Genomic DNA, 404781 nt, shown 5'->3' with positions numbered 1-404781 from the left:
AAAATGGTAACATCTGATGTTTAAGAGCAAAAAGTAGTGAGTGAGGTTTACCTGCATGAGGAACACTGCTTAACCGGATGAGCTCAGGATAAATGAGTCCACTGACTGTACACCACTGCTACTCTATTCCATACCAACAGCAGCAGGCTCCCTCAAAGAAAGCTCCCTCAGATGGGACCACACAATCTGGGTAAAGGCATCACAAGGACTAGATAATTCAAAATAAGCATTTCAGCAAACCAAATATTTTCAAGTTACAGAAACTTATTCCAAAACAAAAAAAGCAACTATGAAAAATGTACTACTGCTTATAGAAGTAAGAGTGCAGTCTCAGGACTGCACCCACAGACAGTATATTTCCACGCATCTTCCTTACAGTGTATCCAAACCCCAAGGTTCATGACAGCTTAGCTCAGTTGCTAGATGCCCAGTCACTAACATTCAGGAATAGAGAGTGACCTCTAACCAGCAGTCGCTGCTGTTCCTATAGAGGCTGGTATAGTTAATGCAAACTTTATTTACAAAAGACACTTAAATTATTACTTCATGCCATGTGTCCATACAGAATCAACAGTTCAAGGATTACATGGAGAAGAATTCACAAAATTAAAAGTGAAATCACTAAAGATCTTCTAAGAGTTAAGAACTAGGAAAAGATTTTAAAGACAACTTTACAAATAAAAACCCCAAGTCATGAGAAACTAGTCTGAGCAAGAGGATGGTTGTTTACAGGTCTGTACACTAAAACTAATACACAGACAGCCTTCTATTGTCAAAGAGATGCTCATTGAGAAGCAGATTATGTACAAATACTTGTGCCACAATGACTCAACCCCCCAAAATCCACTGTATTATACATAAACCAGTTTGTATACATTAGGCCTAAACGAGGCCATTTAACTATGAAGACTTCTAGTTTAGTAAACTAAAGCTGAAGACAGCCCAAGCAACAGCGATACTGTCTCTTTGCATCTCTATTTGCGACTGCTTTTTATTCTCTCCAATCTTTTTTTCAAGTCATCAATATTGGCCGCTGCAGAAGAGGGTGAAGCCAGGGTAGTTCCAATGCCAGAGGAATGAGTCTGATTGGAGTCCAGGTCCAGATGTTGGTACTGCTCCCGGGATTCACGCAGCTGGGAGAGCTTACTGTGAAGCATATCTGTAGAGGATGCAACTGTAGGGAGTGTTGGTTTAGAGAGCAGAGACGTCAGAGGGGGTCTGTCTTCCTGCTATGAGGGAAGAAAGTGAAGTGTTAAGACACAAAGTGGTGAAGGCCATATAAAAAGTAGAAATCATAATCAATGGCTTTTCAAGGAGCACTACAACACAAGTGGATCTGGAGCAAAAAAGTCAGTTGCTATCAAAGTCAGAACCATGTAAAGCCAATTACAATACTCAATTCTTATCATCTGAGTAGTTAATGTTTAATTTTATGTCAACAGGGACACACAGAAACTAGTCTTTCAAGATCAAAAAACTGTCTGCACATCAGAGTTTTACTGAGATAGACTGCCAGAGTCTTGAACAGCCTAAATTCTAACACAAGAGAAAAATCCCTGTCTATGTGCAATATCAGCAGACAACGAATTTTCTGGAAGAATGAGAAGAGGAAACTTTACCTGACTGGCAAGACCGAACCTGTCAAAGACTTAAAGTGTCAATTCACTGTTCTTTTACCAATCGATATTTCTTTCTGAGTTACTTACCTCGTTACTCTCATCTAGGAAACATTTCCCTTCCTCAGAGCTCTAAGCTGATACTCAAATTTGTGTCAAAGGTTAAAACAGTGATGCATCTGGATGACTATTCCTAGCGTGAACACCACTTCTCACATGGCCGAATTCAAATTTCAGGAATTGGCACTAGATTCCTAACACACGGATCATTGAACTGTAAGAAATTTTGGTTCACAGGTTTCCAATGCTAAGCTCATTCAGCATTCCTGTACCTCAGTATCCATACACTCAAAATATATAAAACTTCAAAGTTTTAATTCAGCTCTTATCGTTGTTTCAGAGCAGAAAGATCAAGAATTTCCACATCATTCATCTCTGAGGTGTTAACTTTTAGAGAACAGTTGTTTGAACCTTTTTGAGACTCAACTTCCCAACAAGGGAAGATAATAAGCTACAGGCCTGTAGAAACAACCAGCACATAACATTAGTGATGCAGACAGAGTGGACTGAAATGTAAGCCTACCTGGCCAAGTAATGAGTTTAAAGCCATTTATACTAGGCATAGTGACATGCAGTGAGTAGCCAGGACATGCATTATAAATGAAAAATCATAAATTCTGATTGGTATCTGCCTTCTGATATTTGAATTCTTAAAAAAAAAAAAAAGTGCAAAACAAGTGCCTCCCCAGGAGATTTACAAGTGTTGTCAAGTACAATACCTTTGCGTTGTCAAGGCCACAACGCTGCCTGAGGATTTTTAATCTTTCCAAGTAAACTGAAGGCCCCACTTCCTCCCCATTTGTGTTTGCTATAGATGAAGATACAGTGTGGGTAGATGCAGGAACACATGTTCCTTCCATTTGAGGAGAAATTCCTGGAGGATGAGGGGAAGGAAGGAGGAAAGTTAAAAAAAATTAACACATCCAAAAACCGTAAACCTCTTGGTCAGTTCCTTGAAATAAGATGCAACGGATGAAGAAATAACCAACTTATTATTTCCTTGTTATTTGCATTTCCTTGTATATACATATCTGGCCTTTCATTTCCTTGCAAAAGTGACAACTGAAAACCAAGAAAAGAAACAGAAATTTAAGGAGTGGCTGCAGGGCAGCTCTAGAAGCGCTGAAGCCAATAAAAGAGAATGGTGCGGGGAGAGGAAGATGCTGATGTGCATCAGCAGTGACCACAATGTCCAACGGGAGAACTGAGCAATTGGCAAGGTGGGAAATACTTGGAGTTGTCTATCTTTCTAGTTTAGTTGTACTTTTGGGCTTACCACTGATTCTAACTCCCATTTGTGCAACTTGAAGCTTTTATCCCAACTCAGTCTCAAAGAGTGATTTCTGGAACGCATACAAGGTTTTTAAAGCTACCCTACCAAGAGACTTGAAAAGGAATTTACATGATAAAAAAACTTTTTCCATCATTAAAAGAATTGAAAATTCTAAGACTTAGCATGGAGAAGGATTTGTTCTCACCAATTTACTACAAGGTTGTTTAAAATAGATAAATTAAGGAGAATTAAGATTAAGCATTTATACCTTACTCTACATAAAGCACTGCTGCAATATGGAACAGCATGTTTTATTATATGAGACAAAGTTTGGGAAGGAAAAAAGAAAGACAACTGTGGCACATAAATTTGGGTTTAAAAACTGTTGAACTAATATTTCTCAGTTGTACAAACTTTCATGATGAAAAGTAGAATTTTCTGTCCTCCACAGTTGGACACATTTAGGAAGTTCTGAAAGAACCTCATATCATCCATCTTCCTAAAGGAATTTACAATATAGGGATAGGAGAAGGAGCAGTAGTAGAAAAAAGGATAATGTTTCACAGAACACTATGAAACAAGTAAGAAATAAAAGTTAGAGGTAGTTTTGCTAGACTGTGTATCAGCTTTTATTGGCAGCTAATAAATTGTCACATTCCTTCCCTAATATTTCATTGAATACTCCTTGATATTTATCTGCAATTAAAAGACTCAGCAGTGAACAGTTTTACAGCAATTCATCCAACTAAAAAGCTAATTTATTGGAAAGACATCATCACAAATTCTGCAGAAACTGATCATGCTATTTAAAATAACATGAACACAGAAAACACTTCTATTAAAAAGCCTCCTATGTTCCTTTCTGATGTTTTCTATATTAAGTGTGGTTATAACTTCTTTTGTTGTAAACAAAGAATGCATACTCCCTACAAATGGTGCCTCGTGAAGCAACACGAGCAGCAAGAAAATACTTGCTGCTTGTGTTGCTTGCTTCAGAAATCCATAAACGTATACAAATACTAATTTCTACCAGGAGACGTGCAGCTGTTCTATCTCTGCTTCTATAAACCAACCAGTTTTGCTATAGCATGTACCTGTAGAAGTAGCAATGCGCCCTTTCCCTTCCCGTTCTGTTTCTATCAGTCGGAGGCCTCTTTCCACATAGCTTTGGAAGAACTGAGAGGAATTTTTCAGGAAAGGCTCAATGTCTGCATCAGAATATTTCTTTTTGTATTCATACAGTTCTGCCAGACCCTGGGAGGGAAAAGTTGCTATGTATTATTACAACTGTGGCATACACCATTCTAGTGTAGCATGTTCTCTTTCTTGCAGGAAGGGGGCACTCACCTCCTTGGTGTTCTCCTTTGAGCCAATCTTCTTAAATATTTCTGCCAAAATATCATTGACTTTGGCTTTTGAAGCCTTTTCCTCCTAAATAAATAAACAAAAGGAGACTTTTAAAAGAAAGTGAATAAAACCAAACTGAAATCTGACAAACCCATGACACCCTCAGACCTCCTAACTGTATACAGAGCTTCCAAGGTGAAGAAAACTTCATACATAGAATGTGAGCAAGGACATGATGAAGCTGTAGGACTCCTGAGAAGTTAAGTGTTTAAAATCTGTTTTGGAGATGGCTAATTTTTAGTAGATCAGATGCAGTACCATGCAGCATAAAACTTATGCCGCACATTTCAATTTCCTGGAGAGTAATTCACACTGAGATATTCACAGAATATTCAGGTAAACACACACAACAAATTCCCCAAACAGCCATAAATGAAAATTTTGCTTTAGAATACTATTTCCAACATTATTTGCATGTTGAAAAGGGAATTAGTACTTGATATAACAAACATAAAATTAACTTTATTTCTTAAATAAGCTACTTAACACTCCCTTCCCCATTCAACACATTTTCTTTACTTACTATGCGAGAAGCTCCTTTTTCTGTATCCTTATCACCTTTTCCAGACTGGTCCATGGCGTGTTTCATTACTCTACAAAGGTGAGCTTCTAGCTCAGACTCATTTTTGTTGTCTATCATTGTTAAATGATCTAAGATCTAAAACAAAAAAAAGGGGAATTTAAAAAAAGAAAAGGAAATACTCTGTAGAGACTGCCTGAACATCCAATTTAAAAATACATGACTAGTGATTGCTCTAACCTTGGGCCCTTTTAACTTGCACAGGGTGTGAAGCAGAGTCTTCAATGTCCTAATAGGGAACTCACTCTTACATTGCTTCAGCTTCTCTTTGGGAAAGACCTTCATGAAAATGTGGATATCCAGCAGAATCCGATCCAGATTGATGCTATTAATGGTTTCCGGAAGAAGACGCACCATTCTCCACAGACACTGGAATGAGAGGCTGACTTAGAGCAAGACAACCCAAGAACGAAGCACTTGATTATATAAGGAGAAGTTACACAACACTATCACTGAGCCACTTCACTCTGCTAGCACATCATACAGGCACACACTGTGTCTGCTGCTCAAGCTATATTTGCACTGGTACGTACTTTCTCTTTGTAACTGGCTGTACAGTATCCAGATCTTTCTTTAGAGCTGATGCATAAGTGAGGTGCTGACTCCTCTACCTATAACAGGAGACTAAATGCTTTGTGTGAAGACATTTCAGCAGATTATATATATATATATATATACATATATATATATGCTATGTTCACCTACACACAGCATAAGTTCTCTAGGTTTAACTTCATTAAGAACGCCTGAGCTGTCCTTAAATCATGCCAGTTACAAAAGGGTGTTGTAGGGTAAGAAAAGATCATGCTCATGGTTTCCATGCAGACATCTGCCTGTTTGCTCTGCCTGTCAATACAGATGACAGGATACAAGTCAGCTCCAGCCTGGCACTGTTTGAATCCATACAGTGCGGTGCCCAAGCAAACAAGCCCAGCAAGTGACTGTACACCTCTGTACGGAGCTTTTATTAGTGCACACAGGTTTCTATTCTTCTGTAAGTAAACTATTAACAGGTGTAAAGCTCCCTCCTGAAGTCCCTATATGTCACAACTAATAAGAGCAGAATTATAGAAGTTATAAGGAATATTTCAAGTTATGGACACTTTTTTTTAACTCCATCGGTTCTTTCAGGAAAGATGATTCAGAAAAACCACGTAAGTTCAATATCTCTCCTACAGGCTCACCTTCATGACAAGTTCTGAAAACTTAGGAGAACTGGCTGTTGCTAGAAGACTATCTTGGAGCAAAACAAGCAGAGCACTAGAAGGAATAAATTTATAAAGGTTACACAGAAAAAGTGCTACACGCAAGAAAAAAAGATGCCAACTCAACACAGAATATCACACCAGAGACTGGGGTTAGTCAAGTAGTTGTGCAACACCACTTTCCTTCTTTCTTTCTAGTATGCTACAAGAATTTAAGAGACAGTCTGCTGAACTTCAAAGCACAAAGAATCCTACTAAGCTGTTTTTTTAGCCTGCCTCCAGCTGTGCAGTCAATTTCTGACCACAATCAGTGATAATTCTTTATTAGCTAGCTGAATGATTCTACAGACATTGGTCTTTGCTTACAAAATGACTAACAAACTCAGCTGTTCAAGGAACACAAGAGAACAGGTAAAAAAAAGCAGTAATTATGCAGTTTTCATGACATACCTCAAGATGTTGGTCTGGTCAGACTTCTCCAGAACTTTCACTACCAAGAGGTTGACTGATCGGATGACCTGCTCACCCTCCTCAAGATCTTCAACCCGAGAATCCAGCATTAATGTAATAAGACCATGCATTAGGTCTTTAAGCACACCAGTGGATGCCTCTCGAGCCAGACTCTCTATCTGAAATAGCTACAGATTGAAGAAAGTGTTAGTTTTCCCTGCACACAATCCTTTACTATAGGACTTCTTTAGACTACACTGTCAAACCTTGACATCTCCCTGTTTCCCACAAGAGTAAAAACAGTCAAAACACAAGTATGAAGGAAGTTATTTCTACTGAGTGACTTCTGAAAATACTCAGGCCACCAACTCAGCACTCAAAAGGTAAAAAATATTAAAAACAGAGCTTAATAGAAGTCTTAGTGGCTGTATTTTGCAGAAGCAGAGACCTTCTTCCCTTCCCCAACTCATTCCCCACCTGCTCTCAAAAGGTGCATTGATGAGCAGTTGGCAACAAACCTTCCTAAGACTCAACAGTGAGCTAACCAAGGTACAGGACAGACATTCCATTCTCTCACAACTTCTGCACACAAGTTATTTTCTCTTCACCTTATCTTCTGCAGCAAAGCCTTACCGTGATCATGCTCCCAATAATACAGCTGTAAAGTCTGACAATCTCATCTTTGTCCAGCTTCTCATCTGCCATGTGTGTATTGTAGATTAACCGGAGCTGCATAAATGTGGCTATTAGGAATTGGTCGATGTGGCCAGACATAGCTTCTGCTTTGTCCTCCTGCTTGAGTACCTCATCAATCTAAGATTTAAAAACAAAATGCTCTAGTGAAGTCAACATAATGCAAAGAGTGCAAAAGAACAATAATTTAAATACTTTTCTATAGGAAGGGTTTTGCTCTGACCAATCCATTTGCCAAGGCAGTTGTATTCTAACCTTTCACCCAAAATCAGCAGCTAGAGACTTGCATTCCTAGTTCAAACACAACCAATTACTGATATTTTAGAAAACTGCAATCCTATCCCTGTACACAAATGAAAACATCAACATTATAGATTCTGGAACTTATAGCTTTATGAAATGTTCTGGACAAAAAAACTTGAAGTAGTAAAAGCCACCCTAAACCCATGCAAACACAATGGGGCATGACAATCCTTGTGCTAAGGATCTTTAAAACACTTTAAATTTAAAAGTTAAGTCTCACTGACTTATTAGCTTTTAAAAATTCATAGCACAAATAACTTAACAAAACCAAAAGTATAACACAGAAGCACTAATGAAAAAAGCAGTAGGCTTATTCTTCATCTTTCAAGTGGAATTTCTACTGCTAAAGCGAGTCAGATGGCCCCTGTGCACTTAGTTTTGTCACCAGGGAGATACTGAGCAGAGCCCACGTCACCTGACATGATTGCTCCACCGCAGTGCAACTCATCACCCTCGCAGGCAAAGTCTGGCACAGTGTGATTAGCTACTACCTTAATCCACTTACCTGTGTGAGAGCCTGGATGCTTGTATTTATATCACCACTGGCTACTTGGGAAATGACAAAGTTGATAGTAGAAGCTGTGTTACTGTGCATGTCATCGAAGTGTGGGGATACAGCACGGATTCTAAAGGGTTGAAAACAGCATTCATTACTTTCTGGAGAGCTACTTTAATATACACTTAACTGCTGTATTTCAATGATGATTTAGGGACAAGGGAAAAGGATTTCATTCTTCACTGAGGATTCTCAAGGAAGGAATCATTCCTTTTACCATGTCTCTTGCGCTATTTGTAAAGACGCTGATGATGCATTTACAAACTCAAGAGCCTCTAACTATAAAAGTGCCTAAGTAGAACTCATGGCTTTCATTAAAAATAACTGCTCTCCACATTTCAGAAGAGTACAACAGACCTTTGTTTTGCCATCCCTTCAAATTACCCTCTTATGAAAACAAGTCTGAATGTAGAAACTAGTACTACCAATTCACCTTCTCAAAATACTTTTTAGGCAGCCCTGCTGATTTCACTTAGGAGTTAAAACTAAACTCACTTGGGCTCAGGAATCAAGACTGGCTCAAAGATGTCATCTAGTTTGTGCTGTACAAGTGCTGGCATCTCACATCTGACGGTTCCATTGTCATTTTCAATTTCATCAAGATCCAGCTGAAATTCACGTGGAACTGTATGTGCTGCCTCAGAGTGGCTGCCCATGTTGCGATTTTGGCTATAGAAACCAGGAGAGAATTTTAGTTTATTGTACATACAGTGTTTATTATACATACACCAGAGGCAAGAATATTAGCACTAGCATCCACTGGTAGCCCTAAAGCTCTCATACTAGCACAGAATTTGCAGTTTGGATTATATTCAAGCCCCTTAACTTCCTCTGGCTTTCCCCTAGTCCTGCAAGCCAGAAGAGCAGCTGCTCCTTACTTGCCCTCCTAGTTTCTCTTGTAAACCACAAGATGCCCCGTACCTGTGCTAGGTATGCACAGTTTGAGATAACTAGCACAGTTTACAGTACTATTAAAGGAATATAATTTGAAAGTTTTAGTGGCTTTTTTTCACCTTTGGTTTTTTAAACAATGGACAGGATGCACATGTCCAGAGCAACCTCACAAGCACCTCTGAATCGAAGACTCCCAGCATCCCCAAGTGACCTATACTGCATATCAGATTTCTCAAGGAAATATTTTAATATATATACTTCTCAGCACAGACTTTTATTCCAGAATAATGAGCAGGTGGCAAGGAATAATTTCTGAGCTTTTTATTTTGGGTATAGTTGCCCCAGGCTCTACAATTCACACATGCCTATCCATTTCTGTGCTTTATGTCTAACATAATTAGAACAGGGTCCAACAAATACCAAGTTTAATGCAACACATTGAAAGTTCTCCCAATATTTTGAACAGTTGCTTAATGTGGAAGTGCCATGTCTGTCTGCAGCTTCATCCACAGTCATCTTAGCAGAAACCTGTATTTCTGGGTTTTTTTCTTAAATTCAGAGACCTGTAAATAACCTAGAACTAGCCATGGCAAACCCATCACCCTCAGCAAGGGATGGCTAGAATAGAAATGGAAAAATAGAAGAGCCTTGCCACCAAGGAGTTAGTGGGCAGTACTTACATCCTATAAGTGCGATACATAATTCTGTCCATGGAGAAGCAGTGAAAAAAGGCACAAGACCATTTAGAAAGATTTTGAGACAGACAAGACAAAAATATTTTCAGACATTTAGATTTATATTATTTGGCCATTTTTCACAACATGCAAAGATGATGATAGAAGAACTAAAACGACATTGTCAGACATATTAACACATATACTATGCAAGCCAGAGACCATAATGCAACATTACATACTTGAGTTTGGAGGACATGTCCTCAGCTTGACCCTTGCGCATCATGCTGGCGTTGGCGCTGATGTTCTGAGTACGCTGAGGTTTCTCCTCTGCCTGTCTCACTGGAGCAGAAGAGGGTCTCTTGGCTGACCGCTTTATTCTTTCCTCCAGCATGCTCATGTCTTTCTCTGAAAGCTGTAACACAAAATGCTTTCACTCAGCCTGAGCTGTATGGGTTTTAGAAACCACAGTCACCCACAGGATTCACACCATACTTATTAGTGCAGACTGAAGTTCTCTAATATGAAGGTGGGAACTGTCAATGCTACCTCCTAGTAGCAAACTCACCAGGACACCCTTGACTATCAGGTGTTACTTCAAGAGCTAATTAACCCATGTTGACTAGTTGTAATACAGAATACACCTATTTCTAGCCCACACAACCTTCAAGAAACAATTCATCTTGAATTTAAACTACAGTACTATCCTGTGTTTGTAATTGTTGCATGTGTTGCTGCAAAAACCCCAAATAAAAAAACCCCACCCACCTTTCCATATTCCCCATTAGCAGACCAGGCAGTGCTTTAACACTCTGGACCCTGCCACAGAAGCCAGAGTCCTTCTGACTATTGTCCTGCTCAATGTACTCATAATTCCATATGAACACCAGATCAGGCAACAATTCTCCAACTTCACAGGCAGTGAAGATTCATATTCACCTGCTTATCTATCAGACTGAAGACTACAAATAAACTCCATTTGAACAAAAGTAGACATTACAATTTCATGAGAAGTACTCTTCAGTATCCCTATGATTTAGAAACCTTCCAGAGAACTCACAGATGGACCATACTGAAGCTCAGAAAGTCATGGTTAGAAAGGGCTGAGTTGTTCAGGTGCTACAATTTTTCCTTTACCTTGAAAATTCAAAAGCAAATGGACTATGTAGAACTGAGGCAGAAGCAGACTGCACTCTGAACAATAGTTAAATAGGATGGAAATCTAAAATGTCAATGAAAAAGCAACATTAACTATCATGGGAACAGTTACTAGAAAAACTAAGAGTCACATTAAATTTCAACTTTCAAGAAGCTGAAAGTTAAAAAAAAAGAAAAAAAAAAAAAAAGAGGGGCAGCCTTGCTTCCCCTGTTTGTCATATTCCACAAAATACCCATCCAATAGCTTGTATGCCCTATGGCAAATACAACACAACAAAGCTTTAAAGGCATTAAAATATCTATCACATTCCAATCAGTTTTAGTGCTGCTAGAAACATTACCAAGACCAAATCCATAGAACAGAACTGTATAAAATGATCTAATTGCTGTTGATTCAAATTAGAATTCAGTGTACTTAATCTGATATGCATAGTAATTACAGTGAACTTGCTTTGCATTGCTGGACACTGGAAACTGAGCTTTCCCACCCTTAACTTTTACTGCATTTTAGATGATAATGGCTAAGTATGATTTTCAGAGAGCAAAACAGCAGCAATACAAACCGACATAGTACTGACACTTTAAAAATGAAAAGCAGTAAGATAAAGGAAGTAAGCCAAACTTAGCAAACTTCAACGGCAAAGCAATTGGATAAGTTGGGCATAAAACAAAAGCTGAGGACTTAATGGAGCCCCAACAACTAGCCTTTTTTGGCCAAATAAGTTATCCAAATATTCTGAATCAGATGTGTTACTTGTACAGTTGACTATAACACAAGTTACCCTTTATGAACAATTTAATTCCCATGAAGGTGAGTGTTTCTCATTTTTTTCCCAGTCTTCTTTTTCATTCATGCACATCCAGGTTATACACATCTCTCTGATTGGAGAAAGGCTGAGAGTTGGGGTTGGGAGCATGCTGAAGAGAAGGCTCTGGGGAGACCTCACTGCAGTCTTCCAGTACCTAAAAAGGGCCTACAAAGAAGCTGGAGAGGGACTTCTAACAGGAGCATGCAGTGATGGAAAAAGTGGTGAACACTTAAAATGAAAGAAGCTAAATTTAGACTGGATTAGAAACTCTTGACTGAGAAAACGGCTGAGGAAATGAAACAGGATACCCAGTCCCTGGATGTGTTCAAATGTCTCTGCCCCATGGCAGGGGGTTTGGACCTAAATGATAAGGTCCCTTCCCAAACCATCCTATGATTTAATATATTCTACAACCTGGGATTACCCAAATAGCCAGCAGAGGATCCATGATGTAGTAAATTATTTTCAAAACTACAAAATGCTCTTGATGCCAACAGCAAGATGTACCATGACCAATCACAAGCAAAACAGTGCTAATCCCCTAAAAAATTGTAAGGATTTGAAGAAAAACCAAATCATCAAACCCCCCCCCCAAAAAATCCCAAACAAACAATCCCACAAGCCAAACCAAGCACAGCACCCTAACCCCAAACTCCCATTAACTTGTTTGCAGTTATACTGACATTTCCAATCAGCTTGAACACTTGGTCACCATGGACGTTGTAGACAGTCACGATGGTGTTCAGCGCAGCATTGCGCACTGTGTTGTCCCGATCACCAATGTGAGTTGCCATTTCTTTTAAGGCCTTTCCTGGAGTTGGCTGGCATACATTCATGCCATACGATTCAACCAGACATCCAAGCTCTTCCAAGCATTCTAAAAGAATAACATATGCACATTCAACTTTAAAGCTGCTGGAAAGAGAGCCCTCCCAATTCCTGTGTTGCTTGCACAACTTGAACAGTGACTGTAGAGAACTGCTAATCACATAACTGATGATATATATACTCCAGGTGATTTATGGGATTAACAATAAGCTACAGCAGACTACTTCACAGATACTATCTAAAAGCTGCCAGTCACCCCTCTACATTTCAAGTATTTCCCATAACCATGCATGAGCAATGTTACAGTTAACATCACATTCAGGTAAACAGCTGTGAGCTTGCAATACTATATTATGTATAGAATTTAACTTTCTGCTTATACCAGGATAAGATATTTTCAAAGTGACCAGGGAGTTGTTTGAACTATGTACACCACAACTTTATTAGAGACATTACTTGTGGTGAGACAGGTGTACAGTGTAGAGACATTTCTTGATCAGATTAACTGATTCCCTTGGTGAGCAGGAAAATAGTACTGCCACCGTTCTCTCCCCAGCACTGTTTCACTAAGAAAACAAGTCTAATACAGGGACTCAATAATCATAGCAACTTAAGAGATTACTTGGTCTTCGGAATGCACAAAGACACCAAAAAATAAAGCAATATGATACTACGTGAAATTCTGATCCTTTTAACACTTACAAAGATCTGCATAAAATGCCACGTGCACACAAACATCCCACCCAATGCTCTCATGCTGCACTTTTCAAGATGCAAACCAAAGCAATTTCAAATACTTTGCACATGTGCAGTTCAACAGGCCATTTCCCACCTGCACGTTGTTTGGAGTTTTTCGATTTTGTCCCCTCCATGATAAAAGGGAACATCTTGCTGGCTGGATAGATGAGACACATTCTGTTCAGAATGGCACGTACATCCTTACGGATGACATCTTTCGGTTCTCCTACCTGATGGAAAATTAATGTAAAAAAAAATTAAAAAGAGGGGAAGAAATACAGAACACTTTATACAGTCTCGTGATACTTTTGACTATTCTAAATAGTCCTAGGAAAGCCAGACTCATTTCCAAAGCAAAATCCCATTTTTGCCAAAGGCTTTTAAAGGGAAATAAGCAATACAGAATCATAAAGGCGCGAAAAGACAACCTTAAAATCATCAAGTCAAACCGTTAAATCAACACTGTAAAGTCTACCACTAAACCATGTCCCCAGGTGTCACATCTACATGTCTTCTGAATACTTCCAGTGATGGAGATTCAACCTCTTCCCTGAGCAGCCTGTTTCAGTGACTGACAACCCATGCAGTAAAGAAATTTTTCTGAATACGCAATGTAAACCTCTCCTACAACAGCTTGTGGCCTTCTGCTCTCATTCTAAACACTTTTTACTTGACAAGACAATACCAACACCCCTCTCACTACAATCTCCTCTCAGGTAGTTATAAACAGCACTAAGATCTCCCCTGAGCCTCCTTTTCTCTAGGTTAAAAAAACACGGCCTGTTGAATCTCACATCAGCCACCAACTGGATTTAACTCCATTCACAATGTATTTAGAATGAACATACTGCAGTGTTTGATGGTATTCTGTCCTATTCCTCGTGAAAAATAAGGTAAGTTTCGGTAAAACAAAATGTACCTTTAGGATAAGATATGGGATGAAAGAGGATGCTTCATTTTCAGTGAGGTGATATTCTTCTTGACTCAGCAAATTGAAAAGCAATTTAAGGTATTCAAGTGCTTTCATCAAAACACTTGTGTTGGTATCAAAGAACCGCAGGGTCAGCCATTTTAGGATCAAATCCAGGCAGCTGATGACTCCATCTTTTTCACTCTCCAAGTGCTTGAAGGAAGTAAAAAAAAAAATGTTATGTAAATGAAACACATATATACACTGTTCAACAAGAAAATAAGCTAAGCTATGCCTGGTAAGATGAACTACATTTATTGGTAGATTCTTGGAACCATACATACTCACTTTTAACTTACATGGCTTTCTGAAATTGTAAGAGAAGTCTCTGGTGAGGAAGTACTATTCCCTGCTCCTGAGAAACAGTATTAAGATCAACTTCATCATGCCTCTGAAAATTACTTCTATGTATGTTTAGGCTTCAACTATACAGAACAATGACCCCTGGCTCCTCAGAAGATTTTTGTTTGCTTTTAATTCAAGCAGTAATTTTCATAGCAGAGAGTAATTCTATCAGCCTCATCTTCTACCACAGAAACAAACTCACCTCAATCATAACAGTCAGTGCTTTGTTGTGGTGCTGGAAGTCTGCATGAAACATCTCATCCTGTAGCCATTTGGCCACACAAGTGGACATCTGAGTTTTCAGCTGTTCAATATATTCATCACGGGGAGTAGTGAAATTCCACTTTAACACCTGTAAAAGGCAGCATTTAGAACTCACAGCAAGCAATACATTTTCCTCCTGACAGATGTTGCTGATTGAACATCTTTTAATTCTGCTTAAAATCCGTTTTCAAAACCTTCTTATTGCCAATAAGTAATGAAAAATCAGTGGCATTTGCTCACCTATTTTTTACATGACAAGTTTTCTTCATACGGACTGGTTACGCTTATGCCATTATCTTAATAATTATCACTGTTGTTTTTAACATCCAGACAGGCCTACCCATAAGCAAGTTACAAATAGCATGCATATTTTCAGTAATAGAATTTCCCTACAAATTGCTAAGTGGGGCTGCTCAAAATAAGTATATTAAGGCATTTACAATGTACCCTAGAACTCTGGCATTGTACCTAAAAACATCTGATTAAGCTTAATAATACTTCACAACTTCAAAAATGCAAAAACACCTTTGGCTTTTATGATAGTGTATATTGTACAAAATTTGAAATCAAAAAAGAAACACCACAGTAAGGCCACTATTGATGAATGAAATTCAACTCAAGAATAAGACTCCAAAAGATGGACAGTGGCTAACACATGCCACAGTATGTTTAATTCTAAATTAAAAATTAAAGAATGCATTAAAAGCCTCCACTTCAAAACCTGTGAACACATTCTGATTTTTCTCACCTTCAGAGCTTTCTCTTCTTTCATCCTCTGTTCCTTCCCATTTGGGACAATGATAAAAATAGGGCCTGATTTATCATCATCTTCCTTCAGATTAGGCTTGCTTAGCACCTTCTTTCCCTGTACACCCTGAAAGAAGCAAGGGATTAGAAGGCAATACAAGCCATATTTATGCCTCATTCCCAGCAACTGCAACCGTTAGATACTTGCCACCCTCATGCTGCCCATGTGTACAAGAGCCAGAGAGAAGCTGAAAGAAAAATGTTGGTTAGAAGTTTAAAAGTGTGTGCTCAGCTGCTGTGGAAGCACTACCCATGATAGTGTGCACAGTAGTACCCTGTGAATTATGACACATCACTCTCAACCAGTGTGCTAGTCACCCACACACATCCCTAAAACCCAACGTGGTACCTGTTTGATAGACTGGCTCTTTGTCACACTTGAACCACCCTTCCTGAGGCTTGTATTAGCTTTGGACAGGCAGGCATTACCCTTGGACATATTGCTATTAACATCTGACTGCTGGAAATAAGCCACAGAAAAGTCTTTGCTGTGAATGTGTTAAAAGGTTTGGAATGGTAACTCTTAAAGAGTAAACAGGTGTCTGAAAACAAAGGCCTTAACTCTACCAGCAGAGCTCTAACAGAACACTGCATCGACTTCAGCAAACCTACAACATCCTTCAAGGTTTGTTTTGCTCATTCTTGCCACAAATATGGACCTACATCCAATGTTCTTGTTACAGCACTACCACAGACAATGGAGACAACAGGACTGTGGAAAAATTTGGGTCATTTTTAGTTACATATGCAGAACAAACTTTAATAATAACTTAAAAAAAAATTACTGTAACACAAAACAACAGAAAAGCCTAACCAAAAATTGACTGTAATCAATTGCAATTATTATGGTTTTAAGCATACTCCTTCCATTTTTGCACTTTTGACTGAGAACCTTTGACCCTTCATACTGTAAGGCAGAGATTAATTTCTTTTGATACATGGGTTCAAAAATCAACATTCAAGTGTAACATTGGACCTGGAATGGTAAGAATGAATTCCCAATATCATAAAATCAAAGAGGCCAAGAAAATTTAGAACAGACTGAGTTGCTCCTAAGATGGAGTTTTGGACAATACAGACTTTAGGAATTAAACAGGTAAAGACAAAAGCAGTCATCAGGTGAGTGATATGGGAATGCCTGTCATTTCAGAATTCAGACAAGCATGAAGATTTTTAATAAAAGTTGTCCCTACCAAGGACTACACTCTTCTACCTATAACACATTAACAAAACACAGCTACTAACTTCATAAAACTGATTTTACACAAAACGCAAGAAACATACCTTAGTTTTAGAGGAGAGCCCTCCTGCTTTGGCTTTTTTGAGATCAGGCTTGGATTCCATGGTACTAGACCCCAAATCATCAGCAAATGCTGGAGAAACAATAGACCATTTAAAGTTATCCAGAAGCCCATTTTAGGTGATCAGTTTTCTGTTCTTAGGACATAAAAACTGTGAATACAATACAATTAACCACATATATGTCTGAGGATTTTACTGAAGAAGTCCCTTAAATTCTACGTTAGCATACCAAGTTTTCCTAATTAAGATCATGGTATGTCAGCCAATTTGTAATTTTTCAAAACAATAAAAATGCAGACATATATACCGTGCAGGCTAATGTCTAGAGTTGTAGTTGCACCTGGCTTGAGCAGGCAAGCTAGCCCTAGCAGGCAGGACTACTTCAATTGTCCCCTAATCCCATCCCACAAGCATTCTGGCAGTCCCACAGTAAACCACAATGAGGAAACAGTCAAAAAAAAAAAAAAAAAAAAAAAAAAAAAAAAAAAAAAAAAAAAAAAAAAAAAAAAAAAAAAAAGTGAAAATGTTTTTAAAAAATACTGTTTTAAAATCAGATTAGTACCAGAAAAAAACTCCCCCTTAAGCCCAGCTTGGTTTTAGCTTCAATACCAAGCAGATATTTTCAAGTTTTCAAATAGCAGCTGACAGATGGCTGTGTGGAAAGGAAACACCCTCCCACACTGGAAGCTGATTCAAATGCAAGAAAGACCAGAACTCTAACTATGCCGAATACCTCTTCTCCAGCTAAGTATGTTTATTTATCTGGCATGTCAAAAAGCTTCAAAATCCACCATTTTCTCAGTAATTTCCCGAAATGTCAGAGAGGTTACCTGATGCAGGCTGGAATTTGGCTGGAGGTGCTCCTCCTACCCCTCTAGAAGATGTTTTAGCAGGAGGAGCTGGTTTGGCTGGCATGTTGGCTTTGGCTTTCTCAAGCATGGCCAGTACCTGGTCTTTGGAAGTTGGCTAGAGAACAGAAAGTGCAAAAAAGAAGTAATGAGTTTAGTAATGTCAATCACTAATCTTTCCAACACATGCTACAAACAACAAAAACAAGACTAGTTTGAAACAATCCATGCTCTGTTAAGCATCTTGGAGAATGCTCATCTTAAAACGTCATTGTTCTCAGATACTTTTGTTCTGAGTTCAAACATCTTTCATTAAAGTTTCTTCTGCAAGATCTTTGGGAAATACGTAAATCAGCAATGCGTTCCAGGTGAGTGGTCTTCAGATGCCAATGGAGTGCCTAGTCACCACTCAGGGGTCCATAAGCTAAAGCAAACTGCTAGAAATCATGTTAAAGCATGAGAACAAAGGCATAGAGTGGGACGGGAACTGGTATGGAAGCTGTCTGCAAGTAGATTTTTTCAGAAGAAAAGCAGAGTGAATAAATATCAAGGTCTTGAAGTAATAAGCCTGTAATGGCAGTAATTGTTTTCGAAGCAGAGAAAGCTGTAGCTCACAGCTTCTGATACTATTTTCAGTCCCCCTAAAAACACCCAGTGCAGATAAGCTTACATGACTCAAGACAGCAAGTCATGAGACTGTGAATAGGACTTACTATTCACTCATTCAAGATCACATGATCTAATATTTGTAATGGAAGTACCTTCAGCTTGCCAGTGGCTTTTGCCATCTTCTCAAAGCCAAGATGCATCATGAAGAACGGCAGGGCGTCCTGTGCCTTTTTGCGCACATCCCCGTTTCGATCTTCAAGGCAGGAGTACAGGTGAGGCACACACAAGAGTAGGTCAGAAGGAACACAGCGGAGGGCAGGCAATTTCTCAGCCAACCAACCAAGAAGCTGAAAGAAAGTTTTAAAATAAAAGCTTTTAAAGAAATATTCATAGTGCTGTGTCAGCCACGGGAGTCTGAACAGCAGTCCTTCACATATCATTACATTTTAAAAGGCTAGTAGGAAAAAACCACCCAAACTTTTTTCAGACAAATATTCTTTAAGAACATCAATTTTCGTATCAGCAACTACAAAAATTAAAAGATAAGTACAGCATGTTAACACACAACTATTTTAAAACTTTAAGCCTGGTCTCTTTGCAGGCTGTTTCTTCCTTTTGAAAGGAACAGAATTCCAGCCGCTCTTTTTAAAGTCTCCAGGTCTGTTCCACAGTGAATTTGAGAGAACACACACTAGCTCTTAAAAGGTTAATCAAAAGAGACAGAAATTTCATTTTAGAGGCACTCAAGTCTAAATAACAGCTATCATGCAGGAAGCTTGTTACTAGCCTTTTGAGGTTTAACAATTTTATGTCAGTACAAATATACAGCTACTTGTTTTCCCATATAATGGTATCATTGTGTCATTTCAGTCTGCACAGATAGAGTCCATAGCACATCAGGTTATTCTGATTTGACACACCTAGGAAATTTACTTGACAGAAGCCTACCTCTTGTCTTAGGAAAGGATTTTCTTTTTTGAGCTCTTCAGACAGGTCTTCCCCTTCCAACCACTCTTTCATGCCAGTTTGTTCGGCCCAGGCATTTACAGTTGCTAGTGCAGCAGCACGAACGTTATTCTGCAGCAAGAACAAGATTTAAAAAGAATAAACCTAAAGAGGGGTCAGAAGATTATGACAGAAGAAGCAATAGTCACCCTTCCCATGAAAGCAAAAAGCTTCCACATCACAGGCTTTGAAACCTCTTTTTTTATTTGCAGCTTGAGAAGTCTAAGATTCAGAAGAATTTAGCTTCAGTGATGATATGAGCTGCACCAATCTCCAAATCAGACATTATACTTATCTACCATAATTTTTTAAAAATAGGTTTAATAAAGAGGGTGAAAGGGTATCTCTAAAATTACTTTTACATGTTACCATTCATTCATGACAATTCTGGGAGTCCAACTCTCAAAGAAGCTAAAAAATAACATTAGTGACTTATATAGTGCTTAAAATAGACTGCACATTCATAAATCCAGGCAAGTGAATTATGGAGCCTGCTATGAGGGCACTCTCATTTAGGATACACATGAGCAAAAGTCAAATCAGGAATGAGGGAGCCCTCCAACTCCTACTGATTTCCATCTTTAGTGTTTTTTTCCAAGCAAAATTTAGAACACTAACCTTTTTTGAAGCAACTATATGAAGTTATGAGAAGCCAGATGGAATATTTAACAATCGTGTTTCTTTAAAATGTTATCAGTCTAGATAGACATGACTCTGTACATATGACCCTCTCCTGTGGGTTGAATTTCTGGGGAAAGCTAATAACATAGACTCATTTAGATAAGTATGAACCACATTAAATCCAGAAGTAACATCCAGGTATGTCTGTACACAAGAAGTCAGCATCCTTGCTTTACCAACTTCTCCCATCTTCCATCTCATTGAGGAAAAGAAACAAATTGTGTGCTGCAGATAAACACATGCTCACCAGCCTCTCTGACAAGGCCTTGGTTCCCACCACCCAAATTTAATTTGTCTTCACTCATGGTTCAAGCTAACTATTTTCCTCAACTATTCTGTGGGTCCATTATAAACATACTGAAGTAGGACCCCAAATGGACCATCCTCATCTTCAAAAACTCAACAAATTTGATAAACTAGTGAAATCTTGCAGTACTTAAAAAAACATACCACCGTGAGAATGTTCAAACAAGCACACAATCTTCTGTCAGCATTATAGTGCTTACAAGTTTTGTCAGTATTATGCATTTTAGTAACAGTTTAAGTTAATCACAATTGGTCTTATCCTTAAACCACAAACTCTCCTACCAGTCTGGGGCTTTGAGCAGCCTGGTCTAGTGGAAAGCATCCCTGCCTATGGCAATGGGGTTGGAACTAGATGGTCTGTACAGTTCCCCTCCAGCCCAAAAAGTTCTATGACTCTACAAAAGGAGCTTGCTGTTACCTCAGGATAATTGGTGAGTTAAAAGAACAATTTAACAGTCACATAAAATCTCAGTTCTTGAAGACAAAAAATAATTTGAACCAGGAGACTTTTATCTAGCCCTAGAACGTGTCCAAGTCCTTCCATTGTTTGGAACAGGTAGATCCAGCTTCTGCTCTCTTTCCTACTCACATTCCAAGCAGACACAGCTGAAGTATGCCATCTTCGATAATTGCCCATGACTCATGGCACAAGATACTGGCACCTTCCCAAGCCTCTTTATCCATTACTTCAAATAGCCCTTTCCCATGGTCCTAAGCTTGATTTTGACACAGCATCCTGGCAAACTCGATGCTGATGTTATTTATACAAGCTTCAGTGTCAGTTGTGAACGCCCTGTGTCTACTTACAGTACAAAGGTCTCCTACACAGTGACAAAGACAACAGTGTACACTGGAATCCACAGTGATACACTAAAAATTCTACAAGAAACTTTACCAAGCAAACCTGTTCAGTGTCTAAAATAGTGTACTTTCAGCAGCAGAAATATGCCTATAGTCACCACATTCATTTAAAAGCCAGACTGTTTCACTGGGTTTAGTTACAAAGAGGGAAATACATCTGAATATACATTCAGTCACATATTCATATTTGAATATTAAGTTGTCATTCAGGCAAGAACCTTTAAAAAATAACTGGTAAGCTTCCAAGGAAATTTTAACTACCATCCACCTTTCAGGTATAGCTTAGATACACAAAACAACAAAACAGAGATCCTGACATCTGTCCTACCTTACTATCTCCTAGGACTGTAATGACAGGAATCCCCAAATTTTTCACATACTGTTTGATATTGGGGCCCATTGCTGTTGCTAGTTGCTGGAGAATGCTCAGTGTTTGTTGCACCTGCACACAAGGGAAAAAAAAAAAAGATTTAAAAAAAAACAGTGTTACAAGCATTTGTGCAAAAACTCCCAGTTATACAGGGAAAAGAGACACTGCTATATAATAAGCTTTTACTTTAGCATGCCTGCTCAATAACACCTATTCCAGCCTACAAATTCATCACACTGAAAAATAAAAAATACTTCCATATTCTGAGCAAATTAAATTTCAAGTAAAAATATTTTCAGACAAGGGACAATTCACTTTTGTTACAATACAAAGCAAATAGTCAAATTCTTTTAAGATGTCCTTATATTACATTCAGAGAGTAAAGGCAGATTTTCCTTTCTTTCGAAACATTTTTAAATGAAAAAAAACAAAAAACAACAACAACCAAAAAAAAAAAAAAAAAAACAAAAAAAAAAAACAAACAAACAAAAAAAAACAAACAAAAAAACCCCAACCACCAAAAAACAACAACAACAACAAAAAACCCCCCAAAACCGCAAATATTTATTAAAATAGGCAAATATATGATTTGGAAACACACAGCTCACTGTTTTCCAGCTGTTGATTTAATGACATTGAAAGAGAACACAGCAACCATAAGCAAGGTTCAGAAATCGTAACCACCTTAAGTTTTAAGGTGGAAACAACTGAAAGAGGATTTTGAAAAACATACCAAGATTTTATTGGAGTCATTGAGACGACCCTTCAGAGCAGCTGGAAGCTCTCCTATGTTTGGTTGTATGAACTTTGCTTCATTTATTATGCTTGTCACTTCATCTAAACCTTCCTTTCTGATCTTCCAATTTTTATCTCCAATCTTAGCCACTAGTTCGGCTGTGATCTTATCACTGCAAGAGAAAAACAGGTGAAGTGCCTGTTTACTTAGTAATACCTCTATTAGTATTTGAGTGCTTTGACACCATAGATCTGGAAATGCTTAGAAAGCATTTATAAATACAAAGTTATGAATTGCAGTGGAAGTGTATCTTCAGGTGCTAGAATCCAAACCTACCCAATATCTGTTCTTGGCAAGAGATCCACAGTGTCATTCCCAACCTCCTCCTGTTCTTCTTCTTCACCATCATCCCCACCTCCCACACTGTGTCTGGAAATGCCACGAGTTGGAGCTGGTGCTGTCTGTCCTTGCATCTACAAGCAACACAAAAATCAGAAACAATAATTTTACAACTTTTCGTTTGACATTAAAAATAAAACCACTTGTATGATATGAATGCACTGACTCAGAACAACAGATTTCTAAACCATTACACTATTCAAACACACCCAAGAACTTTATCAGTCCATAATGAAAAGAATTACTATTGGGATAGCTACACATAATAAATTTGCAACCTTTGTGCACTGTCTTAAAGAACCTGGTTCAATTACAAGCCCAAGGGTTAGACCACAAGATTACTACAAACTCCAGCTACTGAAGTTCCAAAGTAGCTTTAATGACACTTGGTAGCAAAAGAGCTCCACTGCATACCTTTTCAAATTCTGCATCTATCTGGGAGAGAAGGGCTGGCTTCTCATCTTCAAAAAACATTCGCAGAGAAGGTCCCACATAAAGATACATTACTCCCAGCAATGTAATGGCAGAAGTCCTTACAGCCTGCCAGAAAGAAGAAAAAGCACTCAGTCTCCAAATTAAGGACTGATAATAATTCAGGATTAAGATTCTAAATTTACTCACTGGGTTAGTTGCAGCAAGAGCTGTCTTCACATTACTGATGAAAGCTTTGACATTCAATCTGTGGAAAAAAGACATCTCCCATAAATAAAACAACACAGGAAACAGCACCAACAAACAAAATCATCACAATATGTTAAATAAAAAAGAAATCCCTAGACAGATTTACAAACTAACTTAGACGCAGAAGACATGTATACTCATAAAATATCACCACAGGTACAGTGTAGACAGTAGTTGCTTAAAAAACTACTGAAAGATCAGTTTGGAGAATAGCCTACTGTGAAAATCAATCAGAACGCAATTTATACCAAAGCCTACTATTATCACAGCTGGAAAGTTTCTTAAACTACATAATCCATGTGGCTGCTAGGACTGACATATTGAGGAATGAATCTAGAAACATTTCAAGTACCTGAAACATAACTACACAATAAAGGTGAGAGTTTATTATTGTTGTGGTGGGTCTTTTTTTTTTTTTTTTTTTTTTGTTAGTCTCATGATTTTCCAGAAAGAGGCACAATTTTCAAAAGGATATATACAAGTCAAATAAAGGAAGGTTTAAATTCCTGAATCTTCTATATTATCTGTGCAGCCTCAAATACTGCTGTTCTAGTAACACATTTATACACATTACCATGTTGTAAACACATATTTTTGGGGGAATTTACTAAAGAAGAGTTTATTTTCCAGACTTAATCAATGTCACTATCCATTTAAAGGCCACAAAATATCTTAAGGAACAAGAGCTCAGATGAACAGGATCTTAGTTCCAGATAAGAAACATACATTCAACTTTCTCTCACCAATTTACTTAAAGGACTTACCCAGAAAAGCCAAACTCTTTAATTGCATTTGAAAGCCAGTTCAAAGTTTCTGACTGGTTTTTAGGGTTCTTCTGAGAGAAAGCCATAGCCACAACCTGGAATATAAGAGTTAAGTGTAAACTTTTACTGGAAACCAGGTGGCAAAACACTAATAATGGAAACCTGAAGGGGTTCAACAAGCCAAGGTGTTGCACCTCAGTTGGGGCAGCTCTCAAATCAGGCTGGGGGATGGAGAGAGAGTGTGCACAAGAGCATCCAGCCCCTCCAGGAAGGCTGGACACGACCCAGCCAAGTGCACTCACAGCCCAGAAAGCCAACAGTGTCCTGGGCTGCACCAAAAGCAGTGTGGCCAACAGGGTGAGGGAGGGGATTCTGCCCCTCTGCTCTGCTCTTATGAGACCCCACCAGCAGGGATGCATTCAGCTCTGGGGCATTCAGCACAGGAAGGACAGGGATCTGTTGGAATGAGTACAGAGCAGAGCCACCATGATTAAAAGGATGGAGCACCTCTTCTATGAGGAAAGGCTGACAGAATTGGAACTTTTCAGTTTGGATAAGGCTCCAGAGTGATCTTGTGGCCCTTCAGCCCTTGAAGGAGGCCTTCAAGAAAACTTTTGAAATAGGCATGCAGTGGTTGGACAAAGAAGAATGGATCTGAACTGAAAGAAGAGTCGTGGCTGCCCCATCCCTGGAAATGTTCAAGGCCAGGTTGGATGGAGCTTTCAGCCTGGTCTAGTAGAAGGTATCCCTGCCTATGGTGTGGGAGAAGGACCTAGATAATCTTTAAGGTCCCTTCCAAGTTAAACCATCCTATGATTCTATTTTCAGTTTTGAAGGAATATACATTTAACTTCTGCCTCAGGAAGTATCTTAAGAGCAAACAAATCACTTTCATGCGACAGAGAAAAATCAAAGATTTGGGATTTTCTCCTCAGACTGAAAGGACACCCTACATATTATTTCTGACTTTATTTACTGATGAATGCCTCTGCTGTTTACTCACCTGCTCAGCAGTCCACGGCAACTGACACGCTTCTGCTATTGCTGTCATGGCCTCTTTTGCATTAGTTCCACATTTCACATCACCAACCTTGTCTACAAGACCATCCAGCACAACCTGTGCTGAAGTTTTGGAGAAGTTTCCTTTCTGTGCAATCAATGCAACTATATGCAGTTTCATCTGCATCACCTGCAATGTCCAAAACAGCAAGAAAGGTACTCATGTCTTTGTGTATTTTAGACTATTTTTTCTCATTCTATATACCTATGGATACACATAAGAATTATAGGGATTTGTGAGTAAATACTAATATATGCACAAAATTAGTATTTGTGTGTATATGTACTTGAATATGTAGAAGTATTTATGCACACAGATGTTTTGTACACACACGTAGGTGTTTTGTGTGATTATACACAAAAACTGTGCACACACAAATACATACTATTATATGTATACACACAACCATTAATACTGGGCTGCCATTATCTACTTTTAGAACTTATATACACACACACACGCTTATATATATGCACATGTATACATACACATCTAAAGACAACATCCAGATCCCTTAGATGACATCTAGAGCCTCCACAGAAATAAAGTCCAGTTTGAGAGTTTATATTCTCATTGATTACAGATAACTGTGGTCACAGTGACAAATGCACTTACAGCCTTTCACAGCTGGAAACTACTTTACATTAACAAAAATGGACTATTTAGTTACTGAAGGATAATGTATTACCTGAAAATTTGTTTCCTTCCAACCAGGTTTCTTGGCCAGCATTCTTACTAGGGCTTGGCAAGGCATTTCACTTCTTTCCATAAGCTCAACAGCCTAAAGGATAAACACTAAGTTAGCCAGTGGGTCACAAATTATACAAAACTCAAACAAATTCTCAACTGTCCTCGAAGTATTTTCTCAATACTGCATTAAATCACAGAAATTCTCAGTGTAATAATTTACCTGAAGAGCCATTTTTACAAGGAGTCTGAGGTACTAAACTAACATTTAACCTACAGCATTCACAACACTACTCCTTTAATGTTCTTTAACAAATGTCCTTAACACTCACTATTGGCCATTCCAACCTTAGGAAGTTAAACACTTATTAAAAACAAACAAACAAAATTCCTGAACAACCCACCAGCCCCTCAAAAAGCTGCTTTTGTTTTTAAGATGAAGTATATTACACAGCTTTCATGCTGGAATGTTGACTACACAGCAGAGATTAAGCCTGAATATGATCTAAATAATGGGGTTTAGCTGTTGTTAGGCTTTTTCATTCAACTGAAATGGCAAAATTTTAATAAAGCAGGCTTCTGCAGCAGCATTTCAATGCAGCCTGTCACCATTTCCTAACTGAAGTTAGTCACTTTTCCCACTAAAATATTAAAAGCTCAGTCATGACTGTACTGGTACAGTAGTATGAACTACTTGTACATCTACAGTTGAAGCTTTTCTGAATGTGAACTCTCAAAGGTCTTCTGATGGATACCATCTGAGGGACATTTGATGCTTTCTTTTTGTTTGTGACTACATGAAGCACTTTTTACTAGCTCTGAAGACTGCTAGTACTGTCTTTAAAAATGAAAGCCTCTAAACATAAAAATTTCAACTGGCAAGTAGTTGATTATAATCAATTGCTGCCTAAGATGCAAACAGCAGGAACTTATTTGCAATAGATTTGGCCTAGTTGTTGCAAAACCTTCCATTTAAATCTAGCTATCTTTGAGACCAAGCTTTACAATTACTTGGGAGTTTTAAAAAGACCTCCAAGTATTCTCAATCAAAATGCAAGTATTTTTGACAAAAGCACAACTATCTACATTAAGGTAAAATGCTTACTCCACTATTGTTACGGAATTTAAACCATATAAGCCATTTGGCTTTTGCAAGTATTGTTTAATCCATCTGAAGTGCTGACATACAGCTACTACTAGTAAGTATTTCAGGAGACTTACCAGGCCTAAAGAGCTGAAGAAATTATGACTTGTTTTCTCTTTCCCTACTGCCTCTCTTATCAACTGTTCCAACATACCTTCTGAAACTCCTCCATGCAGGCAAGCCTCTCTTTCCAGTTACCACTGTCCAACTGCTGGATACAAGAAGCTGGAAGGACAGCAGCAGCTTTCTCTTCACATACTTCTATCTGCACACAGATTACAACAAGGTTAACACCCGACCATATCCCTTCAGAGGAGGGCAGCAACCCCTGATTGCAGTTTAGGAGTCTTAAGGGTTTAGAAAGCTGCTAGAATTGCACTGCAACAAAAAAGTAATCTCTGGAGGGTACGAGAAACTGTGCAGACAGTCAAAAATAATCTTGAATACCAACTACCTGTTTAAAGAAACAAGTAGAGGTAACCTAAAATTTTCAAGGTAATTTTGGATCAAGTCTGAATAAACACTGACAAAAATGAATCAGAAGTTGATGAGGGCAGACAGGAGAAGACCTATATCTTCTGTCTCCATTTTAGCAAAATGGAAAATGAAAGTTATTTAGTGATAAAAACTTTCCTTGTTTCATTGATGTCTGCATCACCTTCAGGAACTGTATTCTCATTTTCTACAGTATAGCTAGCAATACAAACTGGATATACAATAGAAATTATTCACTCTAAGCACTCCAAATATAACTATGGTTTGGACTGACAGTCCAAAATACTTGCAAACACATCTAGCAAAGCTTTAATAGTTTTTTTTGTTACTCTTTGACCCATAGATACCTGAGTTTACCTGATTCCCTACCAAGAAAGTAGGTAGATGCTCATCTAACATGCAGAATTCAGTAATTTTTTTGAAGCATAACTTAATACAAGCAGCACAGAACAGATTTTTATTAGTTCATTTAATTATTGCTTTATTTCACTTCAGATTTCAGTGTAAACTCCAGAATAATATATTCTCAGGCTTTTAATACTAGAATTCTTCAGCAAATCATGTGTCCTAAATTACATATGAAGCATCACTGTTTTTTACATCTCTTCCTACTTCAGGAACAATACACCCTACTATAAGGGTATCAGCATGATTCATTGCTTACTGTCTTATATGACCTGGTTCCAACAACAGCCTGAAGAACAGGTGTACTTACCAAAGACCCATTTCACCAGTTATAAATTTATACATACTGCTTTCCCTTCTCCTATCAAAAACAAACCATCTCCAAGAAAAAACTCTGTAGTACCTAAAGAACTGATTAACCAAAGCTGCCATCTTTGGTTACAGAGGGCTCTGTATTTCAGAGAACAGCAGAATACTCACAGAGAGCTCCGACTCAAAGATTTCTTTGGTCTCAGGACCCTTCTTGCCTTTAGCCCCAGCACCTCCTGGGCCTGCAGCTGTAGCTGGTTTGCCCTTCTTCGGTGGGACTCCTGCCTGGAAAGTTAATGGACATGTTAGCCAAGATCAAATAGGTCTCTAGCTCAGATATCAAAAGAACTGCTGTTCTTCCTATACTACACTTCTGTATTCTAATGTCCAAAAAAATACATATCTCTGACAGCGTAACAACTGCAGGCAGAGATGAGCTAGAGCTTATTTAATGAATATATTGCTTTTAGACTACAGGTTTTACAACACACAATAGGACAATGAAAGATGAAAAAGGAAAGAGTGATGTACTTGTGAAAGTTCAGGAAATAATCACTTTGTATGTTTTCCTATGGATACTGGTTAGATACTAAACTTGTGACTGGTGTCTCTTTCTCGGGTTATCTGAGTACCAAGAGATTTCAAAAATTTTATCTATTCTTCTATTAACTTCCTGGTATCCCACCTGAAGAACTAAGTAGCGTATTACAAAGATCATTACTGCAGCAAATTTTTAAAACCTAAAGAATAATATTAAAGAAATACAGGCTAATAATTCAAATTACTTCAAAATATACAAAGGAACAAACCAAAAATGATGGTGAAAAAAATATCCAATACTTAATTAGTAACCTTGCTAGTTACAAGAAATGTTGACTTCAGCCAAGTATTACTTTATCACAGGGCACATCAATGTTACAACATCAGAGGCTCCTCTGAATGCCTCCAGTCTTTTATCACTATTTCAAAATCAAAATCTGGTATTAAGACATGACGAGACAGTTTGTATCCTTAAAAACTGAGACTTCATTACATTCCCAGAACATCACAGATCCCGTTTGCTGTTAGGCTCACCTCCCCCTGCAAAAGGACAGTGATAACTCAGTGGAGGCAGATGTTCAACAGGCCACCTTTGATCTGCAGTAACTAACTATTTGATGCAATCACAGACAACTGATTGTCAGACAATCTCTTACCTTCACTGCAGATCCTTTTTTCAGTGGTCCTGGTTTGGCTGCTGCATCTTTTGTTTCTTTATCTCCTGCAGGCCCTGCAAGAGCAGCGGGCTTTCCAGCAATAGGCTTGCCTTCTTTTTTCTCAGCTGCTCCTCCTGGTTTTTTACCATAAACCAATTCTACCTTTTCAGCACACTCTTTTATCTGCCAAGCAGTGGGGAAAAAAAGGTGGGGGTGGAAAGAAGCTATTTAGCTACCATAATTGTATGCCCAGTGTCCCTCTACCAGTGGCTCAAACTTGACTAACGTGGAAAAAACGTGAAGAGTTTAAGTTGTTTACTCTACAAAATTTTGTCATCCTGTGTTCCTTTAATAATAAGGTTAACTAGTCATGGCATCAACCATTACTGTATTGCAAAAATAATTCTACTAGTTCAAAATGAAAGTGCATTAATATACAAAGAAAACATTGACACCCTACTGATACTCATAGATGCTCTAAGAGCATCTGAGCACCTTAAATTAAAAAATCTTCATTCAGTAAACATACCTGTCAGCTTATGCAAAAGTATAACAACTTTGTTGTTGGGAAGTAAGTCTTTAATACCAAATCCTATCAAATAATAAAAAATTCTACCGTATGGTTGTGACCCAAAAGCTTGTTTCAGACAACAAAGTGTTAAAAAACCAAACAAAGCTCCATATACCACCAACCAAAACCACAACCAAATCTCACAACCCCCCTCATAGATAATACAGCCAGATACTTTATGTAAGAATGAAGAGATTTTCAGATTTCCTGCAACATTTCCTGTAACACTTAAGTAAAAAATGTATCTTAAAAGATCTGTGCTGAAATAAATAGGCTAAAGCACTGTATTTCACCTTCTCTAGCCTAAAATGCATCTTAAATGGATAAATGGAACCTTTTTTACAACATTTATAACAATACTCACCCGATCAAGCTTTAGTTTGTCTACATCTGCTAGAAATGGATTCACAGCTTTCTCTCCAGCTACTTTCAAGGCAGTGCCTAATGCTTCAAATCCAGCATCTCTTACTTCAGGAGCAGAATCATTGATATGCTGCAGAGAAAGACAATTTATGTCATGTGACTTGTGGCTCACATCTAAACATCTTCTATATAAATCCTCTCCCATTATTTAAAATCTGAATCCACTAGAGTAATCCTTGACATTCCACTGCAGAAAGAAAAAGGCTGTTTTCACTTCTGTTTTCCTGTACTGACCAAGTCTACTTTTTCAAAGATACAGCCATTTTCTCATCTTTGTTTTTTTCCACAAGAAGAGGTTGAACATTCACGCCTTAAACATCATGGAAGTTCATAAAGAGTTTAAAGTTCTGCAATCTTCTTCAAATCTCCATTTTTTAAGCTAGGGATATTGCCTATATCAAGAAAAGGGCTATTTGCAATAAGAAAACATATACATCATTATCATTTACACTGATAAATGATCTAGTGTCACTGCCATGCATGAATGGTTGCTCTTTTATTCAGAGTAAACAACAGCATTCCAACAAAAACTTGTTAGAGATGTGTGCAAGAAGCAAGTGGCAGTCTCTGGGATAACAGTTGTAAACCACTGTCTTAATCAATTGCAAACATAGTGAGTCTGCAGCTTCAAAAAGGCTAAGAAAAAGGAAACTGAATTGTTCCCCTGACTGACAGTCATCTTCAAGTTTGAAATCAGCCAAAACTGACTCTGAGGGCTACACAGCACACAAGAACTCTCTGGCCTTTCTCCTCAAATAATCCAAGGTTTTATCACAACAGTGCTCAAGTCAATGCCAGGCAAGTATCAACTCTTTCTGCTTTACCTTGAGAAGTGCAGCACAGAAAGGTTTTAACAGACTTTTTGGCAGAGTAGAAGGTGTGCAGTGTCGGAAGCTTCTTGCAATGAAAAGGGATGTTTGCTGCTTAATTGTAGGGTTTTTGTTGTCCATGACTGCCAAAATATCTTCACTTATGTTCTGCAATGTGGTCTACAGGGTTGAATAAAAAGAGTCATTATTTCAGTAAAGAGAAAAGCAAATCAAAATTGGAGACCAATTCTCAGACAACGGGGACATTTTCACTCTTACTTACTGTAAGAAAGATTGCATCAATGGCCTCCTGCAGTGCTTGTACTACCTGGGGCTTCTTCTCTTTGAATTTCTCCAGAATTGTTGGAACAACCTATGGGAAAGAGAACTAAAATGTCAATGCCCTCTTCACTATATAACTGGAAAGCCTGATAGCCCTGGTACTTTGCAGAGAAGCCAGTAATCCAAACATCTCCACTATCCCCCTCCAGAAGCACAGAACAGCAGTCTGAACTAGTTGATTCATGCTGTTCTCCAATTTTAAACTAATTCCAGTCACTCTACTAACAAAGACAGATTTTTACAGAATTTCATAACAAAAGGCAGACCTATAAATTCACATAATTACAGATTATGGAATTATGCTGGAATACAGAGCAACAGAATGGAAATGAACGATTTCACAACATAAATGGTGCTGTGCTCTTGTATTCTAAGAATCCAAGAAGGCATTTCACCAGTCCCCTCTTTCCCAGCTTTCTGACAGCACTAAGCTGTCATTAAGAAGAGCACTAAGCTCATTAAGAAGTCCTCATCTGATCCACAGCTGATAAGAGAAATGACTCTAAAGCAACCAGAATCCTCTTTACAGCAATATTTTTCAGATCTATCACCTTGAAAAAGCACATCCGACAGTAAACTATGCCACACTGGAATTTGACAGCAATTTCTACCTAGTCTAGGTGCTCAGACAGCCACCGCTGAAAAAACAAATAGATAAAATATTCAAGGGACAAAAAAAAAGTAAAAATAACTACTACACTGCAGACATTCCCATGTGCCAGTAATATGAGCAGGTCCACTTCAGTATGGGCTCTGTAACAGTAAGGACTTCTGTCACTGAGCCAGAAACATGCAGATCCTAACTGTGGAAAGCAGGCTCTTTTCAAGATTTCCATAAACATAACAATTCATACTTTGGAAGCAGTCAGATGCTTTACAGAAGTGACACACCCTTGCATAACAAAAAAAAAAAAAAAAAAGGGTTTTTACTCAGAAATGGTTTTTACACTGTGACCTAGGTGCAGGTGGTATCCTTTTCTGGGCTGCAACCTCCAAATTCCCAGTTCACAGACTTCAACATCCAAAAAACCTTCAGATAATACAGATGGCACCATAAAGACCATCATACATGCTATTGCAGGTTCTAGATAACCTTACACTTTACAGAGAACAAAGTCATAAGGAGGAGGCCATTAGGCCTCTGTTTTAGAAAATGCTGACAGGTAAAATGAGCATTTTTTAACAGTGAAGTCAGAAGCCATAGCCCATGTGAGAAGGAGAGGAAAATTAGTCCAGGGGTACAAATGCAGTCAGAACTGAAGCTTATGGCACACATGTACTCAAATACAGTGAGGAGTACGATTCCATGCATGATTTCACTACTCTCATTAGAACACAGATTGCAGACTGGCATTGCAGTCCTATATTTAAGTAATAGAGTGTATAATCATACAATTCTAGCAACAATTCTGTTTTATAACACTTCAATGCCCACTCTCAGGAGAACTCTACATCTTCCTCACAAGTAAATACATCCAGCAAACAAATCAAACGAGCTGCTAAAATGAGTACTGAGATTATGCAATTCAGAGCTGCCATTACAGTATTGAAAAAGTCATCTCCTCAACGCCATTTGCTTGGCAACCACAGAGCTACACCCTTATTTTAGAAGCTTGGCTTTTTCAACACTAACTCTGTAGCTACAAGGGTTAACCTTCAGGAATCAACTCTAAAACAGATACAAGAATGATTTTTATAACTACAGACAGCTTTCAGAATGAAAGTGACTGTCCAAACTATTGTTCAGAGTTCAGGAGACTTGAATGTTTCTGAAGCAGTGAGCAACTTCCCCATCCAGAGACAATACTGCCAGCAGCCAGGCACATCAGTTCTCTAACCCCATTGCTCTTGTTTATCACACAAAAAATTTGATTGAGCAGCTTAAAGAACACAGTGACATAGACATGAGAAACAAGTGAGAACTGAAACTTATTAAAAGCTCTCTTTGTTTCCACATACTGGTTAAGTTTTCCTGTATTCTCTGGTACTAGCTACTGGTAAGAGATAAGCAGCAAAGGAGAGAACAAACAGCACTAAACTGGAGCACCAGAACATTTTGGTACCAAAAAATCTCAGAATTTTTTGCCATTTACAGCAGACAAAAACCCCCACAAAACCCAGGCAACAAGGAAACAGAACACCCACCACCTACCATCCCCCAACATTCAAAAAACTCCAACCAACATAAAACATACACCATGAAGGTGCTAAGTTGAACTCTGATTTAGAAGCTGTCTTTTTCACTGTGGCCTATATATGCATTCCTGTGGGGGTATCTCTAGGATGAGGTAATGTAAATAAAGTTCATTTAATGGCAGAACAATTCAATTTTCTTAGTAAAGAAAACTTATATTGCAACAGAACATTTCATGTTGCTGAATATGAATGAAGAAGGTCCTTTCAAACTTATGCTACAAAGATCTAGGCAAGTATTTCAATGCTTACTTTTATAAGGGGTTGGTAAGCATTCCTAATTGTATAGAGAATACCTTTGATAAATACCAAGGCTTGACAGGGAAAAAGGAAAGGGGAAAAAAGATGTCCAGCATGAATAAAATCAGGAAAAAAGTACATACTCTTACTTACATGCCCTGCATACTGTCCGAATTTCTTTCGGAGGCCTGTAGCTAGTCCAGCAAGGCATTTGGCAGCCAAAGCAACCAACATAACATTTGTATCCTTTCCAACAACCTGAAGAGAAAATCTGAGTTTCAGAGATATGGAAGAATTTCTTACAATAATCAGTGGGCCACAGATTGGGTTATTTCCTTAACTGTTTCAGCTAGTAATTTTCTGCTCGAGTATTAAATCAACTGTATCTTTTAAACTATCATACAAATAAATTACAAAAAAAATTAAACTATATGCGCACTCTGCGTTTTATTTAGTACCTTTTTGAGAGCTTTCACCAAGTCTGCATAGTCTCCCGATTCCAGCTTGGGATTTTTCACTAGCAGTTCAACAGCCTCTAGAGCTTCTTTCCTTTCTTGCCACTTTTTTGCTTCCTGCAGAGCAAATAATTTACATTAATCTATAAATATAAACGGTTCTAGAGAAGCATACTTGCCACAAACCTTAGATTAAAAACCTTTATTGCATCCTGAGAAAATCAAGGTCTCTCTACAGTTTAATATCAGAAATTGCAATGAAATATGAACTACAGTCCTTTCCCAGGACATTCCTCAGCCCTTTAAAATAACAGGGGCTTTATTGCTGCTAAATCCAACTTTAAAACTTTTTTATGACAGCCCATATGTTATTAACACTAGTTTGTTATTATCCATGTGGCACTAAAGCACACACTGCAGAACTTCCAGTAAGTCTTAAGACTCATCAGCTATACAAAGAATTAACAGGGAATATTTAAGTTTATGCTTACTATTTTCTCATAGAAGTCTTTGGGAAGCTTGGAGAGAATTTCTACAGCTTCAAGCAACTCATATGCATCCACCTGTGGTACCGCCTCTTCCTCATCATCATCTCCTGCAACCAGGAGAGAGAAAGTTGTAAGCAGAGTGACACAAAATTTTGACTAGAGCACCACCTAAGGCTCATTGTTTAGAAAGTGCTATCAGCAGTGTCAATTTTGCTATTTCAAAAGACAGATACTCTTTAATGTAAAGTTTCTGCCTCAGACACACTTTCTTGTGTAGTGCACTCCGTGTACTTTTTGCACCAGCTTGATTACAATTACAATTTAATGCATCCCTTCACAATCTATATACAATATATTTGCCAATAGAGTTCAGAGATCAAATAGTTTACCCCCATCTGCATCTCCTCCAAGTCCCTGCTGCTGCTCAAATTTTGCTTTCAGCTCCTGTTGGGAACGCAGGAACCTGGTCTGCTTAGGAGCAGCTGATGACACTTTGATCCATTCTTCTTCCAGTTCTTTTAGCTGCCAAAAGGGAAAAGAATAATTGTATCAGAGACATTATGGACATAATCCAAGACAAGCAAGCCATTAGTTTTCCCATTTCAAAGCCAAGACAGCACTACCTTTTCACTACTATCTTTTTTCTGCCATTAAAAGGAGTAGCTTCACATTCACTGTTCAGAAGTCTTTGACTAAGCATATCCACAGAAGACAATATTATTGCAAAGCATTTACATAAGAACAAACAGTAGAACAGTGAGAATGCTGTGGCCCCTCTGTAGACACTTTGAAATAAAAAAGGCCGAGCATGAAGGAAGCTTTTCTTTACAGCCATGCTATTATTACACACTAAAACTAAGATGAAACAAACATGCTGAACTACATTTGATGAAACAGTTTGGGTTTTTTTAACCATGCCCTTTTAAAGCAAGCTATTGCTTTCCACCTGAACATACTTAACTCAAGTAGGTAGGAGGAAAGGATGCATAATTTATAAAGTTTAAAAACGATGAAATATTCTATCTATCTATCATAATGCAATGCCACTTCCTGAAGGGCAACAGTCACATCCTGAGCATAATCAGAAAAAGTATGAAGGGATACACAGAGGAAAAAACTTCAGCAAAAAAGAAAACTGAGAATGAAAATTATTGACTTGAAGACTTTCAGTGCAAGGATCTCTTATAAGGGCAACCATTCTGCTACATTCTACAGCTCAGCTGCCATCCTCAGTTTCAATATGAGGCTTCACCCCACAACTACATGTATGTTCAGAGCAACCAAACACTGTTATGATTCCCTCACAAATGACTAGGAGTGACCAATGTTCTGGGTAAAGTTAAATGGAGCTAAAAAAATACATTCCAGTTTTGGCTTTAAGAATGCCCAACATCACAGAATCAGGGAGGATGAGCATCAAATGTTTGGACACAGAAATACTCCCTGCCGACCTGAACGGAATTTATGTTCTGCAATGGAGGTCTCAAAGCATCCCTTATCCAACGGTAGATCTCCACAGCAAGGAGCTTGGCTTCATCTCGAACAGCCTTTTCCCGAGACTCAAAAAGTTTTGGCAATACTTTGATGATTGGCTTCAGTGAGATTATCTTTGAACCAAATTCACTGAAAGTTAAACACACAGAACAGCATCAGTGTCCATGAACAGGGAGCAATCCACAAAGAACAACTCATTTTTTAAAAAACAGTCTATGAAAGTCTTCCAGTGTACATTTAGCAATTTTGTCATTTACTCAAATCATTATGGTAAATATTATTTTGAGATGCTACTGTAAAATTTAAAGAATATATGCCCAATCAAAATTAACATCCACACCCAACTTGGAATTACAAAACCAGGTCTCTGAAAATTACTTCAAAGCACTTAATCCAATCCAATGCTTAAATCAGCTCCCTTGCCAGGGGGGGAAAAAAAGACAATAGAGAAGAAAGAAAGAAGTTGCGCTTAGACCAAAATTTGTATGACCTACTTTTTTTTTTTTTTTTAATCAGAATAGAATCTCCTTTGTCTATCCTTGGGAGCAAACTGCAATAAAAGCATTAGTCACTTTTCCACTTGTTGGACTAGATAATTATAGTGAGCTTGGGTCATCTTCACAGAAAACAAAATGTGCTAAAATATGTGCCACTGAAGGAACACACAAAACAAATTTCCCCAGCCAATCCAATTCCCCTTCCTTGACAGAAGATGCTACAGGCTGTTGCACTTACTACACAAAACTTCCTATTATAATCACTGATGAATGAGAACACAAGAACTTTCTTTTCAAACTCCTAGTAAAGTTAACTGCTGTAGTTACTAAAGTACCATATATAAAACACCTCAAAAGCAGTATTTTTTTGATTCAGAAACATTTCTTCTGATTTCTGAATTAACCCATCTACCAATTACACTTCTTATAGTTCCCTCCAAGTCAAGTTCCACATAAAAAGCTAGCAAAAAAGGCTGCTCAAGAGCTATAATCTACATGTCTCACTTTCTAGAAATTCCAGTGCAGTGATTTTATTTCCACATCAACTTTAAAAAATATTAAATATAAACCCTTCAAAAGAAGTCTTGAAAGTAACACATTTTAAATATGTGAACAAATGAGTTGCCCAAGAGTTCAATTTTTCTATCATGACTCAAAATAAGGGCATATTGGGAGAAATGCCTTTGCAAACTTATTTGTATCTAATTCATATAATCTAATTTATATAATGTGAAAAAACAGAAACCTTAGCACAAGATAGAAAATACCAGAAATTAAACTAGTTATGCATTCAAGCTACCTGCCTAGGTACAACATAGACAAATTTTGTTATCAATGCAGAAAGCGTACCAAAGTGTAAGAAAAAAAAATTAAGTAGCAACACAGCTGAGAAGCAGAAGATGGAATTTAAGCCAAGAGGGCTACATCAGAGTATTTGATTTCAACCTCACAAAGATAGTAAAATACTGCATCTAAGAAAAAAACCTTATGTGGCACATTTTACAGAAGTAGTTAGTTGAAAGATACTGAGGACGGTTATGCAGGTTTCTAATTACACTGTACTGTTAAAAGGACATTTAACCAGATAAGCAATTTAAAATAGCTAAAATATATTCTTAAATATAGGACAGTAGTTTCACTTAGCAGAAGCAGAGGTAAGATGTAAAGCCCAAAGCTTGATTTTGACATTACCAGAGCCTGAAACAATCAGTTTAATAAGGATCATCACTATGTATGCCTCAGCAAGTTCTCTAGAAGATATAATACAAAAGGCACTCTCCACATACATTATACAGTTTTGACATGAACTGCTTTACTCAGAAAGAAGTGTTCTGTCCGTTAATTCCAAAAATCTCATGTTTCCTTTAAAAAAAAACCTTATGGCCACTAAATTATATATACAACAAATACAGGAATTTCATAAAGCACCAGTATTTTTCACTCAAAGGCAGCAAACAAACTTGACATGGAACCAAAAAATAATCAAACACTGAAGCCTACTACATCATCTTAAATTAGATTTCATTTTTAGGGAGCACCAGCAGCTCTCCTTTTCAATAAAGGAATTATTATATGGACAATAGAAGCTTATTGTGCCAAGAGCTTGTTTTTTTTCTTCTAAAAACACACATTGTGTACCCAATTAAACATGCTCACATCAGTGAGTGTATCACAGATATTCAGAAGAGAAGCTTCGCAGTCTGGAACAAGACACACTAATCTGACCACTCCCTCAAGAGGCTGGGAAAATGGAAGTTTGGTAAACAGTTACCATGAATGAAAGAGATCCTGATGAGGCTTGTACAACACAGACAACCCTCACATCTAACAAATCCCATGTTATTGTCAACTGTTGCTGTCAAAAAATACCAGTTCCGGAAAGATGCTTTCACCTCAACAATAACAAGGGCCTGCTAAAGACTTAAGCATATTGCTGGTGTGAGGAAAAAGCAAAGAAGAAAACCGCAAAAAAACAACATGAAGCTTACCTTAGTGCTTTCCTCAGTGTCTCTATACATGCTACTATGATTTTTGGGTTCTTGTTGTCCAGACCCTTTAATAATTCTTCTTGTATTGCCTCTCCTTTCTCAATTTCTATATACATTAGACATATATCTTCACCCAGCTCTTTTGCTCTGGCCTTTGGCTGATTGAACACTTTATTTACAACTCCAGATGCTACTTCTCCTGTTGTCCTGAAAGATGAGAGAGTATTACTTTTGGAACATTTATGTGAATTAAGTGTTCTACATCATTATCCACAGAATAAAACATTTACAGCACCAAATGCAGATTAAAACCCAAGAAGTCTTCACATAAAAGGGACTACATCCTAAAATAACCTTGAAGGAAATAACCTTAAGGGATTACTTTGTCATGTAGTTTTATAAAAGAACACAGATCATAGTTAATATGATTCTAATACCAGACTACAGCAGTGAATAGTAGACATTCTCAAGAGTGCATTAACATTCTCAAGATGAGATTCACAAATAAATGCCATATCCTGGAATTATATATGTTACAAAATGTTAACTGTATCAATACATAATGCAAGCACAGTATTTCACATATACTTCCAAGCTACAGATAAACTAAATCATTAACACCACTTTTAAATCCAGAAGTGTGTAAGGTTGTTAGATTTTCAAACAAAGCTTTGGGTTTCTTTATTTGTTTTTAAGTAAGACCTTTATTCATGTCATCAGGTCACAAAGTCAGTGGACCAAAGCACTAACCTGGACTGGTTATGTGCTTTTATTTCACCCTCAGGACTATGGCCCATTACATGGGCTAGACAACACAGAAGCACTAAAACACATCCAATGAAGAAATTGAAGATATTGGCAGGTATGAAGTATTGGTTCATATTGGTTATTCTGGATGCAATGTCACATAAACATAATTATATTTTATTTCATATATGAATTACACAAATATCCCACTGAAAAAAAGGCTTCCTCCTGTACGGATAAGTGTTTCTATCAAACAAGAACAGAGATTCCAGTTCACAGCACTTACACCACCACACAAGTGATTCATTTTTTTTGCCATTTCAGAAATTTTTACTAGTGCTGTCAATAGTTTTTTAGAACACTGCAAACAATATGTGATAACTTCATAAGCACAAGGAAAGCCTGCCATTCTGCAAGTTCTCTGGATTAGAAAGCAAGTTCTGCTCTTAACAATAGAGATGAGAATTGTTGGTGGTCACTGCACAATTTAGGTGCAGCTGCAGCCTTTCTCAGAGAGGCACAATGAACTGTCCTACAGCCTAAGAGCAGCAAGGAAAGGCTACTTACTTCCCAGCTACATGAGCATTCTCAACATAAGCAAGTGCTGCTTCCAGTCCTTTCAGCTGAGCCACTGCATTGGAGTCGGTCACAAATTTCTTTATCAATCCAAGATATTTGGACCATTCAGGACTCTTTTCATCATCTATTTTCTGGAAGAGCTTCAGGGCTTCTTCATAACCGTTTAATCTGGCTTTCCATAGCTGGAAGCAGAAATTGGACGTTTAAATGTTGTGCTATTACAACTTTAACTCACCAATCTCACAAAGCTCTTCAATCACATTTGAAAGTGTGCTAAGCAAGCTGGCACCTGCAGATTTCTCTTCGATGTCTGTATGAATAACATGCAACAGGACAAAATACTTGTTCTTCTCCTGCTAGGAATGATCTGGATAGAGAGATGACAGTCTTCCCCCCTGCTCTTCATAACTTCTGGCAACCACCAATGAGGAGGTGGGAGCCGAGCAATAGTTTCAGCTACAGATGAGTAATTTCTGCACGTGAATGAGCGTTCTGATCTGTCAGCACACAAGCTTACGCCATACAACGCTACTGAAATCTGCCTTAATAGAGGTATTCAGCCTCTGGGTTGCATAGAGCTGCTGCAGTTTCAGATCTGTTAATATTCACACCGTGCAGCTGTCAAGATTACCCAATTACAGTGCATTTAGGTACAGAAGCACTACAAAATCACCATGAGGAGAGATACACAGCAAGCCAAATCCAAGATTGCCTACCTTATGTTCACATTTCTGATCAATGGGCAGTTTCATCCACTCACTGTCGTCCCCCATTGTAAGTCAGGCTCTCTGTATAATTACAGTAATTTCTGTGGAGATAAGGACAAGTTAGAAAACAGAAAAATACATACTGGATGTAGACATGCCTAAAAATATAAAAGCTTAAAAAAATTTTGAAAACCCCAAAACAAACAAACAAAAAATCACCAAAAAAACCCACCACCACACACAAAAACACAACCCTCCCACCAAACCCAACAAAAAAACCCCAAACAAAAACCAACCAACAAAAAACCCCCCAACAACTGCCCCCCTCAAACTCCTCCCAGTTTTGTAGCAAATCTCATTGTTAATATGCAATCCAAAGTTGTTACTATATTTAGATGCATACTTTGAAGAGCAGACCACTATTTTTTTAGCTCTAGAAAATTACCAGAAGCCACTGAAGATTAGAGAGCAGTGCAGTTTGTAGTATTTTGGACACTACAAGTATCAGTTGGTGAAACTTTCAGTAAGCTGAAAAGGCATGTGGAATATAACCTCACCTAAACTTGAGGAAGAATGTACTACAGCTAAGGCACTAAACCAAAATGAGTTCCCATCAACACTAAAAACTGAGTCTTACTGAGACGCGCTTTTAGTAACAGGTGCCATGAATCAGTGTCAAAAAATAATCAGATGCAAGTGTAAGGACAGTAATTGTAACAACTTCACCAACAGCACAACTGAAACGAACAGTTACCAAGAAGAACAAAACCCATTTTTGCCCTAATTCTAATGTAGCCAGAGTCAGCAACTGTCAACAAAAGATCAATTTCTTGCCATGTGCAGGGCTCAAACCCTTAGTCATTCAAGTCTTAGTGGTCTCCCTCTTCTCCCTTTCCTTTAGATTAAAATAAGAACATTGACTATTAGGGCATGACAGATGAGATCTCAGGCTCAATGCCCATCTCAGACTTATTGTACAACTAACCTGACTGCTCAGAAAATAATGAGAGAACATGTCTGGTGCAGAGAGGTCAGCAAAATGAAAATAGCAGCAGCAGCGGAAAGGGCCCCCAGTGTTATTTATAAGTACAAAATCAAACCAGAGAAGGAGTAATACGTTTCAACACACCAGTCTGAATTCACAGACCAAGCCAAAAATTCTATAACCCGGCCATACACAGCAAATTATCGCTACAAGCATGTAAGTACACAACACCAGCAGAATGCTCCTAACAGAAATTCAGCCAATGCCAGCAAAGCTGGTATACTTTAGCCTACAAAGTATTTTACCTAATACTCAGAGGTTCTCTGTAGAAAATTGATCCCTTGAATTAGGGGTGCATTTTCACTCACATAAATTAATATAAGCAAGTTCTTCAAAGCCTTCTTTCTGTCAGCCACACAACACTAACACATACAGCTAACTCGACAGCAAAATTAGGCTAGCAACAGCATACAGTAAAAACAGTATTTTTTATTCCTTCCCAGATTAGTTAGAAAATATCTAAGCAACAACCCAACCTCTCAAGAATTAAAAAAGAAAAACCGTAAGAAACAAAAAGCTCTCCAAACCCCCCACCTGTCACTGACACACACAACCCCACCACAAATTACACTAAGCTTGCCGTAAATATTTACCGGTTCCTCTGGGTGTAAATACTGTTCTCACTATAATCACATAAACTATTAATTTGCCCAATGGCAGTAAAACAAGAGCCAGTGTCAGAACACAAGTTGACTACATAAACAAGTGTATCCAAGCGTTATTATGGTTTGTCCTTCTCATTTCCTTTCTCTTCTAAGCAAACAATAACGTAGCTATTTTTTCTTGATATCAGCACAGGGGTACCAAGTGTACTTCTAAAGAAAAACAAAACTTTGGGGGGGAGGGCCAAAGAATTGTAAACCACTGAGAATGAAAGGATCTGCTCATTATGTAAGAAGCAAAGTACTCATAAGTAAGGCTACCTAAAATCCATTCTACTGAACTGTTAATTCTGTTTCACTGTCTTTTTTAATGTTCAACTTAATAAAAAAAAAACAAACGCCCCCCCCTTAGTCACAGCATTCCTCCATGTCAGGAATCAACAAAAAAAAGCTAAACTTTACAACTAGAATAGAATTCAAAGGCCATACCAATCCCTAACAATCATACGAGGTCAAAAGGGCAACTGAGTTACTGCATCCAAACCCCATCAGCCTTTTGCAATGGATCTGCTTCCATCTGTTTAAACTCCTGCTTGGGTTTTCTCTGCCCCAGCCTCTCATTTGTTCTCTTATCCCTCCTTCAGCCTATTGAGTTCAAAATTAAATAGAAATCAATAGACTCCTGATTCAAACTCAATACATTTTAGCTATTAAAAAACCCAACCAAACAAAAAAACCCAAACCCACCAAAAAACACGAACCAAACACACACCCTGAAACAACACAAAAAGCACCACCCCACACCCAAAAGCAAGATGCTCATGGCAAATACAGAAGTGCAAGGGTAAAACGTATCTATGACCCTATGAAGGTGATGATTTCTCTCCAAAAGCAAGAAATCAGACTGAATTCACGTGTAAAGCTTTCCAAACAGCCCACCTAGCAATGGATGCAGGCATGCCCTATAGCGAACACAGTTTCCAGCAGTAAAATTCCCCTTCCCTCAAGTTAGTTCTGCAGCCAAATGCCATCAACAAAGACAGCTTTGGCAGTATAAACAGAGCTTGGATTAGGAACGTCTTCATTTGAATGCACCAATATAGAAATAATGGAGTACTTCCTCAGTGTGGATGCACATAACACAAATAGATGCAGTGGTCTCTCCCCAAAGTCACACACACCTTTGTGAAGAACAAGCAAAGTGAACTTTACAGAAAATTAGGTAGTTCTGATTCTTAATCAGAAACTTGGAACTAATTCAAGCTATTGTTTTTTTGGTTTTGTTTGTTTGTTTTTGTTGAAGAACACAGAAGGAACCAATACAAGGACAATCCTGAACAAAAACAAAAAGGGGAAGAAAGCATGAACACACTGGCCAGCAACAGAAACACCAGGATGAAATTTTGGCACCTGCACTGGACATCTCCATTCTGGTTTTTTAGAAAACTGACAAAGCATGAACTTCCTACTTCAGCAATAAAAAGAAGCATTTCTTTCCTTGGCAGAACAGATCTCTGGAGAGAAGTAAGTCTTACTGTAGGACAGTCCTCAATCAAGTACTACAAACCTCAATTCAGTTCAAACCCTGAAGTCGATAGCAACTCTATTAAAAAGGCTTGTCCATTACCAGACTGATACTGATTTACAATTATTTCTATCCTTACACATATACAACAGCTTACTGCAACAAAGTACAACCTCTTGCTTGTACACTAGTGATACACTGCAGAATCTAGAATCTCCCTTCCCACATCACAATGTCCTTAACTTGGGGGGCTCACACAAGAGAAACACAGGGGAGGGAGCTGAATGACCATGAAACCGTGTTTCACCTTTTTTTTTCAGTCTGGTCAACTCAGTTCCCCCACTATTTTTAGTCATTAACATCTACAATCAATATTTCAATTACAAAATGGGTTAAGTTGCCATCTGAACTGAATCTGGCATCTAAAAATAGTGATAAAATTATACTCCCCCCAGCACTTTACAAATCCCTTTAGAACAGACAATTTCTCAGAAAGTATTCCACGGTCACAGAGGGAAATCTCCTTCTTAAACATCCAGTCTTTCAAGCTTCATCGCTGCTCATGTCTGTCCTAATGCCAAGATCTTTTACTGTCTACATCTTGCATTTATCAGAATAAAAGACGGTTGTTTCTCTTTCCAATTCAGTCACTGGGTTCTGTGTGATCACAGAGTATCCCACATTGGACAAAAAGGTTTTTCTTAAAAGCTTCTTTGCAAAGACATGTAAACCTCAAGTCATCACTTCCCAACATCCAAATAGCAAGTGGCCTCATTATATGATAACACAGCTAAATTCTGTTTCTACTAGTGAATTTGTAGCAATGAAGTGTTTGACCTACATAGATTTCTTTTGTTGCCACAACTTGGAATAAACAGAATTAAGCCTTTCAGTAACATCATTCATTTTGGTAAAATCTAGAAAACAAGACCTCTGAAGCAACTGAACTGCCAAAGTAAGTTTTGTGGGAGACATTTGTCATAAAAGTGGTCAATGCAACATCTCCCAAAGCAAGTCACCCGAGAACTCCGTAGTGGAGATGAATAACAAATCCTTCCTGACAGTTCTTGGCAGGGCAAGTTTATATTACGGAACAGTGAGAAAAGGAAGACCATGAAGAAAAGACCAGGATCTTTTGAAGGGAGATCATGCAAAATGCAACAAGAGTGGAAAGCTTTTACAAGGCAGCACAAATGCAAGAATTTCAAACACAAAAGTGAGAATTCCCAAATGAATATACGTAAGTCTGGGAAACAAATATATCGACATATGAAAAGATTGTGAGAAAGTATCAAAACATCAAAATTTTGATTCACCATGCACTACTACTCTGAACAGCTCCTACTCCAGTTCTAAAGAAATGGCTTTCCTGCTACAATTTAGAGAGCTGAATTGCATTAACATCATAGCTTATAGTATGGAGTACTGCTAAGGAAAAGTCTTCACATCATTAACATTCTAAGATGTGATTTCTTTTGAAGCATACATTCATCACCTATCCCTGCATTTTATTGTGAAGTGTCAGCTTCCAGACCATTTTCTACAGAAGAGGTACAATGGCAAACTAGGAAGCCATTTTATGCTAAACAAAACCAGCTGTTTATTGATACTGATTGCCTACTTCTCCCTGCTCACTTTCACCTACTGGATATTACTGCTGCACAAGAACACCATCAAATATTTTCATTTTTTGAAAGATTCTCAAAAACATTACTCAAGAATAAGTTCGGAGAAATCAAGACAGGCCTTTTTAAAGGAAAAATCTATCTGAAATATTCCTATACAGCAGGGCACAAGTTTGGGGTGTACATAGTTGGATGTCACGTTTTAGATAAAACTATACTTCTTGGCAGACAGAGCTCTGTTAGTGCAGCCACAGTTTTCCCAGCAGAAAGAATTATTTGTTTGTTTGTCTGTTTAATGGCAGTTTTGGGTCACATTTGTTCTTTGGCTCTGAAATGATGAAGTTTCACTTTCTTAGAAGTTTAGCCCAACACAGTTTCTTTTGTATTTGCCAGCCAAACCTTCCCATTAGACACAACATAAAGTAGCTCAGAAAAAAAGGATGAAGACTCAAGTAATCATAACACAGGAGGCAATAAAAATTTTACAGAATTTTAAAGGCTGGCATTTCCAATTGGTAGATGAATTGTAAGTTGCAAGATACACAGACTCTTGATAAAAAAAATAGAAAGACCTCAGAATAAAGAAAAGAAAATGTAGAAATGCATGCTAAAGGGAAGCTACTGCTTCAGCAGCAATGAAATGGCATTCAAGAACAAACAGCATTAAATTCTCTCTTGCCTGCTCAAACTTGTATGCCCTAACTCACCTCAGTGAAATTTTAATAGCACAAATGACAAGTTATTGGTAAGATATATAAATACTTGATTTCTCTGAAAAAATACATTTTAATACATGGCTTCTGAAAGTAAGCAGGGGCCCACCCTTTTCCATTCACCTGAAAGTGAGAGACAATGCAAAATAAACTGACCTTCTGTTACAGCTAAGACCAAAAGCAATTTGTAAGTGCACGGGTAAGCCTGGAGTGAAGCCAGTCTTACGGAGCTGAGAAGGGCAAAAGGGAAAAGGGCAACACACGGGCAAGTGCACAGGCATGCACTGACACCATTCTAAGGGTGGACAGTTGTCGCCCTAACTTTGCCTGCTTTTCAGAGTTTGCATTTTGTTCTCACACAGCTTCAAGAAAACAATGTATATTTTTAGAATTTATCTTTTATTTGGTTTACATATTTCTCCTCTGGGAGGAGAAAGGTGACTGATGGTGGTCTTCACCAACGAGGTCAAAGAGGTGGCAACCTATGTAGCCACTCTTGGGCCTTCTGATGATTTTGTATAAAAGATGGAGCCAGAAAATCAAAAGATAGAACTTTCCTGCTGACCTTCCTGCTGCCTGCCTCATTCTTTCGTGTCCGAAAGTGTGACAGACAGTCGGCAGTGAAAGATGACAGTGGGACCGTGCTTGTAAGCTGCAAAGCCCCCCACGCCTCAAGAGGTTTTACAAAGCTCAGGCACGAAAAGGCTCATGTGATGTTCTTTAAAAGGACGGCCTGAACTGCTGATGAAGGAAAGCTCCCGCGGAGACATCACTAGCTCCCTCCTTCTCCAAGGGAAGCTCCCTCCAGCACGGATTCCCTCTGCAACTAGCGGCGCCCCCGCCATCCCCAGCACCTTCCAGAAGAGCATCCCCTCCGCTCCCGCCCGCAGCCCCAGACGCGTGCCCGCAGCCCGGCGCCGTTCCCGGCTGGGCGGGTGCGTGGCCGCAGGCCGCGGCCGGGCACGGCGAGCAGGCCGCCCTCCCGCCCGGCATTGTCTGCGCCCGCCGCCCCCGCCCCACGGCCCGGGGCCCCGCCAGCGCCGCCGCGCACCGCCCGCGGCCGGGCCGGGCCTGGCCGGACACTCACCCTGACGGCTCCGGGCCGGCTCCCGGCGGCAGCGGGCGGGAACCGCGGGCGGGAACCGCGGGCGGGCCGGGACGAGCCCCTCCCCGCCGCGGGCGGGGCTCGGGGCGCCGCGGCCGCACCTGGGCGGGAGCCGGCCCCGCGCCGGGGCCAGACAAAGGCGGGCAGGGCAGGGCAGGGCAGGGCCAGCCCCACCGCGCTGACCCCGCAGCGGACCCCGGCACGTCGCGCTCCCCTCCCGCCGCCGCCGAGCGGCACCCGCGGGGCCCGGCGAGCGGCAGCGGGCGCTGCCCGGCCCTGGCTGCGGTGCCGCCTCTCGGCAAGGAAGGGGCCGCCGGGTGGGCGAGCAGTGACCAGCCTGGCCCGCCAGGCCTGCTGTCCCCATGAGTCATGGCCCGAACGCCCAGATCCGTCAGAACAATTACTGCTCTAACAGAGGGAGCTGCGCTCATACCCGAGCATGCGGCAGACATTATCCCAGGCCACCAATCATCCAGCAAGCCCTAATTGGAGAAGGGAGCGGTTCTGTAACCCGACAGGAGGAACAAGGCCAGCCGTGGGGAAGGAGAAACAGTGCCTTCCAAAGGAGGTACGAACTAAGAGCCTGGCACCATACCATCCCCGCATTTCATGCCGCTGCGAGATGTGTAATGACAGCGCTGTGGTGGAGCTGATTCATCAGCAGTCTCTCCAGCCCATCGTCTGACATTTTAAGATGCCTTTTCTATAGTGACAATAGCAACTGAAGAAGCTGGTATGGTGGAAACTGGGTGTCACTTGCTTCCTCCTTAGAAGAGCATCAAGCCAAGCGATGTAAGGCTGTATTTCTCCAGCCACCTTTTCAGCTAGCTGAAGAAAGAAGCCTCTTCCAGGCACTGCCAGCACCAGCCATGCTTCCCACTGAATAATTGTCCAAGTTACTTTTCCTACCACCTCACTCCACCCCCTGCAACAGGGAGGCGCGAACACGCACAGCAGCTTCTGCTTTTCAACATCTGACATTTGCAGCAATCGAGCTGTCATCGACAACCCCAGACAATGTACAAGTGTTCAGGTCAAGAGACTCTTTATTCAAACAAGCCAGAGCAACACTGCCCAGTGCAAGGCAATATTTAGTTTAAACAAAAGGGTGCAAGGCTTTTCAATGTCACTTCCGAACTCCACCCATATAACGCGAACCACTGGGAACAGTCTACAACAAAGCATCAGCAAAGCAACACCACATTAGTCTCGGACTACGCTGTCCTGAATCAACCACTCTGCTGGAGATGCAAATGGTTTTGATGCCATCCTGCTCTAGCAGAGACTTGACAAACCATTTACATTAAATAGTTTACAAACAAATTAGCAATACAAGTTTATGCATTTCTTTTATAAACCATATAAGGACAGCTACTGGTGGTGGTGTGGAACAGAAGAGAGGTAGGAAAGGGAAAAAAGGGAACTAGATGAACACTGACCGTGATTTTGAAAACCTTAATTAAAGGTTTGCAAGCATTTACATCTCTCAAGTGTCCTTCCAGTCACGCATCCTACACAACAAAATCCTCCAAATTAGATAATTAAGATAGTTATCTCTACTCCACAAAACATTCAGAGCAGTTTCTAATTGCATGTACTGTTCAAGATGTACGTTAGTGATTTATAAGAAGGGGCAAACAGAAGTGCTGCATCTGCAGATGACAACTGGGCAGCAAAAGAAAAGAAAAAAAAAAAAAAGAGGACGGACTGAGGAAGTGTGCAACATGCTAAGGGCTTTTCGGCTGTTAATTTATCACCAAACACACAGAGTGAAACAATTTATAACATTACACTGAAATTCAGGTTTTCTGCATTGACTACTAAATAGAAACAAGATCTTCCCGTTTCAGCAGACAGTGGTGTGAGAGCACAGCCCCACCGTGGCAGACCGTGTTTCCAGAGGCAGAGGCCCAGCTTACATAACTGGCCCATACAAGGGGAAGGACAAGAGCCAGCATGAAAGTTAGGTCTGACAAAACACAAGTCTTAAGTGTACAAGAACCAGGAATCACGTTCCATCACCATGCATTCCCTCTTTCATATTAGAATATCAAGGGAGAAACCTTCCATCAATACAGATCTAAAGCAGTCAGAATAACTCCCATACTTCTAAAATTCAAATTTCTTCTCGTCAAGTCGTCACTTATTTTTTCCTATAGCAGGTCTCCTACTTAATTTGCCAGTGATTCTGCTTTGATATATCACTCTCTCAAAGTTGCTTACACGGCTTAGCCCCATCAAAATTCTTGAAGTAGAAAAAAACCCAAGCAGTGAATCTGTAAGTCCAATATGGGAAGAAGCCACCAAAACAGTGAAGTTTAAAGAAAGGCCAAGCCTGAGGCAAGGAAACCAAGCCAAATTCTAAACTTCGCACAATCAACTGGTCTCAGGCTGGACGCCAAAGTCAAAACTACACAGGCAATTTGCACTCAATCATTCTACCTTCTGAGGTGAACCTTTCTCAAAGTTTTAGTAACAGACTTCTGTGAGTAGACTTTTAGAATACTCCAATATTCGGGACTCCGTGCATTCTAAACTAAGCAGCTTTACAGTTTCAAACTAATATAGTCACTAAAAGTCTACAGCATCACCTTCTTTGCTACACAAATCACATATCAGGGAAGGCTCCCATTGCTGGTAGCTCAACATCCTGACAACTACTCATCCCCTTCTCACCTGCACAACACTGCAGCTCAGCAGAAAATCAAACACTAAAACCAGCAAAAAGTAAAAACCTCAGAATAATCAGATAGACGATATACAACAAACACAAATCAGTTAGAAAACTGTAGCATATATGATTTGTTAAATTTTTTATTCTTAGAACAGAATCCTGGTTTGGTTAAGGCACACTGAGGTATGATTCCTCAGCCTCTGTCCTCCAACCCAAAAATTTTGGGTCTCTCACTGACTGAAGACCAGATTCAGGAGGAAAACCCTCTGTACACCAACCTGAAAACTATTGTCTTTAGAAGAATCACAAGAATGTCTGATTCAGAAACAAAACCAAATGAAATCGAGGAAAGGGGTGTGTGCAGAAACATGGGACACACACTTCTATCCAGCCCTCCTTCGCATATACTAGACAGGATTCAACAGGAAGCATCTCCTAGTGAGGGGCTCTGGCAATCTAAACACTTGCACCCAACAACAGAACTGCAGAAATAAAAGACGAGCTCGCGCCTTTGGTTTTAAGAATACAATCAGCCCAGAGGTGGTTTTTCTTCGGACATTCTAGAGCGGGCACCGCTCCTGCACGCAGCCTCAGGAGAGAGAAGGCGCCCCGTCCGCATTTCCCTTAAGGGATGCCCGGTTCCCCCGCCGGCCCCCGGGCCCACTCTCCCTGCCGCCCCCCACGGAACGCCCCCGCCAGCAGCCCGGGCCCACAACAGACGAAGGCGGCTGTAGCGGAGCCCGCGGCTCCCACCGCCCCCGGTTGGCGGGCGGCCTGAGCGAGCTGCAGCTCCACAGCGCGGCGCGGTACAGGCCGCGGCCTCCCGCCGCTATCAGCCGCAATCCTCACGCCGCCGGTCTCTGCGGGCGGATGCCGGCGCAGCCCGCGGGCCCGGGCCGTCCCCGCGGGGAGATGTCGCGCCGCCGGGACTGCGCCTCCACACGGTCCCCGGGAGAAACGAGGGGGCTCGGGCCTGGCGGCGGAGGAAGGCCTAGCCGCCTCCCACGGACGCGAACAGCGGACGGGGAAGGGACCGCGGCTCACCGGGGACGGACAAGGACGGCGCGGCTCACCTGGGCCCAGCGGGTCGGGCCGGTGACAGTCCGGCGGCTGCTCGGCGGGGTTTGAAATCGCCAGCACCGCCCGCACCTCCCAGTGTCCGCCGCGCCCATTGGCCGCTGCCGGCCCCGCCCGCGCTCGCGCCCGCGCCCCTTATTGGCCCGTTTGAATCCGGCAGCTGCAGCGCGTGCTCTCCGCGCGCTCCCGAGACGGCGGCGGCGCAGCGGGGCCGCCCGGCAGCGCGCACCGCCGCGGGAGCGCGCACCGCCGCCGGCGGCCTCCAGCGGCACCGGGCCGGCCCCACCCGGGGCGGGAAACACCGAGACGGACCCGGCCGCTCTCTCGTCCACCCCGGGGAGGGGGCACCAGGGGGCCGCCGGGTCCTCTGCGGCCGGAGCAGCGCCTGGCGAGAGGCGCTGGTCCATGGCAGCCGGGTCAGGCCGCAGGACCCTTTGGCAAAGGGCTAAAGCATCTCGGGGCCGATGGATTCGGCTTCGAGGAAGATCCTATCGCAGAGGAATGGGCGTTCTCTTTCCTATGGTCAGTGAGTTCGCAAGGCAGCGACTCAATACATGACTGAGAGGGGCCCTCATCAGTGTCTATCAGGACCTGAGGGAGGGTGTCAGAGGATGGAGCCAGGCTCTGTGCGGTGGTGCCAAGCAACAGGACAAGATGAAACGGGCAGAAACTGATGCACACGAAATTCCACATGAATAGGAGGAACTTCTTTACTGTGTGGGTGGCCGTGCACTGGAACATGACCCCGAGAAGTTGTGGAGTCTCCCTCGCTGGAGATCACAGGATCTGTCTGGACACAGTCCTGTGCCGCGTGCTCTGGGGTGACCCTTCTTGATCAGGGAGGTTGGCTCAGATGACCCACAGTGTCCTTGCCACCCCGACCTATTTTGTGAACTGTTTTTGGAGCACAGTGTGTTTTCTCTCCTTTGTTTCTTCACTTCAGCTTGAAAAATTGAAGGGAAAATTTTTATGGGTAATCAGACTAGAAGACAAGGGACAGCAGAGTGCCATGCACGCAACTGCAATTAATCTTACACTGCCCTCCTCCCCACCATGCCATGTAAGCACCATCAGTTTTTTTAATGTGAGGCAATTTTTTCATGACCTGACTGAAGTGGCTTCTGCATTGTGCTTCAATTGTGAAATGAGCAGAAATACAGGTGTTTTAAATGTTTTAGGTAGTTCTTTCATCAGAACGGGGCAGAATATGTTACAAGATTGGCACCAGTACTGCAGTGTCGGTGGATGTATTTGTGGATGTTTCTTTCATTATTCAGCCTTTTGCACTATTTAAACTCTTGGTTATTAAAAAAAGGCAACAGAAGCTTGAACAAAACCCCCTACAGAAAGAAAAAGCAGCTCTTCTTCAGAGCTTTATTTTCCACACGGCAGAGGCTTGAGATCTCTACAGTCCTAATACAGGCCAAAATGAACAGCCATGTTAAAGAGGGGGAAAAATAGCAAGGTGGGGCAGAGTGAGAGGTATTACGTGTGTGAAGGAATCTGCAAAAGTCGGTGTAGATATTGGGCCCTTGATTCAAAATCATAGGGTACGGTGTGTGCTACAATCAGGTTTTAAAGAACGCAAATCTTTTCCTACTTTCTTGCTCCTCTCAAATGAAGCCAAGTTGAGGTTCTGTCTGAACAGGTCTGGAAGTTCCTCATTCAAAGGAGAGTCCAAATAAAATGCACCATTCGCAACCAAAAGCCAGGCAGAGTGGTTAAGAAAATCTAAATTTATATTAAATTATCATCAACCCCTAAAGTATTGAACACAGTGGTTAAATAACTCCAGAAAATCCAATGTCTCCAGTGAGTAACGTTAAAACCATTACACAGGAACACACGGAAATCATTGACATTAGCTCGGGACAAACAGGAGAGAGGTTTGCTTTTTACATAGTAGATCAGTGCTCAAGAGATCATCCTCCAGCAGCCTTTCTACATTCTTAACATCCTAAGTGCAACGAGGGTCTTCTCTTCCCCAGAATGGGGAACCATGATGCATCCCCAAGGCAGCATCTCACTGGGGCTGTCTCTAGGAGAAAGACACAAATTTCTGCCCACCTCACTGGTAGAGGAGGCTGTGTGACATTTTATTGCTTCTTTTCACCATAATCATTTGAGGAAGGGAGCAGAGAGCAGTTATGAATGGCTGTTAGGCTGGAGTGTGCAGGGTCTCTCCTAAGAAGCAGCAGAGAATATTGATCAAGGTGGAGATCACAAACACCATGAATTGTTGGAAAGACTGACTGTGTTTTTCCTTTCCATTCCACACTCGCGACTCGGACAGCAATTACTCTGACAGGCTGACTTAATCTTAAGTGACAGGTCTGGGCAGATGTTTCCCTTCACCCCTGTCCCATCTCAGGATTTTGGTGCATGGTCACATAAGCTACTGGGAAAAAAACTAACAACCCATTCCAAAACCCAAAGAAACCCCGCTCTCCTACAGGGCAGAGCCTTCCTCCCCCATCTCCCCACTCCCAGCCCTGATGCCCCTGCCCCTACACATGGTTTCTGCTCAAATCGATTCTTCTGGCTACCCTTGAGCCCTCTGGTGTTGTCCCCGCGTGAAGTGGCTTAGATGGGCAGGGTCCATGTCAGTGATCTGCACTTCCTTCTCAGTTCCCAGTTGAGTCTACACCTCAATCCAAAAGTGCCTCTGCCCAACAAAATCAATGCTTCCAAGGCTGGAGTCAAACAAATAAATAATTAAATAAAAATCTAATTAAAAAAAAAATCCCTCTGGGAGTAGGGAAGAGTCCCACATTAACACAGGGAAATCCAAGCCTTAGCTCCAGTTCATTTTCCACAGGAATATACACTAGTCAGCCCAATGGTGCAGTTAGGGACAGAGTCTCAAGCCATCCAGCCAGGTCAAAGCTGCAACCTTCCCCTATCTACAAGGCTACCTCTGCTGTGAAAAGTACAGGCAAACCACTGGCAACTGTTGTTTTTCAGGGGTAACAGGCCTGTTAGTATATAAACAAGGTTCAAGAAGAGTAGGACAATTCTCCTTTTTAATCAGCTGAAAAAAATACTGCATGGGAGATGTACACTCCCCCTACCTCTGAACCATACCCCAGTGTATGTTTTGCTCTCTTTACACCATGGCTGGGAATGTACTTGACCTCTTTCCAGCAGATAAAACAGGTTACAGAGTTTGCAGTGAGAAATTCTTCACTGGGAAGTTCTGCTTCCAAGGATCTGGCTTAATGCTTAATGCTTTACCACATGATTTGAGGGGTTAATATAAATTTCGTTTTTGAAGAAGTGTCAAGCAATAATCTCTCTTTTTTGTTTTTGAACAAACAGATGACAAGAGAGTATGAAGAGGTGGCAGTAGTCCTTGGGAGCACGTGAGACCCAGCTCCAAATGCTGCTGGGTTTTGGCTGCAAGGGTAGGATGACATTCCCTAAAGGGTAAGAGTCTTAGAGGCCAGAGAACAACTGAAGCTCATGCAGCTGATGGGAAAAATTATTTGGCAAGGAGAGCTATTAAGTGGTAACAGAAGAACTTAAAGTGCAATTCTATCTGATAAACAACTACTTAAAACGGCCCTTGCAGCTCCCTGATTATTGTCTCCCATTCTAGGTCAAACGGGCTCAGCCTAGTAATAAAGGAGTTCCTAACTGTCAGCACTGAGCAATCCCCTGGGAAAGACTTGACCTAGGAATTCTCTCTTTTCCCTTATTATGGTAATCAAAGGTCCTAAAGGCCAAAACAATTGGGACCTTGCAGAATTAGGACTAGTGGGGACCAAGCAAATGTTCTTTTTCTTTTTTTTATATATCATTATGCAAAGATCAGTAAAATTTAGGTCTTGCTGAGATCCATTAGCTCTGTAGAGCTAAGTAAAATACCAATCTCTTCCTGTCTCAAGTTCAGCACTCAGACTCCAGTACCCACAGGAAATACAGTTCTGAAAGGGCCATTTGCCGATTCTTGCTTTTCCAGAGTAGAAACATGTTTTAACAGGAAAGGAGAGAACAGGAGCAGTGTCCACTGCCAGCAGCAGACACAGTGCTCCAATCTAAGCACTCCTTACAGTTTTTAGTAGCAGGTATGAAAGTAAGCAGTGATGCTCTCATGAAGTGAGTCTTGGCAACTGTGGTTACCCTCTTTGTGCCTTTACAAAGTGACCTGATGCTGTGTCAGTGTCCTCTTGAGCCCCAAAGTATATCCCATCTATACCAAGACCTCTCTCATGTCAGAGACCCCTCAACAGAAAGCCTCAAAGAGTGCTGCTAGTGCTGGAATGACTAGGGGTACTTCTGTGACCAGGAGCCAGCAATGAGGCAGCTCTGCTCTCTTCATGGGCATTGACCGTGAGCTGGATGGCACAGGACTTGCAGGTTGCCAGGGAGCAGAGACTCCAAACCAGACTCAGGCCAGACGAGTCACTGAAAAAGTTAATGTGGCAGCTTCCAGGAAAAGGGAACATATAAATAAACCACAGACAAGTGAAAATGAGTCAAAGGGTCTCTGGGTTCCAACTAACCCACCCGTCCTCCTTCTCCAACCACAACAACATAGCTGCCCAAGCTCCATGCTGGAAGGCAGTCTCAGGCCCCTTGCAAGAGAGGCTGGTCTCTGTGCCCCTCCTTGCCAGGCAGGCAGAGTCCTGTCTTTTTTGTGCAGAGCAGAGGGTTGGGAGGGCACGACTGTTTCCAAAGTCACGTGTACTTTAGACCTCGCTCTCTGTGGAGGGCTTGCGTTGGTGTTTCCAGCCTGTGTCAGGGAGTGAGCCCCGCCGCTCAGGAGTGGCTGCTGCTGTGTTAACGCTGCTGCATTCAGACTGTTCTTCCTGTAGCAGCTGCTCAGTCTCGGTGTCATCCAGTGAACCAGAACTAGCCTGGATAGAGACCGTGTCCGTCTTCATGCAGACGTGGTCCCGGAGGATCCCTCCACGGGAGCTCCGAATCTGCTTAAGGTCATCCCATTCGGAATCATCACTGGATAAAAGGCATATTCCCTCCACAATCTTGATCTTCTCCTTAGTGTAGCTGAGGTCAGGACCAGTCTAGGGAAAAGACAGATGAATGAAAAAAAAATACATCTATGGAAAATAATGGCAAAGAGCAGTGCAGAGCTGGAATGAAGACAGTGAAGCGGACAAAAAGTTGGACCTCCATGTAAACAGCCACTGGCTTTAACTGCCACAATAACAGAACCCATTTTAAGCTTCCTTTAGTTCTTTACCACCCTCAGACGAGTCCTCCCTGCAAAGGCTCTCATGCCAAACTCCATGATTCTTCAGTCATGGAAGGGGAATGAGGATGAGGCTGTTCGTCTCATTCAACTATACGTATTAGCTGACAGAAGAGAGTAAGAACACTGAGCCTAAAAAGGAAGGAAAAAAACCCCACCAAACAAAATAGGAAAGCAGAAACAGACAGAAAACCTCATGGTAAAAGTAGGCAGGAGATCAATTCTAGGTTTCAAATCTTTACATCTGAGTCATTCTAGACTCACTCTCAGCCAAGCACAGCTGGAATACCACTCTTGAGTCTGAGTCTCACAGCGACACAAGGGAAGGAGATTATAGAGAAACAACACTAATGATCAGAGGCTAAAGGGACCACACTGAGATTAAAGTAGTGAAATCTAACTTGGCTCACTGACAAATAAGGAGCATCTGATCTATCCCTGAGGAGAAAGTAGAGGGGGTGGGGAAATATACATCTGTGTATATCAAGGAGCATCAGAATTAAGAGAAAACTGGAAAGGATTTAGATTCCCAGATAAATAATCCTGGCTTATGCTTAAAGATAAGGTTAAAATGGCTTGAAAATCTGGGGAATCTATTGGATAGTATCTTTGAAAAGCAGTAAGGGAAAAATCTCCCCTGCATAAGTCTGTGATCCCTGCTAGATGAACTAATTGATCTAATAGATAATCATAAATAGTCCTAACAGAAATTGCTTTTGTAAAATATCACTGACTATGAGTAGCCAAAGCCCAGACCAAAGAATCTGCCACAGAAAATTACTTATACGTTCCTGACAGGCAATAGAACTAGTTTAAGGACATCAAAGCAGAGGGGGGGAACCAAGAAAGAGCAATTAGTACGGACAGCGCTTGAGCCACACAACAGAGCTTGAGTGAGGGAGGCAGGATCAAACACACAGAGCAGCGATACCTGACGTGAGGATGTGGACGGAAATCAGAAGAGGGAAGATGAGAAGCTATCTGTGTGATAAGAAAGCTTCTGAGGAGAAAAGAGAGGAGAAACTAAGTGCTGCAAGATATTGTATTAAACTCTCTCCATCATGTGGCCCAAAGTATGGACCTCTGAAGGGCCTTTAAAAAGCTCTATTTAATAAGGGCTCTATTTTTTCCCCCTTTCCCACCCCTTCCAGGCCATGCACACCGAGGAGCCACATTCTTGTTGCTAAACCCCTTCTGGCTGCCTGGTTCCCCTGGTGACTGTCCAAAGCAACCTTGGTGCAACAGTCACTAACCAGCACTTGTATCCAAGGAAGACAATTCCAATTGGCTCATGCACTTTCAAGGGCCAGCACCCAATGCAAATGAAATACAAGACGAGTGGGTAAGAAGCAGGGAACGACAGACAGGTCAAATTCACTACAGCTCACTGGGGAAGAAGTACTGCTGACTGATCTGCATAGCAGTCAGAACAATTCACAGAAGCTGTCCTCCTATGTCCTAGAAGTAAACGCTCACAAGTTGCAATCCCTCCACACAGTGAGGCCTGTAATACTCAACAGCAGCTTGAACTGGGCTCCCATATCTTTAGTAGCAGCTCTTACCTCTTTCTTGTAGCACAACTGGTTGTACATGGTTGGTTTGGGAACCGATTCAATCTTCACCTCCTGGGTAGAGGTCCGATATGAAGGATTACTGTAGGTTAGGTTCCCCAAGCCAGGGTCCGTAAACTTGGACTTATTATGCCTAGAGGGAGAGAGCTGTCAGAAAAGTCACAGGAACCTACTGCCAGGATCCAAAGTTCCTGAGTACTCAGCAAGTGGATGGCTCCAGCCATCTCCACTGTCCCTCAAAGAGAGAATCCTGGCTTCACCTGGCTCTTCACCTACAAGTTCATTAATAGCTACCAGTACAGGAAGGCACTGCCATGTAACTACAAAAGCTATCATGGCAGTAACTGGTGAAGTTATCTGTCAGAGAGCACATGAGCTCACACATTTACTGAGATACAAACTATCTCCCATCCCTGTCCATAACTCCTAAGCTCTCTGCAGAAAATTTAGCCAATAATGTTTCAAACAGTAGAACTGCATGACCAACACTTTAGAGGCACAGGACTCAAACATTGCAAATAAAATCATCAAGCACTCCTTCCAATAGAGGAAAAAAGGACTGTAAATGACAATAAAGGAAGATTTAGTGCTTTCAGGGACTTTCTTCTCCTACGACCCAGGAGTTTACAATTGACCTGGAGAGGGAAAAAAAAGATCACTTACCTATATATAATTAAAGCAGCAATAAGCAGCAAAATAAACAAGATGCTGAGAAGACCTCCAATAATGTAGCTGACGTGCAGTCCTTCTCCTGAAAGTGAATACCAAGGCTAATTTATGCACTCATTTTATACTCCACTGGATAATACTGACCTTGGTGTAATGCCTAATGCTGAGGCTTTACCCATACAGAGGTATCTAAACTAAAATGTCAGCACATTAAGGTTTATCAGAGGGTTTTGTTTGGCTTCATATGAAACAAAAATACGGTAAACTTTCCTCCCACCCAGGCCTCAGCAAACCAAGGAACGTCAAGATCTTTGTATTGGCGTTGTAATGGAGGAGTTAGACCCCCTTCGTGACAGGTTACTCCTCCAGTGGGAAGCAATTACCGCAGTCAACCATCTTCAACTAAACACAAAGAGGACAGTGATAAAGAGTACTATTAATGGGAAGAGCCCAATGGATGAGGTATAGGATGAAAGAAAACAGAACTATTCTTCAGACCAAGAAGTCATTCAGAAAAGTCCACATCTAGGTTAATGAATATCCAGGAGGCATTTTGCTGTACTCAGAGGGCATTTGAGTAATTCAAGTCTGAGTTTCAGACATTTCAGTTTCAGATACTATGGACTGGAATGCCCTGAGCACATCTGGAGGAACAACTCTGTTAGAGAAGAGTTAAAGAAAAGCAACTCACCCATGGTGGCCAACACTGCCTCGTTGGCACGAGTACACAAGCCTTGCCTGGCATCTTTGTCAGAGCAGCTGAATGACAGAAGGACAGTTATTTACTGAAAGTAGAATGAACAGTCTCAAAGGTATCAAAAAACAGGATGGAATGGGCTAGCACCGATATCCCTTCCCTTTCCAGTTAAAAACCACCGGTCCTCCTTTCTCTTCTTCAGTATTCTACATGCGGAGAAGAGACAACCATATACATACTTACATATACATATACATATACATATATACATATACATATACATATACATATACATAGGGGGTGTGCATGGATATATCAATTATTGGTCTGCAGTTTCTTTATGTCTGAGTCATTCTAGATTCGCCTCTTGGGTACACAGGTGTACTCATACCTTTCAGGAAATTTCAACATCAGTGCTGAAGCAAAAATCAAAATGTCTCAGAGTCAGCATGAAGAAGACATTTCTGTCCAATTAATCATATTCAACAAAGTGCAAGTTTTGCTTTGTAAATAACTCAACCATCTACTATAGAGCCACTCTTTTGCTGAACTCTGTAAATAGCAGGCGGTAGGGAATTAGCAGAAAAGAGTCTCTTAACTACCTGCATTGTAACTTAAATGTTAGAGCTGCAAAGATTCTGTTCTGTCCCATGCAAGCCGCCCCTCCACAGGGCAGAACCATTTCCTCAGCTGTGTGGGTCTAGTCTGAGAAGTTACAGTGAATTGAAGCAACAGACTCCTCTGTCCTCCTCTCAGAAATAGGTTCTCAAAATCAGGAGATTCAAAAATCAATCAAATGAATGACACATGGGCTAAAGGTAGATTTTAACACTTCAATACAGTCAGCCTACACACATTTTTCAACAAAACAGACAAAGAATCTGCAGCTGTTCCTTGCCATCTCAACAACGTTCTGCATCTTTGTTATAACAGTTTCATCCATTAAGAACGTGAAATCTGGAGCTGGAATATCCTCTTTTGGCTAGGAATAAGTATATTTGGATGACGGCAACCAGAGAGGGCTTGTATGTGGCACCTTGCAAAAGCTGGGACTTTCACACCCCAATTCCAAGAGAACAAGAACACTTACTTTCCTTCCACTGTTTCCAGAGAAGTGAGAGGTTTGGTTGTTGAAGTACCTAGTCTGCCAGGTGGTGTTTGACTTCTCTCACTTACACTGGTTGGTTCTGGACCAGGGGGCACCACACCAGGAACTAGAACAACAGAGAAAAATAAGCAGGACTTCAACTATGTGGGACAGATGAACAAGTCTGATAGGCCATTTCCAAAACTCTCTATAGCTTATATGAGCAGCCTTCCCATTTCAAACCCAGTCTATCAGCAAAAAGGACAGAAGAAGGCTCTATGGCTCACAACCACTGGCCTTAGCTTCAATATATGACTCTGCATAAGATGCATACACTGGAGAGCCTCAGCTGCTCCGGTTGCCACTGCATAAGCAGTAGCAGTGGCCCACTTATGGAAGCTACTACCCAAGTGACACTCAGTAAACTCACTTGTAGAGCAGGGCCGCCCATCTGGTTCATCCGGACACGCGCAGACAAAGTCAGAAGCCCTGGCAAAGCAGAGGTGAGTGCAGCCTCCATTGTTCACTCCACAAGCATTACTACCTGGAAGGAACCAACAATTTCCTGAATATGTTAGATCTAAACAAAAAGGGGCTCCGAGTAACAACCTTCTTTCCTGCTCAGCCAGAAATACTTCTTAGAAATCTGGCAAGATATCATGTTTTTGGCATATGCCCATCATCTGATTGCTAAGAAAGTGATGACAATAGCCAGACACTGAATTGGATTAGGGCAGTCTTGAAAGGAAGGTACTGGAAATCTTTAGACAGAAGCCCAGACAATACAGTTGCAGAGATAAAAAAATAAAAAGTTCACATTCTTCTGTTTTAATACAACGTTGGGTGAGCAACAAGAAAGTGACATTTCCTAATCAAAGCTTTAACACAATACCATTAAGATGTACCTGACTGAAAAGTCGCAGGCAGACAAGGAATGTGCTAAGGGAAGATGTGTGAATAGTTTCAGCATAAAAAAGGATGTCATCCTTACTTGACATCCACAACAGTGCAGTGGTTCCAGAGTTCTTTTGGTCTACAATTAGCATTTGCCTGAATCAAGGTCCTTCTATTTACCTGTCTGTCTCTGAGGAGAAACCACAATGATATCCATCAATCCCTCAACATTGGCTAGGACTGTCTCTTTGTTCCTCCCAGAGTATTTGTCCACTCTCTGGATGGATTTCGTTTGCCAGTCAGTCCAGTATATCCACCTGTCCTGCTGCTCGGGGAGACAGCAAAGAAAAATCACAGCCGTTATTAGCATGTTTAGTCATGTAGACACAGGATACCCGTAAAAAATATATCCCAGTGGCAGAAGGCCCAAAACAAAGGCCTTTTCAAACCCTTACCCTCTTATTGTAAAGACGATGACTGGCTACACCCCACAGTTCAGACAAATTTCCTTTGTTAGCTCCAGACAAAATTTAAGTACTATCCCCTCAGCCATCTTGGTTTTCTCACACTTTAACAAGTCTGAGGAAACTCCAGTGTACAAACGCGCCAACACACCAGGGAGAATGGTGACAGCAGGAAACTCTTCTCACCTGTGTCAGAGCAAAGGGATGTGACACCTGGCTGACCAACACTTGCCGTAGCTTCCCATTGAGGTCACAACTCTCTATGCGATCAAGATGCGCATCCACCCAGTATATCCTGAAGGCACAGGAAAAGAGGCGAGCTTCCATCAGTACAACCTCTCTTTACTTTCTAGTCATTTACTGGCCAAGATTGTGGAATCATAAGATGGATCAGGAAATAAAAACTAAAGAAGAAAGCTCCAAAACACCCCAAGACCAAACCCAAACCCACAGTGCTACTCCACTAAATCAAGCTAAGAGGGCTAAAAAATTCACTACATCCCTTAAGCCTATGCAAGTATAGGAAAATCTTTCACTGACCTCCTGGTGTCATAATCCAAAGTCAATCCATTGGGCCATCCTAGGTCAGTGTTAATCAGGATTTTACGTTCAGATCCATCCAAGTTGGCCCGTTCAATTTTAGCAATGTGGCCCCAATCTGTCCAGAAGAGATACCTGAAGAGATAAAAGGCAAGTGTTAGAAGACCAGACCATTTCACTTGGCCTAGGGAAAGTTTTAGTTATGAATGAAACTGCCAGAGTCTCCAGGTTCAAAAAAGATAATATAGTCTGTAGCCTGCTTCTCACAGCTATCTGCCCAACCTTCAAATTCACTGTCTGCCTGACTACTGCAAGTGACTCAGAGTCAACCTCTTGCCAGTACCTGCAGATTCACACTGCACATCTCTTCTTCCTCCCACAACCTCCTCTTTCAGCCTGTCTCTGTGCAGCCTTTCCCCCTGCCCCACCAATAACCCCATACCTACCCCTTCTTGGGAAAGACAGCAATGGCTCGAGGTTCATCCAGGCTGTTATTGATCAGCACTTTCCTGGAGCTTCCATCCAGTCTAGCCACTTCGATGGTATTGCGTCCTGTGTCTGTCCAGTAGAGGTTCCTGGCAACCCAATCCACTGCCAGGCCATCTGTAGTCTTCAAACCCTGACCAATAACAGTTTCCATGTTGCTGCCATTCAGATCAGCCCGCCTGGATAGAAATCAATGACAAACGGCAGTGAGGAACAGGTAGCTCTTGGAAAAGTGGATCTCCATCAGTCACAGGGCCACTGCATAGTACTATCTCCCTAATACATTTTCCTCCCAGTCTCCAGCAGGTCAAACACACCTTCAGCACGAGTTCACTGATACACGATGCTGTGTACCAAAGACAACGTGTAAGTAGTGGTGTAGTGCTCAGTCTCCCGAATTTACTGGCACACTCAGCACATGTCACTGGGTGACCTGGGCACTGGCCAAGCAATTGACTGGCACCTACCTGATAACATCAAGAAATACGTCTGTGTAGTAAATCTTGCCATCCACACTATCATAGTCCAGAGAAATGACATTGTTCAGCTCAGGGACAGGTATGTGCACATCTGTGTGGTCACTGGTGTCCAGTGAGATACGACGGATGGAAGCACGGCTAGAGAAAAGTAGGTAGGTCTCTGGAGAAGAGTCACATGTCTGCTCATCCCTCTTCAGCTGGATGCCAGTGGGGCAGGCACAGGAGAAACCAGTGGGGTGAGGCAAGCAAAGGTGGGAGCAGCCACCATTACGAAATCCACATTTATTGAAGCCTTCAGAAACAGGGAAAGCGTAGTTTTAGGATCTCACAGACCAAAGCTTTATTTTAAAGGCTACATACATGCACAACTTGCTAGGAGCTGAGTTCATTCTTACCATCCCAGCCTTGCTGGGAATCTACAGCGCTTTGTACAGTGACACTCTCCCTCCTCTCCAAGATTCATGGTAGGTATGGGCATGATTGGCAAGGAGAACAGGAGGGTCCAGAAGAAGAGGGATCATTAGAAGAAAAATATTAACCTGCATTCCTTGCTAATCGTAGTTTTCCCATGGAAAAAGAAACAGCCAAATGCTCACAGATTTATGCAACTGCAGTTTAAGTTTATTACTGCTGCAAATGGTAACGCTGACTAAGATCCAACCCTGTGGGGAAATAGTGTGACAATGTACCAGAGGCCAGGCTGACAAAGAAGCTTCTGTTTCAACTTAGCTGCACACAGTGGCAAGTAAACAAAGGCATCAGAGAAGCCTGCTGGAAGCGCCTGACATATTAAGGTCATATAACTTTTTTTTTAATTGTAAAATTATACAGCATACATTTACTAGGAGGGAATAAGCCCAGGAGACAGGTGCAGGGAGTGGGAAGAAGACAATGTGGATATGAAAGCTAGACTTTTGGTCAGCTTTAAGTTATATTGCCAAGTTACGCAGTCAAGAGTGATGTTCTGCTGTTAGTAACCACAGGAAAAGCAGTTTTCTGTAGAAGTATGTGTAAGGGAAATTCTACCAAAATAAAGCCACAGCACAAAGCAACAACTTCCACTGAAAAGCAAGGAGGCAAGATGGGGTGTTACAGGATCTCCTAAGAGTAACAAAGAATTGACTCCAGCACAGAATAGTTGGACAACATAATGTATTAAGAGCAACTAAAGCAGCAGAGATTTTGCAGAGCAAAGAGGCAGACAAGAAGATAAAGCCTGCAATGATTAAGAAGTAATACTAGAACTTGAAATAAAATTTCAGCAGCTGGTTTAAGAAGAATTAGAATCTTTGGAAGTTAAAAAAGGGAAATTGCTCAATGTCAGTACAGTCTGGTGAAGCCTAATAAGGCGTGACTTATTCAGTTCTCTGAAGAAAGTGGCTCTGCTGCATGCGAGAATGAGGTTGGCAGTGCAATCCAATGAAGGAAATGGGACAAAGGGGTCAAAAGCATGCAGTAATCAACACTAGACCTATGGAGCTGGGTGAACAGGGAGGAGTGCAAAAATAGTTACAGGGAAGAAGAATCAGAAGTAAAGCTGATTTTTGAGAAGTCATTCTATCGCTCCTGATTTATACCAAAGGATTCTTTCCAATGACAGCTCTGAAGGACTTCCCTTGCCACCACCAACTGGGGAGCAACTTACCCAGGGGCCGTGCCCTGTCAACAGCTTGAATATCCATGAGGCCAGGGAGGTTTGCCCTCACCAAGATGACATTAGCACCAGTGTCCTTGTCAGCCCTGTGAATGCTGCGAGTTTGCCAGTCAGTCCAGTAGATGTAAGAGTCCAGCAAAGTGAGGCCGTAGGGATGTTGCACTGGAGACAGCAGGGTGCGGCGGTTCGCGCCATTGAGATCCGCAGCCTCGATCCGCTACAGGAAGAAGCAGAACATCACCCCATACTCAAAACACTTTTCCTCTTGCTAGCACTTACTGTAGCAAGGGGGAAACAGCCTTGGTGAGTGATGTTATTCAGGTTCACCCTCCCTCCATAGCCCATACTCTCCGAAAAGCTTACATTCCCCTTGCTCTTTCAACAACTTGCTCAAGAGCTTCAAAGCAGCCTCCAGGCTACCAAATACCCAAAGACAAACAATGCTGAAGAATGGAATCAGACCTCAGTATGTGCATCAGCCCAGAGCAGCTGGGACCCAGCCTTATCCACTGCCAGTCCATTAGGCCAGCCCAAGTTGTTGCTGATCAACACCACACGTCCAGAGCCATCCATTCCAGAGCGTTCCAGCTTGGCATTCTCACCCCAGTCTGTCCAGTACATATACCTGGGGAAAAGTATTATGGAGAGTATTATGGACAATGAGATCAAAAGTCCTGTGTAACTCCTAGGTAATCTCTTGACAACACTAACCCCATTTCATGGTATAAAGCTATTGCCCGAGGGCTGTCCAGGTTCTGCCAGACCAAGACTTTCCTCATGGAGCCATCGAGGTTTCCCACTTCAATCCGGTTTGTTCCTGTATCTGTCCAATATATCTTCCGGCCGATAGCATCCACAGCCAGCCCATCTGTAGTCAACAGACCTGAGAAAATAGAAAAACCTTTTGGTCACTGCTTATTCTCCCAATTTAGTCAGGAACTTCTAGTATTTCTCTATATCTCTCCATCTCGTAGGCAACTGCTTTAGGCTTTGCACGCCTTTACACCAAAAATATATTCTAACAGGGTATCAGAGAATCTTTCTTTTCATACTGCATAGAAGCAAGAGGTTCTCAGACCAAAATCTCCCTCACCTGTAGTGATGATGTCCTCAAATTGTGAGCCATCGAGGGCAGCACGACTGATTTTCCGCAATGTGCTGTCTGACCAGTAAACCTTTCCTGGGTTGAAGAAGAAAGAGGAACATGAAAAAGCCCTGAGCAAAACCAAACTAAACCCCAACAACCAAACAGCAAAATCATTAAAAAACAGATCCGGGTCTCTGACTACCTGCTACATCATTCAAAATGGTTCTGACTGTACAGGAATAATAACAGCACAAGATTATTAAGCTAGAGTGATAAAAGAGTGCAAATTTTCTTGTTCCAATTCTCCCCAAAATATGTAGGACCTTTACACAAGGTCTGACCTTCACACAGGGACAGAGAACACCTAATACCATCAGCTACTAGTAGAGTTCCACGTCTGACTTCTCAAAATGAGGTCATATACCTTACAGTGCAACACTGTTTACATCCAGCACAGCATTGGATGTTTACTATACATGAACAACCAGAGTCTCAGTTCTACTGTTGTAAAAGGCCTCAGCAAAAGGAACTTTATTAAATCCAAAATGCACAGGAACCTCGCTCAATAATGCAGGCAGTTTTTTCCATATAGTTTGGGTTCTCTGCTTTCCTGTAAGGATATTCCTTTCCTCACTGGAAACAAATTATTTGCAGCACATACAAGGAAAATAAAAACCTACACAAATCCACAGCCTACAGCAAGGTCCATGCCTGGGTCTTTACTCAGACAGACATTTAGATACGAAGTCACCTGTTGCCTTTCAAACACAGTTAGATACAGTAAGAAGTTCATACCTTCACGAGGATCCACTCCAATTGCAATGGTGTTCTTCATGGTGACATTGACTGAGACAACAACATCTGCAAAGTAGGGGATATCCAGAGAGACCATCCGGATGTCAGTCCTTCTGGCAAAGATCAGAAAGCTGGTCATTCCTGCAGAGTAGACAATGGACAGATACTAGTGAGGAACAAGTTCAGTAAACTGTAGGCATCATTTATCAAATACTCTAGAGGTTATATACACTTCAGTGCAAAAGGGAAAGTGTGTCAGACATATATTGGCTTATGGACAGGGTGTGTACAAAAGCAACACTTTATTGAGCAACACTTAACGCTTTTTTACATCCAAGTTGAAAAACATTACATTCATAGAAGAGTTACTTCTGCTAGTATGTGTGGGAAATGGAAATTAAGAGTCGCTTTTTTCCTGCTAGGGAGGAAAAGTGTTTGTACCATGGCCTGAAGCCAAGTGCCTTCCACTGTCCTCAAAAGACAGTCACAGAAGGAGTGTATACAGACCTATTAAAGAATATATTACCTTGTAGTTTAAGAATTCACTTCAAAATTAGGGCAAAAGTATGGGGGGAAAAAAAAGTGATGTTTGGTTTACTTGTCCAACATAATTTCAAGAAGAATGTCTCCTTCATCAATCCATTTATCAGTAAGCTTCTTCATAATAATTCCCCCTCAAATTGAAGGTACAGGCACCAAATGGATTTTTCAAGGCATAAAGCAGGTAAGCACATAAAAGTGAAATTTGTTCTCTAACAAGGCAGAGGCAAAACGTAACTCTGATACAAAACTGCAATGAGGATTCTATAGAGAACACTCACCAGAGGAGCAGGTCTTGCCATCAGATTGCAGGTTGATCCCTGTAGGGCAAGTACAGCTGTAACCTTTTGGAAGTGGTGCCAAAAGGCACAGGTGACTGCAGCCTCCATTGTTCACTTTGCATGCTGTATGTACTATGGAAAAGAGGATGAGAAATCCATGAGCCAGCAGCACTGGCACAAAAAAGGGATGCAGCAGCTATAGAAATGCATTCTAGAATGCCCTCAAATACCATGTCTCAAGCTCTCATACTCCACACAGACACTTAAGACAATGAGGGTTGACAGATCAGCTCCTTGCAGAAAAGACATGCCACACGGCAGAGCCTGAGCAGGCTTCTCAGCTCAGTGGGGCTTGGGCGTGAGCTCTGTACCTGGTGGCCTGTGCCGGTGGAAAACATGAATATCCATAAGATTCTCCAGATTGTCCTGCAGTGTTTCTCGAGACTGCCCAGTCCTCCTATCTGCGCTCTGGATGCTTTTGGCCTGCCAGTCTGTCCAGTAGATTCTCTCACCATAAAGAGTAAGTCCAAAGGGGTGAGGCAGATTGTTCCCAATCAGCACCTGCTCAGATTACCCCCATCACCCCAAGGAAAGAATTATATTATATATAAATATTATATATGTAAAAAATTTATATATACTAGATGAAATATTAAATATATATATATTAGTGACTCTGAAGTCATTAAGGAGAAGAGGCTTCCCTTGCTCCCTCTCAGCATCATAACATACAATCACAGCAAAAGGAGAATGATAAGGCAAACTTTAGCCCTCAAACTTCCCTCACACACAATTTCAAACTGAAAGGGAGTTCTTTTCTCCCAGTGAAAGCTGCTGTGTACTTTGATTTGTAAATTTCCCTTTCCACTGGAAAAAGAGGCAGGAGCCATCATCACTTTGTGTTGAGGCTCCCAGACCTTCTCCTTAAAGACAGCTTCCTTACCTTCCTGTGGCTCCCATCCAGACTGGCATACTCGATGGTCTTCATTCCCGCGTCTGCCCAGTACAGGCGCTGGGACTCGTAGTCAATGGCCAAGCCATTGGGCCACGTCAGGTTGGAGGAAATTATCACCAAGCGGTTTGAGGCATCCATCCCAGCACGTTCAATTTTTGGGTTAGCTCCCCAGTCAGTCCAGTACATGAACCTAAGAAGCCCAGACAGAAGTGAATGCCCACACTTTTTCACTGCCAGAGAAGCAAGGAAGTCTGCTGCCTTCAGGCTCCAGCAGGAAGAAGCATTAAAGTATTACTGTACTCATGTCCAGCCTTGGGTTCTTGTAATGTACCTAAGATCATACTCAAGTTTACACACCTTCTACTGCCCATGGGCTTGCCTAACTACAATGTGCAGGAAAATGTTCAAGAAAATAGGTCAAGGTCTAAAAATTAACTGATTATTTACCAATGTACACCAGTAGCCCTTTACACTCTTACTGCATTTGTCTTCCAGTAATCCACTCAAGGAAAGAATAGCACACTTTCATTCAAGCCATTCAATGCCTCTAAAGCAATGGCTGGCAAGTTTTTTCCTATCCACTCTATCCCCACCTCCACAAGGTCTGAGGACATCCTTCTGACTGAAACTCTAGTTGATAAGCAGGGAGCCTGAATACAAATTCGACACATGTGAAACAGAGAAATACAAAACATCTAGATGGCCCAATTCTCAATATTTTTGTACCACATCTTTAGTTATTACATCCCCAGGACAAACAAATGAAAACACCAGCCAGCTCCTGCAAGCTTCACAACCCAGCAGGCAATTACCTCTGCTCATCTTGTTCCATTAGCATCTAAAATCACATCTCTAGTTTCAGTCATTAGCAGGTTGTAGAACAAGGGCACCAGTGGTAAGGAAAATTATAAAAACCAAAGAACTAGAAAGTCTTTAGACATGCAAGAATTGTTATGTTATCATATAAGAAACAATCTCTTACCCTCCAACAGGGTCCACCACAATATCTCTAGGTCTGTCTAGGTTCTCCCAGATTAGAACAGTTCTCATGGTCCCATCTGTATTGGAGACCTCTATCCGATCTGTTCCTACAAAAGTCGAGAGAGAAAATAACAGAGATCAAATTGGAATTGCAAGAGCTAAGGCAAAAAAACCTCCATACAACAATTCATTCTTCCCCTATAGCCATCTGTCTTCTTAGCTGGAAGATAGGTACGAAATTTGGCTTAAAGTGTCACTTTCCATCCTCTCAAGTCGCCTCTGTGGCCGTCACTGATGTGGAGTCCTGTATATAATCCACCTCTTACCTAAGCCCCCATGCCATGAGAGAACAGCTAGAAAAGAATTATCTTCCCTAGATCTCTCTCAACTAGGACTCTCCAGCAGGGAACATGCTCCAAGTATTACCTGCTGCACCCCAAGATACACTGTTGGAAGATACATAAACACATACAATCACAAGCTGTGCAGCAAGACAGCAGTGACGAGTATTTTTGCAGAATTCGTACTGGGGATACTGCAAAGAGAATTAAACTAAGGGTTGTGCCTCAATTCACACTCAGTTAGGAGCATATGACATGAAACTCCATCTTCTTGCTCCACAGAAATAAGACAAATTTGGAATGAAACAGACAGAACTACCCAGCAGATTTTCAGTTTTCATGACTAAGAAGGAAGACAGAAGCCTCTGTAAAGCAGAGGATCCCAGTACCTGCATCAGTCCAATACAGTTTGTTGGTGACCCAGTCAATTGCAAGTCCAGCTGGACTTTCCAGGCTGGTGTCCACCACAACCTAAATGAAAACAAAACAAAACAAAAAAAATCCTTAGTGAAATTAGACCTGAGATTAGGGAGAAAGTACTTGTCCAATGCACTACCCATTCACAAACAATGAAAACTTTCAAAAAGCAAAAGCCTGAGCAGAGCAATGCCACACAGGAGAGAGCATTAAGGACTTAGAAGTCCAAATAAAGCTTTTATTTGGAGAAACTTTTTTATTTTTGTGCCAAACTTTGAACACTGTTTGCTTTATTTATAGTACCATCAGCCGAGGACTGTGTGCAAAAAGCATTCCCAAAGAGCATGACTCTCGTTCTAAACGTAGAATGTTACAGAGGATTTAATACTTCTTCCTTTCAGATTCTAGGGCTACAACAAAGAAATTGATCACTGCCCACAAATCACCATGCTTCATGTCTCCATTCAAGGTTCTCCAAACACTCAATTGTTTATGAAGCGTCCAGTAATCTCATTAGTTTGCCAGAACTAGGCAAACTAATGAACAAAAGATCTGCCATGAACTGCAGTGCCTTAAAAATCCAGTGTATCCCAGTAGCTTCATACTGGATGCTCAAGGAGTCTCCTAGCCAGATGACCTCCACACAGTGAACACTGTACCTCCTGGTTCGATCCATCCCATTTTGCTCGGCTGATTGAGTCAGTGCTAACATCTGTCCAGTAGACATAGTCATCCTTTGAGTCCCAGTCTAGAGCCACAGCACTGCGAACATCAGCAAGGGGGATGACATCATCTGACAGGTCATCTGTGTCAAAGCTGATCCGACGGATGTCCATCCTTCGGGCAAAAAGCAGGAACTTGTCAAGACCTGATCAAAGGTCGAAAGGTCTTCTTTTAATTTCTCTAAGTTCAACAATACAGTGATAGACAGACAATTCCCTGCTATATCCACAACCTTAATCACCTACATCATTTCTCACTGGCAGGTCTTTGGTCTTTTTTTTTTTAACTGGAAGCAAAATATGACTGGGAGAGGATGGGCAAGGGGGGTCAGAGTGGTTGTGAACTCTCTCCTGGGGTGTAACCTACACTGAGGGAACAAGGGCAACCATGTTCTTCAAAAGGTGGCATAGACGTCCCTCCCAATCAAATAGCTACGTAAAAATAGCTCTTGAGAATCTGGGAGATAGTTGGTCTAGTTCTCTCATTAGCTGTAAACTAAGAAAAATGTGGCAATGATGAGGACTGAATTTTTTTGTTCATCACTGACACAGCCATTATGAGAATTTCAGGAAGACAATCAGCTGTGCCAGGTAGCATGGTGCCAACAGCAGCCCTAAAATAAGGACCAAGGGTAGAATTTGTCAGCATCCCCACCCACGAAGCCTAGTGAGGGCAGTGAGAATACATAACAAGGAAATGCATCAAAAAGGTGAAGCATCCTCTGGTAGGACCCTTAATACTTCTAACTCAGTCTATCCAGCTGCATTTCCTTGGAAGCAAGTGCTGCTGATGCTTAGTCCCACTGCCAGCCCTCTGCCACCCATTGAGCATCTGAGCACGTGGTCCCACCTCACTTACTCTGGGCACAGGCATGGCTGCTGGTCTTGCGGAAGCCCGTGGGGCAGGCGCAGGTGTAATCCTTGCTGCTCGGCAGGCAGAGGTGAGTGCAGCCTCCATTGTTGTCCCCACAACGGTTTCTCCCTGCTCAAGTAGCCAAAGACAAAAGCAACCACACATAAAGCAAAGAGTAGAGAAAGGATGAAGAACTAGTTGAGGTGCCAAGACCACATGGATATACTAACTTCCCAACCCAGAAGTTAATTGAAAATAAGGGAACGTATAAACTAAAGCACTAACTCCATTTTTAGGGCTCAATTTTAAAATGAACATTTAACTCAATCCACTTTGAGAGCAGATAATGGCAGCTGAAGAGGAATCAGGGAGATGTCAGTCATTACAACGCCCACTTATGATTTTTCCCCCATCCCAAAACATCTGCTGTGTAAACAAGCCCCAAGTATTTCCTACTGAAAGGCCTCCACCTCCAGTGTCAGCAGGGGGAGCTGCGGTAACACCCAACTCCGAGGTACCGGGTGAGCGACCTCAACACGAGGGCGGAGGAGCGAGCTCTGCCACAGCCCCGGGCACGGGCGGGGGTGAGTCCACATGCTGGGTTCAGGCTGTCATTTCCCGGCTTTACAGGGAATGGGTGGCTCCAGGTCTTCTACTGGCTCAAATGAGTCTCTACCCGCTCTGCAGTTACCTGCTGGCTGACGCTGAGGATGCAGCGTGTGGATGTCCATAGGGAAGTGGAGTTTGTTGCGGATGATCTCCTGGTTCTTGCCTGTGAATTTGTTGGCACTGTTGATGCTCTTGGTATGCCAGTCTGTCCAGTACAGACTGTCCTCAAACACAGTGATAGCAAATGGGTGTGGGAGCCCTGTAACAGACATGCAATACAGGATTATAATCACGTCTAACATGACTCAGGTTAGCAGGGAGACAAAGGAATGCTCTTTCCACTGCCCCTTAGGCTTCACCACAATCAACCTGCTCAAATACGCTTTACACTAAGTTAACAGACAATTCCTCTCTGCTGTCGTATAATCATAGATAAAACCTTAGGGGGTTGGAATAGACCTTAAAGATCATCTAGTCCCAAACCCCCTACCATAGGCAGGGACACCTCCCACTAGACCAGGCTCCTCAAGGCCTTATCCAGCCTGGCTTTGAACAGTGCCACGTTTGGGGCATTCACCACCTCCCTAGGCAACCTGTTCCACCACTTCACCACCCTCACAGTAAAAAATTTCTTCCTAATACCTAACCTGGAGTTCCCCTCTTTTAATTTGTATCCAGTATTCCTTGTCCTAATACTACAGTTCCTGATGAAAAGTCCCTCTCCTCCTTCCTGGTAGGTTCCCTTCAGACACTGGAAGGTTGCAATGAGGTCACCACACAACATTCTCCTCTCCGGGCTAAACAGCCCAAACTTTCTTCCCAGGCTTTGTAGGGGAATGCACCAGTCCTCTTAACTTTGTGGCCCTCCTCTAGACTTCCTCCAACAGTTCCATGTTGTTCTTATGTTGGGGCCCCAGAGATAGATGCAGCGTTCCAGGTGGAGTCTCATAAGAGCAGAATCACCTCCCTCAACCTGCTTTTGATGCAGCCACTGGTGAGTGGGTAGCAAACTCCATCCCTCAGTAGTGACAGAATTCATTCCACAGTGAAGGAACAGGAGACAAGCACAGATGCAGGAGCCAGTGTCTCAAACTCAGATCAGCACTGGGCTACTCTGTGGTCTTTACTGCAGAAAGCACTCCCTGGAGAAAGCCTGTTACTTACCTTGGCTAATAACAGCCTTCCTATTGCGCCCATCAAGGTCAGCCCTCTCAATGACATGATGTTTGGCATCCACCCAGTACATTCGGTGTCCTGCATAGTCAATGGTCAGTCCATTGGGCCAGAAGAGGTGTGTATCCGCAATGATGCGCCGATTAGAGCCATCCATGTTGGAATACTCAATGCGGGGAGTGTTGCCCCAGTCAGTCCAGTAGATAGTACTGGAGGAGGCAGGGAGAGACAGCTAGAAAACTTGTGGCCCACATACTGCACCCAACATCACTTCCTATGACGGCAAAACAATATCAGTCCTGTGACCTCGTGCATGAGGGTCACAGGACTGATATGGCTGGGTCACAGCCATGGGAGAAGTGAAAACCAGCCTGCTGAAAGCTGCAGGGCCTAGAGCAAGATTAAGGCTCTGAAGGGTCCCAGCATTGCCAGGTTCCCTAAACTGTCAGTGCCAACTGAAGTCTTGAGCCCCAAGGTAATCTTTGCAACCAAGAATGGGATTTTCAATTTTCAACAAGAAGCATGTACATGGAGGGCTCACTGAGTTTTCCCCGGGTTTCCCACGTTTTCACTCACCCCTCCATAGGATGTAGGGCGATTGCTCGGGGCTTCTCCAGGTTCTGCCACAAAAGCACTTTCCTGTGAGTGCCATCCAAGTTTGCTACTTCGATTCGAGATGTCCCAGAATCTGTCCAGTATAATTTGTCATGGATCCAATCAATAGCAAGTCCACCTATGTACAAGACAGAATTAAGCACAGAACAAAACCATGGATCCGCACAGTAAAATAGCTCTCCCTTCTCTGTCCACCTCAGAAGAGGCACAGTTTCTTCTCCTGCCAGCCAAGATTAACTCCAGGGAGACACTCACCTCACACCCATTCCATCCAACCCATACTCTTCCTTAGGGAGATGCGCCTTGTTCTGAATGCTGGGTCCCCATTTTACTCCACTCACCCACCCTATACTATAGCCTTTTTTGTGGTGACGCACCTGGGCTCTCCAGCCCTGTGGAAACCACCTCTTCCACATTGCTGCCATTCAGATTGGCCCTCATGATGCGATCAAGCGTGACATCAGACCAGAACACCAGCTCCTTGCTGTGGTGAAAGTCAAGGGCAATGGCATTTTCCAGGTTGTTCAGGAGCAGCGTATACTCAGAGCGATGAGGCAACACTTGACGGATATCAATTCGATTGGCAAAGAGAAGCACAGGCTCTGGCCCTAAGAATATACAGGAAGACATTGGAGTATTTGACAGCATTTGACTGGGTCCTGCCTACCATTCCCTCTGTACCAAGTCCCAGAACAGAATTTTGCAGTACTGGCAGCAGAAATCAACCCCCAGGTGCAAAACACTTCAACTACACCAGTTGTGTTGTTAGGCTGAACTCCCCTTTACCTAGAGCTTTGCAGCTACGTTTGTCAGGTCGCAGCTCGTAGCCTTGCTCACACCAGCACTGGAAGCCTCCTTCACTGTTGGTACAGCCTTGGCTGCAGTAGCCTTCCTCAGCACATTCATTCACATCTGCATGTTACAGAGAAAGTTGCCATCAGACAGATCATTAACAAACCCAACAATCTCACTGACAGATTGCATCTGCTTTCATACTCTGTCTTCCACCCTATCACAGCCACCAACTTCAAACATTCTAAAGCAGCAGGGAGGAGGCTACTGCTCCAAAAACCCACCTTGGCATGATCGGCCATCTTCCAGGAGCCTGTAACCTGTGTGGCAAGTGCACTGCACCATCCCTCGTACCATCTGGCACTTCTGAGCACAGCCACCATTGTTGACATTGCAATTCTCCTCCCCTGTTCGTGGACCTGCGGAAGAAACATGTGAAGATAGCTGAGTTGAAACCACAAGGCAGCTGCTCTTGCCTTCAGCTGTTAGGCAGCAGTCATCCTTCAAAGCAGGATGAACAAGAGGGGGAGGACACAAGCTGTGCTGGAAGCTTCCTCTTTGCAGCCAGAGCTCTCCTCTGCAGGCCACAACTGAACAGGACAACACAGCTCAGATTAACAAGTTCTTAGGATTCAGTGTCTCTGCATACAAATGGTGATACCTCAGATTGTAATCTTTTCCCCAGCATTCCCTGCGTGCAGTCTTTAATTGGCAAAACCAACAAGGTTTTTTCCTCAATCTTTAACTCGCTCCCTTTATCACAGCTCAGACTTTCTTTACTACACACATCCTTCAGTAACACCAGATAGACTCCCACACATTAATGGGCCTTCACTTATGTCTAAGACTGAACTTCGGAGGACTTACGGCAGTTTTGGTGTGGGCTCTCATCGCTGCCATCTCCACAATCATTTGCTCCATTGCACAACTTCCTCTGGCCAATACAACGACCATTCCCACACAGGAACTGGTCTGGGGCACACTGAGGGGTGCCTGCAATAGAAGAAGAGAGAAGTAGCACATCACAGCTTACCGATGGAACAATAGTCATGGTGAAGAAAAGAATACAGCACATTTTCTAAGATTTGCTACAAACTTTTCATATGAGCACAAATCCCTGACTTCCTCTTCCCTTGAATTCTGCTAATCTAGCACTCCTTACTGCTCCACATATTTTTGTGCTGATTTGGAGGTCTACAAACTCTCCACCAGTCTGAGTCCACTGTTGCTTAACTATGAAGTTCACCTGACTAGTTCCTCTTAGAATGACTGGAAGGTCCTGGCTTAGCTCCCTTTGTGGTTCCAGAATCCACAACTCAAATCAGCATGTGCAAAGGAGCAGTCAGTTCCTCATTTTAATAATCTGATCTGTCACACCAGCACAGCTATGGATCTTAAGCATGCCTAGGAAGGAACATCTTGTCTAGCCCTAACTGCACTTTGATGGACTTGGAATGAGATTTAGGTGCATCCCTGAAATCTGAGCTCAGGGAACAGGATTTCATATGACCTACATGCTTCAATTTCTGCTGTTGGCAAGGAGACTGCACAGAATTCTTGTAAGCAAAGTAATATTGTTTGTAGAGACTTTGCCAATCTGATTGTTTCTTCAGCAATAACTGCACTGTCCTGTTGTCTCTTACTTGTACCTCTTGAGCTGACTTGATTAGCGGTCCCTAAATCACCACCCTCTGATAATCTTATGAAGATAATAAGACAATACAGTTACCAGCAGAGAAACAATCAGATTGGCAGACTGTCTGTAAACAGTGTGGAAAAGAGTAGTTGTGAGATTAACAAGTATAGTTAAGAATTACAGACACACCAAGTGGAAACACAAAACCAAATCACATGCAGATTCACTTTTCAGAGCACAGGAATACTGTATATGAAGCTTTGACTTCGTTTGCCATATCAAACATAAAGATCCTTACACTAGCTGATTGTATTTTAGGAATCTTCTCTACAGCCAATAAAAATATAACTCTGCTCTAAAACCAAGAGGATTTAAACTCTTGCTACCGATATTGGGACACCACACTATGTCACTTAGATGAGCCAGTACACGCCCTGGAAAAACCAGTTTAATTTTCACCATAGACCTTTCACTGTCACCACAGACCTGATGTAGAACTGCACAACTAACCTTACAGTAACTATACCTTCTGTTTCATTTGATATGGCAATAGTGAATTTCACTGGCTCTGGAAATTTGACTTGGTTTCTTTCAGTACCTCTAAATACCTTTGTTATCAGGATGAGGACACAGGGTTACCAGCTTGTATTTCAGTAAAATTGCTTTTTGCAGGATCAGCACACTGATGCTCACAACAGCTGACCCATCGAGAGCAGCTGCTCTCAAATGACTACAAAGTGTGCCTCTCCAGGTCCTCTGAGCTCAGCCGTCCTTGTAGAACACCCACTCTCCACTCCTCAATAGCCCCAGAACAAGAGGTACAGTTTCACAAATTCATTTTGTCACCCCAAAAACCACTGCTCAGAGTACACTGATCCAGAAGGATCAGTACACATAGCTGGGCTCCACTCACTAGCATGAATGCATGGACCAGTACACTCTATTCCTCAACAAAGCCTACAGACATCCTGAAGGCTTTAAGAACAGAGAAGATTCTCAACATTCCTTGAATCCTACTATAACACTAGGTCTGTTGAAACCCTCCTGCTCTCCATAACCACTGTCATACAGAGGAATAGCAATATGCGAAATGAATACTTGAAAGAGTAACTCCTGAGCAAATATCTAAGGGGGATGCTGACACCCTTAATCCTCTAAAACAAAGGCTTTATTCTTCTCCACTAAACGTCCTTTTCGATTCCGCTGCCTGCTAGAATTGTTCAGCAACTTCCCATGCAACAGGAAAGCTATCCAGAATTACCTAGAAGGCGTAAGTTAGTACAGCCCATGGGACAAAGGACATGGCACATTATTGACGTTTCCAAGTCTGAATGGAATTGCCCCAGAGCTCTGTGGTAATTCACAGTGTAGGGACAAGACAGGAAGATACTTGACCAGAAAACACCTTCACCTAAGTTAGTTTAAGCACACAGACATGCACAAGCTGGCAAGCATATAAGACAGCCTGCAGATCCCATCCTCTGGGAAGGACAGAAACTCTAGGCTGAACTCCCTGGAGCAATACAAAAGAGACTTTACTACCTACTACCATCAGGATGGAAACTTAATTAGCTATTAAGCAGCAAGGTAGCAGGTCAAACCTGTGTTCTCACAGTTCTCCTCATCACTGTTGTCAGAGCAGTCATCTTCCCCATCACAACGCCAGGACAAACGGACACAGCGTCCTGACTTGCAGCGGAACTGGTCAGCTGTACACATAGATGTAGCTGAGGGTCCAAAAAAGGAACATCACATGAGCAAGAAGGATCAGAAGAGACCCAATTCCAAAGCTAACTGTCCCAAACACTCTTTTGCATCCACAGAAACTGAATGTTTCCACCAGTTCCCAGCACTCACTGCAGTTCCTCTCATCTGACTGGTCATCACAGTCAAAGTCGCCATCACACCTCCAGCCAGCATTAATGCACAAGCCACTGTTGCACATGAACTCTCCAGAGCGACAAGGCTGGTGAGATGCTGCAGAGATGATAAAACACAAAGAGAGCACACTCAGACCAGTGCAACAACCCCCACAGCTCCTCAGTATCACCCTTACCCTGCATTATTAAGGAACTTAGTCCTGAGCAGATTTCTGGAAACTGTAGTAATTCTTGTAAGCAGAAGTGCACTGACTACACAGATCTCATTACTGTTTTCACTTTCCAGAGTTAAACAAAACCCCCAATAATGAAGGAGTCGGCTTATGTGTGAACAATTAGATTGCCATCTACACTCTAAGCCCTTCTCCAGCCAAAAAAAAGTGCATTTAGGTTTGCAACTCTGATACTTGAACAAGGATATCACCCTGCGCTAACTTACAGCAGTCAGATTCATCAGACCAGTCCCCACAGTCATCATCACCATCACAGTGGTAGATGTCCAAGATGCAGCGTCCATATGCACACTGGAACTCCTCCAAGCTGCAGGTGGCAGCTGGAACATCTGAGGCTAACGAGGGAATCAAAGAGAAAATATGTGAGGTGACAAGGCACAGTCCAGTTTAGAGGCAACCTTCTCAGTCCCATAATGGATTGGCAAGTATTCATTGCTGCTTATCTCTGCATGATTTGTATTACAGAGGAACGCTGGCCTTGCTTCACTGAAAAGCAGGTTAAACTTACATATAAAGACACTCACGCAGACAATCTAGTAAATACAGTATTTTTAAAAAGTTATATAGGATAAGAGGCTATAAAGATGGAACTTTTCAAGAGCCGTTAAATTCTAGAGAAGCAAAGAGATATGAAGGAAGAATTGATGGAAAAGCCTCAAAAGGGATCCAAGAGTGTCACCTTCCATGCTATGCTTGAAACACTATGTCTTAGTGCCAAGAAAGTGTTTAAATTGTTCAATAAATTTGAAAAAAGGTAGATAGAAAAACAGAAAAATAAGGAAACCTTAGGAATAGCTCCATATTAAAGACTGAGGCATGCCAGAATGCAAGGTTAAACTAGGGAATTATTCCTTTAGAATTCCAACAAAAATAAGCACTTGTAGACCAAAGCAAACAAGCAAGCAAGCAGCAGGGTGTCCAGGCCAGCACCTGACCTTTGAGGATTTCCCCCTCCCTTTCCTCTCAAGCTCTAGCCAAAACAACCATGCTTATTCAGTAAGGAGCACTGCCAGAGAGATGACCCTGGGCAAAGCCAAACAAACTAATGGTCAAGGATTTGCCTACTGCTCTCTGTTCAACAGTACACTAAGTGGCAAGGCATGCAAAATATTTTGAGTCCCACACAACAGAATCTGACACCTCTTCTCATACTATCTGGAGAAGCACTGTATATTTCAGATATACGAGTCTCCTAACTGAGGAGCTCTGAATATAAATCTATTAAACAAAAATAAAAAGACTGAAAAGAAAGAGTAGTCTAGGATATGAACCACACCTGCCTTTCCAACCTGAAGAAATGGGCACAGCGTGAAGGTGTGAACTAAGAGCTTTAATTCAGTGAGTGTCAGTGGCTGGATATGAAAATGTGTGTTCATGTGTCCCTCAACAAAGGAGCCCGAGTGTTTCAGTCTCCTTGAGAAAATGAAGTCAGTGACTTAAATTATCATGTTGTGCGATTCAATTATAACACACAAATCCCCAAAAGAAACAAAAAGAAAAAAACCCGGACAAAAAGAGTGCAATCCCATCTTGTCCCAGATGAATGACAAACCTGACTGTAGATAAGGAAAAGATGACAACCACATGGATGAAGAAAAAAGAACAGGAGGTAGCCAAACTGAACTTCTTAGCAAGTTACTTAAAATGTCTTATAGAGACAACTGCCAGCCAGGACTGGAATAGCATTTTGGCTCAGAGAAACAGGGACACCACTTCTGGGTGCCCCTCCACTCCCACAGGAGGCAACATTGGAACATCTCTCTTCCCTTCCTGAGGGCCTATTCATGGCCTTCGGTGAAGTGACAGGCAAGGGAACGAGAAAGGCAGAGAGCAAAAGGAGAGGGAGAGAGGCTGGCTTCCTCTTAGAGTCCTTCCCTGGCTTAGCAATGTTTGCAGCCCCTGGCTTTCTGCCAACTCTCATTATCTGGAAAGATAAAAGGCAACTCCCCCATGCATCCACTCCCCCTGCCCTTCAGGAGCTGGCGGCCCTCATCCCCCTCCCAGAGCCTTTTGAAGTTTCCTGCTATCTAGAACAAATTCTGCAAAATGCCTTTGAGAGCAGGGAGGGGGAAGGGACCACTGCAAGTTCCAGAGACATGGACAGAACTCACAGACTCAGGAGAGAGGCAGTTTGGGTTAGAAAGGGACACAAACTCCTGTCTCACATGCTACAAGCCTGTGAAGGTGAAGAAGGAAACAACTGTTGTGGGTTCTCATGCCCCAACACCACCCCCCCTCCTTCGGCATCAGTCACTTGTTGAGCAACATCCTGCAAAAAGCATTTAAGTGAAAAGAGACTGGGCAGGTAGGAGGTGTCTTCAGTGTGCAGTACCTGAAGGTGCTTTCAATAAGCAGAGTACCCCTCCACTTCCAAAATTTCAGTCCAGAATCAGACAAGAGGAAAAAGAAGGGAACAGTATTCTCACCTTCCAGCTGCGCTTCAACTACTACAGTTTTATAGAGAGCTATATTCAGTAAAGCATAAACCTCCTGTTCTGACTCAAGGTCACAGCTATGGGAAGGAAGAGAAGCAGCAAGGCACAGACGAAGTATGCCTGTGAGGTAACACAAGAGAGGCACCATTCTTTTGTGCCCTCTGGGGTAGGCAGCAGAAGGTAGCATAGCTACCAGTACAGGCAGAACTAACTTGTTTTTTGATGACTACTGCAGAAAACATGCCAAAACCCAAGGCAAGAGCAGGTCCAAAGGGCTATTTCCTGCGATCACAAAGGAAAGCACTTACGGCAATTCTCTTCATCTGAGCCATCCTTGCAGTCCGTGTCCCCATCACAGAACCAGTGCTCAGCTATGCAGCTGCCATCGCTGCAACGGAACTCCTTCTCTGAGCACTTTCTCATATCTGCAGAGACAGCAATGCAGACAAAGCCTTGGCTTTCTTCAGAGTACCCAGGAAAACACCACACCACCCTCCTGAAGCTCCTAGGGCACCCACAAACAAGACTGCTCATTAAACCACACATACCCATGTCAAGCAGGGCCTGAGCAAAACCATCATTGTTCACTGACCTGACACAGAGTGCTGGATTCAACAGGAATCCAAGGGGACTTCACAATGCCATGTCAAGAAATAAAAGGTCTCAAGTCAAGGAATAAAAAGTCTCAAGTGATTTTTTTTTTGCCTGGCAAGTAAGCCACATAGCCCAAGACCCTAAGCAGCCAGCCCTTGGAATGGAATATCGGACAGGTTCAGCCCAGAAAAGCCAGCTGGGAGCCTTAGCCGTGTTCAGGGAATCCTAGGACTGTATAGGCTGGACTGTGCACAACTCCTTTTAAAGTATTGGGAGGGTAGTATTTACATTACTCACCACACTGCTCATCACTGTTGTCTCCACAGTCATTGTCACCATCACAGTGCCACAGGCTGCGAATGCAGTATCCATTCTGACATGAGAACTCATCTTCCTCACACTCCCTTGGAGCTGCAGGGACACAACAGGGATAAGGTGAAGGCAAGGCGAGAAGGTTTAGCTCGCAGAACATCAAATGTGTGACATGTTGTTACAAGTCAAGCAACATCATCCTCCAAGGACACAGTGATGCTGGAGAGCAGATTCTCCTAACAAATACCAGGAGAGCCACTGAGATTTCTTGAGTGTCTCTTTTCCACTCTGTTCACACACCAACAGCACAGTAGGCTCTAAAACTTGAGAACATAAGTTGAAGGAAGTAGCTGGAACAGAGAGATGAAGCCACCCATCTTACGCTGGTACGTATTCTAGAGCAGTCCCAAGTCAGACTCAGGATAATCCCACACAGAAAAAAGACAATCCATGCCTCTTTTTGAATGAGTTAATAGTCCCTATCATTATCTAACAAATAACTGCTGGCAGTGTTGCATTTCCACCTTCTTTTCACAACAGTGTCAAAGCTGTCTTTAAAACAAAGCACACGTTCACTGAAGAGGGAGAGAGAAAATTTGAACTTCCTCTTCTGAACACCTCAGTATTTGCAGCCTCATTCCACTCTCCTTGCCAGTTTTCTAAGGAAGCTTGACTGCAGACCAGTAAGGAAAAGAAAGGGACTGCAAATTTAGCACCCAAGGACTTCAGTCCAACAGAAACCTTCCAGTGGTTACTGCTAGTCTGAATAACTCCCCATGAATTTCTCATGCACAGAACCTTGTCTTTCTCCTTTCACTAGTCTCCAAATCATTTGATCACACCATTCTCCACTGTTGTCTTAGATTTGAGGACATTTCAACCTTTTATGAAAAACAGAAAACCAAAGAGACCCAGACCTACATATCTTTTCCTTCATGAATATATTTAAATAGACTGGAAAACTGAGCTTAGTCTTGCATTCCAGAGCATCACACAGGATGCCAACCCCTGAACTTTGCTTCCCAGTTCTTTGCCCAAAAAGGCAGGAAAAGATCAGGGATATACAGATAAGAAAGTGAACTCACTTCCATGCATGCAGTGGACATGGAATACTTTACAGTCAAGAGCTTTATTTCTACATTTCTTCAGATGGGGTTCCTCCTTCAGAGCCACTCTGAAGCACCATGCACACAACTCTGTGTAGGCAGTATCCCTACTGCACCACCCTCTCCTCAAGGAGCTCTGTTTGAAGGGACAGGATGCTGGTGACAGGCCAGCACTGCAGAAAAGTCAGACAGTGGAACCTGAGGCCACAGGAAGTCAGCCAGACAGGCAGTTCAGTAGGATTTGGCAGGGGTTAGGTGTTTCCACTAACAGGGGAGGGCATGAAGCCCAGCTCAGGGAAGTGCTTCATGGGACATTAACTAGCAAGGCTGTAGGGCATAAACGGTTCAACAGCTGGATGGAGAAACATCCCCTCCCCCAAGACAGGCAGCTGAACAGCAAGCCAGGTGCCAAGGCAGCATGGCTTACAGGTACACACCTCTGTCACAGGCAGAATACAGCTTATTACACGCCAGAGGTCCAATTCAGTGCATAGACTCTTACATTCATGTAATAAAAAGGGTCAGCTTTCCCTAGTCACAGCAGGCAGGCACTGCACCCACCCTCTTCCCTCAGACAGGTGACTTACGGCAGTCCTGCTCATCGGAGTCATCCTCACAGTCATTGTCTCCATCGCAGACCCATGACCGGCGGATACATTTCCCATTGTCACAGTGGAAGTCCAAGGGGGAGCAAGTGGGCAGCACTGAAAGAGCAAAGAAACACTTCATGGAGCTGCAGCCAGCTTCCTTCCTGAAAACAAAGTACCTTCCCTCCTGAGGGAGTGGAGCTAAATCTGTTAGAAACAGAAGACAAAATTTCAAGACATCAGGAAGAGCTGCTCCTTAGAGGGGAGTCAGGGTAGGTCTGTCCCTTGGCAGTCTCTCTTCCCCAGAGAAACACTGACTTTCCCACAATAAAGTAGCTGTCACAATTCCCTCACTGAGTTCCTTTTTCCGCTTTCATGCTTGAGCGTGCTGTCCTCCCATAACTGCACTTGTTTTATAACAAGCAAAATTAAACTATCACCATCTTTGCTGCATGCTTCCCAGGGCAGTCCATCCTGTTTCTATCACACAGCAAGTTCCTTAGACTGAGAACTATCAGAAGCAATGTTTTAACTTCACAGAGTAACATGCTACAGTGTGTTTCAGCATGGGGACTCCATCAGGTTTTTTATCTAAGAAATCTGCAAGGAGAAGCTGAGAGGCAGGAATCCACTGCTGGGGATAATTTGCTGTATCTCAGGCGTGGACAGCAGAGTCCAAACCTTGCTCGAGGTTGCCATTCAGAAAGGATGGAAGAAGGGGACAGACATGGGATGATGCTTGCCTACACAGAAGTCTGTTTGCAATGGAGTGGAACCACAAATGCACAGTGTTTGAAGAGGCCTGGAGCCACAAAGCTGGAATTCAAGGGGGAGCATCAGCCCTGTTCTTTCCCCCACAGATGAGAGGAACACTCAGCCCCGAGAAGTTCATGCTTTTAAGTGCTGCCAGCTGTGGTAGGCAAGGGGCTGCACAAGGCTATTCCTGACAGGTGTGCTCTCCAAAGAACAGCATTTGTTCTCTGATGTGACGGGGCGAGGGCTAGAAAGGCTACTGCCTGAAACCCTTTCATCCCAGCCCAGCCTGCTGACAGCAACTCCCATCTGTCACCAGGCCGGCCAGCCCTTTTCTGCTATGCTGCTACTCCCTTTCCTGCCAACATGACCCTGGAGCTGGGAGCGAGAGTGGAGGGAGGTGGGTAAAAAAGGAAGGTGAAGACAGCAGGCACACACCAAAGGAGGATGATTTAATAAGGAAAACAAATAGTCACATTTTCAGTTTTTCCAGCCTTCTCAACCCTCTGCTCCCCCTTGGCCCAGGACCTCTGCCAGTGTCCTGTTAAAGAAGCATGGATAATACATACTAAATCATTCACTGCTCTCCATAGCAAGTCCTCCAACATTTCTCACCAAGGGCCTGTTCTAAAAGAATATATATATATATATAAAAGATATAATATATCTTATATCTCTATAAGAATATATTAGGGCAGATAAATTCAGACTTTCTCTAACATCCATTTTTCTAACCACGAATTTGGATCATCCTCTCAGCTGTTCCTGTAGTGTAGAAGGCATTTCTGTATCTGAGGACATCACTGCAGATGTAATTGCTCTCAAAATTCAAAAAATTTGGCATTGGCCCTTGGGATAAGGTCCTTCCCACCATGTCCAGGCTATCCCATGCAGTTATCTATCCATCTCATATCCAGCTACTTCTAGGCCCCAGAGGGATATGAAGGAGAGGGAAGCACAAAAATCCATATTTTCCCTCTATAGGTTTGACAGCACCCTGATCTCCCGATAGCTGACCCCTTTCCTTACATCGCACTTTCTCTGGGTTGCTGCAGCAAAATGAAGGAGTTTCCACTTCTTCCTCAGGGCAGGTAGAAGTAGAAAACTCTCCACTTTCCAAACTCTCCTTCCAAATAAAGCCAAGTCATTTTTGGACTCAATCGGTCCCACAGATCAGACCTCTCTCCCCCAAGCACAACTTCCAAACAGTGCACACTGAGAAAACCTTCCCTGGCCTCAGCTGCAATTTCAGGACTAAGACCATCCTCCCAGCATATGCTTTAGCATGACTAATCACCAAAGGACTGCACAGGAGCCACCTGGAAGGGAATTTGCATGCTCACTCTCCAGGGGAGAATTCTTCAGGCTCCCAGAGGGTTAAGCCATTAGCGCTGGTTCAGAGCGGATACCATTATCCCACTGAACTGCTGCATCCCTTCATGAAGTAACAACATATAAAGAAATTCCACCCCTACAGGGAGCAATTCAGCCAATTTCATACTCCCCCTAGATATAAAAATCAAGCTTCAAGCACAAGGGAAGAGAGCAAAACACAAATTGCTATATACAAAGGAGGACCAAATTCCCCAACCCAGCAGAGAGCAAGTGTGTGCTAGCACAGACAACACTGGGGTGGGGGCAGGGTGGGATTAAATCTCCTTCTACAGGAGCTCTCCTTTAAAGGAGGAAGAAAAACCACAAACACTACTTGAGACCAAAAAATCCAAACAAATGAAAAAGGGCTGATGTCTCATAGAGCAGAGCAACTTTCAATGGGATCAGGGCAGGGACCCATATAAACTTGTAACCTGAATCTAATAATGGTCAGAAACAGAAGCTTCAGAAGAAAATGCAAGAAATTCTGGGAGCAGCTTTCACATGGGGGCAATCTCTTCCCAATCCCCCTCTTCCGAGCTCTGCCCTCCCAATCACTTCTTCCCACTAAAAGGCACGCTGCTTACACAGCAACATTTCTGTTTCCTTCTGTTTGCTCTAAGAATATCAGGCTCCAGTTCCACTGCACAGCCCTTTGCTCCAGAGTTGTTACTAATCAGCTCTCCTGTTGGCCATTTATTACTTCATATTTTGATGAGTTTTAATTCTATAGAGGTAAAGCTGGGGCCATATCACCAGCCCGCAGTGAATGTTTAGTACTGTTGTAAATATATCCAAAGTGTTTGGAAATTTGAAGTTAAGAGGAAATTCAAAAGTTAGGAGGTCACACTTAGGACACTCAAACAACCACCACTATGTCTTGTTCTGACACAATGGAGCAGCTATACAATCTGGTAAGTGTATTGCTTTTACTCATATAGTTAATTTTAAAGGCCATAGCCAGAAGATAGGTACATGCAATACAAATGAAGCAGCAAGAATTCTTTTCACTGACAGAGGTCAAACAAGACCTCTTCATCTTGCTGGAGGACAAGCTGGATTAGCATCAAGAAGACTAGAAACTGAATCCCCATATTTTCATCCCAGCTTGATATTGATGTATGACTATGGGACAGTTCTGCTTCTTTAGCCCCCTTCTCCAACCTGTCAGATGAAGGATATTTATTATTTTCTGAAACAGCTGCAAGTCCTTCATAGGCATCGCTTTCACTTATAAGAAAGCAATCATTGACTGCAGTAACATGCTTTCACCAGTACACACAGCAGGATTAGGCTGCGCCAACAGTAAACACAGTTAAGCCTCAACTCCCCTTCTCTGCTCAATTCCAGCTTGATCTCTCCGTATCAATGCAAAGAAACAATATTTTCCTAAAAGAGATGAGCAAAGGCAAGTCCCAGGATGGAGTTGAAGGCAGGCAAATGCCCAGACAGACAGGGATTAACTTGCCTCCCCAGGCAGAGCCAGAGGCAGGATGGGGAGCAAATCCAAAGATGGGGAGCCAGTGGAAGAACCAGGCTGGGCAGCAACAGCTAAAGAGAGCACATCTGTCAACTGACAGTGAGCAATACAAAAAGGCCTTTGAACTTCCAACTGTTTCCCTGAGCTCATCCCTCTGCATGGTCACACTGGACATCATCCAATGTTTCAGCAAAGCTAGGTCTATCATAAGCATGCTATTCCTCCCCCTCTCCCAACTCCTATTACACAGGACACTCTTTTATTGCCAAGCAGAAGGAGAAGGGGGAGGGCAGGCAAAAAGGGAAGTTTATAAGGTGAAACGCAGACTGAATCACGTCCCACTGTCCTTTGAACACTTTATCCCTGCTGCCTGTGGTGAGCAGGTTGCTTTGTGCCCAAGGACAGCAAGCAACTGGTGTTCAGAGTTCTGGAACGCAGAGAGGCTTGAACAATACTGGCTGCTTAATTACACAAACTCTCGTTCACGTGAAGAATGAGAAGTTAATTTTAAAAATAAATACAACCAAAATAAAAAGTCATGCTACCTACAATAGAAGAGTGCAGCCTGACCCCCCAGCTCAGTTCATACTCATGCATGTGTATAAACACATGCATACCCACAAACAGATCTATTTGCTGAGATCTGCAGCAGACAAAAAGTCCAGGGACAAAAATAAAGGAGGTTAGGCCACTCTCACGAGGAAAAAGGAAACACTGCATTTTACTAACTAACATTTTGGAAAATCTAGTTCCAGAACAACATAAAATGTTATTACACTGGCAAACTGTATTTCAGGATGTTGCCGGTCAAAAGAAAAAAAAAAAAAAGAAAAAAAAAAAAAAAAGAAAATTAAAAGACTATCAGCATCCAATCTTTCACAGTCCTTTGATCACAAGCACTCTGCCTGAGGGGGCATTGCATTAATTCTGGTGCCTTTTAAAGGAAACACACATACTCCAGGCCCAATAACATGACAGAGTTGCAGATAAGGAACTGACGTATTTTCAAGAGAATATTAAATTTAAAAGTGAAGCTTCACCTGAGCATTGCATTTGAGCTCAATACTCGTGATTAAGTGAATGGTGGACGGAAAATTATTCTTTCAAAGTTTCCATTCATTTTAATAAAAGACTTGTGAGATTTTTATCCTAACCTCTCCTTAAAAATTTTTTGTTGTGGGTCTGATGAGCAGGTTATACTGATAGTCCTGCCTGGCAAGCAAGAGACCCTCTAGAGGGCTTGAATGAGCTGTAGCTCAACAGGAACTGTGTGAATTTCTCCATGAGATGGGAACAACAGATCACTTCCAGTAATCTTTGAGGTAAAAGAAGTAAATTTTTCTTCAGCCCCTTCAAATGACGAAGTGTTGTACAACAGTGCATGGAGCTAAGCACGCAAGTCTGCATCCCAGAAAGTAATACGTTTACTTAAGTTAATTAAGTATGATACAGATCCAAAATTCAGAGCAAAAAAGCTCGTCTAGGGGGATGGTTATGGGGAGATTTGGTGTATCTCATGAGAAACAGAACTATTTATCAGTCCTCAGGCCAAGTTTACTCAGTTGTCCGTTCACCCTTGCCACAGGAAGTAAGACTCATTCACACGACGCAGGACTTCAAAGGGCGTGCAGAAGGGCAGAATGAAAACCATTCCTCTGCTTGCACACGGCTTTCGTTAGGGACAGGCCAAAGCAGCCCCTCTGGCACAAGGCAGGAAGGCAGCTGAACTGCTCTGTGCATGTGCAGCGAGGGCTTCCAAGCCAGGCACTGTCAGCAAGCCAGAGAGCTGCCAGCCAACAAAGTCTACGGAGCTGGCATGACAGCTGGCAGTTCGCTTATTGCTATTATTACTACAGGACTCTGGCTTGTAAACATGATCCAGAGCAGGAAGCAAACACGTCACAGAATAATTGGCTTCCATCACAGCAGGGCCTCAAATCTGCAAGGAGAACAGTTTCTGTCACAGGTAAGCAGAGGCAGGGCTTTCCCAAAACCAATGGAAAATACCTATGGAGTGGCAGACATCCTGAGGACACCAACACAGATGTAAAGTGTCTGTGGTGTGCAGAAACAATGACAGCTGAGGAAAAAATTTAGTGCAACCAACTCAAGAGGTGGTAATTTGTTTTATGGTGTTGTATCACAATATTAAAAACCCAAACAAAGTAAACCACCATATTTTAAGAATTTATCTCAAAACTGAAAATATCTCTCAAATGGAGTGTTTCCCATGTCTCCTCCTGTTTTTTGTAGCTGTAATTCCACTCCCTACCAAGTATCTTGTGCTCTTTTTTTTAAACCACACACTGCATTTCAAACTGTTACTGTTAAACCAAAACGACAGATAACTAACTCAAGGCTAGAGAACTGCATTAATACAGAATTTAGCAAACTCCAAACAACTACTCAAGCATATATGCAGTACTGAAGACACAGGTGCAAGACTGAATCTTAATTTATTGAAGTAATCTTGAGCTTAAACCCCAGCCTGTTTCACTCTCTTCCTTTATTAAGAGCCCAGTAGATCACTGTCTTTCCATTTTCCTCCCTTCTTCCCAACGAAGTAGACAGAACTCATTCATCTTGTTGAATTGGCTTACAGTATACATATGAGCATATGATACACTGAAGAAAAGTACACTTTAAAACGGTATGGTTGCAGCTTTATTTCTCTGGAAAGTTTGGACATTCACAGGAGGAAAAAGAAAATCCTGCAACTCTAAAACTAGCTTGCAGCAGACCAGTGGAAAGGTGGGATTCCTTGCAAACACACCTGTTCACTCTTCCAATCAGAGACATCTACTCGATTTTATAATTCCTGCCTGTAAAACTCAGAGCTGCACATCCATACAATTGCAGGAAAAGAATCTCAATAGCTTTAGCATCTCAGAAGACTCCATATAAAGTGGTTGCAGACTAAGGTTCATAAGTCAGAAAAAACAACTGGGCCCACTCCAGCATGAAGACTAGCCCCATGTTTTTTGAGGATTTTTTTTTAAGTAGGCCTTCAGTATATCTGGGGATTGCCGGATGACTTCATCAAAACAACCCAAATCTTTAGCTCAGCATTTGTATTAAAAGAAATTTAATAATTTCAGTCAATAAATAAAACCATAAATCAAGTTCAAAAGAGAGCTCAAAATTTCACTCCAGCCAGGAAACTTTACGCGTGTCACAGACAAACAGCCAGGGAAGGAACGAAAAATTAGTCAATCAACTGTTCTCATGTACTATGTACATCACTGCTACTTCATGAGAAGTTTAAATTGATTTAAAGTTCAAGTTGATGTTCCAAGGGGCTCAAGCCCCACCCCTGCTCTTGCCCTCCTGCCCTGTTTATGCTGGGCACAATCAGCAAGCAGAGAAAATGGAATGTTAACCCCACAAATGAGTACACCTTCAAAAGGCTCCTGTATGCCAAGCAGAAGGGAGAGATTTAGCAAGTAACCTGCTCTGGCAAAAGGGTTCAGTGCTACAATAACTAAGCAAGACAGGAAACAGCACAGCCAACTACCACAAACCTACAATGTAGAGCTGATGTAGTTCCTACAAGGTAAGAACAGTATCATACTTGGATTCACAGTGAGCAGCCACTTAGAACAAGACATAACAGGCTTAAAGGAGTAAGTGTTCCTTGGGGTCCCCCACTGCAGCGTAGCATGTGTGTGCTGAAGTTCATGCACTTAAGCAATGGGGCCAAGGATGCTATAGAAATGTTAACTTTTATTTTTGCTGTCTTCTTTCCACTAAATTGCACTTCAAGTACTGCTGGCAGTCAGCTGAAAAAGTTCTCTTTGTATCTATTCTACCAGGATACAATATTTAAAAAAGCAGCTCCTATTCTAGTCCTTCCCCTTGAATCACTTCACTACCCTGTATAAATGGAACTCCTTTTCTCCCCTTCCATCTTGTCAAACCTACTGTCCTTCTCTGTACACACTAGCTTTCTTCTGTCACTAAATTGCAGAGACCAACAGCACAAGTTATAGCCTGAATAATATCACAGAATAACAAAGGTTGGAAAAGACCCCAAGACCATCTAGCCCAACAGTCAACCTATCCCACCCCCAAGCCATATTCTCAAGTGCCACATCCAGACACCTCTTAGACACTTCCAGAGATCATGACTCCACCACCTCCCTGGACAACTTATTCCAATGCCTGATCACTCTTTCAGCAAAAAGTTATTTTCTAATGTCTGTACCTTGCCTGGTACAGCTTAAGGTCATTTGCTCTCATCCTTTCACTTGAGACATGGTAGAAGAGACCAACCCCCACCTCACTACAACCTCCTTTCAGGTAGTTGTAGAGGGCAATGAGGTCTCCCTAGCTTCCTTTCCTCCAGGCTAAACCCCAGTTCCCTCAGCTGCTTCTCCCAAGACACAAGGGTTTTCTAAACCCTTCACCAGCTTCATTGTGCTTCTCTGGACACACTCTGGCACCTCAGTGTCCTTCTTGTAGTGAGGAGCCCAAAATTCGACACAGCACTTAAGGTGTGGCCTCACCAGTGCTGAGTACAGGGAGACAATCACTGCTGGTCCTGCTGGCCACACTATTGCCGATACAGGCCAGGATGCCATGGGCCTTCTTGGCCACCTGGACACACACTGGATCATGTTCAGCTGCTGTTGACCAGTACTCCCAGGTCCTTTTATGCTGGGCAGCTTTCCAGCCTGTAATGCTGCCTTGGGGTTGTTGTGACCCACAGGCAGGACCTGACACTTCGCCTTGTTGAATCTCACACAATTGGTCTCAGCCCATCAACCCAGCCTTTTCCTCATCCACTAATTGGGTCATCTTGTCATAGAAGAAGACCAAGTTGGTTAAGCAGGACCTGCCTTTTGTAAAACCATATTGTCAGGGCCTGATCCCTGGCTGTTCTGCACATGCTGTATGATGGCACTAGGATGATCTGCTTCATGACCATCCCTGGTACCGAGGTCAGGCTGACAGGCCTTTAGTTCCCTGGACGATCCTTCCAACTTTTCTTGTAGATGGACATTTTATTTGCCAATCGCCATTCAGCTGGAACTTCTCTGGTTACCCAGGACTGCTGCTAAATGATTGAAAGTGGTTTGGCAATTTCTTTCACCCTCATTACTTTTAGGTGCATCCCATCTGGGCTCACAGACTTATGCTATTAGAATAGCAGGGCACTAACTATTGCCTTCTGGATTCTGGGGGCTTCACTCAGCTCTCTGTCACCAAGTTCCAGCTCAAGGAACTGGGTATCCTGAGGACAACTGGTTTTGGTGTTAAAGACTAAGGCAAAGAAGGCATTAAGTAGCTCAGCCTTTTTCTCATTTCCCTGACACTATACTACCCTCTACATTCAGCTAAGGGTGAAGACTCCTCACCCCTCCTTTTGCTGCCAATGTGTTTACAGAAATAGTTTTTTGTTGTCTTAACTGCAGTGGCCAACCTTCTTAGAAACTGTAAATTAAAAAAGGCAGAAGTCAAACCCAGTTCCCACATTCTCTGCATCACTTTATAGTCTGTCTCTTATATGTCTACCTCTATTTTATATTCTTCCTAATCTCCAGTGCCTTAGAATATCAGCAGATTGCTCACACTTCAGTACAGCTTCCTAGTGTGCATAGCTTCCATTCAAATAGACACAGGCCAGATCTCCTTAATTTGTTGTATCTCCTTAATATATTATATCTTACTGTGCAAGACCAAAAGGTTCCTCTCTTTCAGGCCACACAGAGAGAGACATGATGCATCAGTAGATGCCAAGAGAAGAGCAGAAGAAAATAGCAAGAAAATAAATGTTCTTCCTCAAAACACAAAATCTGCCTCTACTTGTAATACAACGACTTCCCAAACAAGAGGTGGCATATCCATCTTTAACAGCCCTTAGTGGATTATACATCCATGAACTTGTCAGATTGCTGTTTGAGAATGTTTGAAGTTTCAGAATCCATGTTTTGTGGCAAGGAGATTCACAGTTTAAGCATATGTTGTATGAAGCAACCTCCTGCTAGTCCCTATGGAAAATCTTATCTTTCCTGCCCCTAAGTCCTACCATGCCTGCTTAGCTTGAAATTTTTGGTGCTGGAAGTTGTTGAATTACAAAGTAAATCACATCAAGAAGCATCACTTGTCTAAACCATTACTGAGCCCACCAAAAAAAAAAAAGTTTAAACAATCCCACCACCATCCCCCAATTTCCTTGCCTACCTGCAAAAACAAACAAACAAACAAACAAACAAAAACCACAAAAAAGGAGATTTTATTCCATGCTTAGTAAAAAGCCAGGAAAATCAGCTTAGCTATTTGATACGCCTTACCTCCCCAAAACTCAAGGTCTTCCACATTGCTCACCATTTGCAAAATTTTAAGAAACAAGAATTGAGAAGGAAGGAAATTTTCAAGAAGCTGGGTTGACATCTCCCAATTTAAGGAAGAAGAGATTCTTTAAGACAATATTTAAAAGATTAGGAAAGCTCCTTTCCAAACAGTAATCAACAGCAGAAACCAGGGAAGGTCGGAGAAAGATCCAGCAGAGGAAGATAAATTTCTCTCTCATGTCCATTGACAGGAGCCTTAAATTTTCAGCTCCAGGGCAACTTTTAGGAAAGGAGTTTCATGAGACCAGGCCCTTTTTCCACTCTTCAATTCTACCATGCTCTGTGGAATCCAAAGAGATGAGGTAAAAAAGGAATTTACTTGTGTCTCCATGGAAAGAGACTCTCTGTTCATCTCTATCATGCTACACCCACTCAAAGTGACATTTCACATCAGTTCTCACCTAGCTGGGCTCAGCTACACAGATGCCAGATACACAGTATCTGCAAGGTAACGTATCAGCAAATCCCAAGACCAATGAATATTACTTCAGTTTGATTCCCTCCCTTCTCAGGGCAGCCAAGACAGAAACAAGAATGTTACTTAAGAGGGCAGACACCCTCGATAAGCCTCTTCACACTGTTTATTTTCCATTAATGTTTACAGCAAAATCATACAATTTAATTCAGAGACAGTGCTTTTGCAAGGGTGGAAAAATGAGAGCTACTTTTCTCTGTCCCTCCTCTCCCTCTAACATATTCATGTCCAACCATCATCTAAAACCAGCTGCAAAAAAAGCCAAAGTTGGGCTTTCACTGTGTTTTGTATCAGTGGACAATGGCTTTGTTAGACTCTCAGTCAGTCAAAAGCCCATCATCTACAATCAAAAACTTTTATCATACAAATGGTAGAAGGATATTCCTGTAAAACAGGGAAGCAGAGAAAAAGACACTGAATTTCCCCAAACACAAGTCAAGGATGGTATTCTTACTGCAGCCATCTTCATCACTGTGGTCTCCACAGTCATTGTCTCCATCACATTGCCACTGAGCAGGGATGCACGTGCATTCACCAAAAGCGCTGACAGCACAGGTAAAATGATTACGTCCACAGGAGCACTCAGTGCTACTTGTAACACCTGTAAAGGAAGAGAAAAAGATGTTTTGAAGAGATCCCATCTAATTTAGAGTAAACATTAAATACAAAGTGACATCAGTTTTTCTCTGTGTACACACTAGTGTGTATGAACACAGCCTTGACTGCAAAGGAAAATATTCACCCTCCTCATATGCTGAAACTGGGGATCAATTACTATGCACAGTTTCTTGGAAAGGGGCTCTTTGAAGGCAACAGTCAAGTGCAATCTCCCAATAAGAGACTTGGGGATCAGCTGAAAAATAACTCAACACCAATCACAAACATTCAAGGAATGCCAGATATCAGAAAACCCCTTTTATTTTACAAACTCTGTCTTCTCCTAGACCACAGTGCTGCTGCTGCTCTTCACTTAGTTATGACACCACAAGACAAGGGAAAACTCTCTGAAGTAGAATCCTTGCTATTTGAAGGGTCACCCCTAAACCCTAAACTTTTTAGATGCAAACCTTCTGCATGTCACTATTTTAGACATTTCAGACTCCAGTGAAAGTGGAAAAACATCTTTGATTATTTACCTGTAAACACTAAACTGTTACATTAGGCCTCACATAACTGACATTTTTAAGAGCAAAAGGATTTTCAGCTTTACAAACTGACCAAAAGAAAATGCAGTCCACATGCTAATATATAACCTGGTAAGAATATTTTTTCCAGCCTTGAAGTTAGCCTAAGGACTTCCCAGCCCTCCTTTCCAACCTTCACAACAATAACACAATCCTTGACTCTCATCCCAGTTGCATAAAATGCAACTATTTATGACATTATCCCAGACTTCCTCTTAAAAAAATCTCTGCCTTGAAAAAGAACAAGCCATAACACCCCCCCACAAAAGGAAAAGGTCACGCCTGAACTTCTGTCTGACATTATCTAGACAATCTATATAATCAATATCACCGTTAAACAAATGATTACTCTATCAATCATCAACTCCCTCAGGCTAGTCTGGTTGGATTTTTTTGCATGGTTCCTTCTTTCTGCAATTCAAACAAACCTAAAGCTCTTAGATTAAACAATAGATCATAAGGAAAGAATTACAGAGAAATACCTGCCCCAAGTGGTAATCACATACATACTGAACTATTTTCTGGCTTTTTGATTTCATTGATCTCACTTATACATCTAGTGTACCTGTAATAAACCATAAACTGTACCAATCTAAGCAAAAAGAAGAAAACAAGCCTCATAATTTCCTTATTTCTCATTCTAACTGAGAAAAGCAGTATCTGCAAAATTGATGTCATACTTCTGCAACTCTTTCAGCAATAGAATTCCCTCCAGTGGAGACATCCACTTGTGCAAGTAAAGCAAAGATTAAACTTCAGAGGGGGTGCACTTCCTTGAAAAAGGATTACATTATGTTTCTTCTCCACAAAACTAGCTGAAGAGGCTTCTACCAGCCTCAGCTGCCTACTTGCAATGCTACATTGCAGGCTGCAAGGCCTTAACTACAGACTATTTTCCAAGCTGAACTGCACCCAACAAATTGGTTGCAGGATTTCTATTCCATCTGTCATGGGTGTAAAAATTAAAACCTCTTTTTCTTTTGCTCATGTCCATTACAAGTTACCTTTGAAAGGTTTTAGTACAAAACAATACACGTCATGGTATAGACATCTGCATACAACAGAAAAGCAGCCATCATCTGGTGTAACGAGGGATAAAGGCTAAAAGAATAGGAGGTGAATAAGGAATGAAAGAGGGTAGAGTGTTCAGATCTTCAGAGGACTCACCAGGTATAACCAGGGCAACAGCTGGCTCAAAAGGACAGCAAGTGGGTGGCATCGCCAGAAGGCAAAAAGAGCAACAGACATTCCTAAGGAAAAGCAGTGTATCATCTATGCAATGTTTCAGACTAGTAGAAATAAGGGGAAGTCAGAAGAACCACAACCACCCACAAAAATCAAACAGGTTTCTTCAGACAAACACAGAAAATTCAGGACAAACCATCTTCTGCTGTCACCTACAACCTTTTAAAAAGGCAGAACTAGTTGTATATTGTAGCCAAAGCAGCTGCTGTTTAAACTACCTTTTCTAAAGCAATTTTCTACCTCATCAAAAGCACCCCAAAACACTCATCCCAGCTACTTTAAGCTCCAGTACCCCTTCCTGTTGGAAAGGTACAAGACCGCTTATCATTTAGGTTGGAAAAGATCTCTAAGGTCATTAAGTCTAACCCTTAACTGAACGCTGCCAGGTCCACCATTAAACCACATCTCTAAGTGCCACATCCACGTACCTTTTTAAATATTCTAGGAAAGGAGAATCTACCATTCCCTGGGTAGCCCATCCTCCAGTGTTGACAAACCTGTTGGTGAAGAAATTTTCCCTAATATCCAATCTAAATCTCCTCTGATACAATTTGAGGCCATTTCTGCTCATCCTGTCACTTTGTACCTGGGAGAAAAGACACCTACCTCCCTACAACCTCCTTTCAGACAGTTGTGGAGAGTGATAGTGTCTCCCTGAGCCTCCTTTTTTCCAGGCTAAACAACCCTAGCTCCTTCATTCCCTCCTCTGAAGACTTGTTCTTTAATCCTTTCACCAGCTTCTCTGGCCTTCCCCATGAGCAGCATGGCAGTACAGCTCTGAAACAGTAAAGAAAGAATTGTGCAGCTGTCCCAGTCTGCAAACTGAAACTTAATCTGCTGTATTGTCAAACACATAGTTGTCTTCAAAGTTGCTACTAATATTAGGTTATATATAAGAACACACATATTAAATCTGTTCTTCTCACCTCATTAAGGTTGCTATGTTCCATCAGCTCTGCTTTGTGATTTTACCATGCTACTGAAACTGTTGGAAGCTGAAGGACACGTTATGACCTAGATACCAACACTCTCATATGCACTAGCTGGTGTCTGTAGTGCTATTATGTAAGCATACTTTGCTTAACTATTTTGAATCACAACCTTTGCAGATCTAATGGTTTGTGATTTGTGACCTTTAGGGGAACTAACCTTCTAGTCACTATAAATCATGTTCTATCTACCCTGGTTTTGCACTTGCCAAGTAATGCACATGATTGTTGGGAAAACACATTGATTTTAACCTATGAACAGTTTCAGAAGCAATCCTGGATGGCTAGTCTTTCCCAGAAAAAAGAACAAGGTGAATAAAAGCTGGCACACCTGAAGGCAGCAGGAATTTTCTCAATGATTCCAGTGTGGATAGTATTTCACCTCTGGTGTCTCGTGATTATTTCCCAGTGCTCAGAGCTCCAGTGACACTACCCTGTAACTGTATCTGTAACAGCAGAGGGTCAGGAAGGATAAAGATGAGAAGCATGTTTTTTCCAGCTCCAAGAGGAAGTGATGCACTTGCTGTGAGAAGCCTTAGCAGATCTACCCTCTTACCTCAAACTCTCACTAAACACTGGGAGGGTGAGGCAGAAGGCTGACCAAACACACATATAAAGCTCCAGTGTCATCTTTCAATCCCAGTTAGTCAGCGGGCCAAGAACAGGAAGGAAATCAGCTCTTGCTGTTCAGGTAACTGGACCAACAATCAAAGGGGCATATCTAATTGCACTTCTACACATTATTCTGGAGCAGCAACAACAAGAGGCACCTCTGGGCTTAGTAATCACAAATATTTTTCCTGAAACTTTATATCACATTGCAGGCTTGGACATTTTACTAACTCCGGATTCAAAAATCTTTTCACTTATGCAGGAGGTAAAACCCTGACATACTTTAGCAATGCAATACATATAAAATGATACAAAAAAGTTAAACAGATATTGCCACATGCTGAGCTGATATCACTCATTTTTCACGGCCTCTCCTGATCCCTCATGTGACCACGACAAAAACTTCCTACTCTCACTTGCCCTTGGGTATAAACAACCAAAAAATCATCTTCACTGTCTGTATTTTGGTTCCCTCCAGATGCATAGCAGCAGGATCCAGTAACCAAACAGTTTTCTAGCTGTGTATACAAACAACCTCCAGATTTTAAAAACAGGAAGTCAGTGTAAACACAGGCCTCATACTTAACATCTGCCATCACCTTAAATTTAGCATGCTATGCTCAGTTACTTCAGATTCCTTCCATATATCCTCCACATCTTCATATTTATCTCATAAATGAAATGTCTCCTCAGGAAGGGCGCATTGCCCCCACCCCTCTTAAAACAATAGTTAGGATCTATGCGGTTTTATGTCTAAAGTTGGCAAAGCAGTTAAGCCATTTCTGGCTGAAACGCAGAAATGAAGAAGTCAATTATCATCCTGTTATTTCTTTTCTGCCCCCCTCCCCCTTTTTTTTTTGTGAGGGGAGAGCGAGGGCAAGGCTGCTTAAACAGTAGGTTGTTACTCTGCTTCCCTCACCTCCCAGTAACTCTTCATCAGGCCAAACAATACAGCCCCCTAAAGCAAAACCTAACATACAACGCTCCATTCTGCTGATAAGGTCACTTGCAACCCTCAGAGCTATTACAGAGCAGCCCTTTATTTGCCATGGATTCATAAAAACATTGACATTACAAAGAAAACTTAAGTACACAGAATAATTACCAAACTGGGCTATGTAGCTGTTACTTTGATAGAAACAGCTTTCTGGTGGAGAGTGAAAACACTGTTTTGTTTAAGTCCTAATGGCATGCTTTATTCCAAAAACAAAGACTCTAACCCATTCCCTCTTCAGTAGAAATTATTTTGGCAGCTCTTAATACTATTTTGCAGCAATTCAACCTCTGACATACTGTTGCTTCAACATGGAATCATGCAACAGCCCAGTTTGGAGGGGACCTCAAAAGATCACCTGGGTCCAACCTTCTGTAGAAAATGGAGCCAGGATGAGATCACCCAGCACCCTGTACAGTTGCATCTTGAGAACGTCCTGTGATGGGGTCTCTATCATGTCTGTGGGGAGGTAGTGGGTAGGTAGCATGATTGTTCTCACTGTAAAAAGCACCTTTTGCTGAGATGAATAAATTTCTGCCAGTCTCTGGTAGCACCCTAGAACGATCAGAATTTTGTCATATTCACATATGGACAAAGTTTCCTCAATGAACAACAAAAGATCCCGGCTTCAATGGTCAATGCCATGCTGCCTTTCCAAATTTTCTTTTATCCAGGTATCAAGAACCAGCTACGTAAAAGAGACTCCCACTCCACACTACCCTGTTGATTGTATCTTTTCCCTTTGATCCTAACACAGAACCTCTTACTGTTCTTTTTAAAATCAGCAGGAGGAAGTTCACAGCCATCAGTTTGTTTGCACCACCCTCCAAATCTTCATGTACCTGTAACGGGATAGCACAGCTAAAACCATGCCTAAGTATCCCTTAAGTGTTTCTATGCTTCAAGGAAAACAGCACCAATAGCTTTAGAAAAGCCAGAACTACAAACAAATTTGGCATTATTTCCAGTTGCAAACTGTTCAGCTCAGAATCAGAAGCCTCTGGAATAACAATCAATTATTCTCTTGGTCCAGCACTGAGTAACATGTGGATCTGGGTTTCTTTCCCTCCATGGACAGGCACCTAATACTGGCCTACAGAAGACCTTCAATGGAAGGCAGAGATCTTTCTGCAAACCTCATTATTACAAGAGACAGAACAAAAAAGATGACAATGCCATCCTTCTACCATAGAAAAATGATGGGAGGACAGAAGGTATAAGTGGATATTGAACGAGTGTGAAAATACAGGACACATTTGACATGTAGAGTGACAAAGAGGGAAAAAGAAATCCAGGACTGTGTAAATGAAATGGAATATAGTTAATGGAATTAAAGGCAAAAGGAGAGAACTAAAGCCCTAATAGTGATGGGCATAAGGCTGTAGGGTTTGTCCACAGAGAAAGCATGAAAGAGTATCCCCAGATGCATTTTCGAGGAAATCTAGAATAAGCACCAGAATATTTTGCCCTGGCTTCAACAGATGCACTGAATTTCTTCCTTCTGTATTTTAAGAACTCACGAGCATCTGATTGTTTACTTGGGGTTAGAATTAGTGAATTCTGTAGCATAGCCTTTAATAGCCTTCGTAACACCTTGCCCACCTGTTGCTAGAAGATCTGTGCCAGATAACAATTATCCCACTTTCTCACTTCCTGGCCAGGCTCACTTTTGCATTCCCATCACATACACACCTTGATGAGGGCAGATGTTGAATATGTCACATAGTCTTGAGCACAGTTCAGATGATACACTTTCCCTCTTTATCGAGCACTTCCCTGAATTCCTACAGCAGAGAAGCTTGGCTTTATTTGCTTGCCTGTCTTGAGGGAAAATGAAAATTTTGGATTCCTCTCTTACCCAAAAAGCAGTTTCCACTGAAGGAAAAAGTACAGTTAATCCAGCTTTAGAAGAGGGATTTGCTGACCATTGTTTAAACTCAGAGCTCTGCTGGCAGACACAGCAAAGGCAACATTACAGCACAACAGGCTGATGTCAGAAGGGGCACCATTCACTGATAAATGCCAACAGTTTTCACTTCTTTTCTATTCCCATTACAGAGGCATTTGAAACAGTTCTGATCAGGTACCCACATGGTCTTTGAGTTGTTGAAGCCTGCCTAGACTAAAGTTAACATCACTAGGAAGAGCAATCCAAAAGTTTTTAAAGCTTTAAACAGAATTGTTACAGTTTTGTTTGAGGAAGTATGCGACAGCGGTAAGGTTAAGGAAAAAAAAAAAAAGACATAACCCTCAACAAAACCACATGAACAAGAGAAGAGATTGAAGATGTTACCGCTTTTCGGTAATGGAATATGGTGCCTACTTTGGCGGTCTCCAAGTGAGAATGAAAGTTTCCTAGCCCTAGAAGTTCCCCTTTCAATTCGAAAAAGCAGGGATACCTCAATCCCAAACCAGCCTGTTCTCAGTTAAACATGTGACTGAACAAAGTGCTATCAAGAGGTGCGTTATCAAGCACAATCACCTCAGTTACCATATTAAACTGCACAACTACACACCTCAGACCTCAAAAATGTTACACTTACTGTGAGCAAAAGGAATAGAAAGTATAAGGAAGAGAAATTCCACAGGGCATTCTGTGATTCTTAATCTGCTAATTAGGACTTAAAGAAAATAAGGGGTGCAACAAACTGCAAACTGACTGAGTGTTGGTGCAATGGTTGTATGACTGATTTAGAGTAAGACTGGAACAGAAGCTATATTTTCAGAAACACTGCATGGGGAGAGAAATAGGAGGCCTTTAAAAACATGCTTGAGTCTCTGGATCCCAGTTCTGATCCCAGAGAATTAAAGACCAGCAATTCCACTGAAAACCTCTACTTGCACCCAGGAAATAGGAAAGCATTTACAGAAAGAACTACTGGAAAAAAATACTGAAGAAGCACTTGATTTGAACATAAAAAGACTCAAGGATTAAGAAGCAATTGTTACAGTTCCTTCTCCCAAAACTTTAAAGTCATAAATTAACACCTTGCAATTATTGATGTGACTATAACTGAGGTCCCTAGATGCTTGTCCTTATTCTATCTACAACTTCTACAGAACTTGACAAAATTACTTCTTCCCTTCTTCAAGTGGGTATGCTACTATTATGCCACCACAATGTACTGAGGCTTAATGTTTAATCTGTTTCTACATATAACAGAGTCTTTGAACAGAAGGTGCATAATTATTGCCATGAAAATCTTATTCAAATTGGCTGGGTTACCAGCAAACACAGATCAAAAAAGTCAGCTGAAGGACCGTAAACAAAAGATAATGAGAAATGGCAGCAAGTCAAGCTGCAGGGGGTAGACATAGCTAGTAGGTATTATAGGGATCAGCATTAGATCCAGTCCCATTAAATAACTTCATTAATGATCTGGAAGAAAGAATAAGTATCAAGCAAAAGGAGCCTGCAAATGATACCAAAATAGGAAATATTCTGCTCCAAACACAACAGAGGAAAAAGAAACAATATAGAACGGACCTTAGAAGATTAGAATTATGGGCAGGAAATTAAGATTCAATCTTTTAAAAAGTATTTTTTCAACTAGTGCATCTGGTGGAAATTAATTTGAAACAGATTGAACAAATTAATAGAAAAGGCTGGGATGCAGCAATGCCTGGAAAAATCAAGGAGCAATAATAAACACTAGCTATTGGTTTCTGCTATGACACAATATGGCAGCCAAAAAAACCCCAACAACTTTAAGCTAATTATGCATAAATGTCATATCATGGAGGAAGAAACTTTTCCCCCATTTGCAGAAGTGGAGTGTAAGATTAAGGTCCATACTGAGGCTTGACCAGAGAAATTAAGCAACATATTCTACCCACAGTAACAAAACGTTACTCAAAAGTGTGTTATTGGCACACAGTTCCCTCAAGACTCCAAAAAGATTCCGTTCGAAGCCTGAACCAACACAGTGTATTTTTATTCCCTACTGACTATTTAGTTCCTGAAATCAGACAAAAGGCAACAACTACTGGTTCTATGAGGATTTTTCCTGAATAGGAAATATATTACCCTTGGCAACTTCTTAGTTGCCTATGGAAGTAGCTCACGGTGGACAACACATGAAGTCTCAGAGTATAGAAACAGGAACTACTAAAGCACGTTAAACACATCAAAAGCTCAGCCTTAAGTTCGCCCAAAAGTAGGCATGAAGCATCAGGTAAATGACAACTATTTCAAATGGACTGAGAAATTTTAACAGGCGAGGTTAGACAGGAGAAAACTGTATGTGAGTGACCACATCTGCAATGTTGTCTCCATTTCTCAGCTCCTCAGCACAAGAGAGACATGGAGTTCTTGGAGAAGGTCCAGTGGAGGGTTATGAAGATGACTAAGGGGATGAAGAATCTCTTATGAGCAAAGGCTGAGGTAGTTGGGCCTGTTCAGCTTTGAGAAGAGACAACTGAGAGGAGACCTCGTCAATGTCCATCAGTATCTGAAGGGAGGGTGTCAGAGGATGGATGCACAGTAAGTTCCACTCAAGTATAAGAACTTCCTTGCTGTGCAGCTGACCAAGCACTGGAACAAGTTGCCCAGAGAGGTTGTGGAGTCTCCCTCACAGGAGATAGTCAAAAACCATCTAGGTGCAATCCAGTGCCATGTCCTTTAGGATAACCTTACTTGAACAGGGGGTTGGACCAGAATACCTACTGCAGTCCCTTCCAATCCGACCCATTCTGTGACTTTTCCCCCCAGCCTTCTCTTCAGAATTCTAGGCAGGTCTTTCCTGAGAACACCAGAACTACTTTGTAAGGACCTGGTGAAACACCTCAACTCCAATTTCCAGATATTTTGGCTAAAATGTGACCATACAGTGACATATTTTGCATATTCAATAGCCATTAAATGGTAAATGTCCTTTCTGTGACTACAAGGTTCCCTCAAACATTTGGAACTGGCAGGAAAGTAAAAAATGCTAGTTTTTTTCCTGTAGCTCCACATGCCGGTCAAACACTGCTGACATCCAAGAAACCAAGCACCATATCGGCCTGCTTCAAACATCTTGTCCTATGTTAAAAGAAATAGCCCTCTGAAAAAGTCTTTGAGCCTTTCAAAAGATCAGAATTTGGTAAGATGGTTCTCCCACTCTCTCTACAAGTGTGTACAAAAACATTATATAGTGGTAGCATCCGTTTCTTTTACCAAGAACCTATGGAGGTGCAAAGACCTCAGAAAGCCACGAGCAGCAGCATGCTACCTCTGACATTCTGCTTCTTACCTCTAAGGCCCTAACTGGAAGACACTGAGCCTCCTACATACCTTTAACCTAAATACTTGTACTTTCGCGGTGGACTAAAACATTTTTCCTCCCTCTAAACCTGGATTCCAAGGAGCAGCAACATTGTTTCCCACCATGAGATTTTTTTTCATGTTACAGTTAAAAGCATGCCTTCAGTCTTAGCATTTCATTACCTGCAGATTTTCTTTCTTAAGCAGAGAGTATGTCATCCACTTCATATTATGAAGTGCAGAGTGATACCTGAAGGATGCCATCAAGAAAAATGCTTTGCTGATATTAACGTCAAGCAGCATTTTCTTACATAGCTGCAAGCTCCTGTGCAACTGCATGTCAACGGAGAACTACAACAAAGAATCCAAGGGACTTATTCCAGCACTAAATTACTTGTTATGCAGGATCATCCACTCAAGCACATTAAAACAGAAATGAAATACTGTCCACTCAGAAATGGACAGAATAATAATAAAAGGTTGTTTGGCATAACATCACTCGAGGACATAATCATGCAACCTAAAACATTGCGGGAATGTTTAGCTGGACCACAAGGGCCTATCAGGCACAGCTACAGGACTCAGAACTTTCAGAATACACACACACACACAAGACAAACAGTTTAAAACACCGCCTTAAGACTACATCATGCTTTGCAAGAATTACTTCAGCAGCACGAGACACATAACTTTCCATTTCTTTCACTGTGGTGTTTTGTTTTTTAAACCCACACATTAACAACCCCTACCCTTTCCTGTTCCATAAAGGTTGCAAACAATTTACTGTTCATTTATCATGAATCATGCAGTACACGGAAAATAATAGCACAACAGCAGAAAAGTTACCAAGTGACTTCCAAAGTTACTAAGTGCCAGGTAGAGCAGCAATTGTTAAGTGCCAGCTAGAGAAGCAACCTGCTGTTTTAAGTAGATAATCCAGAGGAAAAAGGTACTGCTGAGATATTTCACCTAGTACAGCCACCTATGAGTTTCACTGGCATGACAGCACTTATGAATGAAGGCCACTAAACAGCCAGAAAACTTTCTGCTGTATCAAACTTCATTGAGGTGAAACACTGGACTTTGTTTACCCGGTTACAGGGCAGAAAACATTGGCATTTTAGGTTCTGTGAGCTTTCCTTTAACTTTTCCATTACTTCCTAGATAGATTTCTCCCATCCTTGAAGTAATTATCTTAAAATGATCCTTATATTATCTCAGCTACAGGAGCACCAAAAGTTTATTATACTCAAAGCAAGGATATGCTCTGTCACTTCTAGGAAATAACCTGAAAGAATCAGAATCTCAGAGCTACTGCAGAAATTCTGAAGCTTTGCGATCCCTCCCCTTCACTGAATGGAGAAGAATGCAAGCAACCTACAAAACCTAATGAAAAACAGCTTGGCATCTGTCACTCATAACAACAATATGAGAAAATAAAGACTTCATTTGAATACATGTATTCCTCCCTCTTCACTTCCCTTATTTTAAGTAACTCAAGGTTTAAGTTTTAAAGCAAACAAACAATCAGTGCTTTTCCAACATTTATTCTGCTTCTGCTCCCATTCCTGTCGTGTCCTCTCTTCCAAGCTAGAAGCATCCTTGAGATTTCACTGAATTCCTTGCTTCACAGCTGAGAAAGACACAGCTGTCATTTCACCACTAACCAAATATGAATTGAGCTAAAAGCAAGCAAAGAAAAACTCACTCAGTTTTCAGTTTCATACAGGAGAGCTATACATCTTCCTGTCTGTGCAGAGTGTTGAACAATAACAGCTTCCAACCATGAAAAGGCTATTAGAGAACCAGTTACAGGTCACAGCATTAATAAAAACTGAAATTAATGCCTATTTTTTTTAATCTACTGGCTGTAAACTGCACTGATTTACCTGCAGTGTCATGAGCAGCTAAGGTGTCTCAAAGTGGGGCAAAAGGAAAATGGAGTGGTCAAAAGATTGCAGCTAAGAGGAGGAAGCACCACTGCCGTCTTTGCTTGAGAACTGCTCAGAGGCTTCAGGGATCCAAGAAAAACTTGAAGTGGCATTTTTCGATCTGGGTTGCAAGGATAAATGTGTTTTGGAAAATTCAGAATCCAGCCACTTCCTTACCACAAAATCTACAGGAAAATCATTTTCCTTTTGGTTCAGAAGCTCCTTGAGCCTTTAGCTTCTTCTGCCACACCACTCATAAGCTTTGTTAATTACTTCATCAATGCTTGTCCAGTGTTCTCTGGATTTACAAATTACCCATAACCTTGCTCAACAGAATTTCGAAGCCATTTTTATTCTGTCTTCAAGGTTTCACCCAGCACTGGCTCTCTGAACTACTCCAAGTAAGTTAGTCCCACAGGAAGTTATCAGCCAGCTTCTTTCATCTTTCAGATGCTCCAGGCACTGGGTGTAAGGACATCCTACCCTGCAGAACTTCTCCCCAAAACCCAGGAAACTCTTTTGTTTGTTTAACCTTTCCAAGACTTCTGTTCTTGACCAGTCCCAGAACACACCAATACTGATAGCCATACACTTCTTTACAGAATGTCAAAGCGAAAACATTGAAGCCTTCCTTTTCAAGGAACTTTAGGTTCCAGCAGGACTGCAGTTGTTCAGGCACACAGTGCAAAGAGATCAACTCTGGCTCCAAAAAAGCCCATTTTGGCTTTTGCAGGCTGCAGTCAGATTCTTCTCATCATTATGGCATGATACCAAAAAGACCAGGCTCCTGAACAAGACAGACGGTTTTCTTATAGAAAGATCATAAATGGAGTTTATTTCGGTCTTCTATAAAAAGGCCCTCATGTTAACAGTGGAGCATCGGAGCTTTGTAGCTTTCCAGCTCTGCCACACGAGAGACTGGGAAGCCAACCACAAGAACTCAGCTTAGCAGAGGAGTCCCCCAGGGAAGGGATAGGATACACAATGTGGTTTTGTGGCAGTAAGGAGGCCAAGAGCTCATTTTTGCAATCCCACGGGCAGGAGGACTTCAAAAGCACAAACCACAAGATAAATGGAGCTATCCTGGGACAATGAGAGTTGTTCTGTATGTTGTTTTCTAAAAAATAACTCCACACATGATATTATGTTGCCCTCAAAGGATGAGGGGCAAAGGGGCAATTATTAACTGGCCAGATTGAGCTGGAAGAACGGAGCTGGGTCTGGCAAAGAGAGAGGTACCACACAACCACAGAGACATCACAGCAACTGTGCTGCCGACCAGAGAACTGGATTAACTTAAAAGTAAAAAAGAAATCTTTACCAGCAATACTTTTTCTAATATACATATGCAAACATATATACACACACACACGCGCACTCAAAAACACAAGTTTAATGCAAATATGTTTTATGGGATCAAGTGGGATAAGTTCTTTCTAACAGAACTGCCAACAGGAAGAACAAGAATGTCAGCATTGGGGTTACTGCAGGGCAGCTATACTGTACATCAGCCCCTATTTAGCCCACCCACATTTGTTTGCTTTCAGGGCAGCCCATGAAGCACCAACCTACGCCTCCCACAGCACCTGGACTTCAGACTCCTTTGCAACACCTAGAACATGGTCATAAAACTCTTCCTCTGCTTAAACTGGAAGTCTCAGGTGCTGCCTCTACAAACCTGCAAGTTCCACAGTTCATTTATACTCACGCCCCAGAAAAATTAATCACAATAGTGAAAAGCACCAGAGAATCCTTTATGGCCGATTTCATGCTGTTCACATTGGGCTTCACTTTCAATTAAATAATAGCAACAGCACTGAGGCAGGCAGAGGAAGGCACACAAAAAGCAAAATGGCCCAGTTATGGAACCACATCTTTCTAGGTATGTGTGTGGTCTCTACTACTACAGTGTCAAGTTGCCTTTTTCTACTAATGAACAATTTTAACACCTCTTAAAAAGCTGAGAAGCATTATCTTCAATACAGAAGCAAAAAACAGAAGCAAACAGCACCAAACTGTGAGTATCTGGGTGCCTAAGTCAAGTAAAATCAGTAGAAAATTAGACATTTAACTATCATTACATAGCTGGCCAAAGAGACTTAGACCTGACTCAGAATATTACAAAGTACTCATACCTCCCACCACAGGCAGTCTTCATGCATGGAAACCTGAGCCTTAAGTGACTTCCCAAAGAGCTTGTGGCCAAACCGAGAAATTAAAACAGATCCTACCCAGTCCCAGTCCACTTCTTAACCAGGGCACAATTTGCCCTTCCATACCTAGGTTCTTACCCCAGAGAGCTTATTGAAACAAACTTGCAGGAAATCAAAGCCACTACTGCACAAACATGGAAGGATTTACACACACTGCTTGGGAAGTCAAAATAACACCTCCTGCTCCACCTCACCAGTCTGCTCTCCTATGCCATCTGACCCAAATTAAGTCGGATCCAAGTCCTGCTTCCAAAAAAAAAGGTCAGAGCCAGGCTCCTGAGACCCTCCTGGGGGTTCCCAAGTTCCTGTATTAGCCTTCCAATTCTTAAAAGCACAACATTAAAAGAAGTCCAGTCCTGAGGCCACTGTTAATCTAATAAACACTGGAATTAGATTTCTTCTCAGTGAAGAGGCTGCCCGCCTGATGGCACAAAGCCAACATTTAAATGCTACTGTTGCTCAGAGCCCTAAATTAGTTTTGGATCTGGGGAGTTTGCCTTGAGCTACAGCCAAAAGAAACATAGGAACTGGAGGGAAATTTGTTAAACGTTAACAGAGCTGCAGGAAAGAACTACAGCAGGACTAGTAGGTGGTGGGGAAGAGGAAGGGAAGCCACAAATGAACAGCAGAGAGAGAAACAAGACGAGATGGGAAGGGACAAAAGAGTAAGGAGATTTTTGTACAGAAGTGACTCTCCCCATCCCTCCCCTCCACACTTCACTGCATGAACAGCAGACGTTTTAAGTCCCACTTGCTCATAGGGGTTTTTACACTACAGTGGTTAACATCTACCTTCCTAGCTCCACTTTCAAATTACAGAGTAAGAATCTCAAGAAACTGTCATTCCTGATTCCTTGGGCTACGCTGATGCTGAATTACCACAAAATTTCACTCTCATCCTAGGTCAGTTAGGAGTGAGTGAGTATTTCCAGTATCTCTTGATAGGATATCAAGAGATCCCATGTTCTCAAAGGGAGTGGCACATAGCTGTCTGCAGGAGCAACTTTTGCAGAAGTCTCTTGCTCATGAATAGGATGCAGTGAAAATAATGCAAGATCCTGTCTGTTCATGTTGTTCTTCACTTTACTGACGAACTGTAGGACTTAGCACAATGCCCTTCTTTCTTGAATACTCAAACTCTTGATCTAATACAAATGTCTGCATAGAGAGAGTTTAAAGATGATTTGACTTTTTATTTTTCCTTTCCCAACAGGAACTGAGCATGAAGAGTCCCCCATTTGACAGCTGCTTCCTGTGAAGCTCAGCCAGTAATGGCACAACCCGCATTCTGAATGCAGTGACCAGGGATGCAAGACAAAAAAAGGAAGATAAGCAACTTCCACCTCAGAAAGCTCCTATGACAATGTGACTGTTTAGTGGATGAGTGAAAGGCTCTGGATGTTATCTACTTCCTCTTCAGTAAAGCATTTGACACTGTTTCCCACAGCATTCTCCTGGGGAAACTGGTCGCTTGTAGCTCACATAAGTGCACTGCTCACTGGATAGAAAACCAGCTGGATGGCTGGGCCCAGAGAGTGGTGGTGCCTGGAGTTACATCCAGCTGGTGGCCGGTCACCAGTGGTGATCCCCAGGGCTCAGTATCAGGCCTGGTCCTGTTTATTATCTTTATCAGTCTGGATGAGGAGATCAAGCACAGCCTCTGTCACTTGCAGACAAGTTGGGTGGGAATGTTGATCTGCTGGAGGGCAGGAAGGCTCTGCAGAGTGATCTGGACAGGCTGGATCACGGGCAAAGACCAATTGCACAAGGTTCAACAAGGCGAAGTGGCAGGTCCTGCCCGTGGGTCACAACAACCTCATGCAGCATTACAGGCTGGAAAGCTGCCCAGCATAAAAGGACCTGGGGGTGCTGGCTGACAACAGCTGAACATGATCCAGTGTGTGTCCAGGTGGCCAAGAAGGTCAATGGCATCCTGGCCTGTATCAGCATTAATGTGGCCAGCAGGACCAGGACAGTGATTGTCTCCTTGAATTCAGCACTGGTGAGGCCGCACCTTAAGTGCTGTGTCCAGTTTTGGGCGCCTCACTACAAGAAGGACACTGAGGTGCTGAAGCGTGTCCAGAGAAGCACAATGGAGCTGGTGAAGGCTCTGGAGAACAAGTCTAATTGCAGGAGCAGATGAGGGAGCTGGGGGTGTTTAGCCTGGAGAAAAGGAGGCTTGGGGAAACCATTACAATTCCCTGAAGGGAGGCTGTAATGAAATGGGGACAAGAGGAAGTGGTCTGAAGTTACGCATGGGAAGGCTTAGTACAGATTTACTAGGAAAAATTTCTTCACCAAAAGGGTTGTCAAGCATTGGAACAGACTGCCCAGGGAAGTGGTAGATTCACCATTCCTGGAGGTATTCCAAAGGCACGTAGACATTGTACTTAATGATATAGATTAGGGGTGGACTTGGCAGTACTTGGTTAAGAGTTGGACTCATTGATCTTAAAGGCCTTTTCCAACCTTAACTAGTTGATAAATTGGAAGGAATGAGGAGCTTTAGAGAGCAAAAAGCAACCCCTCTACCATTTTCCCAGAGCCCACAAAGGACCTTTGTTTGCTCCAACTGTATCTCCACTCTTTCCACTTCTTTACAGAAACATTTCCAAGCCAGTGGGCACACATGTGCACAGGGTGCTGTAGAAAAAGATAAAACGACTGGAGAGCACACTCATTAGAGGACTTATGTGCCATCCTTTACTGTGCCACACTTGAAGCCGAACATTGCTGGGGGGCAAGAGCATCTGCCCCCCCCAACCAATCTCCTCACACTGAAGCACAGAGACCCCTTTCAAAGCTTGAAGAGTCTATTTGAATAAATCAACTGTGCCTCTCAACAGAAGCAAGCTACAAACAGGGTATTAAAGAAGAAGAGAATGAGCAGAGAGCACTGAACCATGTCCACACACTAAATCAGATGAGCAAAAAAATAGGTTAAAGAAAACCACAAGCATCACAACAGGGAATTTTTTCAAAACTTTCAAAATAAAATCAATATATAATAAAAATGAGTTTTTAGCCCTAGAAAGGGGTTCCTAAGTACACTGAAATTCCACCCCATCACCACTGACACAACTTATGTCCAAGCTGCCATCCACTTTCCACAGCAGTCCCCAAACTGAGCTCAACTACAGCTTTATTCTCATACAAATAGCATTCCTTTATATACTTACATGGTTTTTATGTTCTTCATGTTTCTACCAAGTTCTTTTGCAACATTCCCCAAGCAGTCTGTGGAACTTTAGAGGTCTCTTCACAGGATTTATTCTAGTGCCACATTCAGGCTTGCACAGAAGTACAGACAGATATGGGTGGACTGGGACTACTGAATTCTGCAGAACTATTAAAAAATATCCAGTAACATTTGAGCAAACCCTCATACAACCTCTCCACGAACAAAATGACCCTAAACCCAATTTTCATTCTTCAATTCCTTGTCTTTCATGAGATACAGTCTGTTTACAGGTCTCCTGCTGTGCACACAACTCCTTCCCCAAATGACAGAAGTCCTCTCTTTCACAAACACGTATACACAGACTGAGCAATGTTGACTCCGGTGAGGATCCCCCTCCCCCCCCCAGCCTGGTAAAGGGTTAAGGCCCAGTCATCACATGCTGGTAGGCTGACAGCTTTATGTCTGTAATGTCTGTGTGGGTTTCAGACTCTCCCTTTAATCGGGTTCCATTGCAATTAATCAGTGGGTTTCTTTATAAGAAAAAAAATAATAATAATAAAAAACGGCAAGCATTCTATTCAGCCCAATTCAATCTGTCCAGCCAAATCTCACGACCAGCTGGAATGCCCCTTTCCTAGCCTGCCCAGCAGGATGCCCAAGAATGGCGTGTGAACGTTTCTCTCTGCTCCTGCTCCAGCGTTAAAATGAACAATAGTCCCTGCCAGTGTCATTCTTCAGCAATTCATCTCTTCCTGTCGCCAGACTCTTTCGTTCCTTCTTGCCCCTTCCACCTTTTTTGTATCTAAAACAACAGCAGATCAGCAGCAATATAATAAAATAAAATTGTATTTACTTGGGAGATTTGAGGGAAGGGGCAAGAAAGGGGGTTGAGAACAGCAAGAGCTCCCACCCCCCTTCAGCGACGAAGACACCAAAAGGGAGCGTTCTCAAGCCCCAGCTGACCTGCTACGCTCTACGCCTGGTTTCCCTGCTGCAAGGAACATCAAATTTGCCAGGGGGGCTGTAGGGGGGACAGGGCCCTTTTCTTCTGGAGGATGTTGGAACTGTAATTACAGAGAGGCAGTTTCCGGAGGGAAATTAACATGGATCTCAACTCATGTTCCCTGCGTTTTTCATCTGCAGACCTTTACTCAACTTTCTCATTCAACAGGGAATGGGTCAAAACAGGCTGAAAGAGGCTGCAAACACAGTGTTACCATAGACCTAGACCTTCTCTTCCTACAGGAGCAGAAAGAGAAAGGAACTGCTAAGGGACAACTCCAAGTAAAAATATTGTATTGCATACAAATATGCTTCCCAGCAGGAGGAAATGTGTGGTGTAATTGAATGCATTGAGTGGTCCATGAGGAACAGGTTAACCACAGAGATAGCAGTAAACACCATGCTAGGAGACACACCCCCAGCACCAGCTCTCCCTCCATTGAAAGGAAATGAGGGGCCAAGGTCTGGAAGATTTTAGTAAATCTAGTTTCACAGGTGTGAATTTAAAAGGGTTGCTTCCTGGTATGCAGAACTGAGCAACAGTCTGGCAAAGACAGTATCTTATGCAGGCAGCATGCTTCAGAAGAAAAATCCAGCTGCTATTGATTACACAGAACATTTAAAAACCATTATAAACGAGTTTGAAAAAGCTTTAATGAAATCCCAGAATTAAATTCACCTGCACAGCTTCTGCACTTTTATGGCACTACACAATCACCAAATTATTTGCAACGCAAGGTCCTGAACTCAATGCAGAATTATTACATAGTATTCATTCATCACCAGAACAGTCAAGCAATCCATAAACACAGATTCACCTTCACAGCTTACTTCTTTAAATGGTATCATCAACTCTGTTTTCTAGATCTTTGACAGAGTCCCACGATACAAACCCAAGTCTCCAACTTGTTTCCAAGTGTCCAACTTGAAAAGCCAAAGAATGGTTTGCACATGAGTTGGATGCTTGTAAAACACTACAGAAGGAAAGGGCAGTAAAATGCAGGTGATACGGAGGTAAAATACAGTGCTGAACAGGTCAGCCTCAGGCCTCTCAAACTAGCAAGTCCCCTTTTTCTAAGAAAAAGGACAGGCTACAGAAGAGAACGTGAAGGACAGAAGTTGCTTTGTGGGTGAGCCACTATAGGAAAGTGGGACTTGGGAGTAAAAGGTACAGGCTAGATGTATGAGCTATGATGAAGGAAAAGAGAGCACAAGCAGTGTCTCAACTCTCACCCACTACCCAGAACCCTCCTTCCACCTGCCCACATTCCTTCATTTCTTTCTGTCTCTTAACAAGCCTCCCTACATCTATAATCTTCAATTCTCTCCTGCTACTCCTTCCTCCTAAACTTTACGCTTTTTTTCCCCTCCCCTGAAAAATGCCCATAAATTCAAACTCGGCCCAAATCAGATGCCAGCACAGTCACTTTTCTCAGTATTCCCACTGACTACAAATACACAAGTTTAAGCCAGGAGCAAGCTCACGGCAAAAGAATAGCTCTTTTCCATCTGGATCACACAGCTACCAAAAAAGTTAACCCTTTAAAATTACCTGGAATAATTTGACTAGGCAGACAGGTTGTATTATTTGATATTTGACTTCACACAGCTGCACGGTTTTTGCATGTATCCCTTGTGGGATGACAGACTCAGCTCTCCATGCTATTTCTTGCATTGCAACACAATCTTCAACACTGCTTTGCCGCACACAGAAATAGCCTCCTGCAGCTGCTTTCTCCTCCTCCTCCTCCTCCTCATGGCCTGTAGGCCAGCAAAGAAGCCCTCAGCCCACAGGGCAGCCTCTCAGAAGGCATTCTCTGGAAAAGACTTCCTCTGGAGCCCTTCACTGGGGGCAATAACTGGAGCAGAGCTCCTGGGTAACTCAAGCCTGCAACTGGATAGTCAATGTCCACCACAGTGAGCATCAAAGAGGCTTTTGCTGGCAGGGAATTTAACTCCTACTCAGCATATACAAATGCTGACTGAAAGTTTTCAAAATATGAGAAATGTGTGAGTATTTGAGAAGCATTTACAACTCCACTATTCATGGGTGAATTTCGGAAACCAAACAATCCTTAAGCTTCTTCTGGTTCTGGATTGGCTTGGGTGGTTTTTTTTGTTTGGGATGATGATGATGATTATTATTATTTCTTTCTAGAGTATGAGAGGCTCTCTAATATTTTCAGACTCTTCTGTACAATGGCAAGGTTTAAAACATGGAGGGTGGAAGCACTCTCCATCCTTATTCTCCAAACTCACCAATTTCTAACTTAAGTTACACAGACAGCTTTATGCAGAAACTCCTCTTTCTCCCCCTCAAGTTTCAGTCTGGAAAATTAGCAATTAGCGACACTTAAATCAACTACAGGAGAAAACCAGGCAAGGATCGAAGTGGGCTTGGCCCCTAATGCACCAGTTCCTTTCCTACATGTCATCCCCTTCTGCTCCAGAAGCGTCAGGAACTTTCTTCGTAATATCCAATTCAATAACACAGTCAAGCTGAACTCAAAGCAACTGTTCTCAGCTTGTGCTTAATTTAAAGACTTAGGCTCCTATTTTAGTTCTCAGGACAAACTGCTCCCAAAATCTTGTTTGTTTTTCCAGCCACAATAGTGGTCTAACTAAAGTTGTTCTCTTTTCCTACAAACCTTGTCTCACTAGTAGTTGTGATGTTCTATGGATAGAATGCTTCTACAAATACTATATCATCAGTAATAGAAAACAAAGGGGCAGTCGCCAGATGCTAGCTTGGATAAGGGTGCTTGAACATCTCCATAAGGAGAGATGTTATTCTATGTTCTTTTTACTCAGATATGTATTTGGCCTATTAGCAATTTCCTCCTACAAATAAGGACTCATATTCTGTGCTCATCTCCAAATGAAAGGCAAGGATATTCCTTTTTTGAAAACATTGGTGCTTGCTAAGCTACGCTAGGAACTTTACCCTCAGCTTTACCATTGCTCAGTAGCCTCACTCATCCTGCATATGGCCTTGGACAGAGAGTCCAAGAAGCTCAGTCTCCATGTGTGCAGCCCCTAGTTATCCTCAGCATGAAGCATCTGTGGGACCATGACCTTAGAGGAAAAGTATTCCCTGTTCTGGGAGAACACTGACACAGGTAAGCACCTCCTGCCCCAATTTAATTTCTGACATAACACACCTGGAACAAGGATTATGCTTCTAGTATCATTCCTACTGTAACACAAACATCAGATCTAAGATGACATTTGAACCTTTAATAGACACGCAACACAATATAACCAATATAAGAATTGAATTCCAAACTGCAGGAACGTCAAGCTTGCTGCCAGCCCTGCAGAGGTGGAAAGCAATGTTTAAAGGAAGTGACCTGGCTAATTTTTCCTCATAATGTGACAGAAAAATGGGCTCACATGATCTCTTCTTGACCCAATCAAGCAGTTTCATGCTGTTTAGTTATCTCCACTGCAGCTTTAGAAACAGGAGACAAAACCAGCACATCAATTTAACCCTACCTGTCTATCCCAGGGCCATAGCAGTAGGTTCAAGCAACATCCAAGGCCAAAACCTATCAGACAGTGAAGGTGAAATAATTTGCTTCAGAGGGACATCACTTCTCTTATTTCTTCCAGTCTGGAACTTCAACCCAGATCAAATAAACTAGAAATCGAGAGATAAATCACAGGTAATAGAGAGAATAGGAAATCAAACATAAACCCTGCAGAACAGCTAAGCAGAAATAAGCTAGACATAATTTAGCACAGAAAAAGATTATACTTTCAGTCTATACCAACACTTTGGATTAAACTACACAGAAAGGGGTTGTCAGCTATGCTTCCTTCTTAAAGAAAAACAAAAAAACTAGACTGGTGGAGCTGAAACCACTACATGCTGTCTGCTTTAATCTCCCTTCTCCTTCCCTTGCTACCCCTCAAGAGCTTTTAGCCCTCCTTCTCTTACTGCCAGTCCTACAACCCCCATGCTCCAATCCTGATGCTCCCCAAACCCTCTCTAGCTTTAGCACGGATGCTGACAAAGGTTTCTTTTAGAAGCCTGTACCACAGAAGCCAAAGATAAATCCATCCACCCATATCTATTTTGAGATAGATAAAATCCTTTGCACATAAGAAACTGCTTTCACCCTCCTGCCTCTCAAACCCATCTCACCCTCCTCCCCTCAAAAGCGATTAAGGAAAAGCTGTAGAAATATTTGCCCAAAGCTGGAGCCTGTTGCTGGGCCCAGCTGTATTGTTGGTAGGAATACACAGCAAACTTTCACTGTGAGGAGCCCTGCGGGACTCCGGGCGCTTCGGGGAGGCTTTGTGAGCCCAGCTCTGCATGCACTAGCCAGGCTATTGTGAAAGGGAAACAGAAAAAAGTGTTACAAACCCCAATGCTCTCCCACTCTTGTCTCCCCCCACCTCCCAATGTGCCCCCCTTCCACCAGCCGCCACCTTCCCCAAGACAAATCGAGAGGGGAGGGGGCCACTGATGAAGAGACTGAAAAGGTTTCCTCAGTGAGATTTAAGGCAACAAGTCAGGGCTGCAAGGAGTCCTTTATCCACCAGGGAAGCCTCCCACTGCTTCAGAGCTGGGCCGAGCAGGGATCCTGGGGGCCAGCTTTCTGAAGGCTGCCATTGATTTGTCACTGATGATAAGTGAGGCCGGAGTCGTTCCCACCATCGCCTGCAGAGGGGACGACTCCCACAACACCCGGCAGGGGAGAGGGGCGGAAAATGAGGAAATGCAGAACCCAATGATTGAAAAAATCCCAAATGGCTATTTTTCCTCTAACGAGCTGCAACAAAAAGGCGCAACCGTGCTGAGACCCAGGCAGGGGACAAGAGGTAACAGTACACAGGGGCAGTGCGGTCACTCGTCAGTGGACAAACCTTCCCCAGGGAGAAAGAGCAGGGGGGATTTCTTCAGCCTTCGCCTCCTAAGGGCCTCACAGTGCCAATTCGGTCAAACAATATTCCTCCAAAAGCTCTCCAGCTGCTCCCTTGCCAATAGCTTTAAACCTGTTCTATTTACATAGAGACACTCTTCTCTCAAGCACATGCTGCTGGAAACTCGTTCTTCTGCTTTTTGGGAGAGGAAATCTTTTCTCACAGTACTAAATAAATGAGAGAGGCTAATGAAGCACCACGTCTAAAAGGTGAATTCCCAAAGCAACAGGAGATCTTAAAGGAGCACCAGAGCTCCCCCAGGGAACATACAAATAAGAGCAGCAGCTGCCTGGGCAAGACCAGATGCAGATGGGTGAACTGAAAGGAAGACAAAAGGCGGAGGAGGAGGAAGGCTGAAAGAAAAAAAGAAAAAAAAATCAGCAAAAGAAGTAATGATCCTTGGCCTTTCTGATGTAACTAGCTAGGAAAAACCACCACAACTGGTTCAACTCGCATTATAAAATGTCTCTCTTGTGCTTCAAGACGCTGAGGATGTTTAGGAGTAAATAGGACACCTTTCCTTCCATTCCCTGCCCGAAGAAAAGCCCCCAGCTGTCTTCTGCCCTGGCCAGGCTGAGGCACACAGGCCTTCTAACACGGCCTGAAGAGCAAGAGGCACGTCTCCCGAGGGAAAAGAGAGTCATGCCTGCAGCTTCTTTCCAGTTCAATCAGACTAGACCCAGCAACCCAGAGGATTTTATCTGGCAATACATTACCTCAGGACACATGTGCAGAGTTCCTAAAGCCCCAGTTGATAACCCAGCATGCTAAAATAAATGGAAGTTGCCAAGCTGTAAACTGTGACATTCAGCAATATTTTACCTCATATTCAGCCACTCAGAGGCACAGGGTGGATCACTGGGAGTAGTAATTATTTCAGATATTCTACTTAAAATTTCTTGGTATACAAGAGAGCACTGCCTCTCTGTATCCTTAAGCTGGGGATGAGCACAGTATCAGAACCTTAACAGATAAAATCCAGTCCAAAATCTTCACGAGTTTAAACATTTAAAAAAACCCCAACAAACCAAACAAAAAAACCACCAAAAAAAAACCCCACCCAAAACCTCGTTCATATTTGGGAAATAGCCAGCAACCAGTTAGCACAAAACACAGGTTTAACATGCTTCTTTCCAGAAACATTACTCTCTAACCAAGCAGCCACATCCTAAACCAAGTAAAGCTTTTGAGCGGTCATAAAGTGCAACCCAATGAAAGCCCATTAAAGACCTCTGCCTCCTAATGAGAGAGGACTAAACATCTCCTGGGCTTGATGAACTAACCACTCAGACCATTGCCACTGCCTGGGGACCTGGAAATAGGCTTATGTCCAGTAAGACCCCAACTTGCACACCTGAATAATCTCAACAGCTACATGAGAAACAGGATTCACAAAGCCAGTTTCAGATGGATTCATCTCTTAACAGTCAATTTTGATGCATCTGTTGCCAAATGGAGGGAGGGGATTCTTTCATGTCTAAAAAAATGCAAACTCACGAAGAATCTCCACCCACAGCCAAGTTGCTCCTGTGGTCCTTTCCCTTTATTGTGCTACCTGTTTTCATGAAACTTTTATTCTCTGGGACCAGCTTTCTTGGGTGAGAAAGATATGCACACATATTGAAATAACCACTGCTTCCATACAAAAGCAGGCTAAAGATGCTTGCAGATTTTTCTCATGAGAATAGTCTGTATTAGCAAAATTATTAAGAAGTGCTTCTGATGCTACTTCCTGGACCAAGTTCCAGGATTTGAAGTGCCTATCTAAACAAAAGATTCCTCATAAAGCTCAGAAACCATTTCAGCAGACACATCATTCAGCCCTGGAAGAAGAATTTTTCATACTTGAAAAGCTTTTAAACTCTTCTGTGTCCCCCATGCAAGCATACTTCCTTTTGCTAGAACCATGCATGATCTCAGGGCCAAAACCCATGAATAGACAGTGTGATGTCTCCTGTCTTACAGATGCATTTACCACAATGACTCAAGAGCAATTTTCCTTCTGTTATTCCACCATACTTTGGGGAGTAGGGTACAACAGACAAATTAAGTTGAATCAGGCTTTTGAGCCAATTTGTGGGCATTGCAAGACACAATATTATTCAGCCAAATATAGAGTACTTCCTCTGATCAAAGAGTAACCCAAGCCCATCAGTGCTATAAATGCTACCTAAAATGACTGGATAACAGTAGAGAAGTGACAGAACACAGGGCTACTTGTCTACTTGCAGCAGAATTTTATCTCCAGTAATTACAGTCTACCTTGAGAAGTTCCTGAGAGTTTTTTTTTTTTTTTTAGTTGAATACATACTTTTTTTTCTCTCTTTCCACTCTTAAGTGGAGGAGTTACTCTTTTCAATAGTTGTGCAGTAAAATTGCCTTTTTTTCAGTCAGGAAGAAAAAAAGAAAAAAAGAAGTATTTCTGAGGGGGGAAAAAAGGCTTTAGTGCAGAGTTTGTATCTTGACTAAATTTGCTGAATTCTGCTGGTACCTTATGCTACCATTCCCTGACACGGTAAGAACATAACATTTATTCCTATGGATCATTCTCTAAATAAGAACATCTGGTACATTTGGACCTTCAGCCAGCAAGCCTTGATGAGTCAAGATCAGGTCAGCTTAAGTCACAGTACCCAATTAAGCTACACAGCATTACAGTCATGACAGCATCTATCTCAACTTCAGAGGCTGAGCTCAGTTAGCTTTCCCCATTTCCCAGTCCTTTATTCTGAGGCTGAATGTGGCCCACCAAGTCCAGATTCTGAGAAACTTGCTTAGAGTTTCATTACACTCCCTTCATTTTTTTACTGTTTGTTATCAAACAATGTGGAATTACAAATAGCAACAGCATTTGGGAAATCATTCCCATACCCCCCTCCTTAAAACTGCACAAACATTTGGCAAACTGAATACATAGATGCTGACTCAGGTATCAAGGCCTCAGAGGAATATGGAACCTGGTCTGTTTGCTGCCCTTCATGCTGTAATCTAGTTTCTTGATTTCTTTCCAGGCATCCCTCTGAAACAAACTTTCTTCTGTGTACAATAAGCAAAGGAAAGAAAGCAATCTTGATTTAACTATATTTAAGTGATAACACAGCTCTCAGGTTTCTCCAGAAATACAATGATGTTTGCTCAAAATGAGGAAGAAGCTTCAGGATGGTGATTTTCTATTCCTCAGTTGTGCTACCCTGAAGAGCTCTGAGCCCTCCTTCTCTTACTGCCAGTCCTACAACCCCCATAAACTGGCATACCTTTGTGCAGCCTGATAAAAGAAGGATGAGCCGAAGTAGCACAGTGGGCAATGAGCTTCAGAAAGATGCAAACTTGAAGGATCTTCCAACCCCTCCTCACCCAGCCCAGTTTGATCCCTTCTGTTGCTTCACTGCTTGCAGAACTATGGCCTCAGAGGCAAACTGACAGAAATAGTTGGGGTCATTTCCTGTTTAAGGCTTTACAAATGTATTTACTACAGTGGGTCATGAGTGATTTTCTTCTTAAAGTCTGCTTACCAAGTGTTTGCACATTTGGAAGTAGGATAGGCATGCAACTGTGCTGAAAATTCTTAGGGAAGGGAATAAACACAGTGAATTAGATCATTCTACACTTGAATAAGTAAATGTTTAAAAATGTAACATTCTAATCTGGGAAAAAAACACTGACTTTAGTGTGCAGAAAAAACCCAGATATTAAGCAAACCAGTCACCATAGTTAACTTCTTTACCCTCAAAAGAAAAAAGTCTGTGGACTCCAAAATAGTCGGCTATCCTGAGAGAAAAAGTAAAAAAATCCCAGACCTAGCCGTTAGCACACATGGCCCAACAACCATAGGGAATCTTTACGTAAAAGCTTGCAAAGATGGCACTCCCAACCCAAGTTCTGTATAGCTGATCTCCAGGGGGTGCAGGGAAAAACACTTGAGCTATTGGGTAAATACAGCCACTGGAGCCAATTACGTATTTACAGAATTCTACCCAGCAATCTAGCTTGCTGCTACAAAGCTGCAAAAAGGAACATTTAAAAGGAACATAAATTTAATATTGGATAAAGTTGGCCACAGCTAAACTATCCCAAGTCAGGAATCTGGGGTTGAAACTTAGATTTCTAACCAAGTCCAAGTTAAGCTTCTGGTCTCAAATTCCTTGACCTTTGTGATTTACATAGTTAAATACCATTTTGTGATCCATCCTAAGAGATGCTACAGTCAGGACAGGGGAAAGGGTGGAAGAGTTCCGGACACAGAACAGATCTTTGTGAGCTGGGTTTAGATATGATGCTCGTCATAAGTCTAGTGCCAACTGTTTATTGAATATGCTGGCAGATAACAGGAACATGCACTATCCAGGGCAAAAAGAGCAACTAAATCCTCTTAGAAGGACATTACATCTAAGAATAATTTTCACTCTCCCAGTATCAGACCTCAGACACAACAAACGCATCCAATTGTGATAATCCTGCGTGCAATGTATCAGAGGGGGAAAAAGAACAATTGGAGAAAGGCAGCTTCAAGAGAAAGGCAGGAAGAAGCATCACCGTACAGGCTAAAAGGCAAAGCTTAAGTGGAGCCTCTATTTACTACACTAATCAGTATTTCATTGCGGGGGTTTTTTCTCATCATTTCATACATCTGTCAACTTACTACATGTAGAAATTATTAATTCTTCAGAGTAGGGACTGTTCTTACTGTATGCACATGCTGCATGTAACATTGTGAAGCTCTGATTTCCATTGGAGTGAATCTTGACGTGATCCAATTGACAATTCATGTGTAAGATTCATCCTATGTACATTCCCCTTCAGCCTGCCACATATTCATTCAGGGAGAACAGGAATGGCCATTTAGACAGCTTATGCTTTCCCACAGCCAGCCTCTGTCCTTTTGTGACTAACCAGACACTTTGCATCAGCACTGCCATTTCCACGTCAGCTTGGGAGGAGAGTGGATTATGCCTTCTTTAGTGTGCATGCCCAGGCCAGGCTTGTCAAACCACAACATCACACTCCATCAGTGGACAGTGGTGGGGAGAGCAAGCAAAACTCTGATCCAGAGTCTGAGAATAAGGGTCAAAAACCAACTCTCTGCTAGATATCAGTCATTTAAAAAGCAAAAATAAGGAAGAAGAATCAAGGCACTAGGAAGGCAATAAAGCTTTTCATATTCAGTTGACCATTTCTCTGGCAACAACTCACAACATTAGTCTGTGGTAGCCCAACTAAAGTAAGATAGTAGGTCTTCTCTTCCAACCCTAATGAATAGAAGTTTCCACCACAAAGGCCATCACCAATTAATGTACTGCACCAGTTGCAACATCTATGGGTTGATCTTTCACCACACTGGATGCTAATACAGCACTAAGCCTGTCATACAAGTAACAATACGATAAACAGGCCTATGCTTACGCTGGCCACAGAATTCAAATCTCGGGCTTGAATTCTCACCTTTCCTTGTTTCTAGGGAAAGCCCTTCCAAATTACTATCAAGGCAAGGTGAAGAAGCAGCAAGTCAGTGCCAAAAAAATGTTTGGTCTTGCCTCCATCTGTCCTTCCACCAGATCTATACCGATGAGCTCACTGAAGAGCAATTCACTTCAGACTGCCAACACCACACAACCTGTGGTTTCACCATTCTGCAGGCCAGTTCTGTAACAGACCAACAAGATGGACTGATTCATCCAGCAGACATCTACACAGACCTATCAAAGGGACAAGGGAGTGAGACAGCTCCCTGGGGTAAACCACAGTTACACCAGACTAGGCGCAACAAGGAACCACACCCCTGGGCCAAGGAAGCCCGACAGCTGGAGGCCAAGCCACATACACTGCGGGCAGAGGAGAACAATCCTCAGCAGTGACAACATCCCAGCATCCCCACCAAAAAAAAAATCTCTCAGAGAGATATCAAGTTTACTAAAAGAAAAGGCAGCAGGAGCAAAAACTCCTCCAATTCTGCTATTCCAAAACATGGGCTTTATATTACCATAAAACTGTACTTTGATGGCAATATTTCCCATAAAGCAATATTACACTAAACCCTACTCTGAATCAGTAACATGCCCTTGTAAGTCATTTGGAGTTGCATTCCTAGTGCCACCTGAAACAAGCCATCAACCATGTCCAGGCAAACCAGATGTCCACGGTCCAGTCCACTGTTTAATTGTTTTAAGCAGTGTGTTTAATTTACCAAATTTAAACAGGAGGAGAGGACTAAATTGATAGATATGAAGGAGCAGAGGATTGGCAAAATGCAATTCACGATCCATAAGTCATCTCTTCTAGGATCCTTACAAAAGACATGGATGTGCAGAAAGGCAAGAGGGTGATAATTGGGGACAGTTGGAACATTGTTTATTTCCTGCTAGCAAAAACAGCAGTTCAGGCCTCCAAGGATAAATCAAATTTCTTAACCAGATGGAAGATATTTCATTTTTAAACATCATCCATACAACAATGAACCACAGAAAGAAAGGAGCCAATTCACAACAGCAACAAGAAAGCAAAATTACTAGAGATTTTAGAGATGAGTTCTCATCAAAATCTGCACTTGCAAAGAGCCTCAAGTTACATCAGAACTCACACCACATCCCACCACAATCAATTCAAAGACACTTTTATTGGCAAAACAAGCTCTGCAAGTGTTACCCACATGTAAAAAGCAGCATGCTTGAGTTTCTTCCAGAAGTGGATTCAACATATGAAGGGCCTGTCTCCACAGAGGTTTTAAGAGAAAGGGATAGATGGCATGGAGTCCAAGGATAGAAATGAAAATGTTCCAAAGAATAACATTTTATTTCTAGTAAGATAAGTGTTCCTTGCTCTAATATATTTTATGTTTTACTCATAAGATTATAAAATTTTCTTCTTAATGTCTCCATTTAGTTCTTATTCCAACATTTATTGTTTATGGTACTCTCCCTGTATTCAACTTGACATCCAAATTGCACACGCCAGCTTGGGATTTGGTAAAAGTCTGACTTGATTTTGCACATTTCACTTGGCACTAAGTGCCAGCAGAATAACTTTGCACAATAACTTGTGGCAGTCTAGTTGACTGGCAGGTTCGGACTTCTTTCTTCTGCTACAGGAACTTGTGATCTGGTTTAGATTCTGATTAGTTTGTCATGTGAATTTTGGATTACATTATTTGCTTCTCAAAGCCTCAAAAGGAGTGTCAAACCCCAGAAACAATGTTTTCAAAGGCATGGATAGCATTTTCATTTGGTTTCAGTCTACGGTTCTCTTGTGCTTTTAGGTGGAGACAATTTTTACCGCTTTGGATGAGATTGAGTAAAAAGAATTGGTTTTGGTGCTGCTAGGATCAGCAATGGAAATCCTCCCAGTCCTGCTCTGTAGCAATCATTATACAGATCTCATAGATCCAGTCATTTCATGTCTCTGCACATCTGAAAATAAAAGAGATGACTTCCCTTTGGTTACAGTGGAAGAACATACAGAGCTCTGGAGTTCGTTCTTGTGGGAGTCAGCATTGTTTTCAGTCCTAATGGTTTGAACAGTTCAAACACGTCATACTTGCTAGGGCCACTTACACAGTCAGCACAGCCACCCAGAGCCTTAGGCATGCAAAGGTTCCTGAGGCTCATTACTGTGGGACTGTAGAGGGTCTGTGCTGTCTGCCACCTTAGCTCAGTCCCATCCCACAACAGATAATATATTCTCCTTATGGAGTTACTGTCATTTTGCTCCTGTGAGCTGCTCCCCTTCTGCTTGTCTCTAAAGGGCATGGAGCCATAGAGCACACACCTTAGAAACTCTGGTATGCAACCTGCACAATCAGAAAAGCTGGCTCCTTAGGCTACCTGGACTTCTGGGGTGTAACTCCAATGGCCCTCTGTCCTCGTAACACTTGAAGAAGCAGTTTTAGCATTGCCACCACATATAGCTTAAGATCTTGACACAGGATGCGAAGACTGTTGTTATGATGCTGTTCAAGAAAAAACCCAAGAAAAACCCAGCTAACACTCCATGCCTTTCCCAGATTAACCTGCTGGACCAATGCACTGCAGTATATTAGCCAGCAAACATAGGTGTTTTGGCAGCTGTCCCAGCCACTTAATCGAAGCCTGAGCTCAGAGGCTGTTTTGCCTGAGCGGGTAAGTCAAGATGTACACACCAGAGATGTCATCTCTGCCTCACTCCCTTCCTTGCTTCAAGGCTTCTGTCTGAGTACTGTTTATTTTTATCCTACAATTGATGAACTGTACATAGGTCTAATCTGTCCTGTATCTCCCATTATTTCTATATTGTAACTGTGTTAGGTTTCACCTTGTGCACCCAGTTAAGCTAAGTGGGGTTTTGCCAAGCATTTAAAGGAGGCAAGTGTCTGCCACCCCCTTTTTCTTGCCAGTCTGTTCTAAAGCATCTCATCACAAAAATTGCCCATATGTCCTTTCTCAAAAAATAATCATGTGAGTTTCTCTTGTTCTTCCAGCATACATATTACCATCATCAAGTTTGCTTCTCCAGCACAACCAACCAAGAAAAAGTTACTACAGAGTACCCCAGGAACTGTCCTTTTTTTTTTTTTTGACATTGCTTTCAAGCTTAAAAGTTTGCTCCCAGACTTCTAAAGACTTATGGGTGAAGAACTAACCACAACAAGGCATGAAAAGAAGCACCAAAAAAAGGCCAAACATTTTCTAAAGACAACTGACTGGAAACTTAAACCTAAGCAATTTGCTTATTTTGTTCTAGTCCAGAATTTGCACTAAGAGTAACAGAAGATTACAGCTCCTCATCTTCCAGTTCACAGAAGGCAAGTCACAAACAAGAAAAACCTCAGAGAAATAACAGGCTTCTCCTGTTAGTGAGCAAGCTGCTTCAAGACAAAGTTTGTAGTTGAAGGTCACAGAAGTCAGGGAACACCAAGGTTGTTCTTGCTTGAGTATTGGTAGCATAGAAATTACTCAGCATAACTGTCAAAGATACAAAGATGATAAATCTGCCCTTCTAGAGGAATTGAGGCACAAGCAGGGGATCCACCTGCTACCCAGATAAAAGAACCTTGTGTCTGTGAAAAAAAGAAAACCAACAAAACAAACAAACAACAAAACCAAACCCCCTAAAACCAACAACTAACACCCAAAAAGCCTAAAGGTCTTCTGCTGTTTAAGGTAATGTTGACTGCGGGTCTGAATTCTTCCATACACTCAAAAATGCAGTGAACAAAGGCCTACAGTCCGTACTGATTCATGAGTGGTGACAGTTCAAACTGAACTGGTACACATGAGGTTACCACCCTTGTGGTGGAGACAACCTCTCGGCAATCAGCTCTTCATGAGTCAACACCCTCTTGCAGCTACTGCTCACTGGATCAGGGAAGAAGTCAGATGCAGAGGCAGGCCTCCCTAAGAGAGCAAAGGCCATAACCCCACCAACCAGACAAATCAGTTCTTCCCTGTTTCCAAGACAATGCCCGAGAAAATTCCCTTCATCTCTGCACGCATACAGTTCTGAGCTCAACCTGCTCCTTCCTTGTATGCCACTTACGTCTGTTTGCAGGGCAATTGCTATTGTTCTTGAAGGACTCCTGACCCAGTCTCTCACTTACTCCTGCATCACACTTTCTAAGATTTAAACGCTGAATACTTCTATTTCAGATCCATGACAAGAACGCAGGTAGTCCTCTAGCATTCCTATTTACCAACGACTATTCTGTCCTGTTTCTTGGCCACTAAAGCCTCCGGAACAGCAGCCTCCAATCTATCACCCCTTTCCCATACCACAAACTCTCTTGTTTTCTCTCCCAGACAGATTCATTATGTTTTTCCTCATGCTAATAGGTACTATGCTGATCAAGGCCCTTTTATAAAGGCAGCACAAATTAGTGGCATGTCCTCCAGCCACAAGAAACTCAATTCAGGCTTTTCGGGAGTAGCGGGCTTCAAAAATCACAGTGAGGAGAATACAGTCTCTGAGGCCTCAAAAACCTAATTTCTTAAATTTGTCAAGCCTGAAGAAGTGGCAAAGTCTGAATAACAAAGAAAGGATGGCAGTAAAGCTGGCTTCCTCTTAACAAATGCAGTTTTAATTCAGAGAATTATCCCACGTCCTGGTTCATCCTCAGAAGCTTGGAACAGAAGGAGGAAATTACAACCCCAAGACTTCTCTCCTTTTTTTTTTTTTCCCCCTTCCCTCAGAGTTGCAAAGAAAGGATTTGACTATTCAGCAGTTATGGAAATTCAGAACTAAAATTGGATGGGAGCAAAAAGGGAAAAAAAAAGCGGGGGAAAAAAAAAGAAAGGTGTGTCTTTATTTTATTCTAATCCTAGATCCCACGAGACAGTTCTGATACACTGAATAGCTGCACCTTAAGCAAGAACCTGTCCCAGCACTACCAGCTGTCACCAAGTCAAATGAACTGACAGAGCTGGAGATTCAGGCTAAAGGAGCAGTGTGTATTTCCCTCCAACCCTGCATAGTCACAGAATGCTTCTCACGAGCCTTTCAGAGAAGAAGGCTGAGAACATAAAAACGTCTATGTTTTTAACTGTTCACAATAGTGACTCACTCTTTCACACAGCAATTCTTAATGGGGAAGGGGAAGAGAAGTAGGCTGCTTTTCCAGGAAAGGAACAATTTTCTGCCACCAGACTTATAATTGTGTCTATATTCAGACTTCTTACCAAACCCATAGTAATCTCCTATTCTCACTTTTGTCCAAGCAATTTTCTTTAAAATTCTAGCTTCTCACTTCAGTTCTGCCCCCCTATTTCATGCATTTTTCCAGACAACACTGCCCTCCAAAATACCGTCCCAGACATCCCATTCAAAAATCCTTCTCCAAACCACCACACTTAAGTGCTCCCAAGGCTGACAGATTCCACATTCCAACACTGCAGGCAGAGGTGGTGATGGAGCTATCTCATGGGCTCACCTTCTCAGTGTTCTACTAACAGTCTCCCTTTCCACCTCTGACCCCACTGCTAGGTTCCTAATATTTCACAGAATCACTCCATTAGGTCAGGGACTCTATTGTCATGGACTCTTAACAATTTGTCACATCCTCCTTTAAAGCATTAGCAAAATAAGTCTTTCCCTGTCTCAGCAGTTAAATTATGCTCAACGCTCATCTTCACTTTCAAAATTTCCATCTTTTATCCTACCTAATTAACAACTCTTTCTGCCATCAGATCCCACATAATTACTCCACTTGGATTTCCTTACATGACTCGTCTGTTCCTTTGCCAGCTCAAGTCCTTGGCTCTCATCTCCTAAATGCCTATCTTTGCTTCTGTTAATATCTGTACTCCTATATCCCTTTACCTTCTTCTCATGGTTTATGCTACTCTTGCATCTGCTTCCTCATCTCTATTTACAGTTACCAGCTTTCAGTAGTCTTTGATGACAACTTCTACCCAAAACCTCTCTCTATCCTTGTTTTAAGAAGTGATTGGAATGAAAAGCTTTGGAAGCTTTTCCCATTAAACCAAAGCTAAAGGAAATTTAATTAGAAAGCGATACCATTTTAATATTGACCTTATCTATCCCAGCAGAATTATCACACCCCGATCTTTATCGGATGTCACATGTCCAATTAAGACTATAAGGCCTTTGGGGCAAACATAGCCTCCTCCTTCATGTTACACAGAGCCACAACACCTCAACCAATCCTTAAGTAAAGAAAAACACCTTGGAAAGTCAAAGAATGTGATTTTGCCAAGGGCAACACCACTCCACTGTGATTTATAAACTACCAGGGAAGTTAAGTTCTCACTCTTTGAAACTTCAAAATGCAAGAATAGGGTACCCCTCAACAGAAATGATGTCTGACCATGTCTGAGAAGAGAAGAGGTGGGTACAGAATGCACCAAAAAAGGTTTTTCCATGGTATCTCTAGCTCCTTCCTGCATCAGATCTCCAAAGCCATCACTTATCCACTTCGAAACAGCAGGAGAGTCACTTCTTTTTTCCTTCTCTCTCCAGAAGGAGCACAGCAGAAATAAACCTCGAGTGATAAATTATGCACCACTTTTGTGTGGCTGCCTCTTGGCCAGACGGGAAATTTTTCTCCCACAGCCTTTTGTTTCCAGCTTTGATCCAAGTGTTGGATCCGCTCCGTTCAGCCTTCCCTCAGCATGGAGGTGAAGGGAGAGCTGACACAGGCCAAGTTCAGGCTTACTGCAAGTCACAGTCAGATCTTCCATTAGCCTTCTCCCCTCCCCCTTTTCAACTGGAATTCTCCTTGAGTTTGAAAAGATCCTATTAAACATTTTCCAGAGGGCCTTACAGAGGATACATTATTTTGATGGATGCTGGGACTAAAGGAGGAGGATTTCTAAGTACAGTGAAATAATGGAGTTTGTTCTAATGGGTTTAAGAGATGCCCGGGGGCACCAAGTAAGTTCCTTCTCTGCAAATCAAAAACACAGAAGACCAGAAAATGGAGCCGAACAACTGAACGCCAGGAAGCGGGGAAATCGGGCTCTATTTAACTGCTGCTCTTGGTTACAGCCAACTTCAGGCTGCTTGGAAAAACAGCACACACACACATATCACTGGCACAAACTTAACAGGAGAAACAAAGAGACAACAGGGGTCAAACTGGGGGTGGCAAGTAGGAGAAGGATGCAAGGCTGGGTCCCCACCCCCTACCAGAGAGTCGGATCAATTATCCTTGAATACTAACAAGATTTCTGATTAAAGAACTGCTGCTATGCAATAGAAACAGAAAGCTCCAGCAGCTGGGAGGGGCTGTCGGGCAGTAACAAAGAGACACAGAAGACTATGCCCTGCTAGGGCATACGGAGGAAGTCACCATGCTGGTAGCCAGGAGAGGGGTCTCTCCTGCCTGGAGTCATGATAACGTCTCACTGCTGGTAGATTTAACTCCAAGAGTAAAATTCCATCTTGACACTACAGAACACGGGGTCTGTTTTCAGGCAAATGTGTTATCTACTGGAAGCTTTGCTGGACAACAGTTCTTTACACAACCTCATCATTATAGTACAGGAAGGTGAATTCTATTCTAACTCAAACACATTCAGGGAAAAAATCTGGTGCTTTTTACTTCTGAGTATTGCAACACCAGAAAGTTAATATCAACATATAACAGCTTAAGAAACAAGATCTGTGCTGTCTTTGGTCATATGCTTTTTTGACGAAACTACAAAAGGCAGTACAAACACTGAATATGCATCTACGTAACTGTTAATCTTAATGGTTTGTGACTTGCTGACTGGTGGCTAATACCAGAAGAACCTAATCACCTAAGAACCTCATGACTGACAAAGCTTCTGTTACTACTTTTCAACCCACAGGTGTGCAACATGCTTATACCAGAATGCTTAATATATCTCATACCATCAGAATCGGGCTCATGACACTTCAATTCCCTTTTTTCTTTGTCTTCTATATTAAACTACGTAATTCCCTGATAGGAGGAATTTCAGTCATTCACAATTCAGCACTAAAAAAGTCAACAAACATCAGCTCCATCTGATGTTAATAAAGTCTTTAGGAAAACTTATTTTCCTGCCCTTTCACAGCGAGTCTCCTTTCATCTAGGCTCACAACAGCCCAGGAGATCTGCTGCTCAAGGAAAGACTGACTGCAGCTCAAGAGCCGCCCAGACCAAATGCACAGGCTGGAACGCCTCAGCATCTTACAGACAGTTCTGTGTAAGAGAGGCAAAAAAACAGGCCTGGAAAGCTGAAAAACCTGAACATAAATTCACTCGCAACAGGAGGGCAGTCAAATACTCCCAGGTAACAGTCCCAGAGCAGCCAGATATACAGCATGAATAAACCTCAAGTCTACAGAATAACAAGCCCCTAGATCCATATGCTTACTATCTTTAGTACAGGGAAATGAAAATCTACAGACAGAAGAAAGAAGAGATTCAAGGAGCATGACAGCACCCAGTTTTCACTCAGCAGAGACAACAAAATCCCATAAAAGAGTTATACCTAATCTAACAGCAATGGCGAAGGACCATTGGCACTACAGACACAACAGTAAGAGCCTAAGCATCGAGGACATGAGATTCATGGATGACAATTACATTTAGTGTTTTCTGCCATGATTGTGTGAAACACAGACAGCTGCTAAATACAGTATGCCATTTAAGGGAGTGGGTTCGTTGTATGCCAGACCTAAGCTAGAAATAAGGGAGGACTAGAGAAATTAAGTATCCATCTTTCTTTTAGTAACACTTTACTTACCAATTCACCCTTTCCAACAGACAGTCAGTAAAATTTCGGTGGTTTTATGACCTTCTGAACATTAGCAAGAGAAATATAAGTGTTAGAATTATTGAAATTATTAAAATTATTGAAAAGAGAAATAGTCACAAGCAGCAAAGGAATTCAATGAAGGTGCAGAACACGCACTAACTATATAAACATATTTTGAAAACCTTGACTGGTTTTTAAGATAATATCTCTTTATCAGCTTTTATAAGTATTATGAAGCATACATGCTATTGTGTTCAACAGTAAGTTGCATTCTAGGGCAAATGAAGTTGGCCTTGGGCAAGACAATTTCTACTTCACTTCCCACATTTACAAAATAAGGATAATATTTGCCTATTTCACAAGAGTGCATGAAGAGCACTATCAGACTACAGATCATTCTCATAGAATTAATGTTTTAACTATTTTTTAATGTTAATTTCACTAGTCTGGAGAACATTTACAAGTAAAAACAAAATACAAATCACTTTGATTTCTTTTTCTATTTAACATACAGCAAGCACTGCTTTCTGGTTTGAACTACAAACAACGGCATAATGTTTATACCTAACCTTTTTTTCTTCTGTAACTTCAAGAAATACAATGTAGAAAAGCACATTGAAATCACATTTTGTGGCCCACAGGAAGAGAATATCCCTCTTCAAGGTTCACAAGACACTCTGGAAATGCAAGCACTTTACGTAACTACACACCTATTAATTTTCTTACTGCATACACCCACTCTCCCAAGATGCAAGAAGAGTTTCTCCACTGCAGAAAACAGTGCTATAGCACACAACTGAAAGCTTCTAGAAAGAGAATATAAAAGAAAATTGCTTATATACACTAAATAAAACAATAATGCTAACTTCATGCTGGAAGATTTATGCTATATGCTTTTCCACTATGTCTTAGTGGACAGAATTGTCAAAAGCAAAATAAAAAAAACACCACCTGTCACCGCCTGCAGCAAGTTGCTCTTCATTTTAGAAACACAGGGAATGTAACTCAGTGCCATCACCACTTTGGAGAAAAGAAAGTCAAGAATATTCAGGGTGACCAATAGATCTGCGAATATCATCCAAAATGACAATCAGCAAACCCTGGCACCCTCAGCATACTCAGGAAGTAGAACATTATCAGCTTCAAGCTGACAATAAGAAAATGGGTGCTTTGCACTCGGCTAATAACTGTAGAACTAACAGCAATGCCAAGCACAGGTAGCAGAAATTGTGATTCCCACTGCAAAACATACTTCTACAGAAGTAACACATTCAGCTTTCCAACTATGAAATGTAGTCAAGATGTTTCAGAAGTGAAGTTCTGATATTAGCTATGTATTTTTCTGGCAGAGCTCCAGGAGCTAGAACAGCAAACACATCAGCCAGACAGGTTCTGTGACATTCTGTATTTATACTAACACAGACCATCTTAACACCAGGTCCTTCTTCACTCCAGCCACCAGCAGTGCACAACATTAGCATTAAATTCCCTCTCTATACCTGTTTTTACCTGCGATATAGTTTTCTAAGAACCCAAGATACTTGCAGACCTCCTTTGTTGGTTTGGGTTTTTTTTGTTTGTTTGTTTTTTTGTTTGTTTTTTTTTGTTGTTTTTTTTTTTGTTGTTTTTTTTTTGTTTTGTTTTCTTTTTTGGCACAGACTTCTCCAGTTTTATCTGCCTCTATCCACGACAAGAGTCAAAGGTCAGTCTTGCAGACTTGTTTGCTTTATGCTCTCCCGTATTGAAGCAGAGTAGTAAATGACCAAGTGTTTCTAACAATTTACCTGTTTGGCATGGCAGCTTCCGTGGATGCCGTACGACAGTTACGCTGCACACCACCCCTGCAGGTACTTCTAAGGGACAACTTTGAAAATTTTCTAAGTGGAGGAACACTGACTCATCACAAATTTTGGCATTTTCTCTGCCACCTCCATCCTGATATTGCCTCATGTTTTTTCTAGCTTCAAGTAGGAAAAAGATTGTGACCCTATTTCCTCATATTTCAATGAAGGAAAGAGGATATTCACTTCTGGAAGCAGCTGGCACATCCAATCATAAACTTACAGTCATCTGACAAGAGGATACACAAAACTGCACTGATAGGAAAACTACTTGAAAGAGAAACAAGCTGCCATAAAAAAAAGCATCCCAGAGACATCAAGGAACAACCACCTACTAGCAAACTTGCATTTTACAATCAGACATCCCCCACATGGCTGTTAACAGCCCAGACACATTAACCAGGAGCACCTGGGTAACAGCCAAAATAAAACACATTCAGATCTGTACCTACCCTAAGATCTATCTTTTAGATTCTTCTCACTCCTAGAGGGCAGCTAAGTATCTGTGTGGCATTTGGGAACTCAAGCGTACTTCTGGCTCCGAAAAAGCAGGCTTTCTGATACACGGAACTACAGTCCTCTCTAGTCAATCTATCCAAGCTGGTGTAACACATTCTTCAAAGCTGCCTGCAATTAGGTTTCTTGTTAGAAGAGAAATAATATTACTTGAAACCCAAACTCCCTATGATTGTGCCCCAGGGGCAATACTTGTAGAATGATGGAGGTCAGCAGCACTACTGCAAATGCTTCCTGTAATTTCAGAGTAGCACAGGAGAAAACGGATGGGTGAAATTATACAGCAGCCGCCAAAGTAGCGAAGGGAAAGAAATTAGGTACGTATCTCCGCTCCGCACCCCTCCCCCAAAAGCCTTCTAACCCTTTATAAACAATTTTGCGAAGTGTTTAGATGTTTTCTTCTTCACCGGGCGCACTTTAAAATCAAGAACCACCGCACAAGACGAAGAAAGAGAAGATGCCCGTTGACAGAGCAACCACAAAGCTGAAGTTTTCATGTCGAGACTTCACGGGACTACCTCGCGGCTCGCTAAGAGCGCAACGAAACCCTCCCCTCGTCACTATTTTTGGTACTCCAGCTCTGGCCCCGCCGTGCCAGGGTGCTGCGGGAGGACTCCCAGTCCCCGCCGAGGCGAGGCAGGTAGCCCAGGGCGCCACCGCGGAGCCGGGCTGTACCTTTAAGGGGCCCGTCGCGGCGGGTGCGCGGCTGCATTCCTGCTCCGGAGCGGCGGCTGTCCCGACACGCCGGGCACGGCAGCCCGCGAGGCAACCTGCGCGCCCGCCCCGGCCCGGCCCGCCGCTCGCACCGCGGGAACAAAGCCCGCGCCCGCCGCCAAACTTCCGCGGGGGGCAGCGGCCGCGTGGGCGCTGCGGGCTGTCCGCCGGGGAGAGCCCGCCGGCCAGGGCAGCGCCTCTCCGCGACCCGCGCTCCGGCCTGCCGGGGCACTCTGCCGGCTCCAGCACGCCGAGCCGGGACAGGGCGAAGGCGAGAGCCTCGCGTCCGGGCGCGGGACGGGGCGCGGACAAAGCGCGGCGGCGGGGCGGCGCGGGGCAGGGCTCCCCGCCCGGCGGGCGCGGGCAGGTGAGCGGCACGGCCGGGCAGGGCTCTCCGCCCGGGCACGGATCGCCGCCGCCGAGCCCGGGACGGCGGCTGGGCCCCCCGCGCTGCCGCGGGGCAGAGCGTGCCGCGGCAGCCGCTTACCTCTGGAGCGGAGCAGCGCTCCCAGCAGCACCAGCAGGAGCTGCGGAGGCGCGGGCAGGAGACAACCCCCGCCGCGCCGCCTCATGGTGGCAGCGCCCCGGCCCCGCGCCCGGGCCGCCCGCAGCGACGTCGCGGGCTCCTCCTGCGCGGAGCACCTCGGCACGACCGCCGCTCGCTCCGTCCGCAGCCGCGGCAACTCCGGGGTCGGGGGCTCCCTCTCCGCTCCGCCCGCCCAGGCCCGGCCCCGAAGGAGGAGCCCTGCCGGGGCAGCCCCCGCCCCGCTCCCCCCAGCGCCGAGGCACTTCGCAAACTTTCGGCGCGGCAGAGGCGGTCCCGTGGCCGAGGCTCCGCGGGAGGACGCTCATCTCCCTTCCCCACCCCGCGGGGCCGTCGCCCGTCACCGCGGCGAGACCCTTGGGGTCGCCCAGAGCCCCCGGATCCCCTCAGCCTTTGCCCCGGGTACGGCTCCCTCAGTGCGGGCGGGGAAGCCCTTCCCAAAGAGGCTCCTGTGCTCGGGTCTGTCGGAGTCGGCTCTCCCTGTCCCAACTCCCGCAGCATCGCCAAGGAACATTGCTCCGGGCTCTCGGCTGCCCGCCGCAGGGCTGCCCGGTATCCTCCGTGCCCAGCGCGTTGCCACCGCTTCCCGACTTGTGGCAGCTAGCTGTACCCAGGACAAATCGCAGAGCCCTTCTCCCCGTCTCGTCCCCGTTTGCAAAACTCCCTTCGAAAGGAAACATTGACGAGCCCCTTTGCCCAGCATGCATGTTGCTGCCTATGAGAAACGCCTGATTTTTCCCTCCGTTCGTGACAATATTCTGCTATTTGGTGTTTTTCTTATAGCCGCGGTGTCCGACGATAGCTAACTACGTATGAATCTCAGGTACCCTAAAAAAAGAAGTAGGGTCGTTTCCTGCAGGAATGGAAATTAACATTTGGACAACTGGCTTATGTGCCTTCTGTTCGGTGCTGCATTAAAAAGCAGACAGGCTTTCACTGGAGATCACCCTTAGAGCCAGTTTTATGATCCTTTTAGCATGATTTGACATTTTTATACATAGGGTTGACAATGCAAGGAACTGTTGTTAAATAATTAATCTCAGTTGATTTCAAAGTATTAACTTGAACAAAAAGCTGACTCGGATAGTCCAAACCCTGACCACAGGGGAAGATGAGAATTTTGTCAAATTGACACCAAAGCGTCAGTAACAGAAACGGTCTTATTTAAATCCTTCCCATAGATGGATCCAGAGGAAGCTGCAATTAATCCCATCCTTTAAACAATCACAAGAGTAAAAAAATGGCACAGCATGTGATTGAGAGAATTATGCCACTCCTATTAAGTGTAAAATGGTGAAGACAAGGGGCATTATTAAAAATGTCAACGTAAAATTAAAACAGGAACTGAGTCTTGACAAATTGTGCTCAGTGAAAAAAGAAAATAATCCAATGCAGCTTCACTGAGGAGAACTCCCAAGAGCAGGAACAGCACAAGAACCAGTAAGCAGCTAACCATGTTTAAATCTACTGTACATGGCCACCAAAATTTTTTTAAAAAGCAGACTTTTTTCTTTATATCCAGAACCGCTGCTTCAAGATAGAAATAGATCCACGTTTGTGCAAGATAGGCAAAGTGTGCAAAGTTGCAGAAGAGTAATCAAGAAATACAGGTAGCCAAGAGGGACTGGGTGAGGTGAAGAGACTAAAGAACTTCTCTACTCTAATATTGACTTGGAATCAGTGACAGACTGAGGCATAGAAAGTATACGTAATTCTTGTAAAGTAATAAACTCCGAGAGATCAGAGTTTAAGATGGTTGAAGGGGAAGAATTCTGAATAGTGGGTTAAAGTTAAGAGAGAGAAAACAATAACCTCACACTGGCTGACTGACTAGAATGCAAAATCCTCACTGTACCTCCCTAAAATACAGAGCAACATAACCAAAATTCATTTAAGTTTGTATTCTCTGCTAAGGCTAGATCATCGGGTAGTATCACTCAGAGGAGTCCTGACTTCAGGCTCACAGAAGCTTTTAGAAGTTTAGGTGCTGAAGTACTGAGTGTGATAAAGCACAGACACAGGTCCCAGAACTCCCTGATAATTATATACTTAGGTCATGGAACACTCAACTTTTGAGATGAGTATTTTCCTGTGTTTGAAACAAAAGCCTTTTGAAAAATATTGTCCTAAACACAAATAAATTCACTTGTTAGCTCTCCAATTCTTCTCTCCCCAGGGAGCAAATGTATTTACCCACTCTGTTAAAGTGTGTTTAGCAGTCCTTTGCATCCTGCACTGTATTCTGGCAAATCACTTTCCTTTCTAAACTCGACTTCCTTAAACTATACCTCTGTCTTATTAGTAATTTTGAAATCCCCAATGAAATGTTAGAGAAGCACATAGTATTATCTTTCACAAAAATCTCCTAAATAGGTTGCAGTTGAACAGATGAAAATTTCTATTATAAACTTCTCAGTTACCTACCTGTTGATAAATACTTTAATTGAATATAGCCCTGTTTACATGTGGGATCTTTGAGGAATAATTGTAAAGTAGATTTATGCAGTGTAAAATGGATATTTATGGTAAAAGCAGAAGAGTTGCTAAATAATGTTGGTAAAATTTAACCATATGCTTTGGTCTTGCCTTTTTCAGACCAAGTAACTTTAAGATTATGTAAATATCAGAATACACTTCAACCCCTGCACAATGTAGGTACTTGCTTCTGCCCACACCTGCGAGGGAGGAGCATCATGAAGTAATCTGCAATAATTTATAGATCACTGATAAGTGATATATAATTTAAGTATTGTGAGACAGATGAGAAAGAAGTAATTAAAATATCATTAACAATTAATTTATATGACAACATGCCCGAGCAAAAAAACCTCCACCAGTCATTATAAATGGAACAGGAAGAAGATTATTATCCTAATAACCATTTGGGGACATAATTCAGATACACCCCCCTCCAAAAAGAAACATTAGAGCAATGAACCAATCCAGTGATGGAAAATAAGTGCTATGAAATAATACTATTAGTTTGCATCATTTTCAGCATGATTTTAAATAACAATCCTATGTCAGGAAAAAGTGTCAGGAAAAAGACAACCATGAACATGATGTCATTGGAAAAAGAAGAAAGAAAGGTAGCAGAACAAGCTAGGATCATTAGGGGAAATACTTTATCTATTTTGAAACTGCAAAGATCTTAATAAGAAATTTAAAGAAAGAAAGGGGGAAAATACAAAAAGTTTTACCTATCACAGTATTTTAAACGATTCAAATAGCTTTTCCTTGCAAAGATGCTTTTCCACACCTCAAGTTTCCTAGAAAAGAATGACACATTGGCTAGCTTAATTGTGTTCAGAAAGGTGTGGAGCAATCAGGTTTTAAATACTTGAGATAGAGCAAATTAATTTACTAGAATGAAAAACATGTGGAAAATGGGCAAAATGCATTTGTGCTAAACCAAGTTCCCTTTTTGAAGTAATGTAAAGCTCACTGTGTGAACAGAAGGCAGCAGACACAATACACCTTGTATAGCTTTTGGCATCATCTCACAAGAAACTTTCATAGAATGACATTTTAAATACAGACAGGGGAAGGTGTGCAAGCATCTGATAGAAGGAAACCACAGTGGCCATGAGTCATTATTCATCAAAAGGCAAAGGCACTTCAGATCTGTTTCAAGATATGTCCTGAGTTCTGTTTTGTCTGCTATGTTCACTGACAACTTAAACGATGCAATATTTATGCTTGTAAAATCTGTGCTACAACAACTGATAACCTCAAAACCGAGGCAAAGGGCTGAAAACACTAGGAAGGATGAGATCAGACACCCCAAATCCTACTGACAAATCAGTCAGGTTGTCCAAAAACCAACAAGGAAAAGTACAGTAGTGTGAAACATTATTCTTGGGAAACAGAATGAAAAATTATTAAACTGCACTGAATTTTGGACTAGACAGAAATACAGCATCTTAGGATAACAAATATAAACAAACAGTGCAGCAGCACTGCCAGGAATGTGTTGAATTCTGGAACACTTTAACAGGTGCGTCATATATGAGACCATTTGATTTCTTAAATTCACATAATACTGAATCCACAGTTGGATACTGTATAGGGTCCTGCCTGAGCAACATAGAAATGTAAAAACATCTGAAGAGAAACAAGAAAATAATAAGTACAAGAAATGTATAAATCAAACCCTTTGAGACAAAGCTGAAAGAATTAGGTATGCCTAGTCAAGAAATAAAAGCTTCAAGCCAGATGCAGCTTTCTGATATTTATAAGAGTTAATTACAGAGATGTTGATCAGCCATTCTCTATGGCTCCAGTAGAAAGACATGAAAGAGTCAACTTCATTTGCAACAAGAAATGCTTAAAAGATTTTTCTGACCAGCATTCCAACTGAGGATTTTTCAACAATGGAGCAGACTGTCTAAGGGGACTGTAGAGTCTCTTCCACTGGAGTTTTATAAAAACACAGTTTGATAAGCATGCTGGTACTAGCCTTGATATGTTTAGTCTTGATGCAGTACAGACTGGATTAGGTGATCTTTTGGAACCCCTACCAAATTTAGGTTCTACAATGGATATAGTTCAGGAAATTCTAACTGGAAAGATAATTACAAATTCTGCAGTCTGATTGATCAAATTCTGTTTTACTAGTGAGCTCCACTAAATACACAGAAAATCCAGGAAAACACCAAAATATTCCCAACAGGGCTCTAAGTTCAAGATAAAATCATAGGTATTAGACCATGAGATTTTCCAGTGGCCTTTTAATTTCATTAGTTATTTCACTGGTACATTACCCACATCAGTTTCCTCTTCCATACCACCAGTGAACTAAAGAGGTGGTAGCTTGGATTACCAGGTAAATTAAAAGTCAGATTCTACCCATGCATAGGACTGCTGGGTGTCCAACTTCACTGATGTAAAGAAATAGTTTAATTTTCCAAAGAGCTGAGGGATTGACAGCTTTTGCATCTGGTTACCTAGTTTGTAAATTATGGTCTCTCTGTTAAATACATTAAGTGAAATTTTAACATTGATTTATATTTGATGTTATCACGTTTTCCTTTGTTGCCTTCCCTTAAGTTTTCTAAATACTGGCACTACTACTAAGTACCCAGAGACGCTCGTAGGTGTCATAAACATTCACATACTGTCACCATTGGCCCCTACAGTGTTTCTCAAGTTACTGCTCACTTATTCTTAATAAAACCATATGCCATCTTCTGCAGTGTTACCACAATTGTTTTCATTTACAAAAATATAAAATTCAGGTTAGCAGGTCAGAGTTTATGTGTTACTTAATTTCCTTCACCTTTCGTTTAACTGCTGCTTTCTAAGCATTCCAACTGCACGTTTGTTTTGGGAAACTTTATGATCATCCCATCATTAATTCTACTTTGCAGCGCAGACCAGCAAAACTAAAGATTACATTAAATGGCTACATTCTAAAGCTGAGATATAAAGAATCTTGCAAAAGGTCCTTTGTAATGTAATGTCCAAAGTACAGATTCATCTAACCCCACCGCTTTTCATGTATGTGTCTAGAAGGGGGGACAGAAATCAACCTCCAAGGCCCTTGAATCTTCCACTCTAGGAAAAAAAATTAAAAAAGCAAAGGAGACAAAACCATAAGTAAATTGATTCTCAAAACAGGAAAAAAAAAAACACCCAAAACCAAACAACAGACCAAATCAAATCAAACCTTTTGAGATGTTTTCTTTGAGATGGTAGCTCTTCCTGTGTTTTTGAAAGCTGGTTCTGCTCCTTCTTTTGCTGGTTCCCTAATATACTCTATGTAAAAATAATGCAAATAAACACCCTCTTCTATTCGTGATGAGACTCCTACCTGCATTGAAATGGCAATTATCCAGGCCTTGCACAATGTCTGCATTGCAAAGGTAGCCTATAGCCTACCCTTAGGAACTGCACAGCTTAATACCTTGACTCTGGCACAGAAAAAGAGGAAAAGAGGAAGAGGTTAAAAGCGAAATGTTCTCTTGAAAGCCAGCAAAAGAAGAATTCAGTTTGAAGACAGAAGCCTAGCAACCTTTATTCCCCAAACACATTCAAATGGATAAGTACCAAGTTGTGTCTCCTAAATTAATTTTTTGACTCCACAAAGAAGCATTTTCTAAAGAACTGAAGACCTGTGTCTTTCTTTGACTTCCAGCTATTAATGCAGTTTGCCATCAATAGTCTCTGTACTCAGATAAGAAGTTTGTGGTAAAAATCAATCACACAATCAGAAAGAAAGGTGACCTTATATCTCAGTATGCGGAATATCTTCAATGGGCTGACTTTTCCTTTCTTAAAAAACCTAGAATACATGAATTGGTCCTGTAAAGAAACAAGTAGTCGTGGGAATAGATGTAAAAGACATAAACATCTCTCTCTCAGCTCACACACCTTTCTTGCTCACGGAAGCCACTATGGAGATGTAAAAATGTAGACAGAACAATAAAGAGTTTTATTTTTTGTAGATGATTCACTTCTAATACTTTATTGGCATGATGGGTCTGGCAAGTACTGCCAACACAAACAAGATATAACCCTTGAGTGTTTCTGATAAGATGACAGCCATCTGCTTTCCTATCAGGTGGCTGAATCAGAGATACCTCTGAACACCTCTCCCTCTGTCATACTAGCTCTTGATAAATGTGAGTGAGGGAACAAATTAATTGCTCCTCACTGGGTGAGACCTGAATGAAGGCACAGGTGGGAGCAAGATCCAGACTTGCACACCCCCTTCACATGACTCACCCACACAAATGCACACACATCTGACCGACCTCCCAGTCACATATACTTGTGTCCATATCATTGCAAGTTTAGGATCTTAGAAACTTAACACATTAGCATGATATTAGCATTCTAAGAGTTTAAGGTAGTCTGGGTTTGCGTACTGCATTTCCATTCGTGCTTCATTCTAGGTCAGCAGAGTTGCTGGAAACTCTATCAGAGACTTGAGTGAGCAAAACCCAGCACTTTTAATGCACAGGGAAGACTGTGTCACAGAGATTACGGGTTACTCTTGCTTATGTTTCACATAACTTAGAGCACACCAAGTATGTTTAGTAAGTATCAGAAATGGATTCTAGCCACAGAATTTGAGAGAAACTCTGATCCACATCTAAACTTCACATATTCAAGGAACACATCTTCCTTCACTAACACGGTATAAAATTTAACACTTAGAGTTAGAATCTTAAGGATATTTTCTTAATATCTAATATTTTTATCAGATTGAAATGCAGAATGGTCAATCTATTTTGCTGTGGTATTGAAATTAGAATGATAAAGTTAACAAATCAGAAGAAAAATTTAGAAACATTCCACAGATAAAACTTCCTCAGGTCTTAATTTTCTACTATATTCTGAAAAATGTTCCATGCTTCCTCTAGTCTGTTTAGAATTAATTGTCATAATCTTCATTTACTGTTTCAGTCTCAGTTGGTTTATATTCTGTCTCAGATTTGCTTCTCTTCCTAAGTACTCCAACCACAATATCATCTTCCGATCTCTATCTTCTCCTCTAGTGACTACATAAAGGTGTTACTCTTGAAAACACCTTGTGCATGTGGCAAAAAGGAAAAAACATTCATCACTGTGGCCTCTTATATTATGGAGTGCATCACCAGGCTACGGATGTGTGGTTATGCTGGAAAAATATTTTGACTGCAGCTCCTGTACAGTGGTAGGGTTCTCTAGTGCTGTCTTCCAAATGCCTTTTTGTGTAGCTAACAGACAGAATTAAGAACTGTTTTGCAAGAATTCCACAATTTTAATGAACCTATGATCTCCTCTTTCTTTCATTTTGTTGGTTTTATTCCTTGAGTCCATCATTTGCTTTTCCATGCAGAAGTTATAAGACAAAATATTTTCAGAGTACTCTGCAGGTGATTAATGTCTGTTCTGCACACAAAAAGTTATGCACCTTTTCCATCAGAGCTGGCCACTGCAGCCATCAGAGTTAGGGCTTCACTTCATCTCCAGACACAACAGCCCACTCCCACTTCGATCTGCCTGCTCTCTTGCACACACACACACACACAGAGCCATTTACTTCTTATAATTTTCTCACACGGACTCCTTGTCTGATGGATAACAGAGTCTGGCAGCTTAGGTTTCCAAGGAATATTTGATAAGTAGAAACAAAAAATGAAAATTGCTGGCCTTTTTGGGTTACCCCCCAGGATGAGCTAAGCCTTGGCTGTCAGAAATGCTTCCCATGCCAGAATTTCATAGTGATATTTATTTTTACCAGGCATTTTAAACTTTTTTGTTGTTGTTTGGCATGAGAGATCCTGCAAACTCTGCCAGAAATGGCTGTTTTTCTTCTCTGCATCATTAGTGGGGCGGCATTCCAACAGAGAAGGGTCACTCATTTGGTACTTAAGTACTTTTAAAGATGTCCTTTCCTTCCTGATGAGATAATGGGAATAAAAAACTGGAGGAGAGTCTTTCAACAGTTTGCTCTTGCAAAAAAAAAAGCCAACTTTGCTTACTAAACACTAAACTCAAAATCGGAATTTCAACAGTGCATTTAATATATGCCAGGAATCTATTCTATAACTTACAGCTACCATTGATTTGAAAATGAACATGTGGTCTCCATGAACCAGAGAATCTGTCATAGTACTATTCCCTTTTCTCATAAGCACTTCATGCAGAGTTCAAAAGTACTCCTATGGCTGAGGAGTAGAAGAATATTTCAAGGAATTTTTTCCCCACCAAATTGTATTTAAAATACAAGGATCTTGGAGCTTGTTTAGACCTAAATCATCAACAATACAGACAGATCTCAAAATCAGATCAGATCTCTCATTACTTTCTTTCTGTCCACCAGTTCAAGAGGGAAAATAAAATCTTAGCAATCCAAAAATAATAGAAATAAATAAACAGAATAGAAAATAAATAAAATAGAAATTACGATGGCATCGTTCACAGCACAGTTTCCTGTATGCTTACGACATCTTACTAGTTAAGTATATTCCTGATACCTGACTTCCAGGTGCAATTACTGGTTAAGCTCTGTAATGCTGGCTACTTAAGAGAGCTGCTGCTCTTAGCATGTTATCTATCACTAACTGGAAAACACACAGTTGTTTCCAGAACTCATCTTGTGGCAGATGTTAGGAGAGAGAAACTTGGTGAATCCTATTTCTTAGATTCACCAAGTGAATCTAAGAAATAAGAACTTTAAGATCTTAAAGAACAGTGTAAGACCTCTATGCTTGTCTAGGTCTTACCTGAAGAGGAAACCAGTATTAATACTGCATTATTTGGGAAAAATAATTCATTTACTTGTGCAAAACCACTGTGCTATAGGTGAACCAGATAAACAGTTCATTCAGTTTGAGAAGGCTCAGATTAGGAGAAGCACTAGAAGTACTGGATCTTTTTTTGGCTATGACTCCTGAGGAACCAACAATATTAAAAATATGGATTTCATCACATAATTTCATTGTGGTTTTGGCTAACCGTTTTATTTAAGATAATCTTATTTTTAGTGCATGTGTTTAGACAGTTTGGTCATAATTCATATAAATAATTATTAAATAAAAAATGTAATGAGAGGTTTTTATGGGTTTGCAACTGACTCATAAATGAATCATCCAGCTTCAGTGCCATTGATTTTTAAAATGACTTACAAAATAGAATTCTAATTTCACTTATGAGATTTCTAATAATTTACATAAATAATAGCATGTGAAACTCTTATTCTCCATTTCTTCAAATCTCTCCTCAAAACTTCTCACTGCTACTGTGCCCAAAATGATAGATTATCAATAAAGATTGACAGTTATTTAAGTCAATGTTTTTCTCCTCACAGTATAAGCTGGTTTTCATGTGTCTTTTGGTTATCACACCTGCAATTTTATTAATTACTATGTACAAGGAAAAGCTCATCTGGAATATATGTGGGAAGCCTGGAAGAACACAAAGCACTATCAAAGTCAAAAAAGCTGAGTTTTGCACAAGACAGGCTCTTAGCTTTGGCTGCTCAAAAGATAAACAAGAAAGGCTAGAGACATTTTCTTCGTGTTTCTGTGAAACTGTCTTACACTGATTTCACAGTCACATGAAACAGTACTGAAGACTGCCCACTGCTTAGTTCTTTGTACATTGTAGCAACAGCATTTCCATCAGCCACTTGAAGAAAAAAATTATTTGTTTCCTCTAATACACCTAACAGGCTGTATTGTAACTACCTGAGTAATAATTGTTAAAATTCTAAGCAAATGAAACATTTCATTCCAAGAAAAGCAAGAGAAGCCAGGCAAAGTGACTCAGTCTGTTTAAAACAAGGCATTTCCTTTGGAATTTTTTTCTTGATATCTAGTCCTGTTTATTATTCTATATAATACTCTTTCTGAAAGAGGAGCTGTTTCTCAGAAGAACTTTGTCTAATAAAAGGAAAATATTTCAGTTCAACATTAATAGTATAATTCAGGAAGATGAACATAAAATCAGCAGAGAGTAAGCTAAGCAATTAATATAGTGGGGGCAAAGTATGTGCTTCTGGAGAAAAACAGGAATCTGATTTTAACTAAGTTTCTGAGAAACACTTACAAAACTTACACAGGAAAGAGGTTTTCAGTCCATGCATCTTAAAATAAAAAAGGCATTTTATTACATGACATAATTTAAATTACATCACTAACTATTTTCAAACTTGTGGTCACATGGACACTTATATAACTAAGTTAGCCCAGTTTACTAAACATAAGATTTCTGAAATTCTACTTAAACCACAATTCAAAGTAAATGAAGCTAAATCAAATCAAGATCACAGTAACTCAGAAAGAAGGTGCGCACAAAATGTACCAATGTAATCCAACTGGTCCTCCTTGAAAGACTGATTTGGATACCCAAATGTCCCTGGTAAAAAAAAATGCAGCAATTTTAGTTTAGAGATGTAAGCACCATCATGATTCCCAGGGTAGATGGTGAAAGTGGACTCCATAGGCTTGGCCTGAAGTGAGATCTGTACCTCTGATAATCTACCAAGGGGCTGTGACAGGGAAAAATAATTTTTTTTCACCATCATTCTTCCAAAAGAACATTAAGCCCTTGTTAGATGTACCCCTCTGGGGGCAACTATTAAACCTCCAGATGGTTTCCAGTGGCCCAGAAAAGCCTTCTCAATTCAATAAAATGCACTAGTCCAGGGCTCTAAAATCAAGCTGGTAAAACAAACTTAACACCTATGGCCAGGCTGGCAGCATTTCTCCCTTTTCAGGTCATGAGAGTGAGGGAACAGGTGAGTGCTGCTTATCTGTTATATCACCTAATCCGGGCTCTGGCAAGCCAAGGGAGAAATAATAGTAAACAGGGAAGCCTATAAATGGCTCCAGAAATGACATCTTTTTTTTTCATATAATTTTCTTTAAGTTGTTAACAGTCAGGCACCATTACTACTGAAACTCACTGTTATTAAAACCCCAAATGGGACCAGTGTCCAAAAGGTTTCCCTTTAGCTGGTCTGAAGGAAATAACAAAGTCTAACCCATAGAGACCAAAGAGTATCAAGTGAAAAAAGGAGAAAAAAAAACCCTGAACAACCAAGCAACCAAAAAACCCCCACAACCAACAGCCCCAAAGGAAAAAAACAGAGAGATGTCAGAATATGTAGTATTCAAAATTGGACTTGAAAGGCCTCTTGTAAATCAGTGCTCCAGATACTGATCAAGGCTAAACTCCGGTTTACAGAAATGGTTTAAACAACAAAAAGGAAACAGTGCACAGCCTGTGGAAGGCTTCTACCAGCTCAGCTGACCAGCATTACAGAAGAAGTTTTTAAACACCAGTGACACTGCTTATGTGTGTAACAACATAATCCTGTGTTTTCTCATTCTGCTTGAATCCACTTCCTTTCTAAATTCTGCTGAATTTCTGGGGTTAAAAATATCTTGTATCAATGTATTCTGTGGTCTAATTGTATCTATTACTTTAAAATATCCCACATTTAAATTTATAGCCTATAACAAAATGCACAAAGTGCAAAACTGAACAAAGTGGAGTTTTGAATGAGTTTCATTGTAGCACAAATGATTTTAGATAACATCATTTCATATGTTATGCTTATCCTCTTTAAGGCAATCTTACATTTTTTCAATCATTCTTCACGCTGGAGTGTCTCATTGTCTGCTCCCTCAAATATTCTCCCTGCTCATCTTTGAAATATTTATATTTAAGCCATATGCTTTTAAAGACAGAACAAAAGACAGAGGAGTAGTCCGGGCAATCTTATGTGGGATATTAACAGTTAAGTTATATCATCGTTTGCCCTTTTTAAATGTAGCTTTCCTTTAAATATAGATTAAAGTTGAGTGGCCAGTGCCTCAGCATCTTCCTCTAGTGGAATAAAGGCATGCATGTACAAATGGTCTATTTAATTTCTGTTCTGCATTTGTCATTAAAAACATAGACAACGCCTGCAGTCCAGTCCCCCCCCCTTTTTTTTTTCTTAATTTTTTAAAAATTATTATTTCTTTTTTTTTTACTCGCAGGATTACATCCTGGGCTGATATTTTTTCTAATGGTGATGAAAGAAACTGCAAAGTAATTTGGGACTTTTAGCCACATCAGCTTCTGGAAAAGAGGAGCGCAGCCGGCTTGCTTCCAGCCACATGAAGGGCTCTGCCTCTCCTACATCCCTGGTACAATGGCCATTCCCAGACAAGTTGCCAGCCAAGAACAGAGAGAGCCCTGTGACTCAGGACTTTTCTGCTCGTTTCTACTTGAATCTACAGAAGGGACAATTCCTGAGGCTCCCCATTCCTACTTTACCTGAGCACAAGAGATGCAAAAATTCCAGCTCTGGGATAGCATGGACAGAAGGACTCAACTCTGAAGGATCTCCTTGGCCACACTTTCAGTCCTTGTTCTCTAGGACAAAGCTGCTACACATAAGCTTCATTAAGCCAGGGAAGTGGTCAGAGCACCAAGCCCGGCTGAGTTCAAGACGCATCTGAACAATGCTTTCAGGCTCATGGTGTGATTTTTGGGGTGTCCTGTGTAGGGCCAGGAGCTGGACTCGATGATTCTGATGGGTCCCTTCCAACTCAGCATATTCTAAGATTTTAACTCATTATAATTCACCTTCAGATCAAGGTCTTTCCTCCACAGCTGCAGTGCTAAATAACCCCTAGCAGTAGACACCTTAAATTAGACAACTTGAATCTAATAAGAGCGACCTTACACGTGCCTCTCCTCCTGCTACTGCGGCTCTTCAGGAGAGCCCGAATAGCCAGATTCGCTCTCCCCTCTCCGAGGTGTCCCCCGGCCCTGGAGCAGCTGCCCAGGGCATCGCCCAGCGCGCAGTCCTCTCCTCACGGCGCCGTCCCTTCCGCCGGGCTCTCCCCCACCCCGGAGGGCCCGGGCGGCGGGGCCGGCTGTGGGCGCGGAACTGTGGCGGCGAGGGGCGTGTTCCCAGCCGGGGCGAGCGGCCGAGCAGCGCCGGGAGCGTCGGGCGCCTTGGAAACGGGCGGAAGCCGGGAAGGAGCGGCAGGAGGAGGATGCTGAGCCCCGAGCGGCTCTCGCTGCCCGGGCCCGAGTACCTGGGTGAGGAGCGGCGCGGCGGGGCGGGGAGGCTTCCTGGGGTCTCTCTCCCCGGCCCGGTGTGGGGAGGGCACGGCGGGGCAGCGGCGGCCGCGGCCCGGCCCGTCCTTCCCGGGGACTGCGGCGGGCGGCCCCAGGCCCGGCCGGGCTGAGGGGGGCTCGCAGGGGCTCCGTGTCCGCCTTGGCTGGGGAGCGGGCAGCACCGGGCCGTAACTCACCGGGGCTGTGGGACGCTGAGGTGGGAGGGCTGCGGAGCCCTCTCGGGCACAGGGAACATCCCTCCGGTGCCCAGAGGTGCGGGCCCCGGCAGCAGCCGGCGGGAGCGCAGCTGCCCTCTCCTCCAGTGCCCGCTTTGGCCATGGGAGTAGTAGCGAGCGGCGTCCAGCCTCTCTCTGATAGCCTTCACCCGTTACCAACTTGTTTTCCTCACAGATCTATGCGAGCATCCTCGTTTTATGCTCGTTTCCCAACAATAGGAAGGAGTGCTGCTCTTATGTTTGCGAGATGGTTCCAATGTTAGCTTTTGTTCCGAAATTAGGTAGTATCGTAACGTTTCCTGTATAAATGGAAATCTTTTAACCTGTGAAGCAGTTACCCCTTTGAAGACTACATCCTTTTTAAGCTGGCTGTAATGGCTTGATGTTCCAGGAAACTAAGAAGCAAAATGATGTTAATGTGTCAAATAAAAGTAATTAGGATGGAATAAAGTCAATATGACTTCATTTAATTGCTGAAGAGGAGATGAATTACGAGTAGTAAGCATTTGGATTGTGTTCAAGAGAGTGTTTGTGAAGTGAAACTCTTCAGCCATTACTTCCTAGGCCCAAGAGACTGGTAATAACTCTTATAAACAATTTTCTATGGTTTTCTTGTACAAGGGAAGGTCAGAATTGGAACGGATTGTTTTGTGCTACTTGTTCCATCATGATTTTACCATTTCTGTAAGTCAAAATGGAACAAGAGTATAGCAACACTGCTGTAAATGGAAAACCTGCCTTGCAGGGGGCACTAGACTAAAAGAGTTTTGTTTAACCATTTAAGCAAAGGAGTGATCTAAGTCGTCTTAGAGTAGAATCCCATTGTGCTGTTGCTGTTAGGCTGCTGTTAGGGCGCTTTGTGCATACCTGCATAACTGCAATGCTGTTCTGCGTCAAGGAAACTCAAGGCAGAAATAGGTTTGTGTACTTCTGTATTCAGCCAGGGTGGCTCTCCTGGGACTCACCTTGCTGAAGCTCTTATTGCTGATTTCACTTGTGGAGCTTTGGATGTTTGAGAACAGCATCACAGTGCCACGTAGACACATTGGACACACCCTCTGGGTTTGTGCTCTTCTATCACATTACCTCAGCATTTTCAACCTACATGCTTATAGAGAAGTTCATAACTTTTCCAGAATACCTCTAGGTTGAAATCTGCAAAATTTCATTTTTTTTAATGAGACAACTTCATTTTTAGGTTTTTGTAATTGTTTTTAATGAAATAGGCACTTTTAATTGTGTGAAACTTGTCAGTAAGGATTGAATCACTCAAAACAATCTAGGAGCAGGCTAAAAATACTTAGAGTGTGAACATAAACCAGTTCTCTGTTGCATATCTGAAGGTAAAACATGAGATTTCTTAGATGTACAAGATTGCTAGGTGCAAGCAGCTTTACTAGCCACTTAAGTGAGTCTCCTTTTATCTCTGTTCCACGTGCTGATTTGGAATTCCCTTTGCATTTTGTACAACTTTCTGAATTATTCTGACATTGGAGTCAGAAAAAGACACGTGTGACCATGTTAGGTTGAGGAATAATGTGTATAAGAGTCTGTTCTGTTCATTACTTAGTATACCTTGGGTTTAGATTGCAGTTTCTGTTGTCTGTTAGAGGGGGGAAGCATATTCTTATTGGCTATAAATGTTACCAAAACCAGTGTTTCTGACTTTGTGAGACTTTGTAACTTGCTAAACTGCTCACAGATCCTAAGGAATTTAGTGTGTATTAGCTGTAGGAAAATGGTTAAAAACCAAACCAAAACAACCCCCAACTCCCCCTTCCTCCCACCCCAAATAACCACACCTCCCCACATGTTTTTCTAAGTTGCTTTTCCGTTTTATACATTTCTGTGGCATTCTGAAATCACCATTATTTGGATTGTTCTATTGTGCACCTCAAAGTCTTGTTAATACAGTTATCTGAAGCGGGGTTGTAAGGAACTGTGATCAATTTCACTTTGTGTAATGTCATTCTGAAGGTGTGTTGCTCTAGCTTGCCACTTGAGGTGTTCTCTGACTCCCACAGAGCAGACGTCCCTGCCATTTCTGAGCCAGAATGGATAACTCACCTCTTCCCCTCTTCTCTTTCTCATTAGCAAAACCAGGCCAACACATCAATTGAGCAGCCAGAATAATATGATGTGCTACTTGCTGTGTTATTCCACACCCCCTCTTCCTCTATTTGAGATAATTCTTCTACAATCATTTAGAATACTAAGAGGGAAATAGAAACAGTTGTGAGTTAAAATAGAAATGAACAAGGAGAGAATTCTGTAGTCACTCAGAATGAAAAATAATTGCAAAGCTTTGTTATGCCATAGTTCCTGGAATATAAAAACCAGGGCAACATGTCTCATGCCACAATGAGACAGTAAGTAGAAGAAAAGAGATGACCGTTACTTAGAGAATAGGAAGGGCCATGAGGTCTGCAGAATTGGCAGAAAGGCTACAGTGAAGATGATGTTGTTACAAGCAGGACATTATAAACAGTATTTTCACTGAATAAACAACATTTATTGTTTGGGTCTGGTGATGATAATGTGTTTCTCATTTGATGGATGAGACTGGAACTACAGTAGGCAAAATGAGGCATCTTTGAGACACTTTTTCATGCCTTCCTCATTATGTTTTAATAACTGGTGATTGCTCAGTTATTTATAGCAGGCAGTGGAGCACTTAGTGAATTGTTCTGCTCATGCAGCTGTCTCTGAAGCTTCATATTGTATTACTTCCCAGCTCCCCTTTCCAATTAGGGAGAAAAAGCAGTGGAGTACTGCAAATTTCCAAACTTCTATTTTCTATGTATTCTCCTGCCTTCTACTACCCTGCTCCAGGATGTTGTTTCTTGTCCTTCTTTGCCAATATAAGGCATGTAAGAAAGCAAATACTTTGCTAGGGAAGTGCCTTAGCAGTAAAGCATGGGCCTATCGAGTGCCAGAAACACAGTTGTGTTTCCTCATCTCCCTCATAAAAGGTCTTGGGTTTGATGATTAGAAAGAATGTACATTCTTTTACAAAACTGTGTAGTTCCTAACAGAGAACTTCTGTTGTGTAGAGACTTTGCTGAAGCCTAAGGCTTACTCTTCCTCTGAACAGCCTTAAGAAATACTGATCTGGAAAGTGCAAGTACAATCATTTCCTTTAACAGCATAGTCAACACATAGGCTACCTTGTTATCCAGACATCTCAGCTGACACTGATTCTCCTCTTAGTATAGATATTTGGTGAACTTCTGTGAAGCACTGTGGCTGAAAGAACTCATGGTCTAGAAAAAGAGAAGAGACTGCCTTTTTAAAAATTTTATTTCTTGCTCTGTTGTACAGATAGGAGAACTGTAATGTAGAAGTTGAATATAATATGTAAGAGTTTTCTTATCAAAATATTTGTTAAATTTGAATTTTCTTAGACTCAGTCTAGTACATTGTCCAAAAGATGGAGGTTTCACCACCATTCTGCTGTTGCATCACAGGATTTCCACCTTAACTTGAAAGGTACGGGTGAAATCTGATCCTGGATTAGGAAGAGTTCCAGAACTGGAGATATGTCCCTCTGAGCATAAATAGGTAGGAAATCATTAGACTATTTAATGACTCATTACAAACTGGAATGACAATTTCTTCCACGATTAATAATTTCAGATTTAAACAAAAACCTCCAAAAACCCCAACCAAACAAAAAACCAAAAGACAGCTCTATGATTTTCTTTGGTGAGGGGGTGGTTTCTAGCAGTTCTGTGTCACCTTGCAGGAAGGACTCTGCTGGAAGGACTTGTACAATTAAGTCAATCTGTGTGCAGTATTATGCTCATTGTTTGTAACAAATTCTCAGCTGTGGTCAAGATAAAATTATAAATGGAAATGTTACTTAAATTTTTTGTTGAGAATGGTATTGAAACTTCAAACATATGAAATACACTATGATTGTGCTGTGTGACACGTGCTCCTGAGTATCAGCACATCTCATGTTGTGTGATACCTCTGGTATGACAAGGTCTGCTTGTACTTATATGTTCTGTCCTTCAAAAAACATTTTGCTTTTGAGGGTTAGTAGGAAATTACACTGTGAAGCCACGCAAACCTGGAAGGAACTATGACAGTACAGAGATGTAACAGGTTAATTGTTTTGTTCACTTCCTTCTCTTTCCCAGGCCATTTCTTAGCAACATCTGAAGAGATTAAGTCTTTAATGATATCTGAAAAGATTATAAAGAGCATCCTAAAGAACCATTAATGCTGGAAAAATTTCCAGAGTTTATGATTTTGTTGTTGCAGTTTATATTCTCATTATTTCTCTTTTGCATCATTATTGTTTTGATAATGTTTGCATGAAATTGGTTTTATGTTACTGTAGATGTATATTTGCAATGTGTGTAATAAGGTGGTGTCCTTGGTTAAGCTCCAGTTTAGAACAAATTCTGAAAGGTTATTTAGCTATTACCTTATGCTCTCAGAGGATGTGTTCTCAGAGATTAAAAAAAAATGCCAGAAATACTCCAGATACATTAAAGCTTGTTGTGCTCTTGAGCTTCTGATAACTGAAATGAATCGTAATGTTAATTGCATCAAGTAGTGTGTATTTTCAGCACTTCAGCTGAAGAGGAGGCAAATAAGTAAGAAAAGCTGGTCTTATTTTCCAGGAATTCCCACCCCTGGTTTTTCAACATATTCTGTTATGCCAGGAATGACCTCAACTTAAAAAACATCCAAACACCTCTCTTGTGTGCTTACAGAACAAATTGTTTTGATAGACAGCTCTTGTTTCAGAAGAAGTCATAAGAAGTCATGTCTCCTGAAGAGTTAAGCAATAATATAACCACTTGGATAATACAAACATTACACATACATAGTTATCATGACTTAAAGGTGACATCTGTTTCCTTCCTTCCTCCTGAATTTCGGTCTCTGAGAATTTCAATGCATATATTTGGTTTTCTGCAGTGATATTATTTGCATTAAATTTTCCTTCAAGACGTTTCAGGTATCAGTGCTTGTTCTTACAACATTTGTAATCAAACCTACAAAGTAGTGGATTGTTTGTTCTCATTAGAAGATTGAAACAAGTAACTTGGTGGCTTATAAAAAGACTCTTTTTACTATGTTAAATACATATGCAAAAATATTTGGTGTGGTTATAGCTAAATGGAATTAGTTGTGATTGTCTAATCTGTTGTAGAGAAATCCATAGAGATTGTGGTTTGACTCTGGGTGTAATCCTCATTATGCCTTGTACTTGTAAGCTGAAGATTTTGGAGACTTGGTCTGGCCATGTTTGCATTGAACAGCCACTGCTCAGCCCTGAATTTGGTTCTGAGCCAAAAGTGCATTCATTCCAAAATTCATTCGGAACATTGGGCATGTGAGTGATTGTGGGATGTGAGCATGTGAGTATCAGAGGCTGTTCTCTTCAGTGTTGCAGGAGGCAGCTTTGGAGGAGCTGTACATGCTGCTACTGACTGGACTGAGGCTCCAAGTGTAACATCACTGCTGGTGGTTTGGTGATAAGGATTAAGATACTCTGTGCAAAGGTATTTACTTAACATCAGGTTATGGGCTGCCTGAAAAATCCTCTGTGAACTTACTCTGTCAGATTCCTTTGTGAAAGCTGACTGTTAGCTTTTAAATCTGACAGCAAAGAGTGTGGCACCTACCAAATGTGTGTGGCAGGCATGCTGGCTTCCTGTTTGGGGTAGTTGCCTGGGATTGCAGAGTTGAGAATTTTTGTTACATTTACAGAATATGGATTGCATTGGAAAGTTCTGTATGAGTAGGGAACTTCTGTTACAATAAGCCCCAAACAAACAAATGCCAAGGATGATGTCCTGATGTAACAGCTCCTGTAAGGAAACTGCAGTATGCTGGAGTTCTGTCAGGAAGAAAATTAGTAGAGACAGAAAGCTGTAATAGCACAGTGGCATTAGTATTTGAGCTTTACATTCTGGTTTGGACTTTCTGCTTTGTTATTGCAAAGTTGGCCTCGAAAATATGAGCAACCAGTACATCATTATCCCTGAATTTTCAAAAACAATTAAAATATATGAATCATCTCATTTATTTTGCCTAGAACTCCACAGATTTTTGACTATGCTTGCATAAACAGTTAATGTTCCAGTGTAGTTCCAGTGTTTGTTATGGAAAGTACCATTTGTATAAATTAAGGAACTACTCTTTTGCTATAACCAGACTCGTGGTACTTTATTTTGCCTCTCTGGCCTGCTAAAACCTGTCTGCAAATTACATTTTGTTCTATGACTTTCCTGTATAGTGCAGCATTAGTTGGGTTATAAAACATATTACTTGCATCATTCCATGGAACTGGGCAGTCAGTGAACAGGAAGCCAGAGCTGGAATTTGGTTTGGCAGTGTGAACTGTGCTACCTGGAAAAGAGCACAGCAGCTCTCCCACAGAAGAGGGAGACTTCTCAAGGAGATTTCAAGTGCTATTTTCTTCTAATTTCTCTGCTCACAGTTTTCTTCCCTTCACCACACCTCGACCCACTCTTCTGGGAAATAGGGAGAGAGGCTCTTTGCCAGGATCCTTAGGCTATGCAACAGAAAGATTAAGAGAAATACCCTTTTACAAGCAATTCAATTTATAAGTATTCAATAGTGACCTATATATTTTTGTGTACATTTTGAAATGTCTAAAATTCTATGTTGAAAGTTAATTTATTCTCCAGGAGCAAATTCAAAGGTATTTATTATAGAGGTCAGCCACATTGTGCTGTGCGGCACCGTGGGGACCATGCCTGTCTATTCCCAAAGGCTTTTAGGGGAGGTTTATGACTCTAAAGAAGCAAAATAACAGAAATATGGTTCATTGAGAGGGACTGTTCTATGAAAGGAGTGTATACTTCACCAGAGAGTGTTGAGGATGGTTTTGCAGTTGAGCAGAAGTTTATTGCAGGCTGAGATGAGTGGAAGTCTGTCTAGTACCATTTCCTGGCATAGCCTGGTGCTGCTGACACCTCAAGAGGGGCCTGGGGAGATGATTGCTGAGTGTGAGATGGACTGCTTCAAGAGGAGGGAGGAAGGATGGGCTGAAGCAAAGTTACCCAGTTGTTGCTATCTTGAGCCTATGACTGAGCTGCACGGACTCATCCTTCCCTCAGGGGACACAGGTGCGCAGAGCTATTTTTCTTTAATCACTCACATAAATTAAATTTATTCCTTTGCATTAAAATAATTAAATAAAGCTACGCCCTATATCTTTTAGTGCCAGATAATATCTTTAAACCTTTGGCTCACCATTTTGCTATCAGCTGCAAGGTATTTTCCAGGGTGTGCTTAACCAATTTTACCATTGTCCTGAAAAGTGTTCTAGGCAGAGAAATCCCCTGATAGCAATCAATATTCATGCAAACTTTTAATCACTGTATCCACTGAGAATAATCATTTCCGGGCCTCTCCTGAAGTCCACCTGCCCCACACTAAGATGAAAGGGCCTTCCATGCTGTGTATCAAGTGGCACAGGCTTTATGCTTACCAGGATATTAAACACAAATTAAAATGGTTTGGAGAATATTGATGTGGGTCTGAGGTTGGCCGCTTGCTGGTGAGGGGGTGATTCTGCCAAGTCTGGAACAGATTGGCGAGGAGCAAGAACAGCCCTTGCCTTTCCTATATTCCCTAAGGGTTTTCTCCTGCACTTTTAGGACACGACACTACTTGCAAAGGTGCAGTAGGATACATGTTTAGGATGGAGGTGTGTGGTTTGGGAACAGGGTTTGTGTGCTTTCCAGGTTAGGAATGATTTTCCTGGGTTCGTTGTAACTTGTCTTCTGATTGTTGAACTTGTAGATTTGGAAAGTCTACTGCTTGCTAGCTGGCACATCACCTCAGACTCGGCTCTTTGTTGCTCCAGCTTGGTTTCTAGCCAAAAACATCAAAGGGGCTCAGTGGTAAATCTGTGCTGCTTCCTCCCTGGCAAATGCTTGTTTTGTACAGTCTGGCCCCTGTAGAAGCAGCAAAACATTTCGTGTTGCACCAAACTGTCTCTACACTTATATGTGAGTGTCATTCTGTGGTGGGGTATTGGCAGATCCGCCTTTTCTGAAATTCTCCCGTGTTTGGCCTAGGCAGATATTTGAGACCAGCTGTTGAGCAATATAAATCTTTTGGCATTCAGACCTGTTCCCCACCTGCCACATTCACTGATGCTTGTTTGGAAACAGATGTACTTTTATTTGCACCTCTGCAACAGGCCCACTGAAACAGCATTGACAATCTGTGTAGAAAACATGGCTCAGAACAGAGATCAGGAACTCCTCTGGAGTAAGAATTTTCCAGTGAAATCGCCTCACAACTCCTTATCTTCCTTCAATACCAAAATGTCAGGGGATTCTAAAAAAGTCAGCACTGTTAATGACTAACTCAGTGTAGCCAGGAAGGAAAGCAGGATTTAGGTGATGAATTTTGCTATCCATTTCTGGGAGCAAGAAACCACTACTCTCTAATTGAGGAAGCAAATGCTTGATGTCTTGTGTAAGGCACACACAGCTGGGCTTCTCTGGCTCTGGGCTTTGCAGGCCCCTTTCATTCTAACTTCTGTCTCTTACTGTCTTCTATTTGCAGCTCAGCGACATGTCCTCACATACATGGAGGATGCGGTGAGCCAGCTGCTGGAGAACAGAGAAGATATTAGTCAGTATGGCATTGCCAGGTTCTTCACTGAATAGTAAGTACATTAGCCTGCTGCCAATAGGGCCAGCCTGAGGGGGGGCTTTTGGAAACAGAGTACATGGAGAATGGAGCTGGACACATGCTGGTTATGTTGTGAATGCTGGATTTTACTGGGTTAGCCAAGGGTTCTCCGAGCGTGTTTTGGAAATGTACATGGATTTTTTATAGTTCAGTACCTCTTCTATTACAAACATTCGTGTGAAGCAGTCACTCTGGGGAACTATGAATTTAGAAACACGCAAAACCAAATTGTGCTTGTCTTGGTCAGGGCTGTTAGTATCAAACTGCTTGAGAAATACTGAAGCAAACTGTTTCACAGACTGCTTCTGGTTTCAGCAGGACTCATTCTTTTTCTGAGTGTGAATTTGAACTGTTTGTCTCCTTGTGTGATTGTTTTCCTGTTGAATTCTTTAATAGGATGCCTCTTCTTCCCTCAAAACCTGCATAAGTCCTTAAATACTGGATGTGAGCACTACCTCTTCTTACTAATTTACAAAAAAAAATCTTGAGGGAAAAACTCTGTGCTTTCTGCTCACAGAAAGTAATACTGACATTAGTCAACTGAGCAAATAGTCAGTAAACAAGATCTTAAGAAAGCTAAAGAGCAGGATTACAATGACCTCCACCAAGCAACAGGATTTCTTTACCAGAGTTGAAGGCAATGTGGCTTTGAAATACCCAGCTGAAATTGTCATTCAGGCATCTCTGCAGACTGGATTTAGTTTGCATCTAATCTCAAACTGACACTTCTGTGCCTTTTCAAAACTTCTGATCATATATACTTCAAAACTTAAAAGGTGAACAAGAGCTCGTTCATGCAGTGAAACTGTTCAAAATCCTTCTCTGTAGTATTTCTTCATCTTGACATGATAACTATTTTCTTTTCACTTCCTGTTCTTCTTCTACCTTTAAAAGAATAAGTAGTGATTCAAGACCATTATAACAAACAAAACTGTCCCCAAAGAGCAAAACCCTCAGATTGACTTAGTTGCTGGACATCTTGTTTTTCCCATTTATTTTCAGAGAAACGATTTTTACAATGGTTTTTTGTTCACAGTGTGTGTTTTGTGGAGTTTCTGATTTCATGAAAGACAGGAAAGACTGCATGTTCAGTCATTCTGTAATAAAGAATTAGTAGTTCTCTTATTTTCTTTTTTCTTCTATAAAATATCTGGGGTTTAGCAGATGAAACTGTGTCCCCATACCAAAGCACAAACGAGCTTAGTAATTTTGAGAGCTGTGAGGATTTGAAATGTGGGATTCTTCATTTAAAGTGGGGAATAAATGATAGCCAATATGGGTGTAGAATGCGAAGTTTCATATTATGAAAATGTCATATGTTCTGGCTCCCAGGGCTTAGTGGTGAGCCCTCACTGACCAAAAGATTTCTGTTCATCCACTCAACTATCAACATTTGTTCCAGCTTTGCTTTGAAGGCTACACTCCTCTCCCAAACAAATAAACTTGATCTTTAGTCTCAGCATCTTCCAACTCAAAGATAACTTGTGAGATTCTAGGTTTGTGGGCACTCCCCCAGTGTGTTTCCTTAATCCACGTGTTTCTGAAGGAGATGATTGGAATGTGCGTGTTTTGCTGCAGCGATTTGAGATGAAGGGACTTGGTATTAGGATATCCAGTTTTTAAAACTGTCCTTTACTTACTTATGCTGACATAAAATTAGAGACCAGGCCCAGGGTTTTAGAAAGCTAGCAGGCAGGCCCAAACAAGTAACTTTTAAAAAAAGTGTTTATGGGGCAAAAAAACCAAACTTCTGTAACTTTTCAGAAATTGAAATTAGTCTGTCAAGAACAGGTGTTGGATATTCTCCAAACTCCTCTCAGAGGGGATACTTTTCAATACAGTGGTGTTCCATGGACCTGTCCACTGGATTCACTGCTGAAGAGCAACCTGATGGCGTTTCCATCATGCATTGCAATGCCCCACTTTACCATAAGTCAATTGAAGTCTTTGAGCCAGTTCGAACTTTTTTTGTAATTAAGAAAATTTTGTTGGGACTTAGCATACCCAAGTGAAACTTCAGAATTGAAAATTATGTGCTCATTTATCTCTGTATGGATCAAACAGTAAGGGTTTTGCTGGCAATGAGTATTTCCATTTGTCTCTAAGAAATGGAATTGGGTATGTGTTTCACTGCTACCCACCATCTAGCACTGTGATTGCTGATTGCAGGGGGCTGACCTTAATCTCTACAGTTTTCCTTCCAGAATAGTTTTAGTCTTCAAGGATAGTTTTTTCTCCCACTTTATGCCAGTGTTCATTTGTCCCAATCATGTGGACATCTGCTTTCAATCTTGGGAGTACCTTGAGGCTTCCCTCATCTGGCTCACTCCTGACCCTTACAGGAACAGTGATCAATCACCCCTCTGCCAATTAATCCACATCTTTTAGTTAAACAAGTAAAATTATGCCTGTCTTAGGACTAATCTTGATTTTGTAGATATGCTGAAATGCTACTGGTGTTTGTTCATTACAAGCCTGAGAAATGCTCTTGAATCTCCATGAAATGCAGACTCTTGAAAACCCTCTGTGTAATTACACACTAATGCTGCTTTGCTTCTTCCAGCCTAATGTCTGTGCCAACATATCTTAAAGGAACATGTTCCCCCTATGCATTATTTATCATCCTGTTTTCTTGATCTTTCCTATACTGAAGAAAAACAGGGCCCCCACGCTAATGCATTTGATCACGCAGAGGGAATGTGCATAGCATCCCACTTTATATTTTCTGGGCTCTTAAAAGAAGTCTGTGTGTCTTTATTTTCCTTTCAGCTTAAAGAACCAGCAAAAAAAAAAAAAAAAAAAGGATATAGAGACTTCCTACTAGTACGTTTTACTTTTCTTGTAGGCTAGCCCTTTGCCTGAAACTTTCTCTTGCAGCATGCAGGTAGTTGCTGCTCTGTTCAAGACTCTTTGGAAAGCTCAGAAATAATAACCAGTAACTTCCTTTGGTAAGAAAACTGTTTTTTCTGTAACTTTAATTGTTTGATAAATCAAACACAAGTAAACTGGAGACACAGGAATGGGCTTGATTTTTTTTTTTTTTGAGTCTGTATTCTTGTTGCACTTTTTTCTTTTGTTTCTGATGAAATGTCTCCTAACCACCTGCCAACTGCAGCATGGCTGAGAAAAACATCTTGCTTTCAGCTGCTTCCACTGGGCTCTGCAAACTGTCTGAGATCCCCTTTTTCTGTAAAAGATGTTTCTGCTCTCTCTCTAACTTGAACGCCCCTACTGGATCTTGTGTGACAGTTTAACAGTATTTATCTGAGAAGGCATCTGTGATGTGTGTGGTGGGGTTGAGGGTCAGATACTGCTTTTAGCTCTGTTGTGTGCCTGGCAATTCAAAATACCAGCTCTGCACTGTGTAGAGCCCTGTTTTACAGAAAGGAGCATTTGCTTTGTTCTTAGTAACAAGACTGCCAGTGCTATATAGTTTGGGATCCTTGGGAAGGAAGATGTTATCACGGTGAGACATATCAACTTCTAGCAATGAAAGCACCTCATTTTCTCTTGCTGTCTGGGTTGGCTGGAACAATTTGTTCAACTCTTTCCTTAGGGACAAATATGATACCACTCCCTTGGCTTTCTCTGGCAGTAGACACAGGCTTTGGTATCAGACAAACTTTTGGCTTGTTCAGTCCTTTATTGCTGTACAACATTACAGAAATAAATCTGTAGAGTAAACAATGTCCTCCTCTTTAAAAAAGTCTCAATCCCCCTGGGGGAAGAGGGCAGGGGGGAAGGGCCAGGAACAAGACAGATGGGATGCCCATGAGAACTAAGCCACTCACTGAAGGCAACCTTAATTGGCAACTGGAAATAAGCTGAATTATCTGATTATGAAAAGGAGAGATTCTTAGAGCTAGCTTAGAGCCATCAATTTTCTTTTTTCTTAGCATCTGTGTATGTAGGCCTTATCACTGTCATCATCTTGCTGTCATCTGCTCTGCATCTTTCCCCTTTTCAGAGTAACTTGTTTTGTCTTGTCCGCAAGGATAGTGTAAGCTCTTCAAGACAGAAATGATATTGTACTGCATGTACTTTACAGCACCTAGCATTGTACAATGTCGACTCAGTGCCTTGTACAATTACAGAACAAACAGCAAAAACAGTAGTGAGAAGGTCCTTAGGGCTTTGACAAGTTGTGCCAGATTCCCTTTCTTAGAGATGAAGCCATTCATTAGAATTTCTCAGTACAACTGTTTGGGGGAGGGACATTGGTTCTTGGGGGTTTTTTTGGTGTTAGTTCTTTGTGTTTTGGGCAAATCAGTAGTATTTGTGAGGTATTAATACTTTTAGGATATTACCTAAAATATTGGTATTCTCTCTGATATAATCTTCTGAGCAATTGTAAAAAACCCCACAACATTTCATGTATTCTATAAATACTGTCCCAATTCCTACATGTCTTCTGCTCTGGAGAGAAAAAGATAAAATTATCCCACTCAATTCAAGACTGCACTGAGCCATGTGATCGGTATGAAGCTGCTGCTGTCAATGACCTAGCTGTGCAGCAGCCCTTTGGGCTGAAAATCTCAGGGATAATGTGCTTGATGGCTCCTGACAGGCTTTTACTTGGGATTCCTGGATCCCTAGGGCACTGCATAAGACTGCCGTCTGCCTCTCCTTTGCTCTTCAGTTATCAGTGGAAAGAGAGTGAATATGTGAACTCAGACACAGCATTTGTGCCAGAAGCTCTGAGGAGGTTTTGCAGCTAATGTGAATAAGTTGCTGTGAAAGAAACATTTTGAAAGTGTCTCTCCACAGAGTACATGGATTTGCAGGACTGAATTTGTTGATAAATCTTTCTGGGGAGCCTACAGTAATTGCATATTTCTCCACTAAGAGTGTTGCTAATGGACACAAAGCCTTTCTGTTAGTCCCTTTGTTGCCTTACAGTCTCACCTCTACAGAGAAGCATTGTCAGAAGGGCAAACTCTCTTTCTTGTAATTGAATTTCTCCAGCCCACCTTAGAAATGGGATTTCAATGCCTCCTGCCCACTGTGCATGGGGTATGTGTGTTGTATGAGAGCTATGGAAGATCTAGGGGTTGTGGATAACTCTGTTTAAGATTTAAATCATGTGAATTTTGTCCGGAACATGTAGATTTGTCACCCAATGTTTTAGTTATAGGATTGCTTCATGGCAGAAACAGCATTGGGATTTTGATATGACAGCCAGGATCTATGAACTCCCGATTTTCCCAGCCTTGTTTCTCTGTAACAAACATTGCAACAAGTTCCAACCTGACAAATATGCTGATAGGGATAACTGCTGTTGAGTAAACAGCTGGAAAAAATGCATATATTAATTTCAATAACACACTTAATTCCCACTGTAGTTTGTACGTGTTGCCAATACATTAGAAAATGTAGTATTTTCTTACCTTATTCTTGAGAATCTTACAGATGAGTGGATACTCAGGTGCATCTCTTGCAAAGAAATGCGGGGGGGATAAGGTAAAGGATCCTTTTGGTAAACAGGATTATCTTGGAAGAATTGTAGCAAAGCAGTAACAGAATTGAACTAAAAGAAAGCATTTACCAGTGATGCTCTGTGTGGTAATTACTCCACATACGAAACTTCTCATACTGTTTTGGTGACAGAAGAATCTGCAGGATTTGCCAGAGCATATGAATGTCAGCACTTGATATCAGCACCTTGTCAGCACAGGGTGGTTATCCATGATAACTCTGCACTTATACACTGACTTGCCCTGTGCTCTTGCTCTTTGAAGACAGATAATCACAATTTCCATGTGCAGTGTGATCAGATTGTGATGCTCCTAGTATAGATTCACTGGAGCAGCACTGCAGTCTTTGCCCACGTCTTTCCTATTCCTTTACATCATGGAAATTACATCTTTACTTGTGGTCTTTTTCAGAACAGCTGCAGCAGGAGTTGGCTGACTACCTTATGGAGACCTTATGTAATTTGGTATATTTTATTTGTTCTTACAGCCTTGGAGGTTGAAATGCAACACATCTGCCATGAAATTGAGCTTCCTTTAGGTTAAAGCCAACTGCATACAGGCGGTGTGGCTAATAAAACTGGAAAGAAATTTCCCAAAAGCTGGAGTCCAGGAATGTGGCAAATGGTACAAGCATCAAGAGAATATATATCTGAGTTAACTATGTTTGTGCTTTTTTCTCTGTGCTAGAGACCAATGTACTATCCTCTCTCTAGCTTTAGTTTTTAATTTTAGTAAAACTCTTGTTTATGCTTCCAATTTTTTTATTGCTTTTCATCATAGTTGATGGTATTACTAGTACAAATTTGGAGAAGTATATGATCCCAGATGGGAGTTAAAATCAGACTTTTGTGACTTCAAATGTATGAACTTTTACAGGCTGGGGGATGAACAGATTGAGCGCAGCCCTGCCAAGAAGGCCTTTGAGATACTGGTGGATGAGAGGCTGGACACAAGCTGGCAACATGCGTCACACCCTTTCTGGATGTCACAGACTCTTCTTCTGTTTAGTCTTACTTTTTCTATCATTCTGCTTTTTTTTTGCAACTGTGATATTGGCTGTTTCCTGCCCTGTTCCTGAATTTCTTATCATGCTTCTCTGCTGTGGTTTTCGTTGTATCCTTGCAGAAGTGAAAGGGCTCTCAAGTCAGAATTGGGGAGCTCTGGAAATCTTACATTGTCCATCTTCCACTGAGGAAAGGTCTGTAGTAGAGTTTACTGTGATGCAAATTAGATGTTCATTGCTGATGTAATTGTTTTACAAGCAACTTTCTCCATCGTTCTGGGAAATTGCTCAGTTGTGTTTTCTGAGTCACTGTTGGAATACATAGGAAAAGATGAGAAAGATAAATAGTGATATATCCACCACAGATGTAGTGGGACTACTTACAGTCTTTTGCATAAGATCTGCAATGTGTATATAAAGCAGTAATCTCACTTCATGCTTGGTCACATGCTGGAAAGATTGGATTTCCTGCAGTTTCTCAAAGTGTTTTGAAGAAAACTGTTTTAGTAATGTGAAATTTGGAACTGCAATTCAGTAGAAATGCACATGAGAACAGCAGCTGTGAAAAACATAGCAGCGTAGAGAGTTTGGTACACGGGGGTTTTTTTCCCATATTATATGGGGGGTTTTAAAATTATTCTTATGAATAAAAGGCATAGTTTTATAATTTTCTGTTAGTAATATTTTCTTTTTAATATACTATTTCCTCCAATAAAGCTTTTGATGTCTCAAGCAGTAAGAGTACCACTGTTGGATACATGGTAACTTCATGAATAGCATACCTCTCTACATTACTAACTCACATGGTTTAGTTCTTGTTTTAATGAAGCACTTTGGCATGGGTCTAGGCTATTTTATGTATATAGGAGATCAGTTTTAGAGTTCTTGGCTTCCATCTGTCTAAACCTATAAGGCTCTCTATTAAATTAGAATCAAGTAGTGTAAGTTTGAAGAACTCTTTATTTTTTCCCAGAAATATCTTTAAGGAAAGATGGATCAGAATTAAAGTGGGCGTTTGGGGGTTTTTTTGTTGTTGGCTTGAGTTTTTTTTCCCAGTTTTTTGTTGTTGGAAGGACTTTTGTGATTATTCTTAGGCTGAAAAATGTTGAGGCATCACAGAAAACTTTGAGGAACATTTCTAATTGCTTTGCTAAGAATATATGTGTTTGCTTGTGGACAAGGCCAACTAATGGAAAATATTTTCTAAATTAGATATGCTAACCTGTAAAAAACAGCAAATGTTTGCAGCAATGGGATCTGATAAGATCCCATAATAGGATTCCTTATCCTTTACAGGATAAAATCCCTTAACTCTGTCTGCATCTCCATGAATATCAAACATTAGAAGTCTTGCAAGCTTGAAAAATCCATTTTTAAAATGTGGTTTGTCTTCCTTTTCTTTAGAAACAAAACTAAACAATAGCAAAAAAAATAAAAAATAAAAAAGCCCAGTTTCTAGAAATCTGCATGTCTTCAGAGGACCCGAGATTTTCTCTGCAGTGCTGTGTTGAAACCATCCAGATCCCAGAATGCATTAGCTTTAGTGACTTGCTATAACCACGTCCTGCAAATTTAATGTTATTGTGTATCTTCAAGTGAATTAAACAAACTGTAGCTGGTCAACACTGTAGCCAAGCAGTTATAGTGAGCACAAAGTGATTTAGCTAAGCAATCTCCAAATGCAGAGTTAGCATTAATGTCAAATGATGTAACTTCATCTATATTAAGGAATTTTGGCAAGGTTCATTTGTTGCCATGATGAAAATATTGGAAGCTGCTCAGTCTTTGATGTGCTATAGTTCTTGCCAAGGCAGCTGAATAGGTGAGGCAGTACCAGTTGTAAACTTTTTCTTCTGAAATTCTCCAGTCAAACCAAGACTGAGATGAACAAATACGGAATCTGTTTGCATGGCACCAGTATGGAATCTCTTTGGAACAGGTATTCAGTCATATTTCAGTATTTTGTGTGTCATCACAGTCATAACATGATTGGGCTGCTACCTTTTAAAAGAACTAAAAGTCTAGTTTATAAAACATGGAACAGTCTTACAACAGGAGAATTCATGCAGAATGGAGTAAGCAGGCCCTTGCTTGTACTTATACTTTGGCCTCAACTTTCTGAGAAGTCAATTTGCCTTTACTTGGCATTTTACTTTCATCTCAGGAGTTCAAGATGGATGCAGTTCCTCAATAATACTCAAATCCATACTCCTCCTTTGGTGGATGTTTATGCTTTGGTATCAAAATCCATCTCCAGCTGATGTCAATTCCATAGCTACTTTCTGAACTGTGTTAGACAAGAGGAAATCAGAATGTTACCTTCTGTGGCTTGTGTTTTTAATAGTGTTTTTCATCTTTGTGCCATCTTCTCACCATTGCCACAGGTTCATGGTATGGTTTCTGTGGCATCTTGAAGCTGGTGAATGAATTCCACAGCACAACAGGGAGGGCAGAAATACTTGTTGGTTAATAAAGGAAGCCAAAGAATGGAGATCATGGCTGTATGATAATGAAGGTAACAGAGGACTTGCATCTCCCATACCTTCAGAATACAGGAGGTTATAGAGCACTTTGGAAGGAATTTTCTTCTTGCCCCAAAATGTCAAGTTAGACCAGTATGAACAAATACTAAATAGATTAGCTGGAGAGTTATCAGTTTTCCTTATGTAGTTATAATTCTGGATTGGTTTATTATTTATGTATTTAGTTTAGGTTTGGGCAGGAAAAGGCAGGTTTTTTGAGGGAAGCTGGGTAGCAACTTGCAGTGATCTCCATAAAAGCTACTTGTAATGCTGTTCATGCAGCTGTTCCTGCGGTGTGCAGCTTACACAGTTTCCTACTGTAAAAACTAAATCTCTGTTTATACCAGCAAGAACTCTCCAGACTTGCTGAAACACCCTGTAGTCTGAAATTGCACCTGATCAGACTGAAAGAGCTGGTCATGGGTGATAGATGCTTATCTGTGAAGGCTTCTTTGCTTTTCCCTTAAGCACCTTGAAGGGTTTCTGCAGGGCTATTTACGGTCTTTCATTGTATGCCCTTTCCCATCTTCCTGAATACTAGGCTTCCCAGCTCATAATTCTAAGAAGAAGCTTTATTTCACAGTAGAAAAGGGCCCCAATATGTGGCCTATTATATCCATATCAGCTTGCTTACCCTTTTCAAACAGCTATTGTGTTTTAATAGGGCCCTGCCTGGTAGGGGGAGTCCTTAATTCCTGCTATGTAAGAATGGTCAGCTTGAGTTACAGCAAACTGCAGGATGCTGCTCTGATCAAAAGGCCTCTGTTTTTAGATTCCTGTGTCCCCACGCCTCTCCATTTGCCTTTTAATTTTTTTTTTTTTTTTCCTGGGCTAATAATTCAACACGCTACAGTGATTTGCAAGCCTCGAGGTGTTAAATTACTGACCTAGCATATGAAAAATTAAGGGAGAGAGAATCTAAAAAAGATAAAGGCTTTCTGGGTAATAACAAGCAAGCACAGCAACTCCTTTAATCCTTTCCTTCTCCAGAATCTGTAAACTGGTCTCAGAGGGTTTGATTTGCTACAAAGCAACATAAGAAAGCTTGTTCACTGCCTACTCTGAGCAGTGTCACAGGTGCTGTGGCTCATTTCCTTCATCCCAGTACATGGGATAATCTCTGTACCACCTGTATTCAATCTGCCATGAATACAGAGATTCCTAGCCTGTATCAAGAAGAGTGAAAACACATAGTTAAAATTTGTGCCACTCCTTTCCCCCTTTCCACAGGCTTCAGCTGTAGTAAATTTGAGTGGGTGAGACAGAAAGGATCTCGAAAAATTCTGTGTCTGTGTTTGCAGTGTTAAATCACCCAGTCCTGCCAAAATTTTGTAGTGTAAATGATTTCCTATCTGCCTGGTTGTTAAAAAAAACCCCCAACTATTTTCCCTTAAAGCCAGTCATCAGGAATAACTTTTAGCATCTGTTTCGTCTTAACACATTTCCAAGGAAATGCCTAAAAAGCACTGCTAATTTCATTAGAGGAAGATGGTGGTTTCCTTGAGGCTGACCTCAGTGTCCCCAATTCTAAGATCTGTGGAATTTAAAAATGCACTTGAAACAGTGGCTTTGAATTGAGGAATACTCATGGTCCTACATTACCTTCCAAGGGGGATAGCTAAAACAACAGTCCAATGATTCATCTGAATATTGCAAATATTGTAGTACACTTAAATCAAGAGGTGAAGAATAAAATGATCTTAAACCACATTCATACAGCAGTAATTTAATTGGTACAACAGTGATTTTTTTTTTTAACCCAGTTATGCCTCCAGTTTTAAGTGTTCCCTCTCAGGTTTCCTTCTAGGCAAGGTAAACCTCACTTTGCTATCTCAGAGCATAGCCTCGAACTAAGTGCAGTTGTTGATTTGGGGGTGCTTTGTTGTGGATCAGTTATTTAACAACAGAAATGGCTTGGGTTTTTTGGAGCCTTTTGTACTTCGGTATTTTCTATTGCTAGAGCTAGTTCTTTGTTATCCGTTGTAGCATAGTCTCTAATCCTAATACTCGTGGTTATCCCTATTTACTGTGCTTTAGTTCACACAATAAAGCAGTCTTGGAGCTCTGGGCTCCTTTCAGATGGAGCTAAACTGGAAGATGTGTTCCTTCTGCAAATGAGCATTCAGTCAATGGGACTAGATTAGAACTAGTCCAAGAAAAAGCAGATCCTGGGATGCCCATGATGTTGACATCAAATCCTCCCCACTGTTGTTCTCTACAGACGTTTTGGTCAGTCTAAACATAGCCCCTGACAGCAACTTTGCATTTGAGACTACCTTATTTTTGCTTGAGACACTCAACTCTGTTTTAATGACTTAGACACTTGTGTAACTGGCCTGAAAAGGGTGTTGGGGGTGTCTGTGTGTATGTAAATGGTTCATGCTCAAGAAGCCTTCAAAATTTTTTCTTCATCATGCTCTTGATAGAAAATGCAAGCAGTAATGGTGTCAAAAAAGGAAAAATGGTCATTGTTCCTTGTTTTCCATTTGGTAGAGGAGGGGTCCTGTGAGCTTGTTCAGGTCTTTGCATGGTAACCAAAGGTGGCACCTGCTAAGGGGACAGCAGGGTCCTGGCAAACTCTTCCATCGTTCTCGAGGACTTGGGACTCTGCATTGTGCATATTTGGCTTTGCCTGAGTTCAGCAGGCAGAGGCTAACTCCTATAATGGGTTTCAATTGAGATGTTACCATAGCATCCTGGGGCTTTTACAATCTATTTAGAAGTCCAAAGGTTTGAAAAGAGTGCTTGGAAGTTTCTGAACTCTGGCAGGTTGCCGAAATGTAAATAGACAAAAGACAAAGCCTTATGAAAGCTGCTCTGTTCAGAGAAGCAGCACCTGAGTGCTAGAATTCCCAGCGCATCCATTTTTGAGAGCTGGGTCTGTTTTATCATAGTCTTCTCCCTAACCTTTTTCTTCCCCTCATGTGTATGTGCCATACCACAGGCATAGCCTGGGTGCAGATGCAGGGCAAGATGCAGCCCTCTCACCAGTGGTGTTAGAGGAGACTGTTCTGGGGTTTGGCTGCTCTGTGGCACGGGAAGGAAAGGAGTGAGAAAGCATCCTGAAGCCCCTACTGTAAGAATTTCTTTAGATATCCCCATCAAGGGAGAACCTTGCTTTATTCTTCTCTCGTCTTTTTTCAGGATTTTCTCACAAGTGAATGGAAAGAGCTGTTTTGTTAACAGAGTATCCAGTTGCCTAACAATTCTTGTGTGAAATATGAGCGCCCTCAGTAAACTGGTATTAACTAATGAACATTCAATTCAATTTGTAGTCTTGGTTTCAGCAAGACAAATGAAATCACATCATTTGTAGCTGTTGTTACTCTTCTAATTTGCCTACTCTATTTATTGGTAATCTAGAGAACTGAAACAATCATTAGGTTTGCAATAGAAGGCCTGGAGACTAGCACAGTTGTTGAAAGCTTTCTTCTGGAAGGAATCTCTGGCAGATGGCTGCACTTTAAATGCCTAAAAGGGGAAAAAGAGAAGTTAACCAGAGAAGTGAAAAATTATTTTCCCTGCTTCTGAGTTCCCAAACCCATTTCTAAGTGAGGACAAAATAATAATTTTTTGAGGTTCCCTGTTTTTTTTCCTAAGTCTTTCTTCTTCAAATGTGCTGAAAAGCTCTGGCCACTTAACTTTGCTAACAGTATGAGCTGTTCAATGAAAGGAGGACAGATAGAGAGAAGACTGAGCAATCCCAAGGGAAGAATCTCAGCAGTTGTTCAACTTGCTGAGGATGATTGAGCTTAATGGTTAAGTTTGTTCCTTTATTGTTGATATCTTGCTTAAGCCATTCCTCTGAGTGCAACATGTTTCATTTTTGTATTCAAAAGAAATTGGAAAAACCATCTTTTTGCATGTATATAAAAGTCAAGGTAAGGTGTTGGTCATATGCCCTACCTACTGTTGGAATACCTGTAACAACTTTGGGTTGTCATAATTTTTCTTCTCTCCAGAAGTGTTTACGTGTAACATTGCCACATCAATTGTAACTTCATCTCTGGGCAGCTGTTAAAAAAAAACGTGGCCAAGTTATTTTGGTACTGCCCATCTACCCATGATATAGGAATTTCAACATATATAGTTTACTCAAAATATATAGTGTTCTTGTTCCTTATAGTGATCTTGACCCTGTCTGAGAATAGATTTGTTGTTGGGCTGTTTGCTGGATAGCTCCATCATGGGCTGGCTCCTTTGAGCTGAACTTTTACTGCTTATAAAAAGGAATTTACAAAGTAGGGGGTCTGAAATGTAGCATCTTAACTGAGATAAAATTCTGACTCCCAGACTTGCAATCTTGAGCTTTTTGGGGAAAATCCTTCCATTGTATAGTTAAACAAAATCTTCCTTTACTCAACTAGCTGGCGGCACTTGGCTGTCAGCACATCCAGGTGTGCTGATGTTCCAGCATATCCACCCACTCTTTTAACTGAGTAAGGAACAAATGATATCATACCCTTCTGCCTGGAAGGTTTAGAGCCCTTCCATGCTGAAAATGCAAGTGACTAGAGTTTTTGCTTATTAGAAATAAGGAGTAACATAGTAGGGCTCTGTGTCGTGAATTAATAGTATGTTATCTTCATGTCTGGACCTTTCTGTTACAATTGTGCCAGGATCTGCTTCCAAAATATGCATGTTCTGTAGATGTTCTGAGCAGCATAATTTGGTGCATCTAATTGTATCACTGTGCCTTCATTTTCTTTCTCTTCCAAAATGTCTCCCATGTGTGTTATCTTTCTGAAAGCTGCCTTCTTCTATTACACAAACTTTCTTCTTCTGTACCCTTCTTTTCTCCATCAGTCTGTCAAATCATCAGCAAAACAATGCAGATCAGAAATGAAAAAAGTCGTACAGGCTGTGGTTTGGGATGAGAAGATCTGAAATTCCATTTCCAGCTTTGTCACAGGCATCTTGTGGGACTTTTTGCAAGTTACTTTACCTTACTCTGAACTTGTTCACTCTAAGGCTGTGAGCGACAGCGCTTTGTAATGAATACTCTTTACTCACAGTGATAGTCATGTAATTTTGGCATATTTTGATCCAGCACATGATTTATTTATTTACTTTAATCACTTGGGACAATGGTTGTGCTTTACTTCACATGAATAAGGTTTCATAAATATGAAATACTGTATTTGTCCATGATACTTACAGAAAGACTATGCCTGATTCCAGGATTCAAGTGTCATGAGTGTTTCTTAAAGTGATTGCACTTATTTTGAGTTACCTTTCTTTCTGGGAAGAGGGGCTAGAAACTGTGTTCTGTACTGCCTTTCAACATATGACAACAGATTCTATTTGCTCAGATGTGTTTGAGAACCAAGATATTAAAAATGAGAAATCGTGATTCCTTTTGTAAAAATTGAATGGCTTCTCTACTCCCCCCCCCAGTTGTTACATGACTTTTAAATTTTGCTCAACTCTGTCTGGTATAATTCTCTTTTTCAAATGTGAGACCCTTTTCTGTACTATGAAGGATAAAGTGATTTGAAGTCTTTATATATAAAGGGGTGATTTAAAATTGCAAACTGAGAGGGTTCACACTGACCGCCAGATTTTGTCTATTATGGAGGTGCTACCTATGGAGAGGATCTGCTGTGATGAAAGTAAACTTGTATCTTTTCATTAATTCTCTCCTATGAGGGAGAGCTAAGCTGCTGTCCCAAGTGAATCTTTTAATGATCTCTCTGGAGTGTTTCAAAGCTTTGTCCCACTTGCATGATGCTGAGCGAAATGCACAAAATCTATCTTTGAGGCAACCTTGTCATTATACCTTTTGGTATATAATGTTTGTATTTGCATTTCTTTTGTTCTTGTATGTTGAGCTTTACCATGCCCAGAGGAGAACTTCTTGCACTTCAGAGAAACCTTTGTAAGACAAATGTTTGCTGTAAGAAGTTAGCCTAAAGTGCTTACAATTCATATTATAGAAATTCATACTAAAATAGGGAAACATGAGTGTTGAATTGAAGATCCATCATAATGACCAGCTACTCTTTTCAAAATGCATTAGTGCAAATTGTTGTTTAGTGATGTGTCAATCAGCTTTTCATCACAACTGCAGTAAATTTTATATATCCAATATTCAATTTTCAGTAACCTAGAAATGGTATCTTGAGGCTTCTCTTAAAGAGGATTTTTTTGTGGCTTTAAAGAAAACTGTAATGAAAATAGCAGTGAAGTTCAGATGGAACTGAAAGAAAGGGCATCTCCTGGTCAAATAAACAACAGTTACTCTTGGCGAGCCATTTTCCAGTGGATTGTTTTCAAATAAGTGGGTCTTGGACGCTCCTTGCTGGGATTCTTTAGAATGAATTTTACTTTCACAAACCTCTAATTCCTATAATTAAATTTCAATGTGTGGTTTTTGCAAATAGTCTTCTCTCTAGAGAACAGACGGGTATAAACTTTGGAGATTTGGTTTCACAAAATGTAATGGCCAGTGGTTTTCTTGCTGCTGTTCTAGTTCTTCCCAGAACATTCATGTTGGTTCAGCTTTCTAACATTCTTGTTTTGACTTTATGTCCACAGTTTTAACAGCGTGCGGCAAGGAACACACATTTTGTTCCGTGAGTTCAGCTTTGTTCAAGCCACCCCTCATAACAGGGCGTCTTTTCTTCGGACCTTCTGGAGGTGTTTTCGAACTGTGGGGAAAAATGGAGGCAAGTATTCCAGCATCTGCTGCTGTCCTGTTACCTTGACTTGAAAATTGTTAACCAGGCTACTAATGCACTACAAATACTGACCCTTCACATTGTGTTCTAATAGTCTAACATAATGAATGGGGAGACAACATCACGTTTCTCTGTGGAATGGTTAAAAATGCCTCCCAGAATAAAGCAGTGTAGAAGCACTTGTTGCCAGTGCTAGTTCTGTTACAAAACAGTGTGTCAAGCAACAATAGATCAGAGGGAGGACATTGTGGGCCTGTGCATTGAGATGGATAGGAGAAAAATGTGCTGGAGGTTGGTGGGTGGGACCCAGAGAAGGTTAGAATATCGGGTGTGGACCATGAGGGAAGGGAGTGCTGAGATTCTCAGCCGGGTGGGCTCCTGAGTGCTTTCATTAGGAGCCTGCAGCAGGTTGGGTTCACAGCAGTGTGGGGTGGTTAATGCTGCCATCTGAGCTGTGCCTGAATAGTCCTGCCATAGCCCCTAGATGATACTGCAGAATCCTGATAGCTGTGTAAGAGGGACCACTGACAACTGTGTGACCTCTTCCCCAACCCTGCCCACAAGGAAAAAGTTCCAGTGCCAAAATAAATACTCAGCACTGTGCTATCATGTTTAGCTATTCTTATATTCCACTTGGTATATTAGGTACTACAGAACTGGCCAGAGTTCAAAATAAACTCCTGTAACTACATGCAACTAAAATTATGTTTTGTTTTACTTTTTAATTTAGTATTTTAAGCAAATACACTGAAAGTTGCTGTACAAATATGAATGTTGGTGGGGTTCTTTTTACTATATGCCTCGTTTTTTTTTAAACTATTCAGCCTCATTGCTTCTTACAGGAAAGACTAGAACCATCTCTTAAATATAGATAAAACCTTGCCTTCTGGCTAAGCTTTACAACAGTTCTGCTTTAGATGAACAGAGTTTGCCAGACCGTGAACAAAGACTTTTTGACATATGCCATCTGATCTTTGGCAATTAGGCAATCATAGTTAAACATGACAAAATCTGTAGTAACCTACTGAAGTAACTGACTATGCTATCTGTAACACATTCTTCCCAGTGAGAAGTACTTCGTTATGTTATAAATAATTTACTTTAGTTCAGGGATAATATTTTTAAAATTTCAGGTAAATTATATGATACTAAGATAACAGAATGCAGTAAGGATATATCTGATTTGAGATCAGGTCATAAACAAGAAAAATAAAATGTAGACTCCTAGAACATATTTCTGTGGGGGAGTTACAGAGATGATAGTGAAGAAATCATCCACCAGAACTACAGCTGTTAGTGGTAAACCATATTGAAAAATTGAGAAGAAGCTCTCTGATGCCAAGTATCCACTGCAGTACTTTCAGTGCAACTTTTCATCAGGCTTCATTTATCCAGCACCAACCTCAGCCAGATGAAGGGCACCTGGATTTGTTGAAAAGAATGGAAAAGTTTTAGCTTCATAATATCTCCTTTCTCTTTAGCTTTTAGTAGTTTTATGTGAGTATTGAAAAGGACGTGGATGAAAGTGTAATCACCAAGGTACTCTGAGGAGAACGGCTAATAAGCACAGGAATAAAAGCTCAGGTCAATGTTGCTAAGCTCTGGTTGTGGCCTAAAAGAAGTTCAGTGTATATTTTTCTAACTTTCAAGTCCAGTAGCTTCACTTTTTAGTCTGAGTAAATATTACATGTTTAACTGTATATTTATACACCTACACACATTTTCTTTTTACAATAACTAGAGACAGAAATCCATCACTTTAGATAAATTGCTGTCAATATTTTCATCCACTTAGTCCAATTCCTCTGATTCTCTAGCCATAATTATGGACTAGAACCTTGATATTTTTCATTCCAATTTTATTTGCTATGGATTTTTTTTGCTGTACCTGTGTGTAGGGGAACGTATAACATTCATGGCCACTTAAGAATTAAACTCATGAACCTGTGTGATGTGGTGGGTGAAATAGGGTCATTACCACACTCAGGCATAGACTAGACCTAGATTTTTTTTTTTTTTTTTTGGCTGTGTTTGCATGGGAAACCTATGCTGGAGCAGACTCCTGGAAGGACCTGTGGACCCATGGAGACAGGAGCCCATGCTGGAGCAGCTTTGTTGGCAGGACTTGTGACTCAATGGGGGACTCAAGCTGGTACAGCACATTCCTGAAGGACTGTATTCAATGGAAGGGACTTGCTCTGGGCAGCTCGTGATGAGCTGCAGCACTTAGGAGGGTATTATGCTGCAGAAGTTTGTGGAGGAGTGTCTGCCATGGGTGGAGTGCCATACTGGAGCTGGGGAAGAGAGCAAGGAGAAAGAAATGGCAGAGACAATGTGTGACAAGCTTCCTGGTCTCCCTGTGTCACTTGGGGGTGGGAAGGTGGTAAAGAAATCAGGAGTGAGGTTGAGCCCAGAAAGAAGTCAGGGCTGAGTGGAAGGTTTAAGATTTGGTTTTATTTCTTACTATCTTACTCGGATTTCATTGGGAATAAATTCAATTTCGTGTCCTCAAGTCGAGTCTGTTTTGTCTGTGATAGTAACTGGTGAGTGATCTCTCCCTGTCCTACTCTTGCACCGTGAGCATTTCATTATGTTTTCTCTTGATTGTTCAGTTGAGGGGAGAGAGTGACAGAGCAGCTTTGGTGGGCACCTGGTGTCCAGCCAGGGTCAAACCACCACAAGGAACGGTAGGTAAGTTATAGAGTCCTGGTAAGAAATTCTTCTTATGGTTATATACTATGGAACAGAGCATGGGACAACCAACCTGCTGTTTCTGAAGTTAGTAGCAATATAGCTTGGGCTAACATAGGAATATTGCTTTTGAGACCTGAACTAGAATTTCTGCATTTGATTCCCTATGTCAGGTAATGGAGTGTTATTCATCAAATGGCTGCTTTATGTAAATGGAATTTCTGTGTGCAGAAACTCTTTATTTTCTACAGCACGATTCTGATCTGCCCCAGTTTTCTCTCTGGGTTTGTTTCTGCGCAGGGATTGCTCCATTCTTTGTCACTGATTTATGTCTGTGAAGAAGTATGAAGGCATCTTTTGTCTTCCTTTGTCAAAAGTGTTATATTCACTAACTTCCATGTCTTCTAGGATGTTCTTGGTTCTATTTATTCCTTTGTCATAAAAGTGTTTACTGCTGTTTCCCCCTCTCTCATTTACTCTAAATTTCACTCCAGATTTGATTTTCATGTTTTAGGAGTGAGTAGTAGCTTTTAATTTTCTCCCTCTGTGGAGCGTATCCCAGAAAAATGACATAAATGCCAACCCTATGAGAATATAAGTCCACCTAATAAATAACTTACATCAAAGTTTGTAACCTGGCTGGGGGAAGCAAGGGAGAATATTAAAGATATAAGATGATGCAATTTCCAAGCTTATACAAACTCACAAAACCCCAAACAAAAAAAACCCAAAAACAAAACCATCTTTTCATGTCTGAGTATGTAATTGGGATTTTAGAAAAGTAGATAAAATCTCACAAATAAGTTAAGTGATTGCTTAATCTGGCTGCTAGCTGTTCATCCTTGATGCAGGGAAATTTACTGCTTTGTCTGTCAGTCTTGACCATGCCTTGACTTGGAATGTGCATGTCATCCACCCAAGCAGATGCATCTAGCCATGGGTTCTCAAATGGCCAGTAACAGAGAAATCTGTCTGAACACAAGCCGTGCTTAAATGTGTCAATCTGTGTGTGCAGAACCATGTATACAGTAATTGAAATGCACTAACATTACTGCTTCTCTTGGGAAATTCCTGTAGATGTTACTTTTCTGCTTGATTCCTTATCCTTTTGAATTACTGGGAAATAGCTCTTCTTGGAGAAATATAGCAGATTTTATGTTATTTTTCTGTGATGTTAGCTCTGTTGCTTGATGGGCTCTGGTTACAGTGACCTTTTAAAGTTCTTTTGTTTGGAGACTAGATTTATTTTTTCTTTTGTCTCTGAATAGCCAGGGAAAATTACTAGCTTCAATAAATGTGATGGTAACACTTCAAAAAGTAAAGAAAAGTTTGTTGTTTGGGGGGGGGGTTGTTTGTTTGCTTATTTTTTCTTATAAGGATTTCTTTGGGGTGATATGCTGGATCCATTTTACAGGATTTTCCACTGGTTTTAAAAGCTTAGTAAGATGCAGAGTTCTATTTTCAAGTATGCATAAGCATATCTGGGATTCCATGCATTGGGAATGTGATACCAGGACTAGAAGGAAACGGACAAGTGTGATCCAGTGTCAAGAAACTGAGATTTCTTGGTGAAAAAAAAACTTCACAAAATTTTTTATGATAGAATCATAGAATATGCTGAGTTGGAAGAACACATCGTGATCACTGAATCCAGTTCCTGGCCCTGCACAGGACCACCCCAAGAATCACACCATGTGCCTGAGAGCGGTTTTTAGATGCTTCTTGACCTCTGTCATTTTGGAGCTGTTACCACTTCCCTGGGGAGCCTGTTCCAGTGCCCAACCACCCTCTGGGTGAAGAACCCTTTTCCTAATACCCAGCCCAAACCTCCCCTGACACAGCTTCATGTCTTCCTCATGTCTTCCTCGAGTCTTGCCCCTGGTCATGAGAGAGATCAGTGCCTGCCCCTTTACTTCCCCGTGTGAGGATGCTGAAGACCTCAGTTTCTTCTCCAGGCTGAACAGAGCAAGTGACCTCAGTTGCTTCTCATATGGCTTTTCCTCCAGACCCTTCACCATCGTTGTAGCCCTCCTTTGAACAATCTATAATAGTTTCATGTCTTTCTTATATTGCAGCTCCCAAAACTGCACACAGGATTGCAGCTGAGGCCCTCCCCATGCAGAGCAGAGCGGCACAATCCCCTCCCTTGCCCAGCTGGTGATGCTGGGCCTGATGCACCCCTGGACATGCTTGGTCTTCCTGGCTGCCAGGGCACTGCTGACTCATAATCCACTTGTAGTCAACCAGGACCCCCAGGGCCCTTTCCTGTGGCACTGCTCTCTGGCCTTTTGTTCCCCAGTCTGTCCACACAACCAGGTTTGCCCCATCTCAGGTGCAGAATCCGGCACCTGCCCTTGTTAAATTTCATATGGTTGGTGAATGCCCAGCCCTCTGATTTGTCAAGGTCTCTGCAGGGCCTTTCTGCACTTGAGAAAGTCAATATCTCCGCCCAACTGAGTGTCATTGACAAACTTAGTATTCCTTTGAGTCCCACATCCAGGTCATTTATGAAGATGTTGACAACTGGGCCTGAGAAGGAGCCCTGGAGAACCCCACTAGTGTGAAGTCACCAGTCTGTTACCCCATTCACTACAAGCTTTGCTCTCTTTTTAACTTGTACCAATGATATGCAGCACTCACAGAGGTGGTTAGAGAACAGCTAGTGTTTGTTGAAGCATAATGATCAGTTAGCAACAGATTTCTCCCAGAGGAAGGCAGAATGGCCAGAAGTCTTGTTTTCCCTCTGCTTGTGCTTAAATTGACCTCTTGGAATCTATCTGACCTGCTCTTTTGAATTGTCTGTTCCTCAGGACTCTTTAATTAAAACTGTGCTTTCTCAGTTTAAACGGCCCCTGCAGAGTTCTGCTGTGAAGCCTCATAAGGTCAACATATGCCTCTCCCAACCCCCATGGCTTTCATGTCTTGTTGGCTCTCTGTTTTTAATTAAAAAGATTTTTCCTTAAATGCTTTCCAGCCAATTAGAGAAATTTTGCACTGAGAAACTTGTTCCAGGCCTGATGTACTGGGAAGCGAACAGAAAGCTCAGTCAGAACCATTGGCACTTCTTTTCTAGAGCCCCAGCTTTCTTTGGTGCTTTTCAACAGCTTTTCTCTTTTTTCTTTCTTTGCACCTCCCCCCCCCCTTCCCAATTTAGAACTGCTTCCAGCAAAAATAGCTGTTGTTTGATACCTTAGATATAGCGTTGAAATGTGAAACTGCTGCAGAAAGTATGTTAGACTATATTGCCTGAGAATCCTTTTTGCAGACACTTGCCTCCCCTTCAGACAAAAGGTACTGTTACTGTTCATATTGAAATAAAATCTTGTAAAATGACCATGTTTCTTTCACATTCATCACATGGTGTGATGGCTACCTCTTTGCTTCTGTGCACTTGAATTAGTAAATTGGAAGCCTGGCTGTCTCTGGAGCTTGTGGAAAGGGAGGTTTACCACAACCAAGCACACAAGCTATGTCATGAAATGAGAAGAGCCTTTATGACTAGCTCTGCTTGAGTTTGCCAGGAAGACTACATGCCTTACAAAATTTAAAGAAATGTCTTATCCATATAATTCTTGTAACTTGGAGATGGAGAAAAACTAAATAGACCACAGTTCTGTCTGCTTAGTTTTGAAAGATGCTATTTTAATGCATTATTGCTGTCAAGATTACTTTCCTGAGGTTATAAATTCCCTTCCTTTGCTAGTGTCATTCTAATGCTTTCACGTGTTATTCTTTATATTAAATTACTGTCTTTTTTTACTCCTTCCCTTGTAAGCTTTTAGACTATCTCCATTTTTAGCTTAGCCAATCTCTGTTAAATGAGATGTTTAGAACAATATGGTGACTATCACAGTAAATGTCAGAATCCTTTTCCCTTTCTTTTTTTGTTATTAAAACCAAATCAGATTTTTACATCATGTTATTGTAGGAAATCTTTTATGAATCAGTGAGGTCTCACAGCATGTCCTAAAGATAAGTAAACTGTGAATTTTAATGCAGTGTTTTCTGGAAATTCATTCTGCAGTGAAATAGCCTTGGCTGAAATGATTGATCTCCAACCTTACGTCAGTTCCTTCACGCTACAGTTACAGCTGCTGGTATTTATGATTTATCAATGTAGCACTGCCTGGAAGCAGTCATGACTCTGGAGTATCAGGACGAAAGATTCCTGAAGCTGGGGAGAAATAAGTGGAGGATTACGTTTTAGAGATGGTGAGATATATCTACAAGCCATTGTAAATTAAAACATCTGCATTACATAGATTTAAAATGCATTGCAGTAATAGTTTGTAGAAGTGGGTCAGTGATGGAGTCTTCAGCTAGTCTCTCCCTGAATTCAGTTCATGCCATTCTGTCGAGGCAGTTTGTGAAATTAAATGTAGTACACTGAAAATCCTCCTTGTCTAATCTGGTTTGGGGTTTATTTTTTGCCCCAGTATTATATTTCCTTTTCAACTGTCTCTGAGCATACACCAGCTCTTCTTAATATTCAAATTTTTTTTTCAATTTCATATTCCAGATGTATGTCTCTCCAGATTTTTTTTTTTTAACCAATAAACTTTTCTGTTTGTTTTCTAATGTTTTCTGGCTATTTTGTGTCTTTTGACTCTTCTTCGCTGGTTGTGTGATTGGCAAATTAAATTTATATGTTCTTTACTTTTTGTCCCAGTTGAGTGAAACATTTAAATAAGCAATGATCATTGTTGCATTCTGCTAAGCAATTATCCAAAATTCAACTGGTAATTATTATTGCTATTTGCTTTGCAGTCTTCTGGCAAGTTTCCCATCCCTATGACAGCATTCCTATTCAAACCAACTGAAATGGATTTTTTTAATTAAGACTTTTTTAGGTTCCAATATATTCTTGAAGAGTTGATATTACAAATTGTGGGGAAGTTCCCTGCAACAGAACTAGTTCTAGATTGTTTGATCTGGCTGGGGATTCTGAGTGCTCCATGTTTCTGATATTAAATAAACTTGGTCTATCTCTTCTCTCACTTGTGACATGTCTTGAAAGATGATCTGCACACTTCATATGCATAGGCAATCATCCAGTAGAACGTCCATGAAGCCTTGGTTTCATTAATTAGTATGTTTTATGATATTGCTGATCTATTCTTCAGCAGCAGAGATGCTGAAAGGGAGAGAGAGGTATAGAAAGTAGATGAAAATCTTGTTTTATCTCAATTCCTTATACTGTGACTTTCTGCAAAGAGGATTTAAGACAAGAGTCTCTGTGAAGCCCACATCTGTTTTCAGCCCAGTGTTGGCTTTTAGTCTGCCCTGAGAGATGGAAGTGCCTAAACTGTGGAACACATTATCTTCATCCCTTCCCTGTGAACCCTAAAGCATACTTCTGCCCATGCTGTTGGCCTCAAGTGTGTGTCTATGCTGTGTCATGCAATGTTTACCTGGACAACTAAGCTCAGGGTTTGTATTTCCATCTGGTACAATTCAGCACTATCTCAAGATACGAGCTTAGGGACCTGGAAGTTGCAGAGCTATACTGCTCTGACAGCACCCTGGGCCTAGTTGATCTGTCTCATCAGATCAGCTGACATATGGGGAGTGTTGTTATGGTGTGTCTGCACTCATTTCTGTGGAATAAACTCCGGCATCTCTGTGTTGAGCTGCTGTGAGCAGTATAGATACAATTTGAGGAAGAAGACTGTGAAGGAAGAATGTGTGTTTAGCATAAACAGAAGAGTAAGGACTCCCCTTTGCACACATGCAGTTAAGTCTTTGATGTAGCCTTGATACTAGGAGTTAGCATTTTAGGTGAAGAGATAAATACCTTTTTGTCCAGCTGCACAAAAAAATCTCTGAACAAACAATTTTTGTGTCTTTATCATCCCATATTCTTCAGCTTTTTCTCTCTCATCATCTTGTTATTTATAGTTTCCATCACTACACATTCACTTCCTAGCTTTCCTAAATTAACCCAACTGATTTATATAGTGTGCTCCTGACTCTAAAATATGTATCTCTCATTGGATTGAGCAGATCTGACCTATATCTACAAAATTTTTTCTGTTTTTCATTAGAAATTTGTACAATTGTAATTTCTAGCCCCCTGTTCTTCCACTTTATCTATTAATTATACTCATAAAAGCTATACGTTCAGTTATTTTGATAAAATAAGCTTGGGGTGCCAATTATTTCTTTTGAGGAACTGATTTTTCCCTGTGTTGTTAAAAGGCCTGACTGAATTTCTGTTTCTATAACTATAATACTGCACTCTTCCAGTAAGCCTTTTCTTGTTAAGCAAGGTAATTCAATCCTAGAAAATTAAAACCTTTCAGGAAGTCCCTACTTTTCACTTTCTTTTTAGGCCTTGATTCCATTCAGTATGTGCATGTTTGACTAAAGTGTGATGTTGAATTAGTACAGAAATTCTTGCATCCTTACCTCAGTAAACATCTCTAAATCAATATGATAATGTATAAAGTTGTTGTATATGATGAAAAGGATTGTTGGCTTATACTTTGTTATGCCTCTTTCAAGGATCCTAGATGAGTATCAGTAGAAGTGATCTGCATGCATGATTAGTACTTTGATATGCTACTACTACTCAGTGAAATGAGGATAAGGGACTACTATGGAAAACCTGTAATCTGCAAATGAGTTATGAAATGTAGTCAGTAATAGTTATAAGTTAAGCTTGATTCGTTTTGAATTTGCCACAGGACGTTATGGTGGTAATGTACAGTCTATGATACCCTCCTTCATAAGCTGATCTGGGAGTGATTTGCATTCTGTGCTCCTACTAAGCATGAGTCTCATAACTTCTGTTGGAAAAATGGACCTTTATTTTTCTTAGATGAAGAGATACTTAAATATCCATCTCTTCTTGACCCCTTTTTCTCTTTAGAGCCATATCCCATAGGATTCTTCCAAGGAGATCTCTGAAGTCATTAAAGTCTGCTCTCCTGAAATCCAGGGCTGTGGTCCTTCTAATTGCCAAGAAGATACATTTCTGAAACTTCTATAAAATGCTTTTTCAGGTGCAGAGAAAAAGACCTTAGAAATGCTTCAAGCACAGGAAAAGCTTACACAGAAGTTCACACTTTCCTAGACTGCAATGTCAGTTAGCCAAAACCCAAAAATCTGTAGGATAAAAGCTTTGCTAATTCTAGTGCTTGCATAGATACTTGTCAAATCTTGTCTTCTCTGAGGTTTTCCTGCCTTTAAGGTTAAGACCCAGAAATGGTCAAAATTTACATCAGCTAATTTAATGAATTTGTACAGATTCTCCAGTAGAACTTGGGTAATATTTGTAATGCAGTAACCTGGTGTTTCTCAACAGAAGAAGCCATAGCATCGAGGGCAGCTGGAGAGTACATGAATACACAATAAACCTAAAGGAAACTGAATATTTGAAAGGAATATTTTTTCTGTTTGGAAATGCAAGTATGTGAGGTTCCAAAGTGTTACTAGTGTTAATTTTCATAGAGGATGGGGAGAGATGTCAGGAAAGGCAATATTGTCCTGAATAGAATTTTAACTCGTCCCCTTTAGTTCCTTTGTGTTGTAGGACAAACTCCATTGTAAACTATATTCATCCCCTTCTCTAGTCAGCTCTTTACCTGCCCATTTCTTTTATTATTTATCTCTGTTTTGATCATCTGTTTGTCAAATATTTGTTTGCTTCCAGCTATGGTATCTGCTTATCTGTTACTACTTTTCTCCCTCCTCTTTCTGCTGGAGTTAAGGTATTGCATATTCAAAGTGCTCCTCTACTCTTCAGTCAAATTTCCCTTATATAATTCCCAGAATAACTTTACCATTATCTGAAAAGAAGTCAAGCTGTCAGTGCTTTTGGCGTGAAGCTGTCTCTGCATCACTATCTGATGTCAGAAACAAAGCTTTTTCTTTATTTCCTTATTCTCATCCCCATTCCCCATGCTGCTGTTAGGTATTTCTTCATTCTCTTGGCAGAGGCAGAGGGATAGGTGTGGTGTGAAGAGTTACAATGCAAAGCAAATGCTAGTTAGCATGATTAGGATAACAAGCAGTTAATATTGCAGCTTATTCCTGAAAGAAGTTATTTTTTTCTATCTACTTTGGTTGGAAACTTCTCTTATCAAACCCTTGAAATGACTGAGCAAGTGTAATTGTCTTTAAGGTGCTGAGAAGTGTTTCATGCCTTTCTTCTGTGATGGACAGGACCTCAAATGGAATGTCTTAATTTCAGAATGATGATTATTGATAACACTTTTCTGTACCTGCTCTCTAAGGATCTCCAGGTATTTTACAGACATTAAGGAATGAAGCTTCCCAAAATTCTTGACAACACTACTTTCACTTCATAGTTCCAGAAAGTGAGACGGGGAAATGAAGTAACTAGCTGAAGTTCGCATAGTCAGAGTTCAAGATGTTTGGCCTTTTGATATATTACTTCAATTTTATATACTAAAGCTGTATTTTTTACAGATACAGGATTTTTTTACTGTGAAACAAGTAAGAAAATACACATACGTTAGTATGAAGCAACATTGTCTACCTAAATTGTTTGTAAGAATCTGTCATTTTTTTTTTCCTTTTTTAAATGTTTTGAGAGTACTTTTCTTATTTGGAATAGTAGATCACTGTGCATGAGCTGTGTGGGACGATGCAGGATGTATTTGTAGCTGTTTTAAAGTTTGATGTTACAGCCCCTTTTGCTACATGCTTTTCTCAACAGAGTCTTTAGAGTAAGATAGAAATCAGTTTAATTAACATATGTCATCAAGTTCATCATCTCTGTTGTAGAACCACATGCTCAGTATTATTTTCCTGACAATTCTTCGCTCTTCAGGAGGGGAAGGTTATTTCATGTGTGTGCCTTACCAATGTGTACCCTGTCTGAAAGTGCCTTGGCTCATAAGCAGTCTGGTGCTTAGATGGAAACTGTATCACTTAGAAAGCCAATCTTGGTGTACAGACGTTGCTGGCTTCTAAAGTAAAATTGGCAAGAGATTTTCCCTTTTGAAGGAGCTCAAAATAGAAACTGCTTTATATGCCGAAGTATATTCTTTATTCATCTTCCCTCATTGTAAATTCAGACTATTTCCCTTTTATAGAGAGATTGCTGTCTTTTGTTGTTTTTGCTTAGCTTCAAAGTACTAACTAGTAGAATCTTGTTCAAGCATGTTGTTCTTTAAGGGACCACCTTATAAAATAGCAGACTCTCCTTTCCCCTTAGGTCCAGTCTACTAGGCAAGTTGCATACAATGTCTAGTGAAAAATTTGTTAAACATGTCTGTTCTGTGAAGGGCCATTTTCTAAATTCTTTCATTTAAAGAGTAAAACAACGAAGCTTAGAACCTGATCTGGCCATGTCATGTCTTGCTATTTATCTGGAAAAACAGGCTTAAAAGCTGAACTCTGGGTCTCAAACCCAGCAAAGTTGGATTTTGGCATTTGCTCTGAAGAGGCTGCTCCATGGGAAAGTTGAGTAGGTGCATGGTGTCGCTAAAGCCAAAACTAAAGAATACCAGCTGGAGCTTGTCCCTTGTTTCAGGCTGTGTCCATCATGTCTTGTCCTGTGAGTATACAAGTTTGATGCCCAAACTCGAAATCTAATGCACTTCTTTGGTAGTCAGCAGAGAATGTCTGATCCATAGGGTAGTTTTGAATAGTTAGATGGACTTCTATTCACTATCCTTCTCCTGTTGTTTACACTAGGAGTTTAGGTAGAGCAGCCTTTTCATTGAGGCTCTAAATTCAGAGTTTGAGGAAAGGCAACATAAAAATTACATTTCACTCTGCATTTCAAACGTTTTCTGTTTTCCAGATACGTATGTTAAACTCTTAACAAAATGTGTCTTTCTCATGATGCTGTGTTAATTTATTCTGGCACTCATTATTCTGTAAAGTTCATGAATACATTTTAGGAATGTTTTTTTTTATTCCATGATGCTTTTTGTCCCTTATAAATCTTCCCCGGCTTTTGTATCTAAAGTATCCCCTAAGCAAAGCAAAGCAAAAGGAAGTGAATACTATATTAAATTTTACTAGACTAGAGGAGTTAAGAAACAAATCAGTGGTCACTGAAATCAAATTTGTAATCTCTTCAAGTGTTTCCTTTGAACCCCAGCTAAAATATCTTGCAGAACTAATATTAAAGAAAAAAAAGTCTAGTAAAATGTACTTTATCTTTTTCTTGATAAGTAAATGCTGCTAGCTTTAGCAGATTGTGGTGGGTTGACCCTAGCTGGGTGCCAGGTACCCACCAAGGCTGCTTTCTCACTTCCCCTCAGCTGGACAATCAAGAGAAAAGTATAACTAATGGCTTGCAGGTCAAGATGAGGATGGGGAGAGATCACTCACCAGTTACTGTCATGGGCAAAACTGACACGACTTGTAGAAATTATTGAATTTATTACCAGTGAAATCAAGAGTAGGATAAAGAGAAAACTGGGTCTTATAAACACCTTCCAACCAGCCCTCCCTTCTTCCTAGGCTCAGCCTCACTCTGGATTTCGGTACCTCCTTGCCCCACCAGAGCTACAGGGGTATTTCTGCTCTGGTGTCTGGAGCACCTCCTGTGCACTGACCTTTGTGTGAGAGCTGTTTCTCGCAAATAGTATCACTTCTCTTTCCAGCTGCAGCTCTGCAGTTTGGGGTTTGGGGTTTTTTCTCCCTTCTTCAATATGTTATCCCAGAGGCACTACCACCCTCACTCATGGGCTCAGCCTTGGCCGGTGATGGGTTGATCTTGGTCCAGGCTGGCATTGGCTCTGTCACACCTGGGAGTGAAGCTTTTTAAAACTTTTTAACCCTGCATCTTCACCCACCACCCAAACCCACACAAATCCAATACGCAGATGCAGCAAATAAACAGGGTTACTAAGGGAAGCAGTTTTTAAAGAAGTAATACAGCTACTGAAAGCTTTGTTTGTTATTTCTTTTATCTTTCTCTGTTAGAAGAATGTATCTGGAACATTCCTATACACACACAGAGCCTGGAGCTTTGTTTTACAAAGTCTTGTGTTGATTTGAAATAAATTAAATTAGTTCTTGTGTACTCAAAATATTATTTCTGATAATAGGCATGCTTTGGGTGTACATAAAGGCAATTCCTAGTCAGACAGCTGATTCTGAATAGGGGTTTGAACTTTTTTTTTCTTGGTGCCAAGTGGAAGATGTCAGCATTTTCCTCTGTTCTGTGCTGTCCTTGTTGTTCTTAGTTTGCTGGAACAAATATGGGATAAGCAAGGAAATTCAAACTGGCAACTCCTGAATCCTAATCCTGTTAATCCGTATCTTTGGCAAATCCCTTAATCTCACTGTACCTTCATTTTTCTATTTATAACCTGGAGTTACACCTGTTGGATTGAATTAAGTAATCTTTGGACATACAAGTGTAGGCTGGATTGGTAAAACTAAGACTATTTAGCTATCTGTTTTGATCAAATTTTATTGAATCAAGGCCTTAATGAACTCTTACTTTTTTGTTAGGGAAAACCAGTTAATTTTAGACAGATGCATTTAAACTTGCAGTTTATTTCCATTAAAATAATTCAACTCTTTTTTGAATACAGAAAAGAGTGAAACATTATAAACATTTGAAATTAAAAACCTTTAACATAAAAAAGTCTTTAATATTAGACTTTCTTCTCTTCTTTCTTCCCCCCTCCCCCAGTTCAGACTCAAAATTTTTTCCTATGGGAATTTTCCTGCCTATTAACAGTTCTTTGGTGATATTAAAATCAGTTCTGGAGGAAGGGAGGAAAGGCTTTATGATAGATAGAGCTGGGTTTCAAGAGTTATATCTATTTATGTGAAAACTAACCAAACCTGCAGAGAGTAAATATGAAAGCGGCAGCTCTGTTTGTTGTGGTTTGGTTGCACAGGATTGTCACACATAATGTACAGAATCATCTTGAAATCTTTTAGGCCTGGAACAGTTTCAGAAGAGTGTGACGTGTACCTTTCTTCTTAGCCCGGTTGTAACATTTGCTTCTTTGCCGTTTCTTATGCTCTTTGTATTTGAGCATTTGCTAAATGTTTAATAAAAAATTAGGTGTTGGTCAAACACATCCAGTATTTATTTTGTGGATATTTGTATGGTTCTAATTGGTAAAAACTGAATATATAAAAAATGTAAAAATTCAGATTAGGAAAGTATCATCATACAAGCAAATCTGTCTTAATTACCTTTTATTTTTGTGAGCATTTTTTAATGTAATGGAGGTATGTACCATTAGAGAAGAATTTTACTTTTTACTCACTTATGACTCCTCTGCAGGGCAGAGACCTCACTGTTATGTCAGTTCTAAACAATGGCTCTAAGATATTTTTAGAAGAAGCTTAAGTAAGTATTAGGTTAATCTAATATTTTAAGCAGCCTCAAAATGCTGTATATTTGCTTGCTGCTAAGTTAACTCACCTTAGAAAATTATTTATTTGTCTTTTAAGATCTTTTACAGCAGCATAGCAAAAGGAATTTACATCATAAGTCCTAAAGTTACACAATAGTCTTCATTTTGAAACTGGAGCGAAGTGGTAATTGATTGTAGAGGAGCTTGAATCCTTAAGGAGTTAATTGTGTCATCAAACATATTCCTTAGAACCTAGGAATGTGATTGTTCAAGTTATGGCCAGAAGTTATTCTAAAATCTTGTTTCAGACTGTAGTAGCTTTGTGAGGAAATACAAGCAAAAATTTAAAAATACAGAAAAAATAATAATTAAATAGATTGTACCTCTGCAGAAGAGATGATTTAAAGAAAATATCAAGAGAGTTTCCTTCAAAATACTGCAGTTTTCAGTTATTGAGGTATCCAGAAGTAACTTTTCTGCTCTTCAGGAACCTTGTTCAGATCCCTTTGAACTTAAAATGATTTCAAGGTAAATGCAGGTTTGACAGATACTATTATCCTTGAGCCTTAAAGAAAAAATAGCCTTTTATTTATCTTCTTTGATGATTTTCAGGAGAAACAAAACCAAATAAGCAAAAGTGACCACACTGAGAAAGAATTGTTCAGGAAATCATCTCACAGAACATACCTTCAATTAAGCCTCTGAGACTGACTCCCATCTGCTGTAATTGGAGGTCCCAGAACTTCTTGGGACTTGATTGCAGTCAGAGCAGCACGTTTTTCTACGTGCCAATTTTTCTACACAAGAATTTATTTTCCCTTTGCTAACTGGGGAATTCTCCAGATATACTCAGTACAGTGTTCTTCTATCATTTCACTACTTGTACTGAATTTTTTTAAAGCTCACTTTCATAATTAGATTTCTCTGAAATCTTGACATTGGGTTATCTCCGTGGGATGAGCTGGGAATCAGTTGGGTGACTTTTCGTAGAATTCAGTTTCGGCTTTAAGTGAACTACTTCAAGTTCTACTAGAGTTAATATCTTTGAAAGCTGTTGCAGAATTTGTTCTCCTATTTCTGCATGTGTAATATAATTTTTTTCCAGTTATGTTAAGGTACAGGTAAGAACCTGAAGGGATACTGTGTTCTGCAGTTTTAGCCTGGTCTGGATGGTACCTCTACAAAATATCCTTTGGTTATCTTCTACAGTTTTAGCATGTGATTTCCATGCCTGAGAGCCAGAAGACATCTAGGGATCACTAAAACATTGTGATAGTTCAGTTCCTTTGTGCATGCACATTGTTGCAGGCTTTAGATTCACTGAATAGACAAATTCTGATACAACTACTGCATGCAATCCCCTTGCTTCCAAGTAGCATCAAGTGATTTGGAAATGGCCACAAGCACCATGACAGGAGCTTGCAAGACAACAAAAGAAAGGCAAGTTTGTTCACTGGGTTTGGAGGAGTTTCAAAGTTCTAAAGTATTTTAACTTTTTGCTTGTTGAAAAGTCCCAATTCCACAATGTTTTACCTGAGTCACGGGTGAGTTTGAAGGAGTTGCCCAGTAACTACATTGTCTTTATAGGCTTTGCTAACATGGAGGTGAAGGTGTTGTAATAGAGATGTTTTTTAGGAAGTGGGATGAGGCATGATATGTTGCATTATTTGTTAATGCAGCCATTTTTGATTAGAAGTGCATGAGCAGGTTAGGGCATAGAGGAGCACCTGTTCCCTGGCCACTGAGTATCAAAGTGTATACCTTTTGTTGATGAAACAGTAGAGTATCTGTGTGAGTTCAAACGTCTGAATAACTGGCAGCTGGGTTTACTCCATGTAAAATTGCAAGTATTCTTCTCATATCATACTATCCTCCCATGCATTCCCTCTCATTTGCTTCAGTCCCTCCCTGAAATCTTCTATTTTGAGGGCAGAGTCTGCCAAAGATGCATTGGCGAGAGAAGCAAATTCTCCCTCTGAAGAGCTGGTGTCACTCATTAGTATGTGAGAAGGGTGATTGTAAATAAACAACAAAATATTTTGAGTTCTGTGTAGTATTAATTCTAGTAATGTATGCAAGGACATGCAGCTGACTGGATAAGGTAGAGATACCGTTATTGTTTAGAAAGAACTGATCCCTGCATCCAGGTAAATGCTTGGCACTTTATCCCAGAAGCCTTACTGTAACGACAACAACTGACACTATCCTTATCTTAGCATTACCTCTAGTGTCCTTGGTTTTTTTCAGTTGATCTTACCAGGTGGAAGAGAACCAAGAAAGTACATCTGGATGTCCTGTAGAGTTGTCCAATATTCAGTTAAGTGCTGTTGCCAGTAATGCATGTTATGATCCCACACTGTATCTTTAATGTAAATAAAGGAAATATCCAGGACTGGATGTTCCACCCCACAGTGCAAATGGGTTGCTTAGGAATACTGCAAGTTGAAACCTGTTCTTTTAGAAATTGTACTTTCATTACCTTGGAAGCAATATAATTTTTCTTTCTTCACAGTATTTTTTTTAATGTTGGCTTTAAAACCAAGCCACCATGCTTCACGTGGCTATGAAACATTTATAGTTGGTTTATTCTACTTTGCACTGGAAAAAGGCTCAGCATTTAAGATATCCTAGTGATTCAGTTTCTTGTGGTAAGAGCTAGACAGGAAACAGAGACCTATTCTGGTCATATGCCTAACATAAATTGAAAACTGAAGGTGTTGTTTTTTCAACTGAATGCATCTAAGACTTTACTAATGCCTTAATTAAATCTGCAGTACCATGTCAGCATAACCTGATCTAATTGCTGGCTAGTGAGGTACTGCCTTCTTGCATCCCTCTCATGGCAGCTCCAGCACTTGTTCCATCTTGTGCTGATCTGTCTCAGCATGCTAAACTGGCACCAACCTATTCAGTACTTCCCCTGCTTGAGTTAGTTTTCTCCCGGCACAGCACACTGAAATGTGCCAGTGCGAGGTCACCGAGAGGTGGAATGCTGAGTGTGATACTCTGCACCCATGGCTGAACTCAAACTGCCAACAATTCCTAACTGCAATAATCCCGGCATTGACAAACCTGACCTTAAAATACAGGTAATATTGCTTTGTATTGATTTTAGTCTAGTCTAATTAGGTATTGTACTGAATATATTAATATTTTGCTTTAAAACCTCCTTTAGAGAGTAATACACTTGCTGTGTTTATAGCCAGAAAGTACCATTAGGCCATGAAGTTTGACCTGTATAGCACATCATTAAACTTCACTTAGTAACACCAGCATTGAGCCAAAACACTTTTGTCTGACTGTAAAATAATTTGCATATCTTCCAGAAGGGCATTCAGGTTTGATTAAGTCATGTGAGCCTGAAGGGGCCGAAGGGCCCCTGGGAAAAATAGCAGGAGGAAGCAGTCAGCTGCCGGTGCTGCCAGAGCAATTAGGCTGGCCTGCAGCCCGGTCCCCATGAAGTACTGAGTTTTCATGGGAAGGAGAGCTTCTGCAAACTGCCTGCTCTGGGACACCTTCCTCAGGAAGGCTGAGCCATGTGACCTTGTTCTGCAGACATGCAGTAGGGTGGCCCTTGTGCACACTCCGCACTGCTGCTGCTGAGAGGACAGTTGCTTGTGAAGGTAGAAGGGCCAGGTGAGAAAGAAATTGTCCTCACAGGGGAGGAAGGTTGTTTATTGGTACCTTGTGTGTTTTGTTGGAGGTCAGAATTTACTAAGACTTACTTGATTTTGAACTGAAACATCTCTTTGGGGGCCTGTAAAATCAGATTCCTGAGCACACTGCTACAGTCTCAATTTGTGGCAGTGTTTAACAGTGGGATTATCTTCACCTGATTTTTTTTAACTTTATGAAAATTATGGGGGTTTAGGTTTTTCAGTCGTATGTTGAAGTCAATTCCATGTTCTTGTTTTTGACAAGCTAAGTAAATTATCACCTTGAGCCTCTCTCTGTGGGGCATGTGTTGTAAGCACATGGTCATTCCTGCTGCGCTTCTGACTCCTTTTCAATTCAACCGTCATTCCAAAGGTGTGGATATTTCAGATTGCTCAAATGCTGGTAACTGAGCCTCTCCACTTGACATTGTTGTGTTCACTCATCTCAGGACCATATTATTCACCTAATACCATTTTTCTGAGTATTGCTGGTGACCACCTTCACCCATCCTTGTAGAAACCATTTACCCGGGTGGAGCCCTCTGCATCTTTGCTTCTAGATACTGTGTTTCACGTATGAGGCTCTAAGCTACACATGAGCCGGCCATGCCCATGACGTTTTTCCATGTAAAAAGTGTTTTCACTCCATTTAGATTTTTAGTTTTCTCAGTTTGTATATGACTCACAGATGTCATAATTAATTCTTTTTCTCTTCTAGGCCATTAATTGAAATATTGCTTTAAAATGTAGAACTGAGGAGGTATTCTTGGGGATTGCAAGAGAAGTACATCTCCCAAGAAAGGATTCCTCATCCTTATTTTAAGATGTAACAGTTAATGTAGCTTGTTGTTGTTTTAAGTAACTCAGAAGTTTTAATCACATCACTGTCTGTATGAAGTGTAGTATCTCATAAAATCTAGTTTTTGATGCTTTTTTACACCTAGACTTGTGAAATATTGAAAATATTGCTTAATTCACCAAGAAACTTTTCTTCGTGTTTCATAGCTATCAGTTGTTTACTGATAAAATGCATTATTTCCTGTTTGAATATTTTGTTTGGGAGTGCTATCAAAGTGGCCGTGGCACAGACGCCCAGGTTATCTCAACTGGTGGCAGTACTTTAAGTGTTATTTTGACCTCATCCTTGCTCTCATCAGTATACTGGGTGCTCTTGTTGGGTAGGCACTTCACTCAGAGTAAGCCCCAGTCTTAGAGTTTTTAAGTGCTGAAGTGACTTCAGCTTTTTTCTGGTTCTGTAAAATTTCCCAGGTGTTTCAGGCTTTGAAAATCACTTCTGAGTAGTGCTGAGAGCTTGTCAGCCAACCCTCTTCAAAATTCTCACAGAAATTATGAACATCTGCTTTTAATTTTTTAATATGTTAAGTACCACTCCATTACTGACATCCTTGCAAATTATCATTGAAATGGAAAATGTTTTGGATTCTGCAGAAAAAGAAGGATGATATGTATCAGATTAAAGACACATGCTTTTTCTGAACACCACCTTATTTTTCCCCCCATCCAGCAAAATGTCAAGAGGACTATCATTACCACAGTTTTCTCCTGATATGCATATCATTATCTTTGTCTTTTTTCTCCTGTTTTTTACCGGCTTCACTTTGTTTCTCTTCCTAGTTTTCTGCAAAATCCTGGCATCTCAGTATTATTCACCGCTGTCAGATGTTGTGGTTTTGTTTTGTTTTGTTTTGTTTTGTTTTGTTTTGTTTTGTTTTGTTTTGTTTTGTTTTGTTTTGTTTTGTTTTGTTTTGTTAACATTGTATTATTTATTTTTATACTGCTTAGGAATCTATGAAAGTTATATGCTAATATTAGATGAATTTTACTTGAATCTTCTACTTGAAATATAACAGAAAGGTAGTTAAAATATTGTCAATGTTTGGCAGAGAACTTAATCTCTCCCACTATCTGAATTTCATATTGGATAGGCTGTGCACCTTTTGGAAAGGCATATATCACAGAATATGCCGAGCTGGAAGGGACCCATAAGGATCGTTGAGTCCAAATCTTGGCCCTGCTCAGGATCAGCCCCAAGAGTCACATCCTGTGTCCAAGTGTATTGTCCAAACACCTCTAGAACTCTGTCAGGCTGGTGCTGGGACCACTTCCCTGGGAGCCTGTTCCAGTGCCCAGACATCCTCTGGGTGAAGAACCTTTTCCTAATATCCAACCTAAACCTCCCCTGACAAAACTTCAGGTCTTTCTCATGGATCCTGTGTCTGGTCAGCACAGAGAAGAGATCCTGCCCCTCCTCTTCCCCTCACAAGGAAATGTGTGGTACTTCATCCAAATAAAGTATAATACAGAAATGTGTCAATAAAGATGTTTGGCACTGCTGTGACAATGAAATTTGTATTAAATATGCCAAGAATGATAAATATGCTGAAGACACTAGGAGAAAACCTATAATAGCATGCTTCAGGATAGTGTTTGCATAACAGAGGAAGTGTTGGTATAGTTTATACAGACATGAGGTAGTTTTCTGCACATTTCTGATTTTAGCATTTTTTGGCATTTACAATGTTGTATTACTGTCATGTTTTTAAATGGCTTTTCCTTGAGTTTTTTTGATATAAACAAGGTCTTACATTACTGAAATAATTGATGAATACTAACAGCCTTCTTACTCCATGTACTGCCATGTATTCCATGTACTGAACAAATTCCATAGCAGGTGGTTCTTCTTTGTACATCTTGTAACTTGTGCATAAAATTAGGTAACAGCCTGGACAAAGCCTTGTTCTATTTTTTGCATGACTTTCAAAACATTTGAAGGAATAAATGGGAAAATTTCAGTTTCAGGTACAGTAATTTGTAACATAGGATGAAAAATTCAGTGCTTAGGCAATGGCATAAAGTTTCTAAAAGGGTTATTTTCTATAAATGGATTTATCTCTGCTCATCCTTATCTTATTCTATTGAGTGGAAAGTATGATTTTTTAAATTGTGGAAAGTACAATTTTTTAAACTGTGAAGATCCAAAAGCAGGTTTTTCAGTTTATTCAAGTTAGAGTGGTTTGCTGTAATGATGTTTGCCATATATAAAGCTGAATAATAAGTCTTCTAAATGATAGAAGCTGACAGCAAAGGCAAAATAAGCGTTATGTTGGCATGTCAGTTCAACTGTGGGTGGATTTTCAGAATTTTGAACTCTTTAGCTATTAATAACCCACTCTCTGCAGAGAAATCTAATCTGGTAATTTCAAAATTAATTATCACACTTTCAACCACCTGATAGTCATGAGTAACTCTTGAAAAAAAATCCACCCAAACCAACAAACTCCAAAACTTCAAAAGGGTATGTACTGCTATTACTAGGAAAGAAAATTGACTTGTCTGGAATACCTTAAGGCAAATATGGCACTTCTGAAGAAGATGCACCTTTCCAAGTCAAATACATAAACGCATAAGAGGGGGCGGAACTGGCTGCACTAATGACTTTTTTGCCCAGAGCAAGGGATGTTCCAGTGCTGTTTAATAAAATGCAGTCTCTGATGCTACAAAATAGAGGCTCACACACCACTGCTGAATGCTAAAGTGACTGGTTAAAGATTCATTTGTCCTTAATTAAGATGACCTTAAATTTCTTCACATGGTGGCTACTGGAGGATATAATTGGAGGCACCTGACACTTACTCACTAACTTTAGTTCAAGATTTTACTCTTGTAAGAGATTCTTCAGTAGATAAATTCAGAATGATTTATCCTTTTAATTCTCTAGCTCTAATAACCATAAGCTATTTCCTTAATGATTTAGAATTGTGTGATGCAGGAGATAGTTAAGCTTACTCTCCAGGAGATTAATTTCCTGCTTTTGCACTGGCATTGACTTCTTTTTTTTAAACAGGGATATTGTGGATTTCAGTCACGTTTTCTAATTGCAGGTAATATCATTGATAAAGCATTATCTGTCATTCTCTCCTGTGTGCTTTGGAGGTAGGGATGTTTTTGGATAGCATTCTGAAGAAGGTGATTCATTGCTTTCAGACACTGGAGAAAAGTTTGCCTGGGAGTCCTGTGGCCAGCTGTGCTGCAAAGTGGCTTGCAAGGAAACTGCTTCTTCCCGAGGAGGGCAACTGAGCCTGTGGCCAGATAAGGACGGTTGGGTTGGCATGGTGAGAGAAGGAATAGTCCTTGCATTCCTCTCTACTCCTGATTTTCTTCCCTTTCTTTGTGGGAGTGCACTTGACTGTGGAGTGAAGACAGCACAAAGCTGTTCCAAACAAAAAATAACTTGTAAAAAAGAAATTTCGGTTTCATTAGTTCTTGTCCTGTTTGTAATGAGGCTGTATAGGCAGCTGTGCTGGAATAATGGAGAGGATGGGAATGAAATGTAAGGGAGAATAAGACTTCCCTTTGCAGTAGAAAACACTGTATAAAATCTATGTTTGTATTACAGCTTTGTCTGATGGTGTTATAAAGGGCCTGGTAAGCCAGACCTGCTCTTAACACCATCAAACTTCTGTTCCTCAGAAAACAATTTTTATATAACTTTGGATCTCTTTTTCGCAAAGCTATCAACAGCTTGTTAAATATGTCTTGTCTGGCTTTAACTGCATGTGGAAGAGTGGGAGCCAAAGCAGAAAGATGACTTGTTTATTGGCTCACGTGACATTTTACTGAAAACACCCTGGTTGCAGGTATCTCTACTGTTTTCCTGAACTTTCCATATAAAACGTATTATGGATGCTTAACTGACCAATATTAAATCCTCTATGGTATAGGTACAGGCATTTTTCAGTTCATTGTTCTTCTGTTCATCCCAAAGTTGTCAGAATATTTTTTCTATTTTTTTCCTAATGCCCGCTGGTGCTACAGCCAATGAAGTAGCTTTATTCTTTTTCCTAACTCTCTGATCCATGTTATACTTTGCTATACAAACAGAAAAGAGTTTGAACAAAACTATGCATGTTTTACTCAGACCATAGATATAATGAAGTTGCTTTGACAAGCAACTTTAATATATATCTCTGCCCTTCTCAAACTGTGAAAAAGGCTCTAGGGGAACCAAGAATGTTTGCCAAAACTGCTTAGCCAAATGCCTAAACATATCCTCCAACCACACTCATAGTGCTTGAGCACAGCAGACTTGGACTGAGTCAGACTGACAGTGTTTCTAGAATAATTCTATTTCAGATGTTAAAATTAGTGGATGGATAATGAAAGCACCTCTGCTGACTGCAAGTACATTAGAATAACAGAGCAAAACACACCACTGCAGACAGTCAGGAGACTAACATTAATCAAGGTGTTCACCTGTATTTTGTATTGAAGCTTCCCAAAACAAAACCACTGAAAACATTATTCAGGCTATTACCAGTGGTTCCTTAGTCTTGACAGTACCAGCTCAATTCAGAGCTGGTTAGCCTGAGGATTCTTTCTCTTTACTAAGTAGTAGTAGTGCTATCTCTAGCCCTTCTCCTCTGAGCATATCCACTTGTATTAAAGTGCCTTCATGTGGCAATACATGAAAGCCCTCCTTCAGAATTTGTTGTGCCCTGCGTTTTAACTGAGTAGTTTTTATTAAAACCATTTCTGCTTCCTTGGCCTATTCTTTTCTTCCCCTCTTGTATACCCTTCTTTTTCCTGAGTAACTGTAGGGTGAGAAAAGAAGCAGTTTTGCATTTCAGTACACTTAATGTAGCCAAGAGGTTTGTTCATTGCTGCTTTGTACTTTCAGGCAAACGAGAAAATTTAGATTAATAGGTTGTTTATTCTTTTGCGTGTTCCTCAAATCAAAGGCACAGGATTGCATTATTAAAGCAGTTTTGTGTGGCAGGCTTGGAACTGTCCTCACTGAGCTGTACATGAAGAAAAACTATTGCTTTTCATCCCCCACTCATTATGCAGATTGGCACAGGAACACTGTTAAATGTGGTATCATGTACTATCACTTAAAGACCTTCCTTCTGTACAGTTAATGTTGGGCTCCAGTTTCACAGGATGATCTGTCTTGGAACAGACAAGGAAAACCCTAGAAATAGAAACACATATGTCCTTAAATTTTAAAAGTTTAAATACTAACCAGTTTAATAAACAGAGGTTTTGTTCAGAACACTAGTGACTGTCTGCTTTGCTGTGCTTTTAGATCTCTTCATTGAGGATTCAGTTCATTTGTTTCTCATCCGTTCAGTTAGCAATAATGCTTAATTTAGGCTTTCAGCAATAATCTACCCAGTCAAATTAATGAAGATAATTTTCAGCGTTTTGAGACCAGACCCATAACAGAAAGATCTAGATGGTGTAGGGTAGCTGACTTAAATGCATGACTCTGTCCTGTGGATGTTCTATATTGAACAGGCAGCAGTGTATCTCTGGGTCTCTGAATACATTAGGTACGCTAATTCCTTTTTCATTCTGTGACAGCAGAGCCTCTCCTGACCCAAGGCCTTCTGCTTTCAAAGTGCAAAGTCTGGAGGACATAATTTAAGAGTAGAGGAGGAGGTTGTGCCTGTTATTGTTCTACTTCAGCTCTAGCTAACCTTCAGAGCTAGAAAGCACTACATTCTTCATCTTATGAAATGGCAAGACTTCTACTGTGTGCAGCACACCAGTATGGCAGGGTGCACAGTGGGAAATAAACAGTGTCACAATTACCAGACTGGCTGAACCTCTGACCTTTACTTGTGTAATGTCAGGTGTCCTTCTTCAGTGTCAGACCTGCTGCAGGATGAAGTAATTAAGAGTTTTCTTATTGTCTGCTGTGTTCCTGATTCTGCAGTCCCTTTTCCTAAATTAGAATCCTCTAGTTGGTGTGACTGAAATGTACATTCTCTCTGAGATACCAGTGCTAGGTTCTCCAAGTCTCCCTAGAGAAAAGTGTTGAAAACGAATGTTATGTAGGCTTGTTTGTAAGGTACACTGTCATCTTCCACCTGAGGATCATGTAGAATTTCTCCAGCCACTTTCTTATATCACTTCTCTGTGTTAGTTTGTATTTTTATCACAGATGACTGGGTTTTCCCTGTCAGGTAACCATTTTCTTTCTCCAAGGGATCTCTACCTTTTTGGGGAATTGAGAGTGCCGGTACTTTGTTTTTTAGGGATGGGTTTGTTTGTTTTCAATCTCTGCATAGAAAAGTGATGTGGCTTTTTTACCTGAAACATGCAAATGTACTAGTGTCTTGTAACTGCTGTATCAGATTTCTGGGGACAGTATCAATTTTGGTCTTTTTATAACTTTTCAATTCTCTAGATTGTTCATTCATGCCATGTTCTCTATTCCCACTAAGGCTTGTAGGCCATGATAGCCAAGTTCGTAAAAGAATTACAGATCTCTGTTTATAATGTTACATACCAACTTATAACCTGTTATAAAATGCCTAAACATGAATAATTAGACCACTTTGTTCTTCTCTTGTATTCCTAGGCAGGGGAGAAAATGTGACTGGATCCCAAACATTCTATGTGCAGCTATGTGTTTCATCTGTGACAAATATGACAATCACCTAGCTGAACATGGTTACTCTTTTGAGAAAATTCTAAATACTTTTCATCTTTCTGCTTAAGCATTCTAGATTCTATTTTACCTGCCTAAATTTACTCCTCAATTATTTTTTTTTCTTAGAGCTTTTGGACATTCTTGAGTCAGATGTGGCTGTTTGGTGATATATCATTAATCTTGTGTTGGTGACCAGTAGTATTCACACTTTGAAATACTAAAATACTGAAAAGACGAAGAATATGTTATACTTATATTCTCTAGTCAGAACTCTTCTGTCCCTATTCGTATTTTGCATCTGAAGGCATATTACTGCAGCAACAAATTTGCTCCTGAATCTCCACGTATTCCTGCTATACAAAACACTTCTAGCAGTTTTATGGTTTTCTTTTTGTTTCCTAATAGGCATAATATAAATTATTTTCAGTGCTTCCTTTTAACATTGTTAACATTTTTATTCTGACATTGAAATTAGAATCTAATCTGTCTAGCTCTGGAAGCTTTCAAGTCCACACGGTATTCATGGAAAGACTTTAGAGTGATACAGACAGCAGTTCAAAAAGAAAAGGAAATCAGAAGAAAAACTAATTAAATTTCCGAATATTTCACTGATTTGTTATTTCAAACCTTAACTGCAAAGCAAGTAATGATCGTCTTCCTTTTGCTGTGGCAGTGGCTACGGAACTGTATGTCCTTCATTCAGCAAAAGTCTGTTCTGGTCACAGCTGTGTATACAAAGCTGCAAGTGAAAATGAGATGTACACATAAAGGCTCTCAGTCTATTTCCCTTTGTAGCACTCATCTGTTTGTTCTTTACCAAACCCCAGAAAACATCCTCCTAAAAGGAAAGCACAAAAGTAAATAGTGAGAAGATTTGTTTTTTCCCTTGATAAACATGTCATGCAAAGTGACTTTCCAAACATATCCCATTTAGTGGAGATAATTTAGGAACCTTGAACTTCATCATTGTTTGCTGCCCACAAGCATGAATCCTAAAGGCCCCTATTCTTCCTGTTTTCAGTTCCAGGATCAGTTAAGTCTTGTTTTGGCACATGGACTCATGTTCTCCAGTCTTAAGAGTCACTTTCTGTGTTTTTCCAATGACTGAGGAACTGTCTTTTGCATTTGTTTGCCGAACAATTCTTCTGAGGATTCTTAGAGATGGGATATTTTTTCTCTCCTTCTAGATCCCCTGTGTGTTAATAATTTCATTTGATCTTGAATCTCTCAAGAGCTAGCACTACTAGTTTTGGAGCCCTTAGTACTGTGTGTAGGCAGGGACTTGGCTCAGCAGAGCCTGAAACAGATCCAGACAGAAGATAACTCATGAAAGACAGCTGAAAGGATGGATGCTGCCTTTAAACATGGCATGAAAATGAGAGGAGTATGAATTAATACATTCATATAGCATCCCCTTTTTTACCATCCACTTCACATAAAATACAGCTACATCTGATGCAGTGAATTGAGATAGAGTTCTTTTGCCAGAAACACCAGGAAGCAATTTTTTCCCCATCAGGGCAGTATTAATAAATATTTCTAATTGCAGGGAGCAAATAGGACCTCAGCTTTCAAGCTTTGTTTTGAAAGATGCAGCACATTTCCTTTGAGTCAAGAACACATGCTGAAATATGTTACATTTAAGTATTGCTTTCAGCTCTATTGCTGTACGATTTGCGCCATCTGATTTTCAGACTTGCTCCATAAGTCTTAACATCGAATGGGAAAAAAAGGGCAAATGTTGCAGGAAATAAAAGGAACATGTGTGTTCTAAGTCTTCAATGGCTGGAGATGCTTAAAGAGCAGCTTTCATCTCACTCTTCCTCTGAGGGTTTACCATACTTGCATTTCCATGATGGTTTTTTTGCTGAACAGTCAGGATATTGTTGCTTGGGACTTGAAAAAATGTGAGTGAAACCACAAAGAGTACAGTTGTGTTAGAGCAATGTAGCTAAGACCCCAGCTGCTAGTAGAGGTTGATACAGTGTTACTCACTGTGGATGGCCCATCTCATTGACTGTTGCTATTAATAGATTAATAGTAACTGGGTTTTTAGTACTTCTGCCATCTTCTGTTCCAACTAAGGACAGTCCTACATCTTTTAGGGATGGCGTTTTGTTTCTCTTTTTTTTGTTGTCTTCTCAGTAGCCTGCATCACAGCAGCAACCCATCCAGGATTCTACAGAAAACTGATCATGCTTCCTTTAGGAGAAATCACTTCCTTATCATATCTAGGAAAAATCAGTTGCTCACTATGCTAAGTTGTCATCCCACAACTAATCAGTTAAGTGACATTCCTTTTTATTGCTCCTGCTATAAAGATCCTTACAAAGATCTTGAGGAGTTTGACCTTGTTATGAGGCTGAAAAGATTCCACAACTGAATTCTGTTTTCAGTTTCAACAAGCCAGGCTTACGGGATGGATTCTTCTCTTCACTTGTCTTCCAGTAGATGGCCTTTTAGCCCCCTCTAGAAAGCACTGTGCAACAAGAAAGTGTTCTTTTCTCTTTCTGCAACAACTTGCTCTTTTGTCTAGTTTCTTACATTTCTCTGATTACCATAATATATGCATAGCATCAGTGTCAAGGCATAATGCTTCAATATTTAGGACATTTGCCTGAACTTTCTTCCAGCAAAATATTCTTAAATTGTGGTTCATGGTAGATGGTCCATGGAAGTTTATTTAGCTGTAGAATAGGTGGCATTTAAGTTAAACTTTGGCAAGATGCATGATGTCCAGAAAAAACTTTCAGGATTAATGGAGAAGCTTAGAACTTTCTTAAAGAAACATTAAAAAAAAAATCTTTGTTTAATTAAAAAAATTTCTATCTGTGTTAAATTCATATTAAATATGTACTTCTCCATGTGAAATACAGAGAAAACTGTTTCTCTCTTTTCAGTCTTAAAAAAATTTTTTTTTTTTTGACACACAGCTCGCTAGAGTATTGTAAGAGTTAAAATCAAGGGACATTACAGAACCTTAGCCAAAAGCATACCCTTAAAAGGGGCAGTTGGATGCCTTGTTGTTTCGGGTTTCTCTTCGTGCATTCATTCTGTTCTGTATTCAGACCAGTTCTGTAGTAGTGGTCATTTACAATCATTAATCTAGCTCATTGATATTGTAATGGGCTCCAAACATTCTCTGTGAAGCTTACATGCTCCACTGCATTTCCTTCTCAATAGCTAATGATGACTTCTTCAGTCTTGTCATTAACCAGATTACCTTTCTCCAGCCAGTTGTCTTATAGATTTGCTTTGTTTGAGGTTCATTTTCTTTTTAAGTTTTCACACTCATAAAAGAGACTCAATATTTGTGTGTTTAGGAGCATTTTACATGACTGAACAACACTGCCCAAGCATGGCTCCAGATATCATACTCATTTTTATGAATAAAGACTTTAACTGTTGACTCAGAGGCTCCTAAAAGCAATGCCCTTTCCTTTCAGACTGTTATTTTAGGCATTATAATTTGTGGAAGAAAATTGGAGAAAACTAGCCCACAGTCTGGGTACTTGGGATTATACTGCATAGCCTGTGTGTAAACCTCTAGTACATACACTGTGCAGTAAAGTGAAAGAATGGCCAGGCCTGGTGGTGGATTTCAGTTCTTGGAAGATGCATGTTTATGTCAGGTAGTCATGGTTCCAGGTGAACACAGGTGCACAGAGAAAGATGTTCTAGGTCCTTCAATGCTTTGTGGATGACAACCAGCTTCTTGAGTTTCAATCACAGTGAGTTGACTGCTTTGTGTAATTGCATACTGATGGCATTCTTGGTGGCATGTGGAATTCTCCATTCTTCACATGCCTGAACTTGTCTCCTTCGTGGCTGAGCTCATGATGGATGTGTCTCAGAGAGGCAATATCAGAAGGCCTGCTGTGATGACAGCTGTTGGTGAAGGTGCAGTTAGCTGTTCAGAAGTTTGCAGTGGATTAGTTAAGAGTTGATGTAGAGCAGGGTCAGGAAGAGACACAAGGCTATCCCTAGTCATGATATAAATTATGCTGAAATTATTTGTCTCTCTTTGAGAGAGACACTGTTCTTTGAATGCTTCTTCAAAAGAAGTCACTTAAAGAGGAAAGTCCAAAACATTCCTGTTTTATTCATTGTTCTGAGAAAATTGTTGCTGTTGCACCTTATGCTTTTACGTGCCACCTTGTGCCATATGAACATATATTTGAAAATACCTGATTCTACCAGCACTGATTCATTGGAACCTTTCACTGATGTCTCCTGGAAAAGTTGTCTAGAAAGAAACTGGAAATCAAGGAAATCTTTGATCTTACATTGCTACAGCAATCTGCAGCATTTCCACAATTCATTTGGTCTTCTCTTTGTCCTCTACCTCCTTTTGGTTTAGGTCAATGTCGTAGCTTTCTTCTGCTCCCTGACCCTGTGTACATGACACAGATGAACTGTCTTGCCAGCTAACCATATTTCCTGGGGCTCCCAAAGCAGAAAGGAAATACCAAACACTAATTGAAGACTGGCCATATTGTCCCTAGTCCTAGTACATATCCAAGGGAGGAGGGGTTGTATGTAAGGTCCTACGCTGAATGAAATACAGCTGCATACCACCTGCCCATTTACTCTGCCCATCTCGTGATGTGTAGCCATGAATTCTTCAGTTGTTTTGAAGATCTTAAGCTTAATGACAACTTGTTTTCTTGAGTAGAGGCTGATCCACATCTTGTCTAAATATTACTGCTGCTGTTTGAGAGCTTGGGGAAATGTTGATGGTCCCCTTCAGTGAAGTGTTGCCGGCTTTCCTGTACTTCACTGTTAGGAGTGCTGTGGGTCCTGTTTCAAGTGGTTGAGCAGTCTGCCCCCCAGATGGCCAGAACTTCAACAGGAATGTTTTCTCCTTATTGTTTACAAGACCAATTAGCTCTGGCATTGAATTGATGATTTTCTACATGAGTGACTGAAAACTTCTCAAAGTGAGAAAAAGTCAACTGTTTAACAAGACAAAAGCAGGCTAAATCACCTATAGCTGGGGAGATCTGCTAGTTATGCCTTTAGTAACATTATTGTGAAAGGAAAAAATAATTTCATAGTGGAAACATACAAAACATGTGTTAGTGTTTAGTATGTGTCCACTAAGTCAAGTGTTACGGCGTTTCAGTTATACGTTACTTTCACTATGAAACGGTACCTTATTTCTAGTTTATCTGTCTTTAAAGCCATTTATCTGTCTTGCGTTGTTTTGGTCTGGGTTTGCTGTGCCTCTGAAACATGATGAGTAGTCATACATTCTCATACTGTAGTCCACAAAACTAGGCCTGTGTCCTTTAGAGAAAGCTGAATATCCTTAGAGATCATACTCAATGAGCTGAGCATATCTTTAGGATTATACGTGCTTTGGAATATGCATGGATTTATCATTGTAAATGTTAAAGAACGTTGCATGGAAAATATTGATTGTCCATTTAAGTCACCATCTGGTTCCTGTAGTCAACTATGTACTGTAAAATTTAAACCAGACTCTTTTGTTTGTCATCTTCTATCTTCTTTTTCTGCTTCTGGATATATTGCCAGAAGTTGTGGCTGCTTCTCCTTTCTTATTGTTTGCTGTTCTTGCACTTGAGGAAAACTCTGAATTCTTTAAGCCCAAACCACATTCAAAGTCCCATTCTAGACTTAAAACAAGAAATTAAAGAGTTAACATTGTCTTTAGTGTTGCATTAGGTATAGTGTTTAGGTTCCTAAAGGGAAAAGATCAAACTTCGGTCATGTTTCAGATTTTCTGTGGATTCAGGAATATCACACTGCTTTGGTTAAACTCTTCCAATATTGGAATGTTTTCTTTACAACCATGAGAGCTGAAAACTTTCTCTGTGTTTCTAGTGAAAGTTTGAATTTTTCAGTTTGTGGATGTGCCATGTTAGCCACATAAGCATGCCAAATGATAGCCTTGGACTGTACCTTTGGCATAGTTCATGGTGCCCTGAGTAGCATTCACTCGAAGCTGAAGTAATGCTGCCACATGAAACACTTCATACTAAAGGATAATTATGGGGCATTTGAAACAGACTAGAGAATGATTAACATTTGTGTAAACAGAAGGAATCTGGATTCTGGGGATAGAATTGGAGCAGTTCTGCATAAATTCATTTTCTGTTTTTGTTAATCTGGCAAGTGGTTTATTGATAAGAGGGCTCGAGAACAAAGTGCAGGAAAACAATCACATTGTATAGAAGATTTAACTTTTAAAAAAACCTTTAGCTTGCTCAAAGTAGGGTGCTACAAGCTTTGCCATCATGGACCCACTTCTCAGTTCATATGAACTGTCTGGGCTACCTCCAGAGTAAATGACTTGATTCTTCATATCAGCTGCAGCCAAATCTTTTCCTTCTGACCCGAGTACTTCAAAACTAGCTTCCTGCTCAATCCCAATGCTAATCTTCTCTCCTTGTTCTGTCCTGCAGCACTCCAACAAATCTTTTTAGGTCAGTCTGCTTAGCTCTCCACTATATTCGTCCTGAGTTGGACATAGCTTCTTCCAGGCAAATCTCACTAAATCTCTTTCAGTCTTTGTTTTTTCACATCATAAACTGGCTCTTTTTACCTATTGTCAACGGGAGTCACCTAAGTCTGCTGTTTGCAGCCATGCTCCTTTTGTAGAGTGCAAAACATCTTGTTTGTGAAGACTGCTCACCTGCAGCAGCACCTTTCCCTTGTGTCTGGCAGGGTTTTGCTTGTATTCCCACAGGTTAGGAGAGGCAATCCAGGGTGCAGCCAGTTGCTGCAGGTACCTTTCTATCTGAGCCAAACTGTAGTAATTCTATGCATTCTTCAGTTACCCTGTCTGGTTTTGCTGTCATGTCATGTCATGTCATGTCAGACACAAAGGCTTCTGTGGTCCTTTCTTGAGGATGTCCTGGGATCCCATCTGGGAGGACCTAAACAGTATCAGTGGAAAGAGTAGGTTTTTAAGTAACCTGAATTCATCTGCCTGCTTGGATAGTAAGGATGTCAAAAGTTCTGTCTTAAATGTTTCTGGTACGAGAGTGTTCACAAACCATCACAGCAGGCAGGGTGCAAGTACCGCAGATAAAGCTGAACCTGCTTTTGATTAGGAGGATCACTAATCCTATGACATTGCCTTGCATACATCCTGGACTTTAAGGATTAAAACATCTTAAGTGGGGAACTACTTAAGCCTATCTAACAGTTTTTCTCTGCTGAGGAGGGGTGAATCTGCTGTCCTTATCCATCTCCTTCCCTCTTCCCTGCACCTGGCTATGCCCTTCCACAGCTTGATTTGCATGAACTTTCATCACATATTTTCTGAGAGCCAGTGCAATTCACTAGCCCAGGGAAAAAGTTGAATTTTCTCAGCAAGAGGCCTGCCGAGTGCCAGAGCTGATGTAGGGGTGGTTCAGAACCATGTGGCCACCAGCAAGTGATGGGAAAGGAGAAAGAGGAGTGAGCCTGTCCCTTTCAGCAGGAGTAAAAGTTTAGGTTGGCTTAGGTGCATGTTGAACTTCATCATCGGGAAGACAGAGTTAATGCATACAGTTGTTAAAATAAGAAAATACATGCTGGCAATTTATAAAATGTATAAAATATAGAAATAATATATGCTAGTATATAATGAGATTGAGCCAGACCTTGGTACAAAGCCACAGTATTTAAAACTACTTATGCCCAAGACTCCATGTGAAGAACAGGTTCTTATGTTGATCGATGATCTAGAATTTACCATTATCCTCTTTAAACTATTCACTAGAAAATCTTCCTTTAAAAAATTAAGTTGTTTTTTATCCAATCTGGCATCAAGCTTTGGCTTTTAGAGCATTTTCCTATTGCTTAGAAGTAACAAGTGGGTCTCTCTCAATTTTGTTCTTTTTTTCCCACACTCTTCAGACTGTGATTTAATGATTGTAGAAGCTGTCTGTACATTTCAAGAGCAAAATGAATCCTGCTGTACATGTCTTACATGAACATGCTCAGTCTATCCATGGATTAATTTCCCTAGAATTCTTGGCTTTCTGATTGTTATTAGCACGGGACATATGGAGAAAATTAGGCCATAGGTATCCTGTGAACAAGGCATGTGCAGGGTTTAGCCTACTAGCCAGATGATGCTTGTGAAGTTGCAGTATTATCAATGCTCATGTTTATGTTTTTTGTTGGGTTTTTTTTTTTTTTTTTGGTAAAATTATAGTTACTGTAGACAGAGTGAGAACATGCTGACTTTTATTTTGGGGGGCTTTTGGTTTTTTTCTACAAGGTTGCAATCCTTCACAGATATAGAGAGAATCCTAAATATGTGGTACTTACTAGAAACTAAAGGCCAGCAAAGATTCTTCCAACACTTTAAAAAAAAAATTGGCTATTTTCTGTTACATTCGCAGGAGACTGATTTACAGCTTTCTGCCTTTATGACTCTTGAATGACTTCATATGGTAGAGAAACAACCTGTGGAAATCGTGTGTCCTACCATAATTTAAAGGGGACAGCTACATTGCTCAGGGCTCCAGTCTGCTTGGATACTGGTCGTATATAAAAAATTACGGGAATAAGGAACTTTAATGTATATTCATCAAGGCAATCCTTGTGTTTCTAAGAAGCTAATAATGTGACATTTTGGGGCAGATTTCATACACCAGCTGCAGTAAATATTCTCCTACTGCTTTGGGCATTTTTATAGCTGTCACAATGTTGTGACAACGTTGTAGATAGCTGCTTCTTGTGCTGAAAGCAGCCTAGATACAGCAGCAATGACTGCAATTCAGGCTAAGTCCTAAATATTTATTGGCTTCCTGGGCAGATTTTACAGCCTTCACTGAGCTCCAGGCTTCTAGGTCTAGGCTGCTGTCATTATGAAAGATAACTGGTTTTAAGGTAATTCAGGTGTGTCTACACTTCACGCACAGCACTGACGGCAGCATTAACTCATCATTTAGTATTCCTGGAGTTTGCATCACTCCAGATTGTGTGCCATCTGTTAGCCACATACAAACCAGAAACAGCTTTAATATGTGCTTTAAAAGCCAGGGAAGTACAAAGCAGCTGCCTCCATGTTTCTCAAGGTAGGCCGTTTTTATCCAGAAAATGGTACCTTCTAAGATTGTACCACATGGACAAAATTCTTTCTCCACTGTACCTCTGAAACATGAGAAACAATCAGCGTCAGGCACTAAAAGATGATAAACTACGCAGAGGACAATCCAATCTGAAGGAAAGGGTTAGGATTTTGCTAGTGGCATGTTCTCAGTAGCAGTACAAACTGGGCAAGTATTTGAAGGCCAGTAGAGCAAAAATTATGCTGAATGGTCAAAGTACTTCCTGTTAAGCTCCTTCTTAGTGAGCTGTTGTTTTAAGATGACTTTGGAATTTGTTATTAGTTCTTTTTTAGTAGAAGAGTGAAGTGTTAGTTCAGCTGTAAAAGAACATGATTAACATGGAGACTGCAATCTCCATCCTTAAGCATATGGTTATGAGCAAGTTTGTTCCACTGCAAGGGCACAGTAGAGTGTGTGTGTCTCACTGCCCTATGCTGTGGGGTCAGATTTAAACACTCCATCCATGATTTGCTTCATTTGTTACTGGAACTTGAGATGCAGTAATTTGTGGTAGCAACCAAAGTAGCAGTTGTGGATTCCAGTTTTCACTCATTCTGACTGGTACCTTCCTTCTTTTCTTTCTTTCTTCATCATGCAACATTGAACTCTATTTACTCAGCTGTGGCCTGGAGACAGGAAGGAGCAACGTGGTCATGCACCAAAACTGCCTTTGTTTATTCCAAGCAGCTCTTGGCAGTCAATGTGGTACATGGGCAAATGTAATTTTCTGCATGGTCTTCACTGACCTTGCGGTAGGGGATAGGAAAACAGTGATCGCAGCAAGCTGAAGACACCTCCTAAGGTCTGTGGTGATCCCACTTCCTGTATAAAAGCTACCCAACTATAGTCTGAAAAATCGGTGTGATTTGTTGGTCAGGCGCCTGGGGTATCTACAGGCTGAGTTGTGTTACAGCCTAAAAAAGTCTGCTTGTGTACTTCAGTGAATAATTCAGTGCCATTTCCCCAGGCATTAGAAACAAAGGGTTTCTTTAGAGCAGGAACTTCTCTGCAGCACTTCAGCTTTATGGGCAGTTTCTAGTCTAAATGGACCATTTGCCCGAAGATTGAAACTGTAATTAATTTCTCTTTTATTGACAATAAACTTCATTCTCTAATGGGCTGGTTTGGAGAGGATCTCTGCCACCTTTTCCCAAATTCTTTCTGAGCAGACTTCTGCTTTATTCTCTATTGTTTTGTTGTTTTATGGCAGAGCAGTAAGGATGATGCTGTGATTTGGTAAGAAGAGAGAGAAGAAAAAGACTTTGAACTGTGTTATTTCTGCCAAGTGAGAGATCTCTATGCTTCAAAACTAATGCTCTCTTAGGGCCCGGTTACCTTCTCAAGCTGCTTTTGTCTATCAATCAGACAGGGACTGAGTGCAACTTTCTTTGGAAACCTCATCCTTAAAAAAAAAAAAAAAAAAAATAGAAAAACAACCTCAAGCTCCTTCACCTTCAGAGAGAAAAGAAGAGACTAAAAACCAAAATTAATGAAAAGTGCCTTAGCTGATTAAAGCAGGCAGATTATCCTCCTAGAGCCTGTCTGTTCTGAATGCATGAAGGATGCTTTGTACACTGCTGGACACCACACTGTGAAAATCTAAAGGGGATCAAAACAGAGGAACAGATATAACTGGGCTAAGTAGGGAAAGAAGTAGAAGGTAAGGTAAACAGATTTAACTTTAGATAAATGTAGTTCTCTGTTAAGTAGATTTAATACAATACAGTATGAAGAAAGGGTTATTATAATGGTCTGTTGACAAATGAAAGAAAAAATAACAAGCAAGAGGTGTAAGGATGCATAAATAGGAATTTTAATTTAACCAAATAAAAAATGAAATTGAGTATTGCATAAAGCTTCCAATTGATGTGATTCCTTCAGACCAACATCTAGACTTTTTAGCAAAAATCAGAAACTTATTGCCCAGCATTATTCAAAGCTAGATTTAGAAATCCTTGTAGAGTAAGAGGTCCGTACTATCCTGTTCACTTATGAGAAAGTGTCTGTTTCAACAAGAACTTTTATATGCCCAAATTCTCTGTTTTCATGTAACCTGCTTCCTGTGGTGGGCCTGTGGAGAATCAGAGAATGGGTCACTGACCACAGTGGGTCATTTGGTGCAGCCTTCCTGCACAAGCAAGGTCATCCTAGAGCACAGGATTGCATCCAGATGGTTCTTGAGTATCTCCAGTGAGAGAGACTCCACAACCTTGTTGGACAACCTAGTGCATGGTCACTCCCACAGTAAAGAAGTTCTTTCTCATATCCATGTGGAAATTCCTGTGGATCTGTTTCTGCCTGTTGCTTCTTGTCCTACTGCTTGGCACCATCAAGAAGAGCCGGGCTCCATCCTCTTGGCACCCTCTTCAGATACTGATAGACATTGATGAGGTCCCCTCTAAGTTGTCTCTTCTCAAGGTGAACAGGCCCAACAGTGCTTGTAAGAGAGATTCTCCAGACCCTTAATAACTGTTGTAACCTTCCACTGGACCTGCTCCAGGAGTTCCAGGTCTCTCTTGTCCTGAGGATCCCAGAACTGGACACAGTGCTCCTGATATTGCCTCACCAAGGCTGAGTAGAGGGGCAAGATCACATCCTTGGACCTGCTGGCAATGCTCTTCCTAGTGCACCCCAGGACACCATTGGCTTTCTTGGCCACAAGGGCACTGCTGGCTCAAGGACAGCTTGTTGTCCATCAGGACCCCCAGGTCTTTCTCCACAGAGGTGCTTTCCAGCAGGTCAGCCCCCAGTCTGTCCTGGTGCATGGGGTTATTCTTTCCCAGGTGCATGGCCCTGCATTTGCCTTTGTTAAATTTCAGTTGGTTCCTCTCTGCCCATCTCTTCAACATGTTGGGGTCTTTCTGAATGGCAGCCCAGGTGGCCAATAAGGCCAATGGCCTGGCCTGTATCAGCAATAGTGTGGCCAGCAGGACTAGGGCAGTGACTATCCCCCTGTACTCAGCAGCGGTGAGGCTGCACTTTGAACCCTGCGTCCAGTTTTGGGCCCCTCACTGCAAGAAAGACATTGAGGTGCTGGAGCATGTCCAGAGAAGGGCAGTGTAGCTGGTGAAGGGTCTGGAGCACAAGTCTTGGGAGAAATGGCTGAGGAATCTGGCATCTTTTAGTCTGGAGAAAAGGAGGCTCAGGGAAAACCTTACTGCTCTCTACCTGAAAAGAGGTTGTAGAGAGATGGGGGTCAATCTCTCCTCCCAAGTAACAAGGTTAGAGAAAATGGCCTCCAGTTGTACTAGGGAAAGTTTAGATTGGATATTAGGAAAAATTTCTTCACTGAAAGTGTGGTCAAGCATTGGTATCCCTCCTCCTCCCCTCCTCACCCCAGGGAAGTGATGGAATCACCATCCTTGGAAGTGTTCAAAAAACATGTAGATGCGATGCTTAGAGCATCACATAGTGTGGTGGACTTGACAGTGTTGGTTAATGGTTGGACACTAATGATTCTGTAATTCTAAGTTGTGGTTATCATCTGAAACAAGGTTAATTATTTGGTTGAGAGCCTAATGGAAACTAATGTGTTTGTGGCAAAAGAACTTATGCTTTGTACCTCAGTCCCACTGCCAGTGCCCTTGAGATCCCCTCCCTGACTACTGCTTGACTCTACTTCCACCTCTGGCTCTTTCTTCCATACTTTGCATTCTTCTGTATATAGAAGTACTGCAAAATTGCTGCTGTTCAGCTAGTCTTCTTCTTAACTCCAGTCCACAGCCTTTTGGACTGTGAACATACAATCATGTAGGGCTTTTTGACATCTGGATGTTTCCATTCCCTTGAGATCCTATAAGCGTCCCTAAGAGTCACCTCTTTTAGATTCCTTCTGCTGAGCCACAGAGTTCCTTCTTGACCAGTCTTTCACAAAGCTGCTCTCTAAAATATGAATCATTTGATTGGTTTTCTTGTGTTTTTTGGATCTTTGTTCCGTGCTTCCTATAATACAGTGACCAGATTTGTACACATTATTCCAAAAGAGACCATCCAGCTGCCTTACTGAATGCCAAAGTAATAACGTCTGTGGTTTATACTCTGTAGCCTTCCATACACAACCCGAAAACCTTGTTTGCCTTTGTTACTGCTGCCAGATGTTCTGTGGATGATTTTCAAGTGTATTGTGGGGAATGTCACCATGCCAGTGAATTTCAGCAAATTTAAGCAACTTTGAAATTATTCCTTTTTCCACATGGTTATATTCAAGTCAAACCAAACTGTGTTCTCACTTGAAATTGCCCTGTTTTGGTTACCCCTTTTTCACACTGAATCACTACCTGTTACCAGTTTCTCTGCAGGAGCCTGTTCAATAGTGTTTCCCCTTCATCAGGCCTCTTTTCAGATGGTGCTGGAAATTCCATCTGAAGAACCCAGCTCTGAAAGTCTTGGGAACAGTTATATTGTCTTTAGTACTCAGGCTACTTGAATTGGGAGTAAAGGAAATATGAGGCTTTTTTCCTAGAGGGGAAGAAAGGGGAGGGAGCAGCCTATAAAAGAGTTACAATGTTCTCACCTCTTTTCCTGCAGATTTGCTGACAGCGCAGGAATACCACTGCCTGCTGCAGTTACTCTGCCCAGACTTCCCAATGGAACTCACTCAGAAAGCAGCAAGGTGGGTCCTCATTCTCTCTTTTAAGGCAAGATTAGTCATACATGCATGGACTTAGGAATTAGACCTGTGGGTAAAGGTATGAGCAGAGACCTTCAGCTTTTAAGGTTTTGGGGAAAAGAGACACCATCTTTTGAGATTAAGAACAGGGTGTTTCTCTGGCAATATGAAAGAGTATATATTTAAGATATACAAAGACTGAAATATCAATGCAGAATGCTGCTGTTGGCTCTGTGTTGGTTCAGATGAGTTGCAGATAAAAGAATGTTAGCCAGTATGTTTTTTACTGACATGATTTTTAAACTGTATTTCAAATACTGTTTACCATTCTAAAATGTGTTCCCCCTTGCCTCAGCTTCTATGGTTGATCACATTTAAACACACTAACCTCTGAAGGATTGCCAGTGTTTTAAAGTATGTTTGGTAAGAACATGGCAGCTAATCTGTTTGAAATTTTATTTTAATCTAGACAAGTCAAAAAGCTTGTAGTTGGCTCAGGGCATTGATAATGTGATATGGAATATTTTACTGATAGTGCTTGCTGATTCCAGTCCAGCCCAGGCAGCTGATTATTAACTATCTTGTATTGAAAATATAATAAGGTACACACATCTGTTCAGTTGCTTGTCCCCCAGTGCCAGACTAAGAAAGAACACTAGCCCTGTTGCAGAGACATATCTGCTGCTTCCTTTCATGGACGTATACAAGCACCAGTCCTGTGTGCTGGTGTGTATTTCATAGGGCTGCAGCTGAACTGTGCAGGAATTTGTGATGGTGCATGCAATGAAGGAGACTTCAGCATATCTACACATGTTGTGATGTTTGTGTCAAGGAATTTAGTCCACAAGGCTGCTGTAAACTAGAGGCCCCATTCAGGGGCCTGCTGTACTGTTGTGCATGTGCCATAGAGACAGACAGGCTGACTTCAGGAGCAGGTGTTGGAGAGATATGAGATCTGTCAGTGGCATCCAGGCTCAGGTGGGGGTGACCTCACTCCTGCTTTTGGCTGGCTAGAGATTTACTTGCACATTGCTAGCTCTGTAACAAGCTAATCTATTTGAACAATTTTAATAAAAATCATCATATTTCTAAACCATTTTTCTCTTTGCTTACAACTGTTGCTCACTCTCTTGTCCTTTTTCTGGCCTGCACTTCCCATTGTCCTCCTTGGTCTCTGCCTGTTAGAAGGGTGAGCTCTGCAGACTTTCTTACAGCACCAGTAGACCTAGTCATTGCAAAACATGAGTGTCATATGCAAACCTAGAGACATTGTTCCTTCTTCAGTCTGCGCACCCCCAACAGTTTTGTTGCTAATTTTCTTCAGAAAGGAATTAAATAAAGTAGCATTGGAAGTTGCCACAACATTCAGTGATACAGCCAGGACCTGCAGTGGTGCTACTGGGAAGAGGGCAGTCATAGCTGTAGCCTCAGTGCTGCGTGACTGGGGTGATCGCACAGCACAGTGCAGTCCACTCATGCACGAGCTGCTGCTATGCTCTGATAACAAACAACAGGACTAAGATCAAGGTATGTCAGAACATAAGAACAGAAACGACAACAATATTCAGGTTTTATTCACATGACATCAGAGACCTCTATTTTCCTGTTCCTGGTGCTACACAAATGCAGAAGTCATACTCGAAAAATGAACTAGGATATCTGTGTCTGTGAGATTTCTTGAATTTTTTTTTCCCAAATGGTCATAGCCATTCGCAGATTAAAGACTTTAATCTTCAGAGATAGCTTTGATCTTTAGAGACACCTTTTGGCTTTCTGAATCTTGAAATTGCAGGACAGAAAATGAAGGATTTTTTTTTCTGGTTTGATGCCATGATTTTAAAATCTGTACCTGAGCACTGATATTTCTATTGTAAGAGAAACACAAGAAACTCACTGCCCACATCTGAGTAGTGACAAGCCAAGTAGTTCACAGCTCCCATGCTGTTGTGTGAGCTCATGTTGCACTGATCAGTACTGATGGAACTGGGGCTTGTAATTCAGTACCCCTGTTGGTAAAAGATTGCCTAAGAGTGCAGACTGTTTTGTATGTTTTGCTTATTTTTGCCTCCATGTCTCAGTAAATAAACCAGGTCTCTGAAAGCTCATTTGAGCCAGCCTGGCTTTAAAACAGAGTGTGTCAGTTAGCCTTTAATGGTAGCAGAAAATGGTAAAAGTCCTTTCAACTTGCCTGGTCCTGGGAACATCCTGTCTAGTCTGAATTTCTGAGATTTTAACCACAATCAGGAGACCATAAAGTTTCCCCATTGGCACAATAGTAAGGCTTTCCGGCCAGCCAAACCCACTTGAACCCTGAAAGACCACTATACCCTCTACCAGAATGCCTCAAGTGTAGACATTTTTCTTCAGTCCTTTCCAAAGTTCCTCCTTGATTTTCATTGTTCACTGGGTGCCAACTATTAACTTCTTAAATACATCTGTGGCCTCAGGGTTTAAAGTCTAATTTGAACAAGAAAAAAAATCCCTTGAAATATGAGATACCTGATGAACTCTTGAGTTGCAGTTCAGACTTTCAGATTTTGTCCTCAATTTTGGTCCTGCTGTCTAGGTTACAGTCCATAGCTAGGTTTTTCTCCTTGCCAGATATTTCAAGGAAGAGGTACAGATATTTTGCATACGATGCTCTCCCAGCTTCCTTGAGTGCTCAGTCAGCTGGCTATGTGGGGGAACTGCCAGCTGCAGTCAATCTCCTCATAAATGATTGCATGGGATTTTAAAGACTTCTCAACATTTCCGGCGTGCAAACCCCTGGGCCAAGCGGAGTCAGTAACCCAGCATCAGAGTGCACCTGCTTCTATTTAGATGCTCCTCCATCACATATGTGCTGTACAGGCTTCCTCAGACTTTAACAGCAAAAACTGTCCAGCAAATTTTCATACTTCTGTGTACTTCCTCATGCTCTTCTCTAAGAGACTGGAACGTGGTGCTGCAGAGCACTGCTCTTGACCAGAGTTTTAGATTTAACAAGTGGAATGAGTTTCTTGTTATGAAGGTGATGTAATATTGTCTCTCCGCATAACAAATATGTAAAACCACTCTCCACTGTTGTTTTCATGCATCTTTGAGAAGAAAGCTTTGGTGCTTTGAGGTTATCTGGGAGACAGACCATCATTTCAAAGGAGGGAGTGCAGCTCATCAGTGATGTGGCCAATCGCATTTCCAGTGCTTAAATCGTGGTTGGAAATGCCAGTGGCTGAGCAGTATTGCCTGAGAAATGAAGATGCTCTGCCTGCCAGCTTCAAAGCCATTTCCTTGATGTGGCCACTGACAATCTCAGTAACATGCTTATTAGTGAGAATTAAGAACTGAAGCTACTGCTTCTTTAGACAGGAGGAGAGGAGGCTTCTGGAATGTAATAAATAAATCAGAAGCACTTTGACATCTTCAAAGGGTTTTGTTTTAAATACTGGCTTTTCTCCTGGGGACCCTCTTAGCCCCAGTCTTTCTTCTTTGAGATAATTAATTCAAGCTGTTCTACATGTTTGATTTTGCCACAGTGAACAGAACTGGTCTGAGTGGCGGGGAAGTCTTGCAAGATCCTACGTTCTTCTAGGTCAGCCTCCCACACAGCTCCCTGGAGTCTTTTACATGAGACAGAACAGTGTTTCCCGGGCAATGTGTTTAGACAATTGATGCGGCAGGAGTTGGTGTGCAGATTGCATCTGGCCCTGTGTTAAAAGGGTCCTACTGGATGACCCATACTTTGGCTGTAATGAACTGACAATCCTCATATGGCACAGTATGTCAGATGCTGACTGTACAGGTTCAGTAGACCTACATGCAGTTGGAAGGAAATACTAATTGCCTTTCTTTAGCATTGCCTGAATAGTCTGGGTTTTTTCCCATCAAAGTGGAGTATTTTCTTCTGTTTTACAGTCTAAGCTGTCATTGATTAGATGAATTTGATTTTCCCCACTTCAGAGACTGACTTTTTTATCTTTAGGTAGTGGTGGCAGGGATCAGAACACTGTTTTTGTTTTCATTTTCTTTTTCATTTTTGCCCTGAAATCCACAGGTTTTTTTTCCTGAAAGGAAGAATTGGACTTTCCTATCACTTATATTTCATCTTTATGGCCTGTGGCTGGTATTTTCCATATTTAGAAAATATGCTTCAAAATAGGGATGCATGTAGCTCCCTACATGCACCTAGGACTTAGCAGAGACAAAGAAGACTGTCCCTGGCCCAAGAAGTCTTCAGTTGCCATGAAATTTGACTTGATAGTCAAATAATAGACCTAATACTAAAGAAGACCAATTCTTTTATCAGGAAGGGAAGATGTTCACAGAGTGCAGTTAGGAAGCTGACTGTTGGTGCAATGTTATTTCCTCTGTAGTCAAGTAGAGTTTGTTTGGGTATAGATGGTGAACTGCAACTGTTGCTGACCTTTATAATCTGAAAAATGTCCCAGTTTGATGAATTCTGATAAATAGAGGAATAGCATGAGTCTTGCTCTGCCTACACCAGTTTACTACTTGTGTAACTGTCCTGTCTGTGGTCACATTTAGAAGCTGGACCTCGATGATCTTTGTGGATCCCTTCCAACTCAGGATATTCAAAATTCTATACAGCAATGTGAACCAGCCTTGCAGTTTTTTGTACCAGTGTTTGTTCCATCATGTCCACCAGGCTTTGAATGTCGCACTGCTCTGTTCACACTGTAGCTCAAGTGTGTGATTGATATTCAGCATCTTCTCACTTCAGCTTCTTAAGCTGCCTTCATTTGATATTAGGGCATCCACATCCATGCAGCAGTGGGTGTTCCCATTTCTCTCTCCTAATTTCTTATACGGGGCCACTAGCAATCCTCAGCTGCACAGAGTTCCTTGGCTGCACTTCCACAAGGTCTGGGGTTCCTGGTTACAAGCTTTAGTTTTTTTTGTAGATGCTAAATTGTTTCTCTCATCTTTTCATAGGATTGTGCTGATGAATGATGCAATGGATTGCCTGATGTCTTTTTCTGATTTCCTCTTTGCTTTCCAGATCCAGTTCTACTACTCAGGTAAATGCTGGGAAGCTGTTGACTTCTCCCACTTGTAGCATTACAGCTTTACAGCTTCCCAATCTTTGCACTTTTTTGAAACTTGAAAGGATATGTTTTTTCACAGAAAATATATAGCTAATGGACTCTACTGATGAAAAGCATCACAGATGTCAAGAGATAAGGAGACTTAATAAGAAGATTCCAAATTGTTGTGAATGATGACATACCTGCAACTGCTGCGTCTAATGCGTTTATTTGTCTTGGCCTTGAGACATAAATTTCCAGCTTTATATAGATTATGTTAGCAGCTAACAATTAGCTTTTACTAGGAAGATTTCTTCCCTTTCTTTAAGGAAATTATTCAATTCTGCTGAAAGACAGGATAGGAAAAGCCCACCAGCTGGTGCCTTTAAAGGAAAAAGCAACTGGGTGAATCAATGTAATTCTTCCCCTTAATATTTGCTCAACTATGGGCTGGTTTCAGCGCAGAGTTTCTGAACTGGGTATAATTCCCATGTGTTTAGAAACCCTCAGTGGACTCCACGTCCAAGAACTTCTCCAGCCTCCCCTTGAAATCACGTAAAATTGTAACCTCCACCACACCTTTTGGCAAAGAATTTCACAGGTTTGACACATGTCCTGTGAAGAACCAACCACCTCTTTTGTTTGATTTGAGACCCCCTAGTTGGAAAGCGAAAGGAACAGATAATCCATCTGAACAGTCTTCATATTGTTGATCATTCAGGAGAATGAGAATCTCATTCAGGACAAAAAGAGGGAAGCATTAGATATGCTTCCAAGCACTGGCCAGTGTGCCACTTTCTCACCTCCTAGCATACAGCACTTTGTAACATAAAGCTGATGGATTTCTGTCCACTCACACTGAAATGGCTCCCTCTGATGGATGCAACTCACAGTCGGCCTCAATCAGGCAAAATGGGCCAGGTTTGGATACTGAAAAACACTAGCTAGAAGCTGTTGTGAGGAGAGTCTGTGGTCAGAGAGTAAACTTGGGTGGCCACCTGATCTGATCCAACCTTTGAGTTCCCATCTTACTAGAACTTAGGAGTCCGCTGCTATCCCTAATACAAAAACCTCTTTTTCTGCATATTTTTCTGTATATACTTCTCTTGTAACTGCTGTGCATATCACAACTTTATCCATGACAAGTCATTGTAAAAAGTAGTTCAAAATTGTGATTTTGAGTTGGGCAGAACCAGGCTTGCAATAGCTTTAGTCAGGGACAGAAAATGTGTTTGGAAAGTTTTCTGTGATATAACAAATATTTCCATGGAGCTGCAGAACCTCAGCACAGCATCAAGGCCTGCTGACATCCTGACTTTCCTCTCCACCCACCTCATGCACAGCATTGCACTTTCATTCACTCAGAAATTAAATGCCACTGCAGTCCTGGCAAGCTCATTCTTGTGTACACACACTCAAAGATCCCATCCCTGTCCTGTTCACCCAGGCACAGTGCACACACGCAGCCTGTCATACACTCCCACCAACCCACACACATGCAAACTACTCCAAATGGAATCTAGATTTGTAAACTGCTGACCACATCCATAAACAAACTTGTTTAAAATTAGACTCCTGCAGTAAACAGTGGGTAGCATGAGGAGCCTGGGGAGAGGCTTTCTGCCAACTCTAGCCCTGACCTGCCCTGGCCCTTCTTCTAGATCCTGTGTTATATTTACTTTGGAGCAGCACAGAGGCAAGCTGGGATACAGCCTGGAGCCCTAACTAAATCTCCCTTTCCTCCTGTTGCAGTTCAATACAGTTTGCTCCCAACTTGGATGAGCTCTTAATCAGTGGCAAGAGGTGGAGAAGGAAAACATTTTAGACTTCACAAACTAGTTTTGTGTTTGACATTAGCTTTCATGCTTCACTGTTTTATCAATGTGCTAGCTAGCCTTTGTTCCCTTGAGATGAATCTTCTCAACAGATCGAGTGACCTCTCATAATCATCCTAATAAGAAGGCAGCAACTTCTATGGAAACGGCTGTACGGGCGTGCGTAATATCTGTTCTGAGCATGCAGGGTGCTGTAGAGTTGTGCTTATTTCCAGTTAGTACTATGTACAACATAGAACAGTTTAAGCCACAGTCTGGTAGGTCAGGAGGATACTTTGCAGGTGACAGCTCTGAGTTTTAAATTGCTTTCTGTTCTTTTAGAGTTCCTGGAAAGTGTGGCTGCCATTTATCAAGACCTGCTGGCTGGTAAGAATCCAAATACTGTGATTGTGCCAACATCATCCTCTGGGCAACATCGGCAGCGCCAGCCCCCAAATGACTGCAACCCACTCGAAGGAGTGGAGGCATCTCTCTTCTACCAGTGCCTGGAATCCTTGTGTGACAGATCAAAATACAGGTATGAATGGAGTCTCAAACACAAATTTGAAGTCTCTGTCTCTGGAGACCCTTTGTAAGGTTGGAGCTGTGAAGAAAGAGAGGGCTTTGAACAAGCTGATATTCCCACATAGCTCACATTGAAGAAGTATGAAGGGAAACATCATAGCGGAACAGCTTTAACTGAATGAGAGAAACAATTCCGTGGGCCAAAGAAAGATGGGGTTTGAACTGATTCTTGAAGTAATAGATGGATTTGGGTCTCTGCTCTCCATCTCACTTCTGCATTGACACTTTCATTAAGGACAGATCCTTGAGTTAGCTAGAGGGGATAAACAAGTGCTGTTGCGTTCTTGGGAGTTGAAAGAGCCCACTGGGTGGATGGAGTATGAAGCCTTAGTACCTAGGTGAGTTCACACTGTCAGTCTGTACCTGAGCCTATGTTGGAGCTGGTCTCCAGCTACAGATCCCAGGGACAAGACTAGCTTTAGTTCAGCAGAGAATGGAGCAACACCAGACCTTACTGTATGGCTTTGACAGACACTTTCATCATAGTTTCTTGCAGGTAGTGAGAATGTGTCCTCCTAGGTGGTCATGGTCTAGAAACACAAAATAACTCAGGACAATAACTCATAACAAGTTACACCTGATATCTACTTTAGGTTTCCAAATCCAGATTTGTGATCCACAAAATTACTGCTGAAGTGCTGTCCAGTGCTATAGAGTTAAGCATGGAGTTGATGGGTTTTGTTCTTTTAAACAAAAGCTCTACATTCCCTGTATGTCCTCAGAACTTCAGATGGGAAGAGTACTGTGGGCTCCTCTGGTAGGTCAGGCTTTGCACAGCACTATGAGGGGAGCCATTCCCAGCCTTTCATGCAGTAGCTCAATACTCAGTCAGGCTTTGGTAACCACTTCTGCCTGAGGGATCACCAGCCCACTCCCACATCTCCCAGGGGTACCACTACACCATTTACTGTTCAACACTTCATCTTTATGAGACAGTTTGATTTTGCATTAAATCCTTCAAGGAGTATTGGTCAAGAGCAAGAATCACCATGAAGATACTGCTTAGAACTCAGGACCAGGGGTCAAGGTGAGTGTAGAAGAAGGGAGTATGCTAATTTTGTCCTCACCTAAATAGTGTTCTCTGACACACTTAGGCTATCATTGGAGAGGTTTTCTTGCCCCTTGGATGACTATCACTGATAATAGTGTGATAACAGCATCTCTGAAAGTGTTCAAAACTGTGTAGATGTGGCAGTTAGGAACACGGTTTAGTGATGAACACAGCGGTGCGCCATTAACCACCGTGGTCTTAGTCTTTTCCGAACTTAACACTTCTACGGAAGTTTATTGACTTCTGAAAGAAAGTATTTCCCAGAGGATTTTTGAAAAAACATGCTAAGAGTTGGGATGTGTATGCCTCTGAATGAATCTAGTCTTTTCTCACTGTCCTTGCAATGAAGACAGGTAAGACTGCTCCTAGGGATGTCCCCCAGCTCAAAGATTTTGTTTGGCAAACGGGGGGCAGATCCAATGCTCAATGAGAAAGCTGGTGGCTGTTGGTTTTACACTGAGTCAGGGCAACCTGACAGTGTTAGAACAGGTAAAAGGGTTTATTTCTTGATTTTGAGCTGGGTCTTAGAAAAAAAAGATTGTAATTTAGAAGACAAGATGATCTCTGTCTTTCTTTTCCTAGCTGCCCACCTTCTGCTCTTGTGAAGGAAATGCTGAGTAGTGTGCAGAGAATGACCTTCTATGGATTCCTTATGGCTCTTGCAAAGGATCAGGGCATCAACCGAGCCCTAGGTAAGACCTCTCTAAATGACACAGGTCTTGATTTTCAGTCATTCTATTTCTGTGGAATTTCCTTTGTAATTATAACCTACGTTTTACAGTCAAGAAGAGAGTGAGGGAAATTTTTAATCTTTTTGTTGATGGATTAACTTTAAAAACATCACACTGCCTTACTGTCTGCCTGAAGCTATGGAGCTTCCTCAAGGATTACTTTGAACTAAGGTGCCATTCTGTGTTTTAGCCCTTGGCACTCCCACAGATTTTAAATGGCTGCTCTCATCTATAGGAAAAGAAGGCACACCTAATGGAAAACCTCTGCTGTCTCCTTGGCTCAAAGGTTAAAAGCCCAGTCTTTCCCAGCTCCTCTCCATCTTCCCTCAAGGCAGTGTGATCTTGCTGGTAGCTATCTTTGGCCTGCTGAAAATCCAGTCATAAAACACAAACTGCTACAAAAATCTGTACCACACTGCTGTGGGAGCCACAGGGATTACCAACCAGCATCTTACTGCTTGTTTCTATGTCGTGCTGGCTTGGAGCAAGGAAGCAGTGTTACATTGGCAAAGGACAGTATGTAATCCATCCAGAATTCACTCACAGTTTCATATTTCCCCCATATGCCTTCCTAGAAAGAGGAACAGAAATGGCTTTTCTGTTTGACAAGATGTATATAGGAGATAAATTTAAATGACAGGAGCAGGGAGGGAGGGCGGGCTGTGTGTGGGGGTGTTCCCAAACACTAATCTTCACTCAGCAAATCACCTGGCCATTAAGGGTAGATGTCTCTCTCTGTCTTTGGGTAAGTATCCTCTTCCTCTACTTCTGGGCCTGAGCATCTGCCAGTCCCTAATTGCAAAAACAAAACTCAATGAAAAGGTGTACCTTGCCTGAGGGCTGCCTCTTTTGCACAGGTGTGTGTCATACTACAGTAAAAGTGTGTCTTCCCTGGCTGAGCCCCTTCTTACAGCAAACCATTTAAGCTGCTAATGCCCCTCTGGGGCAGGGCAGATTATATATCAAAGGTGCATGAATACAGCCCTGCAATCCCCTCTGAAGACAGGCTTAGAAAGCAGTGTATTCACTGCGAGGAAGGTGATGCCTGGATGGCAGCAATCAAAATCTTTTTTTTCTTTGCCCTATGAAATCCACTTCTAGTCAAGCATAAAGAAAACAGATGAAAAGAAAAAAAAAAATCCTGCCCACAGTCTCCATTGTGCCATCTACAAAGTGAGTGGGTTTTCGTTTCCATTAATGTAGGCCCGTCCTCTGGCCCTCTGCCAGCCTCCTGCTGAGGCCTCTCTCAGAGGAGGGGCAGCAACCACAAGTCTGACAGGTGCTAGCGTTTTTGGCAAGGAAAGGAGGATTCTTTTCCTGGTGTCTTTTAATCTCTCCTGAAGGGTGATTTCAATAGTCTTTGGTCTGTAGGGGATCACAGGCTCCCCAAAGCCCTTCAGCGAGAGCAGTTTCAGGCAGAGGAGGTTTTGGTCTCACAAAGCCAGCAGTTCCTCTTGAGGAACAGGGATAGGGATTAAAGCAGCTTGTTCAGGCTGGTACAGTGCCTCTGAGTTTGTCAGGCAGACTGGAATCTGCAGTGTATCTCCAATGTCAATGTTGATTTGTGAATTCTTCAAGTGCCATTTATCAACTCTCCCAAGTAAATCTTATGCCCTAGAGACTTCACTGTGCGCTCCACAACTACAGAAACAAGTTAAGCTTTAGTTGCTTATTCTTTTAACTGAGCCCACAAAAAGAAGCAGATTGGGACACTCCCATGGATCTCCTGACACAGTTTTGCAGTGACAGATTTCCTGCTCGTTTACAGGAGGAGTAGACCAGAACCCAAATAAATGGGGGAATTGGTTCTGGTCTAAACTTACTCTAGTTTTCAGGCACTCATTGCTACATTTTTGATGACTGCTGCCAGCCTGCCTCTGTGGAACAGCTGGCTCTCCAGACTCTCCTGCAAGAGCAATGTAACAGAGCCAGCAAACAGCTTTGCATCCCCACAAGGAACAAAGCCCCTTCGCAAAGGTATTGAGTGTAGCATGCAAGTCTCCTGAAAAATCTTAGAAAGAACATTCCTCGCTGTACTGTTAGTATAGATTATCAAATGGGTTTTTTGTCCTGGTGTGCAGTGGTACTCTCCAGGCTCTGGTAGGCAATCTCTGTGCTGTTCTCTGTCATTTCTGGGTTGGCTGATCATACTCTCCCATGACCCCTATACAAGGTGGCGTTTGTTAAAGAATTAGGAAGGAGGTCTTTCCTAAGAGCCCTATTTTCCTTTCTGGCTCTGCTAAGGTCCCGGTGTTTTCAGAGAAGAGCAAAGATTCTCAATCAGCTGTTCCAGTCCTGAACTATACCATGTCCTTCATCTGGAGTAAGGTTTCTAATGTGAAAAGGAGCATGTTGATCTTACGCTGAGAGGGTGCCCAAGTACTGGCCCAGCCTTTCTTGCTCACGCCCAGACAGCAAGAAATGCTAGAGCACAGTTCACCCACACTTAACTCCTGTAGACAATGTGCATGAGTCAGACCTGACTTTCCTGAGTTGCAAGGAAAGCAAAAGCCTTAAATCTGTGGAGTGTTTTGACCCCCAAGATCAGTGCACTACAAGCAAGGCAGGCGGCACAAAAACATAACCCTGGGTGCTACAGTGCATGTTTCAGGCTGTGGCACTGATAACACCACATCTATTACATCTGGTATTGGTGACTATACCGGGCAATGAGCAGAGGCCCAAAGTTAACAGACTGCCATCTCCCTGACAGTCAGTACTCTAATTTTGTACAGTGAATGAAAACTGCCAATCCTCAGGGCTGTAGGAAGTGAGACTACTGAGACTACTTCCCATTTAGTCTGAGCTCAGCTATAGCATGTATGAAAGACACAGAAAATGGATCATCCTTCTTTATCTGTCTATAATCCTCAACATTGTGTCCATTTCTCTAAAAGGTATAAGGAAAAATGTTCTCTGTCTTGCTGGCCAGATTTGGGATGCTGCTATGGCTTGAACACTTTTTCTGAAGCATGAATAGCCTAACTCTGCTGACACTTTCATTGTTTGTTTGTTTGGTTTTTTTTTTTGCCCCAGGGGCTCTGCCAGATAAAGGAGATTTGTTTCTGGACCCTGCCATGGATCAGGAACTTGAGAAATTGTAAGTGGAATTGCCTAAACTAGGAGGTAAAGCAACAGATTAAGGGTAGCATGCTAAAGAAGAGTGTAATAAAGTACTGTCCTATTCCTCTGCTCTACTACACAACAATAGAGCTGAAAGAGCAGCCTGAACAGGAAGGGCTTCTTTCTTTGTGGTGCCTCAATGCAGTTAACAAAATCCTTACAAGTCTTCAGAAACAGAGGGGGAGAGTATGACTCAAAGAGGGATCTAGAGCAAGCAGCAGTCTCTAATGAACAGGGAAAATTCTGTTTGGATGGCGAAAAATAGGAGTGTTGGAAAGAAAGAGATCAGCCCAGAAATGTTTAAATATGAGAAGATTCACATAGTGAGTCTGGGAGGTACCAGTACAACGTGTTCCCCCTCTATGCCATGAACATCTTTCCATCCCTGTGTTAGTTTTAAGTCTTTCTCCCAGGTTCACTCCAAGAGTGCTGCAGTAGAAGTTTTTACAACATGCTGCCTAGCATTTGTCTTTTCTCTTTCAGGGTAGCTCAGGTTTCAGGACTTTCTGTCTCTGGTCCTGCCAGCTCCAGTGCAGACACAGCAAATATGCCTGTTCGTAACTCACCCAGGATTAACTCACCTTGGAAACCTCTACACCATCGTCGAAAAATGGATGCTGAGAGTGAAGGCTCCAACGAAGAGACAGACTCCTCTGAAAACTGAAGGTTTTGAGGGTGGGCAGCATTCCCATCTTGGGTTTCTCCAGAACCCACTGGAGGAACAGTACCTCCTCCCAGAGCATCTGCTCTAACAGTGGGTTCTGTCTGCATCAGCAGTGTGTTGTGTGGCTGTGCTAATTCCCAGTGCCGGGTTCATCCATCTTTTCCCAGGAACAACTTGCCTTTTTCTTAGCTCCAAATCCGTGCAGGAATAGAGCCTCTGCAGAAGCCATTTACAGCTACAGAGTTATGCTTCCCTCTGCTGGCAGGCAAGACAAGGCAGCAGCCGCCAGCTCTACCACCGCTTGGAACCAGCCGGGTGTGCTCTCACCGGGGCCCTGCCTCGCAGTTCCGCAGTTCAGTAGGTGCAGAAGCAGCAGGAGCACTAGTACAGGCCGCTTGCCAGTGTTTTGTTGTGTAGCTCTGTTCAGATTTGGCCCAGATAACAGAGCGGTTAAATCGCCAGCAGCAGCTCTGCACTTGCGTTCCATTATTATTCCCAGTAAAGCTGCATCTGCATATGATCAAAGGTAAGGAAATTCCTGAAGTTCCTAAAAAAGGGCAGCTTAGATATTGCCATGCAACCTGTTTCTGCTTTGTGCTTTCTCCTCCATGTGTCCAAGACTTGCCAAAGCAACTACAGCAAATAAGCTAGATTGCAGTAACTACTGCATGGTGCTGTCTGGCTCTGCTGCTGTACTGAGTACCCTTCTCTGAGATCTACCCAGCCCTCCAACAGCATATTAGGGTCATTTGGAAAAGTGAATTTCAGGGGATTTGGAAGAGAGGGACAGGGTCGTTAAATTCCTTGGCCACAGGTAATAGGACTTGCAAGCATGTAGAGCACCTACTGGGGCTGGGTGGGCAGGAGCGCTAAGGGAAAAGGAAGCAGTCCTCAAATAAGATCCAGTTGGGTTTTTTTTGTAAATATTGGTATTGTTGGAGTAACAGTGTAGCCCTTAAAACTACAAGAATAAGTAGCATCACACTGCATTTATGGCAAGCAACTCAGCAGTTTAAACCTCCACAGACCCAAGTTGTTTGTCTAGTCCAGCTCCTGTGCCCTAGCTTGAAATAACTATATTTCTTGGGGAAGTTCAGTTTCTCATGCTTCTTTGGGAGCCTCCTTGCTCCTCCTGGTCATAAAATGCTGCAGCATGGGCCACCAGGAGCTGGTAACCCAAAGCTTGTAGCAGGATGGCGGCAGGGTTATTTATTTATTGTAAGTTAAATTATTTATGATCTGTGCATTCTCTCCCAGCTCGGTGAGTGGCTGTGACAGCCTGGCAATAAAGCACGCTGTGTCAGGCCTCTGCTGCGTCTGGGTCTTCTGGGCTGCCCTGGCCCCTCCTCAGGGGGAGCGGGATCTGGTGGGCAGGACCAGTGCAGAGCTCCAGGGCTCCTCTTCCAGGGCCCCAGGAAGCCCTCACCTCGGCCGAGGAAGGCGCCGGCCTCACCCCCGAGTGCCTGGACTGCCACTGCCCCCTGTAACCCACCACTGCTCCCTGCAGCCCCAGCCTGATGGGTGTGACACTGACACAACTGCATCAGAGCACAGACACAAGGAACAGGAAGACCCGACCCTTACCCCCCTCATGCCCCACCAAGGTGAAACATCAGCATAGAGCAGCCGAGTAAAACCATTCCCCTCCTGTCCACAGCTGCTGCAGCCCCTCAGCTAGATAGGAGAGGTCAATCCTGTGCAAGCCTCTTCCCAGTCCCAAAGAAAGCTCCAGAACAAAAGCCCCAGCCTCCCTTTTCCTAACTGTGTGTAACTAGCCCTTTCCCACCCTTCTTATTACCTAGTCCTTAACACCATAGTCCAAGGAAGAGAAAAGCACTCTTTTTAAAACCAGAGACCAAGCTGAACAGGACTAAAATCACAGTGTCCACTGCTGCACCTCATGATTAAGTCAGAGGCTCAGTACTTTGATCTGATCAAAAGTTGGGCAACAAAATAAACCAGGGATCCAGTAAAATTCTTTACTTCTTTACCTGGGCCTTTTTTCTGATGATGTAGTTAGAAGCTAAAAAAATAATCTTTGATTTGATATTTTTTCTCCCGCCTTCATATATGCTGGTTTAGAAGACAGTAAAAAGGACTAGATCATGGTAAAAGGCAAACCCTGCAAATACAAAGGACTCCACAGCACCATGGATTGGGAGCAGTGATCAGAACAAAAAACAGTCATGTCACAGGATGTTCAGAAAATAGCATTCTCCTTTTCTCTGTCGCTTGGTGAGCTAAGGTATGGACCAAAGAAGGACAGGAGCACTGATGAGGGCAGCCCAGGAGTTTCTGTCGTATCTTTTACAGCAATGAGGTTAACCCTGTAAGATGGCCTGTCTCCACTGGCTAGTAGATAGCAGTGGGTATGAGGGCACATTAAATTTTAATAGAGTGGAATCCAGAGATATTCAGAAAGCATCCTGGGCACAGCCATGTCCTGACCCCCTCCGCTTACCTTCTCCCCTCCCCACCCAACCCAGACACATAATCCTGCAGAGTTTACTCCAGGCAAAGGTGGCATCAGTGTCTCTTGCTGGCTCTTCCCTTTGCAGTCCATGGGTCATCAATATGAACCATAACGATCCTAAGGAGGAAACAGACAGACACCTTGCTACAATACCTTTGTGCAAAATCCAGAAACAGATAACAAGAAACTGGGGGGTTTGGTATTTTAATAGGGTGTGAGGTTATCTAGACAGGACGCTGTAAAAAGGCAGAAGGTAAAATGACCTTGACTTTTAAAATTCTGCCTGGAATTTGTGGGAAAAGGTGTATCTTACATAACAAGGTGTCATGTACAGCAGGAGGGTAAGGCTGACCAAGGAGAATTCCCTGGCCACCTGCAATTGCTCAGCTATTGTACTGCAGTCAACAGCTATATAAGACAGATGTCTACCTGGGACTTTCCACATAGTTTGAGAAGATAGTGATAATTCCAATGGAAGCCAGTTTATGGTGAAAATCCCTGAACATGACAACAGCCATTCTGAAGGTGCCATAATGTAAACTCACCTGAAGGGAGTTCATCACCCCATTGGCTAGGACAGCCATCTTGCCGGCAACTGATTTCACTCCTTGCTTGAATTGTGCAATGTCAGCTGCAGGCAGGACATTTCCAATAGACACACCACCTACGAGAACCAGGGAGAGTTAGTCCAGAGTCTCTCAGCTCCAGAAAGCACCCTGATCCCCTCCAGTCTAGGTCTTCCAAAGCTTCCTCATTCCTCAACCCATTGAGTGCTAACAAACCTGAGTGCACATTGTCAGCCTCTCCAAACAGGTCTGCAGAGCTGATGGCACTGCTGCCTGAGAGCTGCTGCAGTCGGGATCTGGCTTCATACTACAGCAGAAGACAAAACAAAAAGGTTATACAGGAAGGGAGCAAAGTAGGACCTGAGCAAACAGGAGGAGGTAAAGCCAGAGCTGTACCAGTGTAAGGACTGCAGAATTCATCTACCTCAGCATCTGCCTCCCGCCCAAAAAACATATCTGAAGAGATAGCTTTAGCCCCTGCAAACTTCTGCCGAGCTTCATTGGATTCCACCATGGATGGCCTGTTCTCAATCTCCCGCCTACTGGTGGGTCTGAGGAAACAAGAGGAGACATCTCAGATTAAGCTCACCAACACAGTGAAGAATCAGATTTCTGTCTCAGACCTCATCTAATCAAAGGAAAACAAATCATCCTTTAAGTGTTAGCTACACTGGGGCTCTCCTCTCCCCACCTCAGGACAGTCAGCACTCAATGACCACAGAGGCTGTATAAAATTATGGACATGACAGGCAAAGAAGCGTCCAAGGCCCTTTCACTCAAGGCCTTTTTTCTTGGGCTTGTCTGTGCTTATGCAAGTCATTTTCTGCAGCACAAGGCTCCTGCTATAACACAGCAGCTTCTGCCACAGCTCCCACACTTATCCTTTGTCCCCTACACAAGAGGCACAAGGTACACTAGCAGTGGCAAGGACTTTACCTCTCAGAAACTGGACGAATGCTGGAAACAGTCACCTCCGGTTCCTCCTCTTTGTCCATACCCCATGAAGAGTCTGTTTCCCATCGTGAGCCAAATGCATCTTCGAATGAGAACGGACTGTATTTGTACCTAGGTACCAAAAATACGTAATTTACACCAGACATAAAGTTCAAAAATAAGCAAAGACTACACTGAAGTTAAGTCTTACTTGGGGGGTCCAGATGTGAAGCTTCCACCATCTTCAAACAAGTCCAGTTGGGAGCGGGAAGATTTTGCTACCAGCGGCGTCTCCTGCTCAATTACTTGCATCTCAGACATCACCGAGTGTGAAACAGAACTAGTGCAACAAACAGGCAGAGTTAGGGCTGATGGGTCTGACAGCATCCAGTCCCTACAACCAGTCTGCCTCAAAACTGGATCTGGCCTTTACAGGCAGGGCAGGTGACACAAGTTTTGAGGGAGAGTTGTGGGATGTCAGCCCCCTTCACCACTTATCTATGCACCTTCAGAAGTCTTGAGCTACCTTCTTAAAGGAAGGATTCTGCAGGGGAACACCTGTCAAGCAGTAGGGCTCTAGTGCTAGACACTGACAGGCCACATGTACCTGCAGAAAAGCTCAAATGAGAACAGGAACCTTTGAACAGAGTCCCTATTCCTTCTGGGGCCTGAAGCATTTTCAGTCAGAGACCAAGACACCTGTCTGTCCTATGCCATCCACAGCCAAGTACCTTCTGGACACCAATCCCATGCCCAGCCTCTCTGCTTGTTCACGTTTCTTCCCTTCAAGGTTCTGGAGTTTCTTCTCTTCCTTCTTCCGATCAAGCTGCAGCTCCTGATAAGCCAGGCGCATTGAGGTGACTCTAAGGGAAAGAGCCATGGTGGGTGCCAGCTCATTACCCCCCCTTGCAGCCCATGTTGTAGAGGAACGAGTGGTTAAGTGGTTAACCCTGACCACCCTTCAGAACAGTCACAACAGCTCTGCCAAAAACCCTTACACAGGAGCTATTGCTTGTTTTGCCATCCCCTCCACTGGGATTCAACTCTTCTTTGGCTAGCCATGATTTCCTTACTGTAAGCATCACGATGTCTATCTTCTCCCCACCCCGTGCCCCCAGAATGATCCATCCAGTTCAGCCTTTGGCTTTTTCAGTCCTGTCCAAAGGTGAACAGAAACATATGATACAGGAGTATCTGCTCCCTACACTCTTCCAGGAATGCTAATTTCAATAAAATATGGCAGTATAACTTGTGCCCTGCTGCAAGGGCTATACTGGCATACAGCTACTGCTCTTCCTCTCATGCAGTATGTTCTGTAGTCACATTTGGTGATCCTAGGGTGAACAGCATTAACCTCACACTACTTCTGCCTTAGGTATGCAAGGTACTCATCCCAAACAGGGCACTTACATGGACTCCTCGGCTTGTTTTCTGGACTCCACTGCCTGCTGCTCCCTCAGCTGTTCTGCCACCTGGGCTTGCCGCTCAATCTCACTGAAGCTCTGGCTGCTGACCTTCTGGGCTCCAAGACCTTTTTTTGCACCCAGCTTGGACAATCAAAAACAAAATCCTGTGAATTCCTCATCCTAGATTATTCATTGTAGAAGAAAACCTGAATCCTACTTCTTGCTGCACCAGTGAGGTTTTCAGTCTCCCTGTATAGTCACAGCCTACAGACCCAAAAGAGCTTGCAACACAGTATGGAAGAACACCCAAGAGTTAACCCACAAGTGGCCATCACGTAGAGACCAACGACATATGCTTCAGACCACAACCAGTAATGATCCAGAACACATTTTTTTGGCAATAATATACAGGCTGCTTAAGGTCTCCTTTCCCCAAAACAGATCTCTACAGCTTTGTCACACAGCTCTGTTGAGCAGAAAGCAAGCATCAGGGAAAGGACAGCAAAGAAATGCAAGACATGCTTTACTTCCTCTCCACAGAAGAGCTCAGACATACCCCTTTCTTGGCAGCTCCTGGCTTCTTCTTTCCAATGAGGGAGGACTTAAGTTCTGCAAAAGGAGGGAAGCAGGAAATAAGCAGAAGGAAATTAATTTAAGAGGCCAAAATTAGACAGCAACCCACATGAACATCCACCACAGTCCAGCTGCAGTAGCGTCCAGGGCACACCATGCAGCTTCACATCAGAACCTGGGTGATTTCATCCAGGCAAGAAAGATGCACGGAGAAGCTCCACAGTTGCAGGCTGGTGGCCTAAAGAAGCATGTCCATTTCTGGAGCAACTTATAATTGAATTAAGAACTGTGACTAACTCCTGTGAGCATTATGCAGTACGTATCAGGGTAGTTAGAGAAAGACTGTTTATCCCATACACAAATTCAAGAAAATGCAGCTTCAGAGGCATATGAAGGTCAGAGCCTCACCAATGCCTTAGGGACAAAGCAGCAAGAACCCTAAAGTTGTGTTTACATGAACATACCAAAAAAAAAAAAAAAAGGACCTTCAGTGCAGCAAGCTGTAAAAGCAACAGGTTCCCCAAGACCTTGCACTTGTCACTCTTAAGGGCATGCCACACTTGTAAAACCAGACAAGGGCCAGCCAAGCAGCAGATGTCTGGGGAAAAGTGTAAGAACAAAGCAGAGAGGGACTGCCCAAAACATTTTCCAGCTTCCTTTCGATAAGTCCGAAATCTTTTTTTGCCCTTGTTGGGCTTTTGTGTCTGTGTGTCTCCATACTTTCTACAGCCACATGACTTTTGTTAGCCCATAAATTATTCTAGACATTTTTTAAAATCTTTTCTAGTCTTACAGTAAGTCTTTTTAAATAAGGAGATTCAAAACACTCACACTATCTGAAACTGTTTTCTGCTCGTTGCTCCTAACACTCAATTCAAGTTTTTTTGGGTTTGTGTTTGGGGTTTTTTATAGTTCAGGAAACATTTAACAGAAATGTTAATAAGGTTCTCTTTACAGATATGACATATCTGGTTTAGACCTCAATACAGCAATATAAGCTTTGTCTTGTTCTCTCCCTCTAAGCACAGGAAGCTAAAGTTAGAATTGAAGGCAGAATCTCAGAAGGGGCAAGCAGAGTTGTCTCAGCGCAGGCCAGCTGTTAGCCAGTTACCTCCAGCAGGAGCAGCCCCTTGTGTTGACAGATACATGGACATGTCTGAGGAAGAGACGTAAAACATGGGGAATGAACAGACACTTGAGGACACAGGCCTTCCACCTAGAATATGGGCTAGGAGCATGCTCTCAATAAGGAAAGAAGCTCCAGCTAGGTGTTCTGTGTGCAGCCAGGACAGTAATGGCAGGGGAGAATCAGATACAAATCCCTATTATTCTGGAAGCTAAAACTTCATTTGCCTCCAAGGGTTCTGTGGGGAAGCAAACAAAAAAATCAGCCACGTGGCCTTGATCACCCAAGTTCTAGATATGCAAGTGCCAAGTTTTGTCCAAAGCTCGAAACCAGGAAAACATGCTTTTGGGAAAGCAACAGCTTTGAACTCAATTATCCAAACCAGGAGGAAACCTCCAGAAAACTGTGACTTGGTTTTGGGCTTCAGGAACATCCTAAGTACTGGCTCAACAGGGAGCTAAGCTCGTTTAGACATTCTGGAAATTGGCTCATTGCTTCCACCTTCACTGAGCTTGCTGTTGAGCAGTGGGTAGGTATAAGAGCAAAACTGATCTCAGAGTGAAGAGTCTTACCTAGAGGAGCTTTAGGAGATGTGCTCAACAAGTCAATAGATGGACCTTGGCTGGGATCTGTGGGCACAAAACCAGAAGAGAACATTCAGCACATTAATTCTCAACCCTTTTCTTTGCAGTACATTCACTGTTTCACTACATCTCTCCTAGCTCCTCTGTCCCCACAAATCCAGTTACAACTTGAAATATGCAATTTCCCAAGCAAAACAACTTTATGTCTCCACAGAGCAAATTATTCCTTCTGCAGTGTTCTTAACACAGTAAAAGGAAGCAAACGCTCTGCATAGAAGTATACAAAGCTGTTTCAAATTACAGCTATGCCCCCAGGTTCTTGGTCTCCTTGTCCTTCACCCTAGAAAGTTTTCTGTCCTCTGTCATTTTCAGACCCACCAAATTCAAGGGGTAGAGAAGAATATTTAGACAAATAATTATGTCTGAAAGCGGGGAAATGGGGCAGCTAATCCCAAAACAGTTTTGTGTGCATTTCGGGAAAAGTGAAGAACTGACCCCAAATGGAGCAATTTCAGAAGTCTCCACTAATTTCACTAAGCATCATAAGAGTGCACAGAACTTTTACTCCTTCAGGCTTGAACCAAAGGATAAGTTCAGCCCTTCCAAAAGTGGTACAGAACTATATTCTCATGGAAATGAAGACAAATTCTTGGAAAAATTACTCAGTAAAGAACTCACTTGAAACTTCGCTGCCTTCTGATGACTTTGCTGCTTTTTCCACCTCTGGAGAAGACTGTGTGGGATTCTGGCTGGCATCTGTTACATCCCAGGTACTGGAAGACTGCAAGGAGATACTCATCCCAGTTATTTGCAGAAGATGAATGAACCAAACAATCCTGAATTTACTACAGGTTTAGTGACCTGTATTCAATTTTAGGCCAAAGGAAACTTATTCCAAACTTCAGACTATGCAATTCTTGAACTTAACATATGGACAAGTCCACATTCCCTTAGCAGGGACAAATAATAATAATAAAAAAAAAAAAAACAAAAAGGAAGCTAAGCTGAATGGAAGGCCAGGAGGAATGACAGAATCATTTGACAAGCTGACTAATGTGAGGACTTCCCAGGTTAAAGGAAATTAGTTAAATCTGGGAGAAAATGTGAATTAGTTTTCCTGGAAAAAATTAATCTCCACTTCCACTGTCTCTGTCATACAGCCAATTCTTACAGTACCTGAGAAAGTCTGCCTGGCATGGTGCAGTTGCCCAAATCCACTTTACCAGGGTCTATGCCCTAAAAAGTTTCTTCTAAACCAGAAGTTCAAAGTAATAGCTAGTCCTTGCTTTAACTGTACAAAGAAACTAAGCATTAACACAGCACACAAAGCATCTTCCAGGGCATAGGTGGTAGCTTTGAGTACTTCTTGAAGCTAAAACAAAGGACATGGATATTACAGGGACTGTTCAGATCTGTGACAATGTCTCAGGCAGATGACTGAATCTGACTTCCTCCACGTTACTACTGAATAATTATACAATTTAGAGTCTTTCCAAGGTAAGTGGGACTGCTCCTGGCTGAACAGCTGGCTATTGAACAGCTACTGAGGCTGCCTGGTTTAGGCAGTTCTTCTCACCTGTGTGTGCTCCATGAAGAAATCAGCATCACTCTTGTCAGGGGAGTGCCCAGGGGCTCCACTCAGTCCATCTATAAGCAACTAAAGAGAAGAGAGGCAAAAAGGAAGGTATCCTCCACGACTCAGCATGCAGCACTAGCCATGCAGCACTCGAGAGCTCTCAGACTTACATCAGTGCCGTACTTGGCCATGGCAGCGCTTGCCAGCTGCCGGATCTTCTCCCTATACATCTGGGCAGCCCGGCTGTTATATTTAGCATTGGCATCCGTGGTGGTACAGCCGTGCTGCCGGAAGAAAGCAGTCTGAAAAGAGAGGAGTATTCAGTCTCCTGACTGCTACATCATACTCCAGCAAGCACCAGACAAACTCAACAGAAAAACAAAACTTCCCAGAGACAGGGGATGAAGAACTAAGAACACGGCATGAACCAACCATTCAGTGATCAGCTTTCTACAAGAAGCCTCACTCCAGGGACCTATAAAAATCATCCCTCTTCTCTACAGAGGGATGATTCTGAGTCACAACGCTGAGCATGAGCTTTCAAACTGATCAGTGTTATTAACTCCTGTCACTTAAGAAGGCTACGGCTCTCATTTAAATGAGGTGTAAAAACATGACAGATCTGCACATCAGAAAACAAAGCATTCAAAGGTCACAGTCTGACTTCCAGGCACACTTGACAAATGCCCCCCTTCATTACACATTTCAGATGAGACTGGTACCAAGAAAGCCACACAAAGGAAAGGGACAAGAAACAGAGGATGTGGATTAGCAAGAGTGAAAGCAAGCAAAATGCCTACAGAGGATCCTCACCGCATTGGCATTACTGCCCACTTGCATACACCTCAGCTGGAACCAGTTCCAGTTAGAATCCAACTCTGTGGACCTGTGTGAGAACCAATTATTTCTATTAATAAAGACCTGGCAAACCAAAAGCAAAACCAAGCTCTGGCCTAAAATGGTCAGATATCCCACTACTATTCCAAAATGTAGGAGGCAAAGGTGGGAAAGAACATCTTGGGAATTCCTTTGCTCCTGTAGAAAATTAATTTCAACTTTTAAAGTGAGGAAAAAGACCAGCTTTTAGCCAAATTTTGAGTATCTCTCCCTTGCACTGCTAGTTTAGAGGGCAGAGCTGAGCTAGGAAAGCACGGCCAAGAACTCTTGTTCTACATACGATCTCATCACAACTTTAGAGAGACTCATATTCAGCCCATCCCACAGGTTAGGCCAAAACATGTGACAAAGCAACTGAGAATACATCCAAGTAAAGCTAAGGGACACACAGTGTCTCATACCAGTTACTCAACTTCTCTCCTAACAAGTAAAGGTCACAGTTCTGTTAACTTAAAATGCTAATTTTTACAAGTACTGAAAACAAGAACTAGGCTGAAAAACCGACACCATCTTCCCCATTAGGTTGATTGCAAAAAGATTACATATTCCTCTTTTTGCCTTGCTCAGCATTAGAAAAAAGTATATCCACCACACTGCTGCCTTACTGGCAAGACTCACACACCACACTCTCGTCTCCGCTCTTACACTGCCAAGTCCAGACAGCGTTTCTGCAACGTTAGCGAAAGCAACATGTCGACATTCCACTTGAGGTGCTTTAGAAACTCCATTTTGGAACTGGAAGTGCTGAGTGACCCAGAACCTCCAACGAGCAAGCCACATAAACCCCGAGGTGACCGCTCCGTGATAAGGTTTCTCTCCCAACCCCTGCGTGCTCCCACGCCAAGGCGGGATGGCAGCTCCAGGCGTGCCGGCGGTACCGCGCTCCCCGCTCCGCACGCACCTGATGAAGCTGAGGTGCACGCCCAGGGACCTGTGGACGCCGGAGCAGTCGATGCACAGGAAGACCCCGTAGGTGATACTGGCCCAGCTCGGGTTCTTGGCGCCGCAGTCGAAGCACGACTAGAGCGAAGGCAGAGGGACAGCCAGGTTGAAGCGACGGCTCTGCCGCTCCGCCACCCGCTTGCCACAGCTCGGCGGCCCCGGCCGCTCTGCCCGGGCGCTCCCCAAGGGCCCCTGCCCGGCCGCCCCTACAGCCGCCGCAGCGCGGCCTAGAGCCCGCAGGGGCCCGGTCGGGGCGCAGGCCGCGACCGCAGGGCAACAGCCCGGCACGGACGGTCCGGCGGACCCCAGCCGCCCCCCGCTACCTTGTTGGCCGGCGCTGCCCGAAGCCGCTTGAAGAGGGTCTGGATCTCCGTCTTGCTCGGCTCCGCCGCCATGATCTCTCCTTCCCAGCCACCCCCGCGGGGACGGCAGCCGGCCGGGCCCAATCGGCGCCGCGGCCGCGGTAGAGCCGTGTGCTGGGCCGGCCCCCCCCGGCGCGCCTGTGAGTCTGAACGGCGAGAAGAGAGCGAGGTTCTTCTTTCCCTCTGGTCCCGGGATGTGCGGCAGCCTTAGCTGCGGGTCACGCCGCCCTCGGCTCCGGCTGCCGGCCCGACGCCCCGCGGGGGTCACGGCATCGCCTTACGCACATCGGACGTTGCACACCCCGAGCCCCCGTGAGCTCGCAGCGCTTGCGGCGGTCCCACAGCGCCCTGCTCGGCCGTGTTGGGGAGCCCTGCTGGCCGTGCCCCTCCGTGCGGGGCCGCTGCGGGCCCGGACCCACACAAGGGCGCTTTAGAATGGCAATGGGGCAGTGCCTGCCGTGGGTCTTCTGCTGCCGGGGAAAAGGCTGCTCCAGCAGCCGACCTCAGGGCACCGGCCCTGGCACACTGGCACAAACGAACGGTGATTGGGAAATGATTTACAGAACCACAGAATGTCCTGAGTTGGAAGGCACCCGCAGATATCATCGAGTCCAGCTCCTGGCCCTGCACAGGATATCGCTAACAGTCTCACCATGTGCCCGAGAGCATTGTCCTAACACCTCTTGAGCTCTGTCAGGCTGGTGCTGTGACCACGTCTCTGGGAAGCCTGTTCCAGTGCCCAAACATCCTCTGGGCGATGAACTCTATTCTAACATCAAACCTTAATCTCTGCTGACACAACTCTAGGCCATTCCCTCGGGTCCTGACACTGGGCATTAAAGAGAAGAGATCAGTACCTGCCCCTGTGCTTCCCCTCGGGAGGATATTGAAGACCACGATGAGGGATGAAGTCCCCTCAGTTTCCTCCAGGCTGAAAGACCGAGTGACTTAATCCATGCCTGGTATGGCTTCCCCTTCAGACTCTTTATAACTGATTTAATCAGAGGAGACCTCTCAAGAAGCTGTTACTTGGCTATGCAGTAATCAAGGCATCATGAGGCAGTAATCAAGGTAGGGAAGTTGTTACTTCAGAGGAAAGGTGATGGATGTCAGGGCCCTTAACTGCCGTGTTACCTGCCTAGAAGCACTAGGGTATTGGCTAGAAAGTCATTCTGTTATAATGCAAGAAAAATAGGAAAAAATATGGTTGTGCTGTGAACTAAAAGTCAATGATGTATAGTCCATTTAATGCTTAGAAAAAAAAAAGTCACTGCAGAGCAATGAGAGGTTCAGGAGGATGAGAACAATAACAAAAGTTAATCGGTAGCATGGTATTACAGAGATGGAATGCATTGGGATTTCCTTACCTCTGAAAAGAGGTTGCTCGGCAGCACCAGCTTGTCACTAAAAGAAACTCTTGAATGTACTAATATCTGGACAAGGCAACTTCCAGTTTAAATTTAAAGGCTTTCTTCACCAATTTCCACATTATCCACAGATGCTAAGGTAGACAATAGGATTCCTTGTAACGGGAACCTAGGACCCATGGTCTTAGGAAGCTACATAAAGTATTGGGACATTGAGATGCAAATAGGAGCAACATATTGGTTGAGAAGGAAAAAAAAAAAAAAAAAGCTCTGCAGAAAAACTCTTGCAGGTTTAGCAGGGTCTTGTGTTCTGGGAATCAGCAAAGCTCTAACGGTATGATCTCAGTGAGAGCTGATATGGCAGGCACAAGCAGTAAGATGAGAGGCTTCTGGCTGACACATCTGATTGAAGCTGCTCTGAGATGAATTTCTGAGCTGGGTAGTGAAGCCTGATCCAACCTGACTGAGCTCATTCTTGGCAGCAGTCTTATCTTAAGCAGTCCCCAGCTTCTGTTGCTTTTATTCTATGTTAATGGTGCCTATATGCCATTTCTGGGATTGCACACACATGTGCTGGGGAAGCAGTGCAGGTAAAAGTAACTGATAGCATTTTCCTCACAGCTATTTTTAAACAAGTTGAGTTCCCTGATGCCATTCATGGTGCAGCTGTCCTGGCAGTGATACCAGGAGAGCTGATGTCAGGGTGCAGTAAGGGCTGGCTGCACACTAGGACAAGGAGAGCTGGGAGGGGCTGTTCCTGAGGCCGGGGCCCTCGTTGGGCATGGCCCATTCCCACTGTAGCTGACCACAGAGAGCCCAGCACGCCTGGCACAGTGTCTGGGTTTGACCAAGAATTGAGATAGCTGGACAAGCTCATGGTGAGGAGGTTGCCTGCAGTCGAACTGGGTCGGGATCAGGCCCAGTGATTGCCCGGTGTGCCTGTGGTGATAAGGCAAGGCAAGCCTGAGGTCAGGCTGATAAACCAGCCTACAGGTTACGATCAACAGAGCACAGAGACTACTACTTCTCTAACGTAGCTCAGAGAGGGTCTGGGAACTCTGGGCTGAGCTTAAATGCAAACACACCCTCCCCAAACCCCATGGGCAGGGGGTTTGGGTAATACCACCAGTGAGGCTGCTCTGGACAGTGAAGAGCTGTTAGTGCATTCAGGGCCCTGGCAGCTGTAGCTACGGAAGAGCAGGAGTCTCTGGTGCCAGATTGTGTAAGCTGCATCTTGTGTAGAGGAGGGAGTTCAGATGATAGGGTGCATTGGGAGTGTTTGTGTTCATGTCGGCTGGAGCTGGCTCAATCTGAGTTGCTTGCTTCTGCCCTGTCATCATCTGTTATGTGGTGCTGCTCACCTCCTTTGCTTGTTTCTTTCTTGTGTTTGGGAGTGGGATGGGCATCAGTCAGCAGGTTGTATCGTGCATCACTTGTTTATCTTGGGTTTAATTCCTTTTTTCCTATTATGATTATATTTTACTTTATATCAGTTATTAAATTGTTCTTCTCTACACCCACCAATTTCACTTTTTTTTCGAACTCTCTTCCTCATCCCAGTGGGTGGGGTGGGGTGGGTGGAGTGAGCTGTGTGATGCTTGGATACAAAGTTAAATCATTGCAGAAATGGCTCATGCTCAGGAGGAGCCAAGGCAGCCTCAGAGGCCAGTAGGTCAGTGTCACACTTTGTCGCTGCCTGTCTGTGCTAGGAGACATGGGGAGGTACGGTGCAAGCTCCTCTCCTCCATGGAGGAAGCACGGTTTGTGTTCACTGCATTGTGTCCTCAGAATGCCTGCTACAGCAGGGTTACTTCGACTTCTCTAACTCAGCAGGGTCTCTTGCAGGCCTTCAAGCCCATGCTGGTTGCTCCAGATCCTGGCAAGGCTGCTGATCCTGTCCATCACTTTTGCATAAAAGAGCAGGGAGAGCATGCTGCTGGTCTGAGAAATAATCAGCTTCTTTTTGTTGCCTTTGTCAGTACAGGAAAGACCTCCTGCTGCTGGCTGTTCCCTGTGAATGAGCGCTGTCACTGCACTGTTCTTGCTATTTCCTGCATCTGTTTATTTTGCATCTCATGTGCTTTAGTGCAGAATTTCTGAGCTCCGAGCTGGCAGCCTGCTCTTTGGCTCTCAGCTTCCCTATCCATCTACATCCCATCTGACATCTACCTCTTTCCTCCTGACTGCTGTGACACCAGACCCTGAGCCTGATGTAGCCTTCTAATCAGAGATCACCTTTCTGTGATCCACCTCTGCCAATAAAAGATAGCTCCCAGCATTATCCAAGGGAGCAAAGGAAAGCAAAGGATGATGACCAGGCGTAATCTTGGAGTGTGCCATACCACCAGGGACACATTTTCAATACAGAAGTCTGGTTATCTGAGGGCATGAGATTGCCATGAAGGAGCTGGAGAGATTCAGGAGGGAAATGCTCTGACAGGGATAAAACATGCCCTGCACTTTCAGGCCTGAGCCAAAGGTAAGAGAAAGTACTTCTCTGTGAGCCTGTCCAAAAGCTGGGTGGTGGAGGGAAAAAGGGACCTTGCTCTTTTCTCACTGCTCAGCAAAGAACATGGGTGATAGGACTGTGCAGGAGAGAGATGAGGTGGCTGAGTCCTCCTCTCCTACTCAGACCCATTGGCCTCTCACAGTTTTGCTGAATGAGAAGTTTTGGGAAAGGGGCTGGCAAATTGAGTAAACTACCCCAAAAGTAACAGAGTGATATAGTTTCCCATGGATCACAATGTTGAGTGGTGGGCTGCCAGAACTCTACAATGGTGCCTTGGGCAAAGAAGCAATTCCTAACACAAATCTTCTTTTCTTTTTTTAATTTTTTTTTCCCTCCTCTCCTCTAAGCATTTCACAGACTAACTAATCCACATGATTTCCCTTGGGGATAGCCAGTAACTCTGGGAAAAAGTTCTGCTCAGTATTTCAGGGCAGGCTGGCTATTTTCAGTAGTGGAAGGAGCAAACACACCCATGGATGGAGGAGAGGAAAATTGGGTAGAAAGCATTCTCCTTCTCACTACAACACGGGACAGGTTCTCAGCAGATATGCTCCTTCCCAGCTGAAAGGGGCGGTGTGCAAGAAGATGCTCCTAATTATCTGTGGTTTCAGGGATCATATGGAAAACTTTTCCTTGGGTTAGGTTAGGTTTCTGCCAAGTCAGCAAACTACCCTGCCATATATTCACATGGATTGATGCAAGGGAAGCAGCTGGCTGAGGGTTGTGGCTGACCAGGCTGCCAGTGTTCTGGATTGAGTGTAATTAGTAGCTGCCTCCCTAGGAAAAAGTATAGCACCAAAGCAGGCTGTCATGTCACTCACTGGCTCCATGCAATGCTTCCAGCAAGATCTAAGGTAAGGAACTAATACAGTATGTGCAGAGTGAATAAAGTTTACAACTTAAACAATTTTACTGCAGTCTTGCAAATGTTGTGGTTTGAAGAAAAGCCAGCAAAGGTTGAAGGAACACATAATTTCAAGAACACAACAGATGGGTAACTTGAGAGATATTGAAGAGTGTAGTCATGGATGGCTTGCTCTGATTTGGGGTTGTGTTGCAGCCAAAAGGCTGGTCCTGCTGCACATGCTGTCCCTTGCACCCTCTCTGGGAAGTGGCAGCTGTGGGCTCTGCTCAAACAGTGATTGTCATTGCATTGCTGAGCTGATCTCCTGCTTGTGCCAGTGCTGAATAAGTAAGGCAAGGGCGAGGAAGTCTTGGAAGGGAGAAGAGAGGACTGTCCCTTTCAGCTGTGCCAGCCAGTGCTGCTGGGCTGCCAGGCAAAATTGCTGTGGTTTGATGGAAAGGGTGACGGGAGTGTAGGGCCAGGGCAGGAGCATACTGCTCCTGTCCAGTTGTTAAGTGTCTGTGTGTATGTACATGTGTATCTTCAGGCTTTTCTTTTGTTACTCCATTTCCAATATTACAATTAAATGTGGATTTGTAAATGTCTGGTAATATCACCTCTGGCCTGGCAGGTGCTTTGGACTTGGGAACCTTTAGCCGTACCTCAGAGTAGGGGTGTGCTGGCTGATGTGGCCTGGGGTTTCCTGGATCTAAGGACTAGTTTCAGATCTTGCTGTGGTGGTCTGTTTGGAGATGTTACAGGTGTCCCTGCTGGGTGCATACTGTTTGGCAGGGGACCGTCACTCAAGTGATGGAAGACATACGCATCACACCAATATAGAAGCAAGGTGAAAAACTGGGAAATGAGCAGACCCCGAGCTCTCTTCTTTCAAGGGCAGTTGACAGCACAGGCACTAACTTGCCTGAGGTTAGAACCAGCAGGTCTGTCCACCCATCAAACATGACTCTTCAAAATTTTCCACTAGGTGTGTAATCTCTCTCCCCTGCAGATCAGCCCACTCAGAAGTTTTCTAAATAAACTGAATCGCTCTAGTACAGGGACTAGTTGCCTGCAGCCTCTACAAACATTGGGAGCATGCCCTAAGCAGAAGACAGTGACCCCTGAAAGAAAGGCGGGCAAAGCTGACCAGAAGGAAGGTAATAAGCAAGGCAAAATGAGAAAGCTCTTTTGAAAACACAAGATTTTCGTAGTGGAATCATCACTGTCAAACAGGTCTCTCAAACTATGAAGGATTTGGATGCAGGGGGAGTAGGTACCAGTGCTTCAGCTCCATAGGTGGCTGCAGTGTGTAGAGGGGATGCAGAGCCACTGGTGAAACAAACATCCATAGAATTATGGATACAGCATTCCTTAGGAACTGTGTGGCACCTGTGGGGAAGCCCTGAAGAGAATTTGAGAGAAAGGGCTACTGTGGTCACAGCTGGGGGCAGCAACTGTTTTAGTGCCAGCCTCTTGCTGGAAGCAGGAACAATAGACTCAGGAAGGAGGTAGTGAAGTCAGAGGGGGAGAGAGTGGAGGACCTGGAAGAAGACTTCCAGCCTCTTGGACAGAAAGGAAATGCAGGGAGGAAGGGACCACAGGATGTGTAACTAGAAGGACCCAGTGAAAGTCCTGAAACTGAAGAGGAGAGCTTATGGACCCCCACACTAAAGGGGAAGAAGTGCTGAGCAGCACTATACTGCCTGTTGAGGTGTCTCAAGCCGCAGCTGTAATTGCCTTAAGCTGAGAGACTGACAGACCAGAAACCTCGGCAAGCAGGGTTACTGAATGATGCAAAACAGGAGGATGTGGCCAGAAAATGGATGTGCTGGAAGCAGCTGAGGTGATTTGGCCTGAAATTTAGTTTGGAAAAGTTCACTGGAGCCATGTTGCTCAGTCAAGGTGTTCTAAAGATAACTAGCCCGTTTCTCCCAGTTCCAGAACCTACTCCACTGCCCCCTTCCCCTTGCTTTCAGCAAGAATTTGTTCATCATCTCGTATTAATCCTCTTTGATCTGCTAAGAATCTAGGTAGCTTGGTAAAGTCTCACTCTCTTGCAGCCCAGAGTTTTTCAGTTCCTTGTAGCCTGGACCTGGGCAGTGGTTCGACACATGGTTGCAAGTTTTTTTCTGTTTTTTCTGTATCTTATGTTTTGGTTTTGGGTTGGTTTGGTGCAAGGTCCCTCTGAAGACACTTTGCCTTGTATCATGCTGCCTTACTATTCTTGTTTATTTTGCACAGCCTTTGTTGCCAGCCTTCCATGGGTCAAGATGGGATTTGTGGCACTGGCTTTGTCTCACATTCAGCCCCATGATCTGCCAGCAGCTGGTCTCAATGCACTTACCCTAGAAATGATCACCTACAGGTCTAAGTGGAGTGTTCAAGCCCACTTTGACTGCAACAGCAGCTTTTTTCACAAGCAGAAGGGATTTTTGCAGCCTGCTGTCACTAAGCATGCCAGCAGCTCCACAAACGCAACCAAGGAAGCTCCAGTTCGCGCAGAGCCTGCTCTGCAGTCGGGGGAGCCTGTGGGAGACAACAGAGCTGAGCTCCACAGCCTCACAGCTGTGGCCTTGGGCTGCACCTGCTAACAGGGCAGGAGCAGAGGCAGTGCAGGACAATTTTTAACAGCACTGATGGATCTCTGTGCAGGATTGCCACATACTTGCACCTGCCTCAGTGCTTAGTGCCAAGCAAAACAGCCACAAGGACACAGGGGATGGGAAGTGGGATGGAAAGTAAACTGAAGCAGCAATGGCCCCAAGCTCCAGGCAGGGCTGTGGGAGTGCCACCAGAGCTGGAGGCTAACCACAATTCAGCTGCCGTCCCACAGCACAGCTGGCCCCTGGGCTCTGTGACCCAGATTTTACTTGCAGGGCAAAACCATTACTGGGTTAGGCAAGCTCAGCTGCTACTTTGGGAAATGGGTGTGATCCATCATAGAGAATCTTTAACTTCCTCTTCCTCAAAAATTCATCAACAGGAAATCCAAGCTTTGCATGTTACTTCCGAAATTCTTTTCCAGGAAGATGCCAGAACCAAATGAATTATCTGCTAATACCACAGGTGTATGGGCTTTCCACAAGGAATGGCTTTATTAAAAAATAGAATATGACTAGATAATTATTCACTGTGTTGCCCATCAGGCACAGAGATCCATTTGTATTTTTTTTTACAAAAACCATGGGGGAAGAACAGGCTTCACTGGCCTTCTGGAATTCAGGCACAGCAATTAGTTTATGTGTACATGTCTCCGTTCACACACAAAACTTTTGGTGTGGCATGGATGGCAAGTTTCAACTAGAACCTTTGTGGTTAACAAAACCTCATTTGCTCCTGTGGAAAACCAAGCATCCAGGCAGAGCTATTACTTTAATATAAGATCATTAGATGTGGGTTTGTTTGGGGCTTTTTTTCCCTCCTTCCCTCCAGCTGAATCTTTACTCTTTACCACAGGCTCTCTTTTACTAATCCGGATGGTTTTGGGTAGCCAGGACTAAGTGCCATGCCTGTTTGTGAGGTATAGTCCAGCCAAGCAGTTTTTCATTCTCAGTGTGTTGTCTGCTGTCCATTACTTCAGCTCTTGGCAGGCATTTCTGATGTGTAAACATTCCTTAGGGAACTAGTTCACAGGAGATGCAGTATGTCAGTATTTCTGGAAACCTTCAAGCAGCCCACTATAGTCAGGTGGTCATGTTTTCCTAGGACAAACAAGTCTGCTCAGACTTTGTCCTGTGGAATTTCAGGTTATTTGTACTGTAATCAGAGGTCTTGTCCACTGGACATTTCTGTCCTTTAGCACATTCTGGCCACACCTAGCTCCATCCCTAATTACAGCCTGACTAGAACTCAGAAGAGGAGTTAAAGTCAATTTTTCATGTTATTCTCTGTAGCTCCCTTCTGCCATTTTTTGACCTTACATGAAAGTCTAGCAATAATGTTTGAACTATGCAGGTTAATCAGGGAAACTTCTGTATTGTTTGTAGGACATCTCAGCTCATTTTAGTGCTGTTTTAGTCTCAGTTCTCTCAGAAGCCTGGCAGGCATGGCTCTCTTCACATTCACGTGTACTAGGACAAAGGAACAGCAAATCATTCCATTGTGGGTCAGCAAGTGGAACACTTGCAATTTCTGCACAACACTAATGATACTTTTACCTGGGCCACAGAACTGAAAGCAGAGACTGGATCTTTAAATAAATCCAAGTGTTTATACACCACCACCTCTAATTACATGGCATAGGTTTAGAGGCATCTTCAGATACCTAGAATACTAATTAAATTCATGGCTAAATCCAGGCATTTTTAATGTCTGTTGCTTAGATATTTAATTGCCTTTTGGAAATACCTTCTCTTTTATTGAGAAATGACATAATAGACTCTGAGCAGAATGCTTTAGCCTTATGAAGTACAGTGCTAGGGATATTTCTAGCAAAACTTTTCAACTGTAAGTTTCTGTGGTCTCACAAAAGCACTAAATAGCATTAGTCTCCCATCTCTTTGTCCATGGCAGACTACATTTCAAGGCATCCAGTACAGTGTAAAAACTTAACTTCTGTTGTCAGCCAAGCAATGAGATGCTTGTGATACTTCCATCTTCATAAATTAAGAATGTTTGAGTGTGTCCATCCCCTCCGTTTCAGTCTACATTTTGGCATGTCTACATGCCAGCTGCTGTAAACACAATAATGGCCATTTAATCCTGATGTTCATCCATGACTTCAAACTTCCTTATGTGTAGCACCCTTTTTCCAAACAGCTCTGACACAGCTCACCCCAAGTGGTTGGTGGAGGCTTGACTGAGTTTTGTTAGTCTGACTCAGCCAGGTCACTCACACTTGCTAGGCCAGAATAAGGATGGCACTACAGGTTACTACAAACTCAAAATGCATTTCAGCAGCAGTTTCAAGCAGATGTAATAAGTAAGCCATTTTTAAGCAACTGCTTGTATGCCTTTGTTTCTCCAACAATGGGAGCTTTTCCAGTTTTTTGTTCCCTCAAGCTCTTGGGCATATCAGTGCCAATGTTGGAATATGCAGAGCACTAGGATCAGGATGCCAGGTCTTCCCAGCAGCCTCACAGGCTTTCAAAGGCAGAAGGACAGGTGAGAGAAAGATGTCTGATACATCCTCCCTGCTGAATGGCACTTAACAACTGGGCATAAGTGCACTTGCAGCAACTCAGGACAAAAAGGGGAGTTACCCTTCTAAGGGTAATTTGTGCCAGCCAGCAGGCAGCTTCCACAGTGCAACCCTCATCACAGTGCAGGGGTCTTTGGCAAAGCAGGGAGTGCACTTCTAGCCCTGTGTAAGTCAAGAAGATATAGGAAAGGAAAAAAAGAGAGTCTGCTGTGCACTAAGTGCTCTCAAAGAGAGGTGTAGCCAAAATAATCTTGATGCATTAGAAACCCCAACATACATAAGTGAATTTAGGAATCCTAAGCAGAACAGCACTGGAATGTGGCTGTCATTTTGTTAAAACCAGCCTTTAGCATGTGTCAAAGTCCATTTTAGCTCAGGGAGCATTCAGTCAACTCCAACTTGCTGCACAACAGGTCTCTTCACAACTCATTAGCTGAGACAGCCACACCATGCAAGACAGAAGCTTTTCTCCTGTGCCTCAGCTATACTATCCTTCATTCCTGGGGCTATCCCAAATAAATGTAAGGGCAGTGAAAAGGGATGTTCGGGTTGAAGCTGTATCACTTATTCCGGCTGCCTTAACCAGGGAAGCCAACAAGCTTGCAAGTGAGGGATACTGAAAACTTATAAAAGACATGGGAGAAGAAAGAGCTTTCTGCCAGTCAGCTTGATGGAACTAAAAAGGGGAAACAATAGTAGAAGTTCCCTATTACTCTGCATATCCCAAATTCCTTGAGCAGAAAGCCTGGAGGCAAGGCAGACCTCAACACCCTATGGATGCATGTGCATTGAAGTCAAGGAAGTGTGCTTTCTCTCTTTTATAGAGCTCCAGGAAAACACTTACCTCCTTTCACTGAGTGCAAGTCAAAAGGATCTGTTTCTTTCTGCACTCCTACACTACTGTAGTGCTCAGAAAAGTCTTTATTAATCCTTATTTATTTTTTAGAAAATCCCTACAGATCTAGATGTTCAAAATGAAGCATTAGTTACATGGAATATGTGCCTTTAAAGTCCAGAAGCTGCTGGATATACTGCACAGGTGGGCTGGGGCCAGGAGTGACCCAGTGACCTCTGCAGGAGATGCTGGTACGGCTGTGAGGCACTGGAGGGGCAGCAGCAATCATGATCCAACCTTCTCAACGTAATTAGCAGGATAGAGTCCAACATGACCAGTGAGAAGTCGGCCCTTGCACCAACCCTGCTCATCTTCCTCACTAATCTTCATTAGTTCTTCACCTAAAAGTAAGAACAGTCATTAGGAGGCAGCCTTGAGAAAGGTAGCATGGCATTTTTATCCACCGAAGACAACTTGATAAAAAACAAGACTATTGGTCTCAATCATCACACTCTTCTCCCCTTATCAACACCCTTATCATAGTGCAGTTTAATCAAAGCCAGAATCACTGATCTCTTCAATATCTACACTCAGTTCTATCACCTTGGCCAGTGAACTTAAACAGACCTTCACTTCTTCTATTCAGCATCAGAAATCTTTTGTGCCCTATAGTTCTGCCTGCTTTTCTCACCCTAAGGACCATGCTTACAAGCAAGAGTGATCAGACAGATCTGAGACACTTTCTTCTTAGTGGTTCCTCTGATAGGCAAGTGGGAAGGAAATACCCAAGAAGCTGCTAAGCTCTGGCTGTTAGGACCCAAAATGCCTATTTCCATGATGGAGTGTCTGGTTTGGCCAGTAAGGCATGAAATCAACTGATTTCTCAGACTACGACCAGGAAAGATTTTTAACACTCCCACATCTGTTTTGGGAAGCGGCAGAAAGATCCCCTGCTCCACCAGTAGAAGATCATACTTCTGCCAGAGGGGGAGGTCTGACTGCATCAACAGGCACATCCCACACTGCCAGAGTTTCAGAAAGTCGCTGCTGTTAAGCTGAAGCCTTACTGGTATGTGTTGCTCAGAGCAGATTCAAAAAGGAGATGACTACAGCTAACAAGTCATACCCCATTCCATCTGCTGAGTGGAAGGAAAGAACAAAGTCAAGTTCTAGAGCACCCATATTGCAAGATATTTTAAAGCATCAAGTTAGCATTAGGAAGTTTACTAGTATGGTAACACTGCAGCACAGATACTGGCCTCAGGCACAAGGCCCTGCTACTGAAGGACTTCAGTGACTTTCAGTGGGTGTGTTTTGGAGAGGTGTAGCACAGAGATACCATGTAAAACTTAAAACATGCAAGATCAGAGACACTCCCAAGATCACGATGTCCACTTGAAGATGAGAGGAGGGCACATGCAAACTTAAATTTAACTAAAGGAAGAAAAGAGGACAAGTCTGTTTGCTCCAGCCCTCAATCCTGTGCTGCAAGCCAGGATCTCCATTCTCAAAATAGCCATTTTGAGCAACAGCTCGCATAGCTGTTTTTTGCCAGCTGACCTCTGCCTTCAGTAGTACATGTCAGTCAGGTGAGCTTCTCCCAAAATATCTACCTTCACATTATTTGAAAAGACAATCCAGAACACCCATGTACTTTTTGTAGCAAAGGTGCAAGGGAGAAGCATTTAATAAAGGTTCAAGACAATTCGGAATAAATGCCCTTAGAAGAGGCAGGGGTCTGCTCTCCCTTGCTCTCTGACTAAGGCCTAGACAGTCTCTTTCCATGTGGCCTCACTACCTTCTGGTCTAGAAAAAACTGGATTTTCCACTGTGTCATCCACCTCAAAGGAGCTGGCAGTGGTCAGACCAAGGGAAGAATAAATGTCAGTTTTCAAGTGGACATCCAATTCTTACAGAGTGTTTCAATCATTCAGTGAGCCCACGTGAGGACAGTGAAAGGTTAGTAAGAGATTAGTGCTTCTGTACCTGCTTTAAAGCTCAGCTCATCAGCCTCCTGTCCTGTGTAATCATAGAGTGCTCGTACCCGTACTCCTGGTACCTTTAGGTCTTCCTCGTGCCCGTTGGCATCCAGGCACTTCTTGGGAGTGTCCTCATCTGACCACTCTGAAATGTCTTCCTTCCCTCCGCTGTGTGTGCAGAAGGTGAGAGGGGACAAGACAGTTGTTAGTAGATTGATCTTTCACCCACGTCCTCCTGAATCATGCACCACCCTGGCTCCCCCTGAGACTGCTCTGCTATAGGACAGGGTGCAAGAGGCCCAAAAGTCAAGCGAGGGCAAACAGGGAAGAGAGATCCCAGGAGATTCTAGACTTTGTTGAAAGCAGCCCAGCATTAGAACCCTGAGGGCCAGGAGGACAACTCGCTCTCAAAGGATTTTCACACACATGCAGCACTCTTCATGACCTCCTCCTACTCTAGCAGACCCTCTCACACAAGGAAAGCCAGTCCTAACTGGAGAGCCCAGCTGCATCCAGAATTATTCCAGCCAAGAAGACAGAGAGGAAAAGCTGTGTTTTGCATCCTGAAGAGATGTCTGGAATTCTGTTTTCCAAGTCAGGGACAAGAGCAGAGGGGAAGAACAGCAGAGGACAGACACCTGGAACCCAAAAAAATCCTGAAGGGGCTATGTTCCATACTAACTTCACATGGGCTGGTGCCTTCAGGGTGTCATAGAAGAGGCTGTTCTGCTCCTCTTGATAGGAAAACCTGTAGATTGGCAAATAGGGCCCCTGAATCCAATTGACTGTGAAATACAGTAGTGGCCTTGAAAAATCACTGTATCCCCATTCTTCTCTGCTCGGTTCACTTTAGCCAGAGTCTACCTTTTAAAGCAGGACAGCTACTGGAACAGTAGGATGAGTCTCTTCTGCCTCTCCCTGTTCTCCAGGATTGCTTCCTGGCAAGGGAAGCAGCTACACCCAAACTTGTCAAGTACTACTCAGCACCATACCAGGGAAAAACAATAAGAATTCGTTGCTTTCATTTAGGAAACCACACAACTCTCAACTCTTTTCACCCTGTCTGGGAGGAAGAACTGGGGAAATGCATGCCAGAATAAGACAACACTAGTCAGACTGGGTTAAATCTTGTCACTAGAAGGATCTTTACTAGGAAGGCACTTTGTTAGGCAGAATGTGCTAGACAAAAAACAAACAAACAAACAAACCAACCCAAAAACAAAAAAAAACCCCAACCAAACAAAAATCCCAAAAAAACAAACCCAAAACCAAACAGCTATCCTAAACGGCATTTTCTACATGGCCTTTTCCAGGGTGCCACAGGTAAGGCCATGGGCAAGAGACAGGAAATTAAGGAAGTGATTACTCCTATCAATCCAACTCATTCATGACCCTAGGCAGGACTGTACTCTTCCTAACCTGATGCATCAGAATTCAGCCGTTACCTTGTCTTCACAGGGGTCTGTGAGACAACACCATCTCGTGCAGGCAAAATGCTGGTCAGTGTGACGTCATCAGCCATCTTGTCACTCTTCTCCTTCTTGGTGATTTGCCTCTGTGTTTCGAGGGACCATTCCTGTCCAGGGAAAACCAGTAATACCATCAAGCCACTCAGATCAAAAAGCTCAGTGCATCTTTTCTGCCCAATATAGAACAACAGAAGACCAGGTTGTATTTCAGTAGCAGCTGAACTGGTCAGCTCAATAGCCTTGCTGGTATAGCAGGCTCATTTCTGTTGAATCCCAGGCTCGATACTGTTACAACAGGAGAGGCTGTGAGAAAATCATCACAGAAAGCTGTCCCACAGCCCTGAGCACCACCTCCTGTCCTTTGACTTTGCAGCTGGATGGCTGGAGTATAGTTTGGCAGCCTACGTGTGCCCCTTTGGGTAGCAGACAGCTTGCAATACAATTCCAGAAGAGCCCAACATCCTGAGCCTGCTGAGCAAAGACACAGTCTTTCCAACACGACACTAGTGATGGCCAGTTTCAGATAAGCAGCTGATTGTTTGGAAAAAGCATTAACACACTCTAGAATGTTGCCCCACCTCAAACTGAGGCCAGTTCATTGCCATGCCTGGCCCGTGAGTGTTGCGCCACCACTTCAGGTCCTCCTGGTTGTCTGCAGCCATGATGACTTGGTGGAGATCCCGATACAACGCGTGAAAGCTACAACCAGAACAGACAGAACCACCAGTAATCAAATCCCTCAGCAGTTTCCCAAAAGCCAAGTAGGAAGGAAGAGATTAACCTCATGCACAATTACATAGCATCCTCAATCCCACTGGGTTAAGGATGCTAGAGCAGCACCTATTCAGCCCAAGGAAAACACAGCTTCCCTTACTGGAGAGTCAGCCTTGCAAACGGGACAGGCTTTTTTGGTGTGGCAGTGCCTAACAAGCGTCAGCTCTCAGCACAGCTGATTGGGTGAGCACTGAAATAACTCAGCAGTCTTGCACAGGGACAGGGAGGTGGCTCAGATTTGTTGCCTCTACCATAAAAGGGGCACAGAAAATTTTTGGCTGCGCCTGATAGCCCTGTGTAACCTCTACTTAGGACAGCTTGTGGGCTTACAGGCACTGCTTCACAAAAGGTCTCTCTACTAAGGGCAAAATGGGTGGAATAACCATCAATACTAGAAGGCAAGAGATCTACATTCCTTAGCCTGTGATTACTTATTGCAACATGGAGACATTTCATAGGATAGAGGTACACACACAGGACAGTACTCGACAGTAGTGAAAAAGGAAGGGTTTGAAGGCAGAAAACCCACTCTGGGGAGCGTGGCACTGTCTACAATCACAGATCCCAGCACCAGTCACTCTAAAGAGACCAAGTTCTAAGATACACTTGAAAGGGGAAGGAATGAGATCTGCTGATGCAAGCAAGCAGCTTCCAGCGACACCAGAACTGGCACCCCTCACCAGAGCCTAAGCACTCCAGGCTGGCAGAATTCCCTTCTGCATCAGGGCCAGTACCTTTCACTGGTGGAGAGGTTGAGGTGCTGGTGCAGATTCAGAAGCATCTCCTTAAAGAAGCACAATCGCTTGCGCTCTGCCTCCTGACAGCCCTCAAACACTTGCTCCATGTCCTCCATGTAGCGGGGATTGTAGCGGTTCAATTCTTCCAGCATCTTCTCATACTGATCCTTGCACTGTAGCAGGAGCACGGCAATGGTGAGATGTATTGCCCTGATGGCAAACAAGTAACAACCCTCCCTACTCTGGCTTGGGACTGACAAGTTTTTTCCCCCATCTGCACTGCTAAACAAACACACCAGAGAAGCAGGAAGAAATCCCACAGCTGATGTCCCTGTCCATTGCTCCCCTAATGTTCTTGCAAGTTCCCTATTTCTCCTTACTACTCTCTTCCACACAGGACCTTCCACACTTTCCCTCTTGTGGACTGACAAATCAGCTATTTTTGGTAGCCGAGTCTTCAGCTCTACAAGTTGCACACCCTGCACCAAATGCCCTACACACTTTTTCCTTTTTTATTTTAAATTTATTTATAAATCAGGATCTTGCCCAACTCCAAAGACAGAGACCTTAGTTACTGAAGTCTCAGTCCAGCTCACTAAAACATCAGATGATGGGATTTCACATTTTCTTACAGGCTTCAGCTGTCATTTCACTGAGGGACAATACCACCAATGCTTTTTCCTTGAAAGGAGTATCCTGCTGACCCGTCCATACAACACACACGCACCTTCTCAGCCTCCTGAGCGCACTTCTCTACCCGCTCCTGCAACTTGCGCATCTGCTCCTGTGAGACAGACGAGTCTGCCTTGGCATGGTTCTCCCTTGTATGGGCTGTTTTCTCCTCCTTCCGGGCTGCATGATAGTTTTTCTTAGAAGTCTCCACCTGTAGGAAAATGGAAGCAGAAAAAGCCATGATCCTGCCCACATTGATCCTCCAATACTCAGAGGAGGCATGTTAACATTTGTTAGTCTGCAGCAACCTAACAAGAATGCCAATTTGGCATTTACTAAACAATGGTCCAGTGGGAAGAGGTACCTTCAAATGATCTCTTTTTCAGTGCTCACCTGCTGTTCAGGAATACAGAACTTATTACCAAAGTCTTCCCATATGGGAGGGAAGTTATAAACCCACAAGAACAAGAGACCCTTGAGACATCCCTCCCTCCCTCCCTGGAATACTCTGCTATTCTGGCTAATCTAGTTTGTTTGCCCAGTGGCTCTTGAAATCAGGCAGCCAGCTCAACTATCCTTATCTCTCTATCCCCATTCACACTTTGCTTACATCTTTCATCTTTTTCACCCAGGGTTTCTGGGCCTTGCGGAACCCCTCCTCTGCGTCCTTTGTTTCCTTGAAGCCTCCAATCATCTGCTTGTGGTAGGCCTCCTTCTGCCAGGCCTTGATCTTATCCGAATCTTCACCGGCCAGGTGGTTCCGGACAGCCAAGTGAATTTCACTCAGTTTCTCTGCAGCTGTCAGGAAGGCATGCCAGGCCTTTTCCAGAGTACCATACTGCGGACCTGCAGGAACAAGCACCAGAGGGGCTCTTATACTTACTGCCCACAGAAGGGAATGCAGATTCTTTTCCTCCTACATACATCTGCCAGTATGGAGTCACTTCCCTAATTCTGCCCCATCAAATAAGTCAGCACTGACTGGTCTCCACAGTCCCACCAGGCAGCACCTAGACTGGCTGTTAAAAGCTGGATGAGATGAGCATTTCTCTGGGCAGCCTCAGCTGTCCCAGATGGTGCCTGCTAGAAGAAGGTTTCTGTAGAAAATTCTCTTCCCAAATCTGGCCTGAGCTTCAGAGCAGACAGCAACATTAATTCATGACTGAGGCTAGGCTTCTGCTCCACAGGCCGGCAGGTCCTTTGGGACATCTGTCCCATTGTTTCCTGTTACTTTGTGAGACAGTTTGAGCACACTGCCACTAAATCACAGCAGAGTAGTTACGCTCACACTGGAGGAGAAGACAGCTAAGCCATCCTTAAAAGGGGGGTATCTCCAGGTTAATTTAAGACATGGACTGCCCAAGGACTTACCAAACTAAGCACCCAGATTTATTTAATAACCAAGCACATGACAAGAGAACCCTCTCCAAGTGAATCAGAGGACTGACTACAAAAACAGGCAAACACACAAAAAAGACACTCAAGAAAGTCATCCCCCTTCCTGGGGAAGGAAAGCCTGTCCCTCAAGAAACAGTGTCACCTCAGTAAGAGAGAGCACTCAAAGAGGGGAGTACAATGATTGCTTCCTGTTCCCAGTCTAATAAGCCAACTTTACCTCTCTCCACATTGGTCCTCCACTTACGGGACCACTCTGTTAGCTGCTGGGCATAGTTCTTCTCTATCTTGGCTCTCTCCTGGAAGCAGGAGATCAGGTCATTGCAGAGCCGGTACCCATCATCCACACGTTTCACTGTCCTCTTGTAGTTTCCAGCCTGAAATGTCACACAGCATTATCATTTATACCACACTGACTTTCATGTTCCTTCAGTACAGACAAGAGCAGCTCCATCATTGTACAGGGAGGGAACACGGGCCCTTCCGAAGCCAGCATCTGGGCTCAGACCCCCCTTTGGCAGTCTCAGGCAGAGGCAGCACTGGAGGGAAGAAGCTGAGATGCTTTGCTCTCTCACAGCTCAGATCAATGTCAGCTGAGCAAGGAACTCTCATTCCACGGTGTCTATGGAAGAAAGAGTCACTACTCCCTGCAGTAACACACAGCATGGTACTGAACCTTCCCACAGCTCCTCCTTTCCACTCCACAAGGGCAACATGTCACCCACAGACCTGGAACTCAACCCTCTAATTCCACCAGTGGGTGGTAAGATGACACTCCTACCTCCCTCACACTCCAATTATCCTTCCTTACCTCCCAGAAACTGCCCCCAGGAGCCTCCCCACCAGCATCATCTTCTGATGACATCACCCTCTTTTTCTTGCAGCAGGGAATGTTTGCAGATTTCAGTTAACCTGAGAAGAGAGAAAAGTGATTTCAAACATAGCACTGGCTGAGCCTTTGCAGACAGCATAGTTCTCCATGACTCTCGGAGCTGGAGGAGCCCAACTTGCTGCCCTGCAGTCAAGGACTGCCATCGGTGCCCCTCCAGCTGCAGGTGCCAAGGTCCAGCAGAGATGCCCAGGGCTGAACTGGCCTCCTCCCTCCCTGCAGACAAGAGGCCTCTTTGGCAGGCCTGTAACACACTGGGAAAGGATTCTGTAGAAGACAATCTTGCCAAACCTTGTGCACATATTGGAGATACTCATGAATCCAACACTCTTCAGCAGCACCAAATACTTCTGCAGAGATTCCTTTCTTAACCAAGGCCCTCAAGAAACTGAGGTAGCTGAAGCTATTTAAAATCTGCCTTGAAAGATTTTAAATAAGTCTTGTGTCAATGGAGATGACTCAGGATTACAGGATTACAACAACTAACTGGGGAAAACAAGGCTGAACAGTCAGCAGGCAGGCATGTCTTGAATGGGGAGGAGCCCTATAAGCTGCCCACCGGCTGAGCTGGGCTTGAGCAGAAGTACAGAAACATGCTGGGGCGTACCCGGCCAAATGGCAGCACAGTACATGTGCCTGGTACCCCAGCAGCACTGCTTCCCTAGAAACATCCCTGCACAGCTGCTCTTTTCACTACACTCCCTGCATTAGGCTCAAAATCTAGGCTGGAAGGTAAAAGGTTCATATCATTCTCTACTGTCTCAGAACTTTTGCCCATTCCCCTGTGCTAGCCTGCACTGCCAGTTTGTTCCTGATGTGGTACAACACTATGAATTCCTTGGGGAGAGGTTCAGGGTTGTTCTTGTGCAAGAATGAGAGAAGGAGTAACAGGACCCAAGCCCAGTCACTTGCTGACAAACCCAGTTCTTTCCAGACAAGCCCAGGTTAATTCAGCGTGCATGGCCTTTGCTGCCACTTCTCCTCTTGCACATTCCTAGTTATAAAAAGCTTCCCTCACACCCCAGAGAGGTATCTGCTCATTCTGCCAGCCCACAGAGCACACAGCAGAGATGAAGATCAGGTCAAGAGTCCACACTCCCACCTCATGCAAATCCTTCTTGGTGGCATGAGCCACACAGTGAAGTGCCCCAACCCAGACTTCAGGAACTTCTGACATTTGGCTGTGTTTGCCTAGTGTCATCCCATGGAGTATGTCAGAAGTGTATTAATGCTGGTCCTCTGGCCTTCTTCAGAAGGCTGAAAATGCTGAATTCCAGTCACTGAAGCAAGTTGTTAAATAGGATATGACATTCAGGTACATGAACCTTGAAAAATTAATTCCTCCACTATGCCACCAGCAGTCCCTGTCCTCCCTACCCACTGTTTGTTATCTCACTGCAAAGCCATCTTACAGCCTCCAGGGCATGCAGCTCTACTCCTGGCCCCAGTAACTACATACCTGAAAGCTGAAAGTGAGATGCCGCAGGGGAGCAGTGGGAAGCCGGCAAGTGCGTCTCAAGCTCTTCAGACTCTGGAAAAAGACTGGAGGAGACAGAGGTGGACACAGTCAGACACTCCTTTGCAGGGATGATGCCTGTTCTGATGCACTGCAGTCCTACGGGTGTCCCTTTTCTACCAACTACTGAGGAGGGGCACCCTCTGATATAGCAGCTGCAGCCACTGTGCCTCCCAAGATGCCATGTTCCAGCACGTAGGAGAGATGCCAAATCCTTGTGTCACAAGATCTAGGCCCAGAGAGAGTTAAAATAGAAACACTGGGGTGGCTGACAGCACTGTACAGGAAAGGTAGCATCACAACAGCTGAGCACAGGGAACAGCCTGGGCCAGAAAGGCCTAAAATAAGCACAGATCCCAGGCACCCCACGTGGGGCCTGGTCCCCCCTCACTGGACAGTGTCCCGTTTAGCAAACCCCACCACCTCCATGCCCTGCTGCATATACTTTGACACACCACTGCCTTGGGGAGAAAGAGGGAAGGACACACACATACCTCCTCCAGTCTCTTTTAACTAAAGACGAAGAAGATTTATGCACAAGTCAAGAACTTGATAACTCTACATAAAGAAAAAGCCACCAAAACTCACCAGAATGCATATTCTGGTCTGCAGACTCTTTAGCAGCAGAACACCTAGCACTGCACTGGTAGGATGTGGCCCTCTAGCAGGAGAGCTTTTCTGTCCCTTGCTTCTGGAAGCTGCTCCCATCACATTCTCAAAAATACTTTATTTTGCTGTATGGTACAGGTAACTGTCATTAGCTTTCCACAGAGCAAAGAGAAGTAAAAGATCTGCAGAGGCTAAGAGAAGCAAGGGCAGAATAAGGCTTTTTTGTTTATCTCACATTTACATCCCTGGGTATTTACCTCAGTGTAAAAAGTTTATTAAAAAAACCTCAACTACAGACAAGCAAAAAAAATCCCTTCTGAGTCACCAATATGCACTCAGCTGATGTTGGAAGGTTAGGGCAGCTGAGAGTAGAAACTGCAAAACCTGGAAGTGGGATTTTTAGCCAGATGATAAGACCATTTTTGAAAAGAAATGAAAGAAGATAGGGAAAGAGAAGGAAGGAAGGCACAGTGGGTTATTCCAAACTAATGACTTTTGGTGAGGAAGGGGAGGGCAAGAGGTTGAGGAGAAGAGTTGTGACTCTGAGTGCTCTAGGTCACTGGATACAAGGTTAAAGCTCATCAAAACCTTGTAAGGCTTTCTAGTGGTCCCCAGTAAAACCAGACAAAACATTTCTGAAATTGCTATGATTAAAAAAAAAACTTCATGAAATTATGTACAAGTGTACTTAAAACCCCTCCTTTCTTTCTCCTGATGAAGACATAGATCAATTGTACATGATACATGAATGCTGTATCACTTTTTCCACGCTACTCCCCCATCTCCACTTTATCAGGAAGCAATGAATCACAAACATGCCTTTCATCTCTGGTTTCCAATTCAGGCTGACTACACAGTACTAGAATTTGGGGGGTAAATGTGGAAAGCTGTTGTATGGCAGTATATGCCTGCTCATTTGAGGGACAAGCTAAACAAACATCCTGAAACCTGAATCCATTTTTTCTACAGTTTCCATGTTAGAATTTGAGTCACATCTCCTTGCTTCCTCAGGAGTTACCAACTCAAATAACCAGATTTACTATCCCTAACAGGCTCTGAAATATAATAGTAGCTGTGCTAGATCAGACTAAGGTTTATCATGGCCTCATAGCCTTTCTTGACAGCAGCCAAAAGGAGATACCTTCCCTCACTTTGACAACAGAGCAAGCATACATGATGCCTCCCTGCATGCTCTCCAAGCTTCTAACCACTTGCTGACAGGAACTTCCCTGAGCTGGATGTGCCACCTATGAATGAGCACTCAACAGATTTCTCTTCCATTATTTTCCTCAACTTGCTTTTAAACGCATATGATTTTTTCAGCATCTGTAACATCATGTGGCAAAGTATGCCACGGCTTAAGGCTTTACTGTAGTCATCAGCACAGTAGCTGGGGGGAAAATACAATGAAGTGGTATAATATTTCTACAGGTTAATCTCCATGACCTGAGCAGCAGTCAGTTGAGTACATATTTCCATAGCAGTTGTATAGCCTTTATAAAATCCAGAAAAATCCAGCTTGGTAGAAACAAAAAGGTCAAAGAGCAAGAAGGACCCTTTCCTGCTGGGCTTTTTCTGGACTTTACATAGTTCATGAGCCCATGTCCGTCAGCAGATCAAATTGGATCAGCATGCAGACATAGGGAAGGTACTCAGTACTGCACAGAGGGGCTGAAAAGAACAGCTGCTGCTGTCACCGTGAGCCCTAGAAGAGCAAGTAGATTGTCACTCCACCCCTTCATGCCTATCTATTCATGAAATACCACGTGGTGTGAGCCACTAAGGGTTTGAGACCGGGGAAAACCCAAGTTTGACAGGAAAACTAAATACATGTGCCAAAGCCTGGAGGTTGTTTTACAGCAAAGTAAAGATGACAGGGATACCTCATGGACAGCCTCATTCAGCAAGAGCCACCCAATGATTCAGGAGGGCTGGCAGAGCCTGTATAGTATGAGCAACAGAGCTGGAGTTCTGTCGGGTCGACGAGAGTTTTATGTGGGCCAGCACCACATACACGACTCCTCCTGATGCCACTGCCACCTCTGCTAAGAGGAGGCTATCTAGCAAATCGTATTTGCAGGGCAAAGGAATGTTTACCCTTACCTTCCCACCTTTCTTTATCAGCTCTCACAATTAAGAGCTATTTAAGACCCCACTGCAGCTCCTGCAAGATGAGGTCTCTGTAGCAGAAAGAGTGACTACATTGCTATTCATTTCACACCTCCAGAGGATTACGGATAAAGGCACCACTACAACTAGCAACATCAGGAAAACTGAACCATGCAAATGACAGCTACAACTATTTCCACCTGCTGTGTTAAAAAAATACCTCCCTTCTTCCCCCACATACCTGCTCTCACTTAGGAGCCAAGATAATTATTAGACCACACCTGCTATCAACTCCCTATTAAGTTATCAAAAAATGCTTCTTGTTCTTTAGCTGCAGAAAGGTGGAATGGCTCATGACTGTCTCACTGGTACTGAGCTCCACTCAGGAAAATACCAAAGGGCTCATTGTGCTAGAGCTGTTTCTGCCTTTAAGCCCTGTTGTTTTTCCTACTTGGGGTCCAGTCAGGGATGCATCTCAGACCACGGATCCTTGCCCTCAGACCAAGGTGTCAGGCTTCCCTTTCAAAAACATGTGAAAACCTTTATGCATTGTAGGGTGTGCCTTGTTGCTTCATGCTTTCGCAGTATCTGTGCAACAGGGTCCTGATTCACAAAGAAAACTTCTAGACCCAAAGGTAATAATAGCTCTTTTCTATTGAAAGCTTTCCCTCAGGCAGGTAAACCACAGAAATTCTCTTCCATCTACACCACATTCCAGTACTTCCAGCCCTCCAAATGCCCAAGGCACCACTTCTGTGCATTGCTTGACTGCCTTCTGAGAATCCTTGTGAGCACTTGTTTTTTTAAGTTCCCCAAGATCAAGCCTTTCAACTCTACTGAAGGGCTCAAAGGGCTGCAGCCCTTCAGGAATTCATCCACAGAAACAAAGCTTGTATATTGCACCACACAAGGTCTTCTGCCCAACTCCTCTTCCCTTTCCCAACTACAACAGCAAATGCTGGATGCGGACACATGCAGGAACAAACTGAGTTACGTTTATCTAGTAACTGAGGCTTTGGAGGAGACACATATTTATTGTGGATCTATTTCTATATAGGTGCTAAAGCCAAGCTAAGCCAAAGTTTAAATCAGTAATAGGTTCCTACTAACTAATTTCCACCTCAAGACAACTACCACCACAAGGCAGGAACTTGATACTTTCTGCAACCAATTTATTTCATTCCCAGGTCACTTTTCTGTACAGCACACAGTGGTCAAGGTATTCTTTTCCCTCCAAAACCACTGGCACTCTGGTATAGGTTGCAGATAAATCCAAATACACAAAAAGATGGCAGCCCCCCTTCCCCTACAGAATGACAAGCATGAAATCCCTTTTCTTTTTTTTTTCTTTTAACTTGTCACAATGAAACTAGAGAGCTGAAGCCAGGAGGTTCCAGGTCACTCCAGCAGTGTAACAAACACGACTGCTGTTGGTACAGCAGAGCTAGGAAGGTCCCCAACAGAGAGAATGAAATGGAGCATGGGACAGAGTGGCCTTCCCAGACTCACCATCTCTGGAATTGCACATCCAGTAGCTCTGAACCAGTAACGATCTCCACTGCCATTATATAGGAGGTCTGATATTTACAGGCTTACTCACCTTTCTGAACAGGGGACAGTTCTTGTATACTGCTAGAAAGGATGCCAAGTAACATGAAGATCCTCCAAAACTTTCCTTAGAGGTATTTATCTTATTTCAGTGTCACGCCCTCAGCAGTCACCTGACTGGGAAAGGGACTAACCCAGTGTTTCCCAGCCTCTCCCTAAGGACTGAAGCCTGCCAGGGCTGTCTAATACAGTTTCAAGCAAGATTTCAGCTCATCTCTCCAGCCAGGGAAAGGTCAGAGACACCAGGCAGAACAGTAACTACACACAGAGGTCATTTCAGCTCTGTGCAAGCCTGTAACAGAAGCCCATCTCCCAGCCCATGATTTTTTAGAGATCATGTGGCTGTCCACTAGCAAAATTCTCCATGATTATACCAAAGTACTAAAACACAGACAGGATCCTGTTCCACTTGACAGGCTGACCCCCTGAGTCCGGACCACAGCTTCTTTAGCTTAGTCTTCACATTCAGACCAAGCTAATGTACCGATGACAGACATTCCCCATGTGCCACTCCAGGCTGTTTTCAAAGTGTTCATGAAGAACTCAATCTTTTCTACATTTATTAGCTATTCCCTGTCAGCAGCCACAGCTACAAGACAGGCTTCTACTAATACATTGCTGCTGATCTAGGGGTTAAGATTCCTGTCTGACAAAGCTTTACCAGGCAAAAATTGTTTTACCAAGAAAAGGAAAAAAATCTGCTTTCATTTCTAATATGATGTAGGAGATCTTTAATATTACAGGAACACAGATCTATTCTGGTTAACATGACAGCATGAGACAATGTTAATGAAGGAATGTAGTGGGCTGTCAAGGTATGTGTTACATTTTTTTTCCCAGTCATTCTTTGTCTTAAAAAAAAAAAAGATAAATTATTATCTCAAATACAGAGCTGAAGGAGGGAAGAAGCCAGTGCCGAACCATTGTGTACCATACTCAAACAGGGCAACAGGCTATATTCATTTTTATCAAAATGGTTGTTGGAATGATTTAAATATGTATATTGTGTCTGTGTGTTTAGCAGCTGCAGCTGACAGCTTAGTAAGAAGCCACACATACAAGTTACCAGGAACAGCACTACCCTAGCTGCTTTCTTAGACCTGTGAACAGCATCATTCCTGTTCCACTCCTTAGTCACAGCACACCCACTTCCCAGCTCTCATGCTCCCTGTCTTACCACTCTCCCAGGGCAAGGTTTTAATCCAGACAAGATACTGAGAACCTATAATTGCTACTGTCCCAGTCCCTGGCCTCTTTACTTGTTTGCTTCTATGCTGGATATTTCCTACGGTACTTCCCACCCTGCTGCATCAGTCTCTGCAAGCAAACACCAAGCTTGCCAGCAAATACATGCACTTCCCTTTTCATCAGATGGGACCCCAAACAACTGAAAGTTCTTTCTTCCTAAATCACTGATAAACAGGTGTTTAAAGCTCTAGCCAAAGCCAGTATATCCCTCCTCAGCAGTCTCAATGCACACTGAATGCAAACATTCTCAGGATTTAATCTACATCTTACCTGGTAATGTTTTTTTTCTGCACTTACTGACTGGTAAGATCAATAGTCCATCCTGTAACACAGTTCCCTGGAACTTAGTAAAGGTAAGTTATTGTAGTAGCAGGTTGGACCAGTCTGCCCTCTCCAACTAGGCTTGGAGTAAGAAGTTTGGTTTGTTTGGATCTTTACATGAACAGCACTGATCCAAACAGAATAAAATGCCCTGGACTGATCTAACCCTGAATAACAAAGGCAGAAATAATGGAAGTGGTGCTCAGGGGTGTTCCCTGTGCTTGTGGATGGGGAGTGGGTAGGGGGGCAAACTCCAGTAAGTTCCTGCCACTGGAATATTTTCCTGTGATTGAATCACCTTGCAGTGCCAAGAGCAGGGATCAAGTTTACATGAATGCATTAGGAACTCCTAAGGAAGCAGACTGCAATCAGTGCAATCAAACAACCTTTGTGGGAGCCACAAGCCAGTTAGCTCCATTCTAACACTGAGATTCTGGTGGTTTCTTGCTTCACTAGGTTGCACAGCAGTCAGAAGTCTCCAGCCTTCTCTGCTCCCTTCTCCCACTTGGAAGCCACAGTGAGTTTTTAACTCATCTGCAGTTCTGCAACTTTTGGGTTTCCTTTATCAATAGTTGTCTTTTCCACTGGCTGCTTTTTGAGGAAGGGGAATGGGAGATAAGAGTTGGCAAGTAATTTGTCCTTCAGACCAAGTGTGTGACAATCACAAGGCAAATTATTTCAAAGTACTGCATTTCTTTATCTATGGTTGCATCAAAGAGATTTCTGGTTTTACATGGTAAAAGCTGATTTACTAAAACTGCTTATTATGTGAATACTTTCCTTCTAAATATTCATATAATGGAGACAAAAACATGAAAGATCATCCTCAAGGCATTTCTGAAGTTCATCCAGTTCCCTGCAGAGTTTTGAGTCCCAAACAGTCTGTAGAAGGGAATACAACCAACTCCTTGAATTGAGAGCCGAGTAAGATAAGACTGAGTGCTAGGGCATCTCTTATGGTAACGAAGAATGAGGTTAAAGCATCACACCCGTTACTTCTGTTCCAGGTGTGACCAGTTCCTCCACTTTGATAGCACGGCTCTTTTTTCACCTTTTTTTACCAGACCTAGGTTTACTATGCAGGAAAATCTAAACAGCATAAAAACAACTCCAACTTAAGGCAGATTTCAATACCATTTTGGAATATGAACTGGAAAGACTGTAGGGCAGCTTTTACACAGAGTCATTTTGCATAGTCTTTTATGGGACCAGACATGTGAAAAGAACGCATCATTTGCTCTGTGGACTGGAGAGAACTTACATTTCCTTTGTAGCATCTCCTGGTTCAGGAAGAGTTTGGCGGATCAGCCACTTTGAAGGTATTCCACTTCTTAACATATTCATACACCTTTCTGACAGACTTCCCAGAGATAAACACAGGTAACAAGGTTGAAGTAGGAAAGCCATTAGGAACTGGCCTGCACTGTGGAGCTTCATACTTCATAGAATGGTTTGGGTTGGAAGCGAGCACAAAGATCATCTAGTTTCATGCCCATCTCCATGGGTGTGGATGCCTCCCACTAGACCAGGTTGTTCAAAACCTCATCCAACCTGGCCTTGAACACTACCAGGGATGGGGCATCCACAACTTCTCTGGGCAACCTGTTCTAGCAACCCCTCGAGTAAAGAATTTCTTCACAACATCTAATCTAAATCTCTCCTCCAGTTTAAAAGCGTTCCCCCTTGTCTGATCACCATCTGCCAATGTAAAAAGTTGCTCTCCCTCTTTTTTATAAGCTCCTTTTAAGTACTGAAATACTGAAATTCTTCTACTGAAAGGCCATGAATACTTCACACATTCTTCTTGAAGTTCATTGCCCTGCATGTCATGGAGCAATTTTTATCTACTTTCATAGTATCTGCACAGAATCCGCTCTTTCCTATCAGTAGTGCCTCTTAAAATGAAATTTTGAATCTCAGGCTGAAAAACATGACTATTAACACTTTATATCCCAAATGTTTTTCAAAATACTTTAGGAGAACAGAGGCAGATGGGGCAGTCAGCCCAAAGCGCACATGTGACAGGATAGATTTTAATGTTCAGCATCACTGGAATGTCATTTGCTTTCTCAGTCCACTGCCCAAAGGAATGATTTTAGTTTCTGGTCCTCAGGATTCAACCTGACATGCGAGGAAAGAACACTGCAAGGCTTTTTAAAAAGCCCACAAGCACAACAAGGTGATCCAGTGAGCTTTACTTCCCTGCAATGCTTCTCGAAGCAGCTCAAAACCCTAGTTGGTTGCTTGCATTGGAATAGAAGCCTGCTGGAGTCAACAGCAAGTTTCACATGGGCTACCACAGCTCACCAGTCCTCACACAAGGCAGAACTGACTGCAAACATCAGGACACAGAAGTAAACACCTGTAATCATTCAAGAAGTGAAATGTGCTGCATCTTTTCCCAATCCTCCAGGACAGCTTCTTGCCCTTGTCAGAAGGGGCAGCAAGGCCACTTCAGAGCTCTGCACAGCAGTACTGTAGCTGGTGCAGCTTAGCACCCTCAGGAGTGGGAGAGGTTTGGCTGAGCAGCAGGGGTATTGCACTGAGGGATGGCAGGAAGTTACTACCAATAGAAAATCACCTATAGGTTACTGAAAGGACTGACTGTGTCCCTGAGAGCCCAAAAGGCAAGTACCTTATCTTCCTGCAAACAGGAGAGACACAGCTTGGGCAAGCTCACAGCAGGGACAGGACTGAGGAGGCTGGAGACTTGCTAGCAATGTTACTTATGGGTTGCCTGCAGCAATTTTAACTTCTCTAGCCTGGAAAAACTTAGTTGCATTAAACAGTCCTACCACAGTCACCTATTAAGAGAGCATAAAATCCCACACAAACCTAATGCCTCTGGATCCAGGCCCCCGGTACCATGGAGATCTCTCACATGCCTTTTCAACAAACTACAGTGCCCAGTGACAATCACTAGATTTAACACACAAATTCCAGCTATCACAAGTCTGAAAGGCTCATTCCCATCGTCCCATTCACAGCAAGGAGAAACCAGTGAAGGCTCAAATGTGATTAGGATGCCAGTCACATTTACTGCCTTATAGCAGTGCCCAGCTTCAGCCCACATTTCAGCATAAAGGAACTTGAGACTAATGTACCAGTCACCGAAACAAAGCTGGGTGATTACAGCAGAGGATGCACCAGGTTTTGCACTGACATTTTCCTTTGTGCTGCTGGAAAAACTTGTGCCCAAACAGAGTGCATTTTGATGTTAAATTACAGTGATCACCATGCTGCAAGGTAGTGGCAAAAAGCTACCACTTGAACAGCTTCTTAACTGCTCCAAGGATGCCAAGTTCTTTTGTAATTCTTCAGAGAGCAAAATCCTAAATTCTTCATGAAAACTTCCGGATACAATAGTCACTGTTTTCTGACCCATCCACTAAAGTCTTCGGCTAAAATATTAAGGCTTTTTTTTTTTTTTTAATCTATCTGTCACAGTTGCCTCTCACAGAGTACCCTCTACACCCACTGCACTGAATAACTAGTGATAAAACAGCTTGCCTGATCACAAAGTCTGTTTTAAAAAGATAAGAGCTCCTTAAAGGGCTTAAACAGCTCTCCTATTGTTCAGGCATTTCTCCATGAACTCTCAAGAGCAGCCCAAATTCACAGATCACTGATCAGCTGATGGCAAAAATAGAGGCAGTTTATTAATGCACTCTGATCAAGAGTATAGCTTTTTCCACTCAGGCTACAAGTAGATACTTTTAGCTTTTGAGGTCCCCAGTTCAATCCCTGGATGCCAGCCATGACACAGACCAAATGGTTCAAACAACAACTGAATAATCTCCAGCCCCTGAGGTGGCCAGAATAAAGAGTATACAGTGTTTGCCACACTTGCTGATATCATGAGTTCTGACAGAAGTTCCTATCACTCTGTTGTGGTGGTGAAGGCATTCTTACAGCTTTGCATCTCCTAAGAAGTCCCATTATTGAATTACTGATCTTGCATATATATATATATATATATATATATATATATATATATATGCATGTGTGTATGTAAATGTATATTGATTCTCTGATATATATTTTTCTTTTTGTTGAAAATTCATGATCATCCAGGGAAAGCCCAGAAGATTCAGGTTAGGTCTTGTATAATCCATGAAAACCTAAAATGATTAAAAGCACCAGTCATTACCTTGTGAAGAAATTAATTCAGGCTTTTATGACTTGGTTACACACACAGTCTGGCAGTGACCTGCAGCATTTTGGCGTAGTCCAGTCACACACAAGCCTATTCACTTATTGACATTTGATAATAGAGTTCCAGCTGGGCAGTTGTTCTCAGCCCTATACATAGGTGACACACTGAAGTTACTGCTTTTTACAGCCTGAGAAGGAGACAGTCTTCACTTGAACAAGTGCAGGCAAGCCAGAGAAGCTCAAACACACAGGTCAGGAAAAAAAAAAAAAGGCAATAAAGCAATACAATAGACCATGCACAGAATAGGGAATGCAGCAGGCAGCTGATCAAGCTCACACATTCATTCTGTTCCAAGCTGCAACTCAAAGGACAATCTAGTAAACATATTAGGGAACTTCTAGAGAAATACCATTAATTACACAGAACACTATCAAAGTAGACTCCATCTCATACAAAGCACATTGTGGACTTCAGGGAAAGGTGAATCCTTGCATGAAAGAATGTGCCCAGTTATGCAACTCCTGGGGAGAAGCTCCACTTTGACTCCACCCAGAGACCAGCTCACACCTGGAGCAAGAAGTATCTGGACCTTGTCATTTTAGCCCACACAGTGCAGTTGTGCATTCTGCTCTCATTCCTTCCCGAGAATGACTTGAGTCACCCTCTGAAAGGCTTGGTGACTTCTTAGTGACACTTCAGTTCCAGGGTGGAGTGGGAGGCTCTGCTTGGGTTTTGTACTGCAATCAATTACCATCGTATCAGAAATTTCTTTTGTGCGAATTAGACCAGCGGTTGATTTGAAGGGGAGAGAAGTTCATTTGCAGTTTCAGGAAGTAGGGAGCACCAGTTCTGTAAGGAGGGTCAAAAAGTGAACAAGAAGGGCAGACTATTTCCTAGGGCCAGGAACAAGTGTCCGGTGGTGGTCAGCTAACCTCGCCCGCCCCACCAAGCCCTGAGCCTTCCTGCATGCCTGAAGAACTGAAGCAAGCAAAGAACACATAGTTGGCACAGAAAGTGGTGGAACAGGTTAATGTGTTTGGGCCACGCTAGCTTCAGTTATCGATAGCTCTGCAGAGATCATGGAACCCTCCTCCCTTGCCCAGTGACAAATCAGACTGTCTTCTCAAGCACTGGATATTCAGGCCCACTAATACCCTCCCTGTTTATCAGCTTTCTCCTGCCCTAGGCTGGAGAGGACACGGTAACCCCAGCAGCCTGCCAGGGGCCCAGTGACACGGCCGCAGGCAGCACCGCTGGTGCGTGCTCCTCGCCCTCCCCTCCCTGCTGTCGGCAGCCAGACGAGAGAAAGAGGACAAACAAGGACAGAACTGTCCCATCTGCCGAACGTCTCCATCCAGCTGCCCGGAGACCGGCTCACAGACCGGCAACACGGACACCCGCGACAGGGGACCAGAGCGTGGGCCCCGGCGCAGCCCCTTTCCCCAGGGGGTCCTGGGAGCCGCTTTATCCCCACTCTCCAAAGCGCTGCCAGCGCCCGCGGCTCCGGTTTCAGAGTGGGAAGCGGCTCTGCGCGGACCCAGCACAAAGAGGCCCCTGTCCCCGCGGCAGAGCGGAGGCGCGGGCTCAGGGAGGGAGGGAGGGGGAGCCTCGGCAGCCCCCAGTGACGGGGCGGCGGCAGCGCGCCGGCCGCGGGAGGCCAGCGGCGGGGCACCCGGCGAAGCTCAGGGACGCAAAGGGAGCGAAGCTCTAGCGAGAGCTTCTCCAGCCCCTCGCGAACAACCCGCCGGGACCGCAGCCCCGCCGCCCTTCCCAGCCCCGCGCGCCGCCGCTCCCGCACCTACCGGGGGTCTCCGCTGCGCCGCCAGAAGAACCGCGCCGAGCCGCCTCCCAGTCCCCTCCTGCCCACAGCCAGCGCCCAGCCGGGTACCGCCTCCCCCACCCGCCCCCTTTCCATGAGGAAACTTTTCCCTCACAGTTGCCAGCGCGTCCCGAGACACGCTGCCCGCCACGGGAAGGCGGCGCCGGGACCTGGACGGGCTCTGCCGCCAGGACCGCCGGCACCCCACGGGGCACAGGTCCGAAAGGCGCCGGGCCCGGGGGAGCGGAGCCCGCGGCGGTGACCCCGCCGCTTACCTCGCAGGCGGAGCGGCGCGGCGAGACGCTCGGCGGGCAGCGGCCACCTGGGGGAGGCGCGGGTTGGGCCCTCCCCCTATTTCAGCCGCGGGACTCGGGGGTCCCACCCCGCCTCCAGCAGCTCCCGCGGGGCGGGCCCGGGCTCGGGCTGCTCCGATGGCAGCGGCGGGGCAGCTTCGGCGCGGCTCCCGCCTCCCCGCCCCCGCCGCCCGGCCCTTGATCCAATTAACGGGAGCGGGCTCTGCCCTGGCAGGTGGGGTCGGCGGAGGGTGCCGGGAGGGCACCGCTGGAACCCGTCGTCGTTTCCCCCCACCTGCACGTTTGGGGGGCGCCTGCAGCCGTGGACTGAGGAGAGGACTGAGGAAAGTCTGCCTGGCCAGGATCCCCCTCGTGGCGGGGGCGGGAGAGAGGCAGCCCTGGGAGGAGCTGCCCGCCTGGCCCAGCCCTGAACTCGGCTCCTGTCCGTGAGTTCGTTCATCTGTGTGCTGTACCGGCCAGCTGACCTGCAGGGCCCGGAGCCGTCCTGGTGTGTTGAAGCAGGAGGTCCCCCAAACCCAAGTGAAATGCTGTGGTCTCGCTTGTGAGAGTGGCATGGGTCACTCTCTCTGGGCTTAGAGTGTGGCATCACCTCAGTTCGCCTTGGCATCCGTCTTTTTCAGCCCGATCCCGCTAATTGTTTTCAGTCACTTTTCCAATCCTCTGAAAACCTCTATTTGAATCATTCGGACCTCATCTTTAAGTCCTCGGAGCCTTCCAGATGACACCAGCTGTTTTCTAAATGCCAGGGAGTTTGCCTGCCAGCGTTTCCTTTTGTAACGCCAGGCCCCTGAGTGCAATTTCCCCCGGGGCAGGGCTTGTACAAGGAGCACTAGGAGACCTTGCTGGCCTGCCTCCTCTTGAGTGCTTCCAAGTGACCTGGGACACAATTCCAAGGACCAGCTGTGAGTTTGCAGTGATGTTTATTCAATTGGTGGAAAAAGGAAAGACTGAGAGCCTTGCAGATGGAAGAGAGGAAAGAGCATGCCATAAATCTTCCGCTTCTCTGGAGCAGTACTTGGGTGTTTTGCCTTTCTTTACAAGTGCCCTAGATTCCATAACAGCCAGACAAAAACTATGTTGATGCCTTCGCATACAGTGAAATGCTGTGTTAGAAAATGGACATTAGAAACCATTCTACTTAATTTCTTCTGAGACCAACCCTCTGTTCACTTTTACCAGCATAGAAGGTAAAAGTGGAAGGTGGGCACCCATGACAGGTCATCGCCTATAGTGTCACCATGAGCATCCTTTAAAAAAAGTGAGGAAAGATGCTTATCTTGTCCTCAAAGTTAATCACAGTTGAGAGTATAAGCAACAACTGTCTTTTACTAAAACAAAACGGAACCCAACTCTTTGGCATAGATACTCCTTAATTCAATTAAGTTCTGAGTTTTTGATTTCCATTATCAAATTAATGTACATTAATGAAGGTCAGAAAAGGCAAACACCTGTCATCCATTAATAGTGTATATCCAGTGTTTGCCCTGTGCTATGTTTTCATGCTGATTTCTATTTCGAGATCCCAGGTGCATCTAAGATAGAGTGTCTAAGACAGATGCTGTCCATACGGGACCTGGCCACCACCAGTACTGATTACAAGGTGAGATTACTGAACAGCATGGCTGTTGCAATCCTGTCTTTCAAGGCTGGGATGGCTTGTGGAATAAAGGGTGCTGGGGTGAACGAGGTCATAATGATAGTGATCTTTTTGTTCTTTTTCCTGATATGGGCAGCTTAGCAATGGTCATGGGACAGGATGATATTTACATGGGATAGGATGATATTTACTCCTTCATCTCTAGGATTTTATATTTTGTTTTACTTTTTCATGGAATATAGGGTTGTTTTCATATGCATGGCAAACTCTAGTTGCTCTAATGATATATACATCAGTAGTGAGGCTAAAGTAGCCAAAAATATTCATGCTTTGGACCAAGATCCTGGCAACAAGGAGGCAGAACACCTAATGGTATTACTAATACCATGAAACTGATCTTAGTTACAATATGGCTTTACCAGACCCAGTGACAAGACAACTTGATTCTGTGGGAGGGAACCATGTCCCGTAACTGAGGCAGAGCCTCAACATAATTGTACATCCGAGAAAAGGCATCATAAAAATAAGTCTAATATCCTGCCCATGCAGAATTCTACTTCTCTGACTTTGTTGCATACTGCAGTTCGAAAAGTGTGAGACTGTAAATAAATGAAAGAATATTTTCTCAAATTAGTCTTTCTCTTGCTTGCTCAGAGTACCATTCAGGCACTGAGCTGTGGGACATCAGGCCAGTGGCATTCTTTCTATGCATGAATTGTGTACTGTCTGCTGGTTTTGCCTTAGTGGATAATAATTACAAAAATATCTTGTGATTCTCTAGAGAAAAATCAAATGGTGTTAGTCATTGACGCAAACACTCTATTTAGCATGTGGCTTCATCTTGAGTACTGTGTGCAGTTCTGGGACTCGAAATTTTAGAATGATGTTGAAGTCCTTGACTGTGTCCAGAGTTTGGCTTGTCTGGGTTGGAGAAAAGCAGGCTGAGGGGTGACCTCGTGGCTCCCTACAGCTTCCTGAGAAGGGGAAGTGGAGAGGGAGGTGCTGATCTCTTCTCCTTCGATCCATTGACAGGATGCATGGGAGTGGTTTGAAGTTGCACCAGGGGAGGCTTAGACTGGACAGGAAGCATTTCTTTACAGAGAGGCCAATACTGGAACCATCTTCCTAGAGAGGTGGTCAATGCCCCAAGCTGTCAGTTTTTAAGAGGCATTTGGACAATGCCCTTAATACCAGGCTTTAACTAGGTCAGCCCTGAACTTGTCAGGCGGCTGGACTAAATGCTCATTGTAGGCCCCTCTCATAGGAAATATCCTTTTCTCCTCTTTTCTATTCAATTCCATTTCTAAAAAATGCTAACTGTGATACCTCCAAGTTGGAAATGTGTAGGTTACGCTTTTTTTTGCTAAGGGGTACAGTTCTAAGACAAATGTTGGATATTACAAAAGTGCCTGATGAGACTTTAAGACTTGCTAATTGGGTTGGTGTATATGTCCAAAACCAGATTGTATTCCTTATTATCATTTTTGTGTATGGCATTCTGATACAGCAACTAATACAACTTTGTTACTGTTCAGGGAAAAAGCATAGAGACTGAGTATTTTTGTTTTTCGGGCGAGTTTTTCTGTGCCTTTTCTAGTATGGGGGAAAATCCATAGGTAACTGTAGTTATAGCGCAAAAAATAGTAGCACCCTAAACCAAACCCTACAGAAGCAATGGCTATGTACAGCTATTTTAGAACAGAACGTGTGTTCATAGCCATCTGTGTGGATGCCTGTACCTTAATTACTCAGCATAGTTACCGGTAGGCCTGAAGCAGGGGGCCTTACTGCTCCAGAGATGAGGGATAAGGTTCCCCACGCAACATGGTCGGCAGACAGCAGCCTCCTTTGCAGGTGCGGGGGGATGTGCTGGTACCTTCCTCTGAGCTGGTAGAGCTCTTCCTTCCTCATTCTTGTCAGCTTCGTCATGTAGGATCTGGTACTCTCTGAGCTGCTCTTGAGCCTTCGTTATCAGCTTTTGAAGCGCCTTTTGTTGTTGAAGGTGTTGACGCTGTTGTTGTTATTGTGTTCCGACGCCAGGTGCATTTTCTTGTGGAAATGGTGTTTTGAATTCTTTTGGTTTTGATTGCCGTGTTTGGGGGCCCTTATGAAAGAGCTTTAATAGGACAACTTGATGCCCTGGAAACTAATGAGGGGCGTATGATTCTATGTGCTGCACCAAATAATCAACAGGCAGACAAAGACGGATCGCGCCTTTCAGGCCAGCGTGGCCCTCGCGGCTGCCTCTTTCTCCCGGGGAGCCGGAGGCGCTGCTCATGCTGATGGCCGGGGAGGCCGGCAGCGTAGGGGCGGCGGAGGCGGGCAGGGGCTAGGCAAGCGCCCCGAGCCCTCCCCAGCCTCCCCCCGCCCCTCTGCGGCGAAGGGCGGCGGGGCCCGCCATGCCCGGCGAACTCGGTGCCGCTCCGGGGGGCCGGGCCGAAGCCGCTGCCCCCCGTTCCCGCCCCGGTTATGAAACCGCGGGGAGGGGCCAGAGCTGGCCGCGGCGGCGCCGGGAGAGCCGAGGCGGCGGGAGCGCAGGTGAGGGCGGGGTGGTCTTTCCGCCCGGCCGCGGGGGCGCGCAGGGGCTGCGGGGCCGCCCCGCGCCAGGCCCGGAGGCGCCGGAAGGGGAGCGCTGCTGCCCGGGCAGGAGCCTGCGCGGTGCCCGCCGAGCTAAATTTAACACGGGCAGATAGCCGTGACGGCCATTCAGGAATTCTAAGTAAGCTCAACGAGAGCACAGGCTCAGCCCAGGGATGCTCTGCGGGTCGGAGCTGCGGCTGCGGACGGCGTTTGGCGCACGGCCCGCTGGCTGCAGAGAAGGCCGTGGGAGGCCCGTGCTTTTCCTCAGGGGCCTGGTGGCGTTGTGGCCGGCATAACCGGGACACCGGTGGCCGAATCCCACCGCCGTCAGAAGAGCAGTTCCGGTGTGGTTGCCAGGCGGTGCAGGAGCCCAATCCAAAAACCAGGTGGTGGTTGTGAGGAAAAGTGGCCCTTATGCAGGAAATACCTTCTGAGCCCATTTGTTGCAAGGCCAGTCAGCCCTGGCCATTGTCATAAAAACTGTGACCTTTCATTTAGCTGAGTCTAAAGAGCTCAATGTGAGCTACCAGAGAAACTGTTAGGGTATTATGTGGTTTCACAGACATACTTTATGCAGCTCTTTGGGTGTCAGGCTTAAACATCTGTTAAAGGCACATCTGTCAAAGCATTTTCGAGTGCTTTAGGATATGTTATTTTTCATATGTGAACAAAGAAGATTTTATTGAACCTGTTCCTGTCTTCAGTAGAGAAACACAAAAAGCTAGTGTCACCCCAATGAAAGAGGATACACTACTTTCAGACTAACTGGAGTTCCATTCCAGTTTTCCTCTCTGTTCTCTGGTTAAGTGTATGACAGTCTTACCTTCCATGCTTTGTTTGCTTTCAGTGGTCAGACAGAATGGCTCCAGTGAACCAGCCAAAGGACAAGAAGCATGAGCGGGCATGTCAGCATTGGCCAGAAGAGGCAAAATCAGCGGGGAAGAGGAAACGGGATTACGGAGAGCGAGGGAATGAGAAACAAGAAAAGAAGTTGCTTGTGCGAAAAACATCTAAACTCTCAGGGAAAATCGGTAACATTTCCTCAGATTCTTCCTCTTTCTCCCTATCAGATTTACTGCAAATGACAGGCGTTGACTAGTTGAAGAGAGAGAATGCCAAGAAGCATGTTAAGACATGAGTGTTCAGATGGGGTGTAGTAGTTTGAAGGCAAAACAAATGAGAGGCTCCAAGTCAGAGATACAATTTAATAGGAAAAAAAAAGGAAAGAAAGTAAAATAAAATAGATGCAATAATACAAAAGACCACTGACAAAGTCAGAATACAACTTGAGCGGAGTGATGGAAACAGTCCAGATGAGGTGGTCTTCCTGAAGCAGTGATATTGTAGAAAGGTCTGGTAGCTCGGGTCCTCTGGGAATCCAGTGGGTAAGCGCCCCTCTGGTGTTCAGAGTCTCAGCTTATATCCAGGCTGGAATGCTTGGTTTCTCCCTCTGGACGGAGCATCCCACAATGGGATGGTGAGTCATGTGATAAGGCCTGATGGGCCCATTAACAGGAGGTAGTCCAGGAGGGGGTTATCTGTGAGTCATGTGGCAAAGGTGCTGATGGGCCCATTAACAGAAGATAAGCCAGAGTGGAGGAGGCAGGGAGCACTGCCTCACCTGGTTTCAACAGTTCTTGAAGATGGTGATAGAATATACTTCAACCCAGGACATGGGGTTAGATGTTGAATTAATAGGCAGGCTTGTGTTGGGGTAGTACATCCTCCAAGTTTTTGTCTAGTGAGTGTGTGTGCATGTGTGAATGTTTTAAGTTTTGAGACTCTGCACCACATGGTAATAGTCTGAAGCACTGAAGATGCTGTTACAGCTCATTTGAGGGTGGTTAAGTTTTCTGGAATTCCTGTATTACCAGATCTCTGCTTTAGCGTAGGACAGACCAATCTTGGTAATCCATTCTTACTCTCATGCAATTCTGAACACAGTTGTTAGTTTTAAGGTTGGTGTCCTACGGCATCCAGTCTGAACTGGTATTCGCACCCCATTCTTTCCCTGTTCTAACTTTTGCTACAGTAAGTAGGAATACTTTCTACCTCTGTTCAGATTAGAATGGACAGAATTTCTTCTTATTACATATCCTCATGTGCATTTTTTTTCCTTTAGTGTCTAATTTATGTTAAAAAAAAATCTTAAAGGTTTTTGATGTAATGTGGAGTTGCGATTAATTTCTAATATACTGGAAAGTTTAATGCGTTGCATTATTGAGGAAGTTGTCATGACTTTACCTACTGCAACTTCACAGAATCATTTAGGTTCAAAAAGACCGTTAGGATCATAGAATCCAACTGTTAACCCAGCACTGCCAAATCCACCACTAAACCATGTCCTTAAGTGGCACGTCTACACATCTTTTAAGTATTCTTAGGAATGGGGACTTGTCTGTTTCCCTGGGCAGCCTGTTCCAATGGTTGACAACTCTTTCAGTGAAGAAATTTTTCATGATAGCCAACCTAAACCTCTCTAGGTGCAACTGGAGACCCTTTCCTTCTTCCTATCACTTGTTACATGGGAGAAGAGACCAAGTCCCCTCTCCCTACAGCTTCCTTTCAGGTGGTTGTAGAGAGCAATATCTCTCCCCTCAGCCTCCTTTTCTCAGATAAAATCTTTAATTCCATCTGTGGTTTAGGAGATCACTAGGGTTACTGCCTTGTGTGGAGATACGATGTGTTTTCTGTACAATTTTACTTAAGGATCTGGCTTACGGATCCAGAAAATACTGAAGTGTTTTTCAAAAGTCAGAGATACAGGGGTTCTCTGATTTTGCACATTTCCATTGTGTGGCCTGTAAGTCCAAACTTGGAGGAGTTAGCAGGGTGAACAGCGACTATGGAGGCAAAATGCTCTGCTTGAAAGGAGTTCTGTCTATAATTGTAGACAGTTAAAACATCTTTTGTAGTTTATTTAGCTACATGATTTTATTGTAACTTCATGACCTGATTTTTGTATTTGGTAGGCATCTGCCATTCCTGTAAAATACTTCAGAAAAATGAGGCTAATCATATTTTTCCCTTAACCCTTTCTTAAAAAGATGAAGACCTTAGTATTTGAGAAGTAAAAGAGTACTTTTCCATTACGTGTTCCAGTTTGTATGTGTTTGGATTTTTTTTTTCCTGCTCCATGTAGGACAGTTTCCATTTCTTACAATTAAACCACCTTTTAAGAAGGTTTCTTTCAGCTGATTCTAAAAAGGCCTGAAGCTTTGTTTCTTAATAAATTGTCCATCATTGTAAAATGGAATCTGAAAAAAATACCTCAATTTCTGTCACCTCTGAAGAAGGAACTGTGGATACCAATTCTTCAGTGAAAGAAAGGAATTAGACTAGAAATACTTTTGTATCTATTTTAACAGGTGTGACAAGTATTCTTACTATGTTGGCATGTGAACAAAAAAGTGTGCTTTTCTCCATCACTGCATTAAAGAAAGATTTAATTCAAGTTCTAATATAGGATGATCCATGTCTTTTCAGTCTTCTGTGTTTTTTGGGTTTTTTTAGTAAGTTTCCATAAATGAAAATAGCATTTGTGTTTCTTAAGAAATGCATTTGACATTTAGATCCCCTGGGGTGTTACAGACCACTGGTGTAGGATCACAGACATGGGACTGAACAGATCTAGTTTTTATGTAAAGGTCCCTGAAGACAAAAACTTGGAACATGAACAAAATGTAGAAACAAGCTGTGCTCTCAGCAAAAATCACTCTGAACAGAAAGGTTTTTGGGCGGTGAGGTGTCAGCAAGTCTATTATCAAAAACAAAACTCGCAGCTCTGTGAGCAGACTGTATGGGCTACAGCGTGAGCAGACAGAAAGTTCTGATTCACAGCAGGCATTTCAGGAACTGTGGGGGAGCTCATGTTGCCATACTTGGGAAATTTTCAGGTGTTCCTGCTGATTATACATGTGACTTGACTTTTCTGTATGCAGGGGCTTACCACCCATGGCATATTTCCAAGTTGCTGGGGCTTTGGATAGCAGCACTGTGTTTTGGGTATCAAACATTCAAATTGTATGCTGTCCAAGAAGTGCACCACTCACCTGTGGTGAGTCCTTGCTTTAGTCCTTTCCCGTTGTCTTTGATAAATCTTTGGGAAAGAGAAGGAAGGTTTAACAAGAGGAAGCATACACAAAGCTCTGGTGGGCTGTGGGATACACTGGACTCCATAATTGCAGATGCTGCTGCACCTTACATGTGTAAGAATTATTTAGAGGCTTTTATCTCGTGGCTGAAGCTTTTAATGGACTGTAGCACCAAATGCAGATGTCTTCCTCTATTGTTTAGTGAATGAGCATGACAGGTGTTGCTAATCAGTAAGTTTTACTCTTCCTCACTGGCAGGTTGCAGTGGAGGTGGATTTGTGATGAGAAACAAGAGAGCCCTTTCCTCTCAGCTGGAGCGGCAATGCAGCATTGTTCACTATGTTTACCAGAAAATGCTGGGAGACTCCATGCAGGCACAGCTCAGGCAGGTGAGGAGTCTCTTTCAGGACCTGTTGGACATCTCAGCTCCCTACATAAAAACATCTTCAACACAAGGCAGAGGAGCTTTTTAGGCTCCTTAAAGTTCCCCACATAAGCAGTTTGTGGCTCCTGGTCTGGTGCATCCTTATGTTTCGTAGTCCTGTAAAATGCAAGAGCTGAGATGGCTTTCCCTTTTGGTTGACCCAGCCCTGCCAATTTTTATCCTCTGTTAATTCTGTACTTCCTTGAATCATATTTAATCTTGCCCACTCTCCCAGTTGAGTTATTGCACAGTGATACTTTAGCATGCTGATCTGACTGTTTTGTGATACTGTTCTTGTATCCACTCTACTTTGCTAGTCTTGTCATGTAAAGTGTTGATTTCTTTCCTCTTCACAGACATAGCCATCAAGTCCATAATATTTTACTGTTTCACAGAGCCAAATGCCTTTCATTTGAAAATCAATTCTTTCTGTGACATCTGTAGGTGGGAAGCACCTGGGCAAGCTTTGTCGTTAAGAATATTGTGTGAACACACTAATATTAATGAAAATTCATAATTGTTAGTATTCCTCATTCAGAGAATCTCAGGGATGCTTGCAAAAGTAATAGTTCTCTTTACATTTTTAACAGAGATTGGAGCTGGCTTTTCTGCGTTCTCTTTCCTCATACTGCCTCTTTCGAAGAGCAAGTCCCTTTGACAGGAGAGTGACGTGTCTGGAATGGCACCCAACACACCCCAGTACACTAGCTGTTGGTTCCAAAGGTGGAGACATCATCCTTTGGGACTGTGAAGTACTTGCTAAAACCTGCTTCATAAAGGGGGTAAGCCTCTGTATGTGAGGAATGGGTGGGAGGGAAAACCAGAGTACTGTGAAATACTGCAGATAAAAACTGAGGTCTGTTGTGAGAAGCACATAAGGGTCTCAGGTTTCAGAGTAGCCAGTTATGAGTAGGACTGAGGTGCATCAGTGTGTCTGTTCCCAAGTCCCACACTGTTTTAACGCTGGGGAGAACTGAGGCATGGTGATTAAGTTCATAATGAAGCAGCACCTGGTGTGTGCTCAGTGGAAAAATAAGACAGCAACTGGCAAAACAGTTGTTTTTGAGAGATGCCATAAACAAGTAGGCAGAGAGGGTCTGTCTGGTTTAGGTCTCAATCTTTCTCTGCTCACCTTTTATTGTGGCAGATGAAGAAACACCTTTGGGGAGAAGCAAGGTGCTTTTATCTCAAGAGAGAAACTAAGGTAGAATGAATGGTTTGTAGAGCTAGCTTACCCCCTCATTGCTGTATTCAGCCATTTCCATTCCAACAGTCTCTCAAAGACTTTGTAATTTTTATCACTCTTCTAAGATAGATACACATTGAGAGGTCTGTCCTCTGGAAATTCCAGAGTCACCTTTCTCTTTTTGTACATAGTGTGGTGCCAGATAGCAAGGGAGTGCCTTGCCTGGGGACTGAAGGAATTGCAGATTTGTCCTCCAGGAGGGCAGCTCCTGGTTTTGACAACAGTCATGCGGGAGACATGGATGTCTTTCCTGCTTAGAGGACTGTGGTGTGTTTCACTGTTACTGTTAAAGACATAGCAGTGCCTGCAGACTTACAGAACACACTTTTCTCCTTCCCCATCACTCAGTGAATTTTTCTTTTGTTCATCCCCTTCCTTGTAGATGGGAGCTGGAGGGGCCATCACAGCAATGAAGTTTAACCCTTTTAACCCTAGTCAGCTGTACACTGCGTCAGTTGCCGGCACTACCACCCTGCAGGATTTTAATGGCCATACTGTCCGGGTCTTCACCAGCACCGAGGACTGGGAGTAAGAATACAGTAATGCTTTGGGCCTCTGTGTCCTGCTGGCAGAAGCACTACAGAGAGCAAGAGAAACAGAGAGATATGCTTGTCTCTAATCTGTGAGAGCTGGCCTTCTTCTTTCCCATATACATGTCCTTTATCTTCTGAATTTCATGGAGGCTCATTCTTTTTATTTTTCCTTGAAATGGGGTAGTGGGTAGGAAAGATCTTTTCACTAATGGGGAGGGACTCTTTGATGCTGCTTACTTCCTTTTGTGCATGAGTGAGTGGGGATCCAGTGGATTTCCTTAGTTTTCTGTTCTTAACACATCACAAAGCTCCGTGCCCTGGGGACCTTCTAACCTCTTTCCCTGCTAGCAGTGCTGCTTGCTGTCAGATGGTTTTTACAGGACAATTCATAGTTCTCTCCATGCTTCTCCACAAATGTCACTGACTTCAAGCAGTGCCTGCCATTAGGGTCATGCCAGTTCATCCCACTGAGTTTCTGGTGCTTATCTGAAATACCAAAATTAAGAGTCTGGGTTCCTTCAGTAGTGAGTGAAAAGAGATGAATTGCTAGAAGCAGCTCTCAGAATTATCTTCTCAAGACTTGTTTTTCTGTGGACTCATGAGGAAGCTTGAGCTATTCAGTTAGTTACTTGAGTTCTGTGCTTGAAGGTGAGAGAATTTGAGTTAGCTTCATAACTTTCCCCCATGTAATTCTTTCTGAGTGCAGCTTTCATGGTTACTTTTTAATTTGGCTGTTTACCTGCAACATTACAATAGGGCAGAAGGTGAACCCAAGTCGGGCTGGGATGACTGGTGGGGTGAGCAAGCGAAGATAACTGGGTCCTGAGACATGAGGATCTTATATCCCAGTAGGATGCCTGTCACAACAGTGATGCCTGGATTTGAAAGTGCATGACATCCTCCTACTGCTGTGAGGACAGGCAGGCTCTATGGGCAGGCCTTTTTTATCTTCATTGCCGCCTCGAAATCTAGTATTTACAGTGGGACTTTACTAAGTAGTTCTTCTGCGTAGATGGAAGATACTTAGTTCATCTAAGTAGATGGTCTGCACTTGAGTACCAAAGAGTTTGGGGACTCCCAGCTAGCTATCTTTTTTTTCTGTCTTTGTGTAGGGTTTCCACTTTTCCTCAGTAAGACAGGCTGGGGGAAAACAACATAACAACAGAAACAATACCACATAACATAGAACATAAAATTCCTGTGCCATGGGGTTAGCGGTAAGATTTGCACTTGGCTTTTCCTGCTTGATGGTACCTTGAGAAAGACCAGATACAGCACTGGAAGCAGCCTGTAGGGAGCTACTCAGTGTAGTCTCTGTAAGAAGAGCTTGGTACTGGGCTACCATGAGATTTTATGTAGTTTATGCATGGAATGGTGCTGGTGTTGCTTGTGATCTCCTAAGCGTGGTCTGAGCCAGGTGGTTCACTGCAGATTATTCCTACCTCCATAACAGAAGCAGCAGTGCTTCCTGCTAATGAGGTTTGCAGCCCAAAGTTTGAAGGCTCAGAATTTATGTGCTCTGATTTGAAACAGGTTAGAAAAAAAAGAGTTCTTGTGTATGTGCTCTACCAGAAAGCAGCGCTTGTACCTGGAGAAACTGACACTATGTACCAGGAGGTGACTGTTGAATTAAGATTTTCACTTTCACTCTAACCTTGATGTCTCTTGGCTTTGTGTGTATTTCAGAAAGGGCCAGGAGATTCTCTCGGAGACATCAAGTTCAGTCCTTATGAGGCAGAGAAGCTTTATGTGGCATCAGGTGATGGCACCCTAAGTCTGCAGGATCTTGAGGGCAGAGCGGTGCAGGTGGTCTCTCGTGCCCTGGACTGTGGCCATGAGCATCATAATGTTTGGTGAGAAGAGGGCACTGCAAGGTTAATTCTCTGTTCCTTGGGGTTAATGCTGTGTTGCTTATCTCTGCAAGTGTTAGGAGACTCTTGGTATGAATTGGTCCCATGGGGAGCTTGGAGACAGTGTCCTGGTTGCTAGGCAGCTGCAGGGCACTTAGGCTTTTACATTAGCTGAGTGTGCTGCCCACATCTTCCTACATTACTTTCTGGTGATGCCATCTCCTATCTTGCGGATACTGATGGCTTTTCACTTTTTGAAGTGTGAGGTGAGAAGAGCAGGGTAACTTCCTTCTCTTCATTGTTGTCAGTAGTCTGTTTTGTCAGTGGAAGCACAGGTAGCATCAGGAAAGCCACACAACATACCTGCACAATCTGAGTTTCAGTTTATTGCGTTTACCCTGTGGCCCTTTGGCAGACATCAGGCTCTAAGTTAGTTTCCATGGCCTTGAATTCCTAGAATAATTTATCTTGGAAGTGAAACTTTTGCAACAAGTTCCCAAAGGACCCCAGCTTTATTCTCACTGCCCTTCTCCTAGGACAGCTGGCATAAAGACGTATGTCTTTATCAGATAAGTTTCTATGCAGTTTTGTTTCCTGGAGCATGAAGTTGGGACACTTTGATGTGCAACTTTTCAGTCCAAAGCTTCTGTCTTTACTGCTGCTTCAGTGTTTTGTGGAAAATGTAATTTTAAAGCTGTTTCTTCACATTTGTTGAAGTCCCAAGGATGTTCTGATCTTTCCCAAGGTATTTCCATGTGCAGGCACCAAGTGGTTCTTCAGCTTCAATTATGTTCCTCTGTTGCAATGTGTTATGCTCCACCTAATGAGTACTTTAAAATGACTTTGAAGTTGTTTCACATTCAGTCACCAACAGAAAGCATTGCTGATAAGCTGTCCTTCTTCCTGATACTCAGGCCCACACCACTCAGGCAGGAGATTGCAGTTACAGTCTGTTGCAGTCTCCCTTGTCAGGGAGGAGATGTGAATCAGAACTCCACTACCTTCACTTTTCTGTAGGAACAGCACTGATTTGTGTCTTTCCCTCTAGCTGCTGGTACTGCAGTGTGGACGTTTCTGCAAGCTGCCGTGCAGTGGTGACAGGTGACAATGTGGGCAACGTGGTCCTGCTCAGCACTTCTGGTGAAGAGGTTTGTATGGCTCCATGCAGCATCTCCTCTACAGGAATCTTCATGGCCCATGTGCTTTCCTACTCTACAGGGACCCTGGAAAGAGAAGCAAGTGACTTGCAGCTCCGGAGATGAGTTCACTCATTGTATGGGTGGTGAGAAATCTTCCACTTCTGCCACCCAGTAGACATTTTACATTGTTGAGTGTAATGGTAATAATTTCTATACCTGTCATGTGCTACCCACTCCTTAGGAGTATTTGCTACTAGGCAGAGTAATTAAGTACAGGGTAACCCGAAGATGTGAGCACCCCCTGCCAACAACCTTCACACTTGCAGAAACTTAGTGGCCTGATGGGAGTCATTTAGGAGGTACTGCTTTGCTGTACACCCTTCCCTGACCTGGGGGTAGGCACGGAGCAGTAATGCAGTGAGTATTGGGATGCGAATTGCACTCCTGCCGTTGGACACGAGAGGGCAGGCAGAGGCAGACTCTGAGTCTGGCCTTGTAGCAAAAGAGGTGAGAATAGTTGGAGTGAGCCCTGCTTCAAGAGCCTGCTGTACTGTCACACTGGCACTGCCCTCTCTCCTGCGTGTAAGGGTAATATCTGTAAAAGCTCGCTACCCAATGAGCTGTGGCCAGAGGCAGCTGTGTAAAGTAGTGGGCAGAGTCAGGAGTGCTCCAGGTGACTTGTCTTATTCAGCTTTAGTTGCTGACTTACTTTTTGTTCCCCCTGAAAGAATGTGACAGTCTTTTCTGCAGTTGGGAGATATCCATTATTCTAGGGAGGATGGCCAACTTCAGCGTTTAGATTAGAGATAACCTTCTGGCTTTTATAGAAATTTATTCATGGCCGCTTTGTGTTTAGTTGTTGTTGTTGTTGTTGTTAATTGAAATATTTGTCCTACCCTCCTGTTTCTTTGTTCGTGTGTTTCTAGAAGCCAGTTAGATCTCTTCTCACCTTTTTTACTTAAAGCAAGGAGTTTTGATTTTCCACAAAAAGCAGTTCCTTCCTTCTTGTTATCTTGGCAGCAGATTTTCTCTGTGTGTTCCAGTTTGTTTAAATCTTTCTGCACTTGAAAGGCTGGCACTGCTTAAAGTCGTCCAGATGTGATCTTACTTTGTACAGTGGCACTAATACTTCCCTCTCTGAAGGCCTGGGGTTGTGTTTTCTTTTCTCATAGCTGTAATAAATTGACAGATCAGAATTTTTCTAGAATGAAATAGTTATTTCCCAAGGTAATTCTTTTCATTTCTTGTTTCCAGTGAATACCCTCCTGGTGTACTTTAGAAATTTTGTTACTCTATAAATGTGAGACCTCTTTACTCAGCACTAGTAGATTATAATTTTATTTCTTTACTCCAGATCTTGATTATTTTTTTTCTACATGATTTTCTGTTTGCTGCAGATCTGGAAGCTGAAACTGCACAAGAAGAAAGTGACACATGTAGAGTTTAACTCCCGATGTGAGTGGATGTTTGCCACAGCATCTGTGGATCAGACAGTCAAAATCTGGGACCTCAGAAATATCAAGAACAAAACAAACTTTCTTCATCTGCTTCCACATGAGAAACCTGTCAATGCAGGTGAGTTAAGGATTTCATTCCATAGATGTCTGCAGAGAGTCCACTCGGCTCAGCTTTTATTGAGGTGGCAGTGTTAGGTTTTGCTCAGATTCCAAGTTGCATGCTAATTAAAGCAAGGAAGCTATTGACAATGTGTGGCCAGATGCAGGGAGGTGGCTAGGGCAACTGCAGCACCTTCTTAAGACTTGCCATACAAACTGTGACACTGTACCTTAGAAGTGAGTTTGAAAGCAGCAGTGGCTGAGATTAGAAAACTGAATTTATTGGGGCAATCCCTTTTAACAAGAGCAGAAAATGGAACTCCAACCTCTGTTTCTTGGGTTCAGCTTTACCAGTTGATGAGAGTCCAAACTGCAAGTGTCCATCTCATTATTCTGCTGTCTTTCCATTTGAATGAGCAAGTTTCTTCCTTTGCAGTGTTTCTTCCTGGGATTCTGAAATGAGAAAAAAATTTCTTCTTAGGTAACTCAGCACAGTAGGTTTCAGCTTACTTTTTGTAAGAGTTTTGAGTTTGAGACAGGTAGTCTGTCTGGAAAAGTCTTATCTATTGGGATATACAGCCATATTCACATCCCAATTAAAGAAATAATGATGGATTTTCAATCAGCGAAACGTGACACTTACACTTCTTGTCAGTCACAGCATTGTGATCTTTAGTTTGCCTTATTGTCCCACTTTCCTAGCTTACTTCAACCCAACACATGGTGCCAAGCTTCTGAGCACAGACCAGCACAATGAAATCAGGGTTTACTCATCTTCAGACTGGACCAAGCCACAGCATCTGATCCCACATCCACATAGGCAGTTTCAGCACCTCACACCTATTAAGGTGAGTTAAGAGGGGCCTCATGCTTGGTGCTAGCAGCTGTCTCTAAATCAGAAATGGTCTGATTTCTGGTCAAGGTACTATACTGGTGGGTGGATATTTACACTGCTGCAACTCCCAGTGGAGCATTGTTCCTCCAGCTGTGGGTGGGATATAGTAAGAGTTGCTCCCAGTGTCAGTTGTCTGGATTGTGTCCGTGCTGAGCTCTGTCCCTTTCTCTAAGCTCTCCATGACTCTGTTGTGTGATCAGGCAACGTGGCATCCTCGCTATGACCTCATTGTGGTGGGTCGCTACCCCGACCCCAAGTTCCCCGGGTACACGCTGAACGAGCTGCGAACTGTGGATGTGTTCGATGGAAACACCGGCGAGATGGTTTGTCAGATCTACGATCCCAACGCTTCTGGGATCATCTCGGTGAGTTGAGTGCTGCAGCTGAAAGGGCTCTTTAGAACACTGCTCTGTCTCTGGGAAGGAGGCATGGCTTAGGGACTTGAACCATATCCACTTTACTTGTGACACACTCATGCTGATCATGGGCTGCTGTAAAAAACTGCTGACTCAAGCAGGGCGGGTCCATTGTCTTTTGTGGGGTTTTTGTGATACTCTCAGGGAATCCTGAGAGTATCACAAAACCCTGAGAGTTTTTCCAGATGGCTTGTTGCTGTTATATAAGCTGTGGTGCTCTTATGACTGTTACATAAGCAGTGATGCTCTTACAGACTGTGTTTTCATTTTCAGCTCAATAAATTTAACCCTATGGGAGACACACTGGCTTCTGGCATGGGTAAGGTAAAGAGAGCCTGGGGCACTAAACGTGTGGGTTCTAATTCCAGAAAAGGGCTGGCTTGTTATTCCATGCCATCCATGAAGCAGTAGAAGAAAACAATGGAGGGGGGATAGCCTTTTCCTGCTAGGCTGTAGCATTTCCCTTTGTTGAATTTATCTCATTTCCTAGGCTGCAGAGCCAAGTTTAGTCAGTTTTTTGCAGGCTGTGTGGGATTGAGTTAGCTGGCTATAGATTTAGGTCTCAGACCTGGGATAGAAGAGACTAAGAATTACTTATATTTCTTAGTTAGATCTGTGGACACAGCATCTGCAATAACTATTTTTGCATCCTCTATACTTTGGAAATACCTTAGAAAAAGTCTTTTGAATTTCTGGCATTTAAGTGACATAGCCTAAGTTTGCTGTTTATGATTGATTATTACGATTGATGTAGTTTCTGATATACAGCATTTAATCTTTCTTCTCAGGCTTTAATATTCTGATCTGGAACCAGGAGGAGATAGCGGCCAAGAAGCATGAACATCTTTTGAAAGCCATGACAAATGAGGAGATTGAACCATGAGAGAACAGGGGATTGGAAGCTGGAGTTCATCCAGACATGGAGGGCAGAGGCAGGCAAACCCTGGCACAAGCAAACTCAAAAGCTAAGTTAATGTTTGGGGAGCTGGAGGAGATGAAAACAAAAAGCAGTGATTCTAAACTGCAGGGGAGGAAGTGAAAAGAGATGGATCTAGAGACCTGATTTAGTATTTTGATCCTTTCTGAATCCCAGGGTACAAAAGTTGTTGGCAATGAGCAGTGTAAGCCGTGCAGGGAATTAGACTTTGTCCTTCCTTCCCGGATCTGATGTTGCTTCCCTGATCCTCTTGGCCTCCTTTTCTAGGAAGTTGTGTCAGTACTTGGTTCCTCCAAGTGGAGTTACTACTTGTTTTCTGAGGCACTAGGAAAATTTCAAAGATGTTCCTAGATCTTGCTGAAGTTATTGCTTTCAGCCTACCGTATCTGTCGTCACTTGTCAGAGGTTCCCATTTCCTGTAGTCTGCAGTGAAGCAGCTCATGACAGGGTCCCCAGCCTGTTCTAGTCCAAAGTCGAGAAACCATTTGCTAACAGGATTGACATCCTGAAAATATAGAATGTTCACAGGGGTGAAGTCATGGATAGCTTGGATATCCTAGGAAACACCAAGCTCTCCTATATGCAAGCTTTGAAAATGTGTGTGTCAAGACATCAGGCCTGTTCTCTGCTTGCAGCTGTTTAACTGGACCAGAAAGAACAGGGTGCCAAAGGTCTCTGTCTTTGATTGCAAGGACAGTATGGAGCTGGGCACCTACTGATTCTGTAGTTTCTGTTTTCAGAGTTCCAGGCTGTTTCTTGCCAATGATTGGGTAATTTTTTTCACCCATGCCTATGTGCTTCAGAATGTTTGGTAAGAGTGTTTGTTTTAAAGCAGAAATGAGGATTTCTTCCAAATACTCCTGCTCAGAGCCAAATCTCAAGACTGTTGTTAAACAGTTAAGTTTTGCTTTTTCTAGTTTGTTTACAAGGCTGCCTGGGGCCTTGCTGCTGTCCCAGAGGTTGATGTGATGGGATGGGCTCCAGGCCTGCGCAGGTTCTCCACATTCACATTTATAGTTTTGCAGTATTAATATCAATAAAATTTTGTACTAAACTAAAATTCTCTGACAGAGTGGCTGCTTTGAGGATACTGCTGAACTGCTTTTGTAGGGGAGAAGTTTGAGACCTTTCTACAGGAGGGCTATGAGACATACAACCATGGCAGAAGTACCAGTCAGTACCAGTACCAGTACTGGGTCTGCAGCAGACCCTCCGAGGTGGACAGGATGCACCATCAGCTGTATCTGTGCACAGCTGCTGCAGTCAAAACCAGTTTATGTCAAAACTCCCTGTGCAATGTGTGGGATTGTGAAAGAGGGAATTCCTTTAGGGGGGTTATGCTGCAGTAAATTCTGTCTACTTTCCAACACTGAGCACACTGGTGCTAACCCTGTGAACTCCTAGAGAAGAAGAGGAGTAGAGTTCAGTGCGAAATTGATTTTAATAATGAAATGTATTGGAACAAGTACAGAAAATCATTCACAGTCAAAATGTCTAAATCATCATAGAAACCTTTCCTCTGTGTGTGCAAAATTCCGTGTCTTTAAAAATAACAGGTCTGGTCCTCTTAAATACACTTTCCATTACCTCTTTCTTGTGCCTGTTCTCACAGGCAGTAGCTTTTTCTTTATGACTGTCTTGTTGTGCAGGAGACCTAGTTTGTATCTTCAGAGGACAAAAAGGTGAGAAAGATGCTGAGAACAGCAAGCTGCTTCTGCTGATTTAGGGTTCCCATGCTGGCAGATGCTGATTACGGTGTGGAGAAAAGTCCCCACGGTACTCCTTAGGGGGAACAAAAGAAAATGTTTGTAACCTAAGAACTGGCTTCTGCATCCAAGAGGGGAAGGGAACTGCACCAGAGAGGGAAGTAAAAGTAGGAAGTGAATGTGCAGTATCACCATGTGAAGAGCCTGTGCTTCTGGTGCCTGCTGCAGTCTCATTTTCTGCCAAAAACTACAAGGCAGGTGGTGAGCATTTGGTGTGAAGGTCTCTGCAGCAGCTGCAGTGAGCAGAGAGGCCAGGCTGGAGAAAGAATCACACTTCAGACAAAATGCCCAAGTGTGATAAATAAAGAAATCCAAAGTCACCTGCCAACTCTGATCCTTAATGTTTGTTTGTTGTCCATCTGGTAGGGAAGATAGGAAGAAAACCTATAGAACTTGGCATTTAATCTAGTCTTAGGTAAACAGCTCTGCTACATCTCTGAATTACAGCATAAAAAGATTCTGCTAGTAAAGCATTTCATTGGGCTGAAATCTGGACTGCCTGAAGTACGGGATACTCACTTTAACAGGTCCTTGAAGTTCAGATGTAGGAAGTAAAATTTAAACTTTGGATCTTTAGACAGAAACCAAGTTATCTAGGGCAACTTTTGTTTCTAGAGCCAACACTGCACAAGAAATTGAGCTTCTTTGGGTTCTACTCTGAGCCACATCCTAGGATTGATTGAAAACTGCTAGGGTTTCAGTCTTGTCCTGATTTCAATACAGTCCTCTCTTGACCCACAACGTGAAGGGAGGAAAAAAACCCAGTTGCCAGCAGCAACTTCTTGACAGCAACCTCAAGAAACACTTTACATGTCTCCCATCATCTGCAGCAGTTCCCTCTGCATGCACAGTAGATGAGTCTGGGTGCATTCTTGGTGAGCTGCACCCTCAGCTCAAGCCCAGCCTTTCCACCATCAGCAGGCCTATGGTGTGAGGGAAAAGCACAAAGTCGGTTGACCCTGAAGAGAAACGCAACGGGATGTGGCAGCTGCTGGAGGCCCAAGCTTCTCTGCCACAGTCATGGTGAGTGGTAACGTTTGCAGTCACTTGAAAGGAGGAAAACTTGAAACTGGCCATGTTGGGAATCCCAGACTGGGTAAGCTGTATGAGAACCGGGGCACCACACAGTATGTTGGCTTCAAAGTTAAGGTGTCATTTCCTTACAGTAGCTCAGTTCATTTTCTCAGTTCTTTCTAAAGGATGTCACCTTCAGAAAGCACCCAGAAATCAAGTCCAGCTTTGTTCTGGGAAGTAAAGGCCAAAATAGAAGAATGCTGAGTAACTGAAGGTGCCCAATCATCCTTTGGGGCAACACAGCTCCCTCCTACTGCCTGGGAAGGAGTTGAAGCAACTGTCAGGCCTGCTCTTCTCCTTCATTGGAAACGTGCCGGTAGCCAGGGGGCTGAGACTGGATGCGAAAGAGTACAGTCAAGAGGAGAATAATAAGGAGAAGGAGAATGGATCCACACACAGCCAAACCCACAAAGAGTTCTGTAAGGGAGAAAATAAGTGGTCAGCATGGTATCATCCAGACTTTCCCCTTCTGCCACACTCTGGTCAAGCCTGGGCTCACCTGTGTCGTGCATGCTGCTTGATACCTTGCATTCTTGCTCCCAGTCCTGGGGAACAACAGGATCTGTAAGTTCCAAGAATCTTTGCAATGGGCATTTATGCTGACAGCCAGGGATTGTCAGTGGGAAGGGTTCCTTCCCACTCTCATTCCGGTAAAACATCTCCACAGAGAAGTTACTGAAAATGAAACACAACAAGATGTTTTTGGTTTTTTTTTCTCAAGTTGAAGTCATCCCTTCCCAAAAACTCAATGTGCACATCCTTTCTTTAGTTCTGGTGATAAGTTTTCCTCATGAGAGTCTGCCACTAGGAGCAAGATTGCATGCCCCAAGAGTGGAGCCTAGCCTAGGTATCTAACCCTTGAGGTCAAATCACAGCAGACGTCTTTACTGCAGCCCTCACCCATCATCCTCTTGGTACAGTTCAAATAAATGACATGAGGCGTATGGTGCTTGGATCTTGTTGTCGACATCTAGAGCCATCTGCAGTGCCACAAGTGTGGTGTCATGCTGAGAAAGAGGGAAAAAAACTGAATCAGTCACCCTTAGGGATGTGGCAGGGCAGCTCAGACCATACTAGTAATGGACAAGGCAGAGCTGAGGGCATGTCACCTTTGTAACTTCCATCTGGAAAATGGGAGAGGAGCTGTACTGCTAGAACAGTGGTCTGTGATGGTGCCAGAGAAGGGGAGGAAGTGATACAGCCATATATATCCTGCACTGTTTTTTGAGAATTAATCTCTAGAGAGCAATTTGGAAGAGATTCTTGACTTTCCAGGCAGTAGGCTGCTGGAAAGGGGAGACAACTGTATCCACACTTCTGAAATAGCCACATTTGAGTAGCATCAACCCATCTAGCATATAAATAGAGTAGTGGCTCCTCAAAATCTGCCAGTCTCATTCATGAGCCTGAGCTAACAGGAACAAGGACACACTGGGAATTTTCCTCATAGATCCCAGAGGAACAATGCCAGATACTCCCACCTCCTACCCAGTCAGAGACAAAGATGCATGTCCTGTTCACTGCATGGGCTGCAGGGAAGCTAGAATGGGTTAAAACTATCACCAAGCTTGAATCCCCTGTAAGCAGGATGAGATGGCTAAAAGCCAGCCCCAGCTCTAACTTACCGCTGAATAGGCAAGTACTTTTAGGTTCTGATGGGCAGAAACATTTGCTGCTTTGGTTAGATTTTTCCTTATGTGATCCAGCAGGACCCCTGATGAAAGAGAACAGCTGGTAAGAGGCAAAAGCCAGACAGGGCAGCACAAGGTTCCCTTCCTGGTGCACTCACCGCCTTGCAGACGAGCTTTTTCTACCCGATTGTGGATGCCAAATAGAAATTCAAAACCAAAGTCTTTTAGTTCCTTCAACTGAGTCATGACATCTGGAGTCACCCATCCAGGCAAATCCATTTTGTGAGCTTGCTAGAAAGACAAACAGAATATTCATGTGCGGGTAGCACAGGTCGCAGATTAATAAGAGAAGGGGAGGGTGTCTGGAGACATGCCCATACTGCTGCTGCTTTCCTACACTATTTTAAATATGCAATATTCCCCTTTCCTATTTGTGCTTTGGACTTCACACTGCTATGCTGCATACAAAGAATATATGTGGGTTTTGATGTTGTTTCAGAAAATAGTAATGAGAAGAATAAAGATTGCAACCTAGGAGCTACATTTCTGTGAAAGCACAGCTGGAATGCAAGGTTATATTGTAATGGATACAATAATCTTAGGGCATTAACTTTACATGTGGCTGATTCTGCCCTGCAGATGGCATGCAGTCAAAATAAAAAATACAGGTAAGTGAGTGAACACAAACTCAGGGTTTCTGGTGTACTTGTATCTGTTTCCCTGGGGGTTCTGAAGGCCACTAAAAGACACTGGACAAAGTTAGCAAGTACTCTGCACATAACAGTGTGATGCGCCACTGACAAAGCCCTGTACTCAAACCCAGGAGCCCGAGAACTGGGAACCAAGAGAAGAACTTGCTTTACAGCCAACCCATTACGTGAAAGGATTAGTTATAATGGCACACAAACAGCAGTTGTGGTTTCCCAGCATTACTGAGAATAATTTGCTTTACCACATCCCATTAGACTTTCAGAAGTTGAGGCTGAATATCCTTAGGGCTCATTCTGTCTGAGCAGTTCAGAGAAATTCCATCAGCAGCTTAAATATTTAGTTAGCTCTTCATTAATTTACAAAGAGAATAGCCGGTAAGTTCAGCTATTTCTTGGACTTTTTTATTGTCTCCATCCAGATAGCAGAATGACTCTACAGGCTCAGGTGAGAGAAATAATCCTCTTCAGGGAACTTTTTGCCTGACTTACTAAAAAGGAGGAAGACCAAAGGAGCTGAAGAGAGCAATCAGCCTGAGGGTACAGTTCTGAGTGAGAAATACTCTTTCCTTAACAACGTTCTGGTTTTGCCTTGGGACTGTGGGCTGTTCTCCAAGTTTGTGGGGATTATAGTGGTTGTCAGCTGGCCTTCCAGGCCCAATCTGCAAGCTCATTAAGTGACTCCTGAAAATGAAGATCTGAAATTCTTGATCCCTCTGACCAAAGGGTATTTTGTTACCAATAGAAGTCAATTCACTGTGATTGTTACAAGACAGGAAATCAGGTTGGTGATACAAAGGGCAAATTCGCATAGTACAATGCAGCTCTGGACTGGAATAATTCAGCTTGCAGCAACCCAAGCTTCTGCTTTACATATCAAAGTGCAATTCCCTGCTGATTTGTCTTTTACACCCCCAAAATAGTGCACGCCACTGTATAGTACTGCTTGCGAGTGAAGCAGTCTTGCACGTCCATAGAGCTAGTGTCAAAATGCTTTGGTTTACTGTGTCCGTAATTCAATAAATAAATCACTAGTTTGACATGAAAGATGTCTTTAATTTACTTCATCATGCTGTAGAGTTATACACTGAGAAACTTGTGTGTAACAACTTTAAGTCTCCTGGATATGTGACCTTTAGTTTAGCGTTGCCACAGCACAGCTAACCCAGTTTCTGATTTTGTTTAAGTCTTCATGAGATGTGCTTTCAACAGAAATCAAATCCAATATAGAGTTTGGTGCCCCCATCCCAAATGGTAACAGGCAACATCTGTCTAGAGTCTTTCTATGACAAAGGACCTTAAAATAGGTCAAAACCAGATGTGAGTGAACCCCACTTAACTTAGGATAGCCTTATTTTCTTTTAGATATGGCATTAACAGAAGCACAGAAAGAAAACTGATTGATATAAAGTAAAGAAAGATAGAGGTAGCACCAGCAATAGTCCTAATTAAGATCCCAACTTAAATCATACAGTTAATGTTTCTTCAGTTTGCAGAGATCTCACTTCTACCCTATTGGACTTAGGCTTGTCCACAGAGATCCAAAGATTTCAGATTGCAGTCATTTTCTAGTGACTTTCAAGAGATACTTATTACACAGGTGGGACTTTTTCTGACTCTGACATGATGTATATCTGTGCTACAGAGTGGGAGGTTATAGGGTGCAAAAATAGGTAATTCTTGGCACATGCCTCTAGTGAGTAGGAATTGTTATTATTCTGAAATTAGAACATTACTTCTGATTGTAGGGTGAAAAGTTGTTTCATGGGATTTTGAAAAATAATAATTACTTTGTAAAATAATTTTCACCAAATCCAGTGAATCCTACAGACCAGATTCCAGTGGGTGGACTTACTTCACAGAACAGTGTGTCATACACACTCCATACACTCTCAAGAGAGATGTTCCGGATCCCAGTCTCCTTTGCCACCATCTTCAGGAATTGCTGTAGTTTGGAGAAAAGAGAAAGGTCTTCAGATTTCTAATCTCATACTGTTATTATATGCACTGGTATCCCTTCCCTTTTCGTAGAGCTCTGATTATACAGAGGTGGTACGTACAAGCCTAGAACCAACTTATCTCATGCAAACAATTACTTACCCAATTCTCTTTGGTCTTATTTACGTATTCTGCTGAGTGCCGTGTTTCAGTCTGTAGCTGTTCATACCGTGGACAAGGGCCCAAAGGGAACTTCAGCAGCTGGGCAGAGATAAGAGCAGCCAGGTCACCAAGAATGCTGGAGTACAGAATTTGTAGTAAACATGCACAACGGTAATGAAACCCTGACTGCATCTATAAACAGCCTCAAGTATTGCCTGCTGACATACTCCAGACCATGGGTAGTCTGCTTGGGTGTTGCACCTGACATGTTGAGTGAACCCAGCCCCTGAATTTTCTCATCTTTTCCTGAAAATAGGGAAAGCTCTGCAAGGTAAATCCCAGAAGTTCCAGACAATCTGAATCAAGACTGTAGCAAATATTTTTGGACACTACGCTACTTGAGTAGTCAATTCATGTCTTTGAGATGAACTTACCCTTTCATCAGACTCAGGCACTGTGTGCACAGGGATAGGCTGCCAGGAGATGTTAGGGTTGAACATCTCTTGTCCTCCTGGGGGATAGAGGCCTGCTAGATTGGCTTCTGCACTCATCAGCGTCCGATCACAGTCCGTGCTGCGGATGAAGATCTGCCAGGACAGGGACAGTGCACCGTTACCAACACTCCTGCACGTGGTGGTGCTCAGGCACAGGACGCTGCACTCGCCCAGGAATGCTGCCAAGCGCCCTGCAGCTGCTCACGGACAACAGGGGAACAGCAACAGGAGTCAAAGGGACCAAGCCTGCTGATGCTGGCCTGGACAAAACTGTAAGAACACACACAGAGACAATCTGTTGTCTAATACTGGAGCTGTCCGGTCTGGACCAGTGGGATGCCCAGGTGCACTGTGCAGAGGTTAGAGATAGAAAGGAGTCTGAGTCTGAGGTAGAGTCAGAGAAAAAGACAACAATGCAGAAAACTGGGCACAGATGGGAAATGTGCTCTGTTTGCAGAGCAGGACTGAGGCAAATTCCTGCATTCTGTTGTCACTTCTAGGAATGGACTGACTGTGCTCAGGAAAAAAAAATGGCTTCTTCAAGATTCAGTTTTTCCATTTGAGAAACAAAGACAAGAGTGAGCTGACTAACAGGAGTGTAAACAAAAACAGGGAGGGCTGGGATTTTATCTGTTCATTGTGGGCGCTTGGGATTAATGGGCCAAGCCTTGACCATTCTACAGCTCAGAAGAGGGAGATCTGAGCAAAAAAAAAAGGAGAAACGAGAAAAATACAGCAATATTCAGAAGGTCAAAATGGCAAAATTTCAGTATTCTGGTATCTATGTAGTGAAAACAGTTAAGGGGAAACTGGAGATAAAGCAGTGATAAAACAAGAGGAACAACAGGAAATCATAAAAGAATGTCCGAGGAAACAGCATATGTGATCCAAAACAAGAACAAAAAGCCTGAAGAATGAAATATAATTTAAAGATAGGGATTTTCAAAAAAAATGTTAGGAGAGAAACATAAAATATATATACTCTGTATAATCTCTCTCATGTGAAGTGTACCTCAGGCACCTGACAGTCACAGGTCTTTTCTCTGAAATCAATGTCTGCCCACTTCTACCTCTTAACTGTGGCTTGAAAAAACTGACCCTGTACTCATTAGACAGGTTTGCTTTCATCCTTGGTAACTGAAGAAATAAAAAGGAAATATTTTAAAAGATAAGGACCTAATTCTAGAAGTATCATAAAAACTCACAGCAATTAAGCCCCGAGTGTACATGCTTTCTTCAGCACCTTTTGCCAGGCTCCAGCTTGTCGCTGAGTCAGGTGACAGACGGTCATATGGTGTCACCCAGAGGCAACACTTCTTACAAGGGAGGTTGCTCAACTTGAGCAAGGGTTCGGGCTTGGTTAGCAGAACAGCTTTTGTTTGCACATGTCTTGGTTTGTTTTTCTTTCTCAAGCAAGAGAAGGAAAACAGTTTCAACTTGCAGAAGCTGTATAAGAGTGAAGCATGTTTGGAAAGGAACTACTGAAGATAGTTAAAGGATCAGTGTTTGAGCCAATGTTGGAAGTTTTGTTGATGAAGTAAATGTCAAAAGAAGGGATGTAATCTGAACTGTGACAAGCTGGGTTCTTACTGGGAAGCCCTAGAAGGGGAGAAACAAGGAAAAGTGTGTGGGGATTCTGAGTTTGCCCCATCCGTTCAATCAGCTTAACTGAGCTCAGATAAAATATCTGAAGTGGTGCAAAGCCTGTCGCAGGACAAAGGGCCTTGGCTGCCTGCTGTCCATCTGAATCAGCCTCTCCTCTGGACACCTGTTCATGTTTCAATTGACTCAATACCAGTTGATTATTAGCAGGGGTACTTGGGAGGATTTTTGATTTCCTTACTTTTTTTTTAGCTTTTATAATTTTCCCTGTGCTTAGTGCATGGTTCCACAAAGGCTCTGTGACTTTTTTCAGAAGAAACCGACCAGTTTCTCAAGAACTATTATAAAGTGTGAGAACATCCTAATGAGAGAGAAGGGAATGAATGGCTTTGGGCGACTGAAGCTGTCAGTACTCTACGGGTGAAAGGAAATGAGAGGGTCATTGCTGGCCAGTAACTACTACTTAAATTTACAGGCACTGGTGAGATTGTACCTCAAGTGCACTGGGGAGGGCAGGGCCAACATGGGCTGCATTCTTGTGAGCTATTGTAACAGGAAAAAAAATAGTCTCACAAGCTCGAGTAAGAAACAAATACCAGCTACAGCACACATCGCTGTTTAGTTCCCTGGACTTCAGAGTGGGCGGCTAGAACAGTCTCACAGCTCTGGCTGGATTTGCCTTCGCACCCGCTGCGAGGGCAGCGTTGAGACGGGGCCGATCCGTGCCCCGCGGCCAGACTCAGCACAGAGCCTGTGCTTGGGCCCTTCTTCTTCCTGCAGTGGGAACGGGCTAAGGAACGAAAATCCTTGGAGACGAGTCCCGGTGCCGGCGCTTCCCTTCCCAAAGGAGCCACCCGCGGCCCTGGCCCGCGCGGCGGCCCGGGCCTCCCCGAGCGGGGGGGCTGGCACTGACCTCCTGCCGCCGGTACGTGTCGCTGAGGAAGCCTCGGTAGCGCCGCCGCAGGGCCTGGCCCAGCTCCCACTGCTGCCGCATCCCCACCTGCAACGGCAGCGGGCGTCACTGGCGGTCCGGACCCCGGCCCGGCGCCCGCCGCCCGCCCCACCTCGCCTCGCTGCGCTCGCACCTGCGTGAGCTGCCCGAATCCTTGGGGCCAGGCGCTCTCCTGGTACGGGTCCCGCGGAAAGGCCTTGATGGGCGAGCGGTCTCCGTGCCGGTACACCTGCGGGCGGCACAGCGTCACCCCGGCCAGCCCGGCCCGGCCCGGCCCGGCCCGGCTCCCCCCGCGTCCCCCCGTCCCCCCTCACCAGCGTCACGAAGCGGAGGCTGCGGGCCCGGGCAGGCGGCGGCTGCAGGCACAGCGCCAGGAGCAGCAGGACGGCACCGCCCCGCCCGCCCGCCATGCCGCTCGCACAGCGCCCGGAACCCGGCGCCGCCGGCCGCGGGCCCGCGCGGACGCGGTTTCGCAGCGCACAGCCCCGGCCCCGCTCCCGGCGCTGCGCCCGCCCCCGAGGAGGAGGACCCGGGCGGCGGGACAGCCCCGCTCGGCGCCCCGAGCAGCCGCGGTGCGCTGGCCTCCGCTGTAAGCCCTGCGGAGCCTTCGCCCCGGGCTGCAGCCGCGGAGGTGCTCGGTAGGAGCGGGGGGCAGTGAGGGCGCGGCAGTGTCACTCCCGCCGCAGCTTCGCTCTAGGAGACGAGGTTTCACAGTGTTCTGACGTTGTCCGTGTGCTCCTGGGTAAACTCGTGGGCAGAAGTAGGGAAGGCGGCCTGGCACGCGCAGCCCGGCAGTCGCGGGTCGCTGATCATCGCATCTCTCGGGTCAGCCTGAGCACGCCCGTGCGGAAGGGAAAGCCGCTGCTGGCTTCTGGCTCTTGGCAAAGAGGCTGCCCAGCGTTGGCTGGTTTTGCCCAGTTTTGATTGTTCTTTACGAAACTTAGTCGAATTAGACGAGTGTGAGACGAAACCCAGCTTCTGCTGCCGCCCGCGCATTCCCTGGATCGTTGGGCGAGGATCTCGTAGGTGCCGTGCAGAAGGAAAAATTATAGGCAGGTAGAGGAATTTAGTGCTACTTATTGTTTATCTCCACGCGGAAGTGCATGGAGAGAGGTGAATGAGGATGTCCGCTTTCTCTTTTTTAAGAAAAGAAGGAAACATGGCTTTCGCGTTTGCAAAAAAGTCTTGGAGTCATGAAGCACAGTGGCTCCTAACCCAGCCCCTTTGCACCTGTTTATTTGCTTAAAACTTTCCGTAGTTTGCAGCGTTAGAAAGTTGTGCGTAAGGTCTTATAAGATGCCAAATTGTTTGTGAAGAGCAGAGGGGTTATTTCAGGCCAGGGTTGGTGCAATACACGAGGCTCAGCTGGACGGAATAACATGTTTACTTTGCTCATGCTCGAATGCTTAGTGAATTTAAACTATATTCTATTCCCTATCTCTAGGACAACACGAAGCCGCATTCTTTTTTTCTCCGCACCACTGAGGAGCTTCTTGGCGAGTGCTGGAAGGAAAAGGTTCTCTGCGGAGGGGGAATGCGCGCTGTTCCTGCGGCACCTGCTTTGGGATTGTTCCGCTGTTGCTGCTGTTTTTGCTCCGCTGCTGCGGGCTGAGCTGAGGGCGGGCGGCAGAGGCTCGGTGGGGCCGGCGGGCGCGGCGCGGGACGGGGCTCCGGGCGCGGGTGACCGCCGGGCGGGGGGACCGCCCGGGGGCCCGGAGCCCCGTCCCGCAGGACCCGCGGGGGCGGAGCGGGGCGGGCGGCGCCTGCACGTGACCCGGGCCCGCGTGACATCACGGCAGCTCCGCCGCGGCGCCGGGAACAACGCCGGGAAGAGCGCCGGGAGCAGCTCCGGGCCGGGCCGCCCCTCCCGCCCGCCGCTCGGGCACCTGCGCCACGGGGGGCGGCGGCGGCCGCGCATCGCCGGGAGCCGCGGCCCGCGCCGGTAACTTTTCGCGCTGGTTCTGGCTGTGGGGGCGGCGGCGCCTCCTTCTCGCCGCCCGCGGGGCCGTGACTCACGGCGGGGGACGGGGACTCGCTGCCCCGCGGCCTGCGCCGGCCCGAGCGCCTCAGCGTTCCCTGCTCCTCGCAGCCGGCAGCGCAGCGCCGCCCGGGCCGGGCCGGGCGGCGCTGGAAGGTGCTGGAAGGAAGAGGGACGGCGGCGGCTCGTCCCGCTGAGGCGGCCGGGGCCTGGCGGGGTGCGGGCCGGGCTGGCGGCGTCCCCCGAGTGGGGCCCGGCGGACGGGAGGGGTCACTCACTCGGCCTGGGTCCGGAGCCCAGCGCCCGCCGTGATGCGCGGTGTCTGCCGGCGGGGACTGCGCGGTCGCGCTCTCGGAGAGTCTCTTTGCTAAGGTGGTCGAAGGCGTCTGGGGAGCGGCGCCAGTTTCTCGTGGCTGTTGTCGTGCATCTGAAGAGCCCGGGTGTCTGTCTGCAGTCTCCGGAGGTGCTGTCGGGAGATGTTTACTTGCTTTGTGGTAAATTGTTAGCTTTCCTCTCTGCTCAGCTTGAAGTTCTCTGTGTCATTCACCTGTTGCATCCTATCAACCCAGGTCGTGAGTTTTCTAGGACAGAAACTTGTCTGTACGCCTGTCAGTTTGCACGGTGCTGTTAAAAGGTAACTTCGCTTACATTGGTGGTTACTCTTCATTGTCCCATTTCACTGACGCTTATGGTGCTAGGGTCCACAGGATCTGTCGAGACAGGGTTTTGTTATGGGCTGGAAGCTAGCCTTGGATCGCGGGTGAAACAGAAATGCTCTGTCTCCTGAAACTTCGTTCCCTTCTTTTCTTTTTCCTAAAGGGGCAGCTGGGCCCTTCCCTGCAAGGCTTTTTTGAGGGAGTCTCCAACACTGAGTCACGTTTCTGACTAACAGTTTGGATCACTGTGTGTCAGTTTCTGGCTATGACTGCAGGTTATGTTTGTCTGTAGGGAAGACTCCTCTCAGATCTGCTTCTTGTTCCAAGGTACATGGAGGTGATCTGCTGTTCCTGGGTGTCAGAGAGAAGGCTATACCTGAGGACAGACAAAAGAAAACAGAAAACCTGGTTTTTATTTCTTTTACTGAGTGGTGGGCTTGATATTTTAATTGAGTCTGAATCAAGACATAACCCCCTAGCTGAGGTAGAAAAACATTCCTTGTATTTTAGTTACGGAAACAAAAACCTTTTGAAAACTTCAGCCAGTTGTTGCTGAGCTCTACCCTTCTATCATTTGGGCTGTGGAAAGAGGGCATTGGACATGGTGCACATTGTGGAGGTTGGTCTTGCTACACTTCTTTGCCAGCACACCTGTGGCATGTTCACCGGAAGATACCACTGCTGCAAGGCTTGTGAGGGCAGACTGACTGTGTGGCTTCCTGGTGTGACTCCGTTTTGAAATCTAGCACTTGCAGTGGTGCTTCTTTCTCATACATGCATATGCCCATGCATCGTTTTTCATACAGGAAGGCCAGCTTTTGCAGGAGAAAAAACGGTGAAAATATTTAACAACTTTCTCCCGGACTCTTAAAATAAAAGGTGGAGGAAATAAACCTAAACCTTCCAGCCTGAGGGAGGACAGAAAATGGGTCATTGTGGAGCTGCATGGGAATTCTGTAGCTGCCAGAGGAAACTTGCAGCTACTCGTGTTGTGAAGGGATGCAGAGAGGAGTACCACAGCGGGGACTATATGTATATATATATATATATAAATAAATTGCCTAATCTAAAAAAATAGGGACAGGAAACTTTTATCACAGAATCGGTGTGTTCTGGCAGTGTGCCTGGGGTTGCTGTTGCTTGCTGTTTCCAGTTTCTGCTGCTGCAGCTCCCTGTGCCTTGTCAGCATGTTTCCCTTACCAGCTGGCTGTGCAGGGAGGCAGGGGGAGACTGTGCAGGACAGGCATACAGCCGTACAAATACAGAGCAGGAGTTTGCTGCCTTGTCCCTGTCTTACACCTGCAGGAGGAGTCGTGTTTCCAGTGTGTTAAAGTGCATTTGATTGCTATGACTTTCTTTTCCTTTCTCTCGGATTAGTCCACACAACTCTGTGTGCTTGTTCTGAAATAAGCAGAGGGATTAATATTTTGCTGTTGTTGAATGTTAGATCAAGTGGTGATGGTCTCACATGTGAGAAGTATGTCTCTTGTAATTAGATGTAGCCGGTGATTGTATGGCTGTCAAGACTGACAGTTTTCAAAATCTCAAGTTTTGAATTTAGGAGTCTTTACTGTTCCTGTTTTTCAGAAGTTGTGGTCCCATCTGCCTAAAGAAGAGCATAGAATATAATGTGCTTTGTTTTGTGTGCATTGAAGGATGATCCTGCTTTCTGCTCTGGAAGCAGCTGCTGTGGAGATCTCATTGTTGCAGTTCTGTGGGTCTCTGCATGTTGAATAGGAAAGCTTATCAGATTGTTTGTCACTCTCCCTCTTTTCCCTCCCCCACCAAGTAATGAGATTCACACACCTGACAGCCTTGGAGAAAAGTCAGTCTTCCCGAACTGTCATAGGTGTTCCTGCCCATGATGGTAGGCGTTGAACCCACTTGATTTTTTAAGTCCATTTGAAACCATTTTATGATTCTGTACAAAGATACCTTGTTTCACTGGGGGAGAACGTTCTGCTGATCTTCTCTAGGATGTGTTAACTTGTTTTCCTCACAGCATAATAACTCAGGAAAGCAGAGTCACATTCTCTTGGCTGTGGAGACTGTGTTGGTGTGAAGGAACTTCATCTTAGGAGGGAATTCAGGGGAGTGCTTCCTTCTGATAGGTACAGGTCTGTATTAAGGCTATAAACAAGTTGAACTTGGTCATTAGATCATACTTCTGCTAGTATACAAGTAACATTTTCATTGTAGTTACTTCAGGTTTGAGAGATGTGTATAGTATTGTTAAATGAAAAGAGGCTGTCCATGTTCAGTCAGACCTCAAAAATATATTACTTAGAAATGGTACAATGGCTCTATTTAGCATTCCTGTGTCAGTTTTGTTCTGTGACTTCCTGCTTGTGACCAAATACTTTTCTTTTTCCATATTTGGAACATAGACAAATTCCTTTCTTGTGTTCCCACCGAAAGGGAGACACCCCTAAAGCTAGGGTAACTTGTACTTTTATATCTGCAGATTTCAAAACCAGATTTCCTGTAAAGCAAAATTACTTGCTTTATGGAGTGTCAAAAAGAAGGTGTTAAGGTGATTTACATAGTTTTGGTGTAATATTATAAATCACTTTGAAGTATACACTGTCAAGCTCTTAACAATCTTATTTGGAGAGGACGAAGGTTAACTGAGGTAGTGCAGAGAGGAGAGCAGAGCATTGCAGACCTTGCCAATAGGTTTAAGAAGGGGGAAAAAAATAAATGTGTATTTAGTGGGAAGCTGGTGAAGAAATGAAGAGAAATTGATAGAGAATGAGAAATCTAATTCTCGTTTTGAACAGACCCAAACTAGTGCCTGTAAGGATTAAGTAGGAGATCTATCTCGTGGGATGTGAGAATTGAAGCAATTTAAAAGCCATGTTGTAGAGTCAGGTTATATTGTGTACTCATAGAAACCTCTCTGAGATGTAAATAAGATGTTAGGTGAGTATCAGACTGATTGGTAAAGCACATGACTGACAAGAGTAGGTGTCTCCTGGCATAAAAGACTTTCTAGTTTGTTTTAAGATTTAAAAAGTATTGGCGAATATGCTCATAAAATTTCTTGAAACCAAGAGGACATGGAAGTTGTATCTTCTCTCTCTTCCTCCAGGGAGTGGCGCAGTGTTGGCCCACTGGTCTTGCTGCAGTTATGAGACAAACAAGGTCGATTGGTTTAAATCAAGGCTTCCCACTTGCTGATAGAAGTCATGATTAAAGATAGTGATTTAAATAATTAATTTAGAATTTGTTTTGCATTTGATAATTTCTTAAAAGGCAGCTTTAGTCTAATCAGTTAGGCTCATCTATTACTGTTTCTTGCCAAACAGGATGATACAGTGTATCTGCATACATCTGTTTATGCTATTATATCACAGTAAATGTTTACATTACAAAATGGTCAGTTGTAATTACTGGGTGAATTTCTTTCCTCGTGACTTGTAAAAAACTGCATTTGAATAAAAAGGTCAAATCAAATATGCACTTTTAATAATTCTACTATAATCACACAAAGCATGCACTGGATACATAACAGAAAATATGCTTGCTGGAGTGTGCTATTAAATAACTGATTCTATCAGGATAGTGTTATCTGTGTTTAGAAGAATGAACTGGTTGGTTTTGGTAATTGTCTCTTTCCAGGTCTTAGAACAAGCATAACTCATCATTCCTGGTCTTGTTTTCATTTGGAGATTGTAAGAGAGAGGTACCTCCCACCCGTTTTATGCTGCCTCTCCCAGCTTTGAGTGAACTAAACTAATTTAATAAGTGAATTGAAGAAACTAATCTTTCTGCCTTTTAAAGAAAGAACTGTTTTGTACTGACACTGGACTTAGTGACTTTCTCGAGTTTAGGAATTAGACTTTTTAAACATTCTCCAGTAGCCATGTCCTGCTTGAATAGGGCCTCTGTGTGTTTAATTGGTTGTTTTAGACTTCATCATAAATTGCCATTAACTTAGAAAATAAATTAACAAGTGTAATCTTGAAAACAGTGTGTAAAACCCATGTAAAGGAAACTGTTTGGAACTTAAGTAGTCTCATCTAGAGCTCTTATGAAATGAGCATGAAGACAGGTAGGCTTCTCTAACAGCTCTGTAGTATGTCTTGGTTGCCACGGACACACATGCAGAAATGTGCCAGCCCCCAAAGGACTCCACATGCCTTGGCAGAGACTTCTGCTGCAGGATTTCACAGTCGGAGATGCACACGTAGTGGCTTTTTGCACGTCTGCCGGCAGAAACTCCCATGCAGCTTTGTGTGGGCACATGAACTTGCACTGGAACAGCCTTTGGGACTTGCTGTGGTGGTGCATGCCTGGACATGCAGGCACACATGCACACTCAGAGTCCTGTGGGCAGCCCTCAGCAGCCTGTGTTGGCTTGCGTGAGAAGTGCCACCGAGGCAGGGCAGCTCAGCTCAGCCAGCTGCAAGCTCCAGGAGTAGAAGGAAAAGCTGTCACCTGACCCTCAAACAACAACTTTGTGATTCCAGCCTTCTGATTGACTGCTTCCCACCTTTGGCCGTTGTGTGCAGGAAAGGAATAATATGCTGATTTCTGTGACAGAGCTAGGAAGAAGTTCAAAAGATGGCTTTTGTGTTTACAACTCATGAGATGGACATTTTCAGGCATCTGCATGTCTGGACAGGAAGCCTTAGGTAAGGATATGATTTAAGATTTATGTAGCATGTGGACAGGCAAGGTTGCACTCATGCACCTTTAAGGAAGGTATCAGAACCCCTTCCTTAGCAAAGGAAGAGGGAATTCTTGTTGTTAGGAGTGTTTTAAAATGAAAAATAAAAGTTTAAAATGTAAGATCTGAAATAATTATACATCATACAATGTAGCCTCTGTTATGGGTGTGTGTTTGAAAAGGGGGGACAAAACTTTCTGGCTTGTATGGGACTGAAGAAAAAGTTTTCCTTGGTCTGCAGAAAGCTCCCAAGCTGCTGTTTGTTCCTGTAGAAATTGAACAGGAGTGGAGAAAGGAGAACCCTTTGCCTGAAGAAAACATGAATTTTTTCCCTATCAGTTGTATTTAGAGGGCATTTTCTAAAGTGCTGCTTTTAAGCAGCCGACTGGGGGTGAAGGCTGAAGAAAAAAGCAAGAAGAGACTGCAGACTTTGTTCTCCCTTGTTTCAGTATCATCTTCCACTGCTACTCCCTGATACTCGCTCTGGGTGGTGCCTTTAGCAGTGTCCCAGAATCAGTGGGCCATCCACACCCTTCTTCCTTGACACAAGGATCAAAATAAGAAATGGAGCCACTTGTTGGCTTAGTCCCACTGCCTACTGCCACACACTTGTACATGTGCTGCATTTTGCAGCCTTGATCTTGGATTTGCACTTATTTCTGAGAAGTCAGGGTTATAGGAGTGTTCTGATAGGATAATATTTGCTTGCTGGCTTCACGCAGACCCTGCTGGAGCATCAGTCTTTGCAGGATCACTGGCTTCTCATTTGTCCTTGGGTCATGTGCGATGGCTCCCTTCTTGTGGCAGGGTTGTGCCAGAGTTGGGAATAGACTGCACTGCTTGCAGCAGGATGCTTGTGTCAAGCTCAGATGCTCTGATGGTTACATTCCTTTGCATTTTTCTGTTAGAGCTGTTGTGCAGACTTCCAATCTGTTCTGAGCTGTTATTGGGGCAGTAGGAAACCACTGGTCTGTTACACCTCTGGGTGTCTGTACCTTGGTAGCACAGTTTCTGCATGGATGAGGGTGAGGCCTCCTCGGTGCTTGGAGACAACCTGTGAGGAGAGTCGGTGGCTCTGTTTTCCCATCTGGTGGGTGTGCCGTGAGTGCAGCCATTTCACTGGCTGGGCTTGGAGCGGTGCATTCTGTCCAGCTCCGCACTGTTTTCGAGCTGAGTATTTGCGGTGATGTCAGGCAGTGTGAGAAGGGAACATGACTTGGCAGGACAAAGTCTGCAGAAAGTTCAGCTCCACATTTGGCCGAGAGCCTCCAAGGGAATGAGATCGACACACACATTCTGCTACGCAGCCTTGTCACACGCCCTCTCACATGCTCCTTTCCTGTCTCACAGAGCTCTTTCTCTCATTTTCAGACCTTTAACCGTTCCCTTCTAGCTTCTGCTTGGTGGCTTTATGAAACTCAGAGAAGTCCTCCTTATTTTGTTGATACTGTACCTTGTAAGGGTTCAGTTGCAATGACCCCCAAAGCAGAAATAGCCCATGCAGGCCAGAATCCAGAAGAGTAGTCAAAAGCAGGGCAAGTTTACTTTGCAGCAAAGCTCTTAATAGTCCTTTATTCTGACCTGCACCCCTCTGCCAGTCTTCACTGTGTTTCTTGGCAGCTCTTCTGATCTCCTTTATTGCTCTGCTGCAGTCTTCTGGCTGATCTATGTTTGGATATGTATATCTGCAACCCTGCCTCTCTCCTCCTGCTCTTCTAAGAGCAGTATAAGCAAAACCTGACAAAATAGATCCCCGATGATGCTTGAGTGGGAAATAGGCTACTAGTCAAGCTTACTCTGAAGCAGTTTAGAACTCTGTTAACCGTATCCCTCTGATGTGTTCTTTATATGGGTATTTCTCTAGTACTGTAATTTCTTCCTGACCTCTGTGCTACATCTAGGGATGATCCTTCTATGAATGGGAATCAGTGCTTTTCCCCTACTGCCCTGAAGGGAATCTTAATGAGTTTCCTGCCTGTTTTGCAATCCAGTACTGTATTTCTGGTTTCTCTGTGAGCGGTAGTATTTGTTTTGATTGATGCTTTTGGGTGGAATGCTGCTTGGATACGAAGTGTTATATAGAGAGATTATTAAGACACTGTTTCCCAGAAGCAGTCTTGTATCAGTTAGGGTGATATGCAGCATGCTGATGGAAGTACTCCTGAGGTGGGAGGAAAGGAGGAAGTCAAAAAAATGAACAAACAGTTTTACTGTAAGCAGCCCTCCCCTTCTGTTCTTTCCTCTTTAGCCCCTCTTCTTCATGTCCTCTAATTTCATAGCTGGTAGAGCATGGAGAAGACCAGTTTGAAAGAGAAGGTGGCCAGGGCAGAGATAGGAGTTGAGGGCTTTTAAGTTCTCTCTTTGTTTCTCTTTTTGGCTTTGCCATGATATATCCTATGGCTTTATGTGTCTTTTGTCATCTTGTCTTCCTGATAAAATGGTGCAGCTGCTTCTTTTTTGCTTTTATCTGTTTTAGTAGCTCAGTACTGTGAGTGGACTGTGCCATATTCCTGCTCAGAGGAGTCAACAGCAGTTTGAAGTTCTGTGTTGAGGAGATGCACTGGGACAGCCTTGGGAGCTGAGGAGATTTCCCTTTTGTGATTCTAGGTGATAAAGGTGCTTAGCCAGATTAGGCGTGGATCATGAAATATTGTTCTCTTACTACATAGTGGAGATGAAAAAAATTTTTAAGGAAACAATCAGATAAAACCTTAGTACGGTGTGGGATTATTTATCACTACCATTTTGTATCTGCAGAAAAAAGGCCTGAAATGCTCTTTTCTAGGCATAATCTTATTGGTCCTTTTATTCCTTATGGACTAGGTTTAGCCCTTTTTTCCCCTGGCTTCTCTGCTACCAGGATGTTATTTTGGGTATTCATTCTTGCTTCTTTTTTTTTTTTTTTTTTTTTTTTTTTTAATGTTCTGATCTCTTGCTTCAGATTGGAAATAGCACTGGGGTGACTTCCCAAATCTGCTATGAGTCAGACTCATGTTTCCCTGAGGCAGGGCTATAGCATCTCTGGGACTAAGGGTCATAAAGGAGGAATGTAGGATCCATGGTGAAGTTTTTGTTCTGTAATGTGGTGCTCTCAAGAAAGTGCACAATTATTGAAGAGAGAGGCTTCCCTAATTCTCCTCACTCACTTCCAGCTTCTATCCAAGCCCCATTTTAAAAAAAAAACAGGTTTTTGGACCTAGTTGGTTATTGTCATTGCTTCTGATCTCAGTGACACTATTACTTCTTGCCTCTTTTAAACTCTGTTCTCTGGGAAGACAAAGGAAGCTCTGGGTTGTAAAACTGTTGCTTCAAAGAATGCCTGACTGTTACGTTTTGCATAGCTATGTATAATTGCGCAGAACAAGATATTGATGGCTGAGTAAATATAGAGAAGGCATCCAGAAAGAAGCTGAGTCTGTGGTCCTGTTTTCCATGATGTCATGCAGTGGCATTTATAAAGAAACTGAGGTGGTGGGATCAGATTGCATTTTTGGCCTTCAAGTAGGATGTAATGAGCTGTCGCTGCATGAAGCATGTGTAAGCTGGTCAGCAGCAGGATTAATGAGCTGCAGACACCTCAACTTCAATTTTCCAAACTGAAGGGGGATTTTGTTAGCAGATTGTTTTATAGTAGGAAATTTTGTTGTTTTTACATGTGGTTTTGGTTTTTTGTTTTTTTTTTTTTTTTCTTTTTTTTTTGTGGTGGTGGTGGTGTGTGTATCTGGTACTGTGGTTAGAAATGTGAAGGAATTAGCCAATACAGGGGCCTAGAAAGAAAAACAGACAGGTTAACCAAAACCTCTTTTGCATAGCTACATTTAGATGGGCAAGGGGAAAAAAGACTTACTGCTATTATAGCTAAATTTGCTTGGAGTGCTGGGAGCGTTACTGGCAAAAGAGTGTTGTTTCCAATTTAAAGTGAGTTTCCGTAGGGAAAAATTGATATTATAGTTGATGCTGACACATTCTGTGGACATGGACCCAGGCTGGATTCCCTCCCTTCCTTTTCCCAAGAAGTGGCACAGAGCTGCCCTTTGCTTTTCTGCTAGCAGGAGGGGGCAGCTGCTCTGAGTGTTTCATCCTCCTGGGAGGAGCACAGATGGGATTTTTCCTGTAGGAAGCCCCTATCAAAGAGTCAGTCATGCTTCCTGCCATCTGAAGGTCAGTGCTGATAGTGGTGTTGAGCTCTCAGTGAGCTGGAGTCGTGGCGAGACACGGGGGATTATTGCAGTTCAGCTACAAACAGCAAGTTCTACTCATGTTCATCCCTGAGAGTGCTGCAGAAGTTGTTGTCTCTCTAAAGTGACTCTGCTCTGTTTCCTCCTCTTGTTGGTACACTGGCTTCAGCAGCTCACCTGGCCAGACACTGAGGAGGGATGACTTGTCACTTTACAGAATGGCCTGGAGAGGAGGGGAAGATGGAAGGATGCTACAACTGTCACATCTTCCTTGCTGTAAGCGTGTGCAGGCCCTGGTTTTGGCCATTCCTGAGGTGGCTGTACTCTAGGAGAAGCTTGAAAGCTGAGGTGGCAGTAGAAAGCCTAGGAAGGGCTAGAGATTTTTTTTATCCAGATCAGGGTTGTGTTGTTTTCCAGAGCTCAAAGGAACTTAGGAAATTCCTTAAAACGTCACTGACATGGCAGCAAGGTGGCTACATCACTCCTGATATCACTTGTTATTCATTTCCAGTTCATTAACCAGGGAAAGGTCTTACCTTCTTACCATAATCTCTCCCTTCCTCTCTCCCTGTTTCCCTCCCCTGTCTTCTCTTCCCTCTTCCCCTATCCACTTGTCTGCCTCTCTCTGTCTCCGGTTGTCAGAGGGACTAATACTTCCTTGCAAACAGGAAGAGAGGCGAGAGCAGCCCTGTGTGCAGTGTGAATGAACTCAAATAACCTCGTCTCCTTTCTCCTCCGCTCAGTTGCAGAACCAAGGACATCTGGCAGTTGGGAGAGAGGGAGGAAGGAAAAATAAAGGCACAGCCCATTTCAGGATCTTACCCACCCTGAAAGTAGTCACACGTATGCTCCCTTTTCCTCTTGCTCCTTGTGTTGACACGGCTCTCTTTGATCAGGCAGAAACCAAGAGTTGAAGGGAAGGGCAAACCCAAAACCTCAGCCTTTGCCAGGCAAGGTATAATGAGAGATGGGTGAGAGAGCAGGGAGCACCTGCTGCTGGATGAGGCATGTGAGCAGGAGAGCTGACTTGCAAAACATTTGCTGTTGGGGGTGAGCTTTGCAGAGCATGTAGTTTCCTGGGTGGGACTGGAGTCAGTGCATTCCATCGTCATCTGATATAAAATTTGGGAAGCCATATTTCCAAAATTAGGGAGTCCACAGGTTCTGCAGGAAAGAAATAAATCTTGCACTCTGCAGATCATGGGCAAAGAGCAGGTTTGTTTGTTTGGACTTTTTATGTGGAGCAAAGCAGAAGTACTTTGGGCTTATTCTGCCCTGTTTTATTGCATTGTGTTTGGTCATGCAGTTGTCCCTTAAGATTCTAATTCACTTTGCTAAGCCATTTATTCACTTGTTTCAGTCCTACATTCCTGCTTGCCTGTTGTAGGATGAAACTGGCTTGGAACTTCTGTTGCTACCATTGTTTGTTCATAGTAGACACTCTTCACTCACAGAATAGCTAAGTCATATTATGTTCAGATTCATATATGTCCATAGAACTCTTTGCATTTTGGTTGTAATTATAAGGTGTAATTGTAGAAGGTTATAGAGACTTCCAATCTCCCAGAACTCTGCTTTAGCGTATTTTTCTGTAATAGCCAGATTTTTCCCTTTTCAGTGTTCTTTCAGCCACACAGTCTTTCAGAGTAAAACCTTTCAAGAAACCATTGTTACACCTTTCTTCTCTTCCCAGTACTCTTTCAACCAAGTGACATACATTTGTTTATTTTAATCTTTCCAGTTGTTAGTCACTTCTGCTGTTGTTCTCTGAACTTTGTGGTGGTTTCCATGCTTGACTTGGGTAGGAGACTGCGTGCCTTGTGTTGAGACCAAACAAAACTCAGTGAGAGCTGGATGCTGCAGTGAGCCCACTTCAAAGGGAGAGACAAATGCCTGGGCAAAGGCCATGCCAGGAATCAGCAAAGTTATGAGAAATAAAGGAGTTGGTCAGCAGCAGGGGTAAAACCCCAAGTAAGGCAGGGGACAGGGGGAGGCAGGCTCTGGAGCTGACCTAGGGAGGGAGAGGTGGCAATTAAGACCCTTAACTTGAGGGCAAGAAATGGGAATGCAGCTGGGAGTGACTTGTAGGACTCTTCTGCATAATAGTCAATGGTGGCAACAACCTAAAAGGCTCACAAAGCATAGCTGCAATCTTGGACAGCTGCTCATGGTCAGCTGCAGCTTAGCTGGACAGCAAATGAAAGCAATCAGTAGGCTGTAGCTTTTCTTTATCAGTTTGGGACTGACAGTGGCTAACAAACTCTTTCCAGTTTGCAGTTGCATTTATGCTTCTGGGAGATCAAAATGGATAATGTGATTTCAAAACGGTGTCCCTGCAGTTCTCTGAGAGAGGGATTTACAGCAGGGCCACTGAGCTAATGTTCCCTGAGAGTTGCAAAACTGTTTTTTCTATCCTTTGTAAACATGCTGTTCAAAATCATTCTTTACTGTATCCAGTTGCACTTCTTTTCACATTTTACATTTTCGTGATTTGTCTCTCCCATTGTCGGTCTGAAGTTATTATTTTTCCACATGAGTTTTGACGTGTACTATTACATCATTTTCAAAGCGACAGATTCATTTTCTGTCTTGAAAGGTACAAGGTGTCTTTTTCAACTTTTTCCTAATTGAAATGTGTCATATGTATATTTTTGCCTCACTCATAGACTTGCTATCTGTTTCAGCATTTCTTGAGAAATGTGACGGTATAGAAGGAAGGAAGAAGAATGATCCAAGATGAGCTGGGAATAATCTCTTTTTCTCTGAAACAGCTACAAGGTAGTAACCTAGGGAAGATTTGTGAAAATACTCCAGCTGCTACACCAGACACAGTATATGAAAAGCATTAGGTCCCAAAATAGAGTTACTCTGTATGAAAGGATTGGAGCAGTGGTGTTTCTCAAGGGGCTTAGTTCTCTGCTGGTGCTGTTGAGTCCTATGAAAGCTCAGTCTGACTGTTTTTTTTTTGTTGTTGTTGTTGTTTTTTTTTTTTTCTTGGCCGTTTAGATCTGCAGCCAGCATTTGATACCCATAGTAGCATTATCACTGTGTGAGTTGTGCCTTTAGGTTTCAGCAGAGGTCATTATGCACTGCTGTGGGCCCAGCTTTCAGAGATAAATGCCAGGAGCCAGTGTGAATCTATACCGCATGTCAGAGCACACTTAGAAGACAAAATGCTGAATTATATCCCTGCTTTAGTTACCTCTGAAAGATAGCCCTTCCTGTCAGATGTATTTGTTCACCAGCAGCCTATTACGGGCCCTGCAGAGAGGTGCACTGTTGACACACGGTGAGCACAGTCACGTTAGTGTATGTATACAAACATGCGGTCTCTTCTGCTGATGCTGACACTCTGCAGAGTGCCTGCTTGTGATTCGTTACAGAACTGAAACATAGCTCTAAATATTTGCCTTGGCAGAAACTGTAGGATATTGTAATTTACACGGCCAGGACTGCAATGAGTAAATCCTGTTTTGAAGGATCACAGAGACTTGAACAAACTTCCTAAAATGCTACTCTTCTGAGCATCCATTATTTGGAGGTAAATGGCTTGTTGTACCGTTTCTCTGATTATTCATGTGTTACACAGTACAGTTTCTTCAGAAATGTGCTTGCATCTGGTCTGGTTCCTGATCCTTAAACTCCTCACAGAAAGTGCCAAACTAAGAATACCAGGGAGAGGACAGCACTCTTTAGCAGAAGTGTCACAGTAACTGCATTTGGCTCATTTGATTTCTGTATATTCTGTGCTACCCAATGGTATCTCCTTTACTTGTCCTCAGTGAACATGGGACAACAGTTCGGTATATTCTGTAGCTTAGTCTGTTGATGACAGGTCAGATCAAAGTCCTCCAGAAGAATGTGTAAGTGTTTCAGCTGGTTTAGGAAGAGGACTCAGCTGAGGGAATGGGATTGGCTTGTTGCTGGAAGAACTGATGAATGTTTCTGGCATTTAGCATGAGGTGCAAGAGCCAGGGCTGTCATCTTTAGTACCTGAAAAAAACAGTACTTTGTTGTAAGGTGCTGACCTGGAGACCATCAGTATCTGAGTTGTCCTGTTTTCTCAGAAAAGAAGGGGAGACGGAAGAAATGGAGTGGGGTGAAGCTCATGGTGACACATTTCAGAAGTGTTTAGTGTCATATTTGAGACACGGGTGGCAAAGGCTGGAAGAAATTTGTTTCCCTCAGCCTTTCATCTCTACGTGTTTCCTCACTGGGGTATGTCTGCTCATCAGGTTACTCTCTTCAAAATGCTGCATTTGAGAGAAGTGATTGCTTCATCTTTTGTCACATGGCCACTCCTGGTTTCTGAAACCAAAGGAGTTGAGACAGACAGTGGGAGGCAGCAGAGCAGACTGTGTCAAGACAGTATTCCCTCTTGCAGTTATGTCTTGCATCACCTTTCTGCATTTTTGTTGAAGTGGCGGTGCAGATTGGAAGGTGTGAAGCTCTAATAACATGAATATTAGTACAAAACTCTGCAAGCTTTTTAGTCATGTGAAAACAATCCTCATGCATTTCTGTGAAAACTAAGCCACAGGCCTTGTCATACAGGCTCTCACTTGTGTGTATGTGAGGAAAATGCTCAGTAGGCTTCTTTACCTAGCACCAGAGTGCTGCTGTTTGTGGTCAGGTCAGTTTTCTGCAACCTGCAACTGCGCCTACAAAAGAAAAAATGCTCTGTCGTAGGAGCAGAGAAGACAAGTAACCTTTTCTGTCTGGCCCATTCTGTTTTGGGAAGGTTGGAGGACGGTGCATGAAGCAGGAACACACTGGGTAGTTCTGCAGCACCTATAGTGGCCTCTCTGTTGCCATGTCCTGGATGTGCGCATGGATTTATATTCCCCTCCCTCTTGGTAGCTTGCAGTCTCTCAGACGCTCCCCTTTGGGCTCCAGACGTCTTGCTGACACCAAGTTTCACTCTTGCAATGTCAGTCGTTGTGCAGATCACACAATTTTGAAATCCCATCAGACTGTACCCTTCTCTTTTGTTTTCTGGAATAAGTTTCAGTTGTGGCTGGGGTGCAGTAAGAATGGGTCACTCAACTGAAGGCCTGGGCCTGAGCACTGTCACTCAGTCCCTCAGATGAGTGATCAAACCCTTCCTTTGAAAAATTGCTGCAGTAGTGCTGGTGATTCATTCTGCACAATAATTAATCTTTGACTGAGTCTTTTGCGTGGTTTAAAGGAATGTGGAGATGCAGAGGCTTACTCTTAGCTTTCTTGTTTCATGCCCAAACACGTCCAGAGACATTTGTGTCAGCATTGGTGAGGAACTTACATAGGACTAGGAATACAAGTTGGGTTTGGATTGATTACAGTAAAGTTCCCATCTCCATCTGATGCTCTATGCTGCTTCCACAAGGTTTTCAGATTCTGCAAGATTTTCTGCGGACACTTTTTTTTAAAAAAAAGTTGATTGTGGTAGCCACATTGTTCCTTTGAGGACTGTGAGTTTCTTCAGATTGGTTGGAAATCACATCGGTTAGGTTGTACTCTCCCATAGTAGGACTTCTTTCTGTCTGGAAGTTTAAGTTTTTTATTTGCTGTCACTGCTTTTATCCTAGACAGTCTGCTTCTCCAGCTCCCTCAGGGAAGGGAGCTCTGAGTTCCTGATGCAGTCTGAGGCTGTGTTTACAAATGTCACGTGAATTAATGTGCCCTGTGGGTTTTAACACCTGCATCCACAGTGTAATTGGAGATGACAGGAGCTCAGCAGGCTTGACAGTGTGACTTACTTTTATACTTGATGCTTGTTTCAGAGTTCTGGGAGCGGGTTCATTTGTGGAAGCATTACTTTCATCTTTGTTTTTGACATTCTGAGCAAAGTTGTGTGGTCTGGTCCAAATATCCAGGAGGAAAGAAGGGACCTGGGACAGTGGTTTTCTGCCTCTTCATGGTCAGCACTACAGTGTGTGAGGCACGCCCCTGCTTGCCTGATGCTCTTGTATCTGGGCTACTTCAGAGCTTTCTGTCACCTCCTGTCTTTCAGGGACTGATAGGTTTCCAGTCTTGAACTCAATCACTCAGACTGGTACAGGCCTTTCACGTAGTTGCTTTTTAAATCAGTTAATCTCTTTAGCTTGCATTGGTAAATCACTGAGTTAAGATCAACTGACATCAATCAGCTTAGGCGTGTTTACATTAGCAATTTGCATCAGTTTCACTGAATCTGTGCAATCAAATGAGGAGGGTCCTCTTCTGTGCAGGTGGGGCTTTTTGGAAAAAGTGGTTGGATTTGCTTCCCAGTTTCAGGTTCTGTACTGGAGTCAGGACTGTATAATGAACATGCTTCCAAAAAAGGGTGTCCTCAGAAGGTTGATAGTGAATCCATTTCCTGAGAATGGCATCATGGCCATTTGCCATAGGGAGGATTGCTGGCTTTCAATTTCTTAGTGTAGGTAAGGGGAAGGGTATGTCATCCTTATCTTTGATGAGTCATCGACCTTTATCACAGTCTCTGGCTACTGATAGAGGGAAATTTGATGTTTTGTAGTCTGCTAAATAATTGTATGAAAAGTTTCTTTTCCGATTTTCTATATGCTCTGCAATACACACACCAAAATTCAGGGAAGCTGGCAGCACTGAGCTATTTGTTACTGGAAGCTTTAACGAAGGCCACTGGTTATAATGCCAGTAGGTTCCCTCTTACACACTTGGAGAGATGAGGGATGAAGTGTACTGTTAGCTTTAGCAGTAATGAAAACATGTCTTGCTTGATAAATGTGTTGGCAATGAAATAATCGTTTTGCACCTGAATATGCTGGTCTTGTACCTTTTACCACAGTTTGTTAAAATACTGTGTTTGAGGAGTATAAACATTGCTAAAGCAAAGCTAATTACGGAAACGAAATCTTGAAGCTTGCTTGTGATACTGCTTGTAATAGATTTTGGAAGTTAATAGTCTCAGTAGTTGAACTCTTGCCTCTTTTGCATCTGTTTGTTTTTTCCACAGGTACTTCCTGACTTTCAGTAGGAGAGAGAAACTAAGGACTTTGAAGATAGATGCCTGTGGCCCCTTGCTTGGCAGAAACAATGCTGCAGCGATGAGATTATAGCGAGCCCTGCCTGTGTGGCCTCCATGGGTCCCACTCAACTCAGCACACAGGATCATGGGAAGAGGGTGGCAAGTGTATTTGAGATGGAGGAGGAAGGGCTTCCGCTCTTCCCTGGCTCAGAGAACCCCCCTGAGCATGCAGGTATGCAAAAATCCTCACTAAATTCATGCTAGGTGAAGGCTCTCCATTCTTTCAGCTGCAAGCAGAATTGATACTTGGCAAAATTTTAGGACAAGTTCTGCTGTGTTTGAGGCACTCAGAGATGATGTCTAGGAAGACAGTTATTGATAGCTAAGTGATAAATGTGTTGAATATTTTGCTTATTTGACCTTCTAGAGGCTAGGTTCATGGCAGTAAGATAAATTAGTTTTTTTTAGCCTTATCAAGAGCTGCTGAACAATAAAGCTTTAATACAGCTGACAATACAACAAGGATAGGTGGTGCAAAGAAATTATAGGATTTTGCAGATTCATACAGTGGGAAGACAGTAGGAGTTTCTCTGTGTATTTCTTACCTTAACTGAGGATGAAGAGTATCAGACATAGAACTGAGATTCTGTAGTTAAAGCTGCTGCTTATGGCCACAGTCCTACACTTTCAAACTCTAAGAAGACAGTCTCTGGACAGGTAACAGGAAAAAAGGCAAAGCGTAAGTGCATAGGGTCATCATCATAATGGAAATATGACTAATGTATTTGCACAGCAGTGAGGCAATGGGCAATCTTGATATAAAACGAAGAGATCATCTGAACATTGAATGAGGACTCATCAGTAGTGTAGAAACAAAGTAGTTAAAAGGTGATTTGAGATTACCCAATAAAAGTCCTTAAAATGGGTTTGAGGACTTGAAAAGAAAGCAATTGACTGTTTCCTTGTGAAAATGTAAGGAAAAAAGACACAAAATGTGGAAAATATTTATTAAATAGGGTATCTGCCGAGGAAGGGGGACCCTAATGAGAGCTAAAGGTTCAGAAGTGGCATTCATGCTTTCTTTATACATCTTACATTATTTTAATGTTTTCTTTGACTACAGAAAGTCACAATAATCATTTATATAACTAAAATGCTTCATGCTCAGAGTTGGAAAACAATTTGCATAGATCAAAGAATAAGGCTATCTATCTCAGTAAAGCAGTCATAGAAAAGGTAATAAGAAGTTTATGTAATGTCTTAAAGACAGCTAAGAAATCCAAAAGATGGACAGATTTATCTGTGGAAGTCATTGAATTACTCTGCTGTTCCTCAGGAGCATATGAACAGCACTTGAGGCTTCAGCAAAGTTAGTCTGTCATTACATATGTTTATACTAAGTAATCTGAAATAACTGTAGGCATTGCATAATTTTTACTTGGTAGTATATTGTGTGAAGAGAAATACAGTTGAACAAGAGTGGAGAATGCAGACTGGACAGCAAGAAAATGTCATCAGAAAGGTTAAATATCTGACAATGAGAAGTGCAGGCCAAAATGAGTGATCTCCAAGCCTCTGTAAAGTCAGTGGGATTGAAGATCAACACCAAGGTACTTATGGCTGAAAACTTGTATTGAGGAACAGAAATAGTAATATCTGAGACTCACCTTAAATTGGTTAGCATTCCAGAAACTTGAGCAGAATAGTAAATGTAAAACACAGTAAGGATACAAGTATTGGAACAGTAAGTACAAAAATGAGACATGCAACTTTAACCCTGACGCTGATCAAGAAATGCAGTGGCCTTGTTCTTCAAACTAAGCATCAACTCCAGTGTGAAGGCTTTCTAGGCATATCCAAACATAATCTGGACATTTATCAAGACATGCTGGTTGTAATCTTTATAACTGCTACCATAAAAGAATCTATAATGTCTGACATACAGAAAAATACCTGCACTATGAGCCGTGTGGAATATCAGATATCCACATAGCTAGAATTAAATGGGTAGAAAAGAGAGAGGGCTAATAGGGAGGGAATGCATATATAATATCAGCATGCATTTGGCTAGGCAGTAAGGTAAGATGTGTTGGAGCAGACCAAAGATGTTTTCAGAATGCAGAGCCACTGATAAGATGAAAATCTGTCAGAATGATATAGGAAGTACTGGGAGCTGCTGCACAAGACTATCTGAAATGTGAAGCTGTAGTGAAGGCCCCGTGTTTGAGATAGAAAAACAAGCTTTAGTAAACCAAATGTCACTATGAGAGTGTTTCAGTTTTAGGAGTGGGGAGCTCTCATCTTGAAGAGGAAATTATGGCTTTAGGATTCCAAAGGGTCACAGAGCTTGTGAAGTGTACTTCTTGTCTGCTTATTGCCGCTAATTCCACAAGCTGGTGTCTTCTGTCTCGACAGTTTCCCCAAGTGTTCCAGTTACAGGGACTGTCTGCTCAGTCTGGTTTTTGTAGGGTCACAGTTTCAGCACTGGCTTTCTGTCACTGTTGAATTGAGGAAACATTTTTCCTTATTCTTGTGCATACGTGTGGCAGAGAATTGGAGGTGAGTTCTGAAGAAATTTACTTTCTGCACAATCTTGGATTTCAACTCAACTTTTTTGTAGGTCTTTCTCACATTGGTAACTTAACTGTAATTGGAAAGTGCAGAAGAACACTTGGCCTGAGCATGTTTTGGCTCTTTCACTCTGTTTCCGAGTGGAACAAGTGTGAAGCTCTATTTGTTTATATAGTTGAGGGGAAGTCTTGTTGATTATCAAGTAATCAGTAAGTTTGTTGCAGAAGAGTTGCTTGCCCAGAAGGGGTGTGTGTGAAAAGGGAGACTTAATCTTTTCATCCATGTGCTTGGGAGATCGTGGGTTTGAGTGAGGATTTCAGTATGGGGCAGTCAGCTGCAAACACCATGCATCCTTCATGTCTGTGAGTTTTCTTTTTTTTTTTTTTCTTCGCTGCCGTTCGTTTTGGTAGAAAACCCCCCCTTGAAGCGGAAGAAGGGCCCAGCCCCTAAGATGCTGGGAAACGAAGTGTGCAGCGTGTGTGGGGACAAGGCCTCTGGCTTCCACTACAACGTGCTGAGCTGCGAAGGCTGCAAGGGCTTCTTCCGCCGCAGCGTCATCAAGGGCGCGCAGTACGTCTGCAAGAACGGCGGCAAGTGCGAGATGGACATGTACATGCGCCGCAAGTGCCAGGAGTGCCGGCTGCGCAAGTGCCAGGAGGCCGGCATGCGGGAGCAGTGTGAGTGCAGGCACCGGCCTCTGGCAGTTGGGATGGGACACGAGGGCTCTGGGGGCGATGGCTGTAAGGCAGGGGGCGGTGCCAGTGCTTGGGGATGGGAGATGTGGAAGCTGTGCAGGCTGGATGTTGGAATGTGCGTGGGAAGTCACTGAGAGCTCAGCAAGGATCATGTGCGGAGGTGAGGCTGTTAGTGGAAAACCATTGGTGTACTGAGAACCCCAGCCTTGCTTTATCCCTTGTAAGAACTCATGGAATATACCAGCAGAGGAAAGACTCACATGTTTATCAGGGTGCTGTAAAGTGTGCCAGTAACGTCAGGCTTGTGACCAGGGCTGTGAGATGGGTCGCCGTGCTCCTTGAACAACAGGCACTTTTCTTTGCTTCCAACTGTGAGCTTGCAAAAGAGGTCAAGGGCAGCACCACAGTACTGCAGCTGTGTTTGTGCATGAGCTGATCTCATTGCTTCCTTTAGTGATCTCTGCTATTTTTCTCACGCAAGCCATTAGGCTGCTGTTTCTGAATATTCACCAGTGTTTCTGCTTGCATATCCGGAACAGCCCTCCTTGGCCAAGGTGTCCAGGTTTCATCCCTTTGCTCGTCAAGACTGACCGAATGAATGCTCAGTTAATGTTAGATCTGTGTGAAGTCGTCTTTTCTGACATTCAGCACCCAGAACAGCTAGGAACAGCGGGTATTTCAGAAACATAACATAATTTTGCAAAAATTGAGCCCCTGTGAGCTAGGAGACATGCTGTTCAGTTTTTCAGCATAAAACACAGCACATCAGTATCTTTATCTTACTGGTTTGTATCGGCATTACATATGCTGTCTTTACCCCATTGCCCCATTCCCAAGAGCTACAAAACAGAGGTAATTGAAAAACAATGCAGTAAGACCACTTGTTCACATTGGTTCTCTTTTGTTGCAGGTAGGTAGAGAGCCTCAGTATGTTTCTGCATTTAGTCATTGTTTTGTGTTGACAGCTCAGGAAAATTAGGTCAAAAGGAATCTTGGTGTTATTACCAAGAACTTGGCAATTCTTCTTGAACTGTAATCCCCACTGCAAATTTGCCTTGTTAATTTTGACAGAAACTGAGGGCTTTTTCCTCCAGCTGTTTCACTTGGAAGGTCATTCCAGAACTTCCCTCCTAGTAATTGCTGGAAACATTCTTCTAATTCCCAGACTGAAGTTATTCATGGGCAGTTTATTGTTCTTAAGCCAGTGTGAACCATGAGGTTAAATAATTCCTTCCTGACAAACCAAGTAAGTTAGATTGCTTTGAATTTAGCATGGTGTAGGAGCTTGCACATAGGCAGTTTTCAAGATTCATTAATAGCCAAGTAACATGTTGCCAGATAAAATTTTTTTTGTGCATCGGAGTCCCAATATGAGGGACTGTAATCACTTGGATCAATTACTTCCCTTCTTAAACTGACACTGTAAGTAGCATTCTCTAATCTTACAGATCCCCCTTATTTTGGTAATTGCATTGAATGCCTTTGCTGTTGGAATAGTAAATTTTGTGCATGGTGTGTGTACCTGTGCACACATCCTCCCTGTTGGAAGTCAGGGATAAAGGTTATTCTCAGCTTGACTGTGTATGTTCTTTTTCTATCCTTCCAATCCCAAGAATGCTGTCTTACAGTTGCTCTGCAGTTCTTGTCTTTGTTTAACATGATTCTGTTAAGAAATGCAGTTACATACTTCTTTGGTTTTAGGGCCTGCTTTTCTGTGTAGCAGGTATAGAATCATAGAATCATCAAGGAAGAAATCTTTTAAGATCATCAAGTCCAAATGTCTACTCAGCAGTACCACTGTAACCCTTAAACCACTAAACCATATCACTGAGCACACATCCAGGTGCCCTTTAAACACCTCCAGGGATGGTGACTCCATCAGCTCCCTGGGCAACTGGTTCCAATGCATGCCCTAACAAGGAAATTTTTCTTTAATACCTAATCTGAGTCTCCCCTCAGTTTAAGGCCATTTCTTCTTGTCCTCTCACTGTGGGCATGGCAGGAGAGACTAACCCCCACCTCATTACAGCCTCCTTTATTTTCTGTGGTATATCTGCATAAAAATAAATGACCAAAGAATCTTTCAGCACTTTTAAAGTCTTGTTTGTAAAGTCAAGCTTTGTTTATTTATCTTTGTTCCTGAAGATACAGAGGTTTGGTTTTTTGGGGGTTTTTTTTGGGTTTTTTTTCCAATCAATTCCTTTTCTGCTTCCTTTCCCTCCAGAGTGTCAATCACCACACAGCCTGGTGCTGTCAGCAGCCTTGCTGAGGGTGTGCTCAGTCCCACTGTCCCTGTCAGTGACAAAGGTGTTCAACAGTGCCGGTCCCAATACAACCCCTGGGGAATGCCACTTGTCACTGGTCTCCACATGGACAATGAGCCGTGGGCCACAACTCTTTGAGTGTGACCATCCAACCAGTCTTTTATTCTCCAAGTGATCAATCTGTCAAGTCCATGCTATTCCAATTTAGAGACAAGGGTGCATCGCTCTTGAGCTTGGAGGAGGCGATCCTTGAATATTAACCAGCTTTCTTGGGCCCCTCTTCCCTCCAGCACTTTATCTGATAGTACTCTACCAAGCAGATCCCTGAAGAGGCCAGAGTCTGCTCCTGAAGTCCAGGCCAGCGAACTTGCTGTGCACCTGCACCCCCTCTCTGTGATGCCACTATGATTACAGCCGTGCAGGTGTGTGCATGACTCTAACTCTTCTTATTTATTCCCTATGCTATGTGCATTTGCATAGGGGCATTTAAGTTGGGCTCCCAATGAACCTGACTTACTGGATGGAGTGGCAGGAATTCCATTGTGCTGCTCTTCAGGTGCTCTCCTGCTGACCTGCATACCCTCTCCAGGCTCTGGGCATCTCTTGCTGGCCCTGGCATCAAACTGGATTGGGAGAGGAGAGGGATGGATTGAGATTCCTGTCCCTAGGCAGCTTCAGTTTAAATCCCTCTTCACTGCTTGGCAAGCCTGTGAGAAAAGATGTGCTTCCCTTTCGTCTGACAGCTTCTGTAGAGAAGATGCCTTTGAGTTCTTCTGTTCCTTACAGTGTTATATCCAAATAGCATCTCCCCTTTGACTTAACATCTGAAGGAGACTTGTAACCCTATTCCTGAAGGACCTGTGGTTAGCTCTCAGAACACTTATGCAGTTACTCTTTCATTATTCATCTTGGGGTATGTTATTGCTCTAGAGTTTGCTCTGTATAGCAAATCATCCTTTCGGTGTCAAACTCCACCCAGGACTGAGTCTGACCTTTGAAGAGGGTGAAATGATACAAGCTGTTAAATTAACAATATTGAAAAAAAGACATTACAGGAGGATAATATAAAATACAGTGGACACACCGTGGCCTATGAAGGGAGCACCTTTTGTAACATGACATTTTAGGGAATTGCTTTTTGGGGAGAGTCACTGTTGTTTTTCTGACATCTGCAGGGTATCGTGTGGGAGCTTTTGCCTTTTGTGAACACTTTACGTGACAGTATGATTGGAAAAAAAGGCAATGAAACAACTTAAAGTAGGGAACAGAAGAAGAAACAAGTACCACTGTTGGCTGTGTTGTGTACACTCTGCTGTGCCTGGTACAGGCAGCTGTGATCTCTGCCCCTCCATCCACACAGGTCATTACCCTGTGTATAGTGTGGTTTCCATTGTGTTCCTATGATTGATCATGAGCTTATTCCTGCTTTAGATGTTCTGTCTGAAGAACAGATCCGACTGAAGAAACTGAAGAAGCAGGAAGACGATCAGGCTCGGACAGTTGTGGTGCGTCCAAACCCTCCCAATCCGCCAAGCCCTTCCCACAAGCTGACGCCGGAGCAGCTGAGCATGATAAAAAAGCTCGTGGCCGCGCAGCAGCAGTGCAACCAGCGCTCCTTCACAGACAGGCTCAAAGTGACGGTAAAAACCCTACCAGCATACCCAGAATAGGCAAAAGTGAAGTTTGGGGCGTTGCATTTTAGGTAAAATATTTGGGAGAACGGAGTTACTTTAGGCATTGCATCTGCGGGCTAAAGCTCTGTGAAAAATAGCAAAGGATTATGTTCTGAAGTTGTCATTTTCTTTCCTTGTTCTCTTCATTTTATGTTTCATCTTTGGCTCCATCTTTCACAAATATATACTGTCTCTTTCCATTCCTACAGCCATGGCCCCAGATTCCTGATCCAAATAACCGTGAAGCAAGGCAGCAGCGTTTTGCTCACTTCACAGAACTTGCAATTATCTCTGTGCAAGAGATCGTGGACTTTGCCAAGCAATTACCTGGCTTCCTGGAGCTCACCAGGGAAGATCAGATTGCTTTGCTGAAGACATCTACCATAGAGGTGAGGGTTCGACTCCACCCCAGTACGCAAAAGCAGAGATCAAAGAATTTGGAGTGACCCACGTAGAGATCTAGTTCCATCCCTTTTTTGAGGATGGGAGACTGAAGGACCTCAGCTGTGGGACCATCACTGCAGTGCTAGGTTATATTGGCAAGATGCCTACTGCAGTGCCTGGTTATACAGGAAGGGAATAAGGCAAGTGCCTTGGTAGTGGTAATAAGAATTTCCTGTTTCCCAGAAGCAGACACCACAAAGGATGACGGCAGACTTTATCTTGGAATTTTTAAGCACTTTGAGTGAAACTGGAGAGGTTTTGTTTGTTTGTTTGTTTTCAAAGATGCTTCAACAGTCAGCAAATTATTGATGTAACGTTTCTTCCTGCTTTCAAATCGAGTATATCTTTCGTCTTCAGGTGATGTTGTTGGAGACATCTCGGCGCTACAATCCAGAGATTGAGAGCATCACCTTTCTTAAGGACCTGAGCTATAATCGGGATGACTTCGCCAAAGCAGGTGGTGCATTAGACAGGTGTTTCTTCCTCCCCAGTGTTTTGTGTTCTTACATATTTTCTTTTTCAATGTGGGCAGCTGGAAGTAGTTTGTGGTGAGAGGTTTAGAACAGGATCAAACCAATAGCCCCACAAGCCTTTTTTTTTTTTTTTTTTTTGCTTTTAACATACAGTATCAGCTCAGTTCATGTCTTTTTCTAGGTGTCAATTTGCTTGGGAAAATCTGGAGTCTCAAAGCATGAAAATATTGCTGCAAGTGTCCACCTAGGACTAGCAGTTGGTGTGAAATTCCTTGCTTGTAGAGATGTGGCGTGGTGATGGAGCTGTATCAGATCATACCAATCCAAACCTAGTCTTCTGTCCTTTGCAAGTGTACACTTGCTAATCTGGATGGATGCTTGGAGTGATAACATTACTGTGATAACATTTCAGTTGATACTAAGTCTGTACTGTGCACTGAGCAGTTCCAGAGACTGCTTTTGACATTTTATCATCCTAATATATGGTAGCTAATGGATTTGTGATCTCTGAAGTGTATTTTTCCAGGAGCTATGAGTGTCTCTAATTTCAGATGAAGTAACAAGTGTATATCTTCAGCATTTCTAAAAACAAGCCTTTAGCTGTGCTCCTGCTGATTTTTTTTTTTTTTAATTTTATTCCTGGAGTAGCTATTTAGCCATTTATGCTTGAGATGGCCTTTATATACAACTTTTCTTTATGACACTTTTCCTGGTAGCTTTTCTTCAGATTATTAAAAAGGCAAAAAACAGGGATCCAGAAAGATTCCCTCCATTTTGTTCCTTCTTCTCTGATGGATTTGTAATGCAGGAAATTAGAAACTTGGATGCGATTTTGGAAGAAAGGCCTGAAGTTTTCAGTATGATTACATAGCATAAAGAGACCTGATTTGACAGTGGTCTTTGTTATGGCAATAAATATCAGTGCATTTCTGTCTGACTGAGGTTATCAAATGAGATGATTGGAAGCCTAGGTCAGGCTCTGCCTCAGGTCTCCCAGTGTTTGGAGCTGAAGGAAATGGCATAGTTCAGTGTTCTTGGAACCACATACTTCAGATGAACCTGAATTGTGGAATGAATTCTTTGAAAGCATGAAGGCTACTGGGTGTGAAGGAGGGTGATGCTGTGAGAGGGGACAGTATAAATGTTGTGCTTGTGACCTTCTGATGCACTTACCTGCTAGCTGATGTTGATGTTCCTTTAGCTGGTAATGTGCTATGTTCCATTGCCCAGTAATGTGCTGTGGGGCATTTAAAGCCTTAGGAAAACCCAGAAACAGTGTCATTTTACAGTTAGAGCCTGACTCCTTAGGCAGTTTTTTTTGGTGCTTACATCCAGTAGTGGATGTAAAGGGAGGACGCATTAGAGCATAATGTAAGGGTTTTTCCCTGCCTGTCTGTCCTCCCCACTCCCTGGTGTATAGCAGTGGATTTCCAGCAGCCTTTTCCATTAAAGGGATGGGGAGAGAGAGGAGACAATTGTTACTGCCTCACCTTGTTATCTTTTGTTTGTTGCAGGTCTGCAGTTTGAGTTCATTAACCCCATCTTTGAGTTCTCAAAGGGAATGAATGAGCTACAGCTTAATGATGCTGAATATGCACTTTTAATTGCCATCAACATTTTCTCTGCAGGTAAAAAGCCAGGAAAGTCTGAAGAGCTGCAGCAGTGAGTCAGAGAGCAAAAGAAGTAGAGTCAAGGGATGTTACAAGTAGAAAAGGAGTAATAAAGCTTGTATAGAGTCTAGTGATAAAGGGAGCATATTATTCATTATATTCTGAATTTTCTAGTGCCACTTCCAGAGGAAATTGAATTCTTCACTGCTGCAAAAGTGTGCAGAAAAACCAGCCAGCGTTTATCTTCCTCATTTAGAAATTGCTATTTCGTTGTCCCCTTAATATCCTTGGCACCTCTCTGGTGTGATGTAGGTCCCACAGCATGAGTGACATCTAGTGGGCAAGCAAACGTAGTCTGGACAAGTATCCCTGCAGGCCAGGACAAGGCTTTGCCAAGAAGCCACCTCTACTCCTCTGTTTTGTGACCTGATTAACGACTGTTTTTCTTTGTTCCTGTTTTCTAACTGGCTCAGCTACTGGAGAGACTTTGCCATTTGCTCTCGAATAGGCAACTTCACATTTTTTCTGGGACAGGAATATGAAACCAAACAGCACTGTGTAAATGTGTTTGGTCTCTTTAACCTCCCACCTCTGCTGGAGTCAGATTGGACTCCCCACGTGCAGTAGACATCACTGAGAAAGAACAGTTACAAGCAACTGGCACAGCTGTCACAGTGTCAGGGATATATCTCCCAGCTGTGCTGGGTGAATGTGAGGTGAAATTTTGGGAAGACACCATAGGAGGAAGTGGGGCTAGACAGAGATGTTAAATCCAGTGAAGCTGCCCGTGGCAATCTGCTTATGTCTAATCTGCTTACTTCTAACCTGCTTTTTGGCAGACCGACCGAATGTGCAGGATCAGTCCCTGGTGGAGAGGCTGCAGCACACCTATGTGGAAGCGCTTCATTCTTACATTTGCATCAACAGACCAAATGTAAGTGCCTGACCAGAAAGAACATCTCCACTGATGATGCAAGCAGATTTTGTGTTTATGCAGGCAGAGTTCCTGCAGTACTGTCTGTAACAGGTCTCTTGCTGCCTGTACTGTCATGCTTGTCCCTTCTGGGCTCTTTGATAGCAGCTGTAAATGCAGGGTTTGTGAGCTGTCACAATCTGCTGTCCTATATCATGTTCCATAGTTTAGCCAGCATGGAAAGTCTGGAGTTTTGGGACATGATGTACTACTTGTGTTCTTTCACACTGCATCCTCCTAGAGAATGCTGGGTCTAGAGGAAGTAAGGTTTGTGATTACAGTATATCATCAGTTGTGGTAGTTTTTCTTTTTTTAAACGAAGTTTTAGGTGAGTTTACTAACTGCTATCTATTTGCCCCCGGCAGGACCGCTTGATGTTTCCACGGATGTTAATGAAGCTGGTCAGTCTTCGGACACTGAGCAGTGTCCACTCTGAACAGGTGTTTGCCCTTCGGCTGCAAGACAAGAAACTCCCGCCCCTGCTCTCGGAAATCTGGGATGTGCATGAGTGACTGCATGCTCCCAGGCGCTGACATGCTGACATAATGCCATCTCCCAGCCTTTGCTAACGAGAAGCCAGCCTCCCCTCTCCAAAGCACTGAACCCTGGGCTGGGCATGCAGGGAGTGATGAGCCTGGGGTTTCAGTGTTGTTATGAGACTATGCAGGAGGCAGCTGGGGTAGATCCGATGGAGGGGTTGGTTTCAATGTAGTGCCCGTACCCCAAAGGAATAACGTGAAACATTCGAAAACGGTAGAAATGAAGACCTTTCCCTCTGCCCCTCAACTCCTTTTTCTTCAGAGTCTTTCTCTTCTCTAAGCATATGCTGAGGGTTTGCCCATTGATCCTCTTCTCGCTGATTATAAAAATGAATTTGCAGGAACTTGCCAAAAGCTCTCTGTTGAGAGTAACCCAGCTCAAAAGGCTTCTGCAGGGTCCCCAGTGTACCTGGATCTGAGGAGCTCAGGGAAGTCAGTGTGGATGTTCTAGGGGTTTCACTGGGTTTCCTATAAATAAAATCTCTTGAATGTGCTGCCCTTTACAATGATTCCAAGAGAAGTAGCTTTTATTTCTTTATTATGAGACTTCATCTCTAGAGTTGCCCTTTATTCTGGCCCTCCTTTGGAAAAAGGATTCCTGTAATGTGTAGTGCCCTTTGTCTAACAAGGAGGTCCTCTGGGTAGGGAACATTGTGTATCAAAAAAAGGTGTCAGGCATAAAGTAGTGGACTTTTTTTAATGTAATGCATCACGGTTTTATCTCATGGTGGTTCTCAGACAGCTCAATTTACCTTTGATTTGCTAACAGCTGGACAACTTTAGTTCAAAACAAATCAGGGCATAGATTTTATCTTTAGGGGTGGAATAGAAGAAAGATAGGTGGGTAGGCCTGGTACCTAGTAAAGTGGGTGTGGTGGAAGGATCTCAAAAACTTTCAAGAATCTGGAGCATGTGGTATGTGTTCCAAGGTGGGTATGAACATGTATTAACCAAGGAGAGAGGACACACTGCATTTAGTGAAATACGTGGGCATTGCATAAGCTGTGGGCTGTACAACTCTCAGATCACAGGCTGCAGGAATACTGGATGTAATCAGATCCATGTGCATCGTCTTCCTTTTGCCAAAGTCTTTCCAAGGTACTTGCTCAAGGTTTCAGTGATGATCATGGGATGTGGAGGTCCCTCCTGTATGAGGAGTGCCAACTGCTTCAGAAGGACACTTGGGTCTTGTATCCTTCCTTCACTTTGGGCACTGTGAGATCCATACTGGATTTATGGCCCAAATTTTAAGTATCTGCATCCATAAGTATTCCAGGATTTACAGCAATATTTTGTCTGACGGAAGAGAAATACACTGTTATAAAACATGTTCCTTATTTTCCACGAAAAAAACCATCTTATGGCTGATCTCAGAGATGTAACCTTAAGTATTCTGGTAGCTTGGTCTCATGAGTCTTCTCTGTCATAGGGGTCTGTGTTTGCTTGCCCGGTGAGCATCCCAGGAGCATAGGTTCACATGGCTCGGGGTTTTTTTTGTCTGTCTGTTTTTTGGTTTGTTTGTTGTTTTTTTGGCTGTGTATCTGAGCGCTATGCCCGCGGTGAGGGTATCGTGTCCATTTTGCACTTGAGGTTGGTCCCCTGCCACTGGCCTTCACTCTGCACCTTTGTAAAGCACTTGTAACAATCTGTAAAATAATCTGTTGTTTTTTATAACTCATTGCAATTGCAAAAATTCTTGTTTAAATCTGTATTTTTAACTAATCTGTTTGAGAAATGTTAATGTTTATATAAAAGAATAAAGCCTAATACAGGATTTTGACATTCTCTGATGTACTGTCATGAGACTGGAGGAGGGTGGAATAAGTTCTTGCTGTAACAACCTCAAAGCTGGTAAGAAATGATGAGTATATGTTGAGGAGAAGCAAGAAGTGGTGGGAAAGAAATAGCAGTGCAACCCCAGGCAGTTTCTTTTGGCCTTTAGTATGAGATTTGTATCTCCGTCTGCGCCCTGCTGTGTGCCAGAGCTGGCAAATAGGTGAAGTGGATTAAGTGTGTATCACAAAGACCATGCATTATGCATACACACATCACTTCGATTTGTACAGCTGCGTTCAGAATGTAACCCTTTTATTGCATGTGCTGTACTCCATTTTCTGCATTTTGTGGCTCACCAAAATTGAAAGAGGAGTTCAGTGTGCCCCGGCTGTCAAGTGCATTTTAGTAGGGCCTTACCTGACCCCTGATCTGCTGCTCATTTCTGATGTGTTCATAGCTGAAACACCAGGAGGAGTTGGCCTTGCCTCAAAGGGAGCAGCAGGATGGGGGAAAGCAGAGAGCTGTCCCGCATTAGCTGCTTCCTAAGTGTTTGATGATCCTCTGTCCCAATGTGAAAGGAAAGCAGTGGTCAGTTTAGCAAGGTTTCACACCACAGGCTGTTCTGCTGAAGCCTCTCTGTTACTCTGGAGTATAAAATTTAAATTGGAATCTACTGAACCAGAGGAAAAAGAAAGAGGAGTAGGCTTAGAGGAGGCTGGAGCGGGGTATGAGAGGGGGAGTAATGAGCAAAGCTCAAGAGCTCATCAATGCTGGATGGATGAGAGGATGGCTGGGCCCTGCTGTCAACAGAAGAGCTGCAGCTTAACTTCTAGCTTTATATTCTATGGGCTGCATCTCCTTAATTTGAAGAGAAAAACTGCGTGTGAATTTGAGAGATTCTCCAGGTACGGTACAACCTATAGCATTGCTGTGAATGGCAGTGGTGAAAACAGTGATTTTCCTTGCCTCTGTATTGTGATTTAACCCAGACAGCCACCAAGCCTCACACAATCACTGGCTCACTCCTCAGCAGCAGAACTGGGGGGAGAATTGAAAGGGTAAAAGCCAGAATCCTTGTGGGTTGAGATAAAGACATAGGGAATATGAATAGGGAGAGCAAAAGCCACACACACAAGCAAAGCAAGGATTTAATTCACTGTTTCCTGTGGACAAGCATGTGTCCAGCCGTGTCCAGGAGAGTGGGGCCTTATCATGTGTAATTGTTACGGGGGAAGACAAACACCATTGCTCCAAACATCCCCCTCTTCCTTCTTCCTTGCATTTTGTACGCTGAACATGATGCCATATGGTCTGGAATCGGTCAGCTGGGATCACCTGTCCTGGCTGTGTCTCCTCCCAACCTCCCAGGCACCCCCAGCTTCCTCACCACCGTGGCAGTATGGAAAGCAGAAAAGGCCTTGGCTCTGTGTGAGCCCTGCTCAGCAGTAACAAAAACATCTCTGTATTATCAACCCTGTGCTCAGCACAAATCCAAAACACAGCCCCATTCCAGTCACTGTGAAGGAAATTAACTCTACCAACCCAAACCTTGTGCATCCCTTTTCATTACCATGTAGTTAAACAATCTCCTCGTTTACATCTTCAGACTCTCACTTTCTTTGAAAGTGCAAATCAGTACAGAACCGTTTTTTGTCTTTTAGAAGCTTCCCAGGTTAGCCTATGGACCTCAAGTAAGCAGGTATGGGGGAAGAGATGGGTCCGTGAGATTGGTGACCCTTTGTAGTTACGTTTATAAAATGCTATTTAGGCCTGAGGTCCACTCCTGCTGCTCTAAATCTCTATACCTGATCTATTTCAAATTAATTTTGCTGATTTGGCCGCTGGAGAGATACTGGGGTGCTTGACTTACAATCTTGGGAGATCCTAGTTGGCTGTACCCTTATTCAACAGCTGCATTTCCTTATGATGCATTCAGATCAATGGGGAGGAAGGAAAGGTATTTCTGAAAACCCAATTCCTCTACAGTGGGCAAAGTATAGATGAGGAATATCAAATGGCGTTTCTCCATTTTGCACTCCGTATGTACAAAAATTGTGGGTTACTTTTGGTTGCATTTTGGGTTTACTTTGGTAGTTTTGGTCTTGTTAGTAAATGGATTTGTTTGTGAAGCGTACTGGTTTTTAGGAGCTTGGAAGGAATTTTAAAAGGCTGTATGTCAAGCTTTTAATAACCAAATTCTCTTGTAATCTTATGAAGCTACTAGCGAATCGGCAAGTACGTAGCTCAGTACAAAGGGTGAAAAGAACTCGGCACTGCGCCTCCTTGCTGCAAGGCAGCGTGTCCTTGTCCGTGTGGAGCCGGGCTTTGCGGCGAGGCTTCAGCGGCTGCTTTCCAGGAGGGGGACAGAAAGCACCAACCCGACGCTTCAAGCGGCAGAAGCGCTCCGGCGCTCCCGTCCCCTCCGTGCCCCTGACGCCCCGCCTCCAGCCCGCCCCCTCCGCCGCGGCCGCAGCGCCCCCTGCGGGCGGCTGGCGGCCGGCTCCCCCCGCCCCGCCTGCCGGTGGTTCGCTCCGCCCGCCCCCGCTGCCCCCCTGCACCGCCGGTGGCGCGCGCCGCCGCCGGCGCTCGATGCGGAACTGGGCGGGCGGCGCAGAGCGGCGGCGGCGGCGGCGGCCGCGCAGGTGAGCGGGGCGGCCCGGCCGGGCGGGGCCCGGTGCCGGTGCCGGTGCCGCAGGGTGTGTGCACATGGCAAAAGCGGAGCCTGCCCCACCGACCCTGCGTGTGGGTCGGGCTGGGGAGTGCGGAGCGCGGCCGGCGGCGCTGCCTGCTGTGACCCGCACCCGGACAGCTGGCGGCGGGGCCCCCCCGCCCGCCCCGAGCGCTGCCGCAGCCGCCCGGCCGGGCGCGGTGGTGATGCTCGGAGCGGCGAGCCCTTCCGCAAGGTCACGGCCGGCGGGGGGAACAAACCGTGGCCCGCCGCTGCCGGGAGCGGGGCCGGCCGGGTTCGGCCCCGTCGTGGTGGGGCGCGGGTGGCGGGCGGGGTCCGTAGTCCCGCTGTGGCCCCGGGGGCTCAGCCGGCCGCCGCCGGAGCCGTCCCCGCGCCGGATCGCCAGCAGCGCCTGCGGAGTCGCTTGCGGGTTTCCAGCCGGGACTGGCCGGCTGTGGGAATAGCGGCGTGGCCGGCCGGGGAGGGGGCTCTGCCGGCGGCCGGGCTGTGGGCGCGGGGCCGGCGCCCTCGGTCCCGGGCCGCCCCGCGGCTTCTCCTCGCTCGGCTTTCCCTGCCGGGTGGGAGCGGGCAGCATGGTGGGGGAAAGGAGAAGGGCGGCTCAGGGCGGACAGAACCCCTTGGAAAGGGTGAGGTGTGCAGCCATGTGAAGGGGTGGCTGCGGTAATGTGACTGGAAAGGTGCTTTTACTCCTTGGTTTGTAAACAGCAGATCCTGTTACTCCGCAAGACAATAGAATAGGAAATTCACTTTATACTGAGCAATTTCTTATGAAGTCGGACTATAAATCAGGAGCATTTTCCCCTTAGAAATGACTGTCACCACCTTGTTGTGTTGCTCGCTTTTATTGTCAGGTGGAGGAGGGGAACAAAGCTTGGTCTGTGTCGCTGTGTGGAGTCACGATAAAGAAGTGTTTCGAGAAATGATGACCCTTGAAGGAAATTGATTCTCGTCTTTCTTGTCTCCCTTTCCCCCCTGAACTCCTCCATATACCGCACTGTTTTCAGTCATATGCAAGATAGCATACGTTATAAATTTGCAGCCCCATGGAGATGGGGTGGAACTGTGCTCTGGCATGATGTTGTGCTCTCCCTAGACAAGCCAGCCATTTTCTCTACGTCCAGAGCGACTCTGGGTCAGCTTTTCTCTTGGTGTGCTCTCGAGTGTCCTTGCTGTGCTCCTTGCACCATCGCTTATCTGCAAAAAGGATGCTACTTGTAGACACAAGCGAGGGGAGGGAGGATTTATTGTGGTGTCCTGAGGGTCACGTAATCAAAGCAAAGTCATCCAAATATAGGTTTTTTGGGAAGTGTCTCTATTTTTGGATTTTATACTGCTCGGACCTAGGGAACTGTTTTGGATTGGGCACAAGAAGTACTTGCTGTTTTCAGCACTAATGGAAAGCTGCAATCCTGACACATCCGAGAGAGCACTTCACATCCAGCATAGCTCAAATGCAGTTTTTACAGGATCTAATCTGGCCATCCCCTCACAGCACGTTATGTAACGCTGAACTGATAGATCATTCCAGCTATAAAATACTATTTTTGCCTTACTGTTGTATTGTTAGAAAATGCACAGCTTTTGAACATAATTTGACGGACACTGTAATTAAGTGCACGCTCATTAAGTATCTTACTGTGTGTTTAACAAAATGCAAAATCATCAGCAAGTCTCTAGAATGCTTTTCTTTGGAGAGTGATACAACCTTGTCCTCACTAAAAGATCTTGTACCTGCCTGTCCAGTGGTGCTGCAGTTGTATCACAGGTCTGGACTCCTGTGTTCTTACCGAGTCAACAGGCTTCAAGCTGTAAGCTTCAGAGCCCTACTGCGTTGTTTTCCACAACATTACTGCTTTTAAAACAATTCTAATTTTACTGGATGGGGAAAAAAGGAAAACGGTGTCCTCACTTAAAGAGTGTTGTCTACGCAAAATGCTTCACATGGTCAAGACACAGTTGTAGGATGTGTGTTATACGCCAAAGCCGTGAATGGTGGTGAACCAAAGGCTGTGGGGAAACTCGGGGTGCGGAGGAAAGAAGTCTTCTTGTTTGAAGTTTTCATGGGAAAACATAAATACATGCTAGAGGGCAAACCTCTTCAGCCATGGTACCATTCTGTAGCTCGTTTGAAAGCAGACAGGTGGTGTATGTGATGAATGACAGAGTCACGGAATGTGCTGGCTTGGAAGGACCCACAAGGATCATTGAATCCAACTCTGGCCCTTCACAGGGCCATCCCCAAGAGCCACACCGTGTGCCTGAGAGTATTGAGTCCAACTTCTGTCTGTTTCAGAAGGATTAAAAGTTTTAGAAGGAGTAAAAGTTTTGAGGATTTTTTAGAGTATTCCTTGCCCACCTAGCCAAAGTAGCTTTTTAGGTTTTAGAGCACCAGGACTGATGGTTCAGTAGAAATGGTGGAAGCATCAGTGCATTTCAGGCCTTGCTAAAACACTTGTTCATATCATCCTCCTGAATTAAATTAGTGTTGGCTTTGATTTTATCTGCCTTGGGCTCAGGGGCATAGAGGCTCATAATTTATAGCTTTTCCCCTCTTACCTCAAGCCAGATCAAATACTCAGTTTCTGTATAGACAGGATATACCAGGCATACGTCTGTCAAGATGTTCAGTCTGGTCTATTTAATATCTTCTGTGGTGAGCCAGTTGAAAAACCAAATATTTATGAAAATTTTGAGTATTAAATGAGAAAGTCACAAGTACTGCTAAATTCTATGAGAATAAATTTCTTCAAAGTTTTTAATTTGTGGCATTCCAGCTAATAGATTTTCTCTGATTCTCCTTTCCAGATGCATTTGTTAGAGGAATGGCTTTCTTTGTGGGGGGAAAAATTTGTATTAATTAGTATGTGAGACAAGATAACAAATGGTGTAAAATACGGTGTTTTCCCTGTCATTTCACACTGTCATTTCTTAACTGGATTTGCCGTCATACTCACAAGATGGCAATTGATGCTTTTATGTTAAAACTTAGTGCAGAGGTGAATGGTTCACTTACTTTCCATTAGGAAGGAATTGGAGAGAGGCAATGCATATATTACAACCCAGATGAATTCCTGAAGTGTCCTTTGGCCCTTTTGTGCCTGCATTTAAGATATACTGCATTAAATTTCCAGGCAGTTGACACAGTTATTCAGTGCACTGGTAGAAAATTCAGATACAGCTTTTGATTAGGGATTTGCAGCAATGAGGAAAGGATTTAGAAAAAGAGAATGAAAGAGCTTGATGTGCAAGATTAATATCATGTCCCCAGTTTAAAGAGCTTTCATCTATCTCAAGAAATGAATTTTCGTGAAGTAAAAGCATTGTCAGTGACCTAATAAGAAACAAAGTGAAATAAAAATGAGTATCATGAGACATCAATTAGAAAGGAATGTATTTTATTTGGATAATCTGTAATCCATGGAATAATTGTGATACTTCTTTTGAAGACAGAATGCTTTGCTGCTTTTCCTTCTCTATCTTGAGAACTATGAAAAACTTATATTGACCTACTGCTCACTCTCTGTGGCTGAACATGTATAATTCAGCTGGTCTTTGCTCTGTTGTTCGAGCTAGAAAATAATTTTAGAGTAGTTAAAGTCTCTGTCACTGGCTCTCCTTAAACCTGTCAAAACCACATGGAAATTGCTGTTGATTATTGACAGACATGCTCCTGATTTCTATCTTGGAAATAGAATAACCAGCTGAAATCCCAAAGCAAACGAACTGAAGAACTGACCCAGGTACTGCCGGGAGCTCTGAAATATCTTTACGCTGGGGAACTCCCAGATGGGGAGTTGTGCCTTTTGGTGCCCAGAAACCACTGAATGGTGAGAGGTTGTGTTCACTTTAGATTGCTGCTACTAGCAGGACCCTTGCAGGGATTTAAAAATAAGAAGTGCTGCTTGCATATGCCTAAATTACCTAAGCTGAGGCTGTTCTCATGCTGTGATCCCAGATACTTCAGTTAAATGAGAGACTCTTGTGTTTCTGGATTGCTGTGAGAAATAATGCATCAGTGTAGCAGCAAGGAACTAGGGTTTATGGTTTTCTGTTTCTTCTACAGCCTTCATTATTTCAAAGCAGCAGCATTTCTCAAAACAGAGTTGGTCCTCATGTTGCCTTTGATGTATCCAGTTTGTCAGATACTGCCTTTTTGTTTTGTTTGTAACTTATCTCTCAACAGTTGTGAGAATCAGGGAATTAACATTCGCTTTTTAAAACAAGGGACAGAGATATGTTGCTGTCAAATTTGTTATCTGATGACCTCCAGGAACTGTGTGTTATCTTGTGAGCAGAGCAGCTTTTTATTCATATCCTGTTACTTTGTCACATCTGCAAGCTCAGTGCCCTGGTTGTGTCCTGCTTGCCATTATATCCTAACTGAATTTCCCAATGTCGGTGTAAAACTTTTGATCACCTTCTTGCCTTTATCTTTGACACCAGCTTCCCTGGATCTCTGCTTGCCTGGGGATCTTGTCCTTGCTCTGGAAAGGCCCTTGTTACAGGAGGTGAGGAGTTGTGCCTCTGCCTGTTCCCATGCCAGCAGCTAGTGGGAGGGGAGGAGTGCTTTTCATGGTACAGAAAATTAAGACTCAAAACCAGTATCCACCAAAATTTGCTGCAGCCGCAGAAGCTGAGCCACTCTGCTGCCGTGTCTGTTTCCTCCTGATAAGCAGTTAAACTGCTCTGCTGGAGCCACGAGCTGGGCACGCTGCTCCTGGCCTCCAGGCCACCTGGTTTCTCTCTTGTTAGTAGTCTGAGGACATACCCGGCAGGGTGGTGTTTCCCCTCCCTCCTTTGCCGTGGTGACTGCCACTGCCAGTGTCTAGAAGGCCCCTCGGGAGCCCTTGCTCTGTCATTTGCTGGCTCCAGCAGTCGCTTGAGGCGATCCTGTCCCTTCTTCACTCTGAGCTTGCTTCCCCCAATGTTTACGTGTGGGTGAGTCTGCCAAATGCATGCTTCTCACACCCCAGAGCTCTTGTAGAGACAAAATGGGCTTGTCTCTTTTATTTCCTTTCCGTTTTGGCCAGCTGGTACTATGATTTATCACCAAAATTAATAGTAGGATCGGTTTGAGAGTAGGAATTTTTGATCTCCCGGTGTTGATGAAGAGAAGGTGTGTAGAGGGAAGGAATAACAAGCAGGTGGCACACGTGGGGAGACAGGCTGAGTGCTTCCAACACACAAGGCAAAACAGATACGGGGTTCTGAGTTCTGAGGTGCTAACAACAGCCAAATGACTGGATTATTTAAAGTACTTTATTTTCTGGCTCCCATTATCCTGAACAATGTTTCAGTGTTTCCGCTCTGGTTGTGAGCATTTCCCCGTCCTCTGCCTTACCAACGGCTGTGATTTATTGTTGGGATCCCCTTTGTCTGTGTGACCAGTTTCCAGGAAAGAGTTGGATGTGCCTGTATCTGGTGGTGGTGATGGCGTGAGTGATGTCTCCTGGCCCAGAGCTGCTCACTGTGGCTGGGGGAGGCGCCGTGGCAAGGGAAAGCAGTGAATAATTTAGCAGTTGCAGCTGCATCCAGCAGTTCTCTCAAATGTCACATGCTTTGTTGTTTTCTTGGTAATTTTTTTATGGCTGTACATTTACACTATTTGGCTTTTGGAAAAAACCTTCTGGTGCCTGCATTATGGGAACTGTGGCCTACTGCTCAAATGGGAGCTGGGCAGAGGGCTGGGAATGGAAGCATCTTGTGGGTGCAGGGCTCTAGGCTGCACTCAGAAACAGCGCCAGCGTTTCTCAGCTCAAAGCTCAAGCTAAAAGCAGTTTTGGTTTGGAAAAGAATATAATGCTGTAGTGGTTGCAGGTGTTGTGAGGCTAATTCAGCTTGGGGGCATTGTGTGGGTTTTGGTTTGCCCTTCCTTCCTCCCACCCCCACTCCTTGCAAAATGCATGAGTGCAGATTTGAGGATCAGTGAAAAGCTGATGAGGTAGAGAAAATAGAGAAGGCTCTCGTATTTTGTGATAGTGATTTTTCACACGGAGGGGCAAAAAAGGACAGACTTCAAAAGAGTTGGCCTTGTGTTACTGTTCTCTCATGCAAATCTCCAGAGGTTATTTTTGAATAAGAGATGAATTTAAATTCAAACAGTGTAGAGCAGGAGACTGGCCAGATTGGCAGAGGGTTTTTATGCCAGAATTTGTTCTGTGATTCTGTAGTGAGTGGTGCCCTACACAGTGATCCTGCCCGGGAAAGGATCACAAGAGAGACATTTCACACAGTAAAGGAGGGGAGGAGAATAAGGTCTTTAACCTAAATTGAAGCATGTGAAATGTCCTGTGGCTGAGGCTAAAATCTGCCATCTCCTTCCTATTGGGAAGTGGAGTACTATAAAAGGCTGTGCTTTTCCTGCATTGGTTTATAGTTAATGGTTTTCCCCAAGAGTGTAATGGAATAAAATGGATAACAGTATTTGCACACCATTCTTCCTCACATGCTTATCTCTTGTTGCTCATTCAAGCCCTGGTCTCGATTTGTCTTCATGGCTTTCAGGTACCTATTGGTGGGTGCAGCTGTGGCTCTGTGAGGCAGGTGCTGCTGGAAGCACTCCTTTGCCTTTGCTGCTGCCTGCAAGTTCCTGTTAGGATTGTGTGTTTGTGTTAGCACACTCTGCAGGTTCTTTTTGTGCCAGCCCTGCGTGTCTGTGGAAGCATCCTGTGGCTACCTGGATAAGTGGATCTCGGCAGCTGTGGTTGGTACTCAGCTTTCCCTTGGCAAGAATGACTCCTGTTGTTTGTAGTACTCGTGGATATGGAAAGCTCATGGACTGGGAGGTGTTGAGCGTGTTGCAGATGCTGCGCTGTCATCTGGCCCGGGGCCTGCAGGTGCCAGGAGGGCTCTGTTTCAGTGCTGACTCCGGGCAGTCCTTGTGTCTGGGTGAAGCTTGTTGGTAGTGTGGGCAGTGCTGGGAGCTTTGGTGGTGGAGCAGAGGGGGTGGAGTGCTGCAGCTGCTCTATAAATATACCTGACGGGCTAAAATCTGGGGACTAAAAGATTGGGTTGCTATGGTGATTGATCTGAATCAGATTACCTGTGGGTCTGTTCCCACAGCATGTGCATGTGTGGTGACTGCGTGGTCTTGCATGTACAGCAGGCTGCTTTAGCCAAGCTTTTGGCTGCAGCAGAGGGGAGAGAGGAAGCAACACTGAAGGGCCGACATATGGCGAGGACTGGGAAATCTGTCACTATAGCAACCGGGAACCTGAATCAGTCCAGCTTCACTCCATGATGCTGCAAAAAGGTTTCCCATCTGTGTGGCATCATACTTCTGTTTGTGGACTAATTCTGGTCATTTGCAGTCTATCTGTCTGCACCCCTGCCTATGCTACTTCCATTTTGCTCTTGAAAACTAATGTAGAGGCTAAAGATGTTTGGCTGTCTCAGTCCTGTTTTCAGAAGGCAAAGAGATAATATTATTTAGTAGGAAAGGAAGAAATCTTTAAATTATTATGATTATTGAGAGGGCCTTCAAAAGAAGTCTACTTGTATTGGCAAAATCTGTTTTCTCCATTCATTCTTTGATTTTCTTTTATCTGGTTTGTTCTGTCCTTTCCCTCAAGATTTATTGATCGATGAACAGTGAAAATAGTTGAAGTGCATCTGCTGTTTTACCTGTAAGCAACTCTTATTGATTGAAGTGATACATGTCCTCCAGGGTGGATGCTTTTAGAATTTGCCTGCAGTCCTGTTCTCTACTGGGTGATTTCTTATGCTTGGAACTATCCCCTAGGCATTTTGCAGAACCACACCTATGTTATAGATTGGCCATGCTAGTTAAATATATCGTTGTCTGTTTAGGTATGCTTGCAATTCTTTGAAAAGTCTTTGAAAGTGCGAGTATCTTCTGAGGAGTCACAGTGTTGGTATGCACTGCTGCCTTGACAGTGTGCATGGTAACACACAAAGCAGCTGCACCAGTATAGCAAGTCCATCCAGGTGAGATTTTAGAAATTGTTCCATGTTCTGTCAAGTCCTGGAGAAGGGGAGGTGTTCTCATCTCTGCTACTGTCTGTGTTTCTTGTGTTAGCAGAAACACTGTAGTATCTGGATAATAGCAATAATGAGCTTCCTCAAATGTTGCATATTTTAAAGTATAAAACTATTAGCAGTGTTTTATATAGTTGTTAAGCAGAGGAAATGAAAAATGGCTCATGTGAAAAGAGGACTGCCTGTCTGCTTCTTTAAAAGCGTAGTACAAGCAAAAATAGCATGTGCTATACCAGAGATAATGTCTGGGGTCATTTGAAACACACTTGGAAGAAGAACTAACCTAAATTTCAGTGGTAAAGATTCCATAAAGATTATTAAAATGTCTAAAGACAGGTCAAAGCTACCATGAACAGTTCATGTTGTGCTTCAAACCGTGTTGTTTCCAGTTCAGCAGTGAGTTAAATGGGGTTCCTGCCCACACAGGTGAGGTTGGCTGGTCCTGACGTACTCACACCTATTTCTCATAGCCTAGCAGATAGGTCAAGGTGTGTGATGTGAGAAAAAGAAACGTAAATCAACCCAAAAGTGGACATTGAAACTCCTGGCCCTGTTTGTGTTTGTTTCAGCTTTCAGTTTAGTTCAATTGGTGAGTCTTGAGTTCACAGAAAACAATGCACTAAGGTGAGGCATAGTGGCTATTAGAGCTGAACTCAGTACAGACTGTCTTGGCTGAGGGTAAATAGAAATTCAGGATGTTCCAAGGAAATTAAAAATTTAGTTCCTTTTGGGCATGACTGGAGATTTGGTCTTTCAGAAGGTGAAATTTCAGTGAACCATAATTTATGTGGCTTCTGTCCTGTAAATTGTTCTGTCTCCTTCACAATTTCCTCTTTTTTCTCTTACAAATTCATGTCCCATGTATGCTCTTTATTCAGCCAGTGTGCAAATTGAATTGTATGTTGCTTATTTATATTCTAAAGGTATCCATGCACAGGTGAACTGTGCAGTATGATCCTTTTACCAGGTAAAAGCTGGAGATAATGGAAGGAGAAGCCTTCCTGGTACCATCTTAAAGCATGGAAGAGTTGTAAGGAAAGCAAGGCTTAGCACCTTCCTGTTGTAAATTAATCTGCTGTCTTCATGCCGTTTTTGCAAGCAATGGTGTAAATACCTGCTGGGCATCATGCAGTTCAGTGTAAGCCTGGCCCATCAAAGCTGGAAGCCTCTGTGTGAGGAAAACAGCTGCAGGTGAGTGTGGTGGGTTGACCTTGGTTGGATGCCACTTATCCGCCATGCCACTCTACCACACCCCTCCTCAGCAGGACAAGGGGAAGAAAATAAGATGGAAAAACATTGGGTCAGTTTGGGTCAGCTGTCCTGGCTATGTCCCCTCCCAAGACTTTGCCTACTCCCCAGCACTGCTGGGGGGAAGATGTTGGAGAGGCAGCCTTGATGCTGTGCCAGCACTGCTCAGCAGTAGCCAAAACACTGATGTGTTATCAGCATCTTAACAGTTACCCGTACACACACAGCTCATCACTGTGAGGGCTGCTGTGGGGAAATGGCCTCCGTCTCAGCCAGACCCCATACAGTGACACGAGTTGCATTAGCAGTTTGTTGTATTGAAGTTATTCTTTGACTGAATTGTTTTGTTCCTCTAGATTTGTGTCTTGAATGAGAAGACTCTTAACAATGACTGAAGACTCCAATGGAGAAATGAAATAGAGTTACTGCACAACTCATGTCTCTTGGGACTAATGCAGGGCATGGCTCTGACACGGATGACTCTAAACTGATGAAAAGTCTGCTGTGGTTCTTTCATGCTGCCCTATCCGTCATGTGCTGTTGTGCTTTTCATGAGTGTGTGTGTTTGTTTATATAGACTTTTATTTCTGGGAGGACTTTAAACTGCAGAATACTGTGCAGATTGTTCTCTAAGAAGTTGTGCTACAGCCTAAAATGTGGGTGTTTGGGGAATTTTGAAATGCAGAGTATTGCCAATAATAGAAGTGTTTGTTGTTTTGAACACTTTTTTCATGTCTCAAGTTACTGGTAAGCCGTGGTTTTGTGCTGCTTCTTGCCTTTTGTCTTTGTGCCTGGGCTACAGTGCCAACTTTTACTAGTGAGCCCTGCTGACAGCTGCTACAGTGTGTGGGTAGTGTTAGTTCTCACCAACCCGTTCACCATCCATATAAGTGCTTATTTCAATTTTTGGTGTTGTCTGAGACGTGATCTATTGGTGCAGTATGTTTCCGTGGTGAGCCTTCACTTCTCTATTTTTCTCCTTTTCTAAAGTTGAAGTTATAGAAAGTCTCTTCTCAGGTGCTGCTTGAGGATTCAGCCTTCAAAGGGCTGGTTCCAATATGTTTGCAAAGGGAAAAGACACTGCACAAGACCTTTTCAGAAAAAGCAATCCAAAGTTAAAGCAGTTTGAGAGAGAGAAAAGGTTTTGACATTGATACATCAAAACCTGTACCGTCTTAGAGTCAGGATAATCTTGGTTCAGGTCCAAATTCCAACATGAAAGAGGAAAAATTGAAATATCTCTTGATTGTTTGATCTATTTCTGTCCTAATGTACTTAGTCTCTAAAATCTAGGAGGTGTTAGAAGGATGACAGGAAATCTCTTAGAAAGAAACGACCTCTATATTGCCTGTAGAGGTGCTGTGTGTAGTTCCGTGATCACACTGTGTTCAATTAAGTCTTCCAGATTCCCTTTACTGATTTCTCCTACCATTTCTTGGTGCCTGGACAGGCATTTGTGGGGCCACTTGGTGAACCAAGTCAAAGAAATGAACCTCGTATAAACAGAAGCGGCGAGGGAGAAGAAGGGAGGGTGTTAGGTTTAGTCCGTATCAACTCCACAGTCTGTTTTGCCCTGTAGCTGCACGATCTCTTCTGCCCGCACAGAGAAGGGAGTGACACTGGCCTGAAAGCAAGCTTTTGGCGGATAGGGAGGGGGAGGCAAGGACTGGGATGCCTGTTTGTGTTGCCTTATACAGATCATCAACTGTGGTGTCTAATTCCAAGCAGGAGTAGGAAGATGAGTTCCAACAAATACTGATGCAATGCTCTGCTAAGTGCTGTCATCAGCCATTGCTATATCTCTGAAGAAGCCAGAGATTGAATAGAGGAAGGCAAAAACCCTGCACTTGGTTCTAATTCTACTACCTCTTGCTCCAATGCAGCAAAAAATCATCTTCCCAAAAAAGCCTTTGTCTTCTTCTGTCTCAGTGTAGCTGTTGTGTTAAGTATAGTAAATCAGTAAAGGTGGCTCTGGAAGCCCTGGCACAACATCTGCATCAGTCTGGTCTTCCTTGTACTTGTGTTGAAATAGAAACCAGAAATCATGGAAAGTGCTCAGATCTTTTTTATAAAAACTGACAGAAACTTGAGTGTCTGATGCCAGTGGGATGTAGCTTCAGCCATTCCAGGGACATTGTAAACCCTGCATATGTTCCTTGTACTTGTCTGCTCAGATATTCTTGAAATTTCATGGTTTCTGAGACCTTCATAATGCACACCTTGCTAACTCCTTTGCAGAGCTGTGGGAAATACGTGTAAGGAATTGCAGTCATAAGACAAATGCAAGTGTATTTTCTTCACCTTCACTGAGGGGTTGGGTAGCCTCTGTTTTTGAGAAAAAACATCTTTGGTTACCACTAAGTAGCAGAATTCCCTCGAAGTCATGCTTCTAGGTTGCACTGCAATGACATATTGCTGTGCCCCTGTCTATGACTGTGCCATTTGTTCCTTAAAGAATTCTGGGTAAAGCCATTTGGAAAGAAAGCAGATAAAGTAGTTCTTCAAAGTGGAGACAAAAAAGGACCACTTGATATCCCAACTTCATCTTGTTCCTCTTGAGTTTTTCTGTGCCGAGATATTTGCAGAATATCAAGGATCAAGAGCTTTTCCAGGACAGATTCTACAATGTTTTCAATAATGTCATTAAAATGTGGAAACAGAAACTTTGCTTCCTGTGTCTGTATTTTTTCTGTTGTTCAGAGAAGATAATTTACAAGAATATTGCTGCTCAGAGAATATAATTTATAGTGCTGTTACTTAGGAATCTACAGTGACTGTAGTTGAGGATCTACTAAAAACATGCCACAAAGTTTCACAAAATATGGGATTTTTTATGTGTGAGGGTTAAAGTTTCTTTTAGTTTATTATTCCTTAATCAGTATTTACTGACTAGCATGATTTTCCTTTTTTAGAAATTGCATCTGTGCTTTTGTGTTCTTACTGTTGTAATGTTTTTGTGTTCTTACTGCCATTTGGAGGGCTAATGAATAAAATTTCCCTGCTCTGTTCTTGCAATGTGAAGGACTGGGAAAAAAACAGATATATTTCTGGACTTTGAATGTGATTCTGAGATGCTGGCAATTATGAAGTAATGAGGGGAACATCCAGAAAATGACCTGATTTTGCTGAGATTTTCAGGTTGTTACTAAAATTGTTATGCCTTTATACAAGTAAAATCTAAACATTTATGCGCAGAAGTGAAAGACTATAGTACAGTAATAATAATTCTGTGATGGCCTTAGGATGTAAACATGAACTGAAATGGAAACCTTTTTCTGAATATACCCCCGAAAGCAATCAAATGATTTTTTTAAATATAAAATAACTTATTAAAAATTTCATTGGAATGTTCTGTAAACTTCTAGAATACTCTGAGCATCTCCGATTTTTAGAGTTCTGAGACCTTTCAATTTCAGGAAGTTTTTGTTTTCAGGTTGGTTTCAAACACTGTAGGGAACACTATAATGTGTAACTGTAGTACTTTTTTAAACTTTATTTTTCTCCCTGTTCTTTCATGAATTCTATGAACTGGGAATGGTGGGATTGGAAAGGATTATTTTCTGGATAATTATTAAGCATAATTATTGACAAGTCGTAAAATCTCAGTTTTACCAAGAAGATCTTTCTATCATAAAAGTATTCAGATAATGTTGCTGCAGGAGGCATGGGTATCAAGAGTAAGGTGTGAAGTTAAACAAGATTAATGAAACTGAATGAAGTAAGTGAAAATGACAGTATGATTTACAAGGTGCACTTTTGCTATTGCAGACTGCAATTCTGTAGAACTGCAGTTTTGTATCTTCACAGAAAAAGTGTTAGAGATCACAGTCTTTGGGAATTTTGGAGATCATTCCTGCTGACAGTCATTTGCAGGTTTGGGATGGTGGGGATGCATTTTATCAAATCGGGTTTCTGGTGTTACCCCTTCTTTAGTTGTTCTGTTTATTCCACAGCTACAGTTCAGGTTGTGGTTTTTTTTTTTTTTTCTTCAGTCTTGCCAGTTGAAGCTCCCTTCCCTAGCACTCTCAGGATCTTTTGGATTTGCCTAGGCAACACACAAACCATTTAATGAGTAGCTTTTTGCCAGTGGTAGGCAGCTTTGTTTGTTTGTGTTCTCCCTTAGAACAGTATCATGGAATCATTTACATCGGAAAAGACCTCTAAGATGATTGACTCCAACCATTAATTCTTGAGATACTCTTGTACTTTTTTGTGTGTTTTTCATCTCTCTGCTTTTGTGGGCATATGGATGTGTTTTTATACTCATGAAGATAGAGATCTGTGGATGACCATGACTGCACAGAATGTTGAGGCTTTTTGGGAATATAATTAAGGTCATTAAGTTGCTTGTATGTATTGGATATTCCTGGCTGTGCTTTTGACACTCTCGCTTTTCTTGGTTATAGATTGGACTTGGCAGACAGTTGCAAACAGATTCTGTTCCCCAAGGCAGCGATCACAGCTGATGGGATAACTGACCACTGGATCAATGAACAGAAATTCCTGGAGATGACATAGGGAGGGGCATCAAGGACAATGGTGCAGAAAAAGAAAATCTGCTCTCGGCTACTTGACTATCTTGTGATCATTGGAGCCAGGTAATGTGAAACAGTCTCAGCAGAGCTTTTGCTTGGGCAGTAGAGTGGGGATAAATAGCATTGCAGCCACTGATGAAGCCTTGCCTGACGCTCAGGAAGTGCTGTCTGAAATGTGTGCAGAGTGCTCCCCTAAGGGGAGCACCTATTTGAGCCAGGAAACTTCTTGAAAGGTGCTATGCAAAGTTTTTTAGCTTGTGGTCTTTAGACTTCTTTTCAAGGGTCTGCAAAGGGTGACTAACAAAAGCTAATTTATCTGTCACTCTCTGGTAGTCTGTGTGTCTGAACTTTGCTTCAACTGGCATCAGGAAAAGGGATTCAAAAATTGAAAACACTGAAAGCTAAATGCAAATAAAATACAAGTTTTCTACTACTTTTATTACTAGTAATGTACTACTAGTAGAATAATACGACTTTTCTAGCTTTTGGAATATAGTCTGTAAATTCAGTTTAAAAAAAGTCTGGAACTTGCTTTACTTGCTGTTGCTTCCTCTAATACTTATTTATCCTCATAGAAATGACTGTAATGCTTTCTGGTTTTAAAGTCTTATTGATAGATAAAATGTTACAAATATTTACTTAAAGCACATTTGAAATGTAGAGTTGATGTCTTCTGTTTGTCAAACATAAAGGTGCTCGGTAAATGTTATTTTTTCGTTATTCAAAGTTTATGCAGCAGCTTTCTGCAAATTCTGTGTAATGGGTGTATCCCAAAGTCTATTTTGCTTTCATTTCTAAATATCAGTGGTTCATGTGCATCAGCCTGTTGCTGTACCTCTTGCTTTCTTTTCAGAATACTTTGAAATCAATATTTAAATAGGCTGAGTGGAGGAAATTACATAGTCCTGACTAATAGTTATTGTATTTTATAGACAGAATACTGTAAAAGTTTAATACTGCCTGTAGAAAAACAACCAAATTTTCTATATGTGTGTCACCAACTAGAAAGAGGAGGGAGAAATGTTAACTGCCTCCTCTGGTGAAGCTTAGGGTGTCTGATGTTCTCACTTAGAAATTTGCTACTATCACTTCTGGACTCCTACAGCTGTCTTGCTTTTTGCCAGCCTGTGCTGCTTAGACTGTTACTGCTCAGAGGTGCTGTCTCATTTGGAACTTCATCATAGGTAATGAAGGTTCCTGATGAGGAAACTCATCACAGGTAAATGCCTACGATGAGAGATGAAGCTGACTGAAGTAGCTTCTCCTACAAAGCCCTTAGGAGCTCCGTGTGGCCTTTACTGTTACATCCTGTTGTCCACTGTGCACAAATTACAATGCTTTTTGGAGCTGTTAGGTTGAAACTTTCTCATGTCTGAGGAAACTCTGTCCTTGTAGCTAATATTACAGCAAAGGCATGAAGTGGTGATACATGCACTTGTATTTTGTTGATGTCATTTTCTGGACCATTTACTGCTTAATAGACTCTCTAAACAGTACCAGCATTATTTGACATTTCGTTTTCAGCAGATGATGCATTAGTTGTGTCCATTAGCATATAAAAGCATTTTAGCGTTTCTTTTTTTTCATATAGTATTTCAGTATCTAACTATACAGTCAGTATAAATATTGTTACCGGTTTTATTATCAAAGCATTTTTACTGGTTTTAAATAAAATATTGGTTTGGAAAAATTATTCAGCAGAGCTATTAACACCAGTGATTTTCTTTTGTAAATTATGAACATTTTATTACTACTTGTTTGAGTTTTTTCACATCTCTTATATGAGAAAAACAAGTGTCATTTGTCTTTTGGAATAGGCAAAAGCATAATATCTCGAAAGAATCTAGTAGAAAATTAGGAAACAACAGTATTGCCTTTCTGTCTTCATGTTTCTGTAGTGATTCGTGGTACAAAAATTAGTGAGTCACAGTGGTAAATAGCTGTGCATGTTGCCATAGAGTTTTTGTATAAATTACACTTGAAATCCTAATCTGAAAATCAAACACATATATATGTTTGTGTGGTTGCTAGAACTTCTTAATGAAAGTGTTTTTAGGATGAGGTCCATACCACTCCACTGTTCAACTTAGTTCTTTCTTTGCAAATTCTTGCTTTCCCAGTTAGGAATTGGTACTGGATTTTCTCATTTAATTTTTCATCTTGTTCATAAATGGCTGAAATCTAGGAGCTTTTCCTCTGACTGTGTATTTGGAGAGGGACAATATGTTTCCTGCTGAAGTGTTGCCCAGAGACCTGTGCAGTTAAATTAATTTTGAAAGTCAAAGCCAGAGCAACGTGACAACACAGTTTTCTCCTGGGAACAGCGTATTCCTAGAAGGCCTTTTCTCAATCGGATTTGAACAGGGTCCTTGCTAATGATCGTATAGACTTAGACTTCTTTACTTAACCTTTCTGCCTTGTGCTATTGAGTGAGCCTTGTGGCTGGTGACTGAGAAGCTGCACTTTCCCTGGATATAGTAGGGAGGAAATGAAGATGAAGCTGAGTCCCCAGGCTCTTGACACATTAGTGGGAAGTTCCCAAAAATATTTATTATTAGTCAACTATGTATGGGTTTTTTTGTTTGCTTCTTTTGTAGGCACCCGAGCAGCGACAGTGTTGCTCAGACTCCTGAGCTGCTGCGGCGTTACCCTCTGGAAGACCACGCAGACTTTCCTCTCCCGCCCGATGTTGTGTTCTTCTGCCAGCCTGAAGGATGCCTGAGCGTGCGGCAAAGGCGCATGAGCTTCCGTGATGACACTTCCTTCGTCTTCACCCTCACAGACAAGGATACGGGGGTCACTCGCTATGGGATCTGCGTCAACTTCTACCGCTCCTTCCAGAAGCGAGTACCCAAGGAGAAGGGAGAAGGCACGGGGGGACATCGAGCTCGAGAGGGACAGAAGATCCCTAAATCTGGAGATGCATCAGCCCCCCAAGAGGAAGCGGGCACCGAGAGTTCAGAGAGCGGTTCTTCCCTGCAGGCTCCCAGTGCAGAGTCGACCCCAGACGTGAATCGATCCCCGCGCAGTAAGCGCCTGGCCAAAGGCAGCCATCGCTCTCGGAACAGCACTCTGACTTCCCTGTGCATCCTCAGCCATTATCCCTTCTTTTCCACCTTCCGTGAGTGTCTGTACACCCTCAAGAGACTTGTGGACTGCTGTAGTGAGAGGCTGTTGGGCAAGAAGTTGGGGATTCCACGTGGGGTGCAGAGGTACGTTGAGAGGGACAAACTTGGTCCTCCTGCCTTTGTTCGGTGCTGCAATTTATTTGCATGGTGAATTTTGGCTGCAGTTGTGGTTGCAGAAGCAGCCAAACACCGAGGGTTGACCTTTTCCACTGTTTTAACCCAGGTTCACAGTAGGAAAAGAAAATTTTACAACAATTTCTTTAAAACTTCTCTCTCTGATTCTGTAATCTGGTATGATTTTCATTTTTGATGCACTGAAGGAGGCACTGACGACTGAAGCCAAGTGCTGATGCTGTTACTGTTGCTTTGGCATTTAAGCTCTGTGGCAGTACATGTCAGGACGGATTCTCTGGGAAATTAGAAGCAGCCAGGAAATAACAGAGAGAATTTCCACTTGGGGCAGGAGGGAAATTATGAAAATGTGCTTAACAAGCTTATGAAACAGTCTGAACTTCAGCGTGGGAGAGAAAAGACTAGAGAAGCAGGATCAGCTGAAATAGGTCAAAGTACAATATTTGAAGGAGAGAGGGAGGAGAGGTAGAAAACAAACTAGTTGTCTAGGAAACATGGGAATGGTTGTTGGTTACAGCAAATTGACAGGAACTTGGTGTATATTTAATATGAGGTAGTAATCTTAACGTGTCTGCTGTTATAGTGTTGAGTATATAACAGAAGCAGTTGTACTGTAGGGTATGGAAGGAGCAATGTTTTTATGTATTTCTGTCAAGCATGTGTGTCTGTGCTACTGTGCCTGACACCTTTCTAGCATGGTGTTTTCATTTCCAATGTGCTAACTGAATAGAAAAAGTATGAAATGGATCTCTGGAGGAGCAGGGGATTATCTCAACAGTTTGAGGGACAGGACTGTGAGATAGTACATAATTTGAGTTAAGTAGCTTGGTACACTCTAAATTAAACTTGTCAAAAGCAAAAAATGACAGGATTATAATTATTGTAATTTTTATCTTTATAAGCTCTTTACATTTTTCATGAACTGGAAAATGTGTCCTATTCATAGAGCAGTGGCCTACTTCTTGGGCTACAGCCCTGGAATAGTTCTAGGAGAACTATTAGTTCTGCTAATAGTTGTGGGCTAGTATGCCTGATTCCTGCATTAGCAGATTTATCACTTGAGGATGGCAGGAGAAGGAATATTGAGCATACATCTCTGGGAAAAGTAAAGCAGCAGGTTTGAATTACCATGTAGTTTTCTCGTGGTGACCTGGAAAAGTAGAATAGTTCTGATGTGGCAGAGTAAAGGTGAAACTGAATCCTTACAGCTGGCAAAAGGTGGAGCACACCTCTTAGCAGCCTAATGTCTTGTGCATGACAAGTAGCTGAAGGACTAGTGGAGGATGAGAAGCATCACAGTTCGTGTATCATGTACTCAGCATAATCTCAAATTGCCCTTATTTCGAGCCATCCAAATGTCTCTAATTATTCTCTTTGTGAAGTCTCCAGTGTCCCAATCTTTTTTCTTTTTCGTTTTTTTTAAAGTTGTGAACTGTAAGATAGAACCTCCAATTTGAACCCATAGCTTTCTAAGGGATCTGTTACAGTAACTCATATTTATCAGGCTGAAGTTATTTGGAGAATGAATACAGATGGTGTGCAGCCTTCACTGTGCTACAGGCTAAAGGGCTGAAGTGGACGAGACTCTCTGCTTTCCTTGTCAGACCCAGGTTTGAAGCTCTGAAGGCCCTGAGCAGTGCTGTACATGCTCTTTGGCCAGCCTATCTGTGAGCTACAGGTTTGCAGATTGTCATCTTAGGGTGTGGAAAACTTGCTGCTTATTTTGCTAAGGTATCTAAATGTTTTCTACACAGCTTACAGAGATTGAGCTGAAATAGATCCATTTTTCCCATGGGTTATTCAGCTCTTAAGAATGATACAGTGCAATTTAGGACAGAATGATGAAGGGTATTTTATCATGCCAAAACATCTGGGAGATCTTGGATGTGGCATATTTTTATTATCTCAGGTTTCATTTCTATTCTAACAAAGGTTTGTAGACTTCTAGCAGCAGACTCCTATAGTCAGTCTGCTGCAGTTCTGGATGAGATAGGAGAGTATCCTGTGTACCTGCTGAATTTCAAGCGTGAGAGTGATGAGGGTTCTTCAGCGATCTGGACCTGCATGAGTCCTTTAAATGTGTGAATGAAGTCTGAAGTGACATACTTGTGTTGATTCCTGCCACAGAAAGATTTATTCTTCCTCACATTGTGGGTTGTGTCAGTAAGCTTAAATGCCTGTCTTCCATTCCTTTGTGTGATCAAATGCTTGTTAGTTGCCTTTTTTATCCTCGGTGGATCTACCCTTTCTCTGGAAGAGCCTTGTGGAATGGCTGTCAAGTGAAGTTCTCAGAGTGTTAACCTTGGCCTTCTCCCTGTCCAGGGACACAATGTGGCGGATTTTCACAGGCTCCCTCTTGGTAGAAGAGAAGTCCAGTGTGTTGCTTCACGACTTGCGGGAGATTGAGGCCTGGATATACCGGCTGCTCCGCTCCCCGATGCCCGTTGCTGGGCAGAAGCGGGTGGATGTGGAAGTCTTGCCACACGAGTTGCAGCCAGCTTTGACCTTTGCTCTTCCTGATCCATCCCGCTTCACTTTGGTGGATTTTCCGTTACATCTGCCTTTGGAGTTGTTGGGAGTGGATGCCTGCCTGCAGGTTCTAACCTGCATCCTTCTGGAGCACAAGGTAAGAAGGGAAGAATTGATCTCTGATAAGTATGTAGGAAGTTCTGCCCTCTTCAAAACCAGGCTGGGCTGGATGTGTAGAACAGCTGTCTCTGCACTGCCTGGAATGAATTTTGTCTGTGGAGAATGAGGGGGATAAATAGCTCCTTCTGAGGATCCTGTTTTGAAAAGTTCTGTTAACACTCAAAAAAACACGTGGAGCTTGTTTTCAGACAGATTAATGGAGGGTTACCCAGTTCACAGCCATTGAATTTGAGTCTGCAGAGATCACAAAATCTGTGGTCTTTGTATACTCCTCAGGGGAGTATTAGATGTGAATGCTTGCTGCACTGCTAATGGGAGTTTCTTTGGTTGCAGGTTGTATTGCAGTCCCGAGATTATAATGCACTTTCAATGTCTGTGATGGCCTTTGTGGCCATGATCTACCCATTAGAGTACATGTTCCCAGTGATCCCTCTGCTTCCCACCTGCATGGCCTCTGCAGAACAGGTACATATTTTTCCTTTATTGGTCTCTCACAATAGATGTTTCTGTGGTGTCTAAAACTCATATAGTTGTAGTCCTTTTTTTGTTCACCATCTTCTCAGAGATTGCATCGAAGTCTGCCTTGCAAGAACATTGCTTGAGTGTGACTGTTTAAATCGTAGGTAACACCACTTATGGAGAATATCTTCAGAGCATGCTCAGTGAATGGAATGATTCAAAGCAGTAGTTCACAAACAATGGACTACGTGACCATAGATTGACAATACTATGACGATATTTACCGACTTCCCTCTCTAAACTGAGTATTAAAGTTTGTTGAGGAGGGTCCAGAGTACTATTTAAGGATGCTTTAGGGCTCTTTGAGAGTTTAGAAACTATTGCCCGCAGTCTCAGAAATATGAAGAGTTGTGTTACTTCAGCTGGAAGCCTGGGTTTTGCCAATAGTCAGCTCTTTGCAGGAGCTCATTATTCTGCTTGGAAAGATGGAATTCAGGCCATCTTAGTACTTCAGTGCTATCTTGCACTGAGGTTTCTTCTTGTACCACTTCTTGGAGGTGACCAACAGTTCTAGACTAACAGAATAAATTAGCCTCCCAAGCCACTGGTCTCTAACTGCTATGTGCCTAGTTGATTTAAACATTTTTCCTGTGCTCATTCCCTTGTCAGAAGCAACCTGAATTTCTCCATAGTTTTTCTACATACATCTGAAAAAATGTGTCTATCTTGTACTTCTTAGAGATGGTATTATTTTGAAAGCAAATTACCACTAGAAGCATAAGGGTAAACTCCTTGTATATGCCTATTTACAATGGCACAGGCTCAGTTTGAGCTGAGGATCTATTCATCCATGACTTCTTGCTTTTCAACTTAGGCTCTTATTCTGAACATTTTTGGGTTTTTTGGACCATTACAGACATGGCAAGCTGTTTCCAAAGAGCCATGTAGCCATATAAATTACATCCTGGGTGGGAGTGGGACATGGAACATGGGAGATGGAAATGTGTTTTCTCCTAGATGAAAACTGAGGCTTTCTGAGCAGGAGCTTTGTTTGTTTGTTTTTCTTTTCTTCTCTTTTATTTTTTTTTTTAATGCTTCCATTGTATGGCATTAATTATTTATCAATGCCTTTTGTGTTGTCTACTCTGCTATAAACATACTGTAGTCAATAAATAAATACTTGGGAAGAACATGATGATATCAAATGCAGATCTTGTCCTTAGTAAAGTCTGTCTTTCTCTCAGTTGCTTCTAGCCCCTACACCTTATATCATTGGTGTTCCAGCAAGCTTCTTCCTTTACAAACTGGATTTTAAAATGCCTGATGATGTATGGCTTATTGACCTGGATACCAATAGGGTAAGTGGCACCCATAAGAACTTGTTTCTTTATTTCCAGGAGCTGTGTACTGTCACCAGTGTAACGGCTGAGAATTTAGTAATGCCTAGCCTCTGTCTGCCTTTGCCACTCCCATATTAAGCTTTAGGATTCCATTCCTTGTTGTGTCTCAAGGTTCCCTGTGTCTTTTGCATTAGGCATCCTTTTTCAGTTAATTAATCTGGCTATGTCATCAGAAGGTAAATCCTCAAACAAATGATAGAACTTTCTTCTTGACTAACTATCAGACTGTGTCTTATAGCCCTACCTAAGAAACCAAATTTCTTGGTGATTTAAGGCAATCTCTTAAGAGCCTTCCCACAGCTTTGGTTGTCATGGTTCATGCGGGGCTATGTATCTCACTTTCTACGAGGGTATGAGCAAGGCTAATTCAAGGAAAATGTGTCATCTACTTGACGGAAATTGTGGGTTGATTCAAACTTCTCATTTTTGTGGTAAATGATAAAGTTACTCCACTGTTTGTTATATTGTAAACAATAACAACCATAAAGAAGTGAAAATCAGGTGTCTGTGTCTGAGATTGTAGGGTTTATTTAATACTTATTTTACTTTTGTGTCTTTTATTCCTTGGTGTCTGGAGTGCTGGAGATTCAGGGAGTTCTGATTTGGAAATGAATACAGTTGGGGAATTTTTAGTCGGTTGTTGTGCTTAATTCCAGGTGATTGTTCCCACAAATGCAGAATCTTTGCCAGCACTGCCAGAACCAGAAGCTTCAGAGCTGAAAAAGCATCTGAAACAGGTAATATGCACTTTGGGGAAAGGGCACAGATTCAGTAGAACGTAGCATATGTAGTGTTGCCCAGCTCTTCTCCTTTAGTGGAAAAGAATGCAAGTCAGTGAATGTAAAGCTGAAACGTCCCTGTACACAACAGATTTCTTATTTTTACCGTTGTTTGGGGCTAACTTGTTTCCAGTTGATGCAGGAAGTTCCAGATTCCTCCTTTACGTTTGCCATGTGGGCTTTAAACTCTGACTTGATCCATCAAGCTATGATCATCTTTGTTTCCCCTCCATTCACAGATCTGTGTGTGAAGTGTCAGTCTCTCCTCTCAGGTCCTGCTAAGCCATTAATCAGCTTGGGTCATCCTGGCTGATCGTGTCAAGCAGGTTTTATCTCTTTATTTCTGTTTTCCTTATGCACGCTGCATGCAGTATCTAAAGGTAAAGTGTGTTACTAATGTGATGAGGTTTGCTCTTTCTCTTTCGTCTTAGACCAGGAGAGCAAAGTATGTAACCTCTCTGATATCCCAGTACCTGCTGTCAGCACAGATGGAAGTGATGTGTTGCCTGGAGTTTTGTTAGATCAACCTTCCCTCCACTGCTGCCTCACCCCCTTGCAATTTCAGGCACTACTTAGCAAAACTTTCTCACTAGTGCAAAGGCAAACTCAAGTATCAGAAGACCAAATTGCAATTGTTTTGAAGACATACTGAAAATTCTCAAGAGTGTTCATGCAAATCCAGTTGACATCCCCTGTGTATTCCTATGGACATTGTTGTTAAAGATTTGCCATCGGCAAAGGAGTGCTGCTGGTACAAAGCGGACAAATCGTGGCCCACATTACTAAGGTTAACACTTCTGTGGGCCTTTGGATTCTTAGAGTCCATAAATGAATTTCAGGATATCTGCTTTTAAACTGCTGTAGAAAGTTCTCAGCTGCATCATTAAGGACAACAGGCTTGCCAGTTTCCAGAGTGGCCAGATCTGAATGTTTGGGGGTGGGGCAGTTATACCTCCTTCCTAAGATGTGTGTATTTTGTGGTCCCTTTTGTTTTCCTCTCATTTGTGATATTTGGTAGTAATAGATTTTTTTTTTCCTTCCATCTGTTTCTCTGTGGTCATGTGTTCGTCTTGGCTCTGATGGGCTGCTGTGGTGTTATCATATGATCTTCCATCTTGCCTCCAGTGTCTGGTTAGCATGACTGCAATCACTCAGAAACAGCTGCTCACTCCTGACAACAAGGTTCTTTATTTTATTCTTTTCCCCTCAATTTTCCATTTTACCCTTTTCCTTTGGAGTTTTTTTGGTTTGTTTCTTTGTTTTGGTTTTTTATATTTATTTATTTTTTAAGTGAAAAGATGAAGCCTCAGTGGGCAAATGGGAAAAATGAGGAAGATTTAGGCTAGGTCTGGGTGTCCAGGACTGATCCACCATTTGTGCTGCTCCTTGAAGACTTTATGAGGGTTGAGGTGGTAGCTTTATGGACAGATGAAGACTTCATTCAAATGGAAAGTGGAAATTTTCAGGGAGGCAAGCAGGTGTTTGTGTAGAGGTGTCTCCACATTTTCCTGGAATATCAAATTACTGGTTGAATAGCCACCTATAAGGGCAAATTTCAAGGCCTCTTGTTCCCAAGATGCATTCAAATTAGCCATGGAAATAACTCTACAAGCAGCAGAGTTATGCAGTGCCTTACTACTAGTGGTCCAGTTAGGACTATCTGTTTTCATGTCATGAATGATCTAGCAAAGTGGAGTTCTGTGCTACTCCTTGACTGCCTCTGGGACTGTTTCAGCATTGAGATCATTTTGACAATCAACATAAAGGAGGGCCTGGAGATACTTGTTGACTCATCGTGGAGGTGGTTTAAGGCAAATTGATGGAGCATGCATAATTATTGCAATTGCCTAGAGGGCAGGGTAGCTCAGATCTTTTGTTCCTTAAAATAACTGTTCTTGCTGAATGTGTGAATAATGTCCTTCAATAGGCCCTGGCCAGCATGAGCCTGAATACTCAGCCCATTCTTAACCTAGAGAAGTTTCATGAGGGGCAAGAGGTGCCTCTGCTGCTGGGAAGACCACAGAATGATTTGCAGTCTACTCCCTCCACAGAATTCAACCCTTTGATCTATGGAAATGATGTGGACTCTGTCGATGTGGCTACTAGGTGAGGCTTAACAGGAAGGTAGCGTTGAGTCTTCATGAAACTTTGCACTTGAGGGCAGCACAAACATTTCTGTGGGTGAAGCAGCATCTGTCAGGTAGATTCTACTGTAGATTCTACTTGACATCATGTGGGGAAAAAGAGCAGTAATTACAGTGTTTATCTCTTATCTATTACCTGCATGAACATAACTGCGTATCTTGAGGGGGTGTTTTGCTTCTTGCATTTTCCTATAGATCATCCACTTTACCTGGGTTTGTCAGTCTGATAGTGTATCTATCCTCAGTTTAAATCACAGGCCTTGAACTACAGAAAAAAACAACTCGGGGACTTATTTATTACCTCAGTAGTAGAAACAAGAATGATATCCTTCACTGAGTGGGTGTTTGTGTTAATATGGTGAACTAGAACAAAGTGATTCTTTAGGTCTTGGTTTGTTTGGATTTTTCTTTTATTTTTTTGCAAGACAGCTGTTTTCTAAGAAGAGTTAGGTTATCAGTCTTCAAAGGTTTGGAACATTGTCTATGGAATACCTTTTAACTGCTCTCTTTCTTCTTTTTTGTTATGCTCTGTTTTTTTATCTAATATATTGTTCTCTGTTTCTTTTTAGGGTTGCTATGGTGAGATTCTTCAACTCACCAAATGTTTTGCAAGGATTCCAAATGCATACTCGCACTCTTCGTCTCTTCCCACGACCAGTGGTGGCCTTCCAGGCAAATTCTTTTCTTGCCTCTAGGCCAAAGCAAACACCTTTTGCAGATAAGCTTTCCAGAACACAGGCAGTAGAATACTTCGGAGAATGGTCACTCAACCCTACTAATTATGCTTTCCAAAGAATACATAACAGTAAGTGCTGGTCTTGCCTTTCCTGCACTTGGATGTAATGCAGGAACTTAAAAACCACGCGTTCTAGGGAAGGATTTCATTTTATACCATATCAGTCCTGCTGGGGAGGAAAATCTAGTTCAAGGAATATTTTTTTCTTTTTATGTATGGCCTTATGTGTTTCTCCCAAGTTAGCCCTGCTATTGGCGAGTTGCTCCTCCAATTAATTTTATCTCTTGTTTGATTATGGAAAAGTCTTGTAGGCTTCTTAGAGTAAAGACTGTCCCTTTGTGCAAGTGTGCAAGACTCAGTAGAGGATAATGTCACTGTGAATAAAGCCTTTGACACCAGTAAATGAGTTTGATTAATGCTCTCCTTGGTTTTTTTTTGTGCAGACATGTTTGACCCAGCCCTAATTGGTGACAAACCCAAGTGGTATGCTCACCAGCTGCAGCCCATCCACTATCGAGTCTATGACAGCAATTCACAGCTGGCTGAAGCCCTGAATGTCCCAGCAGAGAAGGAAACAGATTCTGATCCCACTGATGACAGGTTAGTGGGGAACATACCTGTAGTCACATAAGAGTTACTTCAGATTGCTGGACCTCTCCTACTTCTCATTTGCAGCCTTTTCCTGTAGCTTGCCAGGCTGTTGTTTCATTTCTTGTCTGTGTAGAATACTGACACTGAAGTAAATTTTCCCACTGCTCTGTTATCACAGCAAACCTCTTAGCCTTTTGCTAGTGTATTCATTTGGTGTGTTTTTCCATACTTACTTTCCTGTTTTCTTTTGCTACCTGTATGCCACTTGACATTTGTCATTTCCTCACATACTAATTATCTTTTCTTCCATGCTGTTCTTTCTCTGGTTATTTCTGTTGCAGTGCTACAAATACTCCCACCCATCCTACCACTCTTGCTAATCTCTGTTCCCTTTCCATAGTTATGCAAAGCTTGTTAGTACTACCCACTGCCTGTGCCCACTCTGTGTGTTCAGTAAAATGAAAGGAAACTTTGTATTGTAGTTTTTGGCCATATTTCTTGGAGTTTTCTGTCTAGTTTTATTCCCTTTCATTCCTTGCTGGTTTGGGAGATCTTTCAGCCTTGGACTTGCACATGTTTTGCATTCTACACAGCACCTGTGGTCCTAACAGAATGGGATTTATCACTAGTGTGAAAAGGAAATGCTTTTACTTGTGATTCCCAATTCCCTTGAAGTTGTCCTACATCAGCAGACACATGTTTTGTGAATTAATACACTATTCTCTACTCATGTTTGGCCTCATTAACTTTGCTAAGAGATTTTCAATGTCTTCCCATAACTATTCACATACCTGAAAGTTATGTTTTTTTTCCCTTACCTTTCATGAAGCTGGCCTGTGAAATTTGTTTATAGCTACTATCATGTGAGATTTTTAGGAGGTCCATGAAAAGAGTGCTGATTCACGTCTTTAAAGTGTCAGAGCCTGCTGTTGCTTTGATGCTGCCACTCATCTCTCTCTCTCACCTGTTGTGGCAGTGGCAGTGACAGTGTCGACTATGACGATTCAAGTTCCTCCTACTCCTCCCTTGGTGACTTTGTCAGTGAGATGATGAAATGTGACATTAATGGTGATACCCCAAGTGAGTAACTTTTGCTTTTACTTTCACAAGGTCCACATAGGTTCCCTTTCCCAATTCATCTGAAGCACTTGGGGAAAAAGGCCTCCCCTAAATCCCTGCATCAGAACAGAGTATTGTTCCACTGTGGTCTTGCTCTGAGGTAAAAGTGTGTGGGTAGACTGAAAAAGGACATTTCTCCTGCTTATAAACAACTTCCTCCAAAGGACACTGTGAAGAGGAAGAACATAAATAGGTGCTGCTGACCAAAACTGGTTCACTAGATCTGGAAACAAGCTGCTGCTGCCCGTAAATACTGTGCAGTATGGGCAGAAGAGTGTGAGCTCTATCCTGTCCCTGCATATTGGTTCTCAGTGCTAGCTGTGAAGTATTACTCTGTCCTAGTGGGGACAGAAAAATACATTCTCTGTGGCTTATATGGAAGCTGCATAAACACTCTCTTTGTTCAGTAAACTAAATCTAGTAGTCCCAAGACATTTCCCATGTCCCAACGACAAGAGGTAGTAATCATAAGCTGCAACAAAAGAAACTATTTGGACATAAGGAAAACAACTTAATAGTTATTATAGTTGAACAGATTCTCAGGATCACTGTAGAATGTCAAGCCTTAAAAACTTTCAGAACTCAGTGGAACAAAGCCCTGAGTAACCTGCTTTAATTTTGAGGGTGCACCAGCATTGAGGAGAGAATTGGAATGGATGACCTCCAAAAGCCCTTTACAACCTGAATTTTTATCCAAGTTGATTCTGTTGAACAGTCCTCTTCTAGAGGTATTTAGTTAGATGGGCAAAAGGCTGAGGAAGGCAGTGTTGTTTAATGAATAATGATGTGTTTGCAGATGTTGACCCCCTGACTCATGCAGCCCTTGGTGATGCTAGTGAAGTGGAATTTGATGATTTTCAAGAATATACAGGGGATCCTGATGAACAGACGATGGACAGTGAGAACTCCCAAGAGAACAACCAGCCTCGTTCAAGTTCCAGTACTACAGCCAGTAGCAGCCCCAGCACTGTCATCCATGGAGTGAATCATGTGTGTACTGAGATGAGTTCAGCCTCAAGATCAGCGTATTAGGATATAAAGAATGCGAGAATGCACATGGTTCTTTCTGAGAAGGGCAAAAGCTAATAGGACTGTGACACCATGCACAGATTAAATTGCATGCTTACCCTGGACTTTCTGAGCAAAGTGGAGTTTGCTGGTACCCTCTTATGCTGGGATAGACCATTCCTGTACAAAAAGTTCCAGTGCATTGAAAAATGCACCATTAACAGAGAGAAATGGTCCAGGTTGGGACTGCAGGAACTGCTTTTACAAAGTCTGGAAAGACCTGATGTCTTTGGAGGATCAGGGAGTGGGGTGGGGAAACTCATTAATTTCTGATCTTTAAAGAAGAATGGGTACATGGTCATGAAAAGCCATTTTCCTGAGCTAACACTAATTACTCAGTGCTGTTTTAAAGGGGAGTAAGTCCCTAGAACAATGCACAAATACTGCAGTGTATAAAAAATCCTAGTTTAGAGACACAGATAGGGAATGGGGGGCAGGGGGGGCATACATAGCAAGCAGCAAGGACTTCCCAGTTTGAAATAATTGTTCTTGTCCTGCCCTCAGTTGTATGTAACGCAAATTAGCGAACAGATCAATGATTTGACTGGTCCACAGGAGGCAGCAGACTCAGCAGAAATAGAAGAGAAGTTGGCTGCCGGATTTTCAAACCATCTCTCTGCCTTGCCACTGCAACCAAGCTTTCCCAAGATAAGCTTGGATCGTCGCGAGAGTGACATCGCAGCTGGCAGCATGAGCTCCTCAGAAGGGGTGGTGAGGAAGCGAGAGTATGACAATCCATACTTTGAACCACAGTATGGTTTTCCTACGGAGGATGAAGATGATGAGCAGGAAGAGAGCTACACCCCAAGATTTAACCAGAATCTCAATGGAAGCAGGCGAGTCCTCCTTGTCTCCTGCCCTTCTGTACGGCACTTCTGGGGTTTCTGTCTGCTTCATGTAGTTTAACATTAATGCACTCAAATGTCTTTGCACCTGAGATGTATTGTTGATCACTTTGATTTAATATAGAAATGCTGTCAACCCTTCTGGTTTGAATAAAAGCACTTGCCTAATCCCTCAGTTCCTTACTTTTATGTAAGCAGTAGAAGCTATGAGAATTTACAGTTCTTTCTAGAACATTCTAATATATCACATACTGATTTTCTGTAAACTCTTTTGGTAAATTTTTGTCTTTTGGGGAAAAGATACTGCAGTGATTGGTGACAATGGGTTTTCTTGTTACTCCTTTCAAACCAGAGTGAATTTTTCCTTTTTCCTTTAACCTGCGAGTCTGCCAGTGCCCTTTCATAGACAAATTTTCAGCATGCCCTGAAAGGCTATAAAAGCCTGAATGTAAAGATGTTTCAGTTCTCTCTTTGTTTTTCTTTTCCATGTTTGTTTGGGTGGTTTTTTTCCCTTCCCAGAAGGTGCAGGTAGTGTGGTGAAAACTGGTGGGAATGAGACCAGCATCAATCTCCCACAACCATACAATGTATTGATTTGGGGTGGGAAGGGGGAATTCTAATAACAATTGTACTTAATTTCTTTGAAGGTCTCAGAAGTTACTCCGGCCAAACAGTTTAAAACTGGCCAGTGATTCTGATGCAGATTCAGATTCCAGGGCCAGCTCCCCAAACTCCACTGTCTCCAACAATAGCAGCGAAGGTTTTGGGGGCATCATGTCTTTTGCAAGTATGTACGATGCATTCATTAAGCTAGTTTTATTTATTGTATCAGAGTGTACAGAGGGATGGAATAGAGGGATGGCTAGTCAAGAGAATGAGTTGGTTGTCGAATTGTTACCAGCTCTCCAGTAATCATGGTGGCTTACTGACAGCTGCTGACAACTACTGCTTTATGTATTCTTCAGTAAGAAGGACTTCGGTTTTGTGGTTAGCCGCTTGAGTTGTATGGCACTTTAGGGCACAGATCAGAAATTTCTTCAGTTTCATTTAAACAAAGCATTATGCCATTTTATGAAATTGATAAAAAAAATCTTACAGTAATATTCCTTCCATGCTGCCATGTTGTGTGTTTAGGTGCTAAATCCAAGTCCTTGACTGCCTACTTTTATTTTTAATAAAAAAAATCACAGGTGTGGAACACAAACCTAGAATCTCTTAATGAGTGACAGAAGACGTGGCCACTTGAGTCTTGCAGTACAGTAAAAAACAGTGAAAGAAGGTTGTAGCACTGGGGAAAATATATTAAATGTTTCTGGTAAAATGACTGTTACTAAAATAAGGCTACGAAAAAACAAAGAACCGAAGAAAATTGAAATAATATGTTGACACTTTAAATTAGTAACTTGAAGTGTTCATCAGCTTCTTTATCTAAATGTGATACTTCCAGGCTGTGTACAGGTTTAAGCAGATGATGATGCGTAATTGTGTTCTTAAGATCTGCCTGTGCCAGGAAGAATGTATGTTTTTTCCTAATAAATGAAAAGCTTCTATTTCAAAACATGGTTCCATGGCAGATTTACAGTGTTTCACAAGACACGGTGCACAGTCCTCGCTTCAGAGTTGCATGTTTTGCAGATCTTCTGTCATCCTGTGTTCTCATGTAGCCCACCCATTCATTTGCTCCCAAAAACAGGATCAAACTGGAAGGTAGAGCTAAGGTGATGTGATATAAGTGCAGGAAGACAGGAGGATTTTGCTGTTGCGTTTCAGACTCAAAAATCCAACATCAGTTATTGTGACATGAATGCTACGACTTATGGTTTTGTACTATTTAGAATAATCTGATTACAGATGTGGTTGCAATGTAAATGAGGTCATGTTGTTGTGAGACTTTTGGGTAGTAAAGAAGAACTTAATCATTAAGGATCTGAAATAGGACAGTGAATTACATGATCTTTGGGTGTGTGCAGTGAGCAGTAGGCATTTAATTGTTTTTGTCTTCTGTCATAGGCAGCCTGTACAGAAACCACAGCACAAGTTTCAGTCTGTCAAACTTAGCCCTACCAACCAAAGTTGGGAGAGACAAGAATACTCCCTTTCCCAGCTTGAAAGGTAACCATTTTTTCCCATTGTCTTCTACAGCCTTTTCAGTTCTTGTGCCTTGGCAGTCTGAAGTCCTACCCCTAACAGGAATCTTGGGAGTGATGCCTTTTGGTTGTTTGGGTAGTACCTGTGTTAAGGAGCAAGACAGTAGATTGTTATGCTATTTCTCAGACAGTCTTTTTCCCAACAACTGGGCTATGTTGGGATGGGAGAGTGTCCAGTCTAGGCTGAGTTAACAGATATAAAGCAAAACCAACATTCATAGTGTATTTTGTTTTGTTTTATTTTTAAGTACTTAGTATAAAGAATGGGAACCAGGAGATAGGTCCTGCTTTTGTACTGCCACTATCTTCATGCTTAGCCTTAGGTAATTTATTAGTGATGATGCTGCGTTGGTAAATGGGGGTAATGCCAGCCTCCCATGGAGACTGCAGAGTACACGGGTTTCAAAAGTGTTTATTGTCTTTTCAGATTGCTGAATAGAAAATCAAATTACAACCATGCTTTCCGTTCTATAAGAGTGAAAATCAATCCCTAGCACATGTGCACAATTTTTTCATTAGAACATCTCCTGTTTGTCTGCAGTATGACTAGATAATGTGTCCGAATGGGCACTGGAGAAAGGGCCCTCGCACCATGGGTGTAAGACAGCCTGGTCATCCTTGTACCAAGTGTAGTATCGCAGGGGTGGCTGAGTGTGCACTGGTGTCAGAGTGTTGAGACCTTTTCAGATGCCATACTGAGGAGAGATTTTATTTTGCCTTTTGAGTTATTCTTTCTGATTAGAACTTACTGCTTTTGTTTTAATGTGTTGATTTTTTTTCACTTATTTTTTTCCTCCTCATCACTTTTATCGGTAAAGATTACTTTAATCTGGAATTGGGAAGGGATGTGGATGAAGGTTGGTATGATGTTTTGCTGACCTTTGACCTTGTAGAAACAAAGACCAAAAGCTGGATTTTGTGTTTCTGCTTTGGACTTTGTTTTTGAGACAAGTAGTCATTCCCTGTGTGTAGAATGAGGGGTTACAGGACTGGTAGGGTGAAAACACTAGCAGAGACTCTGCACAGCTGTTTTTGACAACCTTTTACCAGTTGGTTATGTTTTCATGTCCAGTTGTACTGGATAAGAAACATGCTTCATGTGAGGGTTGTTTCCATGGGTAAACTTAATGACTGATTCCATGCATTGGAAGAAAACAGTGATGGGGTTTGCCATTCCACATTCATGCTTTGTGCCTCATCTTCTGCACTTTGGTGTTCTTTTCTTGACTATTTTAATCCTGTAGGGTCCTTAATGTTACTGTGCAAATATGAGGATGGGATTTCCATGGAGTAGCTCAGTCTGTTTTGTGCATGTGCAAGTGTGTGTGAGAGTGTGTGTGTGTGTGTGTGTGTGTTCATTTACTTGTGCATGCTGGCTCACTGGGATTCCCAATGGGCACTTCAGTGTTTTTTAGATGTTTTTTGTCTCTGTTGTAGAGATACAAAGTTGCTGCATTAACTTGTTCTTGCCAATTATGTGTTTCTAACTGTAATGGGAAATGATGCTGGGACTCCATTTCATTGCTGCTGTTTGACCACTTTCCATCTTCCTTTTTAATTTTTATTTCATGCACATCCATTGATATTTTTTCCTTGGTGATGCAGATGGTTTTTATAGTGCCATTCAAATATCATATGTGCAATAATGTCCTTGAAGATGCAATACGCTGGTTCCACGATGCCAAATTTCAAGTCAAGCACTATCTCTTAAGATAAGTTATTCTGGCCCTTGTGGTCTTGGGCTTTCAAACATCCTTCCTGCTCTAGTGTCATTTGGGTTTTATTTTGAGGGAGGGCTGGGAAGAAACTGGTAGTTGGATTCTTTTGATGGTGACAGTGGGGAGTGTAGATATTTCAGTACACTACTAATTGTATATTTTGTGTCCCAGTATTTGGGTTAAATACTATAATGGAGATTATTACTGAAGCTGGCCCAGTAAGCAATGAAGGTGGGTTCCCTACAGCATGAGCTGTGCATGATGTAACAATTTCCAGCATTCCCTGTGCCTGACTTCGGGCTACCTTTCTCGCTGGGTAACCAGTACCACATGATCTATACTAGTCACCCTCAATGCATTATGCTTTTACATATAGTGACTAATTTGAAGATGATTCTTGTTGTGGAACTGCATGCAGAGCAGCCAAACTTTTCCTGCCTCTCACCTCCTGCTCCCATTATCATCTTCTCTTTTTCTCTCTGCATTACTCCCATTACTGTTTTCTGCCGATGTGTGATGCTAGAATATGATATACGCTGCTGCTTTTTTGGAATTTCCATTTTGTTTGAAGTCTGTTACCTGTAATTCAAATAGGTGTGTTAGCCAACTTTAGTGTTGCTTGTTACTGTCCTGGGATCAGATTGTTCTCTTCCCACCCTTTCCTCTCACTCTGTTTCCTCTCATTTTTAGGAAACAGACGGGCCCTTGTTGATCAGAAGTCTTCAGTCATAAAGCACAGCCCAACAGTGAAAAGAGAATCTCCATCACCTCAGGGACGAACTAGCAATTCCAGGTGATATTTTTTTTCCTGCTTTTCAGGTGAACAGTGTAGTTAGAGTGGCCTTATACCTGGCCAGTGTTTTCTCAGAAGTCTAGCTGTTGAAAACTAAGTGGTACTTTTCTGTTGCCCTAGACCATGGACGATTTGGTACAGATGTCTTGCAGCTAACAGTGCACATGCTTATTTTTCTGCGCTCCAAAATGTATCCTCCTTCTGTCTGAGATCCAAAATGTTCTAGGCTTCTACTTTAACTCAGTTGATGTTCTTTGTAATTGAGTATTCTGAACAAGATGATCTAGCCCAGTGGAGTTTTATTGCACCATGCAAGGGGATCAGCTGAGTCCAATGAAACAGTATGATTCCATAAATTCACGTGAAGTGCTTTTCTCAACCTTGGGAAGGGCCTCAGAATGGTGCAAGTAAATATTACCTGACCCGTGCCTGTGCTTTCTCCTCCCTTTCTTATGTAGCAGTCATGGGTAGAGTGAATTGATTTTGATCTACTGGTTTTGGGGGACAGGTAAGAGCAATAGCTGCAGTTCAGACCGGGGAATGCAGCAGGTTGCATAGGAGTTTCCTTCTTCTTACCTTTCCCTCTGTGGCAAAAGAAGCTGAGCAAATGTGCCACACAGAGCATGTGCCAAGGCTGCTGCAGTAATGCATTAGTAGCGCTGCACTTCCTCTTTCAAAGAAAGCCTACAGCTCAGACATGGGGGCTGTGGAAGAAGGTTGAGTTATAAAGGATTCCTATGGATTCTGATGGTTGCTGTGAAAGTGAAGGATAGAGTGGTACCAAGAGGAGCTAGAGGAAAGCCTGATTATGGCTTTTTATAGGACATAAAGGACGAAATAAAGTATTTGATACTACACCTATGGAACAGAGCTTGAGCTGTGTGCAGTTATGTTAGCAGCAGACAAAGCTAGATGTCAGCTACTGTTGATAGGGAAGGTACTTCTGTGTGTGCCCTGGCCATAGCTCTCTTCCCATGCAAGCCAAAGTAAGCAGAGGGTGACTAACTTTTGCCTGCCTTCTCTTGAATGTATCAGTGAGAACCAGCAGTTCCTGAAGGAGGTGGTACACAATGTTCTTGATGGGCAAGGTGTTGGCTGGCTGAACATGAAGAGAGTCCGGCGTCTGCTGGAGAGTGAGCAGCTCCGTGTCTTTGTGCTGAGCAAGCTGAATCGCACCATCCAGTCAGAGGAGGATGCTCGACAGGATGTCATACAGGATGTGGTCAGTGCTGAGCTCAGCAGGGTCCTCACACTGAGTGCCTGCTGAGGTTCAATTCACAGGAAGTTTTTGTCAATTACAAAAAGCTGATGTTACAGCAGTTTTGGGATTTATGTTCTTGAATGACTTTCTCACTTCGGAAATAGCAGCACTAATGGGGATTTCATTGCAGGAGATCAGCCGCAAAGTTTATAAAGGCATGCTGGATCTGCTGAAGTGCACCGTGTTAAGCCTGGAGCAGTCATATGCAAATGCTGGCCTGGGAGGCATGGCCAGTGTTTTTGGCTTGCTAGAGATAGCACATACTCACTACTATAATAAAGGTAGGAAAAGTGTTCATGAGAATACAGTTTTTGTGAACCAAACAAGATTGGGAAGGGAGATGTTTTTGTGCCTTTTGATATTTCAGGGCTTTTCCAACACTTCCAAAATGGTGAGAATTGTACCATTGTTACTGAAGCCTTCTAAAGCTTGAAGCCTGATTTGTGTTTCTTACACATTTTACTGGACCAGAGCAAAATCATGGCCATACTGATCTTTAATTGAAAATGGAAATGCTGCAGTGAGATACAAAACCTGGCACTTCTACAGCTGAAGTGGAAATTCTGGGAATGGGGACCTTCAGCTAAAACTGTCCCAGCCACAATCTTGGAAAGTTGTTGCAGGCAACCTCAGCAGGGAGGAAGACACTTGTAGTGTGGAACGAGACTTACGTCTCACCAACCAAGTTGCCCTACACAATTCTTCTCATACAACTAAATACTCTTAGAGAAGAAAGTCTGAAAATATCTCTATTTTTTAGCTGTTTCTTAAGAATCTGATTTTTAATGCAAAGTATGAAAATGCACACTAAGGAAGAAAGCAAAAGATGACAAAAAGCTAAATCTCTGCTTAGTATCTGACTTTTCTCTAATCTCAAATGATGCAAAGTTACTTATTTCATAGTAGCAGAGGAGTAGCATCTACTGAACTCTTTATAGTTGGTGATCGGGGTCGTGCATCAGGGATTTTTTTATGAGTTAGCTTAGATACCCCCTGTGTTCCTTTCCAGTCATTGTTAGAATGCTGAGGAAGGTAAGGAAGGCTGTGCTGGTAGAACAGTCCTAAATGTGGAGAATAGGCTGATCTTGGTAATTACAAGCTTTTAGTCTGACACTGATTCTAAGAAAAATTGTAGTGGCTGATGTAAAACTCCATAGTTTTAGAGTGAAGGCCAAATTGCATAATTTGATGGTAAGTAGAGTTTTCCCAGTAAACTAATTGTCGTCATGACAGACAAAATTTGGTGCAAACTTTTAAAGACTCTTCTCATTATTGCATAGTGTCTTAATTTGTAGTCAAATTTTAGCTTTTTGGTATGTTTTTCACTTGTTTTCAATTAGTTAAAATTAGTATTTGTTTCTAGAAATATTTTAGAGAGAGTATCCTTATGATGTTATTATTTAACATATAGTAATAAACTAGTAATCCTACAGGACATGATGGATATAGCTTATTTGTCTACTGCAAATATTTGTCTAGAGTAAGCTAAATCTTAATAAAGCATGGTTGTGATTCAGTTATTATAATATGGTCAAACTTAGGACTCGTTTTTAGGAACAAGGGTAGTTGGCAATAATAGTGAGATTGGGAGGATATCCTCGGAAGCAGTCTCCTGCTGCTGTATGTGAACTTCCCACTGTTTACTTTGTCTGTAAAACCTGGGAAGGGTGGGCACTGTGTATCTGTGAATGCACAGTTGGAATGCTGCTACTGTGTAGTATCATAATGTATCAGTAACAAGACCCTCAGCTGAGGAAGTGATCTCAGTTCTGGTCATCACATCTTGCAAAGTTGAGGAGGTTTCTGAAAAGATCTATGAGGAATTAGGGAAACACTTTGGCTCTGAAGGATGGAAGTGTTCAGTCTGTTGAGTGTTAGGTGTTGATTCTTTTCAATTACTATCTAGATAGAGAGGTGCTACTGATAGCAGAATCTTAAATCTACTGAACAAAGGTATTGCAAGATCTAGTGGTATGACAGGTTTAGATAATAGGATATGAAGTTTTGACTATTAGATTCATCAGGTGTTGAAATAGTTTGTGCAGGAGGCTATGGAAAACCTGGTTTTAATTATTCTTTTCTGAAGGTTTTGCTGTAATTCAAACTGTGGGGTTTGATACAGAGAAATAATCCAAACTGCCTTTAGGCACACATGGTTATAGGAAGTCTCAGAGACTGATGGAAGAGCTGTAGCTGATTGGTTGATTTGGGTTGATTGAGTTTTGGGTTTTTTTCCCTAACTGGAGTTTAATTCAGTGTTACCCATGAAACTGATTGGATTTGTCATCTTTACACTGGGAGAGGAACTTACTTATCTTCTATAAATTGTATTCTTGATAGTTTGGGCAGGGTTGTTTATTTTTTCACAATTCAGCAGAGGAGATGCTACAGTTACTGTGTCAGAGAACATTCCAGGGTTTCAGATATACAGAAATGAGATACTTGAGTATCACTAAAACAGTACTCTGGCTTTCTCCTCTACTGTTTCCACCAGTGTGTCAGACTATCAGCAAGCCATGTTGACCTATGGGAGCAAATGCGACACTGAGCTGTTTCAGTGCTAGGCTTAATGATTTAGGTGAGACCATCTGTCTCATCTTTCTCCTCCTGCTCTCATTTCCTTTTTCCTTATGTTTTTATTTATTTATTTATTTATTTATATTCTCTCAACACTGTTCTTTTTATTTCAAGAACCAGAAAAGAGAAAACGAAGTCCTACAGATGGATCTGTCACTCCAGTTGGCAAGGATCCTGCATCATCCCCAAGAGTGGAGCCAAAACCTGCAATGCAGCTGCCAGTACCTCAGCTAATGCCAAAGCCACCCAGCCCTGCAGGCAAAGGGCCAAGGGAGTTTGACACAAGAAGTCTAAAGGAAGAAAATTTTATTGCTTCCATTGGTGTGTATTGAGGTGCATGTGAAGTGCAGGGGGGACTTATGGTTTGCATTAGGTTCTATTTGCATTCTCTCCATTTTAACACACTGCATTGCTACTGTAACATGCTTCATTTACACCTTGGATCACAAGGAACAATCATACGTGTTTTCACCCTACTCTCGGATAAACTGTCCACCGCAATTTTCTTCCAGAAGCTGTCTAATCTTAATTGTTTCTATATTTCATGACACCTTAAATAGCCTTATTTTTTGCTCTTTGATTGCTGTTTTCAAGCAACAGGAAATGGAAAAAGAGGAACAGGGACAGCAGGACTTCAGAAAGGGCAGCTGTGGAAGGGAAACATGGAAAAAGGTTTTCTGTCATTGCTGGCTACCTGTGAATTATGTAGATTGTATTCTGATATAAGTGGGATCTAAAATCTGCTGTCTGTTAACAACAAAACTTCCAAAAAGATTTTAGTTGAAGTGTTACAGTTTCAGTGAGGAGGACTGATGGATTTTCCTTCTATGCAATAGCAAATAGAATGTGTGTTCTTCTAAACAGCATCTGCTAGGCTGGGCACTGGAGATTTTCCTGTCTTACTCTTAGATGGTATAACTTTTCGCTGTGTCTTGGGAAAAAGTTTGAAGTAGGGCTTTCAGAACTGTTGTATTTAAAAAGGGTTTTACAGACTTTTTTGGTGGTAGAGAAATAAAAAAATTACTTTGGTTGAATCCTGTGGGCTGTGGACTGTAAACATGAGAAGTACCATCAGCCTATGGATATTTTTTGTCAGCTGCAAAAATACATCATGTTAAATTATAGACGTTGCTTCTTACAGCTTGTTTAAAATAACACTTTCGTGGAAGCACTGTATGAAAATTTAATCTTCTCAAAGTGTGGTGCTGTGAGGATATATGTGTAGTTTGTGGCATAAGACTAGGGAATGTGTTTGTTGAGCAGCTGAGTGACAGGACGACAGACATTCATTCTACAAACAAATAATAACTGCAGGCTAGGTGCTGTCGAGTCCTGAACTGATACTGAACCCCTCTGACCTGACTGGCTTTCTTGTTTAAAGAGGTAATCTGTGGAGGCAGTTGCTCAGAAACTAGTCTTGCACTCTATTTGAAAAGCTGTCAGGAAGCTGAAAGAGTTTCAGGTTCAGATTTTACAGCATTTTAGTTAGGTGTTTGGTTTGCTCTGGGTACTTGATTACTTTTCTGTAGAAGAGAAAAATGAAAGTATGCTTCTGGCGCAGCTAAGAATAACCCAGGCTCTAGGACAATGTTCTTTTAAAGAATGAAGAGAGATCTTTTGATCAGATTGCTAAGACTGCTTCTTTGCCTTAGATGAAGTTAAAGCCTCATAAAAATGGAAATCATAGAGATCAGATAATTTCTGTTTGTGAAGCAATGTCAGAAGTGCTTTTCAAAATAAGTGCTACGTAATATGCCATGTTAACTCCTGTTGCCAGAACATTAGCCTTACACAATTTACAGTCTTCAAGGTCAGGCAAAGGTACATTCTCATTATGGTGGTTCTGATGCTATGATAATTTCCACTTGTCTTATATGGAGCTAAATTACAAGAAGGATATGGTTTTACCTAGACTGACCAAAGTTCAAAAGACTTGAATGTTTTTCCTGAAGCCTTTTATTTCTAACTGCTTTTGTCTTTCACCACAAAACGTGGACTAGTATGAAAGTCACTTTTTAGGAAATCGCTGTAAAAACAGTGTAGTCTCCATGTTCATCTGACTCGTGTGACCTAGAAGAACAGGGTGTTTCTCTTGTGTTGCAGAGAGATAATTTAAAGCTGCTTACCTATTATGCTTCCTTTATGTTCTGTCATAGAAACTTCAGAATATGACAGGACCGGCTTTAGTCGTGGCTCAGCTGTGAAATGCAGTTGTTCTCATTCAAACCAATTTATTTTAGGGAAAAGCATTTGCTTAACATTTACATATTGTTGAAACAACAATGTATTTTTAAGTAGTTCCATTTAAACACGAGAAAAAATGTTTTTATGAAGATGATCCAACACTGGAACAAGTTGCCTGAAAAGGTGGTGGATTCTCCATCTGTGGAGAAAGCGAATACCTGACTGGACATGATCCTGTGGCAAGCAGCTTTAGTCAATCCTGCTTTATCAGGGAGGTTGGACTAGATGATGGTCCAACCTGGTGGTCCAACCTGGTGGTTGACAGGTCCCTTTGAACTTCAGCAGTTCCTTGATTCTGTGAACTTTGGAAGGTGCTTACAACCTCAGGTTGCAGATATGTAAGCAAAACTTTGATTTAATCTCTTGGTATTGTACAGATGAAATGCAGATTGGGCTGCTAACCTTTTTACCTAGATACAGGAGGAAACACTAGAATGAGAAGTCTTCAGAAGGATGGAGTAAAATAATGTACAGCTGTTTGCAGTAGTCATATATAAATTGTATGTTGGTGTGGTGATTAAACTCAGATTTAGAGCTGAATCTGTGCTAGCTGAATCTGTGCAGTTTTCTGGTTTGCTACAGGAACAATGGCCATGAAGTTCACAAGGTTTCCTATTTCTGAAGTGAAGTGTGATGGATTTTTAGCAGCTGAGCTTTGATCTTGACTGTGCTTTGATACCTAATTCCTACCGAGAAAATTCAGTGTGAAAATGATGCTTCTGATACTCACCAATTGCTTACTTCTGGGGTTCTTGTCTTCCAGGGTTCATCACCTATAGTGTAGGCCATCACCTGTAATGTAGGTCTTTTTGTTAGGACACTGGTGGCTTTTAGGTTGATAATTAAATAATTTATCACTTTATGTTAGTGATAAGTTTGGTTTATTGCATACTTTCCATGACTGTAAATGAAAATGTAAGTACTAACTGAAGTTTCCATTACTAGTTTTTAAATAATCGTTTAATCCGGTCAGATCACTTTATTTTGGTTGAGTTTTTTAAACAGAAAAGATTGTGCCACATATGTCATCTGCATCATGTCCTTTTTGGACCTGCTGTCCTGTTTAGTTCAGGGTCATGTAACAAAGCCAGAGCTGTAGTATTTTATGCCCTTGGAGTTTATTTGAAGTTTTGTTTTTCTTCTTTGACTAAGTTGTTGAAAGTAAAATCTAGTCTGTTTTTAATGTGGTAGGATATACTCTACACTAAATTAATAGACAAGTCAGCTAAAAATAAGTCAGTGGCAGGTGTTGTAGCTTTCAGATTAAGTAAAGCCATATAGACTGAGCACAGAAGAGGCCAGATGTTTTCAAAGCCCTTAAACAAACAAATTCAGTCCATCTTAGAGATTGTTATCTGTGTTAGTGTATGCTCAGCTTGATAAGCCTGTAGGATGCTGTTTGGATCCCTCAGTGATTTTATCTTATCCATCTGTCTATTTATGAAAGTTGAAGGAACATCCATCAATCATGAAGCAGATCTAGAAACTGGTAGGCTAGAAGCCATCTTTCTAGCTTTTTCTACCTTGTTGCATTTGTCTCACTCCTGATGTCTTTTTTCATAATACTTTGGAGCCCTCCTCCACAGTCGTAACCTATCCTTTTAAATTTTTTTTTCCAGTGGACATTTTGCTCAATAGAACTTATTTAGAGCCTGTCTTGACCTTATTTCTGCTATTTGCAGGGTGGAATGGGTTTCTAACACACTTAAGTGACCTTTCAGTTGCTCAAGAAGTTTTCTTAAAGAGCAGTAAAAGAACATTTTTCTTTTTTTTTGTCCCTTTGCCTCTTTTCTAAGAGGTCTATATCTGTAGTGTCCCCAGTTTTAATGGTGCTAGTCAGAGAGGACAGTGCCTGACTGAGTCAGCTCAGCTTGTCAGCTTGTAATGTTTTCTTTGGCCAACAGGCCAAAGGACCTGGAATGATCTGATGTTTCTGAGCAGAAAAGGTGACTGCATTTCAGAGAGTTGAACAATGTGATAGAAAAGTGCTAGTGCTTCATCACTGGTTTGTCCCAGGGCTAAGTTTCAAATTCAGTTTTAAGAAAACTTCAGACTGTTTTGCTGGTCTGTGCACTGTATATTCTCTTATGGAATTCAACTTGATTAGAGTGCTGTGACTTTGAGTTTGGAAGTGGGAGTTAAGCATGTCTGATGTCTTGCTCATTTTAGTTCTTCACCATTTTCTGTTCTCTGTACTCCGCTAGGAGCAATTGGATGCAGAGAAGTTCAGCTCTTTGCAAATAGGACAGGTTCAGAGGCAGAGCCAGGCATTTATTGACAATGTTGTCAGGTCAAAAATAACTTGTAAACTTTGTGATAATATGTAAGTTATAATATTGGTTAAATGTTGTGTTAACCTTTAATATTTTTGGAATTGCTGCTGCTCTTTTTGTGTCTTTCTCCTTTCAGTGATATAAACTAGAGACATTAAAATGTTTCTGTTAATTAGAGCTTCTGTGATGCTTACATTTTAGAGGAATAAATATCTGACAGTCTTAAATCCCTTTCTTAGAAAAGGTGATTAATTATTTGTTCTTAAGAGCTGTTAATTCACTGCTGTCAAAGTGTGGCCCGAGAAGGGGAGGAGGGATGCACCACCACAACTGTATGAAGTCATCTCTAATGTTTGAATACTGTTACTGAGAGATGATGCAGTGCTCAATAGCTGACATTGATTTCTGTTAAAATGGTGTTAATTTAATTAACCCTTCACTCAGTAGTTGTCAAATTCTGCCTTTTTTTTTTTTTTTTTTTTTTTTTTTTTTTTTTGAGGTGAAGGGGTGGGGTTTTTGTTTGAAATTTTTTCCCCGTTTTCACCTGTCTGACCAGCTGCTGACTTTTTCTCTTTCTCTCCTGCTTTCAATGCATCTTGGGTAGAATTGTGGAACAAGCACCAGGAAGTGAAAAAGCAAAAATCTTTGGAAAAAACGAGTAAGGAAATTAAAAAAAAATGTAGAAACTGACTCCTCCAGCCTCCCCATAACTGCCAACTCCCCAGGTGCAGGGTGAGCTTGCATCTATGGCACACAGGTTTTATACCCACAAGAACAAAATCTATCAAGAAAGTCTCCATTAAAGAGACCAAACAGATCTGTTTGTCCTGAGGAAATTGTGTTCAAATGTCTCTTCTTTTTTTTTTTTTCCCTTTCTTTTTTCCTCCCCTGAATATTGCCTTCAAAGAAGAGGAAGCAGGTGTTCTGCATCCTTGCCAGCCAGATAAATATGGAAGAATTTTAAGATACTCCCATCTCCTTCCTTAAAAGTTAAAACTTGTTTAAGAAGTTGTTGACATGGATATTTTGATTGATTAAATGTTACTGGAATGAAGCATTCCTGTTTGTTCAAGCTGTGGGATGGCAAATTTTGTTAACTGGCATCAACCATGAGCAGTCAATCTGCAACAAGAAATACTTCTGAGGGGGAGAGAGAAGGTGTATGTGAAGAATTGTATTTAGTGTTGGCTTCTAGAAAATAGCCTCATAATAAAGAATCAACTTGATTTTGTTTTTCATATCCCTTGGAAAAGAAGGAGTGAAATAGTTTGAGGCTGTTGCAGAGTCTAAATAGTATTCTAAATCTACACAAATCTGAACATCTGTTGATATATGAATAAAATATTGAATATGTGTAGTCTGCAGGTGCAATACCAGGTTTTGCTCTTTTGGTTGTCACTGTTGTGAATATGGACATATGTCATAAGGACAACAGCCAATTTATTACAACCATGTTGTGGTAGGTGTTTCCTAACCATAAGCTTAGTTTGTACTTTGCAGAGCTGATGCTGCCTATTTTACAGACTGAAGTTCGGGAAGGATTAATCGCTGAGATAAATGAGTGAAAATTCCTAACATTCTGACTAGACCTGGGTTTGCTTACATTAGTTCTAGGCACCTCAGTTAAGTACTTCTGTTAAGTAGAGATTAGCATCCAGAGTTAGTTCAGAGATAATGATGGGGCGCCTCTGCAGTGCAGCTTAGTGTGCTTAACTTGTGAATTGCCATCTGCTGAGGTAGGACTGTGTGAGACAGACACAGAGCACATGCACACACTTGCCCTCCCAAACTGACCCTTTCAGGTAGGTCCCTGCATTGGGAGGGATCAATTGAGGTTTTAGTGTTCCATGTATATTAGATATCTGGCTCCATAAAGAAGGGAAAGGGAGGTTTTTAAGCACCTGTAAATTGACAGTGACAACAATGTAATTGTGGCTATTGTGCTCCTTAAACTCAGTTACAGCCCTCAAATCTCTGAACTGCTTCAGTCAATTTCAATTCCTTTAAAAGTCAAACTGCTAGAAACATATCTGAATTATGTGTTGGGACAGAAAGCTCCTAAATTGCTTATAACACACAGCTGAAATTTTGTGTTATTACTGTAAAAACTTTTTGCTGTATCAGAACTGGAAATGATGACCACTTGAATGAGTGGAAATAGACCTCTAGATGTGAACTGTGTGTATTTTGGTGGAGAATAATATTCCAAATTATTAGAAAAAGATATTTTTAGTTACTTCTCTTCATAAATTTTGTTTATGCTTTCTCTTTCTTTAGAGTCTTTGAGGAGGTGATTTACAGTAACTAAAGCATTTGGGTCTAGAGACAAAATACTATAGCAAATGAAGAATACTTTCTGTAAACACTTCAAAGGAAGAATTGGTGGTTGAGTAGTAAGTTAGTATGGTCTGCACAGCCCGCTTATGGCTTTGCTATTCATAAGTTTACATATCATCTCAAACTCACTCCCACAAATCTTTGTATATTATCCTTCTCTCTCTCTCTCTCTCTCCCCCTTCCCTTTTTCTTTCCTTTTCACTGTCTTATGCTCTCTAATATTACATATAATACAAACATGTTCATAATTCCCAGGTTGTGATCAGTGGTTACAGAGATAGTGGCATTGTTTGCTTAGAGATACTGGCTGTAGACATGGGTATATAATACAAATAGTCCAGCAGCTGATCATGTCTTCCTGTTACTGAATAGTTGGCAGATATGGCTATGGCAGAAGTATTGCATTCAGTCTCTTCCCCTTTCTGAGAGTATTAACATTCTGTGTACAGCTTATAACACACTCTTTTCTTGCATTGTTGTTTACTTCATTCAGTGCTTATCCAAATTTCTTTTCAGGCTCTACCTCTCCACCACTCTCTTTTCTTTCTGCCATCCCATCTGAGGACAATAGATGATACGATTCTAGAAGTGCATGGGAAATTGAACATAAAGTTCTTTATCCTTTCTTTCCCTTTTTTGTTTTTTCGATCTTTGGGTTATTGAATGCATGACTTAAAAGCTTGCTGATTCCCTTTCTCTCTCCTACCTATGTGATTGCCAACTCTGGAGAGCCATTTGTTACTGTAATTGGGAAATGTTGTGAAGTAACAGCATCATAGAAGCTTAGTCTTGGAAAATCTTACTGGGTAACACCAATTGTCACAGTTGATTTTCTTGTCTTGTGTTGCCTGATTTTTGCCTAGATAGTTGCAGTGGCCAACCAAAAATCCTCTGTCCAGGACTTTGAGAAATTTAGCTGTTCCAAAAAGGATTCTGACTTTTAAGTAAATAGCTATTCTTTTTTATTACCAAGAATTAAAGGAAGTGGCTTCCTAGAGTTGAATGTCAACTGCTCTGCATGTGTTATTGTAACTGGAAGCTATTTGACTGTTGTCTGTCCTCTTATCTCTCTTGAATGGCTAAGAAAGGTAATGTTTAATTAAAGTCATTCCCGGACTTCAGAGTATTTGAAATTCAAACTAATGTTTGAAGACTAGCAAATGTGTTCTGCTGGCCTTGTTGTTTTCAGTACCAAGGAATAATAAAAAATACATTAAAAATCAAAGAAAATTAGAAAAGAAATCTGTTTTCTTGGTACTGTTCCTGCTTCCAGTCTGTCATCTGCTTTCTCCTATGCTGTTTTTTCTTGGTGCAGTAATTCCTTACTTTTTCCTTTGTTCAGGACCAGAAGGTGTGAAACAATTTGATTTGGGAGAAACAGATGAGAAGAAATCCCAAATCAGTGCAGACAGTGGCCTCAGTTTGGCCTCAGGTTCTCAGGTCAGTGGCTCCTGTGCTTGCTTTATTTATGTGGTAAGAGACAAGGTTCTTCTATTCACTACTTAATTATGGGAAGACTTCTAGGGTTTGAGTATTCCTGAGAGGTTCATTTGGTAAAATTTCTTCGTCCCTTTCTCTAGGGCACTGGTCCTTGTAAACTCAATTACAGGACACCATGGTTTTTTTTGACACTCAGACAGTAGTTTCTATTTGATTGGCTAAATAAACTAAGGGAGCATAAGGCATGTGATTCAAGAGCCCAGATGAATGGGATGTTCTCTCCTTATGGTAAAAACTAATGTGACTCTTCTTGTCCTTTATGTTTAATTGCAGAAGAGTGATTTTGACTCTCTTCCCAGTGGAGGACCAACAGTTATGGTCCGAAGTACAAGCCAGGATTCTGAAGTCAGCACTGTGGTAAGATATGCCCGGAGTGAAATCTGGATATGATTGTCTGCTTGTTAAAGTGGGGAAGGGCATTTTGTGCCTACATTTCGTGTGGTGTGGCAGCATAGTGTCACACATGTGACTCACTCTGTGAGTTCTCTCTCTCGAGAGCCTTGGAATGAGTAGCAAGCATGTGTGTCTGACAGAATATATATAGTGCTTGCTTTATGGGCAGATTGCAGCCTTCATACATGGTGCTTGTTGCTGTTACATATTCCTACAAATTGGTGTATTTATGGAACTGGTGGATTGCAACAAGTCTCTAAATATGTCTTAGTTGTGTATAAACCATTTGTAAAAAATAGAAGTTTAAAAAGGTAACCTCGGAGCAAAAAAGGCAGATTGTTTGATGCATTAAAAATAAGAACAAATTCTCTGATGTATTACCTGTTGAAGGTAATTGCTTTATTTTTCTCCACAGGTTAGTAACAGTTCTGGAGAGACATTGGGAGCAGACAGTGACTTGAGCAGCAATGCTGGTGATGGCCCAAGTGTGGAAAATGGTGGCAATTTAGCAGGATCCAGAGGCACTGTGTCAGACAGTGAAATTGAGACAAACTCTGCTACTAGCTCTATCTTTGTAAGGGCGTTGCAGACTTAGTTGTGGGGTTTTTGGTTTTTTTTGTTGTTGTTGTTGTTTTTTTTTTGTTTGTTTGTTTTTTTTTTTTTAATATGTCTCGTAACATTTCAGCGTGTGTGCATGTGTGGAAGAGGATCTCTGATTCAGTTCTGAGGGTTAATCAGCAATAACTTACAATATTACAATGTCAAAGATGTGGTTTTGTCTGGATCCACATATCTTTCTTCATTTCCTGTGCAATAAATAGTTTTTTGAAAGTAATAGATTCACATCTTGCACCACCTTAGAGACTCTAGTAATGTTTAATAATAATTAAATATTTCTCTCAACCAAATCAAAATTTAATTACCTTTCAAAGGCAGTACAACATTGGTGGGCATTGTTCATCCTTAACTAAAAGGAAAATTCCCTGTTTCTTAGGAGCAGCCGTTTGATAAGAGTAAAGGAGTGATCCATTCTAGTTTTAGCAGCTGTTCTATTTCTTTAAAATATTACTTTAGTTCTATTTGAATTGTAATCATAACATTTAAATATATTTGCCCAGTTGGAAGATCTGTATGGGGTAAAATCCAAATGATTTGTGAGCAGTTCATTTTGTGAAGTCCTTGATTATTGTGTGTAACCTCTAATATACATCTTACCAAGAAAATAATGATACACTTGATTTGGCTAAATTGAGCTCTCAGTGAAATAAGAAAAGAACTTGCAGCACCTTAAGATCAGTCTGTGTTCATTGTTTTATAGTCCTGATAAGATTGTAAAAGCCTTTACAGGGCTTCTACTTCTAATGTTAAGAAACAAACAAAACCGTTGTGTTTCATAGCAGATTTCTACAAAAAGCATGCAAATGTCTGCTTCCTTTATTGCAAGAGGGTGTCTTCTCGGTTCCTGAAGAGTCAGACTTTTTTTAAACATTTACTTTTCTGCATTTTTCTATTAAACTAAATAGAATAAAACTAAATAGAATAGAACTAAATAGAAACTAAATAGAATTGTAAGAACCCTTGCAAGAGATATAGAACGAAGATGATGGGTGTATTGGATGTGCGATGAATTCAGATATCACACTGTAGTTTACCAGGTGGTAGAGAAATAAATGGACTGCTTTGTTGTCACAGTTCCTGCTGGCTGGTAGTCCCAACTCTCACTCTTCAGGTCAGATGATATGTAATTATTTGCTTAATGTCATACCTTTATGAATGCTAAAGTGTGAAATATAGGGGATGAGGTTCTTTCCTTTAGTCTGAGGCTTGCGTTTTTGTTTTGCGTCAGTTTTCCTTCAGGGGAGCACTTTGTCTTCTCTGTGTTTTGATTTCTCTATTTGTCTCTCTTTGATTTTTCTTTGTCTGACTCTGGATGTTGAAGTGTATTACACTGCTCTTTGAACTAAACAATTTTTTGTGAATGTTTGCAGGAGAAGCTTTTTTGAAGTATAGCTTGCAAACTGCGTCTGTTAAACCCAGCAGCCCAAGAGAGAGCCCTGCAGGGTGCAAAGTTAAATTACCAATAGCTCTTGTATTATTTCCAGGCCAAGTCTCATAACCTGAAGCAGAGTGTGAAGGATAGCAAAGGGAGTACTCCAGGGAGAGGTCCGGAGGATGGGAACCAGCGTGTATATCTATATGAAGGACTTTTGGGTAAGCTACTTTTTTTTTTGTGGGGAGGGAATCTTACAGGCTGAAGTTCAGATGAAATCGTGTCTTAGGACAGATGAATTTTTGCTTTTCCTGACACTGTTTTTAACCTCTAACTGTTGTCCATGCTGGTAGAATAGGAAGGCACGTCAGACCATTCAGAGTAAAGCCAAAGTTTTGCTGCAGAAATTGAATAAGTGTAAGGGGAGATTGGTGTGAGTGGTGTAGTTTTCATAAAATGAAGTCTGTCCAAGTCTCTTGCTCTTCTTGAATATGAATTCTTTAAACAGTGTGAAGAATGGCAGAAGGATGTTTGCTATGTATGGAAAGCTTAAATATATCACTGATCCTGAAAAATTATCATTCAGCTTAAGTCACTGAACAGAGGGTTAAACTCAGAATACTAAAGGGCTTCAAGTGCATCCTTGAATTAGGAGTACATTGGCTTTTTTGTATTTTGTCTGGACTTGCTGTTAATCAAAAGTTCTCTCTTCCTGTGTTTTTCATCCTTCCCATTTATCGTTCCTACCTGCTTGGAATGGTGCAGGTAGGGATAAAGGATCTGTCTGGGACCAGTTAGAGGATGCTGCAATGGAAACCTTCTCTCTGAGTAATAACCTTGTCTTTCCACTTCTCTGTGTGTTTGCTGTGATCTGTGTCTGTGTGAGATATTCCACATCTCTTTCGGGCAGTGTTAACAGTTTATGGAAGAAGTTGTACTCCTTAAAGAATAGAGATGAGAGGTGCTTTACTGTAAGGGATTAAAAATATTGGGCCATTAATTAGAATGAGAGATTTGTCTTGTCCTTTCTTTTACACTTTTCTTCAGTTGTGTTATTGCTTGTGGCTTACAAGTAACCTTTTTAAAATTTTTAAATATAGTTTCTTTGTGTGTTGGCTTATGGTATTTTCAAGGGGTGTGAATGAACAGTAATTAATCCTAAAGTATCTGATTGGAGTAAATGGAATAAATGCTCAATGCTCAGTCTTTTTATACATTGCATAGGCAAAGAGCGTTCAACTTTGTGGGACCAGATGCAGTTCTGGGAAGATGCTTTTTTGGATGCTGTGATGTTAGAGAGAGAAGGAATGGGGATGGACCAGGGACCTCAGGAGATGATTGACAGGTAAGTTCTTTAGTAGACCTTTTTCCTCCTCATTGTTTCACCTGGGACCGAAATAGTAAAAATAGAAGGGGAGAAAATTATATTAATTCTGCTTAACATCATATTGTCACTTTGTAAACCTTGTTACTGTACCTGACTATTGCAAAAGGAGCCTTTTCTCTCTCTGCTGGTCAGTAGCTCCTGATAGTGAAATACTTGTCTTCAGTTATGACATATATATATTTTTAACTCTTGTGGTGAGGTATTTCCAGAGAAATGGGTAATGTAAGCATAATAACAATATGAATGGATGGAATAGACTAGCTCATTAGTAAAGCAAGAGATTTCTGTGGCAGAATGACTATATTCTGGAATAATAGTATGTTGGCATAAAGTTAAAGAATTAAATATTTCCAGAAATGTCATTTTGAGCCTTCTCAAAATGCAAAGTAACTTAAAGGTAACTTAAAGGTTTTCACAGCTTGTAGTTAAAACAAACAAAAAAACCCACGAGGAAACCACTCTCTAGAAATATCTGTGTGGTTGCCTAAGGCTTGACTGCTGCTAAGATTTCAATCTTGACTAACTTCCTCTCCCTCCCCCCAGCTCTGTTAACAGCTGATCATTCTGTGCTCTTGTCTACCACCTCCAGCTCTACTGCCTCCATCCATGCTATCATGGAACATGAAATCTGCTGGCCAAAATAAGAACTATTTTGGGGTGCTAGTTTAAAAACTATTATTCCAGAAACTGCCTGCCTTACTGGAAAAGGAGAGTGCCTAGTGCACTTCCTTCATCGGTTTGCTTCTGCCTTGCAGCTGTATTTAAGCGCTAATGCTGGATAGCTCTTGTGCTGAGTTATATGTTCCTCTTCTGACAGTTGTAATTGTCACGGAGCTGTGACTGCAGAGAACAGGAAATGGATAAGCCCAGCGGACCACCAACAAATTTCCCACTGAGCAGATGTTACTTGCTTCAACTAGTTAATAATTAAGGGAAATGTTTAATTACTGATCACAGTGTTTCACTGGAAAATGCCCATTTGACTTAGTGTTTTAGAGGTTTTGTTTAACCTACACTTCACAAACAGTGCTGTGTCCTCTGCCAGTGCTTTAGTGAAGTGGCTGAAGGATGTCTGTGAGTCTGCTTCAGATGTAGCTCTTCTTGCAGGTACCTGTCCCTGGGAGAACACGATCGAAAGCGTTTGGAGGATGATGAGGATCGCTTGTTGGCTACACTGCTGCATAATATGATTGCTTATATGCTTATGATAAAGGTGACTTCTTTTTAATAGATTGCTGCTCAGATTTAAGCAGTATATTTCATTAGTGTTGTCTTGAAACCATACATCTCTGTTTACAAAACTCAAAACAGTGGATAATAAGGGCAGTTCCTAGTAGAAACTGCAAAGTTGCAAGGTTTTCTGTTACTAGAGAGATGAATTTATTCAAGCTGTCAAGGGAAGCATAATCCTGCAAACTCAGCATTTTGGTACTTTAATTTATTTTCTTGTTTTGCATAGTGGAGCCTAGTAGGTTTTAATTTTAAAATATATTAAAAATACAATACTTTCTTTCAAGAATTCTTGCCAAAGGAAGGAAGCAGATTGAGTTTGTTTTATATACCCCACAACATTAAGGTCATAATGCAAATGTGTTGAAAAAAAATGTTGGATCCAGCTTGAAATCAGCTCTCAGACATTAGTGTACTGTCTTTGAAGCCTTTGGTATCAATGGCTGGCATTCATAGTAGACTTTTGAAATGGCAATTGAGGCTGAAATATTTTGCTTCTGAGCTTGCCTGCAGCTCATCTTCAGGAAGAACCTTTTGCTGTTTGAAGACTCTCTGGGAGTGTTATAGCCACAGCCTAGTAACCAGGAAACACATGGTGTAAGAATGAGAAATCTGAAAGATACCATGTTGTGTTGAGGGCTCCACAGCTGCGTAGCTTGAGTCTGTGCAGAGGAAGAGGTGGAGAAGCTGGTCTGGCCAATGAATCTCAGAAGTGGCAACATGCAGAGCTGAGGCTTTTGATGTCAGTAGTTGGAAGTGGTGGGTAGTGGAACTGCAGCTAGTGCACATGGGCAGGCAGGAAATTTGTTGTGCACAGCATCACTTGCACAGTAGTTGGAAAAAGTGGGAAATGTGCAACGTGGTCCTGCATTGCTGAGTTGAAGAGGCCCTAGCGTGAGTGAACTGGAGATCAGTTGTTTTGCTTCTTAGCAATGGAAACCAAGATATGTTTGGGAGATGGGAGTTGCCTGCTATGAACATTTAAGAGTGTATAACTGTCTGTATATCTGCTTCTATCTATAGGTGAACAAGAATGATATTAGGAAAAAGGTGCGTCGTCTAATGGGAAAATCGCATATTGGATTGGTGCACAGCCAGCAGATCAATGATATTCTAGACAAACTTGCTAATCTGGTAAGTAAAACAGTGATGAGTGATATACCTCTGGGATCTACAGTGGAGGAAATAAATTGCCTGAAAAATCTTATGTATATTCTCTGCAACACTAATTTCAAAATATTAAAAATAATTAATCAAAATTTTAAATGCTACTCATCACAAGTATAGAATAAAGACTGTGACTATATGACCCTGTTTATAACATTTTAATGTTACACAGTTATCAGTTAGAGCTGCAATGCAAATATGTATAAACATGACACTTGCACACTGCAGTTCTGTGCAACATTAATGTTTCCTTAGTAACTTTTGCTGGCAGGAACCTTTATGATTACTATGACTGTAAGAAGCATTTAACTTTCTATCAGTTTCCAGACCACTAAAAGACTTGTAGCAATCAGTTTCTGTACAAAACTGTTTCCAGTACTCATACAGAATAAATCTGATGTCCTGTAATGATCAATAAGAATATAGGCTAAAGCCTCAGTTAGCAAATCTAGCTGGTTTTTAACACAACCATCGCTAGGTTGGAGACAAGTTAGGCTCTTTTAAAGGTAATTTCTACATTTGGGACTGACTTTTCTACACAGAAAAGACACAAAATTATCTTACAATTAATTGGGAAAAACCAGACCAGTTTACTACAATGATACCAGAACTCAGACACCTCACTTTCCCACACTGAGCATGGTACCAAGTGAATGTTGTATGCTGTGATAACTCTCACAGCCACACTTATTGAAACTAAACTTACTAGAGTGTCTTGCTTACGGCTTTGTTCAAAATTGTCTCCAATAAGCTCATTAAATACTGTTAAAAATTCTTTCTTTCATTTGTGTCACCTAATGATTTTTTTTCAAAGTTCATTAATGATTGCATGTGGGTTTTTTTCTAGAATGGACGGGAACTCCCTGTGAGACCCAGTGGCAGCCGCCACATCAAGAAGCAGACTTTTGTAGTACATGCTGGGACAGACACAACAGGAGACATATTTTTCATGGAGGTAGAGACAAGAATAATACTAATGCAACTAGTAGCAGAAGAAATAAGAGAAATAGATTTAAAAATCTTACGTAATATTTTGTGCTCCCAGGTATGTGATGATTGCATTGTGCTGAGAAGCAACATTGGAACTGTGTATGAACGCTGGTGGTATGAGAAACTCATCAACATGACTTACTGTCCCAAAACAAAAGTGCTTTGCCTCTGGCGCAGGAATGGTCAGGAGACACAGCTGAACAAGTTCTACACAAAGAAGGTTTGTTTCTTGTTTAATATACACAATGCTGCAGGGATAACGACTCAGAAAAAACAAATCCTTTGCGCATCATATTCCACGTTTAGTCAAAAAATAGCACTCTCTTTCCAGCACTGGTTACTGAACTGCAGTGGCTGTTTAGCAGCACTGACATCTGAAGCTGGGATTGTGCCCTGTCATTTACTTGAATGAAGACAGTTGTCCACCAGAAAGTAATTTAAGAAATGACATGTAGCTTTTTTGTTAGAAGAAGAAAAGCATTAATATTATTAAATATTGTGTGAGCTTGCAGGCTTGTGAAGATAGTAAAAATATTACAGAGTATTCCTGGGCAAAACCTAAATAAAACTATGCCCTAGGAGGTAATTGTATAATTTTTAATTTTAGAATCACAGAACAGCTTGGGTTGTAGGGGACCTTTAAGATCACCTACTTTCAACCCCCCACTGCCATGGGACACCTTCCGTTAGTCCCACTGTCCATGTCACTGACAAAGGTGCTAAACAGCATCAGACGCAGTACTGACACCCAAGGAACACCACTTTTCACTGGTTTCCACTTGGATGTTGAGCCACTGATCTCAACTCTTTTGAGTTTGTCCATCCATCAATTTTGTTCCTTTCAAGTACAGAGTAGTTCAGCCTTCTCTGTCTCCTGTATCTTGGGCTATGGATAGAAAATTTTCTTAAATTTAGCTCTGAGATTATGGCTTAATCTCAGAGTTGAAGGAAGAAGAAGAGAAGAATATGCTGTAAGGAAATTGATATGAAAAACGAAAAGATAGATGTGGTGTGCATGACTAGCAATATGGATTGCAGGAAGCTGAAAGAGAGGGAGGGATTATTTTGATGCTTTTTCTACAATAAGAAACTGCATAGGCTTGGTTAGAATGTGCCAAGACATGAACTCTTCGCTAGCTTGTGTGGTTAAATGCTATGAAATAGTTTCTCTATCATCTTGTAGAGCAAATATAAGTACTAAGTAGTAATTAGGTGTATTTGAACTTGAATAGGGTTTTAGTCATTGGGCACCATATGGGGCTGCTTGTTTTTGTAGAATCTTAGAGTCCTGCTGTTCTTTTTCCTCCCTTAGTAATTTGGAGAAATAACATTTTATTACTCTTCTTACATCTGCTAGTGTCGGGAACTGTACTACTGTGTAAAAGACAGTATGGAGCGAGCAGCAGCAAGGCAGCAAAGCATTAAACCAGGTACAAGATTTTACATATTGGGAACGTTTGTTGTTTTATCTGCAATCAGCAATTTTTATTTTTTTTTAATTAATAAGTCTTTTGAACATTATCTCCTTTTACTTAAAAATCTTGGGGTAACTTTGTGCATCGATGTGCAAGTAGCAGATTGTTGTGTTTAGCAAGAGTGTATTTGAAAGATATTTTAAGAATTGAGCAATAATTTAGTATTAAAAACGTGTTTGAAAAGTGTTTGAATTGTGTTAAAAGCCATTCCCCAGAGCTCAGTGGTTCTGCAAAAAATGATAATTTTTCAAAAATCATTTTAAGAATGAACTTTGTAGCTGAACTGAGTAATGCAAAAGAAACTAGATGAAAATGTCTAGATTATTGACCTATTAATATCCTCTATTAAATTATTATTTTAATCATATTTTGATGTTTTAATTGCTTAAAACAATACCATGTAGTGCAGTTCACAAATACAAACCTCCTTTGTACTTAAGACACTTAAGACTGTGCTTTCTACGGTATTATGTGATTGCAGGATCTTACAATGCAGAAATGAAATGTGGCATTTAAAGCAAACAAACAATACCCCACTATGAGGTACAATAAATACAGGATGAACTGACATTGATGTTACTTCATGTCACCAGAATGAAATTTATTGCAGTACTTGAAGTTCTAGTGATTCTCAGAAAGCTGTCATTAGTGAGTGGACTCACTAAAATGGTCTCGACTATTTTTAGTTGTGTCCTTTTGCTATGCACATCAATAGGAATTATGTTTTTACTATTTTATATTCCCCTTCCATGACCATGACTTAGCTGACTGCTTTTTGCCCTCTCTCTCTCTCTCTCTCTCTCTCTCTCTCTGGATTTTTGTTTTGGTTTGTTGCTGGTTTTGTTGGGTTTTTTTCTTTATTAACATCACAGGCCCTGAGTTGGGTGGTGAGTTCCCTGTGCAGGACATGAAAACCGGTGAAGGAGGTCTTCTTCAGGTCACACTGGAAGGAATTAACCTGAAATTTATGCACAGTCAGGTATGAGGGAAATCTATGAGAAGACTGAGCATGAAGCTTTTTGCAGCACGCCTGTATAGGTGTTTCCTCTTCCCAGAGTATCAATAATGACAGGGCATAGCTTGATGTGGGCAAAAAAACTTAGATCTATTTACATGCAAACCCACAAGCATGTATCAATATATTTATGAAAAAACACACTGAAATTAAGTATCCTCAGGCAAACTATAATCTGTTAAAGAAAGATGTTGATACATATTTAGCTTCTCGTTTCTTGTGATCTGAATTGCCTAAACACAAAACAAATGTTAGCCTGTATTAAGGGACAGAAGAAGTGATCAATAATAATCTAAGCTGCTATAATGCATCACACAGTGAACAAATCCTCATTGCATAAGCAGTCTGCCTTAAAGATACAGTGTTTGAATATTGCAGCTACAGAAGGCAACGTTCTGCATTATATTTAATTTGTCGTATTTTAAAATTTTAGAAATTATCTGTAGAAATTTGTATGAAAGTAAAATAGGAAACTGGCTCTTGATGTAATGCACAAAAAAAAGAAAAAAGTACTGATTCCTTTTTCCTTCCAAAGAGCAGATATTGTGGGCATAGAGGAAACACAAGTAGAATTGTCATTTCTTCCTTTCTCTGGATGTTGTTTCTGTTGCTTCCTTTGGTCCTTGTTTTTTATTTTGCTTTATGTTTTTTTTGTTTTGCATATATTAAATGCATGCTATGCTAGACAGTAGAATCAATTTTTAGGGGAGAAGGGAGAGTGTGTGTATGTGTGTGTGAAAGAGAGAGAGAAAGAAAGAAAAGCTTTTGTCAGTTCTCTGTGGAGTGTTTTTCCTTTCCTCCTGACTAGACTTTTCTCCCCACACAAGCTTTGTTTTTCTTTGAGGATCCATCAGTATAGATCCCACTGGAAGTGCACGTGCATCTCAAACACACATGCTCAGAATCTTTAATACTTCTCCCAAGGTCACAGCAGCACCATGTGCCACTTTGAGTTCATTTGTGCCAGTATAAGAAGTGGAGAGTTGTGAACCTCCCTCGGTTTCCTTGCTGTCTCTTACAAGGGTAGAACCTGGATTTTGTCCAACCTGCTGTAGAGTTTCAGACCTACTCTGTGATGGAACACTCTACTTGACTAAGAGACAGATTTTATCTTTTCATTGGGTGTGCTGAAATACAAAGAACTGTAAGAGGAAGTTATTGGTTGTACAGAAGGAATTATCATAGTTCTTGAAATGGCAGGTCTAAAGCCTTTGAAAATTAAACCCTGATCTCAAAGCAACAGTTTCATATTCTTATAGATGGATATAATAGAAATTACTTAGTCCTAAGGTAAGCACACACAATGTTCTGTTTGCTACTTCACCCAGAAGTCAAAAAAGTTCCGCTAAAACTGCTCATCTCTACGGAGATGACTCCATTACATAAACTAAAGGCAGGCATATTCACATTTGCAGTGAGAAAAGAGGTATGAAAAGATAGCCACATTAGCAGCAGCATGGTTTTTAAATGTAACAGGCATCTTCACATGACATAAGTGCTCAGTGTTAAGCACATAGTGAGCACACATGTATCTGTGCAAAACAAAAACTCCAGATTCAAGCTTTTTTTTTTTTTTTTCTTCCCCTGAAAGACTGGAATGACATTCAGAAAGAATCTTTAAGGGAAACCTTCTACTGATTTTTAGTATTGGACTGTCTGCACTATTACTTTAATTTTGTACAACAGATACTGAGACCTGTGCTACTACCAGAACTCATAGAATACCGGCTTTATCATATCCTTCCGTAGAGAGAATGGTGTTCTGATTTGCTGTCCGTCATGGAGATTCCCATCTTTTTTCTGGAAAAGAGTCTGTGCAGGTCAAACCCAGGACATATGCCAGCAATCTCCCTCACCTGAAGGATTATTCCTTCTCTTCATCACCTTTCCAAAGAAGCTGTAGCCGGATGAGTTGCCATTACTTGAGATGGATATTGAAACAAGTGCCGTTCTGGAAAATACACTGCATTTATTCAACATGTTTAATTCTTGGTCTGTTAGATTATATCGCCAGCTGACCAGAGCATTCAGTACCATTTAGGGGATTTAAGAGTTACATCCTTGTTTTCCTTCTCAGAGCAAAGTGTCTAGACAGATAACAAATGTATGTCATTTGAGGGTTTCTGTAGAATGGACAACTGTAGCAGTTACATAAAGGACTCCTACTAGTTGCACCATGCAGAAAAAAAAAAAAATCCCCTCCATGCAGCTAAAGGCATTCTTATTCTGACACTCATCAACCAGTCTGTTTTCTTAATAAAAGGTCTGCTATTCTGGGTGATTTTTTATTTTCAATTCTTGTATACATTGTGTGAATTGCTCCCTAAGGCAATTGATTTCAGAATATTTATATAAGCATCATTAAAACCAGGATCCCACAGTAATTTTTTGGTGTTGAAAATGGCATTTTCTATTTCTGTTGAGTTTGAATGAGGATACTGACCAGCAAAAGCCTACAGGATCTCATCAGGCCCAGCTTTCTCTTCATCTTCCTCTCCTTACTTAATATGAAGGCCCAATTCTTGGCTGTCTTTCCAAGTATTCTTTTTAGTATTGTGGCTTATTAGTGTAAGGGATTTCTATTGCTCTGCTTGATTGGACATCACAGAATTCACTTAGAACATAGGAAGAGGGGTTTCCACATTTTAAAAGAAAAGTATAAATGACGACTGCCTGAGAAGACTGAACATACTGCTTCAGTGTGAAGCTTGCTGTAACAAAGCCGTTTGTGAAGGCTCTTGATCTGCAGTGTGTGTACTTTCTTATCCTCCTGTGAATTCTTCAGGAAATGTCTCATATGCATGTTGGGACAACCTGTTACTGACATGTAAGAGTTGTCTTTAGTGTTCACAGATTGTCTCCCCATACTGCAGCATATAAAAGTTTAAGAATAAAAAGTTTTGTAATCTGTCTGTACCTAGCAGGTCAAGGATGTTCTTTAGAATAGGGAGGAATCAAGTGTACCTGTGGCATTGGCAGGTAATTCTGAGTTCACATCTACAAACTCTGTTGTAATATTGGCACTCAGTAGCCAGTGCCTGTTACGAATTCATCTGTGTCAAAAATAGATGGAAGCTTAATAAGATGCATAAGGCACATACCTATCTACAGTAGGATCCACACTGAATGCTCTGTCTTTAGGAACAACAGTTTCTCTAGGGTAAGTAACTGCTATTTCCTTTATGTGTGTTTTCTGATGGAGTGAGAGGAGAGCATCTCCTTAAAGAATATAGCAAGAAATTGCCCTTTTACTCATTTCTTCTGAAAATGGATTGTAATTGTGACAAACTTGATAAATTTTCATCTTGCTCATAGGTCTTGTGGAAATACAGCACTCCGTAACATTAATTCAGATCGTGAGCACTGGGGGCAGTCAAGTCTCTTTGACAATTTTACTCTTCCCAAATAAAATGGCCAGTGTTTTGCCTGAGCCTTTCCATTGAGTTTCTGAATTTTTGTACTTCAGACTATTAGCAAAAACTTTTCACTGAAAAGATAACAAAACCAGAACTAAGTGCAGTAAAGAATGTATTCTGTTATTGATTTGTTTGTTCTGTAACTATACCTCAAAAAATAAAATGTTTTTGACTGAGTAAACTGATATAGAACATGAATGAAAACAGGCAAACAAAAAAATAGATGGGATTAAGTCTCCTTTCCCTTGAGTGCTTGAACATAAGCAGAAAGCAAGATTTTTGGTTAAGTAAGTGGAAGTTTTGGGGTTTTATATTGAACAAAAAATATCTCAGGTCTGTTGGTTAGTTCTCTGACAATAGAAATAACCATAAAATTCCTTTGACTTGAAAATCAGCATGTCTTATCTCAGATGTATGGTGCATTTACTGATCTCTCTTGATAAAGATAAGTCTCTTCAAAAAACCCCACAACAATTTCTAGTGTTGACATCCTTTGTCTTTCATGCGTAGCATATAATACATGACTACATTGGTGCTGCAAATATGGGATTCTAGAGGGTTGCAGAGTTTTCCTTTCCCTTCTTTCCACGACAGTGAAATTTCTCCAGTACCATTTTTAAAAAAGGTACTGAGATCATTGTGTCGTAAAGGTGTAGGCACTCTAAGTATCAAACCACACTATTGTAATACAGTTTTGCAAGGACCTCTCTAAGGTGTTTGACATAGACACTCCAAATATTAGGGCAATGTTACTCTTAGTGTTTCTCTTGCCTTGAAAAGTAAGTCTGCTAGAAACTGGGATATGGATTAGAGTTCTTATCGCACTTGCTGCAGCTTCTTATGTCTGTGTACTGACTTTGACCCTTCTGGAGAGACGCACATAAGAAGGGGCTGTTTTGTATCTTTAAATAGATTGGATGTTAAACAAACTCATTATGCAAAGAGAACTTGTTTATTCATGCAATCTCGGCATCTACGTTCTGGACTGAAAAATCTTGTCATGTAGCTCAACTGCTTTTGTCTTTTGGGGTTCATTTATGTAAAACATGACTTTAAGGCAGGTTTGTTTTCTAAATGACTTGCTCAGCTGGCAGAGCCATATGGGAAGTGAGCAAATCCCATAGTGAAGGATCCAAACTCTCCCGTCCTGCTCAAAGCAGAAAACTGGTACTGACTGTTAAAAGGAGATGGTTCCAAGAGTAACTCTGAAGATTATATGTCATAAACTCTAGAAAAATCTTACATGGCAGAACTGTCAGGGAGAAGAAAGGTTAGTGGTTCCTCATTGGATTCGATTTGACTTCTTGGTAGTTGGTAGGTTGGGAGGATCAGTATCAGGGTGGGAAGTATAGTGCCCCTTACCTGCCCTCTGTGCTGGAGGAGGATGCATGGAGGGGCAGAAACTACCTGGGATGGATCAGAGGCTACAAATAGTGCCAAATTTGGGAGCCAGCTTTATTCTCGTCCCCCTCTTTTGCTGTATTTCAGGTGTGTTGGTATTCTTTTTGCAATAACTCATTTGAGTGCCTGAAGGGGTAGCAATGTTGGATATGTCAGAGTTACTAACTCCTTCGTTTCTCTTCCATGCTTTCTCCTCCTGCAAGGAGCGGAAGGTACTTCATCTTCTGCTGTCTTTGCTTCTTAGCACTTTTAAGTTTTTTGTTGATTTTTAGCATTGTGGCAAGTTTGTCTTCTGAATATTTATTTCACCCTTTATTTATATATTAAACTGTAAATGAACTGGTAGTGTATGCTATAAAACTTCAGGTTGTATCTGTTGTGATGTTTTTGTTTTAATTCTGATTTTTGGTTTTAAAAAAAACTACAAACCCAACTAATTTTATGTTACTTTTCCTCCTGTTTTTGTAGGTTTTCATAGAGCTGAATCACATTAAAAAGTGCAATACTGTGCGAGGAGTCTTTGTCCTGGAGGAATTTGGTAATTACATTATTTTGATATTAGGTCTGTACTCACATGGCAGTAACTCAAATTTCCAGTCTTCAGATTCAGAGTTGCACTGCAATTTCGAAGATGGGAGAGAATGTAGATTGCATATAAGGAGTTGGCTGAGAGATGGGTGACTCCACATAGAAAATTGCACATGAATTTTTATCATATTAAGATTTGTGACTAGGTGCTTTTTATTATTAGACAGAGAAAAGGTCCTGAGTCTTCCAAAGTAACAAAAACCAGGTGTGGATGTGTGTGTGAATTTTCTTTGGTATGTTCCTTTTTCATCTGAGAAACCACATTTTTGAAGCAGGATTTAAAGCTGAACTTTCTCAACACACCATGCTTTCATTACAAAGAATTGCTGTTAATTGCAAAGCTTTCTCTTTGCTCTAGGTGTAGTTTAATTTTTGTTGAATGGAGCAGAAGCTGTTTTGTCAGGTTGTATTTTATTTATCCTGTGATTTTTATTTTCGAGCTTGAGAGGAAAAGTAAAGGTTAAGGACAACAGATAGTTTGTACTATTTTGGTCAGTTATTGTTATTGCATATCTGCCTACACCAGAGGCTGGGCAAAATTTCAGGTTACTCTTGAGTCTTAGTGTCAGTCACGATATTCTTAACTAGGGTCTGAAAAATATGAATGACTTCAGATGCAGCTCTCTGGAAGGGTGATCCATGTACCTCTCTTGAGACCCAGATTGGTTTATTCTTCCAGCCAGCCTTGAGACATTTGTTTAGGTCCTAGGAGTATGTATGAAACATAGAAACTGAAATTTACAACATTCCATAGTAGATCAGCATACATACTTTGGCTATTAATTGGAATCTGAATCAGCAGCTGCCATTACCAAGATCGTCATTGTTCTTTGGTACTGTGAACAGAATGTTCTGGCTGAGGGATTCTCCCTTGAATTATAGTGGACTATTAATATGAAATTTCTGAAATTAATGTCTTTGTCCATGACAATGTGTTGTCACCTTTGGGTGACACAAAGTTCTAAGTGATAAAACCCTTCTGTCTGTTGCAGTTTGCTTGTTGTTTACCATAAGTCTCTTGGGTGTTTCAGATTTGAATTTGTGAACAATTTTTTCCCACTATCTGAAAATGTTCTTGGTTCATATGATCAGATCTGTATATTTAAACCAGGAAAATTTTCTGAGAGTTTAGATGTTCATAAGTTCTGTTCAGTTTCTGTTCATTTGATACCATGTTTTAATGCTGATTGGCATGATTCATTTTATTACTTTCAGAAATTTCTTCAGTCAGTAAAAGACTATTGGTGGGTTTTACAAAGATGAGAATTCAGAAGCCATAAAATTAGTTTAAAGAATGGCTTCAGCTTCTGAAATCTTTACTTAAACGAAATTACCTGGGTCAGAAATTAATTTTGGATAATTTTTTTAGGTTTTAGTGCAAAGTACCTATTTTAATAGTTTGTTTATATTACACAAGAAGAAAGCATTTGACTTGGTTATTTCTAGTTAATTTGTATTTGTGACTCTGTAATAGAGCATTTAGCCCCTAAAGTCTGTAATATATGTAAGAAAAATATTTCTTATTTTTTTATGAGAGATTTCGTAATCAAGGGCCTATTGCAAAATCTAGAATTGTCATATGGAACTTATAAAAGGGTAATTTTAAGAGGTAATTAAAAATAAACTGGGAGTTGAAATCTACAAGCAAAAACTGAGAAATTAAACCACTTGAGTTAAAAATATCCTCTCTCACAAAATAGAGGTCAAAGGCAAGAACCAGTTTAGATGTACCAAATGAGGTTGACAATTTGCCCATCCTGCTAATACAGAGAAAGAAAAAAAAAAAGCAGGATGTGGCAGGGGAGCTAACTTTTCTTCTTATGCTGAGATTAGAGTCTGTGTCAGAGCTGTTTTTTGAATTGTTGTAAAGGTGAGAGAAGATGACAGTCTCTCCTGTTCAAGATAAATGAATATATTTGGTAGTAGTAAACACATTCAGCAAAAACTTGCTTGGACTTCTTAAGAATGAAGTTACTTAGAGTGAAGTTATCTAGTTATTTATTGTAAACCTTGCCATCAGATTTATTATAGTAGGAGCATATTCAAGTAGTAGATGCTCTTAGAAAGCCTGAGTCTGGTAAGTGTACTTACTCCAGTCTGATGGGAGGTACTTCAGTGGAAGATTTTGATTTTACCAAGAATGAGTGCTCCAAATTAGTGATAGCACAGGAAGAAATTAAAGGTCTGTTTGTGTTAATGCTGGGTTTGGATGGCAGCATCACAGTTGGACGTGTGGTTTCAGAGCAGGATGCAAGCAGAAGTTCAGGAATTGTGTTCCACAAATGGAAGTGTAAACTTAAGTAAGTGAGGAAATCTAAGGTTCTTCCCTCTGGAATTTGAGTTACTGCTATGTACTTGTGCTTTACTTTCTTGTGGCCCCTTCACCACCGCTGCTATGAAAACCTTCATTCTCCAGCAGGTAAAGTGATCTCCCCTAAACTCATTTTGTGGTAGCACCATATTTTCATTTACAGGACCAAAGGCTGCAGGATGGTGCTTAATTTACTCCCTTCATCTCCTCAGTTCAAGAGCATCAGGAATAACTTGTAATGTTAGAAGAAAAGTGCTAATCTCTCAGTTAGAGGCTTGAATCTTTGAAAGCTTTGGTTTTTTCTTTGGGGTTTTTTCTTGTTGTGTGGTGGGGGTCTTTTTTTTTTTTTTTTGTGGGAGGGCAGTTTCTTTTTTCCTTTCTTCTTTTTTTCTTTGTATTCTGGAGTGGTAGTGCTTTGACTTCTGTGTTTGTAAATGCAAACCCACTCTTCTTAATCTTCCTAACTCAGTCCTCTCAGGAGAATTTTCTGCATGGAAGGACTGTGAAGGAGTACTTTAAGTAAAGACAAGGCAACTTACTGTGAAGTGGAGAGACAGTACCTTGCCTAGCTGCTCTCCTGTTCCCTCTCTTCCTATTCTCAGTTATGATACAGGACTTTACAGCTTCCCTTCTCTCCTTCCCTTGTGGCACAAGGTCCTTACAGCTTTCCCTTCCTGCTTTTTGAAGAGTATATGAACAGTTGTATGTTATCCAGTGGGCAGTGAGACTTACACAGCTGTAAAAGTTCTACCCTATTTGGCTGTGCACCAGCCTCACTCCCACCTTTATCCCCTGGTGACATGGAGTTAATTTGGAACATCTGGTGCCAACGGGTAAGGTAGCTTGGATGTGCACCTCCTTATCTCCTGAGCTTTAGTCTCTGGTATCACTGGGGCAGTGCAGCCTGGGTGTGCACTTCCCTTGTTTCTTGGCCCTTCGTTCAACTGCCAACTCCAAGGAGAGCGAGAGTTGAAAATTAGAACAAAAATTCTACTTTTTACCATCATATTCTGTATTTTACAATGTTATTTTAACTTTTCAAGATTATTTTCAGGAATGACAGTACCATGACATACAAGAATTAGCAGGTATTGATTTATATTTTGAGAGCTTTCTCAAACCCAGTCTGCACTGCCTACTCTTGGCCCCTTAGAGTGTGATCCGTCTCCCTCTCCAGCGTTTAGCTGTGTCATATCATAGTTGAAGAGATGACATCTGCATGGATAGGTTTTGTCGTGGACTTTTCCTGGTTCTTCATACTGAACTCATCTGCCTCTGTTTCTTTTCTTGTCACTAGTACTATTTGTAATAAAACATTTATCCTTCCTCTATGAACCTGGAATAATTTGGTTTTGCATAATTTTTGTACTGCTTCTTCTAAATTCTTTTGTTGTGACACAGAAATTTCATGGCAAATTCCAGCTATTCTGGAAGGGAAGTACTCAGAGTTGGTCGTGGTATTCCCCTGATATTGACATTTTAAATTTGCCAGTTGTATGTTCTGGTGTGGTCTTTGTTCTCTTCTGGTGATTTCCCATGGTATCTGTTCACAACATTTGCAGACCAAGTGCGGGCCAAAGGCACAGTTCAGATGCACTGCACACGAACGGGGTGGTTACAGTTTGCTTTTTTTATGCATACCACAATGAGAAAAAAGGACAAATTTCCTTTAGGTATATTATACCATTTTTCTTTCTGTCAGTTTGAGGCAGTGCAGCGGAACAAGGTCAGATTTTCTGGATAATAGATTTTTTCATCAATGCCTTAATGCCCTTTTTATATAAAGATTTCTATAAACCAACCAGCCTAGTATTTTAGGAATACATGTCACTGAACTCAGCATTTTATTTTAAGGCAACTCATTCAAAAACTATGAATGTTTTCAGTGAGTATGTCAAGTGAATACCATCACACACATCCTGTACAGGAGAAAGAATATCTTGAGAAAATAGAGCTTAAAAATAGAGCTGGAAAACAGTCTTCCAGTTAAGAAAAATTTCTCCCTCAGCTCCTTTTTTTTCCCCCTCTGGATTTCACTAGCTTACTATACAGTGTCCAACAGTTCTTTTGAGATCTGTTATTCAGCAGAGAAGGGTTCAAACATCTCAAGAGTAAAATCTTTGGGACTCATATAGTGACAGATTCCTGTGGAATTTTTGGGTTATGTTTTATTGTAGTAGGCATTAAGCGTATTTTGTCATTAAGCATATTTTTTCATTATTTTTAGTGTCTAGCAGGAATAAGTAATATGAGAAAAACCAAAGTCTCTTAAGAACCATCAAATATCTGCTGTTCCAAACAGAGGCAGTGGATTTTTTTGCCAGCTTGCGTAATTTATTATGACATTACCAGTGTCTTCCAAGGATATATATATAATGTGAATGAAGTCTGTAGAAGTGAGGGATAGTGAAGTGCCCTGTACCTGCACCTGCTGTCTGTCTGCATCCCTTCCCTTTCCCATGGGAACGTTGTACTATTTCTTTCCCATTTGCCTCTCGTTTTTTGAACTTTTTGTTTTGTTTCTTGCCCGTCCGGTTTTAGTTCCTGAAACTAAAGAAGTGGTGAGCCACAAGTACAAGACGCCAATGGTGAGTCTACTGGGATGCCTCTGGTCGTTCTCTAGAGGATGTGTCTTTACATTTTCATGTGGAGAAAAGAATTACATTGAGACTGCAGGATTTACAGTGAAACATCAGCTGCTCTTTATGATATTTTCATTAGGGGGAGACAGCAAAACTCAGTGATTTTTGAATCTATGAAATTTGAGGAACTCACCAGTAGTGTAGACAGCACTGTCTCTTTTTTAAAGACAGGTAAAGATGAAAGGTAGCCAATTTGGCATTGAACTGTAGCACAGTGAGAACTGGTGGAACTGTTAATTTTAAGACAGTGCAGAACACAACCTTTACTCCATGGAAGGATGGAAAGGGAGACTATGTCCTAAAAATAAAGTCATTGTTAACAGTTTGCAAAAAATTTCCATCTCCTCATGAGCAATGACTTGTGAGAGAAAAGTATTGATTCCTGCTGTATAAATGAGTTCTTGTTCTGGTATAATGTTCAGTTTTTATAACATTTTTGTGAACACCAGCAGCTGATAATGATACTTAGCACTTCTATACGTGATCAGGCTTAATATGCATTCATGAGGAAGAAATAGAAACCAATGATTATCATTAGAACTGAAATTTCAGTTTATGTCTGAAGTGCCTTGTGCACATTTGGTGATTTCATGAAAACTCAGTCCTTCAGGAGGAGAGAGAGCAAAATTATTTGAAGAAGCTGGAAGTGTTTTAGAACAAAGTGCTTAGAATATATGTAGTTTAAGAAGCAAATAACTATCTATTTAGTAAGAAAAGCCAGTTTAATGGGAAAAAAAGTGTTTTATGGAAATGTTTTAGCTTGTACTGTAATACAGCAAAACGTTGTTATGCTTATTACCTTTACAGAAATTTTAAGTGTCAATTTAAAGAACAAGAATTTTTAAGATCACCAGAACAGATGGTATTAGAACTAGTATATAAATTAGGTCTTAGTCTTACCTTCACTGAATTGTGCTGCCAGTCACGTGGTAAAAGAGGATTTTCAGTTAAATAATAGCACAGTTAATCAGTTAAATAGTTGTAAAACTGAGTAGTGCTATGTGAAACCCTCTCTTTAGTTAGCTCTTTCAGCACCTCCCAGAAAATATCTTGTAATTTCATGCAACAGACTAAAAGCAAATATGCAGAATGGTTTTTCTGAAGCCAGTTGGCCAACTTTCTAGCTTAGCGTACTGTTCTGAAAAATTATAAAATCATACTGTTAAGCAGCTAATGTTTTTATCCCAAAGGAAATTTTTAGTTTGTTATATGGCTCTTCTTCTCTCTCCATCTCAGTTAGAAGGTGGTAGGGGACACATTTTCCTGATTTTGTCTGTAGCCAGAGTAGCCGTCCCATGAAGGAAGGCATGCAGGAAAATACAAATGTACAATGGATTATGTAATACACTTAATCTGAATTTCAGTGTCTCTTCTTCTAAATTCTTGCAGGCTCATGAGATCTGCTACTCCGTGCTGTGTCTCTTCTCTTATGTGGCTGCAATTCGTGGAAAAGAGGCAGAAAACAAAAGCAAACCACCTCGACCAGTTTCCAGTTGATCGTGATAGTTGGGAATATTGACCCTTTGGCACACTGATATGCAGTACTCCCAGTTTTGCTGCAATTACTGGAGCTCACTTCCTGTCTTTTTTGAGAACTTGATTATTTATGTATGACCCTGCAAGTCTTTCCCCATTGAAAAACCTAAGCCTTCCCTGTTCAGTCTCCTTCTGAATTCATCCTTAATGGAGTTTTTAAATGAGCTTTTAATCAGACAGTTTTGAGCATCTTCATCCAGCTGTGAGTGACTTACTCTGGACATTCCATTGAAATCCTTTTTTGTTAAGATGATGAATAGCTTGAGTTTGGTTGTTTTTTGTTCTAGTGGTACTTGTTACAATTTGATCACTTTACAACTGCAGGCTTCTGCTTTCAGATTCTCTGCTGTGTGCACAGTGGAAGCAGCCTGGCCCTGTATGTTGTTTCAGTGTCGTGTTTTTGTTGTTTTCCTTCTGTGTTGTTCATTTGTAATTACCAACACGGAGTTCCTGTCACATAGTTCTACAGTCTCTTTGGGTAGAGATGAACAATTTAGCTGTCATAGTCTTAAAATATCATGTGACAGTTCAAGTTTGGTTATTTAATTGGTCCATCTGTGGAGATGACTGCTTCTCAAGAGGACGGAGAAACTTTGAAGGTGGTTTAGCATAAAAAACCTCAACTATTGGGATCTGTGGATTTTCAAATGGGAGTTTAGGTAACATTTGTAGCTACCCCAGCAGTAGAGTTCACAGATGCAAATAAGCACTCCCTAAAGCAGTTAATCACAGGGATTGGAAAATTAATAAAGCAGTGTAAAACTTGGAAACATTACTGGCAGAAGCACAGTACAGAAACCTGCAGAACATGTTCAGAAGCCTGGAGGATTTTGCTGTCTACAGATCTTTTAAACGATTGCTTTTTTTTTTTTGCCTTTTTTTTTTTTTTTCTTTTCTTTTCTTTTTTTTTTTTCCAATCTGTATCTGTATATGAAGGGATCTTGAAAACATTGTGTTTATGTATAATGAAACTCACATAGTTAGAACTATCCATCACATTCCTTATTTTAAATAGGCTGGATATGAATGGGTTTTTTTGCATCCTGTTTTTGTTATTGAACTGTACTGCACTTGTCTGGAAAGCTCTTAGGATGCTGGAAGGTGAGACTGTCTAGAGAAAATAATGTTACATGTAAAATACCAGGAAAATTTGCTCTGATACAAACTGATGTATTGTATGTTTTGACATTGAATTCTGATTAAATGCACCCAGAAATAACCCTGTTTTGGCTTGGTCAGGGTATCTACCATTTAAAATGGAATATACTAGTATGGGTGAGGATGATGTAAATATTATACTATCACATCTATTTATAGAAACTGTACAGCTCTCTGAATGTGAAAATAAAACGTCATTCAACCAGCAGCTAGTTTTCATCCTCCTCTGCTTTTCTGTCATTTGTTATTCTGAAACAAATGTAATTATACACAAAATACACCACACATACGCATGAAGTAGTGGAAAAGTGAAAACTCTGAATGGACAGTCTAAATTTCTTTCCACATAAGCAGCTTTAAAGAATCTGTTTTGGATTTCTTTTCTTCTAACGCAACATCTGTGTCATTTGTCTTTAAAACAAAAGTGTTTGAAAAACATGAATAGGGAAAACAGACACATCTGAAATATGGAAATTTCTTTTGCTTGCTTGCAAGTAGAAGTGGTATGTAAATGATCTTCTATTCTTTCCTAACATAAAAGCAAAACTGAAATTGGCAAATAATGAAATTAGCCTGGTTTGAATTTATTTCCTTTCTTTTGTTTTCTGAGACTGTAAATTTTCTTATAGCAATATCTGAATTTTTGGCATTTGTAGTTTTCTGCATACTACTGTATTTCAGGTACAGTTAAGACTAAAAGCTCTTTGGTTTACAGTAGAGGTTCCATTTATGCCAAGCTGGGTCCGACTGAGGAAGACAATTTCAATTTTTAGGTTGTAATTATGTTAGTAGGCCTAAGTTGATTAAGTTGATTAACATAATCAACTTAAAATTATGGGGGAAAGATTATTAAATGCACAACATCATTTACTATATACAGCTCCTTTTTAAATTACATAAGCTGCTGTCTGCTTTAGGCTGATGAGAAACGTCAATGCAGAATAAGACTTTTAAAGGACCTGAAAACAAAAATGGCCCTCTGTCCCTTCTGAGAGAATTTGTTTTGAAGAACAAGTGTAGCTAAATATAGTCCTTGCTGTTCTGTGGCTGGAATGAATCAGTAACAAGCTCAGCAACTGCACTGACACTGGGCTTTTGCTCTTTAGGTGAGACTTGGCTTCAGAATTGAAGACATTTTTGAACTATATAAAACCTTTCGCATACTTGATGTTGGGGTTGTAGCATATTCATCTGAGCCAAAGACGTGCTGTGCAGATTTCCACCACTAAATGCCCAGTGCTGCTCTCTGGATACCAAATGCAAATGCAAGGTGGATTTTAAATTGGTACAAAAGCATAAATCTTTTGGAATACAATCTTCCATCCTTTCCAGTCCATCACTCCGAAGTACTGAGAGGTGGATAAACTTTATTTTGGAGGAAAAAAAATAGAGTGATTTGCAAGTGTTTTTAGTTATGTCCCAGTCATTTTGATATTTAGGTGACAATTCCTTGGCAATGGGTGACAATTTAGAGGTCTCTAAACCTTCCAGAACCAAATGGAAGGCTAAGAGACTAATTGGTAACTATAAATCATGCTAGAAATTTCTTAATACAAAAATAATAATTCCTACATTCTTACCACTAGGAGGAGCCTGTGTCTTAGTTTTTAAGAATGCAAAATTGCAACCTTTTTATTTTAACACTTGTGTAATTTCCAGGGCACTTGCACAAATATGACAAAGAACATAAATTTGCCTTAAAACTTCCTTATGGCTGAACAGGTTTTCTGCTACAATTTCTTGTTTGTGGAAGTTGGTTTTCAAAGTGACAGTTCTCTATAATCAGTGTTCTCTGCAATCCCTGGAATTTGTGAGTAGTCTTCCTGGCAGTTTTCGAAGTGAAACCTAAGCTACTAATTTGTCTGTACTATGGTTATCAGATCTTCATTGTGATATTCGAAAAATGTTCTTGTTCTATTTGTGAATGCAGTGTCCACTTCTAAAACAAGTGGGTCTACATTTTAAAGGTTAAAAGTTTAAGCATCAGTGAGTGTAATGACACTGGTACTTATTAAGTGATATTTGTTAAAGATATATCTGGAAAAAGCATTTTGAAGGTGTGTCGAAGGAAAGAGCTCATTACTTTAAGAAACCTGTAGTAAAAATTTCCTACACCCTGATTCCTAACTTCGGATAGTCTCTACTATATTACTTTAACACTTTCGGGATAGCAGAGTGAGATGAAATGTTCATCTGGGTATTACAAAGCTAAATTGCTAGTAAATGTAAGTCATTAAGAATTGCAATTCCAACTAAAGTTCTAGCTTAGTAATCAAAGTGGATGGGAAAATTGGCTGTGATTGTAAGCCTTAGGAACCTTTATGTTGCAAAAATATTGAAAATATTTCTAGAATGATGCTGCTTATGCCAGAAGAGGGCTTTTGGCTCACAGATTGCGTTTCTATTAAGGATCCAGTTGCCTGCAATGGTAACAAATCAGCTGCTTGCCCTAGTGTCAGCCATTGGCTCCTGTTATCACTGAATTCAGAACTAGGCAGAAAATAGAAGCTAAGCTTCTCACAAAGAGCAATATTTACATCCCAGTTCCCCTTGATTGCCAGAGGGATGAAAGTCAGATGATGTTGCCTCTGAGGCAAGATCTTCCTTCTGGGAAAAAAAATGGTTTCTGCTTAATTCTGACTCCAGTGGTATTTATAAAACTCAAAGTCTCTGCTCTTAGACAAGCCAGGTGTTGTTGAAACAAAACATCTCAGAGCTCCAGAAGAAGTGGGAATTGGGACCAAGAAGCAGCAGCTTTGTGCAAAGGACCTTGTCGTACAAAAGGCAGCGCCAAAGAGCTTCTTGCCGTTCCTGAAGTCACAATTCAGCCAGAGGCATCTGCTTGTCACAAGGGCAGGACACTCCCAGGCAGCTGAGTGGTGATTTTGCCTGTGCTGGTGGTAAAGGCTTCACACAGAGCCCTACCCTGTGACACCCTTGGAAGGTGTTCAGTGTGAACAACAGCTTTGAGGTTCTATCTACAGCCATTCCCAGTGTGGCCACTTCACTAAAATGATAGAAATGTGATGAAGCTTTAAATAGTAGGTATGTGACCCCTCTTTCCAGCACTGTGTCTGAAGGTTTAAAAAGCTTGATGTTGGTGACAGTGGAGGTTTGAGTGCAGTTGAGTACATGACAGGCTTAGAGAGGCAGGTACCTTTCAGGCAGGTACTGTACTCAGATATGATAAAAATGATCTCATTGTTTATAGCAAGGTTAGTAGAATGGTAAGTTAACTTTCTGTTTACAGGTGTACAGTGTTTTGAAACTTCTACAGCATAGTAATTAGCACTGGTTGATTTTGTTTTAAAGCATCAGTCCAACAAAGAATCATATATATGTCAGCCAAGGGCAAACAGTCCTGCTTCTATTTGCAACAGTTACTATAGTGATAAAGGTGGTTTAGGAACCTACATAGAAATAGAAACCCCCATCTCCCAAAATAGCTCTATATAAAAAGGAACAAACGTTGTCAGGAAAGACACCGGTAAAACTCTAAATAGTTGCTTCCTTCAAGTATGTGAAAACTCTGGTTCTGTATTCTCATTCTCATTTTTGCCTTTTCAGTTTCTCATATTAATTCCAGTGAATACAAGTCTATCCATAGTGTTCTGAGTATCAAAGAACTCTCCTTCTTCTCTTTTTACACGTGGCCCTGCTTGGATTCCTCGCTGTTTCCTCACAAATCCTCAGCCTGTACTCTCTTCAATTTCATATACCTCAGTTTCCCATCAGATCATCTCCATCTGTTTCCCTTTGTAGCTCTTGCATACATTCTTCTTGCCTCCATGGCCATCATCATCTCCCAGGCATTTCAGACTTACGCTCTTCCCAGTCACCTTCTCAACCAGTCCCTCCTGCCCCTTTCCAGCTTCCTGTCATAGTCTCTCATCCCTCTCTCCTGTTCTTACCAAGTGCTCTGTCATCTTTCATTCTCAGCCTTATTCCATGCTTACTCCTCTTGCATTTAAATCAAGTTATTTTTGGTGGAGTGCTGAAGAGTGCTATAGAGGGAAGGGAAAAGGTTTCCAGTCTTAGTGCTGCTGTTCTGTGATAGCTCCCAGCAGCAGCTCTTCCCTACACTGCTTGTTAGAAATGGCTCAAC

General features: G+C 42.3%; 9 protein-coding genes and 1 non-coding gene across 43 annotated transcripts; 4 read left to right on the top strand and 6 right to left on the bottom strand.

Moving 5' to 3' along the window:
• Positions 1-497: 497 nt before the first annotated feature.
• CKAP5 (cytoskeleton associated protein 5) lies at positions 498-51455 on the bottom strand. Of its 4 annotated transcripts, XM_066187978.1 has the most exons (46): positions 51384-51455; positions 41031-41122; positions 40303-40496; positions 38989-39195; positions 36461-36632; positions 35399-35531; positions 35013-35116; positions 34525-34638; positions 34220-34324; positions 31575-31664; positions 31307-31471; positions 30424-30552; positions 29489-29671; positions 28464-28577; positions 27238-27348; positions 25941-26033; positions 25196-25381; positions 24193-24287; positions 23369-23426; positions 23162-23287; positions 22685-22821; positions 22346-22520; positions 21571-21684; positions 19338-19466; positions 18542-18736; positions 17763-17898; positions 16915-17003; positions 15980-16090; positions 15572-15697; positions 14762-14911; positions 14164-14367; positions 13339-13474; positions 12362-12555; positions 9954-10126; positions 9718-9741; positions 8639-8812; positions 8093-8213; positions 7225-7404; positions 6592-6779; positions 6121-6196; positions 5117-5305; positions 4880-5014; positions 4297-4380; positions 4044-4203; positions 2396-2550; positions 498-1229 (listed from the first exon to the last, which is right to left on the bottom strand). In XM_066187978.1, the coding sequence occupies exons 2-46, from the start codon at positions 41085-41087 to the stop codon at positions 975-977; spliced, it is 6246 nt and encodes a 2081-aa protein (XP_066044075.1). In that variant the 5' UTR covers positions 41088-41122; positions 51384-51455; the 3' UTR covers positions 498-974. The 4 variants fall into 4 exon arrangements, with proteins under 4 accessions (XP_066044075.1, XP_066044076.1, XP_066044077.1 ...); XM_066187979.1 differs by lacking the exon at positions 9718-9741; XM_066187980.1 differs by lacking the exon at positions 15980-16090.
• On the bottom strand, positions 7935-8045 carry LOC136292905 (small nucleolar RNA SNORD67). The gene has a single exon (XR_010721988.1). It is a non-coding gene; the product is annotated as a small nucleolar RNA SNORD67 (small nucleolar RNA).
• Positions 51456-53462: 2007 nt separating the features above from the next.
• On the bottom strand, positions 53463-135954 carry LRP4 (LDL receptor related protein 4). Of its 3 annotated transcripts, XM_066187984.1 has the most exons (39): positions 135795-135954; positions 94977-95123; positions 84088-84204; positions 82380-82493; positions 81797-81913; positions 79260-79388; positions 78798-78917; positions 78542-78667; positions 76172-76297; positions 75589-75723; positions 75299-75424; positions 74890-75120; positions 74474-74630; positions 73889-74106; positions 72807-72983; positions 72122-72247; positions 71200-71408; positions 70513-70594; positions 69784-69889; positions 68790-68991; positions 68218-68407; positions 67847-67978; positions 67026-67166; positions 66237-66323; positions 65855-66026; positions 65606-65768; positions 65135-65360; positions 63478-63781; positions 62971-63189; positions 62525-62659; positions 62171-62279; positions 61701-61845; positions 61057-61170; positions 60630-60753; positions 59534-59601; positions 58837-58924; positions 58165-58306; positions 57534-57602; positions 56327-56414 (listed from the first exon to the last, which is right to left on the bottom strand). In XM_066187984.1, exons 1-38 carry the CDS (start codon positions 135877-135879, stop codon positions 57558-57560), a joined length of 5454 nt encoding a protein of 1817 aa, XP_066044081.1. In that variant the 5' UTR covers positions 135880-135954; the 3' UTR covers positions 56327-56414; positions 57534-57557. The 3 variants fall into 3 exon arrangements, with proteins under 3 accessions (XP_066044079.1, XP_066044080.1, XP_066044081.1); XM_066187982.1 differs by lacking the exon at positions 57534-57602 and having other exon boundaries at positions 53463-56414; XM_066187983.1 differs by lacking the exon at positions 57534-57602 and having other exon boundaries at positions 53463-56414; positions 72122-72244.
• Positions 135955-149305: 13351 nt separating this feature from the next.
• Positions 149306-228104, top strand: CSTPP1 (centriolar satellite-associated tubulin polyglutamylase complex regulator 1). Of its 2 annotated transcripts, XM_066187977.1 has the most exons (10): positions 149306-149384; positions 158207-158309; positions 173872-174002; positions 213724-213808; positions 218738-218823; positions 220986-221181; positions 222862-222971; positions 226047-226110; positions 226617-226808; positions 226965-228104. In XM_066187977.1, the coding sequence occupies exons 1-9, from the start codon at positions 149339-149341 to the stop codon at positions 226795-226797; spliced, it is 1002 nt and encodes a 333-aa protein (XP_066044074.1). In that variant the 5' UTR covers positions 149306-149338; the 3' UTR covers positions 226798-226808; positions 226965-228104. The 2 variants fall into 2 exon arrangements, with proteins under 2 accessions (XP_066044074.1, XP_066044072.1); XM_066187975.1 differs by having other exon boundaries at positions 226617-228104.
• Positions 228105-228762: 658 nt separating this feature from the next.
• Positions 228763-239149, bottom strand: ARFGAP2 (ADP ribosylation factor GTPase activating protein 2). Of its 2 annotated transcripts, XM_066187973.1 has the most exons (18): positions 239093-239149; positions 238197-238381; positions 237833-237951; positions 236848-236920; positions 236205-236336; positions 236035-236115; positions 235137-235239; positions 234447-234503; positions 233860-233904; positions 232732-232784; positions 232180-232316; positions 231501-231632; positions 230981-231109; positions 230773-230901; positions 230261-230387; positions 230053-230143; positions 229816-229934; positions 228763-229387 (listed from the first exon to the last, which is right to left on the bottom strand). In XM_066187973.1, the coding sequence occupies exons 2-18, from the start codon at positions 238266-238268 to the stop codon at positions 229367-229369; spliced, it is 1620 nt and encodes a 539-aa protein (XP_066044070.1). In that variant the 5' UTR covers positions 238269-238381; positions 239093-239149; the 3' UTR covers positions 228763-229366. The 2 variants fall into 2 exon arrangements, with proteins under 2 accessions (XP_066044070.1, XP_066044071.1); XM_066187974.1 differs by lacking the exons at positions 233860-233904; positions 239093-239149 and having other exon boundaries at positions 238197-238538.
• A 6877-nt stretch (positions 239150-246026) lies between these two features.
• PACSIN3 (protein kinase C and casein kinase substrate in neurons 3) lies at positions 246027-270599 on the bottom strand. 3 transcript variants are annotated; one of them, XM_066187961.1, is made up of 12 exons: positions 270507-270599; positions 258305-258387; positions 256768-256868; positions 256177-256333; positions 255172-255407; positions 254617-254772; positions 253887-254062; positions 252957-253077; positions 252355-252485; positions 251592-251657; positions 250917-251077; positions 246027-249331 (listed from the first exon to the last, which is right to left on the bottom strand). In XM_066187961.1, the coding sequence occupies exons 3-12, from the start codon at positions 256819-256821 to the stop codon at positions 249216-249218; spliced, it is 1374 nt and encodes a 457-aa protein (XP_066044058.1). In that variant the 5' UTR covers positions 256822-256868; positions 258305-258387; positions 270507-270599; the 3' UTR covers positions 246027-249215. The 3 variants fall into 3 exon arrangements, with proteins under 3 accessions (XP_066044058.1, XP_066044059.1, XP_066044060.1); XM_066187962.1 differs by lacking the exon at positions 270507-270599 and adding an exon at positions 270215-270295; XM_066187963.1 differs by lacking the exon at positions 251592-251657 and having other exon boundaries at positions 270507-270598.
• Positions 270600-274535: 3936 nt separating this feature from the next.
• On the top strand, positions 274536-288872 carry DDB2 (damage specific DNA binding protein 2). Of its 2 annotated transcripts, none has more exons than XM_066187959.1 (11): positions 274536-274680; positions 275570-275753; positions 279075-279205; positions 279831-280022; positions 282706-282872; positions 283918-284017; positions 285406-285583; positions 286267-286412; positions 286660-286824; positions 287149-287194; positions 287664-288872. In XM_066187959.1, exons 1-11 carry the CDS (start codon positions 274612-274614, stop codon positions 287756-287758), a joined length of 1473 nt encoding a protein of 490 aa, XP_066044056.1. In that variant the 5' UTR covers positions 274536-274611; the 3' UTR covers positions 287759-288872. The 2 variants fall into 2 exon arrangements, with proteins under 2 accessions (XP_066044056.1, XP_066044057.1); XM_066187960.1 differs by having other exon boundaries at positions 287149-287199.
• Positions 288873-289234: 362 nt separating this feature from the next.
• ACP2 (acid phosphatase 2, lysosomal) lies at positions 289235-298584 on the bottom strand. Its single transcript, XM_066187964.1, has 11 exons — positions 298453-298584; positions 298272-298367; positions 298100-298186; positions 295525-295677; positions 295091-295189; positions 294846-294935; positions 292442-292574; positions 292278-292366; positions 291553-291659; positions 291152-291327; positions 289235-291069 (listed from the first exon to the last, which is right to left on the bottom strand). The coding sequence occupies exons 1-11, from the start codon at positions 298546-298548 to the stop codon at positions 290933-290935; spliced, it is 1263 nt and encodes a 420-aa protein (XP_066044061.1). The 5' UTR covers positions 298549-298584; the 3' UTR covers positions 289235-290932.
• A 122-nt stretch (positions 298585-298706) lies between these two features.
• NR1H3 (nuclear receptor subfamily 1 group H member 3) lies at positions 298707-329616 on the top strand. Of its 8 annotated transcripts, none has more exons than XM_066187966.1 (11): positions 298707-298776; positions 299583-299654; positions 312307-312400; positions 316578-316821; positions 319571-319837; positions 323551-323759; positions 324002-324181; positions 324594-324693; positions 326224-326337; positions 327159-327253; positions 327658-329616. In XM_066187966.1, the coding sequence occupies exons 4-11, from the start codon at positions 316704-316706 to the stop codon at positions 327802-327804; spliced, it is 1230 nt and encodes a 409-aa protein (XP_066044063.1). In that variant the 5' UTR covers positions 298707-298776; positions 299583-299654; positions 312307-312400; positions 316578-316703; the 3' UTR covers positions 327805-329616. The 8 variants fall into 8 exon arrangements, with proteins under 8 accessions (XP_066044063.1, XP_066044067.1, XP_066044065.1 ...); XM_066187969.1 differs by lacking the exons at positions 298707-298776; positions 299583-299654 and adding exons at positions 300686-300750; positions 313041-313163; XM_066187970.1 differs by lacking the exon at positions 312307-312400.
• A 2576-nt stretch (positions 329617-332192) lies between these two features.
• On the top strand, positions 332193-400884 carry MADD (MAP kinase activating death domain). 17 transcript variants are annotated; one of them, XM_066187941.1, is made up of 37 exons: positions 332193-332249; positions 345949-346140; positions 348675-349289; positions 351660-351963; positions 352320-352451; positions 353690-353803; positions 354502-354582; positions 355750-355806; positions 356552-356730; positions 357338-357573; positions 357948-358104; positions 359072-359175; positions 360011-360204; positions 360838-361118; positions 361775-361914; positions 363138-363239; positions 365164-365223; positions 365683-365785; positions 366821-367007; positions 367177-367327; positions 369738-369944; positions 374745-374798; positions 377820-377917; positions 378251-378334; positions 378786-378944; positions 380473-380581; positions 381126-381188; positions 381585-381705; positions 382855-382960; positions 384001-384111; positions 384992-385099; positions 385190-385354; positions 386492-386564; positions 387482-387588; positions 392910-392979; positions 397882-397928; positions 399372-400884. In XM_066187941.1, the coding sequence occupies exons 2-37, from the start codon at positions 346079-346081 to the stop codon at positions 399477-399479; spliced, it is 5049 nt and encodes a 1682-aa protein (XP_066044038.1). In that variant the 5' UTR covers positions 332193-332249; positions 345949-346078; the 3' UTR covers positions 399480-400884. The 17 variants fall into 17 exon arrangements, with proteins under 17 accessions (XP_066044038.1, XP_066044037.1, XP_066044044.1 ...); XM_066187940.1 differs by having other exon boundaries at positions 360787-361118; XM_066187947.1 differs by lacking the exon at positions 355750-355806.
• Positions 400885-404781: the final 3897 nt, after the last annotated feature.

This window comes from Chamaea fasciata, unplaced genomic scaffold (assembly GCF_029207755.1).
Source record: "Chamaea fasciata isolate MVZ Bird 193981 ecotype frontalis unplaced genomic scaffold, bChaFas1.0.hap1 SCAF_7, whole genome shotgun sequence".
NCBI classification, from domain to species: domain Eukaryota; kingdom Metazoa; phylum Chordata; class Aves; order Passeriformes; family Sylviidae; genus Chamaea; species Chamaea fasciata.
Note: the sequence above shows the minus strand (reverse complement) of the source record. Positions and strands in the feature narration are given on the sequence as shown.

Bases quoted from the DNA above. Each gene is read 5' to 3' on its own strand.
- CKAP5 (XM_066187978.1), bottom strand. From the start codon at position 41,087: ATGGGGGACGACAGTGAGTGGATGAAACTGCCCATTGATCAGAAATGT. The intron at 8,214-8,638 runs GTGAGTTTAGTT...TCAACCCTTTAG, and splicing joins GTCTTGATTCCTGAGCCCAA to AATCCGTGCTGTATCCCCAC. The intron at 6,197-6,591 runs GTATGTCATGAA...TATTCCTTCTAG, and splicing joins GACCAGACCAACATCTTGAG to TGCTCTGCTTGTTTTGCTCC.
- LRP4 (XM_066187982.1), bottom strand. From the start codon at position 135,879: ATGAGGCGGCGCGGCGGGGGTTGTCTCCTGCCCGCGCCTCCGCAGCTC. The intron at 71,409-72,121 runs GTAAGTGAGGTG...ACCTTTGATCAG, and splicing joins CAGCCATGCCTGTGCCCAGA to GTCTTGACAAGTTCCTGCTT. The intron at 70,595-71,199 runs GTACAGTGTTCA...GTTTTCATTTAG, and splicing joins GGGATGGATCGAACCAGGAG to GTTGTGGTGGACACCAGCCT.
- CSTPP1 (XM_066187977.1), top strand. From the start codon at position 149,339: ATGCTGAGCCCCGAGCGGCTCTCGCTGCCCGGGCCCGAGTACCTGG. The intron at 222,972-226,046 runs GTAAGACCTCTC...TTTTTGCCCCAG, and splicing joins GGGCATCAACCGAGCCCTAG to GGGCTCTGCCAGATAAAGGA. The intron at 226,111-226,616 runs GTAAGTGGAATT...TTTCTCTTTCAG, and splicing joins GATCAGGAACTTGAGAAATT to GGTAGCTCAGGTTTCAGGAC.
- ARFGAP2 (XM_066187973.1), bottom strand. From the start codon at position 238,268: ATGGCGGCGGAGCCGAGCAAGACGGAGATCCAGACCCTCTTCAAGCGG. The intron at 236,921-237,832 runs GTGCGTGCGGAG...GTTCTCACACAG, and splicing joins GTGCACCTCAGCTTCATCAG to GTCCACAGAGTTGGATTCTA. The intron at 231,110-231,500 runs GTACTTGGCTGT...TTGTTGCACTAG, and splicing joins ATGGGATTGGTGTCCAGAAG to TTCTGTTTCACACTCGGTGA.
- PACSIN3 (XM_066187961.1), bottom strand. From the start codon at position 256,821: ATGTCATCAGAAGATGATGCTGGTGGGGAGGCTCCTGGGGGCAGTTTC. The intron at 252,486-252,956 runs GTGGGGCAACAT...TTCCCTGGACAG, and splicing joins TGAACTGGCCTCAGTTTGAG to GAATGGTCCCTCGAAACACA. The intron at 251,658-252,354 runs GTAACGGCTGAA...GCCAATCTACAG, and splicing joins CAGACCCCTGTGAAGACAAG to GTTTTCCTATCAAGAGGAGC.
- DDB2 (XM_066187959.1), top strand. From the start codon at position 274,612: ATGAAACCGCGGGGAGGGGCCAGAGCTGGCCGCGGCGGCGCCGGGAGA. The intron at 282,873-283,917 runs GTGAGAAGAGGG...CTTTCCCTCTAG, and splicing joins CATGAGCATCATAATGTTTG to CTGCTGGTACTGCAGTGTGG. The intron at 285,584-286,266 runs GTGAGTTAAGGA...CCACTTTCCTAG, and splicing joins TGAGAAACCTGTCAATGCAG to CTTACTTCAACCCAACACAT.
- ACP2 (XM_066187964.1), bottom strand. From the start codon at position 298,548: ATGGCGGGCGGGCGGGGCGGTGCCGTCCTGCTGCTCCTGGCGCTGTGC. The intron at 298,187-298,271 runs GTGCGAGCGCAG...CTGCCGTTGCAG, and splicing joins GATTCGGGCAGCTCACGCAG to GTGGGGATGCGGCAGCAGTG. The intron at 291,328-291,552 runs GTGAGGGCTGCA...TTTCATTTTCAG, and splicing joins CTGTACCAAGAGGATGATGG to TAACTTCTCTGTGGAGATGT.
- NR1H3 (XM_066187970.1), top strand. From the start codon at position 316,704: ATGGGTCCCACTCAACTCAGCACACAGGATCATGGGAAGAGGGTGGCA. The intron at 324,182-324,593 runs GTGAGGGTTCGA...TTTCGTCTTCAG, and splicing joins TGAAGACATCTACCATAGAG to GTGATGTTGTTGGAGACATC. The intron at 327,254-327,657 runs GTAAGTGCCTGA...TGCCCCCGGCAG, and splicing joins TTTGCATCAACAGACCAAAT to GACCGCTTGATGTTTCCACG.
- MADD (XM_066187940.1), top strand. From the start codon at position 346,079: ATGGTGCAGAAAAAGAAAATCTGCTCTCGGCTACTTGACTATCTTGTG. The intron at 363,240-365,163 runs GTAACCATTTTT...TTTGTGTCCCAG, and splicing joins TCCCTTTCCCAGCTTGAAAG to TATTTGGGTTAAATACTATA. The intron at 381,706-382,854 runs GTAAGTTCTTTA...CTCTTCTTGCAG, and splicing joins CCTCAGGAGATGATTGACAG to GTACCTGTCCCTGGGAGAAC.